This window comes from Pristis pectinata, chromosome 18, assembly GCF_009764475.1.
Source record: "Pristis pectinata isolate sPriPec2 chromosome 18, sPriPec2.1.pri, whole genome shotgun sequence".
Classification (NCBI taxonomy): Eukaryota; Metazoa; Chordata; class Chondrichthyes; order Rhinopristiformes; family Pristidae; genus Pristis; species Pristis pectinata.
This window is the reverse complement of record NC_067422.1, coordinates 27,568,900-28,145,615: the sequence shown is the minus strand read 5'-3', so window position 1 is coordinate 28,145,615 and position 576,716 is coordinate 27,568,900. Positions and strand designations below refer to the sequence as shown.

Genomic DNA, 576,716 nt, shown 5'->3' with positions numbered 1-576,716 from the left:
AAGCCGTATGCTAAGCTCGTAAATAGTCTGGTTCATTCTGAGAATGTGATTAGAGAGACGATGGGAACTGAATGTCAGGCAGGGGCTGAAGGACACTTTTGAATTTCCTGAGCTGGAGAAAGTTGAACTTATTGAGTTACAGATCTGATGAGGAATTTGACGGTTTTGAGGTAGTTAAGGGTGAGTTACTTGAGAAGTGATGACTATATCAATTTGTTATTAATGAAAACTGACATTTTATCTTTTGATGTTTGAATTTGATGATGTGGGGTGAGCATTAGGGTCGATGTGGGGCATTGAAAATCATGGTGCTGAAAATATGGATAGGATGAAAAGCCATTACACTTTTGAAAAGATAAGAATGGATTGTGCAAATGTAGTTGTGTAGGAGCTGAACATTGTTAGAGGATGGGGAGAGATTGAGAATGAGGAATGATAGAGCAGCATAATCACAGATAATATCTGTTGTAATTTTTAGATCTTTATTTGGATTTTAAAGTGGGCCGAAGTTGGATTTGCAGAGTCGTGGAGAAGAAGGGATTGTAGCTGGGAGGCAGCAGCAAGGGCCATATACAGGAAAGATGTAATGGGTAGGTAAATGGTTTTTGATATTGAGTGAGGGACAGTGTCAGGACCTTGGGGATGGAAGGGGATTGAGGGGAAAGAACAAGTGAGATGAAGTTGGAAAAGATATGGGAATACTGTATATGAGAGTTAAAGATCTATGAGGGACAGATGAAGGGAGGCTAGAAACTAAATGGCAAAAAGAGGGATTTGCTTATAAAGTTTTCCATTTTTGATGCTTTGGTTGGTGTTGGAGGGAACAAGGAAGAAGGGTTCGAGAACAAAATACTTCGGATTGCTTTCTAGAATGATCTGTTGCTCTTGCCCCTGGAGGGTAAAGGGCTACAATGTTTGCCACGCTCAAGCCAGATGTCTCTCTGAATGCTGCAGTGAGCTGTGTGTTTGGTTTTCTCAACTTTGTGCTATTCTGACTTGAGGAAGCAGAAATGGGAACTCCATGAGGTACTGATTGCTTTGGGATGAAGGATCAAGATGAATATTTTGTTCAAGCAGTTCAACACAAAATGGTATGGATGGCTGAATGAGGACAAAGGGTTTGTAAATTTGAAAGTAAGGTGGTAGATACACTGGGATATTAACCTGACTCTAATTGTGGATTTTGTTAATGAATATGTGTTAGAAGACGTGAGGAAATGTTGAAGAATGCCTTATTGTCATAAAACCATTAGATATACAGAAGTGTGGCGAGAATGTAGGTAAGGGACCGTCAAGGATAATATTGAGGAATGGCTATTCAGGTAAAAATGGAAGCTGTTGAAAATGAGGAAATGCTAATTAGAGAGGATATTTTGTAGCAGATCAACATATGGCTGATGAGATAATAAGCAATGAGATGTAAAAATGTGAAAATAGAAGGTTGGATGTCTTGAGAATGAGAAACTAACAGAGTTATGCAAAAAGATCATATTGTGAATTAACACATCTTTAGTGTGCCAGATATTTTTTTTATTCAATGATGTGGACCACTGAGATTCTTTAATTTGATTAATTTGTATGTATGGAGATGCCACAAAGAGCGAACGTAAAGATTAGCTTGGTAATTTATTTTTGTTGGTATTGTTTGAAATAGAACAGTTGGCTGGAATGCCAGATTAAACTTCTGCTTGTTGAATAATGTCGTGTGTCCTTTAATCCTACTTGAATTCAAGACAGTTAACTAGCATCCTTGCTTCAGATTACTTTTTTGACCTGGTTAGGGAGAATACTGTATTTGTAAAAGGCAGCTGAGCTGTTTCATTCACTATCTTGTTTGTAAAGATGTGCAAGTTGTTTGAAAGTTGCAAGTGCCCAATCCTTTCAAGGTAGGATGGGGAAAATGAGGTTAATACTGTGTAACAAATGCAGTTCCATGATGGAGTTAGTTTCCAGTCATGCCAAAAATAACCAGAGTTGTACAGACATTTGGATTTTATTAATGTTGCTTTCAATTTAAAAAAATGCTTTCAGTGTATGATAAATATCTTCTTTCAATTTTAGTCTTACCTGACAGTTAGTGACAAAGGAAGAGATGCTGCTGCTGTCCTTGTATCCAAGTAAGTGTTGCTCATTATTTAGATGTTTCCTCTGAATGTGAAAATTTTAATTTTGAATTTCACAAGTATCCATGTATGATTGAACAGAATGATATAAATTGGAAGATCTTTACCATTATTATTTGTACAGACCTGTTTGATTTTGTAAGGTTAATTGCAAAGCAATTGAGAAGTACTCATCCCTTTAAGGAGCATTCATATGAAACCTCTGCTTATAAGATAACTTATGATTTTTTGAGAATACAGCTCAATCATTTGCCTTCCCATTTTGTGCAATGGATTGACACTGGTTCCTCCAAGATGCTAAGAAATGTTTCGTGCTGCAGTAAAAGAGTATGTGGCTTTCAGCAATGAGGCACTCTCCAAAAGATCCTGGTCTAGATAATCTGTGGCATTTCACTTGTCACAAAGTCTTGAAGAGGCTAGAATTCTAACTTTTTTTTGTTAGGGGCCTCCTGTGACAACCTTGACAAAAGAGTATTTGAGATAATAGGCCCGTCAGCCCTGGTGACCAATATTCATTATGCTTCAGCTCTTCTACATATCTGCAGGAAGTGGAAGAGGGGCTGACAACAGCTAAGGTGAAAGAGATTGCAGACCATAATGAAGAACATAGCAGCACAAATAGAACCGAGAGTTGGCTATTTGGCCCCTTGTGCTTGTTTCACCATTCGATGAGGTCACACATGATCTTTTACCTCGGGGCCACTTTCCTGCACATCCCTTTAGGATGTGAAAGTTTATTGATCCATGCCTTGAAAAAGCTCAGTGACCGATACCCCACTGCCCCCAATGTATTAATTCCATTGGTTCACTACTCTCTGGGTGGGGAAAAGAAAATACTTGTCTCTCTCCTGGAGGGTGGAGTGGGTGTTAACCCCATATTTTGAAACCTTGGTTCTAACCCCACCCCCCCCCAGCCAGGGGAAAGATCTGTTCTACATCTATTCTCTGAAACCCATTAAAAAATTTTGTGCTTTGCCATGAGACCACCTTTCAGTCTTCAAAGCAGAGTTAAGGTCTATTTGGCATAATCTCTCCTCATTAAATAAACACACCATTCTAGGAATGTCTACTTTCATGGAATACGCTGCAGTATTTATGTTTGTACTTTATTTGGTTTCCAATGTAGCTTTGTGCAGAGGAGCACTTAAGACTCATGGAAGCACAACAGCGTAGAACTTTGTTCTAATTAAAACAAGTTATCCTAATGGCATTTAATTATCAGTGGCTCTGTTTTTAATTCAACAATTTTTAAAATATATGTTATCTTACTGGTAAAGTAGCACAAATGAGGTTGATGGCCTAATGATACACTGGTAAAATGTGCCACATAGTGGTGGAGTTTAGAATTGCAGCTGTTATTTTGTTGTTTCTATCCTTTGCAATTTTGCCCTAGCAAAGGGTATCAATCTGCTGTGCTTCCAAACATCATCCAATGCCCTGTAACAAAGAAGCATTTGATTATTGACTCAAGGGGATTTTCATTTATTAATATTAGTTCATTGTTTCCCTTGCTATTTATTGGGTAAACTGGAATGTTTTGGTCAAATCCTGTAAGAGTTGAGCAATAGTAATTGAAGTTGTCTGATGGGGCATTCAAATTCACCAAATTTGTTCTGCTTACTTTTCCATAAAGCTGAAGGATACTTTTCCATAAAGCTGAAGGATTGCAAAATACTAACATGGCCAAGTTTATCATCTTGATTCTGATATTTTATTGCTGATTACTAAGAATGAAAGGATTCTTTTGAATGTTTTTGTCTTCAGAAACTATCGATGCAGTGTAAGCTCATTTGTTTACCCTTATCCTCACTTTATTTAGAGGTTTTTATATTTTTCTCTGACTATAACCTCAACTACATAGAAAGTTGTTTAGCTGTTTGATGATTTTGTGAAGGTGTTTCTACATGCTTGGATAAAGTGGCAATCTTCTCTTTTGAGGTTAATTGACAATTACTTTAGATGTGGTGAGCAGCAATTACTTCCCCAGAATAAGAATTCTTTTCTGACATTATTGTAGATTTTACAATAATTGTTTAGGGAGAGGCACAAGACTGCAATCAAGTGTACTTCTATAATAAATATAATGAATTTTTACTTATTCCTGAATATTCTTGCTCAATGATGTACAGATGTAATTTGAAAGCAACTTTATGATCAGCCAGTCTACAACTTGACAGCAGATGGATAAATACAAAAAGAAGGTACAAAGTAAGAGCAACAGTATTGAACAGAAGAATTGTTCTAAGGCATGGTGATTTATTGATTTGTAGATTATTTGACTAAGTCTTGTGCTGGAGTCTTCTGTTCTTCCACACATTGGGTCTGCAAAAACTGGAGAAGTGAAATAAGAATGGAAATTGCTTACAGGCCCACAGACGTCTGGAAAGATAATTTGATGTGTTGAGTGTAGTTCCTTTGTCAGAACACTGTTTTGAGTTTATAACTCAACATTGATACTTACCACATATCCTTATCAACAGATACATAAACACACAAAGGCACCAGTTTGCTAACGTTCTGGCCAAGCTCACTTCAAACCAGCAGGACCTCTTCTGTGACACTGAGCTCTCTATGGAGCTCCCTACACGTCACACTCACTCTCCTTGCTAAATCTCTCGGTCTCCTCACTGAACCTCTCACTTTCCTCGGTCTTCCTTGCACTCACTCTCCTCGCTAACCCCACACTTACTTTCATCGCTAATTCTCACATTTGCTCCTCTCACTATTCCTCTCTTATTGAACTGGTGGAATCTCCAAGTCTTGCCTGGTAAGTGGCCTCCTTCACAGGTGATGTAGCCAGTGCTGGCATGGATTAGTGCATATGAATGACTGAACGATGGGAGGCATACCATGGCTTTCCGCCTCACACAAATAGACACTGGAGCTATGAAAGATTTCTGTGCTGTCATATGGTTTTAACTTGGTCAAGGAAATGAATATTGTTATGTCACCTTTTAAACAACTAACACTTGGCTTATGGGCCAGTGGCCTTGTGGTACAGATATAAAAGAAAACTCTTTCTGCTTTAAAGCTAGAAAAGAGTGAAATGCAGAAATTCCATAATAGTTCACACTTCCAAATAGCTCACATAAGATGGAGAAATGCAACATTGTGGTTTAATTGAAGAGCTAATCCAATACATGCTCTCTACATTTCTCTATGTACATACTGTATAAATGAAAGGGGAGTCTCTCAGTTTTCAAATAGAATATATTGCACAGAAAGTTGACTGTACATGAAGGGGAGGAATAGAATTAGGAATAGAGATGTATTAGAATTCCAATTAATACACACACATCTATACATGAAATAAATTAATATATAAATGGATGATATATTGTAATAATAGTACAGTATTAATGACTAAAATATTACACACATGGAAATTCAGACTGACAAATGTATATATTTATAATGTATGTGTAGAACTGCACATGGTAAATGAGTGATATCTTTCTAAAGATGAGTGTCAGTTGTAGATTGCAGAATATCAAAAAATTGGCCTTCTATCCAGGACACAGCCATTGGATGCTCAGATTCCCATCTGCTTTCAAATCTTGTGGGGAAAAAATTGATTCCTAAACAAAGTTAATGCTGATAATTGTGTATTTTTTTATTGATATGAGTGTTCTTTGTGTAGTCCACTGTCCTCAGGCTTTCTATACATCTATATATGATTGAGCAGATATAACAAAGCAATTTATGTACATTCCAGTGCTGCCTCTTTTGAAATCATTAAGGAGATCACTTCAATGTTTTTCTTGATGTCAGTTTTCTGCAAGGCACAACGTAGCCACCAGACATGTACTATGTTCATAAAAATCTATATTAATAAAGGTCTACAGTTACAGGAGACTATAAAGTGTTCATAATCAAGATGAAAAAAAATACTAAGCTCCTGGACATTCTTTGGTATACACTGGAGTTGTATATTAAAGATGCATTTAAAAAAAATCAGTGCAGAATAGACAAAATTAAACAGCTTGAAATATTTTAATATTAACAGTAACCTAAGGTTACAAAGTAATTTTTTGAAACTCAGTTAATTAGTACACTTTTAATTGCAAAAGAATTACTTGGAGCAGAAAACACTGTTGAGAGCATGCCATTGGCATGCACTGTTGAGGTGTATGTTGCATTGGATTTATCGCACAAGGTGACCGTTGAACTCCATTGGGAATTTGGCAAGGTTGGCTTGCGGTGAGGTAAAGGTGAACATTGCGGCCATATGTACTTAGAAAATGGCCAGCAAAGAGCGTTTTAAGAAATTTATACCAGAGCTCCAGGTTAACTAGTCATATCTGCTCAGTGTTCCTGTGCACTTGTTTACTTTTTAAAAATTCAGAGAGTTCCTTTTATTTGTCAGCATAAATCAGCCTCTAGAATAAAACAGAGTTGTTAGAAAATATAAAAAATCTGTAAAATATCTGAAAAATAGATTAATTTCATCTTAAAATAAAAACCAGGTTCAGACTTTTAATGGGATATGTGTATTCTTGGAAGCAATTAAATTTACATACAGTCTGTTCATGCAACTCCAGTAGGCCAAGCTGCTTTCTTAAGATCTGGACTTTAAAAGGTGGCTGCTGGAGAGGAGGATGGCCTCTTCAAACTTGATAACAACTGTCAGGAATCTGACCAATGAACTCCATATTTGACCATTGGATGTATCATTAAACCAATTAATGGTATCCTGAAGAAATGCTTCAAGTGTTAAGAACATGTGGAGGGTTCCTTCAGAATGTACAAACCAAAGTTTCCAGAATTATTGTAGTGTGCTTTGTATAGCATTGGGTAACAAAAAGAACTGGGTAAAGGGCTTTGTAGATTATCCTGTGAGGAGGAAGAAAATATGTGATTAGCTCACATTGTTGCCAGTTGTGGCTTTATTAATGCATGGTTCATTGGATCATGTCTGGTATAGGCTTTACATTGAGATTTCCCATCCCAAATACTTTTGCTCAGTTATGAAGTTTGATTCACCAGGGAGGTGTCACTGAAATATTAGAGGGCTTTTAACAGTCTCAAATGCAACATTTAATTTCTTGGTCCATTCAGAAAAGAGAGAGGCTTCAAACACTGTCTTCAGATTGAAGCTTCACAGACTGGGATTGGGTGCATGTTACTGAGGTCTCACCAGGCTGGCTGCTGGTTGACAAACATGGAAACATTCCTGAACTTTATACGCCACAGAAGGATATGCTGAAAGTGAATGTGCTGTCATATTTCCCACTTGACTAACCTTATACCATCCCCTTCTCTTCCCACCCACCCAACCCCCCCCCCCCCCCCCCCCCAATCTCAAATCAATGCTCCTAGCATATCATCTGGTAAACATCTGGGCTCAGGTGTTCCATCGAGTGATAGTAGATAATTGAAACTACTTCCTTGGTCACTACTGTAATGACTTCCTGTCATTGAACAGAGACTCTATACAAAAACAATGCTAGATGTCAGAAGGCATTTTTGTGAAAAACAGGAAATATTTTAAAAGGCAAAACAGATTTTCACTTACTTTGAATTGCAGTAGATATTTTTTCATGGACATGATGCCTGAAGGAAAAATATCTAGAAAGTAGAAGTATTACTTGAATGGAAAATATCTTTTCATGGAGAACATCTTTGCTGTTAGAAAATTATATTCAGAATTGAAGTTGCAAACAGTTTGTTGGAAATGCTTTGTGGCAGTTCCTGATATTAGTTTGCAAAGCCTAAGTCACAGTGGAATTAGTTATGATTATTTTGACTATGTGCAGTAAGAACCATTTAGCACCATCTGGTGGGGAATATCATTGAGAACAATATAAAGTTTGGCAGCAGGAAAAGAAAAAGAAGATGCAATTTTGTTCATCAGTGCAAAATATGTGACAATTGATGGGTCAGCATGACTGATATGATGACCTCATTCCATCATTCATATATTTAATTATGTAGGTATAGTCATTAGCTTTAAGGCAACAACAAATAGTTTGAACAAAATTTTGTTGAGTTATTAATGTACAAGTATGTCAGAGCATACTAGCAAAAGAAACATTGTCTAGTGACGCTGACTTCTAAGTAAGCCTGTTTGATTTGAAGAGTTTTTTTTTGCATCATTACTGCCTGTTAGGCAAATAATGTACAATATATGCTATAACTACTGGTTCAATGACGACGTATTTCATGTCATGTTAAGGCGTTGTAACTGTTGAGTCATGCCCTTCTTGTTTTTGAAATTGCGGATCTGTTGGCAAAATTTTGTGCTTTGCTTCACTTTTGGTGGTCTTTGTAAATACTGTGTACGTTTTATTTCCTGTTGTGGCAATTAAAGTTGTTTGTATATTAATGGTTTGTATCTTGCTGGCTATTTCTGGCAGTTGTTAATCACCATCAGTATTCTGCCTTTTAAATTGCCGTAAATTAGTCAGTTCACTCCTTTACTGGGCTCTGCAGAGCCGAGTCTTACTGTGTTTCTCCAGAATTATGCTGGAAAATTGCCCCAATGATTGATTTCAGCAGTGGTTAAAAGACTCTAGATTAGAAAGCAAAGGAGAAAGTAAATTATGATTTTTTTTAAAATTTGTTTTATTTTTTAAATTATTTATGTGTTGCAGATGTTTTTAACTTTATTTACTTCAATTTTAATAGTTTTTAAAGAGATATGTAAAAACTATTAAAAATCAATTACAGATTTTACGACCAGCAAGGCTTTGTCTCTGCTCTCCTGGTTGTCAAAAATTGTCAGAGGTGTTTTGGAGAGCTATTCCCACTGAGACCACACTGCTGGTATTTGGAATGCGGAGAGCCAGTTAGGCATCTGGATCATGTATATAGACACAGAAATATCCTGCACATTTGTATGTGTATCTGAGCATGCACTGCTGATTCTTTAAATGGTGAAATTTTGAACTAAATAGAGGATATTTACTCCTAAAGGAGGAGAAAACATTGATTGACCTCTGCTTCCAAATTGTAATGTGGAAATGTATTTCTCCTTGCATCTAACAGTGATTATACATCCCGTTTGCACCATTTTACAAGCACTTAACCTTGAATGGGTAAGCAGTACATATAGCTGTTTATGTAAGCTTATCTCAAGGGTAGAAACTACTGGATTGTTTAAAAAAAGGAGATTGTGGTATGCTGATGGGATGCAATGTCTTTGTCTTAACATTTCTTGTCCATTCTGCCTTTATACTGATCTGAAGGATTAAATAATTAAATACAAATTGGTTTATTTTAGAAATATTATTAACTTAGAGTTGTTTTATGTTCCGAACAGGTTTGTAACTCGCCCAGATGTTAAAGAGAAGAGATTGCCAGATTTCTTGGATTGGACATTGACATCATTATCCAAAGCGGATCAGACGATGGAAGGCATGGTTGTGATAGATGGAATGCTTCAGGCTCTGGTAAATGCTTGATTGCTTGAGCCACCTTTTAAATAAGAAGACTGAATATTTGAGTAAATTTTTTATTGTTCATGGAAATTTATGTCCCAGAAAGAGAGAGAACCAGAGTTTTCAGATTCCGACAAAAGGTTATCAAATTGAAATGTTAACTTAATTTCTCTCTACACAGATTTTTAAAATATATATCTGTTCTTCAAGATCTGGGCCTCACTATCAAAGCCAAATTTATTGCAACCATGTGATTTGCCTGACCATTTCCAGAGGGCATTTAAGAGTCAACAGTATTGGTGGCTAAATAGCTAGATGTTGATCAGACTGGTAAAAATGGCAGATTTGTTCTCCAGAATGACATCTGAATTGGATGGAATTTTGCAGCACTTTGATCGTTGTCATAACAGTTATTAACCTGAATTTAAATTCCATAGCTGCCAGGGTGAGATATGAATTTGGGTCTCCAGATAGTCCGATAATTTAACACCTGCATCTCACCTTGTGAGTCTGATAATTTAACACCTGCATTATTACCATATCCTGACCTGCTTAGCATTTGCAGCATTTTCTATTTTATTTGTCCTCTGACTCCTTCATTTCAAAATAAACAACCCTTGCTTCTCTGATCTTTTGGGTAAAGTTTTCCAGTCCTGGGAGCTTCATTGTAAATCTCCTCTGTTCATCCAGCACTAAAATAAAGCCCTTTAGCTTGTGATATAACTGACTTTTTGTGCAGTTTGAGCACAGCCTCTCTAGTTCGATGCATTTTGATCTCAATTACCCTGGTTTTGAGTTCTGTATCTTGACTAACAAAGCAAAGTATTTCACGTGTCTTTTTAGCTTGCATGTCCTGTTAACTTCAGGGATGCATGGGCAAACACTCTAATTCTGTTTGTGTACACATTTTTTAGTATCCTTGTATTTTTTGTGCTTTCCTTTGCCTTGTTTGCTCTCTCCAGATGTATCAATTCAGATTATTTGGATTGAATTCCATTTGCCAACTTTTCCATCAACCACACAGCAAATATTTGCATCATACAAACTTCATGATCATACACCAACTATGTCAAAATCATTGATCTCAACTTTCCTAGTGAGAGAGGAAATTTAAAAACAAAAAATAAAGCAGGTGTTGTAAATCTGAAATAAAAAAGAGAAAATACAGGTAATAGCAGGTCAGGCAACAGTTGTGGTGAGGGAAGCAGTTAACGTTTCAGGTTGCCGACCTTTGTTCAGAACTAGGGAAATTTAGAAAATCGGTGTTTATTTTAATCTGGGGAAAAAGGGGAAGTATGGAGAGTACAAAGGTAATATCTGTGATAGGATGGAGATCAAGAGAAAATGTGTGCCACAGATGGGTATCAGCTGAGAGAGGATGGTGAATGCAGGGGTCTTTGATGGGTCAGCTGGAGTTTGTGGGGGGAGAAGGGATGTCTCAACATTTTGAGTCAATGACCTTTCCTGATGGGGAGGAGATAGTTGTTGACCAGGCTTGTCAGCTGGTTCTCTCCCTGCAGATGCAGCCAGGCCTGCTGAGTTAATGGTAGCTAATCTGTCTGATGGAAGTGTAAGGAGAGAGAAAGATATAAAAATATTGCTCTGGAATTGTTTCCAGTTGCTGGAAATCTGAAATAAAGGGAAATGCTAGAAAAGCCCAGCAAGTCATGGAGAGAAAACCCTTCTTAATGTTGAGTCATCATGTTGCATCAGAGCTGCTGAGACTAAAAAGCAAAAAACTCTGGAAATTTGAAACAAAAACAGAAAATGCTGTAAACACTTGGCAGGCCTGGCTGCATCTGCAGGGACGGAACCAGCTGACAAGCCTGGTCAACAATTATCTCCTCCCCATCAGGAAAGGTCATTGACTCAAAATGTTGAGACATCCCTTCTCTCCACCACCCCCCACCCCCACAGACTCCAGCTGACCCATCAAGGACCCCCAGCATTTGATACTCTTGCATCAGAACTGGCCAGTTCTGACATTGTTGAATTCATTGTTGATTCATAATTTGGATTGAGACTCCATTAGCAGCTGAAAACACAATGGGTACTTGAGCCAAGGACTTCTCCCTCAACCAGCATCCCACCACACTAGATTCATTGGTAATGAACAACTCATTAATTCTAAACTCCTAATTATAAAATGGCTTCACCATAAATAAAGATTATAGTTTATTATTGTAAAAAGAAAAGAGACTATAGGATGTGATAAATTCAGTTGCCAAGAAATTCTGGAGGTCCCAAATGCTGCCCTGGATGATTTAGTGAAGAGTCCTGTAAACCAAACCTGTGGCACTGCCCTACCAATCTTCCTCAGTGTTTTGTTTGCTACCATGTCGCATCCTGCCAACAATAAACTACCAATGGAGCTTATCTTCAAGACTAAAGAGAAGCTGTTCAACCTATGGTGAGTACACTGGAAGCAAGGTTAGCCAAACCTCAGTAGCTAAGCTGCATTTTGGACATTTTGCTTGTTTCTGCAAGAGCTCAAAGGCTGAGCCATTGTTGATGCTTTCATGAAAGCATATAAGAATATGGGTCTTGCACTAAGTATCTGCACGATAAAGGTCCTCTATCAGTCTTCCCCCATTGACTATAAAGATCACAGCGAGACCCTGAAAAATGTGCATTACTTCCCACATCTTGGGAGCCACCTCTTAGTTAAAGTGCACATTGGTAATGAAATTCACCAGCCCCTTCAATGCACCAGCACAGTTTTTGGTCAATTGAGGTAAAGGATATTTGAAGATCAAGATGTCAGACTTGGCCCAAAACTTGTGGTCTTCCAGGAAGCAGTGATCCCTGCATTCCCAAATGCTTCTGCGTAAGTAGGCATCGCAAGGCACTGGAAAAATACCACTAATGCTGACTCTGCAAAATCTGTATTTAATTTGGAAGGACAACCGAACCAATGTGAATGTCACCACCCTGACCAACATCCACAGTATTGGGGCCCTTGATATGCTTGGTCCGTTCTGTTGGGCAGGCCACGTTGTTCGCATGCCTGACACCAGACTCCCAAAACAGACACAATATCCTGAGCTATGTCATGGGATGTGTTTCCCATGTGGACAGAGGAACAGATTCAAGCCTGTTTGAAGAAATCCAGTGTCCCTTCTATTTGCTGGGAATCTCTGGCCCTTGACCACTCAAAGAAAAATGAGCTTTGGGTGAAGTTGAGAATTTTGAGGACATGCATCAGGAGTGCACAGAAGCCCTCATGTGATGAAAGGATCACATGATTTTCCAAACTAACTCCCCTCCCCCTCTGCTAATACCATTAGCTGTTACCTGCCCCATTTGTGGAATGGTTTGCGGTTTCTACTGGTCTCGCTAGTCACTTCAAAACACAGAAGACTGAAGTGGAAGCAAGTCATCCTCAATGCCAAAGGATTGCCTATGAAGAAAGAAGTAGTTGTAGCTGTCAGTGATAGTTTCAATTGTTACGGACTCAGTGAAAGTCCCTTTAAGATAGAGAGTGTGTGTGTATGTGTGTGTGGGGCGTGCTTACGTCAATAGAAGATAAAGGACGTAATGACGTTGTTGAAGAAGTTAGAAGAAGAAGGAGAGAGAGAGAGAGAGAGAGAGAGAAGGGAGAGAGACACCAGCCTGCTAGTTTTCTCTATCGATGGATGAGAAACAATAACTGTGTCTGCCACTGAAATCCATGTATGGAAGTTGGAAGTAATCCGGTGGAGTTCACTTTGTTGCTGACCTGTAGAAGGAAACAGGTATTTGTGTGTGGACGACCACGATTCGGATGCTTTTCGGGGTGAGGAAGTCACTACCGAGTAAACACTGAAGTGTCGTTTGGGTTCCATCGTGGAACATTTGGATTTCGTATTTACTCTCTCTCTGTTTTTCTACGTCTAATCTTCTGACAACGGTGGTTGTTGAATAAGCCCTTGCTCATGTTTCACCTTATGACTTGCGGAACTGAACTTTAAGAACCATTCCGGAACTTGGAGTTTGGGACTTTGTCACACACACACACACACACACACACACACACACACACACACACACACACACACACACACACACGAAGAGTTTAGTTTTGGGGTTAACGTGCGAGGTTTAACATTTTTGAATTCTAACATACTAACATTTTTACTTTTATTTTACGTATTATCATAAGTAGTAATTAATAAAATAGTTTTTAACACTGAATCATGCTCAGTGTGTTTCTTTTGTTGCTGGTTCGTGACACAATGGATGGCTCCCTGCTTCAAACTTCAGTTGCACATTTTTGACACTGAAAGTGTGTTGGCTGGTACTACTCTTCCCAGGCATTCAAGGAGTTGGAATAACCAGTGGCCCGAGGTTCCATCACTTCTGTGCTGGAGGGAGGAGGGGATTAGGGCGCTGGCATTGGATCCTGGATCCTGATTAATGGTTCAGGGTATGGTGGAGTGTGGTGGGACATGGAGATCAAGGTATACTGTGAGGGTCAGTGCAGTGCAAGGATGGAATGCCTGATGGAGGAAAGACAAGTTATTATCTGGCAATGATGCCAGTTTGGTCCTGTGATAGTTTGTCTTTGGAGTCCCAACTTTTTTATTTTAAGTAGCTGTAGGTCCAGGTAGTAGTCCCTTGTTTATCATGGCATATATCATTGACTTAGACTTCAAGGCTGGATGATGGATATGGGGGGTGGGGGGAATGGACATGACTAAGAAGTTTGCATATGATACAAGAATTTGCTGTGTGGTTGAAATTAAGGATAAAAGTTGGCAATCAATAGACTGGTCAAGTGGGTAGGAAGAATGGGGAAACCATTAGGCCACCATTGAAAACATCTCCACAAGACGCTGCCTCAAGAAAGCGGCATCTATCATCAAGGATCCCCACCATCTTGGTCATGCCCCCTTCTTACTGCTACCATTGGCAGGAGGTGCAGAAGTCTGAAGTCCCACACCACTAGGTTCAGGAACAGCTACTTTCCTACAACCATCAGGTTCTTGAACTGACCTGCACAACCCTAATCCTATGTCAGCAACAGAACACTATGGACCACCTCTTGTACTACTGTGGACTTGTTTCTGATTGTGGTTTTTTTTGCACCAACAGCTTGTTCTTTTTCTTCACTGTATAACTTATGTTTTGTGTGTTGTCTGAAAAACTTGCTGCTGCAAATTTTTCATTGTACCTGTACCTCACCGTACTTGTGCATGTGACAATAAATTCAACTTGATTGACACTGACGTGACTTATGCAACACTGTATATCAATAAGGTTTTCCATTTTGTGTGTTGTGATATCAACTGCGACCATGTTTGGGGCCTTGGATATTGGACTTCCCCTGCCCATCAGCTGTTGAAGTGGTCTTTGCTGCCGGACTGGTTGCCCCTCTCAAATGTCACACTGGTCTCCTTTCGCCTCTCACATGCTGCATTGGCCTCTCCCTTGCTCTCGGTTTACGTCTCCATTCTTGTTAGCCTAGTATTTAAGACCTATGGTATGGAAGCTTCAAGTTTTGGTTTGCATATATTTCTAACTTTGCAATCAAGGTAGCAAGTCTTCCCATACTGCATGCAATATGAACAGCATCGGTCAGGTGGACAGATGACAGTTTGTGAAAAGATACTGTGGATTTTTTCAAGAAGTGTCATTTAAAACAGAAGTTCCCCAAAGGGAATGAGTGACACACACCAAATAAATGGTTTAAAATAGATTTTCTGTAATAATCACATGGGCAAAATAGGAGCAAGGAATTAATTTGCACTTGTTATTACTAAAACAGGTATTGATTTCTATATCTATCATTCTTGAAAGGTTGTTCGTGGTCCTCAATTGGGTCACCCAACCCTTTATTGCTATACATGATGAATTGGGAGGTTGAATAACTTGTTTCGAATATGGTTGTTTTTATCTTGATGTAGCTTGAAGCATTGTGTTTCGTTATGAGATTTTGATCCAGTATCAAGTGAGAAATTAAAGTATGTCAAATGATATTGTGATATTAGCTCAGTTAACTATAAGTTGTTTTCTTGTCAAAAGTCAAACTAATATTTTTAAATGAAAACCCCCATGCTAAAATACTTATGTGTAATTTTATAGCTTGTTTGTGATCACATTCTTGTTAAATATTTCCGTAAAGATACTTTGGTCCTAAAAAATATATAATTTAGGAAGAATTGTTTTAGGAAGAATAGTGGTACTTATGCACCTGTTTTGTAAAAGAATGTAGTGCATAGCCTTGGGTTTAGTTTCACTAATCCATACCTGTAATTATGTTTGCAGCTGCAGCTTACAAATACCTATTATGGTAAACTATTTACCTAGGTGGGGTTAACTTTTCAGAAGTTTGTTTCAACTGCTGCTAACGAGTTTCTGAACAGGTATCTTTAGAACCCGAAAAATATCTCTTAATATAAAAACTTGGCAGTGAATGTTGGCATTCATTTAAAAGTGTCCTGAAGAGGAATTGAATGAATATTCTGCCTTTTCCATGGGGCTATACTTGCCTCAACACTGAAGCTGCTTCTTAGAGTCACTAGATCAGCTATCCATAAAGGTCCAACTTTTGAATCTATCGTCTGTGTTGAGAGTGTAATATCAGGTAAGGCAGTGGAAAACCGCTATTAGTTGTCATGGCACTCCTTCGTTACTTAGGAGAGTTGGCTGTGATTATTGCTTCTCATCACCTTTTAAGTAATCCCTGCTTGCGGTGTGGGGTGAGGGGGGGAATTAAAAAAAAGCTACTTAAGCAAGAAATAGTGAGTTGTTCATCAGCCTAATCCCAAGGATTACAAAGAGCTGAGGGGGAAATCTGGTGAGAAAAAGAATGAGGAAAAAAAATTTGGATTTCCTTCTCTTACCACATGCTGTCTCTGGAACCATGTCATGACATTTACTTATGATGAGCAAAATGCCCTTTGTAATAGCGGGTGGAGTCTCTTATACAAGATAATTGCTTTAAAAATTTCAGTGGAAAAGTTGAGTCTATTGTCTAACATTTTGCAGGTGAACATACAAACTTATTGTTTAAACTAAGTGAACCCAATAAGCAATGTATGTAGAATACTTCAATAAATAAAAAAAGAAGTCAATTTTTCTGAATGAATTTCAGAGATTCCATTGAGGAACACTTTTAAAAAATCAAATAAGGGACAAGATTCTCTTGGTCTCTATTTATTACCCTTGTCCTATCTTGTATCAATATCAAAATTATATGAAAAATAACCACCCAAGTAATACTCATTTGTTTAGCATGTTTTGTATTCACATATTCTGATGATGTTTCTATAAGATTACTGGTACCATGTTTTGTGATTCCTTCATTTTAGTTAGACTTACATCAAAATTGAAAGTAGTTTTTGTATTATTTACAAAGACTGCTTATTTACGCTTCCTAAATTTTGACCAATTCCACTGCTGAAGTGGTCATCTGTGACTTTGTTACTTCTAGACTTGACTGTGCCTATGCTCAACTGGCCATTCTCCAGGCTTACACACAACATAAACTTGAGCTTATCCAAAATTTGGTTTGTTGGATTCTAACTTTCATTTCAATAACTTATCACCTCAATTAAGTTTGGCAATGCCTTCGTTTTAAAATGTTCATCCTGTTTTGAGATACCTCTGAAGTCTCTTGCTTTCTCTCTGCAGCCTTCAGCCCCACAAGATTTCAAGATGTGTGTTCCTTTACTTGTGTACAAATCTTCAGCTGTTTCGGCCCTTACTAAATCTTTCTGCCTGAATAATTTTCATGTAGATTGAGACAAAATATAAGACAAATTTTGCACCCTAACAAAGATTTGGGAGTGAAGGCATGATGTGCATGTATTCTTTACAGTTCTAAATGAAAAAGAAATTGTTCTCAGTTTCTCTCTTTCAACTTGTATTTCAAATGACAGCAGCAAAGTTTACCTCTGGTCTCAATTGCCTTTTGATAGATGTCATCAAAGAATTTTGTTGAAGAGAAATCACTGCTGTTCTTTAATACATTTGAAGTTTGATGCTGTATTCCTTACGAAGGCTCAGTTATGCCAGAACCACATGTCATGATCAGAATAGAAGAAGCCCAGGGAAAATTAAGTGACTCACTTTTCTCCTGATTATTGCTCAGAACCATGGATTGGTTCCTTTTTAATTAATGTGTATGAACGAGGACTTAATTGTACAAGTATATTTTAAAAACTTTTCTTTTGTGTATTCGCAGGCTCAACTGTTCAAACATGGGAAAAGAGATGACTTTTTACCCTTTGGTATGAGAGTATACTTTGTACATATTTTAATCAAATTGGGATAAATGACATAATTATATGACAATATAATTATATTTTATATGATGTTTGTAGGGTTATGTTTTGCCTGTGTGATCTGTTATATTTGGATACACAAAGTGATCTTAAGTATAAAAAAATCTTTGGGCATTGAGTCAGATTTTTGCTTCATTGTTTCAGTCATGTTCTTCAAGGATTATCAGTGCTTCTGAAACAGCTTTTTAAATACTTTTTACACAAGTTTTAGTTTACACAGCCAAGGTTAAATTATATTGCAATTGAGAAAAATCCAAATTATTGTAATGTTACCAAGTGCAAGAACTTGACTCATTGTTAACATAGAAAAATAGGAGTTGGCCATTCAGCCCTTCATGCCTAATTCATTGAATGCATTTAGATCCATCTTATATACCCAATCTCTCCCCATAGCTCTTGATATCCTTTGTATCTCGAAATCTATCTCCTTAATAATGACTTGGCTTGTACAGCTATCTGTGGTTAGAGAATTCCACAGGTTTACCAAGTGAAGAAATTTCTTTTCATCTCACTCCTGAACGTTTTGGTCCCTGCTCCTTCAGTTCCAGACAGCCCTGCTCCTTCAGTTCCAGACAGCCCAACGAGGGGAAATATCCTCTTCACATCTAGCCCCTTGAGCCCTGTCAGAATTTTGTATATTTCAATGATATCTTCTTCATTTCTTCTATATCCTATAGGCCTAGGCAAACTAAATTTTCCTCACAGGGCAATCCTGCCACCCCAGGAATCAGTCTGGTGAACCTTTGTTGTATTCCTGTATCGCAAGTTGCACACAATACTCTAGGTGTGGTCTCTTCAAGTCTCTGTGTAATTGTAGTAAGACATCCTTGCATCTATACTTAAAAACCCCCCTTGCAATGCAGGCCATTTGCCGCCTTAGCTGCTTGCTGCACCTGCATGTTTTCTTTGAGTGATATATTTATAAGGTCACCAAGATTCCTGTGTACATCAACGTTTCCCAATTTATCACCATTTAAGTAATATTCGGCCTTTCTATCTTTCCTACTCAAGTGGATAATGTCACATTTATCTGTGCTATACTGCATCTACTCTGGTCATGTATTTGTCAACTCATTTATCTTGTCTAAATCACCTTGGTGGCTTTTTGCATCCTTCTCACAACCCCATCCAGTTTTTTGTTGTTGGGCACACTTGGAAATATTACATTCAGTTCCCTCATCTAAATTATTGATTTATTGTGACCCAAGCACTTTATCCTGCAGTACCACACTAACCACTGCCTGCCAATCTGAAAAAGTTTCCAGTTGTATGGACCCTTAGAAATTGATTATTTCCTGCCTTCGACTTCTCTTGTACATCAAGAGAGTTAGATGGATTCAAGGAATCTAATTGCTTAAGCCAAAAAAAAATGATCATGTAGTTCCTTGAGTATGCTAAAAATAGTTTTACTCAGAGTTTAAGAAACATATTGAGCCCTGCAGGAGAAAAGGGTGTGATAATGATCCAAGCTGTTGTTAGGGGAGATATTAAAAACTTGGCAAGATGTGTTTTGTTACATTTCTAAGGTGAAGAGGCTTATGGAAAAAAGCTTAGGAATTGGATCCAGGTAACTGAAACCTCCTGCCATTTTGGGGCAAAGTAAGAAAAGAATATACAGAAAGGAGAATTAGAGCACAGGAATGGAAGAAAAGGGGTGCAATTGAGGAAAAGGTTTTAGAGGTGCATTGGGAGAAGGTGATTGATTTCTTGGTATAAAAAACAAATAGGGGTTTACTGAAAAACTGCCTTTATAGCAGAACACCTAGCTTACTCAAGAAAGAGCAAAAGGAATAATGCTACATTGAATTCCTCAGAGGAACTTTGTTTGAATATCCATTGATGGTATTTGTGGCTCTGTAAAAAGAACGTTTCAGGCCACGTTCTTGTGAACACAAAGGTTTCTGAAACCCAAAATGTGAAACATTTACTGGTCTTAGTTCCAAGTCAAGGAACTTCTGATGTAGCTCCTCGTCCAATCCCTCAACATTCACTAAATAACTCAGGCTTGTGAATGTGTGCTCATGTGTTGCCATTCAAATCGAGAGGCAAGTTTTCCTTCTCCTATGATGAATCTGTCCCTAGATTTTATTGAGTGATCTGATCCCCTCATGATATTGACTCTGGCCACCAGTGTTATCAAAATGGAAGATCTTGCATTGAGCAAGAGGGAATACATTTTTGCTTCAACTATGTCATGCCTCCCAAAAACAAATCTTCTGAAGCAGTTCGTACCTTATATAGTTGGCGGTGGTGGGGTGGGATATATGCTCAGTTGATTCTAGAGATTTGATTTTGTACTTCTTTCTAAAAGGTCTAAGCTACAGTCCAGAGAAAAGCATAGCTCTTCGGTTTCTCCCATCTCTATCATCCTGTTCGATCAACAGAAAGTTTTTTTTCCACCTTTGAATCGGTTTACTCTCTCGGTGGCCTAGTGTTTTTTTTCTACAAGAGAGCGCAAAAGGAGTACCCTGATGGCATTTTATTTATTCTCAATGCCTATCTGTTGATGAAGTTGTTTTTAGTTGAGTTATAGAGTCATACAATACTGAAATGTGCCCTTTGGTCCAGTGATTCTGTGCCCACCATCAAGGATTCATTTATACTAATCCAACACTAATCTGATTTTATTCTCCCCACATTCCCTTTTACACCCCCCCCCCACCCAGTTTCTACCACTTAACCACACTCTAAGGGAAATGTGCAGTGGCAAATTGATGTACTAACCCACACAACTTCGGGATGCAGGAGGCAACTGGAGCATCTGGGGGAAAGTCACGCAGTTACAGGGGGAACATACAAACTCACACAGAGAGCACGGTCGGGGTCAGGATTGAACCCAGATTGCTGGGATTGTGAGGCAGCAGCTGTACGAGCTGTGCCACTGAGTTTGTTAAACCAATGATTTCTCATGGAGCACTTTCAGCGAGTGAGGATCAAAAATGCTGGGTGTATAGTTTGGAGGTTAGGTACTGGTCTGTGCAGCTGTGAGTGAGCCCTGAAATTCTCATAACTTGCCCAGTGTCAGGGTGAAGAACAACATCTTGGGGCTGAAGAAGAAAGGTCGACTTGTTTTTGGCCATAGGGGAATCAGTGACAGAACAACGAATGAGGTTCTGATGAAGAAGTCTCAGCTACTCGGGTCCAAGATTATATCTCTTGGTTTCTACTTGAGCCATGTACAAATTGGCATTGGGTCATTAAGAATAACAAGATGCAAGGCTCAAAGATTGGTAAGGAAGATGTATGTTTCATTGCATGGGGCAGATCCACTAATGTTAGTGAAAGGATGAGTTATTTGATTTGGATGGGCTTCACCTAAATTGGACTAAGACTATGTTCAAGTGAATTGAATACGTAGCACTTCACCTAAGGCTGTACATTAAAAAGTGATGGTTGGGAAAGGAAGGGTTCTGGTGAGGGGGAAGTGTAGAGAATTAGAGGCGACGTGATGATAATGACAGAACAGGGTAGAAAATTGGATAATTTTAATTGGAGTGTATAAGGAAGGGACAGAGCATACAAACTAAAGGTTATTTCTCAACATGGAAGGAGGTCATTTGCTCCATTGAGTCTGTACTGCCTCCCAGACCAAGTCTGTCATTCCCATTCTCCCACTTGTATCCTTCTAACCTATTCTCTCTCTTGTGTCCATCAACGCCACCTGATTCTCCTACCAGCTACTGCACTAAGGTAATTTGCAGTGGCCAATTAACTTAGCAATCATCACATCTTTGGGATGTGGGAAGAAGCCAGAGCACTCAGGAAACGTGCACAGTCACAGAGAGAGTGCAAACTCCACACAGGCTGCACTGGAGGTCAGGATCAAGCCTGGTTGCTGGAATGTGAGCCAGAAACTCTATTAACTGTGCTGTCCTGATTACCTCCAATTAATCAGATTAGGGGGAAAAAAGTGAAAAGGGAACATGGAAGTATGTTTATCTGAATGCTTGCAGCATTTAGACCAAGAGAAGTAAATTAATAGCTGATAGAGATATGAACTGATAAATGTTACAAGTGACCAGGAATAGGAATTAAATATATGAAGATACTTCTAGAAGAGATCAGTAAAATGGAAAATGGTAGCCCTGACAATAACAGAATGGAAGAAAGAAAATAGAATGAATCTTAACCCAGCAAGTCAAAAAGTGGAATCAGTTTGGGTGGAGTTTTACAACAGCGAGTGGCAAAAAATATTGGTGGGAATGGTGCATAATCCCCAAAGCTGTAATTGACATGATATAAATCAGGAAATTAGAGGTGCATGTAACAAGGATAATACTATAATCATGGAGGACTGTAATCTACCTACAGTGGGTAAACCAAATTGGCTGTCATGTAGAGGACAAACTTGTGGAGTGTATGTGAGGTAGATGGTTTCTAGGTTAGTATGTTGAAGACCTGAGTAGGGAACAGACCATTTTAAATCTAATATAGCAATGAAAATGAGTTCATTATTAATCTTGTAGTTAAAGGAACTTGATGAATTTCAGTTAAAGATTGACAGTGATTTAGTTCAGTCTGAAACCAAGGCCATGGATCCAAACAAAACAAGAAAAGAGGACATAAAACAAACACCTTGAAATAATGGAGAACAACAGGAATAGAAAGAATGAGGAGCTAAAAAAAACAACAATATGTTTGGGGGGGTGGGGGGGAAGTAATGTTGGAGAAATTAATGGGACTGAAATATGATAAATCTTCAGGACCTGATGACCTATATTCCAAGGTTTTGAAAAAGAAGTAGCTGGAGATGGTGGGTGCAATGGTTGTCATCTTCTAAAATTCATTAGTTTCTATAAAGGAAGGTGGAAAAATTGTACCACCCACTATTTTAAAATGGAGGGAGAGAGAGAGATAACTACAGACTAGTAGGCTTGATATCAATAATAGGGAAAGTGTGATGATCCATTTTTAAGAAACTGCTCGTATCAAGAAGCAGCTGAGATACAGCAAAGGCTGTGGGACCAGATAACATCCTCACTACTATTGAAACTTCTTGCTAATCTATTCCGTTACATTTACATCATACGCATATACCTAACCTTGTGGAAAATTTCCCACAAATGTCCCACTCATGAGCAGCAGGACAAATCCACTTTGGCTAATTATTACCCAATCAGTCTATTCTCAACCATCAGCAAAGTGTTGGAAGGTATCATCACAGTGCTGTCAAGGGGCACTTATCTATAACTTGCTTACTGATGCCCATTTCGGTTTCACCAGGACCACTGGGCTCCAGATATCATCACAGTCTTGGTCCAAAGATCTGAATTCCAGAAGTGAGGTGAGAATGACTGTCCTTGACATTAAGACAGCATTTGATTGAGTGCAAAATCAAGGATCCCTGGTAAATTTGAAGTTAGTGGCATCACAGGAAAGACTTTCTATCAATTAGGGCCATATGTTACCCAAAGAAAGATGGTTGTGGTTGAGGTTGCTCAGTCACCCCAGCATCACATAGGAGTTTCACAGGGCAGTGTCCTAGGTCAAACCATCTTCAGCTGTTTCCACCAATGACCCTGCATCATAAGTTCAGAAGTGATGATGTTTGCTGAAAATTGCACAAATGCTTCCAAGTTTCAAGAAGTACAGGTCTAATTGTCTTAGCTGTTCATGACAGGAGAACCCTTTCAATGCAGGAATTATCATAGTAAATTGCTTCTGGACTGCTTCCAATGCTTGTATATCCTTTCTATTAAATTAGAAGGATATTTAATCTTATTATTCTAAGATTAGATTGTCCATGGTGTTTCATGTGCAGCTTCAACTCTGCTGATGTTTTTAATCCTCTGCTCCTGGCTTTTGAAATATTCACAGTCCTCTGGTCTAGTATTGTCTCCTGTTACTATCTGTGCCTTAGTTTTTGATTTAATATTTTCCTTGTCCTCCTTTGTTAACAATGGATGGTGCACCTTTCCTATTGAGTTCTTTCTGAGTGGGATTAATTTCTGCTGAATATTATGCTTAAATATTTGCCACTGTCCATCTGTTGATCTATCTGTTAGCCTATTTTTCTAAAGTCTACTGGAGACAACTCTTCTTTCCAATCCTTGTAATTGACTTTACCTAAGGTCAGGACTCTGGTTTGGGAGCTGATGTGTTCACCTTCAAACTGTACCTGGAATTCTTCCATGTTGTGATCATTATTCCCTAGATGATCCTTAACTGCACGATCTTTTATTGATCCTACTTGATTACACATGACCATATCTAAAAAGGCATCTTCCCAGGTAGGTTATATAACATATTGTCCCAAGAAATGATTCCTGATGAATCCCACAAATTCCTTTTCCACAGTACCCTTGCAAGTTAGATTAGTTAAATCAATGTGCAGATCAAAATCATTCAGAATAGTTGCTGTTCCCTTCTTGCATGCCTTTGTATGTCCCCATTTATGCTTTGGTCCTATGATGAGCCAATACCTGGAAGGCCTGTGGACCACTCCCAACTATGTCTACCTGTGTTTCCTTTTCGCTAATTTTTTTTTGAATATCAAATAACCTGGAATATTTTGTTCCCAATCCTGCATACCCTGCAACCATGTTTCTGTAATTGCTATGAAAGCAGACTCATTTATTCCTTTTTGTGTCATCAGCTCGTCTGTCTTGTTACAAACTGCTGCCTTCACTCAGATTGAGAGCCTCGAGCTTTGACTTTTTACAGTTGTTATTTTCTCCAGTTCTAATTTCTGCTGCACATGTATTTTCTGTCACTTCATGGCATGCTTCAATTTTCATTCACTCCTTCACTACCACTGTTGTCTTACTTTTTGGTTTACTACACTTTCTATTACTTGAACTCTTCTCTCCCCCCACCCCCTCACCACCTGCTCAATTCGTATAAAGCACAGTCGAAACCCTAGTTATGCATTTTGTCAGTGCAGTTGAAATAAATCGTGACTCATTGGAACGGCTCTCCTCCCCCAGCACTGAATTGGTACGTGTTTCTCCCACACCAATCTTTGAGCAACATTTACTTTTCTGTTCTCACTTACCTTCTGCTGATATGCACAAGGCAAGGTAATAATCTGGATATCTTCATCTTTGTGGTTCTTTTCAGTTCTTCCGAGTTGTTCATAATCCTTCAGCAAAACCTTCTTCCTGGTCCTATCTATGTCATTAGTGCTACACAGATCCTCCCCTTCCCATTCCAGCCCAGAAGAGTTGTCCTTAATCTTGGCACTGAGTAGTCAACACAGCCATCAGAACTAACTTTGCTGCATAGAATAGTGTCTGTTCCCCTAACTATCCTACTCACCCCGCCCCAGACAAGTACATTTCTCTCACCTCTCCTTACTTGATTGGCTCTCTGTGCCATGATGTTATGGACAGTTTGCACACCCCCTTGTAGTCAACACCCTTGTCCAAGCAGGGAACAAGAACCTCATGCCTTTTAGACAAGCATATGGACTAAGGCTCCTCCAGAACTCACAGTTAATGCCTCTTTTATGGTCACCCCCTGCTGAATCTGAAGTTTGATGAAACTTAAGGTAATTAATCTAATGCTATCTCCAGGAAATTCTTCCCTCTTCCTGATGTGTTGCAATGTCTGAAACTTGGTCTCCAGCTCATTAACTCCTGAACTGAACTTGTGGCAGATGTGATCACTGTGAACCACAAAGGGATCCATGCATTCACATATGTTACCGCTACAGCACATCGTTTACCTAACCGTCTCTGTTCTATTTAATAAATTAGTTGAGCTTCTTATTTGTCATTTCAGTGTCTTGCATGGAAATTTACTCTACTGTTGGTTTCAGTTTAATTTGGTTCTTTGACTGTTGAATGCTTTAGACCTACTTTGAGCTCCCACCAAACTTGGCTTCTCGATTGCAATCTGAGACAATAAATTGTTCCATTGCTTTATCCTGCTGGAAATAAAAATTTGCTTTTAAGCTTCTATATGATTATGTTCCTATTTACTATGTGACAATTAGTTTCCTATAGTTCAAAGGTCCGTAGCAAACCTATCAGCAAATAACTGAGTGACTGATGAAGTACATTCTACATTTCTGCCATTTTACAGAAGGCAGCTTAAATGTAATTCCACCCATTTCACAGCAAGGAAAGCTCAAACATGGAAATAATGGAATTATGATGTGAAGTTTGGCTTGGGGAACAGGCTGAATTTGATTCAACTAAGGTTTCCTTTTGTATCTCCCATGTTCAGACACTAGAAAGCTTACACTGTTTCTGAGTAATTGTTGACTGTTTTCTGCTCCAGCACCAATGGTATTGAAGTGCCTTGATGAATGCAACATTCCCGAATGCAACCATACTATTCTTCGGAAACTGGGCATAAAACTCATTCAAAGGTTGGGCCTTACATTTCTGAAGCCAAAGATTGCAAAATGGAGGTATGTGCAAGCTACGGAATTGAGCTCTTTAATCAGAAATACAATTAGAGATGAAGTTTTGGTCAGGATTCTTCACATGGGTTCTTCATTTTAATTGATCTGTCAGACATTTGTGGTATCTGTGTAAATCTTGAGTGAAAAACAGGTATTTCCAAACATTCTGTTTAGTGTTTTGAATTTCTGTTTTCATATTGGACATTGACAGAATCATAAAGGAGAAAAGACTGAAATTAGAGACAAGAAAGAGAAGCATTTTTGAAATGGGTGAGGGTGTAAATGAGGAAAAGTTTAGACACCTTTTATGTTCTCAATTTTTGTCTGGTTTACAACCATGTTCTTTATAAATATATTTTGTTTTTATTTAGGTATCAGCGTGGGAGCAGGTCTTTGGCTCTAAACTTACAAATGGCAGGTCAAAGTCAACGGATTAACAACATCACATCTATAAAGAAAATGGATTTAAAAGCAGAGGAGGATGATGATGATGATGATGACTATGATATTCCTGGAGAGATAGAGAATGTGATAGGTGTGTTATGATGAGTAAACTATATTATCATCTGAATGTTGGTTATGGTCTTCCACAACCAGTCATTTTAGACCAGTTTGGCATCAGCTTTCTGAATAAATGAACAATATTTAGTTATACAGATTATCATAACATTTATTTCTTTGTATTACTTACTCCTGTTGACCTACACATTTCTGAAATGTCAGTGGAAGATGGAGATTGAGACAATGGGTTTTGTCAGATAAGCAATAGGTTGTTGCTAGAATGATCCTTTTGAAACTTAACTCTTTAAAGTTGTGAGTACTTGAGCCACGTAATCTTAAAATTAATAAGTTCCAGGTTTGGTACCCAAATTTAAGTTCATTGATGTTAGCTGGTTTGTTGCAATTAACTTTCACCCATAAATAAGAAAAGATGAATTGTCAGAATTTACATCGCTGATTGCCAAACCCCAATGTTTGGAAGAAATTGTGTGTGTGTGTTTGTGTGTGTGTGTGTGTGTGTGTGTGTGAGAGTGAGAGAGAGAGTGAGAAAGAGGAGAGAAAAAAATAATGGGTAAAACACAATCTAGCTGCATTGCCCACTAGTTGAACAACTTATTGTCTGACATAGTGCATGCTCACCTTGAGATATCATAGGTTTTTGCAGGCCCAATGCAATCCTACCTAATGATGCAATGCTTTCAGAATGAAAGATGAGAACTGGTAGTAAGTGAGAGGGAATTTTGTTCTGTGTTTTGTTTTCGTTGTTGCTTCTTGATGTGAAGGATGTAAGTGCTGTCAATTGGAACACCTGTTTGGGAACTCAGTGACATTATTGAGCTCTTCAAACCCTAAGTAGGTGAAGAATAAAACTCTCAATGCTTCTATTCATTAAATGCCTGTTTGGAATAAGAAAAACTGAGTACTTAACTGAAATCAGCCAATCCACCACCTTTTGGCAAGATTGCCAATTTAATTGTCCATTAAAGAAGCTGAAGTTTTCTTTTTCATAATATATGTGCTTGGTATAGTTAGATTTCTTGCAAGTAAGCGGTGCTTCATTAATTGAATGAAGTTTGTCAAGTTTCTAAAGCTCTTTGAAATGTAAAAAACCAAGATTCCTAGAAATCTGAAGTAAAACAAAGTGCTATGAATATGCGACAGTTCAGGCAGCGTCATTGCTTTACATTGATGGAATGCATTTTTGCAATGCATTTAAATTGTGAAAACATCAACTGAAAATAAATTCAAACTGCCATCACAATGTACTTGTTATTTTTTTGTGACCCTTTTCTAGAGCAATTGCTGTTTGGATTGAAGGACAAAGATACTATTGTAAGGTGGTCTGCAGCAAAAGGGTGAGTAAATTGGCCTGTGTTGGGTGCACATTCCTTTGTTTATGCTATGTGCAGTGATAGAATCTCCTTTCAAACACATAACTTTACTGTGACTTACTCAGTTGAGAGCAAATGCATTATATAGTTGATTCATAAAAACAAATAATGGAAACAGAGACAAAGAAATTCTGCAGATGCTAGAATCTGGAGCAATACACAAAAAGTGCTGGAGGAACTCAGCAGGTCAGGCAGCATCTCTGGAGGGAAATAAACAGTCGACGTTTCGGGCCGAGACCCTTCATCAGGACTGGAAAGGAAGAGGGCAGAAGCCAAAATAAGAAGGTGGGGGGAGGTGGAGAAGCACACGCAGTCAGGAGATAGGTGAGTTCAGGCGATAGGCGAGCCCAGGTGAGAGGGGCAGGTGGGAGCGAGCAGAGATGTGATAAGCTGAGAGGTGATAGGTGGAAGAGGAATGGAACGGGGGTATCTGAGATCCTTGTTGGGGCCAAACTGGGAGGCCTGGAAGTGGAGCCCTTTGCCTCTTCTGCCTATCACCTCTCAGTTTATTACATCTTGCCCCCACCCCCCCACCCATCTACCTTCCCCTTCTCACCTGGACTCACCTATCACTTGCCTGCGTGTGCTCCTCCCCCTCCCCCTGCCGCCTTATTTCTGGCTTCTGTCCTCTTCCTTTCCAGTCCTGATCAAGGGTCTTTGCCTGAAATGTTGACTGTTTATTTCCCTCCATGGATGCCTCCTGACCTGCTGAGTTCCTCCAGCACTTTTTGTGTATTGCTAATAGAAACAGAGACTTGTCATGCCTCATGCAAGTTTGGATTTTAATCTCCCTTTTACATGAGGGCAGGTAAGTAAACATGGTTTTGCTTTTGGGTTGGGGGAAAAGGTCATTACAGAAGATATGCCTGAAAATATTCACACCATCTTAAAGAAAATGATATTTGAGGCAAGGGACTTTCATAATACAAAGACAATAGAGAAGCTGGGATTGCTCTCCTTGGAGTTGGGAAAGTTAAAGGATATTTAATAGTGCTGTTCCAAATGAAATGGTTTGGAAGAGTAAGTAGGAAGAAATTATTTCCACTGGCAGGTGTGTTAAGTAACTGGATGACACAGATTTAGGTTAACCATCACAATGATTTGTTGTCTCAGTTGATGAGATACTTAAGTTGGATGGAGAGAATCTGGCAAGTAATTCTATTGCAGTATGATGAAATGAAGTTCTATGTTAATAATCATTTGGTCAAATGGATTTGTTTGATCCCCAGTGTGTAATATAATTGAAAGAACACAACAAGAGCATTTGGGAGTACCACTGGAGAAAATAATAATATTAAGAGAAATCACTAATTGGAAGACTAATGCTTAGAATTTATTTTGCAGTGTTGCATGTAGGAAAGTCAGTTTTCTTGAGTGAAATGTGATCTTGTTGTTTTGCAATATCAACTGGACCACTCCAGACTAAGGCACTGTGATGCAGACTACAAAACGGACTTCTTGTTGTGTTGTACTCTTATGCAAATGACAAGTTTCCATGCAAAAAATACTGCTGGAGGAACTTGGCAGGCCAAGCAGGTAGAGGTAAAAGGGTAGTCGACATTTTGGGTTGAAACCCTGCACCTAAATTTCTCCAGCAGTCTGTTTTTTGCTCCACACTACAGCATCTGCAGTCTCTTGCGTCTCTGATGTTTCCATGACAGGTAAAATGTAATGATGCCCATCTTTGTACAATATCTGTTGGGTAAGTTGTTGGTCAGTCACAAGAGAGAACTTGTCCATGCTTTAGCTATCTCTTGCAATCTGTCTGACTGGACAATGTGTCAAGCATTGCTTTATATATCTGTCAAAGTTTTCCATTGATGCTTCTCTTTTGTCATCTTCTCCTATGTCCTCTGTGAAGGTGTTAAAGTACAGCCTCTCTTCCTGGCAGACTGGTGTCTCTTTGCCTCTGGCCTAACCAATCTGCTTGTTCTTTCAGATATAGGCACTAAACCCAAATGAACTGGGGCTTACAGTATCATTTGCAGTTGTACAGTATATTCCTTCTCTTCTGTTTTCTGTGGGTGTACAGGAGTCTGTGTTTAGTGTAGTTGTTTCCAGCAACCCTGTAATGATGAAGGCACAAAAAAGAGTATGGCTTTACTACATTCATGGACCTATGTGTGTAAACCACCAGTGCATATAGTCTGCACCTTTGAGGGAGCAAGGGCTGTTGAAAGGCCATAAAATACTTACAAATTGCAGAAGTACTAAGCATATTCAGTTGTACCTGCTAGTTGGGGTTGGATTTCTCCATTGCTCATCAGAAAGAGGATCTACTCCTCCAGCATGATTAAGCTCTGGGCCCAGGAATGTCATCTTCTGCTTATTGGGCTGGCCATCTATTTGTGGCAACATTAACTAGAAGACAAAGGAGAAACATTGGGAAGTGCTTTAGTGGCATGCTGTCTTTCTTGATTTCTGTTGATCTGGATGTCTGTCTTTGAGTATGTTGTGTGTTGGATCTTAAGTGTGCTGTGTGAACTGCTGTTTAAAATGTATTAATGTTGCAGATAAAACATGGACATCTGAGAGGCAGTTCAAATGTTAGAGCCCTTATCTTGATAGATTTTGTCAAGTCATGGTATTTCTTGTAGCATTGGTCCATCTTGCAATGTGTGTCATTAGAACATAGAAGAGTACAGCACAGGAATAGGCCCTTTGGCTCACAATGTTATGCCAAGCACGATGCCAAATTAAAGTAAATTTCTCCTGCCTGCACATGATCCATATCCCTCCATTCCCTGCATATTCATGCATCTATCTAAAAGTCTCTTAAACGCTGCTATCATATCTGCTTCCACAGTAGCCTTGGCTGCCCGTTTCATTCAAAAGAGACCATTAAGGAGCCGTTGTCATCTGCTAACTGTGGCCCTGCATGGCCTCTTGTATTCCTTGGCATACTTTTACCATCTACCTGATTCCTGAGAATTTTAGGTTGTAGTCAGAACATTGGGGTTGGGGGAGTGGGTGTTGGCTCCCCCATCCTTTTCGTGAAAAGGCACTTGCTGCTGTGCTGTGGCGCAGTGGGTATAGGTCTTTCAAGGAAAACATCCCAGACATGATGCAACAGAGCAAAGTGCCAGCACCCATGTTCAATTCATTGATAATCGATGGTGATCCTGTGGAACCTCATTTAAATGGAAGCATTACCAGTCAAAGCACACTTGGTTTCTTAAGCTAGAACTATATCAAAAGCATAAATCTTGCTGTAAAGTCATGAGTTGTGAAGAATTTCTTGGCACTGGCTGCTGCCTTCAAATGTTGTGATTTTACTTTCTAATTCAACTTTTAAATAATATTTCAGTAATTAATATTACTCGTCATTCACTTTGATTCTTTGTGGAGCAGGTAATGGAAGGCTCCCATGATAATATTTTGCCTTGCATCTGTGATTCCATTGCTCATAAATAATTTTGCCAAACATTTCACCAATTTTAAATGCCTAAATGGCAACCTGTATTTTGTTCTAATATAAAGGTATGAGTCACCAAAAATAAATCAGATAATTAGGGCATTCTCTCTTTAAGGAATCACCTCTATGGTTTTCTTCCGTTTAACAGCATGCAAAGCTGACTTGTGTGTTCACCAAACACAGTTGCTGCCTGAGGTCACAGCTGCTTTCTCATTAGTGCAGTGCCTAAGGGGAAGTAGGTTAGCATTGTTTAAGTTCTGTTTCTGCAGTAGTCACACAGACTAGAATGAAGATGAGCAAAAGGGGAAAGTAGGGGAGCAGAAAATGGAGAGTGAGTGGAGAAGTTGAAGGGGAGTTCAGTGGGAAGGGGTAGTCAGAGCAAGGAGGGGTTTAATTGGGCAATGAGGCCCCATTGTACACTATTGAGTAATGCGATTGGAATCTGTGGTGCGATTGGGCCTCTGCTATAGCAGTCACTGAGGCCACAGATCACAGCATCTGGTGTAAAGATGCTGCAATCTTTATCGGTGTTGCATGTTGGTAAAATGTGAGTCCATATAATTCAATACAGGTGAACCCCACGTTGTGGAAATTCAACCTTAAAAGGATTCACAAATCAGTACCCAAAAATGTGAGATATAGAATAAAATTTGTTCTCACAGAATTTATGTGAATAAAATGTAAATAAATCAATATTTTTTTTCAACTCACATTTCATGATGCACACGCAGTTGACGTGGCTTTGTGTTACCCGAAATCACAATGCAGACCATTTTCTAGGGATACTACCCCCCACGTAACATGGGGGTCTCCTGTATTGGGGAATCATTCAAAATAAAATTCCTGTCCCACGTGAACTATTCAATGCATTTTGTATCCTTATTCTATTCCCAAGTCAGCAACAAAAGCTATAGGCCATGAACTTGTGATCCAGTTTCTGTTGGTGAGTTGGAAACTTGTGCTGTACCCATTGATGTCATCGTGTGTGATATATGTTGGAGAAATGATGTTAGCAGTTGGGTGATTTGTGCCCAGTCCAGTCTTCACTGAAAATTGGCAGTCATACTACAAGAGATGTTCAAAATGGTTTTATGTATAATTTATGCATAAAGAGGAGACACATTTTTCCAAATTTTCCAATCTAAATTCTAAGCCTTGGTTTAAGGTCAGTTTCACAACATAAACATTAAGATTGCATCTTTTCATTCTGTTCATAAATTCCTTCTGTAAAATGACTAGTGTGAACAAGACAGACTTGCATCTTTTTTTTTAAAAAAAACACATTTTGTAACTTGGGATATGCTGACGCTCTTTACAACGTACTTTTGAAATAGAGAGTGAATGGAGAATTTCTTGAAAATGTTGTCCTGTTGTGAAAATCATTTGAGTGTTTCAAGAGTCTAGGCATACTGGCGATGGAATGAAAGAGCTTGCTTTTATTTAGAGCTTCATGAAGAAAAATAACAAGAAGTTAAATAAATGGTGAGTAAGTTTGCTGATGTACACATTTTGGCCACTCTCTGGAGCTCTCTTTTCGTATTTGAACAGCATCAATTATTCGTCAGTGTTCAATCAAGTAGACAGATGGGGCCTTTGATAACACATGACCGCTTCAGTATTGGTCTGATTATGTATTTAAATACTTGAAGGAATTTTGTAGCCATGCTAGTGCATTAAGGAGTTAACTGCATGTCCTCATTACAAAACTGTCTAAATAGTTCATTTTACTAATTTAAATGCTGATTGGGTTCTCTATTTTACTCAACTTTATGAGATCATTTGGCACCAAACATTTTCTTTGTGCGAGTTATTTGCTGCATTAAAACTCATGCTGTCTTGAGAGCATAATTCTGTATATACTGTATACTTGGACACAATGAAAAGAATAATCGTATTTGAATTGAGATCTAAATTATTTTTTTTCTCTGTTTTAGTATAGGAAGAGTGACTGGAAGATTGCCAAAAGAACTTGCAGATGATGTTGTTGGATCTGTGCTCGAATGCTTCAGGTAATGATTAATTGTTTTGTCATATGTGCCAGTTTTTTTTTGGTATTGCATTGGCTGACATATCACCATTGACATTATATAAACTCTACAACAGATGAAGTCCCTACAATTTGACCAAATATTTCACTTGGTGATCTAAAGGACTTCAAAACTTAACTGGAGCCTGACTAGGCAAGCCAGAAGTTTGCTTGGGCTGATGACCCAGACTTGGTAAAATGACAATTAATCCTGCATTTACATGTCTACAACCAGAGAAGAATTTCACAGCTGACATTGGTGTGTAACATTTTAATGTAGGCTATCAAATCAAGCATAAAATTAATTTCTAGCTATGGATGACAATGAAGCTCTTAAATGAAACTGGATATCCATGATAAAAACGTAGTATTCCACTAGTGTTATAATTTTTATGACATGTTGGCAGGTTTAGGTATTTTATTAAATGTAGTTTCCCCATGTATATATACATTTGTGAGTTATTTTGGAATTATTAGCGTGACAAGCAATAATTGTTTTCCCAAAAACCGGTTGACTTGGTGCCTAGCCATCTTTCAGCACACCTAGAAATTAAATAAAAGATGAAATAGCTAGAGGCGTCAATTACATTTCTACAAAAAAACCTGCCTAACTAGAATTGAATACCTAAAGTCAAAGGAAAAATGGGTTGGGCAGATTTTTAGTGCTTTGTTCTTGTAAGAAGCAAGTTGTGGCAAATATCTGTTGGTTGTAATACTCTCTCCTAATCGTGGATTGACCTACGTGGACAAGACCAAAGGCGTATTTCTAATTGGTGATTTAGTACCAGTTAATAAATGGTCTCAATCAAGTGAATCTGACACATGTTCTAAAGAGCAGTTTTCCTCATTACCATGTTATTTTTCTGAGCAGTAAGGGGCAATATTTATTCTGCGATACAGTGGTATGCAAAAGTTTGGGCACCCCGGTCAAAATTTCTGTTACTGTGAATAGTTAAGTGAGTAGAAGATGAACTGATCTCCAAAAGTCATAAAGTTAAAGATGAAACATTCTTTTCAACGTTTTAAGCAAGATTAGTGTATTATTTTTGTTTTGTACAATTTTAGAGCGAAAAAAGGAAAGGAGCACCATGCAAAAGTTTGGGCACCCCAAGAGATTTGAGCTCTCGGATAACTTTTACCAAGATCTCAGACCTTCATTAGCTTGTTAGGGCTATGGCTTGTTCACAGTCATTGTTAGGAAAGGCCAGGTGATGCAAATTTCAAAGCTTTACAAACATCCTGACTCCTCAAACCTTGTCCCAACAATCAGCAACCATGGGCTCCTCTAAGCAGCTGCCTAGCACTCTGAAAATTAAAATAAATTATGCCCACAAAGCAGAAGGCTATAAGATAGCAAAGCGTTTTCAGGTAGCCATTTCCTTAGTTCGTAATGTAATTAAGAAATGGCAGTTAACAGGAACAGTGGAGGTCAAGTTGAGGTCTGGAAGACCAAGAAAACTTTTCGAGAGAACTGCTCGTAGGATTGCTGGAAAGGCAAATCAAAACCCCCGTTGACTACAAAGGACGTTCAGGAAGATTTAGCAGACTCTGGAGTGGTGGTGCACCGTTCTACTGTGCAGTGACACCTGCACAAATATGACCTTCATGGAAGAGTCATCAGAAGAAAACCTTTCCTGCGGTCCTCACCACAAAATTCAGTGTCAGAAGTTTGCAAAGGAACAGCTAAACAAGCCTGGTGCATTTTGGAAACAAGTCCTGTGGACTGATGAAGTTAAAACAGAACTTTTTGGCCGCAATGAGCAAAGGTATGTTTGGAGAAAAAGGGTGCAGAATTTCATCAAAAGAACACCTCTCCAACTGTTAAGCACGGGGGTGGATCGATCATGCTTTGGGCTTGTGTTGCAGCCAGTGGCACGAGGAACATTTCATTGGTAGAGGGAAGAATGAATTCAATTAAATACCAGCAAATTCTGGAAGCAAACATCACACCATCTGTATAAAAAAAAGCTGAAGATGAAAAGAGGATGGCTTCTACAACAGGATAACGATCCTAAACACACCTCAAAATCCACAATGGACTACCTCCAGAGGCACAAGCTGAAGGTTTTGCCATGGCCCTCACAGTCCCCCGACCTAAACGTCATCGAAAATCTGTGGATAGACTCAAAAGACAGTGCATGCAAGACGGTCCAAGAATCTCACAAGGAAGAATGGGCGAAAAAAGTAATCTTGCTTAAAATTTTAAAGAAATGTGTCATCTTTAACTTTATGCCTTTTGGAAATCAGGTCATCTTTTACTCGCTTAACTATTCACAGTAACAGAAATTTTGACCAGGGGTGCCCAAACTTTTGCATGCCACTGTATGTGGTTCACCAGCCATTGAGGTCTTTTGGTTATTCTGCATGCTGGTGGAGAGTGTTTGTTTAGATATATGCCTGAAATTAATATTCAGGTAGAACGTAATCTTGATGATACTTATTAATGTTATTGGATAATGTTTAGTGCTCTAACTAGTAATATTTTACGACTGAACAGTTTCTTCCGGATAAGCAGAAAACTCCTGTCTTGCTCAGGTCTGAAAAAAAAACCAATCAAAACTTATTGTGCTGTCTGGGTAGAAAACTATCCATGATGGAACATGACCTGTTTTAACTCCCTTTGGACTTGCAAGCTGCGTACTACTAAGAAAATATCTGTTGTTAGTCATCACATCCTTAATGCAAGATTTGTACAGCATAGGCATTGGTTTTCCTTGTTTATACATAAAATACTAATATTTTTATTTTTTCCCTTAATGTTTCTTCTGATGCAAAGTTACACTATTAATATTGCGTAAATGATTTTGCAGATATTTTAAAAGTAATTTTACTTTCTTCAGTGCCATTGCCAACATGGTTATTGAGCTGTAGATGTTTAATGTTTATTGTAAGTTCATAATCACAAGATAGTTATAGCACAGAAGGAAACCAATTGGCCTGACGAAGCCTTCAACTAGTAAGAGCAGTTCAACTAGTCTCATTCCCCCACCCAACTTATAACCCAGCAAATTCTTGTATTTATATATTATATTTATATACAAGATATTTCTTCAGTTTGAATTGAAGTTGCTACCTGTGGCAGTGAATTTCTAGACCCTAACCACTTGCTGTGTAACAATATTTTGTTCTCACATTGGGCTTAGAGTTTAAATCTTCTCATGGTATTGAAAGCTTTATTGTTGTGAGTTTGGAATTTATTCTTTTGAAAATATGAATAGAGGGCAGTGAAAATGGTTACTTTTATATATTGAACATTATACATAAATTTCAATGTCCAGAAAGGGGCTAATTGGGTCACTGACCTATCGAGTAACATTTCAATAACAATAGTGGTTCATTGATCAATTTGTAGAATATTCCAAACACTCCATCACTTCAAATTAAAGTAAACTAACTAACCAGATCTCTGATCTGGTTGCACCTCTTAATAATTTCCATTTAAGTCTCCTCATCTTAAATTCTTGGAAAATTTAAAATAATAATGTGGTTTTACTATAAGATCTTCAACTGCATTGATTAATATTTTTATTCTGGACTAAATCTTCTTTCTTAACCATTCCAAACCATAATATCTGATATTTTTGCATTTTTCTTCTTTGCTAATTCACTTGAGACATGGAACAGTATTTTTCTCTTCTCTGTTCTCTTTCTAGTTTAAGTAAATGCACCCCAATTGTACAAACTGTTAACCTGCTTCTGACATTAAATTACGTTGAAATATTGCATGAATGTTTTATTGCAGTTTTCAGGAAACAGATACAGCCTGGCATGGTGGATGTCTTGCACTAGCCGAACTGGGTAGAAGAGGATTGTTACTTCCTTCTCGGCTTCCTGATGGTATGTAGTAAGGCAGGCACTCCTCTTCATAATAAAGAAGCATGCATTGGCCCAAAAATTGTAATGTGCCTGAAAACACGTGTAAAAATAGGCTTGGATATTCTTTTGCTCAAGGCCATGAAGGTTTTACTTCTCCAGTCCCCCACTATTGTGTACAGTGGTTGACGTCGTCAATTAGTGTATTGGGTGGGGTAGCTAGGGTTGTAGATTTTCAAGGATTTGGAGATGTATTTTTTTTGACACAGCTAAAACTCAGAATGTTAGAATAGAAAGATCATTCTGCTGGGTAAAGGAACTTATTCTGTTCCTTTAACATATAATCGCTTGGGTTTCAAGTATTAAGTCAGATGGCAGAATATTTACATCGACTGTTGTTTTCTCATTTGTTGCCCTATGGGTATGGTCTCCTGTGTACTTATGATGTTTTGGGAATGCAGGGACAGGAGAAAACCACTTACTTGATCCTTTCACCATTCAGTGAGAACATGTTTGATCTGGTTCCTAACTCTCCATGAAAATCAAAATAAACTTGGAGATGCTGGAAATCTGAAACAAAAACAAAATAAGCTGGAAGTACTCAGTACATCCAGACGATATCTGTGGGGGAGGAAAAACAGAGTTAATGTTTCAGATCTGCGTTCCTCCACTTCTGACAAGGTTACTGGACCTGAAGCATTAACTGTTTTTCTTTCGAAAGATGTTGCTTGAACTGCTGGGTATTTTTAGCATTTTCTGTTTCTTCCTAGCTTTCTATTCTTGTCAAGAAAAAGAATTGTTCAATCTGTTGACTGAGCCAGCATCTACTGATTTTTATGGCAGTAAATTTTATTATTTCTGCCATCTTTTGAATGGAGAAATATCTTTAAACTTGGATTTTTCCGTTTTGTTCAAAATTATCTATGTTCAAGTTGGCAGATGTGGCCTATTAGTTGCTTATTAACACAAGTTTTGTTGGACCTCCTCTGGTAAGGTTTTGAGACTGAGTTTGCACTCAACTTTCTGGAGTTTTCAATCTCTCCCTATTGTTCCGAACAAATTCAACATTAACGTGGTTTTTAGACCTGAACCTTTTCTAAGAGGCTCTTAGATAGGCACATAAATATGCAGAGAAAGGAGGGATGTGGATCATGTGCAGGCAGAGGGGGTTAGTTTAATTAGGTGTCATAAGCTTAATTAGTCTGGCACAACGTCGTGGGCTGAAGGGCCTGTTCCTGTGTTGTACTGTTCTATGTATGTACTCTGTGCTTCCAGCCACAAAACCAGGGATTCTGTTTGTATTCCGTGTGGTACTAAGTTATTGTGCTTCTATTAATGATTTTTTTTTTTGAAAAACAGTCGGTGTAAGATTAGAACTATTGTTTGCTAGATTTTCATCTCCTCATACTTCTACAGCTCTAAAATGATGTATCTAATCACTTTAACAGTGGATTGATTAGTGGATTAATAAATTCTGTCCACAATATTCTTAAACCTAATTTATGTAAGTGTAAAAAAGTGATTCATTTGTTGAATGGTACATATATAGTTATAATCTGCAAAGAAGTCATACTTGTATTTTTAAGTATGAGACTGTTTCTGAATGTAAATCAAGGAGTGAGGCAATTATTTGTGCATGATAAATTATCTTTAATCCAATAGCAAAAAACATCAATCTTTTAACATAATGAATGGCTGAACATCATAGTATTTCCATCACCAGAGATTTCCTATTATCTAAAGTAATATCCTCAATACATTTTTCCTAAATAATCCTCGAGAATTGATTTCCCAGTATTTCAATTAAGAATATGATAAAAAATGTACATTATTATAATGACCATCACAGACTTTTGACCAAGTAAAAAGTACCGAGATAACTGTACATATGTACTTTTACTACCTTTTGGTCTTCACCAGGTAAGTGCAATGAAATGACATTCAGTGAACAGTTATTTGCAATTGGTCAATTTGGACTTTAAAGATATCATCATTTCCATTATCAGATTTGCAGTGTGAATGTCATACTTGAGGTTTAATTTGCATCAAAGTTTTTAGGTTACAGTGATTTAGTGGCCCACTTTTGCTGTTGAAGTGCCAGCAAGCTGGGACATAAAGGAGTAAACTGCTTGTTCTTTTACCAAAATTAACTTGAGAAGAAAGACAAAAGAGACAATAACCTACTTCTAATATTCTTATAAGTTCTTTCACCAATTATTTCAGTGTAGTTTAATGTTTTTGATTAGTGATGTATTTTAAGTGACTTTATTTATTTTAATTTATTTTTCATCACTTAACTTTGATAGTCACTAAATGTCAAAGGTATTTGGTAACCAGAGTAGTTCTGACATCTGGCAAAGCTGGGTGCAGGCCTTCAGCTGTAGAAGCCCAAAAGTGGTTGAATGATTTTCTTTATTGCACTACTGGGGGGGGGGGGGGGGGGGGGGTGCCCTGCTTGCTCGGTAGTCTGGGACATTTCAAGCCGGTGTGATGGGCCAACCATTTCTGGGCTAAGTCAGAAAATGTCTGGTGACTATGGAGAGGGCTTGTGGGCAGCAGCCAGGACCTTGTTTTCCTTTTCGTATTGGTGCAGCCTAGTCATTGATAATCCAGATTGTTATGTGTTAACCTCGCAAGATTCCATTACATATGATTGGGGAAAAAAAACAGAATCTCAGTAAGTTTTTTATATATGCAAGAAGAAGTGGTTATTTATGTGTTGTCATAAATGATTATGTTTTCTGGAGTTGATAATATTGGAAATACTTAGTCTTTGCTTGTGGAACCGAGATGCAATGAATTGCTAGTGCTGATTTGCATGTTTACAATGGGACCCCTGATTTCACTATTCTCTATTAGTGTCTGCTAAAGTAGTTCGTATCAATAATGTTTTTACAACTGTAAGAGGATGTTGAACATTGGTTATATTGGTTGTTGAACAAGGCTACTTAGAACATTTTACAAACAAATGAAACATGCTACTTATTTCTTGTGAGGTAGTTGTGTAAAGCAACTCACTTTCAGAGAAGGAATCAGATAATTTTTTGGAGTTTACGTTATTTTGCAGCTTCTTGTATTGAAATTCTTTTCACTTAGATATATTCTTTATATATTTAAGAAGAAAGAGCTCCAAATAAAAACATGATCTCCCTAAAGAATGATTGTCTCACTTTACATCTTAATCCTATCCATGTCGTATCTATCAGCCTGATCAGCACAATACCATACCATACCATATAATGCAATTCAAACTGAAAGTACATGAGCTGCTAACTTCAACCATATGCTGTCTTGTTTCACTATAATCTTTTAACCAACACTGAATATAGTGTGTACAGTTGAAAGTTAAAGACCTTGAACACAAATATGTTCCAGGTTGTATTCCACATCTTTGTGACTAATTGTTGATGTAAACCATTGCCATCAACTTTACATAGTTTAATAGTTCATCTTGTTATTGGTTTCAGTTGAAGATGTTCTGTTTCATGCAACTTTAGTTCTCTTTCTCAGACTGAATATTCTATCACAGTCATTGATTTTTACATCTGATTTAACTGATCCTTCATTTGATCTTTTCTGATACCTTGATTTTTGTTTTTTTACTTCTTCAACTGCAGAGGAATTACATTTGTGCTTTTCTTTGTAGCTTGGTTCCTCTTTACTAGCCAGCTCTCCATATGGTGGAACAGACCATTCCTCATCATATTTTCTTTTGTCACATCTAGCTAACTGACAAAGAGCCACAGCAGCCGACTGCTTCTGTTCATCGTTACAGCATTCAGTGCATTGGACATCATTTATTGTTTGCAAGTTTGCAGCTTTTTCTGTCTGACTTTTACATTTATTTGCTTTGTGGCAACCTTTGCCTATATTCGGGTCTTCTGCTGAATGAATATTTAAGTCTGAATGGAGAAACTTGTTGACATTTAAGCTTTTTGCTTTTACCCTTGAGTCTTTGAAATCGACGTCGAATGGAATAGAATCTTCAGCTGTTTTCAAACTATGATTGTGGTTTGCTTTAAGTGAAAGATTTAAAGGTACGTCCTGTACCTTTGTGGAAGTTTCAAACTCTCTAACCAGAAGGAAATGATTGCCGTCTGATGTACCTTCACTTGAATCCTGTAGCAAATTTTTATTCGTAGTTCCAGGCTGCTGGTCCAATTCCGATTTTGCTTTACTTTTTTTGGAAAGGTTTAGCGGTTTCATGCTAGTTGAACTTAAGTTGGTCGGTACCAGAGTATTGCCATGGTAGTAATCCAAAATGGTAACATTAGAATAAGTTGGATTGGATATAGAATCCACATTGGGTGAAAGGATTCTGTAAACAGAGTAGCAAAATAGAAATTTTAGATTCAATTTAATAACTTCTACAAAGAATAAATGTTGTTCAGGACCTCAGCAGACATTCACCCACCCACCCACCCTACAACCTCCAAACCCTTTGTTGAAGAAGAACAGAAAATGCTGGAAATACTTGACCTGAAACATTGATTCTGTTTCTTTTCCCACCAATGGAGCCTGACCTGAGTCCTTACTGGAAGTTTTTGTTTTGTATTTTTAGCTTCTGCAGTTCTTAAATTTTTATCTTTTTTTGAATATCATGAAGCATTTATGCTTTAATCAACATCTTTCAAGAAATTAACTGGTCAATTTTCTTCATTTTGTTGAGGAAAGATATTTTGTAACAAATGGAAAATGAATAATTTTGAGGGAGTGAAAGTAAACAGAAAAGCAAAGGATTTTCAGATTGAACTTAATTGCTTTTATGTTTTAAATATATACAAATAACTTGGATTCAGATATTTTCCTTGCACCTCTTCAAGGTATCTCATTTGTAATTGAATATTCCACTTAACCCCAAAAATAGGGAAAAATCTGAACAGGTAATTTATTCACGAGGCATTGATTAAGGGTTAAGTGTTCAGGACGTTAGGAGCACATCCTCTCCTCATAGAAGCAATCCCACGACATAGGCTTTCGTATCAATGAGTGCACATACTATATTTTGAACAAAGTAATGAAACCAAGAGCATGCTGATAGTGCAGCACTTCCGGCATTCTGTGCTGGTGTCGACATAAATAAAAATTCAAGAATTTGTTTAATTTGAATCACATCCATCTGATTTAGAGGAGGGATTGTTAGAATTGATCCACGGGTTCTTCTGGAGCAATTCTGCTCCTCTGCTATTCGCAGAAACTAGTGTGACATTTGCTGCAGCTACCACTCCTACTTCAGAACAGGCTGTCAAGGTCACTGTGGACCTGAAACTTTGTACTTTGGCTTCTTCCAGTCTAGAGCCAGAAAAATGTGCAACATCTTGCAGTTTGCTGACCATTGTTGTCTTTGGGAGGTAGAAGGTGGAGCATGCATGTGCCCTTGAAAAAATTGCAGACTTCCCATGCTGCAGTGTGCAGTTGGCTGCATGTAAATCACTTTGCAGGTGCTACATATCAACTCAGATAGGCACTGCAACTGAATGTGATTATGTCTAATCCGCTGAAGTTGCTACGTAACTAGTCGAGTGTGCATGTACCTTCTCAGCATGAGCAATCAGAGTTTACGACTGGCAGAGTTATAGTGATAGGATCGCAAATGCATTCATGCTAAGAAAAGACAGGAGATTTGTGCTCCTGACACCTTACTAGTAATCTGTTGGCAATTGTATTGCTGTACTGCTCTGGCACCCTTCACACCTTTTAACAGTGATATCCAGAGCCATGGTGGCTACTATGGACCTGGATGGCTGCTTCTTGAACTTGCATGATAGCAGCATTTGCCTGCACAAGTTCCTGGCTGTTAGATGTTCTGCAATCAAAGCTGAGGTATCAATAATCTGAAACCTCATTTGGTTGGGTGCACAAGCATGTTAGATCTGCCCACCATTTCATTACTGGAAAGGCTGGGCTTCGATCTCTACCCAAAGCTCTGTCAGTGCTGAACTCCTCCATGCCCCTTAACATTTTGCTCAAGGTTTTCTGACAGTCCTACTAATAGTTCGCAGATTTCAAATTGAATACCAATTTGTCAGCTTCTGTAAGAGTTCCATCAAAGTTTTCAATTTTTTCAATGTTTCCGAAATGTTGGCATTGTTGGCTTGGTGAACATTTATTGCCCCATCCCTAATGGCCCTTGGAAAGGCGGTGTTAAATCACCTCATTCACTGCTTCAGAACCTTTGGTGAAGGTATGTCCACAATGTTATTTGGTAGGAATTTTCCAGAATTTGTAATGATGAAGGATATATTTTCATATCAAAATGGTTTGTGTGAAGGAAGTGAACCTGCAGGTGTTGATGTTCCCATGTGCCTATTACTTTCATCTTCCTTAATGGTAGAGGTTGTAGGTGGGCGGCAAGTGAAGTGGGCTGCTTTGTCGTGGATAGTGATTCTGCTTGCGTATGTTGGAGTTGCCCACTTTGAGGGAAGCAGAGTATATTCCATATTGTCTAATTTGTATTTTTTAGATGGTAGAAAGGCTTTGGGGTGTCAGGAGGTGAGTTATTTACTGTGGAATGCCCAGTTTCTAACTGGTTTTTGTAGCCACACTATTTATGTGGCAAATCCAGTTGAGTTCCTGGTCAATATTGACTCCCAGGATGTTGAGGTGAGGGAGTCTGCAACTCAAAGGTGGTTAAACTATCTCATATTGGAGATGTTCAAGACCTATTTGTTGCTTGTCAGCCAATGCCTGAACGTTGTCTAGGTCCTGCTGTTTTCAGGGCTGGACTGCTACATTTTCTGAGGAGTCATGAATGGAATTGAACATGGCGTCATTAAACATCCCCCGCTTGTGACCTTATGATGGAAGGGAGGTCATTTATGAATCATCTGAAGTTGATTGGGCCTTGGACACTGCCTAGATGACCTTCTGCAGCCACGTTTAATTGTTGGGATGATTGACCTCTAACAACCACAGCCACCTTCCTTTGGATGAGCATTACTCCAAGTACTGGAGTAATTTCCTCTTTTTGCCCAGTGAACTCAGCTTTACCAAAGCTCTTTCAGGCTATACTTGGTCAAATGCTACCTTGGTATCGAGGGCAGTCACTCTTACCTCACCACTAAATTCAACTTTGCAACTGATGGTGACACCTTCCATCAATTTGTTGATGAATGAATGTTAACTATCTAGGTGGTAATCAGATAAACTGGATATGTCCTGCTTTTTGTTGACAGGTCATACCTGGGTAATTTTCTACATTGTCAGATAGAAACCTGTATTATAACTGTACTGTAGCTGCTTTATGTAAGTGTGACTACTTCAGGAACACAAGTTGTCAAAGTCACAACCAATGTGTTGTATAGTTGTGTAGTCTTTGCTGTACTCTTTGCTCTTTCTTGATATCACCTGGTGTGAACAGGTTATCTTCTGTGATAGTGGGGATTGTAAGAGAAAGCTAGTATGGATCACTTATTTGCATTTCTAGCTGAAATTGGTTGCAAAAGCTTCAGTTTTGCCCCTGGCACACACTGGTTGGGGTCCACTACCACAATAGATGGGTATATTCTTAAAGCCACCTCTTCTGTTTAATTGTACTCCACCATTTATGCCCATAAATGGCAGGACTGCAGAGTTCTGCTATTATCTTTTGTTTGTGGGCTAGGTTAGATATGTTTGTTGCATGCTGTCTTTGCTGATCAGCAGATATGTAGTCCTGTTTTACACTTATTTTAGATACGTCTGATCCTGCTCCTAACAGGTCCCTGCAGAATTGGTGTGTGATTGTGTCCTCTGGCAAATAACACCTGTTCTGGTTTCGGGTCATTCATTCCCTGTGACTCATCATGTGTAGTTGCCATCTCTAATCTAACTTCGACTACACACTGTATGAGCTGATGGCTTTAACATAGAACATAGAACACTACAGCACAGTACAGGCCCTTCAGCCCACGATGTTGTGCTGACATTATATCCTCCTCTAAGATCTATCTAACCCTTCCCTCCTACGTAGCCCCCTATTTTTCTATCATTCATGTGTCTATCTAAGAGTCTCTTAAATGTCCTTAATATATCTGCCCCCACAACCTCTGCAGGCAGTGTGTTCCATGCACCCACCACTCTCTGTGTAAAAAAAACTTACCCCTAACATCCCCCTTATACCTTCCTCCAGTCACCTTAAAATTATGTCCCCTCATGTTAGCCATTGTCGCACTGGGAAAAAGTCTCTGACTGTCCACTTGATCTATGCCTCTTATTATCTTGTACATCTCTATCAAGTCACCTCTCATCCTCCTTCTGTCCAAAGAGAAAAGCCCTAGCTCACTCAACCTATCCTCATAAGACATGCTCTGCAGTCCAGACAACATCCTGGTAAGTCTCCTCTGCACCCTCTCTAAAGCTTCCACATCCTTCCTATAATGAGGTGACCAGAACTGAACACAATACTCCAAGTATGGTCTGACCAGAGTTTTATAGAGATGCAACATCACCTCATGGCTCTTGAACTCAAGACCCTGACTAATGAAGACCAATACTCCATACGCCTTCTTAGCACCCCTATCGACCTGCATGGCAACCTTGAGGGATCTATGGACATGGACCTCAAGATCCCTCTGTTCCTCCACACTGCTAAGAGTAATGCCATAAGAGTGCTGTCATTCTGAACTCTCTGTCTGTGGCCTCCTGCACTATTATAACATTGCTCAACACAAGCTCGAGGACACAACCTCATCTTCCATCTGCAGCTTATAGAACACAGAACAGTAGCGCACAGGAGCAGGCTGCTAAGGGTGATTTCATAGGGGTTGGCCGAGGCAACCATCGGCACAGAGAATGGAGAGCGATATATGTGCTGATGGGGGGGGGGGGGGGATAAGATATCTTTATTAGTCACATGTACATTGTCTTTGCATAGAGTGTTCTGGGGGCAGTCTGCAAGTGTTGCCACACTTCCGGCTCCAACATAGCATGCCCACAACTTGCTAACCTGCATGTCTTTGGAATGTGGGAGGAAACCGGAGCTTCCAGAGGAAACCCATGCAGACACGGGGAGAACGTACAACCTCCTTACAGACAGCGGCCGGAATTGAACCCGGATCTCTGGCACTGTAATAGCATTACGCTAACTGCTACACTACCGTGCAGTGTGAAATCAAGTGATTATTTTGTCATCATTACTGTTCCTTGCTCTTCCATCACTGCCTGACCAATCATTTCTTATTGAGTATCTGAAAGTGAAAATGCACAAGGTAAGATTGTAGTGACTGGGAGAAAAGGCAAAGTAGGTGGTGCATGCTCAAGCCATTTCCAACTTGTAAATCAAAATAAATTGTGGGATGAGTGCATAGTGGGAAATGAAGAGGCTAAGATGTGAGAACACCATCATCATTTCTGATTTCTACCTTGCTGCTGCCATGGACTTGGTAAAGGCTGCTCCAATTAAATCGAGTATAATCTTCACAATGAAAGTTTTGGTACCCTAATAGTTTGCTGCTGTCGTCTTTGGCTATATGCCATTTTCTCTGCAAGGAAGTTGTCTAAAAGTCCTGCAGTGTATTGATGTGATGTGTCAGTCACAGATAAATGGCTGGTAGTGTCTGAAAGCTGGAAAGTGAGACCTTTAGCAGTGCTTGATATGGGAAGATGTGTTGGGGAATATCAGTGTTACATGTGAGTTCTGACTGAAAGAGATTATTCATGGGTGAGTAATGTTTGGGGTAGTGTTTGATGTTGGTGGTGCTGTTAGTGGGGTTTGTCATTTGAAGGTCCATTCATTGATTTTGACCATGTGTTAGGATATTGACATTCTGTGATTATGGTATCCTGTCTTCGATACTGCCATTGTCATTTCCTCCCATTCCCTTCAATGTGTGCAAGGGCTTCTGGCTCTCTGTGGGAATGTATCTCTTCTCATTGTCTTCTATATATGGCCATTTCAGGAGGCAAGGAGAAAGAGATGGAGCTTGCTTTCTCCTCAGTAGTGCCTTCATTTATGTATCTCAAATCAGTTCCATCTCTAGAATACTTGCCTCCAGCTGCTGCTAGTTGCAGGCTAGTTTTAAGTGTTGTTAGGCACTCGTAAATTTGCTCCCTCCCTTCATGCACCCTGCTGAGGCAGTAAGACAGTGAACAGCATGAAATATTATAATGAGCAGATGCACAAGTTTAACATGTTGCCTTGTTTGGGTCAAACATATGTGTGCTGACAGTGGATGACCATCCCCCGCATGCTTCTTGGGCCATCTATTTTAACCCCAATTTGAGTTCAAAATCAAAGAAATTATAGTAAACCTTCAAGAATTATGTGTCCAGTTCTGGGTGGTGTAGTTTGGAAAGGATTTTGAAGGCTTGACAAAGGTGTAAAGGAGATTTGCTGTACTTGAGTAACATGGATCAACAAACAAAATATTGGAGAAACTCAGTGGGTCAGGCAGCATCTGTGGAGGGAAATCGACAGTCGGTGTTTCTGGTTGAGACCCTTCACCTGGACTGAAAGCTAGAGGGAAGGTAGCCAGTTTAAAAAGGTGGAGGGAAAGAGGTGGAGTAAGAGCTGGCAGGTGATAGGTGAATCCAAGTGAGGAGGGGAGATAGACAGAAAGTGGGAACAGCGTCAGAAGCTGGGAGGTGATAGGTGGAAGGGTCAAATGGTTGAAGATGATGGAATCTGATAGGAGAGGAAGGTGGAGCATGGAATAAAGGGAGGAAGGTGGGAAGGGCAGATGGGAGTAGTGGGGGAGGATGTGGAGTAATGTGGAGATGAGAATCTATAGCCACAAGCAGGGGAGTTGGCAACCAGAAGACACGGATTTAAGATTTGTAGAATCACACAGAGATACATCACGAAGGCCCTTTGGCCCTCCAAGTCCGTGCCAACTATCAAGCACCTATTGTTACACTAACTCTCGCCTAACCCATTTTATCCTTATTGCATTCCCATTGGCCATACCCAGCACAGATTGTACCTCTCACCTATACACTATGGGTAATGTACTGTGGCCAATTAACTTACCAACTTGCATGTTTTTGTGATGTGGGAGGAAATTGGAATGCCCAAAGGAAATTCACAAGGTCATACAATGTGTAAACTCCACACAGATAGCACTGGAGACCAGAATTGAACCCAGGTCGCTGGGGCTGTGAGGTAGCAGCTCTACTAGCTGTCCCACTGTGCTGCTCTTTTACTGCTGCCAAATTACTGGGAGAGAAATGAGAATTGTTTTAATGATCTGAATTATTGAGATATGGAATGCACTGCCCGGAAAAGTGTTGGAAATAGATTCAGCAGTAACTTTCAGAATGGAATTGGATATTTGAAGAGGAAGTTTACAGGGCCTTGAAGAAGGAATATGAATGGAACTAAGAGGATAGGTCTGTCAAAGAGTTGGCAGAAACGTGATGAATTACATGGCCTTCTGTGCTGTCTGCTTCAGTAAATATTACAGTCTCTAATAATTGATACACCCTGAAAATGAGCAGCTGTGTGAAGTCCTAAGTATTTTGGTTAATAAATCAGTCCTACATTTGGATTATGTTTCCTATGCTGATGATAAATCAACACTATGAAATTATTTGAAGAGCTCTTTCTTTGTTTCAGTGAATGCTTACTAATGTATAACAGTGGCAGCCAACCTGTGAACAGTACAGATAAGCATTTTGAAGAATCTGAAATGACAACAAAGTAGTTCTGAAAACCATTGATGTTTGCTGTACCTGCTGACTGTTCCTTGACTTTCTGGTTGGTCATGTTGAACGTGGACTTCATTTGATTGTAGATTCATGGTACTTCTGACTAATCTCAAGGGGGTGAAGCTTTCATCCAGTCTGTTAGTTTTATTATTTGAGTTTGAAACAAAATTAGGCAATTCGTCACAACTTTCTGAAACCATGCTTTTTTGAACATGCATTGTTGGGCTTGGTCGGCCTGGAGAGCCCATTGCTGCACTTCCAGCTTTAGGGCTCATTTTTGTACTTTTTTCCGGTGTGTGTGAATTACTATTCATTCCCAATACTTTACTCTCATTATCTTTTGATAAGGACATTGGAACAGGGTTCTCCAATTCATTATAAAGTCTTCTGTGAGAGTTCTGGAAATATAGTTGTGGTGGTGGTGAGGTTTCATATAGTGAAGGATTGCCAACTGACGGGTGCAGATCTTGATTTCTGTTGGAGTTATTTGCTTGTTGAGACTTTAGACCAAACTGAGGGATACCATATTCAGCTGGGTTGAGATGATGAACACCATAAGGAATGGGAAGGTGTGAATGATGTAGAATTTTGTACTGCTCTAATGTTGATGGAACAATGTGCCTTGGCAAAGTCATGCCTCTGTTTTGTAGATGAGGTGATGAAAAATTCTGCTGTTCAGGAGAAAAATAGAGTGAAATACCTGGGCTGTCGTATTCAACAGGCTTGCCAGTGAGGAGATAGGGTGAAAAGACTACTCCTAGACCACGTTCACTGTAATAATGATGGGTGTAATCTGGAATCAGTGGTGATGTATTAGGAGGAATTGAACCAAAACATTTATTCACAGTATACTTCTTGGAAAGCTCTGGTGAAGTTGAAGGAGGACATGCTCTATGTTGGTCACCAGGGCTGTAAAATGCTGACTTTATTGGGATGGCGGATGCCTTGTTGTTTGAATTTACTGGAATAAAATGTGTCTTTTCATTGTCTTTTTCTGGTCTATCAGTGAGTTTCAATTCCCCAACAGGGAAGAAAGCTGATGACCTTTCATCTTTTTCAAAAGCTCTTCCTTGTTCAGTTTCATTTTCTATAGGAATTTTCCGAAGTGGTTCCTTCTGTTTTGTTTTTGTGACTGGAGTAAAATTTTGATCATCCGTTCTGGTATTTTCTTTCATTTCTTTATCGGTGACCTGATGGCTTGTAGTTTTATCAGCTTTTCTGTAGTCTGAATTTTGAATAGGGTTACTATTTGACAACCTTGAGTCATAGTTCACATTTGGTGCACAGTCTTTCTGATTGGGTAGATTGGTTGCATCAGCATTCACTTTTGCACATTTTCCTGTTTGGTCCTGGTCTGTCACTAATGAAATAGAATTTTCACACAAACTGTACTTCATGTGGTTAAACAGGTGTGATTTCTCATTGCATGTAAAAGGGCACTGGAAACATTTGTACTTAAATGGTTTTCCTGGAGGTCGAGGAATATAGTGAGGTTTCTTCGGTTTGCGCTCTTTCATGAGACTCATTTTTGATGTTCTTGATAAAGGTGATGAATCACAGCATTCCCTGGATCTTTGTTTAAGTGTTCTTTAAATGTTGGTACTTTAAAGTAATAATCTGAAAACTCCACACTCTTGATTGTCCAGTTGACCAAAATTTGCCACTAGATAAATGCTGGAATAATTTGCATGAGACTGTAGAAGAAAGAATAGAAATTTGTTAATCCTTTACAAAGAGTAAAAACCAGCACATTCCTTCAGACACACCTGGTTTCAGAAACTTGTATGCAAATTTGGCAAAGAGGCATTGGGCCACCTTTTGTATGATGTTGAATTTGGATTAAACAGTCATTTGTATATTGCATCTATTTCATGATCTAAATGGAAGTTGTAAGATTCAAAGCAACGTGCAAGTGTTTCTAAAAGTCTGGAACAGAGTATATCCCATATTTACTGTTGACATTGTGATCTTTTTTCAAAAAGTAATGCACATGTCTTCACAGGGCATGCAAAAAAAACATGAAGGTATGACTTCAACACTAGAATTTCCAGTCTGTTTGCCATCTGTTTAAGGAAGGTTTTTCCCTCTTACAAAATGGTTAAAAACTATTATTTGAATGTTTGCGTTTATTTGCCAACAGTATTTAATGTTAAATTTTGATTATCCAATTATGATCCATTTTATAGCAAAATTTGATGCTGCTTTCAAGTTTCTGCATTAATTTCTTTACAATGAATTAAAGATTGACAAACTGGCAGCTATATCAGAGTTTCTTTTTGGCCTGTTGGATCCTTGACTCTGCATCAATGCATAATGTGGTTTGATATTGCAAGCACTTAGAGGCATCTTGAAGATATGAAAGATGCTATATAAATGCAAGTTTTTTTTATAACAATCGTCTGTACAGGAAATTATTACAAAATCACACTTGTTGCTTTAACATTCTGGTCATGGATGCTTCCTGATATCAGAAGAAGGACTTCAGAAGCTATTAATGTTAAAGTCACATTTGTCTTTGTAAAATTAGATGTGCAAATAGTGGAGAGCTCAGTCCTTTCAGGGCACTACTTAATCAAAGTCATAGTTGAGTTTATTGTCCCATGCACAAAAACATGTATGCACAGGTGCAATGAAAAACTTATTGCAGCAGCATCACAGACACATAACACCATATAAGCAGTATTCATAAGAAAAACACAAATTGTACATGATTTTGACATAATTCTATCTCCTTTACGATAGCATTAGAGGGAGATAGGAACAGACAGACTAGAAAGGCGTTTAGTTGGAGTAAAGGGAATTATGAGGCTCTCAGGCAGGAAATTGGAAGCTTAAATTGGGAACAAATTTTCTCAGAGAAAAGTATGGAAGAAATGTGGCAAATATTTAGGGGATATTTGTGTGGAGTTCTGCATAGGCATGTTCCAATGAGACAGGGAAGTTACGATAGGATACAAGAACCGTAGTGTACAAAGGCTATAATAAATCTATTCAAAAGTAGATTTACAAGAATGTTGCCGGGTCTTCAGGAGTTGAGTTATAAGGAAAGATTGAGCATGTTAGGACTTTATTCCTTGGAGCGGAGAAGAATGAGGGGAGATATGATAGAGGTTTATAAAATGATGAGGGGCATAGACAGAGTTAATGCAAGTAGGCTCTTTCCACCTAGATTAGGAGAGATAAGTACGAGAGGACATGGCTTTAGGGTGAAAAGGGAAAAGTTTAGGGGGAACATTAGAGGGAACTTCACTCAGAGTGGTGGGAGTGTGGAATGGGCTGCCGTCTGATGTGGTAAATGCGGGCTCGCTCTTAACTTTTAAGAGTAAATTGGATAGATACGTGGACAAGAGAGGGCTGGAGGGGTATGGGCTGGGGGCAGGTAAATGGGACTAGCCGAATAATGTTTTGGCACAGACTTGAAGGGCCGAATGGCCTGTTTTCTGTGCTGTAGTTTTTCTATGGTTCTATGGAAAAGAAAAGCTTACAGAAGGTTCAGAGAGCTAGGTAATGTTAGAGATCTGGAAGAATATAAGGCTAACAGGAAGGGGCTTAAGAAGGAAATTAGGAGAGCCAGAAGGGGACATGAGAAGGCCTTGGTGGGCAGGATTAAGGAAAACCCCAGGGCATTCTACAAGTATGTGAAGAGTAAGAGGATAAGACGTGAAAGAATAGGACCTATCAAGTGTAACAGTGGGAAAGTGTGTATGGATCCGGTGGAAATAGCAAAGGTACTTAATGAATACTTTACTTCAGTATTCACTATGGAAGAGGATCTTAGTGACTGTAGTGGTGACTTGCAGCAGACTGAAAAGCTTGAGCATGTAGATATTATGAAAGAGGAGGTGCTGGAGCTTTTGGAAAGCATCAAGTTGGATAAGTCACCGGGGCCAGATGAGATGTACCCCAGGCTGCTATGGGAGGCGAGGGAGGAGATTGCGGAGCCGCTGGTGATGATCTTTGCATCATCAATCGAGACGGGAGAGGTTCCAGAGGATTGAAGGGTTACGGATGTTGTTCCCTTATTCAAGAAGGGGAGTAGAGATAGCCCAGGAAATTATAGACCAGTGAGTCTTACTTAAGTGATTGGTAAGCTGATGGAGAAGATCCTGAGAGGCAGGATTTATGAACATTTGGAGAGGTATAATATGATTAGGAATAGTCAGCATGGCTTTGTCAAGGGCAGGTCCTGCCTTATGAGCCTGATTGAATTTTTTGAGGATGTGACCAAACACATCGATGAAGAGAGAGCAGTAGATGTAGTGTATATGGATTTCAGCAAGACATTTGATAAGGTACCTCATGCAAGGCTTATTGAGAAAGTAAGGAGGCATGGGATCCAAGGGGACATTGCATTGTAGATCCAGAACTGGCTCACCCACAGAAGGCAAAGAGTGGTTGTTGAAGGGTCGCATTCTGCATGGAGGTCAGTGACCAGTGGTGTACCTTAGGAATCTGTTCTGGGACCTTTACTCTTTGTGATTTTTATAAACGACCTGGATAAGGAAGTGGAGGGGTGGGTTAGTGAGTTTGCGGATGACACAAAGGTTGGAAGTGTTGTGGATAGTATAGAGGGCTGTCAGAGGTTACAGCGGGACATAGATAGAATGCAAAGCTGGGCTGAGAAGTGGCAGATGGAGTTCAACCCAGATAAGTGTGAAGTGGTTCATTTTGGTAGGTCAAATATGATGGCAGAGTATAGTCTTAATGGTAGGGCTCTAGGCAGTGTGGAGGATCAGAGGGATCTTGGGGTCCGAGTCCATAGGACGCTCAAAGCAGCTGCACAGGTTGACTCTGTGGTTAAGAAGGCATATGGTGTATTGTCCTTTATCAATCGTGAAATTGAATTTAGGAGCCGAGAGGTAATGCTGCAGCTGTATAGGACCCTGGTCAGACCCCATTTGGAATACTGTGCTCAGTTCTGGTCACCTCACTACAGGAAGGATATGAAAGCCATAGAAAGGATGCAGAGGAGATTTACAAGGATGCTGCCTGGAATGCGGAGCATGCCTTATGAAAGCAGGTTGAGGGAACTTGGCCTTTTCTCCTTGGAGCGACGGAGGATGAGGAGGGACTGGATAGAGGTATATAAGATGATGAGAGGCATTGATCGGGTAGATAGTCAGAGGCTTTTTCCTAGGGTTGAAATGGTTGCGACAAGAGGACATAGATTTAAGGTGCTGGGGAGTAGGTATAAGGGAGATGTCAGGGGTAACTTTTTTACTCAGAGTGGTGAGTGTGTGGAATGGGCTACTGGCAACGGTGGTGGAGGCGGATATGATAGAGTCTTTTAAGAGACTTTTGGATAGGTACATGGAGCTGAGAAAAATAGAGGGCTATGGGTCTCTCAGGTAGGGACATGTTCGGCACAGCTTTGTGGGCCGAAGGGCCTGAATTGTGCTGTAGGTTTTCTATGTTTCTCTAAAAAGCAACACAATTAGAACAAAAAAAATCAAAGTTCATTTTAGTGCAAAGTGATCAAAGTGGTCATAGTATTGCTAAACCGTAGTGATTAGAGTTTTGCCAGTTGGTTCAAGAAATGAATGGCTGAAGGGAATTGGCTGTTCTTCAACCTGATGGTATGGGACTTCAGGTACCTCCTGCCCGATGATAGCTGTGAGAATATGGCATGGCCCGGATGGTGGGGATCTTTGATGAATGCTGCCTTCTTGAGGCAGCTCATCCTCAACTGATGGTGGGGAGGGATATACCCATGGTGTGTTGGGCAGAGTCCACTACTCTCTGCAGCTGCTTACGTTTCTGCGCATTTGAATTGCCGTATCAGACCATGATGCAACCAGTCAGTGACAAACAGAACATTTCATCAACTCCCATTTACCTTTATCCATCTAGGAGCAAATCCATAACAAAAAGAGTTATGCCACCTGATTTACATGAAGTCCTTTTTTCCCCAAAGTAGCCCCATCTGAGGTTGTTATGCAAATGGAGTTTCAGGCAGTTAATTCAGTTTTTTTTAATTGGAAAGCAACCCATGTGGTTTAATTAACTTCCTTGTAAGAATTCAGTGGCAAAATGTTTCTTTGTTATCAATCTTTCCTTCCAGTGAATTTCTTTTAGCTTTCATACAGCTTCCTTCAGTTGGAATGGCAGGGTTTGCTTTTTGATGGGTTTTTGCTCTTTGGGTTTGTGCTTTGATGGATTTGTTATTCAGGTACTTTGATGTGGAGAAGGAATAGTATTACAGTTACTGATGTTGTTTGGCAGGATGATTTGAATTATGACTCTAGTTGCCAGTAATTGCAAGTCTAACTGACATGGTTAACTGCACATTTTATTAAATAAATATGTCTGTAAAATAAAAGATTTGGCCGGAATATCTTGTCACCTAATAACTACCTCTTTACAGGTCCTCCCATATGAACGAGTGGATTTACCAGCCACTATGGGGCCACAGGCATTTTCTGCTGGGTGGGAATGAGGCATTTTTGTGTGCCTCCTCTCTCCAACCTACTGTCTCTCTCCACCCCCCCACCGCCCACCGAGCCACATGGCTGTGTCGAGCCAGACAGAGCTGGGAACACTGAGCTGACTGGCTTGCTCACTCACTGAGTTAGTGAGACTGCCAGCCACTCTTCCCGCACTTGCTCGCTATCCCGTCACAGCTGTTTCTGTGATCCTCACCCACACACTGCTTTTGTTCGTTTCTGACTTGGGAACAATTCGGGTTATGAATAGTTCTCAGGAATGGAACTCTGTTGTAACCTGGGGCCAACTTCCCTACTGTGTTAAACTCCATCTATCCTACATCCCCAGTTAATGTGCATTTTTCCGAAAAATGTGAATTGCTGTATTCAGGTTATTTTCCTTCAGCGAAAAGCAAATGATATTTGCCTCATATTAGTAAGAACAAGATAATCCATGTTGAAACCTGGTTGAGCTCAAATTACTTCAATGTGATAAGAAGGCTGAGGGATGTTTGGGAAATCAGTAGATTATTTCAGGGAGCTTGTTCTTTTGACTTTTCTGTTGTCAGCAAGGCCTGTTGCAGCTTGCCCTTATTGCATTGTCCTGATCCTAGTTCATGGGAAACTCTGGTGGTTTCGTTCTCATGGTCTGGAAGCTTTCTGCAATATATTACCCCAAAGGCTAGATGCTTTCTCGTGACGAAGAGTAAACTGAAATATTCCACACTACTAATTACTCTGATCCCAAAAATTATATTCTGATATAATGTTTCAGTTAATCTTTTATTCATCCAAATAAATGTAAGGCATAGTTTAATTGTCGATTGTGGTTTCTCTTTATTAAGGTAGAAGTTCATTTAGTTATTACTCAATATTGTTTCACTTATTTGAGAAATGTAAGCAAAAGAAAAAAATAGATGTAAAAACCATTGGCATTAGATATATTGCATTAAAGTTCCTTTGAGATCAAGAAATAGAGAAGTATGATTTTTTTTCTGATGAATTCTGCCATATGTGATCAGACTGTACAATTGTTATAATCCAGAGATATTCCAATTTCTTGTAAACCTTCTGAACTTTCTATTAGCTTTTAAAGCATTCTAACCTGTTTCTTTCTGAGTTCAGCTTCTATTACTGAGAGAGGATAGATCCTTCCCATATAGAGGCAACTGCAATGTTATTATGTCATATAAAGTGATTGTTTTATTGAAAAGTACTGCACTATATTTTGTTTGATTGCACTACGCATGTAGTATATTAAAAATCTCCACTTTACTTGTATTCCCTGTTTAAAAAAATTCCTCTATTATGTCAATTTTTTGTCATATTTCTGTTGAATATTAATTTGCAGATTTTGGTGGTACTATGTAATCTTGTAATTGAATCTTCTTGCTGATTACAATACTGCAGAGCAGCATCTGTTGGCTTCTTAATCTCAGAAAGATTTAATAAGATTTCAATTGCATGCCCGGGTAAAGCCAACCAGAATGTCTACTGCTGGAGACATATGAACAATCACATCTACAACACTGAAAGTTGTATATAATAACTAAGCTTTCAGTTAATATACACAGCATGTTTGCAACTGATGATCCCTTTGGAATCTGATCTAACCATTTTAGATAAATAAGTCATTTAAAATTCTGTAAAAGCTTCATGTCAAACTTTCTAGGGAAAGTTTTACTAAGACTGTTTGACATGGAATAATTGCATATTGAGTAATACCATGTTAAAGTGAACAATCATAACATGAAATTCTCAAGATTTTTGTTGCAATTAGCATAAAAATACTTTGAATTGTGAATGCCATGATGTTTAAAAACTATTTCATGTAATTTTGTTCTGTTTCTTATATTGATCAGGGTTTTAGTGTATTTGACCTGCTTGAAAACTCTTGGAACAGTCCTTTCTATTCTGCAGTTCAGATTAAGATATTGGTGGTATCTGCTTTCAGCCTGATAAGATGGGATAAATCTGGATATTTCTTGAAAGTTTCCAGATCTACCCACTTTAAATGTTGATTCTGTTTCTGAAACAATTCCTAACTCGTTCCCTGCAGATATTTGGTTGGTGTCATGGTGTTGCCCAATGCTCAGAATTACAGATGTAGTATGCATGAGTTCGATTGATTCTATACATTTAAAGATATGTATGTGTAAAAATTGCTATTTTAAACAACTATTTTAAGAGAATGGTGCTTCCCAGAATTAGTCACAGGAAGATCAGAAATAGTATTCTTGGTTTGGTTTCAACAAGATCAGGAGGGCACAGTGACACAGCTAGTAGAGCTGCTGCTTCATAGTTCCAGCGATCCATGTTCATTTCCAACCTCTGGTACTGTTTGTGTGAAGTTTACACGTTTTCTGTGACTGCGTGAGGTTCCCTTGGATGCTCTGTTTCCTTCCCACGTCCCAAAGATGTGAGTTGGTAGCTTAATTAGCCACTTAGTTGATTACAGAATGTGGATGAGTAGTTGAACCTGGAGGGAGTTGATGGGAGTGCAGGGAGAATAGATTACAGGGATTATTAATGGGGATTGGAATTGCTCTATGAGTTGGAAAAGGCTCGATGGGCCGATATTTCCTCCTATGTCATGAGGAAATATTGTATGTATAGACCTAATAGTCTAAAGGTTCCAAATTCAGTTCTTGGCCAGTGATCATCTAGTAATAGGATGATAAATCTGACTGTTCTGTTGCTGGCCTAGTCTGAACATTCCGTAAAGTTCCTGCATTTGTCATCCACTCACCTTTGCTTGTCCATTTATGCACAGTTTACATTTTGTGAGAATTTGATTCTCAGATTGTTACTCCCAGTCAAATAACTTGGTGTTATTCATATTCTGGTCTCACACCTGATGAATGGGTACTTGAGTGTGATATAATATGTCCATGGCAAAACAGTACACGAAGTTACTAAAATGACTTAATACAATTCAAAAGTATCATGTTTATAAGTTGCCATACGTATTTCCACTGTCACCTCATTTTCGAGTAGTTAAATATTAGATTATAAACTAATTTTTTTGTTTAAAACAGCATTTGCAGATGCACAAATTGGAAATTTTCCTAAATAAAATTATGAGTATACATTGTTTTTATTTCCACTACATTATCCGTGCCATTTTTATGTACCTTATCTGTACAAAAAAATCTCCCAGCACTATCCCTCTCCCTGCCTCCTCCTGATTGCCTTGTCTCTTCGGTGCTTCTTTTCTGTACATTTGAGATATGTTCAAGAGCAGATCGCATGAGTTGTCCTTTTTTCCTCCCTCCCTGCAGGGAAACATTTAGCAACTCATTATGCCACCCTCTAATGGCATGTCCAACTTGTTCTATTTTGATTTTGTTGTGAATTGTACCATGCACAGAAATTGGGCTCCCAGCTATTTTGGCAATTTAAAGGTCAGGAATGAAGTACTTTTGAACCACCCCAAAGTAAAAATGATTCCTCTTTTCTCCCAGAGTGAGTCTAAGGACGGCAAGATCTGGATTGTTGCAGTTACCTTATTCATGGATAGGAAACCCATTTTATTCTGAAAAGGAAAGTTCAACTATTTGTAGACTTGTTTGATTTTACTTTAAAGTTCTGCTTCCAAAACCATTATTTACGTTGATCATTCTCACCCTCACGATTGACTACATTTTGCTATCAATAACTATTAAAATTAAGTCCTGAGATGCAGAGAATCTCGTACACTAGTTTTGTTGACTCAAAACTAGTTTAGCTTGTAATACATTTTTGTAGTTTCATGTGGAAAATATATTTAATTACTCTGTTAAAAATCTTTAAAAAGTAAGCAAAGTTATTTTAACATGGGAGCACCAATAGAATCAGTTTTAAGTTGAGAAATCTATTCATTAATAAATTGAAGGCAGTCTGTCTTTGTTTTCACTGAAGCTCCACTTTGTTCCCTCTCAGTGCCCTCTTGTACCTACCTGCAACTGTAAGGAGCTACTTCTAATGCAACTTTGTATCCTGTCCTGAGTAGGTGCGCAAAATGTTTTGAATTTTCCATGTCTGCATACCCTTCTTCCCAAAACCAATCTCCAACGTCATTACACTGTGAGGATTAAGAAGATTCTGATTTTGGAAATTGCCTAGATAAACCTCCATGACATAAAATATTAATGCACTTAAACTTTTGGCCACTGACCTCATTTATTCCCAAAGGTCTACATAAATCAAAACTAGGAAAAATCAAACTAGATTCAATTTGTTTGGATAAACCTCATTTAAGTAACATTGCACCACATGAATATCTGTTTTCTGGAAAATACATATTCTATATTTCACAAGTTATCTATGTGTTCATCTCCTGTTGGCTCATTTCTGTGCCTGGAGGACAGAATGACGATGAATGTGGAAATTTAGATGCTGGTTCCTGGAGTGGGTGTGTATGTGCTGACACAGACTTTAAGCTTATTTTAGCACATTGTTTCAGGCAGTAGCACAGGTGCATGAGAAACATCTCTCCCCTTTAGTTGGGGAATAACATCTTTTGTGCCTGTGGTCTCTGTTTTAACTTAATTCTAGCTATCAAAATTTAAATTGTAACTGAATGTATTTCAGTTTTATACTTCAAGCTAATTTCACACTGAGATTATAAAATGAGGTCTTAAAGAAGGCAAACTATATTCGCTTCTGAGGAGTGTGTTTATGAGTTAGTAGTACTTACCAATAAGCAGTTTTTTCCAGGGCTTTTTTTGGCCTTTCTAATGTAATGGTGTGTGATTAAATAAATCAGATGATCCCTGTAATAGGCTTACAGGTGTGCTATTCTCCGGGGAGTTCCTGGTGATTATTTTCAAGCACTTCTTTGCCATATTCCATAATACATCCCAATATGTTAGTTGATTTAATTAGAAATTATGTTCAAGATTGATTACAACTTCTCATATGTGCTGTACAGTAATCGAATGTGCCTTAAGTAGCAAACACCTTTGCTGACCATTGAGACATTTAGAGGATTGAAGTTTTTGTCATTGTTTTTGTACATAATATTTAACACAACCACAATACGGTATTATTACACAAGTCACAACTTAAGTCCATAATGCTTGTTAATCTTTTACTAAAATCATGTTGCAACTGGTTTTATTGTTAGAGATAAAAGTTTTTTTTAAAGTACACTTACCTTATATATGTAACTTTCTGTTGATTTGCTTTTGTTGCAATAGGTAAACTGCGCCTAAGCAAAGTATGTGCTCTCCTTGATTGCTGGTTGAAAATGAAGCCAGTAATTCTAATAGGAGGGACTATAAGTGAAGGAGTTGGGCCCTGAGGGTATGGAGATGCACCCGATGTTATTCCTGCCCCGAGCAATGATTCATGCGTTCTATCCAGTTACAGTTTTCTTCCAGTATTAGCTCAGTACCCAATTTGCAAAGCAAAATTGTTTTGGTTTCTACTGGCCATTTTACAGCAAGCAGTCATGTTTACACAAACTTGAACTTTTGTAGTGTAAGCAAGCTCTCTTGTTTGAACTGTAATTCTGCTTACACTGGCCTTTTGTTTATACATTTTTCTTTCCCCTTCTCCAATCTCCTTAAGAAATCTACCTTTAAAATACTGTTGCAATAATTATATTTCCAGATTGTATTCTACCTTACCAAACTAGTTTTGCCAGCCATATTTGCGTTGCATTTCTCAAGTTTAGTGTTCAAGTTCCTTCTGAAAATATTAAGCACTAAAATGTATGGTTTGAAACAGGATTCCTAAACACAAATGAGTTTTCCAATGTTTATAAAGCTCCAAAATTTTCACATTTTATTGTGTATAAATCCCATTTCAATAACATTTCCTTTAATAACCAAAATGAGCATACATAATGACATATTGTATCTTTATAACTATTTTCTTGTGGCAAACAACATGAATATTACAAGGGTGCATTAGAGGATATTTTCTGTGGTTTCCAGGTTAATAACAAAATTACATTCGTTCTATCCAACATCAAAGTGTTCCAACAGGAAATCTGTGTGGGTGTGGATATTCGTTAAATCAGTTTTGTGAGTGGTTGAGTCATGCAACCTGTCTTCATGCTGTTGTCTCATGTGTGGTTTGGTATAATGGCAGCACTCTTACTGCATAATAAAAAGTCTGAATAATCATCCCAGATGTTAGTAGGTGCTATAAAAATAAAAATTACTGTGGTTGTTACCTGTCAAAATATGGACATGATTACCATGTGCGAAGATATGTCCCTGCCATCAGTCCAGCAGTTAATCAGCACATGAAGACGGAATTTAACAGTTCATTCTGTTGAATATATTGGCTGTACAACATGTGCTTGTGTGGCATACTCAGGTGTGTTAGCTGTAAGAATCCATTTGCAAATCTCTCATAATACCTCAAGTTCTCCCAAGCTCTTAATATTATGCTGCAAGTCAAAAAATGCAAATGTACAAATCAAGTTTTATACCTTCAGCAGAACACTATACATCTGCCCAAAAGGCTATACTCGAAACTAGTATTGACCAACATTTTTGATTCTTCATAATGTACATCTACTAACATTTGGAATGATTATTCAGACTGTCTTATTGTGGATGAAAGAAGGGATTTGAGCAGCAGGGACAAATAAATGACAAGGAAATGGGAATCAAAAGCTTGGCTAAAGAGAAGGGTCTGTAAAAAGGCTTTACAAATCAGTGAGAGAAAGAATAATACACACCTTGAAAATTACATTACCTTAATGGGACCTAATGTGGATTTCAACATTCTTTCCAGCGGGTGGATGGGCAAGGAGCCCACAAGAATTGATTTGGAAAATGGGCCAATTGGCATCTAAGCATCAAATCATGAGAAATGAATGATGGTTTGGATGTGGAAATGAAAGTGGATGGAGTGCTAATTTGAGATGTGCAGAAAACACACATTTTCACTTCATTCTTTGTTAAAGAAAACAAAGCTGGAGATAAGTTGTTATTTGCAAGAGAACAAGAGTCTAGAAAGTTGGAACACCGTGACCAAGATTGCAAACTCTATATTTAGTTAGTTGTTCTCTTAGCTTATTCAGTAGATGGTAAGTTGTCTCTCTGCTCTCTTGTTGCAAACAGATCTTGCAAGCAATTACTCTCCCTGTGGTGGTGGAGCTCACCCTTCATAGTGAAGAAAAATGAAACCTTTATATTAAACGTACCAGTTGGAGAGAGAGACCTTGTAAAATTGGGATGATATTAAGTAGTCCTTTCTGGGGCACTATAATGTGTGACTACTTCCCTTTCACACCCCAACAGCTAACATGCAAAACATCTTCTAGATGTTCTGATTCCAGATGAGATAGAAATGCCAATATTTTTAGCCATGTCCTTCTCTCTGACCATGTATCATTCTCTGGATTAGAGAATGAACAGGTGATATATTTCTTTTGTAGTTGTATTTCATAGTAATTTGTCAGTGAAATCTTTGAAGTTTAATGATCTTATATCTGCATAGTTTAAATAAATTATTCTTCATTTAGTTTAAACTGATCTGGACCTCTTCCCAAAAAGCTGTAGGCAGAATTGAAAATACTAATTGACGTTGTGCCATGATTGAATTCAATGGCAGAATATACTTTGATGGTGGAATAACCTGCAAATTAACATCTCCTCTGTTAATGTGGACATTCTGTATGCATATAGATACATAAAAGTTCCTCCAGCACTTTTTGTGTATTGCTCCAGATACATCTAGCATCTGCAGAATTTCTTGTGACTATGTATGCATATATTGTTTTTCAGCTCAATGGGCAGAGATAGTTTTATAGAACAAAATACTTGCTGTACTTGTGACATATGTTTCTTAAACACAGTTTTCAAAGACGGGTTATTAATACAGATCATTAGATTGTGTTGCAATGAACATAGATTTAGAATAGCATCACTTAGCAGGACACTATATTTTAAATAGTTCAACAAATTATTTCAATATTTTTAACAGAAATACTTACGTGTGGCTTCTGATTAAGCCTGCATAATAACATTTTTAAAGGACATCTTTAATTCTCTCCTTTACCTTATGGTTATTTGGTACGTTATTCAGACAATGGAGATAAAGCCATGCAGTTAAGAAAAGGCACTTGGCATATACTGTATGCCCAACTCCTTCCACAGAAGCATGCATACCTTATCTCTGGGCTCTTTCTCCACACCCTTGTCCCGTCCGTTATCATAATCACTTCAAGAAAATATCCTATTTTTGACTAGGAACTAAAGTTTATTTTAATTGATAAATCACTTTATGTAAAAGTATTTTATATGTTATGTTCTTTTTGTTTTCAGATACAGTGAAGTATATGTTAACATGCTTGCAATAGTCAATGGTGCAGTTATGATTACATAAGTCTTTAGTTTGGTAGGTGGTAAGGATGTTTTATGCAATCTTTTGAGTGAACATCAAAAATCATCAGAATATTTTGAAATTGTTATTCCATTGTTGGTTTATTTTGTTTTGCTATTCTGTCCTTAAGGTTTCACTTTGCACCTAGAAGCTTCAGTTAATCGTGCCTGATTATCACTGAAATTATTGTTCATTATGCTATGACCATTTGCCTGTATGGACTTTAGTAAGGCATTTGATAAGCTTTTGCATAGTAGGCTGGTCCAGAAGGTTAAGGCACATGGTATCCGAGGTGAACTGGCTAATTAGATTCAAAATTGACTTGGTGATAGGTGGCAGAGGGTAGCAGTGGAAGTATGGTTTCCTGATTGGAAGTCTGTGACCAGTGGTCCAGAGCAGTTACAGGTGCTGTGACCCCTGTTCTTTGTGATATGTATTAACAACTTGAATGTCAATGTAGAAGGTATGATTAGTAAATTTGCAAATGACATGAACGTTGGTGGTGTTGTGGATAGTGAGGAAGATTTCAAAGGCTACAGCAGGATATAGGTCAGATGGAAAGTTGGGTGAAGCACTAGCAGATGGAATTTAATTCTCATAAGTGCGAGATGCTGCATTTTGGGAAGTCAAATGGTGGTAGGACATATACAGTAAATGGTCGGGCATTAAGGGATGTTGGTGAAGAGATGGACCTTGCAGTTGAAGTCCATAGCTTTCTGAAAGTGGCAACATGTAGATAGGGTGGTGAAGAGGGCTTATGTCATGCTTGCCTTCATAAATTAGGGCATAGATAGTTGGAATGTTATGTTGCAACTTTACAAAAAAAAGCATGGTTGGACCACACGTGTGCAGTTCTCGTTGTCCCACTAGGAAGGATGTGGTTGTGCTGGAGACAGTACAAAGGACATTCACCAGGATGTTGCCTAGATTGGAGGACTTCAGTTATGGGAAGAAATTGGATAGGCTGGGCTTCTTTTCCCTGGAGCAAAAGAAATTGAGGGGTGACCTGATAGAGGTACATAAAATTATAAGGGGCATGGGTAGAGTAGATGGAATCTTTTTCCTATGGTATGAGTATCAAAAATGAGAGGGCATAGGCTTGAGGTGTGAGGAATGAGTTTTAAAAGGGATATGAGGGGAATGTTTTATTTTACACAGTATGTTTGATATCTGGAATGTGCTGCCAGATGTTGCGAAATCAGATACACTCACAATGTTTAAGAGGCATTTAGATGGGTACTTAAATACGCAAGGCATAGATACGGAGCAAATGTGGGCAAATGAAATTAGAATAGATGGGCAAAAATGTTGGCATGGAGGTGGTGGGCTGAGGAGCCCATTTCAGTGCTATACACAACTCTATGACACCAAGATAGCTCAGATACTGTTCTGATAAATCTCCCACATACCAATTTACGTCATAGTAATCCATGTAAGTATGGACCATATAGATTCTGCATTTTTCTCAAAAACTCAAATAATCTCTCAAATAATTTTGGAGCAGAAAAATTGTTCTGTGAAATAATTTATCCTATTTTCACAAAGTTCTGGAACATATTTGTTTGTCTGCAGGGGTTATATTTAGATGAGATAAGTTGAGAACGAGTAATATTTCAGTATCCATTTAGAAGTTGTAGTTGTCAAAGAAATCCTATTTATTTATGGAGATCTTTGTAGAAATCTGTACAGGGTTAAACGGCAGGAAAAAAATCTTTGGCAACTGAATGTCAGGTTTAATAATACAATGCTGTTTTGACATTTAAAAAAAGCTAAACCATTTTGACAAGTATTGTCCTTCCTTTATTTGCTGAAACTTTGGAACAAGTACCCCAAGGGGTAAAAATAAATTCTTGCCACCTAGGATTTCACAAATAAAGTCACTGCTTATATTTGTCAGTTTCGTGCATTAGTTTTTCTTTATATAAAGTAATCAAGAAGTGCAAATACTTTTTGTAATTATTTTTCGATTGTAAGATCTGAAAATTTTCTTTAAAAGGTGTAGGGCAGAATTGTGTCGTACTGATTGAGGTATCTACTTCACTCCTGTTAGTTTGTTTGATGTTCTGAGTCCCGTTAGTTGCCAACTTTGTCAATGGCTAATGTTTATATGTGTCCAGAAGCTGGATACTAAAATGAAGCTAGGTGTTTAATTGCAGAAGGGGAGGAACCAACATTGTGGTTTTTATATGCTTGCTCCAGAATTTAGCTGAAGTATAAACAGGAGGCTTTTAGGTTTGCAAATTTTTTTAAAAAAACAAACATGGGTGTCCTGTAACGTGGCATCTTCTCATGCAGACCAGGATGTTTCCAGGTTCACTCTGAGGACTGACAATGTGAACTGATAACAGTAGAGGTGCTGTGCCTATTGTATAACATAGCATCCCTCTGGCTATTTGCATGGACATTTGGCCTCTGTTGCAGACTTGAGCTCTTTAGTTCTACTTCGCTTTTTCGTTATTTCATCCTCTTTTTGCCCCTCCAAACTTCCTTTTTGCCACCCTCCTGATGTTTTACACTCGCAAAACCAAATTCTTCAGCATTCATCTCTCCTACTTTCCTGCTTATTTTATTTCTAGGATTACCCTATAGCCTCCCTCAGTGTTGATATTCTCCAAAAGACAAATCGTGACACTTCTTTGCTACCTCCTTGTGAGCAACAACTCCAGTTGTCTGTATTATTTACTCCCTGCCTCTCCTGTCCTGCCCATCTGCCAGGGGCTAATCATATCAGCATCCTCCACATTTGATGCACTTTTGCAAACCTTGATAATTTGGATCCTTTATCATTTCTGTCTCCTGTATGTGTATATAGTTGTGGGCAGTGAATTGCCTTTCATAAGGTTATTGGCATTCTTATCTTGGCTTTAACAGAAATATGGCCGAGGCATGGGACATGATTTTTTTTTCTTAATGAAGAGCCCCTGCTTGGCTCTAATTTCTACCAGCTACCTTCAAGATGTCACTCTATTGCTTCAGCCCTCATATCTAATTTATTCTTTGATCTGTCTTGCTACTCCTCTGGCAAATTCTCTTTTTGATTTCTCACCTTGTGCCATCTGCTATACCTCCCATTTAAGATATTTCTTCTTCATCTTCCATTTAAGCATACTGTTAAGTTTCACAATGAGATCTCTTTTCTCCTTCAGCCTCTGTTCTGAGTAACTACTTATTCTCAATAGTTTCCATTTCGATGCTTTTTTTGTTCTCTTCCCTCTGAGCTTGTGCATCTTTTTTCCCTAAGTAGAAAATCTATCACATATTCATAACCATCTCAAGATCTTGCCATTTCACATTACCTTTCAATCAATCATAGTTGACGTTGTTGAAGCAATCCTTGCTTATTTTCTTGTTTGCTCTCCACCTCCCACAAAACCACATTCTATCACTTAAATTAAGCAGGAGTAGGTCCCTTGAGCCTGTTCCACCGATTAATAAATCATGACCATTGTAACCTCAGTTCTGTATTCCATTCGACCAACAGTAACTTTAAACCCTCTTATCAAGAATCTACCTAGGTCTGCTTAAGAATCTCTCATTCCTCAGGTATAACAAATTCCGAAGTACTTCACCTCTGGTGTCTCATTGATCATGGAGGTTCTGTAGTTTCTGATTGTCGAATTACTTTTTGGTCCAATATTTTTCATATCCAAGTTCTTAATAAAATGATTAGTCACTCTCATCTACGTTGCTCACTCTGGCATACCACTCAACTCCGAGGCAAGCACATTTCATAGCCTTTAGGGAAAACTGATTTAATTGTCATCATAAAACTTTAATCAAATATCTGCTAGGAATAGAAAAATAAATCCTGTTTTCTCCTCCATCACAAACCATCTTTCCATGTTTATTTTTATCCTTTTGCCCAATGATAAGTGCAAGTCATGAGGGTGTCTGTTTATGCACATTTAGCAAGTAATTAGGAAGACAAATGTAATGTTAGTTTATTGCAAAGGGGTGGAATATAAAAGCGGATGTCTTGCTGCAACTATTTAGGATATCTATTATATCCATTATGTACATTTTGGTATCTTCATTTAAGGATGTACATACTTCCACTGGAAGGAGTTTAAAGGAAGTTCACTTAGTAGATTACTAGGATGAAGGGATTTTCTTATGAGGAAAATTCAAGCTGAATGGGCTACATTCATTGGAGTTCAGAAGAATGGGAGGTGATATTATTGAAATATTCAAGATTCTGAGGAAGCTTGGTAGGAAGATCCTGAGAGGACCTTTCCCCTTGTGTGGGAATCTAAAGCTAGGAAGTGCAGCTTCAGAGCAAAATGTCAAAGTTGAATTTATTGTGATATGCACGAGTACTTGCAAGCACAGGTGCAGTGAAAAACTTACTTGCACCAGCATCACACGCATGTACCATCTGATACACAACATTCACAAGAATAATCATAAATTATGCAAAATTATAATTTGTATATAAAACACAATTAGAACAAAAAAAAACAAAGTCTATTGCAGTGCAAAGTGATCATAGTGTTGCTATACTGAGTTAATGATAATGGTTGTGCAGGTTGGTTCAAGAACCAAATGGTTGAAGGGAAGTAGCTGTTCTTGAACCTAGTGGTGTGGGACTGCTCGATGATAGCTGTGAGAAGATGGCATGGCCCAGATGGTGGGGGTCTTTGATGATAGATGTTGCTGCCTGCATGTAGATACAACCAATGGTGGGGAGGGATGTGCCATTGATGTATTGAGCTCTCCACTACTCTCTGCAGCTTGTTACATTCCTGTGCATTCAAATTGCTGTACCAGAGCACAATGCAACCAGTCAGGATGCTTTCAACAGTACATCTGTAGAAGTTTGTTAGTGTTTGGTGTCGTGCTGAACCTCATTAACCTTCTAAGAAAGTAAAGATGCAGGTGCACCTTCCTTGTGATTACATCTATGTGCCTGACCCTGGACAGGTTGTCCAATATGTTAATGCTCAGAAATTTAAAGCTGTTGACCCCCTCCACTGCCGATCCACCAATATAGACTGGTGCATATTCACCCTCCTTCCCCTTCCTGAAGTCAGTGATCATTTCTTCGGTTTTACTGATGTTGAGCAAGAGGTTGTTGTTGCGACACCACTCAACCAGATGTCCTGTCTCACTCCTGTACGCTGGCTCATCACCACCTGTGATTCGTCCAACAACAGTAGTGTTGTCGGCGAATTTGCATATGACATTGGAGCTGTGCTTAGCCACACAGTCGTGTGTATTGAGGGTAGAGCTGGGGGCTAAGCACGCAGCCTCGAGGTGCACCTGTGTTGATGGTCAGCGAGGAGGGGATGTTGTTTCCAATCCTCGCTGATTGAGTCCATTTAAGATGAAGTAAAGGGGGGGGGGGGGGGATTTCTTCTTCCCGGTGCTTGTGAATCTCTGGAATTCTCTTCCCCAGAGGGGTTAGATCATTGAATATATTCCAGACTAAGATAGATAAGTCTACTGTGGAAGGATGATGGAGAATGGGCATGAAAGTGGAACTGAGGAAAACATCAAATCAGCCTTGATGTTGCTGAATATGGAGCTGTAGTGGGCAGGCACGGTAGTGTAGCGGTTAGCGTAACGCTTTACAGTGCCAGTGACCCGGGTTCAATTCCCACCTCTGTCTGTAAGGAGTTTGTACGTTCTCCCCATGTCTGTGTGGGTTTCCTCCGGGTGCTCCGGTTTCCTCCCATGTTCCAAAGACGTACGGGTTAGGAAGTTGTGGGCATGCTATGTTGGCGCCGGAAGCATGGCGACACTTGTGGAACACTCTTAGCAAAAGATGCATTTCACTGTGTGTTTCGATGTACAGGTGACTAATAAAGATATCTTAAATGGCCTATTTTTGCTTGCATATTTTAATGTTTTTATAGACTATCCCTTAAATGATATCATCTGTGTACCCACTTGCTGTTGAAGCTGGACTATTCCGAAATGTGCTGTGAAGATGAAAGACAAGGTGGCAAAGATTTTGAAGGATTCAGTTAACGACCAATATTTTAACATAATGTTTTGGACAGCTTGCTGTATTATGTGAATGGAAACAATAATTTGCATGTTTACAGGAGTGCTCACTTTTAAGTGACTGCTCAAGAGTTGATTTAAAACCTTCAGCTGCATAGTTGAATTGTCCTAATATCAGATGCTGTTCAAAGTGTGTTCTGAAATTCTTTCCTATTGTACACCTAAATATAGATGGTGTTCAAGAATTAAGAAGGTATCTATATTTCATTGCAATTGTGGAACGTATAATATTTGAGATGTGGAATTTGTTATAACCAAATTTAGTGCAACCAATCAGATGTGGGATTTGTTTTATCTTTTTAAACCATGTCTTCATGCAGAGAATAATAATGCTGGAGACTGGAACTGTAACTACTTTAGGCTTTCTGTATCATCGTATTCTCAGGTCACCTGTAGCACAGACATATGAAGGTCTTTCTACTCTTCCCCTAATGATTCCTGTCTCAAATGCAACCCAGGTAAACCAATGCAACGTTACACATTTTCCACCACAGCCACTCTAGTGGATCCCTAAGTCAGTTGGTTAATTATTGCAGAATTTTTATAAGCAAATAATGAAAAAGTTAGAAACACACAGATCAACTGCCAACTCTGGGGGGAAGAAAACACAGAATAATGTTTATGTTATACTTTGGCAACACTAGTGAAGGGCTGTACATGAAAGCCCTTTTATTACATGGTGTTGTAGTATTTTCAACATTTTTTTCCATCCTTTTAAATGTGCATCACTGGAAATACTATATCGATATTGTAAAGGAAAAGGTAGTTTGATGTTTCAAAATATACAAGTCAGAGGGGAACTCTGAGAAGGATAGAGGAAATAAATAACTTCAAACTCTACTAAACAGTCTGCTTCCAAATATTTTTTAATGGCTTTCTGAGTTAGTGATTGCGAGACAAAAGAATTTCACTTTTATAGGGCGTAGTTGTATTTCTCAGAGACAGCTTAAGGTATTTTTATTTAGAGCGAGTTAGATTTCTTTGTTACTACTAATCTCTAAGCTAGTGGAACTGATTTGATACATAGCAAGGTTCTGCAAACAGCAAGCAAATAAATATATTAAATCTACTTTTGGTACATTAATTTAGAAGCAGTGTTGGCTAATACACGAGAACTTGCTGCTTTTGTGAATGGGTCTTTGCATCGAATTGAATCCTGAGAAGGAGACAGTACCATGTCTAATTATTTTATCTGAAGGATGCTGTTCTAGTACTGCATTGTGGTTTTGGTTTCGATAAGAAGTTAATCTCAAGGAATTGAGTTTGAATCTTTTTAAAGTTTTGTCTTCTCAGGGTGAGGAATATTAATGGTAGAGACAGAACTCTTCCATTTAGGCAATGTTTGTCACCATAAAGAATTCAGAGTTCAACCATTGTGTTGGCATTTTAAGGTCTTTCTATACTTTGCCAAGAATCACTGCCTTAACATGTAATCCAAGTAAACCAATGCTACATTTTTTACTTTCCATCCCAGACATTGAGTAGGAGGGGTATGACCAATGGATGTGGTAAAACAGAAATAGGCAGTACCACTAAGCCACAATTCTTTTTTTGTTAATGCTTCATAATATCTAGGTACTTTGTCTAAATTGCTGCATCAAACTGAAGATTTAGATTGGGGTTGGTGGGGGTGGTGGTGGTGGAGATGGAGATATTGATTTGGTAAATCAACTTGGTTTGAGAATAAAGTACAAAAATGTAAGTTTTTGTCAGCTGCAGTTACATTGTTAGTCAAGGCAGGGCAGAATTTGACAGGTGACTTGATGCCTTGAGGGCACAACAAAAATACATTGGCTAGGAATATTGTATAGGCTTTGTGCATTAGGCACATGGAATAACCAGATTGTTAAACAACTTGTATACATTTTTTTTAGTATTACTGCTTTACATTTCTTACATTTTTCAAAATTTTAACAATGGATATTCTCAGTGCTAAATATTAATATTCCCAGTGAAATATAATGATTTTGTTTTATCCTTCAAGATTTTTGTCAAATGAAGGAAATCTGAAGTGTGACATGGTTTCAAGAACATTGGCCATCGTAGGCTTTGTGGGAGACCTGTGTTATTGTTGTTGTCTTCTTGGGCAGTCCCTTGGGATTGAGGATGACTTGCTTCCATTCCAGTTTTGTTCTGAAGTGTCTAATGAGGCCTATGTAGGAACGGCAAACTCATAGATGAGGCAGGAGGTGGTTGAGTGAATGGGTAGCTTGTGAGGTTGTGCGTTCTTTCTGCCATTTACAGAAGGCTTCTGTGTGCTCCCAGTGCATGGCCTTGTGTTTCTCCACACCAACCTGATTGCTCGTTCTCCACTTTGAGCAGTCGTGGGCCACAGGTTCCCTGGATTCAGTAGGGATGTTGCACTTCTTTAAGGAAGCTTTAAGCATAAACTTGAATCTTTTTCTCTGCCTGGTAATCTCTTCCCACCTCCAAGCCATGGTGTACTTGACTCACAAATAAATACATTCCCATTGCTGTCTGTAAGGAGTTTGTATGTTTTCCCCATGTCTGCGTGGGTTTCCTCCGGGTGCTGTAGTTTCCTCCCACATTCCAAAGACGTACGGGTGGGTTAACATGGGTTTAAATGGGTGGTGTTGACTCGTTGGGCTGGAAGGGCCATTACTGTGCTGTATAAATATTGTTTTGAAAAGGTTTAAAATGCTGACTATTTCTTGTTCCCTTGCAAATAATATCAGAATAGCTGTGTTGCAATCCCAAGTGAAAAACTTGGTGAATTACTTTTCAATTATTATGGTAGCCACATTTATTCACGTTTTTGCACTTTACAGTTCCAGCTGAAAAAGCAATATTGTTAGCTTTTGTTCCAGAAAGCAATGGAGTACAGATGCTTTAAATCTGAAATTAAAAGAACTGCTGGAAATACTCAGAAGGTCTGTTAGCAACTGTGAGGGAGAAAAGTACTTAAAGTTTCAGGTTGCAGCCCTTACACTGGTTTAGATACCTCAAAGGTGAATTTTTCCAAGATATGTTCACTTTGGTTATGTAATGAGGAGTGTCAAGCTCTGTTGTGGCATGATGAAACATCCTCTGTCAGTCTTTCACGTCACAAGCTCCATGCTCTCCTGTCAGTTGAGATGGCCTTTGATTATTAGATTAGTCTTTAGGTAATCTGTATAACTTCTATACAAACAGTGATGTGAGTGTTTACCATGTTGTGACAGTCGAGTTGCAAGCATTTGGACTCTTTAGCTGCAATATTACTGGGTGGGTGGGTGGTGATGGGGGAGTGGGGGAGCTGGTTGAGGGGTGGAGAGAGAGAGAGAAAGAGGAGGGAGGAGTGGCAGAGTAGAGAGAGTGATGAGAAGAGTGCTCGGTAGAAGGAAAGATGAGGAGAGGGGTGGAAGGGAGGGATGAGAAGAGTCTCTGTTCACTCCACTCTCCCCTCCCCTCCCCCTTGTGCCCTCACTCTCTCCCTCTGCTCTCGCCCCTCCCTCCGCTCTGTCGCCCCTCCCTCCACCTCTTGATGCACTCCTTGCGCACCGCGCCCCCCCCCCCCCCCCCAATTTTAAAATTCTCTTCCTAGTGATTGTTTATCTTACAGACAGAAAGTTTGAGATCTGCCCAAGGACATAGTTTCAGGTAAAAAAATTTAATTCTGAAAAGTCAAAAGAAGTTGCTTCCTTCCTCTGTGTGAGAAGAACCTGTTGATTATCCCTCTGGCATCACCTACTTTTCAAACTGAGATTGGTCACTTGTGGTGCAAGGGAATCAAACTGTAAATGAAAATTTCTATTATTGGTCAGTGTAGGCTGTTGAGTGATTTTGAAAATTGTTTTCAGTTTTGTTTTTATTCTCTGTTCTAAAGCATTGGAGATTCATAGGAACAGAATACTGATTTTCAACATGGTTTTCAATGGAGTTGAGCACTAGAGAGACAGGATTTATTTGCATTTGTAAAGGACTGATTAGGAATAGTCAGCTTTATCTCATGAATATGATTGTTATTTTTTGAAGAGGTGACCAAGAAGATTGATAAGGGCAAGGTAGTGAACATTGTCTGCATGGACTTAAGCAAGGCTTTTGACAAGGTCTCGCGTGGTAGGCTGGTCCAGAAGTTTAGAACACGTGGGATCCAGTGCAAGCTGCCCATTTGGATATGAATTTGGCTTTGTGGTAGAAGGCAGAGGAAGGTAGTGGAGGGTTGTTTTTCAGATTGGAGGCTTGTGACCAGTGGTGTGCCGGAGGGGTCCCCTTTTGTTTGTCATATGTATTAATAATTTGGATGAGAATATAGGTGACATGATTGGTAAGTTTGCTGATGACACCAAAATTGGTGGTGCAGTGGACAGTAAAGAAGATTGTCTAAGATTACAACAGGATATTGATCAACTGAGAAAGTGGGCAAAGGTATGGCAGATGGAATTTAACTCAGACATGTGCAAAGTGATGTATTTTGGGAAATTAAACCAGGGCAGAATGTTGAATTGCAGGGCCCTGGGTAGTATTGTTGACCTTGTGGTACAAGTATGTAGTTCCCTGAAAGCGGCATCACAGGTAGACAGGGTGGTGAAGAAAGCATATGGCATGCTTGCCTTCATTGGCATTGAGTACAAAATATAGCTGTACAAAACATTGGTTAGGCCGTAGTTGGAGTATTGTGCGCAGTTCTGGTTGCCACGCCGTAGGAAGGATGTCATGCAGAAAAGACTCACAAGGATGTTGCCTGGATTGGAGGGCTTGAGTTACGAGCAGAGATTGAATAGGCTGGGACTGTTTTCCCTGGAGCAAAGAAGACTGAAGGTTGATCTTGTAGAGGGTTATAAAATTATGAGAGGCAAAGATGGGGTAGATGGTCACAGTCTTTATCCTAGGGTAGGGGGAGTCTAAAATTAGAGGGCAAAGGGATCTGTGGGGCAGGCAAATGGGATTAGCTTAGATAAGTATCTTGGTCAATATGGATGAGTTGGGCCAAAGGGCCTGTTTCCATGCTGTATAACTCTAAGAATATATGAATCAATGTACAAAATTTACCTTTCCATTAGCACCTTCAATGTAGTAAATTATTCCAAGGTGCTTCACCGGAATATAAAACTAAAGGTAGGTGCAGAGATTTAAGTAGGGTACTTAAGGATTTGGCAATTGAAGGAATGGTTGTCACTGCTGAGCATGAGGCCAGAATTAGAGGAGTGCAGAAAGTGTGTCAGGTTGAGGAACATCGCAGAGAGAGGATAAGGCCACAGATTTGTACTGAGGATTCTGAGAGTGCAGTATACACTATTGTCATAGAAACTGCCCTTGCCCTTACTGTGGAGCTGTATCAAAAAAACTATAGTATCAATTAGTTTCAATGCCATCAGAAATGAAGAAAAATATTGGACAAAATGGCAAGAAGTATAAATTAAACAAAAATCCCAATAAAGGAAAGCAATGGTCAGTTCTTAAAATTGTGGAAACAAATAATAAAACTGATTTTTTTTCTCCTTTTCTCTTTCATAGTTGTACCTGTAATTCTCAAAGCATTGACTTTCGATGAGAAGCGTGGTGCTTGTAGTGTGGGAGCGAACGTGAGGGATGCTGCCTGCTATGTCTGCTGGGCTTTTGCTCGTGCTTACGATCCTCAAGAAATGAAACCATTTGTTAATCAGATAGCAAGGTAAGAGTATTTTATGATCTCTTTCCTTATTATTTTTGGTGACCTTTGAGTGAAAGGAAGTTAAACAATCCCTGCAACTCTGAATAAATTCTCAACAATACTTTGAGAAAGTGAATTTAATGCAGAGGGGTAACAAGTGGTATTTTTTGCCTCCAACTCTTGCAGTGCTTTGTGTAAGCTTGAAAAAGTAAGTATTTATAATTTGAGAAAGTTTGTCTTTTAAAAGAAAATACTCTTAAAGAAGACTAAACAGTTACTTGGATTAAGATATTCCAGATCAGATGTGCCATTTGGATTGCAGTTATATGGGAACTTATGGATAGCAAGCCTGCTTGAGTAAACGTATGTGGAGCAAATGTCGCACTGAATATGAGTTGGAGACACTCCCAATACATGAGGGAGAGGGAGGAATACTGAACCAGAGCTTTCAAAACTGTTTTCCGGAATGATCCCATTTTGGGACTTGAAACTTCACATGACCCCAGAAGTTGGCCATAACAAAATAGCGATCAAGTAAAACAATAACCAGCTTAAAGCAGGAACCCACAAACACCAATGTGACGTTAACCAGCTTTTTATAGTGATGTTGACTACTGGATAAAAATTAGTTAGCCAAAAATCAACTCCTTGGGGCTACCTCTGGTAGTCTCTTAGGTCCTTTTATATCTGTCTAAGAGAAGATACCGAGTCTAGGCTTAAACATGGCACTTCTAACAATGCCACTGGTACTTTTCTTTCATACTACACTAGACTTTCAACCTGGGTTTTATTTTCCAGTCTCTGAATTGCATTTTGAACCCACTACTTTCTGAGTCAGGGCTGAAACTGTTACCACTGAGGCCACAGCAATACTTGGATTCAGCTAACTTGCAGTCTATGTGAACGGAATCTCCCTCAGGTCTGCACGTTACAATTCCTGGCACCTGGCATCATGCTCTGTAAGAAGGATGGCTGCAGTAACTCGCAACCATCGCCTTCCCCCCACCCTCTATTCCCACACCACATATTGGATTTTGACACCCATGCGAGCTAGTAGGTAGGACTTGATTCCCTTCTCTCACTGCTCTACACACTTTCTGCCAGAGGTCTTTGCTATCCAGCACGTTGCATGGCAGCAAAAGCTAGAAACAAGCACTATTCCCTGCAGTCTGTGGACTTCTGCAGAATGGTTGAGGAGGTTTTCATTCCCACTTGCACTGTTGTGATAATGGGAGGAGAGAGGAGCGCTCAGGTGCAAGGGTGGACTTGGTTATAGTTTGCTGATAGCAGGGATGTGGGTTGGGGGTCCAATGGTTGAGGCAATCCAAGGCCTCATTTGAGAAGCCCTGATCTAGATGGTATGCTTCAGAATTTATACCCCAATTAGAGGGATGCAGAATCAAAATGAGTTTGAGTGACTGATATTTTACAGAGAATCCAAATGTGAGAGTATGAAGGCTCTAAAATGTATAATTGTAAGATTTTTCTTGAGCTTAATAGATTAAAGTTCTATTTTAAAAAAAGTGGGAGAGGTCAAAGACAAAGGAGAGAGTTAAACTGTCAGAAGCTTGCAGTGTGAACAGAGATATTCAGCAAAATATTTGGTGACACACATTTGCTCTCAGTGTAAAGAAAGCAACACTAAGCAGCAAATGCAATAGACTAGATTGAAGGAAGTGTAAGTAACTAATTGTTTCAATTGAAATGTGTGTTTGTGGCCTAAGAACTTGAAAAGGTAGATGTTGCATCTTTAGCACTTGTATAGAAAACTGCCAGAAAAGGAGAAGCAAGTGTTGGGAGCAATTGATGAATGCATCAAGATGTTGCAAAAGAAACTACAGGAAGTCCCCGGGTTACAAACGCCTGACTTACGAATGGCGGGAAGAAGGCGTGGAATTGGGCGCAGAATGGTTTGCCTGTCAGTGTTGACCTTTTCCAGGTGATGGAGGTGGCGAACGGCTGGATCGTGGATTTCATATCTTACAGTCTGTACTGCTATTTTGGGGCAGGGATGTTCGAGGAGTTCCAAACAATGAGGGACGCCATGAATGGTCACCAGCCCCCTCTCCCGCTGCCCCCACCCACCGTATCTATCTATCTTTCTATCTCTCTCTCTCTATATATATATATCTCTCTCTCTCTCTCTCTATCTATCTATCTATCTCTCTCTATCTATCTATCTCTATCTCTCTCTATCTACCGCTCTCGCTCTCTCTCCATCCATCCATCCATCCATCCAGCACGCGCTCTCCCCCAACAGGTCGTCCCCAGGTAATGACTGAGGTCTGCTTCTACAGATGTCCTTAAATTGATTTTGTCTGTCAGTTGGAAAATACACAAAATTCACTTGATGTGGTAACTGTACCTCCACAGTACTGTACTGTAATGAATGACACCAAATGCACATAAGACTGATGACAGTCTTCACATGTCCTGGTGATAACAAGTTATGCTGTATTTTAGATTGCTTCACATCATGTGTGGAATTATAATGAAACTGGAATCAAAATTCCATTGGGATCTTAATATATGGCAATAAATAACTGAAGCTTGTAGTGATTTAGGACTAATTGACGCTAGATGTGAACTGTACATAACTGTTCCAACTTACAAATTCACCTTATGAACAGGCTCAAAAACGGAACTCGTTCATAATCTGGGGTGTTCCTGTAATTCTCTTTGGAATGCTAAACGAACAGGCTATTTGGTGATGGTATTTCACGGAAAATATGGAGAAAGATCCATTCTGTGTGAATGCTGGTGGAGTGGAAAGTAAGGAGAGGGAGAATCATCTTGTGGAGAAGAATGAAGAGCAAAATTGCAGGATTTTGCGAGAGTGATTTTGAGGATGTTGTCAGTCTTATGTTCAGTCTTATCTCTGGCTCATGTATCCCCCCAAAGTCTGCTTGAAACTAGTTTGCTTTCATGAGGCGTACTTTAAGGCTTTTAATTTGTAAAGATAGTACCCTATAAGTGTGTGGGAGCATAACTGAAAACTAAGACTGACTGTTGTCATTCCTTGTGATTCACTATGCTCAACATCAGCTCTTATTCTGAAGACTAGGCAGAACTACATTTCATTTCCATGTGATCTGTGACAGCAGTGAAACATTTATGATCTTTTAATGACCAGTTAATGGTCAAAGTTGACCTTGACTTTCGAGAATTCTTAAATGACTGGTGGAGTAATTGTTGCAACTGTTCAAAGAGGTAAAATTGCCTTTTTTTTGATGTGCTGATTGTTGTTGCCACGGGCTGTTTAAAAATTATGAAACTTCGTTGCACACTGCAACTTAGCTTCATTGTTCAACTGAAAATGTTTGACAGGTTTCCTTTGGGCGTGAATTGTTGGAAGGTGGTTAGCTGCTTCACTTTAATCAATGTTTTAAAAAATTCTTGCAAATATAATTTGTTCTAACTGCCGAACAGAATACAATACTAAGGTGATTTAAATCAATAGAGAATTAATATCTTAGGCTAAAGTTATGTTCTGAAAGTAGATTTTTTTTGACTCTGCAGTGCAAACAGAAATATTGGCAAGAAATCAGTCTCCAACTGGTGTACAAATAGGTTTTGTTTCTGTGCTGCAAATTGATCCTGGCATTGCGTGACAGGTAATTTTTATGCTGGAACTGTTGCAGAGGCTGTGTAGAATATATTTGTGGCTGAATTTGCAACCAGTTAAGTACCCACGTTATTGTTCCGCACTTACAGTTATCATTCAAACTGTAATTGTACATCTGGCAAACTATGAGGTAGTTTCTTCTCTTAGGCAGTCCTTCAAGATTGAGGATAACTAATTCCACACTAGTTCTTTGGCTTCTTAAGTGGCTGATGTGGGAACCATGGACTCTTCTGTAGATGGGGTGGATGATAGCTGACTGGTTTACACAGGGCTTAATGTATGGCTTTGAGGTTCTTAATGTCATAAAGGCATTTGAACATGCACAGGGATAGGAAATATTTAGAGGGATATGGGCAAACACAGGCAAATGGGACTAGCTCAGTTAGGCAACTTGGTCAGCATGGACGCATTGGGCCGTAGAGCCTGTTTCCGTGCTGTATAGCTGAATGACTCTAAAAGCTCCTTTACCATTTGGAGCAGCCTGGGCCAGAGTTTCCCAGGAATCAATGAGGATGTTGCATTTCTGCAAGGAGGCTTTGATCATAAACTTGAATCCTTTCCTCTGTCTTCATGGGTAATCTCTTCCTATGACAGAGCTCAGAGTAGCGTATGTGTTTCAGGATCTGGTGTTCGGCATGTGAACAAAGTTGCCTACCTGACATAACTGGCTGAAAGTAACAGGAACCTCAGTGTTGGGAATGTTGGCCTGGGAAAAGACACTGGTTCACTTATCCTTCCTGTGAATTTGGATGATTTTGCAGAGGCACTGCAGATGGTATTTCGATGCCTTGAGATGCTTGCTACAGGTAGTTCGGGTCTCAGAACCATATGGGAGGGCAGGGATCACTGCTGCCTGGTACACCATGAGCTTTCTGCCTTCTGTCGGTACTAATTTTTGCTCACATTTCTTCACACTAACGGTGGTACTGTGTTCCACAAATCAAAAGCCTGAAGATAAGCCTCAAGAAAGCAAACCAGTTACATGCAAATTGGAGGATAAATGACTCAGAGCAGCATGTCTGCCAGCAGTGAGAAATGGAAAGTGAGCCTTGTTTTCCAGGGTTTTGCCGTGAACCTTTATTGTCGGGGGATAATGTGGTGCAGCAGGGGCAAGTTGGTAAAGGACATGGGTTTTCCGGATATTGTGTCTAAGTTCTATCCTCTCAATCGTTCAGTGAATGAGTCAACATTGGATTGCAGCTCAACCTCTAAGCATGCATAAATGCAAGTGTTGACTTCATACTACAGCTGAACAAGGTTCTGGAGTATAAGATATGATATCTTTATTACTCACGTATATATCGAAACACAGTGAAATGCATCTTTTGCGTAGAGTATTCTTGGGGGTAGCCTGCAAGTGTCGCCATGCTTCCAGCGCCAACACAGCATGCCCACAACTTTCTAACCCGTATATCTTTGGAATGTGGGAGGAAACTGGAGCACCCAGAGGAAACCCAAAAGCTCTCCACTCTCAGTCCCGATGCAGGGGTTTGACCCAAAACTTTGACAGTTCCTTTCCCCCCACAGATGCTACTCGACCCATTGAGTTCCTCCAGCAAGTTGTTTGTTGCTCCAGATTCCAGCATCTGCAGTCTCGTGTCTCCAGGATGTTGACTGGATTAGAGAGTATCAAACTATAACGAGAGGTTGAACAAACTTGGGGATTGTTTTCTCTGGAGCGTCGGAGGCTTCCAAGTTCCTCCAGCATTTTGTGTGTTGCTTCAGATTCCACCATCTGCGGTCTCTCCTGTGTCTGTCCATCCCGCCTCCCGTGCCAACCTGATTAATTGTGTTCAGATTAATTCTGCCTCCTTGTGTGTTATCACCAGATTAGTGATGTGTTAAGGCAGAAGTTGATGGATATAATGTTAATTTTCTGTGCTTTTGACTTGCTGATCTCATTGCTGCTGTATTATTTAGGGAGGTTTCAAGTGTGAAGTAGGTAACACCCGATGGTGAGAGGAAAAAAAAAGTCTTCAGGGTGACTTAAGGTCAGACTTAAGTTACATGCCCCCCAGTAGCATGGGTGGAGGTCTGGAATTCATTTACCTGCAGTTTCGGCTGTATTGTGCCCAGGAAGCACAATAGGGTTGGGCTGACTGAAAGTAAAATGTACAGAATTTTAACTAGAATTGCAGGCCTTACCTAGACTGGTAAGATCAGTTACAGTCTATGTTTAAGAAGTAATATTGGAGTGGAGAAACAAATTGCTTGCAGCTGTTTTTTTCTGTCCCATGCAGTTAATCAAAAAAGACTTGTTGTGAACAAATTGTTTATCGGATCCCTAAAACCTGGGAAAACTATTATATATTTTCCTTTTGAACTCCAATTTGCATTTTACTTTGCTTGGCAAAAATACAGTGTTTCAGGAGACTCTTCAAAGAGAGAAGGTTGGAAGGCATGAGAGGTAGTGACTTGCATTTGGGGAAACAGCATAAGGCTGGAGGATGTTGCTAAATTAGCATAAAGGAGTACCAAGCAAAATATCTGAGGAACCTGGGGCCATTTTCAGTCAATAGGGTTGGGATTTTGTGTGAGCAGAAGTTAGTTGAGGCCAGCACAAAGACGATTGAAATATTAACAGTTTAAGTTTGTAGCAATGTGAGGATGGAAACGAGAAAAACAGTTCCATTAATGATAAAAGTTTGGATCAAGGTTGCATTGATAAACAACAATAACATTTATAAAGATATTATTAATTCAAATTCAGAAACTTTAGATATCTTCTTGAGTACAGTGGTGTAAATCATTCCCTAAGCGGTCTCAAGCACCTGCCTTTTATGACAGTTGATACCCTTTGTACGGTATCCATTGGTGCACCATTGGGATGTTTTTTGAAATGGCCTGGATGTCATCAGTTAGGTAAATGTATTCCAGAGGCACATTGAGTGAAGCAGCATTGGCTTTGAATTTTAAGTTGTTTATGTCACGTTGAAATTGGTCTTTTGTGGACCCAGTCATACTGCTCATGGCATGCGTGCTATCATGGAACAGGGATGAACATATAGGGTGCCAGATTTGGAAAGAAAACTTGCTGACCCCTCTTGATTGACAAAGTCAAAGGCTTTAGTGAAGTCATAAAAGTGGTGACAAGGCCGTGTAGATCAGATTGCTGTGCGATGAAGTCAAGGGTGCTCACATCAAGGACAGAGTCACATTTAAGGAATTCTTCGTAGAATTCTTTCCGGCTACTGTTAACTGTTTCTGATGAGTTTACTTTTGCTGTTAGCTCTCATTGGGGAGGGGCCTTGAGTGTTTGGATCAAAGATGGATTTAATAATGCTGAAACACCCATGCATATCAATGAGCTGCTGAGCCTCCTGTTTCCTTCTCCGTCTGATCTTTAGGTTTTGGGTTTTCTGCTGACCTCTGGCTTCAGGTGCTGGTAGAGTTGTTACTTATATCTCAAGGAATAGTGGAGCCAACATTTCCAGGAATTCCAGCATTTGCTGTTAATTACCTTGTTCTCCAGGTTATTCTCATCAAACCAGAGCTGGTTATTTTCAGTAAAGAAGACAAAGGCCTATTCACAGGTGCGTGTCAATTATTGGCAGACTTCAGAGTAGCCCATAAACTGTGGACACTTTGTAGTTCCTGTTGGCTGGGAGTTCACAGTTGGTCTGTGAGGTGCTTATTGTGAAAAGCTACCTTTGTGGTCTTCTTCAGAGCTTTGACGTTGATTTTCTTATGTCAGTGCTAATAGATCGGCCCCTCCCCACTTTTGATTTAAGAACAAAGGTTAACTCCTCAAGGACAGACAACCAGTCAACGCCATATGGAAGGAACTCCTCGAAGACCTCCTGTCCTTGACACAAACACTCTTGACTCTATCACACCATAAGCCAGCACTTTATTTCAGCCAGCCTTGTCACCCCTCCTGACCAATAAAAAGTCAAAAAGGCCAGCAGTCTTAGGTATCTGTTATGGCATCTTTGCAATATCTCACTTGAACAACAATATAACCTAACAGGTGCTAGTGCTTGAACCCACAGGTGTTGCTATAATGTCTTGTTCCTCTAGTGAAGTGGAGTATTCATTATGACAAGGCCATGCTCCACTCATTTTGTCAAGGGAAGTACCCTTTTGGGGTTGGTCTTCCCTACTTCTTCCTTGCCCGTCACACCTTTCCAAAAGATGGTGTCCCTTTGAACGCTGGTGTTAAGATCAGTGTGTCTCACCTTGGAATGTGGACCAGGGTATTTTTAAGGTTAGAATAGAAGTTCTCCTTGCCCTCATGTTAAGCCTCCAGAGATGGAACATATGCTTGAAATCCATATTCTGTTGGTTCCATGCTAAAGTGAACCAAGTGGTCATAAGTTGTGCACTAATTCCGCAGGGGTAGTAGGGTGTCACTGAAAGATTAGACTAGTTCATTCTTCATGGCAAAGTTCACTCCATGAAGAGTTGTTTCTCTTCTGGTTTTCTGCTCATTATTCACACATTATTCTTCATTACTGTCCTGATCCTATCCTAAACTTGACAATGTTGATCAGATCATCTTCACCATTTTCTCTTCGTTGATGCTCATTTCTGTCAGAAATGTTTTGCCCGTTTCCAGCCCAGTATACAACCTCTTAAGCAATGGTTTCTATGACGTCTCCATACTATCATTGCTGGAGTTCCCCAAGAATATAATTTTAGCTGCTGTTTATTCTACATATGACTGCTGCGCATATGCTACATCATCTGTAAGCCTGGAGTCAGCTTTCACATATCTGCATTTGGCACACAATTTTTCCTTTCAACCATTATCTTGACACCTTGGATGTTTCTGTGCTGTCAAATTTTTTTATTCAACTTGTGTAAAGTATATGCCAACTCAGCATCGAAATGCCTTCATGTTCGTATTACAAAATCTTGTTGCAGAATTGTATGACTTGCATTTCATTTGGTGAAGTGCCTTATCTTGCTTGACACCTTGGTCAAGATTTATTTTTATTGTTTTGTGAATTCACACATAGTCTCCGACTCTGTGAAGCATTTAACTAACACAAATTACTATTACTTTTTCTTTTGATGTAGGTCAATTGCCTTGATTCTGCCTATTGCTTAGTACCTATGACTTAAACCCAATTTTTGGATTTTGCAAGCACGGGTTTTAATTTTTGTTTTTTTTCAGTAATGGAGTAAACCCATTTGAATAAGGTTTTGCGTGGATGACGTAAAATGTGTAGTGCGTGCAGGTATGGTTAGTTTCATCTTCCCTGGGGTGTTGTGTTATTTGTGGTTAGAAGAAAATGGGGTGTGTATTGAAGTAAGAATTAAAACAAGCCAGAGATAACTGGCTGGAAGGCAAGACTGCATATCTACAGAATAAGGAAATCTGCAATATTGCTTTGAGCTATATATCTTTCCGGATTTTGAATACCAAGATCGATTTCCTTGGAAGATTTTACAGCTGACAGTTTGAAAAATGCTGTTTTAGGCATGCAGTAGTGAGTTCAACTGCAGAGCTGGAGATTAGATTTTCCGCTTATCTCAATTTCTGTGTTTCACTGCATTGGCATGGAAGCCAGAGAAAACTGAATGGCGAATAGAGGAAAGGTACAATCCATCCATTGAGTCTGATTCCAATGTTGATGCTCGACCAATCGAGGTATCTACAACTCTAATCCTCATAGAAGTTAAAATTAAAATGAGATTATTACTCAAAGGATCATTCTTTGATGCCTGAAAAGGGCTCAGGCATTAGAACACATCCAGAGTCTCTTGGGAAGCAACCCAGAATTAAAGTAATTGAGCATTTGGAATTATCATTGATTTCCAAAGTTGGAGAATGCACTTACACCTCTTGAAGGATTATTAATGTTGTTTGTAGCTAATGCCTTATCAACTGTTTTCATAGTATAATTGCAGAACCAGGGTATAGTTTATTTTTATAAACAGGAGCAGGAATAGGCCATTAAGATCCATGAGTCTCTTCCACCATCTAATAATATCATGGCCATTACAGTCTTGGCCTCATCATCACTTTCTCCCCTTCTTTAACTCCTTTGTAGTTCAAATGTCTGTCAGCCTCCACCTTGAATATATTCAATGATTCTGCTTTCATAGCCGTCTGGAGTAAAACATTCCAAAGAATCACAGTCCTCTGAGAGAAGAAATTCGTTCCTGTTTCCATCTTAGGTGAACAATATCTTATTCTGCAACTATGGTCCCTTGTTCTAAATACCCCATCTGTTGCCCTAAGAATCTTATTTGGGTCAATAAGATCATCTCTCACTTTTCCATACTTCAGTGACCATTAGCCCAACCCTTTCATCCAAAGCATCAACCCATTAACATTTCCATGCAACTGATGCAAGTGTATCCATTCTTAAATATGCAGACCTAAATAGCGCACAGTATTCCTTGTGCTGTCTCATGGCATCCTGTAAAGTTACATCAAAGCTTCCTTACGTTTATACTTGCCGCTTATGTGGTCATGAGATCCCGAGAGCAATGCCATCTGGCAGGACCCTGATAGGTAGCGTCCACCATGGCGGTAAGGTCGATGGTGAGGTCCCTGACAAAGAACAATCCAACCAAGACCTCAACGGTGGAACAGGTGGACAAAGATATTTCGAACTCAACCATCATCCTCGACCTCGGGATAGCCACGACAATGACGACAACTTCCCTACATTATGAAAGGAACATTCAAGATGTCACTTGAATTGATGCACTGGGAGCACATAGAAGCCCTACATAAGTGGCAGAAGGCCACTCAATCTACCTATCTGACTCTCCTATCAGGGACCTGTGGCAGTGACTGTGGTTCTCACATTGGTCTCATCAGAAATAGAGTGGAAGCTAATCATTTTCAAACATGAGGAATTGCCCAAGAGGATATATTGGTAGGAGCTCTTTCCTTGATATTTCGCACTAATTTGCTCTCATAATTTACCTTCTTTATCACTTCTGTGATCATTCACTGCTGCTTTCTAAAATTCCCTCGTGTTCAGGCTTACTGCTTTTGACAATATTTTAAGGCTTTAATCTAGTGCTCTCTTTAAACTTCTTTGGGTCACTTTTCTTGTGAATTTTCATTTCTCAATGGAATATACATTCACTAAGAACACTGAATTATTTTTTAAAATGTTTGCTGTTGTTTAACTTGGGGCAAGCTTTTTAATCACCCAATTTGCCTTAGCCATTGTGTTTGTAATTTGCCTTATTTAAACTAAGGACTATGGTTTCTGCTGATCATTGCTTTTTTTTGTGTTGCACAGTGTGATTTATCATACTGTTATCACCTTTCCCTCCATACAGCAATTACAAGTGAGGGCAGATATACAGATATTCCGGTTGCTTTGTGAAAATAACACCTTGTGGATTGACTTGCCATTGAAATGCATTGAATTGTGTTGTGATTGCATCATAGATAAAAACTAAACACCAAAGAAAGTTAAGTCATTATTTCAAGTCTTTGTAATCTTTAACCAGCGTGATGAGTATTAAATACTCCTAACTAACCTCCCTAGAGTGAATATTAATCACAGCATCAGGTTCATATTTGAATTATTTGAATTATTATTAGTTGTTAAAATGTCCAATTTTATATTTTAAGTTTCCTTTCCAATACATTTTGATTTCTCACAATCCAAATCTTTCATCCTTTTTCAATTTATGTACTTGACTGGAGATTAAAATTTTGCAATAACTTATCTTCTTTCTTAGTTTTGACTCAGTTTATTTTAGTCACATCTGATCAGGGCAATTGAAATTACTTAACCTGCTCATTAAAGCCCCAGATATCCATTATCCTTCAGTGCAGCGTTATTACCTTGCACTTTCATCAACTTGCAACACAAAAAAAATTAAACGCCAACGTTTTCAAGTACCACTCAGATACAGCAACAAAATTCTGCCCACTTTTTGTATTGCTGCAGTAAGTTTTCATTATTTTGCCAGTTACCGCCCTGGCCAGCAATGTGCAAAACTAGTTGAACGGAAGCAGGTGTTTCCTTGTCAGTTGAGTCTATGGTTGAACTTTTGACACTTAGGTGTGGAATGTTGAAATTCCAACTCATTAGCCAGGCCAAAAAAACTAATTTTAGATATATACCCAGATAAACACTAGTTTACCTCGTTCTTTTTTCATGCACATTTTCAGTTATTAGGCATTCAAATGTAAGCAGAAATACAAAGCTGTACTTCATACTTCAAAATGCAAAAAGAATTCAGCTATTGTGTTTAATTGCACCTGTGGCTGAACAGGTATTGCAAGTATAATGATAAGTTAAGACATGTTGCTGCATCACCAAACTACCGAGTTTTTCTCCAAAACGCCAAACCTCAGTTAAGATCATATTTGACATAGTAGCGAGCATAAAAAAAGATGGTTTAGTGTAACATTAAGCATTTTGGGCTGTGTTGGTGATCATTTTTTTCTTAATGTAAGGAATAACTTGGCAAATGTATTGCAAGGGCAATGAGTTAAAACCTTTTAAGGGAGAGAAGTGCTGAAGATAGATTTAATAGAAAAAGGGGCAGTACTTGAAGTGGTGTCAGAGGGTGGGGTTTGGCGAGGGCAGTCGTTTACCATGGTAACTCATGACAAAGGGAAACTGGGTGATTGGAAGTTGAATACAAAGAAAGGTTTTCATTTATGTAGTGCCTTTCACAACTTACCATGGTTCAAAAATGTTGTTATGACCAATGAAAACCTTTTAAATGTAGTTTGTTACAAAGTGGGACAGTGGTGAACATGACAAGCAGTGACGTGGTAAGGAGAAGATAATCTGTTTCCAAGTGATGTTGTTTGACCAGGATGCCATGGAGGATTCTAATACTCTTCAAAATAGTGCCACAGGATCATGTCCATCCTTTAAGGCAGTGTGCGGTGGTTAAAGGCTTTGTATGAGAAGCGGCACAAAACATCACTGGAATCTCAACTTGTGTTTGGTCCTCAAGTTTGCAGTGATATGAAATGAAGGAGGGGGGTTGAGGGTCTTATGATTGAAATAAAATTGAAAAGGATGTGAAGCTTGGGAGAGAATCCAGGTCTAGGTTCAGGCACGATGCAGGCACATGCCAGTTGGCAGGCTTAGCTTGTTGGCCAAAGAGAAAAGGAAGTATGACGTAGGCTCGTTGACATGCCATGGTCTTGGATGAAGAAGTCTATGAGCTCTTCCACAGGTGGGTGGAAGGTACAAGAAAGAAAAGAAACAATCAGTGCAGAAGAAGAGGTGATTAATGATTATGTCCCTGGCAAAGTAGACTAATGCTCAGTTGCACTTGATGTGTTCCAATCTGATCTTTTGTGGATAGTTAAATCAGGTGAGTGCCCAGACATGCTCAAGAGATGTAATGCACTTGAGAATTGTCACAACCTGGCATAATTCTAAATGTGTAGCGTTGAGGAAAGGAAGTAAAATATCCTGTAAACTGCTTTTAGTGAGTAGTTAACTTTGGCTAGAGTGATGCTTTTCCTAATGTTCTTTTCCTCAGAGAGATGATTTTTTTCCTTCATTTTATTGGTGTTCTACTTCTTTGTGCAGAGCAAATGAGAACCAGTATCAATACAAACAAGCTCTGTGGTATAGTCCTTTATAATGGACTTACTTGCATTTAATTCTTTTCGAAGAAGTGAAAAATACATCGCCAAATCTGTATGTTGAATTTTCAATATGCATATGAAAATTACCTGGTTTTCAATATACAAAATAATGAGGCAATAACTGATATTTATAGTATTAATAAGGAGCTAAAATTGCTGTAGAATGCCAACTGCTCCAAGCACAGTTTATGTGCTTCATAATATTATCTTTATGATGAATTCAACTCATGTCTAGGTCTTGCTTGTGCAAAGTAGACAGTAGCTGCAACCGACTCATTATTATCAATGTTGTTATAAGTGGACAAGTACAGTAGGTTGCCTTCAAGTCAACCAATTTGGCAATAAAGCCTGTTTAAGCTTTCTACAACAAACCATCTGCTGGAAGAACTCGGTGGGATGAGCAACATTTTGGGGGGGTGGGGGGGAGGAATTCTCGAAGTTTTGGGCTGAAACCCTGCATCAGGACTGTCCTGACAATTCTTTCCCCCTTAAGATGTTGCTCAACCTACTGAGTTCCTCCAGTAGATTTTGTTTTGCTCTAGATTCTGGCATCTGCAGTCTTTTGTGTCTCCTTTTAAGCTTTAATAACCTTGCTATTTTGAAAAGCTCTTAAAACTAAGTTGTTAATAGAATATACATTTTAAAAGTCTTACATCTCAAATTATCTTGGAAAATTTGCATGGATTACTGTCAATTTATGGGGAAAATTCAAAGAATAAGTGATATGGTATTAATTTTGATATTTAATAATCTGCACATCACTCTCAGCCATTTATAACTGCAACACTTTTCTAACTGCTTCCATTGTGGATTTTGTACTTCACACTGAAGATGTGGGTCTAGAAGTTCCTTTGCTGAGCATTGGGGGGGGGGGGGGGGGGGGGAGAGGCGGGGAAAGAATAGTACAATACAGTTAATCACAATAGAACTAAGTTGCCCCCTTTCTGCATCTCTTGGTACCTAGTGGGAAATCTGACAGGACTTTTGTAATTTAGAGCATTTGGAATTTAGAGAGTAACATTCTCCAATTGATGTCAAAAATAATAGAATACCAGAGATTCATCTCCAGCACAATGTTTAACCCCACTGATCTGAAAAATGACAGTTCTTATTAACTCACTGAATAAAAGACATTTACTATCCCTGTTTCCCCATCATCTGCTATTTAAAAGACTAATATTCAAACTGCATTCTTTGTCCTTGCTGAGGTCTCTGACCTTCTGTGACCTCACATTCAGCTTCACATGTATAGCCTGGACTGCTTTGCTCTGGAGGTTTAAGATCCCACTCACTGTTACCTTCTTAGCTTCAGGATTATTGCAGGCTGCTGTTGTTGATTTTTGACACATCTCACAATGTACTTCTCCATGCTGAATTAAGGAGGTCACACATATGCCATTCTCATTGAGAGAAGGCTGCATCTACTTTTTTCAGTCGAGGAAAGCAAGCAGAGCAAGCAAGGAATTTGCGAGCACTGCATGCGTTCATAGACTGCACTTGTGTAGTAATACTCCTTACAGAAACCTCCCTGGAAGCTTTCAGTCAGGAGAGCTGCCTGTAGTGTTGAAGGGACCCTGTGGCCTCTTGCCCCTTAAAATACTATTCTTCACCAATTTGTGTGGGTTCTTGAACCTGCTGAGAGCACTGTCTCATCTGCCCATATTTGCAGCATTCATTCTTTAGGTAGCAGCACCCTCCAGGAGCTGGAAGAATGCTGCTTGTATTATGTCCCTTCAAGGGTTTAGTGCTAAAGTTGCAACTATACAGCTACATGCTCGCAGCTGAGAGATCTTGCAATAGATCAGTAGAGGAGGCCGTGCTGAAACTGAACAGCATTGTGCCACTCAGAGACCTGACAGTGCTTTTCTGGGGACTTCACAGCTGAAGATTGGAATAGTTATGGAGGTTTTAAAAATAGACATTTTATAAATTCTGTTTCAATGCCATTAAAATGTAGTAAAACAATTTCTAGGTCATGCTTGCCACCAGTTCTATACACCTTTGTATTCTGTTCTATTATACAAGTTAGTTGTTGGGATTTTCTAGAAATGTGTTGTGCAAGTATTTGCATTGGCTATGTCAGCATAAGAGAAGCAAACAAAAATATTGCAAGCTAGACTGATTTTGGGAGAATGAATGAAATTTATACCAGCAGTTTGACTTAAGATTATGGGTAGGTCAGTATTGTGAATTTATTCAAAAATGGGATCAAAAGTCTTAGAATCAGCTTGAATTTTGTACACTAAGCTATAAATCCATCTGATTAGTTAGAATTGTTACCAAAATGTATTTGTTGTTTCCATCTAATTTTGTTTATGTTTGCAAAGAATTACACACTGTCGGGAAACATCTATTTTCCAAACATTCAAAGACTTGTCTCTGAAAGTGTGATTTCTGGAAATGATTGTTTCTTAATTTTAGGAAATATAGTCTGTTCAGTTTGAAAGACATCTGACTGAGTATTTTTTCTACATTTCACTTTTAGTTCTTTGGTAATAACGGCGGTATTTGATCGGAATGTCAATTGTCGAAGAGCTGCCTCAGTAAGTATTCAGCTCAAGTCCTTTCACTATGGTTGAGATCAGTGATGTTGCCTGCTATCTATGAAGAATGATTGTGATCTCTATCATGTTTTGTTTTATATTGAAAATGGTATAAACTAGTGTTGCACTCATGAAGAGAGTTCTACCTTGCCTTGGCCCATTGAAAGAAATTCTCTGATGTGATAGAATAGCACCTTTAATTGTCTCTCTGCTTTGTAGAGATTGACTAGGAAATTAGTCGGGGAGAGGAATGCAGGGGTGGAGTTCTGAGAGAGGATCACTAAAGGATGGGGCAGATGATGAGGGGTTTAGGATTGCCAAAGAGATGGGGAGGTGGTTTTCAAGCAGTTGAGGTGGTTCAGCTGAAAGCATCAGAAGGAAGGTAATGGGAGAAATCAATAACAAATCAAAGACTGGAGGAAGATGGATGCCTCGGTAGACCTCATCCCTCCATTTGACACCTACTTCATTGTTCTCAAGGTCTCATATTTCATAGAAGACCTTTGTACGTCTGGCCATTTGACCTTGTTGTGTTTGCCCAGGGATCATGAGTTACAAGTACCAGCAACAATTCGAACGCTGGACTTGTGCTCCAACTTATAAATTAGCTGTTGAAGCCCAAACATAATTTGCAACATAATTGAAAATATTGTAGCAATATGATATTGAATACTTTAATTTTACAAACAAGACAAAGCTACTTTCAAAATTGAGAATGTTTTCTCCTTACAGAGAATACACTGCCCCAAATCACAGGGTGGTTACTTATTTGCTCCGGTGCACTTGGGAAGTGCACTTGAATGCTTTGAAATCATTGAAAGCTGAATAACATTGGAAAATACAAGCTGATTTCCATTAGAACTACATTCAATGCAGAGATTTTGAACCATCTCTGTCTTTAGTGAAAATGGTTTACTTTTTTTGACATTCTGAAGTTCCCTTATAAAAACAGAAATGAAGAATGTAGTCTTAGATGGGAAACAATTAGTCTGCATTTCATATTTATACATGAAATTAGTCTTGCTTTTCAAATTAAATAAAAGTTTGGCAAAACATGGGTTTTATTCTGTACTTTTTTATTTCTGGTATGATATTGTCGGTTGAATTTATCCAGTTAATCCACCATGCCTGGTGCAGTTTCAACTCCACCTGATTGAAACTCTTTTCTAATCTGTGTTTATTTCATCTGAGTGCCAAGGTTGCTATAGTGATTCTTGGAATACATGAGTCAGCCAAATGTCGCACCTATGCAAATTGTAAATAATTACTTGAAAGCCCATATAGGTATTGCATTAATGTCTGTCTGTACATAAATATTGTTAGGCATTATGCTGTAGGCCCTTGAAATTTACTATCATTTACTGGCTGGATTGAATCTCTCAGTTTCACTGCTCCCACCCCTATGTGGATTCCTGGTTAGTACAGGATTTTGACTCCAAATACCTGGAAATATGAGGGGGCAGTTGTTCCTGATATTTCATCCATCTTTTGCACTATTTATCTCCCAAGAATGGAACATGAGTCCTCTTCACTTCCCAGTTCATTCCATACCTTCTCCAGTGATAGAAGGATCTATAGGTTATATCACTGAATCGTGCTGGCTGTAACCAGTAGTTCCAAAGAACTGGCTACATTCACACGTATGCAGATCTACTACAGGTTTGGGACTCACTGAGTGACAAATACTGCCACACAGAGTGCAAAGATGGAGCCCTATCTGAGTTCCTCCAGCACTTCGTGTGTTGCTCCAGATTGCCAGCATCTGCAGTCTCTCTTGTGTCTCCATTGGGGCCCTGTCTTGCTGCTCAGACCTGGCACAGGATGAGACCCTATTCATTTACAGTGGAGGTTGTCGATTGTTGGAATGGGGAAGCTAAATGATGTTTTAAAAAATGTTATTTTATTATAGTTTTTTTTACTGGACAGAATTGTCTACGGTTGATGGTTCCAAAGTGAATCACTGGCATTTAGCTGTTCCTGCAACTAAGTCCTAATAGAATATAAAATTATGCAACCGGCCCCTTAGCCCATGATGCCAATCCAAACTAATGCCATCTGCCTGCATGTGATCTATATCCCTCTATTCCCTGCCTGTTCATGTGCCTGTCTAAATGCTTCAAAGGCCTTGTTCACCTCACTGAACTCCTTTGTGGCTTGGAGTGTCAGCTCAATAGGTTTTCCTTATCTGGCCCAAATACTGGGGACAGTGAATCAAGGGAATAAGGTACTTGATCAATGCAGATGTGTGTATCCATTGGATGGCATTGAAAATTTCTTGTAATCTCATCTACCCAACATGACACTATAAGTTCTCCTTCTTTTCCTTTCTATCAAATCAGGAAGTACAGGTGAGGAAAGTCTCAGCTTCATTGTCTAACTTTGAAGTTCATTGCATGTTCTACTTGTAGTGACAGAATTTTGTCACCGGATATCTCCATCGCTGTAATTTGGTCTAGTTGACTAAGCAGATTGTTAAACTTTATGGACCTTAGATTGTAATTTACAATATACGTAATTCTGTTAGTTTTGAAGCTGTAGGACTCTTGAATTATGCAAGTTTTATTAAGACTTCTTTAAAACATTGTAATATACATCTTTTTCTAATACTACTTTTACTTCAGGCTGCTTTCCAAGAGAACGTTGGAAGACAGGTACAGTTATTTTGCTCATTGCTTAAAATATTGTTGGCAACTGATAAATATTTCAAGGTATGTGACATATTTATGACAAACTTTGATCCCGTTGCATGTAATGGTTTATTAAATAACATCCCAAACAATTTTGGAGCACAAACAGAACAGCAGAGGAAAAAGACATAAACCCTTTTTTATGTCTTTTCCCTCTTGCCCTGGTGTGCTTGGCCAATAGGCTGGAAATGTGAAGAAAGTGCAAGGTTACAGTATGCAAATCCCTTATTCCCAGACCCTCATCTCGAGGCATACTTCTCATAATTGGTGCAAAAAAAAGCCATACTCGTGATCCAGCAATGTATGTTCTTAATTCTGCTCAGTTAGTAGATTTCTCCCCTCACAGCATAGTCTATAAAATTGAAAATCCTACAGTTTGATCTTGAATTAATTTCCAGAATTATTTTTGAATAACATTTGTTGGAACATTATGCCACAGTTGTTAGAGTTTCACCACCCAATCCTTAAAGTGTTTACTCAGTTGCCTTGTAATGTTTTACATTATTTTAAGGAAAGCAGAGTTCCTTTTTGTGGGAAATAACAGCTCAGATAGACAGTGGCCTCTGCTAATAGTTCTCCACAGTTCAACAGTAACACAAGATTATGATCTTTCCCCTAACCTTAAAGAATGACAAACAGAGTTAGCATTCTGCAGATATGTCAGACCTCGTGACATTGAATGATTGAAAATGTTGCATTAAAGTAAGGAATAACGGGGTTCAACCTATGACCTTTTGTGTAAGAAATTTCTAGCATTAATCCAAATAATTCAATATTTATATCTACAGTGCTGACAAGTGGCTGAAACCTTAAATGTATCTAATTACATGCTTGGATCTGATAAAACAATTGGGGCAAGGGAGGCTTGAATTTGAATCTCGATTTAAAATAAAATCATCAAACTCTAAGTTGCATACTTAGTTCAAAGAGTCAGCAGCTTCATGTTTGTTTACAGATAAACTATATACAGTTTTCATTCAAATGGCTAGAACAAAACTAAATCCATAATTTAAATTCTAAGCCAGTTTCATTTGTCTCATTCTAAGTTATTATTTTAACTCGCTCAATCTTTCTTCTTTGAATAGGAGTATTATTCTGCTAGAATGGATGGAACCCTGGGTTGGGTTTTTGTTTCGTTAGTATAACTATTTAAAAGTATTCATTAATAAATATTTAGAAATATATGCATTATGTAGTTTCCTAGCTGCTCAAACCTGACCAGAAAGAAGTTGAAGCTTATTTCACTTCATATAGAACAAAACCCGAAGAAGTAACACAAAAAACAACATACAATGGATGTTGGAAATCTGAAATAAAAGCAGAAAATACTGAAATCGCATAGCAAGCCATGCAGCACCTATTGAGAGAGAAATAGAAATAGCATCTCAAGTTGATGAACTTTCATCAAGACAGTGAAACATTAAAGACAAGTGGGGTTTATAATGCAAAGAAAATATGGGTAGGGAGAAGAGAACAAAAGGAAGGTGCATGATAAAGTGGAAGGCAGAATGACAAAAAGAGATGATAGTGCAAGACAAAACATTTAAAGAACAAAATGCATCTGGAGGAGGTGCAGTATGAAGTAATGAATGGCTTTGTAGACGTTAGAATCAAATAACTCATTACACAATTTTGGTATGATTTTCAAGTTTGCTGTTTTTTTTAATTTCAGAATGTCCACTACTGTTGCATTTCAAAACAGTTGAGGGGAGTGTGAATGGAGTATGCAGTATTTGAATTTGATCACTGGTCAAATGAAATAGCTCAAACTCATTTCAGTTTTAATGTTCACATGGTGTCCATCAATCATTTTTTATTTGCTATCCCTTCAACATCTACACAGAATAATTATCTCTCATTCTCCTGTATTCTTTTATTTTCCTTCCTTCCTCAGAGTATTTTTCCTCCCTAATTATCTGAAAATGCTCTATCTCCTGTGAAAGAAGAAAAATGCACAATATTTTGTTATTCAGAATTTGAGCTGCCTTTGTTGTTATTGTGTGTAGTGCTTTACATTGAGACTGCTCAGCATGCCTCAAGAAGGCAGTGCCCTTGATATTCTTGTTTCCAGTTTTCCATCCTCCAACTTATGGTCATAGTTTGCAGTAAAAATAAAGTAATTTTTAATCAATGCTGCAAATCTCTTGAAAACCTATTGTAAAATGTCATTGCAGTTGCTCTGCATTTTTGGTGTAGATCTTATTTTTCTTTCATAAAGCTGGATATTGATTTTTTATTTGTATTCTTGCAGGGCACATTTCCACATGGAATTGAGATCCTAACTGCAGCTGATTATTTTGCAGTTGGAAATCGGACCAAATGTTTTTTGAATATTAGGTAATACTTAAAGGCTTATGCACTTCCTCAGGATCTTCTGTTACTAAATACATTGCCCAGAATCAGATTCAAAGTGGCTTGCATGCTCCCACACTCATCCCACAGTCACATTTATACTTTGCAGTTCCCAATGTCCTGGAGGCATTGATGATGCGGCTGCCCATGAAGCAGAGGGATCCATGTCTAGGGACTCTGCGTCAGACAGCAGAACCTGAGGCCCTGCCCCTAGAGCACCCTGATGACCAGAGATGTTTAGAAACACTTCAAATTCATTTAATTTTTTTTTACACATATTAGATAAATGTATTGACCTTAACTTGAAGAAAAGAAACAGTTAGATGGATTTAACTTTTTACTAAAGGTCAGTGACCCTTTTCAAATGAATTGGTGCCAAGCTTCATGGATGTTGTAAAGCTGAGGGGCTCAGTATGGCTTCAGGCTAACTATTAGCATAATCTGGTACAAGATCTTTTACAAATGTACATAATAAGTGCAGAGGAACTTGTTTATTTTAGACTTAGAATTCCCCTTACTGCAGTGAGAAATGCTCAACTGCTGAAGAGTCAATACCATAGTTACGTATTTAATAAAACACAGAAGGCCACTTAGCCCATTAGATCCAAAGCAGCTCCAAGAAGAGCAACACCTTAAGTCCAATTTCTGCTCATGTTATTCACCTGTGGCCCTGTGTCTTATTTTCTCTTGTATGCCCACCATTTTAATTATTTTGCCACCAACCATACTAAGGTAGCCAGTTAATCTACCATCGTGTCTTTGGGATAAAACGAGAGCACCCACAACAAGCCCATACAGTCATGGGAGAATATGCAAACTGCACACAGGCACATCTGAGGTCAGAATTGAACCTGGGTGCCTGGAGCTGTGAGGTAGCAACACTATCGGCTGTGAACTGAGTCACACAAGAATCAGAAACAATGAGAGAAACTTATTTTCACAATGAGTTGGTTAAGATTTGAAGTGCACTATCTGATAGGGTTAAGGAGTAACATTCATAGGGATATTGGATAAATCCTTGAAGAAGAAGAATTGGAAGGTTCAAGAGAGTGGGCTGTAGAATGCGACTAATTGCTCGTTGAAAGATCTGGCACCGAATTAATGGGGCAAGATGACCCTCTCTTGTACTGTACTATCCTGTGATATTACATTTTCTTTGGTTCTAAGTTTTGCTTTGATTTCATATATACCAATTGACTTCCAGTAACTCCCATAAATAACTAGTACTCTCGTTTAAGTTAATTAATGATGACTGGTGGATAATTTTTCTACTTACTCTTGTCTGTATATAAACACCATCAAGCAACAAGTATTTCCCAATGCTTAAACTATAGTACAGGCTCCTGCTGTATAGCATTTCAAAACATGGTAAGATGGGTTTCAGTTACATTATTTTAAAATGGTGAAAAAAGACTGTATAAAATAGCTCTTTAATAAATATACCCAACTTTCCCTAAATCAAAAACTTTGATTTTCAGATAATCTTTAATTGGCACAAAAAACATGTGGGACCACCCAATCTTACTTCTTGACAATTAACATGAACTGTTTGTTCATCTTTGGTTTGCAAATGCCAAATTGATGCGAAATTAAGATTGGTTCATGTGTGTGAAATGTTTGCATTTCCTGTCTGAGTATCTTTTTATACATTCTTCATAATGTGCTTCTCACATGAGTAATCCTGACTATTGTGATACAACAGAATTTAAATCTACTTGCACAGAGTACTGAATTGTATCCTTTTGATTTATCTCTGATTTACAGTTTATACATTGTTGGATTTCCCGAGTATACTCAACCTTTGATTGATCATCTGATACACAAGAAATTTAACCATTGGGATTGGTAAGAGATTGTAATGTGTTTTATTTACACATATGTTGAAAGATTTATAGATTGTAACAATTTGAGAAAATGCTTAGTTGGGGTACTGTTGGGGTTCATGTGTTGGTTAGGTACGCTTATACACCACCCAATACAACTGAACTGCTTCATGTACTTCCAAGTTATACCCTCAGTTTTTCTGAGCATACAATGGACATTTATGTATGTTTTTAATAATGTAAAGGTTTTTCTATTCTGAAATGATGAACAATGATTATATGATGAAGTGAGATCAAATGTGCACTGAGGTAAGAATGGGTCAAGGTAATTCTCAAAGCTGGAATTCTCTAAACACCACCTCCCCACTACCCCCCCCCCCCCCCCCCCCCCCCCCCCCCCCCCCACCCCCCCCCCCCCCCCGCTCCCCCAATGATCTGATTCAAATTAGTCCAGTAGCTGGAAGTACATACATTCATTCATTTCATGTGTGTGATCTATTAATTGCCTAACCCTAAAACATGCTACAATTCACATTGCCTGAGGAGCAGATCAGATGTTAAAAGTAAGAAGCTGTCGTTTTGTTTCTCTTGTATTCGTTTGATGTGCTCACTTGATAAGCTCAGAACAAATGGGCATTTTTGCCAAGTAGTTGGTCAGATTTGCTTTAGTTGAAGAGAAATTTGGCAAGGAAATTGGTGAGAATTATTCTCAAATGGAATATTCACTTTAATAGCAAATGAGATAGAGTTTTTAAATGTTATCATCAACTTTATTTACATCTATGCTGATATATAGTTTTAAGGAAATAACAGAAATGGTTCAGTATAGTAGTATCATTTGTTGCTTTTTTTTCCTGTTGTTTTCTTAAATGCATTATGTTCACATATTTCTAACTTGTGCATGTACGTGTTCACGAATCCATCGGTACATCTTATACTCTGACTATTCACCGTCTTTTGTTCTATTCTTGCCTTTGCTGCATTTCCAACTATGGTTCTGTGTGTGTTTTCTTTTTCTTGTGATCTTGTGCATGCATGTGTTTTTTCTCTGTCTCCCTCTCTCCCCTTCCCAACTGAGCAAATAATTACATTTACTGATCATATTTCCATTTCCTTGAAATATTTCTTTTCCTGTGGAGTCATAGCTTGAATGTTAGCAAAAATATCTCTTTCAACCACCAATACTAGAAGCAAATTCCATATTTTACACATTGTGTGTGAATATTTCTTCATCTTTCAGTTCTGCCTCTTGCACTTTGTCTTGTACTCCATATCTGACCTTCAACTATTAGAAACAACTCTATAACCTCACACTTAATGCTATGCTCAATTCGGAAAGTCCAGATTTTACGGTTTTCAATATTTGTTATTGCTCATACTTGTCATATCCTAGTAATTCAGTTACATCCTCTCTAAATCCTCATTATTTTTACTTAATCTGGAGTCCAGAACTTCACATTCTACTCCAAATAAGACCTTAAGGTTTTATAGAGTGTTGTAACTAGTTCTTGACCTTCATATTCCATACTTTGTGATGATTCCTTAAATTCTACCTTTATTGTTCAGTGACCAAGTTCCTGTGCTCTCCTATAAATCAAGCTTACATCTGTTTAGATTCTGAATACTGTTCTTTCTTTCAAAGTTGCATCACACTGACATTGAATTCCATCTTCAATATTTTACTACATATCTCAATTGATCAACACTCTTGCACAATTTCCATTGTTCTTTTAATGTTTTTTTTGACACTACTGAACTTGAAGATGAAAAAAAATACTTATTGGCAGTTGGACACACGCACAAAATAGAAACAAAAATAGAAAAGGCTGGAAGAACTCAGCAGGTAATGCAGCATCCTTGGAGAGAGAGAAGCAAGTAAACGTTTCAGGCAAATGACCCTTCATCAGAACTGGAAAAGTAAGAAAACAAATGTGTTTAAGTTGCACAAAATGGGAGAGCTGGGACTAAAAGTGACAGGCAGCTGGAAGCTCCGAATTGTCTTTGCAGACTGAATGGGGGTGATCTGTGAAGAGGTCACCTGATCTGCGATCAGTGTCTCCATTTCCTTTAATACTCCATCCTGACCTCTTGTCTTTGGCCTCTTACATTGTTTCACTGTGAGCTCGAAGAACAATGCCTCAATATTGAACCCAAAATTTTCAGGCATCCAGTTATTTTTTTGTCACCATAGATATTGCTGGATATTTCAGTTTCACTTTGTTCTTTTGTTTCTTTTTTGTCTTTAACTGTCAGAATTTAAAGTAATGGTTATCTTGATGACTGCATCCTATCACAAATATACCCTCTATTCACCCTATTTCTTCTGCCTTTCTGCAACTTAAAACACGTTTGTTTTCTCACTTTCCCAGTTCTGATGGAGAGTCAATGACCTGAAATGTTGACTCTGATTCTCTCTCCACAGATGCTGCCTGACCTACTGAATTCTTCAAGCATTTTCTGTTTTTGTTTTAGTTTTCTAGCTTCTGGTTTTTTTTTGCTTCACACACAAAATTGAGATCAGTTTAATATTTGTCAATGAGATGAACAAGATGTACTTTTATCGTTAATTAAAATTATTGTAATTAATTGGTGCATGTGCATTACCTATTAAACATATTTTAAAAATATATCTCCAAATACCACTGAATTTTAAACTGATTATTTGTGTCCGTATTCACTATATATGAAAATTATTATTTTTCATGCCTCCATTTTAATCTTGTTAAATTCGCTATGCTGTGAACCCCTATGGACCTCTATAAGCCTCTTTGGTTACTAAATCAAAAGGGATAATCAATGCAAGGGCCACATTTTGAACACAAAGAACCTTTCCTACTTCTCTGTAATTAAAAATCTGTAACTCTATATTGTACTTCTGCTCCTCAATGAGACACACCCTGTCATGTTTCTGTTCTTTTAAGATGCTTGTGTGCATCCTTGTATAGCTCCTTAGATTTCACTGAAAGGCAATGAATAAAATTTATTTTCTTCACATCCCAATAAAATCACAGGAGTTGAGATTCATGTATCTTCTTAAGATGTGTGCATTTGATATTGGGGTATATACAGATTGACATGTAAACATTTTTATGAAAAGGAATTTCAGTGTATTTTCTCATCTTGCGCTAAAAAAATAGATGTTTTTTTCTACAAAATAATGAAGTGCTTTTATGTTTTCACAGTGCCATTCGAGAACTAACAGCAAAGACCCTCCATAATCTTACTCCATATGCTCCGGAATACATGGCAAACAATGGTGATGTGTAGTTCACTCTCAGTAGTACTGCTTTTAACAATACATGCGATCCTAACAGCTGATTTATTTGTTGATTTACACAACTGTTCTGGCATAATAGTGTTCGTTGCAATTCAGTTAACTGGAAATTAAAGTAAAAAAAAACCTGATTCTGAATATGCCCAAACAGAAAAAAACTCCAAGCTCCACTTCTAATTCTGATTGTTGAAAAACTTACTCCGTTGTCTTATCCTGTACAATATCAAGTTTTATAACTGTCAAATCCATCCAGTCAACTCTATCTGTTTTCCGTTAAGCTTCTGGTTCTAACAAGATGCTTCCATCAATTTTAAAGATTTGTGTCTCAGAAACTAACACCATATTATCCAATTTCTTTTGTCTCTTTCTGCTCATTTCATTTTTTTCACTGGAAATCTTTTGATTACTTGTTCGTTTCTAAGATGTATGATCATATTTCAAATTAGTCTCCAAGTCCCTTTATAGTACAACTTTCCAAAGTCAACTGTTATTATTGCATCCCTTTAAAATGTTTGGTTAATCCATGATGACAGAAACATACCTCCTGAATTACAGAAATCTTTTGCCACTGGGCATTTCCAAAAGTTTTATCAAGATGTGGCTTGATGCATTTTGTTGAAATTTCTCCCCTATTGCTGGTGTTTGGTGGACAATTTGAAATGTGGCCTTCCATAAGAACTTGACAACACAGGAGGCAGCCGTTTCTTTGAGAAGGCAATCCGTTACTTTGTTCTACTCAATTCCGGGATTTGGATGCCACTGGAATTGCCAGCATTTATTGCCCATCCCTACTTGCCTTTGAAAATGCAGGCACTCTGGTGAAGGTATTCCCACAGTGAGTAGGGAGTTCAGCAACGATTAATCACTAGCTATAGTAGGGATGGTGTGTGACTTTGGTGGGAACTTGCAGAAGGTGATGTTCCTGTGCGCCTGCTGCTCTTGTCCTTCTTGGTGGTAAAAGACGTAGAACTGGGAAGTGTGTTTGGAGTCAACTGATAAGTTTGCAGTGCATTTTATAGATGGTATGCACTGTGCTGGTGGTGGAAGGAGGTGAGTCACTCGCTTAAGGATACCCAGATTCTGATCTTCTCTTGTTGCCCTGGTATTTATGGGTTTAGTTCCCGTGGTGACACCCAGCATATTGATGGTAGGGGACCCAGCAAAGGCAATGCCATAAAATGTTAAGGGTGGATTGTTATACCCTCTCTTTGCAGATTGTCATTGCCTGACACTTCTGTGGCACATATGTTGTTTGCTACATATCAGCTCATGCTTGAATATGGACCAGATCTTACTGTAGGAAGGCATGGGCTGCTGTATTTGCTGAGCAGTTGAAATGGAATTGAACGTTGCCCAGGCATCAGTGAACATCCCCACTTCTGCCTTTTCCTGTTGCTTTGTAGCTTTATTTCAAAGTCTCTTTGAAATGTTTATCTGCTCTTGCCTTAAAAGGTGAAATGTCACTTCAGCTACTCATTATGATAACGTATTTCATATTTTAACAATTATCTGCTTAGAGAGTTTTTTCTCTCCCATCTCCTTTCCTCTGTATTGGCTCAGCTACCAGAGGAAATTGTCTTTATGGTAGTTATTTAAACTTCTTAGGTCATCTCCTATAGTTCTGGTCTCTGCTAGGAGCCAAAACTTTTCTACCCTGATAACCTGCTGATAAATCTACGTGATGATCTCAAGGAATCTGTTGATTTGTTGTCCTTCCTCAAATGAGGTGGCTTGAATCTCGCACTGTTTTCTATGAACTAACTATTTATTCTTACAGATTTAGCTTGTTAAAGGTAACTGTTAATGAGAGGATATCATCTGCCAATGCCATTAAAGTTGTAGAAAGTGCTTTCATATTTTAACTGATCAGGGGGCCCCTAACATCAGGTCCATGTTAGTATATTTCCAAACAGGGTTTTTGCCCCTTGCACAGTATAAAAGTGGCTCCTGTCAAATCACCATAACAAAGATAAACTCCCTCATTCTTTCCAGCGACCAGAGAGCAGAGAGTGCCAGAAATTAACGAGGAGCGATTTTTTTTCTCTTCTTTCTAGCGTTCGGGATAGCGGCGAGTGACTGCGCAGGTGCGTGACGTCACTCGGCAGCGCGCGGGCGATTTAAAAGTCGAAGGGTTACCTTCAGTTTTTCTTTCCAGCGACCAGAGAGCGGAGAGTGCTGGAAATTAACGAGGAGCGATTTTTTTTTCTTTCTAGCGTTCGGGATAGCGGCGAGTGACTGCGCAGGCGCGTGACGTCACTCGGCAGCGCGCAGGCGATTTAAAAGTCGAAGGGTTACCTTCAGTTTTTCTTACCAGAGAGCGGAGAGTGCCGGAAATTAACGAGGAGCAATTTTTTTTCTTCTAGCGTTCGGGATAGCGGCAAGTGACTGCGCAGGCGCGTGACGTCAGTCGGCAGCGCGCGGGCGATTTAAATAGCAGACCAACATATCTAGCGGGCAGCATCGGAGCGGGCAGCGGAGTGAGAGGGAGTAGAGTGGGTTAGGCTTTGGTTCAACGGGCTTCGGCGAGAGCGGGAAAGATGCGAGACTAATAGAGAGGGGGTAAGTTATTAGTTTATTTGTTGAACTCAGTGGTATTCAGCAAGATGCATCTGGGGTTGGTCTTATGTTTGGAGTGTCAGATGTGGGGACCCTGGGAGACTACCAAACTCCCCGATAACTACATCTGCGCAAAGTGCACCGAGATGCGGCTCCTCAAGGAAAGGATTGAGAGTCTGGAGCTGCAGCTCGATGACCTTCGGTTGGTTAGGGAGAGCGAGCAGGAAATAGATAGGAGTTATAAAGAGTTTGTAGACAGCACCTCTGTGGCGGTCCCCCTCAAAAACCGATATCTCATTTTAGATTCGGTTGGAGAGGATGACCTGATAGAGGAAGACCTCAGCAACCGGGACCTTGGCACCGTGCCTGGTACTGTGGTCCAGCGGAGGAAGCGAAATGCAGTGGTTATTGGGGATTCTATAGTAAGGGGTACGGATAGCAGATTCTGCGATAGCGACAATGAATCTCGGATGGTGTGTTGCCTCCCTGGTGCCAGGGTAAGGGATATCACAGACCGGGTCCAGAATATTCTGAGGGGAGAGGGTGAGCAGCCAGAAGTCTTGGTACATGTAGGTACCAATGACATAGGTAGAAAAAGAGAAGAGGTCCTGAAGGAGGAATACAAGGCATTGGAGAGAAGATTGAGAAGTAGGACCTCAAGGGTAGTAATCTCAGGATTACTACCTGTGCCACGTGTCAATGATAGGAAGAATAGAAAGCTCTGGCAGATGAATGCGTGGCTGAGTGACTGGTGCAGGGGGCAGGGCTTCAGATTTTTGGATAATTGGGACCTTTTTTGGGGGAGGCATGACCTATTTGCTAAGGATGGGTTGCACCTAAACTCCAGAGGTTCCAATATCTTGGCGGGAATGTTTGATTTAGTTGTAGGGGAGGGTTTAAACTGATCTGGCAGGGGGATGGAAACCAGGATATTAGGTTACAAGATGCTAAGGTAAAGGAGGGAGTTTATAGAAACAAGTCCAATGAGGATGGCAAGAAGGACAGGCAAGTGAGAAGTCAGGATAATTTGCTGAATAATAGAAGTACAACAAGTCAGGATGTTAGGATACAGAATGTTAGGATAGGGGATGAGGTATATAGGAACATGTCTAAGGTAGTATGTAGTGAAGATGGTAAGAAGGATAGACAGGTGGAAAGCCAGGATAATCTGCTGAACAATAGAAGTACAACAAAATTAATAGCAGATACCGGACTAAACGTACTGTATTTAAATGCACGTAGCATTAGGAATAAGGTAGATGACTTAGTGGCACAACTACAGGTTAATAAATACGACATTGTGGCAATCACTGAGTCATGGCTTTATGACGGATGTGATTGGGAACTGAATGTCCAGGGGTACACAGTGTATAGGAAGGATAGGCGGGTAGGCAGAGGGGGAGGTGTGGCCATGATGGTTAGTAGTGATATAAAATCGATAGAAAGGAAGGATATTGGGTCAGAGGAGGTGGAATCCTTGTGGGTGGAGCTGAGGAATATCAAGGGTAAAAGGACAATGGTAGCAGTCATATATAGGCCCCCTAATAGCAGTCAGCAAGTGGACGATAAGTTGCAGTTTGAGATAGAAAAAGCATGCCAGAGTGACAATGTGAAGATAATTATGGGGGATTTTAACATGAAGGTGGACTGGGAAATCCAGAATGGCGGTAGTACTCAGGAGAGGGAGTTTGTGGAATGTCTAAGGGATGTTTTTCTCGAGCAACTTGTTGAAGAGCCCACCAGGGGATCGGCTGTTTTGAATTGGGTGCTGTGTAATGAACCGGAGGTGATTAGGGAACTAAAGGTAAAGGAACCACTGGGAACCAGTGATCACAATATGATTGAATTCAGTTTCAAGTTTGAGAAGGAGAAACTGGTAACTGGTGTATCGATATTTCAGTGGAACAAAGGAAATTACAATGGTATGAGAGAGGAGTTGGCCCTAATTGATTGGAAGAGTAAGCTGGCTGGAGGGACGGCAGAGGAGAAATGGAAGGAATTTCTACAGGAAATAAGGAAATTGCAGGATAGATATATTCCAAGAAAAAAGGTTTTTAATGGAAAAAAGGCACAAATGTGGATAACGAGAGAGTTGAAGGCTAAAATAAAAGCAAAAGGGGCGGCGTACAAAGAAGTAAAAATTAGTGGCAAAACAGAGGACTGGGAAGCTTTTAAAAACCTGCAGAGAGAAACTAAGAAGGTCATTAGGAAAGAAAAGATGAATTATGAAAGGAAGTTGGCGGATAACATTCGAAAGGATACTAAGAGTTTTTTTAAATACATAAGGTGTAAAAGAGAGACACGGGTTGATATAGGACCAATTGATAACAGTGCAGGAGCTATTATAATGGACGATAGAGAGATGGCAGAGGAATTGAATGAATATTTTGCATCGGTCTTCACCGTGGAGGACATCAGCAATGTGCCGGTTAGTCAGGAGTCTCACGAAATGGAATTGAGTTCAGTTAAGATTACTAGGGAGAAGGTGCTAGGAAAACTAAATGGACTAAAGACTGATAAGTCTCCCGGACTGGATGAGGTGCATCCCCGGGTTCTGAAGGAGGTGGCTTTAGAGATAGCGGAGGCATTGGCGATTATTTTCCAGAAATCGATAGATTCAGGCATGGTTCCGGAGGACTGGAGGGTCGCAAATGTAGTTCCGTTGTATAAGAAAGGAGGGAGGCAGCATAAAGGTAATTACAGACCTATTAGTCTGACGTCAGTGGTGGGAAAGTTATTGGAATCTATCCTCAAAGACGGGGTTACGGAATACCTAGAGGCGCAGGGCAGGATAGGTCCTAGCCAACATGGTTTTGTGAAGGGAAGATCCTGCCTGACCAACCTATTGGAGTTTTTTGAAGAAATCACAGGCAAGGTGGATAAGGGAGAGGCGGTAGATGTTGTGTATTTAGACTTTCAAAAGGCCTTTGATAAGGTGCCTCACAAGAGACTGATTAATAAGATGAGAGGTCATGGAATTACGGGTAGGATAACAGAATGGGTGGAGCATTGGCTGGTTGACAGGAAGCAAAGAGTGGAAATGAAAGGATCTCGTTCTGGCTGGTTACCGGTTACTAGTGGTGTGCCGCAGGGGTCGGTGTTGGGACCGCTCCTTTTTACCTTGTACATTAACGATTTGGATGATGGAATAAATGGTTTCGTGGCTAAGTTTGCGGATGACACCAAGATAGGGGGAGGAGTAGGGAGTATTGAAGAGATAGGAAGGTTGCAGAGGGACCTAGACAGTTCAGGAGAATGGGCAAGGAAATGGCAGATGAGATTCAATGTAGGGAAATGTGCAGTTGTACACTTTGGAAGCAGAAATAAGCGGGCAGATTATTATCTAGGAGGAGAGAAAATCCAAAGCACGGAAGTACAAAGGGACTTGGGGGTACTCGTGCAGGATACCTTAAAGGTTAACCACCAGGTCGGATCGGTGGTAAAGAAAGCGAATGCTATATTGGCATTCATTTCGAGAGGTATAGTGTATAAAAGTAAGGAAGTGTTGATGAGGCTCTACGGGGCACTAGTGAGGCCTCATTTGGAATATTGTGCGCCGTTTTAGGCCCCACATCTTAGGAAGGATGTGTTGACGTTGGAGAGGGTTCAGAGGAGATTTACGAGGATGATTCCAGGAATGAAAGGGCTTAAGTATGAGGAGCGTTTGTCGGCTCTTGGACTGTACTCGCTGGAGTACAGAAGAATGAGAGGGGACCTCATAGCGACATTTAAAATATTGATAGGAAAGGACAGAGTAAATGTGGCTAGGCTGTTTCCCTTGGTGGGTGAGTCCAGGACCAGAGGGCACAATCTTAGAATTAGAGGGTATAGTTTCAAAACAGAGATGAGGAAAAATTTCTTTAGCCAGAGGGTGGTGAATTTGTGGAACTCCTTGCCACGTACAGCAGTGGAAGCCAGATCAGTGTGGGCGTTCAAGGAGGAGATAGATAGCTATCTAAATAGTCAGGATATCAAGGGATATGGGGATAAGGCCGGTAATTGGGATTAGAATAGTTTTTTCTTTCTTCTTCTTCCCCCATTCCCCATTTCTCATTTCTATTTCCCTTTCCTTGGAGCAGACTCGATGGGCCGAATGGCCTGCTTCTGCTCCCTTGTCTTGTGATCTTGTGATTCTTCTGCAGTTTTTGACAGGATTCAGCATGTCATCCCACAGCTGTCATCCATTTGGGTGGGACCAAACTTACATGGTTTCATACTTATCTACTTGGTCAGAGTGAAAGAACAGTTCCTGTAATGACTTTTTCTGCTTCATTATTATTACCTCAGTTGTCCCCAAGATCTTTATCTATTGAGAGTTGTTATTTGTTAATTACATAGATCACCCAAACCACTCATTTTCCGTGTGTGCTGATATCATGATCTCACTGCCATCTTTCTGGACCTCTCCACTGTTTCCAAATTGTCAGATTTCTTGTCCAACGTTCAGAAATAGGTAAGAAACTTTGTCCAGCTAATATTTTGAAGACGAAAGCCATTGGTTTCTATCTGTACGACAAATACTGTTCCGAGCTGTTGTCTTGTCAGTCCTCAACTGCTGACTGAGCCTGTTATGCTGTTCACAGCTTTAGGATCATTGTTTATCCCTTTTCTGACCCTATCCATCTCTATTTCTGTAAACTCCAGCCATCTTGCAATTCTGGTCTTTCATGAATTGCTCATTTTCATTGCTTCATCACTGGTGGCCCCAAAACCGACCTCTTCAACCAAACCTGTGGTCATCTGCTCTGAATTGCCTTGTTGTCTTTTGTTTGGGAACATTCCTGTGAAAAGCCTTCAGAAGATTTATAATATGCTGTTAAGTTTTTCTTGCTTCTGGGATTTTTGTAATAATATTTAAATACACTTGAGTTTTGCCTCTAAGTTATAAACTAACATCCTGACTTTAGTTCTTTTTGGGTGCAGAACATCTAAATTAAATTCACATCTAATTTACTGGAATAGTTAAGAAGAAAAGTAAATTGAAAACATACTTTAAATTGCATTGCATTTAAGAACCACTAAATTTTTGGTCTTCATGTAATTTTTAGTTAGAATTGTGCCATTTGCTTGAAGAACAAAAGGTTCATGGCACATTATCTGAATGATAGTTGATGTGTTTTATATTAATATATTTTCAATTGTGTAAAATGTAGTTTTTTTTTTGTAGCTTTATCACAGTTGTTACCTTTAGCAACGGGCATTGATTTGAACACTCGTCATGGTGCCGTATTGGCTTGTGCAGAGATTGTTTATGCACTCTACAAAATAACTGTAGAGCACAACAGGTATGAGATTATTTAACATGTCCCATTAAAATAAACCATCAATATATGCAATTGTCTCACTAAAGGAGAATCATAAAATTATTAATAATGATCAGTGAAAGCTGCAGTCAGGAGGAGACATTGAACTAATGTTTTTATTTGTAACTGTTAACTAGACTAACTCAGGAGGGTCTTATTTCCTTAAAGCTTTTCAGATCTTGTAATTATTAGTGATGTGTTCTGCTACTTCAGTAATAAACAGACTAATATGCGTCATTTAGGGTTTCTTGGTCTGTTATGTTAACACATGTTTGCCTATTTCAAATAAATGATCTCTAACAACATGTTAAGAACTTCAGTTGAACTTTCAGACTTGAATCAAAACCATTTTTAAAATTCTGATTTGAACACTCGTCATGGTGCCGTATTGGCTTGTGCAGAGATTGTTTATGCACTCTACAAAATAACTGTATGATTGTAATATTTTCCTTGTAAGTTTATATCTTTGGTAGCAAAAAGTAACTCACGATATAATGATTTATTTGAGGGAATTAGATACTGAAAATTTGAATGTGTCCTGAGTATTATAAAACCCCATGGCAGAATTATTTGTTTCCTGGTGTCTTTTTGTTGTGTATGCAATGTGCATTTTAAAATTATATCATAAAGAATGTTTCAGCAAAATGCTGAATGTTTCAATTCTTTGCCATTTAGGAATCCATGATAGTCATATCTGCAGTAAATGTCTGCAGCTTGGGCAACTTTGGCTCAGAGATTTTGAGCTGGAGTCTGAGATTCAGATAATGCGATGCCTCAGGGATAGTTACCTGGACGCTTTATTCCAGGATGCAACCACACCCCTTAGAATTGGTCAGTCAAGAGGTCAGGAGAGTAAGGCAGATACGGGGATCCAAAAGGTAGAGTTGGAGGAACCTCGGTCCCTGCACTTGTCCAGCACATTCTTGCAGCCTATAATGATGGGAGCAGAAAGCGCAAGGTGGATGAGAAAACTGACCACAGCATCATTATACAGGGAATGAAGAGGAATGTAGTGAGCACCCAAGCTGTATAGTTTGGGAAATAGATACTGTTCTCTGCAGCTGTAAGTTGTAAAGGTGCTTTTACCTGCTTGCTACCAGGGTGAAAAATGCCTCCTTGGAGCTGGAGGGGCACTTAGAGTGGGAGGAGAAAAATATAGTTGCCACAGTCAATGTAGAAAGTAATGACATATATATGACTAGGAAAGAAGTTCTGCTGAAGAAGTATCAGTACCTAGTCTCCAAAGTAAATAGCAGAAACAGAGATGATAACTCCCTGAGTCATATGCAAGTTGGCACAGGGTAACTAGGATCAGATAAGTGAATGTGTGGTGCAAGAGATTGCAGTGAAATAAGTGGGTTTCAGTTCACAGGGCGCTGGCAACAGTGTAGAAAAGAGCCTTGCATTTCTGCTCAAATGAATTGGGACCAGTGATCTAGCAAATTGAATAACCAGGGCTGTAGATAAAGCTTTAAGAGTTGGCAGTGGGGAGAGGTTTTCATGAAGGAAAATTCAGGAAGCTTAAGAGAAAGGACAAAGCCGTGGTGGAGGGTAGCAAAAAGGCCAGAGGTAACCAGAGTCTGCCAGGGAGAGACAGAGAATATAGTATATCTGGAATTTGAGTTGGAGAGAGGATAAATGCTAAGATGCAAAAATTGAAGACAAAATCTGAACATTACAAAATGATGGATTAAAAGCACAAATGCAAATAATCTCGTAGCCATTACAGAGATATGGTTGCAAAAGTGACCAAAGTTTGGAATTAAATATTTCAGGGTAACTAATTTTCAGAAGAGATCAGCAAAATAGAAAAGGAAGTAGGGTAGCCCTGGTAATAAAATGTGGGATAATGGTAATAGAAAGAAAGGATAAAAACTCAGAAAATCAAGAAGTATATGCGTATATTTATTAGTGTGAGTTATTAATAGACACCCAAACAATAATGGGAATGTGGGCATCATATATATTAGGAAATTAGAAGTGCATGTACAAGGATGATACAATGATCATGGGGTACTTCAATCCACATGTGGACTGAGCAAACTAAATTCATCAGTCATAAAATTGCCAGCTCACACTTCATGCCTTCACAATTTACTTTATTTAGATTTAAGGTTCTGGTTTCATACTGAACTAAATCATTTGCATTCTGTAGATAATATGAAAATATATTACAATCAGTGTTCCTAAAAGTCCCATAATTACCAGATAATCAGTGAACCCTTCCTCATTACACAGTATTAGGTCTAAAGTAACTGGTTCCCTTGTGGGTTCCTCAATATACTTTAGTTATGAATTCATGCTCCACACTGTTGCTAATTTGGTTTGTCCAGTCTGTGTCTAGGTTGAAGTCTCCCTTGATTATTGTATTAGCCTTCTTACATTCACTATAATTTCCTGGTTTATTTCATGCCCCACTTTACCATTCCTGTATGAGAGCTTACACTAATGTTTTTCTCAGCTTTGCTGTTTCTCAGCTCCACCCAAAACTTACTTTTTGAGTTTAGATCAATTATCTCATTCTTTATTACTGAGATTATTACATTGCCTTTACCATTTTCATCATCTTTTATAAAGGTTAAGTTTCCTGGAAGATTTTAATTCTTGTGTCTTTGTCATGGCTCTTAGATTGTCCCAATGTACTTCTATTTGAGTCATTAGTTCATCTATCTTGTTATGAATATTAAGTGCATTGAGATAAAGAGCCTTGGCTTTGATCCACTGTTCCCTGCTGTGACTCTAATTCTAGCTGTACTCTTAGGTTTATATGCACTGTCCCTTCCTGACAACATCTGGTTTTCATTACCCATTTTGCTACCCTGCACTATTGCTTTGCTCTTCTATCTCTGTTCATGTGCTGTTTGAGACAATTTGTCCATGAGGTTCATTTTTTCCCTTCTTTTATCCATGCCTATATTACTAACCTGCCTACCAGTACTGTAAGTGACCCAATCCCCTTCATAATTTACCTTCAACAATCCAGCACAGAAGTCACACCCTTGACCGCCATGTACTTGCAAGCAACTTTGGTCTATCTCAAACTTGCTTTTCCTCTCCCCAGTCCTTTTGTGCCCTCCTAAACCTACTTCTACGTAGTTTGATGTTTGAAATTTTCTGATCATATTTCAGTTTTTGCCACAGCACTGATATTATGTTGTGAGTGAAATCATTCTCACTGTATTGTCAGGCAGTAGATGATCATTATGTGTATTCTACATTCTACAACCTTTACTACAAGATCAGTTATCACCGTTTTATTTTGCCTCAAAGAGAACAACTTCCTTTGTTCTTGTTCTTATTTTCTTATGTTCTTCTACTAATCAGCAGTATCACCAAATAATTTCTGTTAGCGTATATGAACATTGTTTATCTGAATTGAAGATAGGTAGCAAATGTGTTGTCCCTGGCTGTTATAGGGTTGTTCACAGAAAAGCTTTTATTAAGGTGAGGAAATGTAAAAATGATCGTCTGTCACATATCAAAATTAGTTGTTTCTTGCATTTTTCAATTTAATTTGTTGATATTAGGGTAAATCAGTTTGAAGTAAGAGGTAGTGTCCAAGAAGGAATGTTATTTTGCTCAGAACTATTAATGAGATATTTGCAAACATGTGAATGGACAGGAATTATTAAACTGCTTGTTATATATATTAATTTATGTTAACTCATCAAATTTAGATTAATAATCATGTCTTTAACAGGCCAGTAACAGATTTTATCAATGAGAATACACTGGAAAGTCTGAAGAATATTCATCGAAAGGTATGACTGGCACAGTACAATTTAGCAATGTATTTGAATGTAGTTATTGTTCACCTTAAAACGAGATAGCTTCTTACCAATTAACAAAAAAAACTGTTTTTATTTTAGCATCCTGTGGACAAGGCCTGTTAGGTCCTGCCACGTGATGCCTCTTCATACTGGGAGGCCTTGCCAACCAGATTGGAGCTGAATTCATGGAGGAAATTGAAGATACACGCAAGTGTGGACTTAGCAGGGGATATGCAGCAAATATGGGCAGGTTGCTGGTGCCTAGAAATTGCAGGCCATCAATTGAGATTATGGTCTGTGGCAAAAATAGTTGGTGAACAACCACCCAGTTTTAAAATTTGATTTCACTATCTGTCAATGAAGATGATGGTTGTACAGATTTCAATTAAGATGATGCACAGATCATCTTTATGTTTACTTTATCCATAATCTTGTGTGTTCTATCTAATGTATGAATTTAAGTAATTAGGCTGTTATATGGAGAGAAAAGCTGCATTTACATTGGAAGTCATCATAAAGTTAATCTTGCAAACATTCTCCCTCACTTCTGCTTTACAATGTAGCTGGTAAAGTAACATTCAGAAGATGTGTACCTATTTATTCAATACTGTTCCTAAAGTAATAAGCATCCCCTTTCAACTAAATTCAGCAAGCCTTTTCATTTGATTGTTTTACAAAATAGAATTGGTGTGTCAAATTTTCTACTATTTGCTCACCAGCTGATCAGTTTGTCTTTTTGTAGTAATACTAAATTGCTCATAGATACATTTTGTATACACTTAATGACTGTTATTTCTTTCAGCTTTATAACTGCCAGTTTTACAGGTAAGAGTTTATTTAAAGCCTCTTTACAATCATTTAGATCTCTATCTTAATTTTTAAAGTGATGTTTGTTTGAGTTTTTTGTAACTTACAGCATAGCTGTTTTGATAATTGCAGACATTTAATTGTATTTCCTGATCTTTTTAAACAATCTATTTTGGTCCAATGCATATTTCTTGGATACCACAGATGAGGAAATTTGGCTCTTCACACCTATGCAGGCTCTTTACGAGAACTGTTCCATGAGCTCCACTTCCCTTCTTTATTCCTAAAGCCAAGCAATTTAAGCATTTACTCAAGTAGTTAAAATATTTCAGTAAAATTGTCTACTGCCTCTGTTCCAGACTGCAGCAACTTGCTGCATAAAATTTATTTTCCTCACATTGCCTCTTACTCTTTTACACATTATCTAATTTCTGTGTTTTCACATTAACAAACTTTCTAGTACTGGAAATAGTACCTCATTTTATCAGAAATATTAATGTTTTTAAATATATCAAATCTCCTTTCAGCTGAATTACAGTTTCTCCAACTTCTTGGGGAAAGGAAATTTGATAGATGTATTTAAAATCATGGCTTCATGATTTTCATGATAATCATGAAAAAATATCCATGTATTGAAGTTCATCCCTGCTATCACTTTTGTGAATCATTTCAAGCCTTTTCAAATGTCTTGAGATTTTTCATGAAGTGTGGTCTCTGTGATTTTCCATCCAAGGCATCATGTATTTTAAAAAGCTTTAGCACCTTCCTCTCCGCCATCAGATTTTTGAACGGTCCATGGACACTATCTCGTTATTCCCCTTTTGCGCTATTTTTACTTGTTTTTGTAACAGTAGTAATTTTTATGTCTTTATGTCTTGCACTGTACTGCTGCCGCAAAACAACAAATTTCACGACATATGTCAGTGATAATAAACCTGATTCTGATAATTTCCATATTTTTGTACTCTGTGCTTCTATTAATAAAGTCAAGGATTTCATTTGCTAACATTCTTCTCGATATATCCTGGTACCTTCAAAGATGTGTATGCACGCACGTCCGGGTTTCTCTGTGCCTGTACCCACTTCAAAATAGATAATTTAGTTTACGTTCCTTCTCTTAATGTTTCCTACTGATATGCGTCAATCACTACACACTTCTTATGTTAATTTCATTGAATCTATGTCTTCATATTTCATCAGACTATGTCTTCTGACTATGAATCCTTATTCTTTACTACTGTTCTAATTTTGGTTCACTTCTAAATTTTGAAATTTGTGCCCTGTATGTGCAAGTTCAAATGCATGATGTATATCTAAAAATGATAGTGATCTCGATGCACTTTGAATACCGCTGTACTTCCCATCATTCTGATCATTCGCTACTAATTAGTTTTCTGTCATTAGCCGAGTTTATTGCAATGCCGCCACCATTCTTAACCCAGTGGGCTTAAAATTTGCGTGTGGCTATGTGGCACTTCCTGAAAACTCTTTGAAAGTTATTCATTAACACATATTTTTCCAACTAATTTTGCTCAGGATTAAGAAATAAAACGTAGAACAATACAGCACTTCGGCCCACAATGTTATGCTGAACTAATTAAAAGAGCTAAGAGTTTCTTAATGCTGCCTGCCATTGCTGTGAGGCTGAGTGGTCAAAAATTCCATGTTTAATCATCTCACTTTGGACAGAGTGTAACATCTGTAAAGCTCTAGTACTCTGGCACTACCCGCATAGCAATTTTTACCCTTGCTTCCTTTAATAACCTTGGATGCATTTTTCTGGATTGGATGATTATTCTATTTTGACTACTGCTAACAGTCTTTATTTTTATCCTATTTTGTATCCACTGTGTCTTTGACCACTATTTTGACAACATCGTCTTCTCTATTCACTAATCTATTAGTGTCTCTCGCTCTTTCCACCCCTCCCCTTGCTCTTCATCCTTTTTTAGTTGTCCTCTGCATTCTGTAATCAGCTTGCCTGTCGACTGAATTATGAACCTCACATTTGTCATGAATCTTTCCATGTTTCATTTTAAGTTGTGTGTCTTTAGTTGTCCAGGGAGCACTATCTTCGAATGCCCGCCTTTTACTTGTCTGGAAGTGGCTATGTTGTAGATTATATCATAGGCTTAATTGTTTATTTTGGTGCTAATTTAATCACCTACCTTGTTTTCCTATCTTGTTTTGTACATTTTTCTGACTGGTGGCATCGATGCTGTGCATTGAATCCTATTTTCTGGTATATTGTCTGCACTAACTAATTGGTATAGTAAATCTTTTATGTACTACATCACTGGAAAAAAATTAATGTGCTGACTCTTATTGGGTTTCCTTTGAAGATAATTGGGATTCATTTAGTCATGCCCCTCCTCCTCTTGGTTAATAAGATATCTCTGCAACTGATTTAATCTTGTCGCTGACAGCTTTTGTTGCTGAAAGCTTTTTGGCACATTAATTTCACTGACATGGGGATACTGGGTGGAATGAATGTAGTGTCGCACTGATAGATAATAGCCTCATATCGTACTATTGTCAAAACCTAAGTACTCCTGAAGCTCTACCACTATGTCCATGTGTATGTCTGGAATATACCTTCAACATAGTGCAGTCCTTGAATTGCCTCTGTGGGAATCCCTTTGGTTGCCTCTGGAGTTATTATATGCTCAATAGTACACTGCAGTATAACCAGAAACAGTGATACTTGCTGATGATGGCAAGAGTTCAGTTCCTTTTGCAACTCCTTAGATAATGAACCTGTTTATGCCATGTCTTGGACAACATTCAGGCTAGTGTTATCTGTTGTAAATAACATTCACATCACAAGTACCAGACAATGACTATCACTCACTTCTCCTTGATCTTCAACTCCTTTACCATCATTGAATACCACATTGTCAAGATCCAAGGGATCACCAATGACCAGAAATTTAAGTGGTCCAGCCACATAACTAGTGCAAATTAGAGGTTTGCTATTCTGCAGCAAATGACTCCCCTACTGACCCTCCAAATTCTTTTCAGCATTCACAATGCACAAGTCAGGAAAATGATGGAATACTCTCTAGGAATCTGAATTTGAGGGTTTGGAGAGAAATGTGTGAATATCCTTAAACTGGCATGTGTGCAAAAATGTTCTTAACCTTGTATTATACATGTTTTTGAGAAGATTGTTGGAGGGATGTGGTTTTGTGCCTCTGCATGTCCACCCTTGCACTTGCCTTTGTGATCCAATAACAAGGAGGACAAAGTGCCTACAGGTTTTCCTCTAAGCTGCACGTTATCTTGACGTGTAAATATCAGCCTTCCTTCATTGATACTGAAATTCCAACATTGCATTACACTTTCATACTGTTATCAGCAAGAGAGGTTGAGTCTCTGGCTGTCAAGACCAAGGCTTTCATTTTCCTGGTATTCAGTACTGTGGATGATGAGGATTAATGATTATGGGAGGAGGGCAAGACACAAAGTCAGAATTGTGCGAGATACCATAATTAAAATGCTTCATGTCTGTAGCATATTATTGCTTCAGCGATTGCTTCTCATGCAACTGCCCATGCTTCCTTCCTATCCTAAAATGCTACTGACTCGTGTTATGAAATGCCATCTATACCTCCACCTCTTCTTGAAAGGCCACATCTCTGCCCACTTGCTTATCTATTTATTGGAATTATTCCTTCTTGAAATCACTTTGGATATTTTACTATTTTAATGACACCAGGCACAAAATTTGGTTTTGGGTGTGACCTGTACCAAATTACCTCCAATGTATCCAATGTACTTGATGATATGTGTGGTTCTGTTTGCACCAGCTGTGATACTTATGTCGGTGGGATGCTAGCAAATCTAATGCCAATTTAAAACGTGCCAATCTGCAGGCAATGTTTTCTGGACAGCTCCACTGTCATATTGGAATTCAGTGCTCTATCTAACACCCTTAACCTTGCAGAGCTGAGTGTGCATTCTATGAAAAAAAACTTGCCACCCTCTTGCATTGTTGCTTTTTATAGGAATAATTAGCTACTTGTAAATAAATTACATATTGATTTTACTTGTCTTGCTATGGTTTGTTAAGAATTCATTGATTTCTGGTTGTCAACATGTGTAGGAATCACTGTACCGGGTGCAAAATGACTTTTGCTTGACTTCAAGATTGCTGCACAAGCTTGGTGCTCCCAGACATTGTGCATTGGTAGGCATTTCCCTTGGAATGTATCAGAATCAGATTTATTATCACTGACATATGTCGTGAAATTTATTGTTTTGTGGCAGCAGTACAGTGCAAGACATAAAAATTATTATAAGTTACAAAGCAAATAAATGGTGCAAAAGAGGAATAACTATGTAGTGTTCATGGACTGTTGGTGGTTGTGCCTGTGATGGAGCACAGGCACTCCCTAACCATAGAGAGTTTTCAAGTCATTCTTGCAAGCAGATTAGCAAGTAACTCTACAAGCATTACTGTCCCTTTGCACATATTCTATTCAATTCACCCTCCATTATATAAATGTATGTTGTCAATAGTAGGTGTCTACTGAGTTCTGGTAATTTAACTGTAACCCAAATTTTATTCATGTATGGCATGCAGTTGTTGCTGGCAAATTTAATATTTAACATTCATCCCTGGTTCACATGGAGAAAGTGATGGTGAGCTGCCTCATTGAACTGCTGAATCCACTGTAGTTATGACAGTTCCACACCTTGTTAGGGATTATAGACCTTTGAGCCAGCCACAAAGAAAGAAAGCCAATGAAATACATTTCCAATTGAAGAAGAACTTGAAAGTGCTCTCCTCCATTCACTGTCCTTGTCTTCAACAGTACTGCTATTAAACTTTGAGCGTTGATGCATGGACTCTCTTGTCAGAGTTGGCTATTGCCTGGTTCTTATGTAGTGTGAATGTTACTTGCCACAAGCCTGAATGTTTTCCGCATCTTGCTGCTTGCAGGCAAGAACTCTACTTTTTGATGAGTTGCAAATATCAGACTTAATGAGCACAGGATCACTAATAAAAAAAATTTGTGTGGGCTGTGACACTGGCCTGAGAGACCACTACGTTTTTGAATTAAGGCTATAATAAGCTCTGGAGCCTCGTGGTCGTCGAGGAACCCAAGATGAACACATGCAAGCAGTTTACTGGATGAGCAATCACCGATCGATAGCACTGTTTATGACATTTCCCTTGCCATGTTGATTAAGGAGGAGTGGACCAATTTGGTCACACGTTGCCAAATTGCCTTTTTTATATGCACAGTTCACACCAGGTCAATTTTCCTCCTTGTTGAGTAAATTGCCACTATTGTAGCTGTACTGGAGCAGTTTGTTCGGAGGTATGGCTAATTCTAGACTAGTGTCCAGAACTATATATTTTTAAAAAAAGTAATTTAGTGCTCAAAGTATCAGTTAAGTCACATGATTTACAATTGTAACGATATTCAAGAATAATTAAATATTATTGAACAGGTGAAATTTTTCCAAAACTTTTAGTTTATGTCCCACTTTCAGACACCAATAACCATTTCTAGGCCATTCCCTTTAGAATCTTCAGATAAAAACTGTAGATTACCAATATAATTCTATTGGTTGAAGTGTATTTCCTAAAGTGGCATTATTTCTGATATTTTCTATGATTGGTATGTCTATGTGCCAAAGCCATTATGTAAGATGGATCTATATAGTACTAACAGTTACCAGAAGCATTTAATTTTAGTGTGCAGGTGTCCCCTGTGTTATGGCATTTGGGTTATGGAAATTCACCCTGACAGAATTGACAAATCCACTGCCCAAAAATTTGTGATACCATATAAAATTTGCTCTCACAGATTTTACGTGGGGGGGGGAAAAAGTTCCAAAAAAATTTTTTTCAATTCTCTTTTCTTGATGCATGCACAGATGATGCAGCTTTATGTTCTGCTTTCTAGGAATGCAACCCCTATAATGTTGGGGGGGAGGGGGTGGTGTTGCTGCTGTATTTGAAGTCGTTCAAAGCTGGTTGTGAAGTTAGATTTATTTCTATTTTGACATTATTATGATGGCTGTATACAAGAAATAACTTGATCAATAAAATGTATGATGGGTTTATTAAATAATAATTGAGAATTACTTGTCTGTCCAGAACACAGATGGGATGAGCATGTCTTCCAAACTTACTTATTCTACCTTATTGGAACTGAGTTAAATTTGTAGATAAATGTCAAGGATCAATTGCGTTCTAGAGATTAAGAATGTGATTTATAAATATTGTAAATGATTTAAAGTTCTGGGATAGCAAAACAGTGCTGAGAATATAACATGATAGAAAGTTATTTTCTATAACTAAGGTTTCAAATTAGAAACTTAATTATCCCATTTATTATTCCTTTTCTGCAGAGGATTCGGTGGAGCATTTATGAGACCAGCAGGTAAGTTGAAGAAAATACCAATTCATACCATTTGGTTTAGTTATGTTATGTATCATCTAAACCTCAGGTGTTTAGTATTCTGTACTATAGTAAAATCTATTGATTTATTCTCATAATTATCTTGAATAAATAGTTTTCTTAGGACTAAGTCATCATCAATCCCCAAGACAATGATTGACCAATGTGTAATTTTATCTGCGCAGAAAATCTATTTATGTAAAACTATCTTTGCTGTGTGACCTTTTGAGAATTTGGCAATCATCTATCCTAATATCTTACTCCCATCAAATACATTGGACCAAATCAAACAGTGTTGGCAGTCAATGTTCAGTCACTCTTGAGCTAGCAAGATAATTGCTAGCTAGCAATTCCTAATGACAGATGTTATTTCACTAAGGAAAATATGAAATGAAATTCCAGTGGCAGGGCCTTAACAGTGTAACATTTAAGGCCTTTTTACTGCTGAGGATATGGTATACCTTGGTGCTTGACTCCCTCATGCTGGGGGTGAGGGTGGAGATTGGGGTGGGGGGGTGGGGGGGTGGTGAGCGCGGGAGATGAGGGGGACAATGGTCACTGAGGTAGGGGAGGGGTGCTCACACTCACCACACCTTTGCAATTCGCTTCTCTTGACCACATTTTTGAGTCAATGCTGTAATAAGCTCTGGAATCTACTGGCCCTAGAAAAACCCAAACTAAATGTGTGTAAGCAGTTTATTGGTGAGCAATTGCCAATCGATAGAATTGTTCATGACATTTCCCTTGCCTTGTTGATTATGGAGCAGACCGATTGGTCATATTTTGTATTTTTTGAAATTGTTAGTTGCAGACCAAAAGCAATTATGACTGAAGAATTTTTTTCAAGAACACTTTGTTGGTTTAATATGCAAAAAAATGTTAAAATTCAAATATATTTGAAAATCTCTTGTTTATGGTTAAATTATCATGTTTAAAACTTAATTTGGATTCAGAATGATTTTTGGAAATTGACATTACTGAGGGAATTGAACTAGTTTTGTCATTTAAATTTGTTCATCTGACAATATCTGCAACTATTTACTAGTCTATTGTTTGTAGATAAACCTTAATTTCTGCAAGATGTTTAAATGTATTGTTACTGTCTAATGGAAACTTAATCCTACAGTTTTCAAGAGATGCAGGAACAGAGAGAGACTTGGTGTACCCAAACAAACCTTTGACTGTATGTGACAAGGAGATGATTTAAAATGAATATAGCATCTTTGGAATTGTAACAGAGCATGAAGTATAAAATCTGAACGTTTATAACTTATTGGTTAGACCCCATCTAGAGCACTGTGCTCAATTGTGGGCATGATGAGACTTTTGGGAGTGTTCAGAAGAGATTTGCTCACTTCATGTAAAGGTGAAGGGCTTCATTTATGCTGAGAGATTATAGAAGACTGGAATGTTCACTACAGAACAGATAAGGCGAAAGTGATGGTTAAATCGTGATTGTTCAAGATCACGTTGCAGATAATAAGGAGAATCAGTTTATAGTGGCAGAGGGGCATGACTAAGAGAATCCAGATTTTAAGATAATTAGTCAACAAACCAGGTACATAATGAGCGGTGACCCAGTAGGCACTGCTTGAAAGTGTTGTAGCAGATCCAATCATAATTTTAAAAAGGGAGTTGGATAAATAATTTGAAGTAAGAATGTTCCAGGGTGCGGAGAAAGTTCCGTTCCACTGCCCTATTGGTTTTCTCAAATAGCTGGCAGAGGTGCATTTGAGTGTAGGATTTCATTTTTTAAACATGTTTTTGCTGAATTTAATTATACCACATTGCTCTTTTTTGATGCTGCTTTTCGTAATGATCCCAGAATATTTTTGTCTAAATTGGTGTTTATGAAGTTGACTCCAATTATAGAAACTTAAGTTTGGAATTGGGAGGTAACTTTGGAATTAGGCTGCTCTATTTCTGGTTGTGTTAGATTGGATGGATCATTGTTTTTATTATTTTTTGTTATGTATTCCTGTCTGCAAGCTGAGACTAATCAAGACTCCAATTGTTAAATAAAAGCCGTATTTTGTATTTCTTGAAACTTTAGGGAAATACACTATTTATTGTTCAATTTTGATCAGCAGATTTAAGTATATAATCAGTTCTTAAAATTTTCATTAGCAGAAATAGCTTTTTAATTTTTTTTTACAGTTTGCTGTTTCATAGAAAAAATGTCACTGTCAAAAATGCCTTTGAAGAATGACTCCATAATTGGTAAGCTGTTTACCATTTAAAGCTTGATGTGTATTGTATTACCAGTTATCACGAAAGGTCAGTTGGATAGTGAATATCATGGTAGACATATTTAGAAAATGTTAAATACAAAAACTACCAGTTTCAGAGTTCAAAAATGAAGACTTAGAGTGTACTCTGGGAACTGAGGATAATGTAGTATAATCATATAGATATTGCAAATCTTGACCTCCAAGTTTAACGTCTAGTTGGTGCAGAATTAGCAGTAATGTACAACTGGAAGAACAAAATCTGGAGGAAGAGGAAGAAGAATTCAAGAAATTGATTTTGTGGACCACCATGGCTTTATCTGATGAAAATTTTGAAGTTATCTTTGCAACCCATTGTTAGAATTCACTTACCTGAAAGAAGAGAAGGAGAAGCAACAGTTTAGAATCCATTGAGATGTTTGATTTGTATGGAATGAAAATCCAGTGCAGGTGACCCCCACGTTATAGGGGGATAGTTTTCCTAGAAAACAGGCATATCACAATTTTCCATAACACAAAGCCATGTCAAGAAATGTAAATTGAAACAAAAATTATGTTGATTTATTTAATTTTTTTCACACACATTCTATGAGAGCATGTTTTATTCCGTATCTCAAAATTTTGGGTAGCGATTTGTGAATTCTGTAAGGGCAAATTTCCAAAACCCGAATGGAGAAATAAATGGTCATGTTTATCCTTACTGACTTGGTTGGAATTATCAAAAAGAGGAAAACACACTTAGTTTAACTATTGAACTTGAATGATTAAAGTATGTACCAGAACTAATAAAAATCTATTTTTGATGAATGATTTTAAAATAAATGTAGCAGGAAAAGCAAGATTAAAATGAGGAGAAATTAAATGGCTGATTTGCATTTTGGTTCGTTTTCTGTTTTTGCAGTAAACAGTAGTATGTTTATTTTGCCTAGAAACCTAATTTTTTTTTAGTTCTCAGAATATAATTACTTTGTCAGGCTTAAATTATTTATACACCAATGTTGAGAGTATTAGCTATATTAATTAAGATTCAGTCTGAAAAACATTTGTAATTCTTGAACCTTTTAAGTTAAACAGCACAAAGCATTATCAGGATAGCCTGCACATATAGCATTTTGTTTCCAATTTACAAAACCAAATTTTCTTTTGGTTAGGTGAATGGCAGTGGCTTATTGATGACAGTCTGAAAAGCATTCACCACTTTACAAGCACAGCAAAACAGAAGGCCAAGGTAATTCAACATTTTATAGGTAGTATTATTCTCCACTATTAATAACCATTGTTAACTGATAACATTCATGTGTCCTTTCCTTGTACAAATTAAATTACTTAAATAAATTGGTTGGAAAAGTAATAGTAATCCTTGTGTGTTCAGTTTCAGGAAGCTGTAATCTCAGCACTGACTGCTTTGTGCAATGAGTATTATCAAACCGTGCAGGGAACTGCAGATCCTGAAATACAAAGTAAGTAATTTATTTGCTTTGCCATCTTCAATCCATAAATGGATTTTATTCTTGTTTTATCTTCTGTTGAGTTTCAATCCATTTAAATAGAAACTTGTTTTGATTCAACTTGATATGGGGATTATCATCAGGTTGGATCTTCTGCCATTTTTTTCCCATGGACTCAAACTTCTCTGCCGAATTAGTTCAACAAATCTTGGACTTGTGTATAGTTAAAAAGCAGAAGTCAAAAGTGAGCTAGAGCTTAGATGATGTTAGCAAACACCTCAGGCTCTTTGACAGCTGGAACACCCATGCCATACAGGGCTTAACTCTTTAGATTGGGGTTGATTGTCCTGGGGAAGTTCATACCACCAAAGTTGTTCAAAATGCGAGTAGGTTTACCGGACAGGCAGTCAGTATGTGGGGGTAGTGAGCTACTCCAAAGAAGCTTAGCTTTTGCTTCCATTTACACAGCTTTCATAGTTCCACAGGGCACTGTGCATTTCTTTGTCTATTATAATTGTAAGCAATGATTGTTTTTAAAATGTTAAGTGTGTGTGTATGTGTGTATATATATATATATATATATATATATATATATATATATACACATATAGAATTTGGGAAGAAAAACTTACGAGTAAAGGTAGGAGCAATGATGTTAGTTTATAATTCTTGACAAGTCTCAAATCTGTGTGAAACTGTAGCATTAAAACTGGATTCCATCCATATTTTAGCTTGAATCCATTTGCCCTAGTGCCAAATGGGTGAAAGCTATAAAGCAAAGTTATGGGCATCTTCATTTGAGGAAATGGCTTTCATGACTCTTTTTGCCCCTATTTAAGAATATTAAAAGCTAACTTGTGCTTTCACAGATTGCAGCTGTTGCCTGTATTTATAGCTCCAGCCTCATTTGTGGACTGTATATTGTGAAGCGGTTCAGTGTGGTTAGAATGGCAACTTTGGAGCCGAGGGAAGAATGAGGGTGGAGCTTATGGATGGAAATGGTGAGAGAGGGGAATGGGGGGGGAGGAAGAGAAGTTAGGGTAGGGGCGGATTTAGTATATAGTTTTGGGTAACAAGTCCCATTATAGTGTGGAGTGGCATGATCAGGCATCTAGTGTACAGATGCTGGAATCTTTGTCAGTGCTGCCTGTCTGCAAAACGACAGTACTTGTGAATCAGTGCTGGAGAGTCAGTAAAAATAAAAGCTGTGCCCTCATGGGGTCCCTTTAAATCGTGCATGTTTTGCTCTTTGGCTAACTGAGTAAACAACAAGGATTGGGACTTTTTGATCTAATTTCTGTTGATATGACGGAAAAATATGCTCTGGTGAAATGCAATGGAGATGAATAGGGTAAACCACAAAATAAAGTACTTGATACAATTTCCTCATGAGCATGACTTCGCCCAGAAAGGAGTACAAACATACCTTGTATTCTGTAGACATGATATGTAGATTAAGAGTAGACACAGGTGATAACTTTTATTACCTAGTTTCTTGGTTTCATTGGTTTTGGGTTATTTATTTATAAAAAGTAACACATTGTTAAACTATTGGGATTATTAAGAACAGATTCTGTTTATCCAATTTACTTTGTTAACAACTAACCATGTATGTTACTGTGACAGTTGAGTTCCGGGAAATTATCTTTGCTCAGATACACCTTATTAATGTAATCTCCAATAAGCTTCTTTGTATTTCAAATTGACACAATTCGTATTCTGCCATTTCTCATAATAAAAGTTGAGACAGGACAAAATGTTGACTTCGAGTAGCATGTTACCAGTAACTGTGTGTTTTAAGTAAGATTACTAGGACTCTTTAAATATGGTGTCCTGTTTCTAATTTGAATATTTATTTTCCCCAATTTCATATTGTCTTTAGATAAACTAGTGGACAAATACGTTTCTGAGCTACAGCGCCCTGAAGAAATGACTCGTTGTGGATTTTCTTTAGCATTGGGTGCACTTCCAAAATTTATGCTAAATGGTAAACTCCACCAGGTGAGTTTAAAGAATTTTCCGCTTTTGACGACAGAAGAATAAAATATTTCACAAAATATAAATGGTGTGTGCTCATATTATATTTCTGGTATTGAATACACCTCGTCCCATAAAAACAAAGTGTTCTTATTTTGTGATTTGCTAGAACAGAAAAAATGAGTAAACAAGTAAGGTGGGGCTAATATTTTAAAGAAGTGCTTTAATGGTTCTCCAATGAGTAAATTAAAGAAGTGAAGTTAAAAACAAACTCTTTTCAGCATCTTGGAAATATCCACAGGTGCAATGTGACCTGCTGACAGAAATAGAGTTCACAATTCAGATCTTGCCACAGATGCTGCCTAAGTGTTTCCAGCATTTTCTGATTTTATTTCAGTCTTAAGCCCTTTGCAGTTTATTTTCTTTTTCCATCAGAATCATCATCATCCTTGGAACCAAGGACGACTGGCCTCCATTCATATTTTGTGGGTTCAGAAGTGGGTGATGAGGCCAATGTGGGAACTGCAGATGTTTCCAAAATGGAGCAGAGAAGGTGCCTGACAGGGCGGGTGGGAAGCTGGTAAGGTGATGCATCTTTCCACCGCTTATGCAAGGTTTCAGTGTGCCTCCAGTGAACTCAAAGTTCTCAGTACCATCCCAATTGCTCCTCTTCCACTTTGACTGGTTATGAGCAAAGATTCTTAAGAGTAAGTGGAAATGTTACATTTCATTCAAGGAATCTTTGAAAATACTGTTCCTCCTTGACAGAGCTCCAAATAGTGTGTCGACTTAGGAGTTTGATGTCAGGAATGTGAGTGATGTGGCCTGACTAACATTGCTGGCCGAATGTAATTAGATGTTGGTTCACTTATCCTTCGAGTGAATTTGGAGGATGTTGCAGAGACAGCATTGGTGGTATCTTTGCAATGCTTTGAGATGCCTGCTGTAATTAACCCAGCTCTCAAAGTCAGAAAGGAGGGCAGGGATCACCTGACTGGTAGATCATGGGTCTTGAACCACTTCTGAGATCTTGATCTTCAGAGTGTCAACCAAAGGCCACACTGGTGCATTGAAGGCAATGGTGAATTTCACCATCAGTATCTGCCTTCACTCAGGTATGGAAAGTGGTTTATGTTTTCTAGGGTCTCACTGTGAACCTTTGAAGGAGGGCAATGTGCAGGATCAGAATAGTGAGGCTATGTACATATTAACATCTCTCCATATAGTTGAAGTATTTTGTTTCAATTCCTCTTTAGACTATTTAGAACAGAGAAGGGTAATTTGTCAAAACAGATTGATGATCTGGTGACTCTGTTATATTCTACTGTTTTTGAACTTGAATTAATGTGAAAGCTTTTCTGTGGCTTTTACATATTGTAAGATGTATCATCTAGAAAATGGATTGCTGTTTTGGTTGGATATGGTTTTTATTCTGCAAATCTCAATTGCCAAGCCATTATGTGAGATTCACCTAGAATGGCGAAATTGAACTGATGTGTCCTGTTGCATTAAATGTCAATGCAAGTTTGACCAGGAGAAATTACATCATGTTTTTCCGATCAGGCAATTGATTAACCATACACAAGGAAGCATGATTCCATTCATTGCAGCTCTGTGTTGCATAGGGTCACTAATGTAATCAGCTGTCAGTTCTAATCATCCAAAAGATAAATGCTGTTGACCATAGTGATTTTTGCTCAAGTATAATGCTTTTGATGCCCTCACTTCCTCTTTGCCATGAGCCCTTGAGTGGTGGTACTCTTAGCTGTGCAACATGAGCTGAAGCTTCAGGAGAGGCCAAGCATTGGTATATTATTGTCACGTGTACTGAGATATAATGGAAAAACTTCTGTTTGCCTGCCATTCAGGAAGATCGTGCCTTACATAAGTACATTACAGTTCTCAAAAGAAAATAGAATGCAGAATATAGTATAGTAGCAACAGAGAAAGTGTGGTGTAGGGAAACAAAGTGCAAAGGCCACGATGAGGTAGATTGAGAGATCAAGAATTTGTCCTTAGCATATGAGAGGTGGCATGGCCAGAGATCTCAAGGAAGGAGGGGAAGGGTCATGTCCACAGGTCTCAAGGAAGGAGGGGAAGGCTCATGTCCACAGATTCTATCTCTCAAGTGCATTCAAGGCATTGTGTTCCTATTTCCTGCTCTCCAAAGAACAAGTGTATCTCATGGTCAAGGTTTTCTAAGGCAGTAGTGACAGAGATCTATGACCTCCTGTGAAATGAACCAATAAATGGGCACTTCCTGGACAACTGTGCCTGCAAGAGATCAAAGTCACTGTCATCCTCGACTTCATAGCCTTCAGATCATACCAAGCAATGACTGCTGATTTATGTTATTTTTAACTGTTTGCTGTGCACTGCAAAATTGGGGATGTCAATGAGATATTCTGCAGGGAGAAAGATATATCGAGACAATATAGCTGAACAAGCAGAGATCTGTGGGCATCCTGAAGGTTTGGGGAACAATAGTATACATTCATGCTGTTTTGAGTTCCCCTTCAGAATCTGGAGCCCTTTTTTAATTGCAGTGGTTATCACCATATGAATTTACAATGCATGATCAAACATGGGAAAAAAATCTTACTGTCATCAATGCCTTGGATTTTGTTGTCTGCACATCTTGAGGGTGATGCATTTCTTTCCATTAAGGGTTTCATACATTGCTGTTTCTGTCATCTCCTGCATAACCTCTCTTATGGTCCTTCAGCTGGAGTAGGAAGAGATGGAGGTGGAGTTGGGAGAACAGACATTGAAAGTAATGCTAAAGGAGGATCTTGGCAAAAGGTGGCAAGTGCAAGTACCCACTGGTCATACTGTCAGGGTCAATTATATTATACAGAGATTCTTTAGTGGACTTCACTCCACAGCCTCTGCATCTTCACAGCTGGGTAATAAGTGTGGAAAGGATGATCCACAACCAGAACACCTGCCTTTAGTACTCATTTTTCAAATTTCCATGGGAAATGCCAACTGTTTGACTCCCACTCTATACTTCAACTACATTATACGTCATTTAAAATCATTTCCAAAAGCCCAAAGCTTCGTCAGTAGCTATAGCTTCATAAACAGCTGTGCTCATGAAGCTTTCAGGGGATGCAAAGGGAAAGCATTCAGTTCAATCAAGTGCTTTCATTAAGGATCCTCATAAAAACCCAGTGCTGCACTTAGGTGGTGAAAGCCCCAACTATCACCAGAGAGAACCCTGCAGATAATGAGGGTAGCAACCATTCAGCAATCTTTACAGTAGACTTTTCACACTCAGGGTAATGATTGCAATTTAACAAAGTCCACACAATTGAGGTGTGAAGATAGAGAAAAAGAAATGTTTTCGGTGAAGTATTTCACCTCCCAAGTGACGAATTCGTTACACTGATTCCTTTTAACGAGTAATGAACTGTTAACCTTCAATTAGGGTGAAAGTCTTAATATTTTTGTTCAACCCATCAGGAGCAAACAAAGTTAGTTACCAGTGCAAATGCTTGGATTATCTTTCAGAATTATGGCTGCTCAGCTAACCTTTTGAATGCCTTAATTTCTTTATCCATGTGACTTTTGGGAAAAGCCTCAGAAATGGGTTAGGAACAAGGGCAGTTTATCAAGAAGGCAAATGGAATGTTGGCCTTCATTGCTAGAGGGATTGAATTTAAGAGCAGGGAGATTATGCTGCAACTGTTCAGGGTACTGGTGAGGCTGCACCTGGAGTACTGTGTGCAGTTCTGGTCTCCTTACTTGAGGAAAGATATACTGGCTTTGGAGGCAGTGCAGAGGAGGTTCACCAGGTTGATTCTGGAGATGAGGGGGTTAGCCTATGAGGAGAGATTGAGTCATCTGGGACTATACTTGTTGGAATTCAGAAGAATGAGTGGGGATCTTATAGAAACATATAACATTATGAAAGGGATAGGTAAGATAGAGGTAGGAAGGTTGGTTCCACTGGTAGATGAGACTAGAACTAGGGGACTTAGCCTCAAGATCCAGGGGAATAGATTTAGGACGGAGGTGAGGAGAAACTGCTTTTCCCAGAGAGTAGTGAATCTGTGGAACTTACTGCCCAGGGAAGCTGTAGAGGATACCTCATTAAATATATCTAGGCACAGTTAGATAGATTTTTGCATAGTAGGGGAATTAGGGGTTATGGGGAAAAGGCAGGTAGGTGGATGTGAGTCCACGCCCAGATCAGCTATGATCTTATTGAATGGCAGAGCAGGCTCGAGGGGCCAGATTGTCTACTCCTGCTCCTATTTCTTATGTTCTCATGTTACGTTCTCTCCTGTCTTTTAGTCAAACCAGTCAGAGAAAGAGATGCTTCCTCCGACTGGTTTGAATAAAAGATAGGCGAGAAGAGAAATGCTGACATCCTGAGAATGAACAGCATTTTCATGTTCTGCAGCAACAGTTGAACAATGTGATGGATATCTAGTGTGACCTAGATCAGACAGCTATTGTCAAACCCTCTGCTTATGTACGAGCACAGATGACCAACTGTTGCATGACAGCAGCCTGGTTCCTGTTCTTGTTATGCGACATTCTCCTCCTGAGTGTTATCAATGGTACATCTCTGTTCTGAAGGAAGAACAATCTGTTTCTAGTTGACATCAAGCAGAGCTCTGATTAAAGTGTCCTGAGAATCTACGGGTGCATAAGGACTTCAGATGGCCTGTGTCTGTGGAAGCAGAAATTTGCCCCTATTACTGCTGCCCCTTGATAGTGCTACTTTCACCTGGCAATGAGATTTTCACCACTTCTGGAAGCATTTGGAAAAGTGGTCCGCGTTTTCCAGAGACTTGCCGTGGGCCTCTGTTGGCAGAGGGCAGTGTGATACAGAGTGGGAGGTGCTATAAGTCCTTTGTCTTGAGTGCACTTTACTGAACAAGCCAATCATGGCAGGAGCACAGCCTTGAAGAAGACCAAGTACACTGGCTGGTACTGTTCCCTGCGTTTTTCTTGTTGTGCGGTGAAGCTCATGTCCACTGTGCCACTGAGTGGACAGAATCCACATTATGATGAAGGGAGCAAATTTTTGGCCACTAGGAGGTGGCAAATGATGAGGACCCTGGCGATGATGGGTGAATTGCACCGAAACAACCCTGTTGTTTCCACTGTCATTCTTGTCTTCTCTTTTGAAGAAGGTCATGATTACTGGAACTCTGAAGGTATGGCCGATGAGGCTCAATACCAATGAATTTTAGAATTTCAGCAGGTATACCTGTTGAAATCTGTTCTTGAGGCCTTGCTATTCTTGAATTGGGAAATGGTCTTCTCAACTTCTTGTCCAACAAGAGTGATGGCAGGGCTGACCTAAATAGGTTGCTATGGGATGGAATCAAAGACCAAGTTGTGGCTGAGATCTTTGAAGTGTACCTTCCAGTGGGCATTGACTGCCTTTCTGCCTGTAATGAGTTTACCTCCGCTCCTGGCTTCCAGCGGAGAGGGGTCTTTGGTGTCTGGCTCGTAGATTGCTTTAACAGTGCTGAAGAACCAGTACATTTCATAGCTGTTAAGTCTGCTGAGCTCTCTCTGTCCACCATCTGTTATTTAGGTCCCAGGTTTTCCGCTGGACCTCTCCCTACAGGTTCCAGTAAAGCTGTGGTCAATTAGCTCCTTGATCTGTTTATTCTCATCAAACCAGTCCTGGTGGTTATTGTTGGAGAAACCAAAATGTCTCTTCACAGGTGCCAACTGTGATGGACACCAGGTTAGCCAGCAAGCTCTGGATACATTGCAGTCCCCGTAGGATGGGAGCTGCAAGGTTGTTCTGTGAAGAACTAGCTTTGAAATTGATTTTTGTTTTTGCAGCAACACTTCTGATAATGCTGATGTTTTGTGGCCAGATTGATGAAGATAATAGAGCAGATATGGTCAGAGCAACAGACGTTTGTGCTTGCCACAGCACAGATGATGTGGCTTCTTGATCAGATAATGATATAATTTAGTAGGTGCCAGTGCTTGGAACAGGGAAGCACAGTGTTCATTATGATGAGTCTCTGCTCCAAGCAAATTTGGTAAGAGAAGGGCCCTGTTGCAATTGGCCTTCCCTACCTTCTCCTTGGATTACACCTAGACAGAGGGTTGTGTCCCTTCTCACGCTGGAGTTAAGTCATCCAGATCAGTTTGTCCCCCTTTGTGTTGAGAAACAGGATATTTTCAAAGTTGAGGTTTGACCATCAAATATTGTTTTCAGGTAAAAAGGCATTCACTAATTACACTGCATGAATTGTTGAGATGCCAGACTAGCTCATGCTTAGTGAATCTCATTCCATGGAGATGGCTTACCTTTTCAAGTTTTCCCTTTCCAGAAGATGTACCTACCACCTTGTTCTTTAAACTGGCCGTCTCCTGTGCATCATGTCTCACTCATGCAGCAATGTTGATGTCAGAGCATCTGAGTTCTCTAGCAGTGTCAGCATAGGAGTATTTAGGTGTGTCAACGTTGGGATTGTCCTTGAGGATCTTGATGTTCCAGGTCCTGAACTTCGTATTGTTGAGAGTAAGTTGCCAGTGAGTTGTTTCTTTAAACACGAGGTAACTGTTGCATACCAGCTATCACTGTTAAGGTACTGGTAGCAGCAAGGGTACTGGTAGCTATCGAAGCCAGAGACTGGTGTGGTTAGAAGTGCAGCTGGAACTAGGGACAAGGAATGGGGTCCAATATGCAACTGGGCTTGAGAGCTGGTAACTGGAGTGTAGCCAGGAGGGGAAGCATTTGGGTAGGACCCCTTTACCTGAGCCCACTCACGTGCAGCACCTTTACATCAACCCACCAATTTGTGAGCATTAATACCCCTGTGGCTGAGAATAGTCTTCATTCATCTTGGGCCTACTTACCACTGAATCCAGATCTTACCCTGTGATCATAATAGATTATGTGACTAATTAACTTCCAATAGGTGTATTGGTGGTGAAGTAAAAAATGCTGAATATATTATCTGTATTACCTTTATAACACCCCTGTCCTCCATCTAAAAAGAGACACACAGTCAGTCCCTCTCCCTCTGCCTCGTATGGTGTGGCGCCCACCCATCCAACCCCAATCCTGACACCAAGTTTGATGGATTGCCATCAATCATGATGGTTGTTAACCTCCAATGTCGGGTGCAATAAAATTTCTAGACTTATAAAAAAAATTATGACCTGTAACACTCTAGTACTTGTTCAGTGTCTCTTATATTTGGATGCTTCACATACCTCATTGTCTTTTGGCTTGTTGCAGGTATTAGAAGGGCTACAGAGAGTCACCTGGATGACAGTGAAAGATACCAGCTTTGCAGAAGCAAGAAGGGATGCACTGAAGGCCATTGCTCAGTATGGATTATTTTGATTTATTCAATCCAATGTATTAAGTTACAAATTATTTTCACTGGCTGCTGAAGCAGGTTTTAAGTTACTTGATTTGGAAGGAGAGAAGTAAATCTATTAAAATAATAAATAATTTGGGTAAGATAAGAGAACTATTTTAATTTTTAAAGCACGGTAATATTTTGTTATAATAATTGGTGGCTTAATTGGTGGCTTAATGAAAGATGTTTTCTGCAATTTTCTTGCTTATTTTATGTATTCACATGACTTTAATAGTACTTCCACTTTGGAATGTAAATTAAGCTGTTTGGATCATTCATTTGAAGGGATAGTTTATTTTTTATGCTTAAAATACTAAAAAAATATTATTTTAATATTTTCTTAAATTATGGCATCAGTTTGCCTCTGGTCTCATCTGAGCTAAAGAATGAAGACATCTGAAATAGTGAATAGAAAAAGGAAACCAAGAAATGTTGCATTCCTTAGTACCCAAATCAAAATGTACCTTATCGTTGAATTTAGGGTTATTTTCTGATCAATCCTCCCCAATGTTTTGACCTAGAGTCTGTAAGACAGCGGGTGTGAAAGAAGATGGGCCATGCGATCAGGTTGTCTGTCAAAGTAACGTGTCTCAGATCTATAATACCTTGTTGGATTGTTTGAATGACTATACTACAGACAGTCGAGGGGATATTGGAGCATGGTATGTATGCATTATCTACATACATTTTTAATTATTTCTCAAATAGAAAGTTGTGTTACTCCATTTTGTTGTCATTCTGCAGAACAATATACTGTATGTTTGCCAATTCTTGCAAAATCATGTGGATGCTTTCGAAGAATATACTCCTACAGGAAGGAGGCATACTATTGTGATGAAACATTCTACATGTATATACATGAACCATTTGTTAAGCTGCTATTATGCACTTAACAAATTAAAGTTTGTAAAGAGTGTTTTCTATTTTTATGTTGAATGGTTTGACTGAAACTGAGAAATTTAATATATTTGCAAGGCTTGGAAAAGCTTGGCCTAGTAACTGCAGGTTTTCAGTTTTACTCAAATACATTGCAGATACATTTTAAATTTTAAGAGTGTTCCTGATTACCACCACCTCAGAATGCAAAGGTTCTTGGAAAAGCTGAGTAATTAAATATATTTGAATTGAAGCCAAATGGTTCAACACATGGATGTGATAATCATGCAAGATTTTGCATTGTCATAAACATTAAGGTGCCCATAAACATGTGTTTCCCTGCCCATAGGTTGATATTCATTATACTGGTAAACTTTTCAAATTTTTTCATAAAGTCACAAAGCATTCAGGTACTTGAATAAAACATGATTTACATTTCCCTTTCTCTCTTATTTTGTAAAGATTGTCTGTATTTATGTAGCTTGCTGCTTCTGACTTGCCATAGCAAATTCCAGGTCATTATTCATATTAATGCCAGGTTAGTAGACAGAGAGTCTTGAGTGAGAGCAGAATTTCACATTTAAAGCTATTAGCTTCATATTTGCTTGAATAAGTTACTTAAGCTGTATTAATTAGTAAAGAAATCTTTTAAGTTGTCGGTTCTGTATGAAGTCTGAATGATTCTTTGTTCTAGATGTAGACATAATTGATTAGGCTATAAGTTGACTCTGGTGATGTACTCTCGAGTACTTGATCCTGAAATTTATGGGCTAAATTGCCAATCCAGGACTTAAGCACATGATTTAGGATAACAATTCATTGTTGTGCTGAGGCAATAATTGGAGGTGCTGACTGTCAGATGAGATGTGACGCAAAGCTCAGATAACTGCTTATTCAGATGGATGGGAATGATTCTCTGGTACCATTTGAAGGAGAGAGGGGAGTTCTCCAAGCTTTGGCCAGCACTAATTCCTCAGTCAGAACCACCAAGAACACATTAGCTTGCTATTCTTAATATCTATTGTTTTTGAGATCTTGCTGTGCAGAATTTGGCTGATTTTTGCCAACAGAGTTGCAGTGGACATAGTTCAGTAAATTTGATAGAAGGAAAAATTTACATTTATGCCACATCGTTTATGACTTCGGGACATCTTAGCAAGCTTTACAGTCAATAAATACTTCATGGAAATGCAGTATCCACAGGCATCAGTGTGGTGAATGATCAAGGTATCTAACTTCGGTAAGAAGACAAATATACACAAGGAGAACTTCCCTGTTCTTATTTAAGTAGTATGATGAGATAACTTATATTCACTGGAAAGTGAATTCACTGCAGAATTTACTTTGCAGACTTGAAGATTAAATGAAGATATTATAAGAAGCCAACAATGCACTTTTGCTATTTAATGGCAAATTCCCATTATTTAAGGAAGCATGCAACAACGTAATCTAAGTACCAGTGCTCAGTTTTTTTGTTCTGTGTGGCTTAGTAAAATATATTTGCCTCAGTAAGAGCAAGCTATGCTTCCAAAGATGCAGTACTTTAACCTGTCCTACTTGTGACATGTTTAAGAGTTGTAATCCCTCTTACTTTCTTCTAATCTGTATTTAGATTTGATATTGCTGCCAATTTATTTTCTAATCATCTGTGTGATATTCACAGTATGAAGATTATTGATATACTTGTGAAATTTTCTCACTGTAGTTAGGAAAAGACAAATGCTTATGTTGTATGAATGCCAAAATACTTGTACCAATACTCAAATATAATATTTGGATGAGGTTCCCCCAAGAATCGCAAAACTTATTTAAGAATGAAATAAGAACACAAAGTTGAGAACAAATGTCATTAGGAAACTCAGGTTATCATTGTTATTTTGAAGATTTTTTTTTCAAGTTTATTATCACAGGCCTATTTCATGAAATTTGTTGTTTTGGGGCAGCTGTACAGTGCAAGACATAAAAATTACTATAATTACGAAAATAAATAGTGCCAATGAGGAATAACGATGTAGTGTTCATGGATCGTTCAGAAATCTGACGCGTTCCTAACATTAAGATAAACTCTAAATGCAGCAACTCTTTTTTTTCTCCCTTTTACTATCTACTGATACACTAAAACTGCAGTCAGAGACTACTTAAGTTTTCTCAACAAGGATTTCATGGTTAAAGAGTAATCACCAGCAACTGATGAAATTTCCCAGTTACTTTACACACTCATTGGATTTAAGGCGGATTGAGTTCAAATCTAGGAATTGAAAGTAAAACTACTATTTGTTTTTTTTAATGAATCCTTTCTCAATTGTAGAGCTAAATATCCTGCATTTCTCCCCTGAATGACATTAGTTGATGTTGTATGTAACCTTACATAATGTTCTGTTGTGGAAAAGACAAGTGCAGCCAGATCAAGAAAGAATATACTTTAATAAAAAAACAAATAATAGATGTCAGTGAGTGCTATTCCACCTGATGCTGAATTCCAATCTGCAGACCAGGAAGTTTTCTAAGCAGAATTGAAAGCACCTTCTAGAATTTCACCTTCCAGTCCTTCTAGAATTTTTGTAAACTTTAAAATCCTTTGAAGAATGGCTAAGAATCAGATTTTTCAAGATTGTAACATTTTTGTATTTTAACCAGTAAAGTTATGTATTATTATTCTTATTTAAATAGACCCTTGAATCAAAGATTTTAGTTTTCTTCTTTTCATTACGGATCGTTTCTTTGTTAATGCCAAGTGATGCCTATTATATCAGCGGTCTAGTACAGATCAACTTTGCAGAGTCTCAGCTTATGCACACTGCATATGTGCTCTGCATTTTGGCATCCTGAATGTATTTAAATAATGTTGTCATTAGAGTCGTAGAGTAATACAGCACAGAAAGGAGCCCAACTGGTCCGTGCCGACCACAGCGTCCTCCCTGCCAGTCCCAGTTGCCCGTGTTCAGCCAAAACCCTCCAAGCCCCTCCCCTCTATGTACCTATCCAAATACCTCTTAAATGTTACAAGTGTACCTGCCTCGTTTACTTCCTCTGGCACCTCATTCCAGGTACTCACTACCCTCTGTCTAAAGTTACCTCTCAGGTCTCTTTTAAATCTCTTCCCTCTTATCTTGTATCTGTGCCCACTAGTATAACATTATATACAATGTTGTAGGTGCAATACAAATACAGGTTTTTTGTGCAGGCACATATGCATAACTGTAAATGCTCTCTACTACATCTTGTTTGGCCGAAACAACATAAGTATAACATGGACACACGCAATCTATATCAGATCACCAATGTAACTTTAAAATTCTAACAGCTCAGATTTGGAGCTATAGTTATTGCATCATTCTGTATCGTGATTTTTGGTGTGGTACTTTGAGTTGCTTGTGTGTTTGGACAAAAGCGGATGTAATGGTGTACAGAACAGAAGAGCATTAATTGGGTCATAAAGAATATATAACAATATTAGAGCAATGTAGGAAGCTGAAGACAGGAAGGCGAGAATGGGAGTGTGGCAAAGAATTGAAATGACGGGAGGCTGGGAGCTCATGTTCACGTGAGCAGATTGGAGGTGTTCTGCAAACAGGTCACCCAATCTGCTTTTGCTTTCTCCAATATGAAAGAGACCACTAAATTGGAAGTAGTGCAATGAATTGCTGCTTCACTGGTAGGACTGTTTTGACTCTTGGATAGTGAGAAGGGAAGAGGTAAAAGGGTATGTATTTTTTTCTCTGCATGGGAAAGAGCCATGAAAAGAGGTGTGGTTAGTGGAGATAGAAAAGTGGACTAGAGTTGCCGAGGAACAGACCTTCCAGAGTACTGACACAGAAGTGGAGGGGAAGGTGGTGGGATCACACTGAAGGTGGCAGACTTGATCCATTGAACTTGGAGGGTGGTGGAGTGAATGGTGAGGAGAATGGAAGCCTTATTAAGAGGAGTAGTGAGTGAGATTGAGGAGATGCAGTTGAGATCCTGGTCAACTATGGTGGAAGGGAAACAATGATTAAGGAGAGTGGAAGGCATCTTAAAGGCATTGTTATCCCACCATAAGAGCAGATACGAGCTGAAACTGGGAGAATGGAATGGAGTCCCACAGGAAGTGGAGTGGGAGGAGGAGTAGTTGAGATAATTGTGGGAGTTGGTGGACTTACAGTAAATATAGTTTGCTAATCTGTCCTCTGAGATGGAGATAGTGATGTCAAGGAAGGGAAGAGTCAGATATGGACCATGTAAAAGTGAGAACAGATTGGAAATTGGCAGCAAGGGTAATGACATTTTCGAGTTCTGTGCAATTGGAAGAAGTGGCACATATGCAGTCATCAATGTAATGGAACAAAGGTTGAGGAAGGGGATCAAAATAGGACAGAAACAAGGACTGTTCCACGTGTCCATTGCGGACAGGAATAGCTTGAGCCTACATGAGTTCCCAATAGCCACACCTTTGACTTGAAAGGAAGAGAGTGGAGTTGTTTAGTGTAGGTATGAGTTCAAAGTTTAGAGTACGAGTCAAAGGAAAATGGTCATGGAAGTCGACTGGTTGGGCTACTGTTCGAGGGTCCTGGTGTAAGACTGAGTTGCAGATTTCACTTGATGAAGATGAACCACCTGTGAACAGGAAGCTGAAAACTGTCGAAGTGACATCAAAGGTGTCATAATATAATTGAGAAGGGACTTAACCAGGGGAGAAAGAATAGGAAAGATAAATGGTCTCTGGGACAAAAGCAGGCTGAAGCAGTAGGTATACCAGGGACAGTCCTACTTAGTGTTATTCCTAAAATTATAACTTACAGATATTTTCCATTAAAATCCCAGTCTGAAACATCAGCTTTCTTTCTCTCACCACTGATGCTGCTTAACCCGCTGATTGCTTCAGATTTTCCATTTTGTTTCAGATTTCCAGCATCTACAGGTTTTTGCTCCAGTTAACATTGAAGTAAGATTTAGTAGCTCCATTGTAGTATTCTTTTGTGCCAAAGTAATTATATTTTACTTTATTAAAAAAATTATAGTGTCACACGACTTCATAGGAATGATGAGTGAATATTGAGTACAATGATATCAGCTGAGCTGCCTGAGTAAGATGGAGCTCGCTTTTGGAATTGGGTCTGAATTTCACACTGTGATTCAAAACTATTGACTTCAGTATCGAATACAGTGATTGAGGGTGCTGCTAAAATCAGTGACAAAGATAAGGCTTCTGTGGTGGATGCTTTAGTTTGTGCCGTGTTCATTTCGAGAAAAATGGGGAGTAGTAGAGATGTTGAAGAGACAGAGCTTGATGCTATCAGTATATATGTGAAATATTGTGTAACGCGCTTAGAATAAATTGTTGAGAGAAAGCAAGTTGAGAGGAAAGCAGGTGGAAGAGGAAAGTTCCTTGCTTGTTAACTTTGGTGACATCCAGAAGTAATGGAATGCAAGAAATACCATTGTTGGACGTAGAACATAGAACACTACAGCACAGTACAGGCCCTTTGGCCCACAATGTTGTGCTGACATTTTATCCTGCTCCAAGAGCTATCTACTCCTTCCCTCCCACATAGCCCCCTACTTTTCTATCATTCAGTTATTCAATCAGATTATTCATTTAGAATCTGGTTTATTATCACTGACTTGTATGATGTGAAATTTGTTGTTTTGGGGCAGCAGTACAGTGCAAAGATACAAAAAATTACTATAAATTACAAAATAAATAGTGTGGGAAAAAAACAAATAACGAGGTAGTGTTCATGGGTTCGTGGACTGTTCAGAAATCTGATGGCGGAGGGGAAGAAACTGTTCCTAAATCGTTGAGTGTGGGTCTTCAGGCTCCTGTACCACCTCCCTGATGGTAGTAATGAGAAGAGGGTATGTCCCGGATGGTGTGGATCCTTGGTGATGGATGCCACCTTCTTGAGGCACCGCCTCTTGAAGATGTCCTCGATGGCGGGCAAAAGTCTACAACCCTCTGCTGCCTCTTGCAATCCTGTGCATTGGAGCTTCCATACCAGGCTGTTATGTGACCAGTTAGAATGCTTTCCACTGTACATCTATAGAAATTTGCAACAGTCTTTGGTGACATACAAAATCTCCAAACTCCTAACAAAGTAGAGCCGTTGGCCTGCCTTCTTCATGATTGCATCAAAGTGTTGGGCCCAGGATAGATCCTCTGAGATGTTGAGATCCAGGAACTTGAAGCTGCTCACCCTTTCCACCGCTGACCCCTCAATGAGGACTGATGTGTGTTCTCCCGACTTCCCCTTTTCCTGAAGTCCTCAATCAATTACTTGTTCTTGTTGATGTTGAGTGCGAGGTTGTTGTTGCAACACCACTCAACCAGCCGATCTGTCTCATTCTTGTCTGCCTCCTTGTTGCCATCTGAGATTTTACCAAAAACAGTGGTGTCATCTGTGAATATATAGGTGGCATTTGAGCTGTGCTAAGCCACAGTCATGAGTGTAGAGCAGTGGGCTAAGCACGCATCCTTGAGGTGCGCCTGTGTTGATTGTCAGCAAGGAGGACATGTTATTACAGATCCACACTGACTGTGGTCTCCCAATAAGGAAGTTGAGGATCCAGTTGCAGAGGGATTACGGTTCAAAGAGCCTTCAGAGTACAACTTTAGTACAGTTGGCTAAATTAGATTATCAGAATTCAATATTTTACTTCCACATGAACATCATTATTTTGCTTAAATACATACCCATTTAGTTGAAGTGAAATTGAAAGCAAAGGAAAACTTTGGATTAGTCAAGTCTGGAGGTAACAAAAGTGTGGGTGAAAAGTTCAGCAGCAGAAAGACTGAAGCAGGGCACAGGCAGGTTGTGTTAGAGAACGTAATGTTGGAACCTTAGCCCAGGATCATGTAGGGTGCAATTTTGTCAGCATGGTGTTTCAGGTTGACAGTAGCACGCCAGAGGATTCTATTCAGTGTTTGTGACAGGATTATCATAATGTTTAACTGAATGTTGGACAAGCATTGTGATGATACAAAAGTGGATGCATTTGTAATGCACAAGAAAGTTGTCTCCAGGCTTGGAAATAGAGTTATACAGCATAGAGGTGGTGCCTTCAGCTCACTGAGTCTGTGCCACTCTTCAAGCACCCACTTAAACTAATCTCATTGTACTCTTCTCACATTCCCATTAACTCCCTCCCAGATTCTACCAATCACCTACACATTAAGGGGCGATTTACTGTGGCCAATTATTCTACCAAGCTGTACGTCTTGAGGACGTGGGAGGAAACTGGAGCCCCCTAAGGAAAGCCATGTATTCACAGGAAGAACATGCAAACTCTATACAGACAGCAGTAGAGGTCAGGATTGAAGCCAGGTTCTGGAGCTGTGAAGCAACAGCTGTACTATCTGTGCCACTTTGCTATCCCATATCATCACCAAAGGGCACTTTGTAAATGAGAATGAAGAAAGGGGTGGCAATAATTCCTTGGAAGAGATACCAAATAGCTATAATGCATACTAGTCATGTGGGTGTCATTTGAGACTTCAGTTACAATCTTTTTTTCCCTGAGCTGGGGCACAGGTTTGATTAGACTCAGACATGCACTTCTGGGATACATTATGTATATAGGCTTGGGTTTGAAAGTGAATAAAATAGGTCTGAATACTTTGAAGAGACAAGGCTGTAGGTTGTGAAGGTGGATGTTATGAAAAGGAATCTGTTCGTGGTTTTGAAAGGAAGCAGGTTTGCAGTATAAGTGAGAAGGGGGAAATGTGTTAGAATATTAAATATTTAGAAGTTATAATTTTAGGAATAAAATTGAGTTGGCTCTTTATAAGGAAGCTAACTTGCTTAGTATTGTGTTTTCTCTGATCATGACTCACACTTAAATGCAATGCACAAACTCGTCTCAATTGTCTTTATAATTACAAGCCTTAAGAATAATGCCACACCTAGAAGTATGGCTTTGGAGGTGTCACACCTCAAAATGCATAAGGGTGTCAAACACCTGTAAAGTAAAACATTATCACTGGCCTCCATTTGTTAAAAGGTAACAAAAAATACCAGTAACAAGAACAGGATCCAAAAATCTAGTAATATCCCTTAAAATGTTTGCAGCACTTTATTTCGTAAAACAGTAAGTGTCACAGGCCTCTAACTCAAGGATTTTTTTAGCGGTCATTTTCTTTTCTGGAGTTATATAATGTACAATAAAAGCAGAAAAATGTACAATTTTCTGAATGGAATTTCTAAACCTAACTTGCCATCTAATATCAGAGATGCTTGTAAAAAATATCTCTCATATTTTACTCTTCTGTGTAGGTTCTGAATCTTGTCAAAAATTTCACTTTAATTTTGATGTCAGGGATTTTGAGCTCCGTGGAAAACTTGTGTACGTATGTTGCATCATAGCTTTCATCCAAATGCTATGATAACCAGGATGTTCTATTGGATTATATAAAATGTGCAGTAACTTATCTCCAGAAAAAGTTTGGAAACACTTAATTCATTGTTTTCAAAACTTAAACTTTTAAATGACTGTTCTAAGCTAAAGCTTTTTGTTGAGACCTTCTACATTGCTGAGAATAATTAACCTTGGGGCTGGGGCTACACTGGGTTGCTACGCAGACCTTTGATGTTAGTATTCAACAAAATCTAGTCAACGAGAATTACTGTTGAGATGCTATTGAGACAAAATAGCAGGGGAAATCTCCTCCAGTAAAAAATGATAATTGAGGAAACTGGGTGTCTTTCACACTTGGATGACTAGCAGAAATGTTTTCAAGTTGATGGAAGGAAAAGTATACATAATTCAGCTGTCTCCATCTTAAGTAACTTCTAAAATGTTATCAAAAAACATGTGATATAAATAATTGGGAGTATGAAATTTAGACACAAAGTACATATTTTAAGTTATTGAGTACATATCATAAATACTTTATCCCTCACTATCAAGCTTTGTAATAATTTTTGCTCACATTCTTGTTATGCATCAATAACTTTACTAAAATGATGGGCATACTGTACCTCATTTGAACTTGATCTGTTTTGAACCTTGATGAACACTTAAAAATTCCTTCAGGGAGAGCAATGAAAACAATGGAAATTATTCATTAACTTACTTCCACCTTTACAGGCAAGCACTCCAAATTCTAATAACTCATTGCATTAAAATACTCTTCCTAACGCTCCTACTGCCAGTTGGTTTGAATATATGACCTCTAGCTATTACCCCTCTGCTATTTGCCACAGCTTCTCCCTACTTACTCTTTCAAAACCAGTCATTGTTTTCAGTGGTTATTAAGTCTTCCCTTATCATTTTCTGGTTTAAGGAAACAATCCCAGATGGTCTATCAATGTAAATGGAATCCCTCATTTATGAAATAGCAATACCATAGCTGAGTACAGTATTGAGCTCAGAATACTGCCAGTGAATGCTACTGAAGCAGAAGTTTGCTTTTCAGAAACAACTTAAATTTGAACTATAGGCGTTGGTGTAATTTAGGGAATGCAATAAAACAGGCTTTTGAATTGATTTGTTAAAGTAACCTTCAGGCACTATTATGGTGGAAATATGGCCGGTAGCATGATTTGCCCTTTACATTCCTGGACTAATTCCATACATTAATCTAGAGTACAATAGGTTCTAATGTATTATATTACTGCATGTTGATATAACTTTGGTTTGATGTTATAGAAGCATTGTTTTGTGGCTTATTATGAACAGGAGAGTTTGAAATTTGATTTCTAATGTGCCAAATTAAAATCTATTAATTGCATTTTTATTTTTTTGATTAAAAATGGTTTCCATTTCCTCCTTCACGGAATTTGCATTCCTTATAGGTTTAAGTCACAGTATGCTTGATTGTTGAGTTAGCATAAAGCTTGAGGTAGCATTCAGATCTTTGATGTTTTAAAATACAAGTTCATTTTCTTCAAAGTACGTCTCCATATAGATGGCAAGCCTGTGTCTTGCGTCTCTGGCCAGTATTTGTAGGGAGGTAGGGGAAACAAAAGCTACAGAAGTCTATAACCTGTTTGATCTTTTAGAGATGCAGTTGAGCACAAAGATCTAGAAATCATATCTAGCACATATGCAAATTTATTCAGACCGCAGTACTAAACTAAATCAAGAAGGTTTCCAGTTGTCCATGCTATTGATCTAATGAGATTATTAACATAATCAGGATCCACAAGAATAAAATGGGAGTAAAGAAAAATCAGAGCTATCAAACTGGTCCAGGGTTTTTTTTTGTTTCCATCTCTGGAGAAGACTTCTTGGTCGGAATTGCCATCATCTCTTTGGGATTAGACAAGGAAGTTTTGTGTCTGATACAATCTCCAACATGAACAAATTTTATTCTGAATGATCCTGGCTCCTTCTGAAGTCCACTTTCTGGATATCCTGCTGTGTGTCTATCAAAACAATTAACATAATCAACTCTGGAAAAAATTATTTAGTATTTGTTCACAATTTTATCTTAAAAGGAACTGGCGGATAAACTACTTCTGTGGTATTTAGCTTTGTATGAAGGCAGACATCTTGCCTTTTGCTTCTCCTGCAAAAGAAAGGATAGGTAAATGGTGATAGGCAGAGTTGGAATTCTTTGTGGCCCATATTCATACGGTCTTAATCATAGAGCTGTACAGCACAGAAACAGGCTCATAGCCCACCATATCCATGTCAACCTTTTTGCCCATTTACCCTTGTATGATTTTCCTGCATTAGGTATGTATCCCATGTCTTGCCTATTCAAATGCTTATCTAAATGTCTCTTAAGTGTAGTGATTGTATCTGATTCCACCACCTCTGGCAGTGAATTCCAGTTATCAGTCACTCTCTGTATTTTTAAAAAAAAATTCCCCTCAAATCTCCTCTAAAGCTCCTTCCTTTCACCGTAAACCGATGCCTTCTTGTGTTTGATGTCCCTACCGTGGGAAAAAGATTCTGGCTATCAAGTTATACTATCTTAGGTTCTCCCTCAGACAGGAAAGATGGGTGCATTCAACTAAATGAATTTCAGATGCAGAACACAATGTACTGACCCAACATTAAAGTGTGTAGAGAGCTAGCATGCAGGGATGAATGTCTGGGCACTCTTATTCTGAAAATTACTGGCGTGATAAACTAACTGCACTAGAATGTAGTCTTGCTGTTGAGCAATAGTTGTTGTTGCTCATAGCTGAATAACAAAGCAGAATAAACAAAAGATATATAAATTTAGGTCGAGGATAAATGACAAGTGAAGACGCCATTTTATGATTCCGAGGCCAGGAAAAGAACAAGTCTTAAGGTTTTACAGTTTCAGTGTGCCTATAATAGCTGCTGCTGAATTTCTCATTTTTATTAGTGCTGGCATTTGATATGGGTGTTGCTTGAAGATAGTTATTTTGTACATGTTAACACTACAGAATTGGATTTCAAGGCAACACCCGTTTTAAAAGCTGGCAGAATAATATAAATGATCATTTGGTCAGTCACTCATTCAAACTGTGATCCCTACTTGCAGAAGTCAAATGTTAACAGCAAAGCTAAATAGTGGCTTCCAGCACTTTTTATTGCAGAAAGGTCCTACAGCAAAAACATGTATTTGCGCCAAATGCATATTAGAATTTGTTATGATTTTTGCCAAGCTCATCTAAGAAGCAAGCTCTCTCCATATCTCCCATCCCCTGCAGAATGGTTAACATTAACATAAAAACATACGAATTATGAGCAGGAATAGGCCACTTGGCCTCACAGGTCTGCTCTGCCATTTAATGGGATCATGGCTTCTCTGAATGTAACTTCAACATCGCAATTCTATCTACCCACGGTCATCTTTCATCCCTTTGCTTGTCTATTATTTATCTATCACTGCCTTAAAATTTTTCATGCTTTTTGCTTCCACCACTCTGAGAAAATATATTAACGGATGTGAATGTAGGACGGATGATTAGTAAATTTGCAGATGACACGAAAATTGATGGTGTTGTGGACAGTGAGGAGGTTGCCTAAGGCTACCAAGATGTAGATCAGTTGGAAAATTGAGCGGAGCATTGGCAGATGGCTAATTACTTAGAGGACCTGCATATGATCTTTTTGCAAATCATTTGCAATAGAACACCCAGATCTCTTGGGATCTCAGAACTTTGCAACATCATCATTTAGACAGTATGCTTTTTCAAACTTTCCTGCCATAATCAACAATTTCACATTTTTCCACATTGCATTCCATTTGCTAGAATTTTGCCCTCTCATTTAACCTTTCTCTATGGCAACTTATTTTCCTAACTATCTTGGAGTAATCAACAAATTTAGTAGCCATGCCTTTGGTCGAAGTTGATATAAGTCCCCCCAAAATTGAGGCCCCGGTACTGATCCCTGTGGCACATTATTCATTATATTTTGTCAAGTGGAAAACTATACATTTGTACCTAATTTCTGTTTCCTGTTAACCAGCCAATCTTCCATCCCTACCAATATGTTACCTCCTACAGCATGAACGTTTATTTTCCATAATAACCTATTAATGTGGCACCTTATCAAATGCTTTCTGGAAATCTAAATATTGGTGATGGTTTATTATAGACACATACTGAGATATAGTGAAAAGCTTTTTTTTATGTGCCATGCAGATAGATGATGTCATGATTACATCGAGGTATTAAAAAGAAACCAGAATGCAGAATATAGTATTATAGTTAAGTGCAAGGGGCACAAGTAGGCAAATTGGGAGTTCGAGTTTATCTTTTAGTGTATGAGTTCAAGAGTCTGATAACAGTCGGATGGAAGCTATCCTTGAGTCTGATAGTACGTGCTCTCAAACTTTTGTATCTTCAGCCCAACAGGTGAGGAGAGAAGAGAGGATGACCAGGGTGGGAGGGGGTCCTTGATTGTGTTAGCTGCTTTCCCAGGGCAGCAGGAAGTGTAGATGGAGTCAATGGAAGGGAGGGTGCTTTGTGTGATGGACTGCATTCACAACTCTGCAATTTCTTGGGGTCTTGGGCAGAGCAGCTACCATGCCAAGCTGTGATGCACCTGGATAAGATGCTTTCTATGGTACATCTATCAAAATTAGTAAGAGTCATCGGGGACATGCTGAATTTCCTTAGCCTTCCGAGGATGTAGAGTTGTTGGTGTAGTATATATAGTATTATCCACTGGTTCCTTTTTATCCAAAGCACTTGTTACTTCAAAGAACTCCAATAAATTGGTCAAATATGATTTCCCTTTCACAAAACCATGTTGGTTTTGCTTGATTACTTTGAATTTTTCTAAGTACCTCACTATAATGTCTTTAATAATAACTTTAATAATTGATATCGTATGAGTTATATTAGAGTCATAGAGCAATAACCCACAGATACAGGCCCCTTGGCCTAACGAGTCCATGCCGACCATGGTGCCCACCCATCCAGTCCCAATTTCCTGCATTCGCCTTGTATCCATCTAAGCCCTGCCCCTGCATGTACCTATCCAAGTGCTTCTTAAATGATACTATTGTACCTGCTTCAACCACTTACTCTGGCAGCTCCTTCCATTTACTCACCACCCTCTGTGTGCCCCTCAAGTCCTTTTTAATTCTTTCCCTCTCACTCTAAATCTATGCCCTCTAGTTTTGGACTTTCCTACCCTGGGGAAAAGACTATGTCCCTCATGATTTTATAAACCTCTGTATTCTTCTACGCTCCAAAGAATAAAGACCTAGCCTAGCCAACCTCTTTAACTCAGACCCTCCTAGTCCTGGCAACATTGTTGGAAATCTTTTCTTTACTCTTTCCAGTTTAACCACATCTTTACTATATCAGAGTGACCAAAACTGTACAGAGTATTCCAAGTATAGCCTCACCAACGACTTGTACAACTGCAACATAATGTCCCAACACCTATGCTCAATGCCCTGACTGATGAAGGCCAGCACCTCTTTCGCCACCCTGTCTACCTGTGACGTCGCTTTCAACGAACTGTGCACTTGTACTCCCAGGTCCCTTTATTCCATTGCACTTCCTAGTGTCCTGCCATTCATAGTATAAGTCCTACTATTAAAATGGAACACTTTGCATTGCTTCTGAGGTCCTCACAAAGGTAACTAAGCTCAGAAGTTGAGTTTGGATTTTCTACCTTGTATTGCTTAGGTAACATGGAGTTTAGATTTCATTCTGTGGATTTCTTGTTTTACAATGTATAGTGAGGATTGAGTCAGAAAATGCACTGACATTTTTGAAAGGAGGGCTTTCTGCATGTAATATTATCTTTTTCTTAAAATTGATTCCTTTTCTTTTTGTCCTTCAGGTAGCTTTGGGAAGGCTTTTCAGAAAAAGTGACAATAAGGACTGTCAGCCTATTAGCAAAATATTGTTTTGCAATATGTGATTTATGGAGTTTAAAGGAAAAGCTGAATGAAAAACTGTCAGATGAATGCAGTTTACTTATTTTTAGTGATAAACTGTAACAGTATTATGCATTACCTTCAGAATAATTGAATAGAATTGAGTTGGAATGTTTGTAGGTCATTGGAAGAAATGATATCACATGACTTAATTTGAGTCAGCTGGTTAAAGAACATGATACATTTTTATCTGCTGCCTACTTTTTGTAGCATAATGGCACCATCCACTGGCATGAAGTGGTATTAGTCTTTTATAGAACTATCTTTAACGCCAAATAAAAATGTGTATTTAAAAATACATTATACATGATTCAGCTGGTAAAAGTAGCAAGAAGATAAAGTATACCAACCAAGAGGGGCAATTTTCAAATAAGCAGTCATTGAAATGTTCCAGTTCCTCTCAATGGAATTGGGTTACAGAATAGAGAATTATCCAGTATTTTCATTCCTAATTGTCATTCAGCAATTCCTCTTTAAATAAAAAATGAGAGCAGTGTGAGTCAAGTTGACTGATTTTCTTCATGACTCAACAAGGTAAAGTGCTAGCTGGTAAATTTGTGCCTTTGTACGTCTCTTTGAAAAATAGTTGGGTGAAGAAAAGTTAGCAATTAAATAAAATACAAAGGTTTAGAATAATTGAAAAGTATTAATTTGACTGCTCATTAGAAATAACATCAGCCTTCCCGAAACTGAAATGTCTGCTATAAATTGAGACCTCAATGCAGTATCTGCCTAGTTATTTAATTACATCCTCCTGCAAGATATAATTTGGCTGCAGTGTTATGTATGGAGAACTGCTCAGTGTGGGAACATATTTAGCGTGTTAGTTCATGTAATAAAGCAAACCAACTTCCCATGAAGTTCAAACTTAATTGCTTTTATAGTTAGTTTGAGTTTCTCTTGGTATTACCACATCCAGCTTACTTGTGCTCTTAGCCATGCTCAGTCACTTATGTGCTCATTCTCCTTTGGCATGAATGCAACTAGGCCATGGAAGTTGCATTGAGTAAGAAATCCAAAGTTAATTGTTTAGGGGATCATATGGTATGACTTTCAGAGCTATTATTTGTAGTTCCTTCTCTACTGTCTCTGTTTGTTCCATATCATTCAGCATATGGTTATTGCATGTTAAATGCTTGGCTTAGTGATGATGTTTCAGGTAAACTGGTACTGCAATATTAGAATGCAATAGCTCTTTGTTTATGCTGTCTCCACTTGGACAAATGTGATACAGGAGAGGAAAATTAGGTTTGTTATTTATTTTTCAGGATAGAATAATTTGAGATGATATGAAATGTGTTTTTGTCACTGGATGAGCCAAAAATGCTGAAGGCTAACTCATCAACTCTTGACATTGTTCAGCTAAGTAGGTCCTTAGCCAAACTGACACAAAGTGCGGAGAGAGTGATTAACCTTTGTTTCTCAGACAAGTGACCGTGTGAAAACCATACTAATTATGTGTTTTAACCAAACCAATGGATTAGATTCCCCCAAAAGAGCAGTCTAAGTATCATTCTTTTGAATTACTTAATTATGTACACTATTGCAGACAAACATAGAATTAAAACAAGATTTATTTAGTGTCATCACAACTACCAAACATCTCAGAGGTTTTCAAATTCTCTGTATTTGCCCAGAAATATGGACATCATCAATGTTGAGGCAAACATGGCAGGCAATTTGTGCATGGCAAAGTTCCATAGGGTGAGATGAATATCACCCCACATTACACCAGATGTGAAATTTTACATTGCACAAGTCCAATTGAGAAATATACAGATAAAGCTGAAAAATATAGCCATCAGTCAATGGATTTATTAAACCAACAAATCTAGAGGTACAAGTTTTACTTCTCTTTGGGCTTTGGAAAAATTGAGTGTAAAAGTACAATCTAAAACAAATATCTGAGCCCAATCCCAAACTTTTATACATCATGTTGAAGGGTGCAGTAATCTTTGTACCACAGCATGGAGACATAGAGTGAAAGTTCATGAGACCAGCTGCATTATTTAAATCTAAGAGTCATTTTTGTGTATTGGCACTGCCATATTTTCCAGGAGCAGTTAGGCTATTGACACTATTAACTGAGCCAACAGTTTTAACAAGGTAATGGACAGAGAACTGGAATTGGGATTAAGTTAAATGGTACTTTATTTTGGCCAGCCTGGACACAGTTGCCACAGGCTATCTTTCTGTGCCATAAATTGCCATATGCCATCACACAATAGGAAGGTGAAGGGGGTGGGGCAAGCCTATGTCATTCAAAAACTATGACTACCCATTTCAAGGCATTAAAAACTGAACAAATTAATAAAAAAAAACTAAACTCCCTTGCAGCATTCTTCTGAAATGAATGGGGAAACTGTCCCTACCTTGGTCCCGACAATAAAATTTGGGATTGCTGCTTCCCTGCTGGATCCCATGAGGAGTAAAATACCAGCATGCAATCAGCAAAACTACATAACAGATCACAACTTTGAGGCTTCTGTGTTCACATGTAAATCCCAAAGCTGCAGATGTTTACTCAGAGAAATGCCAATGTTTTGCAAGCAAAATCCAGTCCAGTAAACCAAAACTATTTCTGCCATGTGCCAGTAAGGTAGTGGTTATGGCAGTAAATTTATAGACCGGACTTGTGAAGAATGCTGGCATTCTCCTACAGAACTGTTGGCATTTGTTCTGCACCACAACACCCACCCACCATAGGTGTCAGAAAGTTTGCATCTCAAATGCCAAGTTGATGGCTGATCTGCTCTAGCAGTCGCTCTGCTTCATTTCTGAAGTTGACTCTACGTAGAGCCGAGGGCAGAGGATGATCTAGATAAACTTCTTGAGCACTTATGCTGGGCAATCTATCCACTGATGTGGGGAAAGCAACAACTGTACGTTATAAAGTAATATAAAGCCAAATATACGGTAATGTATGTTTTCAATTAATTATGTTTGATATAAACATTTAACATTGCAAAAAATTAAGATCATTTAAATTGTTTAAAATGGATAATTTTGTTCTTATAATTGTTTAATTGATTTTCAATAGTTTTTAAATGTTTCAGAGATAGTAACATTCAAGTCACAAATACTGCAGTGTGACTGTCCATCTGATAGCATTACATCATGCAAGGCCCTGCCATCATGTTAGGTCTAACCATTTTGGTTTGAGACAGCCCTTACTAAGTGGTCTGTGTTGAGCTTATCCAAATTCTCCCTTCCCTTGTGGCTGTACTTCCTGTGGCTTTGCAGGTTGAATTGTCCTCTTGTCCTGGCTGTTGAAGCTTAAATGAAATTTATTGGGGGGCAAGGGGAGGCATGAGTGACGACTGGATCTTGGCAGCAGATCTTAAGGTGTTGCCACCAGACTGTCCTGGTGGCCATTTGAAAGCTCTCTACTGTCAAAGCCCCTTGAACGTTTTTTTGTGTTTTTAATCAGAGATGTTTAAAAACTATTCAAATGGATTGAAATAATTAAATGATTTTTAAAAAACTGACTTGCTTAAACACTATTTAATGCTGGAAATTAATTAGAAATGTTAAAATTGTTAAAAACAAGCTACTTCCCTGCACTTACCTCTTCAATTGTACTTTGGCATCTGACCTCCAGTTGGTTGCTGACCTCTGTGCTACAGTGTGCAAAGCTCAGCTTGTTCCTGCACTACAATTGGCCAGTGGTTCTCTCTAGAACTGCTGGCTAAAATTCAGCACATTTTGGCAGTTGACAGTGGATCTGCAGAAGTTAAATCCATAGTTGGAACATACCATTAGTGGCAACAGCAGATAGTGTTGCCACTAACATGGAGGTGTTTTTGACCTCTAAAATTTAACATGTACTCTGGAGTGGCACGACATTTACTGTCAGTGGGCATAATGCCTTCATCTAAAGGGAATAAAATATTACCTAATCTTATTACAAGTATATTACTGCTATTGAGCAATTATTGATGATGTGCCTAAATGATGATTAAAGGATAGGGTCAGACCAGCTTAAGGGAGTTATGATGAAATAACCTACAGGTTCTTAAGCATTCAGACATAAGCACATTGGCTGCTTAGACAATTTGGAGTGAATTTGTGCAACAGCAATTCTGACAGAGAAGGTTTGGTGAGCAAATGAAAGGAGAGAAAAAAACTGCCTCTGTTACTAAGGTGGTAATAATAAGAGCTTACTCTTGTACCTGCTAAGTTGAATGATCTGTTTCTGTGTTGTAATTTTTATGCAAGTTATGATAAGCCAGCCCATTGCAACAAAATGAACCGTTAAAATCTATTTAACTAGTTTGATAGATCCATCTGCATTTGATATTTTGGTCCCTTGACTGTTTCTCTTGTGTTATTATGTCTGGATAAAGAAATAACCGAAGTTGGCTACTCACAATAGTTTGATAAAGACAGCTTGTATAAACTGTGTTATCTATGTTTTTGCTCATTGTTTCACTGGTGAGAGGAAGTATATGATTTGGAGAGAGAGAGAGAGAGAGAGAGAGAGAGTGATATCTGTATTGGTCACACGTACATCGAAACACACAGTGAAATGCATCTTTTGCGGAGAATGTTCTGGGGGTAGACCGCAAGTGTCGCCACGTTTCTGGCGCCAACATAGCATGCCCACAACTTCCTAACCCGTACGTCTTTAGAAAGCAGGAGGAAACTGGAGCACCCGGAGGAAACCCACGTAGACACAGGGAGAATGTACAAACTCCTTACAGACAGTGGCCGGAATGGAACCCGGGTCGCTGGCGCTGTAAAGTGGATTATCAAGGAAATGCATCAAAGTAAAAGTTCAGTGTTCTCTGAGACCTTGGTGAATACTTCTAGCGCTTTCGATTTTTTTCATCCTTCGACCTTTGCAGAGATTTTAATTTCCTGCAGTTTGTGAAGAAACATTGCAGTTTGATAAGTGCTTTCACTCAGTTACTATATTATTTACTTGTCACATGTCACAAGTGTACAATTCAAAGCTGGTATTTCAAGTTTATTTGGGCCTTTGTCAGATTTCTTTAGTGGTCTGTTTCACAAGACTTCATGAGGTTGGCATCTGAGTTTGGATGTTTCATGCAGACAATGAGATTAATCTTACCCTTCACTTGTTTCTCAATTAGTTCTGAAGCAGGTGAATGTTACTCAGAGTTCAATAATTGTTTCATGATTTTTTTTATTTAGGGTACGTGAAGCTGCTATGACAAGCTTGATGGAACTAACGATACTGTTGGTGCAGACTCATCCTCAGCTCATTTCTCCTGATAAGTGAGTACAAAATTATTCAGTGGATCCAGTTATTATTAAACATAATTGAAAATAGGTAAAGTTTGATATTAAATTCAACATTTTTAATATCTTTTTGTCTATCTGTGCTTGGCAGTTCTGTCAAAATAGTGTACAGTTTATCTACTCTTAGATCATCAGCTATGCACGGCATAGTAATTCTTAAAAGATGCAAGGGACTGCAAGAACTGACCATATTTTAACTCATCTAGAATGGTTGTGTCCAAGAGCTTCTGAATACGTTAGTTAATGTTGATCCAATTAATAATATCGCTGCATTCATTTATGTTTGCAACTGTGTCAAGGATTCTGACAGATAATAAGGTCACAGTTGAAATTTTTACAAATTGCCTGTTGCTTTTCCACATAACAATGATGACTACACCTGAAAAATTCTATTGGTTTTGAAGCCTTTATTACATCTGAAACAGTGAAAGATCCATTATAAACTTAAAGTCTGCTCTTTTCCCTTTCTTGCAACCATGCTGTTATTATATTTTAAAAAAATGTGACCCAGCGAAGGCTATTAAGCCATTGCTGATTGAGAAAAAGCTATCCAACCTAATCATGCCCTCCAGCATTAGGTTCATAGCCTGTAGGTCACAGATTCTCAAGTACTTCCAAGTCAATAGGGTTGTTAAGAAGGCGTATGGTGTGTTAGCCTTCATTAGTCGGGGTATTGAGTTCAAGAGCCGCGAGGTAACGTGCAGCTCTATAGAACTCGGGTCAGACCACACTTGGAGTATTGTGTTCAGTCCTGGTTGCCTCGTTATAGGAAGGATGTGGAAGCTTCAGAGAGGATGCACTGCAGATTTACAAGGATGCTGTGCGGATTGAAGAGCATGCCTTATGAGGGTAGGTTGAGCGAGCCAGGGCTTTTCTCTTTGGAGAGAAGGAGGATGAGAGGTGACTTGATAGAGGTGTACGAGATGATAAGAGGCATAGATCGAGTGGACAGTCAGAGACTTTTTCCCAGGGTGAAAATCGCTAACATGAGGGGCATAATTTTAAGGTGATCGGAGGAAGATATAGGGAGGATGTTGGAGGTAAGTTCTTTTACACAGACAGTGGTGGGTGTTTGGAATGCACTGCCGGCAGAGGTTGTGGGGGCAGATACATTAGGGACATTTAAGAGACTCTTAGGTAGCCACAAGAATGATAGAAAAATGGAGGTCTGTGTGGGAGGGAAGGGTTAGATAGATGTTAGAACAGGCTAAATTGTCGGCACAACATCATGGGCCGAAGGGCCTGTCCTGTACTGTAATGTTCTATGTTCAATGAATTTCAGACTCTTCCCACCCCCATTTTTTTTCATGATCTCCCTTTGAATACTTCTACTAATTACTTGAAATCTATGCCTCCTGGTTCTTGACTCTTGCACCAAAGGAAGTAGGTCCATTCTCTTAATCTAGGCTTCTCGTAGCTCTATACATTAGTGAGTGTCTTTCATGACCCAGAGTGCATTAGAAAAATTAAGTATTTTGAAATGTAGTCACTGTTGGAATATAGGCATTTACGCTTAGAAATATGAAGTATTTAAGTGATTGTGGTTAATTTTTTTTTAAGAGCAGGGACTTACGTAGTGTTGATGTTCACATCTTTCCACTTCTGTGCAGTTGTAGACAAATGATGTGCTACTTGGCTCAATTGTCAGCTGAGAAGATCGATAGATTCCGAGCACACGCGGGCTCCGTTTTTCTTCAAATGTTACACTTTGATAACCCTGCAGTCCCACATGTTCCACACCGGGAGGAGCTAGAGAACATTTTTCCACGGTGAGTTTTTAAGAACTGGTGCACCAGCTATTTGTAAACCTATTGCAGCAGTTTATGGAGGTATAATAATTGCATATAACCCAAATCTATGTAAAATTAAAGATCACTAAAGCAAAATACTGCAGGTGCTGGAAATCCTAAATAAAAGCAGAAAATACTGGAAATAGTCTTCAGGTTAGGCAGCATTTTTATTTAAGGAAAACTAAGTTAATGTTTCAATTGCTGAGCTTTCATCAGAACTGGGAAGTAGTAAAGATAAAGCAAGATTTAAGATATGGAGACAAATAAGGAATAGAGGAAAGATCAAAAGTGAAGGATTGTGATAGGTGGAAGGTAGTAGAGATTAAATGACAAAAGGGATGATGATCCAAGGAATGGAGATAGCATTAATGAGACATGTAAAGAAACAAAGGATATGCTTGAAATATTCACTAGGTCAGGTAGCTTCTATTGGGAGAGAACAAGAGTTAATGTTTTCAGGCTGATGACCTCCCACCGAAACCCTCAGGATTCTGCTGACTTGCTGAATATTTCCAGAATTTTCTATTTTTATTTCAGATTTCGAGCATCTGGTCTTTTTGTTCTAAAGAAACAATGGATATGTCTAGATTAAGTGTAAATAGGATTAGCAGAGCCATACTGGCACAGTGGTTAGTGCTGCTGCCACACAACTCTATTGGTCCGGGCTTGATCTTGACCTAGAATACTGTCTGTGTGGAGCTTTCACTTTATCTCAGTGACTGCACGAGCTTCCTTGGGAGCTCTGGTTTCCACACACATCCCAAAGATGTTGTAGGTTACTGTTAATACCCCTAGTGCAAGTGGGTGGCAGGAGAATCAGTGGGGAATTGATGGGCATGTGAGAGAGAATAGGTCACAGGGAAATAAGTGGGAGAATGGAACTAATGGGAATGTGGTGAGAGCCAGCATAGACCCGGTAGGCTCAATGGCCTCCTTCTGTGTCATTAGAAAATAGGAGTAATATAAAATAAGAGAAATATTATCTGAAATCAATGTTGAGCCTAGAAGGCTATAATGTATTTCATTGAAAAATGATTTGCTGTTTCTCGAATCTAGTTGTGCTTCATTGGAACATTGTAGGCAGTGGTGAACAGAAAGTCATAGTGGGAAACAGAAGGAGAATTGAGTTGATAGACAACCAGAAGCTGGAGATCATATCTGTATACAGAGTGAAGATGTTCTGTAATCGCTACTCTGTATTAGATACGCCTGATTTATATGCAGTGAATGCACTATTCTAAATTGTAAGAAGTATAAGTAAATTGCTGTTTTACCTGAGAAAAGGGTTTATAGCCCGAGGGAGTTTGAGTACAGCAGTTAAAAAAATATGTATGTTGGACCTCAGATGTTTGCAAAGTGGGTACCATGGGTAGGAGAGCTTGTGTTTGGTTGCAGTAGTTGTATTAGAATCAGTGAATCAGGGGTCACCAAGGAATGATAAAATGGGAAGGAGAAATATGTTTGGCAGTGGCAGTAGTCATGGAACTAATAGAGATTAAAACATTGAATATGGAGGCTTGGAGAGTGAAATGTCAATAAGGTAAACTCTTGTGGCTTTGAGAGGAAGGATTGGAGGGGAAGGGGTCAGAGTAGGAGCAGGAAATGGAGCAGACTTATTCGTGGGCCTTGTTGACTATGGTGCTGAGGAAAATAGAACATATGTATGAAAGTACTGGTGGTTAGATAGGGTTGTCAGAAAGATGCAATGAAGACAGAAAAACTGGCAGAATGGAATAGAATTCTTCCAGGAAACAATATGTGCAGAAGTACAATCCAGTGTAGCACTGGGATTCAGTACAGTTCTATTTAATATTGGTTGATGGACTATCCTAGAAGTGGAAATAGAGAAGTTGAGGAAGGGAAGGGAGGAGATGAAAATAGGTAGTTGAGGGAAGCTTAGAAATTGGCAACAAAAATACGAGTTGTCGTGTTGAGTTTGATCTAATGTAGTACCCAGAATCAAACACTTTATTATTTAATTCCAGATCAGAACTTGAAACACTGAATTGGAGCGCGCCCTCTCAAGCCTTTCCTCCAATCACAAAACTTCTAGGGCTCCCAGCTTACCAGTACCGTGTTTTGTTGGGTCTCACAGTATCGGTAGGAGGGCTTACTGAATCTACGGTAGGTAAATGCATACAATAACATTACATCTAGCAGATAGTTCCTTTGATTATACTGCCAGGTTGACAATTTGTTGAGAACATGAAGAGAGGAGGATCATTAAGGAAAGCAAACTGAAATGCTGGTTAAAACTTTCAGTAAATACTTTTGTTGAATCAGTGAATCTCTAGAAAATGAATATGAATTTGTAGTGGCTGCTACCGCGATGTGAAAGCAAGACACTAGTCGGTGGGCTGCAGAACAAAAACTGATTTATTTTCCTGCCTTGCGCGGGCCTTTTAAGAGGAACGGTTCCCACCCACCGGAAACGGAAATGACATATGCGCTACATCATCAAACTTTTCCCGCGCGCGGGTTCTCCCCGTTGCTCGGGGAAGACGAAGGCCGAACGCCATCTTGGGCCTTGCCGCTCCGACGACACACGACCCGACCGCCAAGCCGGTTCGCTTGCTCGGACGGTGAGTCACTACACAAACAACCACCCCCTCCCCCCCCACCCCACCCCCAGAACCAGCAATACGGTCGCCAAGGTTTGCGGGCTGTGATAGCCGTTGCTTAGGAGGTCGGCCTCTGCATCGCAGTGTTGGGACCTCGACCAGTTGTTGTAGATCTAAATGGGCCGGTTTGAGGCCGTCCATCGTGAAGACCTCTTCCTTGCCCCCGATGTCCAAGATAAAGGTGGAACCATTATTCCTGATGACCCGGAATGGCCCCTCGTATGGTCGCTGCAACGGTGCCTGGGGTGTGCCCCTGTGAACGAAAATGAACTTACAGTCTTGTAATTCCTTGGGCTCACAGGATGGGGCTTGACCATGCCACGAAGTGGGAATCGGTGCCAAGCTGCCGAGCCTCTCGCACAGTCTATCCAGGACTGCCGTGGGTTGTTCCTCTTGGCCCCGAAGGGCGGGTATGAAATCCCCTGGGGCGACCAGGGGCGCCCCATACACGAGTTCAGCTGACGAAGTGTGGAGATCTTAGGGGCTGTGCGTATGCCAAGCAGGACCCAAGGCAGTTCGTCAACCCAGTTAGGACCCTTCAGGTGGCCCATCAGGGCTGATTTTAGATGGCATTGGAAATGTTCCACCAACCCGTTTGATTGAGGGTGGTAGACCGTGGTGGTGCGCAGCTGTGTCCCTAGCATGTTCGCTAATGCAGACCAGAGGCTGGAGGTAAACTGGGTGCCCCTGTCTGAAGTGATGTGGGCCGGAACACCAAAACGTGAGATCCAAGTTGTGAGCAGCGCCCGGGCGCAGGAATCAGTCGTGATGTCGGACAGAGGGATTGCCGCTGGCCACCTCATGAACTGGTCCACGATGGTAAGGAGGTACCGGACTCCTCTTGAAACTGGCAGAGGATCAACGAGGTCGACGTGGATGTGGTCGAACCTTCTATGGGTAGACTTGAACTGCTGTGGCGGGACCTTGGTGTGTCGTTGGATTTTTGATGTCTGGCAGTGTGGACAAGCCCTGGCCCACTCACTGACCTGTTTGCGCAGGCCATGCCAGACGAACTTGCTGGCGACCAGTCGAACAGTCGATCTGATGGACGTGTACGCCAACCCCTGTACTGAGTTGAAAACGTGTTTCTGGCAGGCTGCAGGAACTATAGGGCGGGGTTGACCTGTTGCGATGTCGCAAAGGAGGGTCCGCTGACCTGGACCGACTAAGAAATCTTGGAGCTGCAGGCCCAAGATTGCGGTTTTGTAGCTGGGCAGCTCATCGTCGGCTTGCTGTGCGTCAGCCAGGGCCGTGTAGTCGACACCCAGGGACAGGCTGTGGATGGTGGGTCTGGAAAGCGCGTCAGCAACGACATTGTCCTTTCTGGAGACATGTTGGATATCCGTTGTAAATTCGGAAATGTAGGACAAATGTCGCTGCTGACCATGGATCAGAGACCTTGGAGAAGGCGAAGGACAAAGGCTTATGGTCGGTGAAAGGCCTGCCTGCTAAAAAGTACCGGAAATGCCGGACCGCTAGGTACAGCGCTAGAAGTTCCTGATCAAAAGCGCTGTATTCAGTTCGGGTGGTCTAAGGTGCCTGCTGAAAAATGCCAGGGGTTGCCAACGGCCTTCGACTAGTTGTTCCAGTACTCCAACCGTGGTGTTGGATGCGTCCACCATGAGGGCGGTTGGGGCGTCTGTCCTAGGGTGTACCAGCATCATGGCATCTGTCAGGGTGTCCTTGGCCTTAACGAAGGCAGCCGCAGCCTTGTCATTCCAGGCGGTGTCCTTGCCCTTGCCAGACATCAGCGAGGACAAAGGGCGTAAAAGTTGACCATCCCCAGGAATTCCTGCAGGCCTTTGACCATGTTGGGACGGGCAAAATGGCAGATAGCGTCTACCTTGGCGGGTAGGGGTGTTGCTCCTTCGCTGTTGATTCTGTGGCCGAAGAAATTGATAGAGTCAAGTCCGAATTGGTACTTGTCCAGGTTGATAGTGAGGCCGAAATCACGGAGACGGGAGTACAGTTGGCGGAGGTGGGAAAGGTGTTCTTGGCGGTCACGGCTGGCGATTAGTATGTCATCTATGTAAATGAACATGAAGTCCAGGTCTCGCCCTACCGCGTCCATCAGCCACTGGAAAGTCTGCGCGGCGTTCTTAAGGCCGAACGGCATTCGAAGGAATTCGAAGAGGCCAAATGGAGTGATAAGCACAGTTTTGGGGACGTCGTCAGGGTGGACCGGGATTTGGTGGTATCCCCGGATGAGGTCCACCTTGGAGAAGATGTGGGCCCTGTGTAGGTTCGCCGTGAAGTCCTGGATGTGAGGGATGGGGTAGCGGTCTGGGGTGGTGGCGTCATTCAGCCTGCGGTAGTCGCCGCAGGGCCTCCACCCGCCGGTGGCTTTGGGGACCATGTGCAGGGGGGAGGCCCAGGGGCTTTCTGACCTGCGAACGATCCCCAGCTCCTCCATACGGCGGAACTCTTCCTTTGCCAGGCGGAGCTTGTCTGGAGGTAGTCGTCGTACTCGGGCATGAAGGGGTGGCCCTGTGGTAATGATGTGGTGCTGCACCCTGTGTTTGGGCATCAAATTTGTAAACTGAGGTGCCAGAACCGATGGGAACTCAGCTAGGAGCTTGGTGAACTCGTTGCCAGACAGGGAAACGGAGTCCAGGCGCGGAACTGGTAGTCTGGCTTCTCCCAGGGGGTAGATTTGGAAAGTTCTGGAGTGCACTAGCTGCTTCCCTCGCAGGTTGACTAACAGGCTGTGGGCCCGAAGGAAATCGGCTCCCAGGAGTGGCCGGGCGACGGTGGCAAGGGTAAAGTTCCAGGTAAAACGGCTGTCGCTGAATTGTAATTGAACTGTACAGGTACCGAGAGTCCGTATCGTTGTGCCGTTTGCGGCATTGAGTACAGGACCTTGTTGCCTGTTACGAGTGTCATGGCCAGTCGGGGGCAAAGTACTGACCTCTGTTCCAGTATCGACAAGGAAACGATGCCCAGACTGCTTGTCCCGAACGAATAGGAGGCTGTGTTGGCGGCCAGCCGCCATAGCCATCAGCGGCGGCTGGCCCTGGCGTTTCCCTGAAACTTGCAGGGTAGGTGGCATCAACGGGCCTCTGCGCCCCACCTCTGATGGTAGAAACACAGCTGGTCACCAGTGCCGTCGTCTGTGTTTTTGGGGTGTGGTCGCTCAGTTGCTGGGACTGGTTTAGGTAGGCATTGGGCTCACGGCCTGATGATTTGGCCAACAGACGACCCGCTCTCGCATTTGGCCTTTCACAGGACATCTGCCCGGGCAGCTACCTCACGTGGGTTGCTGAAATCGGCGTCGGCCAACAGCAGGTGAATGTCATCGGGTAGTTGTTCAAGGAAGGCCTGTTCGAATATTAGGCAAGGCTTGTGTCCCTCAGCCAAGGCCAGCATCTCGTTCATTAGGGCCGATGGGGATCTATCCCCCAGGCCATCAAGATGAAGCAGGCAGCCGGTGCGCTCGCGATGGGAGAGGCCGAAGGTCTGAATAAGAAGGTCTTTGAAAGCTGGGTACTTATCCTCCTCTGGAGGAGACTGGATGAAGTCTCCGACCTGGGCGGCTGTCTCCTGGTCCAGAGAGCTGACCACATGGTAGTACTTTGTGGAGTCGGAGGTGATCTGCCATAGTTGGAATTGTGCTTCAGCCTGGTCGAACCAGATGCTGGGCCGAAGCGTCCAAAAGGTGGGCAGCTTGAGTGCCACTGCGTTGGCTGCTGCGTTGTCGTCCATTGTGTGGGTCCAAAATCCATGTGGACCATCGGGGTCGCCAATGTAGCGGCTGCTACCATGATGTGAAAGCAAGACACTAGTCGGTGGGCTGCAGAACAAAAACTGATTTATTTTCCCGCCTTGCGCGGGCCTTTTAAGGGGAACGGTTCCCGCCCACCGAAAACGGAAATGACGTATGCACTACGTCATCGAACTTTTCCCGCATGCAGGTTCTCCCCGTCGCTCGGGGAAGAGGAAGGCCCAATGCCATCTTGGGCCTCGCCACTCCGACGACGTGCAACCCGACCGCCAAGCTGGTTCGCTTGCTTGGATGGTGAGTCACTACAAATTGCACAAAAATCAATTTAATCCAAACACTATTTACTGGTGAAATTGGAAACATTGGAAAATTGGACTTGGCATTTCCATAAACTGTGCACTTTGTGCACCTTTCTTTAATGGCATCAGATGTGTCCTCAATGTGTCAACTTATATAATGCCCATTTCCACCCCTGTTGACATGGATTGGATCAAAGTTACAACATGCAGCAGTTGTGGAATAGTCAGTACAATTACAGTAATTAAAAAACAAACTGCTGGAGGAACTCAGCAGGTCAGGCAGCATCTGTAGAGGGAAACAGTTGATATTTCAGGTTGAGACCCTGCATCTGAATGGCACCATAAACCATCAAAAATAATAATTTCCTCCTCCTACTGGCAGACAGTGGGTACAGTGTGCATGATCTACAAAACGTACTGCAGTTACTTGCCTAGGTTATTCCGATAGCACCTCGGGTGCTCAAGAGCAGGGGAACACCGCCATCTGCAGGTTGCCATCCAAGTTGCACACCATCCTGTCTCGGAAATATATCACCATTCCTTTATTGCCGCTGGGTCTAAACCTTTCCCTAAAGCACTTTGGGCATACCTTCAACACATGATTTGCAGCATTTCAAGTTGTCGGCTCACCGCCACTCAAGAGCAATTAGGGATGGGCAATAAATGCTGGCTTTACCAGTGACATCTAGATTTCAAAAGTCTCTTCAAGGGATACCTGACCAGACACCCATCAAAACACCTTTCAAAGTTCATTGAGTGCACCAAAGCCAATAGGGACTTTTTTTTAACCATTTCATTGCAATGAGTGTCTCAATGGTGACTAGCCAGTCATGGTGCGTCTGAGACATCTTGGCAGGATGCAAGGATGTGCTCATTAGTGAAGAAATGACTCCCACAAATTGTGCACATGCCATTTTAATTTATCTGAGAACTGTTTTTGCAGGTTCAACTTTTCCAAAGCTCTTGTCGCCAAGATAAGTGAAATGTTGCAAGCAGACCTGCAACCAAGCTCTCATGCATGAACAGGTCACCCTGAGGAGCTCAAGGTCACATTGACTTTCAAATGCCTTACCACAGGATCTTTACAAGCAACTGCAACAGATTCATCATATCTCTCAATTTACTGTTCACTGTTCCATTAGGGAGGTCAACAGTCTCGCTATTCCTGAAGAAATGATTTGACCTACTTTGAAGCTGGCAAAGAATAAATGGCATTTTGGACATTGGGATTAACCAGCACTGCTTGCTTCCCCTGAGCGCAGGCAGCTGTTGACTGCATTTGTGTGTCCATTAAGGCTTCCCTTAATAATCTGGCATTTTCATCAACAGGAAATGTTACCAATCCCCTCAATGTGCAGCTCACTGCACATCACACAAAGAATTTCCTCATAATTAATTCCATGCTTCCAGGAAGCACACATGATCCTTTTATCATGAGTGATTCACACTGCCAGACATTTTCAGCAACTGGCACTGCCCAGAAGGATGGATCTTGGGGAACAATGGCTACTGTCCAATGCTCTTCCCATCCAGCTGTTAGAAGGAATGCAAGTGAGTTATTGATTCACCTGGAAGGCAAGTTTGAATACCTGGATGATGGGAAGAGAAGAGCTAAAAAGGCAGATGTTGCATCTCCTACATTTGCATAGGAAGGTGCTGAGAAGAGGAGTGTGGTTATTGGTAGAGATGAAAGAATGAACCTGAGCTTTAGAGAGTCTCTTTGGAGGGCTGAAAGATGTGCCTGATGGTAGCATCTCGTTGGAAAGTGGAAATTACAGAGGATGGTGAATGTGGTGCCTGGTGGGATAGAAGATAAGGACAACTTTCCTTGCTCTCAATGGGAGGAGAGGGCAAATACAGGAAATGGAACAGATGTGTATGAGAGCAACTTTTACATGTGATTTAACTCTACAAGTATGAATCCCAAACACTGTAGAAGTGGAATATAAAGAAGTATGGTTTTACTCAGTTTGTAATATTTTTCATTATTTCACTATATTCTACAAGAGTAGAATGTTACTTGCATTCTGTTTTGCTTAGTTGAGTCTACATAATAAAAAAAAAGCAATGTCATCAGTGATTGGCATCTGACCTAAATATGCTTAAAAGTTACAATGAACTAAGTTTTATAACATGATATGTTTTTAGAATCTTACTTTGCACTGTTTGCTTTCTATTTTAGGTGCGATATTCAGCTCAGTCACTCTTTGACCATCTCAAAACAATTCACAATGATCTAGAAGCCATGAATAAGTTTTGTGGAACCTTAATACAAATCTTTAAGGACAATTTACATAATGACAGGTAGGAAAATAGTTGTAAACGTGAATGGTTCACTTGCTATTTGGAAAATATACTTTTAGTATGCCTTGCACTGCCAGATCTTTGACAGTTTTACCCAGGCAATGATCAAGGCTTCATGGTCTTCAATATATTGACACATCGTGTCCCCTGACGATCACAACAAAATGAAAATTTCATACTGGTTGGTAAACAACACTTGTTTTGAATTTACTTGCACAAAATTCTTCTGCACTTACTGGCCTCTGCATGCCTTGCACTCAAGCTGGTCTCAGTTGCAAGTTTGAGGCCTGTTTTAACTAAAAGCGCTCAACCTGATCTGGGGTACTGCCTGCCAGGGAGTCCGAGACAACATCATCCTCTCCAGATAAATTACCACTTGAATTGCTTATTGTTACAGACCTCTTGCCCCTCCCCCCCCCCTCAATTTTTCCCCCTCCCCCCCCCTCAATTTTTCCCCCATCCCATTATCTTTCCATCATTCCATTCTCTAACAGGCTGCCTAAATGACTGCTTTCCAAGCATTTCCATCTTGGGATTCATTCCACTTTCCACAAATTACACACCCTCCAACCTTGCTCCCAACCTGGGTGATACTTTCCTTCCCCCAAGTTGACTTTCCTTCCACCTTCAATCCACTGCCTTCTACACCACCACCACCACAATCTCCATTCCCTGTAATTGCTGGAGATAATGGAGGGAAATGCCTTTTAGCGTGACTGACATATAAAATCTACACAACCATATATGGTGCTTTTGGGTTGGTGACTGATAGAACATCGCAACCTGGGGACCTTGCATTTTCCAGCTGTTTTTATGGTCATTACAACATTCTGTTCCACCTTTTGATGTTTTTCTCCAAATGCTAATGAGTCACCAAATTGTGAATTATTTATTCTGAAAAATGTTAAACTTTTAGAGTTTGCAGTTTTAAATATCTTTAATACAAAGATTCATTTCTAAGTTTCCTCTTCCTTCCACATTATCAATAATTTTCAGGGTGTCCATCCCTCTGTTGAAGATGCTTGACCAGATGCTGGCTAATGGATGCTTTGATATTTTCACAGCAGATGAAAGGTATTTATCATAAGAGACAAAGGTCTATTGGTATTTTACAGATTCATTCTTTTCTCAGTTTATGACCTTTTATTGGTTCAGTCTTTGAACATTTTTTCATGATATTTTGAAACAGTTATAAAAATAGGGTTTACGGTGAGTGTTGTGCCACTTGAATTTGTGCTACTTTGCCATTGTTTTGTGTCCTTAAACTACCAAAAGTACTTCTTAATTTTGGCATCAGATGGAGTTCTTGAACAAGATTCCACTACTACCAGAATTTATTATTGAGCACCTCCAAGTAAATCGTTACAGAACAGCACTGCAACATAAGTTTAATAAATATGACACCATGCAGTCCCAGATAGTATGCTAAAATATTCTATGTGATTGACGTAGATGCTGATGTACAACATTTGTATCTTGAAGCTGTTCTCTGGAACACTGGATAAATTCCAGTGTAAAGCACAGACAGGAGGAGAACCTATTCTGAAAGTTCTGTACAACTAAATAAAAAATTACTATCTTTGTTTCTGATAATTAAGAATTTACTTAAATCTTGTCTCCATAAGCTGTAGATTTTAAATGAATTGTTACTGAGAAAAACAATTTATTTGTACTAATTTAACTTTACAAGTATGAATCTTGAACACCAGGGCAATTGAATAGTTTACAGTGTTTTATTAAGTATGAGCATGGAGACTGTTGCATCACATGAGGGAAATAACATTAGTTGTTTTCTAAATGTCTGTTTATATATTTGACAGATGTTTGAGCTTTGAAGTAATGAAACCTGTAAAACATACATTTAGTTTTGAACATTACTATTTAAGTCAGCATAAAAATTCCTATCATTCAAATACAATTGAACATTTCACTGTGAAGTTTATGTGTACAGAGTCAAGGTGGTGAAGCCTTCCTCTGATTTGTGAGCCATCCCATCTCACCAGTCACCTACCCTTCAAGCATGTTCTTTCTTCCAGTGGGTCCCCAGTGCAGTTTTCCAGCGGAAAGCCACCTCCCAGCTGACTGGAGAGGCCCAATTGTATGGATGTAACTGACAATATACTTATCTAATGTTATCACTAATTTCTGCAGATGTTTTAAGTTAGCCATATGTGATAAAAGTTTCAAGTGAAAGCCAAACGTGATATAAGATTTGCCAACTATAACTGTTTTATGAGGGACAACTCATAAAATTGTTTTTTCCCTGATCAATTAAGGAAATGATTTCTAAGATTCCACATATTGTTGCCATTAGTTTTCAAAGGACTGAAAACTGTTGAGCCCTAACTTGTGGCAACACGTTCTACTCTTATTTTAGAGACCACCCTGGGCCATGCCAGAAAAGATTTAATTGACATACTGCTTACCTTTTAAGTAGATGGCCTGTATTCAGGGCACACATGTCCTTAATTCAAGGAAAAGGAAAATGGGATAAGCCTGTTCTTTTTTTTCTTGGTGCAGATTGTTTTTGTAGGAATTTTGCCTTTTCAACCTACAGAATTTTCTCAACTGCCATCAAAGTGCAACTTGATACATTTCATATATTAACAACCCACCACTTTTTCTCTAAAGCTTATTTGGAGTGGGTGATTGACAAAGGAAATTAAGGCCTTGTACTATGATGTACAAAGACAATGCAGCATAGTTGTTCTTGGTCCTGATTATTTACCTTACCAGCCATAGGGAAGTGGTACAGGAAGGTATCCTAAAGAAGGAATGTTAAAATAGTAAATAAATCAAATTAACTGTTAACACGTATTTGCAGAAATGAATTTAAACACGATCTGAGGATGTGAGGAATGTTGTAATGCAGTTTTGTTACCTCTGTTAATCCGTATCCCCCTGACCTTCTTATTCTGGCTTCTGCCCTCTTCCTTTCCAGTCCGAACGAAAGGTCTCGAGCCGAAATGTTTCTCTCCATAGATGCTGCCTGACCTGCTGAGTTCCATGATTTTGTGTGTGTTCCTCCAGGTTCCAGCATCTGCAGAATCTCTTGTGTCTCAGTATATCCTTTCATTCCTGCTTCATCTTGCTCAAAGTTCTTGATTAGTTTACTGCATTCAGACCATTTAATTTATGCTATCTTGACTTCTTGTGTCTAACTATTCTTATTTAATATTTTGCTCATTAGCTTTCGACTTTCACTTCCAGTCTTTTCTTCCTATTAAAAGTTTGTCACAGAAAAATTCAGCAACAAGACCCAGAGTTTTTTGTGCTCTGACTGGATTTTAGCTCTTCATTTGCATGCTTTGCCATTATGATGCAAGCAAGAAAATTGTGTTAGTCTTTCTGGGTTAGGGTATTGCAGTGAGGAAGGGTCAGGGGCTGGGTTGGTGATTGGAAGGGAGGTCATCAGGCCAGGATTAGGAGGAGGTTCATACTGGCAAGATGGTAGGGCCTAGGCCAGGGAGATTGTTAGAGGACTTGGGCCAGCCATACAGATAGATGGGTTGGGCTAGGGAATAGTGCAGCTGGGCCAGGGCATTGGGTAGAGGGAAACATGACTTAATATTTCAAGTTGGTGAATTTCAAAAAGATTGGTCTGTGGAGACTTTGGGCCAGGGAGGTTGGTAGGGATTAGGGTATTGAAGTCGGTGGAGGGTTTCTGGCCAGGGAGGTCATGGGCTGTTCAGGGCAACAGGAGGGGTAGGACCTGGGTCAGGGAGGTCAGTGGAGGGGACAGCCGGGAGAGATTATTTAACTAGGTGGACCCAAAGGTTAGCAGGGATTTGGGTCAGGAGTCACAAAAGTCAGTTTGCTAGATTGGAAGAAGGCTGGTTGGTAGGGAGTGTGGCCACGAAGGTTGTTAGGTGAGTTTGAACAGGAACCAAAGGCAGGATCCTACTAACAGTCTTGTAGGAGAATCAAGGAAGCGATCAGCTTCCGGATATTGTGAAGGATGTGGGGTAATTGAAGCATTCAGGTGAGTGGAATTGGGGCAACAGATCCGGTGTTAGGGGTGTGGCACAAAAGTGATGGAGCGTGATCAGGTGGAAATTGGAAGTTGGATGTGGGTGGGGGCTACCACAGGGAGAATGGGGAGGGGGAGGAGTTGTTGACGCTCTGACAGTAAGTACGTGACTTCAAGGGGCCTACACTTGCACTTTCCAGTAGGGTACAGTGGGTGGTTATCAACAGTCACTGATTTTTTTAAATTTTGTTTCTTGTTATAAATATTGACTTTTATGACTGTCATACAGTTTATTGAACCATTGCCACACCAGCTGACTCATCAGAGAACAGGGATCAGAAATTTCTGGTCTTGTGTAGTTTAGTAGCGTGGTACATACTGAATTAATACACTGCAGCATCAGGGAACCCAATGATTATTTTTAATGTTTAATTTTTTTTATCAATTAAATTGATAGACCAATCTGTTGCATAAAGTCAGGACAGTAACTTACAACAGCATGAAAGCAAAATAAAGTGGTTTATGATGTGAAAGAGACCTGCAGTTCAATGGTTTATCTGTTCTTGCAATAGTTTGAATTCTTTTGTAAGCTATAAGCTTACTATTTAGCCTCTAAACTCCTTCTGGAAGCTAGTACATTGTTTGGTTTATGGACAATTAATTGCTTTTGTTACAGCATGTTGAGTTCAGAAGTCTGTAATGTGCCTGGTCAAAAGATGGGATGCTGGTCTTCAAGATGGAGGGAGGGAGGGAGGAAGGGAACAGGGAAGTATAGGGTTGACAACCATTCTAAATGGAATGGTGACCTCATATTTAAATGGGAAATCTGTTGGCATTCCCTATTACCCATTTATTTCCTGACCCAAGCACTTGATGTATAATTATGGAGTCACGGAAAAATGGCTCAGGACTTTGCAGTCAATGATGAACTGTGATCAGTCACTGTAGAGCTCTGAATTATTTGAAACTTATCTTGGAGTGATTCTCCTAGTAAGTACTTCCAGGAATCACTGGAATCTTTTGATATGGTAAAACAAGCCATGCCCATTACCAGTTGTGTGTTTTTTGAAGTACCATAATAGTAACCCAAAGTAGAATAGAGAATTAAAGTGAAAAGGATTTAGGAGCCTGAGAGGGAAGAAAACATTTGCAGACTGAACTAAGGTGCTCCTTGATGTAGTCATCTAGTCTGTATTTTGTCTTGCTATTGTAGAGAAAGCCTCACCATGAATAACAAATACTGTATGCTAAATTGAAAAATAAATTACTTTGTAGTAAATGCAAAACGTGCTCTTTTACCCCCTCCCTTCCCAATATCCAGAGCTCTCCAGCTGTAACAATGTTAATTGTACTATTTAGATGGCAGAAAATGGTCATAGACTTGTACTCATTTCAAATAATGATTCTGTAGTTCCCATGCACACCTCTTATGGATCCCATCTTTTGTTTCTCAACATCGCATCAGTACATCTCTTTTGCTTTTGCAGTATCAGATCTCTTGCCATTTAATGTCTCTTGCCTTCCCACTATGATCCTCTTTTCCTTTTGTCTTTCTTCCCCTCCACCCTTTCTTTGCAGCTTAACACTTGTTCCATTGCCAACATTTTTCCAGTTTGGCTATTTTTGGATCAATTCTGATTAAAGGAAATGTCTTGACAAAAGGACATGTATAAGTGAAAATGCCCTCCGAAATAATGGTACAGTGGTTTTACACTGAAGATAGCACACAGTTCCTCTGTATATTTGATGTTCTGTTTCTATTTGTTTCTCAGCCACTACTTTGCTAAACAGTTGCTCTCCCTCTGCAAGGAAGAAATCAAGAAGTCCAAAGATGTCCAGAAACTTCGAGCTAGCATTTCAGTGTAAGTGAGAACAGATTTCCAGCTGTTTCTTCCGAAATTCCTTCCTCGATGCCCATGATTGAATTGAACCATTTGAGGTTTCTGTAGACACGATTGTTTATACTGTGTGGTTTAAGGAGAACGAGTAGGACATGAATTGTAGTACAAGATTCATTACCATCCTCATGGAGCATTAAACACAGCTTTTTGTTTTAGATCAAGAATTCCACTTGGTGGTTTATGGGAGGAGGTGACCAATTAGTTGCTGTGGAAGTGAATTTGAGTAAATACATCATACTTTGCTAGTAACTTTGAATGAAATGAAGAGCATCTTTGATGTTCCACATTGTGTTAACTCCTCAGCTGCCATTATGCTAGTTTGTAGGAAAGCATTTCAATGTATGAAGGTAAGAACAATCAAAATATTGTCTTGTAGCTGTTCCTTGATTTCCATGAATAGTATGACAACTTTCAAACCAGGATGTAAAGGTTGTATAGTGAAACCCAGTGATGGGTTTGGGTGGAATAAATTGTTCTGCTTGGAATTGTCCAAACAACAGTAAAAGAGTTTAATCTTAAATGAAATAGAAAATAGATTAAGAGCTGTCGGGTATGTAAACAATCTAAGCTTCATTGTAACATCATTATCTTGCTAGCTAACTCCGATGATAGAGTCACTATTGCAATCTGCACTTGTCTAACCTTTACTTATTTTTTTTTCGGGACAAAATTTGTAACCAGTGTTAACAAAAATAGAAATTACTTCCAATTACTTTTAGAAAAGTAAATCCAACTCTCTCCCAAATTGATTTTTGTCTTTCCTTCCATTTTCATTTTGGGAAACAGAACTTTATTTTGATCTATTTAAATATGGTATTGGTATATTATTGTCACTTGTACCAAGGTACAGTGGAAAACTTGTCTTGCATACCGATCGTACAGATCAATTCATTACACAGTGCAGTTACATTGGGGTAGTACAGGTAAAAATGTCAAAATGTACATTCTTTGCACAAGATAAAATCAGATTAAAATTAATTCTGTTTTGGTAACAGTGAAATGGTAAAATCTGTGGTGTATTTGCATTAGTATATTTCTCCTGCCCCACTCTGAGCTGATTTCTTGTACACATAGATAACAGGATGGGGTGAAGGATTTCTTGAAGGATTTTAACTGTGTTCTTCCCTGCCTTATAATGAGAACATGAGAAATCTTCCTTCACCATTGCTTTTTTCCACTTGATTTGACTGGAACTGTCAAACATGGGAAGGGGAAATGTGCCAAACATATCTGTATACTGAAATTAGTGTGCCAACTTGAATATGTTAAAAATTATACGCCAGCTTAGTAGCTATAAACTGTTCCAGTGTAAAATAGTTTTAAGTTATTAAGCTAGCAATGTCGTAATAGAGCCAAGTGTACAAAAGTGTTCAGTGGGTTTATCGCGGTATGTATTAGCAGTAAAGTTTGTACCATGCACCTCATGTCAATATAAGAGCTGAAAATCATGCCCCATTTAGGCAAACCAATTAAAAATACCCTTTTGTTGTTTCATATATTCTCAAATATAGGTGTTACAAATTAATAAGTAACCCCTACATGTAGTTCGTTTGACATGCACTAGTAATACAAAACAAAATTGAAGATCAAAGAAATGCAATGTACTTACAGGGCTGAAAATTTATCTTCAACAGGCAGCAGCAGCGTAGCAGTACAGTTTTAACATTATTCATGTCACAGGTTGTAAATACATAATTAACAGTAGTAGTGACAGAATGGATGAAGAGAAACCCCAGAGCATGTCCGTGCAGGTTTAGAACAGGCTTTATATTTTTCAACGTGCTAATTTCCCGTGGGAAAGTAAAAGCAGCAGGCTATTTTCTTTAAAGCTATATTTCTGCACTTTTGACAGTGAAGGTAATTAAGTATTTACCCATTTTGTACCTCGGGCAGGCAAAAGTTGACTGGTATTTTAAAGAAGTTAATCTGTATTCCTGATTTAAATGTCAATGGAAATTGGTGATACAGGGGGAAAAAAAAACACAGTTGTGAAATTGATATGCACAAATAGCATGAAGCAGATTTGAGTGGCTGTTAAAGTGTTCTGTTGCTTGAAGATGATGGTTACTTGCTGAGAATAGTTTAAATGATTTCTAGAAACATGGAGATAAATAACTTGGTCCATCCTTTTCTGAAAACCTTCTGATGCCTTGATTGGATGAGCATCTACATACTTCTGTTAGAAAGCTTTGATTGCAGTTTTGAGAATTTTATATAAATTTAATGGCATTATGTTGATGTGGATTTGTGATTGAATTGTATTGTAAGAACTGGTGGTCAAAAACAGGTATCTCAGTATTTACAATTAGATTAGTTTGAAAGATGGGCAGTTTGACAAAAATCACCTTTTTTTTATTCTGAATGTTATTTGGGTTATGAATTGTGTTTATATGTTTTGATAACCTTGAAGTGTGCAATGAATTGGATTTTGCAATTTGTTTCTTACTAAAATGAGATTTAAGTCTCTCAATATTTTCTGTTCTATTGCCTTTTTGTTGCTTGGAGGGTTGGTGTAAAACGTGTGCACTGTTTAGGAAAGTAGGAAAAATAAGAATGGTGGGGCGGGTAGTACAGGAAGAATGGTGGGGCGGGTAGTACAGGAAGAGAAAAGTTCAAACCATCATTCCCATTTGCAAAACAGAGAGAATTAGCCTATGCAAAATTTGGTATTAATCTAAATAGTTAGTTGGTTTCACAGGTCAATTCTAAGATGACCTGTGAGACTACTCATTGAAAATCATGATCTAGTTCTATTCTAGACTCTAGTTTATTGCATGCAGTTAAATTTTTGATGTACTTAAGTAATAGGTACTCCACATGTCTATTTAAATGGACACCTGGAATATTATTTAAATTTTGTGAAATAACTATAAGAAGATCATTGCAAAATTTTACAATCTCAACCATGAAACCACCTGTAAAAGAGACGGAACACTGTGTACGACTTGAGCTCCTAGAACTTGATTATCACGTCCAGAATTTTTTTACCATGAAGTAAGGATGTGGCAAATATGAAAAAATATTTTACATATGGTCTCAGTCCTTCTGCATCATTCCTCAAGTTGCTTTTACATTATGAAAACTTATCCCTTAATATTTATGTGGACAAACAGTCTGATTAAGGTTTGTGTTCCTGAGATGATAATATATAGTCTCATTTGGGTTGTCTTGCAGGTTCTGTGGTCTTATTCAATTCCAAGGTGATATCAGAAAAAACATCCTCTTCCAGCTCTTGTTCTTGTTGTGCTACCCATTCCCAATAGTAAGCATTCACTAATTTATTTAAGAGTATAATAGAATCTTGCTGTGTTGAACTTCTTGCAAATAATTAACAATGTATAAAGCTCCAGGCTGTTTGAGGATAATTTTTTGGCAGATGCATTGATATTCTAAGTTATCACACAGTTATCATAAAGTGCACAGTTCACACCAGTGTGAATGTAATAATCCTTTTATTTTTGTTAATAAATTCAAATTTCTGAAATAATACACTTGCATCAATGTGATGCAATTCACCAGAAGTGCCCCGTGCAGTATATAACCAGGCTATTGCTTCTGTAAGAAGCAAATCAAATAAAACAGCTACATCTACTCTTTTAAAAAAATAATAAAACTCTGAATAGTGAAAATGAACAAAAAAGTACTTCTGAGTTTACAATTGTGTGAAAGTGACAGAAGATTACATCTGCAACAGTTAATGCTTTGCTTCAGGCTGCAGTAGTTGGTTTCCATGACACCAAATATGTAAGGCTGATCATAATCACCTAAGAAGCATGAGGATAGCAAATCCATCAGAGCTCGGATAGGGAATTAACAGCTATATCATGCATTGTTTGGCCATTATTTACTCCAGCAGCTGATAACGGTTATGTGGTCACTGAAAAGGGCCCAACTTTGTTTTTTTTAAAAACAGAATCCTGCTTTGAAGGAAAATTTGAGTTAGCAGATGCATGGGACTTCGGTATTTAAGGAGGAAAGTTTTTTTCTTTGTTAATACGTTTTCTCATCCTGTTCATTGCACCTATTTGAAATACAGATACACTTAAAATGTGCAGACAGTTAGTGCCTGAAGCATATCTTAACTTATGACATGAACTCAAATGGAACTTTATGGGTACTTCACCTATGCAAAGCTGGGCACTTTTCTGATATTTGTACTTTCAATTCTATATGAATTAGTGTTCTAATCCAGTTAAAGCCAGAGTGAAAATGTCATCTTCTGAATGTCTGTTTCGTAAGCTTAAACTGTAAAATGATAAGGACTTAAATTATAAAACCTTGGTGGTCCCTGGATCAGATAAAATTGCATGAATTCTAATGTTTTAGAAAAAAAAGTTAAACAGCACATATGCTAAACTCAATACATGATTTGAGGAAATGAAGGTCTTTAGATTGCATAAATGGTTTGACTTCAAAGACAATTAGAGTTGTATTTAAAGGGGAAGTGATTAAGAAATATCTAAAAGTTGGAAGTATTTATCCATGTGTAAGCAACTAAAAAATAATTTCTTTCAAATTGGTTATTGAAACAACTAATTATAAAGCTTTCTGCATTAGCTAATTCTGAGAAATAGGTTTATTAGAATGATGCAAAAATCAAGCAGATCCCCTTGCAAATTGCTCTACAAACTTTCTGATTAGGGCTAAGTGTGGTCTTCCCCCTTTAACCCTGACCTCATCCTGTTGATATTTAGAATGGGCTGAAATGAGAAGCACAAATCAGTAAACAGTTTTGATATACACTAATCACAACAGCATCAGTTAATTGTCATATGCTTTGATTTTCAAAAAATATCTTTTGATACGGCATCACATGAAAGGTACATGACAAAGATTATGATGTAAATATTTCCATTTGTGGAACAATCAGAAATTAGGGATCATAAATAAAAGATAGTTATGAATAAATACAATAGGGAAAGAAGAAGAAATTTCTTTACTCAGAAGATATTTAAAATATGGAATTTGCTCCAACAGGAAGTTGTTGAATTAAACAGCTTAGTCCCTTTGAATAGTAATCTAGGGAAATACATGAAAGAAGAAGAAACAATTATGTGCTGAAAAATTAAGTTTAGGTCAATAAATTGGGAGAAGAATTGATGAGTATAAACAACAGCATAGACCAATTTCACTGAATGACATTTTTCTTTGCTGTGTGTGTAATATAATTCAGTATGAAGTAGAAATTCGTTGACCTCTGATTGGACCAGTGCTTAGTTCTCTGAAATATTAAAATAATGACTAAAACATGTAACACTATTTTAAGTATTTTTATTGTATCTGACAATGGATAATAGTAATTTATGCAAATATGTTTATTTCACTGGTTCCAAAGTAAATCTAGCATTGGTAATTTATACAAATACGACATTGAGTAATGTAGTAGAGGGATAACCTATGTCTGATTATTTCACATTTCAAAGATCGAGAGGTATAGATTTTGTCATTGGTGGTTTTGATTAATAACAATTGTTTCATAATTCATGTTTTGAACAGATAAGAAAGACAACTGCCAGCCAGATGTATGAAATGCTTTTAACATATGATGATGTCATTGATGCAGAGGTATTGGACGAAGTGATGGCAAGTCTCAGTGACAACAACTGGTATGTAGCAATAGTTGTGGAATTAGGCCTTGCATTGTGCTCAATGTCAGTTAGTCAGCACAAAATTGAGGGAGACCCTTCAGGAGTATTGAGGAGTGTAGGTGTGGTGCTTAAAAAAAAGAAATGAGTGACCATGAAATATCACTGACAGATAAGATTAAGGAAAATTGCAAAGCATTTTATGTACATTAAGAACATGAGGGTACCTAGGGAAAGATGTGTGCCCACTAGGGACCAAAGGGGCAACATGCGTAAGGTCTTAAATGAATACTTTTTGCCTGTATTCACTGAGAAAGACATTGTTGTTGAAGATTTTAATTGGGATGGTGAAATTCTAGAATACATTAGATATCTTAGTGGGTATAAAGGTGGATAAATTCCCTGCGCCTGACGAGATGAATCCCATGTTGCTAGGGAGGCAGGAGACTGCTAGAACTCTGGCGGAGACATTTAAATCACTTGCCACAGATAAGGTGCCAGGTGACTGGAAGAGAGCAAATGTAGTATCTTTATTTAAGGTGGCAGCAGGAATAAGGTAGAAAATTATTTTGAGTTAGTCTAATGTCAATAGTAGGGGGATTAATCTACATGCAGAAAGGCAGGAATTGATCTGGGATAGTCAGCATGAATACGTTGGTAGATGATCCTCTCAGACTGAGCACTTTGAAGAGGTAATTAAGTAGATTGATGAGGGCAGTATTGTTAATGTGATTTACATGGGCTTCAGTAGGCCTTTGACAAGGTCCTGCATGGAGGTTTGGTCCAAAGGTTAGAGCCCAATGGATCCAAGGCAAGTTGACAAATTGGATCCAAAATTTACTTGGTAATAGGAGACAGAAGGTGATGGTGGAGAGTTACTTTTGTAGTTGGATGCCTGTAACTAATGGTGTACCACATGGATCAGTGCTAGGGCCTTTGCTGTTTGTTGTATACATTAATGTGGGAGGCATATTTAGCAAGCTTGCAGGTGACAAAGCAGTGATGTTATTGATGTTAGGCTACAAAATTATATTGATCACCTTGTAAATTGAGCAGAGCAAAGGGAGATGGAATTTAATCTTGATAAGTGTAAGATGATGCATTTTTGTAAGGGTGGAGTTGTTGAGTAAGGGCAGGATATACATACAAGGTGATCTTGGTGTAAAGATCCCTGAAGGTGGCAGCAAGGGTGGGGTGAAGAAGGATTAAGTAGAAAATTATTGACCAGTTAATCTAATGTCAATGGAAGAGTGATTAATCTATACATGGAAAGATGGGAATTGATCGGGGATAGCATGGATATGTTGGTGGGCAATCCTCTCTGATCTTGCCTTCATATAGAATACAAGAGCAAGGACATCTTGGTACAACTTTATAAAACATTGCTTAGCCCACTGCTGGAGTATCATGTGCAGCTCCAGTTGCCTGATACACTGGAGAGGATGCAATGGAGATTCATCAGGGTGTTGCCTAGGATTGAATGTTTCATTTATGAGGAAAGACTGGATTTGTTTTCCTTGGAACAAAGATATACAACATTATGATGCATAGATGGTAAGAAACTTTTCCCCATAGGCCAAAGGTTTAAGGTGAGGAGAAAGGGTTTTAGAAGAGATCTGAGAAAGAATTTTTCACCCAGAGGGTAGTTGTAATCTGCAAGATGGTAGGAGCAGGTTCACTCACAACATTTGAAATGTCTGGATAAGCATTGGAGTCACTGAGGCGTCGTAGAATACAGACCAAGGTCTGGTAAATGGGATTAGTACAAAATTGGTACTTGATGGTTGACATGGGCAGGGTGGACCAAAGGAATTGTTTTTGTGCTTGTATGAATCTATGACTCTCAATTGACCCTAGTAATGGATATCCCCTTTGGGTAGGGGTGGGTATTATTAAAGTTGAAGACTAGCTAAAAGGCATTCCAGCCCTCTTTTTTGCATAGATTAGAGAAAATCTATAGCACAGATATGAAGATTGATATTGTGAGCAAAGGATGTGTTGGATGATGCCCTATTCTACAAATGATCAATTTTGTAGAAATTGTAATTTACATTTGTGCAGCAGCTTCAGTGACTGAGGAATTACTAAAGCTAAATTACCCAGAGCTGTGGTCTTAAAACCACTTCAGTGTTTGAATTGGTGTGAAGATAATCATACATCTTTTGGCATCCTTCAAATTATGGGACCCAAACAGATAAAGCCACATGGATTTTAATTTAGAATAAAATGGAGGATTTACAGAGGATTGCAAGTGCATTTCATTGGTTTATGGATTATATCTGCTTTAATTATTGAGTACTGGTATTAAAAAATCCATAAAACAATGAGCAACTTTTAAGCATCCATTCATGGAAAGAATTGCTGGCCAACTGTAGTGTACGTGTCAGTGTGTTCCAGCCTTCCTTGCCTGCATAATACAGTGCAGATGTGGTGAGCACATCTCCCCACCCACTCCCTGCCCGTAGATTCACCATCAAGTCCAGGAGCAGTTCCTGATCACATGGAGCTCAGGTACCTGGATACACTGACCTCAGTTTTTCCCCAGCCATGAGTGGGCCTCCTGAAGCTCTACTTATTTAAAAAGACAGGTGTGGCCACTGATCAGCCCTTCGTGATCCAAGCTGCTAATTTTAAATAATTGTTGAGGAGGCAGCCTTTGTGATATTTCCACCACCTTCAACCCAAAAAAAATAGTTTGGACTGTAAAATTGCCAGGTAACTATTAATCCTTTAAGGGTAAGATTTGTCTGTACTTTGTTTTCCCTTCCTTACTCAGAAAGTAGACCTTCAAGTCTTTTGAAACCATGCAATGTATCAAAGTAAATTATAGTTCATGTATTATTCTTTGTAATCAAGCAGCTAGGCTGACAAGATTTTTAGCAATTAACTTTAAATAACAACTGAACATTTTCAGCAATGTTCAGTGTTCATTTTTGGGTCCTTGGTTTAGGAGTCCAACTCAAGAATCCTTAATTGTGTTCTATGTATGGGATGTGAGACACCTCCATTCTTCTACAACTAATCAGTATCACTTAATACTATATTAACAGGTTAAATAACATTTGCTTAAATCATAGAAAAACAGATACTTAAATTTTTTCTCTAATGTTTTTCAAAACATTGCTTTCCCACTCTCCAAACAATTGTGCTTCCTCAAGGTGGCTTCAGGAGTAATCCTGGTGTGGAATCTGTGAATGGACAGAGGAGAAATGGGTATAAAGGAACAAAATATTATGTACTAATACACAATTATTTTTCAGGTGTTATTGATGAGATGGTTGTAAAATGAACAGTATCTGTTTCTCTATTTTTAGTATACTGCACTGCTGAAGTGGCTTTGGATACAAAAGTAGTAGTGCCGTTCCAGGTGACAGTGCATTTTATCTTGAAGGGGATTTTTATTTCCACTTAATATGGCTTCATGTGGAAAGGGTTAGAGTGACTGTAGCATCCACTTCTGCACCGAATTAAATACTGAATGTTACATGGACCAATCAGCATATAATGGTAGAAAGACTGCAGGAAACAGAACCAATACATGTATTTGAATCATTGGAATGCTTTGGCCAGAATAGAGACTTGCTTTGGTTGACCTTATCCTGCTTTCTTCAGTCGGTTTCTCATTTATTTGCTTGTTCTAATTAATAACCATTAAGGAATGTCCTAAATTAGTTGGGCATTTGCTATAAAGTTCACCACCATGAACTGTACATATTATTTTATATTTTCCTGGTATTTGCAGTTACTGGTGAAATGGCACACGTCTTGCTCACATTATGGAAAAGTAGCCACAAAAATTTAGTGATCTCTCTGACATGGCCATATCCTTTTGATTTCTGTCAGGTGTTACTTCAGAGGGATTCTTGGTATTCATGAGTTCTTAAACTAAACAATCGTATTAAGAATTTTCACTCAGTGAACTTGGAAGAGTACAAATTTTAGCTCACAATGTTATAAGATATACAACATGAACTGTTGCATACTCACAGGATTAAAGTAGAAGCAAAAATATTTAACTTAGTTAAATAGAAACATTTTAAATTTCATTACATTTTAAAGTATTTGAAAGGAAATTACATCTGTAAATGTTAGGTTTTTTTAAGGAATGAGATTTCCAGGCAATTGGGTGGGGGAAGAAAATTAGCCATGATTGAATGGTTGGAGCAGACTCGGTGGTTGAATGGCCTAATTCTACTCTAGTATTTTATGGTCATTTCATGATTTTGTCCACCATTAAAGTTTCACCTTACAACATTTTCAAAATATCTTACAATAAAACCAGTTCAGGAGTATGTGATTTACTTCAATTGAAGTGATGGACTGTATAACTGTGCAGCCCATTGAGTGCTGCTGAGTTACTACACATGTGAAAATCCCAAAATTACTGTCACTGTCCGTATAAAAACAATAAATGTTGATTGTTTGGCGTTATGATCATGTCTGCAACATGCAGTCAAAGTGAAATGCTGCAGTGTAAATTTAAACCAATCAACCCATGGAATGCAACACAGAAAATGCTGGAATGCGAAATGGAGTTAACATTTCAGTCAAAGACTTAGCTTGTTTACATTAACAAGTTGCATATCAAATATCTCAACATTTGTAGGATAAAGTTTTGGAAATAGGTTGAATAGTGGTGCAATTTTGAAAACTATGCATTCTTATTACTACTTTTCATTTCTATTTGTAGTAAAAATAATTAAATATACTAAAAGAAAATAGTGATAATATGACTGCTTCACGTTTCTTTTTGCAGTTGAGGCTGTGGAAGCAAGTTCCAAAATTCAAGGCTCTTTGAGTACTAAATAATATCTCCATTATTCTAGTGTTTTATAATAACTGATCTGTTAATGTGGTATTGTTGGCATTAATGATTTGCAACATCTATTACAGGAAAGAAAGAAAACTCTCAAAGATAGACTGACTGAAACCTACTGTTGCAATTTCTCGGCCTTGAAGTTAAATGTAAAGAATTACATTTCTTTGTTAACAATAGGGAATTAATTTTGAGCATACGCCACTTAACAGGGAGCGTGCCTGAACGTCATCCGAGGTTAAGAAGGTTCAGTAACTGAATTATGTACATTATAAATGTGTTATTGTTGATTGTTTCAGCTCTTTTTAAATGTTGCTCTACTTAACAGAAGTGTAGTTCATGCTCACTGAATGTGATCTATTGTAAAGCTGTTATAATTGGTTAACTTGCTCAAAATATTCTTTGGCTGCAGGGATGCTGACCTTCCCACTGTACGAGCTCAACGGAATCATCTTTGTGACCTGATGGGTGTTCCAAAACCAGTAATTGCTACTAAGGTATATTAGCACACAGGAATTATGTAGGAACAAGGCTTTGGTTGTATTTTTGCAGCATCCTTCCAATGCACACTAGACCTCCTAACATTTTGTCTACTGAATTGGAATGTTACCCGATTACATTAATCAGATTTTTTTTGATAAGGCTTGATTGTGCATTTGTTTTAAGCTTATTGTGGGTTTAATTTAGAGATTTTGGAGCGGGAGATTTGAAAAGAGGAGATTCTCTGTGCTTGTGCTTTGGAGTTTCACCTTGCAGGAGTCTAAAAGAGGCACATTTGCAGGTTATTAATTTACTTGATTGGGCCATTGGCTAGTTAACAGCAGCTGATAAAAAGTAGTAAGGGTCAAATGGAGCAGCCATTTTGAGAGGGCCTGCTGTCTAGTCAAAGTGCTGTTGGTGTGGGCTTTGGTGAATAGCAGGCTTCAGTGAGGAGCGCAAGCAACACAAAGGCAAAGTGAGGGTAGGTTCTTATTCCTTTTTTCCTGTCTCTTTATTTTCCCTCAAAGCTTATTAGTCATGGCAGATGAGCTCAGACCTATGTCATGCTCCTCCTGCACAACGTGGGACCTCAGGGAGGCTGTCAGTTTCCCTGATTGGTATTGGTTTATTATTGTCACTTATACTGAGGTTGCTGTTGGGGAGGGTTTAAACTAATAAGGCAGGGGGATGACGACGTGTGCAGGAAACGTGTCTAGCTGCAGCTCCTGACAGAGTGCATGGATTCACTTTGGAGCATCTGTGATGCTGAAAATGTTGTGGATATTATGTTTGGTGAATTGGTCACACTGCAGTTTAAAGGTCCAGGGAAAGACAGGCAGAGCAGTAGCAGGAAGGTAGTGCAGGAGTCTCCTGCGGTCATCTTCCTCCAAAATTGATATACTGCTTTGGATACTGTTGAGGGAGATGGCTCATCAGGGGAAGGCAGCAGTAGCCAGGATCGTGGCACCATGAGTGGCTCTGCTGTACAGGAGGGTAGGAAAAAGAGTGCCAGAGCTTTAGTGGTAGGGGCTTCCATGGTCAGGGGAATAGCCAGGAGCTTCTGTGGACACAAATGGGACTCCTGGTTGGCGAGTTACCTCCCAGGTGCAAGGGTCAGGGTGAACAGCCAGTTGGTGTGGTGCATGTAGTTACCAATGATATAGGAAAAAAGTGGGATGAGGTCAGAGAAGCCAAATTTGGGGAAGTAGGAGGTAGATTAAAAAGTAGGACCTCAAGAGTTAATAATCTCAGGATTACTACCTGTGCCATGTGCTAGTCAGTAGGAATAGCAGCATAGTTAGGATGAATATGTGGCTTGAGCAGTGGTGCAGGAGGGAGGGTTTCAGATTCCTGGGGCATTGGAACCAGTACAAACCAGAGGGTCTACACCCGGGCAGGACTGGGATCAGTGTCCCAGTGGGATTGTTTGCTAGTGCTGTTGGGGAGGGTTTAACTAATAAGGTAGGGGGATGGGAATCCATGCAGAAAGACAGAGGGAAGCAAAGCAGAGACCAGAGCAAAAGTTAGGAGAGAGAAAAGCAAGAGTGGAGTACAGAAAAGTCAAATGCGAAGGACACAAAGGTTACCAGATTCTAAAAAGGACAATGCTTGTAAGGGCACTTTATCTGAATGCCTGTAGTATTTAAAACAAGGTCAGTGAACTTGTGGCACATCAGTACGAAGGGGTATGAGTTAGTGGCCATTAAAGAAATGTGGTTGCAGAGTGGAGATGAGTGGTAATTAAATATCCAAGGGTATCAGGTAATATGGAAGGATAAGCAGGGAAGTGGGGTGGCGCTCTTAATTAGGAATGAGACCGGGGCGATAGTGAGAGACTATACAAGATCTAGGGAGCAGAATGTTGAGTCCATCTGGGTAGAGATTAGGAATAGTAAAGGGGAGGGGGGGGAAAAAGGATCAATGGTGGGAGTTGGGTATAGGCCACTGAATAATTACAGTAGCACAGGCAATAAACCAAGAAATATTTGATGCATGTAAGAATGGAGTGGCAGTTGTCATGAGGGACTTTAACATAGACTGGGTGAATCAAGTTGGTCAAGGCAGTCTTGGAGGACTTCATAGAATGTGTCTATGATAGCTTTCCTGAACAGCATGTTAGTGAACCTACAAGGGGAATTTCTATCTTGGATCTGGTCCTGTGCAATGAGACAAGTAAAATTAACAATTTTATAGTTAGGGATCCTCTTGGAAAGAGTGATCACAGTATGATTGAATTTCTCATACAAATGGAGGGTGCAATAGTTCGATCTAAAACCAGTGTATTATGCCTAAACAAGGGAGACTACAACGGGATGAGGGAGGAGTTGGCTAGTATAGACTGGAAATGCAGACTATATGGTGGGACAGTTGAGGAACAGTGGAAGACTTAAGGAGATTTTTTTTATGGTGTTAAAAAGTATATTCCAGTTAAAAGCAAGGACTGTCAGGGTGGGGAGAGCCAGCCTTGGATAACTAAGGAAATAAAAGAAGGCATCAAGCTAAAAGTTGCCAATAGTAGTAGGAAACGGGAAGATTGGGAAAATTTTAAGCAGTAACAAAAAGCAACCAAAACAGGAAAGGGAAGACAAATTTGAAAGTAAACTAGCACAAGATATAAAAACAGATAGTAAAAAAGTTTGTTCTAAGCAGAAAAGGGTGGCTAAAGAGAACGTAGGTCCCTTGGAAGATGAGAACAGGGAATTAATACATGGAGATGGCAGAGGCCTTGAATGACTTGTGTCTGTCTTCATGGTAGAGGACATGTCTAACATGCCAAAGAGATGTTATGGATGTGATGGGAGGTGAAGACCTCGCTACAATTGCTGTTATGAGAGAGGTAGTGATGGGATGCATCCCAGGGTATTGCAAGAAATAGCAGAAGTTATAGTAGAGGTGTTTGTGATAATTTACCAAAATTCTCTGGGCAGGTCCCAGCGGATTGGAAGACAGTGAATGTCACATCATTGTTTGGAAAACAAAGGATGTAGGCAAAAGGAAGGTAACTATAGGCCAGTTAGCTTAACGTCTTTAAAAAAAAAAATCGGGGAAAATGCTTGAAGCTATCATTAAGGAAGAAATAGTGAGACATCTGGACAGAAGTGGTTCCATCAGACAGACCCAGCACGGATTCAGGCAGGGCAGGTCCTGTTTGTCAAACTTACTGGAGCTCTTTGAGGATATAATAGGTGCAGTGGATAGAGGGAAACAGGTGGATGTGGTATACTTGGATTTCCAGAAGGCATTCGATAAGGTGCTGCATAAAAGACTTATCCATGAGATAAGGATGCATGGAGTTGGGGGTAATGTTTTAGCGTGAAAGGAGGATAGGTTAACCAATAGAAGGCAGAGTTGGTTAAATGGGTGTTTCTCTGGTTGGCAATCTGTGGTGTGCTGCAGGGGTCGGTGCTGGGCCCACAACTGTTCACAATATACATTAATGATTTGGAAGAGAGGACTGAGCATATCTAAGTTTACTGATGACTCTAAATTGAGTGGAAAAGCAAATTGTGCAGAGGATGCAGAGAGATACAGATAGGTTAAGTGAATGGGCAAGGGTCTGGCAAGTGGAGTACAATGTTGGTAAATATGAGGTCATCCACTTTGGAAGGAAAAATAGAAGATCAGATTATTATTTAAATGGTGAAAGATTGCAGCATGCTGTTGTGCAGAGGGACTAGGGAGTGCTTGTGCACGAATCTCAAAAGGTTGGTTTGCAGGTTATCAAGGTGGTAAATGGAATGTTGGCCTTCATTGCTAGAGGGATTGAATTTAAGAGCAGAGAGTTTATGCTGCAACTGTACAGGGTACTGGTGAAGCTGCACCTGGAGTATTGTTTGCAGTTCTGGTCTCTTTACTTGAGGAAAGATATACTGGCTTTGGAAGCTGTGCAGAGGAGGTTCACCAGGTTGATTCTGGAGATGAGGGGGGTTAGCCTACGAGGAGAGATTGAGTTGCCTGGGACTACTCACTGGAATTCAGAAGAATGAGTGGGGATCTTAAGGAAACACAAAATTATGAAAAGGGATAGATAAGATAGAGGTAGGAAGGTTGTTTCCACTGGTAGGCGAGACTAGAACTAGGGGACTTGGCCTCAAGACTCGGGGGAATAGATTTAGGATGGAGATGAAGAGAAACTGCTTTTGCCCCCCAGAGTAGTGAATCTGTGGAATTCACTGCCCAGGGAAGCAGTAGAAGATACCTTATTACATATATTTAAGACACAGTTAAATAGATTTTTGCATAGTAGGGGAATTAGGGGTTATGGGGAAAAGGCAGGTAGGTGGATGAGAGTCCCCGGCCAGATCACCCATGATCTCATTGAATGGTGGAGCAGGCTCGATGGGCCAGATGACCTACTTCTATTTCTTATGTTTTTAAAAAAAAAACACAATTAAATTAATGCATTAGCAAGATTCAAATACAGTTTTTTTTCCCCTCTGAAGACAATTCCAGGCAACATGACAAAAAATGCATTCCTGATCATTTAAAATTAAGTGCAGTCTGTCTGGCCAAAATATTCCTTTACAGTTGAGGCTTGCACATTTATCTGTAGGCAGCAAGGTGGCAGAGCAGTTATTGCTACTGCCTCATTGGCAATTAGGTGTCATTTCCTGACTTTGGATGCTGTCTAAGTGGAGCTTGCACAAGTTGGGCTGAAGTGCCTATTTCCATGCCATATTAGACCCAGTGACTGCAGGGGTTCCCACTGTGTGCTCCAGTTCCCTCCACATATCCTAAGTGTGTGCTGGTTGGTTCATTGGGTACTGTTAATTAACTTTTAGTACAAATGGTAAAATAATCAAAAGTGTGCAGGGGGAGGACAAGGGATATGCAAGAGAATAAGTTGTGGGACCACAGGAAATTAAGGGCGAGGCATAGAATTGATGAGATTACTGTGTTGGGAGCCAGCATGAACCCAATGAGCCAAATGGCCTCTTGCTGTGTCATAATAAGTATCTGGAGGCTCCATATTTTAGAGACAGTGACAGTGCAGTTCCTATTATGACACTTACACATTTTGGATTTGCAGTCTGGTTGCTTGCTGCAGGGCCAATTAGAAATCAATTAGGAACCTGGATTCATAGTTATACAAGTTAATCTAAATAAGTCAATGTTAGAAGAGTTCAAATAGCATCTTTCATACTAATTTGTACACTATTACATTTTGATTTATTCTGAAAACGTTGAAGCCCATTTTTAAAACTTGGATATCCTCAATTTGAGGTGTTCTAATTTTTTTTTTACATATTTCATAACTTAATAATAAACAATACTTTTGTTAATCCAATCTTTTTGTGACCACAGCTGCATCAGGGTGTTCCATGATTGAAGATTTCCCATGTGTCTGAACAGACAGGACATGCAGAGAGCTAAATGTGTGTTCAGTCTACTACCCGTTGGATGCCTTTCACAAACTGTTCCAATCTGTTGCCACTACAAAGCAAGATGACTGAAGAGCTGCTCAGCATGTGAAAGTACACACGAATAAAGAGTAGGCTGTGTTCAACCTCAACATTTCCCTCCAGATGTTGTTCTTGATGTGGTTATTGATTTCCTTAAGACCCCAAAGGGGAGTAAATTGCCGAACAAGTCAATACTACATGCACTGTGAGCAAAATGTTTTTAATGCAGTGTTTGGATGTAACCCTTCACCCCCAAGATGGCACCTTTGCTTCCGCAACATCCTTTACGTTGTTTAGGTTCATTGTACAAGAACTAATGTTCTGTTTCTATTGATGGATCTGAACCTAAGCACATTCTTAAATAAAAATCATGAGTTTTACTTATACTCTCAGACTCCTAGTGATGTTTCATTTGAACACTTAAGATGTAAATTTCATCTCCAAGTTAAAAGGGAGAAATGGAGGTTGTTCTCCTTGGAGCAAGAAGGTTGAGAGGTGCACGAGACTGACTGGTTTAGATAGTGTTATCAGAAGGAAGAGATTCAGATCAACATCCATGAGGAAGATTTTAAATTCTAGGGAAAAGATGAGAATCCAAGCTAGTGACAAGTGCAGGTTTAACACATTCAGTTTTTAAATCTATCCACCAGCCTGCATTTTGAAGTGAGATTGGTAACAGTGAAAATTTCCAAAAAGTGTCAAGTTTCTACCAAACTGCCCAATGTGATTTTGAAGTAGACTTCAAAATTATTTCAATGATCTTAATGATAAACATTTAAATGAGGGATTTATGATGCAATTTAGGACTCAAATACCACTGATTTTGAGCAAGTCCTAGTTGGTACTGATTTTTCCAAATGGTATTGAAAATTTTTCATAAATTGGCATATAATTAAAGAGTCAATAATGGGTTTCTGATATCATGGAACCCCAATAAAATTCTGTCCACAGCACAATTGCAAGTTACATTACAGCTGTACCATAGACAAGTATAGTAAATTATAAAAGGTGTAAGAGGATCCCTAGCAGTAGTAACTAATAAAAGGAGTTAAATGTAATTGAGTACAAATGATTGTCCCCAAAATGTTAGGATCAAAGGACTTGTCAGCAAAGCAGAAACTAATTGGATGAATTACCAGACATTCTATTAAATTTTTGTGATGGTGGTTGAGGGACAGATTGATTAGGATGAGAGAACTCTTCTTCCAATGGGAATGGTAACAACAAAATCCTATAATGAGACTGGGTGTGTGGATTAGTCTTGTAGCCATTTTATGCCACCAAGATGAATATTGGGAACAATGCAAATATCAGCACAGGGACCCTATCACCAATCTACCTTCAGATCTTTGAGTCCACACATACAAGAAAGAGGGACATTAATTTCGGTTCCAATGTGGATCCAAAAGCTCATACCACAGCCCAAACTCCTAATACTATGTCATGCATCAACAACCAGAATGTTGGAAGAACTCTGAGTCAAGCAGCATCTGTGAAGGCAGAAAATGTACATCAATGTTTCAAGTAGAGACCTTGCATCAAGACAGGGAACAGGAAAGTTTGCCAACATACAACAGCCCAAGGGAGGGGTGGGATAGGGGCTGATAGGGGGAACCAGATGGGAAGATGTTGTATAACGTGTTTAGTGTGTGGGTGATGAGCTGGAGACAAGATCCTTATTAAAAGGAAATTGAAATCTGGTTTAAACGGTCTTAAAATTCCAATACATTTCTCACTAAGCCTGTAAAGTGCTTTGTGAAAGGTGCTGTATAATGCAGGTTTTTTTTGCCCACTTTGAGGGAGGTGAAAGAGAACAGGTTACACAGAAATAAAATGGGAATGGTCTGAGAGTCAGCATAGGCCTAATGGGTCATATGGCCTCCATGTCATAGGAAAAAGCATGACACCATACCCTCTGTGTGCACTTTGCCCTGGAGAAGCTATGTGTATACTGTAGCACAGCAGTTTTCAGTGACTGATATTACTCCTACTCTTTCTTTACAGATAGCATTTCAACTGTAACCAGATTTCCCAGATGTAACACATCTAGATTTTTTGTAGTAATTAATTTTGATAATAACTGAAATATTTTGTAAGTAAGTACTTTTACTGTTTTCCATTTGGAAACCTAAACATTAAAAGCAGGCTTTCTAAAAGGAGAGCAACCTTTTAAAAGCAAGTTTTAATCTCAGATCTTCCTGGACTCTATTGTACTGCCAAGAGGCCAAGCAGCTGCCTATTACGAGATCTGAGCCAATATTTTCTTTGGCCATTTACTAAGAGAAACAGGGTATTAAAATTCAGACTCTTTCCAAACAGTGAACTCGTGTTCCTGTTGGTTTTCAATCAACAGATTCTGAAGCCTTAGAATTCAAAATTTATACCCCTTTGTTATGAATGGGATAGTGTTATTGGAAAACACATTACGTGCCTACCACACTTTCCTGGCCATTCTTACAACTGTACTGTTAGATTAAGTTCTTCAGGTCCCAGGTGCCTGCAGAGCTATTTCTTTCCCCTTGAGGAAAAGGTGGAGCTTCCAATCCAAGAATACTGATAGTGAATCTCATCCCATGAGGAGGTGTTCCACCTCTGGCTTGCCACTCCATTAGCAAGTGACGTACACACTTTTTTTCAGACTGGGTCATCTCACTCAGTGTGGTGACGTCAATGTCAAATTCAATGCATCTGAAAGCCCAAGCTATGATAGCAGAGTGGTATGTTGGGATCGTCCACGAAGGTCCTGAACTTCATATAATGGCTCTGGCTGCACCCCTGGCCCACATTTGCAGCCCAGGCCAAACACTTTCCAGAGCTGCTGATCCTGTCACTCTTTACAATCTTTCTTGCTGCAGTGCTGCACCTCACTTCCAATAAACCGCCAAGGGAATGCAGCAAATCTTCCGAACCAATTGGAAACACTTCAACTTGTGATGACTGTACTACAGGTCACATGAACCTCTGTAATTGAGCTGTTATATGAAAATGCAAGGGTTGCCTGCATACGCATTAGTGAATGAGTCGATGATAGCTTGTACTTGGCCGAGCTCCAAGTTATCGTCAACTTCTTCACTGAAGCATACGAGAATGTAACAGACCTTTGTTTGTGAAATTCCCTCTGACAGCAGCAGTATTGAGAAGGGAGCAATAGATTCTGGAAGAGGATCAGCACTGAGAATCTATTCAACAAATTGTAGCTGTGGGATACAGCAATGGAGATTGAGTGGAGAGAATGGGGTAAAGGTTGAGAAAATCTGTTCAAACCATCCGTGTACATACATTTAAAGGGGTTCTAAAATTAGGTAAATTAGTTTCATTTAATAAGGTGGGTAGCTAATAACATGGGTTAAAGTTGTATTGTACTACATTAAAAAAACTCCTGCTCTCAATGTACATGGGAAAAATACAACACTGATGATGACTCAAGTTTCATTGCAGCCTTTGTTTAAACAGAAAAATAAGGAAAAAATTACTTTTAGTTTTTTGAGACACCAAAAATATGCTTAATCAGAAAGTGAAACAGTTAAAAGTATAACCATCTCCAGTTCTTCCAGCTTTTAACATGAGTAAATAATGAATTCTGATTGTTTGCACAGATTACATCTGATTTCCATCTCACATGTATTAGCATCTCCAAACTTCAAGTGAACTTCTGATGAGATAAACTTCCATATACAACATCAATGGAGAGAAACTAACCAAGACTTCACTTCTGTCATGCTAAGTATCATCCAGGCAGGACATCAGAACAAGCACAAGCATTTGGGAAATACATGTACAATCCTGCTAGCAATGTAGGACTTCACAACATTGCTGGTTGCTGTAGATTACAACAGCATATTGATAGAATGCAGACCTGGGCTGAGAAGTGGCAGATGAAGTTCAATCCAGATAAGTGTGAAGTGATACACTTTGGGAGATCAAATTTGAAGGCAGAATACAAGGTTAATGGCAGGACACTGAGCAGTATGGAGAAACAGAGGGATCTTGAGTTGATCCCTCAAGGTTGCTGCGCATGTTGATGGGATTGTTAAGAAGGCGTATGGTGTGTTGGCCTTCATTAGTTGGGGTATTGAGTTCAAGAGCTGCAAGGTAATGTTGCAGCTCTATAGAACTCTGGTCAGACCACACTTGGAGTATTGTGTTCAGTTCTGGTCACCTCATTATAGGAAGGATGTGGATGCTTTAGAGAGGATGCAGAGGAGATTTACCAGGTTGCTGCCTGGATTGGAGAGCATGTCTTATGAGGATAGGTTGAGTGAGCTAGGGTTTTTCTCTTTGCAGAGAAGGATGAGAGGTGACTTGATAGAGGTGTACAAGATGGTAAGAGGCATAGATCGAGTGTACAGTCAGAGACTTTTTCCCCCAGGCTGACAATGGCTAACACACGGGGGCATAAGTTTAAAAGGTGATTAGAGGAAGATACAAGGGGATGTCAAGGGTAATTTTTTTTTTAAAACCCACAGAGAGTGGTGGGTGCGTGGAACACACTGCCAGCAGAGGTTGTGGGGGCAGATACATTAGGGACATTTAAGAGATTCTTAGATAGAATGATAGAGAAAATGGGGGGGGGGGGGCTATGTGGGAGGGAAGGGTTAGATAGATCTTAGAGAAGGATAAAATGTTGGCACAACATTGTGGGCCAAAGGGCCTATACTGTGTTGTAATGTTCTATATTCTGTGCACTCGTTCATCCCCATCCTTTTCCATTACCACTTTAAAAATATACAAAGTTATGGTCACCATCTCCAAAATGACTCCCCACCAATACTCCCTCCACGTGACTGGCTACATTCCCCAAGATAAAGTCCAGTAGTGCTCCTTCCCTCATTGGTCTATTCACAGTGTCAAAAAGTTCTCCTGTAGCCTTTAACATCAAGGCAATCCCAGTTAATATCTGGGAAATTGAAATCCCCCAATGTAATAACCCTATTTTTATTGCATCTCATTTAAGGAGCCTTCTAGGATATCCTCCCTCAGTCGTGAGGTAATGCAATATTTGACTAACAGTGCAATACCTTCTCCCCTTTTACTCCGTTCTCTGGCTCACCAGAATATTCTGTATGCTGGGATATCGAGTTGCCAGGCCTGCCTGTTCTTCAACCATGTCTCAGTGATGACAACAATATCATAGACTGCATTAATTAAAGCTTTGAGTACATCTACTTTACCAGTTATACTTCTCGCATGAAAACAGATGCAATTTAGCTTTGAATTCCCTTGAAGTCAATTTACTCACTTACTGGACTTACAGACATTCTCCGAGAAGTGCTTGTACCTCTCCATCTGAACTACTCTGAGCCTCCTCTTCCTTACAATTCAGTTTAAACCTTCCCTATCAGCACTGGCAAACATCCCAGTGAACATGTCAGTCCCACTCTGGTTAAGGTGCAACCCATCCCTCTTCCAAATGAAGTACTGAACTTCAGCCCTCAGCTGACCCACATCCTGAGCACGTCTCATAGTTTTATTCTTTTGGCTGAACAAGTTTAAAGGGCCGTATCTATTCTGTCAGCCACTTCAGAGTCTTACAAATTCCAATGATACCATCTCCCATTTGTCCAATCTCCAGTAAGCACTGGCCAACTCATTCTCACTTTGAAGAGCAGCCACTCATACCCATGAATTTTTTCTGCCACACCTCCAAGGCAGAAAGCAAAACTGAGGAGTTTTCTAGGTATAGCCTCAAAGGCCTGTAGAACTGCCAAACTTCCAACTCAACTCCCATTTCCCTACAACATGGAAAATCATATTTGCCTTCCTGATTGTTTGCTGTGTCTACATCCCACATTTCAATACAAGGATACCCAGGTCACTCTCAACACCAATATTTATTAGTTCAACATTTTGAATAATAGCTTTTTTTTAAAATCAAAATGAATAATCTCACATTTCCCCGTATCATATTCTGTTCTGACGAAGGGTCTTTGACCCGAAACACCAAATGATTTCTCTTCCCACAGATGCTCCTGACCTGAGTATTTCAAGCATTTTTTTTTTGATTTCCAACATCTGCAGTTGTTTTTGCGTGATGATCATGTGTACTGAAGTACTGAATTTCAGTCCTCAGCTGACCCACATCCTGAGCATGTCTCAGTTTTAAACTTTTTCAGCCAAAAGAATAAAATGCTGCGTCTATTCTGTAAGTCATCTCAGAGTCTTATAAATTCCAATGATATCATCATCTCCCATTCATCTAATCTCCAGTAACAGACTGACTCACTCTCTTCAGGCACTCATTCCTATGAATTTATGTTGCCACACCTCTAAATGTACCCTTCCCTGGGTACAGAAAGCAAACCTGCAGAGTTTTCTAGGTACAGTCTCAAAGGCCCATAGAACCGTTTACGATGATCCTATTCTATCTGCCAACTTGCCCATTCACTTAGCCTGACTGTCACTTCCCACAGCTTACTTTTCCATCTCACTTTGCATCTTCAATAAACTTGGATACATTAGATATTGTTTTTAGTCATTAATATAAATTGCAAGTAGCCTCCAACATTGAGCTTTGTGACTCCTCACTAGTAATATCCAACCAATCTGAAAACTACCCATTTATTCCAATTTACTGTTTACAAACTTTTAACCTTTAGTCCATCCCCAACCCCATGAATCCTTATTTTGTGTAAAATTCAGTTAATCTGTGCAGATTATCATGCAGTGAAACAGATGTTGCCTCGCCTCTGAAACCCCCCACAAAATTAGCAAGGCCTCCTCCTTTCCCATGACATTACAATTTGATTAACTCATCCAGAGGTTACTTAAATGGAACGAAATTCTAAAGACTTCTTGTGATAACCATTTTTTTTGCTGCCCACACACATTAAAAGGGAAAACTTGCCACAAACCATTCAAAAGTAAAGAACAACAGCATGAAGCAACCTTGGTTGTCACTGCACTGAGACCTTTCTCAGTACTAGAAGAATCTCAGTGCTTTCTTGCTGGTTTGTGGAGTTGGTGTGTGTATGTTGACAGGAAAATGTCACACTTACTTCCCTCATTAATTCTAAAATTTACTGTTGCTGAGAGATCATATTGTGGGAACCTATCTCAGGGATTTACCATCATAAATTTAAAAAGTGGATTTCTCTGGGTCCTAATGACTGTCGATTTAGATGTACATTCCTGAATATTTATAAGCGTTGGGCAGCATCAAGACTCCTGCAGCTTTATGGGGTATTGTCTCCCATCTCATGCAGCAGTTCAGGAGCCAAGGGTGCTGTACTGATGGCAAGCCATAGCACAGGGAGGGCAGAAGCACGAGCCAGATCAGAAGGTAGATCACATACAATTGTCCGGATCATCACCAACTCAGCTTCAAATGGAGGGAGAGGTATTGCATGGATGATTAGCAATTGGAAGCAAGGGTGTCGTAAGGAATTACAATATAACCCTTAGGTTGACAAGTGAATAAACCCAGGATTATAGCTGCACAAATCATTTAATGTGCTATGTTCTATATTGAAGGGAGCTGCTGGTAAATTTTGCCACGTGCAAATGTTTGGTTACATTTCCAATACGGTACAGCTTACCAACAGAGTTGCTGACATACAAAAGATAGAGGCCACATCCAAAGATAGTGGGGTAATCCCGACTCTCTCACACAGTGTAGCCATACACACACCTTCATGCTTTTCACACTGGCTAAAATAACCCACTGCCTGTGGGGCTGGTACCCCATGGGCAACAGTCTAATAATATTGTGCTTTTAAATACAAAATCTTGCATTTGTGTACTTTCCCTATTGCAAAGGCACAGCAGCTGAGTTTACAAAGAATTACTGTACATTTTCTTTTTACAGAATGACAGCAGGACGTGGGATCTAACAGTACACACTCCACACCAACCTTCACAATGAATTCCTACCCTCACTCTACCAACATATCTTCCAATAATAAAAACAGAAAATACTGGAAGCATTTAACAGGCCAGGCAGAACCTCTGGAGAGAGAAATACAGTCAACATCACAGTTGATCTTTCATGAGCATTATCTGAGCATTTCTACCACATTTTGTTTCTTCTCTTCTTCTAGCACCCAATGCAGTTACAGAATGCATTAGTCAGAAGATAGGGAAGGGGAGGATACCCCTTCTTCCCCTGGGTCCATCCCCATGGACAATGCCAGCCACTGAAGATATTCAGGAGTGTGGACAGGGTAAAGCAGCCTTGAGGGCTTTCTAGAAACATACATTTTTGTGTCGATTAACCTCTTAAGGTGGTGGTTCTGAATGGGGTCATAATGCCACATGCAAAGAAATCAGTTAAATTTTAATGGGGATGAGTGCTGGCAAAAGCCAGGCATTTCATGAAGTCCAATAATTCAGATTATAGGAAGCTCTTTTCCCCACCTCCCCCCACCCCAATGCTGTAACCTTTGGGTGATTCTGTTTATCCAAGTAATCAAGCCAAGAGTAACACATCATATTCTACAACCTTCCATAATTCATTTTTCTTCATCAGTGAAGAATGTCAAGTTGTTTTCATGGGGTTTTACTTTCAATCATTGAAAGTAAAACTCCATGAATCTAAATGACAGATGTCCTAAATTTGACATATCCTAGATTGATTGATTGATTGATTCAAAGACTACGCAGTCATTTCAGCCTCAGGATCCTTACTTCAAATTGTAAAGGCCAAGTTTCCCACTTTACTATCAAGCAGTTTCCAAAGAATGCAGACTCCATGCAAATCTAAACAGCTAATGATCGCAGGACATGGGCATAGTCTTCAGAAGAAATCCTTCGTCATTTCAGAATGCAATACCCTTTCACCTGCAGGGAATGAAGTGAACTTCTACTCAGAGTTCATGTTTTTATTTTTCCATTTTGATTGGTTAGAAGTGTAAAGAGCAAGTTTGGACCATCGTGATGATTTTTTTTTTGTATTGGGTTGTTAAAGCACAGAATAGATTTGATAACCAAAATCATAAGCCATGGGAAGCAGAAATTAAGTGACATTTATTGTCCAGGCTGTGGTTATGGCAGATCACTAGATTAGGCAACACTTTCAATGTACTCAGAAGTAAAGCTGATTGTCAAATTACTTTGTAGATCCAAACTGAATCAGAGACAGAACTTTTCATGTGAAAAGTTACTAGTGTACTACTAGTTGTTTACTTCCACCCAGCTGAAGGCACATTCTCCCGTTTGGAAACACCAAGAAGTCTCCAAGTGAAGGTGCAGCACTTGACTCATTTCACTGGATTTTCTATAACACATCATGACTTTGATAATGCCAGGGCTTGCCTTCATAGAAGTATACACATCCCTGTTCTGACAGCTGGGGCATGTGTCCAGAAATGGTGCTGTTACACTATCTGTAGATTTTCGATGGAGGCAATAGAGTCAAGGAGTCATACAGCACAGAAATGGGCCCTTCAGCCCAACTGGTCCATGCTGACCAAGATGCCCATACAAACTAGTCCCATTTGCCAGTGATTGGCCCATAACCTTCTAAACCTTTCCAATCCACATACCTGTCAAACTGACTTTTAAAAGTTATTGTACTTGCCTCAATCACTTCCTGACAGCTCATTACACATACATTAAAAAGTTAAAGTGTAAAAAAAGTTGCCCCTTAAGTTCCTATTAAATTTTTCCCCTCTCACCTAGTTTTTAAGTTCCCCAACCCTGGGAAAAAGACAGTGCGTTTGCCCTATCTATGTCCCTCATGATTTTATACACTTCTGCAAGATCACCTGTCTCCTCTGCTCCAAGGAATAAAGTCCTAGCCTGTCCAACTTCTCCCTGTAACTCCGTCCCTCCTGTCCTGTCAACATCCTTGTAACTCTTTCCCACACACTTTCCAGTTTAATAACATCTTTCCTACAGCAGGGCGACCAAAACTGAACACAATATTCCAAGTGCGGCTTCACCACCGCTGTGTACAACTGCACCATGACCTCCCAACTTTTATACTCAGTTCCCTGACTGATGAAGGCCAGTGTGCCAAAAGCCTTTTCACTACCCTGTCTACCTGTGGCCCCACTTTCAGGGAGCCATGTACTTATACTCTAAGGTCCCTGTTCTGCAGCGCTCCCCAGGGCCCTACCATTCACTGTGAAAATCCTATCTAGATTTGACTTTCCAACATTCAACACCTCACACTTATCCGAATTAAACTCCATTTGCCCACTTATGTGGATCAAGATCCCCCTGTAATTTTTGATAATCTTCCTCACTGTCCACTATACCACCTATTTTAGTGTCATCTGCAAAGTTACTAACCATGCCTCGTCCATTCTTTTCCAAATCATTAATATAGATGACAACCAAAAATGGACCCAGCATCAACCCGAGGCACACTGCTAATCAAGGGCCTCCAGTCCAAGAAACCTTCCACCATCACCCCCTGCTTCCTACCAACAAGCCAATTGTGTATCCAAGTAGCCAGCTCTCCCTCGATTCCATGCGATGCAACCTTCCAGAGTGGAACCTTATCAAAGGCCTTACTGAAGTCCATATAGACCACATCTACAGCCCTGACCTCATTGAGCTTTTTTGCTGATGTGATCAAGAAGGTCAATCAACATGATCTCCCGCGCACAAAGCCATGCTGACTACCCCAACTCAACCCCCATCTTTCCAGATGCATGTCCACCTTATCCTTCAGAACCTTCCACAGTAACTTACTTACCACAGATGTTAGACTTACTGGTCTATGGTCCCCATGTTTTTCTTTGCAGCCCTTCTTAAAAGGCACAATATTCCCACCCTCCAGTCTACCAGCACCTCACCCATGGCTAACGATGACACAAATATCTGTCAGGCCTCCAATTTCTTTTCTAGCTTCCCACAGTGTTCTTGGATATACCTGGTTAGGCCCTGCAGATTTGTCTACTTTCATACATTAAGACATCCAGCACCTCCTCTACTGTAATGCAGACTTTCCCCAAGACATACCCATTAACTTTCCCTAGTTCTGAGGTCTTCACGTCTTTCCCCATAGTGAAAGCAGAGGAGATATATTCATTAAGGACCTCACCCATCTCCTGCAGCTCCCCACAAAGATGTCCCCTTGGTCTTGGAGGGGGCCTATTCTCTCTCCAGTTACTCCTTTTCCCTTTAATATACATAAAATCTGAGTTCTCCTTAATCTTCTCTGCCAAAGTCATCTCATGCCACCTTTTTGCCCTCCTGACTTCCTTCTCGAGTGCACTCCTGCATCCCCTACACGCCTCCAGGGATTCACTTGATCCCAGCTGCCTGTACCTGACCAACGCCACCTTCTTTTTCCTGGCCAGGGCCTCAATATCTCTCAGCATCCAGGGTTCCCTACTTCTCCCAGCCTTTTCAATAGACAACCAAAGGTACTTTGAAAATTTGTAGCCAGACATTGGACTTTGCCTTTAAAGCCTATTGATAAAGCAGGTAATACCACATAGGCTGGGTCTTCCAGGTAATTGTTACTTCTAGCCATATCTTCAGTGGATCAGCAACCTGCCAACCATTCCTCATTAATTACTGTACATGACATGAAAAGGTAGATGCCTAATCTCTGTTGACAAGGATGTGAATATATCCACAACGTATGAAAATGAGTAAATGGGCTAGGGTTTAGAGTTACATTTTCTCTACAAGATTTCTTTTCATTCTTTCGATGGCAAGATAACAAAGACAAAAAGCTTTCTGATGAAGGCCTGTCAAGGCCTTGTATCTGTATCACCCGAACTTCAGCAAACACAAGCGATGACCTGCAGCAAGGTTACAAGCAGAGAACAAAGAGCAGCCTGTCAGTGTCCATTGGGTCACAGCACTCGTCTTGTGTTTACTGAGCTATCTGTTTACCTACCGCCCCAGAGTGATCATGTTGACAGCAAACAAAGTACTGTTAGGAAAGAAAGCATCCTGATAGCGACTGCGCATCCGACAGGAGATTAATTAGGGAACATCAGGATGACAAGTGGGGGCCAGGAAAGAAAAACTTCAATAGCTGTCGCAACGACGAGGGATTTTCCAAAGTTGCCCTGTTGACTGGGCAAATTTGACCACAACTTCATCTGAAGGTCATGAACATCACTGCCCAAAACATTTTACAGCACAATTGCCAGAACTCAAGATGAATCTCAGACTGGTTAGAAGTTTGTTTAAACTTAGAAAACAAAACACTGGTGGATGTGTTTAAATGTTAATCCAGTAGTGGTTAAAATTTCTGCACAAGATATCAATTGAGATTTTTGGTTATAGAATAAATTGTAATTGCAAAACCCATTTATCTAGTTTCATACAACTTTAAAAAAATTATGAATTTTTTAAAAATCTTGTTTTTTAAATAACTAAACATCTGCATACTTTGAAAATGTCAAATTTATCTGCAATTCTTAAACGAGATGTTTGAGAAACTGGAATGCTTAAATGTATCCAGTTAATGTCCTTTCATCAGACCTGGTTGGAAGGTTATCAACGTGAAAACTTCAATATTTTTTTTCTCTTGCCACCGATGCTGTTTGACATGATGAGTGTTTCCAGCATTTTCTATTTTTATTTCAGATTACTAATTTTTTGGATTATTTTGCATTTGTCTTGCAATGTTTACTGTTCACATTTTGTATTCATACACAAGTTTCCATGCAGCCGCACCCAAAGATACAGAATTCAGCCAAGTTAAGCACGCATCCACTCTCTTGGTGCACACAATGCCAACGCCACAACTCCCACTCATCCTACAGTGCAGCAATTAAATAACATGGCCGAACTGGATTAGTCTCAGCTTTTGCCATTATTATAATTGTACATTACATAGTATTTTGCTTTGCAACTCAGACAGTCATGCACATTTGAATGGATTTTTGGTATATCAAAACGTGAATACAAGTTTTATTTCCTTCAAGGTTTTAAAGAAAACTGTTCCAAACCACAAATCACTCAGTGGATAATTTACCAGGATGACCAGACGAAGTCTGATAAAACCAGTGAAACATTAGAGTTGCATTTAACATTTGAGATGGAGATGGAAACTTCATTACTAACATGGTTTGGTGTGTCTGGAGGAGTTCCAAATGCTTGGCAGGACCACTATTTCAGACTTTGTTTTTAATGGCCCTGCTTTTAGTAAGCAAGAAGATACATGTCTTTAGGAAACAATACTTAGTGATTTAAATTAGATAATGGATTACAATAAAGGCCAGTCGCTCTGATGTGCTTATACTACTATCAAAGCACAATGCTAAGAATAACAGCATCTGTAGATGGCTACAGCAACTGATGGTTTTGTTTCTTTAGGAAAACGTGACAGAAAAATGAGTATGTATTCAGATGCGAACAGCTGTAAAGACCAATACTGCAACCCTCAGGGGATATTATCACATTTTATTTTCATTTATGTGATACCTTCTCAGGTTGGAGTGAGACAGTGAAGTACTCTCATTTGTCCCAAATTGTTCTCGGTCTTCATTTCCCAGTCTCCAACTCAGATCTACTGGGATTCCACTTCAATATGGACTGAAATCGAAGCCTCTCTTTTAGTACAGCCTACAATCAAAACTACTGACTCCAAAAAAAATTGAATAGTTTCATCAGTAGGATGGGATTATCCCAACCTGGCCAATTTCATCCTGCCAACAAAACAAAGAGTCAATTTCAAGTTCGTTACTTCAAATCTCCCACGGCTAAGTGCTATATTTTGTGATCAACCTTCTCCATACATCCCAGCAGCCTCTTGATATATTCATGATTACTATTTGCCACTGAGGAAAAGAATTGCGAGGCCACCAGCAATGAGACTTGGGGTCTCCAATTCCTCTAGTTTAAATAAAACAGCCTAACCTTCCTGTAGCTTCAGTCTGTTGAATTTGAGTTTTATTGCACCTCTTGCTTTGAAGTTTTGCTTTTTAGGATTAAGAAACTTTTTTGATTTTATCTTGCACATTCAATCCTTAGATTTTGAAATCCAGGTTGGCACCGACGATATTCAATTAGTTAACACCAAGGAGGGCTGGAGAAAGATTTGAAGGTGGTCCAGATTTGAGAGGTTGTATATAGCCACTGGGAAAGGAGGAACAGGCTGGTTCATTTCTCTTAAAAAGAAACTAGGGTCTTTTTAAGAAAATAAGGTTTTATAAAATTGAGAAAGGTGTTGAAGGAGCAGGCAGAGGGAGAGTGGACCATTGTGAGGAAGAGGAAAACAAGATGCTATCAAGTTAAGAAAGTAAAAGCAGTGAGAAATGGATGCTACCATGGCAATGGTTGAGGCACACAGTATTGATCCATACTACGAGAGCTACAGCAGAGTGACTTAGCTCTAGTACAGCTGCTGCCTCACAGCTCCTGCTTTCTAGGTTCAATCCTGATCTCGGGTGCTGTCTTTGTGGAGTTTGTACATTCTCCCTGTGACCATGTAGGTTTCCTCCCACATCCCAAAGATGTGTGAGTTGGGGGTTAATTGGCCACAGTGACCTGCTCCTAGTGTGTAGATGAGCAGTAAAATCTGAGGATAGTCGATGGGGATGTAGAGAGAATATAATGGGAGTGGTGTCAGGTTAATGCAAATGGGTTTCTTGATGGCTGACAGCAAATCAAAGGGCCTGTCGTGGGTCTCTGCACAATGGGGAGGGAGCAGAGGATTCCATTGATGAGTTAGAACAGAGGCTTGAGTGAAACATATATATCGATGTATAATTGACTGAATGGCCTGTTTCCGTGCTTACACTATGTAATACTGTGTAATCATTTTCAGCTTTGTTAGGATGCTGTAATGTTGGATTTTGTCCATTTACCCAAGCTTCATGGATGACCAGCTTCTCCAGCATCAGCATGGCTCAGATGTCCAAGATCTGTCCTGAGATTCAAAAGACTTGTATTCTGATCAGGTGATTTAATAACAATGACTAGACCTTTATTTATAGTGCAGTCTGGGTTGGTGACATGGCAAAAAGGTAACATTACATGGGATGAAATTTACATCACTGAAACAGCCCATTTGCCGAAATGTTTCACCAGTGGTATAGCAGTAGTCTCTAATCAAGTCACATTATTGGGACTTGATCACATTTTTGAGGGTCATTGTAGCGATCTTAACACTTATGATACGCTCAGGAAAACTATAGATAGCTTTCTAATTATTTTAGATCGTAAATAGTTTGAATCACGGAAATTGCTGTGCGAGGGAAGACCAGTAACTTTTCAAATATTTTGGTTTAAATGATCTAAACCACACTAGTCATTATCCACAACTAACCTCATTGCTTTTTTTGAAATTGGTCCGATCCCAGCTGTAACTTTAGTAAATCAGCTCAGCGGTTGTACCAAAACCTTGACATTTTTTCTAAAGTGTGATCCCACAATCATTCTTCCGTTTCCACCCAACCACATCGCCACTTTCCTCCCTTCATTCCCCTTCCACTGCTCTCCAATGCAATCGCACCTCTCTCCAGTCCAATCCAAATCCACTGCTCATCTCTCCATTCTTTCTGTTCAACTTCCTCCTTTCCATTCTTCATCTGCCTATTCAACCTCATATTCCTTCCCCTTTTCCTGCTTTCTTCCTTTCTCCGTTATCCGGCACCTGCTTTGTTTCCCTTCTTCCCCAGTTTCTGGCTCCAGGCTCCGTGACTTTCGGCTTTCATTCAATTCACTCTTAGATTCCCGCAACAGGCTGTGTGATGTGTCAATCCTTGCAGCTCACACCTCTCCCCAAATCAACTGGAAAGAGAACTGACTCTGTTACACATCTGGATACATCTTGGTTTGTTCCCAACCTCCAAATCTTAGGGACCAATGAAAAGTAATGTTTTACTGTAATCTCCCTGTGATTGTAACTCCAGAGCTGTTCATCATTTTTACCTAAATGAGTCACATTAAACATTACATAATAACAGTATCATACATGGCCCATAGCCACACGTTGGTTGTTCATAATCTTCAATAAAACACACGTGTTCTAAAGCTCCCAGTGATTATTATGAAGAGCAATTACCAACTCTACACAATGGACTACCAAAAACACTACAATATCCAAAACAACATATCAGATTTAAAAAAGTGATTTTAAGAAACTCCCAGTTGTAGTGCTGTTAATTAGCAGTTGAACTCCTAGCTTCACTGCTAATTATTAACAGCATTGACCAAAGGACCTCAAAAATCAGAGTGGATAAAATGGCCGAGGTGTATTTTATGTTAAATCAGTAAGCCTATGCAGGGCAGTGGCAACTTTTTGTTTAAAAAGCCAGCAATAGTTTTCAGTTGCACAGCTCCAGTGATCCGGGTTCAATTCCAACCTCTGGTGCTGTCTGTGGGGTGTTTGTATGGTCTCCCTATGGCAGCATGGGTTTCTCCCTGGTACTCTGGTTTCCACCCACTTCCCACAGGTGTGCTGACTGGTTGGTCACATTGCTGCTGCTGCTGCAAAAAAAAAAAACAAAATGCCGCTGGTGTTTGGTGGGTTGCAGGAGAATCAGGAAGGAGTTGATGAACATTGAGAGAGAACAGGTTATGGGGAAAATAGGAATGTTCTGTGAACCTGCATAGCTTTGATGGGTCAAATGGCCTTTTATTTCATAAGAAAATAAATAATAGATATGACACAATACGACACAGCAGAAAAAGGGAACAGTCAGTAAAGCCCAAGTGTAGAAACATCACTGTTTGGTTGGAAATGAGACAAAATGGCCACTCAAGCAGACAGGACATATAGTTGGCTTAGCAGTGTATAATCCAGCATGTCAATAATTTACAGTATAAATGGAGAGAAACAAAATGTTCTTTATCCTAATAACATTGGCAAATTACAGGATTGTATTGAAACTGCAAAGGCACAAATATTATCAAAAGAGGTTATTCTATAGATTTCAGAGCCAATCTGAATCAATCATGCAAATTACTAAACAGGTAACTCCACACGAAGCCAAATATATTCCATTTATATAGTACAAAAATCAGGATTATTTCAATCCACTGCCATGTCCATTAACAGTGAGTTCCCAGTTTGGCACAAGGAATTAAAGAACAAAATAAACAGTTGACAAAGATCTACTAGACAGAGCATCAACATTTACAATCTATCTGGAGTGCAGAAATAAAATCACCAAAGATATAGAGGTGGCCCACACAACAGTTCTAAAGATCCCACATTGATTTTTGTCAGAAAGGCAATGAAAACCTTTTATTCCTTATTCTAAATAGATTGATGGATCATGCAAAATTGCAAAATACACATTTGAGAGCCAAATTGATTTTTGCAAACCATGCTATTCCTGAAGAGTTGGTATCAGATAATGGGCCTCAATTCACATCACCTTTGTTTGAACACTTCACAAGGTGCATTGGTTTCAAATATTTATTAACTTCCTGACACCATCCAGACTTTATTGGTGCAGTCAAACTGTCTGATGCATAGGTAAGCCCTTGATGGGAGTTTTCCAAGACAGTTCAAGGTTTGCCTTGAACTATTGCTTGGCTGACTTCTTGTTCAAATGCATTACAATGCAGCACTCTACTGTGGGATTCACCCAAGAAGAGTTGTTGATGGATCACTGACTTTGAACTTGCTCAAGTTTATTCCAGTCCAGCTTGAAGGAAATAGAGCAGAGAGACTGCAATTGAAGCACTTAATCTATCAATTTATTGGGATGTGGCAAAGAGCAACAGTTCAAGCAAGGTTAGAAAGTGAGTAGTGAGACTGACAAACAAGAAAGAAGTGCAGAACTGGCATATTAATGAGACAGTACAATTCTGCAATACCAAAGACCTTGTATGACCTGGAGGAAAAAAAATCAGAAGCATCTATCCAAGTCAAATGATAGCAGCAACATATATACCAGAGCACAATGTACAAATATGCAAAGAGGAATTTATTACAGATGTGAGTATAGAACCAACCACTGATCTGGCGACAGTGATTCCTTAGATTAAGAATGATCTATAATACTAGGGATTCAAACACAGTTGAGACAGTTCAAGTGCCTTCGAAAGCCAGTTAACAGACCATGCCTATAATTGCTCCACATGTATCACACACTCTTTCAAAAGATGGAAAGCAGTGTGATTTGTTTGCATGCAAAAATGTCATATGTATGCGTGACATAACAATATCATAATTGTGGTATAAGCTTCTTGTTGTTGTTGTTCTGCAACAGTCTGAAGCTCCTACTGTTTCTGAGAGATCATTACACACTAACTTTAATAATTAATCTTTAATTCCTAGCGACCGCCAAGAGTCTTGGCAACCTTGCCTTCCTCCCCCTCCCAATCCCTTCTGCCTTCTCCCTCATCCATTTTCATGCAGTAATTCATCCAGTCTAACACAGCTTGACCTGAAGATTGCGTCAGTCTGGACTCATCAAGGGCAGTGCTGTGGGACACCAGCCATCCATTCAGAGTGTAAATCAAGAACAAAAAAGGGGAATTACTTCCCCCACCCAATAAAACTAACTTCCTGAAAAATTAGCATCTTTCAACTGCTCTCCCCCACCACAACACTAAACATTTTTAAAAATCTTTAGAAAACTAGTTAGCCTTAAATTAAAACTGGTACTTCAAAAGACATTCATGACAACATACTTGGGCAGAATTGGACAGCAGAATTCTAGTTCTTTCTTAAAATAATAAATCAAGCCCAATGGCAATAATCAAAAAGTGCACATGCTGAGTCAATGACAGAATAAGTTAGAAATTGTAATGGGCTTCCCACCTAGTCTCTGTGGATGATATTTTCTCATCAGCCTTCATTTGACACTTTAACACAAATGGAAGTGTTTGTTTTCTATTATTCAGAAATAGGCCCATTGCCCACTCTCCAGAATAGACTTTATTCTTAGAGGATCACAATTCAAATGTGCACAAACTAAGCATCCATCTAACTCTTAAAACAGCAGTTCATCCTTTTCACTTCTAAAACTCTCTGATCTAACTCCTGAGAGGTAGACCACAAACAGATTGCAATTGACAAACCTTCACTTCTCATTTAGTCTAGTGCATAAAGATGATGATTTTAAAGCTCCAAAGGTTCTCTGTCTCCTGTTTTAACTCAGATTGGTATTGGTTTATTATAGTCACTTGTACCAAGGTACAGTGAAAAGCTTGTCTTAACAAACCGATCATACAGGTCAATTCATTACACAGTGCAGTTACATTGAGTCAGTACAGAGTTCATTGATGTAGTACAGGTAAAAACAATAACAGTACAGAGTAAAGTGTCACAGCTACAGAGAAAGTGCAGTGCAATAAGGTGCAAGGTCACAGCAAGGTAAATCATGAGGTCATAGTCCATCTCATTGTATAAGGGAACTGTTCAATAGTCTTATCACAGTGGGGTAGCTTTCCACCATTGCTTAGGGTTCTGTCAGACCTGGACACACCAGGTAAAACATCAGACCTTAAACACAGAGTAATAAGACAGCACAGAAACAGGCCCTTTGGCCCAACTCATCCATACTGACCAAGATGCCCATCTAAGCTAGTCCCTTTCGCCCAATTTTGGCCCATATCCATCTAAACCTCTCTTTTTAAATGTACCCAACCAAATGTTGTTATTCTATCTGCCTCAACCACATCCTCTGGCAGCTCATTCCACATACACACTGCCCTTTGCATGAAGAAGTTACCCCTCCAGTCTCTTTTAAATTCCCCCCCACCCCTCACCTTAAACCCATGCCCTCTAGTTTTTGATCCCCTTTCCCTGGGAAAAAGTCTGTGTGCATTCATCTCATCTATGCCCCTCATTATTTTATACACCTCCAAGTTCACCCCTCAGTCTCCTACATTCCAAGGAATAAAGTCCTAGCCTGCCCAACCTCTCCCTCTAACTCAGGCCCTTGAGCCCTGGCAGCATTCTTATAAATATGCCTTGCACTCTTTCTAGCTTAATAACATCTTTCTTATAACGTGGTAACCAAAACTGTACACAATATTCCACGTGTGGCCTCACTGATGTCTTGTACAAATGCAACATAATATCCCAACTCCTATTACTCAGTGTCCTGACTGATGAAGGTCAGCATGCCAAACACCTTCTTAAATTAATGCAATTGCTGATAAACATTGTAGCCTTTTAGGAAACAGTACATTGGAAACATAGTTGTTCATGATGTTAGCTTAACACATTTCCATGAATTTCTTCTATAGTTTTAACTCAGCTTTCTTAAAATAACATCAAATGCAAACTTCTTTTTTTTAAAAAAATGTAGGTTTGCAGATAATTACTCCAGCAGCTTTTTCTCTCCATCTTAACAGGGTTGGGTGTACCAAGATGGTGGGGGGCAACTCTATCCCTCACATGATGATCTCCTGATTATAGCTGAAGGAAGTACCAAGCAAAAGCAAAAATGCTTATGGTGAAACGAACAAATGCCACCTACACTCTGACCAATTAATTACAGGCATTAGTATATGCAACCTGGAATTATATCCAACCAGAGTCAAAACTCAAACAGAAAACATCAAGAATAAACAGTATCTTTTACTGTACCAGGATCAGCTGTTGACTTGGCCAAAAGAAATTGCACAGAGTCTATCAACTCAGTAATGGCAGAAGCTTCACACACCACTCTGCACAAATTCAAGCTCAAACATGAAAAGATAATACATCTCAACAAAGTTCAGTATTCAAACTCCTAAACGAGCAATTAAACTATTAACTCAAAGCAGCCATTTAGGTACCTTTAGTTGACTCATCTCTCCAGAACACTGGCTGTGTTACACATTATAGCCCACATTAGCAACAGCTGCAAGAAGGAAGCTATTAAATAGCTGCTAAGGAACTTCAGTGCATGTCAGAGTATGGAAAAAGAGATTGAGTTTGTGTAATCACAGTTACCCAAAATATTCATTAACAATGCTAACTATAACTTATAACAAGTGTTGTGATAGGAATTAATTTAATTATTTTGATATTGTTATACAATATCCAATGTGTAAAAACAATGTAATCATTTTAAATACTATTTACTTTTATCGTTACTTTCAACTTGAACTGCTACCTAGCAGGTGTTTACTGTAAGTTCATTATATTTTATTTTAGATAAATAGAAAGAACTCTTGAGAAAGTAACTACTAGGGTAGATTGAAGATTGGGTAGATAAAATAGTTACTGAAAATATGAATGTATTGTGGGTGAAATACATTTGGATTTTCAGTAAACATTCATCGGGGGTCACACAGTTCAGTACTTTGTCCTTACAATGCTTTGTATGAGCAACTTAAACCATTATATCATCAGGATTAGGACTAACTATGAGGTATAAAGTATTAGTATTAATTTAGAATTGATTAACAAACAGAAGGCAGGGATTTAAAAAAACAAATGGGTCATTTTTGTGGTTGTAAATAGTCGAATGCCATAAGGATCATTTTTTGGGTTTCAATCTGCATCACTGACAGATGACCAAACCAGCTGCAGTGTCCAAGTGGCGAGAAAAAAAGAAAAGATGAGCTATGAGGAGATCTCAGAATCTTCAAAGGCATATGCAGCAACTTGTTAAATGATTAGACAAGAACATGGAGGTTGGGTACACTGTGGATAAATATGGTATTTGGTAAGGGAAACAGAATATTTGTTGAAGGCCAAGAAACAATGTCTTGTTATTCAGTAGCTGGGTGCTCTTGTGCTTGAATTATGGAGTGTTAACATGGAGGGAGTAAGCAATTAGGGGAACAAATGGTAAATTGGCCTTTATTGCAAAGGAGTTGTTTAGGTGTAGGGAAGTCATTTAGGGAGGGTTTTGGTGACACCACACCTGAAGTACTCCACACAGTTTTAGTGTTCTTACCTAAAGAACAGTACTTGTCTCTAGAAGGGATGTAACGAAGGTTCATTAGATTGCTTCTTGGGATATAAGGAGGGTCTGGAGTTCAGAAGTATGGGGGGGGTGGGGAATGTAATTTAAAAATAATGAAGTTCTTAAAATGGCTTGTGGATAGATAGAACAGAAACAAGGAGGAAACTGTGATGAGGATAACATTTTACAGACAGGTGGTAGTGAATCTTTGGAATGCTCCACCTCTGTGAGTGCTTTGTCATTGAGATTAATCAAGATAGGATTGATAAAATATGGGGCATGATTAAAAGTAAGAGATGCAGGGGTCAGAAGGGGAAAAGATCAGCATGGATATGTTGAGCCAAGGGGCTTGTTGCTGTGCAGTATGACTCTTAAATCTGTGTGTCTGTGGGAAGTGGAGTTGAAGTGAATAATCAGCCATGGTCTTATTAAATGGATGTGCTGGCTCATGCAGCCTTTCAGACTATTCTTGTTCCTATTGTCATCTGTTCACATGAACTGATATAAACAGGTGACTGTGTAAACCACAATTATGAAATTTATCAATTCATTTAAATTCATTTGAATATACAAATTTTGCATTAGCAAATTCTAATATAACATGGAAATGTATAATTTTAATCCCACAATGTCTACATGCATTGGAACTTTGATCACTATGTAAAGAAGACCTTTTTATGCACATTGTGTTTAGATCAAGTGAGGAGCTTTGGTCAAGCTTTTACTAGGCCCTTTTGGATTGATATGGGATTTCTTCGTGACACTGTGAATGATCTTAAAACATTTTTCCACCTTGGAGGTGTTTTGTTAATAAAAGATGTTTGTGTTGAGCAGATATAAACTAATGGCCTTGTAGATGGATACAGACAAGCCAGTGGACATTTTAGCAGCAATAAAATGAACTACCAAAAGCATTAATGGCATCAATATTGTGACACGGTGCACACAGTGATACGGGCTAAGAAATGGAATGCATGGTCAGGTTTTCTAATTCTCTCAGGCACAATTTGTGCACTGGATAGCATCTATCAAAAATATGTTTGAGAGGATAACCTTTTTTTAAACAGAATCAATTATAGCTCCCATCATCATTTGGATAAATGATCTGGCATATAAGATATCTTTATCTGTCACATGTACATCGAAACACACAGTGAAATGCATCTTTTTGCGTAGAGTGTTCTGGGGGCAGCCCGCAAGTATCGCCAGGCTTCCGGCACCAACATGGCATGCCCACAACTTCCTAACCTGTACGTCTTTGGAATGTGGGAGGAAACCGGAGCACCTGGAGGAAACCCATGCAGACACAGGGAGAACGTACAAACTCCTTACAGACAGTGGCAGGAATTGAACCCGGGTCGCTGGCGCTGTAATAGCCAGCTGCTAACTGCTACACTACCATGACTGCCCTATGTAGGAACCAATGTGTATTTCTTTACTTACCTAGACCTTTGAGAGAAATGATATTTTATGAATGTAAAATTGGACTATAACCACACTTATTTATATTAAACAATGTAATATGTTGAATTAATATCAACCAATGATAGTGTAGGAAAGTTGGAACATCTGCAGAGAAAAAGACTAAGGAAAAGCATATCCTGGCTTTAATAAGCTAACATGGTTTAAAGAAATATGAAAAATTTATTACTTCTGGTTTCCAATGGTAGTAGGATACATAACTGATAAAGTTAAATGGTGTTCTGAACTCTCTGATTCTTAAGTTCTTGGAACAAAATTCAAGTTTCACAGACTGAAATGATCAAAATTTGGAGTATGCTTTCACTGGAATACATGTGGACTCCACATGTCCACTCCAGCTCATAGTGAACTGTTTTTCTGCAGAACTGAAAAAAAAAATTGAATTTATTGAAGGAAAATTTTGTCCTTTTGTGACACATTCGAATTTCCATCAAGTATTCCAAGAAACTGCAGTATTATTGCACTGTTTATGGCAGCCTTTATACTTTTGGTTCTAGCTTATATGTTCAGCCTTTTGTGAAACTCATGCTGGATTTACTGAGTATTATGTCTCTGCATTTACACTGCATAAAAATAAACTGTAGGCTGTCCCCAGGTTAAGAAGGCACAACTTATGGATGCCCCTACATACAAACAAGCTTCGATAATATTACTAAATTCAAATATCCAATGTACATACATCTGTTTACTCCTATGAACAGCAGTTTCCTCTCTCTTTTGACTTTTAGTAAATGTTCTTTCTTATTGGTCTTATGCCACTTTTGATGATGCCATTCATTACCACACAGTGGAGGTGTGGTTACCACATCGAATGTTTTTTTGTGTATTTTCTGACTTATGGACAAAATCGACTAATGAACTTCCGTAAAAACGGAACCCGTTCATTACCTGGGGATGGCCTCCAATTGTATGTGCGAATGAGCCTCTTTACATATTTATTAAGATGAAGGAAATTATTCCTTGAGGAACTGTGGAAGTTTATATACATTCTTCAAGTGCTCATTCAGAGTATCCTCATTTAGTCAAATGTTAACTCTGTCCTCAAACAGCATCCATTTTTGCACTACCATTGACTTTGCATACCTGAGTTTGTTAATTTTAAAAGAACAGAAAATCTTTGTGATAATTTGTACTGAATTATATGTACTATGTGCTGTAAATTCTATTGCACTATAATTCAAACTGCAATTTGTGGTAATTTTACATATATAATTCCTATGTAATCGCAATGAAATTTGTTTTGGATTACAAGACTGAGATTGTCATACTGACTAAGTTGTTAAGACTGCCCATTATCTTCTGGGACCTGGATTTGATGTTGTTGGACTAAGGAAATAAAGATTCTCTTCCTGTACCAACTATAAGGTTCATTCATGAATCAAAGCTCAGTTCAGTGCCCAGTTAAATTGAATTTTCTGTGCAGGCAGTTAACTGCTGTAGTAGATAAAGATGTCACACTTGTACTTGTTTCCTTAATAACTCCTTTAACCTAGTGTCATCAGCAACATTCATTGCATAAAAAATGAATTTTCTGAGACTCAGCAGGAAGAAATATTAAAAATAACTCTATAGATATTAATAAAAACTGTTAGAAAAAACTTAACATCTAAGGTTGGTTCCTTGATGGTGTTGTTACTGAATGTTGGGCAGTATACTTAGGGCAACTTTAATTGTACCATTAGCTTTTATAGCTGCTTAGTGCAGCTATCTCCAATTTCATTTTCATTCTGTTATGTAGTACCTCCATGCCAACATGTTCAAACTGGTGATTTTGACGCACAAGCCTTCAACCATCAATTGTTATTGGACACTGTTAACATATCCTTATATTCTTCCTCATATGCTTAGGTTCCCTTAAATGAACATATTCCATTTGCCTCAACTACTCTCGCTGGTAGTCAGTTCTACATTCTATTCATTAGGTAAAGATGTTCATCATAAAGTTCCCTAATGGATTTTTTAGTGATTATTTAATTGTATTTGTGAGAGTACCTTTATGTGAGTTGTCCAAGGTGAAACTGTCTGGCCACGCACGCGTATGAAGGAAGGTGGTGGGTGCCCGATCTTAAGGCAAACAGCATACGTGAGGCTGCTCTTGAAACCAATGATACTGGCACTCTTATTTTACGGGACAACCAAATATTGATAGGAAAACTGGGTTACAGACAAAGGTTAGCCCCCATATGGCTTACCTGTGTTTCCATCACTTGACATGTCATGCTTTATTAAGCGAAAAATGATGATGCTGGAGGAACTCAGCAGGCCAGGCAGCATCCGTGGAGAAAAGCAGATGGTCAATGTTTCGGGTCATAGTGTTTTTCATCTAGATTCCAGCATCTGCAGCCCTTTGTTTCTCATGCTTTATTAAACAACCACTACAAATAGGCAACCAACAAGTATAGATATCAATGTGATGATTATACAAGGTCAGTCATTATTTTCAATGTATGAAGAGAAGGTGCCTGGCATCTGAGGCTTACATGTTATAATGGATTGAGTTTCAATTGGTGAATCTTGGCCATTCAACTAGATCCAATTGTGAGATTGTGTCAGAATGTCCACCCTTCCTTTTATAATTCGAAATAAACTCTCTGCGGTAATCCTGCTTCTTCAGAATTTGCCGTGGTTAGGACTTCTTGTTTTTGAGCTAGTCTTTGCAGGGCATCCCTCAATCTACTTCATTTTTACTCCATGGACATCTGGCCTGGATATCTGTCATCAATCAACTGGTCTTTGAGGCCACTGGGGGCTAGGGAGTTGAACAGGGATATGATCTCAAAATTTACCCAAGCTCCCCATTCCCACAGGAGTGGCAGCACAATTTTCTTGTGGATTCCCTATTTCCCTTTTTGTTTTAAGATCTCCTTCTGTGGCAACACAAGCATGGGCCAGGGGATCACAAAGTCATGGAGTTGTGCAGCACAGAATCGGGCCCTTCAGCCCACCAGAGTGATTGTATCTGATGCCACCATCCCGTGAGTTCCAGATAAATAACCACTTTTTAAGTTAAAAAAAATCTTCTCTTCAAATCCCCTTTAAAATGTCACCGAAAAACTATGCCCTCTTGCTTCTGATACCCCAACCATGGGAAAAAGATTCTGTCTATCTAACCTATCTATGTCTCTTATAATTTTATGTACCACTATCAGGTCACCCCACAACATCCTTCATTCTAGGGAAAACAAGCCCAGCTTATCCAATCTCTTCCCATAACTAAAGTCCTCCGATCCAGGCAACATCCTGGGAATCTTCTCTGCACTGTCTCCAGTGCAAACACATCCTTCCTGTAGTATGGTGGCCAGAACTACACACAGTAGTCCAAGTGTGATCTAATCAATGTTTTGTAAAGTTGCGACATAACATCCCAACTTTTATATTCTGTGCCCCGGCCTACAAAGTCAAGCATGCCTTATGCCTTCTTCACCACCCTATCATGTGCAACTTCTCTGGCCTGCCCATTTAATCAATACCAAAGTATCTTTGCCCAGTGGGACCAACATGGAGATCTGATTCACTGCCACAGAGGTCTTATCGAAGGCCTAGGGCAAGATTAAACCAGATCATATCAGGTGACTCTCTCTGAGCTTCCCAAAGCAACTGGGACAGTCCTCATACTTGAGGGTTATAGTTATTCCTACCTTTATGACTCTTAATACAAGTCTTGTAAGTGAGAACACCCTCTCTATATTCACCATATCGTCAATGTAAAATCCTCTATGATCAAGCTACAATGTTCTCTGTTCTAGAAAAATCAGCCAACCCCCTTTCAATCTTTCCTGACAGATATAATTTCTGAGCTTTTCTCCTGGACTCTTCTGAACATCATCTTAAATGTTTCCCACTGTATTCTATTTTTTGTTTGTCAGTAAAATTTTCAATTTATTTTGCCTTCTTCCATTCTCATCCCTTCAAATTCATCCTTTTCTCATCTGTCTTATATCATTCTCATTCTTTAATTTCAATGTTATTCTGAATAAAATGTACTGTTCTTAACTAATAAAAATAATTAATGAGCGAATAAATCTATCTCCACAAATTCTGCTAGGTTTCAATATAATAATAGCTTAAGGAATTCACAAGCAAATCAACTTAAAAGCTAATTGTATATCTGTAAATATAAAAAAACGAAGCAGTATTTGATAATCAAAAAAACTGGTGGACAATTGCATCTATTACCAGATGATACCGTCACCACCACCCCTAATCATGCAACGATAGTAACAAGGTTTGTTTTGCAGATGAAAGCAGATGCAAAACATTGTCGGCAGTCGGTGGTGAAAATGAAGGAATGGTTCAAAGAGATGACTGAAGGGAGGAAGTGATTAGAGGAGAGAGAAAACTAGGAAATTGGGCTGAATAGTCCAAAATGAAAGGCCAAATTAGCTGAAAACTCCCCAGAAAAGTAGAACAGAAGGAGGGATAAAGCACAGAAAACTGGATTTGAGGAAGATGAATGTGCATAATGGCATAAAGAACTTATGGACTGGGGGTTAGTAAGTGGGGGTGTGGAAGGGAACAAGGTCAAAGCAGGAGTACAGTTAAGACCTTGGATTTTCTAGACAGGGACTGGACATCAACATTGATTGAAAAGGGCAGGGTTGATAGGGAAGCCAAACTTTGGCAGGATGGTGTGTCGACACGAGAGTGTTTAATTAATTTGACAGCGACGGAAAAGGAGAATTTTAGAAAAGTCAAAGAAGGTCTAGTGAGGCTTTCAGCAGCATTAATATCAAAGGAAGATAATGGTGAGAATGTGGAATTAGGCAGTCTTGCTGATTTACTGGATGCAGTAACTTTTGTCTTATCAAACTCTCCTCTTTCTCAATTCTTAAGTTTACTTCTCAGAGTGATCAATGTCTTCGCATATTGCTTAGTTATAAATAAGATGAAGCTCTGTTCAGTTTCAATGACTGAATTTTTGACTGTCAAGTTTAGCCCGAGTTTCTGGGATGCCTTATCCATAACATAAAATAAATTTATAAAATATTAATGATATAGATCTGAGCATTTAGATACAGGGAATCACTGTGACACATACCATACTGGTGTCTCTTCAGTCAAGAGAGAAGAAATACCTATATCTGGGGTATTTCTTCTCTCCTATCCATATGTCACCCAACCCACAATACAGTTCTTGGCCTGCATGCCCTGTTTTGCTTCCATTGCTCCATCCAACAGAAGTTGCATGAGCATATCCCCAGGTCACTTCATCCTGTTACATCCATTATGCAGTTTGTATCTTGCACGCACAATCTGCTGCAGATGTCTCTGGTGAAATCAGGAACTGGTAGAATTATAGGAAATGACTAACATCTTTTTAAAGATCTGCAAAAAACCCCTTCATTGGAGCAGGGGAAATACTTTTATTTAATAAAACTCATCTGTGTAAGGTACATCAATTATAATAACGATCCATATTTAAGTATTGCCTTTAATATAGTAAATTGCTTAAAGACACACCACAGAAATATAATCAATCAGAAATTGACACCCTCCCAAGCAGTGTGACCAAAAGCTTGACTGGGGGTAGACTTATTGAAGGAACGAGACTTGGAATGACTAAGGTTTGGGGAGGAAATTCTAAGGCTTATGGCTGAAGGCATGGCCACTAACACATAGGGAGAAGGAAATGGAGCCTGTACAAGAAGTTTGGTATTCTCCCCAGGTTCTGGAAGCCCAGAATGTGATACAGAACAGAAGGTGGTAATTCAGTCCATTGTGGCAGTGCTAATTATTTGACAGAGCTATCTGATTAGTCCCCTGCTCTTTTCCATGGCTCTGCATTTATTTTCTTTTACATTCCCTTTTGAATTTTAGCATTGAATTTGCTTCAAGCACCCTTACAAGCAATACATTACAGGTCACAACACAATTCGCTCCGCTATTCCCCTTGTTCCACTTCTTTTGCCAGTTATCTAAAATCCATTTCCCTTGGCTATTGACTATTTTGCCACTAGAAAGAAGTTCTCTTTATTTACTCTATAACATCTATTTAATATTTTAAAGACTTTTATCAAATACATTAATTAGAACTCAATTAAACACTTTTGAAAGTTCACAAACAGAACATCAACCACATTATCCTCATTGAGAGCCAGGGGTTACAGAGCAAGAATACCATTGCTTATAGTGATACGAGAGGGACTTGTGCTACTGCACTGATTTTCCAGGATACACCTGTTCATGTGAAGGTAATCTGCTGGTCTCACCAATTTCTTGCATGAATTTAGCAGCAAAATTCAAGAACACTGATCACCTTGACATAAATATGTTTACGATTTGACAAAGAGAAAGAGGATAGTTTGACTGCACAAAATTGGCACCGCATTTGGGTTAGCACAGTATAGCTGTGGTATCCATTCATGTTGTAGTAGCACTAAATTTTCAAAAGACCCATACACTTCAGTTAACACTGAAGGAATGTCTTTGATGGTAATATATGATTTCACTCTTATATCCAAATCTTATTGTTGTCTATCTGTGCTTAACATAACTTCAGTCATGTGACTGTCCCAATGAATGCTTTACAAATGAACGTAGGAAAGTGCTGTCACACACACAGAGATTCAGGCAGCTAGGAATGTTGGTTGCCAGTGATTTTGTTTTCTCTCTGAATTAACTTCTATTTTTTTGTGCTGAATTCCCTTAGTTCCTTCTGTGCTTTTAGTGCTGGGGAGGGAAATATTTCTCAGACTTTTATCGAGTGTCAGCAGCAAACTCTTTCACAAACTGACTCCCTCGCCAACCACTGTCTCAGTTTGAACTCTGCAATCTCAGTGTCTGGAGGTTGCTGGTCATAGAGTCATACAGTTGTACGGCACAGAAAAACATGTTCATGTGTGCTGGTTTGGGAGCAGAATGTAAATAGGCAGGTCCAGAAAGCATGTAGTAAAGCAAATAGTGTGCTTGCCTATATTTGGCATCCAGAAGAAACCGAGTCTCTCTGAGATTGAACAGGCCCTTGGTCAAACCTCATCTGGAGCACAGAATGCAGATGTGCTCTCCATTCCTAAAGAAAGGCACACTTATCTTGGATCTATGGAGCATGGATTCACTAGAATGATGCCTGTAATGAGGGAATTGATCTGTGATTACTTGAGCAATAACTGACTGAAGTTTAGAAGTGAAAGACGTAAAGGTGTGTGATGGAACACTCTCCATTTGCACGGATGAGTGCAGCTTCAACAAGACTCAAGAGGTTCGACACCATACAGGACATAGCAGCCCATTAGATAGGCACCCCGTCCACAACCATTCACTCACTCCACCACCAATGCACAGTAGCAGCAGTCTGTACTGTCTGCAGCAGGCACTGCAGCGACTCAACAAAGCTCCTTAGACAGCACTTTCCAAGCCCACAACCCCTACCAGCTAAAGGGACAAGGGCAGCAAAAGCATGGGAACACCTCCATGTAGAAGTTGCCCACCAAGCCACACACCATCCTGACTTGGAAATACGTCACTGTTCCTTCACCGTCACTGGGTCAAAATCTTGGAACTCCCTCCCTAACAACATTGTGGTTATAACCACACCTCAAGGACTGCAGATCTTCAAGAAGGCAGCTCCCCACCACCTTCTCAAGGGCTATTAGGAATGGGCAATTAAATGCTGGCTCAGCCTGCGAAGCCCACATCCCCTGAATGAATAAAAAAAAACTTCATGATTCTAAGGAGGATGACCAGGGTAATGGCAGAGGCTCATTCCTCCAGCTGGAGTCTCTAAGTGAAGTCTCAGGACAAGATGCCAGCCATTTAGAATGGTGATGAGGGGAAATTTCTTTAAGCAGAGGGTTGTAGATCTTCAGATATCTCCCAGAGATATCTCCAAAATGTCTCTTGATCTACTACTAACATTAAGAGACAGGATTTGATTTCTCTAGATGTTTCCCTTCCTGCATTTGTTCAAAACTCAATTTAATTCTTTCAGTGTACTTAAGTCTGTTAAAAATAATAATAATTATGACAGTTAAGTGTGACTTGTGTGTGTGTGTTTGTGTGATGTACAATCTGCTACAATGCACAATGAGGAAGATTAAGGATACTGGTCATAAGGTCAATTTTATTTTATCAATATGAGTGCACATAAGGTTTTCGGATGTTCCTGAGGCCTTCTCTACAGCCCAGTAATTACTCAGCAGCATGTGGTTGGCTTTGACCAGAACATCCTGCCTTGACTCCAAGATTAACCTCCCGGAATACTGGGAAGCATTTCTCCAGCTGTCTGGCCTCGAGCACTCCCCAAGGCAGGTGTGCTCAAATGTCCATTGAGAAGGAATATGAATTCCAGTTCATCTGAATGTTTGGGAATCTCTCCATGTCCTCAGAAAGCCTGTCTGATTCCTAACAAAAGATATGTGCAGTCCTTACCCATTCTAATGGAACCCTATAAAAGATTACCCAACATTTATGATTAAAGATTACACCGAAGATTACCTTCATGTAATGGGAGTTTATTTTCCTGTTGGTAAATCCTTGATTTGAAGATGAACTCTGGAGTGGTTCATCAATGAATCCTGTAGATTAGACTGTACTGAGTGAGAGGCCTACCATTGGCTGAGATTACTTTTCCTTTCCAAGCACCTGATGGAGGGAATAATAGGCAGGAGTGGCTTATCCAAACAGGAAGAAATCACATCGATGTTAATTAAATCTGGGGCTCAAAATGTGAAGTGGGGCAGGGGAGGGGAGCACAGCAAATGAAATTCATTGTAATTGGACTTAGCTGTAAAGAGACAATTACAAAGTCACTGCCTGATAATGCATTCTTATTTGATATCCTATATGTCACTGTAATTTTCCTTGAAACAGCTTATTCGTGCTGGTGGCAAATTGAAAGTAATGAGGAAACCTAAGCATTAGGTAATAATAATGGGCTAATGTGGCATAATTGACTCTTCTATGAAAGGATCTGGAAATTCCTCCTGAGGTCGAAACTAACCAGCTTGGGCAGGTGATGTCATGAGCTTCTGGATGCTTAATGATTATTTATTGAAAGGAAGGATTACAATGCTGGCAGGCATGCATGAAGAAACACCGAAAGCAAAGATGTTTATGAGGTTTCACCAATGTGTTGACTCAGCAACGCCAAAACCTTTGAATACAAGGAACCTTCATGCAATGAATTTTGAATACACCTGATGTAAAGGCCTCCGGGTGTTCATGCTCAGACATGAACTTGCTGTCTCTGATGAGTGAAACACCTACTGTATGTTTAATGTGATGATTGCACCTCTTTATTCCTTTTCTAAATTGTGTTCCCAAGTTTAAAAAAAAAGCCTTGTCTGATCCTGCAGGTGAGATGATTTGTTGTTTTTAAACATAATACGGGCTTTTGAACTTGCTTCAAGGAACCAACTTGCAAAAAAACTACTTGCAAATATTAGCCAACCCATTATTTTATAAAACACAGATACAGGCATTGAATTCAGCACAATTAATAGCTTTGCAAAAACACTTCACTACCCTAAATATCTTGAGATCAAATGCGTGTGGCAAAGACTTTTGTGCACATGTGGCAAAAATCACTATACAACTGAAGTTATTTATTGTGTGGTAAATAATGGAAAGCGAGATGACTTATTTTTCCAAATCTGCATGGGTGGCAGGGCAGGAGGGAGGTAGTGGCTTGCGATTTTAACAGTCTAGCTCCACCAGGGCAGGACACCATGGAAGGGGACTATGGCTGCACTGGTCCTAAGCGGGAACCCCATCACAAATCCTGAGGATGGGGTCTTCTGCACAGATGGTCCCATTGCTTGTGAGGACATGTAGGTGCCAGGAAGCCAAGCCTGAAGTTTACCCTGCCACCTAACTCTTGCTATCTGGCCTGAAGAAGATACACGTTTTCCATAAATTCTCAGCTGCCAGATTGCCACTATAGAGGCCAATTAATCCACATGTTATTCCCAACAGCTGGAATTCGAATGCCCAGAAGAAATAGATAAGTCCAGCCAAACCAGATTCTTGCCCCTTTCCTCACACAAGAACTTGATTTGAGGATTGTCCCATCCAAGGAATTTTAGGCCTAAAATTTAGTTTTCACAGATCATCCTAAATCTGATATTTACACCATCTAGATATTGGCCAATAACATTTGAAAGGTGCTAAAACATGTGACCCATGGAGTTCTGTGAACTATACAATTACATCTATGATATTCAAGGCAATTCTCATGAAGATGTTAAAAATTAACCTTTTACATCTTTCATCCCAGTTTCTTATTGGTCTCTAGTTTGCTTATTATAGAACATGTAAAAAACACATCAAGGTATTAAGCATATTATGCAAAAAGGAGAAATACTTGGTAAGAAATAGCTTTATTGCCATTTAAAAAATTATTGTGGGTTCATTGCCATTTGAAACATTATTGTGGTTCACTGCATCACCGCTGTGAAAGTCGTACAAAGATCATCAGCTGCGAAGTTCACAAAACTGCATTGCTGTGCAACATCTTGCTGAAACCAACACTGTGATCCATTGAACTTCTCACACCTGCTGGCATTTAGCCTAATAGGTGTGAACTCTGCAGCCACCTCTACAAAGGATATACCATTATTAAAGCAAAACTCTTCCAGCTACTGAGGACGGTTGCTACTGAATAACTGCTGTGATGCAAGGGGGTTCGGAGAATGGTCTTGGAGGCAGGGAGTCAGAACAGACTCTTCAAAACAACGTCCACTGGAGGCATGTTCTTTGTGTTTTGGGGGCCATGGAAACTATCACGGGCTAAACGAGATGGGTCCTGGCAGGGTATAACCAGGGAGGTCTCTATAAGGTGAGAGCAGCCTCTGAATCTCTCCTCTTTCAGGAAGCAGTAATGCATGCAAGTTTTTTTCATGCTCTTCCTACATCATTGGGGTGAAGGCTAAGTAGATGAAGTCCTCTCTCCTTGATTATGGAGTTTAGATGGCCTTCCTAGTTCAGTCAGTGAACAGTAAACTGTGAGATGTAGCTGAGATATTGGAAGCAGAGGGTGACTGTGATCTTGACCTCCATGTACAAAGCATTCCAGGTACATGTGTGAGTTTGCATTTGATGCCATAGAGGGTCACAGATCCTTGCTAATCACAAAGAATGCAGTTTGGGTGTTGGCTCTTTAAATGGCACGGCTTCAAAGGAAATCGGGAAAGTTAAAACTGTGCGGAGAAATTGGATCCCACCAGTTTTGATGTGCTAACTACGTGCTCTGTATAGCAATAACAGCCAGTCAAATGCACTGCAAAAGATTATGAAACTGTCCAAAAATGCAGTAAAAAAGTGCTATTACATTCAGAATTATGTTCAAATGAGATCTGTGCACTTCCTAACAGGAAGGAATTGATGAAAAAAATACAGAGGGGCGGGAACAAAGCAATCTCCTTTGTGTGGAGATCCCCCGCACGATCCACTGTCCTGACAGAATCTCTTGCTACAAGTAGTCCCTCAACACTGCAAGGTGTGGGGTGATCTGTAAGGCAAGCTTTGCAGTATGTAGAGTATATGCAGAGTAATAAAAAGGCCGCAATCAGTGAGGAAATAACCAGTGATGATGTTCTAAGTACTCTGAGCACTCTGAACTGTAATTCATAATCAAAGACCCCACCCACCTGGGTAACTCTCTCTTCTCTCCTCTTCCATCAGGTAGAAGATACAGGAGCCTGAGGGCATGTGCCACCAGACTTAAGGACAGCTTCTACCCCATTGTGATAAGACTATTGAACAGTTCCCTTATATGATGAGATGGACTCTGACCTCACAATCTACCTTGTTGTGACCTTGCACCTTATTGCATTGCACTTTCTCTGTAGCTGTGACATTTTACTCTGTACTGTTATTGTTTTTACCTGTACTATGTCAATGCACTCTGTACTAACCCAATGCAACTGCACTGTGTAATGAATTGATCTGTACGATTGGTATGCAAGACAAGTTTTTCACTACCTCGGTACAAGTGACAATAATAAACCAATGCCAGTACCAATACCAATTAGTGAGTGCTGTGTCCAATACATTGGTGTTAGAATGGAGATAGATTAACTGACATCCCACTGCCAATCTCAATGCAATGCGCTTTCTTTGTGTGTTGCCCTTAGTGTGTAGATGAGTCATAGAGTTGTACAGCACAGAAACGAGTCTTTTGGCCCACCACGTCCATGCCAACTTTTTTGCCCGTCTACACTTTTTGCCCGCAACAGGTCTGCAAGTGGTAGAATCTGGGGGCAAGTTGATGGAAATGTGGGGAGAATAAAATGGGATTAACGTACGTGGGTGCTTGATGGTCAGCATGGACTCAGTGAGCTGAAGGACCTGTTTGACTTTATGGCTCTAAACAAAAACACTGGACCCAATTTTGAAGTAACCTTCACATAATACATAATTTGAATAGGAACAATATATTTTCCTATCTTCTGTGCAAGAAAGTGGCGCTGAGGTAAAAGTTCAACCTTGATCTTAGTGAAAGGAGCAGGTGTGAGAGGCCAAATAGCCTATTGCTGCTTGCACTTCTGATATCCTTACGTTCTTGCAGGCATTGTGGAAATCAGCCATGGATATTAGCCTGAGGTCCTCAGCTGAAATGATAGTAGTCCACTCCTTCCTTCAGCTTCAGCGAATTCAAATTTTCTTCAAACCTGCCACCTGTCAGGTCCTGCCAAAACGAGAAGCGTTAGATCATATCAGTCAGACCTAGTCTTGCTTCTTATCTCATAATTGATGACATAAATGCAAGACTAATCCATCCTGAAACCTGGCAATGCGTCAATGTGCTGGGAGCTCTGTCCTCAGTTATTGAGAAATAGATCTCGAGGTATGAATCATCTCAAGGGGTCAAAGATTTGTGAGCAACAACACTGTTCCTGACAGTTTCTTACTGTGAGTCTCCAGCTGTTTGAACATTTTCCTTTGTGTAGAATAGTGAAAGCACAAAAACAAATTAACAGCTGGTTATTGTGTGCATGGTTTTAATTATGTTCTTGATTGGAAGGAAGCTATGAGTACAACACTCTGCTTAATTTTTGTTCCACTTAAGTGGTGATATACATTCACCTTAATCAATTAACATGTTTCATTTATCTTCCTGATTAGTTTTAATTCATCCAATTCTATTATGCAGTTATTTCAGATTTTATTATTTTAGCATGAGGGTCAGTGGATACAGCAAGGTACTCTGCCATTTAGCTCCCAACCACTGGCCCAACATTAGATTTCATTTGTTCTTCGTGAACTAAACCATTTTACCTTTATCACAGTCACCAACTCAGGTCTCTGCAAAATGCACCTCAATGGCCTAAGATTGATTGACATCCACGAAGAAGCACTAATATGGGTCTCACACAGTTCCTGATGGGACCAGGCTCTATTGAACCCTGCTGCCCACACATTACAGCTATGAGAAATGGGCATGGTTCCTTAAAGGCAGACTCTGCATGGTAGCCAGACACCAATAATACTATGGCTGTCACGGAGGAGAGAAAGGCTGCAAGTGAGAAGGAAAGAGATTGCAGAATGACGGAGAGGGACACTCAAGTCCTGGTATGTAAAATTCAGCCAGGAGAAAGGTCTTGTGTGCTAGTATGGGGGCGGTGGTCCATTGGACCTCCCTGGGGAACGATGCAAAGAAAATGAAAATCAAAAACAAAACTGCATATGCCAGAAATCAGAAATAAAAACAGAAAATGCTGGAAACACTCAGCAGGTCAGGCAACATCTGTGGAAAGAGAAACAGAGTTAATGTTTCAGGTTGAAGACTTAGAGAGGGATAAAACAAGTTAGTTTTATGTTGCAGAGAGGGTGGGGGAGGGAAAGATAGGAAAAAAGGGAATATTTCCAATAAGGTAAAGCCAGGGTTGACGTGGTGAAAAACCGTTGAAACCATGTGGTTGAAAGGTTAATAGGGGAAGTTAGAGGAGAGAAGTTACCTCAAAATTGGGTCCAGTTTTCTTTTCAGTGTGAGAGTGAGAGAAAGCAAACAAAAAGAGCATGTAAAAGCTGTGAAATGCAGGTCAGAGCTGTAGAAAATGCCCAGAAATCAGGCAGTGTTAGTGGAGAGGGCAAAAACGGAGTCAATATTAAAGATGGACAACCTACAGCAGAACTAGCCAGTTCTGATACAAACAGAGAAAGTAAGCTACTTGAAAATGTTGAATTCAATGTTGAGTTCAGAAGGCTGCAAAGTGCCCTGACAGAAAATCCGGTGCTATTCCTTGAGCTTTTGTTGGGCCTTGTGATACTGTGGCTATAGATAGTTCAAAGTAGGATGGAGAATTAAATTGATATCAGTTGTTAAAATCTGAGAACAAATCCAATCAAGTGACTGAGTATGTTGGTGGTGGGGGACTCTTCTCAAGGAAGAAATGGAAGGTTGTCAATCATCCTTGTGTAGGATGGAGACTTAGAGGGATTGGATGCCCATAGGAAAGCTGAAGCTGTTAGGACCAGGAAACTGTCAAAGTGGCAGAGGGCTTCAGAAGTGCCATGGTTTTAAGTTGGAAAGGAATGGACCAGGGGAAGAAGGACGGGGCCACTGTTAAAAGAGGCTGGCAGGAGATGGTTGGAGCAGTCTTCTCCAGCTGTGAGAATCCTTGCATTATGGAGCAATGACACAAGTATCTCAAGGTAAGCCACTCACCACGACAAATACTGCTCTCTTACAGATGTAGAAATCCAAGTGCACGCATACTAACACAAACACACTCTCATGGTTACACTCACACAACGTATTAGTCATGGAAACTGTTACTCCAACCACACCCCATGCTGTCTGACACCTTGTTCTTCTCCCTCCAACCCACCCAGAGGTCAAGCATCCAAAGGTAGAACAATGAAAAGGTTTCCCAATGGTTTCAGATCCTCTCTACAGTCCATGGCAAGCAAGGAATAAGAGGGAGGCCACAGGCCTGGGAGATCCCCCCTGCGAGGTTGCCCCTCACCAGGCTGCAGGAGACCATTCTTCTCTTTATGGGCAGAGAAGCCATCGAGGCATGAATCACCTCAGAAGCAGAATCTATAATAAACCTGCTAGGTAATCCCACAAATTGTGTTTCATTGTGATCACCACATCCTCGTTGATTTGATTTATAACAAACAACCTCATTACCAGTATTATGCTGAGCAGCAGAAGGACTTGCTGGTGATTATAATCTTTATATTGATTGGACAAGTGAAATTGGTAAAGATTGCCAGAGGAAGAGTTCATGGGTCTGTTTCACAGAACAAGAAGGAAATAGGTTATTTTAAATCTGATCATTTGTAATGGTAGGATTTGTTATTAATTTTAATTAATGTTCATAACATGATAGAATTCCGGGGGAAGAATGATCATAAGATAGAATTTCACATTTGGGCTGAGGGTGAGAAACTTTGGTCTGGAGCTAGTGTCTTGAAAAATAAAGACAATTACAGAGGTAAAGATGGCAAAAATGGATTGGGGAAATAAATTAAGAGATGATACTATGGGTGAGTAGCAGCAGATAATTAAGGACATTTTTCATAATTCTTAATGATATTTTCCATTGAGAAATAAAGGCTCAGTGATAAAAATAATCTATCTGTGGCTAAGCTAGCCAGTTAAGGATGATATCAAATGAAAGTACACTAGCAATAAGTAAAAAGCAGACAGTGAGGGTTTCTACAAGTATATAAAGAGGCAAAGAATAGCCAAGGTAAACATTGGTCCCTCGGAAGATGAAACTAGGGAATTAATAATAGGAAATAAGGAAATGGCAAGGAATTTGAACAAATATTTTGTCTTCATGGTAGAAGATATTAAATGTACCCCAATAATGGTGGAAAATCTGGGGGCAAAAGGAACAGAGGAATTTAGAATGATCATTGTCGCTAGAGAAAAAGGAACAGGAAGAACTAATGGGACTAAAGTTCCCTGCACCTGATGACCTGCATCTTAGAGTCTTAAAGAAGTAGTTCCAGAGACAGTGGATGGTCATGATCTTTCAAATGTCCCTCAATTGTTCAAAGGTCTCAGTGAATTAGAAAACTGCACATGTAACAAGCTTATCAAGAAAGAAAGTAGGCACAAAGGTGACAAGTGTGTTAGCCCTAAATCTATCATCGGCAATCCATTATTAAAAAAATAGCAGCAAGATATTTAGGAAAATCGTAATACAATCAGGCAAAGCCACTATGTTTTTTATAAAAGTGTTTGACAAATTTATTAGAGAATGTTCTTTAACAGAGTGGATGAAGTTGAGGAATAGACACAAAAGGCTTCAGGAGATATTGGGAGAGCATGGAAACATGCTATTGAGAAAGAGGATAGACATGATGGTAGTGAACGGGGGATGAGATTTGAAGAGCCTGATGGCCTTTTCATGCTCCAATTTTTCTGTGTATTTGGATTTCCAAAAGGCATTTTATAAGTTGCCACCTACAAGACTACATCACCAGGTAAGAGCCTGTGACATTGGGGTATATTGATACCCTGCAGAGCGCTGATTCATTACAGCATAAACTGAACACTCACAAGTACTTACTATACTGTTCTTTAAAAAAAAGACACCTGCTTGGGCTGTACGGCTGCTGTGCTGGGAACCTGGCATGACTCCCTGCCCTCTCCACTGCTGTGGTCTGCTGTGCCTGGAGCCTGGGTGCTAGGAACTTTACCCTCCACTGGCACTCCCCCAGCAATGAATTGCACCATGCCTTGATGTGGTAAGGCAGCCTGTGAGGGCTGGTGTTGGACTAATTGTTGCAAATGACATAAATGTGCAGAGGTAAGTCACACAGATGAGGCAGCTGCTCACATACCTGCCGACTCTCCCATGCCTCACCTTCAATATCTTGCACGTTACCTAAACATGCTTGAGCTAAATCTTGATTGCAGCTGGACACTGAGTGATTTATTTTCCATTAAAAATTATAGCCTCACGGGGCAAGAGATATGATTGTGAAATATTCAGACACATGCCATAACTGCCAAGGGTTTCTGGCAATGATTGTATATAACTTACAATGTGAAGTTGATAACTGTCTTACAATACTATTTCAGGATTCTCTTCTTGTTCTCCTTTTACAATATGTCATGACAACTTAACAGATAGTGACTCCAATAAGAGGCAGAAAAATATGAAGAAGCTCACATGGTGAGATGAAACAACTGTCTACATTATCCCTTCTCTAGGAGCTCCTCTTTATATGGACGATTCAAAGCAGCAGGATTGGATGAATGAGCTTTAGAGAGAAGTGATAGATTGTACACGGAAGTATCACACTACATCGACCAGATCCAACTGTTTTGAGCTGAATGAAACACAATGCTTCTACCACCGATATTTTGAGTTGTACCCCACTGTGTACTGTGAATTGGCCAGTTGATACAGACATGGGCTTAGTGAGGTGTTTGAGCATTCCAAAGTCCCACTAAAGCCACTCTGTTGAGTCTTCCAATGTCAATTTTAAAAAGATGAGAAAAGCAACAAGTTAGCACAACATGATCCTAATTCTACTAAAACAGTTCCATAATGAAATTTTGAGACCCAGTTTATGTAAGCATGGGCATAAATGGGCACCGTGAAGTCATCCGTTACATGTCTGATGGCAATAAAAGGTCAGGTGCATTATTGTAGAACATTCACAGAAAGCCCTTGTCCTATTTCAGGATTTACATATCTTCCTGTGGAAATGATCACTAGTGCAGGCTTTGCTAATAAATCCAGCAAAATGGGATCCAAGTTCCAGACTATCCTTTTCAAATGCTTTCCCTAAGTGATTTCTTCAGTTGACTGAGCTTCTAATTTATATCCTGGGCACTATGTCTTAAAATTTAGCACTCTTACAAAGCTCTTGTTTATTCATAGACTTCCTGTCTTGGGTATAATTCTATTTCATATGGTGCTCCTGAACAACTTCCATATTTGAGGACTCACATTACTGTAAAGCCCATCTCTATCCAGTCCAGTGGGAGCTCCGAAACCCTATGGGGATACTGTACTAAGAATGTGGTCAGTGCCATTACAGAATACTTGAAGTGATTTGCATTTAAGGTGAAATACACGCATGAGAGAGAAAGGATAGAAGAATATGCTAAAAGGGCAGTGAAAAGTCTCAACTGGAACACAAAATTCATTGCAGTTCTCTGTAAGTCTCCATTTAATTGTGATATTTCAGGCTCATTCATTGGCTCTAACAGATGAGGAAATCTTCAAGGAAATGTTCCCCTTTTTATTGTAGAAGCAGTGGCTTTGTTGACATCCTGCTGTTGAATGCATTTCAAATATGCACTTTGTATCAAAATAAGAAATGGCATTCGTAAAGCATTCTTCGAGGCTCGAGATGCAACTGCAAACGTGTTACTGACTAAAAGAAATGAGATGCTGTGTAGGTGGAAAGCCGTTGAAAAAGGCAGAGTAGAGAGAACGTTTTGGGTGACTTTTGAAATAGTGGGAAAATAACAAGTATTTATTCAGAGAATTGCAAAGAATATGGACATGTGTTAAGATAGGACTAGTAGTATGCACAGGGTGAAGTAACGAGAATAGATTGCTTCTAGATGAGTTGAAGTTTTCCTATTAGGATATTTGGCTGGGACATTGTACTGGGATATTAGGATATGTTGTGCTGGGACATTTTGAGATCAAGGAGGAGGTAGTGCTGGGTTGTCTGAAAAGTATTCAGGTGGGTAAGTCCCCAGGGCCTGATGGCATATATCCCAGAATATTGAAAGGAGCAAGTGAGGAGATTGCTGGAGCTTTGACAGGGATCTTTGTGTCCTTACTAGCAACAGACGAGGTCCCGGAGGACTGGAGAGTAGCAAATGTTGTGCCTTTGTTCAAGAAGGGAAATAGGGATAATCCAGGTAATTATAGGCCAGTGAGCCTCACGTCAGTGGTAGGAAAGCTATTGGAGAGGATACTGAGGGATAGGATTTATGCACATTTGGAAAGGCATGGCCTGCTTAGGGACAGTCAGCACGGCTTTGGGCAGGGCAGGTCATGTCTTACAAACTTGATTGAGTCTTTTGAGGAGGTAACAAAGGTGCTTGATAAAGGCAGTGGACATTATCTATATGGACTTTAGTAAGGCATTTGACAAGGTCCCTTATGGTAGGTTGATTCAGAAGATAAAGATGCATTGGATCCAGGGTAAATTGCAAGTTTGGATTCAGAACTGGCTTACCTGTAGAAGACAGCGAGTAGGGGTGGAAGGCCGTTATCCTGGCTGGAGGTCTGTGACCAGTGGTGTTCCCCAAGGATCGGTGCTGCAACCTCTGTTGTTTGTGATATATATCAATGATTCGGATGAAGATGTAGATGGATGGATTAGCAAGTTTGAGGATGACACCAAGATTGGTGGAGCTGTGGACAGTGTAAAGGACTGTCAAAGAATACAGCGGGATATAAATCAGTTGTCGACATGGGCAGAGAAGTAGCAGATGGAGTTTAATCTGGGCAAGTGTGAGGTGTTGCACTTTGGGAGGTCAAATGAAAGGGGCAAGTATATAGCATTGAGGTACAAAGGGATCTTGGGGGTCCATGTCCATAGTTCACTGAAAGTGGCTACACAAGTGGATAAGGTGGTAAAGAAAGCGTACGGAATTCTTGCCTCATTGGTAGGGTGTTGCGTGTAAGGGTAAGGAAGACCTCCTGCAGCAATATAAAACTTTAGTCAGACCACACTTGGAATATTGTGTGCAATTCTGGTCACCCCATTATAGAAGGATGTGGAAAAGGTGCAGAGGAGGTTTACCAGAATGCTGCCTGGATTAGGGGGTATGAGCTTTAAGGACAGGTTGGACAAACTTGGGATGTTCTCCTTAGAGCGTTGGAGGCTGAGGGGAGACCTGATAGAGGTTTTTAATATTATGAGAAGCCTAGACAGGGTAGACAGTCAGAATCTGTTCCCCAGGGTAGAAATGTCAAACACCAGAGGACATGCTTTTAAGTTTGGGGGGGGGGGGGGGGGGGGGGGTGGGTGGTGGTGGGAGTTTAAAGGTAACATGGGGGCAAGTTTTTTACGCAGAGAGCGGTAGGTGCCCGGAGTGGGTCACCAGGGGTAGTTGTGGAATTAGGCAGTTTGGTGGATTTTAAGAGGCTTTTAGATAGACATGTGAATATAAAAGGAATGGAGGGATATGGATGATGCACAGGAGGAGGGCACTTAGTATAAATTAGAATCAAGATCAGCACAACATTATGAGCCAAGTGGCCTGTCCACTGCTGTACTGTCCTATGTTCTATTTCTATGGCTGGAGGAAGGCATTGAGGGACAAGATCTTGTAAAGACTTGGACTTGCTAAGACCTTAATCAATTTGTTGGGATGCAGGGAATCCATTTATCCGACAAGGTTGGGGTAAAATGAGAGCGGTACTTTGCAGTGGTAATATTGCATAACTTTGATGGAAGCAGTCATGGTGCTGAATGGACACCTGGAAATTAGGTCAGGACTGGGTAATACCTCACTGTTTCTCTATCTTCAGAATGACTAAAATGACAGTTGCGGAAGGTTACAGAGCCAAAGTTAGAGGGATGCTGGTCATACTGGGAAAAGTGGGATGGTTTTGCCAACATTAAGTTATGAGGTATTTGAGATTATTCACATCCTGATGTCAGACAGGCAAGTAAATAAAGTAGTGGTGACCTCTGGACTGATGGAAGAGACAGAAAAACATACTTGAGAAACTTGACTTCATACTTCTTTTTGTAAACAATGAGAATCCTTTAGAATCCTACTAAAAATTGACTTTCCTGGTGCCTTAACTTCTCCAAAGAAATCCTCTTTCAAATTGGAAGTCACTCTTTCAGCATCTAAGTAAAAACTAAAGCTGGGTGCACCCAACTGTGAACAAACACAAGCTAATTACCACAGGCACTCACAGACCAGTTACAAAGAAACAGTTACTCCAGATTCCTGTTGCCAGTCCAAGCCAACCACAATTTAAATTAAACAGAGATTACACCATATTAAGTTGATAGCAATCACAAATTAGATCCATTGGTAAATGAAGCAAATGAGAGCTGCATGTTTAAGAGGTACTAGAAGGTCAAGTTGCTGCAGTTAAATGAATCGTCATCAGTCAGTCAAACACCCTTCTCTGAGTGGTAAGGGTCTGAATGTGAATTAAATCACCATACCTGTCTAGCTTTTCTGGAATCAACAGCATCTAAGATGAAAAAATTTTGCAGAGGGACAAATTATCTCCCTGTATTCTCTCATTTCTGAGATCCCATCATTATATACCATAGCTGCCCTGTAAGTAGGTTCAGGTACCTGTTAATAATGAGGGATAGGTGACGTATATATATTGAATAAGTTTATATGATAAAATGATAGATGTATCCGAAGGATGGAGTCACCTGGGAATTACAGTTACTCTTTCAACTTGCTGAGACTGTAGATGTTGGATATTCACTGATGACACATTGATCAAATGATGAAACTCAAAATTTTCCCATTTTAGTTCCCAGCTTTTCCATCACAACATCTAATTGACTTAAAAATGTGAGAAGTTCCCTAACCATCAACTTCATTTCTCTCTTTGGCAACTGCCTGAGGCTGAACAAGACCATCTGCAAGTTTTGTGTTGTATTTGTATGAGCTTTGCACCAATTCTCATGCCTTCACTAAGTCTGCATGCTTCCACCACTGAAATGCTGTCTAATTCTTCCCTACCTTAGTTTACCTGCTGCTGAAAACCTTATTCCTATCTTTGTTACCTCTAGTCCAGGATATTCTAATGTTTTCCTGGCTGCAATTTTTAAAAACTTAAATCTGAGACTGTAGGTTTATGTGAAATCACTAATGTCTCACTATATTACCTCCAGTTAAAACCTGCTTTAAATATTATTTGAGAGAAAAGGAATCTAAAGTAAATGTCATAAAATTGAACTCATGCCCCCAATTCAAACTTTGGGATTATTGATGGGATCTTTCCTGTAATTCCAAGATTTATCTGTCCTTACAAATTGCCAATGAGCTGCAACGGTAATTAAAATCACAACTGCTCATTGAGTTTTGTCATGAATAAACACTGCTGTAAACAAATGTAACATTGGGGCAGATCTTCCTAAGATTGGCAAGTTGACTGAGCACGTCACTTGCATGGCATTAGATCGGCATGTCCCCACGCACATTCATCTAAGGGGTGGCTAGCTCCCATCAGATCAGTTACTACTGTATTGGCCAGCTGCAGGCCTGAATGGCCTTGAAAGGTGGTGAGACCTTGGTACCAAGTTCATCAATTGTCAGATTAATACAAATTTTATAAATGTAAAATGAAATCTGTAAATATAATTAACTGGTGTGCATAATTAAAACAATAATATTAATTGAAATAACATGAATAAAAACCTTTATCATCCCTTGGCTTTTGATTAAAGTTCAGTGGCCCACTTCAAGTGAATGGGGCCATCTTTGGTGGTGTAAATCTGAAGGGCCAGATAAGAATTGTGTCAGGCCCCCTGAGATCAGGTCATCACAGAATGCTCCTGGATTCAATGGTGGGTTCAAGGGTGGAACGGGAGGTTGGATGCATGGGCATCTAATCTCCAACACGTTCTGAACCTTGACATTGTAAGTTGCAAGTCCACAATATGCACACGCACACAAGTGCACATTCAAACAAGCTCACACTCAAACAGACTCACACACACACACACACACACACACACACACACACACACACACACACACACACACACACACACACACACACACACACACACACACACACACACACACACACACACACACACACACACACTGCAGCCAGACAGTGGTTCTTGATGCAGTGACCAGCTAGTCTTCAAAGCAATCCAGTCCAATTTCCCTGACTGGAATACATATTCTGTAGCAGGAGCCTGAAGGCTCAACATGTGTGAAGGTCAAGCGCCTGGCAAATAAATCACATTCTTTTTTGTTATGTATATATTGTGCCTTAATGCATTTGATCTAGGTGTTTGTCAATTCTTGCAGTTCAACCTTCCACACACCACCCGCTCCCCACCTCCAAACTCCGGGAGTTGCCTTCAGGCCACAATTATCAGGGCAAGCAGCCAAAGATTCATCGAGTTAAATTAGGTACGCTGATTGCTAAGCATTGATAGACGCCAGCAGCTCATCAAGATTAGGCTGAGTTTCAGGCAGGCCTTAGGCCTTCAGTTTGGCCCAAATCAATTCCACTCTCTTTGTGAAAGGGCCCATAGTGTGCATGCACTCTGTAACAGTATGGAGGCAGAAAGTGAACTCATAGCAGCAAGCAGTTTTTGTCACATTTATGCTATTCTGTGGAATGCAGCAGCTTACGTGAACTCAATATAGTTTGTCCTCAGAAGGAGCAAACAAATTGTACAATGAGATCTATTTACATCAGAGTGCCACTGGATTGTGGGTTCAAGACCATAGACGACCACATCACTTTCCATACCAATGGTCACCACTGAGGTGAAAATAAACCCTCACATCTTCTGTAGCAATAACAGCAAATTCAGGAGCCAGAGTATCTTGGCATTTAGCAGCCTCCTGCTCTCCAGGTGTGCAAACACAGGTTGGAGGTGCTCGGAGAGCTTTGAACAGCATGAGACATGAAGGCACCACTAGACTGCAGAGCTCTATGGAGAGTTCAGGGTTCCAAAGGAGGCCCTCGGGATTGGGATCTTGCAAGTCGGGGGGTTGGCATTTCAACTTAGGCACTGGATCCTGAGCTTCTGAGGAGAAAAGCTGGTAAATGTTGACTGTTAACGGAGTAAGAGTTGGCCAGGCATTGGAAGATCTGCTCCATATACTGGAAGAAACTTAAAATAAAAACTGCGGTTTAGTACTTTAATTGCATTATACAAGCTATTAATTTTACGTTTCTGCTCAATTCTGTTCAACTTTTATTGATGCATCATAGAAAGCATCCTATCTGGATGCATCACGGCTTGGTACGGCAACTGCTCTGCCCGGGACCGCAAGAAACTGCAGAGAGTTGTGGACTCAGCCCAGCGCATCATGGAAACCAGCCTCCCCTCCATGGACTCTGTCTATACCTCTCGCTGCCTTGGTGAAGCAGCCAGCATAATCAAAGACCCCACCCCACCCAGGTCATTCTCTCTTCTCCCCTCTCCCATCAGACAGAAGATACAGGAGCCTGAGGGCACATACCACTAGGCTCAAAGACAGCTTCTATCCCACTGTTATAAGACTACTGAACGGTTCCCTTATACGATGAGATGGACTCTTGACGTCACAATCTATCTTGTTATGACTTTGCACCTTATTGTCTACCTGCACTGCACTTCCTCTGTAGCTGTGACACTTTACTCTGTATTCTGTTATTGTTTTTACCCTGTACTACCTCAATGCACTCTGTAATGAATTGATCTGTATGAACAGTATGCAAGACAAATTTTTCACTGTACCTCGGTACAAGTGACAATAATAAACCAATATCAATCACATAGCTGTTTTCTACAAGTTACGTGATTGAACAGAAATGTAAAATTAATTACTGAACTCATTTGGCACTTTTGAGCGTACATTGTGTACAATCTGAAATTCAGTGACTGATTTTCGCCTGTGGTTCAGTTACACTCAAAGGCCATCAGTGACATCAATCAGCTTGTATTGCATATTCAATGTCACTGTTGCAAAACTGTGACATTTTGTATTGTAAAGCAATACACATTAACGTCTTGGATAAGGATGTAGGTGGCATGATTAATAAGTTTACAGATGACACCAAAATTGGTGTTGTGGACAGTGAAGAAGGTTGTCTAAGTTTACAACAGGATCTAGACCAACAGGGAGAGTGGGCAAAGGAACGGCAGATGGAATTTAACTCAGACAAGTGCAAAGTGATGCAGTTTGGGAAGTTACACCAGGGCAGGACATACACATTGTTGTAGAACAGGGAGACCTAGAGTACATAATTCCCTGAAAGTGCAGACACTGGTAGACAAGATGGTGAAGAAGGCATATGGCATGCTGGCCTTCATTAGATAGGGCACCGAATACAGGGATTGGGACTTCATGTTACAGCTGTATGGGATGTTGGTGAGACCGCACCAGGAATATTGTGTACAGTTCTGATCGCCATACTATAGGAAGGATATGATTAATCTAGAGAGGGTGCAGAAAAATTCCATAAGGATGTTGCTGGGATTGGAGGGCTTGACTTATAAGGAGAGACTGGATAGTCTGGGACAGCTTTCCCTTGAGCGAAGGAGGCTGAGGGGTAATCTTATAGATGTTTATAAAATCATGAGGGGCATAGATAAGGTTGAGGGTCACAGTCCTTTTTTTCCAGGGTAGTGTATTCTAAAACTAGAGGGCATAAGTTTAAAGGTGAGAAGGAAAGATTTAAAGGGCACATGAGGGGCAAATTTTTCACACCAAGGGTGGTGGGTGTATGGAATGAACTGCCAGCAGAAGTGATAGAGGCGAGTACAATTACAACATTTAAGAGACATTTGGACATTAGGATAGGAAAGGTTTAGAGGGATATGGACCTAATGCAGGCAAATGGGATGAGCTCATGAAGGCACCTTGGTCGGCCTGGACAAGTTGCGCTGAAGGGCCCGTTCTTGTGCTGTATAACGCTGACTGTATATATGAAAGAAGGAACATTGGGCTCAACCGGGAAAGCAGGCCTTGACATTGGGATGATGCCAGTTCGAGCATCAGTTAAAGAAATAGGGCTTAGGTGAGCTGATGTTGGGGTGTCTGCAATAGAGACAACCATTGATTCTTCTCCAATAGACCATATGTCCCTGTACGTTGCAGGTAAGCTGATCTAGTTTTTGGGGGATGGTGGTGGAGGAGTCTGCCCACTTAAATCCTTGCCCTAGCCACCCACCTTCCCTGCCGTTATGCTCAACTGTGCATCAACCAAGTCAGGTGCTCACCCCAGTACCCACCTACCACTCCCAGCTACAAGTAATCCTGTTCAGCCCACTGCTTGCAGCAGCAGTTCCCATTGTGATTTGTTGCTTTAACAACTCCCACATGCCAAAAAATTGTGCAGGGAAGCAGGTGCTTTTCAAATGACTCCCAAAATTTCAATTGATCACCCATAACTCAGAAACCACTTTATGCATGAGTCTTTGCATATTGTGCATGTAGGAGCCATTGCACATGGACCTGGAAGGATCAGGTGCTGGTCTGCTACACTGAGGCAGTTTACTGCTAAATAATGTCCAATCCTGAAGTTGGATTTGTGGTAAATACAGGGATTGGTTTGAAGGACAGGACAGGAGTTATTTTGAATATGTTCAATATGTAGCTTGTCATGCAGTTTTCAATATATTTATCAGCCAAAACATTCCATTATTAGGAGTGCAAACACAATACACTATATCAAAATAAAGTATAAAAAAAGAAATTGTAATTGCATCCTCATGGGTTTTAATGCGTTAGATAGGATTGCTATAAGGTGCCCACTTGTTTTTAATTCTTCGTGAACTAGGTTTCAATTTCTGCACCCTAGGTTCAACCCATGTTACTTCTGGTTCAACGAATTTCCAATCTTCATCCATGCCATGAGATGGAGCTATAGAGCAAAGGCTAAGAATTTCTGTGCAGGGAGAGGAGAGGGGACAAGCTCAAAGGTATCACTCTGATCACTCTGTATCACTCTGAATCACTCTGATCACTCTGTATCACTCTGTATCACTCTGTATCACTCTGATGGCTCTCACACAATTCATATTGAGCTCTCATGGAGCTACCAGGTGTATGAGGGCTGGTTGCTCATAGACTTGTTTGGGATGCACAAAAAGATATGGAAGAAGTGAAAAAAGAACTATAAAATTCCTAATTGAAGTTGAGGAGGTTTGGCTTGTCACCGAACACTTTAACAAACTTCTGCAGATGTACTGTTGAAAATATCCTGAGTGGTTGCATCATGATCTGGTACGGCAATTTGAATGTGCAGGAATGTAAGAACTGTGTGCCTGTGATGCTGCTGCAAGTACATTTTTCATTGGACCTGTGCATACATGTACTTGTGCAGATGGCAATATACTCAACTTTGACTTTGAGAAGCAGGCAACATCTTGGTGAATCTCCTCAGCACCCACTCCAGTCCAATCATGTTCTTCCACAATGCTCCATTTGTGGCTTAACCAATGTTTTATAAAGTTGTACTATAACCTCCTGCTCTTATATTTTGTGTCCCAGCTGATGAAGGCAAGTATCTCATGTGTCTTCACTACTTACCTCACTGTGCTGTGGCCTTCAGGATCCTTGGACTTGTACACTGGACTTGTACAATACTCTTTAAAGGCCTTACCATTCATTGTGTATGTCCTACGCTCACTAGTCATCCCAAAGTGTATCACCTCACAACTTATCAGGATTAAATTCCATCTGCCACTGCTTTGCCCATCTAACCAACTGATCAATATCCTCTTCAATATCAACAATACTACTGATTTTTGTGTTAATTGTAAACTTACTAATCTTACCTTCTATATTCATATCTAAATTGTTAATAAATATAACAAACAGTAAGGGTTCTAGCACTGATCCCTGTGGTACAGGCTTCCTAGCACAAGAACAACCCTCCACCATCACCCTCTGCTTCCTTTCATCTTTCCAATTATGGATCCAATTTGCCAACTTGCCCTGAGTCCGATCGGTTCTAACCTTTCGGACCAGTCTCCCATGTGGATAAACAGTAACATTCTATAAGCTACACCTAGCTTTCAGGATTACTCCATAATGTTACAAATAAAATATTTTGTGACTTGCACACATCCTTTTCCATGAATATGTTAAAACAAGGGAAAAAAACCAAAGAAAACAGTACCCAAGGAATGCTAATGACCTTAATATGACATCAGGGTAAAGCCTGATGGGATTCCACCTCTCCCACGAAATGCACTCAGATTCATGTTAGTGACTCTTATCAGTCAGTTCGGTTCATAGTTAGCTAACACAACAGATTCTATTACACATAATGAATGCATTTAAATTGGCTGAGGACTGAATCTTAATTTCTAAACTAGACCCTTTGGATACAGCCAATTCAAGCATTTCTCAGCCAAATACAATTTTCTCATATCCAGAGGAAAATAAAATCCTCATAAACTAGGGATCATTTTCCAATTCTCTGTAAAGTTTCAGTATCTTTAAAGATAAATGCATTTTTTGGGGATTGAATTTACTTTCAGATAGAGGAAAACCTATAAACACATCCAGCTAGCAATCTATTTGGGAAAGCACCAAGGTCAATTGAATGGCAGAACTGAGATGTATTCATGTTCCAACTTCCACAAATGGTCTCTATTTCTGTTGAAGCATGGAGTTATTTTTCACAGTTTCATAAACATTGGAAAACTCCCTCTTGGAGCAGGCAGGCCGGTAAGAATTAATGTTTAACACCCATTTTGTGTTGGCACTTCTCAACACAGTTTGGTTTGTTATTTAATCAAACAGAATTTCATCAGATTTCTATTTCAAGCAGTTCTTTACATGTTTCAATTTGTATGTTGCCTACTCAACCCTGGTGTTCGTGGTCTTGTTTCACACAAGGAAAACTTTAAAAGCAAATCTTGCACAGTAATTTCACTGGATTATTTATCTAACCCCAAATCTGACTCCAGGGGTGATATGAATTCAATTCTTTGTTTTACAAAAGTTGTCTGATATACCAGGATTAACAATATCCTCTAAGGTAACAATGACTTTATGCAGCAGGACTTTAGAGTTATATATTTGTGAACAGGTAATAGGGTTTGCTGAACTACTTTCCTGGTATGTCATGCTTCTTAAAAAGTCACTCTGTACTCCATGTTTACAATACTGGTCAGATGTGGGAAAGCACTTTTGTTGAAATGGCAACCCATGAATATACAAAGATACACTTGGGTATTGCATGAAAAATGACCATTGCCATTGTTGGATGCCAAATCATTGTGCAATTCCTTCCTCTGTTTTACAAAATTCACCTGTTTATTTAGTAGTGAATCTATACCAAAACTATAGCATTGTATTCAAAGGAATACCATGTCAATCGATGTCAATGCAATCTGCCTTCACAGATAAAAGACCCTCTTCCAGTTTGGGACATCTAATCTTAGGTCTATCACATATAGTGTCAGGATTCATGTAATGTCACCAGTGTTAGTTTGGATGAATGGTCTTCGACCCAAGATATTGATCCTGTTCTTCTTTTCACAGATGCTGCCTGACCTGCTGAGATTTTCCAGCATTTTCTGTTTTGATTTCAGCACTAATTGGTTTGAAGTGCACAATCAGCACCCCAGTTAGACAGGGCTAAAAATAAAATCTAAGCTTTTAGAAACTCCCCTTGCAAAAGGTGCTGAAGCAAATACTTTTGGGAACCATTCAACTGGCTTAATGAAAATCCCTGAAACCATTCACATGGACAAGTGGCCTGCAAAAATGAGATCTCATTTCAAATACTTTGCACAAACCTATTTTGTTGGCTTTTCAGAGCAAATATATGTTAATTTGGAACCCTCATCATATTCAAAGGTTTGCTTGGTCTTTGTAATTGATAATTTTTCTGTCACAGTGCCAATAGGCACAAGACAGTCCAACTAATTATGCGGTCACAAAGTTTATAGCTATACTTTTCATAGAATGGTTCAGCTGATTAAAATATATTTATTGAGATTATACAGTTCAACGGAATTTAAGAGTTTGATTTAAAAAATACAAAACTGTTCTGCATCATTCATGTAAATTTAAACAATTATTCTGTATTCATATGGAAATTAGCATTTCTGTATAAAATGATTGCACTATCACTTTTTTGAGAGCATTCTTTATTGTGTGAATAAATATGCCATTTGTTTGGCTGGACAGGAGCATAATTTATTTATTCTGAATTCACTGGTACAGTCAGCTAATTTTCTGTGACATGATCTCAATGCACATGCAGACTTTCTTAATTCACTGCACAAATGCAGAGAGAAGAATTTCCTGGATAGTGAAGCCTGGCTTGACAGAATTGATACAGTGGTGGACCAGAACAAGAACCAACAACAAAACTGCTGAGAAAACCTTTGACAGACAACAAAACCACATCACAGCTTAGCCATCTGTCAAAGCTGTCAAGCTTTTTATAGTTGCTCTAAATATCCCTGACGATTAGGAGCATTTAAGAAATAATGAAAATATTTTAAAGTCATCACAAATTTATAAAGTCACTTAAACATTTTTAAATAATTAGTATGAGAGAAAACAAATAACATGTAGGGTCCTTGGTTCTTAGTTTCCTTCCTCACAGCTGTGAAAATGAACTGCCTCCGGGATCCTACCCGAAGGTGCAGCTGAACACAAGACTGAATGGAGGGAACTCCACCATGTTGGTGCTGTGCTGCTTGACTGCATGTAAAGCCCAACAGATTCACCGTCAAGTTTGGGATTTCCACGTTTGTAGATGCATATGCTTAAGCCTCAAACTTGTCATCACACAGCTGGATAAATGCTAGCAGTACGTCACACAACCACTCACAAAATCATGCAAAATCCAGGCCAATATTTCTTTTTTATGGCCTACTGTCAGATTTTGTGTAATAACTCTCCTTAGGATATTTTACTACATCAAAGGTGTTTGATTTGCTGTTTTTGCTGTTTAACTTCCTTCAAATAAAATTATTTCTGCCTTTCGTAACTTTCAGACTCAGGCTGGTTAAGGTTCCAACTTCAAAAGTGAGTATTTGCAGCACCTAAGGTCAATCCAACCTTTAACTGACCATAATGAGCAGGAGGAATGTGATCATGCTCAATTATAGTGACCCCACTGGTGCCCTCGGTAGAGTCAACTCACTCAGCACAGGCCAGGGATCAAAGCTAGGGAATTCCTGGGTGGTATGACTTTGTACTGTGCTGGACAGCACACTTACCAACTGCAGAATTATGCACTGGTGTATTTTTAAGTTGCAAGGAGCACTTCTAACTTTTGTGCAAACACTATGATTTGTTCAGACAGCTTTAATGTCACAAACTTTCAGTTCACGAAGTATTTAGACATTTAAGACAAATTCTGCACTGATTTGCTGCCTGTTCAGAGAATCTTTCAATTAGGGCTCAGAGCAGAAACCCAGCAATTACCACCGTTGTGACCTAATCTGACTGCACTCTTGTTGAATCAGGTGCTGCAGTGGGAGCTCAGGATTGCTGAATAAGTCTTACCATCTGAGCTTTTGGAGAATGTGCACAATTCTTTTGTTCTTGAAAATGGTGCTAACCAGAAAACCTAAGAAAAGTCATAGAAGGGTTAATGCTTCGCCCCCTGAAAGTTAGACGCCAATAACTGAAAAGGCAATTTTTCACCAAACAGCAAGGTTATTTTGTGGGGTTTAATTAAATGGAAAAATTTACTTCCCTGCAGATTTTCATAATTCTATCTCCCAGCTGGGGATAATTGAAAAATGCGGCAGAATGACCTCACACTGTGTTAGAGGAGGGCTATGGAGAGGACACAGAAAGAGCTGGGATGCACACATTGCTGAGTTGGCAAACTCAGTTGTAAGGAGGAAATATGAGGAAGGAGAGTTGTAACTGGACTCCTGCTATTGAAGTCCGCTTGAATGGGCTACAACCCAATGAGAGTATTGTCTGCCGAGCAGCGGGCAGTTTGACGAGTAGAACGAAAAAGTCGTTGAAAATTTTGCATCATTACTGCTCGAAGTAAAATATCAGCATTATGGAACCAGGGATTACTGCTTGTAGTTTGAATGAAACAATGCGTACTTCTGAGGCATAATTTTCTTTCTATTAATTTATTGAAAGCTCTAATCCGTTTATTTTAAATGGATTAACATTTCCATTAGAACAATGATCAAAAATAGTCAGTTGTACTGTGGTGATCTGCTAATATTGGAGAAAGTTTTTCATAGAGTGTGGTATTATTAAAGGAACAATCTGAACAAATTTTAGATTAGGTTCCATAATTCACAATAACCTCTACGTTTAACTTGTAGATGCTATTTAACAACAGCTTAAAGAAGGTCCATTTATGGATCTGGCTCAGAGTACGTTGCAGCTTCGGTTACTGAAGGAGTTTGAAGAGCTGGATTTTTTAATCCATTGAAGAGTTGGGTTGGGGTGGAAATTATTGCTGAATTTGTTGGGAGTGCTGTGCTCAGTAACTAGGATAATGGCAATGGGAATAAATTGCAACTCTGTTTCCTTGGAATAGTGAAACCTTTGTTGCTGCTTTGCTGCATTTGGTCAGGAGTCTTGATGAAATGTTGTGGCTGCTTGTGAATAATAGAGGAAGGACCACTAATTTGGAAGTCACTTACATCACTGAGAGCACATCAGTGATCTGAAGGGTACATATATAGTGTGGAAATATGGCAATCGTTTATCATTAATGAATGCAGCACAGTGGCGCAGCTGGTAGAGCCACTGCCTCTCAGCGCCAGAGACCCAGGTTCGATCCTGACCTCAGGTGCTGTCTGTGTGGAGTCTGCACGTTCTCCCTGTGACCGTGTGGGTTTCCTCCAGGTCTCTGATTTCCTCCCACATCCCAAAGACACACGGGTTGGTAGGTTAATTGGCTGCTGAAGATTGGCCCTCGTGTGTAGGTGAGTGGTGGAATCTGGGGAGAGTTGATGGGAATGTCGGGAGAATAAAAATGGAATTCGTGTAAATGGGTGGTTGATGGTCAGCACGGACTCAGTGGGCTGAAAGGCCTGTTTCCTTGATGCATCTCTCTATGACTCTTACAAGAAAGCAGGCAGGCAGCTTATGAGAAACTCTTCTTGTACGGTGCTTGAGTTTGACATTAAGACTCTAATCTGAACCTAAAATAGAATAACCCATGAATCTTTCAACCACTGTAAGATTATGGCTTTCATCTGACCTGTAAATGTGTTACAGGCCAGATAACACACAAGTTATGTATGCTGCTCTTTATAATGCATCCAGAAACATAATGATGGCTTAAAAATAATTACAGGAACAACATGAAATGCAGAGGTTATTACTGCACAGTGATCATGATTCAAACTGATGATTCAATGTACCCTGACTGCGATGGCCTGCCTCTGAGTCATATTTATGTGTAAATCTGAGGAAATTTGCACAGCGGACTCTATTTTCAACAATCTTTATCATCCAAATCTTCCAATCTTTATATAGCAAAACACCCCGGGGAACATCTTGTGGGAGATTGCCAAAAATATCATCCTACAACTACAGACAAGTTCAACAACCACACAACATCCACAAAAGGTACATCCCTTAATGGATATGACAGACCTTGGAAAGATTCAGGATTTAAATTAAGGCACTACACCCAATCAGTTACAGCAATGACTAACAAATACACTTCATTAACATTTGGCTTACGTCACTGCATGCTTAATTAATCACACCTCACAAGTTCAGCAATTACACGAAAGATTTCTTGTGGCAAAACCATTCAGTGCTTCAGTTGCTCTGTGCTTTCTTAGTTATTATAGCACAGAAGGAAGCCACTTGGCCCATCTAATTCATGCTAGCTCCCAGCAGAGCCCTCAGGCATAGGAAAGAGTATTTCCTTATCCAGTTTATGAAGTTCCATCAGTAGTTTCAGCAGTTTATTCCTTCAAAGGATGTCTCCATCAATGGCACAACCAGCATTTGTCGTCTTTAAGAAAGTGGTGGTGCGCTATGGTCCATATGTTTTATGTGTCCTTCACAGGGAGGGAGTTGCAGGATTATGGCAGGAGCAGAGCTCTGGAAAAGGTGGTGGCGAACAGCCTACTTGAATTGTCACCGTCCCGTTGTTGAAGATACTCCTCCAGTGTTTTTAGGTAAAAATTCCAGGAATATGACCAGTGATGATAAAGGAATAAAGAAATGTTTTCAGGTGTCGATGGCAGCAGCAATACTGTATGTTGGAGGTTGAAGGCTTGGAGGTGCTGTTCAAGATGCCCATGTGAGTTGCAGCAATGCATTTTGCAGATGGTTAGCAACTAGAGCATGTCAGTGTTGGAGGAAATGAATGTTTAATGTGGTTTGGGAGGGCTGATCTAGAGAGTTGTTCTTTTTTCCAGGATGTCATCAAGCTTCCTGAGCATTGTTGAAGTTTCGCTCATCCAGGTGCAAGTGGAGAGTATTCCATCATAATCCTCATGTGCCTGTTAAATGGTTGAAAGGTTTCAGGGAGTCAGGAGGTGTGTCACTCACTGAAAATAAAGTTTCTTGTCACCACCATATTCACATTGCTGATTCAATTAAGTTTCTGCTAAATGGTGCCTCTATCCAGATTGTTGCTGGTTGGGTATTTGGTGATTGCATTCCCATTGAATGTCAACAGTTGCAGTTAATCCCTTTCTTGTTGGAGACGAGCATTGCCTGGTAGCACTGTGTGGTGAATCTAACTTGCCACTTAATGATGTTACACTCAAGTCAAATGCTTCCCTGATGACAAGGCTGCAATGATTTCTGGAGTTGACTGGTCCTGGCAGCACCCATCCCTCTCACCTCTTTATACTGGCCATCTTCCCTTACACTCTATGTCCTGATGCAGGGTCCCAACCTGAAACGTCAGCCATCCCTTTGCCTCCTCAGATTCTGCTTGACTCGTTGAGTTCCTCCAGCTGTTTGTTTTTGGCTGAAATGAGCACCTCTATGTAGGACATTGGTACGTGCCACATGATGGCATGGACAACAATATCTTCCTTCCCTTTGCTCAATATTGAGAGTACCCTGATAGGACAATAATTAGCAGGTTAGGATTTGTCCTGCTTTCTGTGTACAGGATGTACCTAGTTAATTTTCCACATGGTTGGGTAGATGGCCGTGATGTAATACACTGGGACAGCCTGGCCACTTCTCTTCAGCACGATTGCTGAGATGTTTTCAGGGCTCACAGATTAATGCTGTGTACCATGTGCTCCTCCATTCCTTGAAATCATCTGGAGAAAACTGAGATGGCTGAAGACTGGCTTTTGTGATGATGGGGATCTTAGGAGGAGATCAAGTTGGATTCTCCATGTGGCATTCCTGGCTGAAGATTGTTGCAAGTGCTGCAGCCTTGCCTTTTGCACTCAGTTTTTGGTTTCTGCTCTCATTGAAAAAAAAGGGGTGATCACGTGTCCTCCTCCCTGCTGCTTAATTGCCTACCTTTGATAATGACTGATGTGGCAGGTCTACAAATGTTTAATCAGATCTGTGGGTTTTGAGGTTGCTGATCATTGCCTGTTGGTTGCTGCCTCTTTGGTTTAGCAATGCACATCATCATGTTTTTAGCTGCATCAGGCTGGCACCTCAGTGTTAGGTACATCCAATGTTGCTCCATGGCCTTTTGGACCCATGAATGAAACAGGATTGGTTCCCTGGCTTGATGACCACATTTTAGAGTGGAATATGTTGGCTCAGGAGGTGAAATTCAATTATGTTATGGAGTCATACAGCACGGAAACAGGCCCTTCGGCCCAACTTGTCCATGCCGTCTGTGTTGTCCAGCAAGCTAGTTCCAACGGCCCACATTTGGCCCATAGCTTTTTAAACCTCTCCTATCCATGTACTTATCTAGATGGCTTTTAAATGTTGCTAATGCGCTCACCTCAACCACTATTTCTGGCAGCTCATTCCAAATACGCACAACCCTTTGTGTGAAGAAGCTGTCCCTGATGTCCCTTTTAAATCTCTCCCCTCTGATCTTAAACTTATGCCATCTTGTTTTTAGCACCCCCACCCCCACCCCCCGCCCCGGGAAAAAGACTATGTGCTTTCACCCTGTCTGTGCCCCTCATGATCTTATAAACATCTATCAGATCACCCCTCAATCTCCTACATTCCAGGGAATAAAGTCCTAATCTATGCAACGTCTCCTTGTAACTCAGGCCCCCAAGTCCAGACAACATCCTGATAAATCTTTTCTGCACTCCTTCTAGTTTACTAACATCTTTCCTATAACAGGGCGACCAAAACTGTACACAATACTCCAAGTGCGGCCTCACCAACGTCTTATATAACTACAACGTAACTTCCCAACTCCTATACTCAATGCCTGACTGATGAAGGCCAGCGTGCCAAATGTCTTCTTCACCATCCTATCTACCTGTGATGCTGTTTTCAGCAAACTATGCACTTGCATTCCTAGGTCCCTCTGTTCCATAACATTCCCCAGGGTCCTACCATTCACTGTATAGGTCCTACCCTGGTACTGCCGCTCACATTATGCTGCTGCTTCTAATGATAAAACACAGACCCTTATAGATGTCTGGTTTGGGCTCCTGGTCCCCAATTTTGAATCAATCCTAATGAACAGTGAGTATCCGCAATGTGAAAATGAATCCTCAGCAAGACATTCTTCACCATAAAGGTGGTCACTTCTACGAATTGAGTGAGATGCCTCTGCAATTGTTGAGGTCAAGGTCAAGGTTTTCCTTTGTACTGGTTTTCTCACCATCTGTCCCATGGGCAGTCAGGCAGCCAGGCATCCATATTCCCGTGATTCGAATGTGAGCAAGTCATTTTTTGTGATTAACACTAAGATCATGCACTCAGAGGATGTTCTAGTTCCTTTCTATCTTTGGTGCATCTTCCAAGTGCTGTGTGGTGTGGAGGATAACTCACCATAACTTCATTCCCCAGCTCCAGCCCTCATCACAGTCTTGGTCCAAACATGGAGGTTAGATAAGGGGAAAGTGACTTTCTTGGAATTAGGGCAGTATCTGACTGAGCATGGCATTAAGGAGCTCAGGTAAAAGTGAAGTCAGTGGACATCAAAGGAAAAATATTCCAATGGTTGGAGTTGTTTTATTTTGCAAAAAAACATGGTTGTAGTTGTTCAACAAACAATCTGCTGGAGGAACTCAGCGGATCGAGCAGCATCTGTGGGAGGAAAAGAATTGTCAATGTTTCGGGTTGAAACCCTGCATCAGGACCAGCAGATTGTTTGTTGCTCCAGATTCCAGCATCTGCATTCTGTTGTATCGCAGTCCTGATGCAGGGTTTCGACCTGAAACATCGATGATTCCTTTCTTTCCACAGATGCTGCTTGACCGCTGAGTTCCTCCAACAGATTGTTTGTTGCTCCAGATTCCAGCATCTGCGGTCTCTTGTGTCTCCTCTGGCTGTAGTTTTGTTGAAGGTCAATCATCCCAGCCTCAAACACAAGTGCAGGAGTTCCTCAGGGCAGTGTTTTAGGCTCAGCCATCTTCAACTGTTTCCTTCCATTATAAGGTCAGAAGTGAGGATGTTTGCTGATGACAGCACAACATTCAATTCCACTTGCTAGCAGCAAGATCTGGCAATATCCAGGCACAGGATGATAAACAGTGAGTAACATTGGTGCTCCACAAATGGCAGGCAATACTATCTTGAACAAGAGAGGGTAACCACTTACCCTTGGGATTCTATGGCATTACCATCTTGAGGGCCCCTACCTTCAACATTTTAGGGATTACTATTGACCAGAAGCTAACATCGACAGGCCACACAAATACTGTGGCTACAAGAGCAGGTCAGAGGCTGGAAATGCTATGCTGATCAAACCACCTCCTCAAAGGCTTACCATACTCTACATGACACAAATCAAGGGGAAGATGGAATACTTTCCACTTGTCTGGTTGATTAGAGGTCCAACAACGTGCAAAAAGCCCAACAACATCCAGGGCAAAGTACCCCCCTTAATTGACATCCCATTCACCACTGACAGCATTCATTTTACCCATCATCTGCCCAATGTGGCAGATGGTCTACTCCATCTATAAAATGGACTACAGGTACTCTCTAGGGCTACTACAAAAGCACCTCCCAACCCCTTGACCTCCACCACCATATAAAGCAGGAGATGCTTGGCACAGTAGTGTAGCAGTTAACATGACACTATTACAGCACCAGCGACCTGGGTTCAATTCCCACTGTAGTCTGTGAGGAGTTTGTATGTTCTCCCCGTGTGTCTGTGTGGGTTTCCTCTGGGTGCTCTGGTTTCCTCCCACATTTCAAAGACATACGGGTTAGGAGCTGTGGGCATGCTATGTTGGCGCTGGAAGAGTGGCGACACTTGTGGGCTGCCCCCAGCACATTCTCAGTAACGCAAAAAGACGCATTTCACTGTGTGTTTCGATGTACATGTGACTAATAACTAAATATCTAACTGTCTAACAGGTTCCCCTGAAAATCCCACACAAGCTTGATTTGGAAATATATTGTTGCTCCTTCATCACCACTGGATCCAAATCCAGGAACTCCCTCCCCAACAGCAATGTGGGAGGACCTTCAGCAGGAGGCCTGCAGCAGTTCAAGATGATGTTTTAACCTACCTTCTCAAATGCAATTGCAGTCTGGAGTCATATTTAGGCAAAGCTGGGTAAGGATGACCAATTTCTTTCCCTTCAGGATATAAATGAAACGGATGGGTTTTCCTGACACTTTGGTTGCTCCATGGTCATCATTACTCTTACAAGCTTAGTATGAATGCCCATTAAATCAGCTCTTTGTTGTCCATTTTCCAGCAGAAATTGTTCAAGCATTTCACTTTAACAAGGCAGATCATATGTAAAAGCCAACACAAATTGTTATCATTATGTAAGAGCCGATAATCAGACTCATCTCAGTTGTACAAAAGATTCACATTAAGGGCGACACAGACCCAGTTGGCAGTGCCGCTGCCTCACAGCCCAGCTTCAATCCTACCCTCTGATGTAGTGTGTGTGGAGGTTGCATGTTCTCCCTGTGACTGTGTGGGTCTCCTCCCACATTTCAAAAATATACAGGTGGGTTGGTTAATTAGCCACTGTAAAGTGCTCCCAGTGTGTAAGTGAGTTGGACAACTTTGGGGGTAGGAGAAGAGATTTGATAGGAATGTGCAGAGAATAAAATGAGTTAGGGTAGGATTAGTGTAATGGGTGCATGATGTTCAGTGTGGAATCAGTGGGCTTCAGGGCCTGTTTCTGTGTTGTATATCTCTATAGCTATCTTTTTTGCATTATAACAGCAACTTGACAATGTCAAAAATGTCCCAGAATCTTCAAAGTAATATTACTGACCAAAACTTGATACTGAGCAAAAGAAAGATGCGAGGACAAATGGTCAAAAACTTAATCAAAGAGGTGGGTTTTAAGGATTGACCTAAAGAAGGAAAGAGTTGGAGATGGTCAGGGAAGGAATCCCAGAGCCAGCTTGCACAGAACTGGAAGCAGCTGGAAGCCATGACCACTGTAGGTAGAACACTACGGAGCACCGAGATCTCGGACTCTCTATGGGACTGGGCGAGGTCACAGAGACCGGGAAGGACAAAACCGAGGAAGGATTTGAACAAATAATGAGAATTTTAAGATCACAGCATTGTCGGACCAGAATCCTCTGTAGTTCAGTGACTTTGCTAGCTTCAACTGTGTGTTTGTAGCAATGTGTAAAACTTAATGTAAAATCTTTAAGTATTCTAGGCTACTTTAGCCAGAGTGAGTTCCATCTTGCACTGTGCTATCCTTGCCCACTAAAACACATCTTCACTGTAGGCACTGTTGTTGGCCTCGAAACTGCACAACCCTCTGGGATGCAGCAGAACAGATTGTACATTATTTTAGTAAAGAAATAAATTTCTGGATAACGTTGCTGCTTATTCCTTCATGAAATATCTGTTGCTCCAAATTACCTCGAAAATGTGTCAAGATTTAACTGAAGTCCCTTATTAAAGAACTCGTAATCTTTAACAATGTGCACATTGACACAATTGAAGCACTGGTACAATTTTGCCTCTAACATTAACAATTTTACACCCTCATAAATCAAGTGAAAAAATCCAAAAAAAGTTAATCAGGGAAAAATATTCTTGGAGGCAAACACCAATAAAAATATCAGACATTGGCCTGCTTCCCCAAGTAATTTTCAGATAATCATTAGATAAATGGGTGGATAGATTCCACTCACCTGCAATAATTTTAAAAGCAGTTATTATTGGTCACAGCAGAATTTAAAAGGGATTGTCTTTGCTCAGCAAACACTCTTTTCTTTGCGAATGATGTCAATACAACACAAGTTAAAATGGGTGTCAAGGTGTCACAGCACTTAGGATATTCCTAAAACAATACCCCATTGCAAATTAAAACTTTTTGTCAAAGCCATTCTTTAAAATTAAAATGAAGAACATGTACCTGGAAAGTAAACCAAATTGCTGAAAAATGGAATGTATTCTGAAGTCAAAATGAGTCAAGATACAAGATGGACTGAAGAGAAAGCAAACGGTAAGATACTTTTAGGTTTGTTTTTGGAGCATTCTGGGCCAAATATAGAAATGTAAGTTGAAGAAATAAAATGAAAGTGCATTAAAACTACTGCTACAGTGTTGTGGTAAGAGCCAAAAGTCTTTCAGATTCAGTGTGATTTTGGTACGTGGTAGGCACTTGCTGAACAATGCCTATTATACCTGAAACAAGAGTCACAGAACATGATAGCTGGAGCTGCCAAAGCATGGAAGATTGTATAAATTCTAAAATATATATGTAGAAAGAATGGCATTTATTGTCCATCTCCAAATGCTTTGAGATGGTAATAGTGAACCATCTTCATTAACAGATGCAGCAGTTGTCACATCAGCTTTCATATGATTAAGTTGGTCGCTAAGCTTTTTCAGGGAATGGTTAAGAATTAACCTGGAGTTATACTGAGTAACAATGATAAGATTTTCTTCCCCAAAGAAGATTAATCAGTCAGATAGCTTTAAAAGCAATTGAGTATTTTCATCATCAACCTGCTTTCTACTCCAGAGTTATTTAATTAATTGAGTTTAAATTCTACAGCGAACATGGTGAAATTTAAAATCATGCCTCTAGATCAGGATAATTAAACTAGAATCAGAACAACTGTGTTCCCACACCCTTCTACAATGTATGTAAAACTCTATGCACACATTGATCATGGATTCGTTAAATGAAAATGAGCTCCCTCTGTGACTGTCCATAGATTGTTTTCTGTTGGACTCATGTTTAATTAGTACACATGCTTTTGGCATTTGTTCTCAATCACTTCTGTATTTCTGAAAATATAAAGAAAATATAACCCAGTGTTAATTAAACTGTGATGAGTGAGAATTGTGCAGAGGCTCACCTGCCCCAGGGGTTGATTGTAATCAGTTAGTGATTTTTAGGTGCATGTCTCCGCTTAAAATAATGCCAGCAATCTTTTTGCAGTTAAGTCACTATTGCTTTTGTGGCAGGTGACTACAAGCCTCCCCTTTGAGTAACACTTGAACCATATAGTCAGTGTGCAGGTTAGCCACTGACAGGAAGCCAAGAAGGAAAACCTGAGTATTTATGTAATCTTTTCTGTGTTCCTATTACTAAAATAACTAAAGTCTTTTTTTTATATCAAAGATGTTGACACTGAATCCTCTACTGGAACTGTGAATGCTGTGCTGGAAACTTCATACAGGTCAGAGCTCAAGAAGAACATCTCAGGCTGTGGCCCAGGTATCCTATAAACCTGATTCCAAAAGTCATCCTCCATCTTGCTTTTTAAATAAAGAACCTCCATTGTTCAATTACATTTACACTTGTTTATCAAAGTGCTGAACACAATATATCCTTTACCTCCTTAAAGGCACAGGTAATGACAGTTTAAATAAATGTGCTCTAAGGCCTCCTGTCAGCATCATGATGTAGTCTTTTGGAGCTTCTCTTGAACCTCAAATTAGCTGGGTGTTAAATCTTGATTTAAATGCACTCAAAGCCAAAACATTGACGAGATATTAATTGACAAGTCATATGATTTAATCGCTTTGAAGAGTGTAATCTAAATTGTGGGCAGGTTCCATTGTAAGATGTTTAAATCTCAGGTGTGCAGAAACTTTGTACTTGCACAAGGAAGATGCCTCCTTTGTGGACAAATCTTCAGCAGCTTGTGCAGACTTGTATACCTCCCTGTGAGGACTCTGCCACCCCACTCCATCACTGGAACATGCATTCTCAATACTGCTCAGAAGTGCTGCCTATGTTGTGGTACAATCCTTTAAGGCTGCAACCTGAGGTCAGAGCTGACATGTGAGACAATGGACTGGTAATTCCTGCTTTTCTGGTAACAAAGGGGTATCACATGAGGGAGCCTGATATCACTGTTTTCCAGGACATTAACGACTTTTGCCGACGTGTGCACTGCTGAGTTTATCGGAGGTGAGTTTGAATGCCTACAAAAAGCCTCTTTATCAAAGTCAGGATTTCATAATTAAAAACGGTAGGTACTTATTGATACAGTTCACTTTCTTAGGAGATGTGGCAATTTGAAAAGTGGTCTACATGGCTCTAAATCAACTTGAACATTACATGTTTCATGGATCTGGGAAATGATCAGCAAATTGGAAGTGAGTTTGCCTGGGAATGTGTTGCACAGGAGGGTGTTGCATGCCAGAATGTTGCAGGGGAGGTTATTGCATAGGAGGGTATTGCAGTAGAGGGTGTGCACAAGGAAATGGAGCACACGGAGGTATAGCACTGGTGGGTTTTGCATAGGAAAGTGTTGCATGGAGTGGTTGCTTGGGAACGTGTTGCAAAAAGGGTCTTAGAGTCATATTGTTTGTGTAAGAGTCAATGCTCATGAGGATTTTACACAACGCAGTGCAGAAGGGTTGTGTAAGGGAGTGCGTTGCACTGTAAGGTGATGCAGGGAGAGTGATTGATGCTGCTATCACAATTCCATGTACCTCTCATGCATTTCCACCATCTCCTGTCTTCCCCACTCATTCCCTCTCCCCTCCCACCATCCTCATCACTTCTAGATACCAGTTGACCATGAATGGTGGAGGTCCAGGATCATTGCCATGACCGATCATGCCAGCATCCAAAGTCAATGCACCTCCACATTCCAACATATATCACAGCAACAACTCAGGCTTTACTTGCACTGTTCGTACTGAATTTTAACATTGTTCTAAAACATCAGGCCATGGGCAACGACACAACAGAAATTCAGTTTCAAGCTGCACCATTTTGTACACAAATCCCATTTTTCCAGTCTGCCTGCTCAAAGATTGGAGTTAAAAGAATATCCATGTAAAAACTCTGCAAGTATTTAAATTATCCTCCCGTAATCGTCTAAGTTGCATCCGGTTAACCCTCTCGATTAATAATTATTTCCTTTGGAGTTGAAGCACTTCCATTCTAGGTTTTTGGAAAGTACGGGTGCATGTGTGCAAACTTCTAACAGGTAAAGCTTTTGTTATTATCATTGTAGAAAAACCATGGAAGATATCATTGTAATTATTATTTAATAGCTCAAAAATTCTAAGGAAGCAGCTTGAGCTAGTCAATTAAAACTGTCAAGTTTGATGTGAGAATAGACTGAACATTTTGTCGAATGAAGTTCTTCTAGTGAAACACTTATTGCCAAACCACACAAGATGAATCTCACGATTATAGACTACTTGACAAGAATGACAGTTGTTAGTTTGTAAAGGAGGATGGTAACAAGCTGGGTTTCCAACAGAATTTGTTAGTTTCTTAATCACTTTTTTAATGATACCAATGTTATTTTACTTGCATTATTTCTATAGTTTTTCTTCACTAAAGTCACATTTTCAAACAGTCATGGTAAAATTTGAACATGTTTTCCTGGATTAGTCTGGGCCTTTGTGATAGCAGTTTGGTAATAGCTCCCACAGTAGTCAGAAATGCAAGAAGACAAACAATGAATTATGAAAATATTCTGCAAAGGAATAAAAGCTTTAAGTGTTGCATATACAGCTTGAAAGGTAAGCACTACATCAAACTTTGGTTCGGCTGCACTTGGAGTATTGTGTGCAGTTCTGGTCGTCCCATTACAGGAAGGACGTGGAGGCTTTAGAAAGGGTGCCGAAGAGGTTTACCAGGATGCTTCCTGGATTAGAGGGTATGAACTATAAGGAGGTTGGACAAACTTGGGTTGTTTCCTCTGGAGCCTCAGAGGCTGAGAGGGCGACCCGATAGAAGTTAATAAAATTATGAGAGGCATAGATGGGGTAGGCAGTCAGAATCGTTTTCCCAGGGTAGAAATATCAAGTACTAGAGGACATGCATTTAATGTGAGAGGGGGAAAGTTTATAAACACGTGCGGGACAGGATCTTTTTTACACAGAGAGTGGTAGGTGCCTGGAATGGGATGCCGGGGTAGTGGTGGAAGCAGATATGATAATGGCGTTTAAGAGGCTGCTAGACACATGAGTATGCAGAGAATGGAGGGACATGGATCATATGCAGGCAGAAGAGATCTAGTTTGATTCAGCATCGTGTTCGGCGCAGACACCACACCGTGGGCCAAAGGGTCTGTTCCTGTGCTGTACTGTTCTATGTTCTAAGCATGCTGAGCACAGTCTCAATGTAAAACACTGCACTACACATAGTTACAGCAAAAGCAGCTCAAATTCTGAATAACAAAATATTCTGCATTTTTCTTCCTCTACAGAAGATATAATATTTTCAGGTAATTAGTGAGGAAAATATTCAGAGAAGGAAAATAAAACAAAATAGGAGAATGAGAGATAATTACTCTGTGTAGATGTTGAAGGGAAAGCAAAAGAAAAAGATTTATGGTCACCGCATGAGCATTAAAACTGAAATAACAGTCTGAGCTATTTCATTTGACCAGTGATCAAATTCAAATACTGCATACTCCATTCACACTTCCCTCAATCTTTTTGAAATGCAACAGCAGTGGACAAACATGTTGTATGTTGTATGAATGGAAAACTTCTTGTTGTAAATAAATATGTTTCCAGCATCTGCAGTTTTTTGATTCTAAATATGCATTACTTTTTCCAAACTTGACATGTACCTTCAGTGTCAAACATTCCCAGGTCGGGTAGAAAATAGATCAATTGGAGGATCAAACTTTACTTACATGAAAACTCTAATAATCCAGCACCCTCAGGACTCTTGGTAGTGCTAGATCGGTAGATTTTCCGGGCTATGAATACACCAACACACTTCTAATTCACCTTTTTTTAGATGATGCAAAGTAATTCATTAAATTTTCAAGTGAACCAGGTGAGCTTAAAGGGACAATGCAAACAGGGCCTGGTTAGTTTAAAAGGAGTGCAGGAAACTGGGCCCCAGTGTGTTTAAAGGGAGCATCTTACACCCATGTCGATTTTATCATTGCTGCATTGTACATTTAATAACTAAAAACAACTGGTTCTCACTCACCAGCTTCACACAGATGATGAAAGGGGGCTTGGCTTCCATAAAATGGCAAATGGGAATTTTGGGCTTTGGGTTGATCTAGAAGAAGCAAAGATATTTGTCAGGGTTCTCTACAGTAATGGTGCTATATAAATGCAAGTTGCTGTAAGTATGCAATACCTTGAACATACTGTGCGCTTGTATATGTCAAGAGTTCAATCTAAATTTTAACAATAGTTAACCCTTGGAAATTATAAAAGAAATCAATTTGTTCTTGAGTGAATGGCGCATCTCCATCCATCCTTACTGCCTGGTTGACCTGGCAGTCTCACACACCCACTTGAGTGGATAGTGACAGGTCCCACTCTCTGCCTGCCATTACATCATGCAATAAGATGTACTTTCTCTTTAAGAAGTGATTTGGACCTTTAAACTATCACCAGCCAGCTTTTAAGATTGTCATCACTCATGACTTACACCAGGCAGGTTATCACACAATGGTATAACGTTTTATTTTAAAGATAAGATGATGTAAAATTTGTATCAACACAATAAAAAAGTTGTGAAGATAGATTCTGTACCAATTAAAGAGAACACCTGGAGCGCAACACATGTGGAAACATTTGATAAGCCCAAAGGCCAGGACATAAGAAGAGTTGTGAATGAATGACAATCAAATCCTTGTAATCTCTGAGCATAACACCTACATGTAAAATCAATGTCATGTAGACAAACATATATATTGGTAATCATGATGCTAGCTAAATTCTATATGAAATTTGTGCCTTTCACTAGTTTTCTCCCTTACAGATGTCCACCGTTGATGGGAAAAAATTCAATTATAGATTTCTTTTACCCTTTGCCATGAGTACTCTGTCATCAGAGGCTCCCGTCTCTGACCCAGGATAACTCAGCCAATTGATTGCCACATGTTGAAGGCACTTTGGGAAGTTCAGGGTAAATGGCTCAGCACAGAATGCACTGGGATGCATGCACCTTGCCAGCACAACATGGTTACACCTTACAAAGACACAGGGGTTATAGTGTAAGTGAAGGCTTAATCTAGCATCAAGATCAACGTCACCTTGGTGAAAAAAAGGATGACCTCTATGTGGGGAATTTCATTCTATTCTTTTGATGTCTATTCTTTCAAAACTATAGGAGTTTGGCATCACTGAAACACTGAAGCCCTATTGCCCTAAGTTTGGAACTACAAAGGAATTCAGGTACTCAGAGGGTTAAACCTGTACAGTAATTCTTACCAAGTTGCAAAGTGATATTAGTGCAAGCTATTAGGTAAGTATCAATTAGATCTTATCTGCCAATCATTAATCTTTATTGTTTTTATAATCCCTAAACTATTTTGTGAAAAAGCTATTACAAGCTCCCATCTCTCAAGTTACATGTATTAAGCTACCAGTATGCATACAAGGTAACAGTTACAGACACTAGGGTATTAATTATAAAGCTATAATATAATTGAGGGATTCATAATGGATGGTGTTGACAATGTGAGAGAAAGCACATAGGATTTTAGACTGAAACTGAGGTCTTATATCAATGAATATTCCAGAACTTAACGTTTTAACACCTTAATCTTTCAATCCAGTACTAAAAGACACACTGAAGATGAGTATAACCTATGATTTCATAACCACAGGATCATTAGAAAATAATTTGTTTTCATTAAAAAAATAATTAGAAGGGAATGCCATACATGTTGTAGCTCAATGCATTTTCTTTCACTAAACATTGTGTAGTCTTTTCTGGCCTGTATACATCATGTTTTGTGTTGTGACTACCAACAGATAAAAGGGAACAAAGTAAAGAAAGGGATGCCATTAATGGGAAGATTTTGCATCCCCCTGAATCAGCCTACTACCCCTCATCCCAAACCAGGACATGAAACTTAATTTTTAGGGAAAATTCATGGATGAAACCAACATACATCACTCTGATAGTCTCTGGAGATCCAGGTCCTTAAAAGTCACAGACTGCACACTGCAATATTCATGTTTAAAAAACTGATTGGGTGTAAGGGGATGGTGCAGGGATGGGAAAGTGAGGGGATGATGCAAGGATGGGGTGCAGGTTCAGTACTGCTGTCTGTGTACTTCTATAAATATTTATATGTTATTAAGCAGTATTTACAAAAAAGGAATTTACCTTTGATTCTTCATAAGTGTAGAAGCCTTTTGTTATCTTACTTTGATCCACATCACAAAAGGAGGCAACCTAGACAGAAGCAAGGCAGAAACCATAGAGTTAGCTACATCTATGAGCAATGCCATCCAGCAAACTCAAATGGTGGGGGTGAGTCTATGTGAAAAATCTTGGGATAGAATTGTTAAATTTCTCAACTCTTTCCTATTTATACATTCTAGAGATGTGAATTTCTGAGTTTTGTGAATACTTATTGAGCTCGCTGTTAATCCAAAGTCATTGTCAGTAGCAAACAAACAAAAACATCTTTGCTTTGCATTGATTGCATACAAAGGTGAACCTTATAATACAGATGGATAGCCTAACTAATAAAGTTACAGTGAACAAATCCTCGTGCTGTCTTTCCAGCTGGACTTCACTACAACCAGCTGTTGAATATTTATATGAGAACAGCACGCAGATATAAGTGTTCTAGAAACATGCATGATTTGTGATCCACTTAGGCAGGGGAATCTGCCACTGAACCTGTGCCAGGTTAGTTCTGGCACATGAACAACGAACCCATTTACTTCAAAAGGAAAGGTACAGATGTGAGTATTAATAAATTTACAGTTTCTTGAATTAATTGATTTTAGTTAAATACAGGTTGTCCCTGGGCAATGAACGGGTTCTGAACGTATGTATGTATGTCAGATTTTGAATATATTAATATATAATGAGAGCTCATTAATGTTTTTGATGGCTAATTAAGCCTGGAAGTATAGTCTTGACGGCTATTAATTTAAGATGCTTTCTGGTGTTCCATGGTGGGGCCTGTTCTGAACTCTGGTTCTTTTGCCAATGAATCTGATTTTCCTAAATGGACAGGTTCTATAAACTTTCCTTCAGCTGTTTCAATAAAACACAATAGTTGACCATTTTACCAGGTATGGAAAGGGAGATAACTGGCAGGGTAGAGTCCAGCTCTTTAAGGTCATGGTGAAATATTTATGGTAGTAATGAAGATGTCTGTGATACAGCTAATCTGGCTTCCCTGAAGGGAGGATTGCCAGCAAATGGAAGTTAAGTCTAAAGGTAGGGTAACCAGCATAAACAAATACATTTGCTTTTTAAAACCACAATATATTCATCACTTTCTATATTGTTATGGACAATTGGTTGTGTGTTAACATTTTCTTTCAGCTGAAAAATCTAATGAATCATTGGTTCTATAAAAAATAAAAGTCTGTTCCTTTGTATAAGAGAAAATCTTAACAAAAACACAGCCAAATCCTGGAATTCAGCCATAAGCAGTGTGAGCTCATTTAAATGAGCCACATCTGAGAGCCTCATAACAAATGTGTTGAATGTAAGATATTTTCATTAACCCTGGAATCTGAAGCACGCCACTAAAGGACAAGTAACATTAGCTGTTATACCAAATAGAAAGATGCTAAGGGATATAACTTTGGAGAAATGGTCTGAATGGATTGATTTACCTTCCCTGACATCTGGTAGTAAAGAGTTTGCATAGCATTTGATTAGATTAGTAGAGAGCTTTAAATTCCTTTCAGGATACATGGGCCATTAATGTGTCAAAAAGCAGAATGACATAAATGCTGCAGATTTCAGACAGTGTCAGACTACACAATATCTAAACTTCTACAATACTAACCCAATTATTAACATTTGGGAAAGGACTAGGTTAAAAAGTTATGTCATCGGTGGAAATTCCAAAATTTATCCACCTTCTGTTTGCAGTTTCCTTGAGATGAAGTTGTTAGCAGGAATTAAAAACTTCAGTTTATGCAGATTTCACATTTCAGTTAAAGTTTATGATCCAAAGCTCAACCCAAAGTTTTGAAAAATACTCGTTGGAAGCCAGTTCTTAAGGTGTATGAAAAAATAGGCAATCGATTGTGTTCTTCGAGCATTTAAGAAACCACAGAATTAAAAAAAGTCATGTAGACTGACCTTCAGACTCCATGACATGGATTCTACTCCAATTAAGTCATCATTTAGCAATGGATTTTTGCTTTGACAGAATCTTTCCATTATTTCATAATAACCATTTCCACAATCCAAGCATTGCTGAAATCATTACGTTCTGTGACGTGTTTCACCATTTTTATCAATTCATTTGGCCTTGAATCTCAATCTTAACCATTTAGCTCCATAAATTATAAGTGTCATTGTAATTTCACAAGGCATTTTCTTAAATAAAGGTTGTGTAGACCTTCATTCATTAAGTTCACTGACCAATGGAGATCTGTTCTCAGGAAAAATCCTGGTTCTGAGGAAAAAAACTCTGTGACAGCAAGCACACATATCTGAATCCTAGTGAACACATATCTAATATGGCCAGTGGTGGCCAACGATGTTAAAAATATGATAAGGTAGCTTTAACATTGTAGTGGTACAATGCGTGATACTTCAATACAATATGCTTTGAAATGATAGATAGTCTTTATCTTTTTCATTCCTGTTTCATAATACATTGCACGTTGTACTGCATTCATACCCAAAACAAGAGTGTTCATATTTGTACCTGGATTTAGTGGGAACATAGAATGGTTAAACACCACTAGAGCTGATGCTGACTTTATTTGCTGGACAGAAAGCTGATGATGGCAGATCAGTTCAATGAACTCAATGGAAAGATAACAGCAGCAGCGACGGTATGCCTTACATGCTGACTTTAAAGCAACATATAAAAGTCGGTCTCACAGAAATGTAATCAGACAAAAACATGAAGGCAAAGATGTGGTTTTTAGACTATCACTGGGAAAAGCTAGTAATGTAATGGGTTAGATGATCACACTCATCCCAGCATTATGCTCAATTGTGCAAGTGAAAAATTACCCTATAGTCTTTTAATATCTCTGCCTACCCAACAATAAAAATTGGGTAATGGAGGAGTAAATACTAAGACGTTGATACAGTACTTGATAAATTGTTTCTGATTTGTGGGCCTTTAATAATTTGATGTTTGCCTAAACATACCTTTTTCTGATTGGCAGCTGACAAACATCTGTACAACTTTCTCCCCTGTTTCCCAGCATTCCAAATTGTAAACGATGGCCAACCATTTAGAACTCGCTCCTCCAGGAATCTCACACGTTCCTTCCAAATAGTTTCCCTAAAGAAACAGAGCAATGAATCACATCTCTGTGCACGTATTACAGCCAAAACAATCGCCAGTGTTTGGCTTTGCAAAGCACCGAAAGCCATGTTGATTATATTACTGTAAATGTGGACCTTATACTATTTTCACATGTAGTCAGACGCTTGCAGGCATTGAAACTTGGGCATACATTTTAGCTCTGGTAATGATTCGTATCATAACAGAGACTCATGAAAATAAACCAACATTGGCCTCTGCTTATTATAGAAGAATAAATTTCTAGTACAAAGAAGTAGTACAGAAGAAAAACTGTATGACAGAACTGATGCACGCTTATTCAGAATTTACATCAACTGGGACCAATCTAGAATTTTTTTGGCTCCAAATACAGGGGCAGGTAAATATTTTTTTAACATATAGACAGTCATTAATTCTTCTCCACTTACAGAAAATGTTGTTTCTGGTGTCTTACTTCAGTCAGTTGGACCAGAGGACTGTGACTACAGTTATGTGTTCTTAATATCACCACATAGGCCAAAGGCAGACTGACTTTGTAGCAAGGCTCAATGGTTCCCTTTGTACTCAACTCATAAACCAGGAATGTTCTGATATATAAATCAGTTCCAAGGGATTGGGTACCTGGAGCTGTTGCTGTGTAAAAGAACCTTGATCTGAGCTTCTGAGGATTTTTGTGCCAACTCTATTCCTGTATGTTTTGCTTTGAAACCATGATTTTCCTTCCATTGCCTTCACTTCACTGCAGTAGGATTTCACAGACCATCTTCTCAGGCAATCCAATTTACCAGACAAGGCTTAACTTTATTCTAAATTACCCAGTTGTTGTGAGCCACATTTAACACAGCTGAAGACTTTTACAATGGCTCATCATTGTGATGATATAGTAATGCTCAAACCAGCTTTTCAAGTCATTTCTGATTCTGTATGAACATAGAACATAGAACACTACAGCACAGTACAGGCCCTTCGGCCCACGATGTTGTGCTGACATTTTATCCTACCCTAAGATCTATCTAACCCTTCCCTCCCACATAGCCCTCCATTTCTCTATCATTCATATGGCTATCGAAGAGTTTCTTAAATGTCCCTAATGTATCTGCCCCCACAACCTCTGCCGGCAGTGCATTCCACACACCCACCACTCTCTGTGTAAAAAATTTACCTATGACATCCCCCTTATACCTTCCTCCAATCACCTTAAAATTATGCCCCCTCGTGTTAGCCATATGAACAATGAAACTGTTTATGCACACAGTGAAATTACAGCAGTTAGTAGCAATTAACAGTAACACAAGAACCCAAGAGAGTAGGAGCAGGAGTAAACCACCTGGTCCCTCAGGCCTGCCTCACCATTCAATACGATTGTGGCTGATCCACCCCAGGCCCCTTCCCCATATCCCTCAGTTCCCCTACCTTTCAAAAATTTATCTACCTCCACTTTAAATAGACTCCACAATCCACTGGAATAGAGAATTCCTTTGCTTCTATGCACCTTGGTATTAAAGGTGTACCCCCTTAACCTGCGTCTATGTCCCCTTGTTTGAGACTCTCCCACTAGTGGAAACATCTCAACATATACTCTGTCATTCCCCTTTACGATTGTGTACATTTCAATAAGATCACCCCACATTTTTCAGAACTCCAAAGAAAACAGACCCAAACTCTTCAGCCTCTTGCAATAGGACAATCCTAAAAAATAGCCTGCTGAATCTCTTTAGGACTGCCTCCAATGCTACTATATCCATTCTAAAATAAGGAGGCCAAACCTGCAGAGTGCTCCAAGTGCGGACTCACAAACAACCTATACAACTCTTGCAGTATTTCCCTATTTTTAAACCCTAAACCTCGTGCAATAAAGGCCAGTATTCTGTTTGCCTTCTTAACCACTTGCTGCACCTACCTGTTAACTTTAGTAATTCATGTTCAACAATACTGAGGTATCTCTGAAGTAAACTTATTTATAATCTCTCTCCATTTGGATAATGGTTCTGCCTTTTGATTCATCTTACCATAGTGCATAATTTCACACTTTCCCACATTAAACTCCATCTGCCAAATCTTTGCACCTATCTCTATCCTGTCAAAGAGTCCGATAATCTTATCGCAACATGCCCTGTTATCTATATTTGTGTCATCATATTATATTCAGTTTTTCTAAAGATTAGCTATTTCTACTCTGATTATTGACTCTGACATCTTTCCACAATAGATGTTAAACTATTTGGTGTATAGTTTCCTGCCTATTATCTCCCTCACTTTTTGAACAAGGGAGTCACATTTGTTGTTATTCAATCTGCTGTTACTCTCCCACAATTCAGTTAATTTGTAGAAACTTTAACCAATGAGTCCATTATCTCTGCAGCCACTTCCTATAAAACCCTTGGATGCAGGCCAATGGGTCTGGCAACATACTTGCCTTTAGTCCCATTAGTTTTTCCAATACCCTGTCCCTTGTCATCGGGATTATTACAAGTTCTTCCATGCTCTTTGAAGCTAGGCCATCTGCTATCTTCAAGATACTTGTGGTGCCGTCCATCATGAAGACTGATGCTAAGTACTTGCTATTTAACGTATTTGCTATTTCTTTCTCTCCTCTTATTAATTCCCCAGATTCATCCTCCAGCAGCTCCTAGACTCACCTTAGCCACCCTCTTCCTATTTTATATACTCGTAGAAACTCATACTGTTTGCTTTGTTATAACTTGCAAGTTTTCCCTCATAATTGATTTTCCTCTTCCTTATTCGGTTTTCAGTCTTTCACTGTGGATTCCTGAAAAATTCTCAGTCCCCAAGTCTACCACTGGCCCTTGTCACTTTGTATGCTCTGGTTTTTGATTTAACATTACCCTTGAGCTCCTTTGTTAACCATGGATGATTTATATTTCTCATGGAATCCCTCTTTTTAATTGGGATAAATTTCTGCTGAATGTTATGAAATTGCTGGTTAAATTTCTAACCACTGCTCTTCCATTCACCTTAGCCTATTTACCCAGTCCACTTTAGACAAATCTACCTTCATACCTTTGTAATTCCTCTTATTTAAGTTGAAGACACTGGTTTTGGATCTGGGGTACTTATCCTCAAGCTGTATCTGGAATTTTACCATGTTGTAGTCACTACTTCCCAAGGAATTCTTAACCACAAGATCTCTTAATCATCTTTCCTCATTACATATGACCGAATCTAAAATAGTCTGTTCCTGGTAGGTTTTGTAACATACTGTTCTAAGAAACAATCCTTCATGTACTCCACTGATTGTGAGTCAGAAAACTACAGATACTCCAAATCTAAAATAAAACCATGAAATACTGGAATTACTCAGCAGGTCAGGCCGCATTATCAGTTTTTATTTTAGCACTCCACAAGTTCCTCTTCCAAGATATCCTTGCCAGTTTGATTTATCCAATCAATATACCCATGCAAATTGAGGTTTTCTTCATTCGTACCTTTTGATATCTCCTCAATTGTGCTTTGTCCTATTGAGAGGCAACACTTTGAGAGCCTATAGACCACTCCCACCCAGGCCTTCTTTCCAATGCTTTTCGTTACTTTCACCCGACCAGTTCCGCGTCACTATCCACTGCATCTATATCACTACTCACCACCGTTCTGATACCTTCTTGTTTAACAATGCTTCCCTGCCTCCTTTCTCTGACTATTCCTTTGGAACATCGAATAACCTGAACATTAAGTTCATGGTCTGTTACACTATAACCATGCCTCTGTAATAACTAATAGATCATACTCATATGTTGCTATTTGTGCCATCAACTTATTTACCTTGTTGCACATGCTATGTGCATTCAGAGAAACAGCCTTAAGCTCTGATTTTTTTAAATAATTTTTACTTAGACCAGAGTTACTTCTGCTTATTTTGCTTCCTGTCACATTCTGATCTTCATTTTCCTCCTCACTATCCAGAGCTACAACTCTCTCATTTCTTTTTTATTTATTAAACTTCCCAAATCTAGAATCCTCATCATCCCCTTTAATTACTTTAAAGCCCCATCTACAATCCTATACATGGAATTCCTCAGGACACTGGTACCTGCACGGTTCAGATGAAGCTCATCCCAATAGAACAGCTCGCTCCTCCCCCAGTACCAGTGCCAGTGCCCCATGAATTGGAACTCACTTCTCCCACAGGACTGCAAGAATTAACAGGACTACAAAATATTCCTGGCTGTTTATACTGAAAGTTCTTGCTAGAATGAAGTAGACGTCAAATAAACATGAACTGTGCATGCTGGTCTCACACTAGCACTGTACAATGAACTATACAAAGATCAAATCCTTTGTTAACATGTTGTCGTAACATTGGTTACTTCAAGCATTCTCCTTTATCTGTACATTGCTGATGTTTAGTTGTAAATAATGTAATGAAAGAATTTACATTTATATATCAGCCCAGCACATTCCTCAGGCCTTCCCAGAATGCCTTATATACGATGTTCTTATGAAATGGGCGGAACGGTAGCATAACGATGAGTGTAACACTATTACAGCGCCAGCGATTGGGGTTCAATTCCCGCCGCTGCCTGTAAGGAGTTTGTATGTTCTCCCCGTGACTGCGTGGGTTTCCTCCAGGTGCTCCAGTTTCCTCCCACATTCCAAAGAAGTACGGGTTAGTAGGCTAACATGGGTGTAATTGGGCAGCGCGGGCTCATTGGGCCGGAAGGGCCTGCTACTGTGCTGTATAAATAAAGCTTTATAGTTTTAAAAGATGCAAACACTTATGTACACAGGATAATCCTATGAAGAACAGTGATGAACCAAGTTCATCTGTCACTTCTTTTCATGGTGCAGGACACAGCAGTAATCTGATCAGCATGTCAGCGTTTCCAGCATTTTTATTTCAGACAATCTTTTGGTAAATTTCATTTAATTATTTTGCATTTGTACCTCTTCCTGACTTCTGTTCTCCTTCACTGCCTTGCATGGTCACCACTGTTATTATTTGACCTCTCTGGCCTTCTACCTCAACACAGACCTTTCATTTTATTCTTTCCTCATCGCCATGAGCCTCCACCTTTCTCTGCCTCTCCAGACTTGCTTGACCTCCAACAATTTCCAGCTGTGATGACTCTTCATTCATCTGAAATGCTAACTCAGCTTCTCACTACTAATTTTTGTTTTTTTTTTGTTACACGATGAGATTCTTGTTCTTCTACATAATTTAGTGTGCAAGCTCTAAACTTAACTTGCATCCCCAGCATTATCCCATGCGGCATTGAACGTTATTGCTCCTACACAGAAGTGTTGTATCAAACATAATTCACAAAATTGGGAGACAATATATAGATCTAGGAACAGCTGGTAAAGAGGCAAAATACAGAGGAATGGACATCACGAAACTGAAAGGATATTGAGAGAAAATTGGATAAATCAACAAAGCAGTAGGTGGCATAACATTAAACATTAAAAGCCTGAAGAAAGGGGGTAATTGAGGGAGGTATTTTGAATTTGGAGTGAGTGCTGCTGTGTATTGATACCTTGACTTTAATAAAGAGAGCATTCATAATGTAGGAATAAAGTAAGTGATGTATATTAAGAAATAGCAACATAAATACAATCACAAAACAGTAACAGTATGCTTAATCAATCTCAGCATAGAATAACTATTGCATAGCTATCCAGTTTTACTCTTTAATTAGCATACCAGGTTAACAAGTTCACTTTTCAGAATTGCAAGCACTTTTTGAATATATAAATAGAATATACAACCTCTCCATTGCTAATTAGTCTACAGATCCTTCCTATTTGTGACAAAGCAATTGGCTGCAATCAGAAATTTCCTGAGTACGGATATCTTCAGGCAACAGTATCAGGTTTTGCAGGTGAAACTAATTATTTCCAGACACAGGACTGGTTAACTTTTCATCAGTTTCATAAATTCCGATTTTGATTCTAACCAGGTGGACAAAGTCTGCCAAAGCAAAAGAGTCAAATCCAGATGCCTGATTCCAATAAATGTGATATCTTGTTTTTCATGATAAAAATGCAAAAAAAAATCTGATTGCCAAATCAAAAAAAGTTTTCACTAACTGTGGTATTATTTAACATTTACAGACTATTGTACATAAAAGTTACACAAACTCTTAAATTATGATATAATCAGTATTGCAAACATGAAGCAATGCAAACAGCAATAAAATTTGGAGTAAAACTGTAGTATTGATTTCAGTTACAATGGAGTATTTATTTTATTGAATGCATTCACTTATGTTACGTTTTTTCAATCTCTTGAAATAACATGAGATTTGACAGGACTGAATGATATCTGCTGAAAATGACACAAATCTGGAGCTTATCCCCATAATTTCAGTTAAAGTTTATAGTTACTTTATTGGGAAGTCCTCACTTTTCATTTTAGTTTATTTATTACAGCCGAGGGAATTAAATGCTTTTAATCAACAGCGACAGCATTTTTGGGTCTCCATATATTGACATTGGAACACATTTAAAAGACAAGGCTAACTTTAACCTCCAATGAGATTTGGGTGAGCATCAGATAGGGTTATCAGAATCAGGATCAGAATCATTTTGCAATCTGTGCTTTGGAGCCTCCCTACCAGTTTGTGATGCAACCAGTCAGAATGCTCTCCACCATACATCTATAGAAATGGGGCAAGTTTGAGTACAAAACATACCAATATGTCAAGGTATGATGCTCAGAGTATTTTAACTATCAGAATATAAACATACAAATTAGGAGCAGGAGAGGCCACTCAGTCCTTGAGTCTGCTCCATCATTTACTAAGATTGTAGTTAATCTGAACTGTAATCTCTACTCCACATTCCCATCTGCCACAGTAACATTTCACCCTGCTGCTTATCAAAAATCTATCTACCTCTGACTCAAATATATTCAGACACTCTGCCCTTTGAGGAATAGAGTTCCAAAGACTTATCATTCTCTGGACCTTTATTTCTAGATTCTCCCACAAGAGGAAACATACTCTCTACATCCACCCTGGCGAAATCCTTCAGGATCTTGTATGTTTCAATCGAGTCCTCTCTCTATCTTTTAAACTCCAGCAGATCCAAGCCTAGTCTATCCCACCTTTCCCCAAAGGACAGCCCAGCTATGCCAGACACTCCCATATGCCTTCTTAACCATCACAAAGGGCTGGAACTTTCAGGGATCTGTTGACATGCACTCCAAAGTTCCTGTGTGCCTCTCTGCAGCCTACCATTTCCTTCCTTTTTTTGCCCTGTACAAAGTACTACCTCACACTTGGGACTGAATTCCAGTTGCTACTTTCTGGCCACCTGATTTGTCCATTGTCCACCGTCTTCTTCCTCACCATTAGCCACATGGCTAATTTTTGTATTATCTGCAAACTCAAACGTGATCCCTTAATTTAAGTCTAAATCATTGAGATGAATCACAAAAGTGTTCTTACATTAGAAGGAAGTAGACCATTTCAGTCACAAACACACCCATCAACGATTAATCTTTGTTTCTTGTCAATGAGTCACTTTCCCTTGGATCTACTGGGACTTCACTTTTCGGATTGGTTTGCCATTTGGGACCTTGTCATTGCCACAGAGTCATGCAACAGAGAAACAAGCCCCTCAGCCCATCATGTCCCTGCCAATCATCACATACCTATCTATGCTCATCCCATTTACCAGCACTTGATCTGTAGCCTTCTACGCCTTGACAGTTCAAGTGCTTGGCAGGATACTTCTTAAATGTTGTGAGAATACCTGCCTTCACCACCCATTCATGCAGTGTGTTTGAGATTCCAGCCTCTGGGTGAAAATGTTCTTCCTCAGATCCCCTCTAAACCTCTTCTCCGTTCCCTAAACCTATGCACTCTAGCTTTAGATAGCTCTGCCATGAGGAAAGGTTTCCTACTATCCACCCTATCTATGCTCCTCATAATCTGTATACATCTATCAGGTTCCCTCTAACCCTCCTCTGCTCCAAGGTAAACAAACCCAGGCTAACCAGTCTCTCCTCATAACTGCGATGCTCCCTCCTATGCAAAATCCTCTGCACCCTCTCCAGTGCAATCTCATCTTCCCCCGGTCTGGCAAGCAGCACTGCAAATAGATTACCAGATGAGACCTAATCAAAGCTTTATGTGGTTAGACCACAACCGCTCTGCTCTTATATTCTATGCCCTTGCTAATGAAGGCAAGTATGCTGTATACCTTCTTTGCCACCCAGCACCAATCCCTGACTGGAGGCCTGTGACTAGTCATGTGCTGCAGTGATCGGTGCTGGGTCAATTGTTGTTTATCATCTATATCAATGATTTAGATGATAATATGGTAAACTGGATCAGCAAATTTGCAGATGCCAAGAAGATTGGGGGCGTAGTGGACAGTGAGGAAGGCTATCAAAGCTTGCAGTGTGATGTTGACCAGCTAGGAAAATGGGCTGAAAAACGGCAGGTAGAATTTAATGCAAACAAGTGTGAGATGTTGCACTTTGGGAGGATAAACTAGGGTAAGACTTACACTCTGAGGTGTGCAGAAGAACAAAGGGACCTGCGAATACAGATCCATAATTCCTTGAAAGTGGCATCACAGGTAGATAGGGTCATAAAGGGAGCTTTTGACACATTGGCCTTCATAAATCAGGACACTGAGTACAAGAATTGGGATGTTATGTTGAAGTTGTACAAGATGTTGGTGACATTGAATTTAGAGTATTGTGTGCAGTTCTGATCACCTACCTACAGGAAAGATATCAATTAGCTTGAAAGAGTATAGAGAAAATTTACAAGGATATTGCCGGGACTTGAGGACCTGAGTTATAGGGAAAGGTTGAATAGGTTAGGACTTTATTCCCTGGAGCACAGGAGAATGAGGGGAGATCTTATAGGAATATACAAAATTATGAGGGGTATAGATAGGGTGACTGCATGCAGGCTTTTTCCCCTCAGGTTGAGTGAGACTAGAATTAAAGGTCACAAGTTTAGGGTGAAAGGTGAAATATTTAAGAGGAATCTGAGGGGAAACTTCTTCACTCAGAGGGTGGAGTGAGTGTGGAACGTCAGTGAAGTGGGCAATCTATGTACCACAGATGCCATGCTAAATAAGAGTTTCTCTTTCAGTGTGATAGCTCCAATCGGTAGCTTGGTAAGTTTACAGAAGAATCAGAATTCAGAGGTATATGTCACTGGGCAAGCAAGTAATAGGCAGTTTCAACCTCGAAGAGAAAGAGAAGTAGCAAGGCCTTGCTTTCTCTCCAGATATTGAATGACATTGTTAGACTCTGATATGGAACATTTTGTAACACTACGTTTGGCCTGGCAACATAAAATTACTGCTTGGAGAGCCTCATTATCCAGCTGTCTGGTGGCTCGTTGCAAAGGTACCTCAAGAAACAGTCCTGAACTGTCCAATACAGAGTACTCCTGTTCCCTCTGGGGATTCAGGAAATGGCAAGGGTTTGCTGGGGGTGAGCAGGTACTAAGATTGTGTTCTAGTGAAGGAGGAAATTACCCATTCTGGTCCCTGCTACGATATTGAGTGAGGACAGGACTGAATCATGGAAATGTCAAAATTAAAATCATAGAATTTTATGGCAGAGGAAGAGTCCATTTGACTCATTGTGTTCATACTGACCAAAAGATTGGGCTAATTCCGCTTCCCAGGCCTGTAGATATGGCACTTTAGGTGCTCGTACATTTTACGTATGAGGATTTCTACCTCCATCGCACTTTCAGGCAGCGAGTGTCAGACCTCATCACTGGGTGAAAAAATATCTTCTCAGCTCACCTTTAATTCTTCCTCGTTTTAGGCTGTGATGCCATCTAGGGTTAAATAGCTCACTTTGACTCACTGTTCAGTCGAACAAGTAATGGTTATTCTGGTGAGACACTGGAGTGTTGGGAATGACCATGAACTGGTACCAGCGGTCACAGAAATTGTGAAACAAACATTGGGAGAAGGTACAATGCAGAATGGGAGCGGAGATGAACAGTTCAAGCAACTTAATAAGAAATCATCTGGAAGAAATATATTTTATAATCACCCAGTACTTAAGTGTGCCTGATCAAACAGTTCTGATCAAAAACTACTTCAAAGTTGGAGAGGGAATTTTTCCAAAACTGTGCAATGATTAGTTTACTAAAATTAATTTAACCAAACCAACCTAGTGAAAATGAAGTGACACAATAGACAATGGCTGGCTAGAATTTAAATGAAACAAAGCAGAACAGCTAATTCCTTTGACCTTCATCCACACTTAAATCAATAACCTTCACACTATTTCCTACTCTAACATTCTTATTAAAGCTGTAAAACTTTATATCCTTTGTTCTTGGAATCCAAGCCTAATGTCACCTGATTCCTGATTTTGTTTTCCCTCTCCTATTCTTACCAAAAGTGGAGGTTACTATTTTGTGACAAAAAACAGAACGCTGGAAGAACTCAGTGGGTCAAACAGCATCAGTGGAGGCAAATTCCAAGTGAGGCAGAGGTTCACTTGCACCTCCTCCAACCTGGTCTACTGCAAGTGGTGCTCACAATGTGGCCTCCTCTACGTTGGAGAAACCGAGCGTAGACAAAGTGATCATTTTGCGGAGCACCTGTGCTCTGTCAGCAACAGCCATCTTCAGTTTCCAGTTACACGTCACTTCAACTCTTCTTCACATTCCCACACTGACCTATCTGCACTCGGCCTTCTCCAATGCTATGGAGAAGCCAAAAGCAAATTAGAAGAACAACATCTCAAATTCCATTTGGGTGGTTTATATCCCAATGGTGTGAACATTGAATTTTCCAATTTCAGGTAACCCACATCCCCAGTGTTCTGCTCCCTCACACAACTACCTGTCCACCTCGTTTTCTTGTCCCTTTGTTCACCTTTACCATCCTCTTGCCCCCTCCACAACTCCACCTGGTTCCTTCTGCATTCACCTCCTCCCGATCTGGTTCCACCTACCAGCCTCTGCCTCACTCCTCCCTCATACTGCTATATACTGGCAATCTTTCCTCTTCTCTCTCAGTCCTGATGCAAAATGTCAACATACACCTTATACATCCACAAGTAGTGCTCGACCCACTGAGTTCTTCCAGTGTTCTGTTTCTGTCCCATATTCCAGTATCTGCAGTTTCTTTTGCTTTCTATTTTGTGACCCTACCGCATATTTTCTCAGTATATATTATACACAACAAAGGCAATATTTTTAAACTGAATTGAAACTAAAGATTAATTGGAGAATTTATGAATTGTGCCCCTTTGTTAGTAGTTAGACCTAGAAGACCATTTTACAAATGCATTTGTAGCTCCAAGGGTTAAAATGCTGCACCTTCTCCAAAATAAAAAGGGAAACTCCAGGAGGCTTTCAGAAAAATGAATGATTGCCTTTCTGCATGGGAGGTGGAAGTTAAAAGGAAAGTGGTGTGATGCAAAGTCTGGCAGGTCATGAGACAACTTCCTGCTCCTTCCATCATTTGGGAAAGCATCAGCGGAAAGCACAGATTCCTGTTGATTAGAGTGCGGCTGGCTCCGTCGCATCTCATTGCTTTCTGGATGTTAAAACAGCCTCAGCTATATTTTAGTGGGATTGCAGTTTGTTTCACACTTGTGCATAAAACACTGTGGCGGTTAACAGACAGAGTTTAAGTGATCTGGCCTTGCTACAGCTTTTCAGAAGTGCCTCTCACAGAAGAATCCATTATCTGAGCCATGTGGAACATAGAACAGTACAGCATTGAACAGGCCCTTTAGCCCACAATGCCTATGCCACTTAGGTTGACATCAAGAATTAATGACCCAATCGATAACTTGCTTGGATCCGTTTTTTCTATTTCAATTTCACTGGAATGGATTTGGCTTCCTTGTCAAACCAGCAAGTTTGCTTTTTTGTTTCATGGTGTTCAGACCACAATCAGTGTGTTGGCCTTAATTAGTGGTGGAGCTGTGAGTAGTAATTAACTGATTTCTTTTTTAAATGCACTGTCTGAAATCAATAAATCAATATTAAAACAGGCATATTGCCAAATTTTTTGAGTGACTACAGAAGGCAGAAACCAGGAATGAAGCAGGTCAGCCACATTAGTGTTTGAGCCAGTGCCTAAAGGAACTGAGCAAATGCATTGGGAAATGCTCTTTAACATGATAATTCAATTTGGCTCCTGGATCGCTGCAATATGGTCGAAATCTAGAGTCTGGTCCTTAGCGAGCTAGGAATTCAAGTGCCTTAGAAGACAGACCTGCAATATAAACAAGATCTCATTTGCAGCCTGAAGTACAAATCTGCCTCAGATTTAAAGACAGCTATCTCTGACTCATTGGAATTTTATTTATGGACAATGACTGGCAGAAGTGAGGCCCTATGATGAAGCCTCCAGGAATTCTTCCAACAAGAAATGTCAAAACTACTTGGACTGGAAAAATTGAGCTCAAGTGATACTATGTCTTCAAAATTAAAGGCCATATTTCAAATATAATACTATAAGCTGAAACTTGGCCTTGGATAATGCCAAAATTCTACATGGTATCTTTCACATCTACGATACGTTACAAAGCATTCAAGGTCATTGCATTAATTCTGATTTGTAATCGTACTCCTTGATATATTGTACTGTCTACAACTCAGCTGGCCCCAGAGAGACACTCACGTAAGTAATCAAGATGCCTTATAAAACAAATTACAATTAACTTTAAAATTCTGTCCACATCCGTGAAGACACTTTTGAATATTTAGATTAAATAGTGGGTGCTGAGAACATGACATGGGAATTACGTGGAGGACGTTCAGCCAAACAGCTTGGGATACAGTTGAAATGAAAAGCTTTACCAATGAATCATCTGAGATCGACAACTGCAAATGCTGGTATCAAATCAAGCTTCATGCAAAGTTTCAATCGTACAGTACAGAATCCTGCCACTAACCCTTAAAGATCCTCTCTCTAATCTGCATTTTAAGTGGATTAATCAGATGTGATTCAAGCCCCTGAAATTTCAGGAAGAACTCAATACATCCCTGTACGTATGGTGACTTGTTTCAAGACAACAATTTGTCAAATTATGTGTCATTATATCCATGCTGCAATTATTACAGAAAATCATGCAAACTCTTCCACAGAAACCAAACTAAATGAATAGCACTACTGATGATTAATGTTTGGCACTCAGACTAATATTCATCATGCAAAGCAAATTAACATTAAACTTAAAAGCTAAATTTGAAATGCAATTAAGTTAAGTCTGATTTGGTGAATTTTAATTTAATTTTCCAATAAAAGCTTTGAAAATAACTTCTTCCCAAATCCCTTAATTTCAAAATTACAATAACATATGACCCACTGCTCTAGTTTGCTATTAGAACGATCAGTCAATTTCCAATGCTACAGAATTAACAAAGGAACAATAACCGGGATCACAACCCATGGTCAAAGTGAACCTGCAATCCCATTCACACACGTAGTTCACTAGCAGCTCTGAGGACTCACGTCCAAAAATTATTGGATTGATAGAAAGTGAAATCTAACATTGTTCTACTGACAATACTTTTGTTGAAATGATTTAGAATGGAGGAAGGACTGGGTTCTATTGATTTAGGTTTGAAGAGCAATCAGTACTGACACAGGGAAATAGAACACTAACAAACATACCCATCCACAATTTCACTTTGCCAGAGGACTGTCGAAGCTGAGTGAAATTTTAAAAAGAGTTTGAAATCAAAATTGCAACAAATCATTTTTAGAATCCATCCTATCCTGTGAAGAGGGCCCTCCAAATAATGTATTCCTCAATGACACTGTAACAAATATGTTTTAACTTGACGATTTGGACTGAACAAAAGCTCCACTTACTTCTCCTTAAAACACTAGTAGATTTGCTGAGGAATGATACTGAGCTATTTACATATTAAATTTCTTTCATACAAGAGTGCTTTTTAAGTCACTGCCGAGGAAAAGACTGACATGAAGGTGAAGTTTACAAGTATACAAAATAGGCAGTTTTGAATAAGGTTCATTTGAGGTTTCCAAACTATGACTGATTTAGGTTTTGTAAAATATTGTAGATCCTCACATTTTGCAAGTACTTAAATTTAGAATAGTAGGAAGCTATGAGACAACTGGAAGCACAGTACATTTTGACCAAATAAGGTTTAAGTAGGAAAAGAGAGCTGCAACGCACTAGATTTGATAAATAACTTTAAAATGTCATTCCTCTGACTCTATTAATCTCTTCACTGCTGCAGCCCAATGTTTATTTACTTTTGTAAAACATTCCTTCAGGATGACAGGGGGCCCTTGTGTCATGGTGTGTGTTGCTGCCTGTGTATTGTGCCCTTGTTAATGAACTAGGCTCTGTCTAGCTCAGGCACTACAGTGCAGTGAAACATCTAAACTTAATTTTAACCAAATGTTCTTCCTTTAATAAAAGCCATCTAAAGTCTCTACTTTGTGCTTATCTACAAATAGGTAGAATAACTGGGGTAGCACTCTCACTTCTAAGAGCTAAAATGACATAGTTTTTTGGTATAACCCTAACCATGCGAAAGTTATCTCAAAATGTCCACTGACTTCAGAAATGGTTGCCGCTGAAATTCAGTTCGATTTTCTTCCACAGACATCCTACACCTAGAAGTAAACCAAATCGTACTCTTATTCCGTCCCTGTGTTTGCTGAACTCTATTGGTTTCCAATTAGGCAATGCAACAGTTTTTAACATTTTTATTCTTGCCTTCAAATCCCACCATGGGTTTTGCCCCTTCTAATTCATGCGATCTGCTCCAGTTCTGCAACCTCCTGTGATTGCTGCACTACTCCACTTCCGGCTGCATGAAGTTTCCTGATTTAAATTTAATACCATCTGTACCTTCTGTTGCTGGGTCATTAACTATAAAATCTTGCTCCCCACCCCCACCCCAATAACGTTTCTACTTCTTTAAGATTTTCCTTAAAAGCTACAACCTGTCCTAATATCTCCTTTTGCATCTTGACTTCAGATTTTATTTGCTAATCATTGCTGCAGGCTCCTTGAATGATGTAGCTATGCTAAAGTGGCCATATACATGTAACTTAATGACATCACTTAGGTGAAGACAGAGGAAGGAGGCTGTGTTTCCTGGAAGAACGCAATTACATGGGCTACTTCACCGAAAGCTATTTAACTTAATTGTGAACAAAAATAAACCATTACATTTAAAAGAACGTCTGAATTAAAAAAGTACTTCCTCTTCAGTACTGCAGTTTCAGTAGATTCTCTCTACAACGAAGCCATGAGGCATTTAGAAATTCTTCTTTATAAGTATTAAAAAGCCTTTGAGGCAACGTTATCCCTATTTAATTACTGTACTGAAGATTAAGCACAGTTCTAACAGTTTTTAATAGAGACTGAGAATTGTACTTTTTTTTCACGAGTCTTGCCTCTTATTAAGTCCAACCATTTTCTAATTCAGTCATACAGATATTGTTGCCTTTTTATGCTGAGACATTTATACTAAAATTGGTGGAGAAATTCAAATAAAGGCTTTGGTGCTTCTGTGCTGGCCTCCTGATAGAGCTTTAATGATATGAAATGTTCAGGGAAGGTGCCTGAAATGGTGGTTGAAGAATGTTCTTTTCTTTGCAATGGTTTTGCTTGTGAAACTCTGGCATTATGCAAGTGCTGAAGGAAAAAGATTTCAGCTGCTACCAACATCTTCACTGTCAGAACATACTTAATTTTCAAAGTAATAGAATATCCCCTCAGGGGTGTTAAACCAAGATGCATGAATAAGTGGTGCATTTTGCAGATTCATATCAAAACATGATATTTGGTGAATTAGTAAACTAAGATTCAGTGATTCAGACCACCTATTAAGTTTGTAAAAGTAAGTTAAACAAACACTGTGACAAGAATATAAAAGTCAAGAGGTCAGTCCATGAAATTGGACACTAAATTTAGTCAAGAGGTTTGCAGGTTTTTCATAGTGTCAGATTGTTTGTTCTCTAAACCTAAATTTTACAGTAAAAAGCAGTGATCTTTTACATACTGAACTGATTACCGCCAGATTCGCCTTTTGTTATTCCCTGACCACAATAATCTTGAAAGAATTCTTGGACAGGAGGGGAATTTGCAAAACTGAGTTTGGCAGCAGCTGTCATTTGGGTGCCATGGGTGCTGTTTGGAGACCAAAAGGGCACCCATGCACACAGACGTAGACACAGAAAGAAAGACAGGTAGATACAAAAAATTCTGCAGATGCTGGAATCTGGAGCAACACACAAAAAGAGCTGGAGGAACTCAGCAGGTCAGGAGGTATCCATGGAAGGAAATAAACAGTCGATGTTTCGGGCCGAGACCCTTCATCAGGACTGGAAAGGAAGAGGGCAGAAGCCAGAATAAGAAGGTGGGGGGGCGGGGGGGGGAGGAGCACACACAGGCAGGGGACAGGTGAGTTCAGGTGAGAGGGGGATGGTAGGTGGGTGGGGGAGGGGCAGAAGATATAATAAGACAGGTAGACAGACAGACAGACAGACAGACACACACACACACACACACACAGAGAAAGTTTTGACATGAAATGTGCCAGGCAACATATTGTTCAAGAGGTTAAGGGGTCAGTGTGTGCACAGTCAGAATTATGTACAATACTGGCAGATCATGGTAATAATTGAAACTCAAAAATATACATACACTGGAAATCTAAAACAAAAACAGAAAATGCTCCAAATAATCAGCCGGTCATAAACAGTTCTGATGAAGGATCTTCTAATTGAAACATTAGCTCTGTTTCTCTTTGCACAGATGCAGCCAGACCTGCTGAATATTTTCAGTATTTTCTGTTTTTATCATGGTAATAAAAGGTGGTCATTGGCAGAGCTGCTATTTCAGAAGTCAATGCACCAAGCATGCTCTCTCTTAATTTGCATGTCTATTTACAAATGAGTTACTGATTTTTTTCCAACTGTTGGTAAGATTCTCCAGGTGTTTGGTCCTTTCCATAGATATTTCAAGTAATGGTAGGCGCTAAAATAAGATAAGATATCTTTATTAGTCACATGTACATCGAAACACACAGTGAAATGCATCTCTTGCGTAGAGTGTTCTGGGGGCAGCCCGCAAGTGTCGCCACATTTCTGGCGCCAACATAGCATGCCCACAACTTCCTAACCCGTACATCTTTGGAATGTGGGAGGAAACCGGAGCACCCGGAGGAAACCCATGCAGACACAGGGAGAACGTACAAACTCCTTACAGACAGCGGTCGAAATTGAACCCGGGTCAGTGGCGCTGCAATAACATTATGCTAACCGCTACACTACCATGCCTGCCTGTTTGCTCACTTCAAGACTTCCATACAAATCAGTTGCTTTCAGAGAAAGATGAATTAGAATTTCCCTTGGAGTACTGTAAGACCAGGGAATGAGCAGATGGCATACAAAGCAGAACATTACTAAAAGAGAGAGGAGCTTTGATACACTTGGCTCCTTCCATGGTGGAGCTGAAGATACTTGCAACATCTCACGGTTTTCCACCAGCTGCTACATAAGGAAGAACATAGAACCTCTATACTCAAATGTAGCTAACAGCTGCTCATTCCTGCCAGAAGGCAGCAGACAGGATTGCTGTCTTGCATCAGGTACAGTGTGCTATTGATTGCATGCACTGCACATTGTAGGTTCTATGTGCCAACTCTGACATGTCCCACAAATGAAAGGGGTAACAATCCTTCAATGTCCAGCCATAGGCGACCATCGGCAGTAAGTCATGTGATCATTGCCTGATATCTAGGCAACATTGTGATGACTTCATTAGATGGCAACCCACTGTGTTATTTATATATGACTACCTTCCGTACTACACCAAAGCATTGCTGCTGGAATACAAAGGCTATGTGCTGATGACATGGCAATGACTCCAGTGTGCATCACATGCACTTGTGGGCAGTAAGAATATAATAAAAGCAATGCTGCCACACTGAATGTGTTAGAGGAGAATAATTGGTGTGCTGAAGCAATATTTCTCTGCCTGGACTACTCTGGAGGAGCCCTGCAGTACACAGACGGGGGGGGGGGGGGGGGGGGGGGGGGGGGGGGGGCGTCAATATTTATGCTGAAAAGCTCACCATCATAAGGGGAGAATGCTTGCCATCAGCTCGTTAGTTAGCAGCTGAGGAGCAGGAGGAGTGTGGAAGATAAGAAGAAAGCAACTAGGATAGGGCATTTAGCTTGGTAAGACTCGCTGAGTCAGAAAGTTCCAGGTTTGAGTCCCAATCCAGAAACTTGACAACAAAAAACTTGACTGGAACTACTGCACATCAAGGACCTGTCAGTTCTCACAGGTACACATAAAAGCTCCCATGGGACGATTTCTTTGGAAGGTAAGGGAGTGCCCTGGCCAGAATTTATTCTTCACTCAATATTTCTGTAGCCAATTATCCAGCAAGTAACATGTTGCTGTTTGTGAGGGCTTGCTCAGCACAAATTGGCTGCCAAGTTCCCTACTTTGTAAAAGTGACTGTACATCAGTTCTTCATTGGCTGTAAGGTACTTTGGGATGTGCTGAAAGAGATGGGAAAGGTGCTATAGAGATGCATGTCTTTCTTTCTTTCCCATGCAGTGCTATCCCGGTGAAAGGCCAGAGACATTCAGTGATGGAGATTACAGGTGGCCTTCGAACATATCTGGGTCTGGATGGGTTGGTTATGGACTACACTACATAATCCAGACTGACTAGCTGAGAACTTCAGAAAGGGTACTGGAGGAGTGGTCAGGGTAGGAGGACAGCAGGTTTCTGCTCCATGAAGCATTTCTCCTGTTCCCTTTAGATACAAAACACCTCTTCTACTCGGAGTCTGAAAACTGCTCACTTCTGCACTACCAAACTTGGAAATAAATCTAACTTGGGAAACAACCAAGAGAAGCAAGGTAACTTTAAGCAGTGCGCAGTTGCCTTATTTTGTGTTACCATTCCTGATGCTGGACCTCTGCTAATGTACTCCAGCAAATCAAAAGCACCAGCTGCACATGGAAGTCATACTGGAAGTAAATCTGACCTGGGAAACAGCTAGGTTTGATCCAGAGAAGTGAGCAGGATCCAAGGTGGGAAGCAGAGAAACATCTTTTATATGGTGTTTTTCACCAATTACATGTGGAATTCATTACATTGAACAGACAGTGTTAAGTTGGTACTGTCCATATATCACAATGAAGGGGTGCAGGTAAATCATGCTCTTGATTTCTCTGCCCAATTTTGGGTTTCTACAAGCTAATTTGCTGATTATTTTAAGTGCCATTAGGCGTGCTCAAGAAGACAGTGTGAAGTTGCCTCATCATCCAGGCATTCTTTATTCAGAAAGCAATGACTTCCCTCATGAACTCTGTTCAGTTGCTGCAGATTCAATTACTCACAGAAATGTTTAATTTTATTTTATTTCCAAATTAGGACTAAAATAACATTGCTGTATTGGAATGCATGTGAAGATGTCGTGTCATTGGCAATCATGTCTATGTCTGTTAATAAGAAAGGATATTCTTTGAATGACACAGATCATGATATAAGCACGGTCTTATTGTAAGCTGGTCTTTTCATATCTTTTTTTGACCATTAACATGAGCCTGGAGGTTTGAATCTGTATTTTATATCTACTGTCCCCAAATTCTATTGAAATGTTTATTTTCCTAGAAATATAAGAAATGCACAGATTTCAAAACATAATAATTGTAGTCATTAGCAAAATTAAAATCCTTCTACTCAATATCTTATATTTTAATTAAAACAGATGGTGGTTCAGGATGTACAAAAACCATAACCCAAGTATGTCAAAGATATCAATTTCAATTTAAGTGCTGGGATTTAAAGGACATCATAAAAATTGCAAGCTCCCACGAACAGCAAGACAGTGATTTTACACCAACAATTTGAAACATCTTGAAGTAAATATTTATCATCAACAAATTTTTATATGAAAATATAATCAGGACTTCAGGAAGTATTTCCGAACTCCCACCACATTTAACTAAGACTAACTATTATAGAGTATCGGACAATGGGTGGGGGATACTGACGTCTTTTTTTATGTTTCTTTGCACCCAACTTTTTATTGTTCTCAGTCAACTCAAAATACCCTTGGACAAAAGAATATATATGCTGGGGTTTGGCGATGTTTTATTCATCAGCTGTGAAATTCTCATGCTAATTTAACTCAGATTTAATGCTTTGAGAAAAGTACAAAGCCCACTTACAATGAAAAATAAATAACTTGCATTTATATAATGCCTTTCATAGCCTGAAGTCATCCCAAAGCACTTCACAGCCAGAGATACTTATGAAGATCAGGCACGATCATAATGTAAAATTTGTGACAGACAATCTGCACACACCAAGGAACCATGTAGAATAATGTGCTACTATTCTTATAGTGTTGAGTATTGGATAAATATTGGACAGGGAACATGGGACAACTCGCTGCCTCTTTTCAAAATAATCCAACTGGATCTTTTACATCCAAATGGGAGAGCAACTGGCCTCTCAGTTCAACATCTCACCTGAAAGATGGCACGTTCAACCATGCAACAATCTATCAGTATAACACCGGAGGGTCAGCCAAGAGTTATTTAATAACATAATTTATTAATGGCTGCTGATTCGGTTAGAGCAGATTATAGATTATTTCCTGGATGAACATAAAGCAGATTTACAAAGATTGCTCCACCTTACAACAAAACCCAAACATTTCCATTATTTCAATAAGGAAACAGGACAAGTGAATCTCCACTCAGGAGACCATGTGAGACTGGGTCACAGGAAACCTCTGGCTAGTTGTTACAGGTGTTCCAATGACAGACACATGGAGTGGGTCAGTTATGTACCCTCTTGGAGAGTGGAGCCTGCCACAGGCAAAGGTTCAGAAAAAATCTCTTAGACAAGCTTTGTTCTTCACAGTATTCACCTAGGTCATACAGGCAATATGTGCCACGGCTTGCGGGGTTTTTTTTATTGTAGTTGAATAACACTGATGGCCAAATGCGGGGATGTCATGGTGTTGCAATACACTAGCTAATAATTATAATAATTTCTGTAACTAAAGCAAAAGGGTGGATGTTCCAATTAACTTGTGTCACTTTACCTGCATAGTCACAATGGCCAGGGGCAGAAAACAAAAGAACCACTCCACTGACTCCCTGTGGCCAAATGTAACTTGTAGGACTTTATAAGCACGTGCTTATAAGCACAGCTTACATCCGCCCGTGTAGATGGCTCTATTCAAATTATATCTTTATGACAAAACTTATGTTAATTATTGCACATCTTTAGCCTGACATGGTTGGGAGAGTGGGAGTCATATTTCACTGTATTTCTCCGGGCCTGCAACAGCGATTCCCCTCCCTTTCCTGAAACCAGGGACTCCAATAAAGTTGAGAGTCTACCAGGAGCCCACGGAAGTGATGCAAGTTCGAGATATCTACATGAGTGTTCGGAAATGCCAATCACAAAAACTGGAATGTGATTCCACCCAAGAGGAAAAGTCTGTCATGAGTAGTAAATTGATATAATCTACCTGCCACATCTCTGGTGGCTTTCAGTTCTAGAATTAAAGAATTCTTTACACTTTCCTTTTAGATCCATCAGACATGTACCAGGAGGTCACTAGAATTTCCGTAGAAACAGCATTCCTAGATGTACCACTGATTTCCCACTGCAGTGGAACAGAAAATTAGGGGAACTTTCAGGGTCATTTGGTCTATACTAATATTTTTGGAAACAAATATGTTACTCTCATGCTGCTGAATCTCACCGTTCTCATTTTGCCCAGGGACAAGTTAGGCACAGCGTACCGGAGGTGTGTAGCTCCTGTCCAAGCCTCAATGTAGCTCAATTTCAGGGGCTGGGAAAATCTCACAGCCAGTTAAGATCTTGACAAAAGCTTGCTTCCTCAGATGATATAGAAATGGGTTAGGCAGTATCCAACTAACTTAGAAGTGATTAAGGCTGATGCTGGGTATCAGGTGTGAACGAAAGTAAGTGTTAGCATTAAGGGCACTCAGCTCAATTAGCAGAGAACTCAGCACCAATAATAAAGCCCAATCTAAATATTTCTGTGTCACTATTTTTATCTGCAAAATCAGATTTACAGAGGAGGTGGAAAACATTTGTAGTATTGCATTCTATCTCCAAACCACGCTTCCTCTGAATGAATTCACCAATAGAATTATCAATACCCCCAACATCATCTTGTATTCTTCAGAAATAAAGGATTAATCCCTTTGATGATGCTGTGAGAAACTCAGGAAAATATGTGTTAGAAATTTAATTTATTAGTTATGAAAATATTGGATGTGGGGTATGTCGGTTGTTTAATTGGTCTGGGCAATTATGAACTTGTTAGCTTTCCAGCTGGTTTGGGAAGATGATCTGCTATAAGGTGGATCTGTCAGGTGACCAACTGCAGGAGTGTGTTGGCAGAAGAGATGTGACAGCTGGAGGCAGGTGGATGTGTTATTAAACCTCTGGGATGTATTCAGCAAAGAACTACACTCCTCAAAGTCTTTGCCAAGGAAGTTACATTGATGCATTAACTTGTACTCAAATCTTAAGTAAAAATAACTATGGAACCAAAATTTGTTTGGCCAGCACCTGAACCTTTTAGGCTTTTATATTTTTGGCATTGGAAGATGTTTAAAGTGAAAGCCGACATCGCCACCGCAAAGGAAACTAGGCACTGTGCAAGACTTGTGTAAGAGTATCAGCAAATAGTTGTACCATGGCTGTATATTCAATTCCCTCAGCATCAATACACCAAATGTACACAGGTGATTATAGTTAGTGGCAGACAAAATTACGAGGGTTTAGCACTCCCATCTGGAGCTGAATTCTTCCCCAGTGGTCTCTTATCAGTTTTCTTCTTCAGAGGGAACTAAGTGTTAATTTGAAGATAACTGTTCTGAAGTCTGTGTCTGTACTCATGTAGGAAAGTCCCATTCCTGTTGAAAGCTGGGTGAAACTGCACACAGACAATGAAGGTAGAGAAATGGAGCAAAGGTTGTGGTGATCGGCATTAAATCTCACAGAAGTACAGTCACTGAGGAAACAGACTACTTTCATTTTTCAGTTACAAAAGCAATATTGTTAAGTGGCTGAACTCTGTGTTGGTCCTTGGAGCTCACATAGAAGCTTAGTCTATAACAACAGCTCACCGGGGCTTTCTGATACTAATAAACCTCCTGTTGTGCTTGCATAACTTGGCAACTGCTGACTGCAGAGACATAATAGTTCCATGTGGGGATATGTAGTCACAAAATGATAAAACTATTGCTGTGGTAAAATTCAAAACAGGATCCTTGAATTTGAATCATAATGTACCTAATTTATTGGTTCCACTCTGAGAACTTCAGATATTTGTAACATATGACTGAAGTGAAATTAGAGAAAGTGCTTTGCTGTATTTGGTCATATAGAAATTTTGAATTTTTAAAACAGGGCTGAAGGACTGAATTTATTTATACTGTGGATCAACTGTGGATTTGAATACACATTAATGCAACTTACTTGGCAAAAACTTTGAGGAGTGTAATTGCCAAATCTAACTGGATATATCCCAGAGGTTTAATAACTCAGCTACCTGCCTCCAGTTGTCAATCTCTTCTGCCTACACACTCCTGCAGTTGGTCACCTGACAGATCCACCTTATAGCAGATCATCTTCCCAAAACAACAAGAAAGCGAACAGATTCCTAACTGCTCAGACCAATTAAAAAAACGATATACCAGATATAACCAATCAGATATAACTTGGATATACAGTATTTTTAAATGAAATAACTTTGATTTTTCCTGAGTGTATTGAATCCCCTCCAAAGTGATAAACAACTTTGTTTCTCCGACCTTTAAGCTGCTGGTTGGTATTCTAAAATTAGATTCAGTAGACTGAGGTTAAGGGCACAAAATCAATTAAGATTTTGATCTTGCAAGTGACTCCTGCTGCCATGTCTATATTTGTGGATAGCAGGTAAGGGCACAGTCGGTCTCTGCACATATGATGGTTTGTGTTCTACCCACAAATTGAGTGCTAACTAGAATATCAGTGACTAAGTTCATGAATGAGAACACCAATAGAATACATCAGTGTTGGAAGATCAGAGATTATGGGTGGGAATTGCAATGTCTGGATGGGAGAAGGATGTGAATTGATTTGAAGGCAAATATTTTAAATTAATTCACTTTGGGTTCACAAACTGTCGCACACTGTCCATCATCACCTCTGTTCTCTTTGACTCACACTGACAGCATGAGGAAGTAGAGCTACAGATGTAACTTGAATTGGGGAAGCCACAGGAAACAGTGGTAATGAGGTAATGCCAAACAAAGGCAGAGGCATGTGGTTTGAAAGAACTGGTAAAGGAAATGGAAGAGGATGGGCAACAGGTCTTAACATCAGATAAAGACAAAGGCTTTCGAATGAATCAGCATTTTAATATCTAACTGGAATTATTTCTGAGCAACCTCGTAGTGAGAGTGTTTACTTAATTCTAAGCAACACATGACATGCTCTGCTGGGCATGAAAAATGATGTTGAGAATGCTCTGAACTCATTTTTACAGTCAACAGAAGGACTTTAACCCCATCGGTCTGGGTTAAATTTGACCTTATATTCCAAAGAAATGCCAAACAACACGCTGTGTTTTTGAGGTTTAAAATTCCAGCCTGTGGTGATTTCAACTTGATGAATAAAGGCTGCAGGCAACAGATAAGGGCAAACCAGGTGTTGTTGTGTATTTGACGGCCTTTAATAAGATGCCACATAAGAGATTATTAAACAAAATTTTAAAATATGGTATTGCAGGTAACTCATCAGTGTAAATTAAGGAATGGATAATGGAAATAAACCAGAGGATAAGAATAGACAGGTCATTTTCAGGATGACAGGCTGTGATCTTTAGGATGCCACAAGGGTTGTTGCTAGAGCCCCACCTCTTCAGAATCAAGGGCAATGATTTGGATAACTGGATCATGTGTAATATATCCAAAAAAACAATCTACTGGAGGAAGTCAGTGGGTCGAGCAGCATCTGTGGGGGAGATAGGAATTGTCCAATTGTCCCATTAGATGCTGCTCGACCCACTGAGTTCCTCCAACAGATTGCTTGTTGTTCCAGATTCCAGCACCTATAGTCTCATGTATCCCTATAATATATCCAAGTTTGATGATGTTACTAAGCTAAATGGCTGCCTAGACTGTGAGGAGGAAGCAGAGAGGCATTAAGGGGCAAAGTGAATAGGTACAGACATAGAAGTTGGAAGATAACCAGCAAAAGTTTCAGGTCATCAGCTTTGGCACAAAAAATACAAAAGCAGTGTATTTTTTAAATTATGAGAAACTAAGAGGTGCTGGTGTTCAGTGGGTCCTTGATGTCCTTGAACATGAATCATTGGAAATTAATGTGCGGGTTCAGCAAGTAATTGAAAAGTCAAACTGTATGTTGGCCTTTTGCAAGAGGATTTGAATACAAGAGTAAAGACAGCTTGCTCCAGCTACATTAGACCCTAGTGAGACTTCACTGGAATATTGTGTACACATCTGGCCTCCCTACCGAAGGAAGGATCTAATTGCGATAGCGGGAGTGCAGTGAAGGTTCACAAGAGAGATTCCTGGGATGGGATTTCTTCATTAAGTAGTTTGGGTCTATGGTCCCTTGAGTTTATAAGAACAAAAGGTGACGTCATTGAAATCTAAAACATTGTTAAGAGGCTTGATAGGGTAGATGCAGAGTTGCAGAGTTAAGGGGATCTAGAAACTGGAGTCACAGTCTCAAAGTAATGAATCAGTTATTTAGGACTAAGAAGAGAAATTTCTTCATGCGGGGGGTAGTGAATCTTTGGAAATCACTCCCCAAGATAGCTGTGGAGGCTCTGTCACTGAGTATACTTAAGACAGAGATTAATACATTTTTAGATATGAAAGGAATCCAGGAATATGGGGTTAATGCAGGAAATTAGTGCTGAGGTAAAAGATCAGTCATGATCCTACTGAATGGCAGACCAAGTATAAGGAGCTTAATGGTGTACATCTGTCTCTATTTGTACCATTGTTCCCTCTGGAAAAGTGGATAGAGCCCTTGACTGCATCTCATCGATTTCCTGCACCTCTGTTCTCACCCCTTTTCCTCCTTGGCAGAGCAAGAACAGAGTTCCTCTGGTTCTTGCTTTCCACCCCACTAATCTCCATATTCAACAAATTATCCTTTGCAATTTCTGCCAGCTCTCGCAAGATTCCATCACCAGACACATATTCCATTCCCCTTCAGCACTTCATTGGGATTGCTCCCTTTGTGACTTCCATGTCTGCTCTTCTGTTCCTGCTGACCATTCACTGTCATGTGGCACTTTTCTGTGTAACTGCAGGAGGTGCAATGCCCATCCTTTTACCTCTTCCCTTCCCACAGTCCAGGGTCCCAAACAGTCTTTTCAGGTGAAGTAAGCAGCATTTCACTTGCACTTCTTTCAATCTAGCGTACTTCATTCAGTGGTCATAATGTGGTCTCCTCTATATTGGAGAATCCAAACACAGACTGGGTGATTGCTTTGTGAAGCGTCTGCTTTCAGTCCAAAGGAATGGCCCTGAGCTTTCAGTTGCCTGCCACTTTAATTCATCCCATTCCCACTCTCACTGACTGTGGCCTTCTGCACTATTACAGAGAGACCCAATACAAGTCCGAAAAACAACACTTCACCTTCCATCTGGACACATTGCAGCCTTCTGGATTCAATATCAAGTTCTCCACCTTTGGATAACATGCTCTTTCTTCTTGCCTATGTAAGAACCATTTTTGCCTGCCATCTTTTTTTCTTTTCCTCTCTGTGTAGTCTGACCAGCAAGCCAAAACCACAGCAGCAACAATTTACACAGCCATGATAACTTAATCTGAGCCTATCTGCCACATGTCTTCACTCTACCAGAGAAATTCCCTTTGTTCCATTCATTGCTCTCCTCCACCTTTGCTGCTACCTAGACTAAATTGTTTCTCTCTTCCTTAGGTCTGATGAAGAGTCCCTCATCTGAACCGTTTTCTCTTTCCACAGAAGTTGCCTGACTTACTTAGTTTTTCCAGTGTTTTCCATTTTCTGTTTTTATATCTCATTGTCTCGGATTTTCTTATCCTCCTTGTATATGGCTGGCCTGTCGGGCAGGTCCCACTGTCTTACCATTAACAACACATTACACAGACCAAGAAGTTCCAATAAAATAACTTTTACAATTGGTTGGTAAGAAGGAGTATTTAATAGGTCTGTAATACCTGTGGTTCTTGGACTTCCAAGTGCATCTTAAAATTTTAAGAAACTTGTCACAAGCAACAAACCCATGCATCGATCAATCTCAAGGACAGGAGGAGAAAGTGAGTTATTTCTGCTGCATTAACACATAACACTTCAAAGCAGTTATTGCTTTCTTACCCTGTTTGTTTTCCCCTCGGCTACTATCTAGGAGGCTGATGATAGTCATTAAACTACAGTTGGATTGAAAATTTAAGAACATTTTTGTTCTGCCACCCCAGGCAGAAAATAAATCAAATTGCTTAGAAGCTTTCTTAAAGTAGAACATTACTAAAATAAAATAAAAAAGAGAATTAATAAATATGTTCAAACTTGTCTGTGAAATCAAAACTAAAATAAAACCACATTTTTTTTTCATGTTCCCCTTTAGACATTGAAATCTGTTAAACACAATTATTTTCAGAAGAAAATAACAATTCAAAAAGGCAAGTATCTGACAACTCATTTTTTGCTTTTAAAATCACATAAGGTAATATTATATTATAATGTTCATGTAATTGTTCAATGTGATGATAATGGAGTATCATCCTCTAAAACAAAATGGAGGTTGAACTGATATGATAGAAGAGGATTTATGCCGGTAAGACACAAGTGCACAGGAGCCAGGATGAGGAGAATGGATAGCACAGATGGCAGTTCACTCAATGGTGAAGTCGCTCTCTAGTTCTACTGCAGGGGAGGACTCTGATGAGCCAGGATACAGAAGAAAGATGTTGAGCATGAACAATGAAATATTTGGTGCACTCGGAAGACTGGCAGAAAAAAATGCTCTCAAAGCACTAAAAGTGGCACAGTGCTTTGCACAGGCAGTACAGTACAGCTTGGAATAATCAATTCGCTCCATCAGCAGATTTGCGCAACCCACACACCATGTGCCTGCCAATATCCGATGTACTGCTGCACAAATAACCTCCATCAAAGGTCTGAGTGCTGCAGTGGAAGCACAGATTGCTGCCTTCATGTTGTTTGTTACCACTAATTAAAAGGAATCCCAGGTTGTCAAGGCAATTCATTCCTCAATAGGTAAGTAGGATTGTTGTCCTCTCTCAGGACAACGGCTTATGTGATTGCACTCTGCCACCTTCACTACTGCCCTAGCTTGTAGCCAGTCAGCCCAAAACATAGCAGCCCGGGCCAGGACATTGCAGCCTTCCATGCTCTGACATGCTCAAGGTCACTCTCTAAGGCTATCCACTGTCTGCTCCACCAAAGGTGAGCAACCTTTTCACCACCCCTGCTGCAGCCACTGGAAAGCCTTTCAAGTGAGCTCCAGTTCAGACAAGGGCATTTGATATTTACACTTTTATTCACAGAATGAAATGAATGAATTTAGAAATTTGGACTGGAATATTTCCAGATATTTTGCTTCGTGGTGTCAGAGCAAGAATGATGTGATGGTCATTGATACAGGATGGGTTGATACACTGGGACCATTGGCAAATGGGGAGCAGTTGCAAGGTTACTGGAATTGCTCATTAACTATTTGATTCCATACTGTTTTCCTACTCTTGTTCCAATTTCTGTTCTAACTCTTCCTCTTCCACATTCTGCACTTTCAGTTGCTCACCTGGTAAGCAGGTCCAGGATCCCTCATGATAGCCAGGGTACACAGCATTAGAAGAGAAGAACATGAAAATCAGAAACAGGAACAGACCATACCACTACAAATCTTGAAACTCACTCAGCAAAACCATACAGATTACAGAAACCTGCAGATGCTGGAAACACAAAATAAAAGAAACTGCTGGAAACACTCAGCAGGTCAGACAGCATCTGCGGTAAGAGAAACAGTATAAATGTTTCAGATTGAAGAATCTTTGGCAGAACTGGGAAATGGAGAAAACAAGTTAATTTTAATTTGTAGAGAGGGTGGGAGGGATGGATAGGGCAGGATTGCCAAAGTGATCCTGCTGTTTACATAGTCATCTGGTTGATAGCCCTATGAGGGGAGTTAGAGAGAACAAACAAAAGGGCATACTAAAGCTGTGAAACGAGGTCAGAACCGCTGTAGAAACCTGAAACCAAAAGCAGAATGTGCGGCAGATCAGGCAGTGTTTGTGGAGGGGTAGAGACTGGGTTATTATTACAAATGGATAACTTTCAGTAGAACTTGTCAATTCTAGTGCAAACACAATAAGTAAGTTACCTGAAATTGTTGAATTCAATGTTGAGTCCAGAAGGCTACAGTGTGCCTGGATGAAAGATGAGGTGCTGTACCTCAAGGTTGTTTGGGGCCTCATTGGAACAATGCAAGATGCCAGAGGCAGGTAGTTCAGGGTGGAAGTGGAATGGAGAATTAAAGTGACAGGCAAATAGAAGCTCAGAAATGCCCAGGCAGACTGAACGGAGGTCCTCCACAAAACAGTTACCCAATCTGCGTTTGGTTTCTCCAATGTAGAGGAGACCACATTGTGATTACTGAATGCAACGCACTTGAGTGGAAGACATGCAAGTGAATTGCCACTTCATTTGGAAAGACTGTTTGAATCCCTGGATAGTGGGAAGGGATCTGCTAAAGGAACACATGTTGCATCTCCTGCAGTTGCATTGAGAAAGTGCTGTGAGAAGCTGGAGATGGAGGAACAAAGTGGGGAGTTGCCAAGGGAATGGACTTTTTGGACTGTTGAAAGGAAGGGTAGAGAAGGTGAGTCTGATGGTGTATTCTTGTTGGTGACATAAAGTACAAAGGCTGATCTGTTTAGTGCAAAGGGCGATAGGAATCTTGCCAAAGTGACTGGGGAGAGAGAAGCAAGAATAGAAATGAAAAAAAAGAACAGTATGTAAAAGTAGAAGGCAGGGAAATCTAGGACAAGCAGCAAGTAGGGTCACGGTATTAAAAAAAAGTAAAATGGTTAAAAGTGGCAAAAAGACAAGCCTCATGGCTTTGTATCTTAATGCACAAAACATTTGTATTAAGGTAGGTGAACTAATAGAGCATGATATTGCAGGCCTTATGGAGACATGGTTGCCAGGGATTCAAAGCTGGGAACTTAATATTTAGGGATATTTGATTTTTAAGAAAGATAGACAAGAAGGATAAGGCATTGGAGTAGTATTGTTAAGAGATGCATTAAGTACAATTGTGAGAAATTATCTAAGGTCAAAAAAATCGTACGTTCTGGAGAAGTGCCAGAGGATTGGAAAATTCTAATGTGATATACCTATTGAAAAAGGGAGGAAGGCAAAAAATGAACAGGTAACTATAGGCCAACTAGCCTAACATTTAGAGTTGGAAAAACGTTATAATCATTTATTAAGGAAGTTACAGCAGGACATTTGGAAAATCATAATCAAATCAAGCAGAATCAGCATGGCTCCATGAGGGGAAATTGTGTCTGACAAGTTTAGCAGATATTTTTTAAGAAGCCTTGACTGGAGTGGATAGTGGGAACCAACCTTCCAGAAGGCTTTTGACAAGGTGCCTTACAGAGGGTTAGGTCACAAGATGACAACCCATGGTGTAGTAGGTAATATATTGGCATAGAAGCAGCGAGTAGGGATAAGGGGATCATTTTCAGTTTGGCAACCTGTAACAACTGGGTACTACAGAGAACTCTGTTGGTCACCACAACAGTGTTCAATATATTTTAATGACTGGGAAGAAGGAAGTGAATCCACAGTGGCCGAATATGCAGACAACTCAAAAAACTGGGAAGGCGAGTTGTTAGGAGGATACGAATAGTTTACCGCAGGATATTGATGTTAAGTAAGTGGGCAAAAAGTTAGAAAATGGAGTATAATTTTGGAAAATGTGAAATTATTCAATTTGGAAGGAAGAACAAAGGAACAAAGTATTACTTAAACAGAGAAAATCTGCAGGAAAGGATTTGGGGTGAGAGGGTCCTTGTGTAAGTAACATTGAAAGCGAGTATACAAGTGCAGCAGGTAATAGTGAAACCTTACTGAAATTACACTACATATTTATAAGACTATGTCTTGAGTACTGGGAACAACCTTGGTCCACCCAATTAAGGAAGGATATTACTTCATTGCAAGCAGTTCAGAGAAGGTTCACAAGAATGATCCCAGGTATGAAAAGATGGTCCTATGAGGAAAGACTGAAAGGGTCACTGTTCTACCCATTGAAGTTTACAAGAACAAAAGGTAATCTCATAGAAACATATAAAATTCTTTGGGAGTTTGACAGCGATAGTGCTGAGATGTTTCCTATCATGGGAAGAACCAGAAGGCATGGGCTTAGAATAAGTGGGTATGCATTTAAGACTGAGATGAGGAAGAATTTCTTCTTTCAGAGGGTTGTGAGTTGTTGGAGCTCCTTGCCACAGAAAACAGTGAGGGCAGAGTTCTTGGGTATATTTAAGGCTGAGATTGAAAAAATTGATAATCAGTAAGAGTTATGGGGAAAGTAGACTTGAGGAACACCAGATCAACCATGATTCTACTGAATGCTGGAGTAGATGTGAGGGGCTGAATGGCCTTCTCCTGTTCTCATTTCTTAGACTATTATGGTCCTGTGGGAGGCTGGTGCAGCAGGAGGTGAGAACTAGGGGAAAATAAAAAAAAAACCCTCTGATGCCGGAAATCTAAAATAAGAACAGAAAACGATGGAAATACTCAGTGAGTCAGGCAGCATCTACAGAAACAGTTACTGTTTCAGGTTTGAGACCCTTCCTCAGAACTCTAGCCTTGCTCTGGTCAGAAGGCTGGGAAGTGTGAGAGCAGAAGTGTAGGAAACAGATGAGGCAGGGTTTTGGACTCTGTCAACTATGGTGAAGGCGAAGCTACGGTTAAGGAAAAGGAAGGTATTTCAAAGGCACGAAGTGGAAAGTCTCATCTTCAGAATTGATGCAACAGAGCAGAGGAACTGGGAGAACAGAGCGGTGATTTTACAGGAGGCAGGGTAAGAGGAAGTGCAGTTGAGATATCTGTGGGCTTGTAATGGATATTGGTGACTAACATATCCCCTGAGTTGGAGACAGTGGTATCCAGAGAGGGAAGTAAAGAGTCCAAGTTCTGTGTGAGTGCAGGAAGCAGCATCAGGGCAGTCATTGATGCATTGCAAAAAGAGTTAAGGGAGAGTAGAACTGAAACAAGGAGTGTTCCCACAAATGGACTTGAACCCATGTGAGTTCCCATGGCTATTGCTCTGACCTGGAGAAAGTGAGTTGAATTGTTCCTCAATGCATAAACAGTTTTAACTGGGTGAATGAATGTATAGATGGAGGGGAACTGCTTGGGCCTCTATTCAAGGAATGAGCAGAGGGTCCTTAGACTATTTTGGTGCCAGGTGGAGGTATAGAGGGATCGAACATCCATGGGGAAAATAAATCAGCTGACACCATAAAACTGGAAACTGTTAAAGCAGTGACTCACTTGCATGTCTTTCAATCTAGTGTATTGCACTTGGTCTTTGCTAAATTGGAGAAACCAAATGCATACGGGCAATTTCTTTGGAGAACACATCCATTCAGTCCACAGGGTGACTCTGAACTTCCAAATGCCTGTCACTTTAATTCTCTGTCCGACTCCGGATCTGACCTACCTTTCTGTGGCCTCCTGCACTGTTCTGATGAGGCCCAACAAAAACTTAAGGAACAGTACCACTTCTTCCATTCAGATCTTTGAGTCTCACTATCAAAATCTGTTTGTATTAGAACTGTTCAATTCTACTGAAAGATCCTTTTGTAATAATAACTGACCTTTTCTCTCTTCACAGGTGCAGCCTGAACCGTTTGGCATTTCCAACATTGTTTCAGGGTTCTGCAGCAGCATGAACTGCATTGCAGTCCCTTTGCCTGGTTTCTCTCTCTCTGACTTCCCTCATCAATCTATCAGCTGACGCTGTAAACAGCAGGATCACTTTGTAAACCTTGTCCTCACCCTATCAGTGATGTGTCCTTTGTCTCTCCCTCACCCTTACAAATTAATACTAACATTTTTTCTCTCCTTCCCAGTTCTGATGGGGAGTCTTTGATCTGAAACATTAATTCGATTTATATTTTCCCTGGTGCTACCTGACCTGTTAAATGTTCTATCATTTTCTGTTTTTATTTTGGATTTGCAGCAACTGCGGTTTGATTTTCATCAAACAAACCATGTTGCCAGTCTCTGATTGGCATCCACAATACTGTCATTCTCTATTTCAAACTTCCTCATTGCTTTCTTTGCTGCAATCTTGAATTCCATCCAAGTCTGTCCAAATCTTCTTTAACTCCTCCAACTGCATCCCAACTTGCCACAACGTTTTGCTCACTTTACCACTCGAACTCTTGTTACCACAGATGGCCAAGCTCTTATGATCATTGTATCAAAACATTCAATACCTTCAATCCCTTCGTGCCTTCACTTTACCCTTACCTTTTATAGCCATTGACCCCAAGTTCAATCTCTGTTCTACAATACTTTTGTCCGACCACCATGGTATTATCAGAAATGGAACTTCCAATCATTTTTTACAGACACTTTGGAACTTCCACCCTGAGACCTTTGTTCTAGCAGCAGCTCAAAAGCTCTTCTGGTAGGAATCTGTCCTCAGATGCTTATGCTAAATATGCAATAGGGGCAGCATGATGTCTCAGGTAGGAGAGCTGCTGCCTCAAGCTCCAACAACTTGGGTTCAGTCCTGACCTCCAGTGTCGTCTGTGTGGAGTTTGCTCGATCGGTTGGTAGGTTAATTGGCTGCTGTACATTTCCTCTAATATTTTGGTGAATGGTAGAACCTGGAGGGACATGATGGGAACGTGAGAAAAATAAACTGGGATTTGTGTAGGACTAATATAAATGGTGTGGAAGTGCTTGTTTCCATACTGAATGTCTCTATGACTAGGCAGATACAGATTATACTTTGCTTTTGAAATACGATTCCACTAAAGTGAATGGAGAAACTTTTGAAAGTGGATACAATGCACAGCCACTACCCTGTCTGTGCAGTGACTGAGGATGAATATCCAATCTCTTCCTACTAGCTCCCCATCCCTCTCCAACTCCTTCTTTGGTAAGGCCAACCTATGGCTGTGAAACACATTGTAACTTTAAAGTTGCAAAAAGATATTGCAAAAATGGGGATTAATTACTTAACCTGATGGAAATTGTTTCACCAACTAAGTTATCAACAATTTTGTGAACAATCTAAGCTGAGCAATCATTTAAAATAGAATAGCTGTTGAGATAATCCCTGTTCACAGTCTTAAAATTTTCCATTCCTTTTGAGTTTTATTGTAATCTAATGTGAAATAAGATTTTCCATCTTCCTGTTTTGATGACTTTCATCAGAGCTAGTCACTAACAGCTGTACTTTTCACTTATGCACTGGTAGCATAACATCAAAACTGTACAGAAGTGCCATATGAGTATTATATACTTATTAGGGACAGATCCTTTCATGAAACTTAGGAGCGAGGATCTTGACCACATTAATAATTCTTACAACCTGACATCTGTGACATTGATCAATATCTTTTATGCTGACAAGACTCACTTTCAGAAGATCTTTTGAATATCTTTTTTACCATTTTGCAATGGTTTATGACTGAACTTTTTTGCAGATGCTCTCTAATATGAGTAATGGAAAACTAGGAATTCTTTCAGCTGCTGTTCTGGATCCTCGAAGGCCAGGTCTAGAATATTCTTTCTGAGTGTACAAAACTTGATCGTTTAAATGGAATTTTCTTCCCTCTCTCCTAGTTATTTAAGACATCTCTAACTAAATGAAATTTTATGTTATCAAATACAGTAATTACTTTGTGAAGCCACCTGGGACAAGCAGAGTATGTTACCAGTATGAAGACTGTATTGTTCAGAGACCCATGCTGGGCACCACACTATCTCAGCATGTATTAAAGAAGTTAAAATAAATCATTTTGGTCACAAGTCTATGCCCAGAATGAACAAGGGAAAGTCCAATGTGTTCCCTGAGTGAGGAAAGTATTTTTATTGATCACAGAAAACTCATGTGGGTCCTCACTCGGAATAAATGGGTCAATTGCTGTTTTCTATCACACATTAAACACTGAACTGAAGGAATATGAAAAGCTGTCACCTTCACACTACTTATCTCAGACACGAGTCAATCAAAAGGAACATAACAGGATAACTGTCCTAATAGTTCAATGAGGAGTTGCTGTTTAAGTTCAACACTCACGTTTGTTTTGACAGCATTCTAATTTTCTTAAATTAGCTACCTACATTTTTGAACTGATGAAAGCTCAGTGCAACATCCGAGACCAAACAAGATACTCTGAGTGCAACATAATTTGAAAAAGTCAAAATTCCAGAGTGAAGCCTTACTCTAAAACGGCATGTGTTGCAGCCTCTGAGTGATAGCGATAGACAAGCAGACAGTGATCCACTCGAAACATGCCTCCTCCCTTCCGAAGACTTTCATAGAAGAACATCAAATCTTCAGGGACACCCTAGAGATACAGATTAGTGACAGATTAGGGTTTCCAATATGAGTACTGGTTTACTGGGAAACTTAAACAGACTAGGTGGGTCAAACTGGATCGTAACACAGGTGGAGTAGGGGCATTGGCAATGGTTACAGAGAGATGTAGTTGATTGTTAAAAGTGTGTATGGGGAAGCCAGTATATCCATCAATGATAGCAACATTTGGAAAGTCAGGTATGGGTCCTTCCGAGATTCCCAAGGTGAAGTGATTTCTGGGGATATTAGATCTAGGGGAGTCTATACAGAGATGGACTGTGAAGGTAGTGCTAGAAGAGGAAAGTACTGTTGGCTGTCTAAAGAATGAGAGTTGTTAAGGAAAATTAAGAAGGATGATAAACATGGAAAATGTTGTCCAGCTGTGATTTGGAGCTAAAAAGGAGTTTGTGCTAAGTATGATGCTCCGGTTAACCATGTAGGCTGGTTTCCAATAGTCATATTTCCTGCAACTGTCCCTTGTAAATTGAAATCTGAAGACTGTGATGAACCATTCAGTGTGAAGCTGCCTCCAATACTTCACCTGAGAATGTATGAATGTTAATTGTCCTTTTGACGGACTGGAATTCTCAATGTGTTAATCATCACTATTAAACATTAATATGTTTCAGCTGACTTTATTTCTTGAATTAGGCAGCATATGAATTCATCAGGTCTATCTGCCAGCTGGTGATACAGTCTTTGGCTTTCAGCTTGCTTTGTGAGACTATGCAATGGAGCAGATCTTCCGAAGACCACCAAGTCCATTGAACTTACTGTTCGCACATGCTCAGTCCACACCGTTAAATGTAATGTGCACATGGGTGCACTCTTCCAATGAACAGAGAGGCTCTTTTCTGACCTTGTGATTGGCTTCACCCCCAAGTGGCCTTGACAGCAAGTGGGGCCCCATCCTCCTTGCTTCACTCATGATCAAAGTTGCCAAATGGCAGCAGCATTACAAAATGTTGTGAAAGCTTACAGACCTTTGACTTTAGTTGGTGCTGAGAGAGAACCAGAGTTAATGTGTCAGTCCTATTGTCGGAATGGTCACTGATCTGCAGCAACACCTCTGTTCCTTTGTCCATGGGTGCTGCTCAATATCATGGGTTGGCAGCACCTGCAGGATTTAACTCGGTGTATCTGACCACTTCCTTGACTTCATCTTCCCACTCTCCTACACTACATCAGTGAGCCCATTGGGCTTTTAGTAGCACCTGTCTGTCGGTGAGGAAAAAATCATTATGTCCAACTCCAATCTTTGTCTGTTACTCACCTCCCACATCCATCTTTAAGTGCACCTGCACACTAGCCAGAAAACTGGAGAGAAGGAAGAGCGATGGGAGATTTGGAGTTTAGCAGGAATATGAGAGGAAACCAGAAGTTCCTATTGCGGAAACAACCAATTTCTAAATGAAATAACCAATAATATGTCCCCTCCCTTCATTCCCACTGTATAGATACACCAACACTTTCCCTGGACTGTTGGCTGTGGGACTCATCCACCAAGACAAGGACTGGTAGATTCTGAGCTGAGGTCAAGCTGAGGTCCCAGTGGAGACTCTGTCAGTCTCACAGGACACACACCTAAGCCCTTCTGCCTACCATTCAATAAGAAAGCCAGCAGATAGAGAAGTAACTGCTAATAGATAATCAGAAGATGTGCCCCAGTGATTGTTTCATTAACCAGTGTTCCAATCCTTTCACCTTCATCAAGGCACTGATAAACAGTAACCTAACCATTAATAAGCAGGTTCCTTTTTCCTTTGTAGTACTCAAGTAAGGTTCAGAACTGCTAGTGATCAGCAGAACTTGCTACAGTTCTGCACGTTTGCCAAGCTAGGCTTTCCTGGGCTTTTGTTTCCTGTTTTTACCCCAATTAAGAGACTCAAAAATAATTTATCTTTGTGTGCCAAACTCAGGCTCAAATGATAATAACAGAAAGGGATGAATTTCTGTACAATTGCTGATATGTTCTCTAGACAAATTGACTGTAACAGGCATGGACTGCAATGATAATGAAAATGCATCATAGATAGCTTTCCTTCCCTCTTTCCCTTCATGGCATGTGTTGTATCTCAGCAGTCCTGACACTTTGAGCAGGGTCTGTAACTCCTCACTCTTGGCCCTTGCAATCTGTCCATGTGCACATCAATTACTGCACTTTTCTGTTTACATCAAAGTGCCGGTAACTCCTCCTCAGCCAGGGTCGGTTTTAATTAAAATAAAATTCCTTTGAGAGACAATTTATGTTTGTATTTAATCCTCTTCAAGCATGACGTTAATGAATCTCAATGATACTACAGAACCTTTCACTGAAACATTAAGCAAATAGATACTGTGGGTAAGACATTCAATGGTTTCTATCAAATTTGAGTATTTTAACTGGGGAATCTTATTATCAAAGGTCATGCTGCTTTGGAATTTCCCCCACCTCCACACAACCTTTTTTAGCCTTCAATCTGGGCTATACAAATATGTTTCAATCTTAAAATTTTACCCCATATACAAATACCCTACTTTCTCCCTAGCTTCTTCCAGCCATAAAACCTCTTCAAGAATTCTACATTTCTACAACTCTGGGCCATGCACCCAGCCCCTCAGCTCAGTATGTTTGTGCTTTGCCTCTATTATCAGTCGTGAGTCTGGTGGTGCAGCAGGAAGTCAGATCTGGCGGCATCTTGATCTCCAGCTCATCTCTGATTTCTGTGTTTCAGCTGGCAGGCGTAGAAGTTAGGGACAAACTGATTCTCAGGGAGGATATCACAGGTGGTTCTTCAAAGAATCACTGGCCAGATCTAAGTATGCTTTGGACTCTTTTATTCTTGAGAAGCTCCTTGGGATATTTACCATGTGAAAGATAACAAATAAGTGTAAGGTATTGTTGGCAGTTTTTTTTGATAACCATCAATGCCTCTTGTCATTCAGCTCCTGAAGCAGGCAAGATAGTGACACAAATATTGAGACCTAAAAATATTAAAACCATTAACAAAAGGATATTAATAAGTTAATAATATTTAAACACCATAAAACAATTTCAAAATCAATAAATCAACTAAAAACCTACCTTTGTTGTTCAAAGTCAAAGTTGAGTTTATTGTCATTTGCACATGTGCACATATGCACAGGTTCAATGAAAAACTTACAGCAGCATCACAGGCACATGGCATCATAAAAGCAGCATTCACAAGAAAAACATAAATTAAGCATAAATTATACACAATTTTTACAAGGAAGAACACAATTAGTACAGAAAAAGTCCATTTTAGTGCAAAGTGATCAAAGTGCTCAGAGAGTTGCTAAGCTGTAGTGATTAGGGTTGTGCCGAATGGTTGAAGGAAAATGAAGTCAATGTTCGCACGTCAGATCTAACCTGGCAGAGGTTGTTCGAGTACTTTCACCAGTGCTGAGAAATTGACCCAGCTTTGCACTCTGTCACTGTACTCCATAAGGGGCTCAACATTGTAGTGCAATCTTGAAAAATACTAGAAATAGCTGACAGCATCTTCAGAAATTCCACGTTCATGTGGAAAGCCTGAGGATGCAATGATTTAAGTGGGAAAATGTTGGTAGTATAAGAAAGGTAGATAAAAAGCCTTTGAACCTTTCTTCATGTTTTATTCTGAGTGGACCATGGTACTCACTTTTCCGCTTTCATCAAACTTCCCAATGGAGTCAAACCATTCTCGAGAGCAGAACCATGTTGGCATGATGACAGTAGGACCATGGGAAGTAAAAACCTGCCAAGAAGAAAGACAGTTTCAATGAATAACATATTATCTATTTCTTCAACTGAGAAGCCAGCATGTATCTTACCATTCCTGAGACTTACTAGAAGTGATCATCCTTAGCTCCTTTATGTTTATAAATCTTATGTTCTCTTAACTTCTCCCTGCACTTTACACATGCTTCCCCCACATACTGGTTCACCCGTCTACCACCTCTGCTGCTGAGCAGCAGGTCATTGACTTCTTTTCCCTATGCTCATTGTCAGGAGGTGTGACCCCCTGGCCTGATTGTTTTTTTTGACTGTCCTGCTTATCACAGCTCATGTTATGAATTGAGCAGATTGTAGGTCAATCTTCCAATTAGCTTATGCTTAGCCCTTGACTGGCTACACTTTAATCATGTATCAAAAGCCCCAATTTGTAAATCAAGATGATTATAGTAAAAGTACTTCTGGCAATTTTCACAAATTACCATCTCTCTTATTCAACTCCCCGGCAGCCCTTATTAACACGTGATCATGTCACAATTGATCCTTCGTTGATCTTTCATTTCCTAATGAAAAACAATTCTCAAATCCAATTATATTACCCCTACTACTGCTGTGTTTGACATTGGACATTAAACTTGAGGCCCGCCTGAGATCTGAATTCCTCAATTACTCAATTAATAAATTTAAAAACATTTCCCAATATTCTATCCTATTAACTTCTTTTCAAAAGTAATCTGTTTAACTGGTCAACATCAATGATGTCATCAAAGTATTCCACTGAAAGGAAGGGTTGAGTCCTATGGCAAGTGTAAAACGCCACTGCTGGAGATACAATATCCTCGTCCAGGTATCCACAATATTTTAACTGTGTACTAAAAGTAGGGCAATTTTCTAACATTCTGCCATGACTTGGCCACATTTAACAAAGATTCCTTCTTAAACAATCAATTCAATGTGTACGGAACCTAATAAGTGTGAAATTCAACTGTTCTGAGGACAAAAATGCTTTTAGGGGTTGCCGTCTATTATACACTACTCATTTTTCTTTGTGTTGAAGCCAAATAGAAAACATTAAGCAAAGTGCACAATGGACTGCAACTTCTCATCTGCACTTCTGCCAAAGATATATGTTTCAAATCCCGAACCATGACAGAAAAACCACGCTAGAACCAATGCGAGTAAAATTAGACAGGATTGTTTGTGAGATGTTTATACTTGATCAAATCACTTACTGCAATTTTAACTTAGTTCCCTCACAGTGTTAGCCTCAAATTCCTCCCATAACTAGGAACAATATTTCTGAAGGGTAGAGAGATTGGAGAGTTGTTAGGCTTACTCCTGCACCTGTTTCTTACATCTTTATACACAGGTTTTCACAAAGCATGTGACTTGAAGCCAAAGTTTCCATTTTGGATCTCAGTCCCTTCCAGTTGTATCCCCACCACACTGAATTTTTTGGCATATAGTTCAGCTTGAACATGTATTTCATTTTCTTTGCAGCCTGATGACTTTATAATATTCAGCATACTAATTTGAAATTCAACCTACTTGAACCAAATAAGCTACACTTTATTTACAGGTCATAAAGTTGTCCCAGAAGTTGTGGTAACCTCAAGAAGGCTGCTTCAGAATTTGGTTGCCTGAAATACAACAGCACCTTTCTGTAAAGAAGCTAGTAAAACTATACAAAAGAAATACCACTGTGAAGAAGCTTAAAGTGGTTTTCCCTATTTCAATGGACACAACATAAGTTATGTCTTTTGTCAGGAAACTTCACATAATGTCACAATATTGGTCTACTTACAGCACAAATAAATCATGGCCCTACTTCCATTCTATAATAGTAGCAAGTGTAATGAAATACACAGAAGCAAAGAAATATGTTAAAATCCTTTCAAGACACCTGGCCATAGTATAAACTGAGCTGTCAGTCCCCCAACATACACGTGTTATATAGATCTTTCAACCATGGTCAACTCCAGGGAGTTGAGCATGTAAAGAAATATAGGGATACCACGCGTAGCGTGGGAAGATAGAGATGATATCGAGGATCAGCCACTATTATATCAGTGAATGGTGGAGCAGGGTCATATAGTCTGCTCCAGCCCTTATTTCATGTTCTTATAATTCAGGATGAAATTCCAATGCATTACTTAACAAGTTAAATGTTAAACCTTATATTCTTTTATCATTCACAGAATGCTGGCATCATTTGTTGTCCACCTCTAATTCACCTTGAGAAGACGGTGGGAGCTGCCATCTTGATTTGTTGCAGATTATGTGTTGAGATTGTTCCCACAGTGCCTAATGCCATCATTGAATGGTTTGTTAGGCCATTTCACTAAAAGTTGTTAAATGCCAGACAGGCAAGGATAGCAGAAATTATTCCCTGAAGGTCATTGGCTTTGTTTTGAATAACAATCCATGATTTCATAGTCACTATTACTAAATTAATACCCTGACATCTTTTTAATTGAATTTGCATTCACACCTACCAGGGCAGGATTTGAATACATTTCCTAATCATTAAACTAGGTCTCTGGATTACTAGTCCAGCAATATAATCATAATACCACAGTACCCCAGTATGCTGTGGAACTAATGACACACCACAATTCTTTGAGTGTGGCTCTATTTGAGGAACCCTCAATTAGACATATAGAACAAAGAAAACAATGAAATCCTAGGCTAGTGTCCTGTAAATAGCAATACAGGATGGTTTTATTTCTCCCATGCAAAGTTGGGAGAGCTGGAAGGGTGTAATCTAAAAATGTATTCCATTCCCTAGCACTTCATCATACACTGCAATCATTAAGCAAAGAAAATAAATGTGAGAAGTCTTGGTGAAAAGTAGTTAGGTTCTTATTTCCAAAAGGAAAAACAAACAATTGAAAATGGTAGCCAGACTTCTGACTTTGTTTAAATTAAATGTATTCTGTCACAAGTAAAGAATTAGTGAGTTTTAAAGCATGTCCATTCTTGACACAGCTTGCTATCCCATTGTACAGCCTAACTCCCTCCAGGACACCTCCGGAAACACCAGGTTGGAATCGTTCTTAGCAATCCGTCAGCACTTATCCCAACAAAGCAGACAATTCAGACTGCAACCTCTGTCTGATTAACTAAATCCAAACCCACTATGGTAAGTAGGATAGAGAAGCGATGCCTGTGTTCCAGACTGCAGCGGTACAAAGATATCATTGTTTTAGTCACAAGAAAGATGCTAAAAGCTTTCCAAACAGCCAACACATAACTGCTTCTTTGTGTATGGACAAAGTCTAAAATTGTTGGAATAACCATGTGAAGCTACAGCAGTACTCAGCAACATAAGCATAAGATCCTAATTATTTAGTGTATTCAAAATAATAAATCTGGTTTGTACCATAACATTAATATCAGCACCCAAATATTACAGTGTGAATGTGATCCCAAGAAGCCACAGTATTGAGGACATAGTCTGAAACAACGTTTCAACAGATCTGAATAGTTGCCTGAGCTTTAGATTGAATTTTCCCTCCTTACTCTCTGTCATTTTATTTTGTACCAGTAGCTCTCTCAGAAATTTGCTTATGGTGAAATTCTAGTTCTTTATGTGATGGTGATTTTGCAGGTATGGTATGCTCAATATTTCTTATTATTTTCAAACAGATTTCCTTGATGGGGAACTGTTGGAAGAGGTGGAGTTTATGCCGTGTCAGGAAGGCTGCTGAGGTCTCGAACGGCTACCTGTTTCATTAAAGGAGTTTGGAAAGAAGCATTATGAAGGGTACTCAAAGACAACAAGCAAAGATATTTAAGGAAAATATTACTTTAAATTTGGAGTTCCCTAACCAAGATGGAAATTCCATTTTCATTATAAGTTTGGCCATATGTGTCGCCTGCAATTCAAAAGAACTGGTCAGACTTCATTTCTGCAATTTCTAGACACATCATTCTCTACCATTTTCTCACCTTTACTCATGGAAGTTAGCTAGGTGATGTTAAAACAAGTATTTTATTCTGCTATAAAGGTAGTTTTATCAAAATCACCTATCACTGTCACCTCAAATATGAAGCAAGGTGCAGACAACTTATCAGGAATCACAAGCAGCTGGTATCAGTCATAACTCATTTGGGAACAATCTCACATTTGGATGAAGAGGCTATAGATGCTAGCCTCTCTTTTAAAATCATTGCTGAGGGAAAGCTGCATTGGTGAAGGTGCTGTCTTCAGGATGAGACATTAAACTGAGACACATTCTGCCTCTTCAGGAGGATGTAAAAAATTCCATGATGCCATTCAAAAAGAAGCAGTAAAGTCCTTCCCAAAGGTTCAGCTAATATTATGTCTTAACTAACGTCACTAAAGCAGATTATCACATGTCTATTTGGTATCCTGCAATGTACAAATTAGCTGTCATGTTCCCTATACAGGGGCTCCCTGGGTTATGAATGATCTGACTTATGAAAACCTGACTTTATACAAATTCTCCCATACACTTGTAAAGCATTTTCAAACTAGTGATAATAATATGTTTCATGGTATTCATTAATGACTGGATACAGTATATATTCCACTTGTTTAATTATGAGGAGTGTTACCATGGTTATTCAATGAAATGAAAGAATTATAGCAAGTGTATGTAGAGCAATACGGTATGGGTAGCTATAGAAAACAGACTTTCTGACTTACGGAGAAATCAGCTTAAGGACAGTTCTTGGGAGCAGAACCCTTACAAAACCCAGGGACTGCCTGTATTACATTTTCTAGGATCTTGAAGTGGATCTTTATTCTAGGGGAGCAGTATTGTACAGCACAGGCAGGCTGGTGGAGGACTTCTGTTTTGGAGTATTCAGTGTAAAGCCCAGTGGAGGACTTCCGTTTAGTGTAAAGCCCATTCTCTTGTATGCTTCAGTGAACGAGCTGACAATGAGTTGGAATGTAGCTTCCAAACGTCTGCATTACCAGCATACTGCAGCTCAATGACTGACATTGGGGTGACAGTGGTTCTGGAGCAGAGGTGATATGTGTTGAACAGTTTCTTATTCATCCTATAGATTAGCTCCACTGCGATGGAAGCTAGTTGGAGGTGAGGTGCAGCATTGCAGTGAGAAAAGATAGAGAAGAGGATTGGGGCAAGAACACAGCCTTGTTTAACACTAATCTGTACTGAGAATGGGTCTATGGGACCCATGGATTAAGATAATGGCAGATAAAAAATGGCAGCCAAATTTAATAATTTTTCACAGTCCATCTTGACTGACAAACTCAAAGGCTATTTTGAGCTCAATAAAGGCCTTGTATGGTGGATGATGCTGGTCCCTGCTTTCCACTTGGAGTGAATGTGCACAGAAAAACATGTCCACTGTGCCTCTAGATTGGCCGAGTCTACACTTTGATTTAGAAAGCAGTTCTTTGGCGGTTGGAGAGGACTTTGGCAGTGACTCTCCCTCTGGAAGACACCATAGAAACCTCTCAATAGTTACTGTAATCAGATTTCTCTTTTCTCAGTGATGGAAATGATTACAGCACACTTGGCATCCCCTGGCATCTCCTCCTCTTCAAAGATGGAGAGATGAAGTTGTGACTGAAATTCCTTTCGACCAAATTTTGGAACTTGGTGGAGTTACCAAATACTCCAAGGCTATTAATCTACAGCTGGCAGATGGTCCTTTTAACATCTTGTTGATGAGAGGTGGTGTTAAAGTTGGACTAGGTGGTTTGCTGTGGGATGGAATCCAACCTCACCACCACCGTTGGCCAATAAGAAGGCCCTCATACTATACTACTCTTTAAATCCCTGTCACTCAACAATCTTGACTCTTACATGACTTTCATGTGCCCTAACACACCCTCATGTCTTTACCAAACTTCTGGATCATTCAATATGTGAGGTATGTGTCATTCAGCAACTTCCAGATCAGTCACCTTCCAAACAAGATAGCCAAACGCTTGGTTCAAGACCCTACACTCCTGCTCAGTACATAAACTCAGGTGATGCACTGACTTGGGGAAACGCTTCTACTCCCTGATAAAAAGCAGAAATTTTAAGCACAGCTGAACTGAGTTCCCACCAGCAAAAAGAATTCCTACCCCATTGTTAAAAAGTGTGAAGATGTATTTAAGATCAGCCAAAAAAAAGGACATCATGCTGAACTAAAATACCTTTTCATACAGCTAGAACCTCTTGAGTGTATGAAGTGACTCCATTTCCTATTGTGGGTTCTAAATCCTACAAGCACTACATGAACGTCAACATTATTATTGGCTTCACCAAGTTAAACCACTGTGGTGGATGAGCACGAGCGGAAGATTGACTAGCATGTTTTGCAAAGTACCTTAAATCTTTTCTTTGAATGGTAATGCACTGCTTCCCTTGCCAAAAATGCTCAGAAATTTATAGGGAGAAATCTTCTGTGGTGGTTTGTACCAAACATGTGTGGAGAGCGTAAAACTGGCAGCTAATATTCTAGTAGACATTAAGCACTAGTGACCAAAGGTGAATCATCCCCCCATATTTCAGCAACACGGGAATAGCATGAAGTAACTGGATACTGAAACTGCTTGTATATAAATCTGGAGAATTTTACTACTGAGCATAGTACAATGTGGGACCCTGCATCTCCCTCAAGAAAGAGCTAGTTAATGTTTAAAATCTGGATTAGCATATGATATTTTTCTCTCCAAATTCCAATTACAGTAGCTCCGGTTACAATATGGTGTGCAAGAATAAATCCCATGAGCTAAACTGGATTTCCAATTAAGGACAGCACATGACAATTACTCATCCTTTACCAATATCTTGAAAAGGCTGAGGGTACGTGCTAGAAAATACACAGCTCATTAATGAAGAGTCAAACGATGTGAGGTCACCCTCGATTCAACACAATGTGGTTTTAATAAAATGATTGCAGAACCCTTTGGAAACAAAGCACAAGCATTCGTTCTTACTTAAACATGAGAAGGAGTTTGAATCAAGGGCATACGTCTGGTTCTTGGTGCACAGTAGGAGAAATGTCCTGGCATCTCTGGTCCTAACTGCCCTAAAGTCAGTGAATTTTAATTTGAAGCAGCAGTAGATTCTGAACAACTCTGCGGCAGTGAAAGAAGACCATGGAATTCCTGCACCGCTTATTTACTCGGACCATCACCGAGCCTGCTGTCACATTCTAAACTGCACACAGCCAGCCTGATAAAATCTGCTCTAATTAAGCCAGGCCTTGTGCCGTCTTATCTTCACCATTGTTTGTTCCTGCTTTTCCATTCCTGTTTACCCATGTGCTCAATCTCAAAGTGAGTCAAAAGTGTTTACCATCAATCAATGGAGTGTTAGAAATGGATAATCCTTGTTTAAACTGGCCTTGTTTAAAAATAACAAAATGTGAATGGGTCAAATTCCCAGTGTCATCTACCTTTTAGCTTGTAAAGAAGAAATGCATAACAAAGGCCTTGAAGTGCTTTACAATCTAGCAGCCTGTAGGTCATATTGCACTGTAATCAAGGGACTCAATGCAACTGTGGTTTATTGAGCCCCAAAACCACGACAAACTTTTACTCACTTTAGTAAAATATTTTATGTGCTATCAATGCAATGCATTTAATACTAATGCAATGCATTAATAATACATTACTGTAGCAATACTAAAGAGAAATAAAGATGGTTCCAGTAACAATCCTGATTATCATCTAATACAATGCTGTACCACAGAATAGGAATCCCAGATTCACCAAGGTATAAAAGAAAATGCTAATAAACAAAATTATAATCAGTAGAACATAGCAATAGCAAAAGACCACTTAGCCTGTTCCACTCTTTAATGTGATCTTGGCTGATCCCTAACTCCAGATACCTGTTTTTTTCCATATTTTCTTATACTTTAAATTAACTGAAATCTATAATTCTCAGATTTGAAATTATACTTTGATTTAGCTTCAATTGTCTTTTGCAGAAGGGAGCAAAAGACAGCGTTCCTCTGCCTGCTTGTATAGAAATGTTTCCTAATTTTACTTCTGAGAGCGCCAGCTCTAACTTTTAAACAAAATACCCCTCAGCGTACCGCCCCCCCCCCAACATTTCTCTCGGTGTTAGGTACCCTGAAACACTCTTGTTCAACTGAACAGATTTGCAGAAACACTGAAAGCCTCAATAAAGTCACACATTAACCTTCTAAATCCTAGGGAATATAATCCTTGTTTCTGTAAATCATAAAACAGTCATAGAATAGTAATGGCATGGAAAGAGGCCATTAAGCACGTGTCAGCTGTCTGCAAGGGGAATCTATTCCCCAACTCTTTCCCCATTGCCCTGCATTTTTTCTTCCTTCAAATACCTCTTTGGAAACCAGGTACCTTTCCTGTAAATCTAAATTGCACTCTAAGGTCTGCACATCCTTCCAACAATGTAGTGCCTGGAACTGCACACATTATTCTGGATGTGGTGTAGCCTGGGCTTTGTACAGTAGGACTGAAGCTGCTATCACGTTGGACCCCCATTCCCTGTGTTCCATTAGTCTTCCTGATTATTTATTACATGTAATTTATCAAAATTCCAGAACATATCAAAGTCCCAGCAAACAAAAATGAAAAAAAATCACCTATTTTTAGCAGCGTCCGTTGAAGAATAAATGTTGGCCAGAGAAGGTTGACTACAAAAAGAAAAAAGAAGAAGAAAGAAAGGAACAGAAGCCTGAAGTCCCACACCACCAGGTTCAGGAACAGCTACTTTCCTACAAGCATCAGGTTCCTGAACCGACCTGCACAACTCTAATCCTACCTCAGCAATGGAACACTACAGACCACCTCTTGCACTACCATGGACTTGTCTCTGATCATGTCATTTTTTTTTGCACTTAGGTCTTGTTTTTGCACAGTTAGTTTTTCTCTCTCTCTTCACTGTCTTGTATAATTTATGTATAATTTAAATTCTGTGAGTTGTCTGTACCTATGTGCCCGTAATGCTGCTGCAAGCAAGTTTGTACCTGTACTGCACCGTACTTGTGCAGATGACAACAAACTCCACTTGACTTGACTCTCACCAAGTGATGTGGCATCTCACATGGAAAGGCAGAAAGTTACAGGGTCTTTAGCTGCAAAATGTTATCACTGTATCGATAATGTTTCTTTAGAGTATTATTGTACATGCAGTATAGAGGTCAATATTTCTGGCCCTGAGCTCCCAAGTGTGAATCATACAGTGAGTGATTCACAAGGATCTGACTCAGTTGAACTTGCTACTGTCAAGGAGTAGCTAAACAGAGATACATGTGATTCTGCCGGTGCTGGAAATCTGGACTAACACACACAGAATGTTGGAGGAACTCAGCAGGTCAGGCAGCATCTATGTCCAGTCCTGATGAAGGGTCTCAACCCGAAACGTCAACTGTTTATTTCCCTCCATAGATGCTGCCTGACCTGCTGAATTCCTCCAGCATATTGTGTGTTGCTCAAGGAGTAGCTAATTTCCATGTGGTGAATGAATGCTGGGTGGGGCTGCTAATTGTTTAAAATAGATAGGGCAGGAAATTGACTGTAACTTTGAGGAGTTCCAGCAGCAGCAAAACCGCAGCTGCCCACACACGAAGCAGGTCATACAGTGGAGTTCTCCAGTCTCAGCAAAAATGATCCATGTCCCCATAAATCTGCTTCAATCCAAACCTGCATAGATGCTGGATGACCCGCTGAGTTCCTCCAGTATCTTGTGTGTTGCTTCAAACCCACAGTGCTTTCCATTCCCATTCCATCAACGTTGTCCCAGCGCCATCTCCAGAAGTGGTGAAGTTGCAGCAGGATGCATGTGATTTTAATGCTGTCATCTCTTTTAGTCAGAAACTTTGCACCCAATGGGAAAGGAGAGCTAGTTCAGAAAATAATCACTGAACTGCCTGGGGGAGCTGCTAGTTCAGGAATGGCTTGACATTCAATTCCAAACTGTTGTCTTCCTTAATGTTAGGCAATTGAAAAGTGATTCTTTTTGTCCAGAGTGAAGTACAATAATGACCATTCCCAGGTTGCTTGTGATACTTAGGAAATCTGCCTAGGCCCTTCAGAACACCTGATGCATTCTTTTGTGTCAGGGGCATACAGGGTGACATCATTTCCTATTCAAGACTTCCAGGGGAACATGGAGTATGTTTTCGTAACAGCAAACATCAGATGGGCATTCCCAGGACAACTTGGTCTTCCTAGCATGAAGCAGGGCTGGAATACTTCTGGACAAGTCAACTCCTTACCTTTCATTCTCTCAATTCCTCCAAGTACGCTGCACCAAGCCTCTACAAGCCCCTGATCACCTGGCCCCCCATCCAAACCCTAGGTCCCAATTTCCTGGTTTGTCCTCTGATCCCATGATCCCCCAAGACTTGGCTCTAACCATAGTCCCCTGGCCAGCCTGCCACTCATCCCCAGCCACTCAATACAACTGGGTCCCCACAACAACAACTCTCTCTCCCAGCCCCTATCTCCCACCTTCTGAATATCCAACAGTCTTGATTCCTCCAATCATTCATCCATTTCAGCCAGACTCTGACATCACCAACCCCACTAGCCAATCCCAATGGGTTCTAACATGTTGGTATCTGATGCCATTCCTCCATCCTCTTCATAACGATCGATCTATCATTGCCGGACTCTGACGTGATTTCCCCCAGTGCCACCAATCTATCACTACTGCTATCAGATTCCATTTCCCCTTCTCCTAAGTGTACTGTCTTCCAGATGATCAGGCCTGTGGTCACTGGCCAAACCAACTCCCAAACAAAAAAAACATAAAATAAGAATATTCAAACTAGAACCTGGAGTAGGCAACTTAGACTATTTAATTAGATCATGGCTGATCTGATTGTAGTCTCAACTACGCATGCCTGCCTACCAATGGTGACCTTTCACTCCCTTGCTTATCAAGTATCTATCCACCTTGGCCTTAAAAGTATTCACAGACTCAAGTTTCCACTGTCCTTTGAGGAAGTGGGTTGCAAAGACTCATAACCTCTGAGAGAAAGAACAGTTTCCTCATCTCTGCCTTTGTTGTTGGCACAGTGAGGAGAGCTAATGCCTTACAGCTCTCTGGGCTTAATCCTGGACTGCTGTGCTGTTTGTATGGAGTTTGCATATTTTTCCTGTGAGTGCATTGGTTTCCTCCCAAGTTTCCTCCAACATCCCAGAAATGTATGAGTCTGTTGGTTAATTGGGCACTGTAAGTTTCCTTTAGTGTGAGCGTGAATGGTAGACTCTGGGGTAAGTTGATGGGAATGTGGGGAGGATAAAATGGATGACGGTAGGATTAGTTTACAAATGGATGCTTGATGGTCTCTATGATTCAAATGGTCAATCCCTTATTTTTAAGCAGTTTTTAAACCAAGCATTGAAATTGAGATACATTTCAGTCTTGAAAATGTCCATTACATGGTCAGTTGTATGTTTAGTTTGGCAACTAAAGTTTGTAGCAATGGAGCCGATAACAAGAACTGTTGTTGTTGTACCATTGCTTTGCCCATCTAGTGCACCCTCACTGCAACAGAAGTAATGATAAATTATGGTACTGAGTCCACCAGAGAAACTCGCATGGAAATTGTGAATGAAGAGCAGTTAGAGTCCTGCCTGAATACCAGTGAAAACAGTGCGCAGGATGAATTAAGTTCATTCACCTTACTTTTCATAGTTCACGGTTCATCCACTTGTATTTATGCTGTGTATTTAATGTAGTAAAATATTCCAATACATTGAGCCCAAAAAGGAGGTGCCCTAAGCCCATTCAAGCAGATTGGGGTGGAAAAGCAGAAAGATTTAGGGAAGGAATTCCGAGCTCAAAGTGGGAATAGGCAATCACATAGTTTTCAATGGTAAAATAATTAACATTGATAATGTGCAAGAAGCTCAAGTTGGGAGAATATGTGGATTTAGGCAGACAGTCATGCAAGAGATGAAACTCCAGTTCGTTTGGCACTTGGACAACAAATTTCTGCCCCTTGTATCTTTTTTTAACAAAAAACACAGCAATAAATGATAAGGATTTTCCCAAATCTTTATTTTTGAAACGTGGTTTGACTAAAAGGGGCCATGAAATGTCTTTGGCAAGTAGGATTAAGGAGAATCCCAAGCCATTTTTATATGTACATTAGGATAGCTAAGGAAAGGATAGGTCTACCCAAGGACAAAAGGAGAAAGTTTATGGATGGAGCCAGAGAAAACAAATTTGCATCGATATTCACCAAGGAGAAGGACATGAATAATGGTGAGATTAAAAAGGGGTATGTTAATATTCTAAAGCATGTCGATATTAAGGAGGAGGAAGTGTTGGGTGTTTTGAAAACATTAAGATGGAAGATGATGCGATCTATCCCTGGATATTGAGGGAAGGTCAAATGCAAAAAGTATACAGTAAATGCCAGGACCCTCAGGAGCATTGATGCACAAAGAGATCTCGGAGTGCAAGTCCATAGCTCCCTGAAAGTGAGAACACAAGTGGATAGGGTGGTAAAGAAGGCGGACGTCATACTTGACTTCATCAGTCAGGGCACTGAGTATAAAAGTTACAGCTGTATAATACTTTGGTTTGGCCACATTTGGAGTATTGTGTGCAGTTCAGGTCACCGCACTATAGGAAGGATGTGGAGGTTTTGGAGAGGGTGCAGAATACGTCTACTAGGATGTTTCCTGGATTTGAGAGACCTAGCTACACGGAGAAGTTGGACAAACTTGGATTGTTTCCTCTAGAGCATCAGAGGCTGGGGGGGGGGGGGGGGGGGGGGGGGGGGGGGGGGCGCGATCTGATATAAAAGTATTAGTGCACAAATTGGGTATATAGTCAGTGTTTTTTTTCCCAGGGTGGAAATGTCAAATACTAGAGGGAATAGGTTTAAGATGAGGAGGGAAGGTTAAAAGAAATTGGCAAGGGAAGTTTTTTTTTAAAACACTGAGGGTGGTAGGTGCCTGGAATGCATCGCCGGGGAGGTGATAGAAGTAGATACTATAACATTGTTTAAGAAGCATGCAAACAGATACATGAACAGGCAGGGGACAGAATGACACAGACCACGTGCAGGCAAATGGGATTAGTTTAGATTGACATCATGGCTGGCGCAGACATGATGGGCTGAAGGGCCTGTTCCTGTGCTGTACTGTTCTATGTTCTAAATCAATAGATGGTCACATTGAGGTAGGGGTGGAGGCAGATGAGCTTTGTGATACTATATGCCGGTTTGAGTCATTAACACAGTGTCAAATACTGATCCTATATATGGCATTTCTCTTTCCCTAATCATTTCAAATTTCTTTTGAAATCATTTGCATTTTTTTGGCCCCCACCTTCAGTTTACAAACCTATCAGATCGTGATTAGTTTCTGTCTGTAAAGGAGACTAGAAATACAGGATCTGTCACAATGCCGCTCCTTCAAGTTTGAATGATACAGTGGGTGGCACACACTGTCAGGTGTTGTTCCTTCAAAATTAAATGACGTTGCATATTGCCGTGAAGATTTGGAAAACATCTCCAATGTAAAAAAAATCACTGTGGAATGTAATGATAGTGAATACATGGAAAGAAATTGAGGGGATGTCATTTTTCCTGTTCACAGTGAGTGGTAGTGGGCCATTAGTGAGCTCTCTTGTCTCTGTCAAAAGGTTGTGAGTTCAAGAGTTACTGCAGAACATAAAATCTAGGCAGGCAGCCCAATGCAATATGTCACTGTAATGATTTCCCAAATATTATAGGCATTAGGGTTAGGTGTGTCATGTGGATGGGTAGAGACAAGTACGGGTAGGTTTGTTTTTGATTTATTCACTATCAGGGATCTGGGCATTGTTGGCAAGGCCAGCATTCATTCCATCGTGAATCCATTAAATGGTAGTGAGCTGCCTTCTTGAACTGCTGTGGTCATTCTAGTGAAGGGGGTCTTCTGTAAAGTGGGGAGTTCCTGGGTCTTAGCCCCAGTGATGATGAAACAGCAACAATATATTTCAACATCAAGAGAGCATACAAAGCGGAGGAGAACCTGCAGGTGGTGGGGTTCCAATGAGCTCATTGCCTTGTCTTTACTGGTAGAGTTCGCAGGTTTAGGAAGTGCTGTCTCAGTAACAAAGGGAGAGTACAACAAGTCTTGGGGTGCATTTCTCCTTTGCCACATCTGGGCCTATAGCCTTTGCACTATCCATCGCTCTCAGCTGTTTCTTGATATTACATGGAGGGAATCAAATTGGCCGCAGACTAACTTCCGTGATAGTGGGGATCTCAGGGGGAAAGTGAGAGGAATTACCTATTCAAACACTGGTAAAACAGGGAAAAGGTCTTCCAGAGCTTTGCAGAATTTCACCTGAGAGTAGTTGAGTGTCACTTTAAGTAACCATTGGAAATGTCTGTCTCCCAATTTAAATTATCCAAGGGTTTGAGGTGGGATGAGAAATATGTGCTGAGGTGGAAGCAGAACCAGGTTGGAAAGTGTCATTTGAGCCTGATTTGCTTATCATTTTCACCTCTTTCCCATCAGGAATTCCTGTTGCCAAACCAACCACAGCTAGAAAATCAACTATGGGCAGAAAATTGCAGTTAATTGGTGGTTCTGCTTTCTGTCTGACCTCCAGCTCATTCCACCCCATTTCTCAGAATAAGTGAAGAAGGCTGAAATCATCCTGACCCCAGTCTTTGATTCTCCTCCCTAACTTCCAAAATGCATGTTATCAAAAATGCATAGCGAACGGTAGCGTAGCGGTTAGCGCGACGCTGTTACAGCGCCAGCGATTGGGGTTCGATTCCCGTCGCTGTCTGTAAGGAGTTTGTACGTTCTCCCGTGTCTGTGTGGGTTTCCTCCGGGTGCTCCAGTTTCCTCCCACATTGCAAAGATGTACAGGTAGGTTAATTTGGGTTTAAAATTGGCGGCGCGGACTCATTGGGCCGGAAGGGCCTGTTACCACGCTGTAAATAAAATTTAGAAAGTGGTTGCACTACATCTCTGAGGGTAGTTAACAATAAAATGCTCAAACCTTGATGACTTTTACTAATCCAGAGGTTAGATTATTTCCTTGCAATCAATCCCTGACTGAAATGTTCCTTTTCAAGGTGATTAGCCTGACACTTTCAACTGAGTATTTCAATATTGTCTGTTACAACTGTCCATTTTGTCAGAGCATAATTCATTTATTTAGCCAAATAGCAATAGCACAAGGACTTAAACATGAACCAGGTTTGGGCTGTTTGCTTGCACTGCTTTGTTCTGGACAAATACTGTGAACATCATATAAGACCCTTTTGTTCTCTTTTAATGTGCCAACAAAGTTTAGTCTCCTTTTGCATGACCCTACTCCTTTTGAGGATATGGTTCCTTGTGGAACAAAATGTTATGAGATAGCAGATTTGAGTAAACATAGAGATGGCGGTCTTCAATGGAAGTGGGTTCCAGAATCTGTTATTCACTTTAATATGCACAATCCTGCTTGAACTGCTGAAAAACAATTCAGAGGCACAGAAAAGTCTAATTGGTGGCTTGTGTGTGGAACCTTTTAATCTCCTAAATATGATAAACACTTGTATTGTAATAGGGCAATATATTCTCTATCTCACTGTGTGCAATGGTAAATTATGTCTTTTTTATAAACAGGTTCAGACACGGAGGATGTGAGGATTTTCTCTTCATTGATCTGCCAGGCACGTACTAAAGCTCTGCATTTTCGTCTGATCATGTACTCTCTAACTGCCCTTATTTCATAGCTTTTAATGCTCCTTTGTTCTTTTTCTCACTCTCTCTCGCTCTAAAATCTTCATTAACCTGTCAATAGGATGATTTCATCCACAGTTTACCCCCACTGCAACCCTGGCCTCACCCTACCAGAGAATTCTCTTTGTCACATCCACTCCTCCTCCATTCTCTCTGCAACTTAAAACCAATTTGTTTTCTCTCTTTAACAGCTCTGGTGAAGTGTCTTTTATCTGAAATGTTAACTCTGTTTCTCTTTCCACGGATACTGCCTAATCTGCTGATCGTTTCCAACATTTTCTGTTCTTATTTCACACACACAACCTTTTTCCATTGTCAAGCTACTGGTAGGTTTCTGGTACATATCCCAGCAGAGTCAGGCCACCAAGTAAAGAGAGGTGAACAATTAAAGAAGCCATTCTTAAAGAAAGCCCTTTTCAGACTTGTATTTTTTTTAATTACAATAAATGACAGGACAGCTATACAGATAGTTAACATAGCAATCTCATCAATCCCATTCCCCCACATATTTCCTCCAACCTATTCTCTCACACATGTCCAAAACATTCCCCCGATTCTCAGACTATAACAGAACAATCTACATCAGCCGATTAACCTACCAGCATGTCTATATACTCCACATAGACAGCAGCAGAGGTCAGAGTAGAATCCAGGTTGCTGGATTCTTACTACCATTCACATTACTACCATCGGGGAGGAGGTACAGGAGCTTGAAGACCCACACTCAACGTTTCAGAAACAGCTTCTTCTCCTCCGCCATCAGATTTTTGAAGTGATAATAAATCTGATTCTGATTCTGAAATGGCTGCACTATATGCAGCATCAATGTGGCACCCATTGGAACATGACTTAATACAACACATTGCAAAACTATTTTGTACCTTAAAATCTCTGTTGACATCATTTTTTTTTGTCTGAACTGTGTCTGTTGTGGCAGCTTAAACCTATATTTGGGACGGCTGTACCTTCTAATGTGGTGAATTAAGATACATTGTACAAATCACATCAAAGAGATTGTGGGAATAATATCTCTCGGCATGTCTAACCAGACCCTGATTACATCATCAGACCATAGATTCTCATACAGAGAAGTACGTCATTGCAACCTAGGTGGCCTAAATAATTGAACACAGAGTGGTCCTTTCAGGGGAATTAAAATAAGTTCAAAATCCATTTAATACAATTAAACGAATGTAAGCGACTGAAGTGCCATTTTGCTTCAGGGTTTATTTTCCTTTCACACTTCTTTGACTGAAGCTGCTAGCAAACTCATTTTGTTTTATTTAACCTTTAATCACTTCTTATTTCACAACAGTCTGGTTGTGTTCATGTTTTCCTTGCCTTGGCAAACTCTGTTTCTGACGGGTTTTCAATCGAAATGATTGAAATCAATCAAAATAAGGAACTATTGAGCAGTTCCCTATTTTCCAAAAGCCTTTGAGCTGAGAAGAGATATTCAGCCCAAAGTGGCAGAGGTATCCTCAAGCTGGTAACTCATGTTCTACTACAGACTGGCGGACTGTCCTGAAAGGTGTCATGGTTCACTCAATAATCTGAATAAATTCAGCTATAATAGATCAGAAGTGTAGGTATTGAGCCATAATGCTGGTTTTCCTACTGTTATTTCCCCAGTGAATACACACTTGGAGGAGGTAAGGTGTGGAGAATGCAGAAACCACCCACAAATTCAAAACTGTGTTAAGAATATATTAAGCCGTCGTGTGCACATTTCTGGGAGTCTTGATGGCAATCGCTAACATTGCATGTTCATATAAGTGTGGGATTTTCAAGTTTGCTAGCTCTGATATTTCCAGTTTCCAACTGGCTCAAGAGATTTCAACAGTGGTGCAACACCCAGAATTCATCACCAGAGAGATTTTCAACCACATGGAACTGAATAAAGAGAGGTGTTGTTAAGAAGCACCACTTACCAACACTGAAGGTTCAAATGAGAGCCAGCCACAATAAACCTGCACCCAGAATCAGACTGCTCTTCTCCACCTCATGAGCTCACGGCCTCCTCTGCCCACTGCTCATACTGGGAACTGGCCCTTCCTTGCAGCTCCAGACACGTTACTGCAACTTAAACCAATTTGCAATGCCCTTTTGTCTGCAGCTGATTCTCCTCTGCACGGATAACATGACAATGCAAATGATTTTTCCAGACACCCACAGAGAATACCTTGCAGGAGGCAGACACGGGCTCAGCTCCCAACACCTTAACCATCCAGGCTGCACAGGGTATCGTGCTCATATCTACATTTCTTTGAGGAGTACAGTCCCTGCAGGTTATGCTGCACAAGGTTGTTCTCACTCACATCTGTGACCTCAGAAAGCATCAAGCACAGGCTCACAGGGCAGTGGAGTCAAAGTCACAGTCACTCTTACCTTCGGGATATTCCCAGCACCTGCTGATATAAGCCATATCTCACAGTTTGCTGATCACTCGAGCATTACAGAGGCCTTTGACACTCTTTCCTCCACAAAAACCAGACTTCAGAATAGTATTACATAAGGGAGCCCAACAACACTATTTTCGAACAGAAGTTAAGAAATTTTGTCATCTTTCAAGAGCTCTTCATAAGGGCAATAAGAAGCCATGCAACATCTTAACAACCCAAAAATGGTGCAGATGAATCTCTAAGCCAAAAAGTACTATATCAAGATGAAGAACAGTTAATATACTGCTCAGAAAAATGTTCACAAGTTTGATTGCAGAAGACCGCTGGTCTATTTTGCTGGAAAACCCTTGGATCATAGCTTGACTGTGAAACAGATACCCAAAGACAGAAAGAAGGGAAAGTGGGATGGACATGAGACACAAGGTAGAATGAGGAAAGTAGATAGGTATGTGGAATGTAGGGAGGAAACATTAACCCTGGGTTATAAAGCAGGGGGAAGGGGAAGAGGGAGTAGCGTAGAAGGGCAAGGGAGAAACACACAAAGTGCTGGGGGAACTCAGCGGGACAGGCAGCATCTATGAAGGGAAATGGACAGTCGACATTTTGGGTCAAGACCCTTCATCTGGACTAAAAGAAAGAGGGGAGATAGCCAGTATAAAGAGATGGAGGGAAGGTCTCTTCAAGGTATGCCTACTTTGAAGAACTTTTCCTTCTCTCTTGGAGGGGAGTTCTCTGAGACCCTCTCTCATTGCTCCCCCTCTGTGATCTCTGCTGCTTTCCTGCTCCTCAAGCACATGCTCACCCAGACTTCCCTCCACCTTTTCATACTGGCCATCACTCCTCTTTCTTTCAGTCCAGATGAAGGGTCTCAACCCGAAATGTCAAACTGTCCCTTTCCCTCCACAGATGCTTCCTGACCCACTGAGCTCCAGTGCTGTTTATGTTGGCCCAGATTCTGGCATCTGCAATCTCTTGTGTCTCTAAAGGGCAAGGGAGGCAGGTTAAGTTGAAACATATTAAGAGGGAATGAGAAAATGAAAGGATTGGGAAGAAGGATACTGGAGGACGCTGAGGCAGATTCGGAGGAAGTACTGAAATAAACAGTGACACAAATACTTAAAACTGGGACAAAGAAATAGGTGAGTAAAACAGCACATCAACCCAACACTGGAGCCTTCTGAGAGCCCCAACCACAGTCCTCCACATAGCTATTAATGAAAGTTTAAACAAAAGTACAGTCTCATGTTGGGACAATTCACATTTTCAGCAAAAAGTTAAAGCATGATCCCCTGTGCCTATGATTTTGAGTTCTATTGCAGTGTGTGCTGGGGCACTGCCAAAATTCATACCTGAAGCCAATTCGTCACAGCCCACACTGCAAGTGAAAACACTCCAGGAATTTGTGCCTCCACTTTTTCAGAAGATCAAAGCACTAGTAAAAAAACAAGCTGCAGTCTTCTGATCCTCAGCCATCGGCTCTGAAACTGGGGATTTTTTTCAGTTGCTAAGGGAATGTGAACACTATTGACAAGGCTACCATTCATCATCCATCCCCAATTGTTTCCTGAACCAAGAAGTGAGTTGGGCTACTTCAGAGTCCGGTACAGGACAGATCAGGTTAAAACAACCAGATGTTTTTGTTTACAACAATCCAGCAGTTTTATGGTCACCATTAGTCTTAAAAGCTTTTTTTCCCTAAATTTTATTTAGTTACTTGAAATTAATTTTGCCAACTGTTATGGTGGATTTCAAACCAATATCCCCACATCAAAAACTCCAGGCTTCTGTATTCTAGTCCATCAATTTACCAATTATGCTAATTAATATTAACGGTAACATGAATGGCTGAAATCTCTGGTGGTGGTAATGTATTCACCACATGTGATGATATGGTCAGTCAGGTGTATTCTTCAAATCCAACCACCTGAACTATTTCTTCCACTGTAATGGTGGTTGATATAGGGACCTAGTGGCTTCCATATTGCTATCCCCTACATGCCCTAATCCACTGTCAGTACTTATCTACACTACTCATCAGCTAATGCAAGGCTAATGAAAATTATTAGCTGCACAGATTTTATTTTAAAATTGCTGCCAACCATTTATCAGGTCTGACAACTTTTGCAAACATCTGGAATTTTTGTTAATCTCCTCTAAAACTTCAACAATCTTTTTTTTTGCTCTTTTTCCCCCTACAGTATCAGTTGGCAGTTCAAAACCTCTCTTTGCAAAGTAACTTTCATTAAAATAATCCTCAGTTTAACAGCAAGCAGCTGTTTTTCATTAATCTGGGGTACTTTCAGCGGCTTTTCTTACAATAAAAATAGGGCTAGTTTCATTTCTCGTTTTCTTTCTATTTTAATGTCAGCTCCGGCCAAACATTCCTTTAAGATGCTGCTTGTTGGTATATGAATTAAAGCACATTTCAAGCTTCCCTTGATACCTGTCTCAAGGAAACAGGTAGCCAGGGATATTAATTCTCCTGAAAGAAAGTAAAAACAAGTAGCAATGCAAGTGTGCAGCAAAACGATGCTTGAAGATTATTTCAAAAATAGTAACAAGAGAATGGAAAGACTTACAATGAGAGGGGCACGTTCTTAAAACTTCAGAAAAAAATGTAACATTGTACTTACTGAAAAGGATTTAGCTCATTGTTATTAACTGTTTATATTTTATCAGCAGAAAGGCATCTGAAAATCAAAAAGATCAGAGCGCATTTACATTTGATCTTGACATATAACATGGAACAGTACAGCACAGGGAAAGGCCCTTCGGCCCACCAGAGGGTAGTGGTAGAGGGGTGTTTTTCTGACTGGAGGTCTGTGACCAGTAGTGTTCCACAAGGATCAGTGCTGGGACCTCTGTTGTTCGTAATATATATTAATGATTTGGATGAAAATGTAGGTGATCTAATTAGTAAGTTTGCAGATGACTCAAAAATTGGTGGAGTTGTGAATACTGAGAAAGATTGTCAAACGATACAGCAAGAAAGTTGGAAATTTGTGTGGAGATATGGCAGATAAAGTCAGAGAATTGAGCATAAAAGTTGGGGAAGTCATGTTGCAGCTGTATAAAACTTTGAACTTTGGTTAGGCCTCATTTGGAGTATTGTGTGCAGTTCTGATTGCCACACTACAGGAAGGATGTGGAGGCTTTGGAGAGGGTGCAGAAGACATTCAACAGGATGTTAAACCTGGATTGGAATATATTAGCTATAAGGAACGATTGGACAAATTTGAAATGTGTTTTTTTTTACACAGAAGGTGGGGTGCTTGGATAGCGCTGCCAAGGGAGGTGGTAAAAGCAGATATGACAGCAATGTTTAAGAGGTACTTTGATAGACACATGAACAGGCAGGGAATAGGGGGATATGGACTATGTGGAGGCAGATGGAATTAGTTTAGATTGGCATTATGCTCAGCACAAACAGGTAGGCCATAGGGCCTGTTTTTGTGTTGTTCTGTGTTCTATGTTCTAAGTCTGCAATGAGAAGATGTTGCATCAAAATGAAAAAGAACTTTTCAATGCAATTTATCTACCATTGATAAAAACTGCATCAGTTTGTTTCACATTTGCAAAGGATTGCACAAAAAGTGCAGGATATTGTACCATGGTGGTTGAGTTACTGGAGTGGTGAACAGAGGCCGAGACTATTGATCTGGAGACATGAGTTCAAAACCCACCATGAGAGCTGGAGAATTTAAACACAAATTATGAAGTAAATCTGGAATAGAAAGCTAGCAGCAGAAACGATGACTAGTTTTTTTGTAAATATCTATCTGCTTCATTAATATGCTTCAAAAAAGGAAATCAATCTGGTCTGTACCTGACTTTGGACTCACCAGTGTGGTTGACTCTTTCCTGCCCTCTGAAATGGCCCAGCATGCCACTCAGTTCTGTAAAGCATGAGGGATGGACAATAAACGCTGACCTTGACAACAATGTCACTATCCCCTGAATAAATAAAAAATGGTTCTTGCATTGGGTATGAATCAGGTTGCCAGTTTCATGGTACACCTGACTTCAACCTATAATTAGTTTGTACTGGGACACTCACAAGGAAATTGGTCAGGAAGTCTTGTCCACCAGGTATAGTGAGCTGGTACAAAAGAATGAATAATATTCACTATGAAGCCTTATGAAAGTGCTCCGAAACCATTTCAACATCTTACCTCCAACACATGCAGGCAAGAACTTGGTTATTTGTGTGGTTTCCAAAGGGGGCAGTGCAGTGAAGCAAATGAGCTGGCAGCTGCCATTCAATTAATGCTCGCTAGCCAAGTTCCTGCTGACGGATTTGCCTCTGGTTTGATCACAATGCTGCACATGCAAATTAGAACATATAATGTGCCTGAAAACCAGTTGCCTAATTGTCACTTAAATTGTCACCTGTCACTTGGGAGATTTAAATCACTTCTCAAAACACTTATGTTGAAGAAGTATTTTTGAGATCCATCTAGATCACCATTTTCTTGTTTTGATGCCTACTGTGAATTTGATGTACATCTGAGGAGAACTATCACCAAATCTAGGATGGAGCAAAATGAGTGGGAATGAATCAGCAGCCTCTTTTTTCATATCTTTCACCAGCTTTTCTTTGCAATAGGACCGTAAAATAGCTCTCACACCATCAAAAAAATTAAAACTGCACCCAATATTTCTGTAAGTAAGGACAGTACATGGAGCAGAATTGTAACCTTATATCTAGAATTGTATGTACTATTTATTGCAGATTTATTACCAAGCCAGGAATATATACAAGATAAATGAAAGACTTAGATATTCCCCTGTCCTTATCAAAACATATCAGACTTTGCCTTGCATGCATTGGAAATGGTATATCTCATCCGATCAATGGACAGAAAGTATAGTTTCTCTGCATGCTCACATTGTCTGAAAGTTTGGAAATTGTGTCCTCTGCACCCGTTCAAATTGTCAATATATATTGAGGAACTTGGATGACGAGAGATGTCATAAATTTCGTCAAACAAAAGGAAGCATACAGTGGTATGTGAAGTTTAGGGCACTGGAATCAGACAGGGCCCTTGAGGAATATAAAGAAAGCAAATACGATAGCAACATTTAAGAGGCATTTAGACAGCCACATGAACAGGCATGGGGTGGAGGAATATAGACCACATGCAGGCAGATGGGATTAGTTTAAATCAGCATTATGGTTGGCACAGACATTGTGGGCCGAATGGCCTGTTCCTGTGCTGTACTGTTCTATGTTCTAAAAGCAGTGCTCCTGGTTTTGCCCCTTGGACAACATTACACACCTTCCTCCAGTTCATAAAGCAACCTTTCACCACAACTCTATTTCCTGTTAGTCAGCCAATTTTCTATCCATGTGGGTATGTTGGTACAGCCCTTTTTATTCCAAGGCCTTCAATCTTGATTGCATGCCAATCATGCAGCACCTTAACAAAACCTTTGGAAGTCCACATGTACCACATCAACCAGATCTCCTTTATCAACCCCTTCTGTTGCTTCATCAAAAAACTGTAATGAGTTAATTGGACATGATTTGCCTTTATCAAAGGTATGCTGGCTTTCTCTCATCAATTCACACTAGTCTAAGAGACTGCTAATTCTGCTCCTGATAATCATTTCTAGAACTTGCCCCACTACTGAGATCAAACTGATTGGCCTGAAGTTACTGAGTTCCTCCATGCATCCTTTTTGAACAAGGGTGTAACATTTGTAATTTTCCAGTCCCCAGGCACCACCATGAATCTATAAATATTTGTTAAATTATGGCCAGGATCTCTGCAATTTCCTGCCTTGCTTCTCTCAATAACCTGGGATGCATGCCATCTGGAACAGGGTATTTATCCACCTTATGTGTGGCTAGCTTTTCTTGTATCTCCTGATTATCAATTTGAAACTTCACTTGAATCTTTCCTGGTAAAGATGAATGTCAAATATTCATTTAGAATCTCAGTCATACCCTCTGTCTCCAAATCAAATTTCCTTTTTGATCATTGATCATCAACATCTCTTACAACATTTCTCCTGTTCACATGACTCTAGGATATTATTAGTTTCCCTTTTGATGTCCCTTTTGATTTCTCGTTTTTATTTTGCCTGTTTGCTCAAATACTTTTCTGCTCTATTTTACTCCCTTCTACAAGAAGTACTTCAAAAAAGGTACAAAATAATTTTTTTTAAACGCACAATTTAAAATCTGGTGATCTTTTTTTCCTCACTTAATTCCTTGGCTCAAATGTTTTTTAATCAGGAAATGAAGCAGTCAAAAATAATTTTATCCCAGTAATTATTTATTTAGATTATCTGGCAACCTCTCACTCAATGTCAGCAAGGCAAAGGAATTGATTGTGGACTTCAGGAAGGGGAAGTCGGAGAACACACACCAGTCCTCATTGAGGGGTCAGTGGTGGAATGGGTGAGCAGCTTCAAGTTCCTGGGTGTCAACAGCACAGTGCCCAACATCCTGGGCCCAACACATCGATGCAATCATGAAGAAAGCACACCAGAGGCTCTACTTCATTAGGAGTTTGAGGAGATTTGATATGTCACCTAAGCCTCTTGCAAATTTCTACAGATGTGCGGTGGAGAGCGTTCTGACTGGTTGCATCTCCGCCTGCTATGGAGGCTCCAATGCGCAGAATTGGAGAAGGGTTGTAGACTCAGCCAGCTCCATCACGGGCACAACCCTCCCCGCCATTGAGGATATCTTTAAGAGGCAGTGCCACAAGAAAGCGGCATCCATCATTAAGGACCCTCACCATCCGGGACATACCCTCTTCTCATTACTACCATCGGGGAGGAGGTACAGGAGTCTGAAGACCCACACCCAACGTTTTAGGAACAGCTTCTTCCCCTCCACCATCGGATTTCTGAACAGTTCATGAACCCATGTACACTACCTCATTATTCCTCTTTTGCACTATTTATTTTTTGTAACATCATAATTTTTATGTCTTGCATTCTACCGCTGCTGCAAAACAACAAATTTCACGACATATGTCAGCGATAATAAACCTGATTCTGATTGTGATTGCTGCTAGTTTTTTTCTCATCTTCTCCCTTTGCCTCTCTATCTTTTTTACCTCACCTTGAATCATCCTGGTTCTCAGTTGTGTTAGCAAGCTGGCATTAGTCAGAGCAATACAGGGAGATCAGTCAGAATAATCTCGGTGTCTGGGCAGCCTGTGACTTTCAGACAGAAAGATGTGTTTCTTGAGTTATTGCATTAGAGCCTGGAGCACTCAGATCAAGTACATCTTTCCATTTTTACATTGCCTGGTTGCTCAAATACTATTCTCTTCCACAAGAAATGCTTCAAAGAAGATACAAAGTATTTTTCAATGCACAGTTTTAAATCTGGTGATCTTTTTTCCTCACGTAATTCCTAGGCTCAAATGTTTCATTAACCAGGAAATGAAGCAGTCGAAAATAATTTTGTCCCAGTAATTATTTATTTGGATTATCTGGCTGTGCTGGTTTATAAAAACAACACTGTATGATTCAGAACTCATCTAGTGATAAAACAGGGATTAAATTGTTCAAGTCTTACCACGGTTGGACTGCAATGATTATAGGTTTAAGTTACACTACTGCATGCACTCCATTGTATTCTTACCGTCTCCTAGCAGACAGACGGGATAAAATGATCAGGTGGCTCAACATGTGGTTTTACTTAATGACATCGATAGACTGATACCTAGTAAAACAGACTATTGTGGTGAATCACGACCATAAACTCCATTCTTCAGACTGATCTGCTGGCATCAAATTTCCTCTTTGTATTACCTACAGCAAATTTGTAAACATGTTGACTATTTTGCCTACATTGTGCACAGTGGAAATCTCACATCAGCTGCAGTTTATGGCTGTTCGACATAGTTTAACTTTTTGGCATAAATTGTGTGAAACCTTTTGCAAACTGCTTTTCCCACACAAGTGACCCACAGTCTTGTGTTATACTGTACTCTGTTCAAACTCAAATTGTCATGAGCTCTCCTCCTTAAAGAGTGGTTACAAATCAAAGCAGTCTCTAGAGCTCCACTGTTATTTTTACACTGACATAAAAAATTCAGCAAAAGTGGTCTCTAGTGTAAGGTGGATACAAAAATTGTTACAATTTACCTTAGAGATGTTAACTGATCTGCTGTATTTCAGTATAACCAGGCTCTGGTGATCTACAGCAGTCTGGCTTTAAAAAAAACAAGTAGGTAGATTTTAAAATGCAAGTTAAAAGTATGTTAAAAAGGCCTCACACTGAAACCAAACTATCCCTTGTCCTGCTGCTCCCCACACCGACTATTTGGCCAGGTTAAAATTGGATTAAAATGATGCAGAACATAATTTTAACCCAACCCACAAGAGAAAAGAGTACATGATTGCTTCTTGCTCCCTTTTAACTTCAACTGAGAATATAACAGAACAAAATATGCACCTAATTCTTTGGGGTTTTTTGATGGACAAGTGAGGTTAAAATTATCCACAAATTTATTACGGCACAAGTGTGAGACAGAGTGGAAGAGAAAGTAACAATGATATGGATTTAATAACAGACAGAAACAGAAAGAGGAAGGTAATTTCAAGACAGATGAAGGGCAAAACTATTAGATTTGCAAGAGGAAATTAAAAGTGAGATCAGACAGAAACTAAAGACAAATAAAATTGGAGAAACCAGAGAGGGTGGGAAGAATAATGAAAAGGAAGGGGGACTGCAATAGAAAGGTAGATAAAAGCCAAGAACTGGCCGGTCGTCCATTTTTCTGAATGCAATGCATTCTAAGCATTGTTGGCTGCATCAAAAACGTTTTTATTAGATTCTTCTTAACAGGATTCAGACTTCTGCAATGGTATTACTAATATCAGGAAATTAGTCAGAGCAATATGAGGGAAATCAGTCAGAATAATCTCTGGGACTTTTTAGACAGAATGATGTATTTCTTCTGTTGCTAGATTATGGTTCATCCTGTCATCATAGCACACTTGGTCCCATTTGGACAGGACACTTCTTCCAATAGCCTGGCTGCTCAACAGGGAGCAGATGCAAATGTGGGAAGCCAAAAGATAAGGGGTGCCTATTGTTTAAATTCCTTTAAAATGAGCAAGGATAGAAATGAAGGTTTTTTTTAACAGTTTTAAATAAGGTGGTCTATCATGAAAAAATGGTAGCAGGGAAGAATCTGGAAATCAATACAAATAGTAGAATGTTGTAAAATAAATTACTTTATGTTTGCTAACTTATTTCACTTCACCTTCTTTGGGGAGTAGAAATGAAGAAATAAATTTGTAGCTTTTCATCACTGCAGTTCTTGAATGAATACACAAGTTCAGTTTCCATCATCTCAATGCTGCTACGGCGTATAAATTAAGTTAATGCCTGTGTTAAAATACCACTGAGGCACACTGGCACGAACACGGTTACAAGTGTTGTGTAAGAACAGCCCTTACACAAATTTGTATTTTTCTCACATCATGTATGTCCTCGAAACAAAAGGATGGGAGATTCGTTCTTTTGAATTCCCCTCTGCTTGGCACATCCCTGTGGCAAGTAGATTGAGGCTGAGAATGAATAGTGTGGGAGGCTGCTGATATATGCATGTGTCTTTCTGTTCAGTAGAACAACACTTTGGAATTCAAGCTCACAGTGCGACCATGGCCTAGAAGTTGCTGATCCTTTAACCTCATAATCTTTCCTGGCAATGAAAGTTAGTCATGGCATTTAGGCAAATTTAGATGAGCACAGAATAAGATAGGCTAATAATTTGCTGTTGTTTTGCACTAGTGGCATTGAACAACTCACCACTGCCTTTTTACTAATATAAGATGGAAATGCTAAAATATTGGATCTAGAAGAAAAGCACACCAAGGAAAATGTGGTCAACGTATCAGCATCTGAAATGCAAGACAGAATCTTCCACGAACATAACAGAAAGAATCAGGTTTATTATCACTGACATATGTCGTGAAATTTGTTGTTCTGCGGCAGCAGTACAGTGCAAGACAGAAAGACATAAAAATGATTGTAAGTTACAAAAATAAATAAATAGTGCAAAAGAAGAATAATGAGGTGGTGTTCATGGACCATTCATAAATCTGATGGCAGAGGGGAAGAAGCTGTTCCTGAAACGTTGAGTGTGGGTCTTCAGGCTCCTGTACCTCCTCCCCGATGGTAGTAACGTGAAGAGGGCATGTCCTGGGTGGCGAGGGTCCTTAATGATGGATGCTGCCTTCTTGAGACACGTCTTCTTGAAGATGTCCTTGATGGCAGGGAGGGCTGTGCCCGTGATGGAGCTGGCTGAGTCGACAACCCTCTGCAGCCTCTTTCGATCCCGCACATTGGAGCCTCTATACCAGGCGGTGATGCAACCAGTCAGAATACTCTCCACTGTACATCTGTAGAAATTTAGAAGAGTCTTTGGTGGCATACCAAATCTCCTCAAACTCCTAATGAAGTAGAGCCGCTGGCGTGCCTTCTTCATGATTGAATCAATGTGTTGGGCCCAAGATAGATCCTCTAAGATGTTGATGTCCAGGAACTTGAAGCTGCTCACCCTTTCCACCGCTGACCCCTCAATGAGGACTGGTGTGTGTTCTCCTGACTTCCCCTTCCTGAAGTCCACAATCAATTCCTGACTTTGAGTGCAAGGTTGTTGTTACGACACCACTCAACCAACCGATCTATCTCACTCCTGTACGCCTCCTCATCGCCATCTGAGATTCTGTCAACAACAGTGGTGTCATCGACAAATTTATAGATGGTGTTTGAGCTGTGCCTAGCCACACAGTCACGAGTGTAGAGAGAGTAGAGCAGTGGGCTAAGCACGCATCCTTGAGGTGCATCTGTGTTGATTGTCAGCGAGGAGATGTTACTGCTGATCCGCACTGACTGTAGTATCCCAATAAGGAAGCTGAGGATCCAGTTGTAGAGGGAGGTACAGAGGCCCAGGCTTTGAAGATTGGTTATTAGTACTGAGGGGATGATGGTGTTGAACGCCAAGCTGTAACCAATAAACAGCAGCCTGACGTATGTCTTGCTGTTGTCTAGGTGCTCCAAAGCTGAGTGGAGAGCCAGTAGACCTATTGTGGCAGTAGGCAAATTGCAGCGGGTCCAGGTTCTTGATCAGGCAGGAGTTAATTCTCGCTATGATTAACCTCTCAGAGCACTTCATCACAGTAGGTGTGAGTGCTACCGGGCGATGGTCGTGAGGCAGCTCACCCTGCTCTTTTTGGGCACCAGTATGATTGATGCCCTTTTGAAGCAGCTGGGAACCTCTGACTGCAGCATTGATAGGCTGAAGATGTCCTTGAACACTCCAGCCAGGTTGGTCGGCACAGATTTTTAGTACCCTGCCAGGTACACTGTTGGGGCCTGACGCCTTGCGAGGGTTCACCCTCTTGAAGGATGTTCTGAAGTTGACCTCCGAGACAGAGATCACAGGGTCGCCAGATGCTGTGAGGATTCGCACAGGTATAGTGTTATTCTCCATTTCAAAGGGTGCATAAAAGGTGTTGAGCTCATCAGGGAATGAAGCATCACTGCCATTTATGCTGTTAGGTTTTGCCTTATAGGAAGTAATGGCATGCAAACCCTGCCACAACTGTCGTGCATCCCATTATGGCTCTAACGTCACAAAGAATTGCCCTTTTGCTCTCACGATGGCCTTCCGTAGGTCGTACCTGGACTTCTTGTAGGGTTCTGGATCACCGGTCTTGAATGCCACAGATCTAGCCCTCAGCAGACTGCAAAACTCCTGGTTCATCCAAGGCTTCTGGTTTGGGAAAACTCGGGATGTTCTCGAAGGCACACACTCATCCACGCAGGTCTTGTTGAAGTCAGTGATGGCCATGGCATATTCATTCAGATCTGAAGATGAATCCCTGAATATGGTCCAGTCCACTGATTCAAAGCAGTCCTGTAAACACTCCTCCACCTCCCTTGACCATACCTTTGCAGTCCTCACCACTGGTGCTGCGGTCTTCAGTCTCTGCCCATATGTCGGGAGTAGAAGTACAGCCAGGTGATCGGACTTGCCAAAGTGCAGGCGCGGGATGCCAAAGTGCAGGTGCGGGATGGCACGGTCAGCGTTCTTGATGGTGGTGTAGCAGTGATTGAGTGTGTTGGCTCCTCTGGTTCCACAGATGACATGTTGGTGGCAGTTTGTCAGAGATTCTTCAAGGTGGTCTGATTGAAGTCCCCCGTGATGATCGGGAAGGCATCAGGGTGCACTCTCTCATGACTGTTGATCACGGTGCTCAGCTCCTCCAGTGCCAGGGGTAGAATGTACTTTTTCCAGGGGTGGAATATACACCGGTACCAGGATGATGGCAGAGAAGTCCCTCAGCAGATAAAATGGATGACACTTGACCACCAGATGTTCCAGGTCGGGGGAGTTGCACCAGTGAAGTTACTGAGGATCTCTATTGATGAGGAAAATGTGGCATCTTGAGGTCTGGGCTTTGCCCAGCAATGCTGGCTTTCCAAAAGTGAAGGCAGACATTGATCACATTCGTGTGCCCATTACAGCTCTGATTTCATCAATAGGGAGTGCTTCCATTGCCCAAATATCCAGCTGCCTGTCTTTCATGAGGAAACATTTTTATCATGTTGAATTATGTGCTTCTGGGAAATCTGAGGGAATCTGCACTGATGGACATTTTCAGCAGCCAGGGGACAAATGAAGCATTGGGCCCAATCCAATTTTGAGATGCACAGTATTCAGTAAGGTTCTTTAGCATGTTGTGAACTCCTGAAAAGTTGAAGTTTGCTGCTACTTGCATTTGTGAAGTATTCACAATTAAAACATTATGTTCTGATGAGAGTTCTTGTGGAAGGTGGATATTGGCAGAGAATCCTCTCTCATATTGGTCTGCCCAAAGCACAGATAACACATTGCCATTCAAGTAGGGGTAGAGTTAACATCACTTTGCCTTGGTGCAATTTGCATCAGCCCACAATGCCATTAATAACTCAACAGATCAATGCCCAACAACACCCCTCAACGTAATATTGTCCAATGCCATTTTGAATTCGCATAGAATGTATCATAACACCAAGCTATAAATTTACATGGTGGATATAAATCCAGATTAGATCACTATACTCCTTTTGTAATCTGAAGTTCATATGTTCTTTTATCAAGTCAAGAACAATTACATTGTTTTTTGTGTCTATTTAATTTTCATTTTAATCTACGTGGCATGACATTTATTGCCATAGTCTCAGAGAGGGATTCCACTTTTGATGTCTTAAGATTAGGAAACAGGACAGGGTTTGTCTCATTCGCTGTGAGCAAATTACAACAAAGATTTCCATTTCACCTGCTTCCCCTTCTACACAGGGTCACATTTTGGTTCGTAAGGGAATGATCATGCAGATAAGTATGATTCTTGATTCTCAGTATGGGAGAAATATTTTATGCTTTGTAGCCAAGGGGTTAAAATCTAAACAAATTTCATGCAAATTAATTCTGAAATAATTTCCTGATGGCTATTGGTGCCAAAAAGGATAATAAAGTTAATGAAGTTTGAAAGCCTGAGGGTCGACTGTTCCGTAATTCATCGTGCACACCTAATGAACTGGTTAAATAATTCAAGCCTCACATGAAGTGTAACTGATTGTTTGATAAGTCAGACAAAGAGAAATGTTTCAAGTTATAGTCTAGTACATGTTAAATCTTCTAATAACATGACATTTTAGCATGTTTCTCTTTGATAAGAAGTCAGTGTAAATATTGGGAAGATGAAAGAATGAACACATGGACTTACAGCTCCAGAAACCGTAGCAATAACTGGCTCTGAGGGCTATGACCTTTTTTATCCAAAGAGCCAATCCCATGATAATTGAGAAAGGTTGCTTTTCAACATAGTAGAGATTCCAGTTTTTGGGGTAGCAAGTCATAGGTGGACATTTATATGCTTTAGTAAACAAACTGACAACCCAATTGCTGGTGTTATTGCAGCACATTCTGTTCTCAGTCTACGTGTCTCTTTTTCATTCCATTACCATGTCACTAACGGAGACAAAAACAGGTATGTGGCTACGATTCTATTTCTGTCATTAAAAGAAGCATTTCATTCCAAATGAGATTAACTTTAAAAAAAAAGGACTGCAGGTGCTGGAATCTAGATTAAAAACACTATGATACTGGAGGAACTCAGGACCCCGAAACGTTGACCGCCTGCTTTTCTCCACGGATGCTGCCTGGCCTGCTGAGTTCCTCCAGTATCATAGTGAGATTAACTTTAATTGCATAAATAAAGCTCATTATGGGACTGGCAAATCATTCATCAACATTTCAGCAGCTGTTGAAGGAATTAAGTAGAGAGAGGTTGAAGAGATAACTAGACAGATAATACCAGAAGGAAATATGCAGCTTCCATGATAGATAATTGAGTAAGGCCCCTGTGCAGTCATGATTCAAGGTATAAAGATACACAACTATGTGAGCATCTGTGCGCACACCTGTGAGTGAGTGTGTGTGCGTGTGTGTTTCTACATGTGCTGCAGAACTGATTTTATGATGCATCATGCCATCTGTCAGAAGGGACTGGTGGGTAAAAGTTATTATTATTAAGTTTACAAGATCCCTGCTCATAATATGCATCGCATATGTTTCCACATGGCCGTGCTGCAGAAAATATTAACATCCAAGGAATAAAAACCTAACTTTGCCCAAAGTAAATCAATCACAAAATAATTTCCCAATAGCTATCTGTGTCAAAAAAGGTTAATAAACTTAACGATCTTTGAAGTCCCAAGCCTTTTCTGGTCTGCAGTTAGTTATGCACACCTAATAAAAAGGTCAAATAAGTCAGGATAAATCAAAAAAGGTCAAATAAATCAAACTGTGGCTGACTTAGCCAGACAGTAAGGTTTCAAGTTACAATTACAGTTCAACCTCAATACATGAATATCATAAAATAAGAACTTTAATAAGGGGCCATACATTGTCCCATTCTTTAAAAATATACACTGTGACTAGATTTCTTTGCCCATTAGTTCATTACTTTCAACAGGTCGTGTGCAACATATACTGTCATAGGCTCTTGAAGACGGTGAATAACCTTAGGCAAAATTTAAAACAAAACTGAAATATCCATATTTAATCTTTTGATATAGAAGCAGAATTTCAGGTATCAATTTACATAATAATGTTTTATTTCAATCCTTGCTATTCACACTCTATGATCTGTATACAATTTTCTTTGGCCATAAAGGACCCATTGTGTTCTGCAGATCATTTGATAGTCTGTCTCTCTGCCTATCTCGTTGTTCCTCAGACTTATTCTGAACCAGTAAGCTTCTTGAATACACATGGAGAAAATGTTGAAAGAAATTAAAACTACTAATCAGTGCTGCTAAAATAAAAACGCATTATCATTAAAGCTGTCAATTCATGCCTATTTTCGACATAAGGCAGGTTACTTTCTGAGCTACAGTATCAGGAAAATAAGCACAGAAGGTGTATTTTGAAATGATAACAGAACATGTTGGCAAAACTCAGCAAGTCAGGCAACATCTGTGGAAGGAGAAACAGCATTAATGTTTCCAAATCTTTGTCGCTGCTGTCTGACTTGCTGAGTATTTCTAGCATTTTCTGTTTTTGTTTCATATTTCCAGTAGTTATTGTTTAATTTTCAGGGGTCATATTTTCCAAGGTCAAAATGTACGTGTCTCCATTTGCATACACTTGAGGTTTATTAAAGGTGAATTCAGTGGTTATTTTGACTGCTATGACTTTAGTGACTGAGGCTGTAAATTCTGGAATATCCCCAAATAACATTGTCTCTCCACCATAATTTAAGACTCAAACTACCTCTTCGATAAAGCATTTGATTACATCTTCTAGTGGCTCTGTTGTTGGCTCAGTATCAGCTTTGTGCTGAATACAGCTCTGTGAGGTGCTTTGACGTGTTTTACAAAATGGAGATGGTTGCTGTCATTAACACCCAAGTTAAATGCTTGGATGAATTCTATGACAATTTTCCACCAGAAACAAGAGGAGGAAGGCCCCAAGGTATTTATAAAGTTATTTCTTTACATCAGCCAAAGATCCTTTGACAGTCTTTGCCCATTGTTTGTGACGTTGAGACAAATAAGTATCAATCATGTGGTCTCGGAATGTTGTCACATAGGAGGCAAAAGGAGAGGACTGAAGCCATTAGGATTCTTTAACAATCTGTTGGGTTTTTTTGTGTTCTCACAGCAAAATTATCAGAATTATTACTATGACCACTGTATACCTGGGGTTTACCATATATTTGGGAGTGAACAGGTTATTACAACAATGTTGCTCTTTTCATGCATGAAATGTTTTACAACACTTGGTTAACAATCAGCAGAAGGCACTTCCTGAGCAAGTTGTATTGCATTAGCAAATTTTTATTGACATTCTATTGCAAATGCATAAAACACTTTTCTGCATGGGAGAATTTCTAGGTGCAAGCCATCGGCATACAGAAAGGAAACAGGCCTATCAGCCCACTGTATCCCTGCCAGAAATCAAGTGATGCATTTTCCAGCACTATCCCATTTTTCATTTGAAGTATTCAGTTAAAAATTTAAATGTTGTGTTCCAGATTTCAACAACCCTCTGTAAAAAAAATTCTTCCTCAAATCCCCTCCAGCTTTCTATCCCGTGCCATAGATCTATGGCTTCTGGTTACAGACATCTGCTAAGGGGAGAAGCTTCTCACAATCCACTCTGTATGTAGTCCTCATTATTTTCATAACATAATCAGACACCACCATCACCCCCCCCACCCCCCCCAACCAACCTTCTTTCTCCATGGAAAACAAACCCGGCCTTTCCAATCTCTCATAAAGATACAGCCGTACAGCATTGAAACACACCCTTCAGCTCACCAAGTCTACACTGATCATCAAGCACCCCTATATGCTAATACTACACTTATTCTGTTATATTCTCACATTCCCATCAACTCCCCCACTCACCTACACACTTAGAGCAATTTTCAGCGGTGTGGCCCTGATGGTTAGTGATGATATAGAATCAATAGAAAGGAAGGACATTGGGTCAGAAGAAGTGGAATCCTTATGGGTGGAGCTAAGAAATAGCAAGGGTAAAAGGACAATAATAGCAGTGATATATAGGCCCCGTCATAGCAGTCAGGATGTGGACTATAAGTTGCAGTTAGAAATAGAAAAAGCGTGTCAGAGTGACAACGTTAAGATAATTAATGGGGGATTTTAACATGAAGGTGGATTGGGAAAGTCAGCAAGGCAGTGGATTTGTGGAATGTCTACGGGATGGCTTTTTGGAGCAACTTGTTGATGAGCCCACCAGGGGATCGGCTGTTTTGGATTGGGTGCTGTGTAATGACCCCGAGGTGATTAGGGAACTAAAGGTAAAGGAACCATTAGGAAATAATGATCACAATATGATTGAGTTCAGTTTCAAATTTGAGAAGGAGAAGCTGATAACTGGTGTATTGATATTTCAGTGGAACAAAGGAAATTACAGTGGCATGAGAGAGGAACTGGTCCAAATTGATTGGAAGAGTAAGCTAGCTGGAGGGACGGCAGAGCAGAAATGGATAGGATTTCTACAAGAAATAAGGAAAATGCAGGATAGATATATTCCAAGAAAAAAGAAGGGTTTGAATGGAAAAAAGGCACAAATGTGGATAACGAGAGAGGTTAAGGCTAAAATAAGAGCAAAAGGGAGGGCATACAAGGAAGCAAGAATTAGTGGGAAAACAGAAGACTGGGAAACTTATAAAAACCTGCAGAAAGAAACTAAGAAGGTCATTAGGAAAGAAAAGATGAATTATGAAAGGAAGTTGGCAGATAACATTCGAAAGGATACTAAGAGATTTTTTTTAAATATATGAAGAGTAAAAGAGAGACACGGGTTGATATAGGACCAATCGATAACGGTGCGGGAGATATTATAATGGATGATAAAGAGATGGCAGAGGAACTAAATGAGTATTTTGCCTCGGCCTTCACCGTGGAGGACATCAGCAATATACCGTGTAGTCAGGGGTCTCAAGGAATGGAACTGAGTTCAGTTAAGATTACTAGAGAGAAGGTGCTAGGAAAGCTAAATGGACTAAAGACTGATAAGTCTCCTGGACCGGATGAGGTGCATCCCTGGGTTTTGAAGGAGGTGGTTTTAGAGATAGCGGAGGCATTGGTGATAATTTTCCAGGAATCGATAGACTCCAGCATGGTTCCGGAGGACTGGAAGGTCGCAAATGTAGTTGCGCTGTATAAGAAAGGTGGGAGGCAGCATAAAGGAAATTACAGACCTATTAGTCTGACATTGGTGGTGGGAAAGTTATTAGAATCGATCCTCAAGGATGAGGTTATGAAATACCTAGAGGCGCGAGGCCAGATAGGTCCAAGCCAACATGGTTTTGTGAAGGAAAGATCCTACCTGACCAACCTATTGGAGTTTTTTGAGGAAATCTCAGGTATGGTGGATAAGGGAGAAATTGTAGATGTTGTGTATTTAGACTTTCAAAAGGCCTTCGACAAGGTGCCGCACAAGAGGCTGATTAAGATGAGAGCTCATGGAATTACAGGTAGGATATTGGAATGGGTGGAGCATTGGCTGGTAGGCAGAAAGCAAAGGGTGGTAATAAAAGGACCCTGTTCTAGTTGGGTACCGGTTACTAGTGGTGTTCCGCAAGGGTCAGTGTTGGGGCCGCTTCTTTTTACTTTGTACATTAATGCTTTGGATGATGGAGTAAGTGGTTTTGCGGCCAAGTTTGCAGACGACACCAAGGTAGGTGGAGGAGTAGGGAGCATTGAGGAGACAGGAAGGTTTCAGAGAGACCTAGATAGTTTAGGAGTATGGGCAAGGAAATGGCAGATGAGATTCCATGTTGAGAAATGTACTGTTGTACACTTTGGAAAAAGAAATAAACAGGCAGATTATTATTTAGAAGGGGAGAAAATTCAAAGTACAGAAGTGCAAAGGGATTTGGGGGTCCTCGTGCAGAATACCCTAAAGGTTAACCTCCAGGTTGGATCGGCAGTAAGGAAAGCGAATGCTATGTTGGCATTCATTTCGAGAGGTATAGTGTATAAAACTAGGGAGGTGTTGATGAGGCTCTACGGGGCACTAGTGAGGCCTCATTTGGAATACTGTGTGCAGCTTTGGGCCCCATATCTTAGGAAGGATGTGCTGATGTTGGAGAGGGTTCAGGTGAGATTTACGAGGATGATTCCTGGAATGAAAGGGCTTTCATATGATGAGTGTTTGCTGGCTCTTGGACTGTACTCACTGGAGTACAGAAGAATGAGAGGGGACCTCATAGAAACATTTAGAATGTTGGAAGGACTGGACAGAGTAGATGTGGCCAAGCATTTTCCCTTGGTGGGTGAGTCAGGACCAGAGGGCACAATCTTAGAATTAGAGGGTACAGGTTTAAAACAGAGTTGAGGAGAAATTTCTTTAGCCAGAGGGTAGTGAATTTATGGAATTCTTTGCCACGTACAGTAGTGGAGGCCCGATCATTGGAGGCATTTAAGGGGGAGATAGATAGTTATCTAATTAGTCAAGGTATCAAGGGATATGGGGATAAGGCCGGAAATTGGAGCTAGAAAGGAATAGTTTTTCTTTGCTCATGGAGCTTTTTTTTTCTCTCATGGAGCAGACTTTTTTCCCCCATTTCTCATTTCTTTTTCTCTTTCTTTTCTTTGGAGCAGACTTGATGGGCTGAATGGCCCACTTCTGCTCCCTTGTCTTGTGATCTTGTGATACACTTACCAATATTTATGTCTTTGGGAAGTAGGAAGAAACCAGAATGCCTGGAGGAAACCCAAGCAGTCACAGTGAGAATGTGCAAACTCCACACAGACAGCACTGGAGGTTAAGATTAAACCCAGGTTTCTGGAACTATGAGGCATTTAGGACCCCCTCAGCCTTCTCTTTTCCAAGGAAAACAAACACAGCCTTGCCAGCTCTCCTCAGAGCTGAAATGCTCCATTCTAGGCAACATCCTGATGAATCTCTTCTGCATCCTCTCCAGAGCAATCGTATCCTTCCTCTCGTATGTTGACCAGAATCACACACAGGAGTCCAGCTGGTCTGTGGCCTAACTAATGTTTTATTTAGTTGTAACCTCTCTGCTCTTATATTCTCTGCCACAGGTAATAAAGGCAAGTTTCCAATATGTCTTCTTAACCACCTTATCTACCTACGCGACTGTCTTCAAAGATCACTCGATGTCCGTAAGAAACAGTCGGGTATTCATAGCCATTCAGGAAAGCAGCTCACCATCACATCCTCAAGGGCAATTAGGGATGGACAATAAATACTGGACTTCCCAGTGATGTATTAAACATAGTACAGTTTACAAAAACTTGCTGTGGTGAACAATTTGAATAAGTGCATGCCAGTTTATCAGGCAAGATCAGCCAACTGTTCTATGGCTCTTAAAAAGAAAACACTGTATGTAACTTGAATTTGAAATTCTGTGACATTTTACTTGGTTATGATCAGTTTTGACTGAATTACATTTAAAAGAACAATGCAACCTAGTGGAAAATTCAAGGCAAGAATCCGTCATTCAAATTTTTAAATAAACCTTTTTTGAATTTTTGTTATCAGAAATCACACTTTGGTGCTGATAGAAAGAAGATAATGGTCATCAAAATTTCAAAGAACTGAATTAACTGAACTGAACTGCCTAACCCTCAAAGTTTTTAACTAATCAGGATCCTGATCACTTAAGCTTCAATGGGTGTAACCAATAAAAACAGAACGTACTGGAAATAATCTTTGCTCTGTGAAGAATAAAATAGAGTTAACATTTCATGTTGATGAAACATTTTGATGATGATACTCACTCACACATAGCAGTAGAATGATTCCTACCAATGAATTAATCTATTTTGGAATAATATTTTGAATCTATTTTTGAATCTATTCAAATCTATTGAATATTCAAATCTATTTTTGAATCTATTTTTGAGTAATATTTCTGGGAAAAATTCTGTTTTTGTTTTGCCAACATCAACTGGCCTTCTAAGAAGTCTACCAAGAGAGTCAAGGAAACCTCCTGCATTACAAGAAATCTCCTTAAGTTAAGGATGTATGTGTAGTGAAAGAAAAGAATAGGGACTTCAGATAGAGAGCCCATAAATGGTGAATTTTACTGAAACCTAGAAATTAATCCCATTAAAACTGACTGAAAGTCATTGCTGATTTGTGTGAGACTGGACAGGACTCGCAAGTAGTCCAGGAGCCTCCTGTCGTTTTTTGCTGAAGAGGCCTGTGTATTAATGAAGCCAAAGATCTCACTTTTAGTAACCTTCACCCTGCGCAACATTTATATCCAAAATACCGTCTGCCTGCCACTGCAGTTTGTGTTTGGACGAATCAGATGCAAGTGATTTGCTGCAGACTTCTTCATTGAACCAAACAGGTCCCACAACCCCACTATAACTTTTTTCCAAAATGTTGCCAAATTCACACAGTATAAACCTCTTAGCTGAACAAATTGGCTCCAAAACAATTGACAGAAGTACTTTTTCTTTAATAAGCTGATTTAATGCCAGACCATGGTGTGAGGCCCGCCTGACAGACTTTGCCGTGCAAACTGTGTGTGCATTGTGCCTGTGTAGAGCCTTTTGATAAAGCTGTGCCCACACCAGGGTCACTCATGCAATTCAGTCACACTGCTTTTTATTTTTCAGTTTATTTTCTTGGCATTGGTACAGTCTGAAAACTAACCAGTATATTTCTGCATTTTTCTGCAAGTTTTACTAATTTATGTTATTAATTTATTATTTTTACTAAATTTAATTTGGTGCTAGTCAGTTTCAATTATAGTTTAACAAGAAATGTAATTAGATTTTTAATACTAAGCTTCTTTTTTGTCCATGGCAAAAATAATTATATTACATCTTTGAGCTGTGACAAAAATATTCTCGATTAAGTCTTCTTTTTTGGTGTCAATATGCAGCAAATGCCAAAGATGCTGGTTGACATCTCTCATCATTCTACTGCTTCAGCCGAATTGAAAACACATGAAGCAGGTATGGTGGTTGAAAACAATAGGACAGAGGGTCTCTGAGAGATTAAAAATAGTGCACAAGAGTGAAAAAATGTAGGGTTAAAAAGCAGAGGAGTGAGAGGCTGAGGGTAGTTGGAGAAAGAAGACAAAAGGTAAAGAGTGGGAGAACTAAAGGAGACACCAACAATAGTGAGTTTGAAGACAAAAATAGTGGTAGAGTAGTAAACAGCAGAGGAAGAATGGTGGACTCTTCCATAATACATTACTAAGAAGGAAAAAGTGATGTAACAGGACGGTAGGTAGGTGATTGGCTGGTGAGCACTGAGGTTCTTTATAATAGGGCAGTAGTTTAAACTAAGATTGTGAGACTATAATATACAGAGTTTAACTTTATAGTTTTACAAATTAAATGTTCATGTTTATTGAATAGAGTCTTCAATTTACTAGCTGTGCTACTGTGCTGTCCTAGTTGAGCTGCTACCTAACAGCTGCAGAAACCTGGATTCAATCCTGACCTTCGGTGTTGTCTGCGTGAAGTTTGCACATTCTCTCTGTGACTGCGTGTGTTTCCTCCAGGTGCTCGGGTTTTCTCCTGCATCCCAAAAAGCAAATGGGCAGGTTGCTAAGTCTGTAGAATCTTGGGGGGGGGGGGGGGGGGGGGGGGGGGGGCGGAGGGGGGGGTGGGGGGGGAGTGGGGGTAGGGAACAGGGTAGTTGATGGGAATATGGGGAGAATAAAATTGGTTGTGGTAGAATTAGCGTGAAGAGGGGTCCTTGATAGATGATGTGCACACAGTAGGCTGAAGGGTGTTTCCATGCTGCATCTCTCTATGGCTCTAAGTGAGTAAAATAACCTAGTCCATGATGTGATCGGGTCGGCTGCATGTGTGGATTGCGGTATGTGCAAGTTGTAGATGCTTAGAGTGTGCTGAGCAGATATCTCTGCAGCAGATATCTGCATCCTGAACCGCTCCACTTCATGGAGTTGAAATGTAAGTTGGAAACATTTACAGATAAGGAAGGGGGAGCAATTTTCACATTATGTTGTCCAGAATATAGTCACATTTCACCAGAAAATACAGACCGAGAAAGGGGAGGGTGTGAACAAAATGTAGCCAGGCTGCAGGGATTTATGTGAGGTTGGAAAGAGTTCCCGCAGAAATTGCTCTTGTGCAACAGGTGCAATGTACTCACTGCCTTTGACAGCAAGAAAAAAGGTGTTCAACCACATAGACCAGGCACTGTGGCTCTGGAGGCAGGGAAGAGAAGAATAGAAATGATGTTGTTTAAACTTATGCAACAGATAAAAAAAACAAGAAATCTGAAGGGTGTGTTCCCTACCCAGAACACGCAAGGCTAAGAGATAATACATGGAGGCAGGAGAGGACTTTGAAAAGGGAGGGAGGGTGTAAACCCAGTTGTCATAGTCCATATGGAAACAAATGACATAGATAGGAGACATAAGAGACTGCAGATACTGGAATCTGGAGCAACAAACAATCTGCTGGAAGAACTCAGCAGGTCAGGCAGCATCTACATAGAACACAGAACAGCACAGCACAGGAACAGGCCCTTCGGCTCATGATGTTGTGCTGAACTAATTAAACGTCTGACTAAACTAATTGCTTCTGCCTACACAATGTCCATAACCCTCCATTCTCTGCACATTTATGTCTATTGTATTTGCCTCCACTACCACCCTTGGCAGTGCATTCCAGGCACCCACCACTCTCTGTGTAAAAAAACTTGCCCTGCACATCTCCTTTGAATTTACTGCATCTCACCTTAAATGCATGCCCTCTATTATTAGACATTTCGACCCTGGTAAAAGAGTCTGTTGGGGGGGGGAGGTGGTGAAGGGGACAGAATTATCAACGTTTCGGGTTGAAACCCTGCATCAGGACTGAGGGTGGAGGTGGAAGATAGCCAGTGTGAAGAGAAGATGGGGGGAGTGTTGATGTGGGGGCCAGTAGGTAATTGGTGGACCGAGGAGGGGTGAAGGATGACAGGCAGATGGAGCCAGGTGGGGTGGGGGGGGAGGTATGGAGTTAGGAGACAGAGGCGGGTGGATGACATGTGGAGGCAGATTAAAAAAAGGCGACAGCAGGTGAAGACAGATGGGGGGAGGAGAGGGTGAAGATGGAGACAGCTAGGAAGGTGAAGTGGGAATACAAAGGCCACCAGTGATGGAATCTGGTAAGTAAGGAAGATGAAGGGGGTTCCAGTGGTGGAGAGGTGAAGAGCAGATGAAGAAGGGGGACGGAAATGGGTAATGGGGGCTGTAGTGGGGAACAGGAAAGGGGACAAAAGTGAATAGTAGAAATCACCTACTGGCCCCTGTTTCACTATTGCCTCTCCCCTCTTCATACTGGCTATGTTCCACCTCCACCTTCAGTCCTGATGCAGGTTTCGACCTGAAACATCGACTATTTCTTTTCCCAATGCGTATGCTGTTCAATCCGCTAAGTTCTCCAGCAGACTGTTTGTTGACTTAGATAGGAACAAGGACTTCCTGCTGAAAGGAGTTCAGAAGTTAGGCTCTAAGTTAAAAAGCAGGAATGTGAGGCTAATAATTTCTGGACTGTTGCTATGCCACATCCAAAATGGCATACGGCAGATCGATCAGGAGAAGTAAAACATGGAAAAAGGGCTGATGTGGGAAAGAGGCACTCCTTTTCTTGGGATACTGGTACGAGTTCTAGGGCAGGAAGATGTTATATCAATGGCTTGAACCAAAATGGGACCTGACTCAAAGTGGAAAAGCTAAACAGAGAGATAGCAAAGACTAAAGTGTTAAGAAGCAGAAATGGATCTAAAAAAAATGTAATTAGCTGAAATAATAACAAAACAGGAAAGGAAAACTTACAAAAGAATAAAGAGTTAACCTTGACAGCAAGGAAGAAAATAAAGTCATAGAATGGTTGTATAAAAAGGTGATTTAGCATAAATTGAGAGGAGATCCCATAAGAGATGTGTACAACTGTCTGCATAGCATTGCATACAATACCCGGAATAAAACAGAGGAGATGCAGAAAATCACGTGTTGGGAGCAACGAGACATGGTAGAGATTTCAGAAGCATGCCTGCCGTAAAATCAAAGTTGGGGATTAAATATTAAGGGTACAGGCTAGAACAGATAAAGCAGGAAAAAAAAGGATTTGGAGCAGCTTTACTTATGAGGGACAATACAATAGCAGTTGAGAATAGGCGTGTAGCTATTAATAACATCGAAACTGAATCCATATGAATAGAAATGAAAAATAATAATGGATCAATCAAATAAACAGACATGGTTTAGAGACCACCCAGTGGAGGAAGGCAGGATGAAGAAACATGTAAACAAATTAGAGAATGAGAATTGAAAAATAAACAGGGGCTGGGCTGGGGGAATTCAACTACCCCCAACATTACTTTGACAGAAGAGAAAGGAAAAGGGGATATGGGAATGGAGCTCTTACAAATATATATATATATATATATATATATATATATATATAGATAGATAGATAGATAGATAGATAGATAGATAGATAGATAGATAGATATAATATATACACACACACATATATATGTATATAGACTCTTTTCTAACCCAACAAGGATTATTACTGGATCTATCCATGGGAAATGGACCAGAACAGCTAAGAAAAGTGAAAGTAGGGGAACATTCAGGCAATAATGACCATAATATACTATACATTTAGATGATAGTAGAAAGAAGCTTAAGTATGGACATAAATAGGTTAGAAAAAAGTTGATTTTGAAGAGGCAAGAATGATTTTAATGGGCAACATTGAAGGCAAACATTGCCACAGAGCAACAATCGGAAGCATTTAAAATGGTTTTCAGCAGACTGCAGGAAATATAATTCCTCTGAAAGGAAAGAATAAATGAAAGACTCCTGACCTGCCATAGATGAAAAAAAAACATAAGGGTACAATTGCACACAACACAGAAGAGCATAATTAAGTCAGGATACAAAGGGATGAGGAGAGAGGTGAAGCAACAACAATTGGGAAGACAAAGAGCAAAATTACAATTATCAAGGAACTTAAAATAGTTCAATATTTTACAGGCACAACAACAAAAGAAGCAATGTTAGGAATGAAGTAGGCCTATTAAGGGCCAGGTCAGACAAACCATGGGTAACAATGGGGGGATGGCAAAGATATGAAATTATTATTTTACCAGCTTCTTTCTAAAGGATAACTCATTCACCTGTAGTTAAAACACCCCAGCTTTGTAAATAACAACAACAGCAGCGTGACTAAGATTCAATCTATCAGTTAGTTACTTTACCATCATACACTCCTTTCAAATACATGAATACTAATTGCCATATTTGATTGTTAATGGAATACATTTAAAAACTCAAGAGATAATCAGTGACTGATTTTGGGCAAATTTTCAGAATTCCCCATAAAAGCAGTATGCTATTATTAATTAACACAGTCATTTCCTAAGAAAGTTCTGAACTAGATTTTGCTGCACTCTGCACCTGTTTTACTTAGTCTCAGAACCAGCAAAGAAATATTGGGGTGTGACCGATTCTAAAATAAGAATCATTTTGATCTTTACAAGAAACCTTCAGTGACATTTTTCCATCAATGTGACAATTTTTCAACATATCTGTCTGCTAATCTTATTTTAGCATGTGCTATATATATATATGGTTTCCTGCTTGAATACCAGGCAGCATCATGACTGTAGATGTACTTCTGAGGTTAAAAATTACACTGTTCGCACAGTGGAACAGCTTGCTTATTGTGCTGCACACACCAGCAAACTGTACCAGAATCTACTGTGGTTTCCTTTGAACAGTTCTGAACAAAGGTGTATCTTAAAATCAGAAACACCCTGTTGGATACCCATATGAATATATACTCTTTATAATATTTTTAAAATGTGCAATGGAGATTCTGAAATCTAGATGATAAACGAAGGTAACAAGGTAAGCTAAAGGCCACCTTTAGAACAGTACAGCACAGGAACAGGCCCTTTGGCCCACAATGTTGTCCCAAACTAATTAAACTAATGATGCCTAATTAAATTAGTCCCTTCTGCCTCCATATGGCCCATATTCCTCCATCCCTGCATATTCATATGCTTATCTAAGAGCCTCTTAAATGCCTCTCAAGTATTTGCCTCCCCCACCACCTCTGGCAGCGCATTCCAGGCACCAACCATTCTGTGCAAAAAAAACTTGCTTTGCACATCTCCTTTGTACTTTCCCCTTCTCTCCTTCGGTTTGGCTATACCTGCAATTTGTGCTCTGCATTTATTCCATCCTCAGGCTTCCCATTTGAAATCTTACTGGATATTTTAGAAATTACTAAACACAAAAGGGAGAAATCAGATGAAACAGTCAATGGACTCTCAATAGGTGCGTCATTGAAAATTACATGGGAAAATTTCATTTTAGGTCCAGATGAAGGATCTTGACTCAAAATGTCAACCATCCATTTCCCTCCACAGATGCTACCTGACCTGCTGAGTTCCTCCAGCATCTTGTTTGTTGCTCCAGATTCCAGCATCTGCAGTCTCTCGTGTCTCTAAAATTTATTGCATTAACTCAAGTGACCCTATCATGCGTAATTGTACAATTCCTGGATTTGTGTTGATACTTTCACACCTCATTGTCTGAAGTGGCAAGCACCAGTTGAACCAGACCAATAATAATCAAACCCATCTGTTAATGTAGAGGCTGTCTGTGGCTGCAAATGGTACCACAAGTTACTTCATGGTCAGAAGAGCAACTACACAGCATTAGTGAACCAATGTCAGTATCCCTTCCCAAGCTCTATTGACTCAATAAGCTGGGGGGGGCAAAGTCTTCACTGCAACTGGAGCTACCACTGCAGAAGCCACAGGAACGGGAGTTGCGGAGACCACAGAATGACGATAGAATGCTTATGACCGTTCTTTTTTCTCACATTCCGCTTTCCTATCATTCAATCATGGCCCTCTATTTTTCCCCCAACCCTTCCCCTCACCAACACCCTATCCTTGTGCTGCTCTACTCCCTAAGGAGGTCTGTCAGAGCTACAATATGTGGAGGAAGAATGCAGCCCATCATTCAAAGTAACACCTGGAGCCAGCAGCTTGGAAAGTGATACTGGGTGAATGACAGAGGTGGCATCTGTATGTAGTAAAAACAGCAAGTGCTGGAAACACTCAGCAGGTCAGGCAGCATCTGTGGAAAGAGAAACAGAATTAACAGGACAGATCAAAGACTCTTTGTCATTTGTGTTTCTCTTTCAACTGATGCTTAATGATCTATCGAGTGTTTCCAGCATTTTGTTTTTACTTTGGATTCCCAGCATCTGCGGGTTTTTTAAAATTTTCATTTACGGGTTCTCCCCAGGTTGTAAGTACCCAATTTATGGACACCCCGTACATATGAATGAACATTTGGGAGAGTGGGATGGATGAAGATAGATTTGCCGGCTGCTGCAGGCATCTTCTGCCGGGTGGGAACGGGGTATTTCCGTGTGCCTTCTTTCTCCACACCCCACACTCCCTCACCCACACCCCTCCCCCCCCCACCAAGCCACAACAATTAGGGGCTGGGTCAAGCCAAGCAGAGCTGGGAGCGCTGAGCAGACTCAGTGAGTCAGTGATGCTGGCTGGCGGACGCTATTCCCACGCCTGCTCACTCTCATGTCCCAGATGCTTCTGGGATCTTTTCCCACACACTGTTTTTATTCATTTCCGACTCACAAACAGTTTGGGTTATGATCCCTGCGTAACCTGGGAACTGCTCGTACTGGGATCTGTATGTGCAGAGTCACAAGTGGACTGAAGGAGGTCCTGGGCTGTCAGAATCCCTGGATGTAAAGTCAAGGAACATTGGCAGCTCCAGCTCCAACCATGTACAAAACATTGTGGAGAACCTGGAGCCCATCTGTTCCAGCCCAGAGCCAGTAGCTCGCTCCATTTCAACCCTCACGTAGCCTCTGATGGTCAGTGTTTCAGCATCAATTACAGCAAAAGCAGAAGTCACCCAACATCTGGGTGTCACAGTGGAAACTCAAATAGCTGTCATCATGCTTTGGGCACAAGCTTTGAGCAGAACTTAAGCATGTCCAGCAGTCCATCCTCCAACAGACTGATTACTAGGAGGCTGGGAATGCGACAGTGGTTTTAAGGATTACAAATCTGTTTCATTCTGTCACCTAACCCCTGCCACACCACCAGTGCCCTTACCATAACCCATCTAACAAGCTTAGAGCCTTGTTGTTCATGGTGAAAGGGGTGTGGTCTGAAGATGGATGTTTTGGGCCTGGAGCTGCTCCGAATTTTCATTCACAACCATGTGCCGCCTCCTTCTCTCCAAGTCACTGGCTATTCTGCAGTTACCAGGGATGCAGTGATCATGGAAGATAATGAAATGCTTGGGCAAAGAAATTCAAGACCAGAAGAATCTTTACCTTAATGGCCAAGGCAGCTTTCAGTCCAGATGAAAGGTCTCGACACGAAAAGCTGACAGTCCATTTCCCTCTACAGATGCTGCTTGAACCACTGAGTTCCTCCAGGATTTTGTTTGTTGCTGGAGAATCAGTATCTACAATCTTTTATGTCTCCGTTTTTGGGATTGTCCTGTGGCTACAGCTGTGTATGCATCACATAGCTGATCTCTCTGGCTACTTCCTTAGGGAAATGGAGCCACCTGAGGCAATGCTTCTTACTACGTGAACATTTGGGAAGTGACTTCAGTGGATCCTCTGTGGACATGGCCTCCTTGTTAAAGCCCTTCTGCTTGGCAGGTCCTTTGCTCATTCTCCCTAATAAAAGCAATTCCAAGTAGCACAGCTACCAAAGTAAGGATGCCTATTGTAAAATTTGATATAAAGGTCCCAAAACAAATTCTGTCTCTATCAATATCCTCGGTTCCAATCTCCCCACCAACAGTATGATCATAATTCAATCTCATGATCCTTATAAACAGCAATAGCGGAGGTGGGAGGGGTTGGGTAGGGGGAGTCTTTCCTGCTGCTAAATGCCAGGTTTCAAATGCATGCTTAGCAAGGTGTGTTGGGTTAGTTGCCATGGTGTGATTTGGCAGTGCTGGGGTTAATTCAATATTGGATGCAACACCAATTGGCCCCTTTACCTGTTTCTTGGATATGCTCAAATCCCATCACTCTGATGCTAGCCAAATTATCTGCGACTGACATTAGCCCAGAAAATGGATACCAACAATCAGCACTTCAAACCAGAGCACCAAGAAGAATGATGATAAGCCCAATTTCCTTCCCAATATTCTACTCTGAGATGGAATTCATAAAATATCACTCCCTCTTTGTTCCTTCTCACGGTCTAGTTTGGAATGGATCGCACTTATTCAAAATAAATTCAATTCTAAGTTCATGTAACAGACAGCCGAAGGATTTGAATCTGTCAGCCTCTGATAGAGTATTCATTTCCTTACGCTAACAGGCTTTTCAACTTCTATTATATTTTGTTTTACAATCTGTTTGCATTTCCTCATCCACAAGATCTCAAACAGCCTACAGCTAAATTACAAAAATAAAAAGTTGTGAGGAGTGAGATCAGATGGTATCATCTTCTAAAACATTCCAGCTTACACTAAATCTGTCTTACACTTGCATGTCTGCTGCTGAAATCAGCACCTTCTCGGCTTCCAACGCAATATGTTACCAAACCTATAACACTCTGTCATCAGAAACTATCAGCACCTTGCCAGAGTTTTCTGAACTTGGAGCTTTTAGCATACTTCCAGCTCAAACTGTTTAATGTTAGAAACCAATCAAAATCTAATTTGGTGCTTCTTCTAAACTTCATTTTTATGGAAAAAGGCATTAAGATATTTCAACAAACAATAATAATGACTGGAAGAGCAGAAATCCCCAAATCTCACTGAATCATATGGGTAGTTTCTCAGAAGTGATGTATCAACCAGTCTAATTTGTCATTATTTTCAATGGCACATGAGTGAGGTCAAGAATCCAATTCTCAAAGCTCTTCAATAACTTGGGAGAAATAACCCAGCTCAGACACCAAGCTGAATTGCACATTTAATGCATTATCAGAAAATGCTTGATTTGAGGAAATTTCACCATAAGGTTTCAAGAGTGGTATAAACAGCCCACAGGAAAAAAGGTAGCAGCATTCATAGATTAAAAAGATGCTTGTGCTACAGAATATGAGCTCTTAACAGAAAGCTTAATCAATGTTGCTTCATTTTAATCAGTCTCATGAACACCAATGCTGAGAAGCTAAACTATGTATGAAGTGTATGCCTGTAGCAATGAAAGCAGCTGTCAACGGGAGGTAGCCAAACTCCATAAAACACATTACAAATATTATAGAAAACATGGATGTTACTCCTCACTCACCTGCATGGAGAGCTTCTGGCAATGTCAATTATAAATACAAAAACAAAGTAAGGTTTACAACAGCACCATTTCAGTGACCGGAGGAAATCGAAGTTTTAATGGAGCTTTTCAGATGAACACAGAATCAAAAGACTGCACACTTCCAGACAAAAGATAAATGGTGGAGAGGTAAACCAGCTTGCACTTTGTATTCACTTGCTTAGGTTTGCCAAAACCAATGATACATGTACGATACACAACTCCTGTTTTCAGACTGATGCAGCTATCTGCTGCCATATTAGTTATGTTTCCTGTATACAAATATATTTAAAATCTGATTGAAATAGATTTGCTTGCTTTGGTTCAATTCTCCCTGCTCCTCCAACCTTGCTTAGTCTGAAAACTACATTTATTTTCAACCCTCTACATGCAATACCACAGTAACAATGTCTAAAGAAAAACTTTGCCATCTGTAAGATTTATTTCCTGCTGTCAACCTGACATACAGTATTACTGCTTGGTATGCCAGCTGCACTGGGAAGGAGCAGAAGGCTCTGCGTCATCAAGACGGCCCAAAACATCATTGGGACTCAGTTACCAGCGATGGAGGACATCTATCAGGCTCGATGTTGGAGCAGGGCTTTAAACATCATTCGAGAACCAGCTCACCCCGCTCACTACCTTTTTAAACTACTCCCCTCTGGTAGGCAACACAGGACAATACATGCACACACTACAAGACTGAAACACAGCTTTTTTCCAAAAGCTGTTAAATTGTTGAACATGGACTGACACCTCCTATACATACATACATACATACACATACTATGTCTTCCCTCCTTTACCGGCTGGACTCATCGTGGTGTTATTTAATATATTGATATTGATATGCTGCTGATTATCATTATTATTATTATTATCATGGTTCATTTGCACTTTTTTTATACTTTATATTTGTGTAAGTATGTTTGTTTTATTTTACAGTTATAATTGCTCTTGTCAATTTACTGTTTTGGTTTTTATTAGGCAAGGGAGTGCCATCGTAATCTCGTTGTGTTGTTGCAACAGTACAATGACAAATAAAGAAATAAAGAAAAAGATAAAAAACTTTCCCTTATAAATCCCTACCTCTACATTTATATTGAGAGATAAAATTGCCATATTTTAATGGCAATACTAATGTGCTGTAGTTCTTTAGCTTAATGTCTTCCAGTGGCCAGATTATTAATTCCACACCAGGTTATTAATATGATACCTACCAAGACCACTGAGCAATACTACATGAGAGCAACAAATCTAAATCAAAAGAAATAATATTGCTGGTGTCAGAAGAGCTATGCCACTGAATATTATGCATATTGTGTAATTAAGATAGAGTCATATAGAATAGAAACAGCTCCTTTAGTCCAGCAAGTATGCACTGATAATCAAGCACTTATTTACAGTTTTCTCCTCACATTCCCCTCCAATTCTACCACCCACCTAAACTATAGGGGCAATTTGCAATTAACCTACTAACACATTTTTTTTGGATATGGGAGAGACCCATTAAGTCACAGGGAGCACCAGCATACTCCAAACAGACAGCACCGGAGGTCAGAATTGAACCCAGGTCACTGGAGCTGTGGAAGCCGCAGCTTCACCAGCCACAACACCGTACCACTCAAAGCATACTGTGGTCAATGATCTATTACCTCATGTTAAAAGAGATGCAATGTTATAATTGTAACTGAACATCTGTGAAAGTTTCACAATCTGCTTATTAAGCATTTCTGAAAAGCAAGAGGCAGCATTAGCAGTAATTTAGCTGGTAAAGCAGATTTTTTTCTCTCTGTCAAGGAGGATGTGACTATGAATCACTTTACATGTTTTACAATTCATAAGCCTCAGTCTTTTACGTTACCCTTTTCTTCATTTTATTCCACATTCCGTCTACATTTGTTTCCTGTCATTCTTAACTTTTCTACTCTATATTTATGCTTTGGTCTTCCCCATCCCCAACTCACTTTAACCTGCCTGCATAGTCAAGTCCCTGTCAGGAAACTCAAGTTCAGATCATCCCTGCTACTTTTGTTGATTTGACACTGTGTTGACCGTAGTCAGAATTTGGAAGCAGCCTGTGTTTGCTTGGATAGTGCTCTGTGACACTTGCAGAACAATTCAGAAATCAGCTTTTTACTGCAACAAGTATCAGCATAACAAAAACAAATGACAGGAAGGATACTGATGAAAAAAATGCCAGTCAAAGAGGTACATATTGAGAACCATATTAAAGAGAGCAGACTGGCATAGCAATTTTGGGAAAGAATTAGGAAAATAAAGAAAAACTTTAGATACTGGAAATCTACAATAAAAACAAAAAATACAGGGAATACTCAGCAGGTCAGGACACATTTATGGGAAAAGAAACAGAATTAACGTTTCAGGTCAAAGACATTCACCCGAACAGGGAAGGCAATAAAAGAAGCTTGTTACGCTGCAGTGAGTGCAGAGGAGGGAGATGTCTCTGATAGGGACCTGAATTAAATTTTCCGTCAGACTCTTTCATTCAGGATAAAACAACTCCAACCAAGTCTTTTTTCTTCTAAACTAAAATTCTGCAATCCTGGCAAAATCCTTGTAAATGTCTGCATCTTCTCTAATGCTTTCAAATCCTCCCTGTACTGTGGTGACCAGAACTATACATATGTAGTTCTAGCATAAACTCCTTACTCTTGTATTCAAATCTGTGAGAAATAAGGGAAAGTTGCTTTATGCTTTGTTAACCAATATATCTACCTGTTCTACAAATTTCAGGAATATTTCAACAAGTTCTCTAAGATCCTTCCGTTCCTCTCTAATACACAGTATCCCACCATTTACTGCGAATTCCCTTGTGTTATTTGCCCACCCAATTGCATTACATCACATTTCTCTGGATTGAATTCTATTTGCCATTTTCTTACACCGCGATATCTTCATTCAGCTTAAAACATTCTTCCTCACTATTAGACATTCTGCCAATTTTGGTGTCAGTTACAAACTATTTCATCACGAGCCCCATAGTTAACTGTAAATCTTTGATATATAAAAGCAAGGAACATGGCCCTGAGTTCTGCAGAAGCCCATTGCATGCAGCCTTCAAGTCACTAAATATTTGTTATGCTTTCTGCCACCCAGTTAATTTTGGATCCAACCAGCCACTTTACCTTGGATCTTATGGCCCTTGGTCTTTCTGATCCACCTGCCATGTGGCTTTGACAAATACCTTCATAAGAGCAATTTAGACTTCATCAAATATGCTACCCTTGTTGACTCTCACTGTTACCTCAAAAAATTCAATCAAATAAAGTATACGTGGTTAATAATAATCTTAACTGTGTACGAGAATCTCTTAACATTAAATCTATTGTATGGTTAGAATGTCAAAAAAATGATTTTTATAGTTTAAACTTACACCAATAATGAACTAGAAGAATTCTGTGGAATAAAAGGGCTCATTCAGGTACATAAAGAATGGATGATTCATATAGATTCAATTGGTCTCATTGACAGTCTACAAGAGAAATTTAGGTGAAGCCCTAAGATTAAATAAGATTTAATAAATCTTGAGCAAAAGCACAAAAGTACAAGTGGTAGAGATCAGTGTTTGCCAGATGCTGTTGAACTAGCCTTGACAAAATTAAAATCTGTTCAGTTTAGTGCTAGATTAATGTCTTGAACATAATCTTTCATGAAGAGAATGTTCACGTTTAGGACAATTAAGCTGCAAGAAAAGTCAGTAAACTCTAGCAAAGATTTAAAATCCGTGGTTATATCTCAATGAATCTGAATGATGTTGTTCTGCAAACAGAAATAATCATTATATCCAAGACACTTTTGTCCAAAGTGTGTATTCATCTAGATCCAAAGTATTCATCTAGATCCAAAGACTGCTCATGACACTACAGCTCTACAAAAATATTACAATGCCAAATAAACAAACTGGTTTCAAAGGAAGCCTATCTTTCACACCAAACAGAAACTACACAAATTTCACAATGTGTGGCACGGCTTGTCAATATTAGCGGGCAAACACATATGGCAATAGTTTGCTATTTAACAAGTCTAATCTTTCACTTAAGTGGGATAATGCCTTTGTTCAAAGAGTGGTGAACAATATGTCACAAAACCAATCATTTAACCATTACATTTCCAAATGTTTTCCAGTTCAGACTTTCTAGAACATGCTGTTTGACGATTAATGATTTATTTACGAAAACAAAAGCAATTGAGTCATGTAAATTAAAGCCACTTCATTGCGTAGTTCTGCAAATTCTAACTTGTAGGGATACACAATACAACTATGTTGCACCAGTGCTGAAGGGACTGAATGTTTGGGGAACCCATCAGATGGTTGCTTTATCCTGGGTGCTGTTGAGCTTCTAGAATGTTGTTGGAGCTGCATCATCCAAGCAAATGGAAAGTAGCTTATCACTTTCCTGATGTGTCATGTAGATGGTGGCTGGTTCCCTAGTACGATAAGATGGACTCTTGACCTCACAATCTACCTCCTTGTGACCTTGCACCTAACTATCTATCTGCACTGCACTTTCTCTGTACTGTAACACTTTATCCTGCACTCTGATATTGTTTTACCTTGTACTATCTCAGTGCACTGCTGTAATGAATTGATCTGTATGGACAGTATGCAAGGCAAGTTTTTCACTGTACTTTGGTACATGTGACAATAATAAACCAATTTACCAAACTGGGTATCAGGTGGTGAGCCACACTCTGCAGAACAACCAGTTTCTGCTCTTATAGTCCCAGTATTTATGTGGCTGGTCCAATTAAGCTTCTCGTCCATTGTGACCTCTGGGATGTTGATGGGGGGTTTAGTGATGGTTATGTCATTGAATGTCGGGAAAGGTGTTTAGACAACTCTTGCTGGAGGTGGTCATTATCTGGTACCTTTGGGCCACAAGTATTACTTGCCACTTAACAGTCCCTGGTTGAATGTTGTCTAGTTGTTGCTCCAAAAATGTATGGACAAGTTCACATGCTAAGGAATAAATAAATTTAACTATTTTTTATATAATTAGTATAAAAAAATTGTCAGTAACACAATACTATACGTTACACAATTCTATGTAAAGAAATCTTCTAGCTTTGTACAGAGGGTGTTTGTTCTTTCTGGAACAGGTATCCTGTTATACAAGTTAAATAATCAGAGCATCTGAGATTTGCCAACAACTGATTTTTACGAAAGAACTGTTATGATCTTTTCCTTCTCACATGAAATTTGAAGTACCTTGGCAGTACACCAAACTCTGCCCAGTAGAAAGGGGGTGAATTATTACACTTCAGTGTTTGCTGGAAAACAGCAATGTTTAAACAATCTTTCAGTGGTGTATGCTCTGCGCAGCCATCTTGATGACCTTTCTAATCTGGCTTGTTTACAGATCCAATCCTCTTGTTATCTGTTACTGTCACTTGGGGTAAAGTCCCAGACAACATAACATAAAGAGCAGTATTCCATAGTCCACCACCTGGTCTTGATATAATCAGCATATAATTGCCAGGGCTGTCTCACCCTCTGCTTAATACAAGAGCATTTATGAGTAATTGAAAAGTGCCACAAGCTGTGTCTCATATGCATGAAACAGCATTAGCATTGAAACACAGAGGCACTTGATGAGTATTAAGCTCAAAGGCCTAATATTTGTTCTCTTAATAAAAAGATGCAGTGAAGTTCTCTCACCCTGCTAATACATAGAAGCTGATTTATTTTTAACAAGTCAAATCTGAGATATCAAAATATAGACCTGGGAGAGAAATTTGTGTGCAAATTCATTGGGCTTACAAAACAGAAATCACCAGTGTTGAAAAAGAAATTTGCTGTTGTGAGTAATGTTCAGTTTGGCTTTGTAATATAAAACTAGCATGACCACTGTATAAATATCCTGGTAGTACAGGAATCTTGGCAGTCCAAAGCAGAAAACTATTTCCACATTGGTATAAGTGGTACATCTGGGCAGATCAATTGACTAGAACAGCTCACTTCTTCCACAAGCTTGCAACACAATATTTTGTGTTGTGTCTTTTATGACTCCTCTGATGTACCATGCTCTATGGCAGAGATTGACTGCTCCGTCTTTTAAGGAGACCAAAAGAGTCATCCTTCATGATAAGCGATTGTGTGTGGCTGTCCAGAGGCACAATTTAACTTGCTAAAATCAGTATTAAGGCGTCTAATATGAGCTTCACAGACACAGCTCATTAATGTATATGTTCTGCCCATTACCAATTTAACAAGCACCTCTCATAGGGCAACCAGAGCATCTACTTGTTTCAGCATCTAGCCCCTTTTAATATGCCAGTTTAGGAGTGCACATAATGGGTTGCGTGGACCTCTTCTTTGACATAGTATTCTATAACTTGTTATTAATGTGTATAAAGCAGTCTCTGATTAGATTTGTTCTCTAAAAGATCAGTTTTAAGTGAGAGTTGTGAGCCAGGATCCCTAAAATTTATTTGGGCCACTGCTATTCTTGGTTCTATCCCTCTCCCTTCTGGCATAATCACCTCCACTTCCCCAGTGCGTTCTTGCTGTTAGCTGTACTGCCTGATATGGCACTTGTGCGAATCTAGTGTGTTGCATTAGATGATTGGTTGGGGGCAGGTTGTTCACTCTATTTATATATGAAGCCAAGCTGTTAAAATAGCCGTGACCTCTTTGACTCCCACTGCACTTGAAAAGTTATTGGCACACCCTCATTAGACTCTCATGGAAGCCTCACTGAATCCTAACTGGTGCCCTACAGAAAATGTCAATGAAACACCTGCTGAATACTACCAAATACATTTAGTGGTCTAGTGACATCATCTGTGGCACTTCAGTCACCGTTGCCTCAATAGCATGGAAGGTGACAGGCAATGATACTAGAAAGAGACTTTGGCTACAACAGGCACTTCCATTGTACTTTAATAGAAAGACTAGAGTGCTGCAATGTCAACTCTTTGGTGGAAGCAGCTGAATTCAAAACAGTCGTGATTATCCCTGACCTTTTATAGAATCATGGAATTGTTACAGCACATTAGGCCCACTATGCCTGTTCCAAGTAGAGCTATCCAAACAGTCCTATTCCCCTGCTAATTAACCAGACAGCAAAATCCAAATCTTACAGCAAAAGGCATTTGGTGAAGCCAGGTGGGTTTGTGGTAGAGCTTCCTCATCACAACATGTTATTTCTCCCCTCTTCAGTTTCTTTTCCTTGGTCTCCACCTGCTTTTGGATGGGATCCCATCTTTCAGGAATCAGATGCCAATAACTTAGTTACCATGAAACTGATCTGTGCAAATTTATTGATATTAATTGGTCACTGTTCCTCCATTCCCTTTTCCCCCTACAGCTTCATCTAAAAACAGCCAATCTGAAGACTCACACCTTGCACTAATTGAGCAGCTTCCAGTCAGAAAAACATATCAGAAATCTGCTGTTCAAATGTTGTCACTGACTTTCTCTTTGTCACTGGATACTTTGATAGGATTAGGTAACCAGACCTACTGTTGGCACTGCATAACAATTGGTTAATTATGACCAGTTTGGAAGCTATGTGTATTGATGCTTCATTGAAAAAATAATGTTCTTTAATAGCAGGTGTTTTTAAATCTGTAGAGGGGATAATTCCAATAACCAATAGTTAAAAATACATATTATGCATAAATATCCAGCCAATTTACTAGTGTCTTCACAAGAAGAAAGCATTTTCCAATTTAAAGATTAAGTTGGAATATAATGATCTCATTGTCATTTACTGAATTTCATTTGCTTCCTATTAAAAGCATACATTTCTCTAGGTAGTCATGTCCAGTCTCTTATGAATTATCATAATAATGCTCAAGGTGCTTTCCTTTAAGGAAAATAATGATTATGGTTTAATGACTCATTTATCAAATCACAAGAGTCAAGTATTTGTCAGGTTACCTTCTGAGTTGATGAAATGTGCATGTGTTAATTTACTGTACAGTAGAGTGAAACCAGTCCTTCTAGACATTGTAATAGCAGAGCCAGCTGGTTTCTGAATGTAGCACTGCCCAAGGTCACCAACTTCCAGCACTCTATCAATCAAACTCACATGGCACTAAGTTACTCTACACCTCTATTTTTTTTTGCTTTGTTTCTCCAGTGTTTCTTGGATCTGCACATTCACAATGGCAGAAAGGGGACAAACTCTCAGGAGGCTTAATCTCAAGTTTCCATTGGTACTGTTCCTGATCCTACTATAGTCTTGTCCAGAAGAGTTATCCCCTCTGAAGATTTCAAAACGACTTGCTATTAAAGAATACGTCTCTCAGTAAAGCACCAATACACGTAGCTTCCAAACTGGTCACCAGTTTCTTATTGGTAATAATGGACCAAAGGACAATGAAAATCAGCAGCAACACACAAAGATGTTGGAGGAACTCAGCGAGTCAGGCAGCATCTATGGAGGGAAAAGGACAGTCAACATTTCAGGTCAAGACCCTTCATCTGGACTCATACAGCAGGAAATCCTAGGAGTGACATTAGACCATCATTCAGTTTCATACCAGTACAGGAAATTCTGCTGCAATGCATGTGAAGTCAAAGTAGTGTGACAGAGTGTAACTTTGAACTACAAACTATGTTGTGTGATTGGGTTCATGAACAATAGATCTAATTCTTGACATACTAAGGGAGAATTGTCTGGTGCTTGAACTTAATATGAATTCAGTGGAAATTTGTATAGGGGAAGATAAAATAGTTATATTGCCACATCACCAATTAAACTGCTGAACAGGTGAACAATAAACATTGATGTGCAATTATATGAGCAATAATTAAGAGCTGGAAAAATGTAAACTCAAATAGTGATCACAGGACTACTTCATTCAGTGTAAAAATAGTGTGCAGGAAAAGTATTGTGCTTAATCACTAATGTCTGATGTGCTTTGGCTCATGAGACCATCAGAATTCCTTACCAAAGGAAGTTTAAAAAAGGTTGATTGTTCAGATAGGCTCAAAGAATCGGTAGGCATAGTGTAGATTTGAGTGTAACCAAATTAAGTATAAAATGCTCCATTGTATTCATGTTGGCAATTGTCTCAATTGAGTAGGTTTGTGAAGTCACACAAGTTATAGCAGAGTGTAACTAAGGTAGATGCCGGGAGGCTCTTCTTTCATTGAAGAATGATGTCTAGAACAATGATTCACTGAATTCCTTCATGCAAGAGCAAGACAGCTCCTTGACTGTGTTGGGGATAATATCAGATGACTGGTAGGTACCATTCAACATTAATCAGATCAATTTCAAACACCTAAGAATATCTGAGAGCAATTTTTATTGATTTTTCCTCAACTGGTGTGTGTGTTTGGTTATTGGTTTCCCCCAGGAGTATCACATAACACTGGATGGTATTGATAATATCTTATGAACCATAAAGAAATACAACTGCATAGGACAGGCTGGGTGGATAAACTAACTTTTCCCATTTGTCCATAATCCCATGTTCACATTTACATTGTACTATTAAGATTGGTAAATGTCTCAAAGTGCTCCATACAAGATTAAGGATATAACATACACTGTGCCATAGGAGGAAAGATTAGGAGCTGTAATCGCAAACAAACAGGTGCGTGAAAGGAGGAAAAGGGAGGTGAAAAAGCAGTGGATTCAGTAAAAAAAACTTCTAAGATGGAAATTAAGAGCTTGAAGATATGCCTCAATGGCGGGCAAAATCAAAGCCTGAGGGAGAGTTGTGTGGTTTATGTGGGTGCTAGGGGTGGGGGGTGGAGGGAATGAACTGTAGTACTAATGGAGGCAGTGTCTGAAAATACAATCCAACCAAGGCCTTATCAATGATTTATAAGTGTCTGGCTTAATGGACACAAAGGAAGTTTGTATAAAGCAAGGATTTTTTTTCTGCTTTTTTTTTTAAAATCCTTTTTAACTTGTCTAGGAAAGCATCAGGCATTTGTGTGTGCGCAGATTACAGATTTAGGGATGGATCTCAACTGAATTTATTATTGACTGGAAAACAGACAGACAATGCTTCAAATACTCAGCTGGTCAGAAAGTATCTATGGAGAGAGTAACAGTTAATGATTCAGGTCAATGACCTCTCATCCAAACAAGGTTGTTCTGACGGAAGTCATTGATCTGAAACATTAACTCTGTTTTTCTTTCTCCACAGATGTTGCCTGATCTGCAGAGAGTACTCCCAGCAGTTTTTGCTTTTGTTTCAGATTTCTGAGCATTTGCAGATTTTTGCTAATTGATTAATAACTTCTTGCAATAAATTACAATGTTAGGTGTAGAACTTTGCAAAGAGCCCCAATTATATGGATTTTCTGCAGAATCAACCTGTCAGACAGAGTGAAATTTGTCATTGCCCCAACAATCCTGCCCTGCTGTACTCAGAAAAGGTCGGACTGACAATGTCTTTGAGTGCGTGGAGCAGGTTAACTGGGGGTCGTCATACAAACAGCACACAGCTCAATCTCATCTCTACCTTTATTCATTTAGTCATTAATTATGAGCTGCCTTCTCCCTTGGCGGGTGCTCAGATACATTCATTGGACATCTGGATTTCTCTTGGAATGTGAGAATCTATTTATATTTTCAAATTGCACAAACATTCCTTCCGAGTTGATGTTAATACACAGCTTTCTCTTCATTTTCATAATTTTAATTATTTATCACTCAAGCTAGTTTTGCCACAAATATTCAAAGGCGTACTATTAGCTTCTGTTGCCACCAATTGATTTGGCTCAATTCCAAACTTATATGCTTTGTTTCCTGCTGCTGAACTGTTTAGTTTTCATAGTTACATATTCCACTGGCTGACTTAACCACTGGCTATAAGTTAGGATGCTGTAAATCATATGTTTGTGTTTGGATAGCAAATGTGGTTAAAGTTCTCATTTTTCCCACAAGACAGCTTCAACCGCCACACACACGACCATCCAGCTTGAAGTCTTTTGTGTGTGAAAAGACCATTCTTTGTGACAGAAAAAATGTGGCCAGATTTCCCACTTGTGCAACAGCTTATCCTATTATTTTGATTCTCAAATTAAATGTGAGAATAACCAAAGGATTTGGCAAAAAAACGATCTCCTATGCTGTGTTTGCACTAAAATTACAGGCAGAGTTCTGGTTAAGCTTGCCCTATTGAAAATTGGAAGCTTTGAGATAGAAATTTGTGTTTGGTCTTTCGTGATAAGTTCCCAATATCTTGTGATAAGGTCTTAAGCCACCAACAACGTTGGCAGGTAGTCATGCATTCTCAGTCTATCAGCCATTGCCCATCATTAAAGACTTTCCAATAACTATAGCTGCTGGGCATCAATAAAGTAAACTCTTGACTATGTAAATTTGTAAAATTTCCTTAATGCACTGCACATCTCCTTTGAACTTACCCCCTCTCACCTTAAATGCATGGCCTCTTACATTAGACATTTCAATCCTGAGAAAAAGATGCCTATTCTATCTATGCCTCTTCAGCAAAACTGAAATGGAGAGTAGGCAGAAGGAGGCTGAAAATGGAACAGCAGGAATTTCAAATTGTGATACAGAGGTGAAAGAGGTTACACAGAGAGGGGGTATTGAGTCTATGGAGGAATGTAGATAGAGACAAGGAAGCTGATACAAGAAGTAGGTGTTGATGTTCAAAGGGACTGGGTGAACTTGTACACAAAGTCACTGAGAGCCAAGTTGCAGATGGAGCAGATGATCAGGAAGACAAATAATATGTTGGCCTTTATTGAGAAAGGATTTAAGTACAGGAGTAAAAATGTTTTACTGCAATTATATAAGGCCTTGATGAGATCACACCTGGATATTGTGCACAGTTCTGGTCTCCTTGCCCAACAAAATGACGTATTTGCCATGCAGAGAAGGCACAATAGACTGGATAGAGGGAAGAAAGATTCCCCTGGCAAAGATATCCTGATAAATAGCATTGCAGGCTCAAAGGAACAAATAGACTACACTTTCTCCTATTTCTACGAATAGGGAGCTAGTGAGGTTGTCTACGGCATAAGCGAAAAGTGAGCAGACTTAGTGTGAGGTGGAGTATGGCGGGTTGAAATTTGAACGAGGTGCACTTTTTGAAGGACAGAATTCAGAAAGCACCAATGTTGGATCATTCTACCCAGGAAGTAACAAAGGTGAGGTTGGAAGTGCCTAATGTTATGCTGGAGACAATTGCCATAGTGATGGTGAAGGTGTGGCATTTAAAGCTGAAACTTGGGAAGAGCTAAGGTTGCGCAACATTGGGCCTTATTTGTGAGAGCTTTAAGATTTAGGAAGAGAGCTATATGCAAAGGTGTGAATGTTTAACTGGGAGCTGAAACTAACTTAGCATGTACTGGGTTAGATATAGCAAATGGCCCAGATAAAGCCAAAATTCATAATGTTCCAAAATTTTATTTTTTTGTTTTTTGTTGGTGGCTGTCCTTCTTAAATGCTTGCAATAAAAAAGTGAGGTACATTATTTACTTTGTAAATTCTTGTAGAATTCCACCTCATCTTAAATTGCTGACACTGGCACTGAGTGAATTAGTGACAGTTCAGCCAGACCCTTATCATGCTATATTCTGTGGATATACTTTCTGATTAGAAGAAGCAACACTACAAACTTTTGACTTCACTTTAATGCACTAAGAACTCTGGTTAGACCACAATTGGAGTATTCTGTTCAGTTCTGGTCACCTCATTATAGGAAGGATGTGGAAGCTTTAGAGAGGGTGTAGAGGAGATTTACCAGGATGCTGCCTGGACTGGGGAGCATGTCTTATGAGGATAGGTTGAGTGAGCTAGGGCTTTTCTCTTTGGAGCAAAGAGGATGAGAGGTGACTTGATAGAGGTGTACAAGATGATAAGAGGCATAGATCGAGTGAACAGTCAGAGACTTTTTCCCAGGGTGAAAATGGCTAATACGAGGGGGCATAATTTTAAGGTGATTAGAGGAAGGTATAGGGGGGATGTCAGACGCAAGTTTTTTTTTACACAGAGAGTGGTGGGTGCGTGGAATGCACTGCCAGCAGAGGTGGTGGAGGCAGATACATTAGGGACATTTAAGAGACTCTTAGATAGCCAAATGAATGTTAGAAAAATGGAGGGCTGTGTTGGGGGGGGGGGGGGGGGGGAAGGGTCAGATAGATCTTAGAGCAGGATAAGTTGTTGGCACAATATCGTGGGCCGAGGACCTGTACAGTGCTGTAATGTTCTATGTTCTAATTCAGATCAACGTAAGTTCAAATCTATCAGCAGGATGATTGACAATGGCCCCATTTTGATTGCCCTATTATAATTTTTCGAAATTAAGAGTATACCTTCCATGCCATAATTTGTGGATTACAGATAAACGCAAAACACATTCTTTAAAGCCTCCAATTTGACTTTGTGGAATAGTGGTCAAAACTGTTTAACTTCATATGGTGTGAAAAGAATATTAGGATATGTGAGTGGAGCAGTGCAGACTAAATCTTCAGAGGCGTTATAATCTACTGGTCAGAACGTTACAAGTCTTGTGTGAAACTGCACTTCAAGAAGCTCTTACATATGCACTTGGGAAGGTGCAACATAGATGAATGAGTTATAGGGACCGATAATAAACAAAAATGAATTACCACAGCTTTAAAGGGTAAAGCTTGATCTCAATGTGCACATACATGTATTAAATCACATGAATAAGACTAACTCAGATGTTCCTTGACATTAATTGAGACCGGGTCAATAGGATAGAAAACTGAGTTGGTGAAAGGAAAATTTTTAAACTGACATTTCAAAATAATTCATTACTAAAAGAGGGATAAGTCCTTAAAATTAACTAGGTAAGTTGAGTTAAAGATATCAAGGGAGTTAAGAATACAGTTAGATCTGAGATTGGGTAAAATGGAATCATAAAAGAAAGGACAAGAAGAAAAATGTTTTAAATGGCTTAGATGGGGTTTCCTCATATTTTAACTTTTTCTTATTATGGTAGAAGGAAGATGACATTTGATAGGGAAGGCTGCCTCGCTGATGAAAGACCTTGGCTCCCTCACTTTCTGCGTTTACATATTGCTCCTCAGAGATGTCGTCTGTAGACATAGGGTCAGCTTCCACATGTTAGCTGATGAAACCCAGCTTTATCTCGCCACCACCACCCTCAATTCCACAAAAGGCACTGTGTTGTCAGTCTGACCATCTAAGCAGAACATTCTTCAATCAAATACAAGGAAAACTCCAAGCACCTTGTGCATCTCCTGGTCAAAACCATTTCTCCCTCAATGATAGCATTCAGCATTTAGCCTTGGAGTCCTGCTTAACTGCTTTTGAGCAATATAAATGGAATGGATGATTAAATACATTCAAAGTGAATATAAACTAGAAAATTCCCCTGCTGGCAATAAGCAGCCACAGGATGCTAATACACAGCTGAAGTTCCTGAATCAAAATCAGTGCCTTTGTGAGATTGTTTGTTAATTGAGAGCAGAAAGGTCATGCAGAAAGCAGAGGTCTGAATTTAATGAAATGATGAAGGGGCTGTGAGAAATGAATGGCACATTCAGAGAAAAAAAATGTTTTGATAACTTTGTAAAATAAATCACTTCTTAGAAATAGTATTACATTTAGATGATTTAAATTTCATGAAATGCATAGAACCTTATGCAACCTTAATAAAAGTATATTCCAATCAGATTACCATATATTTGCATAACCAGTCTAGAGACTCCTTTTATAAACTATTTGATTTGATTAGATTGAATTAGATGCTTAATTTCAACAATTCTTCAAATTTACTTTAAAGAAAGTGTGTCCTGTGGACCAAATTAGGCTTCCCATTGGTTGAGGAAAGTCTGTCACCAAGGAAAGTCTGTCACCAAAATGTAATTCACTTCATAAGGCCTCAAAGGAATTTGTACACCCTTTTCAATACCCTTTTAGAACTAAAACCACAAGGAAATGTGGATGTGATGAAAGTTACTTAGAGGCTATGTTTGGTCCACACTGCAAACTGAGTCATGCTGGTACAGCTGCCTCCACTTAAGTGTTCACCCTATTCACTTACACAGACATTTAACGGCCAGCTTCCTCCTGTTAATTTTCAGAGAAATTCTTTTATTAAAAGTCATTTTCACTTAAAGGGGAAGGCAAGCTTTGGAGGAATTTTACTTTCAAATGAAATCTCTTTGCTTTTGTAGAAGAAAATAATACCCTCATCAGAAACACTTTGATACCTTCTTCAACATGTTCCTGCCATTCAGACCTTTCTCTGTACATAGACGTTCCAATCAAGTCTAAGTGTTCAGGTCACACAATATCCTATTGTTGGGCCTATTTCAAAACTAGCATGGCAGCGCTGTTTTGATGTACTTTTTAAATTACAATTTCAAGCCCAAGTGTGGGGAATTGTAGGGGAACAACCTTGCCTTCCACTGTATAAATGTGTCACTGCGCCATTTGGAACTTGGCATTAACTTAATTTTAGTTTGCTATCACATTTATATTCCAAAGGTTGCACCTGGTTCATCTGAGCCAATTAGTGGATGTCTGAAAGCAACTTTCAAGTGCTGGTTGTCATCAAATATCAAATAGGGATTGTTGGTGTAGACTGGAAAGAGCCTTCAGCTTGTTGAATGGAACAAAATTACTTAGTTCTGGTGGAATTCTAGGCACATCCTCTCTATTTTTAAATGTGGTTTGTTAGCAGTGCAATCTAGGTAGGCTTGGCCTGATGCAATTTTCATCAGTGGACATTGACTAATACCTACTTCCTCTCACATTCACACATTGACAACAAAAAATAATTTGTAACTGGAGTTCATTAATAAAGAACAACCAAACAAACATTTTTAAATGGAGCAGACAGCCTGAAGGGATTGTATTTGTAGTTATTATGAATGCATTGTAACTTCCAAGTGAAGACAATGATCTAAAGTAGGTAGGGTTTAATTTATGTGCATTTACTTTTAAATGTTATGTTGCTGTTAAAAAAAATTGTCTGCCCCACCCCATCCTGAATATTCAAATTGATTAAAAATGAAATAAATCCCTAAAAATATTCACCAATTTTAACTGCAAAAATCATTTAAAAATGTGAGTTTCTGCACTTAACACTACATTAAGTACTGGAACATCAGAAAAGGAGGCATCTATAGCACTAACCATGTACTCAGAGTTCTTAAGGGAATTTAAGGCAATCAGAGCACATGGTGCTTTTAGAGCAATCGGAGTATACAGTGCCACCAGAGAGTGCCACCATTAGAAATGCCAATGGATTTCACAATGTGAAAGACAGCCTTAAGGTAACAGAACATGTGCAGTGCTAAGAGAGTGAACAGAGAGCCCAATACGAATGGAGCGATATTGATACGTGTAATGAAAAGTGGGATGCTAATGGAAGTGACAGAGTGTGTGCAGTTAACAAAGTCCTTGGAACCAACAGTGTGGTTGCACCAACATAGAGTAGTATTACCAGAGAGCTCTGGATATGGAACTATAACTAACCGAACTAATCCTGCTGAGTGATGGTCAGCGTGGACATTGTGGGTTGAAGGATCTGTTTCTGTGGTGTATACCTCCATGAGATTCCATACTACTAACGAAGAGCATGGTTCTAATGGAGTTAACAAATATATGGTGCTAATAGAATACAATGAACTAGGGTACAACATTAACGTATAACCAGCAAGGTCTGTCTATTAATTTAAATGGACAGAACATCAGCAAGACTTCCATATGAGTAGTCACTATGGTTGATTGATTTTAATGCCCCAGGAACAGGAAGAAGAAATACCTTCTATCAACTGCGTTAACAATTCCTATAATCTGCGACCTCAGTTAGGAACGATTGCACTCACATGCTCCCAGCATCCTGATCAATCATAGAGCACACATACGACACTGTGCTGCTTAAACTAATCTAAACAGGTCCTTGGCAAAGATTAGTATTTATTATTATACTTAGCAAGGAAATGCATAAGCTAACTGTGTGATTAAAGTTCTGCCTGCATTCATAAAGGACACGCGCAGAATTGCAATGCTACCAAAGGAAGTTAAGAACCCACAATGCTGAGAATATATTCTTGGCACACAGCCTTAGTGTTGGGGAATTACAGATTGCAGAGTAATGGACAGTAGCCAACTCATACCAACTCGTAGACCACAGTTTTGGTAAATTTATTCCAACTTTCAAAAGCCAGGATAAAGTAGGTCTCATTAGTACTAACTATCATGTGTTCAGAGGGTAAGCAATTGCTCACATCTGGTGCAGCATAGCTTTAGCAACTTTGTGTTAACTTATGTGCTGGTGCAATTTGAGACATACATCCTGTGTTCTGCTCATAATGGAATTAGAATAGGACAAGGTGATTGGTTTCAGGAAAAACAATGTTGGCCTGAAAACTCCTGCCAGCAGCAAGCAGCTTGCATTATCCATAACCCTACCCACTGGTATGTCTTTACCTAAAATGGAATTTAAGAGAAGATTCACACACCAGTCCAAACCTGCTTGGTGAGGTTTTTATAATAATGAGCTCTGAGGAGTCTGGCAACTTGGCACAGGTCATTGCGCATGAACACACATGATGCAGTGTCCCATGAGTCAATGATGCAGCATAAACACCAGCCATGTGTGGTTGGATGCTGCAGTGGAAACTCAGACCTCTGGCAGGTGAGATCAGGCTGCTGTGGACTACTGCATGCAACCAGACTTACAGGATATCACAGCAGGTTTGCATGTTCTTCCTGTGATATGAGTTTTCTCCAGGTGCTCTGGCTTCTTCCCGCATCCCGAAGATGTGAAGACTACTGGGTTAATTGGCCACTGTAAATTGCCCCTACTGTGTGGGTGGGTAGTAGAATCTGGGGGGAGTTCAAGACAATGTGGGGAGAATACAAAATGGGATTATTGTAGGATTAGTGCAAATGGGTGTTTGATGTTCATCGCAGACTCAGTGGACCAAAGAACCTGTTGTATCTTTCAATGACCCAGTCCAATAGGCCACCTTCCAATACAGATTATCAGGGTAATTGAGGAGCTATTATGGCGAAGGGGCAATGGCTTCATGGAGCAGGAACGTGTTCTCCCTCTTCAGGAGTACAATATGTGTCCTCTGTACCACTCTGCTGGTGCCAATGCTAATGTCAGGCAGGCAGCCTGGACTGCTGTCAAACCTGCTGAGGTGGTGCTGTCTGCCTTCTGGGTCTACAGGGCCCAAAGCTACTCGAGGTGGTTCTCCAAGGCTCGCTGCAGGCTCCTCCACTGAAATACCACAACCTTCCACTCGACACGCAACAAACATTGGGCTGTTCCACATAGTAGAATACAAAAATCACAAAAGTGACTTTTGTATACAATGTGGCAAATTGTAAAGTTTATTTTAGAGTGGCTTTTATTTTTGCAATATAGTCAAGCAGGCACTGTAACAGTCAGTGAGAATCGGAAGTAAGGGAATTTTGGGAACTGCGAACTGTAGTTACTGGTAATGCAATCAGACTACTCCTTCATGGGCAACTTGGAAGGAACCAGACACAAAAATGTTCATTGTCAAGGCCACCTTGACAGTTAAAGGCGATGCAGTCCCAGCCCAGCTCTGAGGCTGCAGCTGTGGATGCAGTCATGTTTCAGTGAAGACTGACAATCCAACATGCTCACAATTGTTTGGTTATGGGAATGGCCTCCTGCTGGCAGCCTTTCTCCCTTCCTCTTCTTCTGTCTTCCATCACCTTGTCCTGCTATAAGTGCCTTTTCATTCTCCACTCACACTGTATTCCAAAGGGAAAGCCTATTGATGTATCCATAGTTGAGAGCAAAAGGCCTAAGCAGAAATGTCAGCAAAGAGTCCTTCAGCACCTGCCACAGTACTTCACTCATACCTTGCGAATATAATGTGTACAATACACTTGTGGAATTACAGGAGCAGCAGGAAGAAAATCAATTAGCAATTAACCTGGTGATTAACCTCTTCAAAACGTCTTGGTTCCTTCCTGCTGCTGAACCGCAAATTTCTAATTTGGCCACACACGCTTCAAATCAATATTGCATACAACCATTATGATCTATTCCCTCTGCTACTTCTAATGGATTGTCCTACAAATGTCTCCAATACAAGTACATTGGCCTAAAAGTTGGTACTGTTAGTGTTTGGTTTTTATGTGCAAGTTGCAGATAACAGAGGTGTTACCTAGGTTGGACTGCACTATCATCTCTTGGTCAAATAGAGCCCATTGAGAAATTGGACTGGCCACTCCCGTGACAATTCTCCTTGTTGAAGACATTCACCAACACGTTTTTGATAACACTGATTACCTTGATGGCCGGTGTGTCTATGAATTGGGCTCCACCAGGTGCCAAAGCTGTCCTGTGAGTGCAGCAAACTGTACTGAACCAGCTGTGACGCTGTGCTCTGCCAAATTAAGTCAAAGAAGACTGAGTTTGGGACCACGCTGGAGGGAGCAATACATGCGGCTCGCATGGTGGGGTGGGGTGGGGGGAGTGGGTGACTGGTGATTTCAAGGCAATGCAAGATCTGCCCCATAAATTACAAATGAGCATGAAACTGCAGAAATTAACTGACATGGCATGTTTGAAAGTTTAGTTCCAGGGAGTGATTTATAACACAGGAATCAGTTCTCTCAGTGTCTATTCGTATCTTGGGGTCAAAGGTCATCTCCATTGGAATGTTATACATTTCATTCCTCACTGGCATTTTTTGGGTCCATGATTAAAATTAGTATCTTAAAGGATCAATCCAGTCTCAGCTAGATTATCATTTATCGTGCTAAGCAGTTGAGACACTTCTAAACACAACCACTAGACCTTTAAGTAGTGGCAGAGGAATAGCAAGACCCACATTCTTTTAGTACCCTTCAGATCTACCCAGTGATATAAGATCTAAGGAGCAGAATTTTGAGTCCATCTGGGTAGAGATTAGGAATAGTAAAGGGAAAAAAAGAAATCACTGGTGGGAGTTATCTAAAGGCCATCGAATAATAACATTACAGTGGCACAGGCAATAAACCAAGAAATATTTGACGTATGTAAGAATGGAACGGCAGCTGTCATGGAGGACTTTAACTTCCACATAGATTGCCTCGACCAACCTGATTTGCCCAGTCTTAAGGAGGACTTCATAGAATGCATCCATGATAGCTTTCTTGAACAGCATGTTAGTGAACCTACAAGGGAAATTTCTATCTTACATCTGGTCCTGTGCAATGAGACAGGTAAAATTAACAATCTTATAGTTAGGGATCCTCTTGGAAAGAGTGATCACAGTATAATTGAATTTCTCAAACAAACAGAGGGTGCAATAGTTCGATCTAAAACCAGTATACTATGCCTAAACAAGGGAGACTACAACGGGATGAAGGAGGAGTTGGCTAGCGTAGATTGGAAACACAGGCTATATGGTGGAACAGTTGGGGAACAGTGGAAGACTTCCAAAGAGATTTTTCATGGTGCTCAACAAAAGTATATTCCAGTTAAAAGCAAGAACAGTAAGGGTGGGGAGAGCCAGCCTTGGATAACTTAAGGAAATAAAAGAAGGCATCAAGCTAAAAGCTCACGCATACAAAGTTGCCAAGGGTACTGGGAAACTGGAAGATTGGGAAAACTTTAAAAAGCAACAAAGAATCACTAAGCAAGCAATAAGGAAAAGCGAAAATAGATTATGAAAGTAAACTAGCACAATATATAAAAAGAGATAGTAAAAGTTTTTATAATTATATAAAGTAGAAAAGAGTGGCTAAAGTGAACGTGGGTCTCTTGGAAGATGAGAAGGGGGAATTAATATTGGGTAATGTGGAGATGGCCGAGGCCTTGAATTACTATTTTGTGTCGGTCATCACAGTGGAGGACACGTTCTAACATGCCAAAGAGAGATGTTATGGATGTGATGAGAGGTGAGGACCTCGATACAATCACTGTCACTAAAGAGGTTGTGATGGGATGCATCCCAGGGTACTGAAAGAAATGGCAGAAGTTATAGTAGAAGTGTTTGTGATAATTTACCAAAATTCTCTGGGCAGGTCCCGGCAGATTGGAAGACAGTGAATGTCACGCCACTGTTTAAAAAAAGGATGTAGGCAAAAGGAAGGTAACTATAGGCCAGTTAGCTTAATGTCTGTCATTGGGAAAATGCTTGAAGCTATCATTAAGGAAGAAATAGCGAGACATCTAGATAGAAGTGGTTCCATCAGGCAGACTCAGCATGAATTCAGGAAGGGCAGGTCCTGTTTGACAAAGTTACTGGAGTTCTTTGAGGATATAATGAGCACAGTGGATAGAGGGAAACAGGTGGATGTGGTATACTTGGATTTTCAGAAGGAAATATAAAATTATGAAAGGGATCAGTAAGATGGAGACAGGAAGGTTGTTTCCACTAGTAAGTGAGACTAGAACTAGGAGACATAGCCTCAAGATTCGGGGGAAAAGATTTAGGATGGAGATGAAGAGAAACTGCTTTTCCCAGAGAGTGGTGAATCTGTGGAATTCTCTGCCCAGGGAAGCAGTAGAAGCTACCTCATTAAATATATTTAAGACACAGTTAGATAGATTTTTGCATAGTAGGGGAATTAAGGGTTACGGGGAAAAGGCAGGTAGGCGGATCTGCATCCATGGCCAGATCAGCCATGATCTTATTGAATGGTGAAGCAGGCTCAACAGGCCAGATGGCCTAGTCCTGCTCCTATTTCTTCTGTTCTTATAGCGAGATTTCCTCCATTATGTATTCCATGTGTTCAATAGAACGACCGGTTGGTTGCCCAATTTTACAATGATAAAAATAATTCCAAGCTTAATCTCGAAGATGTACTACAATCTTGTCTGTTTAGTACTCTGGATAATGAATAATGAACTGTGCCAAATCCTATGGTTTGCAGACTATGCAAACAATGCATTCCACAAATGCTGCTTGTCATTAAAAGAATGAAGATGTATATGCCTGCCATTGTTTTAAAAACACGAGGGACACCTTCAAATATGCACAGTCACAACAGGCCTGTGTGAGAGTGGGGAAATTCATCCCCACTAGATGATAGTGAAGTGTGTTCCACTCCACCTTTGAGATTAATTTCTGATGATTTCAAGCCAATGAATTTTGGGAACAGGATACTACTTACTGCCAGTAATTTTTAGTGCACTTATAACGCTGCTGAATGTGGATGAATTTCTGAGCAGTTGTCCTGCTACTCATGGGGCCAAGCCATCCTGGCATCCCCTGGGGCAAGCTTCACATCCTGCACTTCTGTGGCGTGTGTTGAAATCTGACTCGCCTCAAAGAACATATTTTAAACACACAGCACCAAACAAATCAGCCTTGAAAATCAGGATCTAAACTCCTGCAGCAGAGATCCTACTTTAATGGGAAGGTCTGGAACAAGGCTGGGACTCAGGCTGAGATACTGAATTACAAGGTCCCAATCTTGGGCAGAAGTAAAACCCTAGAAATCTGGCAATACTCAGCAGGTCAGGCAGGCTCAATGTTGAAGGGAATGGCAAGACCCACAAACAATGAAGTTAATCAACATGATACATTAACTCTGTTTCTCTCTCTCTCTCTCAATTGATGCTGCATGGCCTGCTGAGAATTTCCAGCACTTTCTGCTTTCTATTGATCTGGATCTGTAGCCTCTTGCCCTTTGGATGGAAGTACATACGTGCGGTGGCCTCTGCCTCTGCCTGCCTTTGTCAGGTAGGAATGTGTGTGCGGACAAGGGAGTCGTTGTGGTCTTTCATTTGGAGCAGGTTTAACCTGCAGCAAATAGTCAAAAAATCTATTTTGGTTTCTTTTGGTTGTACCTATGATTCGATATAGGTGGAGAGGACAATTTGGTATATTGCCAGACCAAGCAATCAGACCACACTCACAGTGATCATGCCTTCTAGTACGGTGGGCCTGAAAGTTCCACCCATCACTGCCAGGCAATGATCCCAGAAGGTATAATGGGGACATTTCTTTTGGTTCTGTGTGTCTGAGACAATGACCAGTCTATGCAAGTGTCCATGCAAGACCAGTGTGATCAGTCCATGCAATTTTTGTAGCCATTAGCACAGGAAGTGAAATTACTGGTTAATCCCCTTAAAATACTGATGTAATCACTATCATCATGCAGTGATGACAATAAAAAGTTTAATTTAGCCTTTCATATATTAAAAGTACACGACAACTGGTGCCAGTCTGATCACACACTGTTTAATTCCCAGAGTTAGCAAACTTAAATCAGTCTTTCGCATGCAAGAGGTTGGGGGAACTGGATGGGACTCACCACTGGTCACTTTTCCAGGGCTGCTGATGATTGGCCAAGAGCTGTATCAGTTGAGGTCCATGGGTAGGTAGGTCATTCTGCCCTTGTGACCTCAGGTGTTGCATTACCCAAAGGGAAACAGAGATGGTACATCCACCATGCAGGAAGAGCAGCCTTCTCTATATCAATTATTTACCCAATCAAAGAGTCGAAGAGCCATACAGCACAGGCCTTTTGGCCCACTTTCTAAAGTTACTAGTTCTGCTTTTAGCAACCTTTTGAGTAGAGCATTCCAGATGGCAATAACTTCCTTAGTTTAAAAATCTCCTCATCCCAATCTAACCCTCTGACAATTTTCCCTAAATCTTTGCCCTCTAAACATTGACCTTTTTGTAAGGGCAACCAGTTTTTCATTATTTACTCTGTCAAATCTCTTCTTCTAGAGCAAAACAAAATGCAAAGTTTAATTGTTCTGTAGCGACTCACCGTCCGAGCAAGCAGACCTACTCGGCGGTCGGGTCGCCTGTCGTCGGAGCGGCGAGGCCCAAGATGGCGTTGGGCCTTCGTCTTCCCCGAGCGACGGGGAGAACCCGCGCGGGAAAAGTTTGATGACGTACCGCATATGTCATTTCTGTTTTTGGTGGGTGGGAACTGTTCCTCTTAAAAGGCCTGTGCAAGGCAGGAAAATAAATCAGTTTTTGTTCTGCAGCCCACCAACTAGTGTCTTGCTTTCACATCACGGTAGCAGCCGCTACAGTTCAGTGCTTTGGTCAGTACTAAACATTTGAGTTTCCCAATTGCCAAGGTCACAATAAAAGTACTCATCAGTAAAGTGTGAACCGTTATGGCCACGATTTACATCTGAACAATCTCCCAGTCTTGCCTTAGGTGTGGATGTCATTGTATTTAACAGGGCTAATTATTTTCAATATGATACATAATGATAAATAATGCAGCTAACCCTGCGGGTTTACAGAGTGCAGGGGACAGAAGAACAATGGCAGTATTTTCCATTGCATTTTAGAAAATGGGTGGGTGAACTGCAATTTGCATTTTTGGGGCTCTTAGCCCCATTGAATTGGTATTGGTATTGGGTTATCATTGTCACTTGTACTGAGGTACAGTGAAAAATTGTCTTACAAACCGATCGTACAGGTCAATTCATTACACAGTGCAATTACATTGAGTCAGTACAGAGTGCATTGATGTAGTACAGATAAAAAACAATAACAGTACAGAGTAAGGTGTCACAGCTACAGAGGAAGTGCAGTGCAATAACGTGTGAGGTCACAACAAGGTAGATCGTGAGGTCATAGTCTATCTCATTGTATAAGGGAACTGTTCAATAGTCTTATCACAGTGGGGTAGAAGCTGTCCTTAAGTCTGGTGGTATGTGCCTTCAGGCTCCTGTGTCTTCTACCCAATGGAAGAGGAGAGAAGAGAGAATGCCCCAGGTGGGTGGGGTCTTTGATTATGCTGGCTGCTTCACCAAGACAGCGAGAGGTAAGGACAGAGTCCAAGGAGGGGAGGCTGGTGTCCATAATGTGCTGGGCTGTGTCCACAACTCTCTGCAGTTTCTTGCGGTCCTGGGCAGAGCAGTTGACGTACCAAGCCGTGATACATCCAGATAGGATGCTTTCTATGGTGCATCTGTAAAAGTTGGTGAGAGTCAAAGGGGACAAACCAAATTTCTTTAGCCTCCTGAGGAAGTAGAGGCGCTGGTGAGCTTTCTTGGCCGTGGCTTCCACGTGATTTGACCAGGACAGGCTGTTGGTGATGTTCACTCCCAGGAACTTGAAGCTCTCAACCCTCTCGACCTCAGCACCATTGAGGTAGACAGGTGCATGTACACCGCCCCCTTACCTGAAATTCTTTGGGTGCCAAACTGCCTGAAATTAGAAGATAATGTTGTGACACACCTAGTCCACTCGGAACTTAATTCAGTGCAGGGGCAGGCTCCTTCTCAGTGGTAGGAAGTCTGCACTGCTTGAGGAAATTGGGTCACGTGTACTGCATGTTTGGAGGAGTGGGCAGAAGATATGAGGCTTTACTATCTCACCTCAAAGAGGAAAATCTCACGAAGAATGTCTTTGGCTATGTTGTAAAAAGCTGAAAGATTCTCCTGCATTGGAGGACACAATACCAACAGCCAGAATACTACTTTTGGAAGCAATTGTCTTTGCTGTAAAAATATATGAATTATATTCAGATACTGAATGGCAACATAGGTAAAAAAAATTACAGATGCCTAAGGCCTTAGTCTGTCAGGCTGTTTGCTCATCTTTATTGCAAACCCAAATAGCGTTGTTCCCTGCTAAAAAATGAATACCTCAGAATGAGTTGACCTGCAGAATAACAATGCCTGCTTCCTTCCCCTTTTTTGAAGTTCAGACACAATCTTCAAAAGCACCATTCCCTGCCCCCAGCTTGCCAACACATCTGTATAGCATTCATGTTAATAAAGATCATGACCAACTGAAAAATCCTTCATATTATGACAGCTGCAGAAAAACTAGCCATAAAGGATATCATATTTAGCGATCCAAGCAAAAATGGGTATAAATCCCCTGGGAGAGCTGTGGGGAGGAAAATACCTGCAGAATTACAAATATGTTTTGCTCTTTCAAATCTGGTCTCACTAAGCTCTATCATTCAGCCATCGCTCTGTGGCCCTAAGTTCCTCCACCCACCTCCTGACCAATCAAAGCTCCTCATCTTCCTGCCTCCTTCAGGATCTGACACCCTCCTCCCTTCCTCTTTTTGGCATCCGTAACATGTTTCAGTTCTCCACTCAATTTTCAATTACTTCCCTTCTGATCTTTTCTCCTGCTGCCACACCAGTTTGGAGTTCCTCTCGGGCATGGTCTTAGCTTCACTCCACTCCACTCCACCCTAGAAATGCTTAACCATGCCCATCCTGGTGCCTGTCTTTTGATGTCATAAGCACCACAATGACAAATGCCTCTCTGAGGAAGTATTTTACTCAGCTATTTGCTGAAGAGCTAATCAACCTCCACATCTCCAATTCCTTGACCACTCTCAGAGTCGTACTGCATAGAAACAGGCTCTTCGGCCCAGCATATCTAGAACGTAGAACATTACAGCACAGTACAGGCCCTTCGGCCCACAATGTTGTGCCAACATTTTATCCTGCTCTAAGATCTGTCTAACCCTTCCCTCCCACATGGCCCCCCATTTCTCTGTCATTCATGTGGCTATCTAAGAGTCTCTTAAATGTCCCTAATGTATCCGCCCCCACAACCACTGCAGGCAGTGTGTTCCACACACTCACCACTCTCAATGTAAAAAAACTTACTCCTGACATCCCCCTTATACCTTCCCCTAATCTCCTTAAAATTATGTCCCCTTGTGTTAGCCATTGTCGCACAGGGAAAATGTCTCTGACTGTCCACTCGATCTATGCCTCTTATCATCTTGTACACCTCTATCAAGTCACCTCTCTTCCTCCTTCTCTCAAAGAGAAAAGCCCTAGCTCACTCAACCTATCCTCACAAGACATGCTCTCTAATCTAGGCAGTATCCTGGTAAATCTCCTCTGCACCCTCTGTGAAGCTTCCACATCCTTCCTATAATGAGGCGACCAGAACTGAACAGAATACTCCAAGTGTGGTCTAACCAGAGTTCTATAGAGCTGCAACATTACCTCATGGCTCTTGAACTCAATACCCCGACTAATGAAGGCCAACACACCATATGCCTTCTTAACAACCCTATGGACCTGCGCGGCAACCTTGAGGGATCTATGGACGTGGACCCCAAGATCCCTCTGTTCCTCCACACTGCTAAGAGTCCTGCCATTAACCTTGTATTTTGCCTTTAATCTATATTAACCATCGACTACCCATCTATGGTAATCCCATTTGCAGTAACTGGTCCATAGCCTTCTGTGCATTGGCAATTCAAGTACTCACCGAGATAATTCTTAAATGTACAATCCTTCTCATTGTGAATTATGCCATCAATATTCCTGTCATCTGCAAACTTACCTCTTACATTCACATCCAGCTTGTTAATGTATGTATTAGTAAAAAGAGGTCCCAGCACTGATCCCTGTGGTACACCACTAGCCACAGGCTTCCAGTCACAAATCAACCCTCCACCTTGGCCTCCTATTACCAAGCCAGTTTTGAATCCAATTTGCAATTTACCCTGGATCCCATGGGGTCCAATATTTGGGAACTTGTCAAGGATCTGACTGAAGTCCATGTCGATTACATCAACTGCACTACCTTTCATCAGTACACTTTCTTTACCATTTTGAAAAATTCAATCAAATTGGTCAGACAAGATCTCCCCCTAACAGTCCTGCTGACTATTTTTGATTAATCCATGCCTTTTCAAGTGTAGGTTCTGTCCTTCTCCTCAGAATATTTTCCAATAACTCACTACCATTGTTGTTAGACTCACACACCTGTAATTACCCGGCTAATGTTCCTGCTTCCAACCATTTCCCAACATCCTCTCAACCATCAAAATAGCCACTCCTTTGAAAACATGGGAATGCTCCATCACCACTTCTCTAAATTCATTGATATCCCACGTCTGACAGAAATGTGGCTTCTGGGTAGTATTCAACTTTACCACTGCCTCTTCATCTGACCACGTCTTCCACCACGTCTCTGACCATATGCAGTCACTGTGGTTCATATTGTTAAGTTTCATTTCAGTCTCTTTCTCTTTTATCTCTGCTTCAAACCTAGCTTTCTGGTAATATTCCAAGGTCCAGATCAATCTCTTACTGAGCTCAGCTCCCTATCCTTTTTATTTATACTGAACAACCACTTAGCTGACAAATTCTAAAAGACCCAGAGGCACGCTACATGATTTCCATCAGCTTTTTGTGGGACTATGGGAGAATAATTACCCTGTGGACACAAATCCAAGGCCTTCAGTGCAATTTCCTGCATTAACCATGTGTTAATTCAAAAGCCACACAAGAATCACAGTGCTGTCTCCCACCATAGTGAGGTCTCTCTAAGTTGTGGCTCTCACTGGGAACTGCCACTTCAATTAAAGGATCAGTTTAACTTTTCCTTGAAGTAGCAGGTTAGAGACTGACATGAACACCAGGCGTCTCTAACAGATGGTGGGATATTGTGGTGACGAAGGTGGTGATCCAGAGGAATAATTGGAATGGTCAGGTCAACCCCTCCCTCAAGAAAGTAAAAGATTGTAACTGCAAATGTGGTCACTGGGAAGGCACAAGGTTTATACAAGGACTGTTGAAAGGATTTTTGTAGGAGGCATTATACTTGGAGAAAGTCATGTATTCTGACCCTCTAATGCTTGTTTTCTCATTGGAAAGGTGATGCAGGAATAACCATACCACACAAAGCAAACACATTTCTAATATTGTTTCAATGGCTTCTCTCCCCACTCCTAGAAAACCACGCAAATATTCAAACATTTGGAAATATCGCTAGAAAACAAGTCTCCATCCTTACCTTAGGTTCATCTGTGTCTTTGTCAGTTTAGACTTGACTATTTCAGTCCACTTCCAGTTAGCGTCTCATCTTCTACCCTCCTTAAAAGTGAACTTTACTGATTGTATTCTAATTCGGTCATCTGATCACGAAACAGGAGTAGGTTATTGATTCCCGACACATGCATAGGATTGTTTACATATCATTGATTCTTATGTTACCAAAGTCCTACAAATTTCTACCAGATTACATTCTGCCTGTGTGCGCGCACACACACACACACACACACACACACACACACACACACACACACACAGTGGATATGTGGATTCTTTCATATAAATGTCTCACTAATTACAGAAGTTGTACTGAAGAATGTGTGTCCAGATGAGTCTCCTGTGAGATTAGCAAACAACTAATACCAGAGGGCATGCATTTAAGCTGAGAGGGAGTAGGTTCAGAACAGATGTGAGGGGTACGTTTTTTTTACTGAGAGAGTGGTGGATGCCTGGAATGTGTTGCTTGATAGGTTGGTGGAGGAAAATTCACTGGGGGCTTGGATGGGCACATGAATGAGAGGAAAATAGAGGGATATGGGCATTCTGTAGGTAGGAGGGATTAGCTATGCTGGCACAACATTGTGGGCCAAAGGGCCTGTTCTGTGCTGTACTGTTCTATGTTCTACGTTCTAATTCACATCAGTGCCTATCCACCCATCACTTGTTGTCCCACATCGGCCCCCAGTCTAGTAAACATCAGTTTTGAAATTCTCATCATTGCTCTGAATTCCTCTATAGTCTTGTCTCTTCCTAGGTACACAGCTTCCTTCAGGCTTCTGAGTTCTCCCTGACTCTGGACTCTTGTTGAACCCTAATCTTAATTGCTCTGCCATGGGCAGTTGTGGATTCACCTGTCAGACACTAAGCTCTGGAACACCTTCCACAAGCCATTCTGCATCTCTTCTTTTCTCTCCTTTAAAACTAGTTTTGCAAGATGTTGATGTACTGATGTGTGCAATTCACACTGCTTGAAATCTCTCCTGGGAAAGGAGAACAAGCATGAAAGCTTCATGTGTGGTATCCTTCCTTGACCTGCTCCTGATATTGATGTTGCTACAGACATTCTATCTTGAGGTAGATACAGTGAAGACAGGCTTCCTCTGTCATTTTGCAGGTGCAAGGCATGGTGTGATGTTGTATGGTCAAAACCCCTCAGAAGCTGCCCTATTGTGAAAACACCTCTTGCTGATCTTAACATTCAGAAGCCTCAAAAGATTGCTCATGATCAAATGATGGTAAGATGAAAACTGAAAAATAATAGGAATTAAGAATAATTAAGCAAAGTATTTGGATAAGAGCCAGTAAATCTAGCTAATAAGCGAACTAGCCAATAAGCAAAGGACACACACTGATAATACTTGTTAACTATTATCTTACATACATTTCTTTTCTGAAAGAGATCTTCTACTGTTAAGAAGCCTCCTTTCATAGGACAGATCTCAGGGTTTTTTTTAAGGGCAAGGATTTTGCTGTGTATGTGTCTGTGTACGTGCTATGAGGACTTCCTTGTCTCTTTCTCCATTTGCTCTGTATGTATTTGAATAATTTGTCTCATTCTCTGTCAGTCACTCAATTTTTCCCTCCCTCCTTTAGATGCTTTGGCCTTTATTTACCACCATTCTGTGTAGCCAAGAATGACCACATCATTCTGGAAAATCACTAGGTACTAATGGAAAATGTCACGAAGCAAAAGCAGAGAGTTGTGCCCACTACTGCATGTACACTAAGTTGTACACTATGTACACTAAGTTATTTCCTAAAAATAAATGATGGTCACAATCATGTTGCAATACATTCAAGGCATGACATTTCCTGTTATCAGTTAAACTCGCTGTTCTTAACTGTTTTGAGTCATTGCCTTTTGTCACTGCCCAGCCCTGTTATCTCTAAATTTCTTCCTGCATTACTTGAAAAGAGCACCCATGTAGGCGTCTGTATCAAGGAAGTAACACATCTGTGGATGAGATACGGTATTAAACTACTTGATCTTTTGTTCTCAAGGTTAGCAGCCGGATTTAAGCTTCTCATTTCTGTTACTGTTTTGTATCATAATCCTTGCTGCTTGGTATTTTACATAGACAGTTACATTCTCTGTCAGTATGCAAGAATAATAAAGGGAGAATAATGGGAAACTTTCTGTGGCTTGAGCCCTGATGCTAATTATGTAGTTTTATTAGTAAAATTAGTAAGAAACTCTGCTCTGTAGGCACAAAATTGTTCAGACAAGCTGAACTTTCTACTTTAAGGTCTTATGATTACAAGACTTCATTCAGTCTCTAATTGTATTCAGCTGGGTGTCAGTACTTGCCCTGAAGTACTATGTGCTTATGAAGCAATAAGCTTTATGATAATACTTAAGGATGAGTCATAACCAGAACATAAATATCGACCCAAATTGCTACTACATATCTATCTATCTCAAATAGTATGCCCTGTTTTCATTCTTTTTCATTTCAATTCTTCACCAACTTCTCATTTCTCCTAGGTTTTATTCCAATGAGTTAACACTAAAAAAATTATTCTGGTGACTCATAAGTGTGGCTGTGAAGGACACCTGCTGCTGCTCTCTGCAGAATAAGTATTGTGGAGCCTAAGGTTAGAGTTTATGCTGAGATCCCTGGGGTGGTCAAGATGCCATCGAACTACCATTGAGATGGAAGGCACAGAGAGAGGAAAGTGCCCTGCATCTCCTTCTCAAAACTTGCATATCTGAAGAGGCAGAAAATTTAATGAACTGGTTTTCATTCTAACTTCCCGTTTAGGATTCAATTCTAGTGCCTGTTAGATGTCTTGCTCTGTACAGTGAGACTTAACAGATATATGAATTTACCATATTTTGTTGTGGGGGTTCTGTGGAGTACTGGGAAGGACAAGCTTAAATCCCCTCCACAGTTGCCTTGAGAAGGTGATGTTGGAACCTCTTCTTGAACGACTATGGTCATGTGTCTACTGTTAACTAGAGAAGGCTTGTGATATTCAGAACTGGACTTATTGTCAAAGTAGTGACTTGAAGAACTCTTCTAAAACTTGAATGGAGGGATTTAAGCAGGGTACTGTTGCTGAGGTGTGCAAAGTTTTGGCAGATGCTGACGTTTTCAGGGACTTTGGAATGGTTGAGAAGATTTTAGATGAAGTACTTTGCAAGAACTGAAGAATCAGGAGGGTTCCCTGGTGGCTTGATTGGAAATGGCATGTGTTTTGTATTTTATTAGCTGCCTTGTTTTAACATTGCTGATTTTCAAAAGTGGATCATTGCTGGAAATAAAATAAGAGTATTGAAAAAAATCTCTATCAGTTGGTAAAAACCTTTGTAAGGCATTTGATCCTGTCACTGAGATAATAAAGGCAGATTTAGCAGTGTATCTTTAGGGAGCTATGGTGCCAAATCAGTATAAATGCAACCTCACCGTACAGTAAGCAAGAGTGGGACTTCAATTTTCACTCATCAGCAGGTGCAAAAGCAAGTTGCAACCAGATTTTGTTGGTTGAAGGTGGTTGACACAGTGGAGACTTGGCTTCATGTCATGACCCTGTCTTTGGCACGACTTAACACTGACTCACCATACCCATGGAGGAGATTTAATTATTTACTCAGCAGGCATTATAATTTGTTTTCCACCAAAGCAAAATGCAACAATTGGACTGTAAAATACTTGAGCATCAATGACAAATGCTGACTTTGCACTCAGCAGTTAATATGCTTTCAGTTTAAAGGAAAACTTATTTCTCTCAGGCATCTTTGTAGGTGGTGTCAGAGAAGCATCTTCATGAGTAATACTGCAACTCTGCTCTTTTGCTGAAAACAATATGGGCACAGTGTCCTTTTCAGACTTGAGTTAGTTCTTTTTGGCTCTGGTCCCGTCTCTGCTGAACTTGGTCTAAAAGAAGCCCCCCACTTTCTGCTTCAAAACCAACACATAGCAATTTGCTTAGTTTGCAAGAGATGCTGTGCAGGGACACACAATAAAAGGCCTTACAAAAACTCGTGCTTCCACCTTGCTTTTTTGTGTTTTAGTTTGGGCCTGTTTATGGTTTTTCTGTACGCAGCATGGTAAACTTACAAGTGCATGGAAATGATGGTGTTTCTCAGCCAAATCCACCTGGAAACATGCAGGAAGGCCCATCTCTGTTTATATAACTTTAGCATATGGCTCACTCCTACTCCTAAATTTTATCTGCTTAGGCCCCTCTAACACAGAGGCGAGCTTACTAAATCTCTATCACTGCCGGAAGGAACAATGATACTAGTGAATTTTTGGTGCTCCGAATCCAGCATAGATTTTCTATTCAGTATGACCCTGTCAGTGACCCTCCCCCTTTCATCTGGAAGAGGACACCTCTGTAATGGTCCTGTCTCAACTGCCACTTTTAATGGAATAATCTATCCTCAGTTAATAGCCCATATAATTTCTCGAACGTCACTGCTGTAAACCCAGAAACCACATCTTCAATTTCCTTCCCACTCTTTAATGAGTTTTAGTTCTTAATTCAATACAGACAGTCTTCGTCAAAGTCACAACATCAGTAAAGTGAATAACTAATCATCAGGGGAAACTCAAATTGAAAATACTCACCTCTAATCCCCCAATTATTGCTCCTGTTGAGTTTGGTTTGATGCTGACAAAAAATTCTAGCTTTCAGATTTACCCTGGTGATCAAGGTGCAAAACTGAATCTGTTTTAATGCAATATTTTAGTGGGGGTATGGTCCCCAAATGACAAGTAAATCATGTGTAGGTGCCTAGTTTCACTTTCCAGCACTGTACAAAAGTGTTACTGGATATCCTTGAAAGAAGGGTCCTGACCCGAAACAATGACCATCTGTTTTTCCCCACAGATGCTGCCTGGCCTGCTGAGTTCCTTCAGCATCTTGTTGTTTGTTACTGGATATGTTGTTGAAAAGAAAAATACTGCAGGGTTGTGGAAAAGAACAGGGAAATGACTGAATGGATGGAATACACACAAAATGCTGGAGGAACTCAGCAGGTCAGGTAGCACCTATGGAGGTACTCTCAAAGAGCAGGCATGGACATGATGGGTGGAACAGTTTCTTTCTTGCTGAATAATTCTACATTACTGCATTCCCAGAAAAGGATGTTGTTAACAAACTGAACCATTTGTTGTAGGGTATCAGATCTACCACTTGAAAATGCTTTTTAAACACCTTTGACAAGTACAAACAAATGCAAAGACATATGGCCAGGCTCATACTAACAGCACAGGAACCGTTGCCACAGATTCATGTAATATAACATGCACCGTGCGTTACTTACGGATCCACAATTACATGGATGATTTGTGATAAGTATGCCAGAATATTTCCCTATTGGCATAAACTTAACTAGCACAATAATTCAAGTAAAATAATAATTGGTTCCATCTGAGAGCAGGAAGGAATTACCTCCCAATTAAAAGTTTCTTATTCTCCCTCCAAAGAAATTCCTTTGATTCAAAATCAACTGTTCAGTCCTACTGGTTCCTTCCAACATGCCAGCTCCTAATGTGAAAATGCTAGTTTTTCCACGGGTGGATTTAATAATGAGGATTACATCTAACTTGTTCAAAACATTTTTTCAGTAGTACCCTTCAGTTTCTCTTATTCCTGAGTCCTCTGCAACTTACTATTCAGAATCAATGGTGATGTCTAGTTTAGTTGATACTTCTGATGTCTCAAATTTGTATTTAAGAGGGAATTTCAAAAATCTGAAAACATCCCTGTGTTAGTGGAGTGGGACTATCCCTGCCATTCACAATCATAAACCTGCACTTTTCCAGACACACAAACTTTTAAGTTTACACAAGTCCACAGTTTAAATTTCAAGTTATGAAGGCCTATGACCAAAGCCACTGCTTCAAGGTAATTTAATAAATTAAAACCATTTTTATTACACTGGATTTCAGGGGTTTTGTTTGTGCTTTGGGATTTGCAATTTAGTTTGTTTTCCTATGAAAACCAAAACCCAGCAGCTACACGCAGGGCACATAAAAGAAGTTACAGAGGGAGAGGAGCATGAAGTCAGCTTACCGTGAATTAAACTGCAAAGGCATTCAATAAACTATTGGTCTATTTTTATGCAGGAGAGAAACTTAAAATAAATAAAAATTCTGCTCAGCAATCTCTTTTGATCCTATATTCCAGCAGGTCTGTTCTATTAAGCTGAGTCTGATCTCCTTTGCAACCTCTCATCTATTGGTCCACTGTCAGCTGCAGGCTGTACAATGGCCTCGTTAGCACACTTGGAAACATTCTTCCTAATCCTTTCTGCCTATCTCTCTCAACCCCTCCTAAGTTAAAAGCAGAAAATACTGCAAACACTCAGAAGGTCAGGCAGCACCTTCCTCCTGAAGCTTCCTCAAGCCTACCTCTTGCTTTCAAGCAACATGCCCAATCCCCTGTCACCAGCACTCAAAGTTTTGTTACTTTGCAAAGTGCCTGGAACAACTTATTACATAAAAATTCCATAGAAGTGCAAGCTTTTGGTAATTCTCACAAAGACTGGCACATGTCGAGCTCTTCACCAAGGTAAAAAAAAATCCTCTGATGCACAGACATCAGCAAGTTCTCTGTCTATCAAATCCTTTTCTGTTTCGTGTCACTGCACTGCAAGTGGAGCTGCACAGCTAAGCAATACCAGTGTCAAAACTGTATCAGCATAAAAGTGATAGATTTGTGTGCATCATAAAAATGTAGAATAGGTTAACTATTATTCTGTTGTGGTGATGTGGTAAAGGCACAAATGTACGTCATGATTGCCGCAGAACACTTCAACCCTCACCAAGTGTTAGTTTGGGACTGTTACTTACATTTAGTCATAGAGTCAGACAACATGGAAACAGGCCCTTCGGCCCAACTTGAACAGGAAGGTGGGACCATCTGAGTGTCAGCTCTCCCTTGTTACTGAACTGAACTATCAGCCTGGGTTATGTGCCCAAGTCTTTGATGTAGGGTTTAAATTCACAGCCGAAGACTCAAGATGAAACTGCCATCTAATCTCAATTCAGTAAACTAGAACTCGTACTTGCAAAGATGTCAGTAAGTGTATGTGTCAGACAAAGGTTACGGACAGCACAGCCATGAAAGCTCCTTGCCCTCCTTGAATTACCCCCAAGTATTTAAAGTCACCATGAAGAACAGGCACTGACTCAAGATTGAAGAGAGCGGTCTGTGCTTGTGGAGCTTTACTTTAGAATGACTCATAATATGCATGGCAGGGAGAAAATTGGCAGAGGTGGATACTGGTGGAGGTGGGGTGTGGGGTGAAGAAAAATTGCAACATAAAAAGGTCAGCAGCTGACAGTCTGCCAGACTTCCTCCAAGTGCATAATGGCCTTGAATTAACAAGATTAGGGAATACGGTATTTATTTCTTAAATCACACTTTCCTTTTATTAGAAACATAAAATGGAAAGCATCTGAACTGCCCTCACCCTTTGCTGCTTATGACCTGCACACACTGAGCCACAATAATTGAACGCATCTGTGACGTCTGCCACATCAAGGTATGCAGGCTCACTGGAGTATATCTGGTAACATTAAATTGATTGGAAAAGGCTTTCCTTGTTCTCTTAATAATTGTTGCACTCCCTAGTCTAGGCCTGACACTGAATTAATTAAATGGTTAAAACCAAACAAAAAAATCAATGGGATTAAAAACAAACAATATTCAATATGGCACCAATGGTGAAAACGATGGCAAATCACACTTTTGGAAAATTTCTTTAAGCAGATTGGAAGACTTTGTGCTGTAACTTCTGATTGAACTGAGGCACGGATTCTGCTGAATACATCTGTACCAGCTTTATCCACCAACTGCAATTTGCCCCTGTACTAAGTCTGTGCAGAAACCTACTCCTGAAATTTGATACAAATCAGTTCCAGCACTTGACTCAAAATGAAAAAATTACAAATATCGTGGAAGCAATTACTGCCGGAAAAAGGAAGGAAAGGGCAGAGCTAAATATTTATCAAATATTGCACAGTGTATGTTACATTTTCAGATGGGACATTCCTATCTCATTTATCTTTTATGTCCAAATATATTTCCAAAAGACAAAACTAAGACTTGGGTACAGATCTCCTGATGATGGCTAATTTTTTTTAGTAAGCATCCATCGTTCTTCATGCCTGAGCTCAGATTGGAATTGCAGGCTGCCAGTCAACTATTGGTATGCTCAAAGCTTCGTTGAAGAGTTGCAAATGCCCACTGGGAAATTCAGGCCCATGACTGCTCAAAATGGAGGAGGAGTATTTGGGATGGTATTGGGAACCCTGAGGTCTTCTATTAGGAAGCCCTGAGTTGGTGACGGAAGGAGTGTAATACCCCATAAACAACCCACCTGCCCACCCTGTCAGCCACCTGCTGTCCCATCTGTGGAAGAGTCTGCAGCTCCCACACTGGCCTCATTAGCCACCAGTGAACCCACGAAACCGGAGTGGAAGCAAGTCATCTTCAATGCTAAAGGAATGTCCAAGAAGACGACACCCTGACGGAGGCCACTCCTCCAAAATTGATTCCTGCAGCATTCTGAATGCCAGTAAAAACTCTCATTGTCCAACCATCTATCTGGTTTTCCAATATTCTCCAACATGTGGAATATTCTCTGTCCTGCAGTAAGTTGTCAAGCAGCAACAGGTAAAATGTACACTGAAGACTTCTAAGAAAGCTCAGCTGCTTACTGTAATTACCTATTCTCAATTACAATTACAGGAAGAGTTTGGACCTATAAAGAATGTGGCTGCTTAGAAATTCTACACAACCTGGTATAAAATCAAAATTCATCCAGCGTTGTAATTGGATTCCAGTTCCACAAAAAGGTTATCAACCCAAAATGTTTAATTGCTTCTTTCCCTGCCAACTTTGCTGAATATTTTCACTTTAATGACTGATGGTACAATAGCTGAACAGACTGGTGCTTTTATAGAATAACAGAAAACTTATTGCACTGATGAAGGCCATTAAGCCCATAGCATCCATGCCAGCACTTTGCTAAAACAACTCACTAGTTCCACACTCTGGCCCTTTCTCTGTAGCCTTGAGACTGTTCTGAAGAAGTTTGTGCTATTCTCATATGGAGAAATCTAAAGTCACTCTGAAGGGGTAATACATATTGGAAAAAAAATAGAAACAACTTAAAGAAGAGTCATCACACACAACTGTTGGACAATTCCTAGTTACATAATAGGTTTGAGAGGAGCTTGCCCGCTCAGTGTGATAATTGGGAAATGCTGCAAAGCCCTCATGAGAAAGGTGACTGGATTAAAATTATAGCAACCACAAAAATTGATCCCTGCAGTATTCTGAAAGCCAGTTAAGGCCTTCAGAAACCCATCACAGGAAACCTCAAGGCCAAAAAGAACAATACAAGGCAAAAAACCACTAACCTTGCAATAGAGTATGAAAGCAACAAAACACTCTTCAGAACTATGGCGTATAATTTGATCTTTGTGTGATCACGGAAGTGGATGATAATGAAACAGCCTACTTTACACCTTTTCATTCAAACAGGTACACGTTGAAACCACTTCAGTTGGTTGTAAAGCACATTTTGGTTGTGGAAGGTACTATTAAAATGAAAGATTTTTTTTGTCCTTTCAAGTGAACTGTTTCAGTCTATGTGCAGTAACATTGCAACACTCTGCACACTGTAACCAATTTTATGGTACTAGCATAGCCAGCATTAGTTGGTTAAAAACATTTTAAAATGTTTTAAGGAAGGCATTCAGTTCTCCTGTAGGGATCCCCATTCAAAGAGGAAAAGGCTGAGATTCCAGGCTACAACAATACAGTCTTAAACTCTTACCCAAGTTATCCCTTTGAATGCTGTTCTCCCCAGTATGAAGGCATCACCTCAATACACTCCTCTTTGCTACTTGTATTCAACTCACATCTATTTGGACTCCTTAACCAGGCAATCACCCCAAGGTGCTTCAAAATTTGTGTTGAGGCAAAGCCACCATTTAAAACAATATTCACAGCATTAGAGCATCATTGGCAAGGCTATCCCTAATTTGGCTGTTCCTAATTACCCTGGAGTGATAAGCGATAACAAGCTCGTTGAGCCCCTACAGTTCATAATCCACAATGAGTAGCAGCATTTGATATAAATGGAAACCTTGCCAGATGATTTCAGGGATAGCTAATAAGACATAACCACTTTTCTGTATCTCCAAAGCTGGGAAAGGGCAGTAGAATTCCTTCCCTGAAGGACACCATTAAACCAAATGCGGTTTTACAATTACTCGTGGTCATCTTTGTTGGTGCTATTGCTTTATTCCAGATTTATTAACTGAATTAACCAGCTGCCAAACTGAGGTTTGAATTCATTTAGTAATCAAGCCTCTGGATTACAATCCCAGAGACAAGATTGTTTTGCTACTGTGCTCTGGTGGCAGTGAAAGAAATTAGAGGCCAGAAATGCAGAGATTTGAGGATTGTAAAACTGGAGATTTCTGAAATAAAGAGAGGAGAGGTGGAGACACCAATGGGAAGGATGGGAATGAGGCGAGCTTTTGATCAACAGCTGGAAATGACTGTGATTCCTTGCATCCCTTGCCTCTGATTAAGAAAAACCCTCATACTAATACTGTAGGCTGTGGAAACGCCTCGTATTAGTGGTAAAGTGGAGAAAGTTCAGCCCTGCAGGTCACAGATCTTCCCAGTCATCATGGCAATACTTTTATGCTTATTTTATGAAAATAGATATCCAGCAAGTTACAAATGTTTTGGGTGAGAGAAAAGAAAACAGCAAGGGGGAAGGAATAGACAGATACAAGAATGAAAACTAAAACAATCCTTAATCAGAAACTTGTGCGAGAGTATGGCTGAAATTAGCTGTAGGCTCAGCTCATGGACAGAGTTCCCCACATCCACATCTGTCACTGACTGCTGGCGAGACAAATAACTGATTATCTAATTCAGTTACTAAAATTTACATGTTGTGATATTTTTCTTAAATTGTAACATTAAGATTAAGATCTTTATTAGTCACATGTACATCGAAACACACATCTTTGCGTAGAGTGTTCTGGGGGCAGCCCGCAAGTGTCGCCACGCTTCCGGCGCCAACATAGCATGCCCACAACTTCCTAACCCGTATGTCTTTGGAATGTGGGAGGAAACCGGAGCACCCGGAGGAATCCCACGCAGTCACGGGGAGAACGTACAAACTTCTTACAGACAGTGGCCAGAATTGAACACGAATCACTGGCGCTGTAATCGTGTTACACTAACCGCTTAACTACTTTTAAACTTACGCTTAAAAGAATTAAAGAAGAAAACAGAACTTCATAGTGTCTAGATGTAGGAGGTGAATATAATTTTGCAAGCAAATAAATCATGTATGACTGAACATCTTAAGGCTTTGAGAAAGTCACAAGGCTCTTAAATTTTCAGTTTTATTCAAAGTCATCATAGTGCAAGTACGACAATTATCAAGCAGCTTGTATTGCTCAAGAAGCCTGATACAAATGGAGAATAGAATCATTTCCTTAGCCTTCTCAGTGGCTCATGAAAACTCTTCAGTTTTCTGTCAGACAAAAAGAATGATCTGAGGGTTAATTCTGAATTATTTTACCTTATTTAGTGTGACATTTGGGAAACACTATTGGTCTTGATTGTTTGGATCAGCCCACAGGATAAAATTCTGCTAGCTTCACAGGAGAAATAGTCACGTTCATTCCCGGTCCATGGCTTGCATTGTTTATTCTTGCCCATCATTGGATGGTCTGTGAATGGGATACCACAGTGTGATGGGATTTGTTAGACTACTTTGGATGATAGTTAGGAGTCAACGATTTTGGTATAAAATTGCAATCACAAGCAAACCATTGACATTGCTTCCCTTCTCAGAAGGACATCAGTGAACCAGCTTGGCTTTGACAACTACTCTATGCTCGTGAGTGAGATGTTTTTCTTTCTCTCAGCTCAAGCATCTGCAACTGGTTGGACACCTAGTAAATTTCTATAAAATAAGTGCAAGAGTATTCTGCCTGCAACAGTGAAGATGTGTGACCAGCAATTAATGTACAGGGAGGGTTAACCTTAACAACTTTTATGGTGCGAGTTCTTGTGCTTCCTTTACCCTGTGAGAAGCTTCTCACAGGCTGTCCTCTACTTTCCCACTAATGCCAGGATTGGCCCAGTCTATAGTATAAATATGAGGGGTTTATACCAGAGACATAATAAACACAGAACATAGAACAGTACAGCACAGGAACAGGCTCTTCAGCCAAACTATTTAAACTAGTAATTAAACGCCTGACTAAACTAATCCTTTCTGCCTGCACAGAGCCTCTATAATCTGCACATTCATGTACCTATCTAAGAGCCTCTTAAATTTTCCAGCTTTTTAATTCCAGGTCTTTTGACACTAAATTTTCAGTTTTTCATGAATGGGATGTGAACTTCCATTTTATTCAGCAATGTAATCGCTAGATTTGCGAGCACTTCTGAAAGCTATACCTTAGACTCTGGGTGACGATGGAACCGGCTTCAACTGTGAAGTCCTATGAAGTAGAAAAGGCTGCTGAAAATATTTTTGATCACAAAGGAAGAACGGCCACCTGGATTGAGTTATCATGGCCCAGCGAACCATACCTTGTGTCACAACCTGGGAGAAGAGGAAGGATAAGAGCATGTTTTGTTGGAACTAAATGGGCCAATCTTTTTTGGCCTGGTCTCTCTGATGCTTTCATTTTCCCCTCACTTTCCAGTGACTGGTACTTGGGAGCAGAGTAGAGAAATTCAAGGCCCAGACCAGCCCCACTGAGCAGCTAGGAGGGAGATAGAGGACTTGAGAAGATGCAGGCAGAGGAAAGATAAGTAAGCAACCGTTGTGCTTTGTAAGAATAAAAACAAGCCTTTGCCCGAGCAGTCTTCCATCTCCTGTTCTACTCTATGGCCTTCTGCCCACCGTCAAGCTCTCTCTCCCCCTCTCTCGTCCTGGTGGAGCGGTTATTGACAGGAAATTGCTGCTACCTCGAGCGCCGGTCTGTCCACGTGTATCAGCGTGCAAGCCTGACCTGTGGACCATCTTAGGTTTCATCTCTTAATCATTTACATCTGCGCAGTGCAGCCAGCTACAAGCTCTTTGATATCCAGATGCAGAAAGGGTAACCTGACCCTTCCACAGAGACTTTCCCTGAAGTGCAATGCTGCATAGTATTAAAGACCGCTCGAGATCTTTTCTGTTTAATTCATTACTTTATGCTGTAATCCAGTATAATTTATCAGCTGCAGAATCATGCTCATTAGGAAAACTTACACGTGCGAACAGAGAGAATTTCCAAAAGGGACTGAGGGGGTTGGTGGTGTAGGTCAGTTCTGATGGCTAATGGCACCCAGGTTCCTGACTTTCAAAGAAGAAATTATCAGTAAGTTTGAACTGAATCTATGTAAGCCACAGCATGCTGTCCTATAGGCGTGATGGTTCTGTGAGGAGTAGCTTTACTGAATGGCATCAAAGGAGGAATAGTGGCAAGGGTCACAATAGCAATGGAGGTTCAAATCAGACTGACTGTTAGGAAAGTTAAATGGATTCTGTTATAGAGCTAGCACAAACACACTAGATGTGTGAGAGTGCATTAAATAAATCTATCTTGATTCTGAGAGGCACTTTAATCTGCAACAGCTGGTACAGATCCAGCTGAGATATTGTGCAGCAATGTGAAAGGGACATTGGAGGGGTCTGAAAGATTGTCCATTCTGTTTTACTGTTAGGGTACAGCACTGCCCCTGGCTGGGAAAACAAAGTCTAGAATGCTTGGCTTGGCTTGGTCCAGTTACAGCTGGAGTGACTGCAGAGACTGAACAGGCTGACATTAAACTGGGCAGAGCTGTAACTAAACAGACAGCAATGTCAAGTAGAGTTCAATAAGCAGAAAGAGAAACTGAAATACAGTATATGACCACAAAAGTCATATAGCAAGGAAACAGGCCCTTCGGCCTAACAAGTCCATGCTAGGTATTAAGCAACCATTTAGACTAATCCTGCACTGATCTCATTTTATTCTCCCCACATTCCAATCAACTCCCCCCAGATTCTACACACTAGGGGTAATTTACAATGGCCAATTATCCTTCCAACCTACACATCTTTGGGATGTGTTAAATCCTACTCAGTTTTTGCCAGGAGTTAAAATCAGCGCCATGTGCAAAGGGAAATTAAAAAACAGCTTCCAAAGGTCATCTATTCCACATAAAGAAATCTCAAGAATGTCTGCTATGATGGGTCTAATTTATTGATTCTGTAAAACTGATAGGTTTTACTTTATAAAGCTTCCCAAGACGTATTTTATTAATTGAAGTAATTATTTGAATGCTAACTTGCATCACAATTTTCTTGAGAACCCTCACCTGCTTTTCCATCTACAAGAAATGATTACAATTGACTCTAAGAATGTCTGTAGGAATAATATAAGGAAGCAATGTTTAAATCCAAATCTTTCATCCAGTTCTATGATGTTCCTATACCTGTTGTTTTTAATGGAATTTTTAAAAATGAATTCAAATCTCTACTAAATGAGGTGACATTAAGAACATTGCAGCATAAGAGTTCATATTGTACCACTGCAGCCAGTTATTTTGGGACTTAAGTAATGATAGCAAATGAAGGTATATTTTTAGTAGTTAACCTGTTATGTATACCAAACTGGCAGCATCAGTGGAAAGAAAGAGTTAATGTTTCAGGTCAAAGATCCATCTTCAGACCTGTTAACTCTTTTTCCTTCCCCAAATGCTGCCCGACTTGCTGAGTGTTTCCAGCTTTTCCTGTTTTGTCCAATATTTCCAGCATATGCAGTTTTCTGACTTTTATATGCACAGATCTATTCAATGTCACCCTGTAAGGGAAGCTAGATCAACACAGGGTGGAGACTGAAGTGAATGAGCTGAGGTGAAATGGGGTGTGGGTTGAAGAGAGCACAAACACCAGCATGGACCTGTTAACCCAAATGGTCGCTTTTCTGCTATAAATACCATGCAGTAGTTCACTGCAGGTTGCAGTATGGTGACAGATAATAGCAAATACATGCCACTTCCTTCCCTCCAAAGCATCATTGGCGGCAACTCATATCATCTAAGCCACAGTTAGAAGCTGCAGCGTTGACTTCATTTTTACAGCAAAGACTGAGAGTTGTCTGTCATTACTGCTTCCTCTTTGACACTGACCATTTTCATTCTCCCACACCCCTCCTACATTAAATTATTGTTAGAATAATGTTAAAATAAAGCCACCGTGTTTTGAAATTTTTCACATTCCATTGCTGTGGTGAGTGTTTAAAGTACAGGGTCACCCATTTCACACAGAGATAAGGTGAAATTCTTTCTCTCACAGGTTGTAGCTCTTACTCGAAGAATGATGGAAGCAGTCTTTGAATATTTTTGAAGTAGACAGATACAATAAGCAGGGGTCAGGGGATGAAAGGTTACTGCAGGTAGGTAAGGTGGTTGGGTTGAGGTAACAATCAGACCATCTATGACCTTACTTGCTGGTGTTGCAGACTCGAAGTGTATTTGGTGAGATTGGTGTAGCCAACTTAGTAATTATTTAGTAAAAAGACATCACCTGGTACAGCTCCAAGAGAATAGAAATTTTGCAAGTAAGGTTATTGTTTAAGTAATGATTTTCTTTAAAACATCTTGCTTTCCCATGTCACAGTGATCTGGCAACCATTGCAATTAGACTTAGAGACCTGTAGGAAGTTACTTCACTGCGCCAACCATTGATACATAAGACTATTTTTTCAAGGAACAGTAGACACAGTAGGTAGGGCATGAACATTAAGCTCATTTTGCCTGTGATGGTAGCGCCATCTCTTTAGCCCTACTTTCTTGCTCTTCCCCCCTTGGTACTGTGATTCTTTCACTCGTCACTTTCTATCTAGAAATTTTCTCCAACCTACTCACCTCCATTATTCCACTCCAACTCCTCTTTCCTTTCATGACAAGGGCAGAATTTAAAGGAGAACTCCAAAATCAGGATATTGATATCAGTAGGAATAAAAACATTCTATAGTTGCATCTGTGTATTGTACCCTTCCTCTGAAATTCATTCTGTTGAAGTCAATTAATTATATTCATTATTCTATAGCAAAAGTCTCTGGAAAATTTGGTATGATTGACACACACAATCACTGTCGTTTCCTTGGGACTACTTCACCATTAGCTCTTGCTGAAAAAAGAAGGCAATTATCATTCGTCCTTGCCACTAAATGATTAAGTTTTGCAAAATACAACTCTAGTTACAGTGATACCGAGCAGGGATGAATTTCCAAGTTTAGATCTGTGATCCTACTGAAATATGTTCCAAAGGAGGGATTGCTATTATAAGGATTTATGGCAGAATCTGCAAATGATATGGGATATTCTTTTACATATCCTCAACCTGCAGGAAAGTGCATAGCATCTTGAGATTAAGAGTTTATCACATGGACAGGGAACTGTGTCCCATGCTGATGACATTCCACAATGTTGCAAGCCTGAGACTGGCCCATGAAAAGAAACACTGGGCTGGAACTGGGACTATTGGCAAAATGTTAGCAATACCGTCCAGGTATTAACAGGCTCCACTGAATGTAATTTATGTTCAGGATGTCAGCAAAGTTTATATTTCAATTGTTGGGACTTTGGGGGAAATTTACCTCTGCAGGATCTTTACATGTGTCCAATTTTGACGTAATAAATCCAAGCATTCTTTGTGTGCTTAAGAGAAAAGAGAATGTATCAGAAATGAAAGGTACAAAGAATACCTAACAACTAGTGAGGTTTGGTTGCCATGAGCCACTATGGCTTTTGGAAGTTCACTGACCTGAAAATAATAGCATATCTGTAGCTTACAATATTATTCCAGACCTAAGCTTCCAGGAATTATGGTGTAATTGACATACATCAGCAACTATTAATTCCTGTGACTTCAGAATTACCTCATTGTTATCACTTGCTGAAATGGCCAAGAAGGGAATAACCATTTCTCTATCCCCAGCAGAATAAGTGATTGCAAATTTGTAAATTAAGACTATAAAAGAATGGGAACCAGAACTTGGCAACATTATGATGGATATACTTATTCAAGATAAATATAGGAGAGATGTATTTCCTGGTCTTGGAAATCAGAAAAGTGGTGGGCAACTGTCTGATAAAAGTGACAATCGAATTTGAAAAAAAATCCATTTCACCACCAGAAACGCTGACCCTAATCCTCAATATTAACCCTCCCTGCTTGATAGGAAAAGGTCAGGATGAAAATGTGAAGCATTCACAATGTAAACCTGTATAATACTGGATGCAGTTGTAAAAAGGAAAATGAGTATATCTAGGTGTTCCAACAGAGAAATAGGATACTGAATTAATGATTAAATTGGGCTATTACTGTGAAATTGGGAGCCCAATTTAAAATTTTCAATTGCTGGTAAGATTGCCTGACAATCAAGAAATTTGGCAGCAAAAAAGCAGGAGTGAACTGGCAACTCCTGAAGGTTAACACTCCTTCAATACTTCTTTGGGATCAGGAATGCCATCCCAAGGAACTTTCAAGGAAGGCTTCTGGCTCCCCAGGCACAGCCAACCCTCTCCTAGTCTTCACTCCAGATTTCTGGGGGCCATCACTATGTCTCCCTGTCTCTGGCCTTATGCTGTTGATTTTTCTTGGCAATTGCCACCTAGATTATTCAATAGAAGGGCAGAATTGACAAAATCCTAACAAGGCCCCAGATGCCCAGCTATTTTTGGTCATACCCACCCTCCCCATTAATGTGGTATTTGGAGCCACAGGACAAATTAAAACTCATGAGGGTTCCCAAAAGGAAAGCGCTTGGTTAAAAACAACTGTGAGGAACAAAAGAGTAAATCAGACTGCCTATCTTTGTCATTCACCATTGACTAGAAGCTCGTCAGGAACAGCTACATAAATAACATGGCTAAAAGAGCAGGTCAGAGACTGGGTTTGCAAAGCAAATGACTCACCTCCTGACTCCATAAAGCTTTTGTATCACTTTCTCAAGAGGACTTAGAAGGGGGCAATAAATTCTGGCCTCATCAATGAGATTTCCATCTTAAATCATGCATTAAACAAAGAATGTGTTTGCTGCTTACCCAAAGTCAGTGAAAAATAATGTCATCTTTCCTGCTCTGAAATTAATTAATATCTAGCAAGTAGTTTTCTTCTTCAAATTAAAAGCACCTTTTGATTCTGGCTCATCTCCATTTGCTTTGGCTCCTGCAGAACTTGGTTTCCCTTTGTCCCAATATGTTTTCCTGTTTGATTTGACATTTTCATTCTACAGTGGAGAGATGCCAAATTGAATTGCAAGTACTTACCCAAAAACCCTTCACCAAGTTGGAGCATTCTATGACCTTAAAGCAGTTCCATCTTGGAAAATTGCAATACATTGGTACTGAACATCAATAGAATATAATATTAAAAGAAATTCAACTAATTTTGGTTTCAGAATATTAGCTTTGCAAATCAAAAACCAAAAACATTGCATGGCCCCCAAAAGCTGAAGTTAGAAGTGAGCAATAAATTCTAGCCTCAGAGGTCCCAGTAATCTTTTGTGATAGCATATGCTGGCAAAAGAAAGAAAGCAAAAATTCCATTTATATAAATACCTTTCACAATATCAGAATATCCCATGCCCATGGATATTTTAAAAAGCCACAGATAAAGATACAGCCATTAATGTGGTATCTGAAGCCACTGGACAATTTAGGATTCAGGAGGGGCTCTCAAAAGGAGAGCATTTGGAAAAGATAGTTATGAAGGAGAATAAAAGAAAGATTCAGACCGTCTACCATTCCCAACACGTTTCAAGCAGTTTCATGAATGTGACAGTTAATTTGCATGGTGTTTTATCTATAATTTGCCTTGCATCATAACAGGGGATTTTCGCTGGTAATTATATGATATTCAGTTCAATTTGCAACCCCTAATGAAATGAAGCAGTCCACATCTGCATACATCATCACCTGGATCACATTCAGGCATGGGCTGCTAAATGGCAAGTAACGTTCGTGACTCAGAAGGGCCAGACAATGACTGTCTCCAACAGGAGAGAGCTGAACACCATCTAATTAATGTTACCCTTGGTAAGACCCCCAACCACCAACATCCTGAGTGCCACCATTAACCAGAAACTTAACTGGAGCTGCAACATTAACATTGTGACTAGAAGAGCAGGTCAGAGTCTGGGTATCCTGTGGCGAGTGATTCACCTTCTGATACCCCAAAGTCTTTCCACCATCTCAAAGGCACAAATCAGGAGTGTGACAGAAAACTGTGAGGGTTGCCTGGATGGGTGCAGCTCTAACAACACTCAAACAACTTGACACCATCCAGGGCAAAGCAGCTTGAGTGACTGGCACTCCGTCCACCACCACACATCATCAATCTCTCCACCTCAGACACACATTGGCTGCAGCTTGTACCTTATACAAAATGCATTGCAATTGCCTGCTTTGACCATTCTGGCAACACCTCCCAAACGCGTGATCTTTACCATCAAGTAGGACAAGGCAGTAGGTACAGGATACCAGACAAGTGCTTGAAGATGGGATTAAGACAGATGGATGCAAACTGGTCTGCATGGAGATAGTGGGCCGAATGGCCTGTTTCCACGCCATATGACTTTATGACTCTCAATGAAACTGGGAACACCTTCGTTTGCAGTTTCCTCTTCAAGTCACACATTATCCTGATATGATAATACGTCACTGGGTCTTCATCATCACTGGATTTAAATTTACCCAACTGCACGTTGGAGCATCTTCACAAGAAGAGCTGCAGTGGTTGAAGAATGTGGCTCGTCACCAATACCTCAAGGGCAATTAGGAATGACTAAATAAACTCTGGTCTTGCCAGTAAAACCTGGATCCCAAAATGTAAATAAATTAGGAAAAAATAAGCTCCACACACAGCAATTTTATAATGCCGAAATTATCTGTATTTGAAGAGGCTGATTTGTGTTACATATGTATGGAGCAAGAATGACAACGGTGCGGTAGGATAAACGTCTTTACTGGTCCATATTAATCAAAATACAGAAACTGAGCAACTTACAATTGTAGATCCACGAGAAGGTTTGCGGAGACCTAGAAGTGTGCGAGTCCCCAAAGTCCCGTGCCAAAAGTGACTTTGCGTGTGTCAGAGGGCACCATTGTTCTGCCGAGCGATCGGCCGGCCCGTGCTCGCATGTGTACTGCCACATTCGCACCATCAATCCGCTGGACAATCGACCAACCAGCAAGTGCACTGGTGTGCGCATGCGCATTCGCTGTGTTCTCTGTACAGTTTGTCAGTATGGTTCATCCCTCCCCCCTATAGGAGGGAACTGCAGGGGAAGAAAATAGGTTAGGTGAACGTAGGGAAACGTTGAGAAGATTTTTCCGCTGCTTTTCTGCCTGGTATCAGTTGGCCGGCTGACACACCCTTGTGGACTGCCGCCGGGGTGGCTGGGGGGGGTGCGGCTTCTTTCTCGGTGTCTTCCTGATTAGCCATTGGTGAGGCTGCTGAAGGTTCTCCCCTCCATTGGTTCATCTACTTGAATGGTAGCTTCATCGGCAGGGGATACTCCTGTGGCTTCGCCAGGTCCTCTGTCGGTTCGCTGGCATACATGATCCAAATGTCGCCTGACAATTCACCCGTCTGGAAGTTCAAGTTCTGCAACTTGACTATTACAATGTTGGACGACTGCCAGTTGCCTGTTTTCTTCGTGTGTGAGTCGAGTGTACACCAAACATTCGTGGCTTAGTGTGGGTATTGTAGCTTTGTTTCATGGCCTCTTGTTTGCTACAAATTTGTTCATGGACGGCCGGCAGCAGGAGATCCAATCTGGTGCGTAATGTGCATTTGAACATTAGTTCAGTGGAGGAGACGCCCGTTAGTTCATTTGGGGTGATTCGGTAATGGAAAAGGAAGCAGCTTAATTTTGGCATCAAATCACCCTGTGTTTGTTTAGAAAGGCCTCACTTCACCGTTTGCACTGTTCACTCAGCCAGACCATTTGAAGCTGCGTGATGTGGAGCTGTTGTCAGGTGCCCAATACCATTCTTCTCCACAAACTCTTTAAATCCTGCACTCGTGAAAGCCGGGCCATTATCGGATAAGATCATTTCCAGAATACCAAATGTAGCAAAGACCAACTGTAGTTTAGTTATAGTAGTTGTTGAGGAACGTGACGTACAAGTAGGTAACGCCTCTCTCCACTTCGAATGGGCATCCACAATAACCAGAAACGTGTCCCCAGAACAGTCCAAAATAGTCGACATGAATGCGCTTCCATGGAGACTCAGGCCAGGCCCATGGTTTAAGGGGGGCCTTTGGTGATGCTTTTTGTGTTTTCTGACAAACAGGGCAGATGTGCACCGTATTCTCAATATCAGTGTCAATTTTCGGCCACCACACCATAAGGCATAGGAGCAGAATTAGGCCATTTGGCCCTTCAAGTCTGCTCCGCCATTCAATCATGACTGATTTATTTTTCCCTCTCAACCCCATTCTCCTGCCTTCTCCCCATAACCTTTGATGCCCTCACTAATCAAGAACCTATCAACCTCTGCTTTAAATGACTTGGCCTCCACAGCCGTCTGTGGCAATGAACACAGATTCACCACCCTCTGGCTAAAGAAATTCCTCCTCATGTCTGTTCCAAAGGGACGCCCTTCTATTCTGAGGCTGTGCCTCCTGGTCCTAGACACACATAGCTTCTCACCGGTGCTCTCATTCTGACCACCCCAGGGTGAGCGCCATGCAGATCGCGGAGTATACGCTTGCGGCCTTGAGGGGGAACCACTCCTCAACTGTCCCATAATATGCAGCCATCCTGTAGGCTCAGTTCACATTGGCGATTTGTAAATGGTTGAAATTTGGGTGAAGGGCTGGCAGGCCAACCAACCTGTAGTGCTTTTTTTTTTAACCTGTGATAGGAGTGGATCACGGGCGGTCCACTGCCTAACGAGGTGACTTTTGATTGGTGTTTCATCTCGGCTTTGTAACAGGTGAACAACTTTGAACAGGGGGTGCTGGATACTGTGCCCTCAACAATTGCTAATCTGCTTAAGGCGTCGGCAACGACATTTTCACTTCCAGGGGTGTACTTCATTGTGTAGGAATAAGCGGATAAGGTCAATGCCCATCATCGCATTCTTGGTGATGTCATTTGTTGATTTGTTGGATATCTTGTGTCTCCCCATTAAGCCTTGCAAAGATTTATGATCTGTGTGGATTTCGAGGGGCCACCCAAATGTGTATAAATGGAAGTGCTTGATGCCAAACATAATAGCTAGGGCTCTTGGTCGAGCTGTGAATAATTCATCTCTGCCTGAGGCATTGTCCTTGAAGCAAAAGCAATGGGCATCTCTATTCTGCAAGGCATTTGATGTAGGAGGGCGGCCCCAACCCCATATGGTGAGGTGTCACATTTCATGACTACAGGTTTTTCAGGAACATAATGCACCAACACGGACGAAGAACTGAGGGCAGTTTTCATTTGTTCAAATCCCTGTTGCTCAATTCTTGACCATTTCCAGTGTTGGTCCTTCTGGACTAGTTGGTAATAAGGGCTTTAACAGTAGCTGATTGATTCAAAAAACAGTTGTAATGCAGTGACTAGTCCCAGGAAGGGGCGTAACTGTGTCATGTTTCGTGGACGTGGAGCCTCTTTTAAGCCATTCATTTTGTGCTCCGCGGATGGGGACCTGCTTCATCGACTTTGAACCGCAGGTTATCAACTGAGCCAGCCAAAAATATGCATTTCTCCTTCTTTAGAGTAAAGCCAGCTTCCTCTAAATGGGAAAGTACTCTGCCTAGTGTCTCAAGATGATGGGACTCTGATGTACCAGTTACTGAAATATCATCAAGGTATGCACAGACATGAGGAATATCCTTCAATAAGGCATTGGAATATCCCAGGTGCAGAACTCACTCCAAATGGCAGCCACTTGTACTGAAACAGGCCTCTGTGTGTATTGATTCCCTCGAACCTTTGTCCAGGGTGACCTGATTGTAGGCGTGTTTCAGGTCTAGCGTTGAGAACTGTTGGCCTCCCGATGCATACAAGTCCTCGATTTGTGGCAGTGGATACGCACTCAGTCTTGTCGCGGGGTTTGCAGTCAGTTTGTAGTCGCCGCAGGTGCGCACTGATCCATCGGACTTGAGGACGGGCACGATCGGAGCCGCCCACTCTGAGTACTGCACTGGCTCTATCACATCTGCTTTCTGTAGGCGGTCTAGTTGTTCTTCTACATTTGTGCCCACAGCATACGGCACCGAGCGAGCCTTGTAAAACTTCGGCTGGCAGTTCTCCTTAAATTTGAACTTGGCCACTGGACCGTGGTATTGACCCAAAGCTTCGGCTTGGAATACACGCTGGTGCCTTTGTAGTGGCATATTCAATGCTGGGTTTCACCCGATATGATTGATGTAGGATAGCACCAATGGAATGTTTTTAATCCAGTTTCTGCCCAGCAAATTAGGCTGTTGGCCTCCCCTGACAACATGGTAAGTGGAACAGGTCTCTGCGGTGGACCACTTCTGCCATGAATACACCCCGAACGTCAACGCTGTCTCAGGTGTAGCTGCGAAACACTGAGCTAGGACATTGTAGTTTTGGAATCCGGCGTGAAGATAATTCAGTTACCAAGGTGACGGCTGACCCGGTATACAGCTCAAATTTCACAGGCTGGTTGTCCACTGTAAGCGTAACTAAGTACAGAGGCTGGTTCTGATTGCCCTTTTCATGGGTTTGGCAGATAGTGTCCACTTCTTTGTAGCAGCCGTCTCCTTGCATGGAGTTGATGGTCAAGACTGTCGCCTTCCCGTGGTGCGTTGCTTTACGAAGCACACCTTCTCGAGGTGCCCTACCTTCTGACAGAAGCTGCAAGCTTCTGACAGATGCTTGCAGTCGGACCACTGGAAATGATGTTCACCACAGTGATGGCATCTCTATGAAGGCTGATGTGACTTTGACTGGAAGCTGCGGGTCTGCAAATGCTGGCAAACATTGAGGTTTTCGGGAGGGGGCTCTCACTCCAGTACTGCCTGAATAAGTGGTGCTGAGATTGGTTGAATCTGTGTACGGCCTCTCTTGACTGCCTCCCTGTGACAAGCTGTGGAGCATGCCTTGTCCCAGGACAAGTCGTACTTTTTGGACAGGAGGTTCTCATGTGTCTTCTCATCATAGACTCTGATAATCAATGCTTGGATAAGCATCGCTTTTTGGAATTTGTTCAGTTGGATGTCTTTGTATTTGGATTCCTGCACAGCCAGAGTTAATCTTGTGATGAAATCATCTATGTTCTCATCGAGGGTCTGTCGCAGCTGCGAGAACCTGAAGCGTGCCATAAAGACGTTGTCCTGCGTCCCCCAAACGTTGTCTAAAGCCTCAAACGTGCTGGCCAATTCAGCTCTGTTCTCTAAGTGCAAAACATTGAAGTATTTCTGCCCGAGTTCTCCCAAGTACCTGCGAAGCAGCTTGAGTTTGGTAGCTTCCTCCAGCTCCACCGTTGGTGTTAAAACTGATAAAAACTCAGTGTAGTCCTGGAAGGTTTTCTTCCATTGTAGCCAGGTTTCTGGTGTTGGTTTTGCCATAGTTGCGGTCCAAAATGCATTGGGTGCTTGAAGTAGAGAGGCCATTCTTGTTTTGATCCTCGTCACCAATTGTTACGTATGCACGGAGCAAGAACGACAGCGGTGCAGTAGAATAAATGTCTTTACTGATCCATATTAATCAAAATACAGAAACTGAGCAACTTACAATTGTAGATCCACGAGAAGGTCTATGGAGACCTAGAAGTGTGCGAGTCCCAAAGTCCCGCCCGCGCCAAAAGTGAAGTTGCGCACGTCAGAGGACGTCATCGCTCTGCCGAGCATTGGCCGGCCAGTCTGCGTATGCATACAGGCGCTCGCATGTGTACTGTCACATTCACGCTATTGATCCACTGGACGATCGACTGACCGGCATGCACACAGGTGCGCAAATTTGCTGCATTCTCCATACGATTCATCTGTATGGTTCAGGTTGGCCAAGACACGAGGAGACCTCTGCTGTCACAGATCTTGGGCTTGGTGCAGGATTCCTCCTATGATGCTGGACGGGTTTGGAAAGGTGGCAATGAAGGCAATTCCCTGAATTGCAGGAGGGAAAAGAAAACCCTTTCACCATTTACACTATCAAGGCTATTTATAAAGCTTCAAAGATCAGTTTCATGATCTGAGGCACTGGATCTCAAGTTTTCTCCCAGCCATCGACAAGATCTTTCCTCATTTGTTCTCTGGTGATGAAAGACTACCACTGCCTTCTCACCCCCAATTTCACACATCACTTTGCAGCTCAATCGGTCAAATTCTCCAAACCCCCAAAATCCCATTGGCATTCACCCTGCTCTTCTCCAACTATCCCTACACACACTGGCACCAACCCCACCCACACCTCCAAATTTCACAGCTAGATCTATTTGGTGCTGGGCTCCAGCATTCACAGTGCTCAATGAAACCCACACATTCAGGCTTCCTGACCATAACATCTCCACGAGCTACCATGACCTAGAAAGCACTATTTGCAAGAGTGATTGAAAGATATCATTGAATCTGCCTTCCTCCTCCTGTCATTCTATGAATCAATGAGTTTTTAAAAGTGCCACTGAATCCTCTTCCAGCTTTTAGTGTTGCTATGGAGACAGACCCAATATCATTTTCTCCTCAAATTAGATTCCTAGTAAAAATATATTTGCATCTTTCAATTGAATCAATGTGACTTACCCTCCCTGGTATTTGGTTTAAATAATGGGGTGCCTGAAACAGCTTGGGAACCCTAGTATTTACAAGGAGGGAGTAGGAGCAGTGCGGTTGTCTATGCGTGTGTAGATGCGGGGAGAGATGGGGGAGAGAGGGCAAGCAGAAATCATTGGTGTGTGGAGGTCTCATACTCCCTTGCAACATAGAAATAGTCTGCCTGTTCTCAAAGAAATCTGATTCCCCCATTTATTCCCGTTACTCTCTCACACTTGCTCATTAACAGCACCCCACACCCACACCAGTTCTCTTACCACCCACTTACAATGAGGTACTTCACATTAGCCAATTAATCTAATAATCAACAGTCTTTTGGGATGTCCGAGGAAACTGGAGCACCCAGGGAAAACCCATGCAGTCACAGGAGGAACATGCAAACTCCACACAGACAGCACTGAAGTTCAGAATCAAACCTGGTTCACTGGAAGTCTGAGATCACTGTACTACCTGCAGACTGCAGTCCATCCCAATCTAAAAGTAGGACCTGTGGGCTGGAAGTTGTTGTGGTGTGAGAGTATATTTTCCTTCTGGTAAAGATATTCCCAATCCTGTTGGGAAGGTAGTTTTATGATTTAGACCCATTGACAACAGAGGACCAGCAATATATTTCCAAGTTAGGATGGTATGCGACTTGGAGGTGAACTTGCAGGTGATGGTGTACCCATACACCTGCTGCCCTGTCCTTCTTGGTGGTGAGACTGGGGAGATTGGAGGTGCTGTCGGAATAGCTTGGGTGCCTGAATGCATTTTGTACGGGATACACTCTGAGGCCTCTATGTTCTGGTGCTGCAGAGAACGAACGTTTAAGGTGGTGAATGAGGTTACAATCACACTTGACAGCTATTGGAGTTGGCAAGTGGTGAGTATTCTTTCATGCTCCTGATTTGTGTCTTGTTGACGGTGTCAGGAGATGAATTACTCACCAAAGAATACCTGGTCTCTGACCTAATCTTGTAGCTACATATTTATGTTGCTGGTCAAGTTAAGCTTCTGGGTGACAGTAACACACAGGATGTTGACAGTAGAGGACTCTGCAATTGCAGTGCCACGGAGTGTCAGGAGATGAATCACCTTTACTTCAGGTGGTGGGGTGTAGGAGAGCATCAGATTGATAAAATTCTTCCCTTTTGGAGCCAGCAGATTCAACTCACTGTTGGGTTTCTCTAGTTAAATGCTGGAGCTCTGCACATCATCTGTTGCTGTAAAATGGTGGGAGGTATGTATATCGTGCCTCAGAGAGCCATAGGGCACAGCACAGAAACAGGCTCTTCAGCCCATTATGTCTATACCAATGTTCAAGCACCCATTTTTTACACAAACCCTACCCTAACCCACTTCATTCTCCCCACGTTTATGGTTTGGCCAAACAGTACACATGCTACCATGAATTATGCATCTGCACTCATCTTGCTGACCATGTGCCTCTTTTGTTATGTATCAGGCTACTTGCTATATTAAACCAGATTTCCCTTCAACTCAACTTTATTCAGGGGCTGATGTTCCCCTCTCTAGACATTCTCAAAGCTGGCAACTCTAAGAAACAGGAAAAAAAATGAAGAGAAAATTTTTGTCCCAAGTTTTCTGACAAGAGAAAATTGCCCTCTCATTATTTATATAATCCTTCCAGTCTAATCACAATGCTAGTTATTATCCCTATTGTACTCTCTTAAGTACTTTTGGAAGATTAATTTAAGTGGTCTTTAATCTTAATTTATGCAGGTGCAGAGCATAGCGAGGTGAAATTTAGAGACAACAGCTTGTTACAAGAGGACGCTGTTGGTCCAATGTATCCAGCCATACTGAAATATACCTCCCCTTCACACCTCTGTGGCGCATAGACTGAAGCTTCAGTTTTGGTTCAGCTGTCATTAACTGTGCCCTGCTAAATTTTTTTCTATTGAAGACTCTGGACTCACTACTGAATCAGTGCAAACAGAGCCACTGATTCTAAACACCGTAAAGTCAAGAAATAAATGAGTCGCTTTGGATTATTGTCCTTTTTTCTGCTGTGTCTCCTCAATGTGTTTTTTGTCTTTTGCCATAATCTTCATCTACTCATTCATTATGGCTTCTCCAAGGCAGACTAATACAAGCTGGCCATTCTCAGTGAAGAGGAATCCCTTCCTTCACTGTTTGTATCAAAATCATAAACTTGAAATGAAAACATCTATTTACCCTCCCTATTCATAAGGAAAAAAGAGAGAACTTATGATTTACGGCTGTTCATGACCTCAGCACATCTCAGTGCATGGAAACCAATGAAATACATTTAAAGCATACAACCATTATCCCATAAAACAGCAATGTTATATGCACTACATAATCAACTTTAGTGCTATTGATGGAGGGATACGTATTATCCATGACGATAACCAACAGATAAAATCCAGCTCCCCCTCCCTTCTTTCTGTGGGTATCCTGTAGACTAATTTTTCATCAAGAGTAGTGTCCTGATCAGAATGTATATTAGTCCTTGTTACCACATTAATTACTACCAGAAGAAATATGCAGTCTTGGATGAACTAACAGCTTGTATCAAATGGATTATTAAAACATGGGAAATGTGTCCAGGTGCTATATAAATGCTCTCTTTCTTTCCAGATTACCACCCACCACTTACAACAGAACCAGTTGCTAAGAATGAAGTATTTTCTTCACTATCTGGTTGTCAATTTTAACAAATTGTTTCTTTTCATCTGACATTTCAATGTGAGGCGGCCTACCATCCTTAATGGTTTCAGGTTGAATTGGTCTTTCATTATCCGTTTTCAAGTTTTTACAATGAATTTAATTGTCCTTATCTGCACTCATAGTTCCAGTTAAGAACTACTCCTACAGGGAACATGGTGTCACTGTGAAAACAATCATGGTATTGAACAAAATGAGTAACATTGCTCATTGGTGGAGATTACAGACTGGGAGAGATGAAATTCTCAAGTTTATCAGTCATAACTGTTGCCAAATTATGATCAAAGGTCCCTGAAGGCCAAAAATGAGAACAACACAGAATGTGTAACTTCTCAACAAAATATGTCCATGTGCGTGTTGAAATCTTTCTTTAAAGTGCAAGAGTATTTTATTGCTACAGAAATTGTGGTTTATAGAGTCTGATTGGTGGGGAAATTATTTCATTAGCAGGTTGTCACCAACAATTAATTGTCACCTTCCAATTAATTTGCCATATTTACAAAATGCTTGAATTAATATTCCATTTTTAACATGAGATTATAGCAGGAGAGGAAATAGTCTCTGTAGCCAAGAACTGCTCAAGTCATCCACCAACAGCCATCTGTACTTCCATCTCCACAACGGAGCACTCATCCACCAAAAATGTCAGTAGCATGGACTCCCTCAGAATGAAGGAGTCATGAGTACTTCCCAGAAAAAGGGCATTCACTATTGAAAATTTCTTCTCATTCCCTATGATAGCTGAATAGTTAGGGAGTGGAAACCCCGTGCTATTGATAAAAAGCCCCGAGTTATTAATTAGAGCCTTGTGGACACCTAGTCAATGGCTAACAGCATTCACTGGAAGCCAGCAGTGCTGGCAAAACCACAGTGCCACTTCCTCATCAATGAAATCAAAAATAGATGAAATCCTTCCTTCACAGAGTGCCTTGGTGATCTCTCTAATTCTGCAGTGAGCAGGAAATGGAGAAATATGGCAAATATCTGCTGTGGCCATCTGGAATGATCCAGTGGAGAAGAAGCTGAGACCTGCTCCTCACCTTGTTCTTCAGAGAGACCACAAGAGTTTGGCTGAAGATCTGGCAAACTTGATCCTGTGAATACTGTGCTAATCAGACACATCCAGGTATGATGTCGTGCCTCTGAAAACACACTGAAATAGACTTTGCAGATGGTCATGTGCTTGCCTTCTACCTCAAGGACTCTGACCTTCTGAGTGATCTCTCATGTCTATCCTGAAGCACCAATAATGGAGTGTTACCAGCAGTATCACCACTGAAGGACTCATTGAACAAGTAGCTCAGCAGCTAGGTGCTTTAAAAACATTCCTTGTAGATGTAGCATACTCTGTGAACTTTGGAAGATGTCAGACCAGCTTACAGTCAGTTCTCAAGCTGATGTACCAAGATCAGCAGACTGTTCTTATAACTCTTGAGTAAAGCATAAACAAGTGCAATGTGCTCCTGAGACTGTTCTCTTATGGTCACTTTGAGCTCTAATTTATATCAGACTGAAACCTACAAGATGAAGGATATCATTAGATGCATGCCTAACTCCTACTGTGGATCACAAGCTGAAGTATCCAATCACAACTGACAATAATTCACCAAGAAATGATCACTAATATGATTTACTCTGTGGTAAGATTGATTTTAGATTGTGTAGTATGTAGAACAAAAAAGCACTTGCTAATCAAATTTTTAGTCTGGCATGTGACTGGAACCTAAAGAAAAGTGAATTAAAATATAGAAGAGTAGGGTTCCAGCTTTTTAAAACCTTTTAAAATTCAACTTCCTGAATGTAAATAAATGTATTTAGATCGTTGAATAACATGAATGTACATGAACGTGAAAATGAATACAAAGGACAATTCTCCTGGTCCAGCACTGTCAGCAGGAACTATGCTCAAAGGGAGCACAGAGGCCACAGTACTGTGATCCTACCTCTGACTTGCATTTTCTTCAAGGGCCATTTCCTCCTTGAAGCGCAGAACCAGTGATGTTAACATTATTCATTTAATGGTTCCCCGGTTTTCTGAGGGACCCTTTCGGCCTGTGAGAAAACGCAATAAACTGAGACAATTTTATTATCATTGTGTTTCTGACCCAGGGTGCCTTCTGGCAAGATGCTCAGTGACACAATGGGATTTGTTTTACTACAGGTGTATTCTGTCGTGCTACAAGTGTTTCATAGATTTGTCCCTCGACGGATATGACTTTCTATTAGGAGATATGAAAAGGGAGGGCCACCTTATCATGAGAACAGTGAAGTTTGGCACATAATGTTTATTTTTGTATTCTGTGCAAACTGTATTCTAGACAGTAGCGAATGAGATTTGGTGGGGGTGAAATTGTTCCTCAGCCAAATTTCAAACCAGGCAATTGTGTATTGGCCACCTGTGTTAAACTCTGCCCGATTAACTGCTCCTGTTGAGATCCAAGGAAAAATAAATTTGGGCCGGGCTGTAAATGTTTCACTCACACTTGCTCAGTATAGTCCCAAGGATAAATGGACACCTGTTGTGTCCATGGCTTGAGAACATGGTAAGTTGCAAACCTGGCTCGAGCTCACCATGCCTTGGTTTCTCTTAAGTTGAATTCCATTGGCTGCTGCAGTGATGATCCCTGACAATGCCATAAATGGATTCTCATCTGTCTACACTGTTTCTTTATCCAGGGCTCAGCGGAAAAGTCTAGAGAGCATGTCACAAAGCGAAACGAAACAGGAAAGACCTAAGTTTGATCTCTGCTCTAAACTGAATTAGTTGACCCCAAATGGGAATTCTATGGCAGAAATGAGACTGATTGGATTGCTCTACCAGCAGTTAGCACACAATTGACTAGCTGAATGGTTATGGACCCAGTACTGAAGGGTGGAATCAGGCTAGGGAACTCCTTTTATGATCAGCACAGGTACAATGGGCAGAATGTCCTCCTTCTGTGCCATGAGCTTTCTCTGATTCTATGAAGTCTTCAACAGTTAACTGGAGGAAACCACACTTTAGTCATAACTTGGTTGTTGGACAAACAGTCCAATAACTGAATTAGATGTGCCAATACAATTTATGAATTCTACAAAACTTTGGTAGCTTGTTCTCTCTGATATATTTCTGACTGTCATTCAATAGCTTTAGTTGCCTACTAGGGAGAATCTCTCTCTCTATCTCTCCTTGATGATTCACTGAGGCTGAACCTCAGTCTCACATTTAACCCTAAAATTAGCTTCTTAACAGAGATCATTAAGCGCACCTCTTTCCATCTCTGACCATCAGCCTCAGCTCATTTATTGCTGAACTTCTCACCCACAGCCTTATTACCTCTGCACTGTTGTGCGACTTCTGGGCACGTGATTAAATTCTGCTTAAAGTCATGGAAAGCTCTGCCATAAATCACACCAAATCCTATTCATTCAACTGATTGGCAATTGGATTATTGGTAATTGGTTTATTATTGTCACATGTAGAGGTACAGTGAAAAACTAGGTTTTGCATGCCATCCATACAGATCATTTCACAACATCATACATCGAGGTAGTATGAGGAAAAAGCAATAACGGAATGCAGAATGAAGTGTAACAGTTACAGAGAAAATGCAGTTCAGGTAGACAAGTCCAGTGCAGGTAGGTGATCTACAGTGGCACACAGTTAAGCAAAGCCTTGATTATAAAATTCTCATTTTTGTTTCCAAATTATTTCAGCCCTCCATGCCCTTACAGTCTCCTCCACACTCACAGATTCCATGATATCTGCACCTCTAGTTTCAGTCTATGGGAAGCTACCATTTTAATTGGGTGACTGTGCCTGCAGTTGCCAAGCTCTGGAATTCCTTCCCTAAACCACCACATCTCTCTTTCCTCCTTCAATACTCTGCTTAAAACCTACCCTCTGGTTCAGCTATTGGTTATGACTACCAGTATCTCCTTATGGGCTTGGTTTTGAGCTTTGATGTTCATGGTTTTGAAGTATCGTAGGATAGCTTACGATAGTTAGTGCTCACTTATTGTAAAAATAAAAATAAATTGCAGATACTAAAAATCTGAAATAAAAATAAAAAATGCTCGAAAATTCAGCAGGTCGGGCAGCATGTGTGGAAAGAGATTGTAAAAGATTGCAGTAAATAGGATTCCTGTTTATTCAGCAAGGTCAAGATCCAGATAACAGCCTCCAAAGAAAAAATATATTGCATCAACTCTAAGGTGAATTTCTTGACATGCTGTCTGACCTGCTAAGATTTTTCCAGTATTCGCTGTTTTTTTATTTCCTCATCTATTGTTGCTGCGCTCAGCTTGCAAGTTTCAATGATTAGCGGTAACTGTTAAAACCACTTAAATCTCCCAAACAGGTTAATGCCAATCAGAAAACATTGGTTCTGTCATCTCAAGTTCACGCATGATAATGAAAACTGTTAGAGAAATATCAGTACCTGTTGAACAGTGACTCAATGCGAGCAAACACCTCCTGGAAATGATTGCACAAATATTTTGAAAACTGGTGAGGACGAGCCAAGCATAATCGGGCTTAATGGGGGAGTGGGGGTGCGGTGGGTTAAGTGATGTAGAAAATAATTTGCATATGCTAATATTTAAATCCTTCCCCAGCTGTGACTACAGACAATAGAATCTTATGAAAGCTTGTTCTAACTTCATGGAATTATTTTCTCAGACATAAAACATTTCTTGATGCATTATGAAATGCCAAAAGTTTCAAACTGATCAACACCTTAGCATGAATTCTGAGAAATTTCACAGTGGCACAGCAGCCACACGAAGGTTGGAGGTCATTCAGGTTTGTTACGTTGTCCTGGCTTCCAACAGAGGCTCAAAACAAGTGCCATACATGTGAACAGAGGCTGGATCCTTCAACCTACAATCCCAATACATACTGACTATGTTAAGGGCTTAATGTACACATAGAACCATAGAACAGTACGGCACAATTCAGGCCCTTCGGCCCACCATGTTATGCCGACCTTTAAACCACGCCTAAGACTATCTAACCCCTTCCTCCCACATATCCCTCTATTTTAAATTCCTCTATATGCTTATCTAACAATCTCTTGAATTTGACCAACGTACCTGTCTCCACCACTACCCCAGGCAGCACATTCCATGTACCAACCACTCTCTGGGTAAAAAACCTCCCTCTGATATCTCCCTTGAACTTCCCACCCATTACCTTAAAGCCATGCCCTCTTGTATTGAGCATTGGTGCCCTGGGAAAGAGGCACTGGCTGTCTACTCTATCTATTCCTCTTAATATTTTGTATACCTCTATCATGTCTCCCCTCATTCTCCTTCTCTCCAAAGAGTAAAGCCCTAGCTCCCTTAACCTCTCCTCATAATCCATACTCTCCAAACCAGGCAGCATCCTGGTAAGTCTCCTCTGCACCCCTTCCAAATCCTTCCTATAATGAGGCGACCAGAACTGGACACAATACTCTAAGCGTGGCCTAACCAGAGTTTTGCAGAGCTGCATCATTACCTCGCGGTTCTTAAACTTGATCCCACGACTTATGAAAGCTAACATCCCATAAGCTTTCTTAACTACCCTATCCATCTGTGAGGCAACTTTCAATGATCTGTGGATATGAACCCCCAGATCCCTCTACTCCTGCACACTACCCAGAATCCTGCCATCTTTCTAACAGCTTGCCCACCACAGACGTAAGGCTCACTGGTCTGTAATTCCCTGGACTATCCCTACTACCTTTTCTGAATAAGGGGACAACATTTGCCACCCTCCAATCCTCCGGTACCATTCCCATGGACAAAGAGGACTCAAAGATCCTAGCCAACGGTTCAGCAATCTCCTCCCTCACCTCGTGGAGCAGCTTGGGGAACATTCCATCAGGCTCCAGGGACTTATCTGTCCTAATATTTTCTAACGACTCCAATACATCCTCTCTCTTGATATCTACATGCTCTAGAACATTAATCGTACCAACACTGACCTCAGCGTCATCAAGGCCCCTCTCCTTGGTGAATACTGAAGAGAAGTATTCATTGAGAACTTCACCCACTTCCACAGCTTCCAGGCACATCTTCCCACCATTGTCTCTAATCAGTCCTACCTTTACTCTCGTCATCCTTCTGCTCTTCACATAAGTGAAAAAAGCCTTGGGATTTTCCTTAACCCTACTCGCCAAGGCCTTTTCGTGTCCCCTTCTTGCTCTCCTCAGCCCCTTCTTAAGTTCCTTCCTTGCTACCCTATATTCCTCATGAGCTCTATCTGATCCTTGCTGCCTACACCTTATGTATGCTGCCTTCTTCCTCCTAACTAGTTGTTCCACCTCTCTTATCACCCATGGTTCCTTCACCCTACCATTCTTTCTCTGTCTCGCCAGGACAAATTTATCCCTAACATCCTGCAAGAGATCCCTGAACAATGACCACATCCCCACAGTACATTTCCCTTCAAAAATATCATCCCAATTTACTCTCGCAAGTTCTAGCCTTATAGCTTCATTATTTGCCCTTGCCCAATTAAATATCTTCCTGTCCTCTCTGCTCCTATCCTTGTCCATGACAATGCTAATGGTTAGAGAGCGGTGGTCACTGTCCCCCAAATGGTGACCCACTGAGAGGTATGTCACCTGACCCGGTTCATTACCTAATACTACATCTAATATGGCATTTTCTCTAGTCGGCCTGTCAACATACTGTGACAGGAATCCGTCCTGGACACACTTAACAAACTCTTGGTAAACACATGGTAAAGAAAATCACTATGCATTAAGAAATTCAATACACTTCTATTTAAACACCTTGTCTTCATCAGGAGATTTCTCCCTAAATCCAAGGACAGTTAATAGCTTGCAAAAAGTGCAACTCCTTATATACCAACCCAAATCAACTTCCCACACAAACAAGTATTCAGCTTGCTATCCTTATCAGTTTATCCATTGATTAGCATTGTAGATCAGCACAGGTCATACTAAACAGCAGAACTGGCTGGAGGGTCCAAATGGCCTACTCCTGTTCCGAATTCATGTGCTCATCTTTTAATTCTTCAAGAATTTTCAGCTGGGACTATGGTATGCAACAAAGATAATCCTGTTATTCCTCAGTGCTGAAAGGATTCAAATAGCATCTGTAACGTGACTTAAAATTGCTTATAATTTCTTACTCTTGTCTCAGGAAATGTTACCTCAGAGTCCTTGTAATGTGACTTTTGTTTTCCTCTTCCTTTCAGAGGCTTTAGTGACAATGCTGTGGTACTGTGCTTTATAAACCTGTGTAGCGGTTGCTACCGCGGAATAAAACAAGACTCTACTCGGAGGATTGCCAAACAGAACTGGTTTATTTTCCCGCCTTGTGCGGGCCCTTTAAGGGAGAAAAACTCCCGCCCAAAAAAACCGGCAATGACGTAAGTCCTACGTCATCAGGACTTTCCCGCGCGCGGGTTCTCCCCATCGCTCGGAAAGACGAGGCCCGCCGCCATCTTGGGCCTCGTCGCTCCGACGCCGCGCGACCCGACTGCCGAGCCGGTTCGCCCGACTAGACGGTGAGTCGCCACACAACCCCCCCCAGAACCGGCGAGACAGTCCCCAAGGTCCGTGGGCTGTGCCAGCTGCCGCTTAGGGGGGCGGCCTCTGCGTCGTGGCGTGGCAACCTCGACAGGCTGTTGCAGATCCAAATGGGCCGGTTTGAGGCGGTCCGCCGTGAAAACCTGTTCCCTGCCTCCAATGTCCAAAATAAAAGTGGATCCGTTATTCCGTATGACTCGGAACGGTCCCTCATATGGTCGTTGCAATGGCGCCCGAGGTGTGCCCCTGCGAACGAAAACAAACTTACAGTCCCGTAGTTCCTTGGGCTGGCAGGATGGGGCTTGACCGTGCCATGAGGTGGGAATTGGGGCCAAGGCGCCGAGCTTCTCGCGCAGTCTTTGTAGAACTGCTGGGGGTTGTTCCCCTTGGTCCTGAAGGGCAGGTATGAAATCCCCGGGGACAACTAGTGGCGCCCCGTATACAAGCTCAGCTGACGAAGTGCGGAGGTCTTCTTTGGGGGCAGTGCGTATGCCGAGCAGGACCCAAGGCAGCTCGTCAACCCAGTTAGGACCCTTCAGGCGGGCCATCAAGGCCGATTTTAGATGGCGGTGAAAACGTTCCACCAACCCGTTTGATTGAGGATGGTAGGCCGTGGTGGTGTGCAGCTGCGTCCCTAGCAGGTTCGCTAATGCAGCCCAGAGACTGGAAGTGAATTGGGTGCCTCTGTCTGAAGTGATGTGGGCCGGAACGCCAAAACGTGAGACCCAAGTTGTGAGCAGCGCTCGGGCGCAGGAATCAGTTGTGATGTCAGTCAGGGGGGTTGCCTCAGGCCACCTCGTGAACCGGTCCACGATGGTAAGGAGGTACCGGGCTCCTCTTGAAACCGGCAGAGGGCCCACGAGGTCGACGTGTATGTGGTCGAACCTCCTACGGGTAGGCTCGAACTGCTGTGGTGGGACCTTGGTGTGTCGCTGGATTTTTGACGTCTGGCAGTGCAGACAAGTCCTGGCCCACTCACTGACCTGTTTGTGCAGGCCATGCCAGACAAACTTGCTGGCGACCAGTCGGACAGTAGATCTGATGGACGGGTGCGCCAACCCATGTACCGAGTCAAAAACGCGTCTCCGCCAGGCTGCAGGGACAACAGGGCGGGGCTGACCAGTCGCAACGTCGCAAAGTAGGGTCCGCTGACCTGGACCAACCAAGAAATCTCGGAGCTGCAGACCCGAGACTGCGGTTCTGTAGCTGGGCAGTTCGTCGTCGGCTTGCTGTGCGTCAGCCAGGGCCGTGTAGTCGACACCCAAGGATAGGTTGTGGATGGTTGGTCTGGAAAGTGCATCAGCAACGACATTATCCTTTCCGGAGACATGTTGGATGTCAGTTGTGAACTCGGAAATGTAGGATAAATGTCTCTGCTGACGAGCTGACCAGGGATCGGAGACTTTGGAGAAGGCAAAGGACAGAGGCTTATGATCGGTGAAAGCGGTGAAAGGCCTGCCTTCTAGAAAGTATCGGAAATGCCGGACCGCCAGATACAGCGCTAGAAGTTCCCGATCAAGAGCGCTGTACTTCAGTTCGGGCGGTCTAAGGTGTTTGCTGAAAAATGCCAAGGGTTGCCAGCGGCCTTCGAGTAGCTGTTCCAGTACCCCACCCACCGCGGTGTTGGACGCGTCTACCGTGAGGGCAGTCGGGACGTCAGTCCTAGGGTGTACCAGCATCGTGGCGTCTGCCAGGGCGTCTTTGGCCTTAACGAAAGCAGCCGCAGCCTCGTCAGTCCAGGTGATGTCCTTGCCCTTACCAGCCAGCAGCGAGAACAGAGGGCGCATGATACGGGCTGCTGCAGGGATGAAACGATGGTAAAAGTTGACCATCCCAAGGAATTCCTGTAGGCCTTTGACTGTGTCGGGGTGGGCAAAATGGCGGATAGCATCCACCTTGGCGGGTAGGGGTGTTGCCCCGTCGCTGGTGATTTTGTGGCCGAGGAAATCGATAGAGTCAAGTCCGAATTGGCACTTGGACGGGTTAATCGTGAGGCCGAAATCGCGGAGGCGGGAATACAGCTGGCGGAGGTGGGAAAGGTGTTCCTGGCGGTTACGGCTGGCGATCAGTATGTCGTCCAAGTAAATGAACACGAAGTCCAGGTCTTGGCCTACCGCGTCCATCAGCCGCTGGAAGGTCTGCGCGGTGTTCTTAAGGCCGAACGGCATCCGAAGGAATTCGAACAAGCCGAATGGGGTGATAATCGCAGTTTTGGGGACGTCATCCAGATGGACCGGGATTTGGTGGTATCCCCTAACGAGGTCCACTTTGGAAAAGATGCGGGCCCCGTGTAAGTTCGCTGCGAAGTCCTGGATGTGAGGGATGGGATAGCGGTCCGGGGTGGTGGCGTCATTCAGCCTGCGGTAGTCGCCGCAGGGCCTCCACCCTCCGGTGGCTTTAGGGACCATGTGCAGGGGGGAGGCCCAGGGGCTGTCTGAGCTGCGAACAATCCCCAGCTCCTCCATGTGATGGAACTCTTCCTTTGCCAGGCGGAGCTTGTCTGGAGGTAATCGTCGTGCTCGGGCATGAAGGGGTGGCCCTGTGGTAATGATGTGGTGTCGTACCCCATGTGTGGGCCGAGAATTTGTAAACGAAGGTGCCAAAATCGATGGGAATTTGGCTAGGAGCTTGGCGAAATCATCGCCAGAAAGGGTAATGGAGTCCAGGCGCGGGGCTGGTGGGCTGATTTCTCCCAGGGGATAGGTCCGGAGAGTGCTAGAGTGGACTAACCGCTTCCTTCGCAGGTCGACTAACAGGTTGTGGGCCCGAAGGAAATCGGCGCCTAGGAGTGGTCGGGCGACGGTGGCAAGGGTAAAGGTCCAGGTAAAACGGCTGCCGCCAAAGTGTAATTGAAGCGTACGGGTGCCGAAAGACCGTATCGTTGTACCGTTGGCGGCATTGAGTAGAGGACCTGGTGGCCTGTCACGAGTGTCGCGGCCTGTCGGGGGCAAAATACTGACCTCCGCTCCAGTATCAACGAGGAAATGCTGTCCAGATTTCTTGTCCTGAACGAAGAGGAGGCTCTGTCGGCGGCCAGCCGCCATAGCCATCAGCGGCGGCTGGCCCTGGCGTTTCCCTGAAACTTGCAGGGTGGGCGGCATCGACGGGCCTCCGCACCCCACCTCTGATGGTAGAAGCACAGCTGGTCACCCGTGTCGTCGTCTGCGTTCCTGGGGCGTGGCTGCTCGGTTGCTGGGGCCGGGCGAGGCAGGCGTTGGGCTCGCGGCCTGGTGATTTGACTGACGGACGAACCGCTCTCGCGCTTGGCCCTCCACAGGACATCTGCCCGGGCGGCCACCTCACGGGGGTTGCTGAAGTCGGCATCAGCTAACAACAAGTGGATGTCATCGGGGAGCTGTTCGAGGAAGGCCTGTTCGAACATCAGGCATGGCTTGTGTCCCTCGGCCAATGCCAGCATCTCATTCATTAGGGCGGATGGGGATCTGTCCCCCAGGCCATCCAGATGAAGCAGGCGGGCGGCGCGCTCACGACGGGAGAGGCCGAAGGTCCGGATCAAAAGGTCTTTGAAAGCCGGGTACTTATCTTCCTCCGGAGGCGACTGGATGAAGTCTCCAACCTGGGCGGCTGTCTCCTGGTCCAGAGAGCTAACCACATGGTAGTACTTCGTGGAGTCGGAGGTGATCTGCCGAAGGTGGAATTGCGCTTCAGCCTGGTCAAACCAGACGCTGGGCCGAAGTGTCCAAAAGGTGGGCAGTTTGAGGGCCACTGCGTTGGCTGCTGCGCTGTCGTCCATTTCGCGGGTCCAAAAGCCATTTGGACCGTCGGGGTCACCAATGTAGCGGTTGCTACCGCGGAATAAAACAAGACTCTACTCGGAGGATTGCCAAACAGAACTGGTTTATTTTCCCGCCTTGTGCGGGCCCTTTAAGGGAGAAAAACTCCCGCCCAAAAAAACTGGCAATGACGTAAGTCCTACGTCATCAGGACTTTCCCGCGCGCGGGTTCTCCCCGTCGCTCGGAAAGACGAGGCCCGCCGCCATCTTGGGCCTCGTCGCTCCGACGCCGCGCGACCCGACTGCCGAGCCGGTTCGCCCGACTAGACGGTGAGTCGCCACACCTGAAACATTTTCAGAAAATCTGATCATAATATTTCTTCCCCCAACACACAGTAAACAAACAATAAAGTAGTGGACTGTTTGGTCTAGTTAGCTTATACTGGGATTTATTCTCCATATAAATCTCTTCTCATCACCCTACAATCACTTAACAGCAATACCTACAATGTCCTCTTCAAGATAACATGGGTTCACTCAATTCTCCTCCTGGAGCTGGGTCGACGAATGATATACCTGAACATCCAGGTAATTGACAGATCAAAAGAGCAGAGTCTTTAGTTGTGAAAATGCAAACATTGTTATTTTTAAGAGCCTTAAATGAAGTATACTTCCTAGAGGAAAAAGTGTGAGTGTAAGTGTAGGATGCAATTTGTCAATCAGAAGTTTACACTTCATTTCATTCCCCATAGAGAAATGTTGGAGAAAACTAGCCATGGCATGTTACACTGTGTACAATAATTAAAGTAGATCACTCTTTGGCAGAATTAGCTGTTTCCAGCATTCTGACTCAGCAATAATTTTGTTTTAAATGTTTTTAACCCTTTTGAGATTGTAGAAATGTGTGCAATTAAAATTTATCTTTACATGTTGTGAGAAATGCTATGACTTAAAGAAAGTGATAAAAAGATGAGAGAGGGATTGAATTTTTCACATGAATAATGGGGCTCTGAACCCAAAAGGAAAATGATGGTAGAAACACTCACCTTTTAAAAGGTACTTGGATGAGTTTGACCCACAGAGCTGGAATGTGGGATTAGCTCAAATGGCTCTTTCTGACTGATTTGTGTAAGATGGGCAGAATGGCCTCTTGTGCACTGCAAATTCCTAAGATTCTATTAAATAACTCTGAATATTCACCAATATTCAAATATACCGACCCCCCCCATCCCCCCATCCCGAGCCATAATCGTCACAAGCAGCCTTTTAGTTAGTTAGTTACTATCTTCTTCCCCAACCCCACCACCACATTGAAAAGCCAAAATTTATCTTCTAGGTTGTCAAAAACTTTATTCTAGGAATGACTCTGGTGATTTTCGTTTATTGTTAGTGATGCTGCCTTTTAGACAATGTGTTAAATTGGGCTCTCATCTGCATTCTCAGGTGGATGTAAAAGATTCCATTATACCAATTTAAAGAGCAACTAATTATCCTGGGGCTCAAGGAACGATACAAGTTATTTTGTTTAATGCTTTTCGGTTAAGTGGGTGGGCAAATTGGCTGCAACAACATTGCATCAGTGACTACACTTCAAAGGTACTTCATTTGTTGTAAAATACTTTGGAACATCCTGTGGGTGTGAAAAGCACTTCATGAATATCTTTTTTCCCCCAGTGCATTTACCAGTTCTCTGTGATGAGAATATCCCTCCAGATACTTATAAAACTTATAATGGGGAAATAAGGATATGGAGGTGGAAGTAAACAAATAGTCTCTGTCTTCACAGAGAACACTGGAGATTCAAGGATCCAGAGCAAATGATGAAATAAAAGAAAGGTACTAATAAAAATATACTCGAGAAATTAATGAGCCTGAAAAGCAGTAAATACCAAGGATCTGATGATCTACATCTCAGAGGTTTGAAAGAGGTGGCTTTGATAACATATTCCAAAATTCTATAGGTTCTGAAAAGATTCCTGCATATTGGATGGTTGCAAGTGTGACCCTTCTATTTAGGAAAGGAAGGAGAGGAAAAGCAGAGAACTACCGATCTGTTAGCTTGCTATTAATAGTGGGAAAGATGCTTGAATCTATAATCAAAAGGCACTTACTAAGACTGAGCAGAACCAACATGGATTTATGAAAGGGAAATCATATTCAGCTATCTGGATGCATCACAGCATGGTATGGCAATTGCTCTGCCCAAGACCGCAAGAAATTGCAGAGTTATGAATGTAGCCTCACATCTCAGAGGATCTACCTTGGGCCCAACACATTGATGCAATCATGAAGAAGGCACGCTAGCAACTCTACTTCATTAGGAGTTTGAGGAGATTTGTTATGTCACCAAAGACTCTTGCAAATTTCTACAGATGTACAATGGAGAGCATTCTGACTGGTTGCATCACCAGTTGGTATGGAGGCTCCAATGTGCCTACAGGGGCTACAGGGGGTCATAGACTCAGCCAGCTCCATCACGGGCACAACTCTCCCCGCCATCGAGGACATCTTCAAGAGGCGGTGCCTCAAGAAGGCGACATCCATCATTAAGGACCCTCACCACCCAGGACATGCCCTCTTCATGTCACTACCATTGGGGAGGAGGTACAGGAACCTGAAGACCCACACTCAATGTTTCAGGAACAGCTTCTTCCCCTCTGCCATCAGATTTCTAAATGGTCCATGGACATTACCTTGTTATTCCCCTTTTGCACTATTTACTTTTGTAATTTATGGTAATTTTTATGTCTTGCACTGTACTGCTGCCACAAAACAACAAATTTCATGACATATGTCAGTGATAATAAACCTGATTCTGGCTCTGACCCCAGTCTATCATGCAAACCAGCCTGTCCTCCACTGACTCCGTCTATACTTCCTGCTGCCTCAGGAAAGCAGCCAACGTAATCAAGAATACCTCCCACCCTGGTCATTCTCTCTTCTCCCTCCTCCCATTGGGCTGAAGATAGAGAAACTTGAGAACATTTACCACCATACTCAAGGACAGGTTCTATCCCACTTTTATCAGACTCTTGAATGGACTTCTTATATAATAAAGATGATCACTTAATCTTTCAGTCTACCTCGTTATGGCCCTTACACTTTATTTGTCTACGTGCACTGCACTTTCTCAGTAGCTATAACGTTATATTCAGCATTCTGTTTTTTTTTCTTTGTAATTCCTCAAAGTACTTATGCCAACCAGACAGAATGATCTGTCTGGATGTCATGTAAACAGAAGCTATTCACTGTATCTTGGCACAAGTGACAATAATAAACCAATTACCAATTAGCTAATCTACTGGAGTTCATTGAGGGTGTGTCTAATAGATGAGAGAGAAACCAGTAGCTGTGGCATTTTTGGATTTTGAGGAGGCTTGCGATAAGGTCCCACATAGGAGGATGGTGAACTGGGGCTAATATACCAGCTTGGATTGAGAGTTGATTAGCAGATAGAAAATGGAGTAGTAATAACTACGCCTTTCTCAGGTGAGCAGGCTGTGACTAGTGGGGTACTGCAGGGATCAGTGCCTGGAGTCAATTGTTCACCATCTACATCAATGATTTGGTTGAGGAGACTAAATATACTACTTCCAAGCTACAACAAAGCTAACTGGGAATGTGAGTAGTGATGAGGATGACAAGAAGCTGCAAGGGGATACAGATTAGGTAAATGAGGGGGAAACAATATGGCAGATAGCATATAATGTGGAAAAATGCGAGGTTATCACTTTGATAGAAAAGACGAACGCTAAATGTGTAAATTCTTGAAAATGTTATTTAGAAAAATAAGTAATATGGTGGTGTAAAATAAAATGGAAATACTGGAGATGGACAGTAGCCATTGGATATTGCTCCACACAATCTTAAAAGTGGGGTCTTCCTCTCTGTGTGTATTTATCATCTGAACTTCAAATTTGCCACACAATTAGGACTGACCCAATAGGTTCATTTCTGTAGTTATTGTTACAAAATCTTCTCTTGCAATACCAACAGGAGACTCTATTGTGGAATGTTTGTCAATCTTGGTTTCCTGTTTGAAGAAATAATAAGGGCTTCAGAATTGTGTACACTGTTCGATGTACAACCTCCACAAGTGAACTTCTTGTCAAATTCCATTATTTGTGCAATGATTCTTCCCCTATCCCTGGCATGAACTTAATAAGCTATCTTCCAACTGGGATTAAAAACAGGCTGTGGACTTGAGCTTTTCATGATTTTATTTCTATTTTGTTTTGTATTTGGGCTAGAATCCAATTCTTTACCAAATTGAGAAAATAGGCACTCATTGCAAAACAGAAATACTATTATTTCCTGTTCTTCCTGTTTGCTAAACTATATTTTCCGTATGTTGCACAAGATAGATGCTTAGTTAATTACATTTGAAAACCAGGAGTAGGCCACTCAGCCCCTTAAGCTTGCTCTGCTGTTCAATAAGATCTTGGCTGATCCGATCATAAGCTCTGCTTTCCCAATTACCTGTGGTAACCTTTCACCCATTTACTTACCAAGTATCTATCTAGCTCTGCTTAAAAATAGCCAAAGGCATGGCTTACACAGCCCTTTGAGAAGTGCGTTCTAAACACTCACAATGCTCAGAAAATATTTTGCCTTATATCTGTCTTCAATGGAAGAACCTCATTCCTGAACAGTGACCTCTAATTCTGGATTCTCCCACATCCACCCTGTGAAAATGTTACCTGTTTCAATTCTCCCCTTTCACTCTTCTGAACTCCAACAGATACATTAAATACACTACAATTGTTAGCATTGCAGGTTTGAGGACCAATGTCACAATTTCAGTAATATTTCTCAATTGGGTTATTTTGTTCTTGATACGTGGGCTGTGTTTGTCCTTTCGGAAACATGTATTGCATGTCATATGGATCTAGCTTCTCAGATTAGAGAAGTCAGTAGAGCATTCTGCTTTGCTACATATTCTGGAGTAATTTGAATGAACGTAGCTGGATTCCAGTCTCCTGTCAGAGAGATTGCACTTTATGCAAGAGTAGCATCCAGGCAGCACCTTGGTGAACTGTTACCCTATGTTCTCCCTGAGTTTAATGTCCTTTCTTAAACGTGACAACCAAAGTCAGATAGGAAAGAATTTAGAAATGCCTAAATATTACAGGTCTTTATGAAAAAATACTGGAGAGAGTCATTGTTCAAGTTATGGATAGAATTTTATGAGCCAGATTGTGCTGATTTTCGTTCGGTTGTTGAATGTGCAAGTTCCATGCAGGCACCATTAAAGTAGAAGTCTGGGACTTGTTGATTCCAGTGGTTTTACTCTGATGCTAGATTACAGTCAGCAAAGCCTGGTTTTGTTGGGATTTGCTGGATAATCACCTCTGTTCCTGGTACATAATCCAAGGATGCATTGGTTTTAATAGGGATTGTAGTGAAAGGATTCAGTTCATCTGCTTTAAATAAATTATTTTACTTTAGTTTAACATTGAGTTTTTTTACTTTATGACTTTTATACCTTAACTTTTTAAATTTAATCTACATTAAAAGTAACAGATAAAATATAAATTGGAAGCACTACAATACAATCTCTTGTTGATGTTGTTATGAATGTTAGTAACATTCATAACAGAAACAGACTTTTTGGGTTAATCCCAATTATAAAGCAAATCTCAAGTTAAGACAAATGCTCCAATTTAGAACAAACTTTTGAGAAACTCTGTGAAGCAATAGCGTGCTACATTTCCAATTCATTTTCCAACATTACATTGCTCATTTTAATAAATAATATTTTCAAGAATTTACATATTCACTCATATTTTGTGAAGGCTCTATACAAATTGATTCAAATCCACAATTTATCAAAAAATATAATATGCATGTCACAGTGTTTTTTCAATGAAAGCCAGTTTCTTCCTGGTATAAGCTCAGATATGGATAATAGCAGTAATAGAAACAGATGCCAGCTCTGATAAAATTATTGAACTGAAATAGTGACTTTTTCTATTTCTAAAGATGCTGTCTAAACCGTTAGTCACTTCCAGCATTTCCTTTTAATACAATTTAACGAAGGATAGTTTTCAATTTGTGAAAAGCAAATATAAAGTCACCATTAATCATTACCACCCTAGATTTAAATTCTGCCATGATTAGCAACCCCAATGAGCAGTGATAGAATGAAGTAATGACATTTCTGAAGGGGCACCACATGACACATCCAAATCTCCTCCAAAAATTAAAGTTGCATTTATATACAAAATATCCCAAAGCAAAATAGGTACTTCTGCAGCAGAGTTATGCTGCAGCCAGTTTTACACAGAGCAAGGTTCCACAACATCAGTTACATACATGATCTTTTTTTTAATCCAGAGTAAGTAAAAGAACAAGCAATCAACCATTGGCCAGGCCACTAAGGAGAACTCCCTTGTCACCCTTAAAATAGTGCAATGTAATCTGAGATGGCAGACAGGGTCTTGGCTTAAATTCTCATCTAAAATAAGGTGCCTCTAACAGCACAGTGCTCTCTCAGTGAGGGGCAGAAATGTCAGCCTACATTTGTTATTTATGTACTGAACAGTCATCCTATTTGCTGTTTTTGATTGTGCCTTACAATTTGGTTTTCATTTTGTAATTTTGCACAAGGGAAAATCCAAAGTAGGAAATGAAAGTCAAAGTTACCTTGTTAATAGACTTTAATTCCATACATGTTTTATTTTCCAGAATTGTCATTTTCATTACAAATAGATAGGATATTTGAATATTGAAAGAGCAGTGAATCTCCACCATTACTAGTATTGTGCAATTTGTTCCACAGCATAAAAGCCTGAACCTCCAGCACACTGTAGCAATTCTTCAACACTACTGGCAGATAAACCGCCTCCACCATCCTACATTATTGCAATAAAAGAATGTACAGATGCTTTACATGGACCTTTGCAGCATATGCATTTTTAGCTTTGGCGTCTCAGAAAGTTTTGGTTTATAACAGTGGCTGGACTGTGTTGATTTTTTGCAAGAGATTCCAACTGGAATTAAGTCTGGGCTGCAAAACCAGGAATCAGCTTATTCCGCCCCAGGAATCTACATGGATTCTAAAAGCAGGGCACAGCCTTGCTGTAATACATCAGCATTATGCAGGGGTAAAAAAAAAATCACCACTCTGATCCCTACTTATTACAACTCAGGAGGTAGCCACCCATCTCATCGGATGAATGCCAACTTGGAGAAAATTCCATCAGTCCCATTCCTCCTCTTATTATTTCCTTGTAACCCTGCAACTTATTCTTTTACATGCCAATTTTTTTGTCCCTTACTCAACCTAATGGCATATCCTTGGAATATGGGAGGAAATGAGAGTACCCAACAAAAACCAACAAACAGAACATGCAAACTCCACACAGACAACACCCAAGGTCAGCATTACACACGGCTCCTTGGAGCTGTGAGACAGCAGCACTAATTCCTGCACCCCCAGTGCCAGGTCAGACCTGGCAGACAATCTGAGACCCACTGGGGTTTGCAAGGCAGAGATTTAGAAGGGGAAGGTAACTTATTTGAAAATTATTATGCTTTACTGTTAATTATTTGTGTTTTAGTTAACTTTAGAAGTTTTATTTTTCTTAATTTATTCCAATTTTATTTAAAGTTTGTAAATATCTCAATGTCAGATGTGTAATATTAAAATCAATGACAAATTTCATAAACTTGAAAGCCCTGCCTACAACTCTGCAGGTGTTAAGGGCTGTCAGGGATAATAATGGAGCCAGGCTTCCACAAGGCACTGCCTGATCCCTATTCACTGTCCAGACCATGGTGTTGGATGTAAGGGCATGGAGGGTCAGCAATCTAGGCCCTCTGCATCTAGCCCAGATAAGTACTAGTGCAGTTCCAGATTGAGGGAGTGAACAAGCAGAACCTGACGGTATAAAGGGGAGGCTATTTTAAAGTGTCTAATGTTAATTTCTCATCTAGAAAGATTACTGAAATTGTTTTCTTAGTCTAAAAGCATCACATCTCTTGTAGAGATATCCAAATCCCAAAATATTTTGCACTTTGTTCATAAGTGGTGCATCAGAATCAGATTTTGTATCGCTGATTTATATGATGTGAAATTTGTTGTTTTGCGGCAGCAGTGCAGTGCAAAGACATAAAATTATTATGAAATATAACTATTAACTCTGTTGAAATGCATTATGTTGTAGCTCTCCCCTCCCGATTTCCAGCTTAAATGTTGTTCTGAGCAATCAGTTCTCCAACAATGCGGAATTCAGAAGTTATCTACTGGTTACATAAAGTTGGAAGCACAGATGATTACTTTCCGGCAAAGATAGAAAACCTTTCTCCTCCTCCTTGCTCAGTCTTTTGCATCTGAACAAACATGAGCCATAAAGCACAACAGAGGAAGCCTGGGAGATGTTAGGAGGTATAACCCCAGGTTTCTCCAACTGGTTTGCAGAATCCTTGCCACATTAATTAAGCTTTAAGCCCTTACTTGACACCAGTCAATTACTAAAAGAATTCTATTGTGTGTAAGAGAATAGACAAAGCAACTCAAAATGAGAAATTTCCTAGAAATCCAAAGCAGAGCCTGTACTTTTCCATAGTCACTACTGCCTCAACTTGGAAAGGGTCACTCATACTTCGGCCATTTTCACTGTGCATCTAAACAAACAGTGCTGCCTAATGCACGTTGATTTTTATTTTTGGTTGAGATCAAGTGAATAAGGTCATGTCAAAAGAAGTTTAAATTTATACTGACCACAACCCGTTATTGCAATATGCAAATACCATTTTGTTACTGAATAAATAGTTACTGTGACCTAATTGAAAACTGCACTCCTTATGGAAACTGTAGAAAACACATCTGCCCTGGAGTAGTGGTCGTAACTCTGCAACATACTTAGCACCAGTAAGCCAGAAAATAATTCCCCTCTCAAGAGAATGAAGTACAAAAGTAAGAAAATCTCATGGACTACAACGCAGTGCTCTGGTCTCTTTACTTGAGAGGGCAGTTGCACTTGTGTTGGAGATAGTTCAAAGAAGATTCATTCTATTGATTCCTGGAATAAACAAATTGACTCTTGAGGAATGGCTTGGGCGGGTTCAGAATCAGAATCAAATTTATTATCACCAACTTATATGATGTGAAATTTGTTGTTTTGTGGCAGCAGTACAGAGCAAAGACATAAAATTACTATAAATTACAAAAATAAATAAATAGTGCAAAAAAGGTATAATGAGGTAGTGTTCATGGACTGTTCAGAAATCTAATGGCAGAGGGGTAGAAGCTGTTTCTGAATCATTGAGTGTGGGTCTTCAGGCTCCTGTAACTCCTCCCCTATGGTAGTAACAAGAGGGCACACCCCGGATGGTGAGGGTCCTTAGTGATAGATGCTGCCTTCTTGAGGCACCACTTCTTGCAGATGCCTTCAATAGCGGGGAGGGTTGTACTTCCATTTGGCCATACCAACTGGAGTTTTGAAGAATGAAGCATACCAGATCCTAATGGGATTTGACAGAATATATAACAAGAGGATGTTTCATGTTTCTTCTCATGGTCAAATCTAGAACTAGGGAGCAGAGCTTTAGAATAACTACAGGATGTCTGGCTACAATTATACGCCTTGGGAGACCACACCTGGAGTACAGTGCGCTGTTTTGGTCTCTTTACCTAATAAAGGATATACTTGCTATAGAGGGAGTGCAGTGAAGGTTCACACTGATTACTGGATGACACTGGGTACTGAGTAGTATGAGGAGAGATTGGGCCAACTATGCCTGTATTCACTGGAGTTGAAAATAATGAGAGAGGATCTCATTTAAACTTATAAACCTCTGACAAGGCTGTACAGTCTGGATGGAAGGAGGACACTTCCCCTGGCTGGAGAGTTGAGAACGAGGAATCACAGGCTCAGAATACAGGGCAAGATAATCAAGAGGATGGTGAATCTGTGCAGACGATTGAGGCCAAGTCACTGAATACATTTAACAAGCAGAGATAGATTTCTGCACACAAAGTCATCAAGGAATATAGGCTTGAGATAGAGGATCAGTCATGATTGTATTGAAAGGAGCAGCAGACTCAGAGAGCCCAATAGCCTACCCCTAATTCCTAGTTTCTGTTGAAATATTAATAAGGAATCTATCATTTAAGACAAAGACGAGGGAGGAGGGATTTCTTCTCTCAGAATGCTGTGAATCTTTGGAATTCTCTCCCACAGAGAACTACAGAAGCAGATTTTTGGTCTTGTGGTTTACTGGGGAGCTGAGGGTTACATGAAACAGGCTGAGAAGTGGACTTACGGTCAAGGTCAGATCAGCCATGAATGATGGTGCAAGCTCAAGAAGCTTCATTGCCTACTGCTATTTCGTACCTTTCTGTTAACTTGCTGATGCTAGAGTTTGAAATTTTTGGAATTATTATTTTCTACCTAATCTTTTTGATCTTTGAATGAAACCTTGGACAGGTATTAGCTTTTGTATCAATCTCAAAGGCAGGTTTGGAGATGATTTCTCCCCCAGTATCCTTGCCTTCAAGAGCAACAGCAGCATTTGGATACCATACAGACCCCACGTAAATTCATACATCAAGACCTTACTTTTAATCAAAGTCATCTGCCATGGAAGGAGTCATTTTCAGACACCACCTGTGTCGAATTCGGTCGGAGAGAAGACTCAAAAGACCACTGTTCTCGTTCAATCTCTTTATTACTTGATCCGAGGAGAGAGCACCAAGCCAGGTACCTACGTCCTGGACTGGGTGGTCTCTGAGATACATTGATCTACACACATTCTTATACTTTTTCAGAGGTGCAAACAATTACCATACAAGGAATGATCATGCATTAGTCAGGCAGCATGGCACTTATTTTCTACATTGTGATTGGTTACAAAGGAATTTACTTAAAAAAGTTACTATTTCTACAAAAGCTATAGTTCCTTAATCTTTTCAGACCATCTTGTTCCACCAATTATCTTTGTATACATAAGGTTTCTCATGGTGGGCTCAGGGTCAGTTTAGTGGAGCAAGAGTCAAGTCTACAGACTTGCTGAGACAAGAACTGATTTTACTGTATAATCATATCTCAAGGCTGAAGAAAACTAGCTGAAGCAAGCAAAATCTCTGAAGCAAGGCACTACAAAGCGAAGCACAGCTATTTCAAGCAGTCTATTACAGCCATAGTGATGTACCCTTAAATTCTCTCTTCAGGGCTCACAATCTTTTACTCTCCTAACCTTTCATTATACCTTATACACATTCTCACCTGATTTTATTTTCAGGGTTCAGTTAAAATGAAGTCTAACTGGCCAGAGATAATCAGAGGTGGAATTGATGTTGGCCTGACCCTGCCCAACATCTACTAAGTACCCACTTGAGATAGTCAGTGAACCCCAATTAGCATGATGACACAAAAAAAATTATTTACGTTCACTAGCTCAGGACTGGTTGTTCAAAGCTATTATAGCTGAATTCAACTAATTCAACATAAACCTGGAATGTTGTCCAGATGAAGTGTCTTGACTCAAAACATGGACTATCCCTCCACAGATGCAGCCTGACCCACTGAGTTCCTCCACTACCTTATTTGTTAAACCTGGAATATTCCTGGTCTGCATTGCTGAAGACATCACCAGGTGATTCGTATATTCACCAAGTTGCCCAGGGAGTTCAGCTGCTTCTGTGATTTTCCAATATACTCCATGTGACTGGATTTTTAACAGAAACACTGAGACTCCCAGCACTCAATAATATATGCAGTAATTAATTTTCTAATCACATTGTGAACATGCACAAGATCTAATCTTTTATACTTCGGGGCCATAGTGCCTAGCTTCCTGATATTTTTTTCTTATTGAATGATGCAGCACTCAACACTGGGGTAGATTTCCATCTTCACTGCCTGGGTGACAATATGATACAATATGACACTGCCTGGGTGACAAAAAAAGGCAGGCACGGTAGTGTAGCGGTTAGTGCAACGCTATTACAGCGCCAGTGACCCGGGTTCAATTCCAGCCACTGTCTGTAAGGAGTTTGTACATTCTCCCTGTGTCTGCATGGGTTTCCTCCGGGTGCTCCAGTTTCCTCTCACATTCTAAAGATGTATGGGTTAGGAAGTTGTGGGCATGCTATGTTGGCGCCGGAAACATGGCAACACTTGCAGGCTGCCCCAAAACATTCTATGCAAAAGATGCATTTCACTGTGTGTTTCAATGTACATGTGACTAATAAAGATATCTTATCTTATGATCATTGCTCTATTAGGCTTGTGATCAATCCCTCTGTGTTGCCCAAATGTCTAGAGTGAAGGCAAAAATCTAGCCCATAAAAGTTTCATGCCAGGTTGCAAAAGAGTTGCAAAAAAAAATCCACTAGGTGATTACACCAAGGAGAATTAGGACGTAGATCTTGCGAAGGCAAATTTGCCAAGGTGAAATCAATTGAATTTAATTGGTTTATTATTGTCACACGTACTGAGATACATTGAAAAATTAAGTTTTGCATGCCATCCACACAGATCATTTCATAATATAAGCACATTGAGGTAGTACAAAGGAAAAGCAGTTAACAGAATGCAGAATATAGAGCTACGGTTACAGAGAAAGTGCAGTGCAGGGAGACAATAAGGTGCAAGGGCCATAATGAGGAAGATTGTGAGGTCAAGAGTTTATCTTTAAGCTCTACAGCATTCCATTGGTAACATGAAGCAGGTGAACCACAGCATACAACATTCCCTACACACGTGGGGCTGCTTTGTCTGGTGCAAAAGCTGAAGGGTAGTGACGTAATGAAGCTATGACCTGACAGTATGAAGATAATGGGGAAATTTTGTGTGTGGGGTGATGTCAACACAACAACTCATTTACTGATCTCACATGAATCATGCAATACGCAGGAACACCCAGTGGAAAAAACAAGTCATTATCATGGTAAAAAAAAATGAACTGCTGGAGGAACTCAGCAGGCCAGGGAGCATCATACGTCAGGCTGCTGTTCATCAGCTACAGCTTGGCATTCGACACAATCATCTCATCCAATCTCATCATCAAGCTTCAAGACCTGGGCCTCTGTACCTTGCTCTGCAACTCGATACTCAACTTCTTCCTCATTGGCAGACCTCAATCAATGAGGATCGATAACAACATCTCCTCCTTGCTGACCATCAACACAGGTGCACCTCAAGGTTACATGCTTAGTCCCCTGCTCTACTCTCTGTACACACGATTGTGTGGCTAAGCACAACTCCAATGCCATATACAAATTCGCCGATGACACCACAGTTGTTGGACGAATCAAGGTGGTGATGAGTCAGCGTACAGGAGCGAGATAGGACACCTGGGTGAGAGGTGCCGCAACAACCACCTCTCGCTCAACGTCAGTAAAACTAAAGAGCTGATTGTTGACTTCAGAAAGGGGAAGGAGGGTGAACATGCGCCAGTCTACATTGGTGGATCAGCGGTGGAGAGGGTCAGCAGCTTTGAATTCCTGGGCTTTAACATATTGGATGATCTGTCCTGGGCCCAGCACATAGATGCAATCAAAAGGAAGGCACGGCAGCATCTTTACTTTCTTAGGTTAAGGAGGTTAGGGTTGTCACCGAACACTCTAACAAGCTTCTACAGACATACTGTTGAAAGTATCCTGACTGGTTGCATCATGGTCTGGTATGGTAATTCAAATGCCCAGGAATACAAAAAGCTGCAGAGAGTAGTGGACTCAGCCCAATTTGTCACAGCCACATCCCTCCCCACCATCGGTAGTATCTACAAGAGGTACTGCCCATTACAGCGCGAGCAACCCAAGTTCAATTCCCGCCACTGTCTGTAAGGAGTTTGTACGTTCTCCCCATGTCTGTGTGGGTTTCCTCTGGGTGCTCCAGTTTCCTCCCACATTCCAAAGACTTACAGGTTAGGAAGTTGTGGCCATGCTATGTTGGCACCGGAAGCGTGGCAACACTTGCGGGCTGCCTCCAGCACATTCTTAGTAATACAAAAAGATGTATTTCACTGTGTGTTTCAATGTACATGTGACTAATAAATAAATATCTTAAATACCTTAAATATCATGGTCATCAGCTTTCCATTGATATGACCATGACTAATGATTTATGAAACTCTGCCAACAAAGGAGAATTATTAAAACAAGAAGTCAAAGATCTCTTTACTGATTGAAAACTCTGGGCAAAAGTTGCAAGTGTTTGCTATTGCTAGGGGTGGGAAGTTAGCAGGGTGGTGGTGGTACTGGTTGCTGAGGTGGTTTGCAAACAATGTCCTCCAACAATGACTTCTGAACAACGCCCAAAACCTGCCCATACACAAAACTTCTTATAAATTAGCTGTACTTATGCACAACCACTAGAGGCAAATCAAAGTTAAAAAAAATTGCAGATGCTCGTAGTCTAAAATCAAAACAGAAAATACTGGAAATACTCAGCAGGTCAGGCTGCATCTGTGGGAAGAGAAACTGGATTAATGTTTCAGGTCAGAGACCCTTCTCCAGAACTGGGAAAGAAAAGAAAGAAACTTGTTAAGCTGTAGGGGTGGTGAGGGAGGGGGATGTCTCTGATTAAACCAGGGTGACCATGGGGATAAGCTGCAAACAAGGTGATCTGGTCAATGAGTGAATGGGAGCAGATTGATACTGAGAATGTAGGCAAAAGAATGTAGGAGTTACCAACTGCAGAGTAGGAAGACATGCCAGGTAGGTCAGAGTGGGCACATCCTCCACTCCCAAAGGGAAAAGAAGGGGAGGAAAAACAAACAGATTGAGCCAACATCATGGATGACTGATACTGGGAGAGAAATCACGTTACTTGAAGTTGTAGAATTCAATATTAAGTCCCAAAAGCTGCAATGTGCCCAGGAGGTGCTGTCTGTCAAGCTTGCATTGGGCCTCATTGTGATAGTACAGGCCATAGATCGCTAGATCAGTGGGAGTGGAATGGGGAATTGAAGTGGCAGGTAATCGGAAGCTCAGGGTCACCCCTGCAGACGCCCTAAAGCAGGCGTCCTAAAGCAGTCACTCAAACTGTATCAGGTTTCTCCAACGTAGAGGAGACCACACTGTGAACACCAAATGCAGTGCACCAGATTGGAAGAAGTGCAAGTGAATTGCTGCTTCAGTTGGAAAGGCTGTTTAGGTCCCTAGATGGTGGGAAAGGAAAAGGTGAAAGGACAATTGTTGCATCGCATGTGATTGCAAGGGAAGATGCTGTAAGAAGAGGGATGCTTGGTGGGAATGGAAGAATGGACCGGGCGATCACGAAAGGGAATGTCCCTGCAAAACGCTGAAAGGGGAAGAAAGGGCAAGATGTGCCTGAAGAATATGTTGAACGTAGAAGCTGGTGGGATGGAAGGTGGGGACTAGGGGAACTTCATCCTTGTTCTGGCCTGAAGGTGAAGGGATAAGAGCAGAGGGGTTGCTGGTGCAGGTTGTTGGTGGGAAGGGGATGGCAGGGGGAGAAACTGGTTGGGCCTCTGCTCCAATAAGCAGTCGAGGGCCCTCAGACCATCCTGATGTGGGATGAAGGTGTAAAGGGGTTGTACACCCATGGTAAAGATGAAACTGTTGGAAGCAGGGAATTGGAACCGGTCAAAAGGTGCAGAGGGCATCAAAGATATAACAGACACTGAGTGGGAAGGGACTGGACCAGAGGAGAAAGGATAGAGTCTTGACAGGACTCCAGTAGTTCATAAGCAGCAATATTGCTAATTGCACATTAGATATCACTACAGGTCCTTCCCAGGTTGTGAATGGCTGATTTATGGGCACCCCATTTATGCAAACAAGTGTTTGGCAGACTGGCAGGATGGATGGATTTGTCACCTGCTGCGGGGCTGTAGGCTTCTTCTGCCAAATGGGAACAGGGCATTTCTGCATGCCTTCTCTCTCCACAACCACCCCACCATCACCTCCCTCCCCGAGCCGCAACAATCGGGGGCTGATCCAGTCGAGCAGAGCTGGGAGCGCTGAGAAGACTCACTCACTCACTGAGTCAGTGAGACGGAGCAGCAGCCGTTCTTCCCCTGCCTGCTAGCTCTCCCATCACAGCTGTTTCTGTGATCCTCTGCCTTACACAGTTTTTGTTCATTTCTGACTCACAAACAGATCAGGTTATGAAGAGTTCTCAGGAACAGAACCCTTTCATAACCTGGGGACTGCCTGCAGCAGTACAAATGCAAGTTGTTACTAGGCGGCTCTGGTGCTGGACAGAGTAGCTTTGATGGTCAACCATCTTTTCAAAGATAATGAAATGCTTTATTTGGAGAGAAAATAAGTTTCAATATCTGTAGAGCAGAGACTTTTTTCATATCTATTCTGAACATTTCACCTGAGTTGGGCACTTTGACAGTTCAGGTGTCAGCTGCTGGCCAGTCCTAGCTTTTTTGGATATATAATGTTGATGATCAACAAGGATTAAAACAGCAAAAAAGATTTATAGTGTGTTGGAAGAGGTTAGAGAATATCTGGCTTGTGTGCAGGTGCACATAGCCAATTGTATTATTTGGTGCTTCCAGTGAAGAGAGAAAGACATCCGAGTATTTCAGGTGTAAGTACAAGTGTGCCAGGATTGTGATTTAGCATTTCCTGTCATGTGCAACTCAATGCTGGGTTTCAGGATTTATCAAATCAATTCATCAGAAAACTCATTCTGAGGGGCAGAAAACAAAAAAAAAATTGACCAGAAAATTTTCAAAGTTTGATGTCATTTGTTGCTTCCCCAGATCATCTGTTGAAGGTGGCTTGTTACCAGCCTGTGCGAGTTCGTTTGGATACAAATGCAGTCTGGCGAATAATTATTGCAGGAATGAACTCCCCCTGAGTGCTCCCTCTCTTGCTGACAGCCTAATTGGCCTTCCAGGATCATTTACTGCTCATGGTCTCTCAGGAAAGTGCTAGGTTTGAACCATCAGTTCTTGACAATTCTGTCAAGCTGGTCTACCCTGTGCCAGACCCACAGACTTTCTATGGAAACAGCTCAGAGTGGTGAAAGGATGACAAGCTTCTCAAGACCTGAAAGGCAGCCAAATGCTTGCCAAGAGTTTTCCTGCAGAGGCCATCCTGAGGAAGAGAAAATGTGTTTCTTTCCAAAAGCACTGATAAAAAAAACAAACTGGTTTGGCTGTCCATTGTCAGCCATTCCCTTCTGTCAGGGCAACACACAATACAGAATCAGATGTTTTTTCTTTCCTTTCCAAACTCAATCCAAGATGCAACTGCCTCCATGCTGAGAACAAGTTCCATCTTGCCAAGTCCCCTGGCCAACAGTAACTGAAATGAACTATCTTTGCACCATGAACAATGGATTTATTGGACTATTCCCCCACCCCCCATGAGAACACTCTTCACTTACTAAAGATGTACTGACAAGGGAACTGCTTATTTAGCATTTTGGCTTCTTCACTAGACATGTCAAGAGACTCATCAAAAGGCCAAGAATGTTTACATCCTCCAAAATCAAATTTTGCCAACTAAGTCAGTGTTTTCAATATAATTTTTGATACCTTATACGTTTTGTAACATGCGACTAAGAAGTAATGGCACAGCTATTGGCTCTCTGCCCAACCTGACGTGACACTACCAAGTGAAAGGAACATTGTAAAATATAGAAATTGGGCCACTTAGAATATATTAGAGAAGGTTCCTGCATTTCCAATAGGTCAGTGGGAAAGGAAAGACACAAGCTTCACAATGGTGGGGATGGAGGACAGCTCACTGTGAAGAACCTTCCAAGCACAGGCCCATTTCCAGCAAGGTCCTAGATGTGAATAGCAAATATTATTATCTGGTTTCTTATTGGTGTAGGGTGAGCAGTGCTTTTTATAGAAGAGGGCAGTTTTGAAGCCACAAAAGTTCCTTTGCTGTCATTCATGTTACACCCACATCTATGAAGTGCTTCACCAAAGCCCATTGACCTACATGCTGCATGTTGTGTGTGCATGGAGACCCCCCCAATGCTGGAGTGCACAATGATTACAGGGTATTTGTTCCCCAACAGGCAGCCCAGAAGAAAGCAGATGGAGCAACAGGCCACATCATGTTTACTGCTGACCTGCAGTGCTGTAGAGAGCCACCAGTTAGTTGCAGTGCATGAGTTAACATATTCCGAACGTGTGTGCCCAGAGTGGAAGTACAGAACAAGCTGGTGAACACTTGCCAGCACACTTCACCTCTCACTCTGCTCTCAGTGCCCAAACCACAGTTCATAGCAAGTACCACTTCCTCCTTACATATGCACGAGATTGTCTAACAGCTAAACACCCAAACACTACGCAGTCTACTTTTGGTACTTGGAGGCACCATGCAAGCAACCTGTTAACATAAGCTTCTACAAATACATCAAAGAATGAAATCCTTGGTTTCAGCACTGTCCAAGACAATAGCAGTTAATGCTGCTGTGTCTCACTTGCTCCTTCTGGTTCAGGCAAAAGCACATCTTTTCCGCGGATGACAAGGAACAAATAACAGTGGTAACGAAGGGGACTGTCACTTTCAGAGCCAGCTTATGACCTTCTTCAGTTGCTGAATTCCTCAATTCTAACCTTACTAGGCCTGAATTTAAAGTAAAAGATATGCAAAACACCAAAGTCAAAAGGTAAAAATAGACAATTTAAATAGGGAGATGCCAAATGATATGAATTCTCAAAATTCTGCCAGATATCCTAATCAGCAATCAATAGACAAGTTGGTTGACGGAGTGGAGTTAATTACAGAGACCCATTGTACCCATTATTGCCAAAAGCCTTCATGCACATCAGTGAACAAGCAGAGGTGGCATCGATGCATAAGGTTGCTAGCTCGATGTAATGTTACATGTGGTTGCTTTAAAATTGCTGCCACAACTTCCCCACACCCTCCCACAATGGAAGAAAAAGTGGGAGAAAGTGGGCAGACTTACAAAGCAGTCAATCAAAATGGTGAACCAAATTGCAGACTCATCTCATAATCCAGAACCTGGAGGCAACAGGTCATCTGACAAAACATATGCCATTACCAATGGGCTAGAACAGATTGTTGCATATTTATGGGGCAATTTAAGGCGAATAAATATGGCTGCATAACATGGAGTTTTGCCAGGATGATGTCGTATAGTATCTGATATATGAAAAGAATGCAGTACCTGTACTTCAATTTCTTTGAAGTATTCCTTTATAATGCCTAACATCTTTGACTATCGGTGGGGAAAGGAGACCAAATATGGTAGAGAACAGATGTGCTGCTCTGTGGGGCATCTGGCTCTCTCAGTCCTGGTTTGGAATGTCTCCTTTCTCACGTAATTATAAAAAATTAGATTATCTGAGAGGGGGCAACTTGTGCAGAGGAATGAAGCACCTGATTCAAAGACAATCATAAAACCCCCTGGTCATAAACCCACATTGACACACCACACTGCATCATGACTGATAACTAGTTCAAAATCCAGTCCAGTTTAGTCTAATCAGACTCAAATTAATTTGTGGATTCAAGCACAGGACAGGAATACCTTCAGGAATATATTCTTAGGTCTACACATTAATGTAGCATGTTTGACTGGATTCTTCTTTTACTTTGCCAAACTTGGAGCAAACTAAATTATATTCTGCATTCAAATCCACCTTTGTACCGAGATGCTAAATCACCAAATTGATCTATGGGATTATGATCTATAGCACCTTGTGCGAGTACACATTCAATTTCGCACACAAGAATGGTGCTGCAGCAGTGGTTCAGACAAACTATTTCTGTCATGTTTCAAAACTAGTTCCAGAAAACCAAAGTACTAAGAAAAAGGAGAACAACTTCATCTTGCTTCCCACAGGCATAATCAAGCTGGTTGTAATTGACATAGCGTCGTACCAGTTACTCATAGACCCCCTGCATAAAAACAGAGCTGGTAACATTATTCATTAAAGTTAGAGAATAACAGTCCATCCTACCTGAGTAACCAGTTGCTCTTGTGTCAGACTGTTAATCCAACGTGTATATCGCTCAGTTGAGCCCTCTGGTTCTCTCTTAACTTGGCAACCGATTATCTGGGGTAGAAAAATACAATTGACCGAAGGTATTCTTTAAAAACAAATGACCTAAAAAAAAAGAGGTAAAATAAAGAAAATATATTGAGAGGGTCTGAAATTTAATTCTTTGCTACTGAGGAGGAACAAAACCAGTCTTGTCACACTACTTGTCCAGTACTGGATGGGTAGAAGTTCCCTCCACTAAACACTGGGAAGACCAAAGGTTCAGTCACAACCTCAAACTCAAATTCCAATGCACCAGCTCTATCCCAGAATCCAGGTCTTACATTTAACCAGACCGGTCACAGCCTTGGTACCCCATCTGACTTTGAGATGAGGTGACCAGAGATCTCTCCTGCCACCAATATTGTGTACTTCCATCTCCTGAAAGTGGACCATCGCTGCCTCTGCCCATCTGTTGCTGCAATGCTCAACCCTGATTTTGTTAGACTTGACAATTCTAACGCTGCCCTGACAAGCCTCAAATCATCCACTCCATTCCCTCCCTTCCCCCGCACCCCCCACAAGCTTAAATATCCAAATCTCTGTTGCCCATATCTCAGCTTAATCTCAAACCAAGCATAGCCAGCAGCACTCCCATGATAACCATCCTAGGCTGAAAGTGCCTTAAGTTTAAAGTTCGTATTCTTGATTGTAAGTGTCTCCATGACCTGCTCCTCACATCACCATTATCTCAGAATCAGGTTTATTATCACTGACTTACATGTCATGAAATTTATTGCTCTGAAGCAGCAGTACAGTGCAAAGACATGAAATTACTATAAACTACAAAATAAATAAATAAAGTGCCAAAGAAAAGGGACTTACAAAGTAGTGTTCATGGACCGTTAAGAAATCTGACGGCAGAGTTGGGCCTCCACCAGCTCCAAGAGCACCCAGGTTCTCTGTACCTCTTAAATTCTTATCTTTTGTGCACCCCTGATTTTAGTTGCTCTTCCAATTGTGCCTGCTCTCTCAGTTGTCTGGGTCAGGAATATATTCCCTAGCTCCAATTCACTCCCTTCTTTACAGAAACTGTGGTTAAGATGCTTGCTGGATCATTGACACAAGACTCAACAGAAGAGCAGGCATGCTCTAATTGGCTAATCCAGTGTGCATATGCTGTACCACATACCATCAAACCATCTCAAAAATTTATGCAGCTGAAAATAACATGTTCTCAACAAAATGAAAAATAAATCAGTGCAAAAAATAGTAAGGAACCAACGTCATCAAGTGAAGCGAGCCATTTCAATCCAAATTTTAAAAACAAATTTAAGTTACTTTTACTTTGCCTTGTGATTGATCTTAGTACTAAAATAGAATCTCTAAGGAAAATAAAATCTATAACTATGTGGAATCTTTCAGCTTCTGAGTTTTACATCAGAAGCAAATGCTTGTACAGTTCAAAACATATTCAATAACATGAAGCAAAAAAAAACAAACTGCTGCAAGTCGAGCAGCATCTGTCAGGGAAGAAGAATTGCTTACATTTTGGGTCCAGGCACCACACTAGGACTGAGAGTGGAGAGGGAAGACAGCTGGTATTAAGTAGAGAAAGGGAGGGGTGAGACAGGGGTGGTAGGTGATAAGTGGACTGAGAAGGAGTCTAACACCTCCACCTCTCCCCTTTATACTAGCCATCTTCCCTCACCACTCTCATTCCTGATTGCGGGACTCAACCCAGAATGTTGACAATTCCTCCCCCCTCCCATATGCTGCTTGAGCCACCAAGTTCCTCCAATAGATTGTTTTTTACTCCAGATTCCAGCATCTGCAGTCTCTGGTGCCTTCAATAATATGACCTTTGCAGTTGTTCAATGTTCAATATGGCACAATAAGTCCTTTAGGAGACCAGTGAATCAAAACAGGATCTTACCAAATTCAAAACTGGAACTGACAAAATTTCTGGCTGATCGGGAAGAATGGTTCAATGTCAATAATAATTGACCTTTTTGATTAGTGGATCCAAATTAAAGTTTATCAATTATATAACAGTGCTATATTCCATACTTGATTTGTACTTTGGTGCAAAATCAATATTTTGCTTATCTGAAGACCTTGCAAGCTGAATAAGAAAATAAAGTTATTTCATGAATTTGTTGCAGATAGGTTTTACTTGCATCTTGACTTAATTATAAATGACATTTTCCCCTTCAGGAAAATAAATATTTTTGGGGAATTTCAACATCTTTTCTGGGGGGTGGTTGCTGCAGATATACTTAGCCTCCTTTGTATAACATCCTCTTTGTTAGAAGATGACTTCTGATGCAACAAACATTTTTTTATGGCAAGCTCTGCGGGCAGGTCTCAGTAAACGTTGTCTAAAGAAACTAGCAGTGGAATTCAAAATTATAACATTATGCTTGTGCATCCACAATAATTGGCCACGTCCCAACAACTTATAAGGTTGTGAGGTTAATGCACAAAGACTGATGCTAAAATGTTTTGTGAATGCCGCTAAAACCACTTGGAGTTCAGTCCTGTTGCCACAGTAGACAGATTAAAGTGTCATTTAACCTGGTCATAGTGCCCACCACTCTACCAGCTTCCACAGTTATCTGACGTTAGTTACTCTTCTATTTACATCTTCCTCTCTATGTCGTTCCACAATTAAAAGCTTCTGTTTTAAAGGCACAAGTCACACTGAAATACATTAGTCACTGCAAGAGGCATATATTATGTGGTGCTGAGTGTCCTCCTTAGTTAATTGCATTTGACATTTTGTTTTAAAACTTCAGTCAGCGGTTAAAGTTGCAGCAATTTAGCCTGTACAGTCATTAAAGTACAGCAAAAAGAGCACTGACCACTACCAAATACAGAGCTCCTCAGACCCAACAAAGCCAAACATACACAGTGCTCTGATTAGACCATAGCTTGGAGGACCATATTAAGACCATGTCACCCACATAGAGGAGAAACAAAGCATGAACACAAAGACAATTCTGCTGATGACAGGGTCCGGTGAAGCAAATTCTCAACTGAAGCCTGAAGGAAACAATCAGAAAATGATCTTGTAAAAGGTATACAGGAGGCACTAGGTCACTACTGCAGGTAACTCCACATGTGCAGAGCAAGCTCATGGACGTAAACTACTTAGAGACAATGTCTGGCATTGACATCAGGAAGTACTTCTGTTTTCAGAAAGTTATTGAAGTGGAATTTATCTGGGTATCACAGTAGAGGGAGAGATATTCTGGTATTCAAGAGGCAGTTAGTTGCTGCTCTGAGGGCCTCTTATTAGTTCTTGCCAATGGGCACAAAGGTGATGGGACAAGTTGAGATTTTAAAATGCTGAGAGATTTGCTTTTTTCGCTGCAAACTACATGAAATGGAGGAGGCAAACCCCAGCAAGCAATAAAGTATAACAGCAGATGTGCAGCCAGGTAAACTAAAGTGTAACACACATACCAGCAGATTACTGATAATAGAAAAGGATCTGGCAAAAATTTGGGATGGAGCAAGATAAACATACAGATGTGCAAATGTAGTACTGCTGTACAGGACCAGTAACAAGGGCCAAAACCAGGACAAACTAGCAGAAGGAAGTCCCATCTGCTGCAAACCTAGCAGATTTGGGGAAACTGAGGGCCAAAGTACATGGGAATGTAGACACTGGGAGCCAGACTTAGTGGGTCATATACATAAACTTAAGAAATAGTACACCACCCAGCCCTTCAAGCCTCTTCTACCACTCAAGATCATGACTAATCTACCACCTTTGGTGCCATTTTCTAGCACCATTGCCATATATCTGGATTCCTTTAATGTCCAGAAATCTATTGTTCTGTTTGAAATGAACACAGTGATGGAGCCTCCACATCCTTAAAAGGCAGAGAATTTCAAAAGTTCTTCACCCTCTGAATGAAGAAATATCTCCCCATTTTACCCTAGACAGCCTATTTCTTATTCTGAAACCATGCCCCCTGCTTCTTGACTCCTCAGCCTGGGAACATACCTTCCCTGCATCTCATTCTTCTAAACTCATGAGAATACAGTCCATATCTTCTCAGCCTCCCCCATACAGCAATCTGCTGACCCTGGAACCAATCCAGTGATTCTCTGCTACTCTCCCTCTATGGCAAGCACATCCTTTCTTAGGTAAGGAGACTAAAACTGTACGCATTACTCCAGGTGGAATCTCACCAAGAACCTTTGCAATAAGATTTCATTACTCCCTATATTCAAACTCTCATAATAAATACTAACATACCATTTGCCCCTAATCACTTGCTACACGTGACTACTGGCCTTCAGTGACTTGTGTACAGGCACACTCGAGTCCCTTTAAAACATCAAAACTGCTCTTTTTTCACCATTTAACAAATACTCTGCTATTCTATTAAGTGTATTAATTGTTATGTACTTTATTGGTCACTTTCAGGCTACAGGTCTCCTTTTCCTGATAACAAGGTCAAAGGTGAAAAACTCCTTGCATCTGAGATAGTGACACAGTCTTGTTAACCTAAAACAAGACCACCAACACACTTTGCAGGCTATTTATTATCTATGCATCTGTATGCTCAACACACCAAGTCCATGGTCCCTCCTTTCATAGTAACTGTCACTGTTTCTCTTTTCCTTCCTCCATAATCTTTAATTAAATCAATCTGAACAGATCTCTTGGTCAAATTCCACAGCTAATTTACCAAGTATCCACTTTCTGTCTATCTTGATCACAAAGCCAACATTGTGTATGCAGTAGAGTTTGCATTAACATCATCGAAACATAATTTAAAACATGTTTGAAAGAATGATAGGTCAGCATGAACTGAAGAGAGATATGTATATTTATACTTTGTTTTCCTGCAAAAGACTCTTTCAAATGTGCCAAAATAAATAGGTCATGGTCTCTGTGACAGCTCCGTGCATCCCTCCCTGAGGCATTCATGCTCATATTCAGCTTCAAGTAAAGCTAAGGGTTTGAATAAGAATCTCCAACTCTGCTTAAGACAGGAAAAAAATACATGACCTGTGCTGGACACGACTGGAGGGTGTTCAGGGCTTGAGAAGCAGGATTTGGATTTCCATTCCATTCCTTCTGAAAATGTCCAAAAACTTTTCTTTGGTGGGGTGAATTATTGTGCTAATGGAGGCAAAAGTGTTTAGCATTGGTACTGCTCCGACTGTGAATCTGCTGGGTGGCACATGCACCAGAACAACACCCCTTTACTTCATACAGTGGCAGGTTCATTACACTGTAGCATTGCTGTAAAGACACACATTAAGTTATTTAAGGATCATAGGTGAAGAACACAATGACATTTAAAGTTCTCTATGCAGGATCCCATGGAATATTGAAATTCCCAGAAATCCATACAGTGTTCTGGAAGGGGAAAAGCACTTCAACTTTCAAAATAAAATGTCAATTATCCAAAGCAAAGAACCAAAGATATTTTCTAATCAGCAAAATGCAGAAGAGAGTTTACTTATAAATCATCGAACTCTGTAATATAAAGAATACAGGACTCTCAAAATATACCTTTACTGCTTGAGGCATGTTCAGCATGGACATCTAAATCTGATGATCTCAGGAACACTTGCATCTCTTTTAGATTAACAAATCCCAGATTGAAAGCCTATCACTAATGGAAATACCTAGATTTTAATGCTGTTAACATTGGGATTACAGTGAGCTTTTGGCCTCATCATTTATATGACTTCTTCAATGTAGTAAAATATCAAGAAGTTTCACAGGTGCCTGAGAGGGGTGGCAGCAAAGTCACAAACAGCACTTGAGGGGTGTCTAGATGAGCACATGAATTACTGAGGCATTGAAGGCTAAGGGCCAAGTGCTGGAAGATGGGATTAATATAAGTGGGTGCCCACTGATTGGTGTGGACATAGTGAGCCAAGTGGCCTGTTTCCATGCGATATGACTCTATATGAAGAAACCGTCAGAAATGTAAACAACCAGAATTCGCACCTATAATGTAATATTTTCCAAGACATATACAGGATGGGCAATAAATGCAGTCATGATGGCAACATCATCATCTGCAGTCTGGAAACAAATTGAAAAAAAATAACTTCTTAAAAGTGTCTTTGAAAACATTATAATTGGTAGGATGCATCCTCTTCCCAAGTTCAACAACTTGAAGGATTAAAACTGATTTATGAAATACTGGCAGCTCATGTTGTATCATGCATTCAGAATGATGGTTGCTTACATTAGCAACTGTAATATATTACACTGTTGTCTAATCTGTTTACTTTAAGTGAATGTGAATGAACATTAACTACTGGTTCAATAGCAAAGAACAAGTTACTTTTTAAAACTCCATACAATGCAATCAACTGTAAGTTCAGTAAAACTTTATGATTAATTTTTTTTTAAAAAGGGCATTTTACTACAAATCAAGACTTCCAAATACACAGTCATCATATCTTATTTCAGTTACTGAGCACAATCCATCCCTCACTGCTCATTGATATTTAAGCCATTTTGGGGTAACCCAACTTTACAGAAGTTAGCAAGACGAGCATTGCTCCTGACTGCATTTCCATTAGTGCTCAGTTTCCAATATATTTAGTTCATCAATGACTGGAATTGGTGGCTATTCCCGAATAAAAAGGGTAAAGAAATCTCTTTATTCCCCACTGTCATAAAACTGTCCCTCCAAATGCCTCTAATCCCCAGTGGGAAGCATTTTGCCTCTTCTCAGCTCTTCTGCATTAGGTCAAATAATACATGTTTGGTGTCAATTATACCAACACTCAGTATTCAGTGGGAAGCACTCTCATCTCTTTGAAGGATTCCCACTCCAGAGACCAGAACAAATACCCTGCTGACACTCCTCTACAGCACTGTAAGAGCGACACTGTTGAGGCCTCTTCCCCACCACGATCAGACTTCTGAACCGATCACCTCTTTCACATGTCCTTCCAGATGGTGCTGGTGCTCAAACCCTTAATTCTACCTCTTCTGTTATTGCCACCTTCACATTTGTTTTTGCACTGCTTCAGTTTGCACGAGACCTTGCACCATTCTGTTGTGTTGCTCGTCGCTGTACTTATTATTGTATTTATTATTACCATGTATACTGTTTACCCTGTGAGCATCACACGACCAAGAAATTTCATTGGTGTACATGATAATAAACGAATCTGAACCCAAGGTGGAGTCATTAACCAAGGTCCCATTTGCCCCCTCAAGTAAAAGATCCCATGCACTGTTTCAAAGAAAAAGTTACCACTGATATCCTCATCCAACAACACAAACTAATTAAACCACAGGCCACAGGAACTGTCAGTGCAAATTGGCAATCTCAATTTCCACATTACAACTATAACAATATTTCATAAGTACTTCATTAATGATCTTCCTTCCATCAGGAGGTCAGAAGTGGGGTTGTTCACTGATGATTGCACAATGCTCCAATTCCATTTGCAACTCCTCAGCAAATGCAGTCCACATCTGCCTGCAGCAAGACCTAGACAAGATGCTAGCATGACATGATAAATGCTAAGTTGCACACAAGAGAGCGAATAACTATCCTTGACATTCAATGGCATAACCATTGCACAGTCCACCTACATCAACTTATTGGATGTCACCATCGAAAAGAAACTCAGCTGGAAAAGCTATATAAATATTATTGTTGCAAGAGAAGACTAGAGGTTGAACATCCTGCAGTGATACTCTTTGATGCCCCAAAGCCTTTCCACTATCAGCAAGATACAAGCCTGAAAATTTGTGCAATCTTCTCCACTTGCCTGGAATGAATACAGCTCCAACAATACTCAAGATGCTAGATAGAATCCAGGACACAGCAGCATAATTGATGGGAACCCCAACCACCATCCCTAAATATTTCATTTTCTTCACCTCTGCATGCATGGCTACGTTGTGTGTCATTTACAAACATAATGCAGCTACTCCACCTCCAAGAACGACAAGAAATAAGAGCTTCAGATGTATGGGAATACCAGTACATACACATTCCCTTCCAAACTGCACACTATCCTGACAATGAAATACATCACTGGTCCTTCAATGCATTGGGTCTAAATCCTGGAACTCTCTGTTGACCAGCTCCCTTGAGTACCATTGCCATAAGCCATATTTTCATAGAGTCATCCAGCACAGAAAAAGGTCCCTTGGCTCACCACGTACACAATGATCCTTTTTTGCCCATCTACACTGATCCCATTTGTCCGCATTAGGACTGATTCATAATCTTAAGGACTGCAATGGTTCAAGGCTGTGGCCCAACACCACCTTCTTAAGGGCCTTTAGGGCTGGGTAATAAATTTTGGCAGTGTAACTTTCTGATAAAATGGAATAAACTTAAAAAAGCCGATTAAACCAAGCAACGTGCAGAATGCTGAAAGCTTGTACACCCTTTCAAATCAAACTGGAGCCATATAACTCTATTAAAACTAAAAATAATATATTACCCAATTAAAATGTCTTCATTGTTGCATTTTATTAGAGTGCTGAATGAAGGATGTTCTGAAGTTCACAGCAGTGGAATGTAATTTAAAGCACTTTCCATTAAACCAAACCAGAAGTATAACTCTGCCACTTAAACATTATATATTAAAGGAAATTATTCTGCTTTAAGTCTACATACACCAGTTTACAGCCTAAAGAAACAAAATCTGATAATTACTTTCCTTTACTTTAGAAAAGAGAGCATTCTTGACGTGCTCACCACTTGCAGAGCCCGCATCTATTGCCTGTCAGCAATTGCCCTTGGGAAGATGATGATTACTTGTTGTCTTGAAAAGGAGTTTAATACAGTGTTTGCAGAAGCTTGCTGTGTGCAAATTGGATCGCCCATTTTCTACATTATAATAATTACCACACAATGTATTTCACCAGCTGTAAAGTGATTTGAGGTCTCCTTAAAGGGACACAAAGGGCACTAGAAAATTCAACAGTAAATGAGAAGATATTAAAAAAGGCAGATGCTGGAAATCTGAAATAAAAACAGAAAATGCTAGAAACAGGTAGCATCTGTGGACAGAGAAAGGGTTAACATGTGAAGGGTCCCAGACCTCAAGCGTCAACTGTTTTGAATCTGAAAACCGTAAAAAAGCAATACAATTGACAAGTGCCCACCCACAAGTAACTACACTGCATCCACTGTACTATTCAAGGACATATTGGCATCTGTATTAGTTCATGTGTCCTTCCACTAACTGCCAGTCAATCCTGATAATAAAGATAACCATCTTCCAAGGTTTATTTGAACAGTTAAAATCTTTACCCAATCTGACCCCAAACCACAGCTGGAGGTGATCCTTACAATGAGTAATGGAGATGAGCAGAAAGCAGCCCAGTTACAAAGGAAAGGTGCAAATAAAATTGCAACAAATGGATAGAAGATTGGGGGGGGGGGGGGGGTGGGGAATAGCCAAATGAGGAGGCATTGAGTAGACTAGGTGTGTATTATCTAGAGCGTAGAAGAGAGAGGTCTCAATGAAATTTACATAATTCTGACAGGGCTTGACAAATTGGATGCAGGGAGGAAGCTTTCCCTGGTAGAGAAGCCCAGAACCAGTTGTGAACACCCACACCACCCCCCCCCCCCCACCCCACACACACACTTTTTATGGTCACTTTTTCACCTGGCTCTTCTATCCATTTTATTGCACCTTTCCTTTAGTATTGGGCCACTTTCCACTTACCTCTGTTACACATTGTAAAATTTCTCCCCAGCTGTGGTTTGGGGTTAGATCAGATAAAGTTCAAATTTCTAAACTGTTCAACGATTTTCCACAAGTTCAGAATAGGGGGAAGGCCATTTATGACTGAGATGAGGAGACATATTATGCATAGACTGGTCAGTCTCAATCTCTAGCCCAGATGGAAATGGTGGTGGTGGGGGGAGGGGCTCAGACAGAGCTTATTCAAAATTAAAATTGACAGATTATTGGACATTAAAGGATTCAAAGGATGTGGGGATAGTGCAGGAAAATGGAGATGAGGTAGAAGATCAGCCACAATCTTGCTGAATGGTAGAGCAGGCTCAAAAGGGCCAAATGGCCTACTCCTGGTCCTATTTCTATGCTTTTACAAGGAATTAACTTTGAAACATTAGCAGGAAAAATATATTATAAAGAAAGTACGTTTTCAATAAATATAACAGTGATTCCAACTCTAATTACGAGTCATAAAGAAACAGTCTTTTTTTTGCGAAAAAGGATTTAATGTGAAGCAGGACAAGCTGCCAATACTATCCATTCAAAGATCTGGTTAGAGTGCTCATTCAGCATTTGTAGAATTAACTCATTAAACTTGTTTTATTGTTATCTTGATAAATGCATGGTTGAAGCAGTCTTATTGATATATTTCAGCTACATGGAGACAATAGAGTTTAACAGCAAAATTATCTGCATCTGTTTTATATTTATCAGGAAAAAAAAGAGAACTTAGAATTGGTCTGGGGTTTCCCTCGATTTCAAAAGAGAACAGTTCATCTAAAATTGTAACCTTCAAAAGGAAGTTACACTTCTGCACCTCAAATATCTCAGTCAGAAAACAGCTCTGGGCCCAGGGACAAAACAGGACTTCAACTTTCCTTGGGGACCCTCTTTAAAAGGCAACCCAGGATACGTTTGAGTGAGCAAAGAATCCTTTGCAGTGTGTTCAAGGAGAGAGCTGCAATTTATCACGACGGAAGAAATTTGATTGCCTTATCATTTCCTTTCAAAGAATCACAGAAAATTTACAACACAGAAGCATCAGTTGAGAAACAGCTATCCAGCCTAACCTCACCTTCCAGCACTGGGTCTGTAACCCTGCAGGTTACGGCTCCTTCAGTGCACTTCTTTTTTTAAAATGGGATGAGGGTTTCTGCTTCTTCCACTCTTTCAGGCAGCAAGTTCCAGATCCACAACACCCTTGGTGGAAAATGTCTTTGGACAATACCCCTCAAATCCTTCTACTTTAAACTATGTCCCCTAGTGTTTGACCCTCCTGCTGAATGAAATAGGTCCTTCCTATTTATCCACATAAGTTAATAAACCTCAATTAAATCTCCCCTGAGACTCCTCTGTTCCAAAGAGGATAACCCCAACTTAACCAATCTTTCCTCAAAGCCAACATTTTTCAGTCATGGCAACTAATGATGTCCTTTGGGCAAGAAAATCTGTCATCCTTATCCTTATTCTGCCACCCTCACCATACACGACTCCAGATCCACCAACATGACTGAGTGTCAATTACCTCCTCAGTTCAAAGGCAGTTAAGGATAGGCCCATAACCATTGGTATTGACAGCAATGTCCACACCCTGAAAACAATTAAAAAATAACATCTTCAAATATCATCCACACACTCCCAAGTGCAATCACATCTTTCCTGCAGTGTGGTGACCAGAAGCTGTGTTGTATAGCATAGCTACCTTGCTCTTATATTCTGTCCCATGGCCAATAAAGGAAAGCATTCTGTATGATATTTTAAACATCTTATCAACCAGTCTAACTACTTTTAAGGAGTTGTATTCTTCTTTTCCTCCATACTTCGCAGTATCCTCCTACTTATTGTGTATTCCCTTGCTATATTGCACTTCCTCAAGTGTGATATTGCTGTCAGTACGTCCTTTATTGCACCTGTGCATCTATTTACTTGTGCAAATGACAATAAACTCTGACTTTGACTTTTTGATTACCTCACATTTCTCCAGATTGAATTCCATTTGCCAATCTTCTGTCCAACTGGCTAGATGATCAAGTCAAGTCTGGGGTATTGTCATGTGCACAAGTACAGTGAGGTACAGGTACAATGAAAAACTTGCTTGCAGCAGCTTCACAGGCACGCAGATTAAGTTTTCTTTCTCCTCACCATCAACCGCATAAGCAATCTTTGCATCAACTGCAAACCAGTACTTTGTGTTTATTTTAGATCTCCCGCATCTGCAGTTTTTTTTTATTTTCAGGAGTGTCTGTAAGTTTTCCTCTTGCTATCTTTAAAAAAGACAGTCTAGGATATATAGCATCTTGGAAATGGATATATCCATTTTCAAGATGCTAAAACCCTTTATTTCCTCTCTTATTATGTTCGTCTCAGCCAATATTCCACACTCTTCATCCTTAGCTACAATGTTGACAACTTATCATTCTTCTGTGAATAAAACTGCAAAAGTATTCATTAAAAATCTTACCCACATTTTCCTGCCTTTACCATTTTGGTCCTTAATAGACTCTACTCATTTCAATTTATCCTCTTTCTCCTTATGTACTTACAAAACAAAGCCATATTTGCGAAAAAATTCCAGAGTTACAAATCTTATCCCCACTAGATATCAATGGGAAATCATCAAATCTGAAACGGAGGATGATGTTTCTTCCTCGTTATGGCTGGGGAAATCATTCATAGCCTTTGCCCTAGAGATACTTTTGTTTATCAGCCAGCATTATATCAACAATCCCTTATCTGAAGTTCAGTTCCTAGGAATTCATTTAGTTTTGCTAGTGTTACATTGGTGTGGGCACTGGCAAGGGCTACTGGGAGTTCATACCACCTGGATTTGTTCCCTTGTCCAATGAAAAGTGTTATTTACTCTGGAAGGCATTCTATTAATTCCTTGTTTGTTGTGATGATGCTCTCAGTTGCTTAAAGCTTTCATGCTACTTTGCACGAGGTCTGCCAACATGCTAAATAGTTACGTGACCCCCGAGCAGTCGGCGTCCAACTTCTTAAAGGGACAAGTGGCGTACAGCCACACAAGATTGAGCAATAACAGGTCTGTGATGCCCTTAGATGTCCGGGGCTGCATGCGCACTACACTGAATGGATCAGCGTGTCTAACCTATGCTGCCAGGTGCGGGTAACCCGTTGAACCCCATTCGTGATTGGGATCAGGAATTGCAATTATTTCCTGTGAACAAGGAATTCCCATTAAGTGTGAGTCATAAGCTCGCACTGATTTACTCCCTGTCAAGCATTTAATAGATAGAGATTATCTACTGACAACAGGCAACTGTTTATGTCTATCATGCAATACAACAGTAGCTCAGGAGAGCTAGAAAATATACTGGAGATTATGATTTATCACAATGTTTGGGCCAGCATTTGTCTGATGTAGTCAGTGGGAGTGAGCTGACGTGCAAAGGCTCACCTTTTTATTCTAGGTATCGGTCAGCCTCAGTGCCTCTCCTTACTGTTCCTCTGGGAGTGAGAGGCTCAGTTCTCACTTATGAACTGTTCCATGGGGAACAGTGGGATTCTGTGAGTGGGGAGAAAACACACAGGCAGCCATGCAGAAAGGTCAGTTCCAATAAAATAGGTTTGATGATCTGAATTTTATGTAGCCAGATCCTAAGTAGCAGCAGAAGATCTGGACATAACAGAATAAATTTTAGTAGGTGATATTAAGTCTTTCAATCAAGACCAGGGGACGGTCATTTAGGACTCAGAGAAGGAAAATGTTTTTTTACTTGAAGATTGTAAACCTTTAGAATGCTCAGTTCCAAAGGTACATTAGTGCTTGGTCATTAGTCCTTTTAAGAATGACATTAACAGACCTTGAGATATCAGGTCAATGGATTTAGGAACTAGGTAGGAAAGTGCATTTGAGGGGATAGGATAAGTCAATGGATGTTGGAGAAGACTCAAGAGGCCATTTGGTCTACCCCTGTTTCATTTTCTTAAGTGTTTATGTTTATGTTAAGGTGGTCCATAAACACAAGTTGTCCCTCTTGTACTTGGAAGAGACACTGGTCAGCAGAATTAGTGATACAGCAACTTCATTCATTTCCAAACAGGGAAGACTTGATTCTGGTAATTATGTGGTTCTGTACTATTCCATAACATTACAGTGCCTTGTACCAGGTAATCCTGCCAACAGTACAGATTCATGTAGTGCACCAACTAGAATGATTGACACTGCAGACTATGTGACCACATAAGGCATGGTGAAATGGGTTACACAGCGGACAGTTGATGGAATTTACATATTACAACATTCTACCCTACAAATGTTTCCATTCAAATTAGACTATTTCAAAAATCTGATATCTTGCTCAATGTATACAATATTTTCTAAAACCCCAGTATTTACATATTAGAAGACATTATCGCAGTTTCTAATTCCATTTTAAAAAAAATAGAAGTTTAATGGATTAATTAATACAAAACTATATAGTTTCTTAAATTATTCATCTGAGGCAAAAAAAGCATTAAAATATTTTCTCAGTGTTTAAGTGAAGCATCAATCCCCTATACTGCCTGGATCAGCTGAAGTGTAGTGAAGCTGAGCTTATTTTCATGTATTCTCTCCATCACAACAATTGCTCACTTCCGCCAGTGCAACTTCTTCTGCCACAGCCCATCTGCTGTTGAAAACCTCACCCATTTCCTTTCCACCTCTAGTCCCAACCATTCTCATGCTCTCCTGGCCAATTTTCCCTCATGCTCCATTTTCCACCAAGCTTCATTTAAAATTCTCTCTGCATCTCAAGCCTTGTTCACTGCTTAACCCTAACCTTGCTGTCCTATATTCATTCCTAGAAACTCCAAATTTTGAAGCTATTGATCACTACTCCTCATTTCTCCTTCCCTGGCTCAGTAATGTATCGCCAGATGATTTTCGATATTAAAGGTACTGTATAAATGTTCCTTAGTTACTTTAAACAGCTTAGCATGGGTTGAAAGGAGAATTAGGAGATCTGATGAAAGCATAGTTAGAAAATTTATCTCAAAGAGCAATAAATAATCCCAGATAATAGAAATGAACAAAAATGGTCAAATGAAAATGTTCTCAGCTTTTAAAACAAAATAATGCTCATGTTGCAATCTCATTAACATAACCAAATAGCTTGGGTTATGTTCATTACATGAACCAGTTTTGCACATGCAAGCCTGTAATATGCTGAATCCCATTCACAGTAATTATCTTAGATTTATTCTCTGGTCAACACTGCTGTTACTGCAGTGAAAAAGTGTTAACTCACTGCATTAAGGTAACACTAGGCTCTTAACAGAAAGCCTAGTGCTACCATAACAGCAGGAAGCAGAGTCTGACGGTCATGAAACAAGAGAAGAGCCTCATTTCTGCACATCCTCAGTGCAATGACAAAGGCTACAGATAATGAGAAAATTACAGGAATCCAGCATATATGGCTTTTATTTGAAAGACCAAGAGTTCATAACCCATTTGTAGCTCTAGTGGCTAAAAGCTATGATTCGTTCACAATTTTAAAGGTGCAGAGGTTTTGATTAAAATAACTTAAAGTGTTACTAAGCAATCAGCAGAATGGAAGTGCTAATTATTCTTGCCGTGATAGCATGACCTTCTCTGCAAAATAGATCTATCGATGTTAAGAATATGTTAGTGCAAATCAATCTTTAGCACCTCACAAGATCTTTTTTGCTGTAACCATATTGGGCAGTAAAGTTATAATTGAACAGGGAGATCTTGTGTAATGTGTTTGGACAAGTCAATATTAACAGTTTAGAAAGGTAATTAAAAAATTAAGCATGTACATAACCAAAGAAGAGGAAGAAGTGAAACCAGGAAATGTTGGGAACACTTAGTAGGTCAGATAGCGTCTGTGGGGAGAGAACCAGTGTTAATGTTTCAGCCACAAAAAACAAACTGCTGGAGGAACTCAGTGGGTCAAGCAACACCAGTGGAGGCAAAGGGATGATGTTTCAGATCTAGATCCTGCATCAGCACAGAGTGTAGTAGGAAGACAGCAAGTATAAAGAGGTGAGAGGGAGGGGTGACGTGAGGTGGGGGATGATGGGCAGATGGAGCCAAGTGGGGAGTGGGAGGGTTGGACTTTTCAGAAAGAAGCTGGTGGCTGATAGGTAGAAAAAGATAAGGGGGAGAAGGTGGGCAGATAGAGCCCAATTGAGGAAGGGAAAGGGGGAAGGTCGATTGAGCAGATGGAATGTGTGGCCACTGGCCATTTTATTTTTACAAAGGTTTGCATTCGAATTCAATGACAACTCATAGAGTCAGCAGGTATAGCAAAGCCAAGTGTCACAAGGAGACACAGGAAAATTTACAAATAATACAGAAAAGTCACTATTATTCTTTGTGCCTTTGAGAAACTTTGGATGGGGTTGCAAAGAGCATCAGCAAAAACCACTGTTAAACTGGGGTAAACGGAAACAAAAATCTTAAACAAACCTGCAGGTTAGCACATAAGTGAAGCTTCAAGTCTTCCAGTTTCCACAATATTTACAATGAAAGGTCAATTGGTAAAAGAGGGCAGGGTGAATTCACTGGCCAGTGTTTTGTTGCAAAGCTGCTCTGGTCAGGGGCCATGGATTAGAAAAAGGTTTGCAAGCCTGCAAGCACTATCACCTGTGCTGTGCGGATATCATGAGAGAAATCACTTTTACTATTAAATAAATTCAAGGCTGTTAACAAGATAGTGGCTTGACTTTGAAATTACCAGTTTCAGTACTTACACAATGGGGGTGTCCAAGGGCTGCATCATACTGTAGCCTCACCCTTTGTGGCATCATGACATCATCCTGCAGCAAATAACATTTATTTAGCACTTCAATGCTCATTGCACTTCAAACAGACATATCAGATGAGTTTGCTTATATACATAACAATGACTACACTTCAAATCTGGTTCAATCACCAATCCAGTGATTGGTTAAAATCATTAGGCTTCATCAAAGTCTAATTTGGTTGCCTTGATGTAGCACAGCTGCACTGATGTCCTCCAATCCCACATTCTCATCAAAATGGCAATGTACCAACAATCGGGACATTATTTCTGCCATTCTTGGGTATGCTCTGAAATCCAAATGTAGCCATCTTTTATCAGTTCGTGACAGGAGTCAGGTCCACGCTTGACTCCATAGGTCATTACTACCACATGGGGTTGGATTGCTTAACTGTCTCTCTTTCCAAATATGTACATTCAAAATAAAGACAAATATTCAGCTGTGCAAGAGTTAAATGGACAAAATAAGCTTACTGACTCAATGGGCTGAAAAAAATTATTGGCTCTTACAACTTTTAATGGACTGCAATTATTGTGCCAGAAATTCATCTGTCCATTTCAGGAATAGTCTGTCTTCAGCTTCAAACTTGGCTTCAACACCCCTATGCTGGTGATTCAGTGGGCCGAATTGTGTTGGATCCAACACACTATTCTGATTCACTGTCTGCACTCTCCCCACACCCATACTAACTCGGTACAGATGCAGAGATGGAATCTCTCTAGCCCTCTGATGCAAGATGCAGTGAGATCTTAACAGTCCATGGGCATGAGGCAGGCAGAGATAAGAAGTTCCCCAGCCCCAAGAACACCCTGATAGAGTTTTAATAGAAGGCAAAGCTGGGGGCAGAAACTTTTATCTTGCATCCTGGTAAAATGACCAAGAATGTATAAAGGTCTCTGACACTTGGACATTGGGTTGAATCATGGTTCTTAACTGCAGCTGCTCAAGCATTCGTTACTGGAACAAGTACAGGACACACTGAGTGATGATGCTGTCACATCAGTCACTACACACCATTGCTGCTATCCGCATGGAATTCAATGGCCCTCCAGCATTACACTTGAGAATCCATCTCTCCAATCCCACACCATGTCAGACCTGAAGTAGGATTGGTGACTGCATTTGAATAGCATTCTTGTCCTGCAAAGTAGGGGAAATAAGTATGTTCTTAATGATTTAAATAAATCATTCTAATAATATACATTTTTCATTCTGTAAAAAGTTGTGCATATCTCTTGACATCGGAGACACCGGACTGAATTGAGTTGGGAATTTCCAAAGGGAACCTCCAGCAATCAGCCACTCCCCCAATGGAAGCTTCAGACTTCCACACATGTACAGCCAAACATGGGAGTCTGAGACTTCCGCAAACCAGGATGCAGGTGCATCCGACATCCGGCTCCGTGCCAGATTCACCATTGCACCCATCAATGGGACCACGAAATATTGGAAGGTCAGAGTGCACTTCGCATGGGGCCCTCAGTGTTGCACAGGGATTTATCAAGCATGTGTTAAAAGGCAAGTGTGGATAAATGCTTTACTTGGTTTACTTCTTTAATGTTTTTAATTATTTGTTAGTTTTAATGCACTTGTAATTAAAACATTTTTAATGAGGAAATTGTTACATTTATTTCAACCACTTTTATTGTCAGAAGTTTTTGAAAATGATTTAATGGCCTTTCCCAGCCTCTTGGATGCAGAAATCAGCTCCTTTGGCTCTCTCCACCAATAAACAGGAAGTGCAGCTGGGTGGGTGGAGACCTTGGAAGATGAGATGGATCCAACAAGATTCAAATGGTTAAAAATTACGAAATTCCTTGACAGCTTTGGCACATGGCAAAATTCCAGCTGCGACTTTGCCTGCTATCAAAGCCCTGAGTATTGGACTGCAGGACTACACTGCCTAAAGTCTTACCGTGTATCTCCAGATGACTCCCTGATGCAAAGGTGAAATGAGAGTCTAATAAACACATCTTTACCAGGTTAAATGGGCATGGGTGGTGGACAAGTGTCTTAAAGATTCTGCTGATTTAAAATATTAAAATTGATGTAAATGTAAAAATAATCTAATTAAAAACATAAAAAATTAACATCTCCAAATAAAACACCTGTCCATTATTGCACTGAGGTTCTTGCCTAGACTTTGGGCTCCAGTGGCTGCAGCAGGACTTGAGAACATACCTTGTTCTCCAGCAAAGGTGCCACCCTGTAAAAATATTGTTACCTAAAGAATGGCAATTGCTTGAAGTAATCTTCCAAGGAACTTAGAATGAAAATCCTTTGGAAGATTCTTAGCTTAGCTGGATGTTATAATTAAACCTTCATTTCTTATACAATGACATTACAGGTTGCTGTATAATCAAAAAATAAATTGTCCAGGCTACATTCAGGTTTAATAACATTTGGCAAGTTACTGCTAGAAAAGGAATTGTATTTAACTACTTTTATTTCGCAAGATCTTTTGAACAGAATAGCAAAAGAGCTACATAAACAAATAGTGATAAAAACATAGCCTGGCACTTGTAACGAGCAAAACGCTTAACCCGTTAAACAACATTCTTCAGTGTCCACTTTAGTCAAGACTTCAAACTACGAGAAGTAAACAGGTTGATGGCGACATTATAAATGAGACAAAAATGTCCTTGAATGTATTTGCCATTTGTTAGTATTAATACGCCAACTTCTAGCCTCATAATAACTCAAACTAAAAATAACGACACTTCCATACAATTCAAATGCATCAACATACAGCAATACTACCTAACACTTTTTAGATATTAGTATGTCTGTGATCTAGAGAGAGACTAGTTTTCTGACTCACTGATCAAAGTTTCGAGTGACTAGCAAGTTACAACTTGCAATAATTTTGGTAGACCTGCCTAGTATACAATTCTATATTTGACTTTTAGAAGTGAAAGACAAATGGCAGTCTTGCACTCAGATTGGTCCAAATTGTTCGAGTACAATGATTAATGCAACGGGTTCTGATCTGATGCTTTTCTTCTGGGTTCTAACCAATTTCAAAAGAATTCATGTAGTTCTTGAAAGTAGAAAATCCCAAACCAGCACTGGGTGACAGAAAACAATGGTATTTGAGTAGTCAACTTTGATGAATGGCATGGCTTTTCTTCTGTGACCCATCTCACTGAGTTTTTTTGTTCGCTGCTTAAAGTATATGCACTTCCAAGACTGGAAGACCATATCTTACTGAATCAGAGACAGTATCATGTTTGTATCATGTTCAGTGGAGGTGCCCAGTCTTGCTAGGGGAAAATTACCTTAGATCTTTACCGGGTCAGACTCCAGTGAGTTCATTCATAAACCAGCAAATTAAGAGGAAAAAGGGAAGGCAAGATTTTCTTAAATTACATTGCTTCATGTTAGTAAAGGTATAGAGTGATGTAGCATGAATACAGGCCCTTTGGCCCACCAAGACCACACAGACCATTGACACTAATCCTTTGTTAATCCCATTTTAATTCTCCCGACATTCTCATCCACTCACCTCAGATTTACCTACACACACTAGGGGCCATTTACAATGGCCATGACTTACACAACCGCACATCTTTGGGACATGGGAGGAAACCGGAGTATCTGGAGGAAATCCATACAGGCATAGGGAGAATGTGCAAACCTCACTCAGGGTCAAGATTGAACCCGGGTCTCTGGCATTGTGAGGCGGTGGCTCTACAAGGTGTATTATCCCAATGTTTTAAATCATTTATGAATTTTTACACATTTTTATATATTTTTCAAAAATTGTTCATTATTTCAATTTTAATATTTTTTAAATGACAGTTAAAAACATTTAACATTGTAAGCAGCATTTGCAGGTCTGACAGCTGGCAAAGCTCTGCCCCATCTTCAGCAGCAGGAGACGAATGGGGCATCTGCTCACCACCACCTGTGGCTTGGTCGTTGTTCAGATTTAATGATTGGACCCAATGGTGTGGAGGGGGAGCAGGATGAATCCCTGAGCCATTTGAGCTCCAAAAACTCAATTGCCTCATTATGCAACTCCAGCTACAGTTAAGCTGGAGATTAAAGGGAAATATGAAGCAGTTCCAATCGGAAAGCATTACTTTTCCCTGTGTAATATTTGAAGGGTTTTCTCTATTGGATCAGCTTTGTCAATCTGACTAGGGATAAAATATCTTACAGCACATGTTACCACAGATTCGAAACAGATCAACAAGTTCAGGAACCAATTTCCAAGTCATAAAAAGGGAGCAGTAAAGAAATTAAGTTGGTTAACATCTAGCTGGAGTATTTACTTTTTTCTGGAGGACTCAGAATTTGCCATCTTTGCAACAAAGGAGCTGGCAAAAACCAGCAAATATCCGTTTAGAGAGTAGGTGTTGCATTGGCGAGATCCAAAAATATAACAGAAGAAAACACAAAGATGTTTTGCCTGAAATCTTTGAAGCAATGTTGCACTGAAAGACCTGAAGAGAAAAAAAATCCTTTATACAGAATTGGACATCCATTGGGTTGTTTAAATTCAGACGACTGGCCCAGCAAAAAAATCTGTGCTTATTGTTCTCCTCCAAATGAAACCCTAGCCTGTGCTGCCAGAAAGCAATGTCTGTAGCAGCCCCTGGCTTCACTTTATCTGAAACAGACATCATGGGCCGAAGGGCCCTTTCCTGTGCTGTACTGTTCAATGTTCTATATTAAACCAAGTTGCTCTCATACTGCAGAACTGTTTCCTCTCGAAGCACTTCCACAAAATAATCCAAGCTGCAAGCCATTAAGTTGTATTGCACACAAATGTGGAGACTGCTAGCATGCTGTACAACAGCTGCAGGTGTACATCTTCTGGCTACTGCTGTCTTAAGGCAATGTTTATGAATCTTCATACCATAGGTCGACTATGTACTTTTCATGTTGCATTGCCACATAATGCACCATTATAAAAAAACCCTGCCAGAAAAAAATAGCAAATAAATTCCAAGCAGTTCTGTGTCAACCATTTACTTTGATCTTTCACTTCTCAGGAAAGCTGCTTTACCAGGTGGCATTTTCCAACTCCAGGTACACCTACAATGCCTTCCATCATTAAAAACCCTGCCTCCAATAAACAAACTTGAATAAATATATTATTGTTCATGTCTTTGGCATATTCCAAAATACTTTGGAGCTACTAGATTACCTTCAGTTTAATCACTGTTAGCAAATGCAAACAAATCCAATATCCAATCTGTACTCAGTAAGATCCCACAAACATTAAGGGAGTATGTGGCTGCTTAAATGGTCTGAAAACATAATTACTGGTTGAGACAAAGGGAAGTTCTGCTCTTTTTTGAACTGGTCCATTTGGATCTTTTTTCTCAACTTCATAGGGAAGATCAATCATCAGTTTAATATCTCATCTGCAAGACAGAAAGACAAAGAGCTTCAATTCTTTCCAAATTTGTCAGTTAGGGTTTCCCATATTCTTTTTAGAAAATATAGAATACTGGTAGTAATGGTGGTCCCCCCTTGCACCTTCCTCCTCCCAAATCAGTTATACGGCAGTACTAGTCAGCTTTTACAGCATTCTACATTCATGGTATTATGGTGATGAACAAAAGCAGAGGGAAAATACACAATGGTGCAACTGTAGCTGTCGTAAATCTAAGATAAAAGTATGCTGGAAATACTCTGTAAGTCAGGCAGCACCAGAAGATAGTAGAAAATGAAGTTAATATCACAGGTTGATGGTCTTTCTTCAGAATTGGCCAACTTTGATGCAAACTGGAATAGATGGCACCCTGAAATTATTGACTTTTCAAGGCAGAACATGAAATGCTGTTCTTCTAGTTTACATTAGGCTTCATTGGAACAGTGTAAGAGGCTGAAGTCAGAATGGAGTGGAATGGAGAATTAAAGTGACAGGCATTCCATAGTAAATGTCTCTGGCTGTGATTTATTTCAAGTTGATTCAAACTGAAATTCCACCCTTCACATTTTAGATCCACAAATAATTACAGGTATACTGAAGATATTCAGTGCTTCTTCAATCACCGTTTTGTTCATACCCAGAGATCCGTGCTTAAAACCATGCAACGGCAACAGTATATGCATCCTCTTAACCTGTTTCTCCAAAAGTACCAACTCAATGCATCTCAAAGATGTCTGGTTGCACACTGACTTCATCCTTTGTTGCTTTTGATGCTTTAATAAATTACTTTGCTTTCCTTTCAGGCTTCAGAGATTGCAAACTTCAAAACGTTTCAACTCTAATAATTCGCCAGAGCTCAACTCTGTTCCCAGTCCCAACCTTAGCCATGTTTTCACCAGCTCTTCTGACCTTCCCTTCTCGATCCCAAGCAATCTACCCTCAACATTATCCCCTGACATTCCATAACAGTGTTCAGCACTTTTGCCACTACCTTTGTCTCCAGGCCCATTAAGAGTCTTCATCCCAGACTGTGGATGTACCTTCAGAATTCCCAATCTACTTGGACCCCTCCTCTCTGGCCTTTTATTCTCCCATTTTCTTTTACTAACCACAGGCATGAATTTGGCCATTCCATCTTTTTCACTGCCCTCACTCATTGACACCCACCCCATTCTGAACTTGTAGAACTCTATTCACCAAGGATCAATCCTAACGTTGACATTAAATGTGCTGACAAGGGTGGTGCTGCTGTTTAGCAAACAGACCTCTGCCTCACAGACACCTCCTTATACTTCTGGACCATGCTCCCACCATTGAATATTAGACCACTGTTACCCAGAAAGCCAGTTCCCATGAAGATCTTCTCTCCTACCATTCTTGTGCCACAAAACTTACTTCTCTCTACCTTGGTCCAGTCCCTTCCCACTTACAACCGAGACACCCAACACTCTCCATAACCAACTCCTTGTACCCAACTGGCACATTCTGACTATGAACATTCTCTGCTTCTCTACCTCACACCAGGATGGCGTTTTCCTTGAAGAGGCCCAACCAAACCTGACCACCACTATTCTCATTTGCCTGGCCAAACTAACTCTCACATTGAATAACTTCTCCTTTAACTTGACTCACTTCCTCCAAACCAAAGATGTAACAATGGGAAGCCACACATGGTCCAAAATATGCACGTCCCTTTATGTGATGCATGGAACAATCTGCATTTCAGTCCTGATTGGGCTTCCTCTATTTCTTTCTAACGTACATTGATGATAGTATTGGTGTCATTTCGTACTGTTGTACACAACTGAAAAGTTTCACCTGCTCTTTCTAACTCTTCTCTTCCTTGATGTCTGTATCTCCATTTCCTCACAAAGCGGTGGATCTCTGGAACCCTCTACCACCAAGGGTTGTGCAGGCTAGATCACTGGAGATACTTGAGGAGGTAAATAAATTTTTGAAAGATCAGGGAATTAAGGAAACTGGCACAGAAGAAGAGTCGAGGACTGTGGCATATCAGTTTTGATTATATTAAATGGTGGGGCAGGCTTGAGGGACTCGCTGGCCCATACCTGCTCCTAGTTTCTACCTCAGGGGATCAACATCCATTATTAGCCCACAGACTCCCAACGCTACTTTAACTGCATGTCCTCACATCCCGCTTCCTGCAAGGTGACTCCATTCAATCCATTCTCCCAGCTTCTGCAGCTACATCATATCTGTTCTGATGATGGCACCTTCCATATCAGTACTTCTGTGATGTCTTCCACTTTTCTTAACCATGGCTTCCCTTTCACCATAGTTGATGGGGCTCTTAACCATATCTCCTCTATTTGCTACTCTTCTGCTCACACCTCTTTCTCCTCCCAGGGAAAGGATAGGGTTCCCCTTGATCTCACCACCATTCCCCCCCCCCCAACCCACTACCCTCTACAATGAATGGATTATGATCTGTAATCTCTGCCCTCTTCCATGGTATTCCACCTCCAGACAAATCTCCCCCTCACCCTTCCTTTTTCAGAATTCCCAAGGGACTGTTCCACCTTCCCTTCCCACCATCCAGGGACCAATCCTTCTAGGTGAAGCAGCGAGTCACTTCCACTTCCTCCAATTTAGTGCCTACAATCTCATCTTCTCTACATTGGAGAAATATAATGCAGATTGGGCAACTGCTCTGCAGAACACAATGGTGACCCTGACCATCCAGTTGCCCATCATTTTAACTCTCCAACCCACTCCCACTTTGATCCTCTTTGGCCATCAATAATGTTCCAGTGAAGCCCAACATAAGTTCAGACGTTACTGCCTCTGGGAGTCAACATTAAACTTAATTTCAGATGAAGGGTCTTTCCTGTTTGCAATAGGATGAGTCAATTCTGAAGAAAGAAACCCAACCTGCAATGTTACCTCTGTTTTTCTCTCACCACAGATGCTCCTTGATCTGCTGAGCGTTTCCAGCACTTTATGTTTCTTCTGAAGGGCCTCTTCCTGTGCTGTACTGTTCCATGTTCTATGTTCTATTTCTAATTTTAAATAATTGCTCACGTTCTCCTGAATTGGACATGGTTTTATGTGAAAATAATTGAAATTGTATACTCACTGCATCCAGAAAGCAAAGGAATCTCCCAACACTTTGTTCAATGGCCCGATTCTTGGCAAAACCCACTGCAGAAATACAAAAAAAAATTTAAGGACATATCTCAAAGCTTTCAACATATACATAAACATATTATATGGATATATATACCACCTGCAATTCTCATGTAGCTTGTAGTTGCTTGCCATTTGGATGAGGATGCAGGTGGCATGATTAGTAAGTTTACAGATGACACCAAAACTGGTGGCGTGGTGGACAGTGAAGAAGGTTGTCTAAGGCTACAACAGGATCTAGGTCAACCGCAAAAGTGGGCCAAGGAATGGCAGATGGAATTTAATTCAGACATTGGCAGACTGATGCATTTTTGTAAGTTAAAACAGGGCAGGATGTACACAATGAAAGATGGGGCCCCAGGGATTGTTGTAGAACAGAGATATCTAGGGGTACAAGTACATAGTTCCCTGAAGCTGGTGACAAAGGTAGATAAGGTGGTGGAGGTGGTGTATGGCACACTTACCTTCATTGAATGGAGCACTGAGTCATGTTACAGCTGTAAAAGACGTTGGTGAAACCACACCTGGAGTATTGAGTGCATTTCTGTTTGCCGTACTACAGAAAGGATGTGACAGAAGCTAAGCTTGAAAGGGTTCAGTAAAGATTCACAAGGATGTTGCTGAGACTGGAGGACTCAGGTTATATGGAGAGATAGGATAGGATGGGATTGTTTTCCCAGGGTCAAAGGAGGCTGAGGGGTGACCTTATGGAAGTTTATAAAAATGAGGAGCGTAGATAAGGTGGATGGTCACAATCTTTTTCCCAGGACAGGGGAGTCTAAAGCTAGGGGGCAGAGATTTAAGGTGAGAGGGGAAAGGTTTAAGGGGAATCTGAGAAGCAAGTTTTTCCACAGATGGTGTTGGGTATGCAGAATGAGCTGCCAAAAGTGCTAGAGGCAGGTACAGTTACAATACTTGAAAGACATTTGGACAAATTCGTGAATGGGAAAGGTTTAGAGGGTTATGGGTCAAATGCAGGCAAATGAGAGGAGTTCAGGAAGGCACCTTGGTTGGCATGGATGAGTTGGGCCAAAGGGCCTGTCATTGTGCTGCACAACTCTATGTAGTGAAAAAAAATCCAACATTTTTGTATTTCAGATTTTATTAATCCAATGTTAGAACTGTTCCCAAATATTATCTCAGCGTGTTGCTGCGTGCCATATGACAGACATTGCCAATCTTACAATAGACATGAATTTCAACGTCTGTGCAATGTGTGACTGGAATGACTGTCCAGAACAAAGAAATACATGGGAACATCTCCAATCCTGTACTAATCCCCATTATCACAGATGTTTGTATAGCTCTCCAGCCTTGCCCAACAAATATGAAACCAGCCGGTGCACATCAGACTATTTGACACTGGGGGCACTGCCAAAACTTCCAATGCTATCTTCAGGGTGCATTATCCAACAAAGGCTTTAATCATTAACAGCAATCCCACTTATTTGGTTTATATCTCCCTTCTTATCCAAGCACAATGACAGCTCAGCTACCTATACAACCAGTGTGTCTCAGGTCAGCTAACTCTGCAGGGTCTTGGAACTGAAACTGGAAAATTCCTGGTTCAAACAGTTCAACTTTTGACCCAGCGTGTATGAACTGTACCATGAATATTTGATAAGGGAATCAGAATCAGACCTTAACCAGTGCACTCACAAATACTCCATGTATGATAAAGAATTCTTTTTAACCATAGTGTTTTGGATACTTATCCAACAGCCCTCATGAGTAGAGAAGAACCAAAAGTCAAAAGCTGCCTCAAACTTATTTTTTAAGAACTCCCCATACCCCAGTGAGTGACACAAGGCTATTGCACATAAGATTTGATTATGTCTTGTGATTTCAATACTCAAGCTTGAAACCAAACAGAATTGGTAGCCGTGGAAACTGTTTTAACAAGAGAAGAGGTTTCCACAATGCAGTGTGTATTGCTGTAACCAGAGAATTCGGGCCAACTATGTGAGGAAGACAATCAATGTTTGCACCAGCAGACCCATTTCCTCTTCGTCTTTTCAGGCAGCCCATTCCCCATGACTACCAGTTCAATTTCTCCACAGCAATGCCAGTATAAATCATTGTCTTTGCTGCCCAATCAGACATGAAGTTTCAAGTTATAATAACACCATCACAGTTCCTTTCAGCAGATGAGACAAAATTCTGTCACACTGGATTTACTTCAGGCTTTTTGGATTCACTTTGAGTTTTTCTATTTCAGTTTTCAAGCACATTTTGTTAAAAACTTAATACCTACATAGGACAGAAAATGTGTGAATATTTGCAACATTTAAGCAGCCCTGAAGTTGTGCATCCAAAAGCAGAATATTTCCCTTTAACCTATAGTGAAACAAACCCTGGTATCACATGGTACAAAACCACTACTGTGTGTTAAATGATTCATCGTCAGGAATCAACTGTAGGTTACTGTCACTGCAGCACTTGTCTAGTCATCCTTTAAGAAAGACTTTTTTTAATGCCTTCATCTTTCAAAGTTTTCTGGTCAGAGAGGTAATCAACTTAAGACAGTTTTCAGAAAAATAGTTTTTTCTTTCTTACACATGGAACAGATTATACACAATGAAACTGCTCAATAGTGACACTTAAGGTAAAATTATTACTGCCTCTCAATTTACATTCAACACACCCAGTTACGCAACCTAATAATGTGCCTTGTAAATCACTGCCTCACAACGTAAAGACAATTTCAGTGGTTGCTCAACCACTGCACCTCTGCCTTTCATCTGTGGTAATATCACTGATTAAGTAACTCTTGCTTACTTATAAATAACAAGGTGGAAACTTGCTTTTAATATAGCCATTAGTACTGAATTCTATTCTTTGTTCAACTATCCAAATTCTTGGTCTATATGAAGCCTCAAAATATTGGGATGCTTTACTTTACCCCATTAAAGTAATTAAACACTAACAACCTTTGCAAGAAAATTAATAACCACAAGTATAAACACTGAAAATCCCAAAGGGATACCCAGCTTGTAATAATTGACATACAGGATTAATCACCGTTTTCTCTTGCCAAAAGAATGTTCTATCCAATCAGGAGTCCTGATGAAGGGTCTCAACCTGCAACGTCGGCTGTTTATTTCCCTCCACAGATGCTGCCTGACCTGTGGAGTTCCTTTAACATTTTGTGTGTATTTCTATCCAATTCGACATTTTACACAGGATTTGATTCACTTGCATTTGTGCCAGAAAATCCACCCACTACATTGGAAGGAATCCTCCCAAACCCTTTGAGTTCTAATTTATACACCCAAACATATTTCTGTCAACCACCTACATTCCTACACACAAATAAAACTAAGAAACAAAAATATTCTCTTTACCAGGTAACCGTTCATCTATCCATTCGGAGAAATTAAAAGCTTGTACAATTGCCACTTAGTTTTTTTTTGCATCTCCCTAATGTGAATGGTGTTGATGCAAAATTTTGGTTTGGTAAGGAGCACCAAGAATAAATCCTGATCTAACTACGTGCATGATACATGGGAAGAGTCTTCCCTTATACCTCTGCTTCCCACCAGGTCTTTGGTGGGAGGACTGATTTATTGCTCTGCTATGCGAAACTCATTAAGCCACACTGGACAAAGAATAGATAACATTTACATTCTAGCATTTCAGAAGATCATGTCATGATTTCATGACATAGTGAATTATAAAAGTTGTGTTTATCACTCAATCAGCATCTTTGAAGTGCACTCAGAAGTTCAAAAGGTCCTTCTATAATCAAATTACAAGTAAATTGAAAAGCACAGAATAACTTGTGATAAAAGCATAGAAATACTTTTATTATTCCATTGCCAATATAAAGCAATAAAGTGTGGCTCATAAAATGATGAACAACAGCTGCAAGAGAACGTTCTCACTAATGCAACAGTTTCATGTCTATGGAGATTATACCTCATTTTCACCATGCATTGAACAAGAGCTGAGAGTAGATGAAACTCCCATAGATATGTTACTCACCCCTTGTGTCAACTGCAAAAAGGCTTTCCAATGACATTCAAATATTTCATATTTGCAAAACTATCCACAAATTCAAAATATGATAAACTAGTATATTTCAACTTATTTTACTGAACAATGTACAAGTGATTACATTGTTCAGACATAAAAACAGCTTCTCACCCACTGCTTTCAGACGTCTGAACCAATCACTTCTTTCACATCCTCTTCCCAGTGGTGCAGTCACATTCTCAAACTCTTAACTCTACCTCTCTTGGTTATTCCGTTATTGTCATTTTTGCATTTTTTTTTGCACTACTTCAGATTGCACTACAACCTTTGCATCATTCTGCTGTTTTGCACTCTTTGTTGTATTTATTATTATCATGTATACTATTTACTCTGTGAGCTTCATGCCAGTAAGGAATTTCATTGCACCGTGGTGTATATGAAATGAACTAATCTAATCTAAAAATGTATTCCATGAGATTCCCATTATTTCTCCAGTTTATTCAACTTGTTAAAATGAAAGCAATTATTTTCAATCTATTTTTGCATAATAAACAGGAGGAGTTGGCCAATCAGTTCTACCAGGCTGCTCTGCAATTCAATCAGATGATGGCTGATCCAATCTTGGCCTCAACATCACTTTGTTTCCCATAACTCCTGATGCCTTTGCAATTTAAATATCTCTCAGTCTCAACTTTGAATATATTCAAAGACTCCACCTCCAGCTTTCTGGACGGAGAATTCCAAAGATTCACAAAAGTCATCAAGAAAATCTCCAATTTAAGTGGGCGACTCCTTAGTCTGAAATTATGCCCTGAGTACCAAGAGAAACATCCTCTCAGTATTCCAGTCTTTCAATCCGCCTCAGAATCTTATAAGGTTTCAATAAGACCAACTTTTATTCTTCCACATTCCAATGAGCATAGGCTCACTCTGCTCAACCTTGCTTCATACTTCAAGCCATTCATCCAAGGAATGAATGTGGCGAACCTTCTCCACAATGCCACAAGCACATCCTTCCTTAAATATAGAGACCAAAATTGCACTCAGTATACCAGGTCTTCTCATCACCCTGTAAAGTTGCATCTAAGCCTCCCTTCTTTTATACTCCACAGCTCTTGTGATAAAGGCAAACATTTCATTAATTCCTAAATGTCTTGCTGTACCAGCATGCTAACTTTTTGTGCTTCATGTACTAGGACTCCTAAATCCCTTCCTACCGTAGCATTTTGTAGTCTCACTCCATTTAAGTAACAATTTGCTGTTTTAGGAGACTTCATTGTAAATGCTATCTGTCAACTTCTTGTCCACTCACTTAACCTATTCCTTCGTCCTTCTCACACCGTTGCGAACCCACCCATCCTCAAGAATAGTATACACAGTTCATTATCTGAGTTATCAATGCAAATTGTAAACAGTTTAAGTCCGAGCACTTATCCCTGTGGTATCCCACAAGTTGCTTATTACCAATATGAAAATAACTCACATCTCAATTCTATGTTCTGTGAATTAGTCATTCCCTTATCCATGACAATATATTGTCCCCAACTCCTATCTGCTGCATTAACCTTTAATGTGGTATCTTAGCAAATACCTCTGGATCTAAATACATGACACAAATGCTTCCCCTTTATTCATCCTGTTTGTTACATTCTCCAAGGACTCTAGCAAATTTGTCAAGCACAAATTCCCTTTCATAAGACCACGGCCACACGGCTCAACTGTCCTATGATTTTCTAAATGTCCAGCTATTAATTCTTTAGTGATGGATTCCAGTGTTTTCCCCAGTCATAAATGCTAGGCTTGGTGATCTGTAGTTTCCTGGTTTTGCCTCCCTTCTTTCTAGAATAATGCTGTTGCATTTATGATTATCCAATCCTCTGGGACCTCTCCAGAATCTATGGAATTTTGGTGGATTACAACCAATACTGGCCATCGGACCCTAATGTGAATGGACTTTTCCTACAGGAGATTGACCCCAGGATTGCCCACAATGTGTTGCGCAGAAACAGGCCATTTACTCAGCAGCTCCATATCACTGTTTATGCCTCACCTCAGCCTTCTCCCAATCATCTTCATCTGCCCTAACAAAATAATTTTCTAGTCTTTGCTGCATTATGGGTTTATCCAACTTCCCCTAAATCTATCCATGATATTCACCTCAATTGTTCCATGTGGTAGAAAACTCCTCATTCTATCCAAATTCTGGCCAAAACTGAAAGGCCTTCTTGAATACCATATTGGATTTTTAATCAACTATTTCATATTCATATTTCCTAGATTTGGTTGTCATCAACAATTCAAACTATCTTGTCTACTTCTATCAAACCATTCTATAACCTTAAAGCTCTCCATCAGATGACCCCTTCAGACTTGTTCTCCATACCACTTATACATACTGTCCTTTAGAGCTGAAGCATCTGGATTTTGCTGCTATAACCCGCACTTATCACAAGTTATCCCCCTTCAGAATCAGGACGGTGCACCCAGATTGTTATTCCACTGGGACACAGCAAATACTAGGGTGATTGAACAGGGAGGCTTCCTAAGGTAACCAGTCAGAATGTCTCTGTCTTTTCCCACAGTCTCCCTTCCTGGCATTTCCTCCAACTGAAGTAACCATCCAGTTCAATGTAGGGCCAAGCTTCATGTCCTATTTCCCATCAATCAGCAAGTTTACACAGGAATAGGGCAACACTGTCACCTCTACTTTGAATTTAATTCTTCTGTCCATGAGCCAGAGTTTGGTCACCACTAAATTAATTACTTGAATGGCTTCCTTATCTTACAAATGTATACTGTACCACATTAAGTCAAATCACCCATACTCCACTTCATCTTTAACTCATCTTGGCTTCCTACCCCCCAACACTAAATTTGAACCCCATCCCTTTCCTTAATTCCATCAAATTCTTGATCCATACTATCCCACCTAACTCTGGTGGCACTAAAATACCATAAAGCCCTTAGTCTTCTGATTCTGCTTTTTTCTGTGTATCTCCCCCTCTCCTTACCCTACCACCCAAATGCAAATCTTTTATATTGTTATCCCTTAAAATCAATGAAAAACTTATTTTCCACTCCACCTTTTAAAAATCACCTGTAAACAATCATGTTTATGGCTATATTCTGCATCTTTCCTCGTTTGATCCAACATCCATTTTCCCTCTCTAACCCTAGCTGTGGCTACGTCAAAATCTCTATGGAAATGGGGAACTATTTCTTTTCTGTTGCACTATTATTCATTTAAACTTTAAAAACTAACATACCTCCTTTTGGGTGTGGAGATTCACGTCCACCAATCAAAACATGTATACCTTTCTCCTCAAGTTTCGTTTGCCATTTTTCTATAATATTCATCGAACCATCCTGCAACGAATAAAGAAAAAGCTTAGTAAAGGCACAAAGTTGAAAATGTTTTGTTTGGCACAGATACAATACATCACCTGACCTGGCAAGTTTAAAAACAGCACAGGAGGGAAGTCCAAGAGTGGTGTTGCAGGACAGCAGGCTGATTACTATTAACAGTGCTTGCTCTCCAAACCAGGGTGGTGGTTATACTAGGTCTGGGGAACTGCTATATACTCTGTTAAATTTATAACTTAACATTAAACTAAAAATAATCATTATGTAAAGATTAAGTGAACAAAATAAGGCAAGTGTACAATATGGTAAGGCAGGTTAGGTGTCTGAACTGCAGCAGGTTGAATTTTCTAGACAGTGAGATATCCTGAGCAGAAGAGGGTGCAGAGAAGATTTATTACAAACATGTTAGGGTATACATATCAGTGAAAGTTGAACAGAATTGGTCTCCTTTCTCTTCAGACTAGAAGGCTGTGAAGTGACCCGACAAGAGATTGTTAAAATTCTGAAGGATTTTGGTAGAGTGGATGCAGAGAAAATGTTCCTACTTATGGTGAGAACCATACTAGAGGATATCAATAAAATGCAGTCATCAAGAAATTCAATATGAAATTCAGAAGAAACTTCTTTACTCACAGGGTGGTAGGAATGTGGAACAAGGAGTGGTTGAAGAGAATAGTTTAGGTATATTAAAGAGGAAGCTGGAGAAGCATAAGAGGAAGGAGGAAACAGAGGGTTACGCTGATAGCTTTAGGCAAGGAAAGACAGGATGCTTGGGCAGAGCATAAAAGCTATCGTGGATTGGCTGGGTCATGTGTCCTGATTGTGTACCATATTTCTATATATTTCATTAGTCTATAAATCACAAATAAGAATGTTGGTTCTGCAAATATTTGAACCAGTACTGTTTGAAGACATATCAAATAAATCAAAGAGGGAATTTCTGCCAAATTTATGTTTTACCTCAGGAATCCTGCTTGATAGGATCCTTTTGCTGGAATGTAACTATGCAGGAATTAATAAAGTTTAACCCGAGTATACAGTTGAAACTTGCATTTGGGAAGTGCCATCAATATATTGGTGATAACCCGCTTACAAGTTGACCCAGAAAACACTTTTCCCTTCCAAACATCCTGGCACAGCCTAGCACTTGATCTGGACACCAGATTATGGTGGTCATACCAAGCACCATGACCAGCCATTAGAAGTCTGACATCTTTATCACAAGGTCATCTATGAAATTATGAATTCCTCTGCACTCGTTTAACATAACTACAAGAGAAACACATCAATGAAGATAATTATGCAACTAAAGGTTTTTGTTAGCATTGTAAAACAAAATACTCGAAATCTGAAATAAAAGCACAAATGTTTTAAAATAGTGAGTCAGGCCGCATCTGGGGAGAGAGAGGAAAGTTCTGATGGACAGCCATCAATCCCAAACGAGCCAAATCAAGCTGGATTTGGCCCACTGCCCAGATTCACCAGCAGCAGTCTCCACCCAAAAGCACTGCCAGGAAAAAGGGGGGAAGCAGTGAACATTAAGGAAACCCACAGGCATTAGGATTCAGTTTGGGTCTACAAATAGCACTACGGAAAAACCATTTGACCCTCTGTTTAAATGCATCAATGGTGAGAGAGCCTCGGAGTTTACAGCCGAGAATATCCCAACAGCCCTTGATAGGAGGCAAAGGCAAGGTCCGAGATCACCCTATCAAAGCATTATTTTTTTTAATTACATGCTTTTATATTCAAGGGCAATTGAGATCTACTAAGATTGCTATAAATAATTTTTAAAAATCAAATCCATGTTAAAATACCCAAGAATTAAAATCATTAAAATAAGTAAAGAGAAATCTCAACTTATCTTTCTCCTCCTGATCTCTGGCCAGGAATCCCCATCCTAATGAATGGGATCTCTTACAACAAATGTGAGTGATGTAGGAGTGGAGAGACACAGTCCTTGGAGCAATGCTGGGGAATCCCAGCATTGCTCCGAGGACTGTGTCTCTCCACTCCTACAATGCTGGGGAATCCCAGCATGATTGGATTCCAGAGCTGCACTGGACATGGACAACAGGATGGAGTGACAGATGCCCTAATAGGTCAGGCAAATCCAGGATTTACTTACCTGACGTGGCTAAGTACTGGCAGCTCTGCAAAGAACGAAGTTTTGCCTGTTAACTCTGAGCATTTCCGAAATTTTCTGTTTTTAATGACATTATCATAGCTTAAGGGCTTGGTTAAGTGAGGGCAGTTCAGAGTTGAAAAAAGTGTCAGCTAAAGACATAGGCATCAATGGTCAAGCAATAAAATGGAGACGAAAGACAGCAGATGCTGGAAATCTGGAGCAAGTCACGAGGTGTTGGGGAACTCAGCAGGTCAGGCAGCATCTATGAAGGGAAGTGAATAGTCAACGTTTAGGGCGAAGACCCTGCATCAGGACTGGAAACAAAGAGGGCAGAAGCCAGAATAAAAGAGTTTATCCTTGTTTGCCAGGTTATATGCCTGTATTGCAATCTTCCTCAAAGCATAGGCAATTGTGTTCTGGTAACCTCCTACCTGGAGCAGCTAGCAGAAGGTAGAAGCTCCCATGCACAAAGAACATGTCTCCTGTGGCCACTGTTCTTCACCAGGCTATCTGCATTCCTGCGTGTCCTGGGGTGCACTCTCCCACATCCCTAACATCACTGCAGCATCCAATCATTCAGTAGCAATATTCTGCTTTATTTTAAAGAGCATTGCTTCTATTTGGTCTATCTCCAAAAGCTGGTAGCAAAATTGCACCTGCTAGGCTACATGTGACAAATGTGAGAACATGCGACACATCAAAACTTAATGTCAGTTTCAGCACAGCACTACATGGGGAAATTTACAGCACAGTTCAGTGAATCTCGCAATGAAGCTCCTGTTCCTTATGTCACTGTCATAAACAGCATTGGCTGACCCACATCACTAAGCTAATGCCAAAAAAAAAGGCTGACCTAACACCATGACCTGTATGTCCAAATAAACACACAAAGAGGAACTAACAACTGCTCTCATTTCCAGGCCCTCTAGAATAGTTTGATCAAAGAATAAGAAAAGCAATAAATGATGGAGTATTAATGCATCAATTAGTTTACTCCCATTATTGGGGCATCCATTGTATAGTTTTATATGTATCACATGGCTCACCATATCTGACATAATGGCTTGTTTGGGCTGGATAGTTCATCAATCCTGCTTTCCATTCAGCTGAAATTCAAACTACAATGTTCTGTCTGGAATTACGTGGTTGAATACCAAACTACACGTAACAGACCAAATGTTGAAACTATTAAGTACACTGCCATGCACACTTTGAGAGGTTACCTCCCTACTTCCATCATCCCCCTCTATCCTCTGCAAACTCAACCCAACGCTAATTCAACAAGTCACTGTAACTATCTGATTCAAATGCCAACTCTAAAAGCAGAGTTTCAGCTTATCTGTATGACTCATTGGTATTAAAGATATTACTATAAATAAAGTTTCAAAATCAATGGGCTGAAAGGGAACTAAAACCAGGATTCTGCTCCTCTTGCCAATAAACTGGAGTGAAGCGACATGTTGAATTCCTGCTTCTGATTTATGTATTTTAGTATTCAATTACTGTATTGGAAATTTATGCTGAATAGTCCATGAACACCACCTCATTATTCCCCTTTGTACTATTTATTTTGTAACTTATGGCCATTTTTATGTCTTGCACTGTACGGCTGCCACAAAACAAGTTTCATGACATATGTCAGTGATAATAAATCCGATTCAGATTCTGAAGTTTTTTTTCCAAAAATTGATCTGTTCGAATTAAATCTCATCAACAGGTTCACCAGATGAGGATGGCAGGACTATTGAAGGAGGAGAAAATGGATCAACTGGGCCCATAGTCACGAGATTTTAGAAGAATGAGAGGAAATCTCATTGAAACGTACACTATAAAATTCTGAAAAGATGGATACATGTTTCCATTGGCTGTTGGCGTGATGGGGGTGTGGGATGGGGTCCATTCTAGGATCACAGGCTCATGATGTGGGGCAAGCCATTTAGTACTGAGAGGAGGAATTTCATAAGTCAGAGAGCAGTGAACCGCCTGTGGAATCTGCTACCGTAGAAGGCCGAGGAAGACAGGTCATTGAACATGTTTGAGAACATAGATAGATTTCTATAGACAAAAGGCATCAGAGGGCATGAGGAAAGAGCAGGAATATGGTATTGAGACAAAGGATCAGCCATGCATGCATTGAATGATGGAACAGGTTCAAAGGGCCGAATGAAGGGAGTGCAGTTGACAATAGTTTACTTGTACTTCAGAAAGGTCCCACATGGAGACTGATCCAAAAAGTAAGGGCCTTTGGGCTCCAGGACAGGATGGTAAATTCACTTGGTGATAGGTGGCAGAGGGTGATGGTCAAAGGTTGCTTTTGCACTTGGGACCCCAATACCAGAAACACACATGACCCATCCGGTGTGAATGTAGGAGGTATGTTTAGTGAGTTCACAGCTGACACAAAAAAATGATGACATTATTGACAGTGAGCACTGTTGTGTTTGGCTACAAAATGATATTAATGAATTGGTAAGATGGACAGAGAAATGGCAGATGGAACTTAATCCTGAATAATATAAAGTAATATTTGTTGGTTGGATTAATGTTAGGATATATACAATGAATGGTAGGACTCCAGGAAATACAAAGGAACAGATGAAATGATGTAAATATCCAAGAGTCCCTGAAGGCAATAGTACAAGTTGATAAAGTGGTTAAAAAGTCTTACAGGAAACTTGCCTTCATTAGCCATGACACAAAGTATAGGAGCAGAGAGGTTATATTACAACTATGTAAAACATTAGTTAGGCCACAGTTTGAGTAGTGTATGCAGTTCTGGTGACCACAATATAGGATTTCATTGCACTGGAGAGGATGCAGGGGAAAGCTGGGGTGGGGGGAGGGCAGTGTTAAGGGACCAGAATGAGGTATACAAATTATGAAGGCCAGTCATAGAACAGGTAGTGAGAAACTTCCCCCTTAGCAGGGGTGTCTATAATAAGAGAGCATAGACTGAAGATAAGGAGTAGGAGACTGAGGGGATTTGAGGAAGAATTTTTTCACCCACTGGTTAGTTGAAATCTAGAACACACTACCTGAAAGAGTGGAGGAGTTAGGTACTACGACTACCGCCACTAACAACATTTTTGTAGAATTTAGATGAGCACTTGAAATATCATGGTAATGGAAGGCCACCATTGGAAAATGTTGTTAGTATAGAAAGATACTTGATGGCCAGCACTGACATGGTGGGCCAAAGGGCCTATTTCCCTGCTGTATAATTCTATGACTATGTGCCCCACTTCTGCTTCTGTTTTTCTATGCTGTTGACTTTTTGTTAAGTAATGATGTTGCTTCATTTAAAAGTTAAGAAATATTAAATACCCTTCTTAAAATAATGAAGTACAACAAACTTAACTAATGATGTTTAAAATGTTGCTTTAATGTACTTTATGTTTGAAAGATTTAATTAATTAGAACCTTCTGAAGCTGTTTTAAAAGATACCCTTACACACATCCCCACAGCCTTCACACTTTGCGACTCTTTACAAAATATGATAGCTCTTGCAGAAGTTCAGCCCCAAAGACATTGAAACCATCCCAGTCAAACTTCATCCCATCCTTACACTCAGGAAAAGGAGCAACGGTTGCTTCCCCCTCTCCTTTGTTTCGGTGACAATGTGACTAACCTAGCCCAACTTGCATCGTGAAGACAAAGGACTATATATAACACTGGCCAACATATTTATTAACTAAGACCTGGAGCAAAGCATTTATGTCAAGAAATTGGATTAGACAAATATCTATTTGCATCTGATCAAACCTCATGAGATACAATTTTGGCCACATTTCTAAAAAAGTGTCTTTACATGTTTCCTGATGTACACCCTCCCATCAGGAAATTGGACGGGTGTTTCCAGGTGCTATTCACCCTATTATTTTCCTGTCCTGATTAGTGCTGCAGATGACTTTATTAATGCGTGCAGTGCGCATTTCCACCAACAACAGCAGAAACTGGACATGTGCAATTGATTTCTTTCAAGGTTTATTCTCAGTTTAACTAGGAATAAATTGCACGATTTGATCCATTTCCGTTTCCACAAAGGAACACTCTGAAGACTGAAAAATACCAGCAGGCTGCCTAGACACCTTCTGCAGCACACAAAATACACTGCAACTTTCTCCAAGTGCTTTTTACACCACAATTGCTGCTCACATACCATTTCCCTGGGGACATGCAAAGCTAAACCACTGGCAGCCATTTATTAGGGAGGCATTGCTATGATAATGACTAGTCATCCAAGATGGGCTGGAGGGGGATATCAGGCCAGCAGTCACATCCATATCCACCAACAGGGTCTTCTAACAGGTCAACTTTTACCCAGAGATCTCCGCAGGGCAATGCTTTGCAAGACTGCTAACCACTTTTCACAATTTATTGCAGCAGGAAGGTCACACAGGAACTCTACTCAAGGCAGAGATTCATCCCCCACTGCACCTTGTTCTACCTGATATAGGGTCTCGACCCGAAACGTCGACTATGTATTTCCCTCCATAGATGCTGCCTGACCTGCTGAATTCTTCCAGCACTTTTTTTGTGTATTGCTCCAGACTCCAGCACCTGCAGAATTTCTTGTGTCCACCTATCACCTGCTTCACCCTTCCCCCTCACCTCTTTATACTGGCTAGCTCCCATCTCAGTCCCGATGCAGTGTCACGATGAATTGTCGATGTTTGAGCCAAGAACCATATATAATGAACAATGGGTAGGGAGAGTCAACAATGGGACCAAAATTCCAATCAAATAATAATGAGAAATCTTTCTCCAATTTCTCCAAGATTTTTTTTTAAAAAGAGCATTGAATAATTGAGCATTTCAAATGGTACAACGGACCACAGGCATTCCATATCACACAGAGGCTTCATTTTTCACTCAGCCCTCAACAATGTGATGTGATCAATGTAGAATAATGCTTGCCTGCTCCTTCAGCTAATCCAGTCCATTTTCAATGGCCTACAGGACAGGCACAGGAAGTACAGTGGAGCCACACAGCTCCCTCACCTTTGGAACCAAATCTGCCAACAGACGTGGGTCAGGTGTCCAATCCCTGCCGTCTTTGTTCTTCACCTCAGGGTTAGCTCTCTGAGGACACAGCTCATGATGAAGAAATGAGTGAGTGGGACGGGACAGGTCTCTACTCCAGAAGTTCAGAGCTCAGTTTCTACATGCTATTTTGTAGGAGAGCCACCTGCTTTCAAGTGATACCTCTCGCTGCTCAACATGGAGTACAAGCTATTAACATAGGGTATCTGTTCGATAAAGACATCCCAACCCCCACCACTCCAGATTCCCTAGCCTCCTGGTGCCTCATGTATCACCCTGTGATAAGGGTCAAGACAGAAACAAGAAGAAATTTCTGCATTCAGAGAATGGGGAATCTTTGGAATCCATGACTGAAGAGGGCTGCAAAGACTAATTTTGAGCGCATTCACCGCATAGATTGATAGACTCTTGGATATAAAAAGGGATTTGGGATTAACGCAGGAAAGTAGTACAAAGGTAAAAATTTTAGCCATGAACTTACTTTGGGGCACAGCAGGCTAGAAAGGCCAAATGGCTAACTCCTGCTGTTTGTTTTTTACGTTCTTATGTGTTCTCTGCATGCTGACAGTTGCAATGACACAGTGTACTGGACATTGCTTTTTCTCCTCCCCCTCCCCTCCCCCCAGTATTGTCTGCATCTCTTCCCACTACATCTCCTCCACCTCTTCTGTGGGAGGGAAAATTGGATGGCTTCTGCCAATAATCCACAAAAACAAAGCTCTAATTGTGCTCTTCCTTGTAAAAATCACATATGTTTATGTTTTTCTTGTGAATGTTCTGTATTTGATGCTATGTGCCTGTGATGCTGCTGCAACTAAGTTTTTCATTGCACCTGTGCATACATGTACTTGTGCATATGGCAATAAACTCAACTTTGACTACCACAGCTTTAAGCTGCAGCAGAAGAGTTTTATGTTGACATAGCAAGACAGATGGTAAGGGTGCGTGCAGATGATTAAGTACAAGGGGGTTGTTAGCAAGTCTTTTCTCTGCCTCACTGGCCCCTCAGTACAAGTTTTAAGGTGGTCTCCTCCATGTGCAAGAGGTACCGGACTCAAGAGGGACCACACCCCTTTTTGTTCCTGCCTGTGTTTGCCTGAATACAGAAGACAATGACACTGAGTGCCACTTTCATCCTGGTGGCTTTGGAAGGTTGAGCTGTGTACAGCTGATGGAGGGTTAGAATGTGCATGGTGGATGGGCATGGAGAGTGCTTTAGGATGGATGGGATGCGTAGGGCATGGATGGAGTAACTTTTGTGCACATGTCAACATGATGAAGCAATATTGGATTGCAGAGAAACTCACCTTGACAAATCTTAACTCAAGGTGAGAAGAGGTAGGTTCAGAACAGATGTGAGGGGTATGTTTTTTACTGAGAGAGTGGTGGATGCCTGGAATGCGTTGCCTGGTAGGATGGTGGAGGCAAACTCATTGGGGGCTTTTAAGAAGGGCTTGGATGGGCACATGAATGAGAGGAAAATAGAGGGTATGGGCATTCTGTAGGGAATAGCTATGTCAGCACAACATTGTGGGGCAAAGGGCCTGTTCTGTGCTGTACTGTTCTGTCTTGTATTCCTTCTACCATTGTTCCATTCTTCATAAATTCTTACTCTTGGAGGTGACTGCTCTGGCCACCTACTACCAAGCTTCTTGTACAGTGGCCTCTGTGGGTCTCCTGACTCAACTGGTAAACAGGACTTCTCTCATGGCCTCATTGCTGCCTTCAGCATCTCAATACTTTCTGCATAAATCTAGGAACTCTATCCCTATCTATGAAAGCCTATTTGTTCCTATGTGTTGCTGCTGTTTGAGAATGATGAGGAACGCGTCATTAAGGGTCTACACATTGTAGCATTGTTGCCCAAAGTGCCAGGAAGTGCATCAGATTGGAAGAGATATATGTGTGACAATGCCCACCTGCTGTTTTATCACATGAAAAACAACTATTTTTTTAAATGGCAAGTTGTTAATTTTTGCCAGTACTCGATTTAACGATAGCACAAAGTATGGCACCCATTCAGCACATCAAAAATAAATGAATTCCAGCTCCTAGGCTTTAGTTTCTTTCACTATTCTACGCTTAGGAGGCAAAAGCTCTAGCAAAGTATTACAAACAATATTCAAATAATAATAATATGTACAACCTTGCTTGCATCGTTGAAGACTGATAGCTGGATTGATCCCTGGAAATCCTGGTCCAAAACTGACTGAAGGCACTCATCCAACCATCTCACTGCATTATGAACTGGCAGAATGATAGACTGCAAATCAGATGAAAGAAAGTAATAAATGCACAATGGCATATTGAAGAAGGAAAAGTCCACATTTTAGCCCTTGTCCAAAATAATATTACAATCATTAAAAAAAACAGGAAAATGCTGTTTAGCTCAAAGCACTTGTGTTTGATTGATTCAACCTCCATCATCTTGTGATACTTATTTATTCCTCTTTCACAGGTGCAGTACAAAGACTGCTATGAGCAACTGCTGCATAAACAATAGCATTTGGTTAGTATATAACAGATGAAGGCTGAGCAAAAACAAATCTAGCTCTTTACATTAGTATAAAGATGGTGGCATCTTAGAATTGGTAGGATATTCAAGTCAACTGTTATTGTGTTCTTCCTAAGAAAATTTGGATAGTATCATCCTGTTTCAAGCAAAGTCAGAAGTATTCTTACTGGTTAGTCTAGTGAAGACACTGAATGAAAGTAAATTAAATGGACTTTTTTTTTGTTGTAATGGTGTTCTTTCTTGTAAAAACTGGGTATAATTTATGTCTAATTTATGATTTTGTTTTGTGAATGCTGCTTATGTGATGCTATGTGCCTGTGATGCTGCTGCAAGTAAGTTTTTCATTGCACTTGTGCATATGACAATAAACTTGACTTTGGCTTTGAATTAATTGGAAATCCACACTCAAGTTAATTAATAATTCATTTTTTTCTTAGATTATAAACTGAGTACTTTTAGGTTACATACAGGAGGATCTCAACAATCTAATTTTAAACTGAAGCAGTGGCAAGCATGCCACAGTCAAGCTTAGGGTCCTCATGTTAGACAGGAGAACAGTGTAGGGCTTCTTTTGATTGACAGTCATTAAAGTCCTTCTTGGATGAATAGTTTTATGTCCTCTGGAACACAAGGGGTTGTAGAGTGGATGACAAACTTGGATATCAGCATTACTTGTTTTTTCTCAATGACAATTCAGTGACCCCTGTAGAAAATGAATGCTGGGTGGGAATCGTAGTACTTGTCTAAGCTGAACCTACCCCCCACCCCCAGGATCAAATAACTGCAAAAACTCACTATGAGGGTCTCATATAGGAATGGGTTGTTGGCATGGCATCAGAGAGTTATCACACTCTTGGATCACTTGTAAGGCATCAGTGCATCAAGAATTGAGCAAGAACATTGGGGGAAAAGAAACAGCACATCTGCAGATTTTTTTTCTTTAAGCATATGCTCAGATAGTGAGCAGCAGACAAATGTTCCTGGTGAACTGTTTTGAATAGCATTATTCTAGGGAAGATCTTAAGCAGTCAAATTACCTTTTGTCCATTTCATATTTACAACTTATGTATGAAGCACGATGGAAGTGCTATTCATTGTTCTTTTTTGCAGCCAAGTAATAGATGCAATGCTTTCAAGTTCATGACATAGAACAGAATCATTTCATACTTTGCCATGTTCATCCAAGGAGGTCAAATGTACAGTAATCAAGGGTTCTTAACACTGACTGGTGAATAAATTATCTTGCTCATCTGGTGATAACATAACAATACTATTATCTTTCCATTTGCCAACTTCACTTCAGTATACAGTACACAGTTGACCTTATGGAGGAACTTTGTCCTTGCTATCATGACTGTGTCATAAAGTATCAGTTTAATCTTTGAAGGTTGAACAAAACATAGGAGTTTGCAGAATTTTAAATAGCTCATTTGGAACAAGGTTGAAAAAGCCAGGACCCAGGGGGGTGAGAATAAATTAACAGTAATAGGGTAGCTCCTCACATTCACGGGGAATCAGAGTTTAATTTCCAAACACTAAGAGATCAGGTTTATAAGGGGGAAATCATCCACATCACTTACATTGCTTTTGTAATTTGTCATTCCAACAATTGCAAACATTCACATCTGTTAATTGTATAACCATCTATGCAACAAGCAACATTTTGATTTAACCCACTAAATGCCAAGATCTAATCCAATTTTCACTTTGTTGCAATGCCCATTACAAAAAAAAGGTTTGCGTTGGTGGGGTGGAAAATCAAAAAAATACATTTGATTTAAATTCAAATCATTTAGGATTTGCAATCCTCCAACACAATGATCAAACCTTCCAGTAATTGTGGCATAGTTACTACCCTCCAGGGGTATTGGTAGTGGTTTATTATTGTCACTTGTACTGAGGTACGGTGAAAAGCTTGTCTTACAAACCGATCGTACAGGTCAATTCATTACACAGTGCAGTTACATTGAGTTAGTACAGAGTGCATTGATGTAGTACAGGTAAAAACAATAACAGGACAAATCATTAGCTGAAGTACTTTATCTGATGCAAGGGTTGAGCGCTGGGAACAGGGAGGTATAGGTGGTGGTTTGACCAGCTTTCTAAACTGAGCCAAAAAGAGACTGATGTTAATTGGCCAACTGGCCTTTCCTTTCGTCTTCTGTTCTGATATACTTGATAGAAATATCTAAAATTATGAGAAGCATAGACAGGGTAGATGGTCAGAGGTTCCCCCCGCCAGGTTGAAATGTCAAATACTAGAGGGCATAGCTGTAATTAAGAGCGGGAAAAGTTTAAAAGGAGATTTATGAGGCAAGTTATTTATTTTTCTTACAGAGAGCGGTAGGTGCCTGGAAAGTGTCGCCAGGGGAAGTGGTGGAAGCAGGTACAACAGAGAGGCATTTAGACAGACACATGAACAGGCAGGGAATGAAGGGATATAGACCCTGTGCAAACGGATTGGATTGATTCGGACTGGCATCATGGTCCACACAGACTTTGTGGGCCGAAGGGCCTGCTCCTGTGCTGCACTGTTCTATGTTCACCAGATATCTGAAAGAGGAAGAAAATATTCACCAACACCCCAGTTGCTCAGCAGAAGGGCACTGGTAATGCTTGCATGTGTCATAGGCTTGGTGTTTGTATTTCAAAAGTTACTCTGCTGTATTGGATTATTTCATCTAAATTAGTTTGTGTGATGTTAATGGCACTCATTGGTAACCTCACAGTGGAGGGCTCTTACTCAACTCAGATAAATTATCATTGAAAGTTTAATCACAATCTTTAATTAGTTTACAATACTCTCAAAGATAATTAAAATGTAAAAAATGTGAACGCAGGCAAGTATTTTCACCCAACTCTCAAGCCTGTTCCAAAACCAATACAGAGGACAACAGGGATTGATTCCATTTAAAACCTGCTTTGTATCATTCCACCCTTGGAGTTACAAAAGTGTGATTAATAGGGGCAGACAGCATTCCATTTGCTTTCAGCCTTTGTCAATGATAAACCATAACTCTCCAAGAACATTTGAAGTTAAACAGATGTAACAGATGTACAATTCACGGGGGTGCACCAATGTAGCCAATTCAAGCTTCAAACATTTTCTTCCTATTCTCTGAGGATACGACGACCAGTAACTTGTTGTAAGTTGCGGCTCATTTCTGAAACAGGTTATGGATTCCAAACCCACTCCCGATTCCTGAACACCAAAGTCTGGGTGACATTCTGGAGTAGTAATGATGAAATGCTGCATGGTTAGAAGAGCCATATTTCAGACATATTGTTAAACCAAGGACACTGACTATTTTGAAGAAAAGGCAAAACCTTGCTGTCATAGGACCTTGGCCTAAACAATTTACTGTCACCAGTACTACATTGTAAAAGGTGACAATAGTTCAAAACAATACATAACGGCTTCTGAAGCACTTTGTGTTGGCATGAAGTGTCAGAGGCACCACATATATGCAGGTCTACATCTTACAGGTGTTCAGGATTCACACATTGATGGGAAAGCATTTCCTACTCTCTAAGTGCAGGATGCCACCAAGTCACTGGTATCAATCACTTTTAAAACTTTATATGGCTTAAAGATGTACTGTGGGAGGGGAATTGTCAACTGATAGCAGCAATAAAAGTAGGACGAGTGCAAAAGAACGAAATCAAACACCATTGACCATCTCTGAAATGAAAATGTACACTGTAACTGCTTTTGTGCATCACTATTGCACGTATTGAAAAAAACAAACTTGTACAAGATCCATGTATGAAAATGTATAATTCATTTCAGCTGCTCAACATACCACATCACTTAGGTAATCTTCCCTCCCACAATCTAATCTGCGCTGGTCACCGTTTCCTCTGTGCTTTGTTGTTTTGAAACCAGCAGCGTCTTCAACTTCGCCTTTGGTAGATTTATTGGGATTTGATACGCAAACTACTGACATTTAAGTAAAAGATTTGCGGGATTAAAAAAAATATGTGCACGGGGCCTACCGAAACTAGATATGCCCTCAGCCGACCAAAACTTGCACAACAGAAACTGTTCTCTCAGCTTCCACCCTTCAAACAACTTGTATAATGGGAAAATGTTAGTAAGTGATAGTAGGCAACTTTCCCGCTCTGCTAAAACCGGGTGAAATTAACCCGCAGGGGGAAGCAATATCCGGAAGTACCGCACATGCCGCTTCCAGCCGTACGTCCCGCCTCCTCTCCGCGGTGATTGGGCGACACTCCAGCCTTTGAAACATTTGGAATTACTGGTAGCCGATTGGTCAGTAAAGCTGTAAATTACCCAGTTCGGAACCCGGGGTGGCTTCGCTGATGTCAGTCAATCCTTGAACGCAGTATGCACGCAGGCTTTGAAATGAAGTTTAAAAATCCTGAAGTTGAACAATAAGGGCGAACATTTTATTTTGCACTTTGTTCTGGTGACATCTAGAAGCCTTAATTTGCGCCGTGAAACAAGGCTGAGCGGAGTTTTGACTGTTTATACAGTATCCTATCACATGATTTCCAGATAATTTGTGAATATTGATAATACCGTAATAGTTGCTGGCTAGTTAAAGTGTTGTGACCAGAAATATGACGTTTTCGTTACTATTTCAATTATTAAAATGCTTGCTATTCCCTTCATGCTAGGTTTAAACTGAATCTTATTGTATTAAATCTCTTGCACAATCTTGCTGAGGTTATTGGCGCCAATAGGCTGCCGTCAGGTGAAGTATGTCCCTTGTTTTTCTTTAGAAGATGTGGAGTTACCGCTTCACCACTTGCAGTTCATGGGTGGAATTTTTCTGTGGATGGACTCAAATCCTGCACTTTTAAACGATCGCTATTTCTCTACCCCCCCCCCTTCCCCCCGACTAAACTATCATTAATTGAAGAGAGAAGATTTGTCTCCAATGTCTAAACTTCCATAACGTTTTAAAGTCAAACAGCCCTCTGACAACGTCCACATTTTCTGCAGTTGCAAATATAAGGTTCAGTTTTCCTCCAGAAGCTCACAATTTTATTCAAAAGTCCCTCGGAAAATACACTTAATTTCAAAAGTTGAATTGCCACGAGTAAATTTAACCTTTGTAATGCAAAGATCTTAGCCAAGCAGCATTTTGGTTTAGCAATCAGTCCATTCAATGAAAGCACAAAATAAAACACTCTGCAAAAGCATCTCTGCAGCTCTATATTAGATAGCTCTGCAATAATCACCAATATTTTGGTCCATCATCTTGGAAAATAGATATCAGAAATGAAACAACTTTAATTTTAAGCATATTAATAGTTCCATTATTAAAATTAGTACATAATTAATGACCAAGTAGGCTATTTAGTTCTCATCAATTTGTCCATTAACAAAGATCCAAAAGTCTTCCCTATCTCAGTGTCCAATTGTTAAACCTTTGTATGAAGGAAACCTTTCTGATATCAATTTAAATTTCCTTTTAACAATTTGAATACAAGTTTAATTACAATAACATTGCAGATTTACCATTTCTATTCTACCAATTGTCATGTGCATTTTTTGAAGATTATCTTTCAAATGTCTATATTTCACACAAAAAAGGCTTTCTTGTCTTTTGGCATCAATCAACATGTATCAGTATCAAATGAACACATAGTTTTCACAAGTCCATCAATTTTGATCACCCCACTTTCTTTAATTCAAAGATTGCTTGTTCAGTAATGGATGTGCAGAAATTTCCTCTAGCAAAAATTTGGCAAGGCTAAAACTGTTCTCTATGGCCTCTTTCACAATCACCCACAACTTCTCGAAGAACAAGGGCAGCAAAAGCATGGGGACATCACCTCCTAGGAGTTGCCCTCCAAGCCACAAACCATGCCTTGGAAATATATCACTGTCACTGGGTCAAAATCCTGGAATTCCCTCCCTTACAACATTGTGGGTAAACCCACACCTCAACAATTGCAGCAGTTCAAGAAGGCAGCTCACCACCACCTTATCAACAGCAATTAGGGATAGGCAATTAAATGCTGGCTCAGCCTGTAAAACCCACATCCCTTGAATGAATTAAGAGTAATAGTGGACGGAGTCAAATCACAGCAGCCAAAGCATAGCATTATCATTTGACTAACACCATTGTTATTCCTAATGACTTGATCACTCTTATTCTGGATGTGTGAAATTACATGACAATGCAAGATGCCAGGAATTTTGGGACAGACTACAGTTTATGCACAAATTGCATGTGAATTGTTATTCCCAGGGTTAGGCTGCACTACCAGTCATTTAACAGGCAATTAATGTTAATTGGGAAATTGGTCTGGACATTCCTGTGTGCATTTCCCCTTGTTGTCTGTGGCTGAAGCTTGTCTGGCATCAGTTGTGCAACTAATGATATCATCACATGAACTGCAGCCACTTCCACAATTATGCCTAAAGGTGCAATTTACAACCTTCATTTATCATTGACAACAAAATAAATCAAGGAGCAAAGCCTGCATGAGATTGGAATTAAAGGTTCCTATTATTGACAGTGATGTTGAACTTGCAACATCTGCGTCAAAATCTTGGCACAACACCTCATATTCCACATTGGGAGTCTCAAATGGCCTCAACATCGATTTCTCTAACTTCTGGTAACCCCACCCCTCCTTTGTCTTCCCTTATTCCTGTGGCTCCCTTCCCCCACCTTGATGGATTGCCTCTCCTTCCCTCCATCCTTTATTCCATGGTCCACTGCCCTCTCCTACTTGATTCCTTCTTCAGCCCTTTGCCTCTTTTACCTATCACCTCTCAGTTTATTACATCTTCCCCCCTCTCGCCTGGACTCGCCTATCCCTTGCCTGCGTGTGCTCCTCCCCCCTCCCCCCACCTTTTTATTCTGGCTTCTGCCCTCTTCCTTTCCAGTCTGGATGGAGGGTCTCAGCCTGAAACTGTTTATAGATACACAAATGTAAAGGTTTGCACTGTTTTATGGTTGTATATAGTTTGTTTTTTTATGATGAATAAAGTTTATTTTGGAATAATAAAAAAAATCCCTCCATAGATGCTGCCTGATCTGCCGAGTTCCTCCAGCACTTTTTTTGTATTGATCCACATTCCAGCATCTGCAGAATTTCTTGTGTTAGCATCTGCCAGATGCCCTTTCCATTGCTCACTATATCTGCACAAATATCACGTGTTTTCCCTTAATCATAGCATTTCTATGTCATGCATCTCAGTACATAATACTGCACTAACTGTCAGACTGATCATCTTGTAACTTGGTGGCATGAAGCAACAAAGGTTCTCCAGTTTGATTCCTCATATAGGGTTTTTCACTCTTAGAGGACAGAATGGGTAGACTGGGCTTATACCCCTTGGCATTTAGAAGAATGAGAGGTGATGTCATTGAAATATATTAAATTTGTGCAGGAGTTGACAGGGTAGACGCATGGATGATGTTTCCCCTTAGTCATGGTGTCTAGAACCATGGTTCACTGTCTCAAAATAAAGAATCAGCCAAGCAGGACTGAGATGAGAAGTAATCTTTCACTCAGAGAGTATTAAATCTTTGTAATTTTCTACCCAAGAGGTGTGAAGTCTCAGTTGCTGAATATATTCAAGACAGATATTGATGATTTTTTTTGGATATTTAGGGTATCAATGGATAGGGGGTTAGTGCAAGAAAACAGTGTTGAAGTAAAAGATCAGCCTGAATTTTACTGAATGGTGGCAATTTTGAGCCTGCTTACAATAGCTGATGGGAAGCGTGCAGGTCCTGAATTTGTGCAATATGGCAAAGCTGTGCTTTTGCCCAAATTCACAATATTTTTGTTCAGAGTAGCTGGTAATGCTGTATGCAGCAGATATTTAGCACAACTAAAAACAGCGAAATTCTGTTTAGAGTCATAAAGTACTACAGCACAGAAACAAGCCCTTCAACCAATCTAGTCCATGCCACCTGATCTTCTGCCTAGTCCCACCTACCTGTATCCGGACCATATCTCTCCAAAACCCTCCCATCCACGTACCTATCCAAACTTCTCTTAAATGTTACAATTGAACCTGCATCTGCCTCATAGATTTCTCAACATATATCTCTATAAACAGCATTGAAACATGATTTTGTGAGATGTCAACAAAACTTCTTTGACTGGAAGTTGACTAGCAGCTGTACACATTCAACAAGAGAATAATATTCATCCATAGGCTTCTCCTTTAAATGTCTTTAAACCCAACAAATGAATGCTACAGATTGAACTTGAACATAGGGCTATAATTTGCAATTGACTGGGAGTCTGTTGTTTTTAACAAACATGCTTCAAATTTAAAGTGTGATGGGCTGTGCCTGTAGATTATCTTTTAGGAAGACTGCTCAATTTAGGTTCTTGTGTGAAGTATTTTCATTTAATGTAATAAAGAAAAAGAAAACCATTGAACCTATCCACCTCCATGGCAATTTTCACAGCATTGGTGTCATAGTTTACTCTGAGATGATTAATGTGCCACATGTTCCAGCCCTATTACATCACCTGACTCTGCCTTCACCTCAGCTCATTTGCTGCTGTATCTCTCATGCATACCTTTCTGACTTCTAGACCCAACCATACCAATTGGTATTGGTTTATTATTGTCACTTGTACCAAGGTACAGTGAAAAGCTTGTCTTACAAACCGATCGTACAGGTCAATTCATTACACAGTGCAGTTACATTCAGTCAGTACAGAGTGCATTGATGTAGTACAGGTAAAAACAATAACAGTTCAGAGTAAAGTGTCACAGCTACAGAGAAAGTGCAGTGCAATAAGGTGCGAGGTCATGACAAGGTAGATCGTGAGGTCATAGTCCGTCTCATTGTATAAGGGAACTGTTCAATAGTCTTATCACAGCGGGGTAGAAGCTGTCCTTAAGTCTGGTGGTATGTGCTTTCAGGCTCCTGTATCTTCTACCCAATGGAAGACGAGAGAAGTGGGTCAATGCTCTGGGCTGTGTCCACAACTCTCTGCTGTTTCTTGCGGTCCTGGGCAGAGCAGTTGCCGTACCAAGCCGTGATACATCCAGATAGGATGCTTTCTATGGTGCATCTGTAAAAGTTGGTGAGAGTCAAAGGGGACAAACCAAATTTCTTTAGCCTCCTGAGGAAATAGAGGCGCTGGTGAGCTTTCTTGGCCGTGGCTTCTACGTGATTTGACCAGGACAGGCTGTTGGTGATGTTCACTCCCAGGAGCTTGAAGCTCTCAACCCTCTCGACCTCAGAACCATTGATATAGACAGGTGCATGTACACCTCCCCCTTTCCTGAAGTCAATGACCAGCTCTTTTGTTTTGTTGACATTGAGGGCAAGGTTGTTGTCATGACACCATTCCACTAAGCTCTCTATCTCCTTCCTGTACTCCGATTCATCACTGTTTGAGATATGGCCTACAACGGTGGTATCATCTGCAAACTTGTAGATGGAGTTAGAACAGAATCTGGCCACACAGTCATGAGTGTATAGGGAGTAGAGTAGAGGGCTGAGGATGCAGCCTTGTGGGGTACCAGTGTTGAGAATAATCGTGTCGGAGGTATTGCTGCCTATCCTCACTGATTGCGGTCTGTTGGTTAGAAAGTCAAGGATCCATTTACAGGGGGAGGTGTTGAGTCCTAGGTCTTGGACTTTGGTGACAAGCTTACTTGGGATTATTGTATTGAAGGCAGAACTGTAGTCAATAGGCAATAGTCTAACGTAGGTGTCTTTACTGTCCAGATGCTCCAGAGCTGAGTGTAGGGCCAGGGAGACGGCATCCGCTGTAGACCTGTTTCAGCGATAGGCGAATTACAATGGGTCCATGTTGTCTGGTAGGCTAGAGTTGATGTGTGCCATGACCAGCCTCTCAAAGCACTTCATGGTGGTGGATGTCAGAGCCACTGGTCAGTAGTCATTAAGGCATGTTACTTTGCTTTTCTTCGGTACCAGGATGATGGTGGTCTTCTTAAAACAGGTGGGAACCTGATCTTGAAGCAGGGAGAGGTTAAATATGTCTGCAAATACTTCTGCCAGTTGATCAGCACAAGATCTGAGCACACGGCCAAGGACACCATCTGGGCCAGATGCTTTCCTCGTGTTCACTCTCCGGAAGACTGATCTTACGTCCTCCACTGTGATCACAGGTTCAGCTTCATTGGTGGCTGTCAGGGTGGATGGTGACAATCCACTTCCCTTCTGTTCAAAATGCGCATAGAATGCGTTAAGTTCATCTGGAAGGGATGCACTGTTGTTAGCTATACAGCCCGACTTCGTCTTGTAGCATGTTATCGCATGTAAGCCCTGCCATAACTGACGGCTGGTCAGGGACTCTATTTTGAGTCAGTATTGCCTCTTGGCATCCCTGATAGCTTTCCGAAGGTCATACCTCGATTTCATGTACAGATCAGGATCACTAGATTTGTGTACAGCAGTCCTCTCCTTCAGTAGGGAGTGGATCTTGCAATCCTAGCTACTCTCCCTTGTTCTACGCTCAGAACACTTAGTTAACCAATACTTCTAGTGCCCATCCACAGACTGAAGTTCACCTGTATTCTTTTGTGGACCTACACTGTTTTACGATTAAGCAAAGTCTTGATCTCTCTCTCTCAGATCTCTCCATGGTTTTGCACCTCTGTTTCCATTATACCATCCGAAATGTCTGGGCTTCCCCAATTCTAGTCTATTGACATCCCCATTTTTTAATTGCTCCACCAACAACAGCTTACGCTCAGCTGCCAGGTTCCTAACTTCGAGAACTCCATCCCTAAACTCTGCATCTCAACCTCTCTCTGCTTCTTTAATTCATTCATTAAAAGCTATGTCTTTGACCATTCCTTGGTCATATTTACTTACGTTGTTCAGTGTCAATTTATGTTTGACAACACTGCTGTAAAACATCTTAAGACATTTTGCTACACTAAATGTGCTATGTAAATACTTTGTTCTGTTATATCAGGTGAGTAGTTCTTCTTTGTATCCATCCTTGAAAATTTTCCTTGTGTCCTGATGACCACAGGGCATGGTGCTCAAGATGAAGTTCAACCAGAGGATTACCCAGTGTGGCTACAACTTTCTTTGACTTCTATTCTACTGATTTAATTCAAAATTCTTTTAGTTTCATTGACTGCTGCCCTAAGCCGGCTGGATCTGCTGAAGCCTGTTACAACCCTAGATCTCTTTAAAAATATGCTTCAGTGTTCCCAACATCATTCATCAATGACATATCATTTTTTCCCTTTATATTCCTGTCTTTGCATTGATAAAACTGCTTCTGACAGCATCTATGCAACAATCCATCAGAAATAACTAAAATATTTTTCAGTGCTTCCTTGTTTATTTCATGTATAAACACAATGGAAGGGATTGTTATGTCATCTTTATATAAAAAAATTACAAAATGATAATCCCTATAATTAGCTCATCTCATTGATCTCTTGACTCACATTTCAATTATGTCCACAGACCTGCAGATCTAGTTTATAAAATAACATGTTAGTTTACTTTTAGACCACTTCTTCATGATACACTACCCAGTCCCTGTGTAGATGATAAATTCCTTCCATTTGCATTGGTGCATTTCTTTCTCCTAAACTTAGTAAAATCAGCATAATGTTAATATTACCACACCTTTGTTAAAGCAGTACAGTAAAACTCTGATAATCTGGCACCCATGGGATTTTGGTGGTACTTGACTAGCAGATTTTTTGGACTATTGGGTGTTACTCCTATTAATTCCCAAACATGTTTTCATTTTAATTGTTTTACAGGTTACACAGTTGTATAATAATTTTTTTCAGAGAATCTGCTGAGTTCAAAGGAGGGGGATATCCAAGCACTCCAGACCCTGGCCCCATCCACACTCTGGACTCCAGCTTTGCCGCGCACCTCACTTGCACTCCGAACCCTCAGCTCACATTCTGGACCAATGAGTGAGCCAGGTGCTGAACTGTCAGGATTTCCAAACAATTGGATGTCAGATTATTGGAATTCTGCTGGGCTTAATTTGATTCCAAGTCACGTCCCACTTATGGCGTAACTCCCACTTATGGCGTAACTCCCAGTTAATAGGAAAAGATGCTGGAAGTTCGTTCAAAAAATGTGAGTGAAAGTGGGGCTGTAGGGGTTGGGAGTAGGAGTGGTGTGGTAGTGGTTGTTGGTGGGGGTGATCAGTTAAACATTTGGCAATGTCTAATTAGCTGCCTTTTCTACACTGCAGTGGAAGATCGTTTCCAAAAAAAAATTGGGATGTGTATATGATACCTGTCCTCCATTGCTTGTGTTAGAATCTCTCCAAAAGGTAAACTGACACCAGAGAAGTAAGTGAATATTATTTTTGGGGGGATTCTCACCCATTGAAATAAAAATTTAGATCATTCAGAAGCTTCCTAGGAATAGTGAATGAATCAGAATCACAAGTCTTATGCCGCACACAATTAATGTAAGATGATTGCACTTCCATCTGCTTAGTCAGTACCTCCTTGTTTAAATTTTAAATGTTACCGCTGTGAATTTTCTTTTCTTTCAAGATGAAGTTAAATATCAACAGGTAGATGATTTACAAATCAAAGATGAACAAATAATTAAAAATTAATAATTGAGAAGATATTAAGCACACAATGATCAAAAGTGAGCAGCCCAAGATGGTCTCAAGGTATTCTGAAATCAGAAAATTGTGGATGGTGGAAATCTGAAATGAAAAGAGAAAGTGTTGGAATACTCAGCAGCATCTGTGGAAAGAAAGACAGAGGAATGTTCCAGGTTGATAAATTCACATTAGAAATGGAAACTGGAAGTTAACAAGTTTTAAGATGCAAGGAAAGTCAGAAGGAATGGGGAAGCTGGAAGGTTGGAGAGATAAAATGACAAAAGTGAGGATGGTGCAAGATGAAATTTAAAGACATGATAGATGGGTCTGGAGGAGGTGTTAATTAATGTAGAATCATTTATCTGAAACTGTTGAACTTAGTGTTCTGTCTGGATGCAAGTAATGTACCTGGTCAAAATATGGATGGTTCACCTGGAATTTATTTCCATCTTCATTGAAACATTTTAGACTAGAGGTCAAAATTGGAGTGAGGTGGAGAGTTAAAGTATCAGGTGACTCATAGCTGGGGGTTAGCTTTGTAGATTTTACAAAGGATCCACAAAGCAGTCTCCTAATCTATGTTTAATCTCCCCATCAAGAGCAGCAAACACCAAAATTGAAAAAAGCACCAGTAAATTATGGTTCCACTGAGAAAGAACATTTGGGCATTGGTCAGTGTGAAGGGAAGAGTTAAAAGTACAGGAGTTTTATCATTTGTGATTGCACAGGGGGTGCATTTTAATTGAATCTGTAGTACGAGAACATGCATCCTGACAGAGAGCATTATTAATGAGTCAGTCAGAGTGTCATGGAGGGAACTAGTCCTATGAAATGATGTCAGAGAAGAACAAGAAATGATGTGTCAGAGTGTTGCTATTACCAGGAGGTGTTGGAAATGAGAGAGGATGAACTATCGAATGTGGAATGTGGGGTGGAAGATGAGGATAAATTAAGGACTATTGTGATCCTGGGAGGGAGGGGAAGGGGTGAGGGCAGAACACTCCTGAACTGGAACAGGTGAAAGTAGTTTGGCACCCATCTTGAAATTTCTCCCAAAAGTAAATACGTAGGTCGAAATTGTAGCAATTGTAGTTCAAGAGACCTGCAAAATAACTACTCTGCATGAAATGGTACTCGCAGGGCAGCTGTTATGTAGTGTTAAATCTCAGGAAAATTTATTCTTTGGTGGAGGGGATGGGGGGAGGGGATGAGGGACGTGGGGGAGTGGGACGAGAGGGGGATGGGGAGGGGGAGGAGGGGGTGTGGGGAAGGGGGAGAGGGCGTGGGAGGGGGACGAGACGAGGGGGGAGTGGGTGAGGAGGGGAGGGGAGGGGGTGAGGAGGGGAGGGGAGGAGGTTTGGGAGGGGGATTGGTGGGGGGAACACTCCCAGATTACAAGGCTAGTTTGGTGTCTTTGCCTGGAACATCAACTATTGGGTTGAGCTTTGCTAATCATTTTCTTTCTGCCTTTGAATCTCCTGCTTGGCTGTTGTCCATTGTCAATCACAGCAAGGCTCTTCCTTTGGCTCCAGAAACAGCAAGGTGTGCCAACATTTACAGTTTATAAGTAGTGTGCTCTGGCACCAGTGGAAAAGATCCTGCATATAATAGATTCATATTTGTATTACTTATGATAGTTGATTCTTTTCAAAGCTAACATTGAAATAATGGTATTCAAATTTACTTTATGAAAGTAAATTTGAATACTATTAAATATGTATGAACATATGTTGTTCTGCCACCTCCACACACCCACAATCTTTTGAAGGTAAAACATAAACATTTCATCTTTTTCTGAACTTTACCTAAAATAACTAGTATATTCAAGGAAATCATAATACAATGTGTTGCAAAATATGTATATCATTGAACTAGATCATTTTGTTAATGTGATTATGCTTCATATCAGCATGTCTTCAAACTTCTTTAAATAACTCTATTATCAATGTATCTACTCTTTTCTTCCCTACATATCTACCTACCTTACCTCCTTAAGTGCATCTAAGCTACTTACCTCAACTAGCCACATCTAACTACTCCCTAGCCAGAGACGATTTTCCTGAATTCCCTATTGAATTAAGTCGTGTCAATCCTACAACCCATGGCCCCTAGTTCAACCATCTTTGGCAAACAGATGCGTCTTTTCTGCATATGCTCTATCAAAGCCTTTCTTAATCTTCAAGACATCTGTCCAGTCACATATTTAAAGTAGGTTATATACTTGCAGATTGAAACAAATGGAATTGTGTGTTTTATAGTGCATTCTTCATAGATACGGCACTTTGACTTTGAGAACTTCTGAGGACAAACGCACAATTGTTTATTAGTATACCATGCAGATGGGTAAAAAGAAACATTTATATAATTGTGGGATTTATATTTATTTAGCTAGATATTGTGGATAAACAAAATAAGGTCTTACTTATTTAAATAAAATGCCACATTGTCTTTGAACGTATTTCTTACAAACGTCTTTCCAAACTCTTTCACTCTTTTTACTGTTGCCCTTCATTCACACTTTCTCCCATCTTGCAAGAGCATCATTTCTGATTTGTCATGGACTTTATTGCATCAGATCAGATACATGATTTTGTAACAATGACATCACAATAGCTGATCACTGAGGCAGACAGTGCAAATGCATGGAACAGCCCAGTGATGACCCACTGTCAATGTAAGATGTAAAGTTAAGATTGGAATGTTTTTGCAAATGCCAAGGTTGACATAATGAAAATAGTGACTCCATTGATGCGAAGCTGATGAATTCCATGATTTTGTATTTAGCGAGCTCACACTCTATTTTGTGTCCACCCTGTTATTGAACCGAATATAGACCAGGATTTTTCAAGACAACATTGATTGTTAACAGTGAACACTGCTTCTGAATTTCACTTCTGTTTAATCTTAAAAAGGGAGTCCTATCATCAAAATCCAAAATAAGAAATTAAATGATTAAAAAGAAACAGAATAACATCAATAACAATTTCCTGATTATTGCTATCGTTTTTGTTGGTGTAGTGTAGTGAGTACTGATGAGCTCATAAATTGTATTGCTGTGGTGGAGATTGTGCTTCAATGGGTGTGATGAAACTGAATGAACAGTGACAAAAATACAGTCATTAAAACCAGGAGCTTCAACATTCTGAGCATTTTAACTATGCATTGGTTTCCTCATACCAAAAAGTTTGGTAATGGCATCTGGAGAATTTCCCCCAACGATCTCATTTGTAGTGCATGTAAAAAAAAGTGGATAGATTGTCTTGGATCCACCCTGTTCCCTGAGCTCACTGCTGCGACGTATGTCTGCTCGCACCAACCTGGCTCAGCTGACCCTTGATACCTGAGTGATGTCCCGTGAAATGGAATTGATTACAAAGCAGCAACTTGGTTGAGGCAGCTGTCCAGAGGACCTTCCCCTGAGCATTAAAGAACTGTTCAAATCATTATAAATAATGAAAATTATGTAATTAAAAACATCTCAAAGTATTAGAAATTAAAAATATTAAGATAAAGTAAAACAAGTGAACCACTTACCTGCACTTAGCTACTTAGGATCCTTACACTAGACTTTGCTGGCATAAAGCTGTGGAGCTGGGTGTGCACTGCATTCAGCCCCTCTGGTCTGTTAGCTGGTGCCCGAGTGCTGGGTTCAGAGATGAGTCTGTGATGGAGAGGAAGGTCAGAGGCATGGATATTTTGCACTTCAATGTGTAAGCCTGGAAGTTGGAGACAAGCTGAAGAGCTAAAAGTAAGTACAATTCAGCCCCTAGATTTGCATGTTAATTAGAAGACAAAAGCAGACGTTTAAGTCAAACAGCCCATGTTGGTATTCTTCCTTCACACAAATGGTAGTCTTAAGTTTATGCATCCATTACGTTTCCATATTGATGTCCCTTTCCTTCAACTACCTACCTAACTTATTCTTAAAATTTGACTTGGTTTTTACTTGAATCACTGCACAAATTCACAAACCTTTGTGTAAAAAAACAATTCTCCAGTACTCTGTCCTAAGTCTTTCCCCATTTATCTTATATTTATATATGCTTGTTCTAGCTCCAAAGGAAATTGACTGTTTACATCCACCTTGACTTAAATCTTTAATATTTCTATCAGGCGGCACAGTAGTGCAGCGGTTAGTGTAACGCTATTACAGCGCCAGCGACCTGGGTTCAATTCTGGCCACTGTCTGTAAGGAGTTTGTGCATTCTTCCCGTGTCTGCGTGGGTTTCCTCCGGGTGCTCCGGTTTCCTCCCACATTCCAAAGACATACAGGTTAAGATCTGTGGGCATGCTATGTTGGCGCTGGAAGAGTGGCGACACTTGTGGGCTGCCCCCAGCACATTCTCAGTAACGCAAAAAGACGCATTTCACTGTGTGTTTCAATGTACATGTGACTAATAAATAAATATCTTATCTTATAAATCAACCTTTAATTTGCTTGTTCCAATGAAACAGACCCAAATTTTCACATCTTTCCTCACGTCAATCTGCATCCTGTAATATGTCTTAATCCCTTATAGTATGTAGCCCAAAACTGTACACAACACTCCAACTGTGACATTGCAGATAGTTATAGAACATCAATCAGATGTTAAGACACTCAGAATTGGTTTGTCTGTTAAACTATCTTACAAAGAGTTACAAGTAGTGAGCTCATCTTGAATAATATATATACAGTATATACATACAACAGTAAAAGAGTAAATGGTACAAACAATGGTGCTATTGTGAATGGCATTCATCATTCATTTTTTGGCAGTACTTCAGGAATTCCTGTCATAATTTAACACAGTATCTGAAGTATTTCATTCCTCTTTGGACTAGGTTTCAGCTCACACTGTCTTGCCCAGTGGGGAGCTCTGAGGATGCGTCATTACAAGAGAGCTCAGTGTTCCTTCCTCAGTGATTACAGTTTAAACATGGTTAGCACTAAACTATTTTAAGAGAGCAGTGGGAGAATCTCCATACGCTGAACATTTAGATTTTCAATATTTAGGGTTAGGGAATGGCCAGGTGCCCACAAGTGCAGACCCACAATGGTTACACACTCCATATGTTATCAGACATAAGTTGACTTCTCCTTGGAGTCATGTTGGACTGTAAAACTCTGAGGTTTTCACTTTTTCAACTGCGTTCTCTTCAAGAGTTGTAGCTGCAGCCGAAATGTAACTCAAACACTTTTTGCTTTATGAAAATGTCAGACCTCGTACAGTAATCCTCATTCAGAAAACATAACATTTAAATCAGTGTTGGTAAAAGCAGAAATAACTTTGCACCGACAATAACCCACAGGGTAAAAAAAACACATTACTAGATAGATGAAAGCCTATGATTCTGAGTCAGCTAAAATTTTAAAGACTGATGGAAATAAGTATTTAAATTGGGTCAGTTTTCAACCCACAACCCACATTCTAAGAGATATTGATCAGTGGGCGCTAGCCTATTTAGCTGTTTGAAAGAATTCAGTAGCAAAAATAGAAGGCCATGGTATATTTTCATGATGAAGGACTGAAAGGCGTTGGTGTTCAAAAGAATCTTGGTGTCATTGTACACAAATCACTGAAAGTTAATACACAGGTTCAGCAAGCAATTAGGAAGGGAAATGCTATGTTGGTCTTTATTGGAAGAAGATTTGAGTACAAAAGTAGAGTAGAGTAGTTTTGCTCCCAGTGTATGGAGCTCACATGAGGCAACATCAAGAATATCATGTACAGGTCTGGTCTCCTGACTTAAGGAAGTATATGCTTGTGATAAAGGAGTGAAGTGAAGGTTCACAGATTATTTCCTGGGATGGCACATTTGACATATGAGGAGAGATTATGCAGAGAGTGTATATTCTCTCTTGAGTTTAGAAGAATGAGAGGTGATTTCAATAAAAAAATACAAAATTCTTAAAGGCCTTCATAGGGTAGATATGGAGTTGATATTTCCTTGGCTGGGGGCCTTACAACCAGGGACTGCAATCTCAAAATAAGGGACTGGTTATTCAGGATGAAGATAAGATGAAATGCCTTCATTAAGAGGTTATTTATTGCACAGGAAAAGTACCACCTGTGCTGTCTCTGCAAAACCCTCCAAGTTCACTGGAAGGATTAGTGTCCTCTCCCAGGCCAACAGTCCCAGTATTAAGATCCTGGTTATGCTTTGTTGGCTATATTGAACCAACCTTGCACTTAGCTGACACCAGACTTCCAAAACTGTCATAGGTAAGGATTACCAGGCGAACAGAAGAAAAGATCAAGGCTATGTTCAAAGCCTCCTTGAAGAACTGCAAAATCCCTACTGAATCCTGGGAATCTCTGGCCCGAAACTGTTCAAAGTGAAGAAGGAGCATTCAGAATAGTATTGAGAACCTCAAGGCCCATGCATTGGGAGCACACATGGGAAAAAGCAGATCACGCAAGTCACCCAGCCGCCAGCCCTATCAACCAGTTCTGCCCCATCTGTCGAAGGGTTGGTATTTCCACATTGGCTTTGTCAGAACCCACAAAGCTAGAGTGATAGCAAGTCATCCTTGATCCCTCGGGACTGTCAAGAGAGGAAGACAGATCTTTGGAATTCTGTACCTGGAAGGACATGGAGGCTCAGTTGCTGAATGTATTGAAGATAGGGATCATTAGATTTTAAGTGTTAAAGGAATCAAGGGATATGGAGTTAGTATGAGAGAGTGAAAGGGTAAAAGGTCAGCTCTGTCCTTATTGAATGGTCGAGTGGACATGAAGGGCCAAATGGCCTACACCTGCTTCTATTTACTTTGTTATTGTCCAATTACCTTCTTCCCAACAGGCCTACTAGCTTTTGTTTTTCAAGTATATATCCAATTCTTTCAAAGCTACTGTTGAATCTGATTTCATTGCCACAATTCAAAAAGTAATTGTGGTAATCCTTATTCACAATACCTATATTAATGCTAAGCTGTTCTCACTTCTTGCATCCCCTACATATTGGCATGGACATTTAAAAAAAAGAGGCAACATTAAGAGCAAAGCTCAAAAGTAATCTTCTGGAGGCTGCTAAGGCTTTTTTCACTAAGACTGCAAAAGTCAAAGTATCAAATTTTTTGATTATTTACAAAATGTACAAAGAAAAATGTAAAGGGACTGCCGTATCACATTCTGTAAGCAATCAACTTTAATTTTACCAGTATATTTAGTTTAGCATTGCTGTGAAAGACTCAGGCAGCTGTTTCACTGACTAATATTGTGGAGGACTCTGATGGAATTTGTATGCACCCAACACTGTGTGACGAGAATTACTCATATTGCAACAAGGAGCCTTTATCCTTAACTTTAATATAACCCTCCCTGTGGAGCTATTTACTGGCTATTAAATAAAATCTCAGTAAAAGGGCATAAAAACAATCTGATGAGTTTACATTTTTAGTTAATACTCTGAAAAAAAACTGAGGAGAAATTTAGTTTGGTCTTAAGACGTAAAATTTAGACTATGTCAATAAATGGACTAATTGCACCTAAATATACAATGGACTTTATTGTATTACTGGAATGCACCTTCACTAATTTACTATAAACAAAGATGAATATCTTCTTTATTTTATGCATTCAAGGGAAGTTCCCTAGCAAAGCCATTATTTATTTGCCATCCTTAAATGTCCCTGAAATGAGTGGCTTGTTTGGTCATTTCAGGGGAGTTAAGAAGGTGACTTTGGTGGGTCTGCACTTATGTACAGATTAGATGGATTAAGAACTCTGGCTTTCCTTCCTTGAAGAAAGAAAATTACTAAATAAATGAACTAGATTCTTTTTAATAACAATCAAATATGTTAGAGCTTATTATTTCAGAGAGTCACACCGAATCCTTATAACTTCTCTAAGTGAGACTGTTACTATGCCAAGTCAAGATAACTGATGGACGGTGTTTCCAAAAGAATCTACCAGCTAGCACTTATGCATGCATCAGGAAATCCCAAATCTGTGCGCTTGTCTAACCAAACACAGAAATCAAAGAGGTAGTGCAACTGATAGTTGGCTCTGTTGCTGGACTCACCATTGTACCCAGTGGTGGAGCTGTAGCCTGCTGAAGAGAAGATGTTGGTGCACCCCACATCAGGATCTCAGTTTTAAGCCAGGGATTGCTGGTATTGCAACGCCAAGCCTATCCATTTTTCTACCCTGTGGATAAAGGTACTTTTTTTGCTTAATTTAACCATTTTTTTATTGTTTGTTTGTTTTAATATTTTTATTTTTAAAATAATGTTAATGTTTTAACAAGATTTAAAGAGAGTTTTTAAAAATGAATGATTATCAGAGACATTTAAGACTGACTATAATACTTTTACAGCTTTTAGCTGCAATCATTCTGGGGTTGGGGCATTAGGATGCACTGCCTGATGCCTACTCATTTCTTGGAGCCTCCTCCCAACGTGCCAGATGCTTGTCAGGTTCAGGTGGCCAGTGTTCAGTCCTCTGCATCTGCCAAACATGTGGGTAGGCAGAGTCTATTGGTGAGGAGTCTGAGCAGTGAATGGGATCCAGCACAACCCTGCTGAATGCCAAATTATTGGCCATTTTATGCTGTGGATGTGGCAAGTTTTTGTTTCCACAGTTAGTAGGAACTGTGAACAAACAAACTCATCAAAGGAATCAGATCAAGGGAACTTTCATCTGTGTGTTATGTCAGCATTCCAAACACAATGGTCTTTTAATTTAGCAAACAATTAAGTAAGTATATCACATACTTGCAACATATAAAAATTGCCTTATAGCTTTGGACCAATGTTGCATTTTTAACATCAGGTATGCACTTGCCCTTCATTGATTCTATGAGTACACTTTCCCAGAAACTTTCATATTATTTACATTTGAAATAAATTGCATCTCTGTCACTGATGCTGATTTTACTGCTTAAGTTTTTGTTCTTGGACGCTCAAGTAGCTAGCTTGCTTGTTAGATTTTTTTAACAAAGCAGATAGGTTGTTGGAGTCTCATTCGTGAAAAACATCCCATAACTTAGAAGTGGCAATATTATGGTTCCACAGAGACACAAGAGATTCTGCAGATGCTGTAATCTGGAGCAACACACACTAAAAGTGCTGGAGGAACTCAGCAGGTCAGGCAGCATCTATGGAGAGAAATAAACAGTCGACATTTCGGGTCGAGACCCTTGATCAGGACACGGACAATGTTATAGTTCCTCTCTGTTATAAACCCTGTAGCAATTTTCTGTCACTGAGTATTGATTTAGTTACAAGCTCTTTGAGTTAAATTAAAATCCAGTTATAGCAATACATTGCTGCATTTTACAAGAGTGTTTGAGAACTTAGTACAGAATTATTTAAGAAGTGTGTCACTAAACCATTAAGGTGATGCCACGTAGACCCAGTTCTGCCTTTATGTGCTTTGTACTTCATCTGTTCTTCTGAGTGTCACTATGGGTTTTATATTCATATTTTGATACAATTTTTAACATAAAAGTTAAAAATTAACTTCCAAACGATTAGCAAGGAGAAACATTGATTTTTCCAGTAACATCACCACACGCTCCTGTGTTTGAACTGTTGGTGAAGTGTTTTTCAGATACACAGATTTTAACTTTGGATCCTGCGTGCCCCCATTGTTTGCCAGAATGAATGCCATGTGGCCCCCTTCCCAGAAGGCAGGTTGCATAGTTTGCTGAATATATGTATATATAAAAACACAGATGCTAGAAATCTGAAATCCAAACTAACTTGAGAAAACGGGCAAGTTTTCAGCAGCTCTTTCCCAGTTCTGATCGATGTTCTTCAACCAGAAACATTAACTCTGTTTCTCTTTCCACAAATACTGCCTGACCTGCTGAATGTTGCTGGCATTTTCTGTTTGTATTGCCTAGTTTCCTCCCTGGCCAAGCATGGACAGCTTGCATGGACAAATAACGTGTAAAATGAAAGTGGAAAATCTAACATTCACAAGGCATCTTTAAATAACTTTGTCACATCCCAAAGAACTTCATGGTCAATGTTTGAATTGTAGTCACTGCTCTAACTTTAGAAAATAAGTCGCAAATTTGTGCACAGCAAGCTCCCACAAAGAGTATTTTGTACCCAGCAAGCTCCCACAAAGAGTAATGTGATAAATGACCAGATTATCTGTTCTTTAGGACAAATCCCTTGCACTTTGCTGCATCTGTGCCAGGGATCTTATGTATTCACATGATGACCACCTCTTCTGGAAAAGAAACTCTATTTCAAGCAGGGCAGTTCTCTGTTGGCACTGCTAGCTTAGATTTTATACCTGGAGTGGAGCTTGAACCCACAATCTCCTGATTTAGTGGAGAGAAAGGGTGCATTTGGGGTGCAAGTCCATAACTTCCTGAAAGTGGCAACACAAGTGGGTAGGGCCATAAAGAAGGTGTATTGGCATGCTTGCCTTCAAGTGTTGGGGCATTGAGTATAAAAGTTGGCAAGTCATGTTGCTGCTGTATTCAACTTTGATTAGGCCACATTTGGAGCATTGTGTGCAGTTCTGGTCACCACACTACAAGGAGGATGTGGAGATTTTAGAGAGGGTGCAGAAGTTCACCAGGATCATAGAATCATAGAATCATAGAACAGTACAGCACAATTCAGGCCCTTCGGCCCACCATGTTGTGCCGACCTTTAAACCACGCCTAAGACTATCTAACCCCTTCCTCCCACATATCCCTCTATTTTAAATTCCTCCATATGCTTATCTAGCAATCTCTTGAATTTGACCAACGTACCTGCCTCCACCACCACCCCAGGCAGCCCATTCCATGCCCCAACCACTCTCTGGGTAAAAAACCTCCCTCTGATATCTCCCTTGAACTTCCCACCCATTACTTTAAAGCCATGCCCTCTTGTATTGAGCATTGGTGCCCTGGGAAAGAGGCGCTGGCTGTCCACTCTATCTATTGCTCTTAATATTTTGTACACCTCTATCATGTCTCCTCTCATCCTCCTTCTCTCCAAAGAGTAAAGCCCTAGCTCCCTTAGCCTCTCCTCATAATGCATATTCTCTAAACCAGGCAGCATCCTGGTAAATCTCCTCTACACCCTTTCCAACACTTCCACATCCTTCCTATAAAGAGGCGACCAGAACTGGACACAGTACTCTAAGTGTGGTCTAACCAGAGTTTTGTAGAGCTGCAGTTTATCGGAGTTTCACTGTATGGAGTGCATAGCAGGATGCCACATGCTTCACAGGAGTATAAATAGGCAGATAGGAGAAGCAGGTGATAATGAGCTCAGACTACAGGAACAGGCCCTTCAGCCCAATTTCTCCATGCTGACCAAGTTATCTAGTCCCATTTTCCCCACGTTTGACCCATATCCTTTTTTTTAAACAAGCGTTTATTTGCTAAAAGCACTACAAAAGGACATCCAGTGTCAGAACTACTACAATTATAGAAGAAAGTAGAAGAAAAACTATGCAAACTACCTAACTACAGCAATGACACTAACTAACAACCTCTAAACGCCCACGCAACACTTCAGATGAGAATCACATTCTCACCGTCCGTGACACGCGCGATCCCCTGAGGGGGCCCACCGATCACAGAACTCAACCAGGGTGCCCGCGGATAGCGCGTGTTCCCTCTCCAAGGACACCCGCGGGTGGACATAAGCCCGGAAGACGGGCAGGCAACCCACATCCCTCTAGACAGGTACACGGACAGGAAAGGTTTACGCGTCCTTTAAACTCTTGAAGGGCATGAAGTGAAAACAAAAGTTTTAGGGAGAGAGTTACAAGTGGGGACGGCAACTGCCAATTGAAGTCAGGTTGATTGAGAAACCAGGAGACCAGGGACCTCCGAGGGTTGCACAGATGGGGGAAGGGTGTATTGAAGGGCGTTGGTAGGCAACACAGCGGTGGTCCACATCACACAGTCACCCTTTCCTGCGGGTGTCCCTGCAGTGAGAGTCAGGTGCAGGAGGTTTTTTACTGTACCCCAGGGTTATACAGCGACAGACCCATCCCCACCGGTACTGTACCCCGGTGATATACAGTGACAGACCCATCCCCACTGGTACTGTACCCCGGTGATATACAGTGACAGACCCATCCCCACCGGTACTGTACCCCGGTGATATACAGTGACAGACCCATCCCCACCGGTACTGTACCCTGGTGTTATACAGTGACAGACCCATCCCCACCGGTACTGTACCCCGGTGTTATACAGTGACAGACCCATCCCCACCGGTACTGTACCCCGGTGTTATACAGTGACAGACCCGTCCCCACTGACACAAACTTAGGTTGTTTTCTCCACAGTGTTGGACGCTGAGAGGAGACCTGATTGAAGTATATAAAATTAACAAAGGCATAGATAGTCGGTGTCTTTTTTTCCCTGGGTTTGGAAATGTCAAAGACTAGAGGCATAGGTTTAAGGTGAGAGGGGTAAAGTTTAAAGGAGATTTGGGAGGCATGTTTTTTTACACAGATGGCTGTAGGTGCCTGAGGAAGCGGTGGAATCTAGATGAAAAACACAATGATGCTGGAGGAACTCAGCAGGCCAGGCAGCATCCGTGGAGAAAAGCAGGCAGTCAACGTTTCAGGTCGGGACCCTTGTTTCTCTAGTGGTGGAAGCAGATACAATAGCAACATTTAAGAGGTATTTAGACAGCAACATGAACAGGAAGGGGATAGGAGGGATACAGACCATGTGGAGGCAGATGGGATTAGTTAGATTGGCATCATGTTTGGCGCAGGTGGCAAACGGCCCGTTCCTGTGCTGTACTGTTCTATGTTGTAAAAGCTTAGCAAAGATGAAACTGGGAAAGAAATCCTTCAAATTTAGCCAAGAGGTGTTGCAGAGCGAAGGCTAAGGAGTGCTGGTGCCGGACCGGGATCTGGGATCCGAGCCGGGTTTTGGCAACAGCCTCGCATTGAGGAGGGCGGATGAGCGAGGAGAGGCGGAGCAGAGTTCGGCGGGGCTGGCTATCAGCTGCAATGCAACCGCGTGACGTGGAGTCGGTAGCCTGACTACACAGAAAGTGTTACACTGAGGAAATGTGATGCTCTGTCATGCCTCGGGTCTGAGAGGAGAACGCTGCGGACTGCAACAACACGCACAGCAAACACTCCTCAACCCAAACAATAATGTAGAGAGAGGGAGCACCCAGTCCTCGAGATTTCTGGGATTTTATTTCATACCTTTTTCTCTCCTGGCAATCGGAGCAGAGGAGAACAGAAGAAAAAAAAATGTTAAATACGGTGTTGGACTCGCTGATCGCGGTGCTCCTGGTTTGCAAAGCGGCTACCTCGCAGTACTCCAGCAACCAATGTAGCTGGAAGGGAAGGTGAGCGGTGACCCCACTAACCTGTAACCTGACGGAGGGAGAGAGCGGGACCACACGCGACATCCACGGGAAGGGACAGCCTCCCTGACCTGTACCGGAATGCCACGGTTAGCCGGGGGAAGAAACCCGTCTTCCTGTGGTTCCCCAATAGCCCGCACTCTGCCACCGTGTTGGTTCTTTTGGGGATTAGAAAGAGGACATTTCGATCCCAAACTAGTTCCCGATCTGGCCAATGTTTGTAGGATTGTTTGCATTCGCTGCCGAGTTTGTGACAATTTAAAACGTACTCGTATATCGATTTGCTGTGTTTACATTTTCCTCACGGTTTTGTTTTTGAAGATAAAACATCTAATTATTTATCAGCAAATAATACCGGAACTTTTTTTCAACAGTTAACTTTAGTTTGTTCTTAAATATTTTAGTTTCTAGTTCAGGTTTGGTTTAAATAGGATAAAGGACAGTCTCAACCCCGTGAGTTAAATGAGCCATTTCTATCCTGTGATCTTAGTTCCAAAGTATCAAGCAGTGGAAATTAACCCGCGTTCCCTAAGTTACTCCCTCTCGCCTCTGGAAGGAACGCACCCATCGCTCCCAAACTGAGAACACCTGCGGACCATCACTTATGTTTACTTAACCAGGAAAGCCTTTTAAATGGAAGCACTTTGATCAAAATAAGATTTTACAGGGTAGCTAGAGTTATGATTATATGGATGTATGTTTTAAATAAGTTTAAAATAATAATTTTGTGCTTAGGCATCCTCTTTCCTGTTTTTCAATGAAACACCAGTCACCTACTGCCGTCTCCCAGTTCTGTTCACACATGACTCATTGGGTGAAGATGCTCCAGTGAGTAATTGCTGTTATGAAATGGTGTTGGTGGGTGAGGACATGGCCAGCATCGGTTCTCTATGATGATGCAAATTGACAGTTTGTTTCCAAGAGCTTTTGCATGGAAGACAAATCCATCTGGCGATCCCTCAATGGACCACCGGCTCTTGAGTACAGTGCCCCGATCTTGGCGGGTCCAAAGTGTGCGGAGGTTTGGGAGGGGGTGTTGGCTTAACGGAGGTCCACTTGAACGGGATGCAGGAAGGGTTACACCGGACTTCTGCGGGAGCTGACATCTTTGGGTGATGTGGAGGGGCGAGAACTGAAGTGACAAAGTGCAAGGCTTCCTCTTCGATCAAACCTTTAACCGAATATTTTTTTGCTGTGGCACTCAGAAATCTGGTGACCATTCCAAAGTCGAGCCTTGCTCTTAAAACCTGGTAGGGAAGACATTGCAACTTCTGCCAGAGATTCCTATTTGTTTGGACCTCCACTGTGTGTGCTAATGCAATAGGGTAGATAGCTTATTGTGAAAGGTATGATATTTTAAGCAAAAAAACAATTTCTGGACTTTTGCCATCTTTTCCAGCCTTTTCTTTTAAAAAAAACTCCCAATTAATTATTTTCATGCTAATTAGTCAAGTATCGAGGCTATTTTGTTTGTTCATCTTAAAACTTTTGTGTGTACTTGTAGGTATTATTTGACATGTGGTGATTAAATCCTGGGAGGTCTCAGACGTCCTCCAGACAAAGCAAGTTTACTTTACCCAGGGAAAGTTTGCCAAAGCTAATGAAAAGTGACCTGTTATCTGTCAGTACGTTTACAAGCATGAGATAAATCAACCCAAAATAATGACCACTTAAATTAAATATGGCTTACTGCAATATGATGAGAACACCCTGCCAATTTAATTGGAAAGATAAGCTGTTCATGCTTGATGCTTTTTTTCTTTAAGTTCACTTATTCAAATAATGTAAACAATCTATAGAGACCTGACCACTGTGGACACATGCATAGCAAAAATCTATACAACAGCAGCATCATTCCAGCACTGTGAATTATTATTAGTGTAACAGGGATCCACAGAAATGACATGTACACCTGAAATGGTCAAAGTTATTAAATGAGTTAAATCGAGATGGAAGTGTTTCAAAATGTGTGTCACCAGTAGACTATCTATTATGTAAAAGCTTGAGGAATTTGGCAAATTCAAACCAAAGAGGCATTTGAGGAAAAATGTACTGATTGAATCATTAATTTATGACATGGATGATGAGGACTAATAAAAGTTTGAAAACAATAGATTTTTTACATAGGATCCAATAGAATAGGGATCAAAAACTAATCTTTGGTCACCTGGAATATATAAAACCCAGCTATAAAACCCAGTTCAGGAGCAGTAGTTATTTTTGACTCTTTGAGTGAGTCTTTTGTAATTATCCATAATTGGTACCTTGGTTTTGCAAGTTGGATACATTCCACTGAAGCTATTGTTATCTTCTCTTCGTAGTTTCTAATGGGTTTCTTTCTAAGTCATTCTAAATACTAATGACTTGTCTCTTCCACCTCAATTTAAGGTACTTAAAAAAAAAATGAATGTAAGGTGATAATTACAAGAAAGTCTTCACTTGGAAATTACTCCATATGAAGAGTTTAATTTTGTTTCTTTTTTCCCCTAGTGGTTTAACGCACAATGCTCACTCCAGAGATGTAGAACAAGTGTACCTGCGCTGTTCTGAAGGTTCATTGGAATGGTTGTATCCTACTGGAGCCCTGAGGGTTAACTTAAGAACCAATATAGCAACATCTTACAAAGATTTGACTGTCTGCATTAAACCGTTCAAAGATTCCAAGGGAGCTAATATTTATTTAGAAAAGGTTGGTGATCTGAAACTTCTTATGACTGAAGAGGACCACGTCCCAAGCAAAGTGTACTGTTTTGGCATGGATCAGGGGGCACTCTTTATCCAAGCCACCCCTCAGATGGACATAAGCAGAAAAATCACTGGTTTTCAGTATGAATTATTTAAAGACAGGACTGTTGCAGATTTACGCAATGCACCAGGTAAGTCATATATTCAGGATTTCTGTTACAAATTAATTGCTGGTTTTTGGAACCTAATTAAGAATTATTGCCTTGATATCAGTGTCTACCTGGAGTAACTGTCTTGATGACGGCTAATAAAACTGCCCTCTATATCCAGGTATAGTTAACACAGATATGGAAACAGATGGGGTGTTTGGATAACCTTCAGTTGTACTTTCTGGAGATTTAAGTCCTTTCTGGCTTCAGTTATTTACTCTCTTTACCCTCACTCTCAACCCTTCTCTTTTCAGCTGGAGGATTTAGATAGCCTGAACTGTGGAGTCTTATAGAAGGGCATCCACTGGCATTCTGGGACTGGCTGCACAGAGATAACTAGCTTGAGTATACAGCATACTGAAAGAGCAACAAAGTGCACAAAAGCAAGGTTCAGTTGCCTGACTTGGTGTTTGAAGTAGAGTAAAATGATGGTACAGTTCCACCAGGAACACTGGATAAATCTGGTTTATTTTAATTAGTGTGTGCCAGATAAAATCAGAGTACCCACAATGTTTACCTGTAATACATAGTTATATATTGTTCGGTTATGTTTATGGTCAAGTGGTATGTCCATTATAATAGTATCAGTGGGTTTAAAACTTATTTGTTGTTTAAAGTTACTTGGGTTAAATGGGGCTTAACGTGCTGACCTCCACAAAACCTTAAGAATGGGTTGTGTTTCTTATCAGTGAGGATACCAAGTACAAAAAACATTTTCTCTTGCACACCTATCTTTGTTCTTACACAGAATAATGAACTTCAAAGCTGCAAGCTGACCAGTGCGTCATTAATGTATTGTGACAAGAATAAGCTCGCAATAAATGGTTATATGTGCATTATGCAGAGACAGTGCTACCTAATGTTGTTACAGTAGTGGGGTAATTCTGGAAAGTGACCCACAAATGACTGTAAAATATGTTAAGATTATTTGCATCAGTCACATTCTTAGTTGGTATTGATGTAGCGGTGGAGTTTCACCTACCAATAGGTGGCGCTTTTACATCAGACTGTCTTTGGAGCAAAACTAAGCCATTACTGGTCTAACCAGTTGTGTTTCAACAATGAAATAAGATTAATAGCTTTCTGCAAAAACTTAATTAGAAATTCAGTCAAATTTACAAAAAAAATGGATGAATTGTTCAAGTATAAACTTGTCTCAATTACTGAATGAGGTCTTTAGGAAAATTGCTTCCAAGTGGAAATTTGGACTTTCTGCATTTGCTGTTTTCAATGGCTGTAACTCTTTGTCACATCTGACTATATGCCTTATTTGTTTTAAATTGCACCCTTCCACTGAGCAATAGCAAGTTTTGTGTACTACTTTTATGATAGTTGAATAGAGAGGAGGACTTTGGGATTGAGTGTTGTTCCCAATTCACTGCAGTATGGAAGGAAGTGCTCAATGTGCTTTGAGGTGCAGTGCAAGTCAGAAGTACAGGGGTCGATTTAATCCAAGTCAGGAAATGAAAACCATTTAGTAAGGTTGCCAAACAGCTTGAAGTGGTTTCATTCCAAAATGAATAGGTTGTTCAGTACAGTTCTCAACATCTGTTTGCATCTAGTAGAACCAGATCTAAAGTGGGGAGCCTTTCAAGACCTGATCTTTTTAAGTATTTAAAAAACACAGATTTTCCATTGTATAATATATCTTGGAAAATGCACTCTCATAATTTCAACTTTACTGTGTGTTCAATGGGATTACAACCCTGGCCATGTCATTAAATAAATGCTTTTCTGTATCATTGTAGTGGTGACTGAGATCTGCCTTTGCAGTGTCAGTGGTCACTTGATGGGTAATTTTCAAGAAAGTGTGGTATTAAGGAAAGAAATATATAAGGGATTAGTGCAGGAAAGTGGTTTGAGGTGGAAGATCAGCCACATTCTTCTTAAATGGTGAGCAGGTACAAGGGACAGAATGGCCTTCTGTTTTTAACCACAAATATAAACTCTTGGTTGAACAGCACATGGGAAAAGTAAATTGAAATTGAGCTCAATGTGAAATATGTTCACTGGGCTTGTACCAATGTGTCTGTAACAAAACCTTCAATCTGTTGTATGGAATTACTTGTATATTTTCTTTGCCTTTGCTATGAAGATAATTAAACCTTGAGGTTTTTATGCTTCAACACATCAGCTCTCTGTTTGTCTTGTCACCTTAATGACTCAGTTACATTTTTATTATAGAAGACAGTTACAAAAAAACTATTTCCCTTGCTGTCAGGACCATCTGTGGGGTGAATACAATAACAATACATGTGAGCACATGCAAGATCCAATGCAAAGTCATGACTTTGCTATTGTAGCCAGGACCTTTCCCTCCCAAACTAGTGGAAGGTCCATAAATGGAGACTTGCATTACAAGGACTGAAATGGCAACCCATTTGTAACTGGAACCTTCATGGAGGCAAATAGATTCCATGGAGCAAAAAATATTTTTCTCATCCCTTGGTCAATGTGAGTTAATTTGATTTTCTTATTCTTTACTTGGTGCCCATTTATTGAAATCCACCACATGTAGATTGGCACCACATTTACCTCCATTACAAAAGTGACTATAACTGCATCCCTGAGATCCCCTGGTATGTCCTCCCCTTCCCATACTTTGGAGATAAGGTGCTGAATTTGTAATTGGTTCCTCCCTGTCAGGCTTCAGAACTACAACAGGGTTACCATACTCTCCTAAGGCCTTGTTTTTCAGGTGCAATATTGCTTTTTGAACTTCTTGTTAGTCAAGGATGGTGGCAAGGCTGGACTATGTTGTTTGCTGTGGATTGAAGTCATGGTTAGTAGTGAGATGCTGGGCAACTGTGGTCTTTCTACCAACATCTTTTCTTTAGGTCACATTTTCTGTTGGACCTCAGCCTTCAGGTGCCTGTCAAGCTGTTTCTTTTCCCTTGGCCAATGAGACACATCCAGCTGTGTAACTACAGAGGGGTTTCCCTATTCTACTAAAAGGAAAGTTATCAGGGTCCATCCTTGTACTACACCTCCCAGTGACTGAAGAGTTGTGGGTTCCATCCTCCTAAAGGTGCTTCACCTTGTGACAGCTTCAAGAGAAATGCAGGCAACAGCAGCAACCACTGTATGTGGCCTTTTCTGTCCTCACTAAAGGCTTTGACTCTGTAAATTGAAAGAAACTCTTCTCAAGTTTAGCTGCCTGCAGAAATTCCCCTCCATTCCAGATTTCCTTCATTCCAGGAAGGAGGTCACTCTGAATGGATACTTGAGTTGCAGTATGCAGACCTCCTTGAATATGTGTGTATTAGAGACAGGACTCATTCACTCAAGTGTATGTGAATGTGGGCCTTGCACTTGCAAGGCAAGGGTCCTCCACCAATGTTTTTTCCCTTTTTTCTCTAACATTGCCCCCCCCCCCCCACCAGCATGAGAGCACCCTCCCGTCATGAGGAACCGTGAGCGGCATCTGAAAAATACTGCTTTCTATACCTCGCAAAGAAGACAAATGTCAATGACAGAATTTACCATTGCCTTCAGTGTACCAGTGTAGACTTCAGCTGTATGAGCGAAAGAGTTCTTGAAGACCAGCACTCAAACGCAGTGAAACAAAAACTCAGTGACTTACTGGGCAGCTTTGCTGCCTGCCTTCCTGTGATCTGAGTCAAGGACTATCCACTGCAAGTACTGCCAACTCTCCAAATCCACTTGCAGGAGAGGGGGAACCGATGTTAGTGATGTCTTCTCTCAGGCCAACATCTCCAGCATTGAGGCTGTAGTTGCACGCGGTTTACTCCATTGGGCAGGAGTTTGCTGCATCCTTAACACCAGATTCCTGACACAGGCATTCTATTCAGAGCTCTGTCACAGGAAGATATTACCAAGTGGATAGAAGAAGAAAAGATTCAAGGGTACCTTCGAACCTCCTTGGAAAAAGTGCAAGCTCCCACTGATTCCTGGGAATCTCTGGCCCACGACTGCTCAAAATGGAGGAGGAATATTTAGGTTGGCACTGAGAACCCCTTGTCCATGAGCTGAGAGCACCCAGAAGCCCATTGTAAATGGTGGAAGGAGCATACCACTCAAACTAGTCAGCCACCCACCCATCCTGTCGAGCATATCCTGTCCCACTTGTGGCAGAATCAGTGAGCCCCACATTGGCCTCTTCACTCACCTCAGAATGCAGTGAACTGGAATGGAAGCAAGTCAGCCTTGATCCTGAGGGACTGCCCAAGATGGAGAAGAAGAACTGTGAAAGCATGTCATTGGCTGTGAAGCAGTTTGGGATGTCCTAAGGACTCAACAGCTGCTACAGGAGTGAAAGCTTTTCTTTTGTTCTCTTCCTTTCCCCCTCTCCTCTGGTATCTGTTGCTACCTGTCACCCGCCAATGTCGGGCAGGCACTTAAACAGCCTTTCTATCTACTCACTAAGGACGGTATGGGGCTTTCAGCACTGGTGTTTGCTTGTTTCACTTCAGGATTGTCTCTGAAGTATTTGTTGTTGGAGGGTCCTTTGTGGTAAATGAGGAAGAAATATATCATCAGAGTTTTCACCAAACACTGGAAAGAGAAACTTTCATCAGACACCAAAGGGCTCTTGAAACTTGGAACTTTCCTTTTCCCTATATGCAATTTCATCAAAAAGAAAATTAAAGAAGCCTCAACAGGTGCATCTGGTACTAAGGTTGTTTATTACAAGGATCAATTTAGTAATCTGTTGAAAATGTGAACAAGTATAATAATATCACAAACCTTTTGTCAGTCCACGTAATGGTAGGTTAAAGCCATAACTGTGTTTTACTTTAGAACACCATGCCCTTTTTAATTGCTGCCTTAACCACTTTTTTTTGTATTTGCATTAACTTTGGTTGTGCATAATTGGTAACTTCTAAATGCCACCTGTTCATAACTGAAGTTATTGAAGGATGGTTGCTGCCTGGAATGTAGGAATGGGACGCTTTAATTGGTCAATCTTCATATGGCTTTGTGGTAAAATGTTTCACGTAATCCAAAGACAAGGTGGGAATTTAATCATTCTGTGGTTATGCTTTCCATTGAATCATATTAATCACCAAATCCAGTGACTCATGGTTAAAATCCCTTTTGGAATTTGAAACAAATTGAGATTGGAATATTTTTCTACAGCATTTTCATTGGCCCCAGTTTGTTCAGAATTCTTAAGTCTTTAGTGCTTTTTTACAACATGCTAATGCATGGTGACTGCTAAAGGATGCAAAAGCTTTTTGTTTAGTAGGGATGCTTAAGGGCAACATAGTGCCTCACAGTTCCAGAGACCCAGGTTTAGTTCTGACCTCTGGACCTGTTTATGTGAAGTTTGTGCTCTCCCTGTGACTGTGGATTTCCTCCAGTTTTCTTCCACAACCCAAAGGAGTGCCAGACAGTAGGTTAATTGGCAACTGTGAATTGCCTCTTGTGTGTAGGTGAATGGCAGAATCTGGAGGCAGTTCATGAGAATGTGGGGAGGGATTAATTAAATTGGTGGTGGATGGTCAGCATGGATGGTGGCTGAAGGGCCTGTTTCCATGCTGTATCTTGATGATAACTATGCCTCAATGAGAAATGACCAGAAAGTTTTGATAAGGTAACTATAGAAGATCTTGTTCCAGTTATTGGTAAGTAGAAGACATGCATTTAATAACTGAAGACGATAGATGGAATTCAAATTGTTTTTAAAAGGAAAATTGAATAAATATCTTTGGGGGGGGAGGGAATCTCTGAAAGGATTTGAGGCAACAACTGGGAATAAGGATTCAGTCGATAATTCATTCAGAGCTAGTACAGATGTAATGGGCTGAGTAGTCTCCTGTGCTGTTTAATTACTCTACTGGATTCAAGTGAAGTGTTTACAAGTCTGAACTCTTGGATCCAGTGTATTATTCCTGAAAAGTTTCTCTTGGTTAGTTACTCACTTTCCTTCTTGCTGACCCAGAATAAAACTCCATGAACTGGTGCAAAATCTTAATAATCAGCAGTTAGCTTTTGAGATTTTGATAATATCTTTAGGCTTGGGTCATTTAAGAATGTCCTGAGGTTTGTTTTGACCTTGCAGGTGCCGAAAGCAGATTTGAAATGAATGGTTAAAAATATTAAAGTATCTTGGGTCCTTGGCAGTGCGGGTTTAGTAATACAACATCTGGGTTGTTAGAAGTACTCTGGAGGCACTGAGGTATATAGTGGAATGCAATTATTCTTGTTTCTGTTCTCAGACAAAATCAGTAGTTTAGTAAAGATTAATGATTATTTTGCTAAAACCAGGTTGATTTGAAGAAAACCATTTTATGCTTTTGCCTTATTAGCTGAGCATGCAAACTTTGATTTATTTTAGAAAACATGCTCTCCTTTTAGTTGGTGCTTCACACATTTCTCCACCCTAAACATCTATTACATTCACAATGCATGTTAAATCTTTTTAATTTTGGTGGGGTTTCTTCTAGTTGAGTACAAGTATTCAGCTGTTTGATTACTTTGGTTAATTTTTCAACAGGATATTTAAGATGGAGTCAGTAGATTGGTTAATAATCACAGAGTAATTATTTTGACTACATCAAAAGTCACTCTCTTGATAGACTGCACTTCAGTGTACAATTTATCTACATTTTTCATCTTGAAAGTTAAATGCAATAATTCCGGAACATTGTTTTGAAACTGATTCCTGCCTAGATGTAACAAGCATAAGATTTTTGGCAACTTTAAAACTTATGAATTCTGATGCAGTAGAACTTCATGTGAGCAGAAGGCACTAAATAATTCTTAATTTTGTCAGACTGAGTTGTGTGTGAAATCTTGATAATTATCATTTTACTGCTAAGGGCTGGGAAGAAAAAGGGGAAGTGTTTTCTGATCTAAACCTTATTGTAACTTGCACCAAAGAGAGAATTTGTCATTTTGGTGACTGCCCCACTTGCCAATGGAAACAGTTTTCCCTTAAGTCAATCAAGACTCGTTGTTTGAACAGCTTTAAGTATCCATTTGTGTACTGCTGCAATGCATGTTTGAGGTCTCAACAGTGTTGCCATCAAGTATAGATACTCCCATGGGTGTGCTGAGGGGTAAAATCTGGCTCTAGAGATGCCCCTCAGTAAGAACAAGAAATGAAGGAGGAGTTGGGCATCCAGCTTTTCAATAAGATCATGGTTAACCTTTTACCTCAGGGAAACCTTCCTGCACTGCCCCCGTATCCCTCAATTACTTTAATATCTGAAAATTTCTCATCTGTGTCATAAGTTCACTCAGCAATCATGCCTTCACAATTCACCTGGGTAGCAAATTCCAAAGATTCATCTGCCTCTGGGTGAAGAAATTTCTTGTGATCTGTTGTTATTGGCTGACCCCTTGCTTTGAGTTTTGTAACCTTGGGTCCTACAAACCAAGCCAGCGGTAACATCACCTCTGCTTCTACCGATGTAGCCAAAGCCCACCTCGGAGTTCCCACTGTCCCCACTTCATTTCCATTAACAACGTTGTCAAATTGCTGCTGAATTCTAGGTTCATTTTGTGATGGTCTCTCATTTAGCAGGATCTGTGTTGTGGCTTATTTTCAAGGCCTGCTTGCAACCTCTCTTGGAAAATGAGACCACCTCATCAACTTGGTCCACGTTCCAAGCCAGTGCTCAGATCAGAATCCCTAGTGTCCTATTTCAGATGTACAACGTAAACTGATATTGGGAGTCGGAAATTGTTACTGTGGGTTAAAGTTCAGAGTCACTTGTCCCACAGGGTTTGGATGGCACAGTTTTACTGGCATCACCGGTTCATTCAGTACTGCCTCAGATTTACAGCTGTTGTACAAACAAGGCCTCTGTTTACTTGTACAGAGGCAGCAGTTAAAATTAATGGTGTTTGTTTTGAATAGTAGTGGGCAATGGTGATTTGAGGAATCTTTTATAATGTCTTTCAAGTCAGTACTTACCTCTCAACATCAATCAATATGAAATTGGGACCAGATAAATCCAAGTTAAGTCAATGTCTCTGAAGCAGGTCTTATTGAAGACCTAATTACCAATCCCTAATACAAACTGATGTTGACATACTCTTTGCAACCCGACTAGCAGGTGAGCATACCTAAAATAATAGGTTTCCATGCCTCAACAATTGCTCTTGCATATGGGATCACCCTGATGTGAAGAATAAGAAGATTAATTCATTTTCCTTACAATTTTTGTTCAATGTCCTGATATGCTAGCCTCGGATGTCACGTGACTGTGTAGAAATGGTTTATCTGGACACTAGTCAATCAGGTAGTTAATCGTGATTTGTAGCTTTGTGTCATAGACTTTAATTCTGATGACCTTAATGAATGATATCAAAGAATCTCCTCATTTATTCATACTCAACTTGCAATATTATTCTACAGAATGAATCTTTTTTTTTCCTTTTACTCCTATTGCTGTGAAGTTCATGGCTTAGGCAGAGTACAGCTAGTTGTTTGCAAAGCATTGACAGCCCTCTACTGTTCTGACTAAGTGGTCACTTGTGACCCTGCAGAGTGCTGGTGGTTAGGGAGTCGGGGGCTAGGGCATTAGGGTGTCGGAGACAGTGGTGAGTAGTTCATTGCTGGGGGAAATTGGAAGTTTGGGGTCAAAGGCAATTAGATCATTATTTGGGGGAGGGGCAAGGGTGATCAGGGAATCAGCCAATCATGGAGTCAGATGTATTAAACCTATGTAGGTTATGAGCATATTATACATTGCAACTTTGAGTGCTCATTGTGCTGATTTTCCAAGTTTTCTATACAACGTCGCTGTTGTGCAAAATGTGGCTATTTAGTTGTGCCTTGGTGTGTGTCCTCATGTGCACCTGTGCTACAAAGATTGTCTTGCACATTCTGCACCATGCAGTTGACACTTTTTAAGAGGCATTCATAAAGTGATGAAATCCATTGCAAATAAGTAATTTTTCTGTTGATTTAACTTAGAGGTAATTGAATGTTCAACAAGCAGGAAATAGTTAAAAGTATCTTGAGATATGAAAAGATTTTTTGGTTGTTTCAGAAAAATATGCTATTTATGCTGAATGGGTTCAAACTCTTACATTTGTGTAAACCTCTTCAACTATTATTTACTGTTAACCTACAACAACACACCCCTGAAAGACCCTTGTGTTAACTTCCAAAAGGAGGGCTGCTTTCTCTTGGGTAGGTATTTCTCTTGGGTAGGTATAATCACTGGAAGCATTTCACTAGAAACCAGCAACAGGGAGGGTAGACCAGCATATTAACCAATACAGAAATACGTTGACAATCGGACAGAAATCTACAAACCCTTCCAACCCTTAATAAAAAAAAATCCTCTTGTGTACCTCATTTCAAAATCAGTGAAGGAACCTGAGGAGAGCTTGAATTAAATTGAACGGACCCTACTTGAGCTGGGTTCCCAGTGGAGCAGTGCTTTTAAAATATGGTTCTTTCAATGACTTGTGCTCCTTTGAACAACATGACCTCATTTTCTGGGCATTGCTCTGGGAATGCTGCATGTGAAATGAACATCCAACACAGAATTTGTGCCTTCTGCTCAAGCACAGTTCAGTGGGTGGTGCAGTGTCTCAAAGCTCCAGTGACCAGGTTTGATTCTGACTTATGGTGCTGTCTGTGTGGAGTTTGCATGCTCTCCTTGTGATTGGGTGGGTTCCCCCTCAGCCCCTCTAGTTTCTTGCCACATGCCAAAGATCTGGTTTTCAGGTAAATTGCCCCTAGAGTAGGGGGAAGGTAAGTGAATCAGGAGGATGTTAATGGGCATGTGTGAGAATAGATGAAAGGAAAGGGATTGCTCCAAGAGCTAACACAGACTCTATGGGCTGAATGGCCTCCTTCTGTATTGTAAGAAAATATAACATGAATCCTATTCAGTAAAGTCTCCAGAATAGCTTAATTTGAATTTGAGGCAACCACGGTAAAGTTCCAGATGGGAACTAACCAATTTTTATTTCTGCACTGCAAACTATCTGTCAGGAAATTAAATTTCTCTCCACAGAATACTCTGATGCTTTTGGTTTGCATTTGCAATATACTTGGTAACCTGCAACCCCAAAGTGGAATGCCAGCTTTGTGTTTCTTTTGTAATTTCATGTGACTAGTGGGTTGAGGATGGCATTAGTCTATTTTGGTGATGTGAATAGCTAAGGAGAATGATTATTCATGGTTATTCACTGTAAAGCCTGAAGTAATCAACTTGTTTAAGGGTCTATTCTCACGTGATCTGTTGTTGAGCAATTTCTAAGAACTGTAGGGGATGTGGTGTGGAAGCGGGGAAGTAAGAATGAATAATGTCATAAAGACACAAAGTGGTAGTTTCAGCCTTGGTCAAAGAGGAAAGCATTTCATTTTGCAAATGTATTATCAGAACTTGGTCAATGCTCTTGTCATTTTGGATGTTATTTCACAGCACATTCTAAAGGTTTTGCTTAAAATGCATTTTAAATGAGCTATATCTTAAACTTGATATTTTAATAGCTTTCAGCATTGCATCACTGTTCTTAAAAGTATGGTTATTCAGAAGAGCAAAATAACAACCTTTCTAATTCCTAAAGATCTGAAGATCATGGTAGCCAGAGATACATGGAGAGTAGCATGCTAAAAATAGAGCATCTTTGGGAAAACTTATTCAAAATGGTGTCTGACTTTATTCAAAAATGTGAAAATACTGTGATTTTAAAATAACTTCATTGCTAAGGGAGGCCCACAGCATGTGTTCCCTGCAGACTTTCCCTCTCTGTTAACCATTTAATTCACTCGGGTTGAGGAATCTGAATGAGCTGTTCACCTTCTGAGATCTTGGGCACTGGCATTTTGGTGACAAGTAGCTGCTGCCCCTTGGGAACACCTACTCATGAAGTATGTTGGCCAACAAGTGCTGCCTATTGTTAGCAGCATCATGTACTTTCAGTAACATCAGGTTCAGAGGGCAAGTCATTCAAAGCAGCTGCAACATGACTGCTGGCTTGTGCGGAATGATGTAATTACATCCTTCTGTCAAACAGTGAATGCAGTGGCTCATGAGCGGTGGTTAGGGCCTGAGTCAGGTTACTGCAGGATGCTGTCAGTATCCGTAAAGTAATCTTCAGCAGAATTCAATTTGGACTCCAGACAATGGCCACATTATACTGGAAACATCTCTGAATTGTAAGTGTCCATGCTTTGGAGGTCCATCATGTGCTACTTCACTTACTGTGTGGTAGCCAAGGTTACCTTTATGTGATTCTTGATTTGGGGTGGTAAAGAAGGAATGCAAACAGTTTTGTCATCTGCTTGCCTTTTGGGTCACTGAGGGAAATGTATGGGGATCACAGTGACCTCTTTCATTCCAAGAAAATGAATCAAGAATTTCAGCTTTTTCCTGCATTATTAAAAATGCAATATCTCTATTCACTGACATGCACAGTTCTTCATTGAAATCTCAGATGAATCACACAAACTTGTTCGGTTTCTTTAATTCTTCTTGACCTCTTTTATAAATAGAGAGCTTTATGAAATAATGTAGCTGATTAAATCTGAACTTTTGTACTATCTTCATGTTTTGAATTATTAACTCTAGCATCCTGGAAATAATATCTGTCCTCATTGAAGCATTTGCTACCTTCTCATGTTCTGACAAAGATTAGAAATCTATTGTTAGATTCTCAAGTTTACTAAATGGGCTCCAGTCATGGGGTGAAGAGTACAATGAGTGAACTTACTATATGTATAAGTGGTGGAAGGAGAGGGTTTCATAATGTCAGTGTTTATTTCTTCTGCAAATAATTGTATTCATTTCTAATGAAGTTCCACATTGCAAAACTTGCTAGAAATTGGCATGATAACAGAATGATCAGATGATCCCTTAAGGAAACTGAGCCTTCTGTTTTGTAGAAGGCAAATATATATATACCATTTTTGAATTCTCTTGGAACAGAATTTCTGGGATTCTTTGAGTATCTTTTACATTGGCTATCCAGTGAAAGCACTTCTTGTCCCCTTTTTTTTCAAGACATTCAAAAACAAAGGTTAAATGTACACCATTTTATGACCATGTTTGAATGTTAAGCTTTCCGCATCATATTATTTTAATGTGGGAGCAACAAAGCAGATTAGAAATAAAGTTTGGTACCCAAAGTTAATGTTAGTGAAATATTGTGCACTTAAGTTAATTTGGGATTGAGGCTTTACCAGCAGACAATTATGGGTCAGCAGTAATGACCTCTTTGGCATGTTGTTATTAATTCACTTTGGGCAGAATGCTTTCATAAACACTACTGTTTGTAGCAACATGATGAGAAAAGGCATATCACAAAAAACACCAAGATATAATGTGCTGAGAAACTTCCTTTTGAATCTCATGCTTGGAATATTAAGACAGTGCTTGCTAATAAAAGCAAAAATTGCATTTATTTGCAAAGTGCAGTTTAAAAATTTCAAGATTTAATGTGCTGCTCTTTTCTCTTTCTAGCTTCTTGTCGCCCATGCAATGACAAGGAAGTCCTCCTCGCTGCCTGCACCAGTGATTTGGGTAAGTGTACTTGTGGTCAATCATTTTAACCATGAATCAGAGACAGTTGCAAAGTGAACAAAGGGAACTGAATATATGGTGTATTTGACATTTTAGAAGAATAGGCAGAAAGTAAAAGGAAGTGGGATAGATCTGTTAATAAAAAGTGAGGTTGCTGTAATGGTGAGGAATGAGATTGACTTGAGAATCACTTTGGGTGTGATAAATAAGGGTAATAAATCATTGGTGGGCATTGTATATATGCTGCCTCACAGTAGCTATACTGTAGGACGGATTATAAATCAAGAAATAATGAGGTTTGTAAGAAAGATGTCATAATAATCATGGGTAACTTTTAAATATCATGAAGTTCAGACAAATCAAACTGGCAGAAATGGCCTTGGTTGAGTTCTGAATGAATATGGGAAAGTTTCTACTTATTCCTTTTTGTATTATCTATCTATCTATTTATTTATTTTTGTAGTTAAGAGTAATTTTATGTCTCTGCACTGTACTGCTGCTACAAAACAAATTTAGAACATAGAACAATTATAGCACAATTCAGGCCTTTTGGCCCACAAAGCTGTGCCGAACATGTCCCTACTCTAGAATGACATATGTCATGAACTGATTTATATATGACATATAAGTCAGTGATAATAAACCTGAATCTGATTCTTGGAGCAATACATTGAGGAACAAACCAGGGAGCAGGTTATTTTAAATCAAATAATGTATAATGAGACGGAATCCCCTGAGAGAGAGTGATTATTAGAATGGCAGGATTTCAAATTCAGTTGTGAGAAACGTGTCTGAAACATGCACGAGATTTAAATGTCAAGTACAACAGCATAGGACAAAGCTGACTGAAGTGGAATGGAGAAATAGATTAACAAAAGACAGTGGTGAGAATTGGTGTAATTTACAAGTAATATAAAAACATAAGACCATCTACAGCTATTTAAAAGGAGAGTAGCTAAAGTAAACACTAGTCCCTTGGAGAATGAGACAGGAATTAATAATGGGAAATGGGCCAAGGGTAGAGAATCTAAATAATTATCAATCGGTCTAGGTAGAAGACACTGAGAGTGTCCTCGGTAATAGGCACTGTACATGAGGGGCTGTAGTGAGGGAGGAATTTAAAACAATCTGTATCACTAGAAAAATGTTTTGGACATACAAATGAGGCCAAAGGGCAACAAATCCCATGGACCTGGTGGCCAGCATTGCAGTGTCTTAAAGGAAGTAGCTGCAAAGCTAGTGAATGCATTGGTTGTAATCCTCCAGAAATTTTTGGATTATGGAGAGGTCCCAGAGGATTGCAAAACTGCAAATGTAATACCACTATTCAAGAAAGGAGGGAGGCAGAAAGCAGGAAATTATAGGCCAGTTAGCCAAACAAATGTCAATGGAAAAATGTTGGAATCCATTATTAAGGAGGTAATAGTAGGGTGTTCATGTATATATTTTAAAAAAATTAAGGCAATCAAGCAGTGTCACCATGGTTTTATTAAAGGGAAATCATGTTTGATAAATTTGTGAGAAGTAACAAATAAAGTGGATGAAGGAGAAACTAGTAAATGTAGTGTAGAGAAACAAAAGACTGCAGACGCTGGAATCTGGATGAAAAACACGATGATGCTGGAGGAATTCAGCAGGCCAGGCAGCATCTGTGGTGAAAGGCAGGCAGTCAATGTTTTGGGTCAGGACCCTTCTTCAGGACTGAAGATAGGGAAAGGGGAAGCCCAATATATAAGAGGGGAAAAGCAGAGCAGTGAGAGGTGGACAAAAGAGGGGAGGTGGGGTGGGCATAAGGTAGTGATAGGTAGATGCAGGTAAGAGATAATGATAGGCAGAAGGGGAGAGCAGATCCATTGGGGGATGGGTCAAAGGTAAGGAGAGAGGGGGGGGGGGGAAGAGAGGGGCTAGGAAAAGGAGGAAAAGAAGAAGCATGGGGGAGGGGGGTGGAATTACTTAGTGGGAGAATTCAATATTTGTGCTGTTAGACTGTAAGGTTCCAAGATGGAAAATGAGGTGCTGTTCCTCCAGTTTGCGCTTGGAATTCTCCTGGCAGTGGAGGAGGCCGAGGACTGATATATCTGTGATAGTGTGGGAGGGGGAGTTGAAGGGACTGGCAACGGGGAGATGCAGATCACGGTTACGGACAGAGCGCAGGTGTTCTGCGAAACGGTCACCTAATCTGCGTTTGGTCTCACCGATGTAGAGGGGGCCACACTTGGAGCACTGAATTCAGTAGATGATATCAAGGGAGGGGCAGGTGAATCTCTGCCTCAATGGAAAGGACTGTTTGGGTCCCTGGATGGAGGTGGTGTAGGGGCGGGTGTTGCACCTATGGCAGGGGCAGTGGGTGGGGGGAGGGGTGGGGAAGTAGTGTATTTGGGTTGATAAGGTGCCACATAAGATCACTGCACAAGATGACTGTGCATGGGGTTGGGGGCAATATTTTGGCATGAATAGAGGAGTAATAATCAGATAAGTGGGTCACTTTCAAATTAGCAGTCAGTAACTAATGGTGGGACATAGGGGTCAGTGCAGGGGCTTCAACCATTTATAATCTGCGTTGATGACTAGGATGAAGGGACTTTTGTGTACTGTAGCCAAATTTGCTGATGGAACAAAAATTGATGGGTTAGTAAGCTGCGAGGAGGACACAGCTTGCAAATTGACAAGTAGATTGAGTGGACAACCAGAGGACAATGTGGGGAAAATGTGAGGATATCCACTTTGGAAAGAAGAATGGAAAAACCTAAATTATTACTGAATTGGAGTGAGACTACAAAATCTGTTGAATTCCTCCAGCATTTGTGTGTGTTGAGACTACGAAAGGTGGTGGTACAGGGGAATCTGGGGCTCCTTACATAAAATGCAACAAATTAGTCTGCAGATACAGCAAGTAATTTAGGTGGTGAATGGAATATTGGCTGTTACTGCAAAGTATTGTGTACAGTTTTGGTTTTCTTTTTAAGGAAGGATTTACTTGCATTGGAGGCTGTACCCAGAAGGTTCATCTGGTTGATTCCTGGAGTGAAGGGGTTGATGAATGAAGAAAAATTGAGGTTGGGTCTGAACCCATTGAGTATAGAAGATTGAGAGGTGGTCTTATTGAAGCATATAAGATTCTGAATGGAAGTGACAGGGTGGGTGTTAAGATGATGTTTTTCCCCTATTGGTGGTATCTAGAATTAGGGGGGCATATAGTTTCAGAATGAGAGGGACATGAGGAATTTCTTCTTTGAAAGTCATGAACATTAGGAATTCTCTGCCCCAGAGAGCTGTGGAGACGGAGTCATTGAATGTATTTGAGACAGAGACTGGTAGACACTACATCAGGGTATTGTTCAATTTGAGTGAGCCAAATATCATGTATCTGAGGTGGAACAGAAAATGGAGCTAGTAAAAGGAATAAAAGTAATTATTCAGGTTTAGGGAACCAAAATTAAGCAAGACGATAATTTGTTTTGACTAAAGATTTTGTAATTGTCTGCACCTTTTACATGTTGGACAAAGAAGCCATAGAGTTTAAAGGAATTGTGGATTCAAAGTTTCCCAAGTTTCCCCAGGGTGTTCACTGGCCATTGTCTTTACTCCTTCGGTAAGAAGGAAAAGAAGAAAGGCAGAGTTTTGGTTTCTGCTTGCTCTGTTTACACTGCAGGTTTCACGTACACATTAGGCCACATCGTTGGAGTGGAAAGTGCATCTTGCTTTACTGCTTCTTAATGAACACCCACTGTTGAGATGCAAACAGCTTGCTGAGCGATGGAATGCATTGTGTTGGAATCCTGTGATCTTTGAACTCTGCTCTAAAGCTAAAAGGAAATAGTTTTTGAAACAAATTGAGAGTCTATTTTGTAAACCATTAAGGAGAAAATGGCCTTCGAACCCACCTGTTCCACGGGCAATTAAATTGCTCATTCATTCTGCAGGCCCAGATAGCTCAACTTTGAATTTCAGAACTTGGACAATGAACAACATCAGGTACAATCTGATATTCAAAATGCAGTGCAAAGATTTGATAATCACTCAGTGAGAGACACTGAGGCTAAAATTATTGCTTGAGGTTGATTTTTGGCCTATGTGCAGGCTGTCTCATACCGGGTTGTAATTTGGATATTGCCACAATCCTTTTTTATCCCCTTTGAGCTCTGTAATTTGGTATAAATATCGCATGCTCATATATAATGTTTGGGTTGGGTGTTTGTACAATCCCACATCTTGCAGTTTATCTTTTGAAGCAGAAAAGCATCAATGGTCTTCTTGTTCACATTGTGATAATGCCAGCACCTACTCCATCCACTGAGGGTAGCTTTAGGCTAGCTTTAAGAAGCGAGCTGTGGTTGGAGTTCGCATCAACAGCATTGACCCTGGCCCTGTACTAAAGAGACGAGTTGTCTCTCCATTCACTGGGGCCACACCTTTCCCACTTCTCTTTGAAAACGTCCCAGAGTGTTTTACAACAACTAATACAGCACTGTATTACAGAAACTGACCATCGGTTAGTTAGTGATTGCTGTTACGGGGCACCTTATCTTTCCCATTCATTCTGTACAGATTTGTTACTTTTCCTCATAGTATGCATGCAGGTTTATGTTCTTTGATTAAAATGGAACACTTATCCCCCATAGCTTCTGCATGAAACAAAACACTCACCTTTACATAGTGTCTTTCATGCCCCCACCATGTAACAGCAACCACCGATCTTGGTGATGGTGACTGTGAACCTACCACATAGTCCTGGGAGTCTGTCTGGTTCACTGAAGCCCTTCAGGGAAGGAACTTGGTTGTCCTTAACCTGGTCTGGCCTGTATATGACTCCAGACCCATCACTTTAGTTTATTGTTAATTGCACCTTGAATTGGCTTAGAAAGCCACTCAATTCAAGGCATCGTTAGGGCTGACATTGTCAGTAACATCCACATGTTGTGAACAAGTAGAAAGAGAGAAATCAGACTAATGGAGTACAAATCTCACAAGTTAGGGCAATGCTTTAACAAGCATTTTGCAGAGCAGAGATTGTGATTAGATCAGTCATCCTCCTGCAGGGCAGGTCACCACATCATGTCACCAAGTTTCTGGTCACCAAGCTTCAGCTCCTGCTATAGGATATGGTTTTGTCCATTGAATTGCCATTCTGGTCCTTGTGATTAAGAAAATACAGCATTTGCTTTTAACAATGCAGAGGTGAACAATATGCCTGATCTGTGTAAAATGGGGTGGGGAATGAGGTGTACATATAATGGTGCCTCAAGTCAGGAACAGGAACTTCAGCAAATAACATTAAATATTAAATGACAAATAATACAAAACCAAAATAAAATTAAATTGGGAATGTAGGGCCTAAGGACATAATTTTAAATTAGTGGAAAGGAAATTTGAAGAAGATATTAATGAGGACTTCTCTTAAGAAATATTTGGAAAGAGTTTTGTGGAGGGAAATAGAAATAAAAACATGAGCATGTCCAAAATGCAATTAGATTTTGAACTGGAAGAAATAGGGCTTTCTTTTTAAAAAAAATGAATTACATGGCTTATTGTCGTCATTGACCTATTTTTATGCTTTGTGTTTTATCAGTGGAAAACTTATGACTTTTTTCTCTTTCCTAGTGATCAGAGGAACCATTCGTTCTGTGTCACATGATCAACAGCAGGAAGAATCAAGGATAGATATATTTGCAGACAAGATTTATAGACAAAAGAACAAAACATTCCAGCCAATTGGGAAGAGTGGGAAATGGCTGGGATATATAAAGACACTGCTGCATTGTGGAGTCAAGGAAGGAGAAGGGGACTTCCTATTCACAGGCAGCATGCACTTTGGTGAGGCCCAACTAGGCTGTGCTCCCCGATATAAGGACTTCAGAAGGATCTACAAAGAAGCAAGAGACAAAGGGGAAAACCCTTGTGAACTGACTACAGATTGACACTACCCTTCCATAACTGGATGAGAGTTATCCAGATCAAAAGGAACACTATCTTATAGTGTGCTGCATTTGACACGTGGTACTGATGAAACCAAGCATTCTGCCACTTTAATAGAGCTCTGTGTTGCTAGGCAACATTACAGATTTCAACTAAACTAAAATGAACAAGACTTAAAGATCATTGTTACTCAAGACTGCCATCAAAATATCAATACTAATGAATTTCAAAGTCTTAAAGATTATGAATGTAGCATAAACTTGTATATGATGTACAGATGTTCAAAGTGATGCCTGGAAGCTGTTGTTTTGTAATGAAGCTGATGTACAGTGCAAGGGATTTCCTAAGACAGAAAATTATGAAGACAAAATGTTTCTGGGAGAATGTAGAGTCTGAGATATTGTGAGCCCTTTTAATTGTTAATAAAATCATTCCAGAGAAGTAACTATCTCTGGCTCAACACAGACTGATTCTAGCTGTCAATCAATGATCCATGCTTGTGATGGCACTGGATACTAGACAAGGGATTTGGTACAATAGAACATGTGTTTGATACCTAATATGTGAGGGGAAATGGATTACACTGGTAACTTCAGCTATAAGTGTGCTCCAGAAGAGTCACGAGTTTGAGTTGGGACCTTGACTCAGATTCAAATTCCTTTTTTTTTGCTCTGTAAACAAGTTTTGAGTTCTTGACTTGGCTGCTGGCTAAGGTCTTCATAGCCGTTGGGTGAAAGTCTCACTGCCCCAGAGTTGGCCTCTGCCAATAGATCATGGTATATTTCACAGTTCTGTCATGGTGATGGTCCCAATCTGGCCTCCTAGAAGCAAGGATGACAGCAGTGAATGTTAGTTCAAGGGCTTTGTGTTTTGCTGGGTGGTCTCCTGGTAATTACAGAACTGAGTGCATGAACAATTGATGAATAGACCAATTTAGAACTTAACCTCGTCCAATTCCTTTGTTACAGATAAAGAACTGTGTCACATTAGTAATGCCGAGTGCAAGCAGCAGTGAGAATAACTTGTGAAAAATATTGTCTTGTAAGCAAATGGCATTGCTGACACATGTCTCTTTCTGAGAGGGAAGATTTGTCCTGCTGTTACCCTTGATCCATCACATTGAAGCAAGAAGAAAAAGAATTTGTATAGTGCTTATAACAGCAAATGTCCCAAGAATGTTTCACAGCATTGTATTAGTGTAAATGACTAAACATTGAGAGGGAGTGATTGGTTTTGTGGTAAGAGAACACTTTGTAGAGGTGACCATAAGCAATGGCTTCAGCAGTTAGGAGAAAATTTCTGCTCCTCCAGTACTGCTGAGCAACCATCAATGCAGCTGAAGAGTGGTCTTCTGGCACAGCCCCAAGGCACCCAGATTTCCCATCCTGGACCACAAATTTTACTCGCGGTCATCCAGACCTTTCCCCCAACACTACTTATTACTGACAGTAGGAACAACAAAGTGTCTTAGGCCTGTTGCTGTGTGATGGGCCTGGGATGAGTCAATGTTGTCAGCCTGTGGTCATAGCTATGTATTTGAACATCCTTTGGCAGGAGTTGGTTCAGTGGATTCAAACACAAGATACTTGTACCCTATAAATGTATCCCCACTGTGACTCCCACGGGCTGATGGCTTGTCAGGTGTTTGGAGCTGGCACAGTGGCACGTTGGGTAATTCTGCATTTGGAAGGAGACTGACCAGCCCTATATTAAAATGTTGGCATTTGGTGACACATCTTCTCCCCTCATCAGCATGATCCCATTGGGTCTGTGCCACCTGCTCAGATGCAGATAGTTACATCTTGGGCCTTGTACATAGTGGGAGACTCCCACTGCAAGAGAGGTCTCACCCCAACATCATTAATGATCTGCAGAATATAACAGTGACAGTGGAGCCAGCAGCTTCAGTAGTGCTCCATTTTGTTATTTATGTGGAATTTTAACAAAAAGCCGGCAAGGAGCAGATTCTTCTCTTGAACAAGATAGTTCTGATTGTCTGAGAGTAGTGAAAAGAGACGCCAGGCAGGTGAATCGGATGCTTGTGCTGAAGTCCACCTGATCTCCTGGCCCACGTGATTATACATTCAGTTGTGGAAACCATTCATTTTTGATCACTGCCAGCTAATTTTGAATATTTAATGAAATTAATTGTCTTGTCATTTTAGCTCATCTAGTGAAAATTAAGTGACAGATCCATGTTGTCTGGAGTTTTTAATTGCTGGTGTCATTGTGTAGGTTGTTATAACACATTTGTAGATTGCTTACAGCAGATTCATGTTCTTGTTTGTACCAAACAACATGGCATGGGATGTGTTGTAACCTGCTTACAACACTGTTCCATTCACCAATGGTATTGGGTTTTGGAAGTGGATTTCAAGCAAATTGTACATGTACATTCCTTCCAGCTTCTGTCATCTTCATGGTTCAACTGCTGTTTCCTTTTCTATTTTTTTCCTTTTTGGGTGCCAGATATATCTGCTGGGAGCAGCTAGGGTTGGTGGTCTGGTGAAGGTGGTGTTGCCCTCTTCAGTGGTGAAAGTAAAGAGATGTCAGGCAGGAGGGAGGCTGACGGTGTTGCTGCACTTAGTGGTGATTGGTGTTGTATGTTGGTTGTGGAAAACAGACCAGTGAGTGGGATGTGGACTGGGACTTGTCCAGATTCCTAGATAGGTTTGGTTTGTGGACAGTATTGCAGGGTTAAGGTCCAGATGTTTGGGTGCAGGACAGTGGTGAAGGTTAACAGATTTAGGCACTCCAGTTGCTTCATCCGACTTCTCTTATAGTCCTGTGTTGCCCCAATCTCCAATGCCCTTCTGACCTATTTGCTTCCAGTACTTCCCTTGCTCTTTCCTCTGCACCACAAACTAACCTCACTACTTTCTCTTTTCATCAGCCCATTGTCTATCCTTCACCCACTATCTGTAACACAAGTTTGACCTCACTTGGCCAGATTCCTTCCACTCAAGTGTACCGGGGTCGTGACTATCAAGATCCTTTAAACTGTTGTTTACATTAGACCAATGTTATTAAAATTAACCATTAAAGTGGAACATATAATAACTTGAAGAGTTGGGTAATGAAGAGGTATTTATAAACCAGGTTTATATTCCCTGTAGTATAGGAGCTACAGAGGAAGAGTTAATTTAATTTCCTCCATTAATGAGGGATTGTCGGATATGAACACATAACAAACATTTAGAGGCAAGTCTTTCAGGATAGAAATTGGGAAGCATTCCTTCACATAAAAGGTGGAAAATGTCTGGATCTCTCTCCCATATGTTCAGTGGATGCTAATCTAGCCAATGTTTAAACCTGTGCTCAATAGATTTTTTAAAAATAAAACCGAAAATGCTGGCAATACTCAGAAGGTTGGGTAGCATCAAGAGAGGAAACGGGTTTAATCTTTCAAGTTGATGACTTTTCAGGGTATGTTTTTGTTAGCCTAGTGAAAGATGTGGAGCCAAACTGAGTGGTTGGGCTTGGGATACAGATCAACCGAGTGGCAGAACTTGCTTTAAGGGCTTAAAGTTCAACTTTATAATGTCCCTACCACTAAATGAGCTCACCTAAGGCATGCTGCTACTACTACTTAAATTATTTAAGTAACTGATCAGTTTATATTTTTTGTTGGTGTATATGTTAGTGTTACAGTAACATGGTCATGAAAAACAAAGAGAACTTGTGAACCCACCACATGAAAAGCCCAGCCAAATACCTCTGTCCCCACATCAGTCTGCCTGAATCCTTTCCAAACCAAACAGTCTCTCCATTTATAGATGAAGGGTTCAGGAGACAAGGAAACAAAACAAAGTAAGAGTCTGCAATTTTTTCTGACACTAGTAGAAAAGATTATATTACATTAAAGAGAACATCGTCTGGTAAGAGCAGCTTGCAGGGTGTGTTTTGTGAGACCGTTTGAACTGGAGTGTGGGGGCTGAGCAGGTACTATGAAGTGATGCCAGCTCATCCTCATTTCAAGCATCCAGTTCTCATTTCACAACTGAAACCATCTGATTCTCATTATGATACACAGTTACAACAAATCTTAGTCAATCCAGAAATAGCCAAGGAAGTGAGCAGTTTTGACTGTAATAAAAAAAAATGAGCATGAAAGTGTGGTTGATCTTTAACTGCCTGTTAAGTTCGGGGGGGGGGGGGGGGTATTGGAGATGTACATAAACTCCTGCATTTGGCACATCCTGTGAATAAAGTTTTTCCAAAAAAAAGCATGCTGAAAGCATGTTGTACATCAGTCAGCATAGTAATGAGAAAGACTGGTCTTTTTTAGATTTCCAGTATTTGTGCTTTTACCTTTTTAGTTGAATTATTATTCTGCACAACTTTTAATCTTTATAGCTCATTGTTGAGTTGAGTGGAGTTACTTTTTTCCTTCAGCAAAACTTCAATGGCCATATTCGAAGGTGTTCTTCAGCATTTACTCAGTTGGTAGAACTCTTGGTTCTCAGCTAGAAGGTTGTGGGTTGATTTTTGGCTTGTATTTCAGTTTTTTGGATGAGGCTTTGGCGTGTATATAATTTCATTTCATGATTAAAACAAATACATTGAGGTTTGCTTGACCAATGTTCCTTCCACAATCAATGCCACCAAATGCAGATTACTCAGCCATTTATCACTAGCTTTTTATTTGACCTTCCTGTGTGCAAATGGAAGGCTGCTTTTGCTTATGCAACAGTGGCAGTGTTTCAAAAATAATCCATTGTCAATAAAGTATTTTGGGATGAGATAAGGTATTCCACTGCTGACATTATTTATTAAGCAAGCCAGCATCTGTGCAGTGGGTAAAATAATTTCACATGAAAGTTCTGAAATTTCAATATAAAAATAATTAAGTCTTAATATCTATGATTTATGCTCTTAAGAATTTCATCTTTGATGGTGTTAAACAAACTTTTGAGTTAAGGTTAGACATGGAATAATTTAGTAAAAAATTGTTTATTCTTATCCAATCAATTCACCCACATCTTAGTTCTTAAGCCAAATTTTTATGCAGGATCACAAACAACATAACCTCACAGTCAGGCTGATATTGGGTTTATATTGGTATTAATTTGTACCCCATGGCTCAGCTGGCTTGTGTACCATTTCAAATTGATTTTAAGTATGTATAGACCAAATGTTGATAAACTGTTCACATTTCAGGCAAAGGCTTGGGTCTTATATCTACTCGCTGGTCAGGTGATCCCACAAGTATGGATAAGATAGATATCTTTATTAGTCACATGTACATTGAAACACACAGTGAAATGCATCTTTTGCATAGAGTGTTCTGGGAGCAGCCTGCAAGTGTCGCCACGCTTCTGGCGCCAACATAGCATGCCCACAACTTCCTAACCCGTGCGTCTTTGGAATGTGGGAGGAAATCTGAGCACCCAGAAGAAACCCACGCAGACACAGGGAGAATGTACAAACTCCTTACAGACAGTGGCCGGAATTGAACCCAGGTCGCTGGTGCTGTAAAGCGTTATGCTAACTGCTGCACTACCGTGCCTGCCCTACACTATCGTGTGTTTACAATAAATTGGCAGAAGGTTGGGCACTAGAACGTAGCAATAAAAAGGGAATAAGGTGCACAAAGGAGTGGGAATATCATGTAGCACTGGAAAAGGATGTAGTACTGTAATAGAAGGGTGCAGCTTAAGAAAGACAAAGACAGGTTTAGAATGAATGTGTGTAAATGTACAAAGTGTGGTGGGTTGGAATCAGAGACGGCTGGTGGGAATATGATATTGTGGGAATAAACATGGCTCAAACATGCATAGAACTGATCACTTAATATTCATGACACAAGGTGTATATGAAAGTCAAAGGAGATAAACATTAATGGTAAGGTGGTAGTGCTCATTGAGGAAGATATAATGCTGGAGAGAGTGGCTAACCATTGATTAGAGTTAAGAAACAAGAGGACCACTGTCACACTACTAGGTATATTCCTTAAACCACTGAATAATGGGAGGGAATTCAAGGAGCAAATCAGCAGTGAGATTACAGAAATGTACAATACTTATAAAGTGATATTAGGGGATTTCACTTCCCTTCAACATTAGAGTAAAGGAACAAATGAGAGAATGATCTGAAATGTGTTCAGAAGAACTACTTTCCATCTCTCTCTCTTTATGAACAAAGGAGCTGCTATTTTCCAGTCGAAGAAAGCCTTTCCTAAATCTACGGTATTTTGAAAATTAAAACCAATGCATCAACTCTTACTTGCCACATTTTTAAGACCGTAGGATGAAGTTCATCAGCATCTGAGGAACTTAAAAAAGCTCACCTTGTTAACTTTTTTAAAATATCTGTGGAAGCTCTTTATATCTGCTTTTATATTTCTTATTAGCCTTATCCAATTTTTCCTTCCTTGTTAATCTTTTAGTTATTCTTTGCTGAAGAGATGCTGCCATAATTTCACCAGAAGGGGAAGTAGGAGAGGAAATGGAAAGGGTGAAATTGATGATGAGGAGGTCCTTGGACGTGTTGAGAGAAGGATTAGTAAAGCACATGGGATCCTGGGCTTCATTAATGGAGGCAAGAAATATAAAAGCAGTGAGTTTGTGTGAGCCTTTATAAGCACTTATTAAGCCACAACGAGAGTATTGTGTGCAATTCTGGTCAGCAATTACTTATCAGAATGGTTCTGGGGATGATGGATTTCAGGGTACAGGTTAGACTGGAGAAGGTGGGGTTGTTCCCCTTGGAGCAAAGAAGGTTGAGAGGAGATTTAATAGAGGTGTAAAAGGTCACAAAAGGAGAGTGGATAAGATGTGCCAAGGTCCTACTGTCTGTAAGGGCGATGGAAACATAATTGATCAGGGCCTTCGAAGGGGAATTCAGTAAGCTGCAGATCTGCAGGGAGGGAGGAGACTCACTGGGAGGAGACTCACTGGGTTACATTGCTGTAAAAAGATATAGTTTTAGGATTCTGTGATTGTTTGATTCTATGGTTGAGTTTTACATCCAAGCATACTTCATAATTCCACAATATAGAGACAAGTTTGAACACTTTCTATGTTTATTCTTGAAATGTGTTAAGGTCATAAAGATTTTTGTTGTCTCCTAATTTTTTTAAATACAACTAACATTCAGAAGCTGTTGAATGACACTTCTCCATATACATTCTGATGGTTGTTTAGTGCCTGTTCTTACAGGGCACGATTCGACACTGTAGTCTGCAGTCCAATTAAGTTTTCAGGTACTGCCCTAAGACTAGTATCTGTGGTCCAACTAACATGCCAATTAGTATATGTAATTAGAGGTCAGGTTGCATATCTGCCAATGCATATGTCACATTTCTGAGTTTAGCAAGTTTGAGCAAAGGATACATGCGGACTTTTGGAATCCCTTCAGGTTATGCAACACCCGAAGACTTTCTTACTTCATGAAATTAAAATTATCATCCCAGAAAAATAAAACAAGAAAAGACGTCAGATCCATCAGTATCTGGAAAGACAGAAAACAAGTTGACATCTACAAGCATCCAATTTTCATCAAAGACCTCTCCCAAGCTGAATGAATTGCTTTCACATAAAATATTGAATTCTTTTGCAGCTGCTTTGTATTCCCATCATTTTCCATTTTTGTTTCAGCTTTCCTTTTATTATGTTCAGTTTTCATTTTAACTCGGGTGGTCAATGTTCTTCATTTTTTAAACATCATTTTTATTCCCAAATAATGAACATAAGTAATAATGAACCTTAGGTAAATAAAAAGCCTTATGTGTTTGCGAGGCCACTAACAACACTGTCAGCTGAGACCATGGGCACATGTTGTTCAAGATTTATGATGTCTAAATCCAAGAATGTTTTCATTAGTGAATGGAAAACCAGTAAAATAAAATGTTGTGATCATATACAACTGTTACTTTCCTCACATTAATAAACATTCCATCTCCCTGTAGGGGAAAACAAATCATTTTAATGTCACGGAATTAAGCCTGAGTGGTGCAATGGCAAAAATGTTAGACTAGTTCTTCAGGAAAGAGCTTATGTCTGCTGTAGGTAGACACCTCAATCATGCTTTCAGCCTGCTTCTTCCTAATGCTTGGGGCCTGCTTTTAATGGTCAAATGCTAAAAATGTGATTGTATCATCAACAATCCAGCAAGCAAAACTGTCCATTATATTTAAACTTCCACTAAAGCCAATGCACAGAATAAATATATCTGGCCTGGTGGTCCAAGATCAGCCCAAGAGAATATTTTAAAGACATGTAAAAATGTTAACGTTTGGTGCAAGATTAGGATTACTTCCAAAGGACAGGTTTTACATCAAATTCCTTTTGTTGTAGGCAGTTCACATAATAACATAGGATGGAGAACGATATAAGCAATTAATCAGATTGATAGATGATAACATAATACTTACTGTAATGACATAATACTTACCAAAATAAGATCTATAATTGTAAAGTTTAAAGGGGCTTTATTCTCTTGAATAAGAATTTGTCAAGGACAACTTATTTGGGAAATGAAAAATATCAATCCCTGTTTTGTTTTAATGAACTTCTCGCATTTGGGTTGATAAATAAATTTGGAGTTACTTAGCAATACTTACTTTTTTTGTGTTCCATAAGAATGCAAGTTTTGAAAGACAAACTTGTTGAAGTTATTCAGGACACATTGCCATAGGTTCTCTTCCCTTCAGGAGTAATGATGTTTAACCATTATATATTTTCACTCCCTATGAATCAACAATAGAGCAAAAAATTGTGGAAATAGTTTATTAATAAAACAAGATCGTATAGAAACAGAATAAATGAATAGTTTTAAAATAAGCTTATTTTACCATTAAAACTTGCAGAACAAAATAAAAATAAAACACCTTTTAAATCTCTTTTTGAACACACACATACCGTTGGTGTACTACGGTCTACAAAACTACATGAATTTGAATAAGGAACTAGTGAATATTTGTCATATTTATTCTTGTAGACAAGCAAATGCTGGTGTCTGAATTGTCATTTAAATCTCACAACAGACACGTGTTGAAGAGAGGCTGTATTATGGTGAGGAATGGCATTAACTCACTGTGTCTGAGGATATTGTAATGTCCCATAAATTGTCCTTCTGGACTTTGCACTTTTGTTGGAAAAGATATATTGGTAACTGTTTTAAATAACAGTAAACTAATGGTGTGGGCATTGGAACTTCCAACACCTCTTTTAGAATATGAAGTTCAAACCTTCTGCTGTGCAAGATGCTCTTGGATTATCTGTGCAACACAGCAGTGGCCTCAGCATTGCATACTACACAAGGACAGCTGCTGGCAGGAAGAAACTTAACATGTGCGATGATTTAACATTTGACATATTGAGGAAATAAAGAAATGCATGGTATTTAGTACCTGTGAGCTATCTTCATTTCAACCACATGCTCTTTTTATTTCATTTTGCCCTCTTCCAGATGAGGTTCACTGAAACCAATGGGGAGAACCAAAACTGCTGGCCTAACTGCTTTTTTTGTAAATTATATGATATAATATATTTGATAACACAAGAAAGTATAAAAATATAGCTGTAATTTAAAAACATGGTTTGCCATTTCCATAGAAACAGGTCCAGTGCTGTTCCTGAGAACTGTTCATAACCTGAACAGTTTGCAAGTCAGAAATGCAGGCAAGAACTGAATTCCTACATGGCAGAAGGTGCCTGTGGCCCCGCGGCAACCAGCAAATCTATCTTGCTGATCTCCCAAAAGCTCATTTGTATGTACAGGTTGTCCATAAATCGGGCATTCATAAACTGGGGAGATCCTGTAATCTATTGGAAATACCTTGGGTAATACAGGTTATGCTCCAGTTAGATAAGATTATGTAATAGAAAACTGGACTCCAATAGCTACCCAACATGAAAAGAAATTACACACAACCAACTTCCACTCCTTCAGATGAAGTTTGGGACCTGCAACGTCAGGATCCTCAATACTGACAGTCCTGAACATCACTCTACTACTGTAGCCCCCTTTGACACTGTCATAGCTGCTGAGTGAGACATGACAAACAGGAGATGACCAGCTCAAAGAGCTGCTTTTTCTGCAAGGGTAAACTGGAACAGGAATACCATCTTCATGGACTATGCCATTAAGAGTGAGCCAGCTAATTTGGCTATCTCAGCTAATTCCCTTGTGGAATACGGACAATACTTCAGCTCACTGTAACACAGAATCAACATAACATACTTATCAGCAGATCAGTATATACACCCCACCCCTGGAAGTTACCACTGAGGCCAAGGAAGATTTGTACTCCAACCTTCCATTCCAGAGGAAGACAAACTGATCCTTCTTGTTGACTTCACTGTCAAGGTGGGGAAAGATGCAATCCTCTAGAAAGGTGTGAGCACCAAGGAGTAGGAAAGACTAACTACAGCAGGGCCCTTCTCCTGAAATATGCATAGAGTACAGTCTTGTCATAATCAACACCTTGCTTCAGTAGAGAGAGAAACTTGAAACCTTGTGGCAACACTATCTGGTCTATGCACCAGCACATGTTGGATTATATGATTGTCCAAGCGAAGGATCACAAGGATGTCCACATCATTGATACCATGAGAGGTACTGACGACTGTTGTACTGACCACTGCCTAATCTGCTATCTCCATCAAGCTGGCCCCAAGACACAGTGACAACAGAAACATTGCCACAAGAAATATCAATGTTGATGCTTTTAAGGACTCCATAAAGTTAATTCTTCTTTGAAAGGACCTCATGATCATCCTGACATCTCCCTGCCAAAAGGAGCCACAAAGTATCCACTGTTCATGCACAGTCCTGAAGTCCCCCATAATTAATAACTGTGAAGTAATCCTTAAGTTCTCAACCATAAAGAACTGTGATTGATGAGAATGACCAGGTGATCCAGGAGGTAACTACTATAAATTCAAGGTGTTCCTGGATTGGAAGTTCCACCATGCCTCAAGGGAAAAGAAATAGCTCTACGGGCATCTGAAGGCCAAGGTCCAGCAGAAGACTTGTGATCTAAAGAATATATAGTGGCTGGATAGAGTGCAGGAGGTTCTCCAATTAATAGCCATATGATACGCAGACTCTTTAACAACATTGAATTGCACCCCCACTCAGTGCCAAGAACAATGTTAAACTTAATAAGGACAGAAAGGCTGGAAGGAAATCTTCAAAGATTCCCCTCAATTGCAGCTCTGCTCCTGACATGATCGCTAAAGCACTGGAGTGATACCATCAATGCTGTCTCCGCAACAGCCTTCAAATCCACTGGCAGAATAAATGAATCAATATCAATATCTTCTCCCGTGCTAATATTCTCAGCACTGAGGCCGTAATTACATTCTTTTAGCTTCATTGAGTAGGCCACAGTGCTCACATGCCTGATACCAGATACCTGAAACAGTTTATTTCATCTCTGTCAGGGGAAGAGATTACCATGTGAACAGAGGGAAAGATTGAAGGATGTGCTCAAATCTGCCTTGAGAAAAACACAACATCCTGACCAGTTCCTGGGTATCCTTGGTCTATGCCTGTTCAAAGTGGAGAAGGAGCATTCTGGATGTCACTGAAAACCTTGAGTCCATGCATCAGGAACACACAAAAGATCAATATAAACCCAGTTATCCACACCACCAAGAACCTCCTGCAACACCTGTGGAAAAATCTGTGAGTCCCTCATTAGCCACAGCAGCACCTCAGAACTACAGAAATGAAGTGGAAGTAAGTCATTCCTGACCACAAGGGACTGCATAAGAAGTAAGGGTACAACAGACTGCAGATTGCATTTATTTTCATTCACAGGATATGTTAATAACCAGCATGATTCTGACCATTATTGTGCTTGAGTGTGATGGAGGTACTCCCTAAAAGGGATGTTAAAGAGTTCCAAAATTTTGATTTAGTGATAGTGAAAGAAAATCATATACTTCCAAGTCAGGATGCTGTTAAATTTGGAGGAGAACTTATAGAGAGTGATGTTCTCGTGAATTGTTTCATGAGGTAAAAGGCAAGTTAATTTGAACCCCCTTTGTACTGAAAGGAGCTCAAAGTCTGTGAGGTAGTTTCCAGTATTCTGTTATTAACTCAACTATCCATTGTTTCTTAGAATGAGAAACACCATCAGTTATAAACACTCTTTGATCGATATAGATGTAAGATGGTTCTTATAAATATAGAAATGGGATTTTAAGTGATCTGGTGCACACCATGGATGGATTTTGATTGACAACACCCTCCCTTTCACTTCCTCTCTTCCCACCATCCAGGACTCCTAAAACTCCTTCCACAAGAAGCAGCAACTTACTTGTACTTCTTTCAATTTAAGTATACCGTATTTGCTGTTCTTGATCTGAGTTTCTCGACATTGGGAAGATCTATCACTCCCACTCCAACCTTTCTGTCATCAGGAGCTTACGCTGTTCCAACAAAGCATGCATGAACTCAATGAATTGCACCTTACATTCTGACTCAGGATGATACAGCCTAACAGACTCATCATGAGGCCATATAATCAGCATGCCTGTAATTTTGTTCTGGATATCTATCAAACTTTCCAAATTTCATTGGCAATTTAAGGTAATAGTTTTATTTTTTTTCACATATTCATTTTTGGGATCAGGGTATTCATTTATTTAAATTTATTGTAACAAATTTATCAATTGCCCTTGAGAAGGTTGTGGTGAGCTAGCTTCTGGGTGAATCTTTCTAGTGGAAGGTCTTCTCACAGTGCTGTGGGACAAGGATTTAGACCCAATGACAATGAAGGACTAGTTATATATTTCAAATCAAAGGGTAATCCTGAGCTCCCTGTTGCTTGCCACATTAATTCTCCATCCCATTTCTGCTCTGAAATATCTGTGTATGGCATCCTACATGGTTAGTACCATGGTGACCCAATGCAAGCTTGAGGAACAGCACCTCATCTTCTCCTACCAGACTCAATATCAGGTAACTTGCTTTCTCTGTCTGTATCAGAACTAGCCTATCTATCTGTGATGTTGGCTGAGCTTTCTCTCTCCATTATCGCTGCCCTTACCTGTTGGTCATGCCTTACAACTCTATTTCAAAACTTTTACCTTCCTTTGTTTGTGTTCTCCCTTTAACTGTCTCCCTTCACCCATCCACTGGATAACAGCTTATCCCCATGGCAACCTGGGCATCAACCTATTAAATATTCCCTTTGTCCTATCCATCCATCCCCCACTCTCTCTGAAACTTGAAACCAATTTGTTTTCTCTCTTTCCCAATCCAGACAAAGGATCTTTGACCTGAAGCTGAACGCTGTTTCTCCACAGACGCTGCCTGACCTGATGAGTGTTCCCAGCATTTTCTGTTTTTATCCCTGATTTACAGCATCTGCAGTTTTTCAATTTTCAGAAACTACCTTTGTCCACATTGAACTGACCAGCTGACAGACAGAACAGGAATTGGGCTACTTCAGCCAGCCTCTTTGGCTGTGGGCTAGTGAATGCCTATATTTCCGAAAGGTGGTAAATGCTTGTTTGGGCCAGCAAAGGGTGAGTGAAGGACTAAGCTCTATTATAACATCCCAAATGATTGAAGAGCCTAGTGAGCATCCCTGTTTGAACTGACACAGACTAATGAAGTGGAGAGGTTTAAGAATTCTTCTTCAATATAAATAATTCAGGAACTGAAAAAGCCCACCTTTAAAATTGACCAAACATGCTTTTAAAAGTGAATCAATATTTATAGGGCATTTCAAAGTAGCAATCTAATCTCCATTTCCAGATGTCAAACGTAAACCACTTGAGCTTTGTTGGCAAGTTAAGAATCAATCAGAGCCCCAAGGTCATACTTATGCTTTGAAAAATTATGTAGTTATTCATTCTCAAAATATAACCCAAGGTATCACATCAGAAGAAATTCTAAATATATTCATATATAATATCCAGATCATTTATCCCCAGGGAGGGAGAAAAGTATATTTTCCTCTGACTAGTTCTGCATTACATTAAGAGATTGGATATTCATAGGGTACCAGACAGTTTGCCAAAAAGAGAAGAAATTACAATTTCCTCTCCTAGTCTAATACATGTGCATTTGCACATACATGCATGTGCACCTATATTTGCACATTCACATGTACCAACTACCGTTTAAATGTTGTTAATGTACCTCCCTCAACCACTTCCTCTGGCAGCTCATTCTATGTACTGACCACCCTCTGGGTGAAAAAGTTACCCCTCAAGTTCCTATTAAGTCTCCCCCCTCTCACTTTAAATCTATGTCCTCTGGTTCTTGAGTCCCCAAACCTGAGAAAAAGACTGTGATTAATTGATTTCTCTAAATTTTTATCCTTCTTCCCTTGCCTTCCAAAAATGAGGTGAGTGTCTCTGAGCATTTGGTAATCCCCTAAATCTCACTCAAATTGGCGACCCGATCACAGAATGTTACAGCACAGGAGGTGACCACTTGGGCCAATGTATCTGTGTTGTTTCTTTGGTAGATCTATGCTCTTTGCTGATCTTTCCAATTGGCCTTGAGCAATTTCCCTCTATAAATATTTATCCCATTGTCTTTTGAAATTCATTATTGAATCCTCTTTAATCATCCTTTTAGGCAATGCAGTCCAGATCATAAAAACTCACTATGTAACTTTTCCCATCACATAAGCCTTTGATGCTTGTGCCAGTGATCTTAAATCTTGTCTTCTCATCATTAACCCTGCTGCTGCTGGATACATTTTCTCCTTATTAACTCTACCAAATCCTTTTATAATATTAAAACCCATCATCAAATTACCTCTTATCTTTCTTGGTTCTAAAGTGAAGAATTTCTAACTTCTCCATGCAAGTGAAGTCTTTCACTTTAACTAAGTCTCACTATGCAAAATCCATTAACAGTCTTCCTGTGATGCCCAGAATTCGCCAGGTGAGGCCCGACCAGTGTTTTACAAAGATTTAGCATAACTCCTCTTCTTGTGTTCCCCATGCCTCTGTTCATAAAACAAGAATACTAAATATCTTCTTAACAGCCTTCTCCTCTTCCCTGACTACACTGGGAGCAGGAGAAGGCTGCAATGACATGTACAGAAGGCTTACATGTACATCATGTCTGTACGCCCAACTTAACCAAAATAGACTCGATTGAACTGAGAAAGATAAGAGGTAATTCAATTGGCCTTGGCCTACTTCTGTCTCATAAAAAAATAAATACTGGATCTCTTTGATTCTCAATTTCCCTCATAAAATAAAAATCAATTTGGATATCACTGTATTAGATTTTATCATTTGCTTTCTCCATCAAATAGTTGATCAGTATGCGCTTCACTTTTTACCCTATTTATGAGTTTTGTGTTATCTATGAAAGTATGCCCTACATGCTGAAGTCCAAGTCAATCATTAATATCAAGAAGACAATGATCTCAATGTTACCCTCTGGAGCATCAACACTGGAAAACCACTCAGCACTGTTCTCTACATACTATTCAATAGCCAGTTACAGATTCTTGCTGTTATTGCCCAATTAATCTCATTCTTCAACAAATATTCTGATGCATAGCTTTGTCTAACACCATTTCAATGTCGGTATTTATCAAGCCTACATGAATTACACCATCTACATCAACCTCTCTGTTCCTTTATCATTCCTTGAACTTAGTCAAATGTATTCTGGCTTTCATTTATTAGCACATATTTTTCTAAGTTCCAATTAACTATATTTTAACTCTAAAAGTTCCCTGCAACTGATTTCACACTGATAGGCATGGTTGCTGGGTTTATCTCTCTCCCAAGAGCACAATATTGGTATTCTGCCAATTCCATGCTCCCTGATACAGCACTCGCATATCTAAGTTTAGTTGAAAGATTTGGCCAGATCCTCTACAATTTCTATTTGTAATCCTTCAACAACCTAGAACGCTTTCTCTCTGGACTAGGTAAGCTTTCTGTGTTGGGCAAGATTTTTAAGTACCACTTTACTGTAATCCTCTTTACTGTGACATTGGTTAAGTCATCTTCATTGGTGAAGACAGATGCAGAGTGTTTGGCCATTCTCTTTGCTTCCAAATGAATATCTCCTTATTGTTCCCTGGTTAGTCCTAACATCCCTTTGTCGATCTTTTTGATCTTGTATGTTTCAAAAGGACAATAGGTTTCTCTTATGCTAAACACTAATTTATTCTCATGGGCTCTTTTTGTCCATGTTTTTTTTTCCCCTTTTGGCTCTTTTCTCTATTTTTTGCATTTGTTTTGGTTTTTCCAGGGTATTGTGAACCTTATATTTACCCCCAGAATATATTTTTTGTTCCAATAATAATCTCTGATTCTTTGGTAATCCAGGAGATTCCAGTTTTGGATCCCTGAGTGCCAGAAAACTATCTGGTCTGTATGTGCAAAAGCTTCTCTTTGAAGGCCTCCAATGGGAAACCAAACTGCAGCCTCTTCTGCATTTGAGGCAAAGATTTTTAGGCAATTATGGTTGAAACAAAAGTTTGTCTGATACTCCAAACTGCTGACTGAAGTCGATGGATGTTTTTTGGTTCGCTAGTGTGGGCCAACTGAAAAGAAACACAACAGAGGACAAAAGGAGAGTCCTTAAAAGCTTTAGAAGGGTGTAGCTTAGGCCAGGGCCCAGTTCTGTCAATTTTGTCTCGCAATATCTGAAGCTCCTATGTTCCCAAACTCGGAGGGACCCTGGTAATTTATTGGCTACGGTTTACCTGAAATGATCAGTGAAATTAAGACAACACATGGACTTCCTCTAAAGGTCTCCGATTTTTTTTTAGTTCAAGATTGGTAGTGTATTATGTCTTTCCATTGGGAGTCCCCAGTTGTTGTTCCAAGCAGACTGATTTTAGCTAGGTTTCTCAGTGAATTGGAACAGATACAGCCCTCATCTCTCCCCCCACTGTGCAGCAAACTATCATTTCTGATGATCTAGTGAAAATTGAGGTCACCACAGAGGTTGTGGGAGGTTTAAAGGGTAGAAGTGGGCTGGTGTGTTTGCCTCATTCTACCATGAAAATTAACTTTGATAAGCACTGCCAGGTGCTCCGTTGGATATTTAGTAATAGGACAGGTGGATGTTATGAATCTTGCTGGATGTCATGCTGGAGTGCAAATACAAATTGACAAATTACCTACATTTAGGAAAGTACTTCAAGTATAATATGCCATGCATAATATTGCAGTTTTATCGACTATCAAGCAACTTCTTTTCATGCATCTCATTCTTGCCATTCCCTTCTCCCTTTTTAATTTTAAAACATCCTTCAATCTCAGTTACTCACTTACAGATGAAAAGCGGTAGGATATTTCCCCTAACTCTGCTGGGTTTTGAAAGGTTTTATTGCAAAAGAAGGCAAGGAGACATTGAACAAACCATCGCATAAAAGATAAAATATTATCTCACTCCACCTGTTCTGAGGCCCACAATTGCCTGGCCAAGTATTAAAACAGTTAGTGAGATTGCTGAAGATCAGAGAGGCTTGCTGTAATTGATTATTAATGACCTTCCCCATGTATGAGATCTGATAGTAAAGTCAGTATGATCTTTGTCAGTAAAGTCAGTAAAGTTACTGAGTCAGTAAAGCCAGTAAAGTCCGATGCCACTCCCTGATGTCATGATGTTTTCTGGAGAAGTATTATGGAAGTTGATCACCATTTATTTGATAGGACTTATGTGTTTGAATTATGTCTTTGTTTTCAAGGATTGCTGTTTAAATTTTAAGTGGATGACAAACCATCACATTCAAATTTAATGAAGCTGAGTGAGAGATTAATTAGGGAAGAAAAGTGTCAGGCCACAAAGTAGCAAGTGGCATGTAATGAGGCATAAATGAATAAAGGTAGAGAGGGACAGAGAGAAAACAGTTACAAGCTTGTTACTGTGGTTGGAAGGTCTTTGAGTTCACAACAGTAGGAAAGGAATTTGTTCCAAACAGTTGATAAACAGAATTCTTCAACTTTCAGTAATCTCTAATCTCTGTAAATTGGAATGACCTGGCACACATAATGGTTTTCTAGGACATTGGTGCAGTGCCTTTCCTTGTCCTGTAAGGCAAGTCAACTCAACTGATAGCTTGACTTTGAAGCAACTTTGTTCCGTCTCAACTGGTACCAAGCCTTAGCTAATTTCCTGCTCATTGAAATCTCTGTAATTTATCATTGTTGTTTTTTCCTACATGTGCACCAGCCTGTGCCAGAGGAATGACAAAACTCATTGCTACAAATAATTGCTATAGTTTCTGTTACAACCTTTGCCATAAAATGACTTCTCTTGTTGATATGGGAGATCCATTAATTTGATGCCCTTCATCCATCATTTGTAGGGCATTGCCAAGCTGATATTCAGAGCTGGTTGTTATGATTCATGACGTTATTGTTTATGAATTTACTCTCAAAGGGGAAGAAAGAAAAGTGATTAAAGAACATTTGACCTGAGCTGTTATTCTATGTCTCTCTCCAGAGATGTTGCCTGACCTGTTAAGTTTCTCCTGCATTCTTCATTTTTATTTAAGAAAGAAAAGTGGGTGATTATCTTCCAGAGTGAATGCAAGTTAAGTTATTGAAACAAGAAATTAATCCGCAGTTAGCAAGTAATATTTGCTGACAGGAGACACAAGAGACTGCAGATACTGGAATCTGAAGTAATATTTGCTACTCATTTATGGGAATACATAAAAAATATCAATAGTTAAGAAAGAATTCTTCTCTGCTAACATTGCTTACGACAGTACTTACAAAATTAACAACTCTAAGGATTCCAATGTTTAACACAAATCATGACTCCAGTCACCATACCATGGATTGACATTTTCCTGCCTTATAAAAGGGCAACCATTTCTTTTTTTTGATGTCTTTCATTTTTTTTATGAATGAGTACTGCAACAGACATATGCCATACTGGCTGACTGATCAGCCACACTGACTGATCTTCATCGCCCTGATGCATTCTAATTGCGATTCTTCTTCCCTCCCCCCCCCCACCATTAACTTCCCATGTCTCCACTTGCATGTTAAAATGCTCAGCTGCTTTTAAAAGCACAACAGCCACATCTTAATGAAACAGCTGAACATTCAGAAGAGCAACAGCCATCGACATAGGGAAACAAAGAAGGGAAAGAGAGAACGAGAAATGGAAAAAAAACATACAGATGAGGAGACACTAAGAAGGTGAGGGAGAGAGAGAGAGAGAGAGAGAGAGAGAGAGAGGAACGACCAGATAAAGGGGACTGAAGATATTTTATGAAGACAATGACCTGTGTTTGCTACACAAGGATCAGGAAGAACAGCAGTGTTGGACAAGCCCAGCAGAGTTTGGCAATGCACAGGGAATCCCTTAGAAAAGGAAAATAAATCGCTGGAGGAGGAATGTCAGAATCAAACAGCCCCAGATTTCCTCAGAACAGTGTTAATAATTATATTCATTTTGAACAGTGAAAGCTACACATGTCACAAAACTTATCAAGCATTTTCCACTGTGTGATCAGCGAGAGAATTGGGTGCGGGGAGTTTAAGGGTCTTGAGGTTTGGGTTTATAGCATCTGTAAAGGCAGCAGTTCAAATGGGGCCACTTTTTGTTATGAGTGTTTTGTGAAGATTCCCTTCAAACACAACAAGTATTGCTGTGAGGACACAGAGTGAAAACTTTTTTAGCAAAAGTGGGCATAATGATGAGTGTCGGGAAGACGTACATCAAAAAAGAATGGGTGTCTTTGGATTAGAAGACTATCCTCTGGCTACTGGTTAATGATGAATGGGATCAAGTATTGTACTGTAACTATGTAATGTCACATTCCACATTGCTGGCCCCCAGGGATGAAAATTGAAAGAGGTTAACTGGAACCAGGAGAAGTGCCAAGGAAGGTCCATGGACACACTTCTGTAGATGTCATTGCTATTGGGACTGAGAGGCATGGCACAAATTAAAATATTTAGCTGCAGAATAGTCAGGGAGAGAGTAGACAAAGAATAAAGGCTATCATTCTTAAGTATATTCAAATTCAGTGAAGATGCCGGAAAAAATTCTATTTGCATAAAATTTGTATCCCTTTAAAGTTGTGGAGTTCATGAGTACTGCAGTTAGTACGTGTAGAGTTTCCTAAAGCCTTTTGCAGAGGTAAAGTGGTTGGTTAGACAAGTGGCAGATTCAGATGTTCAGGAAGCTTTTAATATCTTCCCACATTATGTGTGCTTCCAGACTAAGGCTGTTCATGATAGAAGCCAGAGAGGAACTGATCTGAAGGGTCCTCTAGATCTGAGGAAACAACTCTCCTTGGCAAAAGACGATATATGCTACAAGTCATGATTGTAGGGAATGTGATTACCCTAGCGAGAGAGATTCTTCCTTTGATAATCAATTTTCCAATCACTAACATTTGGACAAAGTACAAGTAATATCTTAATCTTATCTGTCTATAGAATTGATGCAATGGAACTTCATTTTGGTTCTATTTCCCACAGTTATTTTTCCCCAGAATATGTTTAAAAAACTAAAAACTACTTTGCCGATTGTAAAACTGCCATTAAACACTATCCTTGTGCAAACACGGAAAGATCCTAAGAGTTTCATCCTGATATTTCCTCCTACCTCACAAAAAACGTAAATGGCAAGAGGTAAACTGAAAAATACAGTTTGAGAATCTATGCTTCTGCTCTGTGGACAAGGGATTGTTATCCTTTGAGTGTCCTTTGATGGGAGATAATGAAGGAGTAAAAGGACTTAATCACACCCCCAGAGCAGATCAACATTGGTGGAGAATGTGCATCATTTATCCTCCAACCATAATATGGTCATGTATGAGGTACTCACTCAGGTTTGGACATTGGATTTTTATTTGGTGATGTTTATGTGTGCATGTTATATTTTTGTGTTGTCTTAAGACATTCAGAATACAGTATCTGTGTACTAATTATTCCAATATAAACCAGCTTAATTAGCAGATCTGACAGAACACTTGAGTAGAAAACTAGCTGCATTTGTAATATCAGACTATTGATTTGATTTGTAATAAAACAGCAAGAGAAAGAACATTAGGTGCTCTGGATTGTGTCTGATGTATATTCAGCTGTTGTGCCTTTTTAGTATAATGAAAATAACAATAGACTGATAGGGAATTAGAGACAAAGTCATGTATGCAGATACTTTCATTGCTATTGTGGAAGAAATGCTAATAGGGAGTAAAACAGAAAAAAAAGGAAACAAAGTTTGTTCTGCTGTGGTAACTCATCACTGTTATACATTCTGATACTCTGTAAACTCCGAGTTTGATATGTAACAATGTTTATACCTCATTAACAGAAGAACATTTTTTAGCCATAAAAATACCCTCACTATGATGTTCTCTTGGTCCTAAAGACAATGTCATTGAGAGAACCATTTAGGGTTATTAGTAAATAAAATATCCAATTCTTGAAATTAATCCTCTGCACCCATATCCCTCCCATGTAAAGAGAAATGTTAGTTACAGACCATATTATTGGGGAACGAGTTAATAATGAGTTAATTATTCTGACTGTTCAATTTCTACCAAAGTTCCATTGAGATTGAGCACAGGACAAACATCTTACATTGTGCAGGGAGATGTATAAGTGAAAGAACAATAGAAATATCTTACTACAAGTATTCTGGGGAAATGTGCTACAATCCATATGTGAGAAAGGAAATGATACACTAATGGAAAATACTACTTGAATTAATGTAAGGTGTGTAGTAATGGTGAAATCTGAACACTTTACATGACATGCCTTTATGAATAATTCCTGTAATAGAGTCCTTTTCATCAGTGTTCCTTCCAAGCAACAAAAAACAAAATAGACAAACTAATGAATTAACTTGAAAAAAAACTGCAGATGCTGCAATTGTAAAATAAAACAGACAATGCTGGAAATATTCAGCAGGTCAGGCTGCATCTGTGGGAAGAGAATCAGAGTTCATGTTTCAGACTGAAGAATAAGTTCTGACAAAGAGTCTTCGACCTGAAACATGAACTCTGTTTCTCTTCCCACAGATGCAGCCTGACCTGCTGAGTATTTCCAGCATTTTCTTATTTGATATCATGAATTAATTTGAATTACCATTATTCAAATGCTGGCCAATTTGCCACAGAGTCATGAAGGATTGATGATGGTGGAGTGAGAAACTCAGTATTGGTATTAAATATTGAATATCTGATTCAGTTGCCTTCTGAAGAACACGGGTTGTAGGACGGGGATCCAACACAGCAATTTGTGAAGAAAGTATGTATTGATTGTGGCCAGATGTGGTGTTTATTTCAGTCCAAATTTTGTTGGCAATCTCTGTACAGCCCAATTATCATTGGCAGCTCTCTTGTCATGGTGGATAATTAGTAAAGAATCTGGCTCAGATTTTCCACTTTTATGAAATCTTGGTGTACTTTCAATGAAACAGGATTCATCCTCACTTTAATTGCTCATCTCAAACCTGCACAAACCTCTGGGCTCAGGGTCAACTAAATAACTTTGGCATGTTCTTTGATTTCTCCATGTATATTGTTGCTAGGACACTATGTGAAGAATTTCAAAAAGAGGAGACCCATAATTTGCAAGTCCTTTGATTGGCTAGTTACATTTGACCATCTTGGATTGAGTGAGGGACTGTAGAGAGCTGACCAGCAGCAATCTTTTGTCAGATTGTCTCAATATCACTGTTAAAATTTAAGAGAATTGTTGATCTTCAGATTGGAACCATTTTTTTTACTATTTTGTGTGGATTTAAATTCCATCAAATGTTAATGTTTCTGGGATAAAGAAAAGTGCTTTAACCTTTTTTTGGATGTTTATGATATAATGGGAAAATTTTCTTCAAGTCACCTATAGCCATCTCTAGATCGTTATAGTAATACTACGAATAATGCAGTAATAAAAAGTTAAGTTGAAGTGTACTGAATTCTATGTTTTGAAACCATAGTCATATTAAAGCTGTATTACTTGACCGATCAATGCTTCACTTTGGCTTGACTGCCAGAACAGCCAGGGCATTCTGTGGAAGAACTGGTGTTGCACTCTGTGTTGGCTGCCAGGAAATGTCTGCCTTTCAGTCAACCAGTTCCAGCTATAGAGTGAACTTTTGCAATCTGTTCCTCTTCAAATGATCTTGGGTTTATTAATAAGGAGTGCATTAGTGGTGTTAGACACAAACAAAAACACGTTATGGATCAAGTCATTGCATCCCGTGTACAAACAAGGACAAGCTCAGTAACTGAACTACATCAAATTCAACTGCTCTCTCCCAGTAGAATATAGGGAGTGTGTTCAGTTTACTGCATATAAGTGGCTTGAATGAGCTGTTTGTTGTGGGCCATAGGCTTCTCCTATATACTGTAGCTACATCCAAAAATGGATAAATCCTTGCTATTGCAAAGGAATTAGGTTTATATTGCTTTATTTCCTGCCACCATGGGCTGTTCCACCTACTTGTGTATAATGAAGCTGTGACCCACATTTGTCCTTTAACGAATAGTTTGGAAGAATAGGTCAGTTGCTATCTGTTTAGGATAAGGAAGCATGTGTTTCTTTGCGAGTGTAAAATATTCAGCTTTTACTTCATATGTTATTTTCTGATAACCCATTGACCACTTCTGGAAATTATGTCACATCACGTCAAGCACGGTAGTGTAGCGGTTAGCGTAACGCTATTACAGCGCCAGTGACCTGGGTTCAACTCCGGCCAATGTCTGTAAGGAGCAGTGTCTGTGTGGGTTTCCTCCGAGTGCTCCGGTTTCCTCCCACATTCCAAAGATGTCCGGGTTAGGAAGTTGTGGGAGTGCTATGTTGGCACCGGAAGTGTGCTGGCTCTTGTGGGCTGCTCCCAGAACAGTCTACGCAAAAGATGCATTTCACTGTGTGTTTCGATGTACATGTGACTAATAAAGATACCTTATCAAATCAAAACACTTTGGAAAGAAGTAAAGAACACAACACAAGAACATATGAAAAAAGGAGCAGGAGCAGGCCACCTGGCCCCTCAGGCCTGGCCTGCTATTCAATATGATCATGGCTGATCTATGCTGGCATCAACTCCTCTGTACCAGTTTCCCATGACCCTCAATCCCTTGATCTTTCAAATAGTTATCTATCTCCACTTTAAACATACCTGATGATCTGGCCTCAACACCCTTGGGAGAAGAGAATGCTAGAGATTCACTACCTTCTGATGGAAAACATTTCTATGCACCTCAGTTTTAAATGACTGGCCCCTTATTTTGCAGTTATCTCCCTTTGTTTGTGACTCTCCCACGAGTGCAAACATTTCAAAATCTCTCCTGTCAAGCTTCCTTACGATTTTATATGTTTGAATAACGTCACCCCTCTTTTTTTCTGAAGTCCAAGGAGTTTAGAACTCGAAGGTAAATTTTTTGACTCTCCTTGCAGAAATAAATAAAAATTGGGATCTAGGTAGGTGTGGGTCAGTTGGTAGCACACTCACCTCTGAGGTTAGAGATTGTAGGTTGCATGCTTTCTTATAGCTCTGTGCAGTATTGAGGGAGAGCTTTTGCCCATCACATGACAGGGGAAACTGAAGCCTACTCCAGTCTCTCAGGTAGAAACAAAATAGGCCTTGCTGTTTCTTTGAGAATTAGGCTATACACAGTAAGATCAGAGGGGAGGTGATGAAAGAGTTAAGAAGGATAAGGAAAGAAACAAAGAATAAATGAGCAGCTAGCGTACAAGGAAATCCAGAAGTACTTTTAAAGGAATTTAAATAATGTATGGATGTAAAAGCAGGGGTGAGGTTGTTGAAGGGAAATGTTTGCATTGAGGTAAAGGCATGACAAAGGTACTGAATAAGATCTTTGGATCTCTCTTGACCTGCTGCCAAAATCACAATAGGAGAGGAGATGGTTGAGGTAATGGAGCTTTGAATTAGGGTTGCAGAGAAACACATTTTGGACCCCAGGTGATCCAATTTCAACTTTACCTGAGTAGATTATGCTAGAGATTACTACACTGTGTCAAATGCAAAATTGGATCAGGCAGTTTTGTATACTATGCACATTAGAACTTCTGAAGTTTTCCCAGCATCTGACGATGTCTTTGGTCCTGTACAGTCCATATCCATCTCCACTGACATAAGCTGAAGCTCAAACTGTAACCTATGATCGTGGAGGAACAGTCCTAGTAGAATTAGACTACGTTGTACTAGCCTGTTATGTATCTGATTATTTAAAGGACAGAGTGTCATAGAGAGATAGAGCATGGAAACAGACCTTTCAGTCACCTGGTCCACGCTGATCATTGAGGGCCCATTTTTACACTAATCCTACCCGAAGCCCACATTCCCTTCAACTCCCAACCCTCCCCAAATTCTACCACTCATTTCTTCACTGGGGACAATTTACAGTGGCCAATTATCCTCAAACCCGCATGTCTTTGGAATATGGGAAGAAACCACGTCACCAGGAGGAAACCCAGGTGGTTACAGGGAGGACATGCAAACTCCACACAAGAAGCACTGGACATCAAGATTGAACAGGGGTCACTGGAGCTGTGAGGCAGCAGCTCTACCAGCTGCACCACTCTGCCACCCATCTGGAAGATCTCTAGTGGGAAGAGTTAAGTCACTGTGAGCTGGTCAAGCAGCTTCTAAAGTCAACAAAGTGCACCACAACTAATAGTGTGTGCTTTCTACTGCGGTTAATGTCTCAGGTACTAATTGAATGGGAATCCCAGTGGTGGCACTGCTGGCAGTGCTCTATCACTGGATGTGTCGTTATGACCATGACTGGCCACACGGGGTGACCTGGGACCTTGGAGCAGGAGGCGAAGACATGCCAATCAGCGAAGAGCCTACTCCTACAGAGTCCTCAGAGACATCATATCCCACCTCGACCTCTCAAATAAACTTTATATTCACTGGTTCAGGTTTTCCAAAGCTGCCATTAACATGACAGACGGCATTCTGTGAGAAGACCGTTGGCCACGTTCTCCTGCCTGGACTGCTCTCTCTGCAGAGATCAAAGTCACTTTGACCCTTACCTTCTCTGTCGCAGGACCTCTGCCATGTCTCCCAATTTACTCCTTGCTGCTGTATCTGAGAGGTTACCCAGGCAGTAGTGAAAGTGGAAGGTTCAATAGAGATTAACTGGTGGCTTCTTCAGAGAAATGGAAAAACTGGTGCATCAGAACATCTTCTCCGCAGAGTATAAAGTGTTTCTCCCATTCTTTGTTTGCACTTGACACTCTTCAACATTGCTGGTAGAAGTGGTTTCATCAGGCAGACCCAGCATGGATTCAGCAAGGGCAGGTCCTATTTGACAAACTTACTGGAGTTGATTAAGGATATAACAAGCACAGTGGATAGAGGGGAACAGGTGGATGTTGTATACGTGGATTTCCAGAAGGCGTTCGATAAGGTGCCTCATAAAAGACTTATCCATAAGATAAGGATGCATGGAGTCGGGGGGTAATGTATTAGCATAGATGGAGGATTGCTTAATCAATAGAAGGCAGAGAGTTGGGATAAATGGGTGTTTCTCTGGTTGGCAATCAGTGGTGAGCAGAGTGCCGCAGGGGTTGGTGCTAGGCCCACAACTGTTCACGATATACATTAACGATTTGGAAGAGGGAACCGAGTATATTGTACCTAAGTTTGCTGACGACACTAAATTGAGTGGAAAAGCAAATTGTGCAGAGGATATGGCGAGTCTGCAGAGAGATATAGATAGGTTAAGTGAGTGGCCAAGAGTCTGGCAGATGGAGTACAATGTCGGTAAATATGAGGTCATCCACTTTGGAAGGGAAAATAGAAGATCAGATTATTATTTAAATGGTGAAAGATTGCAGCATGCTGTTGTGCAGAGGGACTTGGGAGTGCTTGTGCATGAATGGCAAAAGATTGGTTTGCGGGTGCAACAGGTTATCAAGAAGGCAAATGGAATGTTTGCCTTCATTGCTAGAGGGATTGAATTTAAGAGCAGGGAGGTTATGCTGCAACTGTACAGGGTCCTGGTGAGCCTGCACCTGGAGTACTGCGTGCAGTTCTGGTCTCTTTATTTGAGAAAAGATATACTGGCTTTGGAGGTGGTGCAGAGGAGGTTCACCAGGTTGATTCCGGAGATGAGGGGCTTAGCCTATGAGGAGAGATTGAGTTGCCTGGGACTATACTCACTGGAATTCAGAAGAATGAGTGGGGATCTTATAGAAACATATATAGAGAAGATAGAGGCAGGAAAGTTGTTTCCACTGGTAGGTGAGACTAGAACTGGGGGATTTAGCCTCAAGATCCGGGGGAATAGATTTAGGACAGAGATGAGGAGAAACTGCTTTTCCCAGAGAATAGTGAACTTGTGGAATTCTCTGTCCAAGGAAGCGGTACAGGATACCTCATTAAATATATTTAAGACATTTAGATTTAGATTTTTGCATAGTAGAGGAATTAAGGGTTATGGGGAAAAGGCAGGTTGGTGGATCTGAGTCCACGGCCAGATCAGCCATGATCTTATTTAATGGTGGAGCAGGTTCAACGGACCGGATGGCCTACTCCTGCTCTTATTTCTTATGTTCTTATGGTAAAAATGAATTAATCATGCTTCATGGTCTTCCAAAGGTATTGTTACTTTTTAGTGGGGTTTTGCCCTCTGTAAAGCAATTCCTGAAACACCTTAAATAGACAGTGCAAATGTTAAACCAGTAGGAAACCTAATTACACCTATAATAAATGTTGACTCGATAACCAAAGAAGTGGGAGTTGGCTGGAGGGAGAGTTAGCCAGATCTTCTTTTTCTCCAAAGAATGAAGCATCTACTTCTCCTGCTTTCTTCCTCTGCCGTCTCTCATCTTTCTTCACTATGCAGACTGGAAGTGGGTCAGTTAGCTGGAATCTGCAACCATGGTTCTTCACCATCACCTCTTGGGCAATAGGTTGAGGAGTGGCTAAGTGAAAGTGCCTGGCAGGAAACTCTCAGTGCATTCAGTGGGAGGCTGCCTCGCCACTTTCTCCACGCCCAGAGTACCTAGTTCTGGGCAGGCTTTTAGAGAAGAACCCACTCATATTATTAAGTCATCAAGGCTCTGGATTCTGGAGTTTGTAGGTTCTCTTCATGAGGTTTTAAGTGGAATTGTAACCTCACTTCTAGCAATTTAGTTTACCAGAGAATCTGTGGAACTATTTGTTGAAGGTTTAATTCTTTTCCAGGACTGAGAAAAGGCCTGTGAAGGAATTGGGTCACAGGTATAAGAGCCAGCGTACCTGTGATAAAGGGCACTTTGCCAAGTCACTCACATGATGATCTCAAACCAACCAGGCCAAGAAATCTAAACTGTAACCACCACACCCCAATGAGTTTGTCCCACTGTGAAAGAGTTTGAATTGACCACCTCTGGGTGGTGGAGGAGCAGGGCGTTTATAGTGAACCAGTGAGTCAAAGTCAAATACGACAGAAAAAATTTCTTCTAACATCACCAGACATCTCTGATTAAACTTTCACCAGTAAACTCTCTGGGTGATGTGTCCATCACTTTGGAAGTGTTATATTTCAGAAGGCAAAAAATTATCATGAATTCTTGATTGTGATTCCTCTGCTAACAAAATCTGAAATTGCCCTCAGCAGTTAGAAAATTTAAGTCATTGCATGCACCTTTGCATTCATTTTGACCAGAAGTGTCAAATGTGATGAAGCTGTGAGCTGCAGATGGAGGCAGCTTCATCACATGAATGTAATGATTTAAATTTTCTAACTGCTGGGGGAAATTTCAGCTTTTGTTAGCAGAGGAATCACAATCAAGAATTCATGATAATTCTTTGCCTTATATGATGAGATGGACTCTGACCTCACGATCTACCATGTTGTGACCTTGCACCTTATTGCACTGCACTTTCTCTGTAGCTGTGACACTTTACTCTGTACTGTTATTGTTTTTACCTGTACTACCTCAATGCACTCTGTACTAACTCAATGCAACTGCACTGTGTAATGAATTGACCTGTATGAACGGTATGCAAGACAAGTTTTTCACTGTACCTCGGTACAAGTGACTATAATAAACCAATACCAATACCAAGTACTTTGAAGTACACATGAAGGGCTGATATGTGTCAAGTGTTGGAAAGTGGGATTAGACTTTTTTGTGAGCGGGGTTGATATGATGGGAGGAATCGCCTTCTTCAGTGCTGTAATTTTTCTATACTTCCACAATAACTTTCTGATCCCTAAGGACACATATCGTGAACTCAGATCCACCTTTCCACTTAACTTTGTCCCTTTGCCCACCCCCCACCCCATAGCCTCTGTTTCATCCAAGGATCCAACATTGAATTTACTGAATTGCTGATCTTCCTCAGATCTCTGGGGTAGAGAATTCAAAAGACTTACAACAATTGGCAAAAAGACATTTCTCCTTATTTCACACTGAACTGGCCAACCCTTTATCATGCTCCCTAGAACTAGAGGAAGCAACCTCTAGCTACCTGTTCAAAATCACCGAATCAGGGAATGGTTACAGTGTGGAAGGAGGCTAGTCAGCCTGTTGAGACTGTATCAGTGCCAACTTGTTCCACAACCTGTCCTCTCTGTATACTTTTCAAAATTCTTTCCTTTCACACTCCATTTTTAAATTAAGATTATTCTATACACAGAAAGACCGTAATTTTTTCTTGTGTCACTTTTGGTTCTTTTGTCAATGACTTCATTCTACATTACCTGTTCATGTGACCTATCCACCCTTAGGAACAGTTGCTTCCCACCAAAATACATAAATTTAACCTACTTATAAGACAAGATAAGATATCTTTATTAGTAACATCTCTTCTCTCCTCTTCCATTGGGTGGAAGATACAAGAGTCTGAAGGCATGTACCACCAGACTTAAGGACAGCTTCTACCCCACTGTGATAAGACTATTGAACAGTTCCCTTATACAGTGAGATGGATTATGACCTCATGATCTACCTTGTTGTGACCTTGCACCTTATTGCACTGCGCTTTCTCTGTAGCTGTGACACTTTACTCTGTACTGTTATTGCTTTTACCTGTACTACATCAATGCACTCTGCACTGACTCAATGTAACTGCACTGTGTAATGAATTGACCTGTACGATTGGTTTGTAAGACAAGTTTTTCACCGTACCTCGGTACAAGTGACAATAATAAACCAATACCAATACCAATATATCAAAACACACAGTGAAATACATACTTTGCATAGAGTGTTCTGCGGGCAGCCCGCAAGTGTCACCACGCTTCTGGCGTCAAAATAGCATGCCCACAACTTCCTAACCCGTACATTTTTGGAATGTGGGAAGAAACTGGAGTACCCAGAGGAAGTTGCCTTAACTTATTTCACCATCCCTCTGTAAGTGAGCAAGATGTTTGTGTCCGAACAGACAATTTGTATTTCACATTTTGTCTATTGTACTCCATCAGCCCACTTTCTTAACCTCTCTCTGTCCCTTTGCAAATTTGCTGCTTTCTTCCATAGCCCACTCTCCCTCCTAGATTTGCATCATCAGCAAACCTTGATGCATTACACTTTGTCTAATTATCTGAGTCACTGATATCAATTCTGAATCATGACATGCCCCACACTGTCAAAAATTGACACTATGCCAATGAAGCAGATATTAGAACATGCTTGGTCAAAGTTGTAGCTGTTAAGAAGTACCCAGAGGTGAAAAGAAGTGCTGATCTGAATCTCTGGGCTCAGTAACTACTGTGTAAACCCAATGGTCAGCAGGCTGCAGCTCTTAATTTTTATCTTAACCAGTTACCTAGTGCAGCTCCATTCATTTGAAAGGGATTGCTGATCTTACTTAAAAATCTAAGTTCAGCCAAACTTTTTCTATATTTCTGTTTTTTAACTATAATTTTTTGAAAAATATTATTCACTTTTGAGTGGTTTTGAATGCCTTTTGTCACCGGAGACATTTTAAGACAATGAAACAGGCCTTTGACACCATGCGTGCTGTGCCGGGTGTGGGACATTAGGATCCACCACTTGGAGGCCTGGTTGCCACTTGAAGCCCAATCTTTTATGGGACGGATGTCGAACCAAGACACTGAAGTCATTGGCAGCTGCAGAAGATTACTGCGGGGCTAGTGTGGAGGGATGAGCACAGGCAATGATAAATCAGATCAGCCATAATTCTGGGAATACTCTCTTGATGCTCAGTTGATTGCTTTAGCCATTTATAAAATATCCTGAGCTTCATGTGTACTTTTGCTATGATCTCTTCAGCAAATGTGTGAAATACCTTCAGCAAAATATTAAACATAATTTTGCAAAACCTGGGACCATGCTTAAGTCCTTTGTGTATTTTCTACTTCCATACAATAAATCAAAGCTTTGGTGTTGAAGCCAGTAAAGACCCAGAATTAGCACATTAAGTTGATAGTCATCTATGAAAGATTCTTGAGTGGGATTTTTGGATTGCAGTTTGCATACAAAACATTTCTATCTAATAATACTCATTTTCTGAGACTTGATCTTATTGGGACTCACTTGAGTCATGGTCATTCTGTGTATAAAATAATCTTAATTTAAAAACCATAATTTCTACTAATGTTTTGGCACTGTGTATACGGAGCTTTGAATTAATATCTTGCTTATTAAGCAGAAATAGTGAATTAAGTAAATATTTTGACTTTCCTTTAAAGGTTAGTATGACTAGAATGCCAGTAGAAGATTTACTGGTCAGTCATTGTTTGTCATTTATTCAGTACTGAGTGGTTATCAAATGATTGATATTGCACAATATAATGGCAAAGTAGAGGCCAGCATGGATAGTGGATTAGGTTGATAGCAATTCATGCTGGTTGAAACCAGCTTGTTCTTGTGTCTTGCATCAAATGCTTCCAACCTCTGTGTCACTAACATACTGAATGAATTGTGACTCCAACAGTTTTCTCAGAAAAACATTTTGATATTATTATTCTACATCTATTCAATAACAAAATATCCATAATGTGGCTCCTTTTTTAAAGTCTGAGTACTGGGAAGATGCATAAATAGAAATAGTCATTGTTAACCTTTTTGTTGAGTAATTTCAGATATTAGTGGACTGGATGCAAAACACTCTCTATTTTACAACTTGGTGTATTCTGTATTTGAAAATATATTGTGGCAAACAATATATTCTGTCTAAAAAAGCAGGAGTGCCATTTATACTCCAAAAACAAAAAACTTAAATAAAAGCAGAGGGTGTTGGAAATATTCAGTAGGTCAGGTTGCATCTGTAGGGAAAAAAAAGAGGTTGATTATTTTTCATCAGAACCAGGCTATTCTGAAACAAACGAGGAACACTGGTTATCTGAAATTGTTGAATTCAATGTTAAGCCTTGCGGGCTATATTGTGTCTAGTCAGTAGATGAAGTGCCGTTCCTCAAGCTTATGCTGGCTTCAGTGTAAAGCACTAAAGACAGAGAAGCTAAAGTGGGAGTGAGATGGAGAATTAAAGTGACAGGCACCGAGAAGTTTATGTTTGCCCTTGTCGGCTGAAAGGAGGGGACTACAAAGCAATAATCTAATGTGCATTTGATTTTTCTAATGTTAATAGGACGACATTGTGAGCACCAAATGCTCAAGTCAACTTGGAAGTGGAACAAGTGTGTTGCTGCTTCATCTGGGAGGAATATTTGGATCCCTGGATGGTTGGGAAGGAAGAGGTTAGAGAGTAGGTTTTATGTCTCCTGTGGTTGCCTTCTATATTGTCCATTTTCCAATTTTAACACTTCATGGGTAGTCTTCACTCCAAAAATGGGTTTAAAGTTTCTGACCTTCCTTTAGTTCATTTCTTAGCAAAGCAACATGACAGGAGGCAAATGGGCAGCATCTTTAAATCACTGACCAGATTGAGTTTAAGACTTTAAGAAAGCAAGCAAGAAAGAAAGCCATACTAATAAAGCATCTTTAATGTCCCTTTTGGATATCTCAAAACGTTTTACAGGTAACAACATCTTTTTGAAGTAATGGACACTCTTGTATCGTAGGATACACAACAGCCACTTTTTGGCAGCAATCTCAAGAAACAACAACATTTTAGTTATGTTGAATCAGGGATAAACGTTGACCAGAGCATTAGGAGTAGCTTGCCACTCTTCCTCAAAATAGCACCACGGGACTTTTTTTACATGATAGGATGGTTTTATGTCTCGTTCTAATGGCAGCATTTCTGAAGTGGCAGTATCAATTTATATGCTCGTCTGGTGCAGCTTCATTCAAAGGGGCTGCTGACCTTATTTAAAAATCTAAGTTTAGCTAAACTTTTTAGATATTTCTAGTTTTTTACTTTAACTTAAAAAAAATATTTACATGAAACTGTGATGTTGTGGCCATTACAGAGACTTGGTTGTGGGAGGGACAGGAATGTGTGATCGATGTACCAGGGTTTCAAAGTTTTAGGAAGAATAGAGAGGGGGGTAACTGGGAACACCTTTAACTGGGAACACCCTTTTGCTGGCAAGTCCACGTCGAACATGTGGTAAGTGTTTAAGGATCAAATACATAGGGTACAGGATAGGTATGTCCTGATTAGAAGAAAGGACATGAATGGCAAAATAAGGGAACCTTGTATGTCCAGAGAAATGATGAACTTAGTCAAGAAGAAAAAGGACAAGTATGTAGAGCTTTGGAAGTTAGGATCAGACAGAGCATGTGAGGACTATAAAGAAGCTTGAAATGAACTCAAGAAAGGAATTAGAAAAGCCAGGAGAGGCCATGAGAAGTCCTTAGCAAGTAGGATTAAGGAGAATCCAAAGGCATTCTATACCTACGTAAGGAATAAGAAGATAATGAGGGAAAGGGTAGGACCACTTAAGAACAAAGAAGGGAATTTACGTTTGGATGCAGAGGATGTGGGTGAGGTTCTGAATGGGTATTGGTATTGGTATTGGTTTATTATTGTCACTTGTACCGAGGTACAGTGAAAAACTTGTCTTGCATACCATTCATACAGGTCAATTCATTACACAGTGCAGACACATTGAGTTAGTACAGAGTGCATTGAGGTAGTACAGGTAAAAAAAACAATAACAGAATACAGGGTAAAGCGTCACAGCTACAGGGAAGTGCATTTCAGGTAGACAATAAGGTGCAAGGTCACAACAAGGTAGATTGTGAGGTCAAGAGTCCATCTCATTGAACAAGGGAACCATTCAATAGTCTTATCACAGCGGAATAGAAACTGTCCTTGAACCTGGTGGTATGTGCCCTCAGGCTGCTGTATCTTCTGCCTAATGGGAGAGGAGAGAAGAGAGAATGACCCGGGTGGGTGGGGTCTTTGATAATGGTATTTACCCTGGAAAGGGACATGCAGGACACAGAAATTGGAACTGAGGGCATAAACATGTTAGGGGATTTAGAGGTCAAGGAGAAGGTAGTGTTAGGTCTCTTAAACAGTATTAAGGTGGATAAGTCCCCGGGGCCTGATGGGATATACCTCAGGTTACTGACGGAGACGAGAGAGGCGATTGCTGGGGCCTTGACCAGTATCTTTGTGTCCTCTTTGACCACGGGTGAGGTCCTGGGGGACTGCCGAGTGGCTAATGTTGTTCCTCTATTTAAGAAAGGTACAAGGGAAAATCCGGGGAACTATAGACCGGTGAGTCTCACGTCAGTTGTAGGGAAATCGCTGGAGAAAATTCTTAGAGATAGGCTATATGAGCATCTGGAATCCAATGACTTGATTAGGGAAAGCCAACATGGCTTTGTACAGGGCAAGTTGTGCCTTACTAACTTGGTTGAGTTTTTTGACAAGGTGATGAGAGAGACTGATGAAGGTAGAGCTGTGCATGTCATCTATATGGACTTCAGTAAGGCATTTGACAGGGTCCCACATAATAGGTTAGTCAAGAAAGTTCAGAAACATGGGGTCAGTGGAGAATTGGCTATGTGGATCCGGAACTGGCTTACCCATAGAAGACAGAGGGTGGTGGTTGAAGGGACTTATTCGGGCTGGAGGCCTGTGAGTAGTGGTGTTCCGCAGCGATCTGTACTGGGACCTCTGCTGTTTGTGATGTACATAAATGACCTGGATGAGTATGTTGATGGGTGGGTTAGTAAGTTTGCAGACGATACCAAGTTTGGTGGAGTTGTGAATAGTGTAGAAGACTGGTGACAGATACAGCGTGATATAGATCAATTGCAGATGTGGACAGAGAAATGGCAGATGGAGTTTAACCCAGATAAATGTGAGGTGTTGTACCTTGGTAGGATTAATGTCAAGAGGCAGTACACTCTTAAGTGCAAGACCCTTAACAGTGTTGAAGAGCAGAGAGACCTTGGGGTGCAAGTCCATGGCTCATTGAAAGTGGCTACTGAGGTAGATAGGGTGGTAAAGAAGGCTTATGGAATGCTTGCTTTCATTAATCGAGGTATTGAGTATGGGAGTCAAGAAGTTATGATGCATCTCTATAGAACTCTGGTTAGGCTGCATTTAGAGTATTGCGTGCAATTCTGGTCACCTCACCACAGGAAGGATGTCGAGGCTTTAGAGAGGGTGCGGAGGAGGTTTACTAGAATGCTGCCTGGATTAGAGGGCATGAGCTATCAGGAGAGGCAAGACAAACTTGGGCTCTTTTCTCTGGAGCGGCGGAGGCTGAGGGGTGATCTGTTGGAAGTTTATAAAATGATGAGGGGCATAGATAGGGTGGACAAGCAATATCTGTTTCCAATTATTGAGCGATCCAATACCAGAGGGCATGCATTTAAGGTGAGAAGGGGTAGGTTCAGACGAAACGTGAGGGGTACGTTCTTTACTCAAAGAGTTGTGGATGCCTGAAATGTGTTGCCTGATAGGGTGGTGGAGGCAAATTCACTGGGAGCTTTTAAGAGGGGCTTGGATGGGCACATGAATGAGAAGAAAATGGAGGGATATGGGCATTCTGTAGGTAGGAGGAATTAGCTATGTCAGCACAACATTGTGGGCTGAAGGGCCTGTTCTGTGCTGTACTGTTCTGTGTTCTAATTGAATTTTGGGTGGGTTTGAATGCCTTTTGTCATTGGAGTCATTTCAAAGCAGTGAAACAGGCCTTTGACACCACGCGCGCTGTGCTGGGGGTGGGACGTTATGATCCACTATCTGGAGGTCTGGTTGCTACTTGAAGCCCAATTTCCTTATGGGACGGTTGTGGAACCAAGGCATCGAAGCCGTTGGCAGCTGCAGAAGATTAGGCTGACTGCAAGGTGAGAGTAAGGGGGGATGAGCACAAGTGATGGAAGGTCAGATCCAGCCACAGTTGTCAATGGTGTGGAACTTTAACCCACAACCTCTAACTGAGATTTCTACCGACTGAGCCACAGCCGAGTCCTTGGGACAACTTGGGGTGGTAATGTTCAACTTATTGACTGAGCATAAAGACTTGACTCACGTGTAATAGAAAGGAAAATCACATGGAAAATCACCTGCAGGAATATCTGACCTCTAAAGCCTGTTTTACTCACTTGTTTGTTGAAAATTTGCTTCCTGGGATTGGCATAAAATCAGGATCAAATCAGGTGGTTAGTAAAGCTGAGATAAAATTGAGTATTTAAATCTGTCTTCTAGCCAGTAATCAAGTAGTCTATAAATATATCAGCAAGTGCTAATACTTGAAACAAAACCCTTAATCACTGTGTTGCTTTGTTTTAACATGTTATTAACAAAAGTCTATTGAATGATGATTTTTTTTACACTTCATACATTTGTTTTGCAGTTGATTTTACTTAATCTATTATTCTAATTCAGGAGCATAGTAACAAAAGACAGACTGAAATGTTCCATTGCTCTTATCATCCAAGGTAAACTCACCTTCACAGGTTGGTTAATGAATGTTGTCCTTGAGCTCTTAAGGAATGTTTTAACACCAACACAGATTAGTACAGATACTGCTAATGGTATATGAGTAGATTAATTGGAAATGTTGGATAAAGATAATGGTTTACTCAAAGTGAAGTTGCTCCATTTAAATATTTTTATCATTGTTCAGCAAAAAAACAAATCTTACTTGTTTTCTGTTGGTTGTAGAAAGCAATTTATCTTTGGGATATAAAATCTGCCTTATGGGATGAATGCCCATTACAGAAATTGCCTGATTTTTCTTTCTCTTGATTTTAACTTGCAACAACAGTTATATGGGATGTTGATAATTATATCTTATGTATTTAAATTTCTGAAAGGAATTTGACCATGTTCCCTGTAAGCTGGTGCACAGTTTCACACACATGACTGACGTTACTGTTATTGTGAATCCATTCCCCTAGTTACAAATCAATTTTGCACAGATCTGCACATAAAGATGATGGCAGGAACTTCCTTGGAGTAACTTCCAGCATTACCAGGAATTTATGGAATCAGAATTGGAACAGCTTTAAGTTAATTCTCAGCCTGCATGTTATGTTCTTCTAACATGTTATTCTTCTAATAGACACTCTGGTCTTCTAACATGTTATGTTATAACGGACATTGAGAATAATTCAGTCCCCACTTTGAAACCACATTCGCTGAGGTTATGTTTATATAATAATTAACCTGCTTTATGCCAATTGGGACAGAGGCATGTGGAATTCCTCTATAGCACAGTGGTGCAAAACTGGAGTGCTACAACTCCTTTGAAGGTATTAGAATGCAAAGGCAATGTGAAGTTTACACAGCAGTTTTCATTAAAAATATTGTCATGGAAATCTCCACTGGAAAAGGTTGATACAAAAATGCACAAAGATGTAAGATTTTTAATAAATTACAGATTGTATTGTCAAATAGTGACATTGGCACTCTAAATCTCCTGAGAACAATCGCACATGGGGAATGATTTTTTTAAAACATGGGAGCAACAATTTTAAGCTCCTTAAACGATAAACATTCAGAGATAGCTGGATTTTTAGGTACAGAGAAGCTTGATCTCCAAAATTCTGACATCTTCTCTGAAGCAAGGCACAATACAAATCCTTCTGCTAATGTGCACTATCGAAAATCTTTGATACATGCATCCTTTGGGATATAGCCTCCTACATTCCTTCAAGACTGGGTGACCAGGGCAAGGATAAAATGAGTGATGGTACCTTCTCACGAAATTTATAGTAATTCCCTCCTGAGAGAGTTAGTGAGCAGTGAAGCCCTATCTCAAGTACTGTTTAATGACCTAATAAATTTGAAGAGCTTTTCCTGAAACACTTCCACCAGCTGCACTGTATTCCACTTCCCTCCAATCGCATCCATTATGATTATCCTAACATGACATAACAAAGTTTTGCAAATCATTTCTTCAGAAATAAAAGAATACAATTCTCATTCAACTCATGTTTAAAGTAAAATAATGAGGACTTCTTTTTTTCAGGCATACAGATCATCTTTTACGATGAGAGGTTAAAGATTGAGTTAGGCTGCAAATATTTTGTGTGTTTTTTTAAAATAAGCAAGTTAAATCAAAATCTTAAATAAAAAGGCATAAATTGCTCATTTACTATCTCTAGGTGTCCCAATGTCTTGGCAGTAAGTTTTTCCTTCCACTCAATGTGTTCTGTGCAATTCAATCTAAACTATCGATATTTCCCATCTGAACTAGAATGTATACCCTGTTATTGTGCAGTTTAACAAATATCAAACATATTGAGAGTGTTTAGTCTAAATATACCCTTTGGGATATTGAGACTTCAATGAAATCCTTCTGTTATGGTTTGGGCAGGCACCACATACTTCTTCTCATATTCCAATGTAAAAGTTTGCTTCTACAGAGAAGTCCACTCTATATGCATGGTGATGTAGGATAAAGCATGTGTTGGGTGAACAGTAAGTCCATTTACTGGAAACTATAAATCCTGATCTTTCTGACTGTACAAATAATATTCTGACGTGATATATGTCTCAGACTACAAACTATAGGTCAGGGTATTAAGAAGTAAAGTTAACAGAAGCAAAAAGAAAAGCAATGGCACATAGAAAAATCAGTGTTTCACTAATCTATAGTTGTACAATGAAGCATCTCAGAGCTCTGGTCTTTACTGACATTATTCTATTACTTTGGAACAATGTCCACAGTGTGAATTTTATATGTGAAATTAGATATTTATGACATTCTCCATTAGCTCCAGCTCATTTTAGGTTCCTGGCATAGCAGAGATTAATCTTTACTTTCAATCATGTCAGTGTTACAAAGTTTACTTATGAAATTGTATATTCACAGACAATTTCACTTACCTCAGCTAGCAGTAGAAGAGGGATTGATTGCAGAAGTTTTGCCAAAGGTTGAGGAATATACTGCTTGAATTGAAGACCAAACTCAGAAATAAACAAATCATAAATGATAATATCACCCTATTCAAATTTGACAATCAAAATAGAGATCAGCAGACACCCAAATGCAAACACTGATATTTCGGAAACTAGATAACAACTGACACATCTTTTAGAATGGTCAGGGATCTTTAAAGAAGCAACTATAAAAGCCAAGGACAGGTATAAGCTGTTGATTGCACAATGAAATGTTTCTGATTCTTAGCATTTGAGCAAACTTTGAATTGTTGAATTGCTAATCCTTCTGCCTTTCCAGAGGTTACTTATTTGCCCACTTGAGTCATAAACTTGGAGTGCTCCACTTTTACCCAGGAAATAGAAACAAAGGCAACCAAGAGAATCAAAGGCAACCAAGAGAATCAAAGGCAACCAAGAGAATCAATCACAGCAGATAGCTGTTAAATTAAAGCTATTAAATTAAGACCAAATTAAAGTGGTCACAGCACTGATCAGCCACTAAGGTCTTATAAATTAACAAGACTGCTTCTGTTGTGAATAAACCAGAATCAGATTTATTATCACTGACTTATATGATGCAAAGTTTATTGTTTTGCAGCAGCAGTACAGTGCAAAGATATCAAATTACTATAAATTACAAAAATAAATAAATAGTGCAAAAAGAAAGGAATAACGAGGTTGTGTTCATGGACTGTTCAGAAATCTGATGGTGGTGAGGAAGAACCAGAAAATGCTGGAAGGAATTCAGCAGGTTAGGGAGCATCTGTGGAAAGAGAAACAGTTATTGTTTAAGGTCTGAGCCCCTTCATCAGATCTAAGAGAGACAGTCAAGCTAGCAGACAAGGCGGCGGAGGGCAATGGGTGCAACACTACTCTGATAAGGTGAGGTAATGTTGCTGCTTGGGGGCAGACAGCCTCCTTTGTCTGCGTAATGAAAGGTCACAGAGCTGAAGCATTAAATCTTTCTCTTTCCACAGATGCTGCCTGACTGCTGTATTTTCCACCATTTTCTGTTTTTATTTCAGATTTCCAGCATCTGCTGTTTTTTTTTACGTTCATTTCTATTTGTATGGTCTTGACCTGGGTTTCATTTTCAATGTTCTAAGGTGATTAATCTCTGCTGTGCCTAATGCACTTCCTGCCATAAAGAAGATTAAGTTTGATGTTGTTATTTTAGGTACATACTGAAGCTTGCCAGTGACTCAAAGATGGATAGCATCATAAGGGTTCTGGGTGGAGGTACAAAATTTCAAGGAGCTATTAATAGATTAAGTAATTGGTCAAAGTTAAGAGCAATAGATATCTGTAGGAAAATGTGAGATCATTCACTTTGGACCTATAAAGGATAGGGGAGGATACTTCATAAATAATGTTACAGCTAGAATCAGTGGGAGGCCCAAAGAAGTTTGTCCTGTCCAAAGGCAATGGGACCTCCAAAGATGTGATATACTGAAGTAAAGCCTAGGTGTGTGGCTGAAGCTCACAGTCTGCTGATGTGAGAGTGGTATCTACTAAAAAATGCTCTTTATTGTAATACATAATACAGCTGCTGTACCAGAGACCCACCAGAAATATGCCACAAACACATCACATGATGACATCACATGATGACATCACAAGGCAAAGTCACCACATGAGGCATAAACCACATTATAATCAAAAATACACGTGAAGTATCCTACTTGGGAGCACAGAACCCAACAACATGCATTCACATAGCATCTTAATGTAGAAAAATGTGCCAAAGTGTTTTATAGAGGAATGAACCTAACAATGTTGAGCCAAATGAGGAGAAGTGGGTTGTCCAATAGCTTGGTTAAAGATTAAACAGGGAATGAATTCAGAGTGTGGGGCTCATGCAGCTAAAGCTATTGATTGAATTAAAACAGGGCAAAGGGCTAGAGTCAGAGTTAAAGGTTATTGGACCACAGGAAGTTGGGAAGTTGGAGAGGCCAAAGCCATGAAGATACTTAAATAGATGACTGAGGATTTTCAAATGAGGCATTTGGGGGACTTGGAACCATTGGGCCCAATTGCCCTCGCTTTGGCCCAGACTTGACCACTCCCTAACCTGGTATGGATGCCTGGGTCCAATCACCCTTGATCTACCCATTATGGACTGGTGATGGAGAGGGCAAAACAACAGAAGCCTCACCTATGGTCAAACAAAATCCAAATTACTACAGCTCATGACATGTAGGAAATATATGGGTAACTAGCATGAAGATGGTATAAACATGGACATATCAAAAGGCAACTAACATAAAGTGCACAACACATGTCTTAAAAACAAAATGCAACCAAATAACAGCAACACATCCAGATGTTCTGGAACTGCTTTCATATTGAACCACATGTTGATGTTCAGAAATTAACTGGAACATTTCTGTGGATGCTAGACTGTACGAATTAATTGTGAGTTACTGAATAACCACTACTTTGTGTTCAATCTATGATGTTTGTATTTATATAGCCATTAATGATTCTACTTTTCTGCTTTCATGTGGCATAGTTTACATGCATTTCACAGAGGTGAAGAAATACTACTATTAGATAGCAGGAAAGTTTTTTTAAAGTCCAAAATTAAAGTAGGAACCTCATTTTCCTTATGATGCATTTCTCTTCAATAAAAGGGAGACTACTTTTTTGGCAAACGGTAAAGCAAAATTTTAATTATCCATTGATTGGTGACACAAAATTTTGGGAATTTACATCATACATTGTCTTTTCTATGGAGTAACAACTTTTATTTCTTTTGTATACCTGTCATTAAAAGGTGGCACCAGTCACTTGATGCTGTGTTAACAAAGGCTCCACATGGTGAAATAAACAGTGTTTAGCTAACTGCCCCAAGTTGATGCACTCCAAATAAAGCTGACCTTCTCATCCACACCACGGTTGCGTTTAACCCACTCCATGGCAACCACTATGCTGACCACCGTCTATCGCCCTGGTAACTGCTTCTCATGATGCCATTCCCTTCAACAGCTCAAGAGAAAATGATTTTAAAGTTTGCTTTGCGATAGGTCAGAATATATAAGCAGAACAGGCCGTTGTCAGGTCAGGAGGTTGAGACTTGCAGTATGAATAGTAAATTAAACTTGTATAAAGGATGAGGATATGATAGCAGCACATAGGCCTCGAGATCGAGCAATGCAATCAATGGCAGCTTTAATGAAATGCCGTCAAAGGACCAAATCTGAAGAATGGTTCAAGTCAAGCTGAATTTATTGTTGTGTGCACAAGTACATTGAGGTACACTGCAATGAAAAACTTGCTTGCAGCAGCATCACAGACAACACACAGAATATAAATGATGCATGAAATTATACTATATAGTGAAAAAAACTGTGCAAAAGCAAGACCTTAGAGCAAAGAAAAACAAAGAAACAATATATATATTTATTTACGTATATATATTTGTACAATGTCTATATTAAAGACAAGATATAAAACTGATTGGAATAAGATGGGGTGTAAAAAAAACAGCAACAAGTGAAGAAGTGCACATGTTCTACAGGAGAAGTGGCTGTAAATGCTGATCTTTGTAAATCTGGTTCTTTGAAAGATTCAGAAGACAGGCTGTGGAACAATTAAAGACTCATCAGGGGAGAGAGCAGATCAAGCACCTCCACAGAAATAATGCTTCTCACTGTCAAAGACCCTACTCTACATAAACTATAGTTCAGCAAGGCCATGTCTGGTCAGGGCAAATGGGTAATTAAAGCTAAGTCTGCTAAATGCCACTGAGGGCAGCTACAATTCTCTGCTCCTTTATTTTGGGTTTGGTTTAAGATAAGATATCTTTATTAGTCACATGCTCATTGAAACACACAGTGAAATGCATCTTTTGCGTAGAATGTGCTGGGAGCAGCCTGCAAGTGTCGCCACGCTTCCGGCACCAACATAGCATGCCCACAACTTTCTAACCCGTATGTCTTTGGAATGTGGGAGGAAACCGGAGCACCCGGAAGAAACCCACACAGATAAGGGGAGAACGTACAAACTCCTTACAGGCAGCGGGTAATTGAACCCGGGTCGCTGGTGCTGTAGTAGCGTTATGCTAACCGCTACACTATTGTGCCTGCCAGCACAAAGATAAAATGTCAATTATAGACATGAGCCTAGAAATTAGTTTTTTTGGCAATTTTCTTAACGTGTAAGTCCTGCATAAAAGTGATTCAACCTGCATTAGATCATGCTAACAATTATCTGTGGGTGAAATTCTGCCCAATGGGAAATTGGATTAGACAGTTTTGATGCTATTCACTTTGCATGTCTGATGTTCTTCCAGGGTCAGACATGCACCTATTGACCTCACAAGTTGTACAAAGCATGTTTCCTTCCATACCAACATAAACTGGACCTACAGGGCGTAACCTATGCCCATTGATTAACAATGAGGAGTACAACATGAACCCCCATTGGTTTTCTATCTATTTAAAGTGATGCTCTGCAGACATTGGGATACATGACGTGACAGCTTCAGAACTGACTGCAGGCTGCTCTCACAAGTCCACCGACTGTGCTACAACTAACAGGGGAGTGATCTTATTCACCACTCGGCTGCTGAGGTGCTCACCTAATGGCCATCTCAGAGGTGACTCCAGTGATAACACTGGATGATGAAGCGTCTCGACCTGAAACGTTGACTGTTCCTTTCCCTCCCCAGATGCTGCCTGATCTGCTGAGTTCCTCCAGCATCTTGTCTGCTGCTCCAGGTTTGAACACCTGCAGTCTGTCAAAATGGCAATGGTTGGCTGTGCATTGTGGGTCAGGGATCTCAGGGGAAGAAGTTAAGAACATAGAACATAGAACATTACAGCACACTACAGGCCCTTTGGCCCACAATGTTGTGCTGACCTTCTAGCCTACTCTAAGATCCATCTAACCCTTCCCTCCCACATAGCCCTGCATTTTTCTATCATCCATGTGCCTATCTAAGAGTGTCTTAAATGTCCTGAATGTATCTGCCTCTACCAGTGCGTTCCATGCACTCACCACTCTTTGTGTAAAAAACTTACCTCTGACATCCCCCCTGTACTTTCCTCCAATCACCTTAAAATTATGCCCCCTTGTGTTAGCCATTTCCACCCTGGGAAAAAGTCTCTGACTGTCCACTCGATCTATGCCTCTTATCATCTTGTACACCTCTATCAAGTCACCTCTTATCCTCCTTCTCTCCAAAGAGAAAAGCCCTAGCTCACTCAACCTATCCTCACAAGACATGCAGAGATGCCCATCTGTGAGGAGACCATTTCCACAGAGTCTTTAGAGACACTTGGACCCCTCCAATGAACAAAGTATTGACAGGCTTGTGCCACATTCTTGTGCCTGGACAGCTCCCCCTGTGAAGGTCAAGGTCACATGGACCTGCAGCTTTCTCACTTCAGGGTCTTCCCAAGTGACTGCAGCAGACCTCTGTCATGTCTCCCAACTTGCTGCTCACCACTGCATCAGAGGGGTTCACCAGCCCCGTGGAGATAATTTCATCTGCAGTGATTTAAGTGAGGATCAGGTATTATCTCTGGCACAGGAATCTGCCCAGGGTGCTGGCTTCCCATTGACTGCACTCATGTGCCTACACTGGGTCCCATTAATGACCCTGACCTTTGCATCAGCAGGAAAGGTTTCCACTGCCTCATGATTCAGGTGGTGCTGAATCACCAAAAGACGTCCTTGAACTCGTGCTTCTGGAAAGCACACACGATGGGCTCATCCTCAGGGAGAGCAAACCACCAGATATTCTCCACAGCCAGCACTATGTGGAGGGATGGATCCTGGGGACAAGGGCTACCCTCTACAGCCCATACTCCTGATGACAAAGAGTTCTACAGCATAAAACCAGGCCCTTTGGCCCACATATTGACGCTGACCATCACGCCTATCTATACTAATCCCACTTGCCTGCATTAATTCCATATCCCTCTATGCCCTGCTCAATCAAGTACCTGTCACTCACTACCTTGTTATTCCTCTTTTGCACTATTTATTTTCTTTGTAACTTAATTTTTATGTCTTGCACTGTACTGCTGCCGCAAAACAACAGATTTCACGACATATGTCAGTGAGAATAAATTTGTTCTGATTCTGATTCAAGAAGCCTCTTAAATGTTGTTCCTGCCTCTACCACCACCTCTGGCAGGGCATTCCTGGTACCTGCCAATTTACCCCTCAGACCCCGGATAAGTGTGAAGTGATACACTTCGGGAGATCGAATCTGAAGGCAGAATACAAGGTTAATGGCAGGACTCTTAGCAGTGTGGAGGAACAGAGGGATCTTGGGGTCCACGTCCATAGATCCCTCAAGGTTGCTGCGCAGGTCCATAGGGTTGGTAAGAAGGCGTGTGGTGTGTAGGCCTTCATTAGTCGGGGTATTGAGTTCAAGAGCTGCGAGGTAATGTTGCAGCTCTATAGAACTCTGGTTAGACCACACTTGGAGTATTGTGTTCAGTTCTGGTCGCCTCATTATAGGAAGGATGTGGAAGCTTTAGAGAGGGTGCAGAGGAGATTTACCAGGATACTGCCTGGATTGGAGAGCATGTCACATGAGGATAGGTTGAGTGAGCTAGGGCTTTTCTCTTTGGAGAGAAGGAGGATGAGAAGTGACGATGGAGGTGTACAAGATGATAAGAGGCATAGATCGAGTGGACAGTCAGAGACTTTTTCCCAGGGTGACAATGGCTAACACGAGGGGACATAATTTTAAGGTGATTAGAGGAAGATATAAGGGGGATGTCAGAGGTAAGTTTTTTTACACAAAGAGTGGTGGGTGCTTAGAATGCACTGTTGGCAGAGGTTGTGGGGGCAGATATATTAGGGATATTTAAGATGCTCTGAGATAGACACATGAATGATAGAGAAATGGAGGGCTATGTGGGAGGGAAGGGTTAGATAGATCTTAGAGCAGCATGAAATGTCGGCACAACATTGTGGGCTGAAGGGCCTGTACTGTGCTGTAGTGTACATAGTGTTCTATGTTCTATATTCTCACTTTAAGCATATGCCCTCCAATTTTAGACACCCCTATCATGGGAACAGACTCTGGCTGTCTACCCTATCTGGGTGTCTCATAATTTTATATCTCTCTATCATGTCATGTCTCAGCCTCCTTCGCTCCAGGGAAACCAGACCCAGCCCAACCAACCTCTCCTTATAATTCAAGCCCTCCAATCCAGGCAATGTCCTTGTGAATCTTCTGTGCACCTTCTCCAGCTGAATCACATCCGTCGTATAGGGCGGCAACCGGACCTGCACACAAGTAACGGCTTATCACTCAGCAATGCTGAGCTACATTAGCACCAGGAACCTTGTGGAAACTGCCTTGGCTCTCTCGATGTTGTGGTTCCTCTGTCTGCATCAGGATGTGGTCAGTATTCTGCACAATTAGCGATCTGAGCACAGCAGCCGGTGCCGGAGCAAGGCGAGCACATAGACCTGGAGCCCGAGGGCATGAGGCATAGGCCGAGAAAGAGCAGGGCCAAGAATACCAGGAGGACAGAGGAAGCCCTGGTAGAACACTGCCAGTCTCATCTCCCACAACAGCTGAAAAGAGAGGCTGAAGGAGGAGGCATTTACTGCATGGGTAATAATGTTCTTCCTGAAGGAGAGATGCTTTTCACAAGGAGCCTGTTAAATCATCATTCCCCTATCTAGACAAAGCTATCCTGTCCACAGTCCAATCCTTCACACCAATAGAGTTTATCAATACTCATTTGAGGGAGTCCAACAGCATTCTCCTTTGGAGACACAAGAGACTGCAGATGCTGGGATCTGGACAAACAAACAATCTGCTGGAGGAACTCAGCAGGTCGAGCAGCATCTCTGGCAGGAAAGAAATTCTCCTTTGCACTGATCATCGTACATCAGTGAATGAATCCATGATCCAGTTGCTGGAGTGGTTCACAACAGATGTTTTCAGTTCCCCATAGTTAACCCTGCCATAACTTGCCGAGGACATGAAATTTAATTCTACATAGAACAGGGATACTCTAACATGGAGGAGACAGCAGGAGCCAGGGTCGTTCTGTGTGGCCAAAGACAGTTTCCTGGCCCCCTGGTACAAGATCCCTTTCCTGGCATTTATCTCACTGATCAGAATGCCAGGTCTCTTTCCCTGTACCTAAGTATCAACCCCAGCCCCACATCCACAGACTCTCCTGTCCATGGCAGCCGTAGTGTGTGTTGCTAGTGTCCAGCTGCCCTGCCTTAAAGGGTTGATGTTCTTCTCTGATTGGCGCATGGCAAAATATTAGAACCACTTTCAACTGAGCCTGATCCTATGAGGAACATCACCATTGATTTATGCACACGTTTCTGGGTGTAGGCCTCTCCAGTTCTTCCTGACGTATTCTTGGCCAATTTTTTTTGCAGAGTCCAATTATGTGTATATGCTCTCTGCAGCGCATCTTTAATGCACTAAACAAGGAGGAAATGCAATTTCTGGACAATGGTGTTCTAACGGTGTCAGTAATTTTGAAACAGCAGTTGTCCTTGAATATTGACTCAAACACATAACAACCTGTAGTTCCCAATAATTCAGTACTTCAGGGATCAGAATCAGAATTATTATACTGACATAAGATGTGAAATTTGTTGTTTTGTGGCAGCAGTATAGTGCAAAGACATAAAATCTATAAATTACAAAAACAAATAAATAGCGCAAAAGAATTTAATTTTTTAATTTTTTAAAAAAATTTTATTTACAGCATGGTAACAGGCCCTTTCGGCCCAACGAGTCCGCGCCGCCCGTTTTTTTTTAAACCCCCAAATTAACCTACCCTTACGTCTTTGGAATGTGGGAGGAAACCAGAGCACCTGGAGGAAACCCACGCAGACATGGGAGAACGTACAAACTCCTTACAGACAGAGACGGGAGTAGAACCCCGATCTCTGGCGCTGTAATAGCGTCGCACTAACCGCTACGCTACCGTGCCGCCCTCAAAAAAGGAATGACGAGGTAGTGTTCATGGGTTCATGGACCGTTCAGAAGGCTGATGGTGGAGGGATTTCATGGATTTTAGTCTTGTATTTGCTCTGGATGTTTTGTTTAAGGTTAAATATCAATTGATAAATCATAAGATAAGATATCTTTATTAGTCACATGTACATCGAAACACACAGTGAAACGCATCTTTTGCGTAGAGTGTTCTGGGGGCAGCCTGCAAGTGTCGCCACGCTTCTGGCGCCAACATAGCATGCCCACAACTTCCTAACCTGTACGTCTTTGGAACATGAGAGGAAACCCAAGCACCCGGAGGAAACCCACGCAGACACGGGGAGAACGTACAAGATCCTTACAGACAGTGGCCGGAATTGAACCCGGGTCGCTGGTGCTGTAATAGCGTTACGCTAACTGCTACACTACTGTGCCTGTTATTGTGGAATTGTGCCATAAAATATTGAGGCTACGTTTTTTTGGAAGAATCAGCAATTTGTCAATGATTGAGATGGTTCATGGCTGTACAAGGCTGACTAAATACAATGACTTACCCACATGATATTCCATGACACGAGAACAGTGTGTTCTTCTTGGAATGTGTCCACGATGGTGCCATTGACCCACTGTTAAAGCTGGCCTTGTGATGATGGCAACATGCTCGGTTAGTGTTCTGTCAGGATGTACCAGAGAGAGTGTTAGAATTGAGCTTTCAGAGGAACGGAGTTGATGACATAATAATGTTTTTTTTCTTTTTTAATTGAAGAAATAAGTCCAGTTTTCTTTGAAGTTTTTGTTTTTTTTGGTTTATTATCAATATTTTTTTTGATTTGGGGGTTCTTTCATATAATTAAATTTCATTTCTTTTCAATCTTTCCTTTGGTATTTGTCCACTTAATAAGAGAACAGGAGGTCTAGATTACTTTTTTTTACTCCATGTGACTATATATATGAACTGTTATGATCGTTATCCTGATCTCTTTGCACCATACATGTTACTAATGTTATATATATTATTTTGTACTAATTTGAAAATTAATAAAAAGATTGAAAAAGAATTGAGCTTTTCTCAAATCATCTCTCCAGGCGTCAACTGACCTCACTCCTGTGTGGGCACTGAACGTGGCAAAGGTGTTCAATGGTTGAGGTGGCAAGAGGTTTCATTGATTTCCCACCACACAGAAGGAGGTCATTTGGCTCCTGGCCTGCGCTACCTCTCGGAGAAACCTCATCAATGCCCACTCCCCCACATCCTTCCCTTCAGCCTGTCCTCACTCACATGGCCATCTGTTCCACTCTGCTTCTCCTATCAACCAGCGCATCTTTGGGAAGTGGGAGGGAACCGCAGGCCGGAGGGAACCCGTGTGGTCACGGAGAGGAAGAGTGAACTCCACACAACGGCACCAGAGGTCAGGATTGAACTCAGGTCACTGGGGCCATGAGGTGACAGCACTCCCTGCCGCACCATTGTGCCACCCTCGGTTCAGTGAACTCAAATTGGATCGCTGGTGTACGCAACTTGTGGCAACACCAATTAATCTGCTGAGGCATTGATATAAGATGGGTAGCTGTTGCCTGATTATTTTCTCGTAAGCATTGATTAAATAAAAAAATAAACTATTAATGTTGGGATAAAATATAACCTGAAGTCCAGAACTGCAAGGGACAGAAATCCTTTCTCTCAGTTACAGGGTTTCAAGTTGAAATGCAAACGTTATGGAAAGAAGTACAGGAGTGAAAAACTCATGGTTGCACAGGGATTTATTTTAAATCTGCAGCACCATGGGCCAATCTCTCTTTGGCCAATTCACATACATTGGATCAGAGTCAAACTCAGTTAAGTTGCTGAAAGAACGTGAGAACTGCCAAAAAAATGCTTTGTTCATGTGATCAAGAATTAGGAGGGTGCATTAGAAGCTCTCTAAAAGTGATCTCACCTCTAGTACACATTCATTTTTTATCCAATGTCTCTTCTGATGTTGTTTCCTAGCCTAGTTCACACATCAGTTTCCAAGGGTTTAACATCAATTCACAGTAGAATTCAATTTAAGTTACTAGGTATTAATATAGCAAAAGTAATTGGCAAAATATCTGAATCTACATAAGGAACATTAAAAGATCTGAGAAAGATAATTCAGTTATGGTACAAATCTTGCAAGGTGAAAGCAAAACCTCTTGGATGTACTTTAAATAGAACATTTTACTCAAACATTTGGTGATTAAATAACTTATTTCTATATTATTTTGTTTGAACCTTCCTTTGTGTTTGATGCACCTTTTTCCTATGTGCACTGCACTGTGGTAAAAACATTTAGAAATTGTGACTAGTTCAGGAATTGTGACTAGTTCCTAAATTTCCAAACACTCAAAGCTTTTATAATTCATAAATTAATTCTGTGCATAAAATCCAAAGTACTTAGTTATGTTTGTATTGATTGGCTTTTTTTAAAATAAGAAAACACATATCCCCTCTGTGTTAAACTGGATTAAAGCCTTCACCATGACACATTATTAAAGTTTGTGAAGTATCGCCATGAGAATTTATTCCAGGTAAACATTTGGTCAGAAAGATATTTCGATATAAAATTGTTAAATATTCCCTTGATAACAAAATTCTTTGTAATTTCCAGTTTGTTTTATATTAATCTGCTAATAAGGAACACTTGCCAAGTTTGGGCATAGTTACAGGATAAGATTTTAAATCTAAGAGGAGAAAATCTGATCAGCGAAATTCATTTA

At 40.2% G+C, this 576,716-nt stretch overlaps 4 protein-coding genes and 1 long non-coding RNA gene across 13 annotated transcripts in view; 2 read left to right on the top strand and 3 right to left on the bottom strand.

Moving 5' to 3' along the window:
* The window catches only part of tbcd (tubulin folding cofactor D), a 202,840-nt gene extending 16,185 nt beyond the window's left edge, over positions 1-186,655 (top strand). Inside the window, exons 6-39 of one of the 2 annotated variants that reach the window (XM_052033297.1) lie at positions 2,062-2,117; positions 9,385-9,514; positions 17,670-17,715; positions 25,993-26,125; positions 26,491-26,654; positions 27,915-27,975; positions 33,361-33,435; positions 37,195-37,289; positions 75,101-75,257; positions 90,888-90,945; positions 93,567-93,596; positions 95,884-95,969; positions 97,749-97,829; positions 100,990-101,063; positions 108,805-108,922; positions 112,641-112,701; positions 113,513-113,535; positions 119,884-119,915; positions 122,091-122,153; positions 123,313-123,389; positions 123,534-123,621; positions 125,492-125,610; positions 132,815-132,906; positions 133,463-133,603; positions 153,274-153,357; positions 154,992-155,150; positions 157,157-157,295; positions 163,995-164,116; positions 165,113-165,190; positions 169,859-169,948; positions 173,162-173,249; positions 175,484-175,593; positions 180,801-180,885; positions 186,173-186,655. In XM_052033297.1, the coding sequence (XP_051889257.1) occupies positions 2,062-2,117; positions 9,385-9,514; positions 17,670-17,715; positions 25,993-26,125; positions 26,491-26,654; positions 27,915-27,975; positions 33,361-33,435; positions 37,195-37,289; positions 75,101-75,257; positions 90,888-90,945; positions 93,567-93,596; positions 95,884-95,969; positions 97,749-97,829; positions 100,990-101,063; positions 108,805-108,922; positions 112,641-112,701; positions 113,513-113,535; positions 119,884-119,915; positions 122,091-122,153; positions 123,313-123,389; positions 123,534-123,621; positions 125,492-125,610; positions 132,815-132,906; positions 133,463-133,603; positions 153,274-153,357; positions 154,992-155,150; positions 157,157-157,295; positions 163,995-164,116; positions 165,113-165,190; positions 169,859-169,948; positions 173,162-173,249; positions 175,484-175,593; positions 180,801-180,885; positions 186,173-186,193 (3,036 nt within the window). In that variant the 3' untranslated portion in view covers positions 186,194-186,655. The remainder of the gene's footprint in view (positions 1-2,061; positions 2,118-9,384; positions 9,515-17,669; positions 17,716-25,992; positions 26,126-26,490; positions 26,655-27,914; positions 27,976-33,360; positions 33,436-37,194; positions 37,290-75,100; positions 75,258-90,887; positions 90,946-93,566; positions 93,597-95,883; positions 95,970-97,748; positions 97,830-100,989; positions 101,064-108,804; positions 108,923-112,640; positions 112,702-113,512; positions 113,536-119,883; positions 119,916-122,090; positions 122,154-123,312; positions 123,390-123,533; positions 123,622-125,491; positions 125,611-132,814; positions 132,907-133,462; positions 133,604-153,273; positions 153,358-154,991; positions 155,151-157,156; positions 157,296-163,994; positions 164,117-165,112; positions 165,191-169,858; positions 169,949-173,161; positions 173,250-175,483; positions 175,594-180,800; positions 180,886-186,172) is intronic. The other variant, XM_052033298.1, reaches the window with a different exon arrangement.
* Positions 39,722-60,581, bottom strand: znf750 (zinc finger protein 750). Of its 3 annotated transcripts, XM_052033303.1 has the most exons (5): positions 60,450-60,513; positions 59,251-59,375; positions 58,447-58,587; positions 48,915-50,584; positions 39,722-41,583 (listed from the first exon to the last, which is right to left on the bottom strand). In XM_052033303.1, the coding sequence occupies exons 4-5, from the start codon at positions 50,414-50,416 to the stop codon at positions 40,749-40,751; spliced, it is 2,337 nt and encodes a 778-aa protein (XP_051889263.1). In that variant the 5' UTR covers positions 50,417-50,584; positions 58,447-58,587; positions 59,251-59,375; positions 60,450-60,513; the 3' UTR covers positions 39,722-40,748. The 3 variants fall into 3 exon arrangements, with proteins under 3 accessions (XP_051889263.1, XP_051889262.1, XP_051889261.1); XM_052033302.1 differs by lacking the exon at positions 59,251-59,375 and having other exon boundaries at positions 60,450-60,527; XM_052033301.1 differs by lacking the exons at positions 58,447-58,587; positions 59,251-59,375 and having other exon boundaries at positions 60,450-60,581.
* On the bottom strand, positions 143,353-171,653 carry LOC127580094 (uncharacterized). 3 transcript variants are annotated; one of them, XR_007957782.1, is made up of 4 exons: positions 166,998-168,375; positions 154,955-155,130; positions 152,818-152,976; positions 143,353-144,160 (listed from the first exon to the last, which is right to left on the bottom strand). It is a non-coding gene; the product is annotated as an uncharacterized LOC127580094 (long non-coding RNA). The 3 variants fall into 3 exon arrangements; XR_007957781.1 differs by lacking the exons at positions 143,353-144,160; positions 166,998-168,375 and adding an exon at positions 171,597-171,653 and having other exon boundaries at positions 149,798-152,976; XR_007957780.1 differs by lacking the exon at positions 143,353-144,160 and having other exon boundaries at positions 149,798-152,976.
* Positions 186,656-219,766: 33,111 nt separating the features above from the next.
* Positions 219,767-483,062, bottom strand: b3gntl1 (UDP-GlcNAc:betaGal beta-1,3-N-acetylglucosaminyltransferase-like 1). Of its 4 annotated transcripts, none has more exons than XM_052033304.1 (12): positions 482,651-483,062; positions 478,479-478,595; positions 469,064-469,163; positions 461,773-461,837; positions 453,239-453,304; positions 436,790-436,885; positions 298,986-299,081; positions 295,209-295,333; positions 259,587-259,722; positions 256,608-256,676; positions 254,466-254,540; positions 219,767-222,090 (listed from the first exon to the last, which is right to left on the bottom strand). In XM_052033304.1, exons 1-12 carry the CDS (start codon positions 482,792-482,794, stop codon positions 222,010-222,012), a joined length of 1,170 nt encoding a protein of 389 aa, XP_051889264.1. In that variant the 5' UTR covers positions 482,795-483,062; the 3' UTR covers positions 219,767-222,009. The 4 variants fall into 4 exon arrangements, with proteins under 4 accessions (XP_051889264.1, XP_051889265.1, XP_051889266.1 ...); XM_052033305.1 differs by having other exon boundaries at positions 219,844-222,090; positions 482,844-483,032; XM_052033306.1 differs by lacking the exons at positions 461,773-461,837; positions 469,064-469,163; positions 478,479-478,595; positions 482,651-483,062 and adding an exon at positions 454,304-454,424 and having other exon boundaries at positions 219,844-222,090.
* A 21,255-nt stretch (positions 483,063-504,317) lies between these two features.
* Positions 504,318-526,394, top strand: metrnla (meteorin like, glial cell differentiation regulator a). The gene is made up of 4 exons (XM_052032836.1): positions 504,318-504,645; positions 507,154-507,539; positions 519,953-520,012; positions 525,614-526,394. Exons 1-4 carry the CDS (start codon positions 504,548-504,550, stop codon positions 525,928-525,930), a joined length of 861 nt encoding a protein of 286 aa, XP_051888796.1. The 5' UTR covers positions 504,318-504,547; the 3' UTR covers positions 525,931-526,394.
* The last annotated feature ends 50,322 nt before the right edge of the window (positions 526,395-576,716 follow it).

Bases quoted from the DNA above. Each gene is read 5' to 3' on its own strand.
- znf750 (XM_052033301.1), bottom strand. From the start codon at position 50,416: ATGAGTCTCATGAAAGAGCGCAAACCGAAGAAACCTCACTATATTCCT. The intron at 41,584-48,914 runs GTACAGCAAACA...CTCTGTTTACAG, and splicing joins AGTCAAGGAACAGTCAGCAG to AATCCTTTCACCCAATGTGG.
- b3gntl1 (XM_052033304.1), bottom strand. From the start codon at position 482,794: ATGTCAGTAGTTTGCGTATCAAATCCCAATAAATCTACCAAAGGCGAA. The intron at 453,305-461,772 runs GTGAGTATACAA...TATTTGCTGCAG, and splicing joins TCCTTTGCTTTCTGGATGCA to GATGATGTCATGATGCCACA. The intron at 259,723-295,208 runs GTAAGGCTTCAC...CTGTTTCTTTAG, and splicing joins GCAACACATGCCGTTTTAGA to GGAAACTATTTGGAAGGAAC.
- metrnla (XM_052032836.1), top strand. From the start codon at position 504,548: ATGTTAAATACGGTGTTGGACTCGCTGATCGCGGTGCTCCTGGTTTGC. The intron at 504,646-507,153 runs GTGAGCGGTGAC...TTTTTCCCCTAG, and splicing joins CAATGTAGCTGGAAGGGAAG to TGGTTTAACGCACAATGCTC. The intron at 507,540-519,952 runs GTAAGTCATATA...TTCTCTTTCTAG, and splicing joins AGATTTACGCAATGCACCAG to CTTCTTGTCGCCCATGCAAT.